This window comes from Rhopilema esculentum, chromosome 10, assembly GCF_057945365.1.
Source record: "Rhopilema esculentum isolate cy_ngs chromosome 10, ASM5794536v1, whole genome shotgun sequence".
Classification (NCBI taxonomy): domain Eukaryota; kingdom Metazoa; phylum Cnidaria; class Scyphozoa; order Rhizostomeae; family Rhizostomatidae; genus Rhopilema; species Rhopilema esculentum.
In genome coordinates, this window is record NC_142824.1 from 11198846 (window position 1) to 11772692 (window position 573847).

Sequence of the window (573847 nt, forward strand, 5' to 3'; positions counted from 1 at the left end):
AATATCGATACCTCTGCTAGGGAAATGCCTATCCTAACTTTAAGTGGGAGATGAGTACTTACATGAAAAACTATTGTCATGTAAAAATTAATCTACAAACTTGTTAATAGGGGACGATAAGTTCAGTCATATATTTATATAAATTGTCATAACTCTGCATTTTACCGGGATTGGTACTTAAACAACACTTTATTCAAGAAGATCCCATGGAAAACAAAAAGCTTAAGACATGAGACGAACTGTTCACCAAGGGAAAAACATCAAAACAAATAATGGTTAAAATGGCCAATGATCTTAAACGACCACTTCAGGCTTGCTCGCCCATAAGATAAAACCCAACTTTATTGAAGACAAAATCAACACAAAATTACCCTTCTTGGACAAAATCAGTTACATATATACTAAAAGTAAACCTATTTAAAACGTTCACATGCCAACCAATGAAATATCAATTTTAGATCCAATTCTATGCACTCTAGAGGCAACAACTACCACTTCCTTTCCCTTGCTCTCAACCACACTTAAATGTTGACTGGCGAAATCTATTTAACATTAAAATAAACAAAATTATGTCTATTCAACTTTACCTGCATTGTTAAACCCTGCAAGTAGCAAGCAGTCATCGAGACCTCTTGCCTCGCGAATTTCGCCCAAAAGGTATCGTTGCATCAATATATAAGCACTACTTCACATACCAAACTTATTTGGTTACTCCATATAACTTATTGATGAGGGGGATTTATACAAAACTAGTTTAAATTCGTAAGTTCTCTTATCCGCGTGGCCGCTATTTGTTGGGTTTTCATTCATAAAGAAAAAAACTAGCAACAAAGTTTCAGTTGGTTGGTTTCTGGACGATGTCGGGGTATAATTTGGGCACAAAACTTTGCTTATCTTTTGTTCTGATGGCGACAGTCGAAAGAATTAATCTACGCACTAAGTCTGAAGATACGCCTTTGCGGGAACATAATCCCTAAATGTTTACCCTTGAATGCAGTATTGATGATGCTCTGACAGAATTGGGGCTGTTCCGGTGAAATAAAAGCCGAATTTCTAATATTGCCGCTATAAATGAATGTATTTGAATATGCGCATTACATGTGATTCCCATAAAATATTCACAGCATACTTTACATTGATTAAACGTTAAAATTCCACCATTGATGATAATCTAAACAGCAATAGATAAACTAAAGCTGAACTTTTTGCATGACATTGCATACTGTTCTCATATACTGCACAGTGTCTCTTTTGTTGTAAACAGACCTTTTAATTGTAGATGAATAGCAAGACTGTAACTGTCAAAGGGTAGTGTTTGTGGGCGAGATACCTCAAAGCATGTGTAGCAATAAAGTATATCCTACAGGGATTGTTAAGTCAGAAAGCCAAGCATTTTATACGTTAAAAGGTTGGCGTTTCAATTGATGCTAAAGACGAAAAACCGCGAAGGAATGAAGACTCAATTAATCGAATGAGCAGTGAATCTTTCAGAATTTTTAACTTTATGAAAAGAGTGGCGAGGAATTTTAACAATCATTATCTTATTGAGGGTGCGGTATTAAAAAATCGTAAAATCTCGTATCATTGCCACAAAATCCACTGGATAAAGCAAACCTAAGAACACATCCACTGGATAAAGCTAACCTAAGAACACTGAAAGTTTGATTTAAGGTAGACATCTTAGTATATTCCGCAGATTATACACTCAGTAATTTTTGGAAGCCTGATTTCAAAACTTCTCGTTCTCCACAAAAATCAACAGTCAGTTAAATTGCAGACAAAATTTAAGGCACACTTTTCCACGAAGCAAAGAAAGTAGAAGGTTTTCTGTATAAAAATATCGGCGTTATTAAGATATAAAAACCTCCAAAAACATACACGGGATTTAATATACGACAAAAACAAACACCAGATTACCTTGAAAAAAGGGTGGGATTTAATCTCTTCGAATCCTCTCTGTCCACCTCCAAGCCTCTTTTTGGAGTCTTTTTCCAACAGCCTCTGAATGAGGTTTTTAGCTTGCGCAGACAAAGATGATGGCATTGGCGGCAGGTTGTTGACAATCCGTCTACAAATATAATTGTGATTAATTATATTTCATCAAAATGCCAATAATTATTCTGCACAATGCTTGATTGACGTCTGATGCTTCGATTGAAGTATGAGGAAAGCAGCATGAGGAAAGCTTCGATGTTCCGTGTATGAGGAAAGCAGCAAACATGGGTGGCCTCCAAGCAAGAGGCCTTATACCTGAAAGATCATGCTGAACAGGCAGTTTCTAATCTGATTTATTGCTATAAATGTGAACAAAGTGAAATTTATGCCATTCTGCAACAATAGATAAAAGAATTTGAGTGGCTGCTTGCAAACGTGGAATTTTTGATCGGTCTTTTCGGAGTTTTTTATCGGTCCCCATTAGGGTCAATTTTTGACCCTTACATTCCCAATAAAATGGGGCATGATTTGATCCTCGATCCATTGAAAGATCAGATAACTTTAAAACAAAACTAGAGTAAGAAGCGATCTAAAAGGTTTTTTCTGATTCGTACACAAAAACAGGTGGCTGAAGAAAATTGAAAAACAAAGATTTAGTCACGCAATCAAAGAGGGCAAACCAACAATTTAATGGATTTATTTAAGTACTTAGAAATATCCTGTTGGGTATTCTTCTCACCCTCCACGGTGAAGGGCGAAGCACCTGTGACAAGTTCGTATAGAAGCACGCCAAGACTCCACCAATCGACAGACTAAAAAGAAAAATATGCATCAATTCAGCAACACGAAAATGATAAAAAACATTTCAGTAATCACTAAGTCTCAATTCAGTAACCTCAACAGTCATGTGCTCGCGTTTCTGATTGGCCCATTTCGATCCACAACTGGGTATATATATTTCCTAGCATAGAGTTTTCGGTCTATGTTCTGACGTACTATGAAGCGTATAAGATGAAAAACTTCTACATAAGCACGAAAAAACCGTTACTGTGTAGACAAAAGGAGTTCGTTTTCACCTTAGGACTCCATTGGTAACATTCTAATAGGCAAGCGGCACTGATTGGTCAACCTTTACAGTCATGTGCTCGCGTTTCTGATTGGCCCATTTCGATCCACAACTGGGTAGTATTTACTAGCGTAGAGTTTTCGATCTATGTTCTGACGTTTTATACTCTGAAGAGTGTCAGACGAAAAACTTTAGCTTACTCAAATGCTTGCTTTTTTCAAAGCCATTTTCAAGTTTTGTATCACCAAAAGTTTGTAATTACTAATTCTTTGAAAACTTCTTACTTAATGAATGCTTTACAAAAAATACACTTACACAAACAAGTCTGGTTTAGGTAAACGAAACTCCGATTTCTATACCAGACTCAATAATCCAATTCTAAAAACAGCTAAGTTTAAAAAATTTTAAAGGTTTGCCATTGAAGAAAGTGTTATGACCCAAGAAAAAGCTAAAAAATTATATACTTGCTCACCATATCGTGGCCTCTACTTCCACCTTTAACCACCTCTGGTGCCATGTATTCAATTGTGCCACAAAAAGAATAGGCTCTTCCGTGCTAGAAATATATGTCATGAATTATATATCATATATCAATAGGCAATAAATACTGAGAGGGGAGGGGATGAACAAAAAATATAATGAAAAATAATGTTGCGAAGGCAGGTAGGGAGAAGATTACTGTAAAGTGTATTTTACCTTTATCGAGCGCAATTGTCTTAGAGGGGCTAAGAGGAAAACCGATACTATGCCAAAGTTGTCAGCAGAGTTACATTTTTGTGCTTGAGCATGACATTTTTAGACATAACGTGTCTTACAATTTTCATCAAAGCTTTATGACAATAATTCACAATTCTTTCTTTGTAAAATGTGACTAAAGTAACCAAATAAGTTTTTGGTATCGCGAAATTTGAAGATGGCACGGAAACATGTGGCTGCAAGTACATTGCGCCTAAGAGTGGCGTGCATTTGTCCCTTGACACTCAGCAGACCTATCTGTAGGTTCGAATCGAGGTTCGGCCCAAAATCTAACCACTTTCCATTCTTTCCATGTAACAAATGGCAACCTGGTGTACTCTTTCTTTCTAGTTTAACAGAGTGACAATGTTTCTAATGATCAAAAGTAATTAAGTCCAGGGAAGGCCATACTGAGACTGATCTTCACTACTATAGAGTTCTTAAGTGTCATGTCATAAAATATACTTTAAGAATGTTTGCATTTGACCCCACAACCTGAAAGAGTGCTACAAAATTCTTTTGTGCAAAATCAGTTAAATATGTTAGAAAAAGTTAAGTGAGATATGGCCAATGAAAGATTTGAAATTTGTTAACAACTGATCGTTTTTTTCGCTTGGCTTATAAAGCTATAGACAGAGACCAAACTACAGAGGTTATGGGGAAAGAGACCGTGTTTAAGTGGCCAAATTTAAGCCGATTAATAACGTATCTAGCTGTTTTCCGAAGGTGCTAGAGGTCTTTAACGATGCTCTTTCAGGTAACTGGATCCAAATTAAAAAATTTTAAAAATATATTTTTGTGACGTCATCACTTAAGAACTCTAAAAGAGGAAACATAGCAAACTCAAGTACTTTTCGTCATACACACCTCGAAGTATAAACGACGAGTAATGACGAAAGGTATTTGGAAATTTAGATTCAACTGCGGATTGACAGTAATGCGAGAATAAAAATGAAGCGTGCAATTGTTTTGGTCAACTTTTTGCAAAAATGCAAAATATAATGAGGTGAGCCACCAGTAAAGTCTCTTTTTATTTGGGTTTAGCCCCCACAATTTTTTAGACCTCCCACTTTTCTCAACGCTCTGCGGCGCCTGCTTCCGTTCCAACTCCAAGAAGTTCTTAAGCACTAGAAGCTTTATTATGATGTATGGCCCGAGTTAAGGAGTACTCGTTAAATCAGAGTATGGTTCATTTCGCAAATGATCGAGGATCTGAAGTCCCGTCTAGCACCTTTCAGCATTGTGCTTCAAATAAAGAGTATTGTAATGGATACGTTCCGTAGTGAACCAAGTTCAAATGAGAAAAAAATCGGCCGTACCTTTTCGTGAGGAGAAAACAGCTTGCTGAGTCCAAAATCAGTAAGGACCACGTGACCATCGGCATCCAAAAGGACATTTTCTAGCTTGATATCTCTGTAAATTATACCAAGCTGAAAAAGAAAGTTAAATTTCAAATAAAGCTATCCTTAGCAGGAAACTTAAAAAGCAAAGTTGTCGATTGGAAAAGTAAGGCTAGTTGAAATCAATGGATCATTTTTATAAGCCGATGTTATCAGAGTTTTGCTCGATATATTTTCTTCAACTTTATGTCCCGAAAATACAGAGCGATCATTTAGAGTAATTCATTTAGCTTCAATTATTTTGAATAAGATAAACAAGCCTTATACCAACAACCTCGTCAACAATGTTTTTCAATGTTTTAAACATTCAGGCAAAGTTTGAAAATATAAAAACATATTTTTATTATCATGAAATAAGAAGTCTTTTGAAGAAACGTTAGATATAAGCTTTGTTAATCCATTTAAAAAGGAACGTGAAGTTAAAATGATTCATTTATGCTACTTTCTGAACTTAATCTTTTTACAAATTGCACCAAAAAAGGGGCGAATAATTGAGTATTTTTAAACATTCGACAGAAATGCAGCATAGGAAACATCTGAATATAAAATAAATAAAGCCCCTATCTTTCAAGCATAGATTTCTACATAGTACCCTTGCTCTTGATCAATAATTCATTATTGTTCATTGATCACAATTTAATCGATCACAAAAGACAGTTTTTTATTCCTGTTGAAGCTAGCAACAAGAGATAAGAAGGCGAAAAATAGGCCATGTTGTGTGGTATTATTAGCCCTTGGTGACACAGCAGGTGTTATCAGAAGATGCCAAATTTATGTGAAATAGTAAAATCATATCACAAATAATTCATAGGCGCATAACAATTTGACAATGCTTTTATTTGCATCGTATTCAATTTGAGCTATTAAAACACGACTTCCAAAAATTGTCCAAACAGAATAATTATGAAAAGACCAGCATGGGACAAAACGGTGTCGTTCGTGGGAGTCGCGGGACACGTGTTTTGAAAATAATCACCAATAAAGGCGATATAAAAAGTGTAACGAGGTTGTGAATTTATCAGGGGCATATGCGAGTCACAAAGAAACCTGTGATCATATGCGAGTGTTTTTATGACAGCATAACAATCTCCTATTACATTCCTTTCAGAAGCGTTGCGTCGCAATGTCGTACTGCCATCACTATTAGTTAGGGAAATTTAATATTTGTTTGGCCCGGCAAGCACTGTGAATTCGAGAGTTTCTTGTTTGTGTGGCCTTTTCATTTATCCTTCTGATGCAAAAATATCCGATTTTTAAGGAAAATTTTTGGAGTAAGAGGGGGGCAGTTGCGCGCCTAACCTCTCATCAAATCCGTCACAGCATGTATATCTAATAAAGTGGCCTGAAAATCGTATTATTATTTACATATTATTTTATACATCTCTAGTTGAAGCATTCTTACTTTAATACCAAAACTGAATGCAAATAAAAAGTCTGTATGAAGCTAAATGACCCTGCATTTTCTCTAACAGATATAGGTATTCCTCATGCCAACTAACATGGCAACTGTCTGAAAATTAGTTTTTGGATTTCCCCCTTAACCTATGGAGCACCTAACCTAGAAATGAGTTTCCCCTTGGTAAGTTCTGAGCTTAGGTACCACAATCATAAAATTCGTCCCATGCTGCTAAAGTTGTCTAACAATTTACTCTACATATAGTGTTTCTTTATAATTCCCTTTCAAAACAGCACTTTCATTGACAGGGATGCCAGAATGGCCAAGGGGCAAGGGGAGCAGGCACGAGTAAAAGGACATTTCAAAGATCATTTCTAGCTTCTAATTATTCTTTCATAATTGCCATTTTATTTCAATATTTTCTGGGTATCTTAAAAATTGGCTAACACTTGGCAAAAGAAATTCTATTTATAAGTTTTGAGAATTTTGAATTAGGCACTTATAAAATCATTTATATAATTGGACAAAAAAGAGTTAATCCTAAAAAAAGTTAGGCCAAACATAAGAAAAAAATCAATATTATATAATTAGAAATACCAAAATCATGAAGAAATTAGTTCATCATAAATAAATTATTTCATTTTAGTGGTTTTTACCAGTAATACTGGTTTTTGTTACACTTGGGTTAAAGTTTTTCTGAAAAATGAATATTATGTTTTAAATACACAGCTTCCTAAATAGATCTATAACAGAACTCACAAAATCAATTGAGACTTTCCTTCAAGGATCAAAGGAAAACAGTTTCCCTAGTTGATAACTTTTTAAGTCACAGTTTATGTTATCTGTAAAAACCACCTGTGCAGGTTTGTTGTGCAAAGGTGTGATTATGAATTAATTATTCATAATTTGCAAGTTTATAATGCTGAATATGCTACCAAGAAACAGCAGAGGGACTTAAACAAGTTATTTGCTCTAACAATCTAATTAAATGACTATTACCTCCAAATGGTTGACTTCTTGTGTGGATGAAACTGCTACTTGTTTACCTTAATCCTAGTTAGAACAAAGCAATTTGGTTTCCATAACAGCTAAGAAAAGTAAATGCCTTATCACGTGACTCGTATCATATGAAAAAAACAATTTTTCTTTAATAACATTTGTACCTGATGCAAATGATCCAAAGCAAGAGCAACTTCAGCTATATAAAATCTTGCTTCATCTTCAGTAAAATGCTCTCTGTTATACAAATGAGTGAAAAGTTCACCACCACTGACAAAATCTTAAAGAAAACAATATATTATCAACAAATATTCATTTATAAAACATCCTATCAAAAAAAAGATTGATATCATCATATTCATAATAAAAAACAGATTTCATAGTTACTTGCTCAAAGATAAAAGAGAAGATAAGGTTTCGAAAATAGTCTATAAGTTGTGTTTGGTTTAGTTGAATTCAGTTCAGTTCTTGGGTTATGTACATTTTAAAATCAAATAAATAAAATCTATTAAGCTGCAAAGGCTAAATAATATGAATAATTAAAAACATAATTAATAAATGATAGCTACAGTGACAGAAGAAAAAGATGAAAAAAAGACATTTATTTTCAGCAAGCTACTTCAAGTGGCCAGGCTAATATTGTCAGTGAATATGGACATATGCTTAGCTTGAATGTTATCTTTAAACAGGAGACTGTACAGGTTTTGTTGTGTAATATTACTAGTAAATACAATTGCTATTGAATAATAATATTCTAAAATACAATCAGTATTACCAAATACAATAGGCATAGCAATAGCTATTTTAAATTTATCTTCCTATTTTTGGCCTCAGTATTTATCTGAGCCAATAATTTGGGCATCAGAATTCAAGCAAAAATAATCATACATAATAAAAAAGATGAAAATCATATATACCCATTACTAAATGCAGCTTTGCTTCAGTTTGGAAAGCATAAAATAATGTGACAATAAAAGGGCAGCTCCGAACAGCTTCCAAGACACTCCTCTCTGTTATTGTATGCTCTGTTGTCTTTGCTTTTTGCACAATTGCTGCTTTTTTCAAAACTTTCATGGCAAAGAGCTTGCCACAGTCATGGCCAACATTCTTTCGCACAAGAAAGACTTTTCCATAAGCTAAAAATAAAACTTACAAGTAAACACAAAAGCACAAAAAGACCCTGAATGTTGCAAAAGATTGATTCCATTTGTTTTCGACTGGCTGAAGTTGCATTAAAAGTTTAATGCAAGATACCATTCAGGAAAGGTTTTTGTATGTGGCCATAAGTGAAAGTTAGTGGCATGGCCAGTGCAAGTTAATAAGAGGTGATGGCAACAGAAATTGAGCTTAAATTAAGTTGGCTGGGGAGTAAGGGAAGAAAAGGAGACTGGGAATTGATCCCCAATGAATATTTTACAAGGCTTTGAATTGACCTAGATATCTTGATAAATGTAGGAGGGTTTTCCTAGAAATGAGCACATGAGAAGAATTTTTGCAAATAAAATGAAACAAAAGTGGTAGGGGCAATTGGCACACTACCCCACCCCCCTCCCATGTGGCCATAGCAAACTCACAATTCCAATCCTTAATTTTAATTTTTCAAAAACAAGTTGTTTGTTATGAAAAATTAGATTAAAAGCTTTACACATGATATCAAACATTCATCAATAAAGAAGAATTCAATAATAACGTTTCGTAATCACTACTGTCTAAGTGTTTCAAAAAGAAAAATAATTCGAAAATAAACAATTATTCGATTTACGTCACCACAAAATTAAGAATTGTGAAACATGAAACGTGACCAACCCGAACAATTGCAAAGCCTTCCGACTTTTCTGCAGAATAAGGGATTTTTCAAAACCTTTTTTTACTATGGGTGTTTAATTTACTTATCCCCCCCCCCCCCCACTTTCGAACTTCTGTCGGAGCCCATGAATTGCAGCTATCCATTTCATTTACTACCCACTATGGGAAATTGTTTTGATAAACCGCAATATTTCTCGATGTTAACGGTCATATTATTTAGCATTAAAACTATGACTTCACAAAACGTAAATGACCTCGAACAAAAGCACTAAACAGTTTCTTTCAAGTCTCTACAATGTTTGTATTTGCCAGCCACCAAAGACGTACAAACAGCCGTGCCTTGCAACCAAACAGATTCTAAGGTCTGGAGACGACGCCGGCGGGTAGATGCAAAATTTCAATAAACACGAAAGTAAATTCAAATGCATTTCCTACCTCCAGTTCCAAGCACTTTAAGGAGCTCAAAATTCTCGATTCCTACTTTGTTATCGAGGGCTGACGCGTTTGCTAAAACGAAAACAGATCAGATCAACTTGACCTCCATTGCAATTAGGCCAGTGATATTGGATTTGTTCATAAACCGCACAAAATATAGTGCAAGAAGGCAAAGATATTTAAAAAAAGCTTCTACAGAAAATTATCTCATACCCATCACGACGAGAGATCTTGCAGCAGCAGCAAGTCTCTATTCTGGAAGAAATTGTTAACACCAGTCATCTCTTGCTGCAAGGACAACTTCTGCAGCAGCAAAGTGCTGGGACTGCATAACAATAAGCTTGGAAATATTGTTCCCATTATTATTATTGTCTTCGATGGGGTGCTAATGTAAAATACGGACCACAAACTCTCAGCGATCGCAATATTTGGATAAAGTGCACAGTGTGAAGGGGTCGGATTATGACTATCGCCCTCAAAATTTTAGCGCCTTTTTATTAAAACGGTGTGCTTATGTACCAGGTGTCCCTTTTCGCTTATTCAGGCACAAAATCCATGAAGCTCAGCTGTCGCCCCTGGCATATCAGTGAAAAAAATTAAAAAAATGAGGATAGCTAGTTTCAGAAATTTAGAAAGCAAGAAATTGTTTTAAGATAATCCTATGGAAGATTAAATAATTAAATTACTGAAATCCAAAGAACTAAGCACCATTGGAGCTAAGCTCCTTCAGACCCCCGCTATCTAGCAGTTGGTTCGACAGGAAGCAAAAAAATCTGTCGAGATTTCTTGGAAAGATTTGACCCTCGTTTAGATAAGTTGCCTTTCAAAATGATTGGGGCCAATAAACAAGGAAAAAAGGTATTATAAATAAAATAGAGACAAAAGGAAAAGAAAGATGAAAATTAAAAGTCAGCTTCTTCCTTTTGCTCTGTTGGGCTTTCAATGCAGTTGAATAAGGATTGGGAGATTCTCCTCCCCCAAAGTGGCAAAATATCTCTTTGAAAAAGGGAGTTTTCTGGCGTTCATATAGGTGTTGTCCCCCACTTTTCCTTGACTCAACTCGTCTTTGCCCACCAATCTTACCAACCTGGCTACGCTACTAGCCTCGCCCCCTTTTTGAACAATGACTACTCCGTTGTTGTTACTTGTTCTTTGATCTGAGGACAGAGGATTCCAGGCCACTGTGCACTTCAAGTGTAAATAAAATTACCGTGATATGAGCAATTATTTGATTGAGGCGCCGATTACAGTTAGATTTTATTTGGAAAACTGAGCAAAAGCACTCTTGAACAGAATTATTCCAACATTAGGAATTCCAACTGCAGAAAAATGACATCAAAGACAACGCTGTTATCCTTTACCAGACATCATTTGCTTTCCAAGCATTTCAGATCTTTTGGAACACTTTCCTGCGGTGTGAACAGAGAGTTTCAAAGGTTAGTTGAAAAACATCATTAAGTGTTTGACGCATGATGGCTTTTAAAATGACGCTAAAACTGCGCTGTTAAATTTAGGCCAGTCAGGTGAACACGGCGGAAGTCGTCCCGTGACCAGTGGTTTAGTGTTAGGGGGCGCTCTTCCTTTTGCTATATTTTGCGCAAAAGCCCCCTAGCAATCATTTTGATAGCACTACACCCCTGTAGATGAATATTGACGGTAGAGATCAGTGGTAGAGACCATGCAATGGTGGCGCCAGGGGAGGGCTAGGGGGGGGCTACAGTCCCTCCGTCGGAAGCATCTAGCCCCCCCCCCCATCGGAGGAAATTTTAGGTTATTATCGGAGCAAATTTGACAAAATAACGTACGAAAACTGCTAATTTTAGTCATTTTAGCCCCCCTGTCGGAAGCTCCAGCCCCTCTGTCGGAATATTTCTGGCGCCACCTGGGACCATGATCAGTCTTCCTGATCGAAAGCTCCTCTGAGTTATTTCTACGTGTCCTTCAATATTTAGTTTTTCCTTGCTGACAATTTCATGTAAAATTTGCTTTTTAAATCTTTTAATCGTTTATGTTTAACACTATCGTATCACTTGTAATTATTTAAAATATACTGATAATGAAATGTTGAAGTTCCTTCTTTTTTTGATTTACCGACATTTTCCTCGATAATTGCCAAACCAAAGACATGTCATCAATCGATCTGAATTCCATTCAGGGTGTTTCTTTCGCTAAGCAGCCACACCCCTCCCCAGGTGGCGATGGGCCACTCCTTTCAACTTAAGTTATCTAAGAAAGTAAGAAGAGATGAGATCCAACAGCCGCGGCAAAGGGGTAGTCATGAAGCGATAAAATATCCTTCCTAAAATATTCTTAGTAAGCAGACTAATTTTTAGAGTAACCGTATAATCACTAAGCGTTTTCTCGAGAAACAAAAATTGGTGAGACAGGCTCCGCGGAACCGGGAGGCTCTAGCATCCCCCTCCTTTTGCAAAAGATGCTAAAAATTTAGAAATGGATCACTAGTCAAGCCTTTTTCGGTTTTTGCCCTCCCCCCCCATTTTTTACACCTGCCCCTGCTTAGCTCCATCAATCCTCCGCTTTCCTGTTAAGATCGTTTTCATTGTTTTAACTTGTTTTCTCGATTGATCGTATATCTACAAACTACTAAAGCCATAATAGAATATGTTTTGTATTTCATGTATTATTCTTTAAGAAGGCTGCCCTTCAGCATAAGCTCGTTTTTCATGATCGTGGGTCTGAGAAAAGCTTTATACCGTCTAGAAGTAGTTCATTAAAAAAGTTGTTAATAAAACCAAACTGCAAAACCCTCTTTACAATGTTCATAAATTGTGTACAATGGTACTAAAAAATAACAACCAAGAGAAAATTGTGGCCGTTGATACACGAGCTACATACGTGCTCGCCAATTTTTTCCATCCTACTCCAAAGCAGCACAGTTGTTGAAGTTTCGTAAGTGTCTAATTTTAGTTGAATCAGTAAACCCAAGACAGAAAACAATATCAAAAATGGGGTTCAATAAATACCTACTTCTTACCTTGAGGCTTGTGTAGGAAACTGCCTTGATTTGAACTTTCACGTCCAAAGACTACCGTAATGCCTCGAACAAGCGCCCCCTCAAATAAGAGCCCCCCTCGAATAAGCGCCCATCCTTCAACCTTCAGAAATGGGCGCTTATTCGAATTTCCAACGAAAACATAATTGGAAAGCAATTCAACACGAAAGATTAATGAAGAACACAATTTGCACCCACATGTACTTTTTAAATAAACACCCCCCTCGATTAAGCGCCTCCCTCAAAAAAGCGCCCACCCTGGAGCCTCAAAAATTAAATAAGCGCCCGGGCGCTTATTCGAGGCATTACGGTAGCCGATTTGCAAACCAGTATAGCTAGTTTGTATTTTTTGACTACTACTTCAGTTTATTATCACATATTTTCAGCATCCAGGCTTCTTTTTGAACCTCTGGAATCTTTTTTTGGATATTGGAGAGGGTTATTGTCTGTTGTAGGAAGGTTTCAGTTCACTGACATTTCCTTTCATGTTTTTTAATTCAATGGTCCATATAATAGAAATTGGGTGACAGCATGATTTTCGAAGTATCCCGAAAAAGTGTTCTTAAATAGTAACTTTAGACTTGCAACATCTGTTGTTTAATCAACATATCGCTCCATTCAACTCATATCTCAACTAGAAACTTTCTCAATCTCAACTCTGACGTGTGTTTTTTACCCACATTGCACCATGTTATAAAATATCATCGCCGATATTGAATATCAATTCAGCATTTCTTGCAGGATCGATAAGAGTTGCAGGTTCTGCCTTATCAGTATCTAACTTTTTTGTTCTATTTTGTTTATTTTTTCATTGTTAAAATTGAAAAAGTTTTTTTGTAGATAATACCTCGGCTTACCTGGTCTTTGCAATTTAGGGTAACTATAGTCTTCCCTGTACAGTTCCTATTCTGTAACATCCTTCGTTTAAGCACCATAATTTCCCTTCAAAAGAATATTAAAGCTCTTTCATTCTTCAAAGCATTAGGCAACAAGACAGTTCTAGATGTAAGTTAATGAATTGCCCGGTCGGTCATTTCAGTTTTCAAGGGGAAGCAATAGGTGCACAAGGCGGGGGCTTTGGAGGGCTCCAGTCAACATAGAGCTGATAAGATCGTTGCAACTAATAATCCTCTAGGGGCTCCGACGAAAGTTCGAAATTGGGGGAGTCAAGGGTAAATTAGTGACCCAAAACAAATGATTTTCCTTTAACGCTCTACTTTTTTGCAAAAAAATAAAGAGGGGGCCCTTGTTGATAAGAACAAGCGTTCAACACCTAGCTGACAGAATAGATGTCATGCAAGAAACAACTGTCAAAATGGAGCACTTAATCTTTCAATCTTAATGCAAAAACATATCCGATACTCCTTTAGCGTCTTTGGTGCATGCTATTTTTTTCGAACTTCCTTTATTTCCAAATGACTGCACTGTACTTTTTCTAGACTTAACCCATTCTCGTGTCGAATATAATAAGACAAAAACTTTTCCCAGCTAGGGCTCCCATGACATGTATTGGTTCTTTAATTTTACGCCCTTGTCCAGGCAAAGCTGACAGTATCCCCTAAAATGGGCTAAAACGAACATGAAAATATCGAGTCATGGTATATTTTTTTCAGCTAATTCGTGTCAAGAAATTAAGGCGATTTTATTGGCTTGTTTTGAAGCCAAGCGAATTTGATTGGCTTGTTCACATCGATATTTCAAAACACACGGGTTCACGGTCTTGCATTTATTGCAAGTCAAATCTGCTATCGATAAAGTTTGTTGGCCAGTTGAAAAACTTTTCCGCGAATTTTCATTTTGTAAATAATGAGGAACTTCTTCTGCTGATTTTAAGCTCGTTTCCTCTCTTCATACATAGGGATATATCTTTCCACAGCTGCGCGTTGCAACCTGGGACATTTGTCCGGTCAGTTTCAAGCTCTACAACTGTATTCAAGTCAAACAGCAACCTCGATATCGAGCAGGCAGTGCTAAGATATACAAGATACAAAGGGAAAAGACCCAATTTGAAAGATCTAGCCAAAGAGACCGGACCGGAGTATGCACACCTGCAAGTTCGAGTAGCAGATGCCCGGTCTATCGAGCCAACCATTGAAGAGTACGGTTTCCAGCTGATTAAGCATCAGACGGAGCTAAAAAGGAATGATTTCAGCTTTACAAATGAAACTTTAATAAATCGGTATTTTGATGAGGTCAAGGAAGCAGTGAAAAAGATTTTTCCTGATGCATCGGATATCAAATTAATTCAGCATCAGGTTCGTAAACAGTTGATTTTCAAATTCATAGTGTCAAGGAACAAGCCCCTAGATACAACCTTTGCAATTATGGCGAAATTCCAACCAGAGGGGCACTTTCTGTTTATTTTCTAAAAAAGGGAGAGGCATGTCCCCAATGTTCCTTGGCTTCCAAGCTCCTTGTTGTTTCGATATGTATTTAGTTCATTCGATACTCAGCAGAGCTTTTCCGTAGCAAATTATATGGTTAATGATAGCTTATTGCTTCTGCGAAGTTTTGTCATACAAGGAATTTTTCTTTGTAACTTTAGGTACGACAGTCAATTCCTGTGACGCCACAGGTCCATAAAGCAAATGATTCTGATTTTAGCAATTGTGAACCACGTGGCTCCCAAATCCTAGGAGCACAGCCTCCAGCAGCTCTAGTTCATTCCGACTTCACTCCTTACAGTGCAATGAAAACCTTCAGCCAAATAACTAAACGAGAGTTAAGAAAAGGTCGATTCATCATCGTCAGCGTATGGAGGAACATATCCGACAAATGGTCTATTCAGAATGATCACTTAGGCCTCTGTGATGTGCGCTCAGTTAAAGCTCCAGATGATTTTGTGGTCGCTGATAGTGGTAGTGGAAATGCAACCCATGAACTGTACGTACTCGAGCCAGGCCGGCATAAATCGCACCAATGGTTTTATTTCCCCAATATGGTAAAGGATGAAGTCTTAATATTTAAACTGTACGACAGTGATTGTGATGAAGCTTCGAGGTTTGTGTTCCATTCATCATTTCGTGATCCCAATGCTTCTAGCACTGCTCAGCCACGTGAATCAGTCGAATGTCGCTGTATTGTCTTTTTTCCCGATCATGAACCAAACACTATACCGGTTGACGTTGAAAGTAAACAAAAAGAGGACCTTGTTGGGTTAGCTGTTGAGAAAATTATGGAAGCACTAATGTTCGCTCAGTATTGGCCAGCCATAAGAAGGCTAGGCATGGGTGCAGCATTGTACAGAGATGATGGTGTGCCATTTGTGTTGAGACAAATGGTGAACGGGTTAGTAAAGCTTCAGTTATATGGGCTAGAAAGCGCTAGTCAAGAACAGTTGGAAGAAATAATTGAGAGATGCTTGTCTGGAGGACTTTTTGAAAAAACTGCTAAAGCTAATTTCAATAAAGTTCCATTAGAGGATGCCGTCATCCCAATTGTCATGGCTCACGTAGAAAGCCCAGCAAATTGGTCGGAAGAAGATAGAAGTCAGATCAAGCTAATTCTGAATGAGGATAAGGGCCTAACAAACATAGCGAAGAAATGTATCACCGATGCTGTCAAAGAAGCGTTTGGAGAACTGAATGAAAAAGAGTTAAACGATATTGTTTCCAAACTTGTGACAAATGAAGAGTTCAAGAAGAAAGTAGAAACATTGTTGCAAAGTTGAGCAGGATACGTCAAAATGACAAGCAATAATAAGGGAATCCACGAAATTATCCGTGCAACTGGTTTAAAAAAATTACTTAGTATTATAACTCAATTTGATTATGTAAAATTTTATTGGGCTATTAGCTATTGCCCAACGCCATAATTCGTTCTTGCATCGCTGATTTTAAAATTCTAATTACCTATGATCATCTTAAAATTGTATGTTTGTTGATGACCTAATTTCATTCCGTAGAGAATTCCGAATCTTCAGACCCAAACGGTTAGAACATTTTCCATCATAAGTTGTTGTTTTAACCTCAGAAAGAAGCAGATTCTCTTTTTCGCTTTTTTGGAAGGAAATACTCTGTCAGAAAAATTGGATATATATGTTTTGCAAAATTGTGTAAATTTTCCGGCACCCACAGTCGAACAAAGTGAGAATAAAATTTCATGGATTGAACCTTGGTTTAAGGCTTACTTTTCGGTTAGATGTAATTTGATGTAATTAGCACAAGGCTCTTTTTTCAATTTTTTTCCGCTTCATTTGGCTTTTCTTTCAGCAGTCTTTCAAATAATCAAGTCAGTGCACTTCCAAGTTTGTTTGTGGGGAGTCCCTTTGTCCTGCAAAGTGTACTTTGTCCTTCAAAATGTACTCGCCCCAGTCTTCTTCTGTTTATTATACCCGTAACGTTGTTAGAAATGTTTAATTGTGTTATTACGATATTAAGAGAAAGTCACCATAGTTTACTAGTTATAACTCGTAAATAACAGCGTTATGTATGAATTTCATGATTAATTCAAATATTGGCAATATATTTAAATAATGCTCTGTTCGCAAATGGAACAGAAATTGATGAGATCAAGTATGAATGTGAATACAGAATTTGAAAATAGCTTTGAAAAAGCAAACATTTTGAAACATGTTTTTATACGGGTAGCATGTTGCAATATGTTTGCTTTTTTAAAGCCATTTTTAAACGCCTGCTATTGATTCATTTTTCTTGCTGGTTAGGTTACTATATTGTTATCGTTTTTGCCAACTATGAACGTCTCAGTTTCAATTCGTAGATAGAAGAAGTTTGCAAACTATATTTTGATGGTACAAAATTTAAAAATGGCTTTGAAAAAATCAAACATTTTCAGTTATTCTAAAACTTTTTGTCTGACACCCTTCAGAGTATAAAACGTCAGAACACAGATCAAAAACTCTAAGCTAGGAGATATATATACCCAGTTGGTGATCGAAATAGGCATAGTTGAGATTGCATAATCAGTGCCGCTTGCCTATTAAAAATGTTACCAATGAAAACGAACTCCTTCTGCTTACAGAAGGTCTTCTTTCTACGTTTTGGTTAATTCTGGGGAGTGCCGTCGGAACGAAATTAATATTAGGGGGCTGCCCATTATATTCTTTCTCATTCCGTACACCGTTACAATGGAAACATGATTCCGACCGGCCAGCTGGGAGGCTACAATGTAGGCGTTAGACAGCCTTCAGAAGCCAGACCGGTTTTTAAAAAGGTGTTTGGGCCTGTTTATCCTCGGTACCAGACAGGGTAGTGCCTGTTATGTTCTCCCACATCTAGCTTTTCTGAAAACTTAGCAGCTATGAAGGCGTTTTTGAGGTCCTTAATTATGTGTGCCCCCAGGGACAATCCCATGTGTGTCCTTTAAAATTAAACGTAGTACTATTGCCATGGGACTAGTAGTTGTCATCAAACAAAAAGCGATCCAGAAGATGGCAGCTGAAAAACATTTCATGGAAATGGTAGGACGAATTCAGAATTGGCTAAAATAAATTTCCACTTCTTAGGGTAGGGCAAATATTTTTCTGTCAATATACAGTCTTTAGCAGAGCATTTATAAGATAAAATGACGTCACGTAAGAACATGCTCAGCCTCGGATGAAAAAATTGCAAGATTAGAACAAAATTTTCAGAAAACATCATTGCATGTCATTCAAAGCTGCTTTTGAGTGTTGTCTTTGAAATATCTAATTAAATGTAGTCAAATTTAAACTGATGTAATTCAGTAGCAAATTTACAATTTATCGAATATGTCAACCAAAGATTTATCAATTAAAGAAACCATATATATCAAGTTAAAGATTGATCGATACAATATGATCTATCTAAATAAAATTCTTTATAAGTTGCCCAAGACACCGAGAGAACCAAGAAGGTTTTCAAGCCCAGTGCCCTGATTCTAAGGTTGCATTTGGTTGCTGGTGCAAAGTATTTTTTGAGGCTTTCAACAGGAATTTCATTAGGTTTAGGAAGAAATTGGTCCATTGGTCCATTATTCAAGGGTGCCGCCCTAAAAGGTTAGGAATTGGGCTGTGCTGTAGGCAAATTCAAGAGGCCACATCCATGACCATACCCTTACCACACCCAATTTACTTGCTTTTGTGTTAAAGACCCTCCGTCGTATGTAGTAATCATTCAAACTATGCAATGATACAAAAAGACTGATAAGAAATTGCGCATTCGTGAGAAATCTACATTATAATGGAAGGTTGCCAACACAGAATTCATCCAACCAAATATGAACTCACTTGCCAAAGGGGGGCTGACCCCCCAAAAGTTTCCCTGAATTATAAGCAATTACAACTTAAACTACTATAAAAAATAGAATTAATTAATATAGAATAACAAGAAATTTTAATATGGAATATGAATATAGTTAATGGCTACTTGGCGCATTAAGAAAAAACTCATAAGAGAGCTATTGAACTTAGAGCCCCTGCTTAGAAATTTACGTTTAACTTGAATTGAATTTAAAAAGAAAAAACTTTAAGACAACAAATCTAGGTAACAACTAAACGAAAAAACAATGAAAGAAATTAATGGGATGAGAAAGTAAGAGAAAAAATGAAGAAAAAACAAAAAATAAAGAAGATAGAAAGGAAAAGAATCCGCCAAACTGCATAACAAGATAAATCTTACCAAATTGTGAGCCAATTTAATACAAGGTCTTTAACAAACATGTTCAAATAAATGCACTTGAGCCTAAAAGTATTTAGAAATTAAGAATACTGAGCCTTGGCAAAAATCATTTGTTTCTTATAAAAATAGATCAGGACATTTGTATATAAAATTCCTTTTTTTTCACACTTGACTGTTCCGGATTTAGCGAAAAAGTTGTTGAGACTTGAACTTTATTTCTTTTTTTAAAATAGATAGATCGTATCAGTTGGTGGTGATAACGCTTTCTTATGAACGTTAATACGCGGAAAACCATCGTAAAATGGAATAAAATTCAGTTTTGGAAAAGCTGGGGTGGATATTCAATGACTTTCATCGCCCATTCTAGACGCCCGTGCGTGTCAGAAAAGCCTGCATATGTCACGCCCGTATATATCATGTGACGTTACTAACCCCGCTCTTTTCGTAGAGGCTCGTCTCGTGGGATTCAACGCATGTTGGAAGGTGGGGGGCCAAGGGAAAATTTAACAATCATAGCAATAGATTTTGAACAAAGCTCTATTGTTTTGCAAAAAGTGTGGGCCAAAACCAAAGCCAAAACAAAGATTTGCCTAAACCTGCAACAGCCAAAACAAAGATTTGCTTAGTAAGCAATTTTTCGAACTCTGTGCGCGCCACTGCAGATCCTATGCCTCGCTTTGGCGTTGCCATAAACAATCTATTTGACAACCTGGAAGAAACAAATCACTCGGGAAATAGCAGTCAAACTAGTTGTTTTTCCACGAAGAAAGTTGCCAAATCTGGTGAGATTAATGTAAAGATTAAGATATTTTGGTTCATTACTGTGATTATTATTGTTAACACGTAACTTAATTTGATAGTCATCCCAGATAAGGCTTTATAAATTTTTAGCTGGTTCACCAATGTTTTTCTTAGTTATATTGCCGGATATTATGAGCCAGCCTAATAACGCATACTTTTTGCCATCATATGAAATTTGCCAAGTACGCATTAGAAAGGTATTGGGGCACGTCAACAAAAAATTATGGCTTTATTACATTTGATTAGGTTTTGCAGTGCAAGTTGTCCTGACCCGCCAGGGCGCCGGAGAGGTGTGTGGGACAATGGCCCCTCTAGCCCTTTGAGAGGAGGTGCAGAAAGGGAAGTGACCTTCACATAAAAGGGCACTTGACTTTTGTAAAATGCACTTGAAAAAAGACTTTTGTAATTGTCAAAGAGATTTGATAAATTCTGACTGTAGTGCCCTCCTGTTCATGAAGACATTTCTCAAAACTTGTGAAAATATCCCTTCTGCAAGAATTAGCCCATGTCTAACATGCTAATTATCTGAAAGGTACCAACAAATAAATTTCAAATGCCCTTATACTGAAGCCTATCCAGTTGCCCATTGCAGCATCCTTGAGATATGCACTGTATTCTCCTTATATAATCTAGGTCATAGTGTCCTCAATAAACTTTAAAGTTGAAAATGCACATTTACTTTTGATATAAACATAGAAAAATTGAAGGACTGTTCTGAATTTATTGCATAAATCAGCAAAATATAATACAAATTGAATGGCCCAGAGAAGTCACCTTTTTTGAAAATTAAACTTTGAAAATTTGAAAGATAAACAAATAACTTAATTTTTGCATAAACATTAAAAAAAATTGGATGAAAGGAAGTAATAAAGCTATTGAGATTCAAAAATTGGATCGAATCAATAGACATTGCAATGTTGTTTAATTAAGATCTTTACCCAAGCTGAAATTATAATGCAAACCATGAGAACTAAGAAGTAAATAAAATGAATAAATTTGCTATCATTGGGTATTTATACTAGGCAGCTTGAAAATTTGTATTTTTATGTTTTTTTCTATAAGTGTTTATGAAAATATTTCAAAATTTATTGTCTTTAAATTATTTTAACTTTTAACAATACAAGCCTATTGCTTTGCAGTTCCAACACAGGGTCAATGCCACTGATCCTAAAATGGACTGACCAGCAATGTAAAGAGAGTTTTCTCTTTTCCCTCTAGCCCCAATTGTGGGAAAAACTTTGCTGAAAGTGGTTTACTTGTGACCTTGGTTTCAATGTCTTTGTTGCAATCTAAAAGATTATTTATAGATAATTATAGCTGTTTTTATTCTTTTATTTAGCAAAAATGTGGGGAGGCCATGGCCCTCCTGGCCCCTCCAGTGGTATGGGCCCTGCTGCGCTGTTGGAAATGACTTGGTCTACCTGTGCTTGGTAGATTTTTTCCCAGTTCTTGTGTAGCAATTTTCAATACCTTTATCATTCTTTTGCGAAAGTGTAATCATATAACAGCTTCTTGTAATTAATTTCTTTATTTTTGAAAACTTCCAGTTTCTTTTTTAAGGTCAACAATATTTCTATAGTTGATCTGTTTCAAATTAATTAAAGTGCTTGACAGTCTACAAAACATAACCAAAATCCTGTGAAAATTTTATGGAAGTATGTGCACGTCTTTCAAAATATTTTGCATAAAAAGTATTTTAAATTTTGAAGGTGTTCAAATACTTTTTGAATGTAAGTGTAAATCTAGCTTTCTTAGTATTTAGTAAAGCCTGACCTGCAATTGAGCAGTGTTGGGTTAAGATCTATCTTGCAATTGCGCAGTGCCAGTTTGATTGGGGGCTTGGATCATGCTTGGAAAATTACATGTGAAACTCTTTGATTTGGAACCCTGTTTTGATTTCAAAAAAGAGCCCTTTGATATTTGTTGTGCTTCTTGGCATGTTTTGTCATGAAAACTTGTTTTTGTGTTTTTCAAATTTATTTTTCCCTGTTTTCTGCATACCATTTCTATTTGAAAACTAACAAACTAACATCTCTACTAACAAAATTAAGGGGTGGAGGTTTACTACAATAAGACACCTTGACCTATATGGTTTTAAGTGAACGATTACTCCAACTGGCAAACATTCCCTTTATTTAGGATAACTCTACTGAAGCATAATAGTCATTTGCAGTTTTACAAAAAAGCCTTGAAAAGGAATAGTCTTTTGTAATGGTTCAATTTTAACTCAAAAGGACACTTATTGAACTGTATATCTTCCATTTACTTGGAATGATGTATGTCCCCAGCAGGGGTGTCATGACCAAGAATTCTAGAGGGGGCCAGAAAGAAAAATTTTCAGACAAAATTTCTTTGATTTCTTTTCATCAAATAGATGCATTTCATGGTTGTGCAAGGGAGAGAGAGAAAAACACATAACCTTTGCCTTTAGCTGGAAAGATATTTAAAATGAACTTTTTTATCTTGTCTCTGTTCCTTCGTACTTACTACCTGAGGCGGCACCATGGCTGCTGCGGAAGGGAAAATTTTTTTTATAAGCTTAATGCTTCAAATTCGCCGGAAATTGCATTCTATAATAATAAAATTTTATTCTCAAAATGAATATCCACTGGTGAAAAGTGATGGTATTGATCGACTTCTTCCTTGTTTTACCTTATGCAACATGACTGCCTAAATTTTCAAATCTGTTGATAGACAAAAAATTGGCACTATCCCGGTCTTAAATATCAAATAAAGATATAATTTATGACCAATATTGCAAATTTCCATAACCAGATTTGGCTCTTGAAGATTCGGATTTTAACTTGCAAAATCCGAGCAGGAAATCACTCTATGGTAGAAATCGGTAAATCCTGAGAAATCATTTTGTTTTTGTTTTATCTTAATCTAAGTTATTTATGTCGCTTCCACTTGTAAGTTTCCATTTTACCCACAGCTCAAGTTTGAAGATTTTCCGACATAACAATGATTTTTCCGAAAATCTGTCAAATTTTGAAAGCAAAAGGGGCCACGGCCCCCTGCCCCCGGCCACGACACCCGCCTATATTTTCACATTTTTCTTATAGAAAGCTGCAAAAAATATCAAGCAATCATATTACACGGGAATAATGGCAAGTAAAGTCAAAGCTGCTTCATCGTTGGATATTCCCCGCGCACACCTGATTTACACGCGAGACAACGGTAAAAGACAAAAAACATTTGTACCACCAATAAAAGGTCAGTCGGACGAAGAAGCAAACGTAGTCGTTGAGAAATACGTAAGAGACGCTCGCAATGTAAACCCAGCCCCGACCATTGCAGAACATGGGTTCCAGCTTATTGAACACAATACATCCTTTTCAAAGAAAGAGTTCTACGAAGATCCCAATAACAAGATTGAAAAAGTATATTATAAAGAAGTAGCCGAGGCTGTTAAGAAAGTGTGTCCAGGTGCAGTTGAAGTAATACCCTTTCATCACATGGTGAGAAAGCTGATATCCTTCTTCTTTTGATGTTTTGTTCTACTGTTTTATCCTTTTGATGTTTTTATTTCTTTGATGTTTTATTAAAACTCTGGGGCCAAAACATGGAATGAGATTCCAAGAAACATCAGAATGAGCCCCACAATTTCCATTTTTAAAAGAAACTTGAAAAGATTCCTACAAAATTAATAAATTTCCAAAACAAAACACGATCCCTAGGTAGAACAGCAACATCTTTATTTTATATATATTAAAGAAGTAATTGTGATAGAAGTAGTTTATTTATATTTGTATTATAGCTAATAGGAAATTCGTGTATAAAGATTTTAAAATGAAATGAAAAAATGAAATGAAAAAATGAAATAACCCTCGCAACATTTTGAATCGAATGAAGGACTAAGAAGCCCCTAAGAAGTTACTGACTGACTATGATATTGAATTTAGGAACTATTGCATTAGATACCGTTCGAAGCATTGCAGATGTTAAATGATAAAAAATGATCAAGTACCCGAGACTATACCCAAAACTATAGAAAGATACTCATTCATTAAAAACCAACCAAGGCTCAACTGAAATATTCATTATTCTCAAATACGGTTTTCCACAGAATGTCCCGGCGAATTTCGGTTACCAACTAAATTCCCATTGGTTTGATCATACGTAACTAAGGTATTGTTGCTTTTTCCAATCAGAAACGCGGAACTAACTTGCTGCAGAATCGATTGATAACGTCACAACGGTTTAGTGACGGGACATGTTGTTTTTTCTCATAAGGGTGACAAAAGGCATATCCAAATTTGAACAAATTCAGAACAATATCACAGTTTGTATTGTATTTATTCTCCATATTTCCATATCATTATCAATGTTCTGAAAATAGAATCAACCAATTATGTTATGCTGTCAATTTTCAGTTGCGAAAAGCCCCACAGTCTGCTGCAAAGGCTGCCAAACCAAAGGATGGAAGGCCTGTTGTACGGAGACAATTCTCTAATGTAGAACACGCTCACAGGGCAGTAGGCCAACCTGCTGGCGTTGTGCATTGCGATTACACCGTCCGAAATGCTATTTCTTTATTTGACAGTATGGCTAAGGCTGATTATCGAAAGGGCAGATATGCTGTAATAAATGCATGGCGAAACATATCTGATAAATCGCCGATAGAAGATGACCACCTAGCGATGTGTGATGCCCGAACAGTCATAGCTCCAGACGATTTTGTTCCTTGTGATGTTGTGAAAGGTGACCAGGTAAGTGAGACATATCGCTTGGATCCAGGACAAAACAGCTTCCACCAATGGTATTATTACCCAAACATGTTGAAGAAAGAAATGCTCATCTTTATGCAGTATGACAGCAATTCAAGAACAAAAACCAGGTATACTTTTCATACGTCACTACGAAGCCCACATGCTCAACCTAATGCGCAGCCGCGTGAATCTATAGAATGCCGCTGTATTGCTTTTTTCCCACAACACCAGCCAAACACTATTCCAGAAATATTGTATAAGGAAAATGAGATTGTAAGTGTAGCGATATTCAAGATCTTACAGGCTTTGCTTTTTGCTGCAAAATGGCCAAAAGATGCACAAAAGTGGATGAGCACTGAGTTGTATAAGCCTGGTGGTGTTGAACGTATCGTAAAAGAACTGGTCAATGGTGGTACAACGCGTAAGGAGCATGGCTTGGACAAGGCCTCTCAAATACAACGTGATGAAATAGTAGAGAAGCTTTTATCTGGAGGAACTTTTGAGGAAACTGCAAAGTCATATTTTCCTCCTATTTAGGTATTTAATTTCTGTTTGGTAATTAAGTGATTTTACTGAAAAAGAGCTTCTTTTTTGCTTTTCATCTTTTGAATAAATCAGTTGTTCTACACGATGCATCATGGATTACACACAAAAGTTATAGTTAAAGAATACGAACAAGAGTATCATGAAAAATATGGAAGTGTTTGAAAGACTTAGGAAAAGATTTGGACTTGCAAAGAACTCAGTAATGGTTTTTATGCATTAAGGTATATGGAAAAAAAATTAAGCGACAGTGTTGTTCGATTAACCTCTTTTTCATCTTAATAGCTAATGAGCTGGTACATTCCTTCAAAGTTTTGCTTAAAAGGGGTGTGTGAGGAATTGTCCAACAAAACAAAATACAAGTTGGGGGAAAGTTTGATTTCATTGCATAAAATGAATCTTAACAGCTAAGTTACAATGGCGATATCTTTGTCACTATGACACTGCCCAGGACTTTTCGTTTCACGCGGGCGATCCCCCTCACCATCGCCCTCGCCAAATTATTGACGCAGGCCATTTACCGCTTTCGCAAAAACATGCAACAAAATCATTTTTAGCCAAAATTCCGTGCCTTGAAATTGTTGATAGGACCTTTATTCAACGATGGTATTACAAGATAACAGATGTAGAATTCCACAAATCCTAAAACTTTTTAAAAATTCCGTATACGGTGCATCATTTTCCAGAAATTTCGCATCCACCAAATGTAAAGAATTCCATCGTTCCGTCCAGAAAATGGCCGATTGCCGTGATCCGGACCAAATTTTCAGTAAACCTTGATGACCCCACATCGTACGTCGGTTACTCATAAGCACCAACAACAAATTTTGATAATAAGCGACAATGATAAAAACTAGACAGTAAGGGTAAGAAATGCTATAATGAAAAGAGATGTTGATATTTATTTGGAGAAAAAACACATAAAACTGTTACAGAAGAGCTTCCAAGCTAGAGACTTGTCTCGAAGCTCCAAAAGAATCTGAAAACATAGATAATGCAATCAAGGAGGAAGAGAGAGAGAATTTTCAACCGAGTCAGAATCTGATTGTGATTCATACGCTGAAGAAGAACTTTAAAAAGTTGAACTTCTACATGATGGTTTTGGTTGATTTCAAGTATTTATCTTATGTTTTTACTTAGCTGGTCGACTTAATTTATTTTCTTTTCATCCTTCCCTAAAGTCATGGTATACCTGAATGAAAGGTCAAGTTGTTAATGAAGAGAAAACATCATTTCCTCATTGTTGACATTATAAATCATTACACCAAATATTTTGGCTACAACCTGCTGTTGCGCAGTTAGCAAATCAAAGGGAAGGCAGTCTTGGTTAAATAATACCCTAATCCCCCCTTAGGTCTTTAATTAAGGACTCTGTTTAACTGATAGTATTGGATGGGGGATCACCATTGTAAGCTTATCCAGGCAGGCAGTTTGTTGCCTTTGCAAAAATTTCTTTACGAAAAGACCTGTTACTGCCATTTGCAAAGATGCCATAAAGTGAAAGTCATTATAAAAGTCCACAAGTCATTATTAAATATCACTTTATCATTGTAAAAGCTCAATACAGACACTAACAATGTTTTGGATTCAGACACAAGTTAAGAAGTAGGTGGCCAGGGAGCAAATCAAAGACCTATAACCTCAGATTTTACAAAAAATGTCTATTGTTTGCATGGCACCCCACTTCCCGTCTTTGGAAGCCCTGGTGATTGAAGATGGGGGATGTAAATGACAAAATCAAGACTTTAATTGAACCCACTGTCCATATTCATTCATAACATGCTTCAATGGCTCTTCCTTTGGAAAAACCTTCCTTGGGTCTGGATTATCTGTTAGGAATTTCATGGCTGCTTTAGTTGTCTCTACAAAATCCTCAGGCTCACAATGTGGGGATGTTGAGCAATACTTTAAAACATCAACAGCAGGAAGTTGTGGAATAATATATGCAGCTTCAAAAACATGGTACTTAAATGGTCCAATTTCCAGGGTTGGTTCAATTCCCTTGTAAATGCTAAACATTTTTTCTGAACCACCAAAAATCCTTGCATTTCTAAGAACATTAGAAGGGCCTTTGTCACTAAATGTTGCAGGGAAAATCTTTCTTGAATTCAAATCATACACTACACCACAAACCATTGGTACAGTCTTTCCATTTAAAATGTTTGTGTTTTGATTATACGTACACAAAGTCAGAAGTTGAGCATTGAAAGGACATTTCAATAAAACGGCCAATACACTCTCAAGCAGTTTTACAGAAATATTGCGATCATCATCAAATCCACCAATTATATGGACCTTTATTGGTATATCATATTCATTACTTGAAACCTTATCATGAAGTTTAACATGCTGTTTTAACATCCCTTCCAAACCTGATTCAGTATCGCACCCATCAAAATGGCCTACACTTGCAGCAACGTCAGATTCACATACAATGATGTGGCATGTTGTAGCATCTGTAGATCCAATAAATTTTATATTTTTGTCATTCAATTTCACAGAACCAAACTCTCTTTGGTGTATGTATAACACCTTGTCAGTGGTTGACAAGTGTCTTGGTGGCTGTGAAGCAAAGTTCTTTGATTTCTCGACAAGCAATGGCAAAGAAAGCAGGTCTTTTACAATACAAGAGTTTGAATCCAACCTTTCTGTGTCTATAAAAAGTGGCATCTTAAATATTGACAAAAAGCAACCCGTCTTAGCAAGAACAATTTTGAGGCCTCTTTTTCATTAGGAGGACAGCAGAATTCTGAGAAAAAAATTGTATAGCTGTTGTTGTTGTTGCTGTTGTTGTTGTTAATAAAGTAACCGTTTAAAAAACTTTCTTGAAACCTGGAACATTTATTACACAATGCTTTCATGGCTATGGTCACTGAGGCCTAACTTAAGCCTTTCTGAGCTTCCTACGAAAGCTTCTAGCTCGATTTTTAGTGCTTTTGGATGGACAGTGACAACTGTTTTGGTGTTTACTACAGCATTTGCAGTTTACTTCGCGTTTTATGTGTTTTTTGTTCCAGCACCATTGCATGTCAAACAGGTCCATTTTCAGTTCAAGTAAGTTGATTTAAAAATTATTTTGCTACAAATGCACTTTAGCTACTCACTTTTTTGTTTCCTGGTCAGAAGCTGAATTGAATTACAAACCTTTCAATCTAGCCTGGTTTCTGAAACAATTGAAAGTTCGAAGTTCAGCCAGTTAAGGATTCACTCTCGTACAATTACAGCTGGACATCAGTTCCAAAATCAGTTTTGATGACTTCGTTCTTTGAAATGTTTTGCTACTGCCCCCAAATCCCCGCTTATTCATCATCATTTGAATCATTTTATTCCATATCCAGTTAAGAATAAATGTCTTCGTTTCTGCAAATCTTCATTCACACTGTTGCTCGCGTCATCGATAGCGATTCAATTCAGCTTCAAACCAGGAAACAATGAAGTGGGTCGCTAGACTGCAGTCTAGCCATTATTTTGGCTTGTTCTATCATCCATATCAATAACGTTAAAAAGGAGTGTTTTCTCCGTTGCAATTTATTTTGCAAGAAATTTCTTTTTGATTAGTGACTGCCTGCCCTTTGAAATATAAATAAAGACCTGAGGTGCACATTTTATCTAATGAAGCCATTTTGATAATTTTCTAACTAAGATTATTGTGATTGAAGCATCTGGTATTTGCTATTTTTGAATGACGTATTATCCTTTTTGTGTACACAGAGGCACAATGGGTTTCACTAGTTTCATGAAAACAGTGGCCTAAAAATGGCTTTGACCCTGAGAAGTATCAGATTCATTTTGTTGCTTGGTACTGTTTTCAAAGAATCACTGAGTTGGACACATCATGAACTTTTATTCATTTTGAAATTTAATGCATATCTATTTAGTTAATGTCTACCACTGTGCCCTATTGTACATTTCAAAGAGCCTTAATGGTTCTCAGGAATGCATTAATTGGGAAACTTTTGAAAGAGCCTGATTAGGAAAATCATGCTTTTTGTTAACATTACTCTAACCAGTCTAAAATAACACAACATAACATAACATAACATATAACATAACATAACATAACATAACGTAACATAACATAACATAACATAACATAACATAACATAACATAACATAACATAACATAACATAACATAACATAACATAACATAACATAACATAACATAACATAACATAACATAACATAACATAACATAACATAACATAACATAACATAACATAACATAACAAACATAACATAACATAACATAACATTTTACATAACTAAAACGTTTTATAGTATTCATATCAAAGACAAAGATTGTATAGTAATATCAAGAATGCAATGCCTTGAATGAATTTCTAATGTGTCAAATTAATGCTTTAACAGGACACATGGTTTCTATGGGGATGAGGAACAGTCTCACAAATATCATAATTATAAGGAGTTTCCAACAGCAACAGTTAATCTAAAGAATGGTGACTCTGACCAAAAGTCTGATGGTGACATGGTTTGTTTTTGCTTGTAATTCTTGCTACTGCTTAATGATAGCACTTATGATTGTTTTACACTATATGAGATATGGTATTATTATGATATCAATTTAGTGCCTTAATCCTTCCCCTAATTTTTTTCCCTTGTTTATTTTAATAAAGTTAAACAAATGACCCTCTATTGCATGCTTAAAGTATTTAAAGGGGACAGGACATATCAGAACATAAAATATTCATACAATTCAAAGTATTCAAGAAGACAAATTAATTCAATCAAACTTATTCTTTCCAAAAGAGCAGATAATCTATTTGCCTACCATCATTTTATCTGATTTCAGGTTCTAGCACGTGGTCAAAGATATAAAGTTTTTTTAGTTTTACATGTCCCATATTCAGAAGAAAACAAGAATGTTGGTAAGTGAGAATCAATTCATGTTACAGCATTATATATTCATCATTTTGTTTTCAAACCTGTGATTTCCATGTTAATTCTTATTCCTTTTTCTCATAGGGATGTTCATGACAAGCATCTCTATTAAGTCTAAAAATAATCATGAAGTAGGAAGTGCCTCAAGATCAGTGAGTATAATAGATACAACTCTTTAACTGCTGTGGTAAAAGTGTTTACTGTAATTCCCCTTTTGAAAAGTCAAGTTTTCAGTAATAAAGATTTTTCTTTGTTGCTAGATAACTGTTTTAGAAGATTTGTCTTAACTTGCCCCGTAAAGTAAATTATATTTCCTTACAATGTAATATTATATTTTGGTCAGAAATTGTACACTTTCCATAAAAGAAATTGTATACTACTGTTTTCTGGGGAGATTTAATTAAGGATTGTCTTAATGCATACCCATTTGTTGTTCCGCTAATTTTCTTTCATTATTCTTCCAAAATTATTGACTTCATTGAATTATTGATTGATGAATTTTTTCAAGCATTGATTAGCTAGAAGTATTTTGCAGTGGATTATACTATACAAAGAGCACTACTAAAAATGAGCAGCTTTTTTGAAAAACCTATTTTCAATCCTGTGGATTCTTTTTTGCATGTGAGGATTCTGCTGTTGCCTTTGAATTTCGGTAATGGAAAATTATCTTGAGTCATGAATTTAGAGAACAGACACTTTTGACCTGTTGAAATTTTAATTGACTTTTAGAGTGCAAATTTTAAAACGTAATTTTTCAAGATTGAACAATTTTGGTTTTTTGGCACTCTTTGTGAATATGCAGTTAGTCTTTATGACCCTGAGCATACAGTATTGGCTTCTAGCTTATATGAAAACTATTAACTCTAATGTAAGTGATTTGTCATTTTTCCCTAGGCTTTGATACCCTTTTCCTCTCCAGTGGTTTCAACGCTTAGTGCCCTTATGGATTTCTTTCTGTTGCACTGGCGATGGAAGCAAGAAAGTGAAAAGCTAAGCATAATGCTTTTTGAAAATTTTGTAGATGACTCAGTGAGTTAAACTCCAATTTTTAAAAACTTGGTCTTTTAGATGATTTGTTATTTAGTGCTTTTGCATCATCCTTTGAGTTTCTGAATTGCCTGGAGGCATTTTTAATGAAACTGAATTTCCATTGCCACTCTTACTTTTCATGTCTGGATATCATGGAACAAAGTAGTTAACCTTCTTCATTATGAAATTCGGTTAAGGTTTATTTTTCTTTCAGTATCATCCATCAGAAAGTGCTGTGATCACATTGCATTGTAAATCTCTCCAAGTTTACTCTGCAGAACTCAGAATTGAGGCAGTTTTCTCTGGCATAAGGTGAGAGTTTTTAGATTTCAAGATGTAGTCTGCCCTTACTATTTTAGTTTCTATCAGACTCTATAAACAGTCTCAAAGCATATTCTTATGCTGTATGTAAATTTTTGATAGATTTAGCCACAAGTGCATAACACTTCAAATGTAAACTATTTTCAAAAAAATTATGTGATCTGGTATTTTCTGGTATAACTTTGCCATACTTTGGCATGCTTCTTATGGGACAGGGTATTCTTTTGGCAAATTTTTATGGAGCATGATCAGGGTGCAAATAGGTTTTCTGCACACCTGTGTTACTTACCTACCTAGTCAAGTGCAGCCCCCCCCCCCCCCCCCCTGAGCTCAATTGATAAACAACTTCCAGAGAGTAAGCTTGATAACAAAGAGGTACATACATTGCTTGCCTCTGATACATTTTTGAGACTGATTTGAGATAATTGTGATTTTTTCTCTTCAGGTACTACATGTTCTATTGGCCTTTGACTGCAGCGACATTGGGTATCTCGTCAAATGTGGTTGTGGGCTTTCTGCTTACAGTGTGGCTTTATTTCAAGTTCTGCAATGAGCCGAGTGCACAAGATGATGAATCGGAAGAATCTTTTGTAATTGATGATATAATGGGTACTGGATTTAACACTGAAACTGAATCCACTGCTGCTACAGTTGCTACTGCTCAACAAGCCAACGATGAGTGTGTGGAACAAGGTTTGTGATGAATCAAGCGCTTTACATCGCTCATTGCTATTATTGTTTATGATGAATTCTATTTAAAATGAATTGTTGACAAATTATTTCCCTCAATGGACAAGCATCTATTGTGAGTGCTAGAAAAACTTCCCTGTTGAACTTTGTTTCACTATCATGTGATTAACAATTATCTTATTTTATTTATTGTTTTTCATTATGGTTCTCTGAAATTAAGTTTTTTCGACTGATAGTTTTTTCTATTAGGTCTTATCTTTCTTTCAGAGCCTTGCGTCAACGCAGATTATAGTTTAACAGGGGCGGCCGTAGTTGACCCACCCTCTGGTGCTCGCAGGTTTGTCTCAGCCCGCCGAATGGTTCACACAAACGTAAGCACTAGTACGCAAAATCAGAGAAGGGTTCCTCCTGTTTCCTTGACGCGGCGTTTGCAATCAGCTAAAGAATTGAAAGATGGATTTTGCCAGACTGAGCCTGTTGAAGGTTACATGTTAGGGAAGGCTGCTACAAGCACGAAGGCTGTAAAGGCTGACTGATGGTGGCGATTTAAATCATGCAGATTGCTGCTGTGGTCTATAATCCGTGGGTTCTTTGAAAACTCATCATTAACAACATTGTTGCGTTCATTCTAAGGCTAGTACCTTCTACAATTGGATCTGACAGACAACCAAGACAGCAGCACTCCTGAGCTCTTTTGCTTCCGTGCTCTTGCATCACGTTTCATTCTATAAAGCTTGTGTACACAAGAGGTTTCAAATGGTCGAGCATGATGAAACTTTACTTTTTACAGCCCACATCACGATGTTTTGGATCTACATCATCGACTTTCTCATTTTCTGAAGCCAGAAGCTATTGTTTTATTCTCGTCGCCGTATCTATACCTTGAAATGGGAACGAAAGCGAATCATGTTTTCGCCTCGACAATGGGTTGAGGAATATTTAATTTTTGACCTGTAACTCCAACCCCCCTCTCCCCCACCAATAGTTGATTATGACCACGTTTGTTGATTTTTCGAACTGCTTATCAATAGTTTGCAATAAAAGTCTTAAGCCTGCAATACACTGTTGGAATCACTATCGGAAAATCATCTATTATTGTCAATTAAACGAGATTTTCCAGCCCTTGTACCATCGACATAAAGAAATAAATTTGAAGACACCAGATGCTATATAATGATATCCTCTTTTTAGAGATATCATATTGCCACATTAACTTATTATTGTGTCCAAAATGCTGATTAGATATTATTTTCCAATGATTTTCGTCGTATATTTTGATCATATTCCTCGTATGTTCCCTACGCTGCTAGCTGCTTCCTTTCTCATAGTGCAGTATCCCATACACAGGATTTAATCAGAAAGGCTCGATTTAATATTTGATAATCAAACGGGAGCAGCTTATTCATAATTTTCAGCAAAAACTTTGTTATACATTTGCTCTTGCAGTGGCTGAAAATGACATTTGGCACGCTGTCCTTTACACATCGAAAATATTCTAATTACTTAAGGGCAAAATGAACATTCCTAAATGGAATTTTGAAGTGCTAATACCCAATTGGAAAGTTTTCATCAGGATCTTTGTTCATGTCCTACAGCAATCTGGGTTTTGAGGCAATTATTTTTTATTGAAATTAAGCGTATATATGATCTATGAAGGACAAACGAAGTTGATGTTTTGGATATGCTGAGAATCTTAGGTAGTTGCTCGTGTCATCAGTTTTCATAGGCACATCATGGTCGAAAGATCGTTGATTTGTATAAAGTGGAACACAAATCCTAAAAAAAGGCCTAGGATACCTAAAAATTTCAGATAGAGTAAGTCAAGGTAGAATGTAACATAATCAGCAGTATCGAATGAAGGGGAATCAGGGATAAAAACTTTATGTTTCGAGTATTGCGAAACCAGGCATATAATCAGCAATTGTCGAAATTTAGAAAGCCATTGTCACTATTGTCACCATTGTTGTAAACTGAACTTTTCACAATTTTAAGGGTTTGTTTGGAAAGCTCTCTAACCTTATAGCGTCGGACGACTGCGCTATAGACAAATACCCAATTTACCGACGATTGTATTCCAAAAATTTTGATTCCACATTTCTGCCAATGAAAAAAGAACAAAACTGACAACAGAGAAATATAAAATAAAATTGCCAGGGCCCACGCCACGAATTTCAAGGTGGAGAGGCCAGGTGCTATAAATCGAACTTGAACTTAGTGCTTCAAAACAAGGCTTCTTTGTTAATACTTTTGCTTACCAAAAAAGTGGGGGGGCATGGCCCTTCCCCCCACCCCCCGATGGCGTGGACCCTGATTGTACGATCTAGTATTGTTAGGGAACTGCCGGGTTACCATCCCAGGACAATTTTTTATGCCCAGAATCTTGTTGAATGTTTTTTGTAACCTATGCCCCAATAACAACTTTTATTTTTCATTCAATTGCCTTTCAAATAATATAATAATACAATTTTTGAAATTGGAGAGGCTGAGAGCAAAGTTTTGCGTAAGGACCACAGAGCATATTGCAGATTGAGGAGGCTAGAACCGAAGTCTTTCAATAGAAAGACTTTGCTAATACATTTCGGAGGACTAAACATGTTCAAAATCAAGAGCAGGGCGATTCTCGTATGGCTTCAAGGAGCTACATTTTGGAAATAACTAGGGGGCTAAAGATCCCGTAGCTCCCCCCCCACACGGTCCCTGGGCTTGCTGTCAACAGGCGCTAGTCAGAATCTACTGAGCTTGAGCTCCCTTAGGCAGCCCTACCCGTTCGATCATTCCTGAACGGTCCCCTGAACCGTTGTCCATCCTAACCCAAACCCATTCTCTGCAGTCTACTACAGAATAGTGCTGACTCATTCCTCATTCCAGCAGCCTCGTCTGCATCGATTGTATTAGGCTTCTTCTCCTGTACCAGCGCAAGTGGAAGTGGAAGGAAATTCAAGATGTCGGACAGCGTGAAAGATTGCTTTTCCTTGGCGTCTCTCGAGACTGGCCTCAAGGTTGTGTCCCTTGTTTCAACGGGTTTCTTTGCCGGTGGATCGACATTCATCGCTTATGCATTTAAACCAGGCGTGATGAGCATAAGCAACCACTGTGCCCTTGTTTCCTACCGTGCCGTTTTACCACGATGCAACCCATTACCACTTTCTATTATTGTTGGCAGCCTTGCATCAGCTGGTGCCTATGCGATATCAGTACATAATGACAAGCCCGACACTGCCTGGCTAGTTGGTTCAGGAATACTTGCTTTGATTGTTCCGCAAACTATTATTTTCATTGGACCTATTAACAAACGCATCTTGAAAGAAGAGGTTGGTGAAACCATCTACAATTCCTTTGCCTCTCTTTAGTAAAATTTGAAACCTATTTATGATATTATGATGTCAGATGTATTTATTCAATCTTAGATTAATGCTGTATTATAAATATTTTGCGTAGTTTTATTTTAAGAAATCCCAGAACCGCATTTCTTCAATTAAATTTCCTAGAACAGAAAAGAAGTAAGGATTGTACTTTGATTGATGTAGTTCCTTAAAAAGTTTTTTGCATACAAAAATGTAGAATTTTATTCTATTTTATTCTATATTCAATTTATAGTAGAATTTTGCATACTTCACCCTATTTTATTACTAAAAATTGTTTTTTATGTTTAAGGTTCCAGAAGATGATGCCCCGGAAGAGCTTGGAAACTGGCAATTCCACCATGTTCTTCGTACTGCTGCTGTTTTTGGACTGTTTGCATTTTATTCTTACAAACTCATCAAGAAATAAATTTTTTTATTATTTACATAATCAAATGAAAATAATATAAAAAATTTTCTATTTTGATTATAGCATTTTCCACTACGCACAAATATTATTAATTCTATTTAGTTTTTAGCTTGCAATGCGAAAATAAATTGATGAGAATTATGGTTCTTGTTTAATTTCTATTGCAAAAACTGTGAGATGTTTAATCACCACGTAAAGAAGTTGAAGTCATGGATGAGGTTCTTTAAATTTTCTAAGCTCATATAACTTTTTTCTTTGCCCTTGTCAGATTTCTTTGCATATTGAAAATTTTGTTTAGAAACCACTGAATATAAAAACAAGCAAGTCAAGCGTGTGTACAGAAAACTAAGTAATGTTGTACAAACTCTTTATAGGTTTGTCAACATATTGGGTGTATTTTGTTTCAAATAACCTTTTTGGCCTGTAGCTATTTTCTGTAGGTCAAGTAATTATTCATGTCAACAAAAAAACCTCTTTTGAGTATTTGGATAAGGTTCGTTTTTTATTTAGTTCATTAGTACATATCTATATTTGAAATAAAAGGAACAATCTCATCTCAAACTTTATTAACAAAAACTAAAAAACACAAGCAACAAAATTACAAGCTTGATTGTTTCCATGCAAATTGAATTAACATGCTTTGCAATCAGACAACAATGAGTGTCTTGATATGTTGTAAGAGGTAATTGTGTGTATCAATGAATGAAACTTGAATTAAAAATTAACAAAATTCTAAATAAAATTTACCACAGCTTTGCAAATGTGGTTAATAAAGAGAACAAATAGGGGTATCACATGCATTTTATTTTATAAAAATATGGCATCCAATGGTGAGTTGTTTTTGTCTGGTTTTTGGTCTTTGTGTCGGTTTCACCCCTACTTTGATGAAATATGGAATGTTCACAATATCCTATAAAATCGAAATCGAAAGATAGCCTGATTTCTCTTGGCCCCCTACTTTCCAACCCGTGTCGGAACCCATGTTTTTTGCAAAATATTTTGTTTCAAGTTTTTAATTGCCTTTTTCCAACTTCCTCGAAAGTCCCGGAAATAGCGTTGCGTAATTTCACACTCGGGGCCGCTGAGGAGAATGGAATGAGTCAGCTTTTTTTTTGTTCCGGGTGAAAGATCCAAACATGGCGCTTAGCAAAGACGATCTAGCTGTTGGCTTGAAAGTATTAACGACAGTCACCACTGGCTGCTACACAGGTAACGTTAGAATATCACACTTTAAAGAAAAAATATGAAATATGTAGCATCAATGTTATTATCAACTTATTGTGTTCTCGACACAACTATTTTGTTTGAAATATCGGCAGCGTGTCTGACGGCCTAGCAGAGCACACTGCCTGCAGAACATTAATCTTGGTTAATGGACAATTTTAGTTATGACTACAACATCACTTTTATGCAGTTTTTCTGCAACATATTTCTACTATCGTTGCTCTATCTTGTATATTAGTTTTAGCTTATCTTGTACATTGACTTTCGAAAGTAATGTAAATGCATCTTTGTTGAACCACTCTTCTTCTCCAGGTGATATTCGCGCATATGAATTTAGGCCTAATGCCTTATATTCGGGCATATGATGGTTAGCTACATTAGACCCTAAAGCACTTTGCAATGCTCGCTGAAGAAATTAGTTTCACTTAACACTATATTTTGATTCCGCTATCCAGGTGGGGCATGGTTCTTGCTGTTTGGAGCAGTGCCTACAGCTAGAAGTCTAAAACCAAGCTGTTGCCTGAAAGTGACAAAGTCGGTATTTGAAAGATGTGCACCCATGGCAGTATTATCTCTTGGTCCAATGTTAGGTGGTGCTGGTGTGTATCTTTTGTCACGTGGTGGGAACCAAGAAGATAACTGTGGGTGGATTTTGACTGCATGTGTTTTTGGCGCGATGCACCCTTACACTTTGAAGTTTCTGATGCCTATAAACAATCGTGTCCTAAATAAAGAATTACCAGAAGATGAAGCACATTCAACCATGGATAGATGGTGGAATTTTCATTTATGGCGTACAATTGCTGCCAGTGGATGCTTTGTCTGTCTTTCTTATTTGATAGCAAAGCAATAGAAACTGCTTTTTCATAAACATACATTCATTGTTGTTTTTTCATCACTTCATGCACAAAAGATTATTTGCATAATTTTCAAAATAATAATTGAAAATTTTGTTTTTGTCAGTGCACATTCTTCTTGTGATGAAAACTTAATAAACTGAATTTACATTTTTCTGTCTAAACTAAAATTCATATTTTTTATTTCAAATTTCAACATTTAGCGAATTCCCTCATTTATTATTTTTTATTATTTTCTCTGTTAAACACTGACCTATAATACTGTTCTTTAAAAATTGATCAGTAGATTGATGTTTTTGGGCTTTTGTAGCAACAATTTTGTACATATCTCAAGCCCTTGTCAGAGGATTCAGACAAATCATGGAAAATGATTCATTTTTTCAAGACCAGCACATTCCTAGTCTTTCTCAAAACTCAAACTTGTAGACATGGGCTTTCGTTTTTTTTGCAACCTTGCAACTAAAGGTGCCATGGATTTCTTTATTTTGCAGTGACTCCAGAAAACAGCCCCACTTTTCTATGAATGAAATTTTGCCCTAATTTGTCTTGCTCAAAAATTATCTTGAACTCTTTAAAACAAAAGTTTTTTTGAAACGGAATTTTAAGTAAAATCAAATGGTTTGGTCTTTACGCTTTTTCAGGAAAAAGAATGCCCAATCACAACAGCAAATTCTTCTCACTTTACATATTCTTGTCAAGTGGTTAAGCCAGATGGCAGTCTGAGCTTGACCAACAGTTTCCAGTAATATGTTTCTCACTATTAAAAAATGAGTCAGGAAAGAGAAATATCTGAGAAGTTATGGAGCTAGATGATTCGCCAGAAGTTTCATGTGAGCATATTGTTCGTAACATTTTGGTTGAGCTATTGACAAACAATAAGTAATCATTTTGCCTGGCTCAAAAACAATCAAGATCCTACCTGATTGGCTAAGGAATAGCAGAATAACACATAGCCGAGAATAAAAGTTTGGTCAGGCTCATTTGGAATGGCTTTTTCAGGCCAAACTTTCCAATTTTGCCCTTTTCAGAGTTAACTGTAGTTCTGTTATCATGTTCTCCATTTTTGCTGTTAAAGCAAAACAATTTTTGACTTTCAATGGACTGTTGTGGTGATCCCCTATTTTTCCCCAGGTTCCCCCTACTTTTTCAACCCTTTTCTGTAGGTTTCCCCCAACAAATTCCTTATTCCTTGACTGTATGGTTCCCCTAGCAGCAGCAGCCTTGAAATTACACTGCAATGTACTGAATTTGAACAATTCACAATAACATTTATTTTGTTGATTGGTAGAAAGTGAGGAAATATCAAATTAAATCCCAAGAATAACATGTTGTTGACTATTGAATCAATCGTAAATAAAAAGTGTATTTTTTGTACTGTATTGGTTGACAGGGGCCCAGGTTTTGGAGGCCCTGGGGCAAAACTGAAAAACAAGGTCCTCTGTGAGTGGAGCAAGCAGAAAATTTTTGTAATCGAGCCCTTGAGACTAGCCCTTTAGAACTTTCATTTCACTTGTTTCCTGGAATCATTTAAAATGTTTAACTATTTTTAGATATATATTTGTTACATCTGATTAATTCCATTTTTCAGACAATTCACTATTTTATGAGGCCCCCTAGACCTCCTGTCCTGGGGCAATTTGCAAAATGATTGAAATTTTTTGAAACCAAATGATTAAATTGCTGTACTAACCAATAATTAGAACACAGTTATTCTGTAAATATTTCATGCTTTTTGTTGCTTTAGAAAAGATGAATGTTTGAAACAGCATTGTTTGACCATCAGTTTATGCTGGTATGTTGCAAAAAGAACTAGATTTGTAGGAAAATTGTCCAATTCACATTCAAAAATGAAGAACTGCTTTGTTTTACTAATAACCTAGTAAGTACTAATTCCTCCACAGGGATGGTCGGTGACCAAGCTAGCTGTTGTGTTCCTAAGGGCTGCAATCCAATGCCACTGTTATTTATTGTGCACTTGAATATCTTTAAAGTCAGTTCCTGTGTGTGAGAGTATACAGCAGTTTTTAATTTTTCCAAGGAAAGAACTTTACCTTCAGCATTCAAAGAAAATATAGAAATCAAGGATGCATCTCCAGTAGGTTTTTCTCAATAGTCAGAACTTACAAAATGGCTACATGGTAGAAAGCACAAGGGAAAAGATTTATATTTATATGTATTTATATATAAACCAATTCAATTACAATACAGACTTACAATAAAACTAAAACTAAAAAATAACCATTTTACAATTCAGATTTGATGAATGACTACACTCAAGATAAAGAAAGTGGAAAATTTATGAAAAATTAGTGGAACTAAAATTTAAGATCGTAAGCACTGGACAAATATAAGTAAAGAATTTCCTCCCCTTCACCTCTGGTGCAGTCATTTACAATTAAAAATAAAAAGGAAGAAAGAAAATATTTGGGAAAAGGTTATTTTACTTGAAAAATAACGACCACACAGTAATAAAAAAAAGTTGATCAAAGACATTCCATTCTCTTTACAAACAAAATAAATTGGGAGTATGAAGATACAAGAAATTGTGAGCAGAACAAAAAAGGTTAATTTACAAACAAGATTAAATGACTGAGAAAGTCAATGGATGGAGCTGAATACTTCCAAAAAGTTGATGTCAAGCAGTGTATAATGTATATTGATTGGTAAATCTCAGCTTCTAAAAGTTCATATATGGTATGGTAGCTTACATTGCAAGTTAGTCATCCTGTTAAAAAAACAAAAACTATTATATCATCCACTGTCAATGTTTTAAGTTCAACTAGCAATAGAACATGTTGACTTACTGATTGTGTACTTTTACAGATATGGTAATCATATTGTGATCATGGTTTCTCAAATTAACATTGAAAATTGACTGAAAAATATTATTGAAAAAAACTGAAAAGAATCTATTTTAAAAGAAAATAGACTGGAACTACCTCTGAGCATATAAACCTATGATGATTCTGGGACATGATTCATGAATGTTTTTCAAACTGATGTGCACCTGATGCTTAAGATGTGTGTGCTGCTTCAGTGATGAATTCCCTTTGAAAGGGACATCATAAAACATACCACATTAAAATGGTGATCATCATGAATCATCATCATGACTTTGAAAGTTAAAAAAATGTTTTCAAGTGTGTGGTATAAAACTAGTACATAAGGAAACTGTGAGAACCATCAAGAGAAATAAACAATTTGAACAAACTAAAAATGTTGGACCAACCCATTCCTCCTCTGCCACTCCATCACCTTCATCAGCCTGTTCTTTCTTGTTACAAACATCACTCTCTTTATCTTTTACACCTAGCACCTTATCAGTCCAAGAGCCACCCAGTGGTTTGTCTGTTGTGTAAGTGGTAAGATTCTTTGTTTCAAGGTCAAGACATGTCATTGACTCTGCAAAAAGCAAGTAAAATCGAGCATAGAGAGGCTTTTTAACAAATGGTAGATTGGTCCCTTTTTTAATACTATTGGCATTATCAATTATTTATTAAATATTACCAGTGGTGGCACCAGCTACTACAGGGTGGGAGGTTAATGGGTGTGGCCAGCCAAACCATGCCCTTTTTGCCTGGTTTCAGTGCTTTGTACTAGGCTAATTTTTCTTAGAAAATACTCCTACCTAGCGCTTTTTAATCAATAGCAAGAATGGACCATGTTCCCCCTTGGGGCTGCCACAGGATATCACAATAACATGGATAAACATGTGGTTATGAAACTGTAATCATAAATGATTATGATTACGGACAAAGTCAAGCACTCGGGGACTGAAATAATTTCCACTCAGTTCAGTCATATGACAAGCCAATGCCTTCACATGATCACTGTTAAGAAAACAATCTTCAGCTATACAATGAGCAAAACAATGTCACCTTGTATTTCTTTTCACACAAATTGTGAACCTGCATTGTTTATATTATGCAATAGATTTTTCTAACAAAGACTTGTTTACCTATGTTTTGTGGGTAGTTAGTTGAGTTATAACAGGGTGAATTTAAAATCACAATATGGAACTCGTTACAAAGTTCAGTTCAGTTCAGTTTTATTTTAAATTCCACTGGATACATACACTTGTTGCAAATTAGAAATAATCCAAGCTTAAAAGTATAAACAATGTAAAATGAAGTTAATTAATATAAACGTAACATAACAAATACAGAGTAGAGGAGAAACAAGCTAGTATTGTAAACAGGGAATTGTTTAAAGGAGGAAACTTTCTCAGTAGTTGATAAACTAATTTAAAATAAAACTGAACTGAACTGAACAAAAGGTCTTCTATTAGAATGATCTCAGGGCAACTCTTAACAATCACACAACTTGTGGCCTTTTGGTCAAACTGATTTCAAATGACCTGATCAATTGAAAATAAAATTAGAAATTAGAAAGTTTTAGGGTAATAATAATGGTGCTAAATTATGAGCAAAAGAAAAATTTAGCTGTAATGTGCAGGATTATTATTGAGAAAATAACAGTCACTTAGCATTATTTCTGCATCTTTAGACAAAACCATGTCAATAAACCATGCATAAAATCATGATAACCCTAGCTCAAGGCTAACATGAAAAACACAAATTGTAAATAAATGCATTGACTAAGAAGACAAAAATCACATAGATAAAAATTACCAAGGTAGCATTTCTCGCCAGTTGTATTTAGCCTAACATCCATTCTTTCACTGAATTCCATTCCACTGAAATCGTTTTCTAGTGCCCAGAGTGACACTGCATTAGGAAATTTAATTGAATTCTCCTTTTCTGCTGTCAGTTTATCAAGTTGTGCAGTTTTCAATCTGTCTTTAATATCCTTCAATTGCAAAACATCTTTTCCATCTTTTGAGACATTCTCTATGAAAAGAAAATGTTAAACTAATTATCATCTGTTATTTATTTTGTCATGAATGTTATGTGTAATCATTATCTTTTTAGTTCTTAGGTTTCAGTTAGTGTCCATAATCTACTATCTACACTGTCTACTTACTATCTAACAAACTTCTAGCATTTGATTTTTGGGGAGCTTCAGACAAATTTTACATATTCCATCATCTACCGTATAGATGTTAAGAATTATTTAGTACTGATTATTATGATGAGCATCATTATCCTGTTTAGGCATTAAGTTTTGCACATGGAGATAAACAATAAGTAATTAGCGTGCTCCATTAACCTTTTTTATTTAGCTCTATTGTTACTAGTTTTGAGTTCTGTTCGTAATGAAAAGCATGAGCTTTGAGATGATTAATATCTCTTTGTACATCTGAAATTCTAACATTAGACACATTGGCAACAAGTCAAACACAAAATTCCAATTGTGATACAAAATAGGCCCATGCACTGTCATCAGGTATTTTGAGTTCATCCAAACAGAAAACAAGCTTTTAACATAGACACACAAAAAAATAACCTGTACACAAACTCGATGTGGGATCTATCAAACCCTTTACAGCACGTCCCTGGTAAAGGCACTGCTGGTGCTTAAAAATACTCACTATAAGAAGACATCAGGTAGCCAGTATTAACTTTTTGCTTTGCTCCAAAGTCTGGCTGAATTTCTTCTCCATTTTTGTCAAAACGTCTGATGCAACCTCTTTTTACATCAATGTGAAACACAATGTAATGGTGCTAGGAAAAAAAATGTTAAGCAAAACAGCCCAGTTTAAAAACCAAATCATTACTTTTCCACAGACCAGTTTAAAAAGTCATGTCATCATTTCTATCACAGGTACACAGTCAAAAATGGGATTGACAATTAAGCATGGTTACTGAGGAAATCAGATGACAGACCACTTTTCTAAACCCTTAGAACTGATCTTAGGAATTTGTGCTATTTAGGAGACTTACTCTGTCAGTTTTCAATTTAGTCATGTCAAGCTCAATAGTAGCTCAAGAGAATATTAGCTCAATATACCTACTTTTGTGTTTCCCTTATCAATAATTAGATGTCTTGACTTGCCAAGAATAGTTCCTTCTACAATGAGACCACTTTTGCTAGAACAAAACATCATTCAAAGATTACACATCCTAGGCTTGGAAATATGTGTCTTATATATCAAACACACATCAGATTAAATTTGATCAATCAGGCCTTGCTCTAAGTAAAAAGAAGGTGCTCTTTAAAAAGAGCCCATTAGAAACTCTAGGTGCTCTGTTTCACACATCTAAAAAAAATGTCCTCAAGAGCATCCTTTGAGAGCTTTGCACGCATCCTTTGAGAGCTTTGGAAGAGAAGACTTCATATCAAGAGCTTTGGAGGAGTTTTAAATAAGAAATTCAATGGTAATTCCAAAAAGCACCATAATATGAAATAACAAAACATGCAACAAAAACTATGTTAATGTAAATATCGAAATATAATAAAACAAAGTCTCAAAATTGTTCAGATTTTTCCAGATATGTAAGTTGCCATCACTTGAGAGCTTTTGTCACTGTCAGTACCAATACTGTTATGTTCAGCTTCACATATTGCCTCATCAAAAGGCATGGCTTTAAGTCAAACATTTAACTTTGTTTCTTTTTTATGCTCTCCATTCTATAAGAAAGGCTAAAATCTACTACTAATGGAAGCAAATGAAAACTGAAAAGCAATGCGATAATTTGGACTGAAATGTGATCGCTGATTTGTACAGGTGATTTTAAGTTATTAAGAAAAAACAGAAAATAATACTTCAACAGAATATTAACAACTGCTCGAATATCAAATAAATCTGCCAGAGAATACGCTTGATGGCCTGTGTCCTTGGTGGTTATTAGAGGGTTATTAGATTAAAAATAGCATCAAAAACCCAACATTGAATTTGCTGAATTTTTTCTCAAGGGGTAATCTTATGCTACTCATAATATTGCGGTCTGTTGAGAAGATGTCAAAAATTTATATTGCTCCATGGTAATATTGTTTTACATTATGAGGTGCTATATAAATCGCTCTCCAAGACTTTTTTTGGGTGGACTCTAGGCGTGCACGCTTGATCGAGTGCCTTTCCGGGCAAGGCCTGGATCAACATGTCATCTCTGTGGTCTTTTTTATTAAAAATGCATAGGAAGATACTGACCGAATTTTGAGTATAGCATTAACCTTATGAAGCTTTACATTGCCACAAAAATTTGGGACTTGTTTAATGTTTTGATCAGTAGGAGCAATTGTGGAAATTATGAGGGATTGGTGACCAATTGACTTCTTCATTCAATTGGACACAACTCCAAAATTTTAACCATCAAAGGGGGGATAATTTTCATATGACAAAGAAGGGGAACAACCAGTAAGAAACTCAGAAAATTCACCCTTCTTGCCCTACCCATCAACCAGCTCAATATCAGCCACTAGATAGGAAAAATATCTTTTTCAATAGATTTTAAAAAATTATTTATTAAGTGCTAAAGAATCAGTTTTCCCTCATAGCTTTAAAACATTATAGGTTATAATTGGTGTCTGCTTTTCAAATTTTAAAATATTACAACATTACAAATCCAAGGTTTTTAAACAGAGAAAGCAACTTATAGAAAGCAATAAATTAAGAAAGGAGGTTTTCCTAGCTAAAAAAAATTCTAGCAAGGACACTTTTAAGTTAGAACTTTCAATTTACATGAGTTAAAATAACATATAGACAATTTGTGATCAGAACAAATATGATAATTTACCTTGAGCTCAGTTTGAATATCTGTTCAGGTTGCCAGCCATTTGGATCATCCCAGGTAGTTACTTTGACTGGAATTGACTGAAGTGCTTTGTCATCATACAACATATGTGCACGACTCATGCTTGAAAATTTGGAAGTTGGAACACTGTGCCTGCAATCTGTAATTAATTTCTATTTTATATGTGATGTATAAATCTTGCAGGAAATTGTAAGTTTAGCATCAAATGCAAATGATTTTCTCATTTGGACCAAACTGAAAAGCTTGTGTTTGGGTGATTCCATTAGAAATCAATTTTATCATAATTTCTAAAAAAACATTGGCCTTCTTAATATGAAAACTAAATTTGATAGCTTAATCCAGCTAGGGAAGGTGCTAGCTTGTCAATTTGTCCTTTTTTTTAATTTTACCTCTTTAGCTTATTATATTGGGTGAGAGTTTTTAGAACTTAAGTAATCTATAATTGATAATTTGTCGAAATATCTGCAGACAAAAATCTCACCCTAAAACAAACTTCTAAATGTATGACACATTATGTTGCTTTATATTTGTTTAACAAATCCGGAAAATAATGTATCTACACCAGGAAGGTACGCGTCATACATTTATTTTAATAAGTTAGCTAGCAAAAGCAAAATGAGGTCTCTTGACATCTTCCAACTTCCGTGTTGTTGGTTGTTGTTGATGCTGGCCAAAACATCATGATGACATCAGAATTTCCAGGCCAAAGTTCGTTCGTTTCAATGTTTTAGGTTTTAAATCATGATCCTTACCTGACACCGACTTGTTTAGTCCTTTGGAACTGCTGTTTCGGCCTCTCCCACTAGTCTATAAAAGTGAACTTACTTCCTTGGTAAAGTCGGCCATGATTCCATAAAATACGAGGCAAATCTCATCTCCTGGTCGAGGTCATATCCGCCAACAATTCCCCGCCAATCTTTCCACTTGTTTTCAACAAAAGTGACGACACTGAAACATGGCAGGGAGGGAGAATAACCATAAATCCTCGAATAGGCACCTCCTCGAACAAGCGTATCTGGAAAATTATAAACTAAGCGTCCTCTGGATTAAATGCCCACCAGCTGGACCTTAAAATAGGGGGGGTTATTCGACATTTTAGCCAAAACGAGTTTTCTGAGCCGTGAGACGAAAGGTTTTTGTTTTAGTCTTATAGAAAAGGGGAAGGCAGTTAGCCAAGTGACTAAAAATAAATAGCAAAGTTGGTTCTAGTTTCATCATAGTTGTTACTCTTTACTTTTATTTTTCAAAGCATGAAAACGTTTCTAACACGCTCTCAAATATATTTATTTCGACTATTTCTTAATTTTTGAAACCTCTCTTTACCTCTTCGTCGTTGATTGAATTACTTTATCAAATAATCGTCCCGCTCGAATAAGTGCCCTTCTTAAATAATTGCCTCCTTTGAGGCTCAAAAATTAAATAATCGCCCTGCCGGATCACCCTTTTCTAAAAGAAAATAAGCCTGGGGCTAGCAGTCAGTGGCGTACCCAAGGGGGGAATAGGGGGGTCCGGACCCCCGCATTTGCAAGTGTTTGAAGGGCGTGGTCCAAAAATAATTCTGGGGCTGCGCCCTAGACACTGCTACAGCCCTGGGTACGCCACTGCTAGCAGTCATTTTTTTATTTTTTGTTGTTGATTCTAGTGTTGAAAGGCTTTTTAAACGCCAAATGAAAAAGAGCTACTTTTTATAAACACAGTAGCGTACAACGAGATAACAGGGAATAGAACACTGCCCCAGGCACCGCGGAGAAGGGGGGGGTGAGAGGGCTATAATTTTGGTTATCTTTACATTACTGGGCTTCTAATAGTCGATTATTTATAAAAAATAATTTATTAGAGAACTGAAAATATAAAACATCACGCCCTTGAAAAGCAGTTGATATGCATTTATTATATCTATATAATTAACTTACAATTTTTTTCAATTAACTTGTAGTGTCTAGCCTATTTGTATTTACAAAACTGGGTCACTAATTAACAGTGTCAATAAAAAAGATGATGGGTACTAAAAAGATTAACACCTTTTCTATTGCACATGCAAAGAGTTTTCCAATTCAAATTTTATTGAATGAGGTTGTAGCGTGTATGGGTTTTTAGATAGCGTGGAAGGGCACGTTTTCAAGCCTTAAAGGGGAACTGAAGTGAAAAATGAAAATCAATTATTTAGTAGTTTTCATCGTGCTGATTTCGAATATCGACACGAAATTAGTGTTTTTCTTTTCGTTTTCCTGCATTCACAACGCGAAGTGTGAAATTTCTCCATTTCGGTGGCGGAGAGGTCTGGAGACAAGTTTCAGGCGCTGACGTAAAGTCGTGGACACGTGCCCCGATCGCAACGAAAACAACATTGTAGTAGGTAGTAGAGTGAATCGGAGGGAGGGAATTCGGTTAGTGGTTAGAATTTCAGTTCGCAATTTTCACGACAGCTCTTCAGGAATGACAACAGACTTAAGATCGAGCGACGATGAATTTGGAGCATGTGGTGGTGAAGTACTTGCCCTACCAAGGGCGAACGGGAACTGCGAAAGTGGCGATGAAGATTAGCCTAGGCCCGATGAGATCCCAGAGGCTGAGGATGAATTATCTCCCGCGACGTGCTCGTTTTGTCGGTAGAAATGTGGAAGTAAATCAATGGTACGTCGATCTTTGTCTCTTTTCTGACAATGAAGGCAAGAACAACTCAAACACAATTTCCTTATTTCCTTATAAAAAGTAAGATACAACTGAGAATGTAGGCTACATATTATAATCTTTCCATTTCTAAAATCTGAAATAATAAGGATTATTACATGTTACAATTTAATAAATATTTGCTTTGATATAAAACGTTTATACATAGTTTGATGTGTAGCACGGAACAGGTCGACCTAATCCACTTTGGTTTAAAAACTGGCTTGTTTTTTGTACATTGACAAGTATTATTAAATCTTACTGCAATTAAGATTTTTGGACTGATAATTCGAAAATGTCAAATATTTAATAGAATTGCATAAATATGCCTAAAATACATTAATACCTAAAATTATATCCATTTTGCTAGGTATCTACAAACAGTGGCCGATCAATGGATGGTTTGCTGGTTTTTGGGTATTTGTGCTGGAAAAACTGGACAACTTTAAGTATGAATTTATCACAAAATGTAAAGAAAAGAACTTTAGTCAAAGAAGACAAGAGTTTTAAAATTCTGCAGAGAGACAATGAAAATGCAAAACTCAGCTACCTACTACATATACAGTGGAGTACAGGGTTATATACAGGGGTTATTCAAAGGGACCAGACTTTCAGTTCATAATAGCAAGAAGAGAAATTTAGAACTAGTGGGGTCATGTTATAAGTTAGAAATTTGTTAAAACTAGTGGGGCAATGGCCAAATCTTGTCAGCCCTAGGCCAAATCACTAGATTAGTCACATCAAGGGGGGGAGGGGTTGGGGATTGAGCAAGGCTTGATATTTTCAAGATTCCTAAGGTATATTTTTCAAGATATTTTACTCACATCAAAATGTGTAGAATAGTTTGGATTTGATAAAGTTTTTCTCTTACAATAATTGTCTTGTACCACCTGCTTGGTAACATTTTTTATACATAATCAGAAGAAAATGTTTTACCTTCACAGTACAATGTTCTTTTAATGAATTCTGTCACTGCCTGTTGTCAAGTAGATACACTGTTTTCAAATTTTGAGAATGAAGTTTTTTGGTGCCCAATGGTTATATTTTTCTGAAATTTGCTTCGACTCAACATTTTTCATAGAACAGTTATGAGATAGAAACCCTGACATATCTTTTGTTAAGATAGAGTCTTTTAATAAACTTGGAAACATATACATCATTTAATGGTTGTGCTTTAAATCCTTCTCCTTTATGTACATCCTAGTATGAATTGTTTTTTGTGCCTGGAGTTATACCAGAAAATGCTTTGATATCATGTTCTATAGACAAAGCATGAGAAATCATGTTTAAAGGGGTATTTCTGAGGTGGGGGACTACTTTTGTCTTTTTCAGCAAACCGAATTGTGTAGGTTTGGCAAGTTTCATGGCTCTACAGCTAACAGAAATGGATTAACCATAGTTATGTCCTCTGAGTGCTGGGCACAGGACCCCCATTCTAAAACTAGCGAAAGAGGTATTTCTGAAGTGGGGACCACTCAATCATTTTCTGCAAGTAAATTATGTGGGTTTGCCAAGTTTCATGGCTGTATAGTTAACAGAAATAGATTTACCATACTAACGTATTTTGAGTACTGGGCACAAGTACCCCAGTCTAAAAATAGCACAAGGGGTATTTCTGAGGGTGGGGACCATTCTTATCATTTTCAGCAAGTCAAATTGTGTCGGTTTGCCAAGTTTCATGGCTGTATAGTTAACAGAAATAGATTGACCATACTAACGTATTTTGAGTACTGGGCACAAGTACCCCAGTCTAAAAATAGCACAAGGGGTATTTCTGAGAATGGGGACCATTCTTATCATTTTCAGCAAGTCAAATTGTGTCGGTTTGCCAAGTTTCATGGTTGTATAGTTAACAGAAATAGATTTACCATACTAACGTATTTTGAGTACTGGGCACAAGTACCCCAGTCTAAAAATAGCACAAGGGGTATTTCTGAGGATGGGGACCATTCTTATCATTTTCAGCAAGTCAAATTTTGTCGGTTTGCCAAGTTTCATGGTTGTATAGTTAACATAAATAGATTGACCATACTAACGTATTTTGAGTACTGGGCACAAGTACCCCAGTCTAAAAATAGCACAAGGGGTATTTCTGAGGATGGGGACCATTCTTATCATTTTCAGCAAGTCAAATTGTGTCGGTTTGCCAAGTTTCATGGTTGTATAGTTAACAGAAATAGATTGACCATACTAACGTATTCTGAGTACTGGGCACAAGTACCCCAGGCTAAAAATAGCACAAGGGTTTTTTTCCCAAAATGATTCTATATTCTATCTTGTTACGCATACCGAATTCTATATTTTCACCAGGTTTCATGCTTTTATCACAATTGTCACGATTGTTATCTGTCATGAACCTTATCAAACTCACAACTACATTACATCAAAACATCTCTTCGTGTCCACCACTTTACGTCACAAGGTCACGTGACACAGTGGTCCGACCGCGTTCTCGCTCCGCCATCGATGAGGGCAAATTTCGACTTTAAAAACTTAATAACTTAAAAACTACATAACGTACTAAAAAAATTCAAACGGTTTTGGAATCAGCACGGGAACCTTTATCAGTGGTAAAAAAATGGTTTTTCACTTCAGTTCCCCTTTAAGGCCCAAGCTGTGAGAGTTAATTCTTTTAGGAACTCAAGATTGATCTTAATCATTCGACGCTGAAACACAATTAAATTACAAGAGTTACCGAATTATAGCGGTAGCGTAAAGACCACCTATTGATGTCATGATCTCAATAATGCAATCACAACATATATTTTAAGTAGAAAAAAAATTTCAGTGTGACAAATTTCAGACAAATCTTTGTTGCGCAATATAAATTGACTGAACTTTTGAAAAAATGCGCAATATGAATTGACTGAAGCGACTGAAATAAAATGATCTCTGAATCTGTATTTCCGTTGTGAAATTAAACGAAACGAAGGGTTGCAATCTTTAAACATGGGTAGGTCTGCAAAGTTTGTTTATGCAGTTTCTCTTAAAAGCTAAAAGAAATATCAGTCCAAACATAAAACACTCATCGCTTTTATCGTCTATCAAAAAGTCACCTTAATTGATGTGATATGAGACGGGTTTAAAATGGCCGGAATCAATGACCCTATAGAACTTTAACTCGAGTCATGCGACTCTTTTGAAGATTGTAAGCAATTATAAGCACATATTCCTGTTAACAAGTCAAAAAATATGACAAAATAATTTTCCTCTTCCATGTGCTTTAAAAAAAATTGATCTCAGAAGGACTCTGCTCGAGAAGGTGGCTCGTTCAATGCAAGTATTCTTTATAAGAAACTAAGAATGTAAGCCAGTTAGGTATTGAATACCGAAGTGTGACGTCACCAAAACATCTATTTTTAGAATTTCTAAAATTTGGCTACATAGTCTGAAAGAACGGCATAAAATACCTCTCATTGTGCAAAATTAGTCAGATATGTTCCAATCTGGGTGAGATATGGCCAATGAAAGATTTCAAGTTTGCTAAAGCCTAGCGCACACTAGCGATTTTTGTCGCCAGCGACGGCGATTTGTCGCTGGCGACTAAAATCGCTAGTCTGCGGGGAAAAACATCACAGGCTTTTTGTCGCCAGCGACAGAAACAAATATCTAACATGCTAGATATTTGTTTTTGTCGCCAGCGACTAAAAACTGAAAATCGCAAGTGTGCGGGGCGCAAAAACAAATTCTTGTTGATCAGCCAATCATTAAGTGTTTTCAAGGCACGTGGAAAGTGTGTTGACAAGATGGAGGTCACAGGAACATGCACTTTTATTGATACATCCTTTTAGCAGTATGGGTTGCCTATAAAGCGAAAAATCTCGTACGATGTAGGTTTTACTATCTACTAGCAACTAACAGTAAAACAGATAACAAACAAATTGTGCATAAAACCCATGCGTTGGGTTCTCTACAGTACAAAAGAAAAGAAAAAAAATAAGTAGCATAATTTAGGCCAAGCTAAATCTACAATTTTGGGCCTAATTTTTTGCCATTAAATGTGGCCTGGTTAAATCAAAGCTGGCAATATTTTTCATTGTTTTTGTCTAAATTTTCCCATCCCGTAATTTTTAAGGATGTCCAGGCACATGCATAGGTTATAAAAAAATTTGATTGTTAGTTTCTGGTCATTTTTATCGAGGTTCATTATGAGGCTGGAGCCCAAAAATTATTGGCCAAGGCAGAAAAGATCGCAATTGTGCGGGGGGAAACATTTAGTCGCCAGCGACAAAAATCGCCGTCGCTGGCGACAAAAATCGCTAGTGTGCGCTAGGCTTTAGATATTTGTTTCTGTCGCTGGCGACAAAAATCCTGTGATGTTTTTCCCCGCAGACTAGCGATTTTAGTCGCCAGCGACAAAAATCGCCGTCGCTGGTGACAAAATTTCGCTAGTGTGCGCTAGGCTTAAGCTAGGCTTAACGGATCACTGTTATTCGGGCCTGGTTCATAAAGTTATGAACCAAGACCAAATTACAGAGGTTTGATGGGACAAGAGCCTGTCCTTATGTGGCCAAATCTAAGCCAATTCGTGATGCCTTTAACTGATTTTGCATACTTAGGTGTTTCATGATGCTCTTTTAGGTTCTGGGATAAAAATTCAGAAATTCTAAAAATATATTTTTATGACGTCATCACTTTGGTACTCTATTGAAAGCTTCATAACATTATCACATTTTTAGTACTTGAGAGTTCAACAACAGTCTTAAAAGTTTGTGTGAATCAATAACCTCAAGCCATTTTGCCTTAAACACCAAAAAATTGGTCAACATTTGTCTGAAAACATTTTTGTCGAAGCCTATTATCCGAAATGATGTCCGCTGAAAATTTGTGTACGTATGCGAGAACAAAAAGCCAGGATACAAGCGCGTAACACTTGCATGTTAATTGCACAAGCTGAATTAAAACATGACTCAGAATGTGATGAACGTAACCGAGTGGAGAAATTTACAATACCTAAACTTCACAACAAGCTCCATCTAATCTTGGATGTTGTCAAAGTTCTGAAAACTGTTTTGTTGTACTCACTTGTTGGAGAATATGAATCTACCAGGTACCTACGTGCTCGGACATTCTTGATCCCCCGCTCAAAAGAAATTGGATATTGATATCTTGAAAAACAAAGCACAACAGTCGATAGATAGATGAAATATATTGAACAAATTCGAAAACGGTTATGCTGTAACATTCACAGTTTGCGGGATATTGGTCGCCATTGAACAAGATACCACGCAATTGTTTATCATACTGGATGGGTGCGCTGCGCAGAACGCAAATTGGTTATGGTACAGGTGGTTTTTTCGCGCTTTTTTCATACTTTTTCGGTGTTTTTTTTCTCAACCAATTTCTATCAGAATGGCTACGAAATACCTGGGCATTTGAAGGGTTTTCTTTCTTTCTTACTCTTGCAAGTATCTAAATGTCTGCTGCAACCAAATTGCAAAGTTACAAGCCGTTTTTATAAGAACAACCTTTATAAGAAACATCAAGATTTGACCAAAAAGTCAGAACAATATTAGAAACAAGGCAGGCTGAAAAATGGCACATGACTCGATAGCTCATCGTGAGTTTTTTTCGTGTGTCCTTCAGCATTGTAAATTAAATTTCTAGTAATTGTATTTCAAATCAGTAAATTGTAATTAACTTGTTTGCTTGCTGAAAAAGATTTCGAGTTTGAGTTTGAGTTTGAAATTCAACAAAACTCAAAAAACAAAATACTAGCAAAAATTGAAAAATGAAAGAAAAGCAACAGAAATACAGAAAACGATAACCATAATAGCATTAATTACTTTATCAAGTACATGTTATGTCCCGACATTACTATACTCTTTTCATTTCAAAAGAACAATTTTTGTAAGAACACGAGCTTCAAAATTGGTCAAAAGTTAAGAACAAATTAAGAACAAGCTGAGGCTGCGCTACTGTAAAATGGAATTTTCAACAACGTTTTATCTCAAAAATGAGGATTTTTAGCCACGTGTGGGTGTTTTTTCGGGTGAAATTCTATGTGTGGACGAGCAGAAAATTTTTGCGACAACACCTTTAGATAACCTTAAAATACATTTCAGAATATTTTTTGCATTGATTTACTTGTAATAATTCAAAACATTTTGTTATCTTTAAGGCATGCTTTTAGTACGTTTGATTAAATCCAGTCTTAAAAATAGAATTCATTACTTTATAAGACCCCACAGACCTCTTATTCCTTGAAAGTTAAGCAATAACAGGATTAATCGTCCGAAAAATTGGGGGGCTGAGGCTACCCTGCCCCCTCTGGCGCCGCCTATGCTGACATTTGAAAGGTCTTGCAACGTTTGGGAATAAAATTTTCAGCGTGAAAAGTTGAAAACTATTTAACAATAAAATTGAAACATAGAAAAGATTAAGAAGCTTTGTATTATTTTGCAAAATGAAATCGAAAAGCTTCCATAATCGAACCTTGTTGAAGTCAAGCTGGTCAGCCCATTCAATCTTTTTCTTCTATCACCACGTCCAACCATATTCACTCCCACCCTAACCATCAAGTGACCCCGTGACTCTCCCTTCTACCAACTGCTCGGACCCATCCCCCTGTTCATCCCGTTCTTTTAAGCTTGATGCTTCATTCGATGTGCATAAAATTTGATGTGATGTCTTTTCTGTTAACAACTGAGATCCTTGATGAAGGATTACGTAGTGTGCCCATGAGAAATAGCCGTGCCACATTGAACCACTTTCCAAAATCTCACTATATTTTATGATCAGATTTCTTCTTGACTTTCACAAACTTACTAGAACTACTTTAGGCCTACACTCTTTTTTTTATAAGAACAATTTTATAAGAACACGAGCCTCAAAACTGGTCGAAAGTTAAGAACGAGTTAAGAACAAGCTGAGGCTGAGCTTCTGCAAAATGCAGTTTTGAACAACGTTTTTTCTCAAAATCAAGGATTTTTAGCGATATGTGGGTGTTTTTTCGGTGAATATTCAAATTTGTCAGCAAATTAAGGCTGTCTCACTCACTTTGTTGGCAAATGAGGCCCGAATACCTCCTTAGAGCGAAAAAGCTAGCAATAGCACTGGTTACACCCTCTTAATTTAAGAACAAATTAAGAACAATCCAACCTCAGATTTTCGAAAAAATTCACAACAGTCAGCCTGAACTTAAATTTACTGGTTCTTATAAAAAAAGAGCGTATTAGGTCTCTCGAATCCCTTGTGTCTTGAATAAGGACCTAAACCTTCTGGGACTTTGGTGTTCTCGGTTCGTCAAGATCGCGATATCAAAGGTAATATTCCTTCGACTTCGCTTTGAGTTGTTGTTCTTTGATAACTGTCTGGCTGAAACTTCATTCTTTAAAAGGCTGTTTGATACTCGTACGTTTCCATTCTTTCTCTTTTCCGCGCGTTTCGAGTGTTCTTTTTCCACAGTCGAGAATATTTTTCTAAAAATTAAATATATAGGCTAGATGATCCAAAAAATGAAATATCTTCCGCGGAATTTTGATGTAGTTATTTGAAGCCTCACTGCAACGACGGGAAAACAAACATGGCGGCTAATTTCAATGCGAATTTTGAAAACAATGTGATGGTTATTGTGGTTGTAGATAGTTGAAGGTGGTTTTAGATGGTTTCAGATCGTTGTAGGTTTTTTCAGGTGGTTATAGGTGGTTCCATGTTTTAGTAGGTACACTTCCGCATATTAGTCTTCAGCCCGACATGCGACATATTAGGATATTAGTCTTTAGTCTTGTCTGATGAAGGTTGTAGTTTAAATTAAAGGCTGCAATAATGTTTACCTACAAAAAAGCTCTTTGTCGACATGTTCCAAAATCATTAGTTACCGAAGCACTGAGAATGGAAAACTCCTTGGAACCAATTGATTACGAAAACGCTTTACGAGAACACAAGCAATACATTGAAACGCTAGGACAGTTAGGACTTCAGATCGTGCTATTAGATGCTGATGAGGAACTGCCCGATTGCGTTTTTGTGGAAGACCCCGCAATAGTTTGCGGCGACAAAGCACTTGTTACCAACCCAGGCCACACCAACAGGAAAAAAGAAACCATCGCAATCAAGACTGCTCTGGAAAAACTAGTCTCCGAAGTTGTTTGCATGGAGAACCCCGCAGAAATGGATGGGGGCGATGTACTCTTTACAGGCAAAGAGTTTTTTGTTGGCCTTTCCACAAGAACCAACCAGGACGGTGCAGATGTGCTAAGAAGCGCCTTCCCTTTATTTCCAGTCCATACCATACGTGTAATTGACGCAACTTTGCATTTAAAATCGATGCTAAGCTTAGCCTCAGATGATGTTATTGCATACGGACCGAGCAAAGCGGCTTCAGAAGCAGTTCAAGAAATGAAGGAAAAGGCCAAATTTGGATATAACTTCCTCAAGGTATCAACCGATGCCGCTGCGAATTGCCTATGGATAAATGGCACTTTGATACATCGATCATCAATGGAATTCCCACAAATAACAGAAGACTTTGCGTCGCTTGACTGCCCAAAAATTCAACTTACAAATACAGAATTAAGTAAGGTTGATGGGGCCTTGACATGCTGTTCGTTGTTGATAAATTAAGACTAGCATCTGGTGGTGTTGATATTACCAAGCTGTTTTAAGTAATAGAATGATATGTCAACTAAATATTTATACTGATTATAGGAGAGGCTATAAATACATAAGTATCAGTGATTTTTTGAGTTTTTTTCTTACTTTTATGGGGTTTGAAAGATGAGAGGGCGAGGGCCACTGCAAGGTACAAATTCCAGTAGCTTAAAGTTGGAAGGAAAAGGAAACACGTCAGAAGTCTCACTGTTTATTAAACATTCATGTTACTTGAAAATCAGATTAGCCGAAGATTGCCCAGATTCAATGGACTTGTTGCTACAGAACAATAATAAAAGCGACAGAAGAGGCCTTCATGCATGATAAACACTGTTTATAAAAACTACCAAAATGTTAAGAAACAAGCAGTGAAAATTTACTGAACTAATTTTCCTCTCAACCATTTGGCACCTATTTCCTTGGGAATGATAAGATATTCTGTTAATATGTTACATTTAGAGTTACATCTATGAAACTTTTGTTCTTAAACTGGTTGAAAAATTAAGAAAGCGAATAATAATCGCAATATAGAAAATAAACCATAACGGGAAATGAGTAGAAATGACTATGGAATAAGAAGAAACAATTAGGAAACAAGAAGGGAAGGTCGAAAAAGGCAATTCCTTTCTATGCAAGGTAATGCCTAGCCTGCGTCACAGACCAAAACTTCCGTGAAGTGTATACAAATTAAACACAAATACACTTGTTAGTATGTAGTTGTATAGTTATATAAATTTTACATTCCAACATTCCACATTTCAGGTTTTCAGATAAAATCAGTGTATACACTTCACGGAAGTTTTTGATCTGTGACGCAGGCTAGGTAATGCCTTCCTATACAACAAATTATCGTATCAACGAACCCAAATTAAACACAAATACACTTGTTAGGACATGAACAATCCGGAGAGCTACCATGTTTTGCTTGATGTCATATTTTTAGGAGAGCGTTTCCTGACCCTAGGCGACCTGTGATTCGTTGATGCAGTCAAAAAACTCCTTGACATGTATCTTGATTATCCGAACCGGATCCTTCACCTTCGCCCTTGTTAGCATGTAGTTGTATAGTTATATAAATTTTTCATTCCAACATTCCACATTAAATGGGGGGTCTAGAAAAGTGGGGGGGCTGAAACCATATAAAAGAGGCTTCGCTGGTAGTTTATTACTCAATATTTGACATTTTTTGCAAAATGTGGGAGGGGGGCTAAAGCCCCTCAAGCTCCCCTTGCTCCGCGGTGCCTGATAGTTCGTATTTAGGTTCTTGTCTATGCCACCGTAAATGTCCAAATCCCTATTCTACTTCTTTTGCAGTTGCCCTGACCAATTTTAATTGTCATCGATTCCGAATCCTCTTCCGAAGTCCGAATTTTTGCTTCTTTAAATCGCTTAATCTCTGATTCTCCCTAATGATATGGTGTGTCTAATAAGCAGCTTTTTTCAAACTCTCCTTTTTTATGGTTTCTCTTTTTAGAGCATTTGTGACTTCGTGTGGTGGCCAAAATTCAACTTTAGCTTGTTAACTGTTTGAATGTCTTTCGCGTGCGTGACTCTCGTTCACACCTTGGCTAATTTTTATGTAACATCCTGTCTTGTGATCTGTTGTTGTTCTGTTTTTTATAATTATCCTAATTAGTTTATTTGTCGTTGAGTAAAGTATTTAATTTAGTAGCTAGAGTGTAGACGCGATTTTCGATGTTGATATCGCCAGGGGCCCCGCGACCGGGCGGTGTGTGTGTAAGGGGGGGTGCCAATAGTATCTCAATGGGATATTTCAGGTAAAATCCGCTCGGTGGAAGAAACGCTTTAGGTATTTCAGAGACTTTCATGTCATAAAATCAATAAAGGATCAAGCAAAGGTAGTTGCTCCGTTGCTTAAATATGATATTCCTTGATATGAATGAGGGTAAACAAACTAATGATTTGAAGATTTGAAGATTTCTTGTTGGCACTAAATCTAAAAATCCAGGGTCTCTTTAGGTAAAATTGTCTTTTCCCCCTAAAGTTTCTTGGTAGAAGCGTCAACTGCAATTCACTATGAGCTCTAGATCTTTTTAACATTCAAAAGGCATGATAAGATGGAAAAAGAGATCTAAATTGACAACATGGTATTTTTCAAGACCGCGGTGAAATTGTACCAGTTATTTTTATCTGCTGTTCAATTTGTTTCCAAAACAAATAATTAGGAAAGTCCGTTCTTATCATATAATGAAAGTTGCGAATTATATACAGAGTTAGATTGACAAAATTTATTGCGGAGGTATGTGACTGCAACTTAAGATAATCAGGTAAATTTTTAGTCCAAATCACCCCCCCCCCCCCCCCAACAAAGCTTGCTTCGCGACGGCCCTGGGTATAGCCATTATTGTTTCGTGAAGTTTCAAGCATAGCGGTTTTGCCAAAGTCAGCCGTTGCTGGATTACTTTATCATCTTTTTGAATTTTCTTTTTCTTCCAAATCTGCGAACAAAAACCTGTGAATCTATATCGAAGAGGGCCAATTCGAGGATTTACTGTAGGGGGTCTATTTGACGTAGTGGGCAATTTGTAGTTCTAGGATGATTAGGGCTTATTTGAGGATGGGGGGCTCTTTCGAGGGGGGGGGGGAGCTAATTCGAGGATTTATAGCTCAACCATACTTTGCACCAGTCAAATCTTCATAGCAATAAAAACCTTATGCTATATTTCAACAGACGGCCATATTGATGATAGCCTCGTTTTAAGGATCTTATCAAAAAATGAAAAGAGAATTTCAATGGCATGCAGTGACAGTTTTAATGTCTTCAAGAGAAAATTTATCACACAGTTTATACAGATTAGGCATTTGCTTAGGACTGAAAGAGCAAAACCGTTAAAGGATTCTTTTTAGTAGTCAAAGCTGTGTGATGTAAGTGGATGCTATGTAAAACAGCAAATTTTTAAATGGCTCCATTATAACCTTTGAAATTGCAAAACTTTAGTGACAATGAACATCAAATCGAACCAGGTCACTAATGTAACAGAATTAGCTATTCAAAAAGAACTATTGGTGATTTTTGCCCCTGACATTAGCTCTTGTACTTGGTTGATAGAAGATTACTTGACAGTTCACGTATTTTGCCCTTCTCAATGACTTACTGACAACCAGTTAGCTTTTTTCAATGGAAAAGCTTGATTTCTTTACTTTAACTTCCCCCATGTGCAATACGAGCTCAACGTTGTAGGTAAATGTTTCATACATTTGAAAAAGGTTTGACGTTAAACTGCAACCTGATGCCACTTTGATTTCTTTCTATAAGCAACTTAAATACGATCCTATAAGGGCATACCGTAAAAACCAGACTCTAAGACCCTAAGACCCAGGACCCTCAAGTACTACATTAAAAAGGACCCTTAACACCAGAAGGTCTTCGCCTCGATAAGACAATAGTTGGTCAAAGTTGACTGTCATCATCAACTGTCAAATGCGCTTTTGCTCCTACTACGGCGTTCTTCCGCATATTACCGTATTATCTCTAAAGAACGCCGCGGCGTTTATTACAAATTCACAATTTTGGATGCGGCGTTCAATAGAGGGCGGCGTTTTTTCCAAATGGTTGGCTGAAGGTGCGGCGTTCAATAGAGGGCGGCGTTTATCAGAGGGTGGCGCTCATTAGAGGAAATACGGTATTCACATTAGCTGCTGAGGGTTTCACCAAATGGCTACCAAATGACCCATTTTCGATAATAACTGAACTGCTCAGTTTAGCTTGCGATTTGGTATAGATAATGAACAAGATTCATCTTTCCCGAAACAACAACAATCAATTATGAAGAAGTTTGTCAAAAAAGAACAAGGAGAGCACAAAGAAATGGTAGCCTGTGCTCCAGACCCTTAACTTTCAAGTTAGGGGTCTGGAACGCAGACTAAGAATTGGATACTAGCAAGGAAATGTTTTCGGTTTTTATGCTACCGCTTGAGGGGTTTTGTCAAGAAGTACTACCATTTGAGGGTAAATTTCTAACATTTTAGCGCTGGTCCTCTTTGACCCTGACCGGACCCCCCTGTCACGCCATAATGGGAGTATTATCCCTGGGGGAGGGTGTTATCACTAAGCTTTTGGCTACGCACATTGTGCAGGAGAGACTGTTGGAAGATATTTTTGGGTGAGCAGCCTTTTGTTGGTTGTTTGAAGTTTCATGGGGATCGTAAAATAAATAGATTAAAAAATGACAGAAAAATTTAAACTATAAAAATTCTCGAGACGAAAAGTATAGCCACTCTAGACCAAGGACTCTAAAAACAAGCAGAAAATCAAGCAATGAACATACATCGCCAAAAAGTTACTTGGAAGCCGGATAGGGAAGTGTGGAGAGCTCGCATAAGCAGCTTTGTTTGAATATTTCAGCCCACTTGTCGAAAACTTTTATTGAAATGAAAATTGCTCGATGGAAAGTGACCTTCGGGGGCCATACGATACTGGGAATAACCAGAAAAAAGACCCACCAATTGGATATTGGAAACTCCTTATTCGGGCAAATCCCATATGGCGCGCTGATCAGCAGGGGTTCAAATTTTGATGCCGCTAAAACCACATTATATATACATATTCTGAAAGACAGTTTCATGCTGAACATATTTTATTCAACATACACGCCCTTACAATCTGGAGATAAGTACTTTCTGGTCAAAAATAGCAAATAGGGGGCAACTGGGCAATAGAATGTATACAGTGGTGGCGCATGGGGAGGGTTAGGGCGCTACAGTCCCTCCATCGGAAGCATCTAGCCCCCCTATCGGAAGAAAATTTTAGGTTATTGTCGGAGCAAATTTGACAAAATAACGTACGAAAACTGCATATTATAGTCAATTTAGCCCCCCTGTTGGTAGCTCCAACCCCTCTGTTGGAAGATTTCTGGCACCACCTCTGAGTGTATATAAGTTTATTTATGAACAACTTATATATTAACAAGATCAAAACATGCGATGATGTAATCCTATCCAACAAGAAGCAGGTTAAGAATCCCGCTAAACATTTTGAAATTTCTGCAATCCGTGTATTATTTTGAGAAAATCTGCGTCCGGCAAGTGTGTAGAATTCCCTCGTTCCGTTGAGAAATTGCCAGATTTCCGCAATCTACGACAAATTTCCCTAAAATTCTGTTCTTCCGCAAACACTGATGACATCTTCATTTGGAGAAAAAAGGCAAGGATCTACCCTGTGCCTTGCAGACAAATATTCCTGCTGGTAATAACTGCGGGTACGAAGGTCTTTTAATGCAGAACATGGGAAAAGGTGAACCACGTTGAAGTATATCTATCTTATCTCAGTATTTTCCAATTTCCAAGTCCGGGTTTTCCGCTTTTCATAACTATTTTCCGGGTTTTGGGTCCTAGGTACTCTCAAAACACCCTCTTTTTCATGTGCGCATTTCTCAATTGAAAAGTTTGCAATTTTTGGGATTATACGTAATTTGGAAGTTATCTCTTTTTCTGGTAAAGAAGGGCATAAAGGAAATATTTCTTGCCCAGCATCAAGCTGTAGTTTTGTGCAGCCAATTTGAATTTGCACTGAATTTGGCAGTGTTTTTTACGTCTTAGTAGCAAAAATTACTAAGATGGAAGATTTTTTATTTCTGCCCGAAGAGGATACATCATCAGTGTAGCGTGACGCACTAAGAAATACAGTAAATCCTCGAATTGGCCCCCTCTCGAAAAACCCCCCTCGAATAAGCCCCCATCCTAGAACTACAAATTGTCAATAAGCCCCCCCCCCTCGAATAAGCCCCCACTGCTACCGTATATTCTCGAATTGTACCCCTCCATTTGACGGCTCTTGCCATCTGAGGTTGCCTATGGCGTTTTATTGAATTACCACGACAAATTCGTACTTTTAGTAGTAATTAATTAATTTCTCATAAAGAAAATCCTACTAAAATAAACAAGGTCTTTTAATAATGTCTTCTTATTGTCTACAATAGTTCTATAAGGATATAACAAAATAATTTTATAATTTTATAATTTAAGGATATAATTTGATAAGGATAAACTGGATATAACGAAATTGCAAGCTGAACTTATTTTATTGTTTTAACTGGATTGAAATTAAGCAGATTACTTGCAAAATACACATGTTATTTAGTCTAATGATCTCAACGAAAGTGGCATTAAAAATAATTTGGATCTCTGGAAGGTTAGGGTCAGGAAAATATTCACACCATTAAACAATATCGATATATATAAAAACATATAGTCCTACATGGTATAGATTTATATCTTCATTCTTCTAGTTTTAAGAATTGACCAGCTATCTGCAATTTCATCAAGACCCAAACGATCTAAAATGTCACTGAAACATGCAGCTACCATTAAATAGTCTAAACGTTCTTCTTTCATTGTCAAACGGAGGTAACCTTTAAAAACAGCTGTTTGGTTTGCAACAATTTATATGTAAAAACAAAATTGGGCAACAACCCTTCTATGCGAAAAGGCAGAGGTAATCTAATTCTTCCCCAAAATACCGAAACGCTGTTATAGTTGTGTCAACTTTTACCGACAGGCAAAAATTACCGATGGCTTCTACAAAAAGTGTGACACCCCCATACCCCCTACTCTGGCACGTCCCTGGTCACCCTTTATCATTTTTCTTTCTTCTTCTCCTTCCATTTTCTTTTTTCTTCTCCTTTCACGATGTGAAAACTTCATTCACAATCTCTATATTAAATAAAACATGTTTAAAAGAGTAAAGACCGTGGAGCATATTACCGGTTAAGGACGCTAGAACGTTTTAGGGGTTTAAACATGCCAAAAACCAAGAACAGGGCGATATTGTATGGTTTTAAGTACATTTTGGAAAGTACTGGGGTGTGGGAGTAATGCCACCTTTGCCGCCCGCTTCCGCGGTCCCTGTCAAACAGTATCTTTGATAGCTTTTTTATTTCTAAGACAATATCTGTATTTTGTGTATTGCTGACTTTGAAAACAATCAGCTTTAGAGTAACAGCAAAACTGATGCAAGCATACTAGCTATTTCAATCCACTAGAAATAATTCAAAAAATACTTTATTTATTCCTGTTGCATTTAATCCCCTTGCTATTTTAAAGTTTTAAAAATCCAGTAATTCAAAAAAGTTTTAAGGTTCTAATCGAAAAAAAAAATTAGCAATTGGGTAGAACCAAATGCTTCCCAGCGCATTTCAGTTCCCTGGTATGAACCTCCCAATACTGGTTATCGCTGAAACACTTCGAGTGATCATTTTCATTTCTAGAACCAAGATAACAACCATGTAAAATCAAATTTAAACGTGACATAGAAACAAGCTAAGGCCAGTTTACACGATACGTTTTTTTCTTGCGTCCGACTCATGAGTCAAGTTGTATGAATTTTTTACTCACGTGCATTTTTGACTCATGAGTCAGTTTCACGCCAAAACAAGCCTTGCGAAGATCATGCAGGAAAAAAGGCAAACTCAGAGAAGAAAAAGGCTATACTTTGCCATCTTGTTACAGGGATGATAAAGTTAAATAGCAATTTGCGCGGAAAAAGAGGAAGGCATTGGGTACGGGACTGGATTGTGCGGCGAGACGAACGCGGGGCCCACCATTCACTGCTGAAAGAGCTTCGGCTAGAAGATTCGAGTAGTTTTCGTAATTTTTTAAGAATGGATGGAAATAGTTTCCAAAAGCTTCTTGAGAAAGTGGCCCTGAAAATTCAACGGCAAAGTACTAACATACGAGAGCCAATTTCCCCCGAAGTTTGTAACTGACACTGCGCTTCGATATCTCATAAAATATATTGATGGTGACTGAAATTTTGACGCATAGAGTATTAATTTTAGATCATATAGATCGGTATACTTGCCAAGATCCTATTTAAGGCGTTCAAGATCTTAACACTGTAATTTTACGTATTCAAGGATGTAAACAATGGATGGGTCATAGAAATTAAATGACTGTAGGACTGATGTCTAAATAAATGCTCCTTCACACCCCCCCTCTCTTACATGGCCTGAAGCAATATTCTATGCAATAAAAAAAGGGATTACTAAGAAAACAGACAGACGTATGCTTCTGTAAACATTTTTTTAATACAAATTACAGGAAATGGAATACGTATACCGTGTGCCAAAGTGTACGATGAGTAAAATTATCCCAGAGATGTGTGAGGCTATATATGGAAGTCTGGAAGACGATTACTTAGAGGTAACAGCATACATTTTTCAGTAAAGTTTTCGGTCTGCGATAAGTTTCCCGATTCAAAATTTCTCGTAACATGGTTTGACGTATGGGCTTCAGGAATTTGCATCCCTGGATTGTTTAGAAATGATATTGTGACGCAACAAGGGACAGGTCGTCCAAATCATCACAAGTACTCGTTCATTTGAAAAAACTTCACATTCTTCGACCTCCAGCGTATCATCTTGGTTGGGTTCAAATGATTCTTAAAAGGCAAGCAGACGATCTTTATGATATAACATTGCTACTTAAATTTTAAATGCCAGACACTGAAGAAGAATGGAAAGAAATAGAGGAAGGATTGAGAGAGAGATGGAATTTCCCAAACTGTATCGGTGCACTTGGTGCAGTCGTTATAATAACCCCACCTCCAAAATCGGGATCTGCCTGCTTTAACTACAAAGATACCCACAGCATTGTATTGTTAGCACTGGTTGATTCAGATTATAAATTCACGTACATTGATGTAGGGAATTATCGTACAATATCTGATGGAGGGGTGTTCAAAAATTCAACACTCAACATAGCATTGGAAGAAAGAAAATTGCATTTACCGCCACCAAAACCTCTACCCAATAGGCACAATGCAACACCTTACACAATTGTTGCACACGAAGCATTCCCTTTGAAGCCAGACATCATGAAACTTTTTCCTACCCGAATGCTCACCAAAGAGGGGAGAATTTTTAATTACCGACGCCAAGAGCCCGAAAAGATGTAGAAAATGCTTTTGGAACTCTAGCTAGTAGATTTTGCATTTTCGAAAAGCCAATTGCCTTAGCTCCACATAAGGTTGAAAAGATTGTTTTGGCAGTCTGTGCCTTGCACAATTTTTAAGATGTAAAACGGGGGCACGAAATGTTTATAAACCTCCAGATATGGTCGACAGAGAGAAAAATGGTGTTTTGGTGGAAGGAAGCTGGAGAAGAGAAATGCAGTCTAGCAGTCTTTTTCAAGTGATAAAGCAAGGAGGAAACCGCCCATCCATAAGAGCCAAAGAAGTGCAGGACAAGGTTTGCAAATATTTCAATTACAATGGAGTAGTACAATGGAGGGTTTGCTTTTAACTGAAAAGTTTGACAGCTTTATAAAAAACTTTCGTTTTGGATTGAAGTTTAACATTTTAATTGAACTTTTTTTTGAGAATCCCTCACTTGTTTAATAAGCATATATTTTTGTAATTAATTATATTAATGATAGCATAAATGACGTTAAACCGACTAGATCACTTTCTAAGTTAGATTTTGTTGCCTTTTGGAGTATCGTTGGTCTCATAAAAGAGGATAGAGAAAAAGCGAAAAGGAATAGAAAGTTCTAATATAAAAAAAAATAATATGAAAATATATTCGTTGAATTTAATTGCAAACTCTGAATTACGAATTCTTTCATTATTTCAATATAAACTAGAAGAAAAGATTTAATCTAAATAAGCTGTTTACTTGTAAAAGTTGATTGCTTATTTCTTTGTAAAAATGATTGAGTGCGTACCATATCTAGCCTTTTATCCCTCTTGTGGTAGATTTTTGAGTGAACATTCCACAGACCAGCTTCTTCCCTTACCAGTTTTATCAGTTTCAAAGCTCCTTCTCTGCTTTGCAAATTCATGTTTTAGGAGTAAGACTAAACTGATTTAAACTGATTTGATTTTAAATTTTTGCTATTATTCCACATGATTTCCCTTTATGACGCAAAACTTCAAGTTGGATCGTTTCGATAATCCATTCCTACTAAGAATTAAAAAGAGAAAGCATATATGCGTTTTTAGATTCTATTGAAACTCCTTATGATCAAGTTTCTCAAACTAAGATTCTTTTTTGTTAAAAGCACATTATTTCCGAAAAATTTTAGATCAGAATCAGAAGAATCAAATCATGTTACAAAATAATATCCCAGCTGTATTCTCAATATATATATCTATATATGCTTAATCTTCTATTTTTAATGGATAATTCTTCTGTTGATCTTTCAATTTTACTGTTTTTTATTAAACAGTGTTTCATATAGTTTTCTCCCTCATCACCCTGGGTGCCAGAGCCTCAGAGTGTCAAGGGATGAAGAACGAGGAAAAGGAATCTCTTCCTTTCGCCTTCGCAATTCTTTTCCCCCGTTCTTCATCCTTTGACACTCTGAGGCTTTGGCACCCAGGTACCCCGAGGGTAAATAAGGCAGAACCATTTGAAACCTCCCAGGATGAAAAGCTTTCTTAATGCTTTATCGATTTCAGTCTGCTAGTATATGACTTGAATTCGCTAAAAGATGCAATAGCATTTTTGTTATTACAGTTTCGCAAAACAACATGGATGTTTTTCTGTTGCTTCGAATACACTAGTTGACAAATCAAATATTAGAACGGGATATCAAAGGTTTTCTTGGCTACTTGCGCAAAGGAAACTTCTTGAATAACAAGCGCTGTGTCTCAACCCACTGTCTGATCGGCCTCTTTAAGTGTCTTAGATTTATACCTCGCTTTCTCGTTTGCTTAGAAAGGAAATCGCGGCTCTGAAAAGCAAGATTAACTCTGTAAATCGTAATTTGAAAATTAATATCACGCTTACTATCCAAATCCTTACGGATCTATGTCTTTCTTGTTTATTTGAATATTAAATTTAGCTCATTTGTTTTCTTAAAACATCTAGACAACAAAAATGGTTAAAGTCCAGGGACATTTTCCTATGAACATAGCAATTGGTTTTATAAAGAATTCACACTATAACAGAACTATTTTATGTTTATACTAATTTTTGGCATAGAGTGCTTCTGTATTCTTATGCTAATAATTCGAAAAGAGTCAATAAGAATTATAATCCTAAATGGAAAATAGAAATAATTTCTTGTATACTCTCATTATAACGCAAGAAAAGCTGACTTAGGCCTCTGGCGTTGTGGATAGTGCCTTCTATAGGCTAAATATGTGTTTGACTTGTCAGTAGTATTTGATAAACAGGAAAAGACCTATGAAAGACACTCAGGTATTAGGTACAAGCAAAAAAGTTGAAAAACATTCAACTGGAACAAATCATTAGCAAAAGTACCGTACGTACGAGGGCAAATGGACATTACGTAGGACACAAATGTAAAAGTTAAGAACAGAGATAACGCATACTTCCATAACATGGAAATCAATGAAAATTGATTTTTACAGGTCCGTCATAAAGTGCTCGATGCCGCAAACGCAGTGCTGTACACGTTTTGGTGTAAAAAGCAGGACGGTTCTAAGTTCAGTTGCCACTAAAATGGAAATTATGTACAACATTGGCTTTTCGTTAGTCGAAATTTTGTCCTCCATTGTTACAATAACTAGAGGATAAATGGCTTTGACACGAGATTCTAAGCATTAAGGTTGATGAGATAAATGAATGTTTACAGTTCTTAGCGTTTAGGGGCCTCTGTTTCTATCTGCCTCGCCTATGAAGGGCCACCTTCAAGCACATCCCAAAGGAGTGTAAACACGGAAATACTACTAGATTAAAACCTTCGGATACGAATTTCAACCACAAGATTTAGCGCCTTTTTCCATTCCTAGGTTTTGTTTTTCCCCCTAAGGCTTAAGATAAAAACTGAGTTTAAAATTTCATGCCCTAGTTGTTTTTTCAAGATTCATTTTAGTCTTCCCTGGGTCTTCCAAAGCCACAAAATTTCGACCGTGTAAACAGAAAGCCAAGCGGAGGAGCGAATCTTCTATTTCCGCGATCGAATTCAAATTATGTTAATTTTAATGTCAATATATTTGTGTCTTTTTTTTCGACATTGATAATATTACGAATTTTTGTTTATGTTTAATGATGTTCATTTGTGTTTATTTATCTGGCTCACCTTTAGCAGCTTTGCTAGTCAGTTTACAGCTGCATTGCGAGAATACTTCAAAAATTACATCCTCACATCCTCAAGAAAATTGATGAATGCTTTAAATGACAGAAGGGCACTTTGATGTTTACTAACATCGTTCCCATTTTTCCAATGTCACATGTTAGTGAGTTAACATCACATCACATTTATTTTGGAAGAAGGGACATGGCTGCAAGGTCCAACTTGTTGGCAAATTAAGGTTGGGTTGGGTCACGAAAATTGGGACAGACCTGTAAACCTCTCTCGTTTTTGCCGGGAATACTCCAGACTTTGTTTGCTTTCTGCCGGTCTACTGGTGTTTTAAATCTGCTCCCTGTTTTTCCCTTTTTCACACTCTTTTTTTAAGAACAATTTTATAAACGATTCTCAAATTTATCAAGTTTAAAATAAATTAATAACAAGCCAAGTCTGAGCTACTGTAAAATGTAATTTTAACAAAATTGTGAAACCCACTTATAAAATTTCATTCCAAAACGAGCAGTTTCTTTGCCATCTAATGGTTCTTTGACATTGAATTTTTCAAAATTTTTAACAAATAGGATGGCACATTCAGTTTGTTGGCACTTAGCGAGTAATCATCATAACTCCACTACAAATAAAGATAAAGAACTGAATTGTGACAAACACAAGCAATTTGATGCGCTGAAGAATATAGGGGTCAGACCCCAACTCTAATTTACCCCTGAATGCTATTTTTAGACTTGGGTACTCGGACCCAGTCCATTCAAAAACAATCAATGATAAAACCGCTGAAAATTAGCATAAAGAACTAAACTTTGGCGAAAATACGTAGTTTTATTCGCTGAAAAATAGAAAACTCCAACACAAATTTTTTCCCAAAAGCTATAACGATAAAGAGCTAGAATTTGTCATATATACGTAGTTTGATGCCCTTAATATGTTGAGAAACAAACGCCAACTCGAAACTGGCCCAAAATGCTATTTTTGGGCTAAGAGTTGGTAGACCCTGTCCCATAAAGAGATATCCTTTCACAACTCAACTTAAACAAAGATACGGAATTTTTCATAGATATGTAGTTTTATGCGCAGATTAGCTCAAGAAAAAAGAGTCAATCATTAATAAATACTTTTTACGACAACAACCTTTTACGATTAAACTTTCTGAAATTTTCCTAGGTAACATGAACGGCAAACTACGTTTCAAAAGGGTTTTTAAAGTTTTCAATACTAGAAAAATTCAAGCCCAAGACCGTTTTCTTTCTTATAGGCACTGCCTGATATTATTAATTAGGATGCACGATCTAGAAGATTTGTTTAAAACCAAACAAAGGACAAGCTCAGAGATCTTGTGCCGACAGGGATCTGGGACCCAGTTTGTTGTTGAAGTTCTAGTGTCTCTAATAGACGGGCCCCCTTGTATTAATTTCAGAAGAATTTGCCCTCCCCCCGTCGCTCATTAGCACCCCCTTCTATTAAATTTTACAAATTTGTCATGACCAGAACACGCAATTTTCACTTGTCAATATTTCCCCTTGTTATGTTATGTAAATATATTTTTTAATTGTCATAATTCCCCTTGTTATGTTTGTCTATCTCTGACCATCTATCCATTGTCAGGTAACCAGTGTCACCATCCTACTAATTCCACTGCCTTTCCATTGAAAGATTTACCAACATTCACTCCTATCAGCTTCCCCTTTGCTATTGAAATTTGCTGACATTTTATCGAATATTGGCCAACCTGAGCAACCCCTTTCTATGAGCAAACCCCTTCTTTTGAAAACTGGTCGACATGAACACCCCCTTCTATTAGCACCCCCCTTCTATTATAAATTTGCTGGAAAGAACACCCCCTTTCTATTACCTCCTCTTCTATTAGAGACATCAGAATAGTGTGCCCAGATGAAAGGGGCCTGTATCAGTAATAGACCAATCAGAAAAACGCAACTGGGTATTTCGATCCACAACTGGGTATATATTTTTCATCGTGTTCTATCGGACCTTTATTCTGACGTTTGAATATGCTCTGAGGAGTGTCAGATGAAAAAGCTTTTAGCCAATATGTTGTAAATTTTTGCTTTTTTCAGAGCCATTTTCAAATTCTGTACCGCCAGAAAACTGTTCACATATATATTTATATGGACATATTTAAGAAAAATCCCCTATAAAGATGTGCCGCACGTATAAAAAGAGAACATTGGAGTTGGATGTGACAAAATAAGCGTAGTGAGGGTGTGGCATGGAGACATCTTGCAATGCCATGTAATGCTCAAAATTCAGTGTGCTTTACAAATCTCCGAGATCATTGTGCCTTTTTAAGAGGCCAGGGACAAATTTGAGTTGGAGTCTGACCCTTACCGTTTTCAGCAGGCCAAACTTCGTATTTCTATCAACTTTAAGCCCTGTATCTTTATTTCGTGTTCATTTATGATGAATGCTCCTTGAATGGACTGGTTCCGAGAACCCCATTCTAAAAATAGCATTCGAGGGCAAATTTGAGTTGGGTTCTGACCCTTATATTTTTCAGCGCATCAAACTGGGTAGGTGTGCAAAATTTCATGCTGGTATCACGATTTGCATGATCGAGCCTATTTTGTAACTTTAGAACCCTCACTATGTTGATCCAAGCTGGTATCTATAAAGAGAAAATATGATTCAGCTCCGTATTGTCAAATGCTTTTTACAAGGACACACTTTGTTGAACTTCGATGGGGAGGGGGAGGGGGAGGGGGCATAAGGGTATAAAGTAAAACAAATTTATCCTGAGAACATAGGGGCACTGTTCTCAGGACTTTCTTTGGAATTTATTTACGAATTTGGAATTTATTTATCTAAAAAAGAAGAAGGTGTTGACAATAAACTTTCATCTTTGAAAGCATTGAAATATCTTTCGGGGTGTCTCTTTGTCTTTAATTAGTGTTGACAGTAGATATTCCCATGTAAATAAACTAATGGGTAAGTTAGGTCAACCAACTCTCTACGAAACCGGTTGTCAGAAGGACTTGCCAAGACCTGTTTACTATTACGATCTGCACGTTACGTTGCAGGTTTATCATTTCAAACAAAACAGCGTCTGATTTGAGCGTCTCTTCGCAACAAACATTCACTATGATTAAATTTAAGTCTGTGATAACAAAGTGGTTTAAGCAGCATATAATAGTTTAAGGCTAAACAAAAGTTTATGGATCATTGTTTATTTATGTCAAATTTTTCTTTTTATGTTGATCGTCATGTCCTCAGAAGTATTGGGGTTTTCTTTAAAAGTCGAAGTTGAACCTCTATGAAACTCGTTTGATTCAGACCCCATCCTTTTAAACTATATCCTTTGTTTTCTTCTGGATAAAAATTGAAATTGTCCGAAATGTAGATTATTCAGCTTCTTCTTTCCTTTTCTTTTTGATTCTTTTTGGCTAGCAGAGGGGCTAAGTCTTTGGCAGTGAATGACAAACTTCGAAGAACGGAGACAACAGCAGTTATCTTGAAGTCAGAAGTTTTGAACTCAGCCTTCGAAGAATATGCTCCCCTTCCTGCTTGAGTGATACTAATAAGAATTTAAACATACTGAAATCTGGGCAGTGCTGCCGTGGATGGGGTTCAGGGGAAGGTGGACTCAATCTCGCAAATTTTTGTTTTACTTGAAAATTTCTAGAAATCAGTTTCATGTGCGGCTTTTGTGAGATTTATTGAATTGCATTTCGGGGGCAACTTTTCCTGGTGGGACATGGACCTCGTCCTCGGTCATAAGGTCTATGCTTACACTCTTTTCTTCTTATAAGAACAATTTTATAAGAACACGAGCCTCAAAATTGGTCAAATGTTAAGAACAAATTAAGAACAAGCTGAGGCTGAGCTTCTTCAAAATGCAATTTTGAACAACGTTTTTTATCAAAATCGAGAATTTTTAGCCATTTGTGGGTGCTTTTTCGGTGAATATTCAAACCTGTCTGCAAATGAGACCTGACTACCTCTCTAGAGCGAAAAAGCTAGCACTCGCACTGCTTACACCCAGTGGCGGGGTGGCTATGTTTTCCCTAGGGTGGCCAAGTCGATTTTTGCGCCCTATCTATATATCGTGGTTATATAAAAGCATGTGTTTCTAGAAGGAAATTGGTCTTTGCAACTTGAATCCAAAATTTCATAAACAAGTTTTGACTAAGAATGCGAATATGAATGGAAAAGTTATGTAATCCAAACATTTGACCTTCTCGATCGTGGTTCGGTAAAATATCAAGCTATTTTGAATTGGCTTGTTTTCAAGAGTCGGCCTATTGTCGAGAAAATTCGGTAGGCAAAACATAAAATACTAATCAGAAGACATTTTATTCAGTTGCACTGATGTTTCATACAGGCTACTCGTTATTATATCCAGAAAACCATCTTCAGAGTAAAATAACGTAGAACAAATTTTTGTTCCGGGCTTCTTAGTTTTTTAACTAAAGGCAACCTTAGTTCATTTCGCCTCTGCTTATGGGCGATTTTATCAGCCTAGTGTCATCGCATATATGATGTATGATACACAAACATGGTTCAAATTTGTTATTCTTCAGTAGTTATTAAATAGTAGTTCTTTCAAAAACTTGAAAGTTTCAGGCATTGAATCGCACTATTGAATCGGACAGAGGCGGCGCCACAAAATTGAATGTGGGGTTGGGCTAAGGATCAAGTCTAGTGACAAAGGAGGACCGACCATGGTTGGGTCTGACGCGGAAGAAGATTTTTGAAATCAAGCCTTCTAGAATGGCTAAAAATGCATCCCCCAGACTAAAATTTAACAGATTACTACACCGCTCAGAATAGACAGTTCGACGATGCTCAGAAAAATATTTATTTTTGATTTTTAGAAAAACTTTGGGAGGGGAGGTTCGTACGTTGGATAAAGAAAAAAAGGGTGACCTTTGGTTCACATCGATGTTAATAACAAAAAGCTGCTATATTGATTGCCAGGGTGCATTCCATTTCCTTTGGCCCGAAGATCTTTGGCGTACACTCAGGCTTTTTGGCGTTCCGAGTACAAACTAAAAGAAAACATTTTTGGCATGGGTAAAATCTTCGTTAGTTGGCGTGATAAACATGAAGCCACGTACATAGTTAACACGAAAACATATGACACAAATGTTGATTGGGTCATGGCAGCGCAAAGTGCTTCGATTGTAGAATCACACGTTTTATTAGATTGTTCACAGCAAGTTACAGCGAAGTGTTCTACCCGTGCACGATCATTTTTATGTTCCTAGCCAAATATTACAAGCAAACAATTTTGGCGCCCCCTTATCTCCATTTGCGCCCCTATTCAGGGGGGCCATGGCCCCCTGGCCCCCCTGCCACCACGCCACTGCTTACAACCTATCAAATTAAGAACAAATTAAGAACAATCCAGCCTCAGATTTTAGAAAAAATTAAGAACAGTCAGCCTGAACTTCAATTTACTGGTTTTTATAAAAAAGAGTGTACTTCAGAAACGGATTGTAGTGCTATGGGGCTCAAAACGTCCGGCTCCCTTGTTCAACGAGGAATGCTTGGGAAAGACCCCTGAAGACCCGCCCCATTTCAGGGCCCGCGCCATGAATTTGAAAGTAGGAAGTGGGCCAAAGCTAAAAAAGTTGGGGGCCAAGGCATCTTACCTCTTTTACTGCAGCTTTTAAACTACTTGCTTCGTAAAAAAGTGGGGGGGGCATGGCCACAGCGCCCCCCCCCCTCGGTGGCGCAGGCCCTGCATTTTAGTACTAAGTTGTTTATTAGCTATCATTTTGTAAACCAACATAAAATAAAGTGAATAAAAAACCCCTCTTCATGAAATGGTGCAGCACGTGCCCGAAAATTGGCCTAAATGTAACACCAACCTAACTGCTAACCAAGGCTGGTGAATGCAAAACATATTTTCCTTCTCTTGCTACCTAATTCAAAGACTATTTTGATAAGCCTTTACTTCTTGTGTTTTTCCTTTGCAAATTGCCTAAAACTATTCAGTTGAAAACTAGCCATTAGCCATTCATTTCCCGGGGTTCTCCGGAAACGGAAGAGGTAATCCCATCTGTAGAATCATTTTGCCCTATTGTTCTTGAGCCTTGTTAACACGTAAGCAATGTATAAACATTAATCCAAGGGACTAACTGGCCAATCACAGCTCGCGGATGTAAACAGATATTGCAAACTTCTGACGTTGGTCTGCTAGTATTTGCATAGATAACGTGACGAGGTAGGTAAGTTGGATTTCTGAGCACATTACCGAGGTTATGACGGTACAGTTGTACTGAAAATTAGCAATGACAAAGTTGGTTGGAATGGAACCAACTGAAAGTATTTATGAAGAGATTATTACCAGTGACATCAGAAGAAATTTAGACAAGAAACGATTAGATCGTAGCCGGAGCTGCCCGTCGTCTAGAAAAACTTCAAGAGACATGGGGAGGCATTACAGCGCTTCAAATTTAAGGGACTGTAAAGACAATGAAGATAATTTGTATGCAGTTGTTCAAGGAGACGATCTTGAATTTATGAAGTTAAAGGATTTGCTCGAGGAGGGAGAAAACAAGACAGGACGACTTTTGAATCGCAAGGACAGTGCGAGAGGCACAGCTCAAAGTCTAGATGGAGGTGATGATAGAGACCTTGGTGAAACGGATTCGGGCTGTGATTGTTCGGTTACAGGAAAAGAAACAATATCTACAATTCATTTTCCAAGGCCAAACAGCTTGGATTTGAAACTTTCTGATACCGTATATTCGGAGATTCTTCACGCTAGTCCAACGACTCAAATAGATTTCGCGCGTGGACGTATTACTCGTGAATCGGACAATCCACTGCTGAGACAAGAAGTTATCCCATCAAATTCTGGCTCTCCAGCTACTTCTATGCCATCAAGTCGAAGTGGCTCGATAAGGTTACGAAGGAATGATGATGGAAGTACCAGGTCTGGTTCGGGTGATTCTGGTATACAGGAAGACATGCAAGGGCAATCTATGTACGCGAATTGTACGAGGAGAGATAGGAAACTCCGCCGATCCCTGAGCTCTCCACAGTTCCAACAATTCTACGCCAACACATCTTCCGTGCAGACAACCGAGGATTCCGTATACGCTAATATGGACGAGCCTGAAAATTCAACAGAGGCGAACGAAAGCACTGATTCGGTGTATGCCAACATGGACGATGAGCCAGCAAGGCCGCGCACTGCAAGCCGCCCCATTGCAATTCAGTCAAATCAGAGAAAAAGTCCTGGACAGACAGAAATGATATACAGCGATTTAGACTTTGAAGAGGAGCCAATACCAGAATATTTATCAAGTAGTCCCGGGGATGCAAGTAGCACTTCTAGTGGCTTCTCGTCCTTCACAAATCACCTCACAAACACATTCACCCCGCCTCCTCTACCAAATCGGCCTGCCTCAGTCTGTGCACGAAGGCGGCAAACAAGCTTTTCTTCTGTTTCAATGTCTTCATTTGCTGGTGCCAGCAGTCTTAAGGCTAATTTTATTGGCACACACTCAGCACACAAAACAAGCAGAGAATGCATTGATCATGCTGTAAAAGAGGCAGTCCATAAAACCAACCTACTTGATGTTAAATCTGTTTGTGTAGAAATCAACTCCAGTGTGGTGAAATTCTTAAACTTAACAAGTCCGTACCACTGTATTCTGCAGTTCCCTATCGACGAAATTCATCTGATGGGACAGTTTAGCAAAGACCAGCGTTTCATGGGATTTATTGTCAGTCAACCTGGGAGAGAAGCCCTCTGTTATGTTTTCCAAAGTGATCAAACATCGGATATAATGGAGGTCATTAAGGATACATTTAGAGAAAACCCATGGGTAAGAATTTTATCAAAGGTTAAGATTTTTATAACATTTGATTATAGTATTTGTACCCCGTCCCTGCTTCCTATGTCTTCAGGTTCGACTTCGCTTATAATTTTCTCCATAAACTTCATCTGCACTTTCTTTCCAGGAACTTTTGAAGTGAATGCTTTGTAAGAAAATAAGTATTTAGACTCAATCTTCCAAGTTCTATGCAAATGTCATAGGCCATTATGTTTCAATGGTACCCATATTGAAACTTGAGACGCTTGTCGGCACATGAGATCCTCAAAGGTTGGCCATTCAATACTTTACTCTTTGAACCCTTGGTTGCCATTGTCGAAAGAAAAAACGTTATACGAAACCCGTTCGCTGATGCTAGCAGTTTGTAACCTGAGTGCAATAGAAACCTAGCTATTGGAAACAACCTTTTCTAAGGCAGGAATAATAACTTCTGACGTAGATTATGATGAACATCCGCTCACATTTTCCTGTTTTTAACCACTTGTTAAAATCATTGCAGCTATCCTCTATGTGTCATTTGCTCCTTTTTCCGATGGTGGTTTTGAATGGAATGCATTTTTCATTCCTCTTCCCTTCTTGTTTTTTCATGTTCGCATATAAAACGTCTCGTTTCTTCAAAGTCCAACAGCGTAAATGTGGTCATTCATCCATAGAACGATTTTAAAAACTTGCTCAAACTAGCATTTATTTTTCGGAAATTTTGCTTCCTTTATAAATTCATTTTCATGAGATAATTGAATCTCTCGAAGCTTTATGTTTAGGTAAAAAAAAAGAAATTCATCATAGGTCTGTAGGTGCAGTTGAATTTAAGATTTGTTTCTTCTATGTCTAGCATTTTTTTTCTTCTATGCCCGACACTTTCTCTTAAAAACCGCCTCATCAATCGATAGAGACAATTATGTTCCACATAATTCCTTTAGCATACCACTTTATTATTTATGCACAAGTTCTAAAACTAGATTTTTTAAGTGTTGTGCTTACGACCATGCATTTCCAAGGTCTAAAATGGCAAAGCAAATTTCTCTTATTTAGTTTGTGTCTTCTGATTCTTGGCATCACAGTTAAACTAAGAACCCTTTGAAGAAAAATTCCCAAAATCCATCATAATCCGTTTGTTTTATGAATCTAGTACGCTTCGGAAATGGTGCTACACCCCTGTTCAAGGCCTTAGCCCCTGGGGGCTCCTTAGTAGAGTTTAACTTAGCTTTTCTTAACTGCCATTCCCCTAAATAATTGGTCCTGCTGTGTATGCTAAGCATGTTGATTTTCAATGTTGACACTTGACAGTAGAATTCACAATGGCCAAAATAGGCATAGGCTGCAAAAATTTGTTTACAGGTTGAGTTCGTCTTTCAGTTTAATGTATCCCTGACCATTTTGTCATTAGTGATATAAGTGTCGAGGTAACTACGTCATGTATGCTCATTAAAGAAAGCTTATAGCATTTTTTTTGTTAATTTGCCTAAGGACAAGGAAGATTTCAAATTTTTTTTTCGAAACGAATGACAGTCACACAGAGCCACTTTGGATTGGAAAGGTGCTTTAGGGGACTACGGTCTTTCACAACGTTGTAGAAGAAATATTCAATAAACTCAATTTCCTAAGCAATTAGTTATGTATTTAACAATGGACATTTACTATACTTCGGTTTTTGTACCGATTTCTGAGATTTACTAGACTTTCACTCAACTGACGGGTAGCTACGCGGGATGTCCTGAGTAACACAGCCCCTATAGTGTCTAAGTATCAGGTCATGCCGCAACTAGCACGACAACATTTTAATTCCAAAAGTTGATAATGGTGTTGTTTATCACGGCGTTCTGATTTTGACCTGGCATGAAAAGCAGAAGATCATGCACCAACATGTTTTGAGAGCAAAAAAAAAGCTTTGCAGAACTGCCCTGTCGGCAAAAAGGGTTTGTTGAAGGGCTGTCGTCTGCTTCAAGAATGTTTGGCGCTGTTCTTAGGTTCTTGTCAAAGTGACCGAAAACGCAGTGTAGTGCTATAACTCATGATAGGTTTACAGGAATGGCGTGTATCAACGAGAAAGGGCCAGGGGCGGAAACTTGGTCAAATATTGGGGGCAAGCCTATTGTACCAATATTTTTAGAGTGAGTCCGCTACCCAGGGTACAGTTCTTGGTGTCCACGTCAAAGAATCATTTAACTAATCTTAAATTTATAAACTACAGTCATCGTTTACTTACTTAAAAAAGAAAAACTTAGCTAACAAATATTCAAGTGTTTTAGAAATTGAAATGAATCATGTGTCTTTTTTTGCAAAAATGTTACTAATAATTTAAACTCTCTGGATTTCAGACGTAAAACATTAGCCAAAAGATGAAAATACAACCATCCAGTAACTTCATGTGTTATATAGGGTTTACACCCGTTTCCAAACTGTTTGAAAGGCGTGACTGTACTGTAAGAAATGTTTCCGAAGGCTCAGAGTTATCCAGCAGCGTAGCCAGGGTGGTAAATTTGGAGGGAGGCAAAGGCGAGGTGAAAATGGGGGTCCACCCCCTTTTGAACATTTTTCTAGAGAGATTTTTGCCATTGGAGGGTGGCGTCCGCTCTCTTTTGCCTTCCCCCTTATTACGCTACTGGATTTATCCCCCTTGTGAGTGTCCTCCCCAAGACAAAGGGTATGAATAAGGCAGAGGGGTAACTCCTAAATTGGTTGTGTATTTTCGTGAGGGATCATGTGGTATCAAAGTTAATACTGATATGTACTTTTGAAATTGACATGCATCACGCATACTGGATGATTGAAATTTAGTGATGTTGTACAGAAATTTGGTGATGGCCTTTTAGGCAATCTCAAATCTGTGAAAGCTTCATCTAGAAGGTCAATGTTTTGCTGGAAAACCCATATACAGTCGCCTACCTTCTAACCTGGACATCTAGAATGTGCCATTGAGAGGTCTTACAGATTGTCTACCGACAAAGACACAATATTGTCCCAACTTGTGTCCACCTTCGTGTGATTTTAGCTACTTTCTTACCAGCCATCAAGAAAGTCAGGCCCCGTCGCTAGCTATTGTGCTGAGGTCACGGTTATCAAAAGACATGTACTTTGTTATCCTGTATCTTGAATAACCGTCTCACCACATTGTATCTTGCACAACTTTTAAGTCTGTCTAAAGCTTCAGTTTCGTAATATAATCCTGAGAAAACGACTTTGTAAAATTTGGGTGTAAAGTAAACAGGCTATAAACGTTGGGGTCGTGTTTTAACGAGGCGAATGCAATTATACTGGGGTCTTCTGACGGCCTTAGATCTTTGTCTTTGTCTAGCTGTGTCTCAGTGTTGCAAAATATCTCTTAACGAGTCCAAAGGGTAGAGCTCCTTTAACTTGCATAAAAATTACCCACGTCCTGTAGCAATGTCTAAAATTTCTTATATGTCTATGAACTTATATTTATTGTTGTAGTTTGGTGTCCCTATTGCAATGGCAGTGACACTACTCGTTACAATCAAATAAAATTTAGACCCACATATGTAAAAACTATTCAATCAAGCTCCGTTTACAGTCACTCTCCGTTTTAAGTCACAAATTTTCAAGCAACATTTGGAGTGACCATAACTGAAGTCTACTGTAATTTTCCTGGTGTTAAACATTTACTTATTTACTCTGAAGTATCTAATTATTGTCCCGGGATACATAACTTTGCAGGAAACTATCTACCAAGGACATCCATATTCAAGCCCCATTTTTTCTGTCTCCCGCCTAGGACGTTGGACGATCTACAAATCTCCCTGCCCTTATTCCATCTCCTATTTTTATGAAGATTTCAGATGACGTTCTTTGGTCTTGCCCCCTATGATTCTCCATGGAAAGAAATTTTGCAGATATAATAAGTTTCTTTTCTATTTTTTAGAAGCAGCGATTTAGCTCACCAGATCGACCAGCAAGCATTTACGGCTTACCCGAAATCTATCGACCAACATCATTTCCAGTCGTGGTCAAAATTGGAACTCTTAAAGTAAAAAAGTCATATTTAGTAATCAACGACAGCATTCGCGCATTGCTGGAAAAAATTAACCCTAAAGAATACAGAGTTGTTGACCTTCAAATAAAGGAATCTTGTGTAATAGTCACGAATTCGGGATCACGAGAGCACTTTGAGCAACACTCCATTCCATGGATCTTATCTCTGGGGCTTTACAGTGAAGATGGAAGGTATTTCGGATACATAGTGTCGAGCACAAAAAATGGAAAGACGAAAATGTTATGTCATGTTTATAAATGCAAAAAAGTAATGATGTCAGCTTCGATTCTTGAAGGAATACGCAGTGCCTGTCAAAGTGCCTTAACACAGAACCAGGTTCCGCGTTACAGTAATTCGATGCCACGTGATGCATTTCGCAGCAGACTAGTGACAAGTCCGGACGCAATGTCAAGGTCATCAACATCGAGTGACGTAAGTGTGTAAAAAATTTCGGGTATATCAATAATGAAAATGTTCATTTTAATTTGAATTTTCCTTGTAGTAATTTTAAGGATTTATAAATTTTTCCTAAAAAGTCAAGATTTTATTTACCCATTTCTTTATATTTTTGAAAGGGCAAATAATTTGTAAAATTCTTTCTGGCAATTATTATAAAAGGTAATGAATATTGAGCCTTTAAGTGTGACTCTGCTGACATTGCAGGATTAAGGCTCGACATTAAAATGTCATGAAATGATTGAAAAATTAAAGCTGTATTTGGAAAGATCATCTAAGTTTGGCTTTATATTATCTTGAATTGCAACAAAGACAAGGCTGTTAGAAAGAAACCTTTCGAGATAATAATGGGATAAGATTCTGTCAACATAAGAGATTATTGCATGGCCAAATGGCTAACTTTATTTGATTTATTTAGCATCCTTGAAGGGCAACAAGCATAAATGAGCAAGTCAAAACAGTTTAGTATGATTTAATCGGACCGCTTTTGGCCAGTCTGTTGTCGTTTTCTCCATAGGAGACATATCGCTGTCTAATTATGTTCTGCTGGAAAGAGGGTAATCATGAAGCGGCTCGTGTCTCAGAGCCATTGTGCTTTGGGCAAAATTTATGAATTCCAAATTTTGTTCATTATTTATGCACGGCTTTAAAGCATCATGAATTGGCAAATAAACTGCCCTTAAAAGTTCTGTCTGAAATTCTTTTTAGTAAATCTAGAAGGGGCATATAAAAATTTAACCTTTAGAGGAACTTCACTCAATTTAGAGGTCATATGGTTCAAGTTATCAATAAGCTTTGAAGCCTGAAGTTTACTGAGAAGCTATGGTCTTCATAACAGAAACTTAATAACAGAAAAGCTTTAAAAGGGTCTGATGTGAAACAAAGCTTGGTTTTTTGGTAGTTTTTATGACAGTCTTCAGTAAGTGTCTATCTCTACTAACAAGAGCATAAGGCTGTATTTGTTGGGAGGTGTTTAGTTCTCATCGCTGCTATGTGTTGCATAATTTTTCAATTGCTTCATATCACGTTATCTTACAGTGACTGTCCTTGGTTTGCTTCTATTGAATTTCCTTTTGTAAAGAAAAGTAGCTCAGCTCCCGTCTATATTTTCAGTTATTTGACAAGAGCCCCGTATCTCATGACTGTCACCTTTTTACCTTGAAGAAGGTACGAAGAGCGTCTTAAAGCATTTGATATGCCTTTATAAAAATTTGATGAGATTATTCTTTTTCCCAGGAAACTACAAGAGATATTGACTCGCCTGCGATTGCACGCACCGCATCCGTCAGTTCAAGAATTAGTGTTTCTACTCTCAAATTAAAGAATGAATCAAATTATTCCAACGTCATAAAAAGCAAAGTTGCAGAAATAGATCCGTCTGAAACAGAACAGAGTGATGACGCTACCCTTAAGGATGAAGCGATTGAGCAGTCGAAGGAGCCTGAAAATATTGTAGAAATAGAGAAGGATTCGCAAGTTGAAAGCCATGACAGTCAGTATTACGGAGAGCCTGAAGACATTAAGGATTCAGATGAAGTTGATCCGAAGGCGCACCATAAGGATAAAAAGTCACCATTTTTGAAAAGCAAGAGTAAAATGCTTAGGAATACATTGCTAAGAAAAAAACGGGATTCCAAGTTGTCTAGAAGCATGCAGTCGCTTGATTTCTCGCCTAAGGAGGAGGAAGAGCTAGCCGTTCCTTTCGAAAGAGAGGAACATAAGTTTGTAATCTCGTACCTATGTTCAGCAGTTGTAAAACCTCCATTGAAAAGCAAGCATATAGAGAAGTGTCTCAAGCAGTACCAAAAGGAGGTTGGTAAAAAGCAGAAGGCAGGCGAGGCCTGCTGCCTTGGCAATAAACTTCAGTTAGAAATCGTTACAGATGAGGGTATTACCATGGCTGATGTCCGAAACCCGAATGCGTTCAGGCGTCATTTTCCTATATCAACAGTAGACTGTTTCATTGTGCACCCGGAGAACCAAGACTGCTTTGCGTTCTCGACAACTGTCCCAGGAGACGAGCAGCATAAGTACCATTTGTTCTACAAGGCAAGAGAAAGCATTGCAACTGTAAAAGATGCCTTCGAGAGGCTTAAGCTAATGCAACGCATACTTTGACCACAATATCTGCCGCCTTCTCGTCTGAATTCATCAAGCCTTGATGCTTGGAAAAATAATCCGATTTCACTGATTCAAAGGGGTGAAAGAAATGAGAAGAGGAAAAAGCTAAATGGGGAGTAAGTGAAAAAAAAAGAGAACATTGAATTCTTTAACGACGGAGACAAATTTTCTCCCAATAATATGATGATGCTTTCGGCTATAATTTATTTGCAATCGCGTACATATTTATGATTTAACTTCTGATAGGATTTTCCAATTGTTGATCTTATTTGCTGGGTGTATATAAATCAAAAATTTATTCATTTTAAAAAGAAACCTTGGTGGATCTACAGGCAATTTTGTAGGTCTCTTTTACCCAATTAAGGCCTGGCCATTTGAGGAGAGCCATAGCTCTTGCTCCCCTCCAGGCTCTCGTCAAATGCTGGAGGGAAGCTACGGGTTACTCTGCTAAATTACTCTAAAAAGCAAATTGCTCTCCTTGAAGTCAATTTTTCCTTTGTTTTTATTCTTACTTATCTAGAAATAGCTCACCTGGAGATTACTAGGAGAGCTGTTTACTGCTCCCCTGCTAAAAGTCTCATGGCCAGGGCTGGAATTTATTTTGATTCGTTATCCGAAATCCCGTCAATCTGGTTGTTGAAGAATGAACCTCGCTTGTAAGTAAAAAATAAGTGATTACCTGTCTGGCCATACTGCTTGTATTGTAATACTGTTGAAATCTGAATTTTCAAGAAAATGTGTTCATGTCTAAGTGACGGCTGGATATCGCAAAGTTCTGAAACCTACCCAACTTGATTTTTACTTGCCAGAATAGTTAATCACTTCTACGATTAAATGAAGATGTTCAACATTTTTGCCACAAGGATGTCCCGTTTTTGATCAATGTAAAGTAAACGTCTGATAATTTTGGCAATGTAATATAAGGGTCCCATTATCTCGAAAAGGAAGGAAAGCTTTTAAGAAGACAGTTATTTTCCATTTAACCCTAAATAAAAAAAGCCCATTTCAATGGTATCAAGTGTTTGAGAAAAACATGTAAATTTTTTTAAGGCTTTGGGGATGAGAAAATTTTAAGTTAGCTTATGCATTTTGTTCTGGCTTTACTATTTTTGCATTTATTAATGTATAGCAAAGTATTCATAAATTTTTCTCTCGATATTTTAAAAGATTGGAGCTACTGATGCGGCTTACAAGCATTTTGTATTGAATCAATACGCGTTTCGTTTGCTGTTAGATTTTTAAAGGTTCCATAAACTTCTTGCAAATCTTAGTCGAATATGACGTCATCAGAATTTCAAGTCTACAGACAAAAAATTCACTCGAGTCAATTAAAATGCACGTTTTTAAAGGCAATCTGTCTCGTTGTGGATTGGTTAACGAGAACGATAGCTGGAACAATAGCCTAAACACGATTCCAGCGCTCCGCCATATTTTTTACAATGCGATAAATAAAAGGGAGACTGGAAACAATAAAAATCATTTTGTTCTTATAACCAATCAACGTCGTGACAGATTGCCTTTAAGGTGTCCAATGGAGTTTTAGAGCTACAGTTCTAGACAGTCTATAATGTGATTTAGCACCCGCATCCCCCAGTTGAATTGTGATATCACTGCTATAAAAAACTTTGAATTTAGGGGGTGGGGGCCAATGCTGGACTCTACAAGCATATTACTGGCAATGGTCTGGGACGTTAGACCCACGTTCTCCTGGAGACAATAGCAAATCTTAGTAACGAATCGAGCACCACTTGAATGACAAAAAACCGCGGGTCTAGTTGCAAAGAGAAAATGAATCAAATCCTCATCAAAATATTTCTGTAGTTATTGGTGTACAGTCAATTTTTGAGATATCAACGATTAGCGAGTTAACAGTGGCTTGCATCCTCTAGTGGAAATCCCAGGACGTAACATCCCAAATAGACATTTGAACTGTGCTTTTCTATGTCGCAATAAGCACTCAAATTTCCATTTTGGTTAGACAATATGTCACTTTGTTTCCTACCCATATCAGGTTCCACTAAACGGCATTTAGCACCCTTTATGTCTTTGGGGCAGATGCTCATATAATACACGTTGGTGCCTCATAATTAACCAATTCAAATTCAATGCAAGAACTGTTCTTTATCGTATAAAGGTTTCCATGTAAAATGCTAGAATCGCTGTCACAATACGTTTTATATCAAGCACCAAATTTTTGACATATATTGGATTTTGTTGAAATTACAAAAGTTAAAATAAGATTGTAAATATTAAAGCTGCTGCTGTGAGAATACTTCAAATTTTGTAATTCGCTGTAAATACTTTATAATCTTTGCACGATTTTTATGAAAACTTGTAAGTTTGGTATGATTTATGATGTATATGATTTTAAGCCATTTACAAAATCTTCTTCTTTCTTCAGTCTTTTTTAAGTACAAGTCAATGTTCATCGCTGATACTGCATGAAACATTAATGTAATCAAGAAAACTTGCGCTTTACTTTCTTTAACTTATTCCCACAGGTACCGTGGAAAAGGGAGGCTGGGGGGGGGGGCTATAGCCAAAAGTGTAAAAAAGGATGAACCACCAGTCAAGCCTCTTCATTCGGTATAAGCACCTCCTTACATTTTGAGACCCCCACTTTTTTCAACGCTCTGTGGTGCCTGCCCCACCAAGTATTTGGCTTTGATTCAAAACAGCGGAAAGGCGTTATGTGGATAAGCAGGACGATTTTAAGCCCAACTCTTGTTCAATGAGTCAATGTTCGAAACAACAAAATGTCCAATCAAAACCTTGAAAATTGTAAGTTCTTAGATTAGTTACTAAGCACTGGATGAAAAATAAGATTACTGATGCCAAATTTTATCAAAAACTCGATCATTAAAAAAGACGTTATTGCAGGGTATTGTTGAGCTTACGATAACGCTGACGCAGCACGACAACGTGCTTCAGGCACAGGATGTGTTGTGAAACCACCTTCATGACATGGCAAAAATTATATTTGCTCTCTTTTATAAGACTCTTTTATGGGCAGGAGCCTCAAAGTTGGTCTAAAATTTTGAGCAAACTAAGAACAAGGTATTATTAGCACATCCTAAACAAGGCAAACCTTTGCTCACAATGAGCTCACAAAGATGAAAAAGAATTGTTATATACTTTTCCATCTAGGGGTGCTTGTTAGGGAATTTTCAAACTTTTCGGAAAATAAAGGATGTCTCACTCACTTTGTGAACCCTAGCCATTGCTCTGTTTACTACCTAATAATTTAACAACAAATTAAGAACAATCCAGCCTCCAATTAAATGAATTTTAGTTTTTTGTTTTGTATTTACTCTTTTTGGATTGTCTTTGCTATTATTACATCTCATAACAGTTTTATTTAACTTGAAATGAAATATAAAAATGGAATAAGCTTTTGTCCGTGTGTTTTACGCAATCCCGCGTTAGTTCGCGCCTTGCCGCAGTACAATATCCAGAGGATCACCCGCCTTTTATGCAAATGAAATATAATGCCGACTCATTGTCTTTATCACTGGCATCGTACTTCCCTCAAGTGTGGGGCGGGCTTTGAAAAGAAGAAACAGATCCAATTTCGGTCCTTTGTGACAGGCGACGGCTTGGATTGCCTGCTTGGTGAGTTATCTTTTGTAAGGCTTTTTCAAGCATAAAATCAAAGAACTTGCAACCCAAGTTTGTTTTATGTGCCGATAGTGCATTGGCATTGAATATTTGTAGACGAACAAAGGGCCTAGTCAGTTACCTTGAGTACACTAACCTAACCTGACGACAAAAAGCGCGCTTTTTTGCTACACTGCTCTGATTTTTTGTGGACATTAAACCATCAACATTTTTATAAAAAATTATTTGTTAAGGTTCGCACATAAGTTGACTACATTCCATTTTATACAGGTTTCCCTATTGATGATGCAATATATAATATGATTTATTTGATAATGACATTGCTGTTGTGTTGGGTCTTTATCCTGTATTATCTGCGAGCAAAGGTTCCAACTCTCCCGATTTAGGCGGGAGTGTCCCGATTTGGGAGTTCATCTCCTGTTTTCCCGATTTCTAATCTAGTCTCCTGTTTTCAAGAATTTTTTTAAAAATTTGTTATAAAATTCATAACATGTTGTGCAAATAAAAAAAATATACGAGTGTAAATGTGTGTTAAGTTTGTCACCTGATCTACTGATCTAACGTTTGAACTTTAACTGGTGAAATGTATTTTGTTTGGAGGACGAACCAGCGAAATATCAGCAGACTTTTTTCCATGAGCAAACAGGCACGTAAATAATAGGGGGGCGTGGGGGGCGTGACGCCCCCCCAAATGTTGGAAAATCCAATTGTAGTTGGAAAACTTAAAAGTTCACTTTGAATTTTTTCTAACTATTATGACCAATTTTATAGCTTAGGATTTGGGACTTTCAATTTAAAAATCTTAGACCTTATTAAAATTGAAACTCTGGAGCAGGCACATCTTCTAATCGTTTTTAATTTTGAAGCCCTGTCTCCACTGGATCTCAAATTGCATCATTGCATTGTTTGTTTCCTTTTTGACAGGGGTTAAGTTGAATTAGATTATTTTGAACAGGCAAGGTGAATTCTGGATAAGAAGTTTAAATTTTACGGTCAGTATTGATTGATAGGAACAATTGAAAGTGGTAATTTTTTAAGAAACAAAGAGTAGCCAATTCAATTGAAAACATTACAAATCTTTCATTGCTAGAAAGTCTCAACGCTTCTTAATGGGTGTATGCTAAGCTCCCCCTGCATTTTGTAGACCTCCTTAAATCTTATCATAAATTGCTATGATAAAGGTGATGAGAAGCCACAAAACATTGATCAAAGAAGCAGCAGCAGAAGTATTAGATCAAAGACAAGTGTTTTATCTTAAGATGCACAGCACCTGGTCGGGACGATCCGTTGGGGGCTGAACAAACTCTCAAAGTTGTTGCAAGTTCACATTCTCCTCAGGACAAATGCCATCACAGAGATGGCAAAATTGTCTTCCTTTTCGATATAAGCATTGTAAGCATGTTATTAATGATGCTCTTGATTTCACTATACAACGGAATCCTTCTTTTCTGAACCTTGCTTATCCGAAACCTTGCTTATCCGAAACTTTGCTTATCCGAAACCTTGCTTATCCGAAACCTTGCTTATTCGAACAATGTTTTAGGTGTTATGTTTTAGGTACCCATATATTTTCATTTAGCAGAACACTGATTTAAACACATCTCTAATTTAAACATATCCCTAATTTGAACCTAAAATTAATCCAGGAAGCTATGAGAGTATCCACATGAGATTGGCTTCTTGACGTCTCTGCTAGTGAATCTTTCTGTAAGATTGATGAATGTGCATGTGTCGAAATTCAGGCAGCTCTATATTCTGTTGAAAACAGCTAATGCTATATACACTTACGTTCAAAAAGTATTGGGACACACTTTGAAACTTCGAAGACATTTTATGCAACAAATTTGGAAAGACTTTTTTAAAACCTTTCTCATTAAAAAAGTGCGGCAGCTATTTCCATGAAATTTTCACACGACGTTGTTGATATCTTGAAGCCTTTTATGAATGGCAAAAAATTAAAAAAACGTCGACCATAAATAAATTTTCTATAGGTCTCGAGACGAAAACATGGAAGCTCTGAAAATTCAGGAACTGAGTAAAGAGAAGCGCTTACAAATTGCTTTCTACTAAAATAAAGCAAATGGATTTCGTGAAATTGCATCAATTGTCGGCTGCCAATTGAATGCAGCTTTTCTAGTGTGAAAAAAGTTTTTTGTACAAGAACAGTAAAAAATTTACCAACGGGTGGCAGGCCGAATAAGTTTATGACGCCGTGGGACGAAAGGTCTTTACTGAGGGAACTGCGAAGTGATAGGTTTGAATCCTTACTAGAAATTATGTTGTCATGTAAAAAGAAGCTAAATACTGGAACATAAGCAAAAATATGGCTATAAAAATCATGAAAAAATACCAATTTTCCAGCTTAATAGGAAGAAAATGCTCTCTCATAAAAAAAATTGAACATCGCTGACGAATACAATGGCTTCTCCTTGAATGTTACGCAATTTTAAAAGTAGCTTGAATAAATGCAATGATTTAATAAAATCGTAGCATTTTCGTCGATGAAGTAAACTTTTTTTGAAGCTTAAAAGTTTGATTTTATGATTTCTTTTATGAGTTTTTTTTGGTTATGCAAACGTGAAATTAAAAAGTTGTATTTGTTTGGACAGCTCTAAAATTTTCGGAAGGTCATGCGACTTTGCCATTGTTAGGCCATACAACCCTTCTGCATATTTTGCTGTTATAATCAGGAAAATCGCAAGAATCCTGTGTTTTTTGGTTATGCTTCATAAGTTGAAGCATTTTTTTAACTTTTTATTCCATTCTGGTGAAACGTAGGCCTAGATTATTTGTAGAAAGACTGCCCAAATCTGATAAAGTTTCTGTTGCAAAACCGAATCCAACGCAACGCCATAATTCGTTTATCGAATTCGTCCCAATACTTTTTGAACGTAAGTGTAGTATAGTATAGACAGGGGCTTTTTAGATTGTTTCCTGGAGCAGTCAGCCAATATTCTTTCATCCTCTCTTGTCATTCATCCTCCAAAGTTTTTGTTGAATTACTTGAAGATGCAAGAACCTTTGACATTTTATGCAACTTTGAATCCAAAAAACCTATCCAATTATCTGCCACAATGACTTTTGAAGAACATATGGTTTTCAGGACCAAATGTCTTTCCACTCTAACAGTCCACCTTGGTGTCATTAAAGAGGAACAGATCCTGAAACTTCTTGCCACATGCTACACCATGCTCTAAAATCCTGTTGAATCTGTCTCAGATTTTTCACATTGTTTTCTGGAAATCCAATATTCAAACAAAAGGCTCATTCCTGACCAGTTTTCATTTGAGACTATTTCATATTTCATTTGTTTTGCTCCAGCTTCCTTATCTGTGGTGAACAAAAATTTCAGAATGCGTATTGGATTCCTTACCTCTGTTGTTCTCCTACCCACACCAGGGTTGTATTGCTATCAAATTACCAAGGTTGGTTCTTTTGCAAACTAATCTTTGGCAAGAAACCACTACTGTTCAGCCTTAAGAAGGAGGCTCAGCCCTTCTTGTACTACACCTCTTAGCACATGCTATTAGCATGGATCTTATTCATGCCTTCATCATGAAAGTGTCTCCTTTGTTATCCAATTTCTCAGTTTTGATTCTCCATTTTCCAGTCTGACTCCTGCAATGAAGCTGCAAAACATCGCAAACTAGTTCTGCAAATCCTCCCTCCTCCCAAAAGAAGACCCCTCAAGCAATCTCTTCCAACAGATGCTGCAAAATCAGTTTCTCTAGCAAGCCAAAATGAGCTGTAAATAACTTTCTGAAATTCAAATGAAGGCAATAATTGCATTTGCTACACCAATACAAGGAAAAAGCACAGGGGAACACTGCCCACTTAGTCAATGTCGTAGCCATCTTGGGATATGAATACCCTAATTGTTCTACGGGAGGATGTTTTTTGGAAACTCTCTTTCTTCCCTAGCAAACATCAATAAGTAAATACATTTAAGTGGTGGTTTGTTTATTTTTAAAAATACCCGCCCATTGTAAGTATTGAATATATATTTTTGAATACATCTTTGAAAAGGAGGTGAGCAATTTACAAGTCCCTAGCACAACAATAAAAGATCTGAAATACCCATTGTTGTGGCTTTTTCCCTCTGTTCTTGACACAAAATTAGTCAAAGATCCACTTGCTTTTTCACAGTGACAAAGATCCATTATGGATGAAAATGTAAAAGCAGATGTAGATGGAGGGAAGGATGAAATGTCTGCAAAAATAAGTAGCAAAGATGTGGAAAACATTCAATTGGAGGAGAAAGAGAAGACAGTAGGAGAAAAAGACCAGCTACTGAATGATGATGAAAAAGAGGGCAAGCAAAAAGAAGAAAATGATGACATTTTGAAAGAATCACCAATGAATGAGGCATTTTGTATATCAAAATACATAACATTTTGGTGAGTTAATTGAATTTTAATATTCAAGAATTATGCTTGAAAGTCATGTTTATGCACATTTAGAGGGCTTTTACATGATAATAAGATAACCCAGGTATTGGTGATAAATGTTTACTTCTGATCATGTTGGAATTCAACCTGAGGTGTGTTTCAAGTTTTTTTATTTTAAGTCCCAGAGTTCTTCTTGCTCATAAATCAATCAATTGGAATTCTTCAATTAGCTCTTGAAGCTCCTATCTGCATTGAAAAAGCAGTTTGAATTTTCCTCAGGTTAAGAAGTTCCTGTGTTAATGACAGCACCAGAATAAGCATTTTCTAGCAGTGGCGCTGAATGTTTTTAAATGATGCTTTATTATTTATATTATATATATATATATGATATCTGTATTATTTATATGTATACAGAGTGTATTGTATTATATTTTAGGTTGAATTATTTGATCAGTTTCTTTTTAGGTGATGGAGCATCATGATACCAACAAGTTAACAAATATTTTTGTCCATTTCTTGAAAAGGTGGATGAACAGCCTATTCTCTATTGGAAGCAAAAAGCCTTTGCAAGCAAATGATTTACCAAAAACCCCTTACAATGATACTTGTGACCCAATCAATGAGCAGTTTGAAAGGTACAATGCTGGTCAAAAGCCATTGATCATTCCTTTAGTTACAACTTAAAACTTGCTCATAATCTTGATACATTTTAGGAACATACACATGCAACTTTAGAAAGTTTTTATTTAATATATGGCTACTTGCAGTCTTATTTATTTGTGAATATGAATATAGTTCATTGGTAGCATCAGCAGCTCTCTTTAGAGAAAAGGGTATATAATTGAGTTTATGGGAAATTTTTCTATCCTCTGACATCAGCTAGAAAACCCATCATTTGTATAGTGAAAAGTGCTGTCATATGTTAGGTCTTTGACAAACAGCTTGTGATGATCCAATTAAATGTTCAGAAATATGGCAGTGACTGTGTAATAATTAAGGTTTTGTCTTCTCAGTTTTGTTCATTTGCACTATAGGGAATGGGAGAAAGAATCCCTTGATAGTGATGGCAACCAGAAAACAGATGCAAGCTTGCTGAAAGTTTTTTGGAGATGTTTTGGCTGGCAATATGCTTCCTTGGGCATTTTAGTCATAATGAGTGTATGTGTTGACTTGGCTTTTTTAATGCTGGAGGCTGTTTTCAATGTTCAGATTTTATATATTTTTGGTTTTTGCATTTATTTTGAAGATTAAGGTTATTTAAAGCATAATATCAGAATTTAGAGAATTTGCTCAAAATTATTTTGATTTATTGAAGGTACTTTGTCGCTTTACCAATTCATGGTATGATATTTAAGATTAGGTTTCACTACATTAGAGAAAAGCTCCCTGTTACAGCCAAACTCTCTAACTTTCAAATACTTTTCTTTTGATGATAAGTTTGTTGAAGGTTGAAATAATGAAAGTATATATTTTTGCAGTTGCTAACACAAATGCTAACTATTTAGACTCTTCTGTGATTCCATTTTTAACCACCTCTAGATTTTCAACCTCCCTATAAAGTTGACCTTCCTTTTATACAAGACCAGAAAAGTATTATTCTTCTTTTCTGTGATGCTTGATTTGATTCTATTTCGAATGATGGTCGATATGATGGATGCTTTTATATAGTTTTTCCAAATCAAAAGGGTTTTTTACCTTAGATAGTTACACATTTCAGTAAGCTGATATCCATCTTTCTCTTTTAGGAAGGATTGCGTATAACACAGCCTGTTTTCCTTGGTTTAGTTGTAAGATATTTTGAGCCAAATTCTTCAGTTACCAAAACGAATGCATACCTCTATGCTTTGGCAATGCTTCTATGCTCGATGGGTATCACATTGAACAATGTCCCATTAAACTTTATGCGACAACGTATTGGCATGAGAGCAAGAATTGCAGCTACCACGCTTATTTATAAGAAGGTATGTGTACACCTTTGTTGAGTTTTACAATTTGATTAATAGTTTAACGCTTGTAAGTATCTATACTCTTCTATTTGAGGGTCAACTACTCGTGACTTTTCTCAGGTGCCATTATCCTACAGAACTTGCCCCAGATCCCTGTTGTGCAAGCTACCTTGCCTTGGCTTTATAACTCAATTAACGAACCCTTTCCAATAACGGACATCTTCAAACTATGGACACATTTTTGGACCTAAAGCTCTTTCTCTGGTCAATGCTTGTATAAGAAGCCTCCCTGTTGTAGAACCTCCCCTCAACTGTTTGTTACTTAGTTGCATGCAATATGGAGGTTTCACTGTAAGCCAGGTCTCAAGACTGCAAAACATTCCTCCAAACTTGCAAAGTTTGCTTAAGTCCGCATATTTGAAGTAAAGTCTCAAAGACGAGCCCAGTAAGTGGTGGGGTGCAAAGCGAGTTGAGCTTTGGAAAAATTTCGAACATCCTTTGGAACATCAGAAAACACAATTTTTCAGAAAGATTTTTCACCATTGGGGGAGAAGGCGTCCATCCCCTCTCCCTACGCCGCAGTTTGTAAAGAGAATATCATCACAATCAATATGCTTCTGCAGGAACCAGCAGTTACATTCTAGATTTTGTACCTTGTCAGAATTGCAGTGACTGATTTCTAAACTTATAAACCGAGAGTCCTCAAATTTGACAAGCACCAAGCTATATTTTAAAGGGTTTACCATCCATAAGATAAAGGCTTACTTAATACCAGATTGAAAAGGTTCCGTACACTTTCACCAGGAACTGTACAGGCTCTGGTTCTGCAGTTTGTAATTGCTATCAAAAGACTAAGTCCCTAAAATATGTCCATCTGTGGGGTCGTTATGGTGCCGGTTGTCTAAACTTGGTCGATTAACATCACAAACGTCTAGAATTCAAATAACGTCTCATTTTCCACTCTAGTTTCGTTATGCTCAATGTAATTGCTCAATCATTTCTTTAAAACGTAGAAGCTCGATGTAATTGTGAAATTTGAGTAAGTTTGTATGTGTTAAAGGTTATATCTTTCAAGTGAAGTTACCAATTAGTTGAAGGTTTCTATCGTCTTCGGGTTGCCGTTGATGTCAGCTGCATATGTCTGGAACACTCTCAATACAGTCCCAATTGCCATCTCTCAATCTTGATTTCCTTTTTGATATTTATCTTCTTCTTCTTTGTCAAAGATCCTGAAGCTGAGTAACACTAGCCTGGCCTCGACAACAACCGGATACATTGTCAATCTCGTGTCTTCAGATGCCCAGAAACTAGATTTTGTAAGTATTGTGGCTAAGGATTGAATTTCCAGCCTCCAGGACGATGAGAAAAAGCACTGAAGCACCAAACGTGATATTATTTAACCAAGTATAGCTGTTAAGCGCATTTAGTCTTGTTCACGATGTTACCCCCAATTAGAGACGTTGTGATGGGCCTGGGAGGAGGCAACTACACATTCTATGTGGATCAGGAATTTTACTCAAAAGTTAGAAAATTTGAAAAAACAACTTTTGAGACAAGAAAATTTGGTGAATACATTGTATCCCCATCCCCCATCCCTCCCGCTTTTTGAAAGCTCAGTTCTCAATTCTTCCTCGGGAGGATCAATTTTTTCAGATTCATTTCGGTCACATTTTGTTCGTCTTTGTTCTACTTTCTTTATTGATCTTGATTTTTCTTCTTTTCTTTTTGTTTATATTTTTCCATTTATCTCATGTTTTCTTTCTGTATTCCTTCCATTTTCTTTTCAATTTACATTTTTCATTTTTTTGCATATTTTTTTTTAGTTTTGCTATCTTCATGCCGCTTTCCCCTTTTCTTTCGTCCGTCGTTAATTGTTGTCATTCTTTTTGTAATTCAGTCTTTCAATCATATTGCCTCTCTTTCTTGATTAATTTTTCTCTGTTCCTTTTCTCTTATTATCTCCCTTTTCCAGTTTCTTTCTTTATCTATATACTACTAATCGGTGCTAAGCCACGAAATAGCTCTATTAAGCTGACGTATTTACCTCAACTGTTTGCGGTATTCTATCTTAAGCTTCATCCTCACGCTAGATATCAATTACTGTCAATGCACGAAACTAAAAAATCAAATATACTATCATTCTTTGGCAAAGCTGCGCATGACACTAAAAGTCCTATCTCCACAGCTAAATAACCAATTGTAAAAATCAGATAAAAAATGTTGTTAGAAAGAAAAAGTTTATAAGTGCAACTTTACTTCCTAACGTGACTTCGACTTCTTTCAATGTACTATGCTAAGAAGTCAGATCTGCTATCAATATTTTGAAGAGCTGCGTACGATACTCAATTTTTCCTTGTGAACTTTATTATGTATGATCTCCCTGTATTTTACATATTTACAAACGCTTGTCCCTGATTATTTTAGTATCAGTGATAAAAGAGCTACAACAACACTAAGTATGCTGGCAGATTTCCTTTGCCGACACCCCCTCCCCATTGAAGGGTCCATCGGACTGTGAATATGCAGCCAGGTTTTATTATAAATATTTATACACTGATGAAAAATACCCAATCAAATCCTATCGGTGAATTTCTTTTTACCTACACTCCTCTCCCCACTTAAAATAGCTAAAAAGAAAAGTTCAGATGACAATGGCTTTTGAAAAAAATGGACAAATTTTGTTGATGCTTTAATCCTTAGAGCGCGCGTTCCTCTAAAGGTGACTCAAGCGCACATCCAAGAGATACATGTTCACAATATCTCTAGGCGTAGCTTATCGGACATTCCATATATATATCTCATTCTGAAATTTAATATCCTTTGGTTTTAATCAGCTCTGTGAATATCGATTTCCAAAATATTAGATATCGTCGGTTAATCAATTAACAATGTCAATGTTACGTTTACGAATTGTTCGCTCTTTTTTTCAGGCATGTTTCTTCCTACATTACCTTTTTGTCGGACCCATCGAAATTGCCGCCGTCGCATTCCTTTTGTACAGGGAAATTGGCTGGCCTTGCTTTGTTGGTATCGGGCTGTTGCTGCTCTTGGCTCCTGCGCAGATGTTCATGGGCCGTCTTTTATTCAGATTTAGGTCCTGATTGTTTGCTACATTTTTATAAATTCTCGCGTTTTCGCTTCAATTTTCCCCCTTTCCCCAAGTGATTCCTATATTTTTATCCATTCCAAAGACCATCCTAAATTTCTGCCTTTATCATAAGATAGACCTGAATTGCTACCTTTGCCACAAGCAATTAGGTTTTAAAGTTGGCCGTACAAAGGATTTAGTCTTACAGCATGAGAGCTCTTAAAGATACACTGGGGAGTATCTTCACTGTTAATTAACTGTTGAAGATTGTTTAAGCTTCTTATCTAGCTTAAAATTGCAGTAGTGTAGCAGACCCCCAAATTAATTTCATTTTCATGTTTTTAAGATTTCGCTAAAATTTACGTCATTTCAAAAACTTTTAAAGTTCTTCAACTGATGCTTCTATAACTCAGCTTTCCCTGGTTGACGAGAAAAAAATTATCATTTTATATTGTGCTATTGTGTTCGACTTGCTTGCAGCGTTGGATGGTCTTTACTTGCAGTTCCCGTCTCAGCTTAGGCCCCAGATGCCACAACAACGCCAATAAAGAGACACGATATCTTTTCAGCTGTACATCAATCCTACATATAATAATTTGAACTTTCAAAAGGCGCGCTGATTGTGAGAAATAAAATGTTGTCAATGTCTTTTAGGCGCAAAATTATGAAGTACACAGACGAAAGAGTCAAAATAATGAACGAAGTTATATCTGGAATGAAAGTTATCAAATTGTACACATGGGAAGACTCCTTTGCAGAACTTATTGGCAATTTAAGACGGTCAGTGGTTTAGCTTCAGAACTATTTATGAAATCTGAATGCTAAATCTTCACATTAGGGATAACATAAAAGCAGGGGCGGACACTTGATCAAATATTGGGGGGGCAAGCCTATTGTTTCAATAAGACGACTTCACCTTTCCCATTGTTTTAGAACAAAATACCATTGTCCTCTAAAGTATTGGGGGGGCGGTCGCCCCCCCTCGCCCTCCCCCCAAGTGTCCGCCACTGCATGAAAGTCTCTTAGGTTGCTTATCAATGAAAATTATCAGATTTGAAAGCATAGTTTTATTTATGTTCTTGCTATGTTTAGTTTCCCTATAATAAATATGACTTTGTTTAAATTTTTTTACTTTTGTAGGTATTTACTATTTCTAAATTCTGTGTTTGCTTGACAGTGATCCCCAAAACTCTAAAATTGTAACCGTACTGCAACTGTTGCTGTTACCATAGATCTATACACTGACTCTGAAGTATTGTGTTTGATTTATTTGTAGTTTGTAAGATTTTGGTTTGTCTTTCTTTAACCTACCAGTTTATTTGAGATTTTTCATTATCCTCTTTACTTTGCAGGAAAGAAATAAAAGCCATCTTGAATCTTTCCAATCTTCGTGCTGGCTTCATGTCATTCTTCTTTAGCTCCTCCGCCTTCATCAGCTTCTTCACATTCATGACGTATGCATTAACTGGACACTATCTCACGCCCCAGAAGGTATTCACCTGCATTGCCCTATTCAATTCGGCAAGGATGGTAATGACTCTCTACTTTCCAATTGGAATCACGCTGCTCAACGAAGCGCGGGTATCCGCAGAAAGAATGCAGGTGAATCACTTTGTATTCAGTTAAATTCAACCAAGGAGATAATAGGTTTTGAAGACCGTTCTTGGTACCTATTTTAAAGATACATGTAAAATTATCAGGGCCGTTGTTTCTTAGATTGCATTCCAATTCAAAAGGCATGTTTTCGTGACGAAGTGAACAGGCGATGTCTTGCAAGAGCAGCAGCAATGCATGTAGAGATCTTAAGCCTACAACATTACAAATGTTGGTTTGCTATGAAACGATGTAGGAAATTAAGAACGTAGAGAACGACTTTGGAAAGACTTTTGGATTATGTAATATTTGCCTAAATTGTCCAAAAGTATTTTATGTTCTCATATAATCTTTACAAGATATACACAGGGTTATAAGACGATACAACAGGGAGCATGGAAATACAAAGTAACCCTGTGGAAATTTACAATCAACATATAAAGCTAAATTAACTACGATTAGAAATTGAGAAATTAACGAAAAAGTATTAAAAGAAACTATTTCTAGAAAGAGGAGACAGTAAATATGTTGTTTGTATCACCAATTTATTCAAAACACTCAAGAGGCCCGGTTATATTTTAGCGTTGCAGTAAGAATTTTCAAATTTTGATTCGATTGGGCATTCTTCATGGCCATAGAGGATGATTTTTATTTAATATAAAGTTGCTCTTAGAGGAAAGGGAAAAGAAAGTTATAACATTTTAGGTAAAAAGCTTAAATGGGTTCTTCGATAGATGTTGTTTTATGAAAGACAGCATCTAGGCCCTTTAACGTTTAAGCTCTTTTTGCAAACATAGATGATACACATAGAATGGAAGTCAAATCCAACTCTTTTGGATATTTTCACTCATAGATACATCATGTTTGCGATCTTTTGTACGAAAGTTTGATTGATGTTCATCTATCTCATCTATCTTGCAGAAACTGCTGTTCATGGAAGATTTGAAAAAACCTGGCAGTTCCAATCTTAGGCCTAAACCAGCAGATTGTAGAGTTGATGTCGAAAATCTCACTGCATCTTGGACAGAGGTGAATAGCTTTTTCGAAAATATCATTGCTATTGAAAATTTCTGTGCTATAGCTCTTAATTCAATTCGATAGTTACTAAATCAAGAGTTTCTGATATATCGAAATGTATTTTACGGTGGATTGTTTTCGCTTGAAACTCGTTGCCCAATACGAGGTATCATTTCAGTTGATTAACTTGATTTATTAGTAGTTGATGAACTTAATTTACCTATTTGTTAGCTTCTCGCCATTCTGAAGTATATTTTTTCGATTTCAAATTTTTTTGGAAACTACAATACGGCTAGAATTTAAGAGCTGGGATAGATTTATCAATTATAATGGCTATTTTTATAACAAATGTTTGAGTGTCAGTATGTTGTAAAATGTTGTGTTGATTTTTAATGTTGATATGAAGTGCCAAGACATATTAATTTTTCAATTCAATTGAAGAACCTATTTCCCTCTCGCATTACAGGGCGCTACCACTTTGGAAGATATCAATATGAAAGTTGAAGCTGTAAGTGCTTTTTTCCTTCAAATTTTTTTTGGAAATATCGATTGAACAATATTGATACTAAGAGATATGACTGTAACATGCCCCTTCAATTAGTTATCTCTTGTATATATATGAATTATGATTTCATCATATTGATTAATCGATGACTTATTATTAATTCATACAGAAATTGTTGATAGCTATTGAAAAGCTCGAATTCTAAGAACTTTCTGAACATCCAGGACCTTTTAGAATGTAACAGACCGTTTTCCCTCTGTATGAATTGGCATCTTACATGATACCACGCCCTTTTGACTAGTCGATTTAATATATATAGCAAAAGTCAACTTGCCAGGTATATCTTTTAAGATGCTCTTTGTATTTTATGGGTGCCATTGAATTTCCCATCATTCTTAACGCTATTTTCTGTGATACGCTAAAGCCAAGGAGGATTGTGTGGCTGCAAAAGAGGAATTGGGCTATCATTGGACAAAAATTCTTCAAGGCAGCCAGGGGTCATATTGTTAGCATGTTATCTTTGGTGATTTTGATTGTATATTCATGTTACATTTAAAAGTAATTCATTTTTTACTCGTTATTCCAGGGTAAGTTATGCGCAATCGTTGGACCGGTGGGATGTGGAAAGGTAAATGAGTCCACATTTATTAAATATATTTTTTACCAAAGGCTAAACTTGTATTTGTAAAACGATGCCTGGCTTTTGATTATTCGGTTGCCTTTTGGGTAGGGGAATTCAAATTAGTTTCCATTTTCTCTGCAACATCTGCTTTCATAGCTCTGTTTTGGCAGTGATAAGCGTTAAATTTGCGTTAAATCTAGCAAGCCATCCAACTTAAGTGGACCCCCCCCCCTTTTAGTCTTGCAACATATATGTCATCACCAATGGATGTCATCATCAACCAATATTCTAATGCCCCCATTGCTCGGAATGTTTACAATTTTTTGTTTTTAACTCTGGTTTTTTCTTTGTTTCTAGTCTTCATTGCTAATGGCTGTTCTTGGTGAACTCCAAGCCAAAAACGGGACCGTTGATGTGAAAGGGAAGGTATCCTATGCTTCTCAAGAGCCATGGGTTTTTAATGGATCTTTGAAGTACAATATTACCTTTGGCCAAGAGTTTAACGAAGAAAAGTATCAAGACGTGCTCAGGGTCTGTGCTTTGGAACGTGTAAGTCATGTCAATCATTCTTGGTCGAATTTGAAATTGAAGGAAGCTTAAAGTGGGGGATTCTCCGATTTTCGGCAGGGACATGTCAAATTACTTCTGTAGCTCAGAAATGTTTTTGGATAATGTGGCATTGAATGTGTTATTTAATTTTGGAAATCGCTGAATAATGATTGAAACTTTTCGTATACAATCAGGCTGATAATTGCCCGGTTCGTTCCACCTTTTTTCAATCAGGTACTAGTCAGGATTCGGCTGCAAATCGACAATATGTTGGTTTTCGAAGACTTTCATAGGTTTATTGTTTTTTTATTGTTTTTATTGTTTCTGTTTTTCCTAGGATATTCAACTGTTACCTGAAGGTGACATGACCCTAGTTGGAGAGCGAGGGGTGTCATTGAGTGGTGGTCAACGAGCAAGAGTCAATCTGGCAAGGTATCCTTCATAAAAACGTTTGTTAGCAACAATCCTAGACACAGCTGTTAAGACAAACCCCCAAATACATCCCGAGTATAGCATGTATTCTTATTGAAACACCCTCTCCTCTATTCCAAGTTAGAGCATCTAAATTTTGATATCAGGGATAACAAACAAAGGACATTATTGAGTAGGTGGGATTATGACAAATCTCAACAGTCAACACTGTCTGTCCAGGGATGTAGGGCCTGCAGTTTTTCACTGATCTTATTTGACACTACCCAGTATTCTGTAGCAAGCTTATCCTTTATTTAGCGCCCAAGGCGGTTATTAGAATTTTGCTAAGAAGCAATTGAAAAAGGCAATGGAATTCAACAACTGAATAGATTGGTAGCCCTTGTTAGGTAGGATTATCCATCACTGTTGAAGAAAATCGGGATCATGTAATTGACTGGAGAAACGAAACTAGGCGATAGGCTAGAGGTTACATAATATGTTCTTTTCTTCCTAAAGGTGTTTTCCAATTAGCTTGAGTTTCGAATAGTTGCGTTTGAAATGAATTTTGATTTCTAAAACATGTTTCTAACTCTGAGATAAATACTACTCTATAGAGCTCCTGATAAATTTCTGAAATTTTTATCAGCACCTGTACGTTTATTATAGGATAGACGGGGTTTTTTTTAGGGTACAATTTTCCAAGGGTCAGGATCTTCTGGCGAATATGTTAAGCCGGAAAAAAATTATTTGTTCCTGAGTCGGTCGAAATTGATAGGTCGCAATCATTGTAAGAGTATCTTCAATCCCATCCAAGATTCATAAAGCACATTCTAGCCATTTCATTTGACCTGAGTTGCTTATGTTCCATATTGGATATCTATAGAGAACGTGTCAGCGAAACCAATGGGAAATATATCCATTGCAAATGGTCGAGATTGCTATGCTCCGTTATTGTGTTTGTTGCCTAGTACAAAGTACGGTGACTTTCAGTAAGCGATGTTAAGTCTGTCTATCGTTAGTTATATTCTATTACAATATATTTAGATCACTTAAGTTTTGTTTCGGGGGATGACACCGAGCGGTTGTCTGAAGGTCATATGTCATAGGTGTGTTCACAAGTTAAATGGTTTTGCGCTGTTACAGACATCAAGTTGAAGCAAACACGCTTCCCGCTAACTCTTTAGTGTCAAGTATATACGAGTACTTCTGGCTGGGTAAATGCCAAACGTAGGAAGCATGTTTTTGTGGGAACAGAGATAAAGCTGTCTATTTTCATTAAGATCTCTGTTAAGCAATATAATTAATGCAAATTTAAAAAAAATCCTTGAGAGGCTTTGATAATAGAGTAACCATGTTGTGCTTCGAAAGAACAGCTTTAGTTTTAACATATTTATTATCAACATATACAAACTGCCTCGTTATTTTTCTGTGCATTTTTGTAAAGTCCTTTCTTTATCTTAAGTTGTAAACAGTTCCCCGTCGATTGTATCTTTATCAAATGCCCGTCACTTATAAATCTGCTTTGCTTTTATTTCAGAGCTGTCTACAACGATGCGGATGTTTATATAATGGATGACCCCCTGAGTGCAGTAGATGCAAGTGTTGGAAGGCATCTATTTAACGAGTAAGAGAGCTGCTTTGACCTTCTTCTGTGTAATGCCACTCAGTGTGACAACATTCAATGTGACACCATTCAGAGTGCAACCATTTAGTGTGCCACCAGTCACTGTGCCACCATTCAGTGTGCCACCAGTCACTGTGCCACCATTCAGTGTGCCACCATTTATTGTGCCACCATTCAGTGTGCCACCATTTAGTGTGCCACCATTTAGTGTGCCACCATCCGATGAAACGTCATTCAATAGAGTAATATAGTGAGAGTGCATTTTCTTCAATCAATAAAAAGTAGTCAAAATATATCTAGATAGAAGAGATCATTTGTAGGGTACAAATAAGAAAGGGATTACTAAGAGAAGAAGTAAAGCATGTTTTAATATTTACGTATACTAAACTATTTCTCTACATGATACTCTTATCACTTTCTTTAATTGCTTTCTCTCATCGAGTTCTCTCATTTTCTTTTTTCTTTTTTTCTCTCCTTCGTTTAAGAAATCCTCTGTCAAAATTTGGTTTCTGTCATTAACTGTAAAATTTCAGATCTAGAATAAGAATGTATACCAAATTAATGTTCGTGTCGTCTTCTTGAAATTGGTAACAAAACGTATTCTAGTTACAATGGAAACCCTTTGAACCTACTGTATCCGTTACCAATACTGATTATGTTGATAGCACCCTAGCAATAAAAGTGCTTTGCAATTATATGCCATTGCTTTATTGTTAAACTGCTTTTTTTTTATACTTAGGTAGGCTAAGTATTAATTGGATAGTTATACATTCCTCTGATGTATAGTTGACTTGAAAATTTTGTATATTGCTTAGCTGCATCATGGAATATCTCGCGAAGAAACCCAGGATTCTGGTAACACACCAACTTCAATACCTCACTGATGCAGACCATATTATTGCTTTATCTGAGGTATTGGTATTTCTATCAGTATATCTTTATTATTCACTGATTTTTTACAGAATACCTTTGTTTCCTATTTGAGCTTTATAATTCTTGGATTTATGTTTGTAAATGCTCTCTACTAGGCAATACAATGCTGATTACCCATCACACAGCTTTATTGACCTAACATATTCTGTGTGGCTTTTTTCCTGTCTTTAAAACAAACTTCAGAAGACCCATTTAAAGGGTTGCTTTTCCAATTAATGTTTCAGATTGCAAAATAAAAAGCAAGTTAGTTGATATAAAAATTCAGAAAATAATAGATTTTTTCAGATAAACAAATTATTCGATGGATAAAGAAAATTTTAGAAATTAATAGTAGTTCCAAGCGAGCACAGAGTCTTCATGGTGTGTCTTTGTAATATCCCACCATCTATATTTCATTAGACGAGTAGTTTTTATTTGCCTTTTATGAAAATCCTCCTCTTAAACAAGTGACTGATTTTCCAAATTCACCACTTTTTGACTTCAGTCAATCCCAGATTTTGATCAATGGCTTAAAACTTATGACTGAGTTTGAGGTTTAATTTATTTTTCTTTGTTGTTCCCTGGCGCTTTAAAATTTTGAATATTAAAAGGGTTTCGGATGCAAAAATTCAACTGCATCCTTACTTCATTGATCATTGTATAGACTTGTCAACTCTCTCTTTGTGTTACATCATGAACCACGTTAATCAAAAGTCAGGATATGAGATTCTTTGCATATAACTTTTGAAAACATTTCAAAACAAGATCTTTATTCAAAGTAATGGAAAACTTGCTGTATTTTATGCATTCAACTGATTTTTTACTTGAAAAATAGTCATGATTGAAATATTTAAAGCAAATACAGGAATTCCCCTCAAAATGCCATTTTTCAAGATTCAGGCTGCTCATGAACCTTGCTTGGCAGGTGCTTATGGGAGTTGCAAGGTCAAAGGTAACTACCGTAAGGTATAAAGGCTCTTATCCAGGCCCGTCGGAAACGGGGGGGGGGGGCTGGAGCCCCCCCAATAATTGTCAAACTGTGGTATGTTTCCTTTATAACAGTGTACTGAATGAGAAGGAAAACAATGGGCAGCCCCCCCAATATGAAATTCGTTCCGACGGCACTGTTATCTAAAAGGTAAATGCTGATGACGAAGTGTGTTGATGAGGGTTGGCAATAGGGGCGTTTTGTGAGAATCGGAGGTTCAGGGGACAATCTGTTTTGATTAATCAGGCACCTTAAACACAGGGTACTCAAAGGAAAACAGTTTGTCGTGCTTAAATATCTAATCTTCTTTCCAAGGATTTCTCTATACTTATTTAGGCGTGCTTGGAAAAAATGTCCTTTATCACAAATTTTGTTTAAAACGTATAAATTTATGTTTTTTGTTTTTTTCCAGGGAAAATGTATCGGCCAAGGCACATTTGCTGAGCTTGTTGACATGGGCATTGATTTTATGTCTCTGCTTGCGAACGAAGACGATGTTGATTCTGCCATCGAAAGTGATACAGAGCCTTCATTTGAAACGAGAAAGAGGCGATTCAGTCAGCAGCTAATGTGTGTTGGTGATGATTACAAGCCTCGTTCCAAAACATTGTTAAGACAAGAAAGCTTGTACGTTGAAGAAAACAGAATGCAGTCAGAGATCAGCATTTCAACTGAAACCCAGCAAGTGGAAGTCTACGTAAGTATTCTTCTGTTCTCAACCAATTCGACGGCTAATCAAACTTTTTGTAATTTAGTAGGAATTGAACTTTTTTAAAATGTCCACAGGAAGAAGATCATATTCCTGAAGAAAAGAAACTTGAAGGTGCTGTTGGACTTGAAACTTACAAAAGTTTTATAAAATCCGGTTATGGACCAACAGTATGGTTTATGGTTATAATGCTGTTTGCCGTTGCACAAGCCTTGTATCTTTGCGCTGATTGGTGGCTCTCATACTGGTAGGTAACCAATGAAAAGGCGCCTTCTAACAGTCATTTCTTTGAAACTGATTTTTGTTTTAGTGTCATAAACTGTATTTCCTGTTCTACTGTCTTCAGTAGAAATGTAGTTACCAAACATGATGGTTTTTCAGAAAGCAATTGACGTCTGTTCATTATAGAGCCTTTTGAACTAGATGAAGGTAAATAATTATTTTTCGTAGTAGTTTTTACATATATCCCGGACAAAAGTGGTTCAGTTTTTTGGAAATAGGCTGCAGAAGATTTCTTGAATTTACTATTTTCATAAATGTGTTCACATCAATTATTTACCTGTTAAACTTTCTAACTCATTAATCTCGATGTACATCTATCCACTTTTATCAGGTCAAATATTGAATCAAAATACTACTACACTCGAAACGAAGCAGACAAAAACCCAAACAGGACTCGTGACCTTGGCATTTATGCTGCCCTCGTTGCAGGACTGGTTATTCTCGGATTAACACGTGCTTTTGTGTTCTTTCGTGTCATTCTTGAGGCTTCTAAAAGTCTTCACGGAAAAATGTTCAATAGTATTATCAGGGCCCCGATCTACTTTTTTGACACCAATTCAATTGGTATGTATTTGCAGCTCATTCTTATATTAAGAGCTGTATTATTTCAATTGCATAATTTAGCAGTGACGATAGTTGACATGTTTTTGGAGAGATTTTTTGATAGTACATGAATTATCTTATCTATGACCATGACAACAAACCAAAACTCAAATTTTGGGATAGTTGGAGGGTCATGGTAGCCAACCTTCTGATAGAAGATGTTACCTGATGATGAATGAATCGTTATTGTTCTGAATATTTAAAAATTCAGAAACATTTCAAGACATAGTTAAGCTTCCACATCTTCAAACATCTCCAAACATCTCCAGACACCTTCAAACATCTCCAGACATCTTCAAACATCTCCAGACACCTTCAAACATCTCCAGACACCTTCAAACATCTCCAGACACCTTCAAACATCTCCAGACATCTTCAAACATCTCAAGACATCTTCAAACATCTCCAGACATCTCCAGACATCTTCAGACATCTCCAGACATCTTCAGACATCTGCATCATGTTAGCAGAATTATGGGTCACATTTATTCTGACATGTGTGGAATTATGTGTCCAAATTTTGAACCAAAGTGGCACGACCCCGTCCAAAACTAGGCTTAGCACTCTGTTGTCCGTCTGCACTCAACCCAGTCTGTTGTGCTAGATTCTTTTTGCTAAAACCTGTAATGCCAAATCCAAAAGTATGCTGCTTGATATACCTTTTTCCAATGTCTCTTATATTCAATAACAATTTTACCCATTTTTTGACGAAAAACTCTGGTTTGTGACCTGTGATGTAGGCAGCAATTTCTTTGTTAATGAATCTCTGCCCACTTATTTTTCAGGTCGAATTTTGAATCGTTTTTCAAAGGACATGAGCTTGATCGATGACATGTTGTCCTTCCAGTGTTTTGATTTCTTGCAGGTAAATTCCATTGAAATTAGTGTTCCTCGGTATCAGAGCCAATGTTTCAAGACAATTTTTGCAACCTTTTTAACCTAAAAAGTAATAGATAGCATTTGCTTTTCGCAGACTGGTCTGGTGGTTCTTGGAATAGTCATCTTGGTCGCCGCCAACAACCCCATCGTGTTTGCCATCGTTATCCCCCTGGTGTTTGCATTCTACTTCCTTCGAAGATACTACATCAAAACAGCTAGAGAAGTCAAGAGAATAGAAGGCTTGCGTAAGTTGATAGTATCTGATTCAAATTGACACCCTCAGGTCACTTAGGGCTGGCTTTTCAATAGAGCACACTAGTGTCCCTAGGCAAGTAGCAATCGAATTTCCCCCCCCCCCATAGTTGGCGAGAGTTATCCTGTTATTTGGAATGTAGTCTACACCTAATGTTTGTATTATTTATTGAGCTAAGGGTTGTGAAGCTCTTCCTAATTAACCAGTTTAGAAAAGGTTCGTGGCTAGATTATCAGTTCTGGCTATGGCTAGATTATCAACTCAGAAAGATGCTTTTCACAATCTGCTTTCCCTTGCACAGAATTGGATTCCTTTGGAGCCAACTTTTGTACTATATACAAAGATTTGATATTTGTTTCATGAATGCCCCGAGCATTAGTAATGTCAAGGTAGCTTGCCCCTTCGACGGTAAAAAAAGAAACTTGCGAATTTCTCGTTCACCTGAAAGTCCTTTTTGCAACTCCATGTTTGACAGACAATTTCTTTCGAGCTGTTTGCCAAGGTTAGGGTTCTTGGCCTAAAAACAAGTTTGTTTTGGGCATTTGTGCGAATGTAAATGTTTCACTTCAGGATCAAGCTGGGCGCTGTTTTATATAATTGTAACAGATTTTGCATTCAAGCATAACCCTTATTATCAAAAAGAGTTTTGCCGAAAATACCATACACACAAAATAAATAATAGCAATGTATATATAACAATGAAATGGTGACGTCATTGTCTGAGCCGATTGTATTTTGATATACCTGATAGTATAAGTAATTTCAAAAAGCATTTTGTTGGCTATTCAGTTGATATGATTTGATTAACAATCAAACTTTTTGTTTCAGTACGAAGTCCAATTTACGGTCACGTGTCTACAACCCTGTTGGGTCTTCCAACAATCCGTGCATTTGGAGTGCAATCAGTCTTTGTCGATATATTCTTTAAAGCTCAAGATGATCACACAAGGTCCTGGTTCGCGTTCTTGTCGTGTGCTAGTTGGTTAGGATTCCGATTGGAGCTGCTCTGCCTGTTGTTCATTGGTTTTGTGGCGTTCATATGCATTGCCGTTGCTGGATTTGGTATGACTTCTTTGCGATTTTCTATCTTCGTTTGACTGGCTACTGACAGCTAGCATCACCACTACAAAGACGTTTTATGAAGTTTTAGAATCATCCTTAATAAATAATGGAAATAAGGCATTACATGGGTGTTGCATGGGCGTGGTGGCTAAAATTCTTTTGTTTTCAACTATCCTTTCTAACGGTCAAGTGTTCGTCGTTTTTCTGTACTATTGGGCGAAAGCTAACAGTAGCAATCTATATGTGAAAATCAAACTATTCTTTGCTCGAATGTTTATCTTCCGCTCTCTCAAGTGCAACTCTAGGATTATTGATCCTCGTAAGTTTTCTTCTCTGCGACTTAGTTTTTCATTAACCTACTTTTTTATGAATGTCTATCTGACTTCATATTGTTGTCTGACTTTATTACAAATAACCTGAGTTTAAAGATAACTGCTGGGTAGAGCTCAAGTGTCAGTGTTCATGATCCAGAGGGATACATTAAGTACCGTAAAAACTCTACCCCCTCTCTATTAATCCCCCTTCTTGCTAAGTATTAATTAGTATTTATAGTAATACATACCATTAAGTATTATTAATCTAAACAGTAACACGTTAATTCTTTTGCCTCAAACAGTGCCCGGGCTGTCGGGTGGAGCTGTTGGTTTGATTTTGGCTTACACGCTGAACGTCTCTGGTGTATTCCAACAGTGCGTCAGGCAAAGTACCGAAGTCGAGAATCAGGTTATTACTGTTTAATTACTGCTTTCGTTCATATTTTTAGTACAGACTGTTCCTTTTAGTATCTATAAGTATTTTCACCACTATTATTATCACCATCGCCATCTACTTGTATCTTCACCAATTATTTTTCTTGATTTTTCTTGCTTTACATTTTGTTTACTTTAATTTGATATACTTTAATATGCTATACTTTACTTTTGAAGCATCCCTTTTTAGGTCTTAACTTATTGTATAATACTTAGGCTCTGTAGAATGTTTTATGATACTTCTTAGTTTATTATGCTAAATAAGTTAAAGTGGCTTTAGCTTTTTTGTCAACGGAATTAAATTTTTGATAGCACATGGTAAATACAGCATTCAGCGAGTGAAGAAGCAAGTAGTCATTATTTGATCGAATCGCTATCTGCTCTGATTAAGTTATGTATAAAACAAAGCTTGCAACATCCTTATAAACTTTTTCTATAAAAAGCAAGCCTGTTGCATGGTTGTAAAATTTCTTGTCAACGTAAATTAGATCCCAGTAACTTTAAATGGTTTTAGGTGACATTTCGGGTCTATATGTAAAGTACAAGTACTGAACTCGCTTTATTTTCGTTGGTAGATGACTTCTGTAGAAAGGGTCCTTGAGTATTGTGAGATCGAATCAGAGGCACCGCCTGTGACAGAAAAGAGGCCACCGGACAACTGGCCAGAGAATGGCTCGATCAGTTTTAAAAATATGAGCCTGAGATACGCACCCCACCTCAAAGACGTTCTTCATCGCATATCTTGCAAGGTGCGACCTAGGGAAAAGGTAAGTCTAACGATCTCAATGATTTCAAGGGTTTGCACCAATTAGGTACCTTTAAGAAGGGACGGTAATAATGACTGATGTCGGCAACGTTTTGTATTTTCATCAACATAACTTGTTTCATCCTCATTTATGTATTCAGTTTGATTCATTTTATAAAATAGTTTATGTAGTATCTTTTTCTGTCAGCTACAACAAGCTTTAAGCTACATTTTTAATCAAGAAAACAGCATGTAAACACTTTTTAAGTAATTGCTCACAAATTACTTATATTTTGGCTTGGTTCATAAAGTTTAGAAGAGAGACCAAATTAAAGTGAATTGATAGCGAAACTGTGTTATGTGGCCATATCTCAGCCAATTTCAGTCAAATGTATTTTATTTTGCTCATATAGAAGTATCTTATGGTGCTTTTCCAGGTTATTAGATCGAATTTAAGAAATTCTGAACAAAGATTTTCATGACATCATCACTTGAGATACCTATAAGCTATAGCTCGTGACTGCTTGTATTGCAATGATTCTCTACCTTTTCTGTTACGTCATAATCAGGTTGGAGTATGTGGCAGAACGGGTGCTGGGAAATCTTCGCTTTTGTCAACGCTGTTTAGAACTGCAGAACCATCGGGTGAAATAAAGATTGACAACGTCAACATTTCTGAGCTTGGTTTGAAAGATCTGAGGAGTAAGATATCAATAATTCCACAGGTATATAGTTTCATTTTTAATAATTTCCGTCAGGGACGAAAACAAGTTGCTAATTTTGGGGGGGCGTTGAAGTATGAAAATTCCAACTTTAAGTGATAAATTTTTCATTCGACCAGTCGATCTGTTGTACCTACCAAATTGATATTTGTAAATAGCCCGAACACCATAGTTCTATTTTCTTTATAATTACCAAATCTTTACTCAATAATTAGCCTAAAGCATAAAAGCCTAAATCTCTAAATTTTGATTAACATGAAACAAACATTAAACATACTGTAAGAAGTAAAGCAACATTTAAGCAAAACCAGTATTAGATATACTCAATGATTAGTAGTATTCTTTCAGATCAATTGATCAATTTTATCTAAAATACATTTTTTCACGATATAGAAGCACCAAGAATTTGGGCCTTTTATTTTCGTTCTTGATCGAAGAAAACTACCTTTAAACTTTTCAGAGGGCCAAATGCCTTTTCATTCTTTACAATTGAAATGATGATTTGAGAACAAACTTGTGCATATGCCTGATTCGAAAGATGAAATACTCTTCTTTGATCAAATACTTCTACTGCAGTTTTTGCAATGTGTTCTTGCTTCACAGCAGTTTTGTCATAGGAATTTATGATACACACACAGTTATGCAATTTGGCTCCAGTGGAGACGGGATTCACAATAGAAAACGATGGGGTCAGCTTCAGCCTGTGAATTTTAATATTTAGAATTTTTATATTTAAAATAAAAAAACTTCTTAAAATATAAAATTCACAAGTTTAGGCCTAAGAAAAAAATTCCAAGTCAACCGTTACGTTTTCCAACTGTAACTGGATTTTCCAAACTTTGGGGGGGCGTTACGCCCCCCACGCCCCCCTATTATTTACGTGCCTGATTTCCGTGACAAAATGTACAAGGAACTCTAATAAAAGAGGGGAAGTAGAACGTTGGGAGTCCAAATCGTGAATGCTTTGACGGTTTGAGAAATAATGGTAGAGTAGCGTGGTAGCGTCAGGTGTTATTAACCTGTTTTGAATAGGCCAAGGGACAGAAATTAGAATTTTCTACACAAATACAGGATAATTTTTATATCTAGGTTCGGAGATTTCTGTCTGCTTCGCTTCCCTCCCTCATGGGACCTGCGATTAAATTTCTTGGTTTCCGCATCTTGCAGCGATCAATTCAGATTTACAAAAATAGATCATAACAAATATATGAACTAATTTTCCCCCTATAAATAGACTTTGATCATACCAGTCTAGGAGCGCAGCATGAGGTATGGAATGCAAAATGGGGTAGCTGTCAAATACTTTTGCGCATTCTTATTTAAATCACGCACGTTTCTGATCTTTTTGCAAGGTTTTCACAAGACTTTAATACACACGAGTTGTTGAACTTAGCCTGCTAATTTTTAGATTCATTTTGGTTGGCGCTTTTGCGTTTTTAGAAATTGTGTTATATGCATTTGTTTCCATTTTTTCTGCTCCAGGACCCTATTTTGTTTAGTGGAACCATGAGAAAGAATCTTGATCCGTTTGACAGTTACCAAGATGCTGATTTATGGAGAGCTTTAGAGGAGGTAAAAATTTAAAACAAAATCAAAGATTTTTTTTTATATCTTCGCTTGCATTTCTCTTTTTTAATATCCTTGCTTTGAAGTTGAAAAACCTGTGAATGTTTGATTGGTCTTGACAACGAAGTTCTGTAATCAAAGTTGACGTTTTTAAAAATTATCGATGTGCAATAGTAGAAATAGTGTGTGCTGATGTATGGGTAGATGGAGAGGCAAATGGTGGCCTTACAATGTGTCTTTGAGTCAATTATCAATTCTATAGCCCAGAATGCTATGCGGTATGCATTGGTTGTGTTCTCTACTGGACTTGCTAAGTGTTCACATGATCACTTAGTTATGCTGCCAGGCATTGGGGCACAATGAAAACAGCGCTGTAAGTCATTAATTCAGTTGTTCCTGACAACATGCAATCAAATTACTTTTATTTTTGCAGGTCCAACTGAAAGAAACTGTCGCGGCATTGCCAGGAATGCTAGACAGTGAAATGGCCGAATCCGGACACAATCTCAGTGTCGGACAGCGTCAACTCGTTTGTTTGGCAAGAGCTATTTTAAGGAGGAACAGAATTCTTGTTATTGATGAAGCAACTGCAAATGTTGACCCGAAGTAAGCCTCTTGGTTAATTTCTCGTTTATATTTCTTATTTCGTATCCTCTGGAAGTACTTTGTTTATTATTTATTTTGAGCTTCTTAAACCAAACAGAATAAAATTTTCAAAAACAGGGTCCCGAAATCAATGAACAGCCAATATCTTCCCAAATTTTATTATATTTGTCCCGAATCCCCCGCTGAACTTCTTGTAAAAGCAACCTCCAAGTAGTGGAGAACTCATTTCTACAACGAAAATTAATTTGTGAATAGGCCTGTGTAGATTTTGTATACAGGCCAGACTTCCTTCTCTTTATTTGCCTGGCAAATTCTTCTTTAGTTTTTCCAGATTTATTGCCAAATACAATTTTACTCGAACATCTAAGGAAGTGATGAGAATAGTTCGAATTAACTAGTGTTCAAGTTTATCAGGTATTCGAACTTATTAGAGAAATTTAACGAGGAATGGGAAAGTCTTTCTAGTTTCTGAAAGTTCAAGATGTAGGGAGCTCCAGTTATCAGGAGATCCAGTTATCCAAATTTAACTGTATTTTCAAAGTTAAATCTTTTCCTGTGATGTAAGGCAGTCGTTTTTATATCTTAATTTTGTGTGAATTCTGTATCTTAATAACATTTTACTCTCAGGACGGATGCGCTTATTCAGGAAACAATCCGTGAAAGATTCAAAGACTGCACTGTACTGACGATTGCTCACCGCCTCCATACCATCATGGACTCTGACAGAATCATGGTATGTTCCCCTCTGTTTCCCTCATTCAATCGTGTGTTATTGCAATCTTGTCGTGTATAATTACTTTGAATTTAAATTTGTTTCAATCCTTGCCAAAACTGTTGGAACACTTGAGCAAAGCTAAAGCTTTTTTCGAAACCCCCCCCCCCCCCCCCCTACCCCCCATTACAATGTTGTTCAGTTTGGCTGTTTTGATGGTAAAGGTAAATCTCTTTCACTGAAAGCTGTATAAAGGCATTGAGAAAATAAGTCAACATTGTACGGGGGAGGGAGTCGGAATTTTGGAAGCGGAAGTGATATTTTGATGAGGTAGTTTTAGACTTGCTTTGCTAATTTGCATGCGGCAATGGGAAGGCGTTCCAGCTATTTTTGGCAAGGCTTGCTGATTCACTTTCCTTTCCCTTTCAAGGTACTAGATGCAGGGCAACTCAAGGAATTCAGTGAAGCCTACAACCTCCTTCGGTGTCGTAACTCGCTGCTTTACCAGCTTGTCGCTCAAACTGGTTCTTCAGAAGCCCAGAAGCTATTTGACATTGCCAGGAAGAAGTATCTAGAAAGGCATCCGAACAAGGCAGCGTCAGTATCAGACAACCCAGAGGAAGAGATGGGTGCTCTTGAAAACTTGGAGCCGGATGAACCAGACGAAGGCGTCGATGTATCAGTGTCAGAGGAAGAACAAAAGTCTGAAGAGGGTCAGGGGAGTGCTACAAAGATAAAAGAAGATGAAAAGAAACAATCTTCAGAAGGAGAGGCGAAGGAAGAACCAAATGATGACGAGAAGACCAAGCTACTGGTTGAGTTCAAGCCCGAAGGCGATAGTTCTAATTCGAAGGATGATCAAGCATAGTTTTTAAGTTTGAGTCGTTTTCGCGTCGTATAGAGCTTTTTATATATTTATATATACCTTTTTAAGCACATATATATAATATATAGAGTCATTCAGATTCGGTGTCTGTTTCTTTTATCACGTAGGTAGTTGAAAGATATAGTGTTAGCAATCTCATCGCCATGAGAGTTCGTTTTTTGTTTTGTTTTTGTGTCGTATGTTTAAAGGTTAAAGTATGTTTCTTGAATGGCAAGTTGTTTTCTTACTTATTTTGTGAGCCATTTGTAAGTTGAAGTCATTTTGATTGAGGGAAAATCATATAACCCGGTTTTTTGCTTGTGGTAACATTAACTTTGTGTGTCATTCGATAAGGCTTTAGATAGGCACAACGAGATCATTAATACCAAAGCTAGGACTCTATTGACGATTGTCACTTACAAAATGTCTATGTTCCATCCAAGATTCCATGAAAATTTCAAGCTCTAATTCCAGTCCGTATTCACTGGCTTATTTTGGACTTTCCCCTTTACCAATTTGACGTTTTTTGTCGCAATATTGTTCCCTGATTTCAAGACAATAGTAACAACTGTCTTTGTTCCCATGCTTGTATTCGTTTTGCAATTTCGTTTTTGTATGCTTTTTTGCTGCATAGGCTAGATGTATTTCTATGCATTTAACATTTCACATCTTTAGTGTAGTTAGTCGAATATAACAAATTGGGGACAGTCTTTCCAGTATTTTAGATGATTTGTCACCTTACAGGTATTCTAAATATTTTTAACAAAATATCACTGATTTTAATTGAACATATTTTTATGGTTTTTTGATTAGCAATGAGAAAATATTTTTGTTTTCATAGAATTTTAGAACCTGCAGAGTTTGATTTATGTGATTCAACGATCCCTCAATTAAGATAGGTTTTTTAAATCCGGTTCTTGATAAGGGAAATAATGTCAGCCATTGCAAATAATGATTGGTTGATTGTGCGCAATGACAAGTTGTCAGTTTCTTTTAGGAAAACTCCTACATAAGAAGCTAATGCCATTAGAGAAGAGGCACGTACATGGATGGGGTATCTCCCATTTTGTAACACAATCAGAGAAGAGATAATAAAACATCTTGTATTCCAAAACCTTTGTTTCACTGTGGCTATTTTTTAAATAAAATTTGTCCTTAAAATAGATTTTGATTTCATTTGCCGGTTATTAATGATACAAAATAGAGTGTTAAAGAGACAAAACATTCCTTTTTTGGAAAAATGCAGCCTTTCATTCCACTTCAATTTGCTATTTTCCTAATGGATGAAAGTTACGAAAAGTTACTTTAAATCATGAAATGTTATGAGCTGCTTTTTACATGTTACAAAAACCAAAGAACTTGTACAAATATGCTGAACTGTAAAGCAACACATTACTAAGAAGAGCAAATGTTCTGAATAAACTACATATAACAGCTTAAAAATCAAACTAATGAATATTACTATTTAATGGTCTGTCGTTAAGTGCGTCGTAAAGACAGCTATATACATGAAATCAAACTTAGTGTTGGACTAAGTGGTGGAAATCATTTTCTTCTAAATTATTAGCTTCTTTATATTTATACAAACATGTAAATATGTTTATTGCTGAAAATATGTATGGAATGAAACGAAAATTGTTTCTTGTTGACCCTTTTCGTGCATGTTGATAGTGGTCAAGCAAGACCACAACAACATCGAGCAGCAACAACACAGGCTTTGAATATAACAATGAATGTTGAATGAACAGGACACAACTTGAATTTAAATGTGAAAATGCTGATTCATGTCGAAAAACAATAGTTACTTACAAATGAGATAGCTCATTTGCAGCTTAATGGGTTCCTGTTGCATTTCTCGTGGGTGCAGGTAGTCACTCAAACTGTAAGAAGGACGTCAGTTTCTGCTGCTCTAAGAAAAAGAAGGTCTCTCCAAAATGGCTGATGGCAAGAACAGGACAATTAAGATAAAAACAATCTACGCTGTGCTAGGTGTACTTTCCATCGGTATTTTGATGATTGCATTGAACGTATATCAGCTGTACCACCTTCCATGGGAACATGCGTTGACTGGGTTTGCAATGCCCAAACCAAAAGTGGCATGGATATTTTCAAAAGAGGTAAACAAACGCCATGTTCGAAATTTTAATATGCATAAAGTGAGTTCAGCGTTAACATGCTTGGTAAAAATGTGCAAAATTGACCATCTCTCTCAAAATCTATTTAGTCTCTAATAGTTTCTACAAATTGTTGTTTAGCCACTAGCAGATGTTAATAAATAACTTATAACTTTTAAATGCTACAGGGTCAATTTTTAACACTGTCCTTTTTGTTTCTGGCCTGCCTAAAAAGGAGGCCAGTTATCGACAGCTCACTTTATGAATAGCAAGGTGAGCTTGTCCAATCCTAAAAACATTCAAGTTCAGAGCAATTTTTTCTTTGAGTGTATTGAAACTAATGGCCATGGCACAAAAATGATTTTGTTTGTAGTTGAAAACTTGCTACTTTGTAATTGCATACTTCATCAGCCACCACAATTCCCTTTCTTTCTTCAATAATTTTCTTTTCCTATACTCTTGATGTTTCTTATACATAATTTGTTGCTGATAGTGAATTATTTGGGATTCAGCATTTCTTTTTATGACATTTTGATACATGGATCATAAATTGCTTTGAAGGTATATCATCTGAATCATGTGATGACTGTTTTTGGAAGACTTGGCTACACAACTGTTCACACAACATCACCACCAATGCAATGGGATGTGATGTGGTCCTTTGAGTATCCATTTAGAAAAGAAATGTCCCATATGTTGAAAAATCTAAATAAATATCAGATGGTAAATATCTTTAGTCACTTTATACAGAAATAATTATTCAGTAAGTCAGATTGATTTTTTAAGTTCTTCAGAACTTATTCTGATGATGATTATCAATGATCCTGTACTTCTTCATAGAAGAGTAAATATTCATTGTAGTCAGCTTTGTCAAATTTTATAGAAAATCAATTTGACTACATTCTTTAGATATATATAGATTCATTTGCAAAAAATAATTTTCTTCAAAAATGTAGTGTAAAAGTATCCAAGGTATGATATACACTTAATGATATGATATACACCATATGTAGCATATCATTTGAAACTAAATCAAATGTTAAGAATAAATGATGATTTGTAGTAATGGTTTTAAAAGGAAAATCCATTTCGATATCATAGCCACTATTTCTTTTGAAATACAGGTTAACCATGTTCCAGGTTCAGGATTTATCACACTCAAGGTTGAGCTTGCAACATCAAAATTAAAGTGGATTCCAAAGGCTTTCCAAATACCCAAAGAGAAGTCTGCATTGATGACAGAAGTATGTTTGGAGGAGTATAAATGTCATTATTATATGAACAATTTTTTTGCGGTACAGAATTTGAAAATGGCTTTGAAAAAAGCAAACATTTTACAACATACTAAAAGCTTTTTCGTCTGACACTCCTCAGAGCATAAAACGTCAGAATAGGTTCCGAAAAAACACGATGGAAAAATATATACCCAGTTGTGGATCGAAATAGGCCAATCAGAAAAACGCAAGCACAAGACCGGTATAGTTGACCAATCAGTGCTGCGAGCCTAAAGAAAAATTACCAATGGAGTCCAAGAGAGAAAACGCACTCCTTTTGTCTACACAATGGCGGCTTTTTCGTTTTTATGTAGATTGACTCCAAAACTGCTAGATGGAAGGACGACCGGGCTCTGCCAATTATCCGAAACATGTCGTCATTATAGAGTTTTGCACAATCTGGGTTGTCTAAAAGATGTTTTTCTGATTGGCCTATTTCGATCCACAACTGGGTATATATTTTTCCATCGTGTTTTTTCGGAACCTATTCTGACGTTTTATGCTCTGAGGAGTGTCAGACGAAAAAGCTTTTAGTATGTTGTAAAATGTTTGCTTTTTTCAAAGCCATTTTCATTATTTTATATAAGCTATTATCCAAGATGATTTTATTTCTGCATATTCATTAGTGCCCTTTTACTTGCACTAAATAAACACAAATAATGAGGTTTGATTAGATGGATGGATTTGTTTTGACACAGCTGCATAATCTTAAAAAATAGATCACATTGTGGTTCCTCTTGCAAAAATTAAGGTTTGCCAAGCTGATCATCTGATGGAACATTTATATAACAAGTAACATGTGGTCTATTTTATAATTCCCTCTAAATTTTGTCTGTTAATTAAATCAATTGAGAACTTCATAGGGCATTTGTATGTATTTCGTGCACAACTTTAATTTACCTTCTTTGAAAATGCTTGATTGTGGGCTACACCCCTTCTTCATTTGTCCCTGCCAGGCTAGAAATTCTAAAAGACTGAATATGTATAAAATTTCAAGGAATCTTGACATTACTTTGATAATTGATTATGTGATCATCTTGTTGACAAATGAATTTTGATTTTTGTTCTCTAAAGGTCACCCCCCAAAATTTCATCAGTCGATTATTGAAGACAGGTAATGGAATTCTTTAGCTGAGATATCTGTGTGATTCGACCCATTGATTCTTTTTTAGGCAAAGCTAAACCATAATAATTTATGGGTTCAGAAAAGCAATGACCACCGGGGGATAAAGATTGTCAGCATGAATGGTAAGCAGGCTGTTGCAACTTTTTAGGATGCCCATTTCAGTATTCAATCTTCAAATTACAGGCTAACTTAAGAATTGAATTAGATCTTTTATTCTGCCATAGGTTCATCAAGTAATCAGCAATCAATTTTCTAATTCATCACTTACATATTTTACTTGTTGTAATGTTGCTGTCAATGTAATAGACTGCTAGGTTTTTCTTTGTAGTTTAGCTGAATTGTTTGTACCCTGAGGCTTTAGATGCCTCAGGTAAGAAACTTGCTGGTCCCAAATTTTTTCCAGTTGCCAGTCATTCTTGTAAGGTCATCATAACAAACCAATTTCTTCCTAGACTGCACTCTTTCTGTGATGACTTAAACTAGTAGTGGATTGTGTGTTTTGATATCCTGAAAAAGGCCATATAACAATCTTAGTCTGTTCCATACATAAAATTATGACATGAAGACATTTTCTCACACAAATGGGGTTTTGATTTTGTATTCTTTTGTAAAAAAGTTAAGAGCATTTACTTGTCAAAAATGTTTTGCAAGATCTTTAGCTTGTAAGGTCAAAATTGTAGATTATAGAACTGGCTAGTCTTTAAAGTTTTCCAGATCCACGTCTTCTTGTCTTTAGTCATTTTGCCTTTTCAATGTTAAAGCTGTGACTTTACAACTCACTTAACCAATTGATCATTGCAGTGACATTTTATTTCCTCTTTTTTCAAGATTTGGATTTCAAAGCTGAAGGCTCTTTTGTCCAATTGTATATATCAAATCCCCTACTCATTGACAAAAGGTTTGTTTTGTTATTATTACCAGCCCTTAATGAATTGAAATGGAAATGGACTTGATTCATGGATATGGCCAGATTTGTTTCTGAAATCCAGCTCTGGCCGGATTTGTTTTTGAAATCCAGTTCTGGCCTGGTTTGTTTCTGAAATCCGGCAAGTTGCCAAATTTTCCAGAATTTAATTGGAACAAAGAAAATTTGACATATTTGCACATATGACTATGAGCTTTACCATTATATTTGATTATCATCATAAAAAGCATCATGCATCATTAATTTGATCATCCCCTCCATATAACTATTTGAATTTGTCAAAAAGTCTGTAAAAGGAACACAAAACTTCCAGTTGTTTTTGAGTACATTTTTGTTGTAGAAAATTTGACATTGGAGTTTATGCTGTAGTGACATCTGTTAACCCACTTAGAGTTTACCATTATGAAGAGGAGATTTTAATCAGGTATGTCTTATAAATGGTCATGCTAAGAATATATGCCAAATCTGTATTAAAAAAGGCAGCAAGGTTGCCTCCGATGATTAAACATCTAACACTGCCTGCTTTATTGTAACCAGATATTCTTTGTTTGCACTATTTAATACTCTTTGTTTGCACTATTTGGATATTAAACCTTGTATATTTTTCTAAATCCATATTTTATCATTTAAAGCATAAACGTCTTTTGACCCATGTGGTTTTTGCAAAGTTGTGAAATAGACACTCTAATGTATCATCATTTATCCAGGCAAGATTTTATGTCTTGACATTAAAGCATTTTTCTTCAGACACGGTGCTGTTCCGTGTTTCCTTGTGTTTTGGTAGCCTAACAAGGTGAAGAAAGGAAGTTATATATCTTTGCTAAAATTCCCTATGATTAATACTAGGATAGCATCATGCAAGTCCTTTCATGTGATGGCTGTTAAACTTATATAACAACCTGCTTATCAACATCATAAAAGTAGTATCTTTCAACGACTACCGTAGATTTCTTAAGAAATTATTTTGCTGAGCATATAGATGATTCTATAAATATTGTAAATAACTTGTAATCACCATAAATGAAAGTTTTTAGCGATTTCATAGTTAACTTTACTTTTCAAATTAATTTAACCAGGACACATAACAAAAAATTTTCAATTTGAAAGTTAGAGTATCTATTTATTATATCAAAAAGTTAAATCGTTATTGTTGTATTTTTCTTTGGACTTTTGCAGATTTTGTCAAACAGACTATGAGCCACTCGATGTGAATGATCTAACAAAGTATGTCGTGGGTGCAGATTATGATGCTCCTTCGCAGGCAAGGGATAATCACTTTATACTATAAAAGCTAAACTGTTGCAATTTCCCTCTTCAGATAAAATTTGTGTCTCCAATTAAAAGCTTTTACTTTAATACTTTGGAAAATGAAGACAGTTACAATATTCTACATCTGTATGGCTCATACTTTGGTAGCATCTTTTACCACCCTTAATTTGCTTCATTTCATTTCATTGTCTGCGTGAAAATTGAATGGTTTCCGGTGCAGTTGCTTGAACATTACATCAATGAGTTAATAATGAGTTTGTCAGACATCTCTTTATTAAATAAATAAAATATTCGTTTCTCTTTTTCAAAAAAGGCATCCAATCACTGTAAAAAGAACTTTTCCTGAAAATAATCATCCAAAATATTTCTTCAATCATGTTTTTTATAAAGGTTTTAAATCACGCTTAATGCGATAGAAGTTGCAAAAGATACTTCGTCCTTTAAAGCGACGTAATTTTTTCAACTTTCAGATGCCTTCGCTACAAGGGTACTTCAATCATGGGCATTTTAGTCGCAAGCAAGCACTGTTCGGCTACCTACAGAGTCAAGGTAACATTCACTTTATGCCTTTATGCTTATTGTAATCACACCATTTCACTACAGGATCTCTAATAGTAGGCATTAACAAGCAGCCTTGACTTATGTGGCACATAATTTAGCGCTTGTGTTAGTTAAAGTACAGGTCTCAGCCAGAACCTGAACTCGTGCGCACAGCATCATCAGTCAGCCATCTTGCAGTGAAGGCACTATCATTCTCTGATTCTTCCCAATCTTCCTAAACTGTCAATCATTTGATAATCAGACTTTTTAATCAATTCATGTCATCAGATTTCTGCATCAATCTTTCTAGCTACTTTCTTCGAAGGTATAAATGGGCCCGTATCTTCGCGGATTTAACAGTCCTTCTTTCCCCTTCTATCATAACCTGAGATCAGCTACGTCCTGACATATTCCTCAAAACAAAGAAGAACTGTTTTTGTAGTCTAGAGTTAACCAAGGGCTTTGAAACCAATATCAACTTGCTAAAAGAAAGTTTTAAAAATATGCCACCCTCATATCAGATTAATCGTCAGTTCAAGTCAGTTTCTTTTGTCAATCTTCTTTATCAGTTCATTTGGGTGTATTTGTCAACTCCTGCAGCTCACTCATTGACATTTGTGACTCCCTCTTTATTGATCATCAACAAAAACGCTACACACTCCTACACTTTCAAGCATTTCCATTCACATCGCATATTCTGCCTTTAACTTTTTGTGCATGAAGTTGTTTATCACAACGACTGTTAGAGCCAGTTATAAAATACCCTTTATATGAAAGAGATATGTAAGCGTAGTCTATTATAATTGTAGTTTGACGAAATAGCATGGGGGACTAAAGATTATCCCATTTCTAGACAAAGACTGTGATTTTATTTATTTGTTCTTGTCGACTATTAACTCCAGTCACTCTCATAATATTCCAAGATCATTTAGCAGTTAATAAATCTGACATGTAGCAAATTTTCTTTTTATCCCTTGTCAGATTTAAATCAGAATTTTGAAAAGTTTATTTGTTCTTTAAAACTGACCAGTCACTTTGTCGAGTACTTTTCCTTTCAATTTCAAATTGACCATTTATCATTTTGAAAACATATGGAATAGTTTGTGATATAAATAAACCTATGAAGGCTTAAGGCTTAACATGTTAGACAAAAAGAAAGTTCATTAAAAAACTGTCAATTAAGAGAAACTTTCAAAAACTGTCTATTTATTGTAGGAGGTATTTTGTGATCAGAGTCGCTGTGAAATAATCTTCTGGTTGTCTGTCTCGTATGAAACTCAGAGACTTGATCCCTAAGCCAAGAACTGAAGTTTCTGTTGACAAAATATCGTAATTTCTTTAGCAAAAAGTTATTCATTTTTCAGCTTTCTGTTAAAAACAACAGCCAGTCATTCGACAATCTCTTTGGACGCCTCATATTGTGTAAAAGTAATGGGATATCCTCTTTGTTTTGTTATTTGTGCTTTTGATACCCCAACCTTCTGCGCAAGATAAATTATTTAAATCAATACGATATGGCATGATTTTGTTAGATTATTCAGCTACCGTTGCTCTGTAGTCAAATGCCTTCATTCAAGTCAACATGTGCTCTCTAGCACCACAATCTTCTCCTTTTGACAGATGTTTCAAAACTTTATCCAATGCCGTAAAAAGGAAAGAAATAGTCGAGGAACACAATTGTTTGAGAAGAACAGGAACAGAAGAGGATTTTGCATTGTAAAAAAGAGTTTCTGTAGTTTTTAGAAGAACGTCCCCCCTCCCCACATCAATAGTACATATGGCCCTGCAATACATCCATTGTCATCTCGCTGACAGTCAATAAGAAACTGATGTTTCTTAACCTTATGTGGTTTCTGATCTTAGATGCCGTCTCAATCGAATCTTGTAACAATTGTAGTAGAAACTGCATGTGATGTATATTTGTAGTACCAGTCTGTTGTTGGAAGATGTAGGGTGGTTTCCTATGTTACGCTGCTATTATTTCTCTGTTGTTTGAACATATGCGCTATAAGGTGTTACTCGGCGTAACCTACTTAACATGCGTGACCAAAAATAACTCTCATATCATGAGTAACCCAAAAATTCCATCTCAGAATCGTTATTAATGGATAAGTTTTGGATTGTCACAAATTACTCCCTTCAGAAACCAAAATATTTATTGTAGGAAGAAAATGAATTTTTAAGATTCCTTAGGTTTTTTCTTCGTAGTGTGCGTTGGTTTACAATGATAGCCTTGAGTTGTTAGACCAAGGACAACTGGTATTTGAAGACTTGTTGTTGTTGTCCTGGTGCATTGAAGGGAATTACTTCAGCAAGTCGAACCAAAGAAACATATATTTACCTAGAATCTAATAATTGATTGGTTTAACATATCTGAAATGAGGTCTGCTGTTCTAACCTGTTCTTTTCGATTGAAATCTGGCTCTGTGTCCTTTTCTGGTAACTTGCTGAATAGGGTCAAAGGATTGCACAATCTAGTTTTGTTTGAAAGGGCATTTAATTGTGACAAAAAAAGAAGTTAATACGTGAGTTTTTTCTCCAATTTTGATTCTCAGATTGTTGTTATAAGCTCATTCAGTACCTTCAATTAATTCCCTGTTTCTGGCAAATCGGCTCTGATTATCCACAAGTCAACTTCCTGCTGAGCTGTACTTTCATTTCGTAATGAAATACGCTTTTTAGCTTAATTTCCATGTGAAATATTAGTTATGAAGCTAGGAGGTCTCAGCTTCCTATACCCCTGTACTTTGTTCTCTAATAAAATTTCATAAGCCTTGCGTGTAAGTTCCATTTAAGGGGAATTAGCTCTTTATGTCTTATGTAACTTCCAAGCCACCAATATATGTCCATCAGGTGACGACTAATGTTTTCTTTCATCTCTCGAGACATGCTCATAAGATTCATATTAACAAAAATGTTTTCATGAAAACTGGAGTAAAACCACCCATGAGTATGCTGTTCAAAGCTTTGTTGCGCTCTTCTTTTGAAGTGTCATTTTAACGTCGTTTTTGCTAAATTCCAAGTACTGGTTTAATCTCACTTGACCCCACTATATTCTTTTTTCAATGGATGGCTTCCGTACTTTGTCAGATTTCCTACTTTTGGACCAAGGGTGGTCAGCAATTTCATTTTCTCCGTTCATGATTGGGGTGTAATTTGGTTGCTTTTCATAAAAGCTTGTTGTAGACAATGGCGACTGAAAACTTTGACACGATGACACGACAAAGACCATTGTATTTTTTCAAGGGAACCCTAGTAGGGTGGTCGATCCCTAGTGTTAAAAACCTGGATCTACAATCCCGGACAAAATTGTAGAGACAAAATGCAATTTCTGCAATTTTCTACTTTATGTCGCCCCTATAAACTCGAATCCCCCCTTCCCCCCGAATCAATGTTGGATTTGTAGTTCTATCATTTCTCCTTCAAAATAATGCATTGAACATTGAATTGGGGGAGGAGGGAAGTTATTTTTAAAAGGAAAGTGAAAATATAAGTTTTCCATGAAAAGTCTCAACCATTTGTTTCCGGGATTGTAGATTATATTCATTCATGCACAGTTTTGTTTTTTAGCCATTATAATAGAAATCTAGACACCTACCATGGTACTTTTCATGATCATATGCTTGAACATTATTTGCAGGAAAAGACACAAAAAAGCTTTGGAAAGACGTCAGGCAAGCAATCAGAGAGGTATCCGTCATTAATAAGTTTTCCTTCATTATCATGACCACATTCAAATCATGAACAACACCTTTCTTTTTCATAACGAGCAGATATCTGTTTTATCGAGGTGACAATAAATCATTTTTGGGACTATTTCTTTGTAAAATGAAACTTTAGTATGAACAAGAAGGAAAGATAAATCAATCAAGTGATTGTTCAAGACTTTCACTTAGTCTTATAAATGTAATGGTGATCACAACTTTGAAATTTCTTTTAAAAAATCACAACGTTGGGCCTAACGTTCTCAGATTAGTTTTACTCTCTTCTTCAAAAATTTTGATAGAATGCGGAGCTAATTGTCTGAATTAACCTTTTTCTTTTTTAAATCACTAGTTAAGAAGGCTCTTCCCCCTTCTAGTTTCCCATCTTTCTTTTCCTTCCCTTCGTCTTTTCATCTAGCCTTAGTTACAGGCCCTCCTACAAACAGTGGGCAGAGCAGTCTGCGCGTGGGTTTTTGTTAAGTATGCTACCAACCTTCCAGTGACGATGACATCATCTCGTATGCTTTAGTGCAAATGTTTAGAATTATGCATAAGAATTAACGAAACAACGAAACCTTCTTTTAACGAAACAAGCCACCTCACGAACTTTGGATGCATTTGCAAGGTAAAGTCGGTTTAGCTCAGAATTGAAGATTATAAATCTTATCATCAAAGATTATCTCTCTTAATTCTAACAGTTTTCTGTTATTTTATGTTTTACGTGTAAATTTGCATCACTGTTTAGGCCTTTGGTTTTGTTTTGTCTTGTTATCTCATTTCATTTCGTTGTAGCATCACCCCCTTAATGCTCTTGTTGTAGATTGTTAGATCGATATAGGAAACAAGATAACTGTTTTTGGTTTTGTAAGGTACTTTTAATGGCATCTTAGAGTCTCAGCTGATTAGTTCTGGTTCTTAGAGGAATTATTCTCTGGCATATACCCCTGGTTAGAGAAGCTGAAGTCCAAAAGGTTTCCTTGGCAACTCAAGCCCAGTGTCTTAAGTAAAATAGTATCGATTTCTAATGATCATAAAGTACAAAATTAAATTCTCTTGTGAAGAGGATTAAACGATTAATCTAGACTTTGGACCAAAGATAAGATATTGGTCATAGCTGTTGATATGGTGCTCAGGGTAGTTGATTACTTCTTGCTATAGAAATAGAAATATGTTTGGTCCTAAGCCTCGATTTGTCTGGACCAAAATTTCACTCATCATCCTTTTGACGTAGATGTGGCGTTACGATATGATCATCATATACAATTTTATTGTCACCATTATAAAAACATTATGATAACTCAATATAGCTGCAGTTATCATTGCACATTAAATATAGATTCAGTAGGATAGTGGTCATAAGAGAATTTAACATTATAAAGTACCGCTGAGGCTTTAATCGAGCCAGCAATTAAAGTGATAAGCATGGTTTACTCATGTTACCATAATCCATCATGTTACAAGTCTAGTACAGTAGTAGATAATTTGCAATTGAATCTGCAGTTGCTTATCTACCTGGCCAAACACACTTAAGTGCTGCAGAATCCGACGTATTCTGCACTTTTCAGACCTGTTTTTTCTACATAGAAATGATTCTGATAACACCATCTAGTTCCCTAAGAAGCAAAGCCACCAGGAAAGCAGCTTCTGTACAAATGTCCAAATAAAATGGGAATCGACAGGAAAGGGAGAGAATAGGCTAGAAAGAGAGGGGAAGGTAGTTTAAGAACTCTGTAATACATTGCCACCAATTATCAGAACCTCCTGCAGGGCCTCCAGCTAGCAGAGGGTATGGGGGGGGGGCGGGGCAGGCCTTATTTGCTATAAGCTGTTCTTAAGCGTGTACGGTAAATCGTTAGTTTGTCTGTAAAGTCGTCTATAGGTAGGTAAAATAACACCTAATTTTTTCTTCTTCAGTAAATTGTACTATTGACGACCCTGCAACCCCCCTCCCCCCAATCTGGAAGGTCAAGCTACACCACTGGCCTGCTGCTTGACAGATCTTTGAAATTCTAGCTGGGTTTTTACAGAATTTTGCAGTAGGGGTGAAGATCAGCGCATCACAATTCAACTGGAGCAAATTTTCAAACACCAAAGCTCGGACATTCGTCTTTGCTGGCCTTGTTTAGAGAAAAAAATAGAAATATAACTGAAAAATTGCAAAGATTCTGTTCACAATACGTTTGAAGACATGACTGCTAATGTTTCTGCTGTTATGTCTCTTTCCTTTCAATACACAGCATTAAACAGAAGATCAAAATGGAGGTTTATTATGCCTCTTAATACTTTACTATCTATACAACCCACCAGACTGCCTTCGAGACGCATCTCTTAAGTTCTCATTAGTTTTTTGGCTCGATCATAATTCAATTTGTTCTAACCATGTATTCAATTTTTATAACTGCTTCCAGACGTTCATTGCAAAGGAAAAACAGATGAGTGAAATGATGGCCCATTATAAATCAACGAAGTAAGTTGTTAAACCATTAAAATTTAGATTTGTTAAATTTAGCAAACTTATAATAAAGTGACTTTCCTCGAAGTAATATGAACAATTAAGATGTTTGCATGTTTTATTTGTATTGGAAGCTGGAAAGCTATTGAGACAAAAGCGTGGAGACAGGCTTAAGGCCTTGGGCGGCCACTGCTCTGTTGTTTTCGTACATTTTTGTAATAGTGCACAATATACAGGTCAGTGTCATAATTAAGATAGTGCAAATAGATAATTGTGGCAATTTAAGTATGGCTATTAATGGATTTTACAGAGCCAAGTTTGACTTTGCCGTGAGGAACATTTTTTCTACATTCTGTCACACATGTCTGGGTCTGTTTTATCATAAACCATGTGCATGAAATATCAGGAAGGCTGCAGCTGTTCTAAATCATTTGAATTCATTAATGATATTTCAATAATATAAAAAAAGAAAGATACACAAGTGCCGACATGCTTCTTCTCTTTTGGAGGGGGGAGGGAGGAGAAAAATAACAAAGACCATAAGACACTTCAAATGTTATAGAATTTTACCCAGATACTCAGAACTATTTTAATGCAATTTGAGCTATCGTTTCTTTGAATATAATCGAAAGTTTGATAAAATCTTGCAAGGCTTTAAATGAATTTGAAATTCGGCCTGCATTGCCAGTTTTTGGTGGAAGGAATAGACATTGCTAATAAAGTTTTGAATTTAATTTTGGGAATGGATTCATAGAATGTAACTAAAGCAGACTTAAAAAATAGTAATCGTATCTAAAGGGCGTGGTCACCACAAAAAATTTTCGGCTCCCAAGGGTCTTTAGAGCTTCCACCCTGCCTCTCCTAGAATCAGCATTTATTGCAAGTAATTGCTCCTGTCTATGCTGTTAAGATTGTCGAAATGGTAAAAAAGCTTGGGGACACAATCTGCCAACCTCTTGACTTGTAAAAAACGGTTTTTGCAACTCCTTTCCAGTGTGTAATCCTTTCAACGTAATGTCTGCCCCGTACCTGTTGGCGTCCTTGATTATACAAAATTTGGATTCTTGTACTCACATTTCTTCATGAAAATTATCCGCTTGGATAGAAGGGAATTGTGAAGGAGGAATTCAGTCAAATGTATCGGCAAAATCTTAGCGAAATGACGAGAGAAATCAATTTACATATTTCATACGGACCCTGTCAAAGAAAAGGAAGTATGAGAAAAACCTTAATACAAACGTATTTTGAGATGGAATTATTTCATTACTCTTTTATTCATTGTCAATCGATAACATTTTTAACGTCTCAGGTATTTGAGATTCCAATCAGTAAGTCAAAAGTATCGACCAGTTAAAGCCGTCGACCATATCGTATCAGTCAGTTATAAGTACAGTTAACGTGTCAATCATTCTTTGTATTTGAGGATAAAATACTTCTCATGCTGTCAGTGCCGTGTTGTTTTTCAAAGATTTTTTTGACAACATTGATTGAAAGACAGGACAAACGCCAAGTCAAATAAGATCATGTCATTTTATATAAAACGATAATTATAAGCCCATGATCTGTAGATTGATTCAGCCAACGTTTTTAATATCTGAATTAGAAAATGTACATTAATGCTTTACTGAAATATTCTGATAATGATTCTCACTGGAACCATCTCTGTGAACAAAGATGTTTATGCCACCGCAAAGATCGAGCTATCAGTGCTTGAAACGAAAATTTACTAAGAGCCGTGCATGTCAAATATGGATCGTAATAAACCAATAAAAAAGCAGGATGCCTTTTCAACCAATCAGCCTTCTATAGCCTAAGAAGTTGGTGCTGGGATTGGAGAGTATAATGCTCTCCCTTTATACAACTGGGCAATTTTTATTCCTGTACTGAACAGTGTTTCACTCCATTGAAATCTCCTACACTCTTTAGTGAAAATCCTATTGCTTTATCTGAAAATCCTTAGAAATCCTTTTGTTTTGGTTGAAATCTCGTACTTTTTTTCCAAGGGTAAGTTGTTTCATTGTTTTCTCTTGCAATCATATTATATTTGTGCAAAAGACAAAGCTGTTGACAATTCGCCATTTTTACGTAATTATTCAGTATTATTCCTTAACAATTAGCCACACAATCTTAACATGCATATTTTCTGCAGTTTTGCTATATTTTCCTGATTTGGCAGTAAAATCGTAATCTTTTCAACTATCCTTTTGCAGCAACTTCTTTGAGCTGGTGCGGTTTGACTTTGTCATAGATAGCAATATGAACTTATGGCTGATGGAGGTTTGTGAGCTTAAAAATTATATTTGCAGAATAGGATAAATGTAGCAAAGTACTTTATTGGTTTTGCTGACAGCAACCTATACAGCAGCATTATTCTGATAAAAATAGGCGTGATACATAAGATAATTCTGTAATACAAAAGATTCGAAGTTTTTATCGTTTTCTCCAGCTCTTTACGAGATTTCAAGTCCTAAGCTTTTCAGTGTTTATCCTCAGCTTCATTGTTAATTGTAATAATGTTAATTAGCTCTCAAGATCTTTCAAGAAAAACAGACTAACCTTTCTGCAAGGACTGAGTTGGCTAGAATGATTCTTTTGACTTTTTAATGAATTAGAAAACAGTATTTTTCCAGATATCTTCATTCATAGGTCAATATGTCACCAAACTTGTCATCGGCGGGACACACTGAAAATGCCCTCATGTATGAGCAGGTACTAAGATTTTTTATCTTTTTCGATATCAGTGAAAAAAGGTTGTCATCTGCTCAATAAAGGTACTAAAACAGAGCTTTCTGGTGACAATGTTTCTTTCTTTGTACTTGACAAATGTACCCAATAAATCCTTATATTGGCCTGTAATCACAAACTCCGCAGAGAAAGTTGTTTTCTTAGTAAAAGTTACTTATTTTAGAAACAGTTTCAGTAATATTACATCGTTACATAAGTTCTCGTTGTTTTAGTCAAAAGGACAGTGCCCCCGGGTGCCCCTTTTTGCTATTAATGTGCTGTTTTTATGGGTAACAGATAGTTAGCAGATACTCCTGACCCTTGACATTGTTGGCAATACCAACTGGAAAGAATCAAATTAATCGGTGTAAAAGAGTCGTTGCTTTGCCCAAGAGCTGCCTAAGAAGAACAAGCTGCATTCTTAGACATATTTCTTACAGCATATTTTATCTGAGAAACCGTACTATTGTTTTGAATAAAGCCACTAGTATTTTTCATTTTCTGTATAAGTATCACGGGAAACTAGTTAAATAATTTTTTATTGGTCGCGTTTGTCCTCCAGTATGTCTGCTTATTTCATAATTTATTGATATCAATTTTCAGGTTGTTTACTATGCATTGCAGTTGGCTGGTGCTGGATTGCTAACAGCTAAGGCTGAAAGGTATGCTTGACGAATGCTTTTTCCCAAGAAGATGTCATATAGTCTTTCAGGCTTTGACAAGTAAAGAGATCTCTAATACGTGTAGAAAATATCCATGTACCAGAAGTTGGTGAATTTCAAATTGCCTACAACAGATAGAAATAAACCCACCAATAATAAGTATTTGCAGTGAATAATATTTTAGATGCCTTTTCCCTGAAGCCTTTCCCTTCCTTGCTCCTTGGTAGCTTTGATGTATTTGGCAAAAGTTGTTTCGTTTTTACATTTTACCGTCACTTTGACATTAATCCTCAGGCAACCGCTGTTTGAACATTTAAAAATTTAAAAAGGCATTTTATAGGCTTTTAATGTTCGTATCAAATCCTTTCCAAACATATTTATTTTACTTTGGCAATAGTTGTCTCTTTTCCTTTTTTGCAGCGAGGAAAGTGAACAGATGCTTGTGAATGACAGAGATCTTATGGTTGACAGCGAGCGATGCAGAAAGTTAGAGTGCCTTTCATCTTGTGGTGTTGAGGTAATCCTCGAGTTATTTATCACATTTATGTCTTAAGTGGTTCTAGATTGCATTTCCTGAAAATTCTTTGGGTGAAAACTAAAGAAAGTATGAAATTCGTATAAAGTGCTTTTGAAGGCTCGTTGAACAAGTATTTGTCTCGTTGATCAACACGAACCGTCTGTCATTTGTCTGCCTTTTCTCTAACATCCAAAAATATTTATTTATTATTTTTCTTGTATTGTAGATTTTTTGTTGCATTTTTTCAAAGTAGTTTCGAGAATAACATGGAAAAATATGTAAATGAGATGCGTAAGAAGTTAAAACTTTCATAAAATCTACTTATTCTCTCCCAGACATCAATTAATAAAGAAGAACTGCGACTCATAAAAATTCAAACACATAATTATTTGTGGTTGGTGGTAATCTATGAATTAGAGCCTTCATGTACACTTCAGTTGTTTTTTAACTAAAGGATTCAATTATTGTTTTTCGGTCATTTCCTTCCTTTTATAGCTTTCAAATTACTGAAAATCTAGCATTTTGTCTGAACTAGAAATTCGAAGCCAAGGTCTTTGTAGAAGTTAAGAAACCTCGTTAAAAAATTTCATCAAGATACTCTTTATTTCTTTTCTCGTTGGGCCTTGAATGAATCTGTTTCCTTATCTTTATTATGATTTGTTATTGCTCAAAAGTTTAAGCTTACTTCGTGCTGATCATAATTCATTCATTAACCATTAAATCATTCATCAATCATATATTGAAAAATTCCTCCAATTTTTTTTAAAACCATCCAACCGGTGAATAAAGTTCATTGCAATTTATTAATCCACTTGCTTTTAGCCCATTCATTATCATCATGATTTTAACAAAAGCCCGTTGTTTTCTCTTTCACCATCGCCAGGCAGATACTCTTTTTCAAGCAATGTATCCTTTAAAAAATTGATACGCCAAGTTTCTACTTTAACAGCGGAGTATGTAAAGTAACTGTGAGGACCGACAAACTTATAAGTGTACATGGCTGTTTTGACCAAAGGAGGCAAAGTCTGCCTTGTTATATCTTAGTTACATTGTACCTTCAGTATTTGAAATCTTTTACAAGGTATTATTTTAGGTCAGGCTTGAGAGAACCAAAAACAATGCATTTCCATAGCATCTTCAAAACATATGTTTTACCCATGCGCACAGATCAGAACAAAGATTTGTGTTCACTATTTTCCTTCATGAATCACCCATATCGTCGTTAGTTGCTTTGCAAGTTCTAAAATGCATTAATCTGTTTGTTCCATGCTCCCAGTTGTGCCGAAGGTTTAGTTTGAAGTGTTATTACTCACAACTTATCATAGGATTTTAAAATAGAAAGTAAGGATTACTAACATTATGTATATTTATGGCAACAGATAGTTTTAACTGTGTACCAACAGTGGTTTTTGCATCTGTTCTCCAAGTCCCATTATTGCACCTTCTGTTGTCTGCATCCACAGCTCTGCGCTGCACCTCCTTCAAATAAAGTTGAATTTAAAGTTCTGTTTTAACGACATTGTCGATTTCTGCCTCCTTCTGACTCATGTTGTTTGGTGCTTTACGTCGTCAGTTCTTCAAAGCCTCTTTTCATACTTTATCATACTTCTTATAGAAAATTTATTCGCAAGATTCCATGCAGCCTTCCATGAGATATCTAAATTTACCTCTCGGACGTTGAATATAAGAACCTCTAAATATAAGATTCGTGTATTTTAATGACAACGAAGCTATGGCAACCAAGACCATATGCTACACAGTCTAAAATGAGCTGGATTATAAAACTTTTTTTGGAAAATATTCTTAATCTTTGTCTATTGTAAAAAATATATTTCTGTCTTAAATCTAGCTTTCTGTCACTTGTCCCTGTTCTACTAATACCACAAATTTAAAGAATTTAGATATGTTTTCCAAAAAAAACGATCAGCCTGTGCTCATTTGTTAGCGGGATGCTTAGAGGTGATTCCATCTTTATTTGAATTCTTTCGCAAATTAAACAATCCTTCAGCTTTATTAGATATGCTGAAAAAACTTCTCAATATGTCTGGTTGTGACTAACTAGACATGAGGTTAACACGATGTTTCAACTTCTTTTTGTCAAATGACGTCATTACTCGTATGGTAATGAAAAGTTCTCTAAATTGTTTTGTGTCTCGAAATTATCTGTAATGTGGGCAGGCAACTCCTATAAAGCCAGTCGCGTAACACAGATTTTTATCCAGAATACAAGATTATTTTTTTGGCATACAGAGTAATTTAATAGTGGTAACGAAAAACGAAAAATTTACACCGCTAACTAGCATTTCTACCAATAATTGTCTGACATTGTTACTGTGGACCACAAATTTTGCAATGTTCTGCGTAGCTGTTATCGTTTGAAGGAAGCAACAGAGCAACGTGCTGCACCTCCCCTGGCTGAATCATTGCGCCTTCGCAATGCATTCTTCTAACAGCGCTATGTGACCTTTTGTCTCAAAACCAGCTATTAGAGAGAATCAAGTTTGTAGACTTCCAAAACCCCAAACCTAATCGTTAGAGATCAAAGCTATCAATACACTTTTTAGATAACACCTTACACCCAAACCTGGGTTCAGAAAGCAGCTAGTCCTGCAACATTATAGGCGTTTGAGGTTGGGAAAGGGGTACATTTGTTTTCTTTTAGAAATAATGCTATATACCTTACAAAATCGTTTGATTTTGTCAATAGCTAATGTCATCAATGTATTCAGCAGGGTTGGAGTCCAGATTTCCAGGGTTACAAAGCCAGAGGATATAGCAAAACAATAGAATACATGATTATAGAGTAGCTATCTAAATAGGTAAACTAATCGCCAAAAAGCCACCAAAGCGCTATTATAATTATTATCATCGGTAAAACTCGTCAAGCTTTTCTTGAAGTTCTTCATAGTATTGATCCATGTCACTCTGCAAAACCAGTAAGATTTAAAGGTTAACAACAAATCAGTTTTGGTAAAATAACGTGTCAAAATCAATTATTTTCCAACTCGTTCGCCAAAAACGGTTTCTAATTCAATTTTTTTCAGTACGCCTCTGTTATCATATTTCATTCCGGTTGCTCTTTGGCCCCTTTTGTTTATAAAGTACCGCTTTAAATTTGCCATGTTTCTTTGTTCCCTCTTTGTACTTAATTCCTGTCTATTTCGTTTTTTCCGCGGTGGTCGAAAGGTTTGTTGGCATTACAGACATTTTAATAAAAAATTGAAAAGCTTCCTTTTTGTCTCAAATCCACTCTAGGTATGTCTCCTTCGTACATATTAATTTTCGTTTAACTTATTTGGTGAATTTTGAAGTTTCTGAAGAATGCAAAGGGTTTCTTTTTTTTTCTAACTGCCACATGAAACTACATAGGTGCAAGGATGGCAAAGTAGTTAAGGTCGTGAGCAACATATCCAATGGTCCGGGGTCCTAGTCCTTGCCATGACCAAACTTTCAATTAGAGTTAAGAGAGTCCACAACTCTCTGAAGTTCTAGGCATAGGAATCACGAGGTGTCGTCACATCGAGAGAAAAGGCCAGGACATTGCTAGCTAAGCATAGTTTCTCATTTTTTTAAGGCTACCTTCGAATGCTTGGTAGCAACAAATATAAATACATCGAAAAATGTTCCAGAAACCAATATAATTTATCTATATTTTATTCAGGGCAAGTCATTAACCATTTTGGCTTCCCTAAAATTTTCAGGTCAAACATCACGTCAAAGACGACCTTCTTACCCCCTTTTCAAATTTCTTTATTTTCCTTTCATTGTTCATTTCACAATATTTACTAACCTAAAACATTTTGCATCTGGCAAGCCATCATTTTTTACATTTATTTTGCCTATTTTATGTAACTTCCAAAGCTTCTACGAATTAAAAATCGGATTGTGTACATTATATTTATTGATTCACGTGGTAACCATTCTTTTAGCGAAGGTCCTCTCTTACGTTTACGTTAACCTGTTATGTCTTCTAGGTGCTTTTCAGACTGTAACAAGGTGCTTTTTATTTCGGGGGGTGTATGAAGCTTTAAATTGTACAAAGCTCTATTATGTCAGTGTTCATTCAGTTTCAAGCTGAATATTAAAAACCTTTTTGACGTAATCAAATAACTTGTTCAATAGAATAACTCTTTCAGCGTGTGTTCCATTGCGTAAATTCATCACCTTAAAGGGTTATAAAAGGCATTTTCCTTACATCTCACATGCAAATATAACTCTTATTTCTCTAAGCCTATTTTCAAAACATATTCATGTGTAGCATACTCCTTAGCAAATACAGATAAGCCAGCATCCCATATATAGTATTCAGAATCTAACAAGGCACCCTTATCAGAGGCCGCGGTTTTAATAATCAAAAAGAGGTCATTACGTCATCGAAATTCGCAAGTTATCCGATTTTGCTAATAGCGTTTCACCGTTTTGTACCTTGCAAATGAATAGTCAAGTATGTAAGATCTGTTTTGACTAGCAACTTTTCCAAGGAATACTCACGGACAAACAGCGAAAAGCGGCCTAGGCGTCAGCGGCTGTACACTCGCACAATCAAACACACTGCCGACTGCATTTTATGTTAGAAAAACGCTTTTGAATTTTCGTTTGTACATATTTGTTTTTGTGATTCAAAAACACGTCAAGAGGTGTGCCGTACTGCACTCCGTTGGCGGATATTGATTTTTTAGATGTGAATTTTCCCGTGTGAATTTCTTTGAACGGGGTTTTTCCTATTCCCTTTTATTTTCATTTTACTTCAAGTTAATTTCTTTAACTACGGTTGCCCCGTCATTTCATTGTGATATACTCGTAAAACTTGCTCAGATTTGTGCAGCAGAGTACATAGACGATAGAAGCTTTTCAAAAGTGGGGGGTGGGGTGGGGGGCATATGTAGTCAAGATAGGAACAACTCTGTAAGCTGCAAGTAAGTAATTTACAACTGTTTCTGAAAAATGGGGAGCCACGTGCCCCCTGTGCCCTCTAGCTCTTACGTCTATGGCTAAGTGCCTTTCGGTTTCTAAACACAACAATTTTGGCAAGTTCTTGGCTCCAATCTCCATAACAATCAGACTTTTTGAAAAAATATCTTTCTTTGTCGTTACATTTGAATATGTAATTAGTCAATGGTGGAAGAAATGGTATCCGTCTTCGCTTATTGATATTGGGCCTGGCACCTGATTATCTTCCAGGCAATATTCGATTTAATTAGCATTTAAAATTAATTGGGGGAAATTGAATGGCTGTCTTTAAAAAATTGAATATTGGGGTGTTTGGATAATGAAAGAAAACCACCTTTAACTTGTTAATAAGCAGCATCGTCTCCAAGAAACTCTCATATGAAATACTTCAGGGAGTTTTTGATTACAGAGGTTTTATTATATGCATTGCAATATTCGACATTCCGTATTTTAAAGAAAGTCAAATTGACTGACTGTGTATCCCTGGTTAATTATACTCCTGCTGACGTGGAGTAGTTCAGTATGGGCTTCAGCTAGCTAGGCAATTAATCGTAAGCCTCATACTGTCTTGTATTCAAAAAAAACCGGAGCTGCTTGAAGTAATGCTTCCTTCAGCTAATCTCCCGGTAAGGTATCTGGCCGTATTTGACGTCATTATCTTTATTCAACTATCGATATCAACTATCGATTTAATTGATGCTAGAAGCATTGTACCCTGCTATAAATACCAACTACGATGACCTGATCTTTTGACGTGGTTTGCTGAGCCTTGCATTGAATGCACATTCAAGGCTTATTTTCGCGCTGTTTTTGTCGTCCATGAAAATTAAGTTCATCACGCTATATCTGAAGAGGTCTGAAGTCGGCCTTCTACTAGAACATTCATTGTATCACACACGAATGTTTGAAAATCCAAGCGATTTTCTCAAAGTCCGTGCGCATTTCAAGCATTTCTCACAGTAAGCTTGTTTTAAATCACAAACTAAGAGGATATGCGAGGTCGAGTATTCAAAGAATTTCATTGAGAAAACCTAAGTGTTTTAAAAAAGACTTTAAATATACCTTAGATAGTCACCGGAAAACAATGTTTTGATGCAACAGTTAGTGGGCGACAACAACACATTTGTGTTTTTCAGTTCGCGTCCGACTACAGCTTAAGTCTTCAAGGTACAATCCAGACCGGATGATAGAAGAAAAACTAACTAATATAGGGAAGCTGTGATGTATTCTTTAAAGCCAATTTTGAACTAAAGTTGATATTGAAAAAATGTAAGAAGCGTAGCCTTGGCGACACGCTTTGTCGTGGTCTTGACTAACAGAAAAAACAATATCTTGCTTTGTTTATTGTTACTTCATTTCATTTTTCGTCCGCTGTCTCTGCAACTTACTGCAAAGCAACGTAGAATGTTTTCTGGTGAGTATCAATGCATCAATACCAAGAGCATATGGTATTTGATGGCGATTTGAAAGGGGCTCTGCTTGCACTATTGATAGGGGCATTAGCGTAGACCTTTTGGTTCAGGGACACAATTAATTTCTTTGCGAAGTGAAATCTGCAAGATCTTGGCATAACTGTAACAAAAAAATCTTAAAGTATTGGAACACTGCCCCCTTTCCCTACGCTTCCCGCCCGCTGGGCTAGTATTCTGTTGGCGAACAGGGATACATCGTAGCCTGACAGTGCAACTCTGGACATACATATAAATGCTATAGGCCTTAATGCATATCGCAAGGTTAAGCTTCAGGGTGTTAACCTATTTGAATCGTTGTTTTTTATGTATCTTTTGTAAAGCTTCTTTAACCTTCCAAAAAAGTACCGCAGGCATCGCGGAGCAGGGGGGCTGGTATGGTAAATTCCTCAAAAACTTTGTAATTTCAAACTTTCAGCAGCATTAAAGAACTCAAAAGTGTTTTTAAATGTCCCAAAAACTTGTTTTTCTGGTGTGGTTGACTTTTTAATTGATAATTTTGAATTTTTCTAGTTCTTTAACCTTCCAAAAAAGTACCCATCACTATGTGCACTAAAAGGTTGCTGGTCTGTTTGCTGTTGTACCTTACTACATATTCGATACGTAATGGACAAAACCAGGAGTATGGGATCTGTGTGTTTTGTCTTTGCAAAATGCCTAAGTTGTATACATTTCTTTAGTGTTCAAAAATCTCCCAGGCGCTGCAACACAATACTAGCAGCGGAGGTAACCTTTCTTTTCATGTCTCTCACTGTCGGACTGTTAGATAAAGTTTTTCCTGTTATCAGAATTTCATTTCCTGAGTATAAAATAAGGAAAACAGATGTTCTTCCAACTGCTTACTTAGCGGAAAATTCTTTGAATTTTTTTAAATGTTTCCGTACTGTTTGTGGGATTTGCAGCGGAAACTCTGGAAATTGCAATTTGAAGAGCAATCGCTGTCTTTCTATGCACCTGAGAAAGGTCTCGTCTTTATCAAGTCTTTGTCCTTCCAGACCATTTCCTCAAGAGATAAAGTAAATATTAGACGATGAGTTATTCATGAAATTCACTTTGCACAACTCGTTTTTATAATATAATTCAACTCAGATCCAACTCTGATGCAGACGATATTCTTTGAAAGACCAGTCTTTGCAAAGACAACTCTCTGCAAGTCTTTGTTGTACCAAAAGCAATTGCATTTGGCCTGCATTGCCAAAGAAAATGTTCTAACATTAATTTTTGTGTGCACTATATTTAAAACATTTCAGCAAAGAATGAAACAAGGTGCCTGTAACCTCAATGTTTAAGCATCAATAAGAAATAGAATCGAGCTCAGAGAAAAGCACACGAGAAGATGAATTCCACAGTGAGAAGCTTTGGATTAAGCATGCACATTTTTATAGAAGCTTTGAAAAAGAGAAGGGACGACGAGAAGATATAAATTTCTCCCATCTTTGGTGTTCTTCTATCAATCGTTTGCTTGTTAAGAACATACGCTACGCTGTTGCACCTTTATCATTATAGGTTCTTTTGCATTCCATCCCGACCCTGTTTATTTACGAGTTGATCCATTTTGAATAAAACTTATTGATATTTGAAGTTCCGTCAGATAAAAATTTCGTCAGTTCGGAAAACTTTAATTTTTACGTTGGTGGCCATTGTGGGCCCAGCACTAGGATAAAGGCTTGTTTTTGCAAAATAGAAAAGAATTGGTCGTAGTTTAATGCGGAATAACTAAAAAGAAGACTTTTTGAGAACTATATGAAATTATTTAGAAGGAAGTAAAGTATTTTAGGCAGTTTTGTCAAGAATTTGAGTAAACAGTTCTGAATGTTTCTGATTAATTTGTTTTAGTGTAGCCTGTGCGTACAATGCTTGTCAGATGACATGAAAGTCCATTTTAAACGAGCCTTCCTGGAACATAATAGCAGAGGGAATTATCGCCGAGTACTGCCTGTGCCAAAGGTTTGCTTTACATATCTTTCATAGTTTTATATAGTGTCTCATATACAAATCTATGTCTGTGAAAAAGTATGATTGCCAGTGATACAGGAAGCGTTAATGCAAAATTTTAAAGACACATGTGCAACTCTCATAGCTTTGTGAAAGCTTATTGGTGCGAGCTTTCAGAAATATGGAAAGTATTTACAATTTAGGAAAAGGTTTGAAGAAGAGATTATATCTGAAATAAAACACAATCTAGAAATAGATGTTTTATATCACCGACAGTCAAATTCAAGTTTCTGAGTCCTTAACCAAGTTTCAAAACCTGCCAGTGATTGGAAACCAAATACAACGAGTGAGGTATTAATTCCCAAAGCTTTTGACCCTAATATTTGACAAAATTTATAAGCCATAAGAAGCTCTTGTATTTACAATGCCAAAGATATTCTAGAGTATTGTAGAGTATTGAAAAGGTTCTATTTGTCAAAACAAATTTCTCCGTCCTTGATGCAGTCTTAGAGTGACCTACGCACTAAGATATTTATTATGCCAAGGCCTGGGTAAATAAATATCTGTGTATGAAACGAGTGCTTCTGAAATCCTTTTCCTGCTTATGGTTTTGTCTAACAATTGAAATGTCCTCTTCTGGTAGCTCAACACCCTTTTGGTTTAATTGGTATTGTTTACATGAATAATTTGGCATCGACATCAGTCTTGTGTTTTTCTTGAGGTGAACCTTTAAGTTAGATTATCTTTATAATCTGATATTTGTCAAATCATATTTATGGTTTTTTTACTTCTTTGCATAGAAATCTTAAACTATTTAATTCCCTAACAGACTTTACGTTGCCATGAAAGAAAAAAATAATGCTAATTCTTAGCGACTCATTTTGTCAAAAGCCAAGATGAAGAGATCATGCCAGCCATTCTAAATTCGAGTTTCATATCCTACTAAAGCCCTATAATCACTTGAATGAAAATTGCCTCTTCCTCGTCATCTTTGCAGACGATGACGTCATGGATCTCTAGGTCAGGCTTAGTCCCCTATTATGAAAAATTGTTTAAAAGCGCGCTAAATGAAGTAATCGCTACTTAGAGATAACTTATTTAATCAGTCATTGTTTGTATGGACTTGAGATAGTTTTCCGCTTCCATTTTCCTTGTTTTGATTTAAGATTGAGCAAGAAGCCATGATGAAACAAGATCTTAAGCCTTCTGGAGTAAAAAACGAACTTCTTGATCGTTGGTTTGACAGAAAATGTGAGCAAGACATCGCTTGGTGCTACTAAGTTTCAAACAACTGCTGTTCTCTTTGGAGTCAACTGGATGAGGATTCTTCCCTGTTATACCTTCCATTAGCTGTCTCCCCAGTGGATTTCCCATTCATTTGTCATTTAAAAGCAAATATTCAGCAAAGCAGAAATATAAAATTCCTGCCATCTTCCTTGCATTCGATGTATGAGCAGTATTGGCTCATTTCAACCATTTCACAAGTCCTCAAAACATCGAGACATCGTTTTGGAAATATAATTCTTGTGCTTTTTGTTGGCATCCTCACTGAATCAATTATTCTGGAAAGTTATAAGAAGAACCTTCCCAGTACCTTTTCTTTCTCGTGTCAGAAAAATTGAGGCTTTCAAAGACTATCCTCTGTATAGACAAATTTAGAATTTGAATCGCTTGTTTTTAGGCTGAACATTTTGCTTCGAAGGTATTTCTTTTTAAAGGTGGGACATTCTTTCCATTTCGCACTCAGCTGCTGTTTATAATTTTATGACGTCACGTTGCTGGTTTTACGTGACCGAAACTAGTACATCTTTTAAAGTTGGCTGTACATTTCTGTCCGTAGTCTTTTTCACAAAACGAATGAATGAATTCAAGTGACGTTTAGTAATTTTATTTACAATAAACGCAATTTAAAATCATGTTACAATATTAATTATATTTCCTTTTATTTTCATAATCTGCCTTTGACGAAACTTGTATCATTGAATTTCAGGCGTAACAATTCCCATTGACTTTGGTCACAGGAAAATTACCAATAGAATGTATCAATTTCTATTTCACTGCCTTTTGTGTGACCTTCATCTGATAAGCCTGAAGGTGTTGCGAAAACATATAAGATGTTATCAGTAAAAATGTTAAGAAAGATAACATCAATATGAATTGCATTCAAGGACGCTGTATTGTCCCAATGCCCAAAATCAACTGTGGCTAACCTTTTGTCACAAACTGTGTTCAGCTTAAGAGCTAGAAATAACAGTTTCAACTGGTGAAAACAAATACAGCGAATGGGTAATGAAAATAACCGTTAACCTGTCTGTTACCGTTATCTTTACTCTTTATCGTATAGACATGTAACTCTGATTATCGCATTTAGCGTGAACCATGGGGGTAGTTAGGATTTTGACATTGGGGGGCCCGACATTTTTTACCAACATAAAGAAATGATAATATCAAAAATAACGTATTAAGGTAACACAAACATGTACAAACAAACACAGTCATGGCAGAGAGGGTTAAGAGACAACATGTGCACATTTTCAAACTCAGTGTGATCTGCAAACATTTTGGTTTCTGGACTATCTAGAATTTAACAACTCGATTAACCAGTATAGCTACAACAGTGAACTTTTTTTGAGTAAGTTCAACCGTTTATTGAAATATCAAAACAACTTTTCTTATATTGCGAACAGCTGAAGATGAAAGCCATGTAGCCAACGCTGACGTCGTTAATGGTAAATATTTGGAATTTTAGTATTAACATTGAAACCACAACATTATGATATGTTCTCGAGTTCTTTGAATTGAGAGAAAAGATCTTTCTTTAATAACGTAATTAAGTTATCAATATATATTTAAATTGACGAATCTATATTTCTTATAAACGTTGTTCGAATTCTTCATCTATTCCTTGTTGTGGAAACGAAAATTGTAAATCGTCAGTGAACGAGCGACCCCCGTTCTTGTCTTCTAAGAATTAGCCACCTCCGTCCTTGTTACTAAAGAACATGCGCATTTTCTCTGCTATTAAAAAGCAGAGTTTACCAATTCATTCAAAAGAATTATAAAAAGTGCAATCATTTACTTATTAAGATTCATAACTCTATGCTTACTTTTTAACCAAGAAGCGTTTCGGTCTGATGTTCTAACTAGAATCTCTGCGGTAATTTCTAGAAAATTGAGAGGTAGAATATATAGGGGTAAAGTAAAAAGATCCTGTTCTATGTAAACATATTAATTCTGGGTTTGGATACATATAGGAAGTGGAAGGGGGGGAGGGCATATGAAATATCTGGGCACTCACCATCTTGACAGAACCTCGGTCAAGCTAACAAGAAGAAAACAAATACCTTCGCAATTGATCATTTATTAAACATTACAGGGTTGAATAGGAGACAAATGAAAAGAAATGAAAGAGCAGCTTTGTACAAAAAGGGTCCTTTTAAAATGTAACAAACTTGCCAAGCACCGGTGAAGGAGGAATGCCCAAAATCAAGTCCCCTTTCAGGAAGAAAACGCTCTTCCAAGGTTTGCAGACACCTTCGTTTTGCGAGCAACTGTCGCTATAACGTGAGGAGATTGTAAAATACATCTTCGAAATAAAATCTTGTCAATGTCAAAATCTAATATCTATACGTCAAAAAATCAACCAAAGTTAAAAATAAAGGGGAAATCTCTGCCAACCGAGTTCAAAATTTTCTTTATCAGCATATTCCGTTATGGTTTAAAAACCCTAACCCTTTCCTTAGATTTTACCAAAATATTATTGTGGCGTTTTGGGTATCTTTGTCAAATACCACATTTTAAAGTACCATCTAACTGTGCTCATCCAGCATAGAAAGTGTTTCCGTTGTTTTTGAATGAAGTTAAACCCGCAATAACACTATATCAGATTTAGCGTATTCGTTTTGGCACTTCACTCAATTTCCGCAAGGCACTCAAAAGTGCCACTTCCATGCTCTTAAAGACTCTTATCCTATCCTATCCGTCATCATTATCCAAGAAGCTTGAAACGTCACCTCTCGGACTATGGTTTCCTCTTTGGAGGGCTAAATGTCATTGCAAAATCCTGAAGGGCTATGACATGAGAATCCTTAATAAAAATGGCTTATATCTATCTATGTGCCATCTAAAAGAGGATGTACCTTGTCAACTAAAGGATGCACGCCGATAAAAACACAGCCCCACAATTCCGGATTCGCAACAATCAAAATATAATGACTTGAGACAGGTCGAAGTGGAAGCATTCTGTGAGCTCAATCCCATGCTCGTATAAGCTTCCTTAGAAATTATTACGTTGGTCACAAAGAAATCCACAAGAAGCCCAATCAGATCAAGTCTCGTCGCCATTTCCATTAATAGCTCTACTATGTCATCACTAAGTCAAAAAGCTCAACACAGCGGCTAAACCCTCAGAGCAGAAATCTTTTTCAAAACTGAACACAAATGCTCCCTCCTTCTCTGCGTCACTGTGTAATAGATGAAAGGAACTAAAATTGAGATAGCTTAAAATTCACATAATTATATAAAACCAGGAAGGCCTTATGAAGCACCATTTCGTCTTGCGTCCAAGACTTCATTTAATCTCCTCTAATACGGAAACATTTCTGTTTCCTTGTTGGTTTCCTTTCCTGACCCGAATCTCACCCCCAATCCCACCCAAAACGTACCACCTAAATAACCACCTAAATAATATTATCAGGGTTACACGTTTACTTTTTTATAAAAAAGTTTTTTCAGCCCAGCCCTCAGACTTTCTTAGCTATTTCCTAATTTCAGCACTAAAAATTGGAAAATTTTACGTTACTATTCATGCCCAATGATAGAAAAGATGAAATGCTATAAATATGCTATATTTCTCAAAAACCCTCAACGTCATACTGTATTCGTCGTTTACTGTTCAGCACATTACTGTCCTGTTGAAATAATTCACTCTTACACCACAATTTTCCTTTGAAACTTTGAATATCTGAATTTTCAACTTTCGTAGGTTTCAAAGATCCAGCCCAGAACTTTCTTAACTTTTTGAAGAACCAAACACAACTTTCTTATAAAATACTTTCTTATAAAAAAACGTGTAGTAATTCACACATTTCTGATTTATAGGTTTATTCAAGGAGGCTAGCCTTAAGATTTTCTTACCCCTATTTTCTAGGCTCTGATACTCAGCCAGGCTTATGGAGGCCTGCTTCAACAAAGCCAAATGCATCGTTTTCAGTTGCATCAACTCCATTAGTTTTGTTTCCTCTTGGATTTTTAAAAAACAGAGCTTTTGTTAACTGAATTACCTAAGTTTCATGCTGTTTCGAAACTGATTGCTTCTAAAACCATGCTGGATAAGCTTATTGAACCGTTTAGGAAACTATTTGAAGTTAAGCCGTTGTCAATTTGTTTTTATGCCCTACGTGAGGTCTTAATCTTTTCCTTCCAGAAAAAAATTGTCCTAAAAAAGAACAAGTGAAAGAAAAAAGCTATAATTTTCTGTTCTTAAATTAGAAAAATCAATGCAAAACTAGAGACGCCTGCATTCAACCCTCTGCCCCACAAAAAAAGCAAGTTACCTCATTTTGTTAACGTTTCTTCCTTAGGGGATTTCTTATGAGTTAGAAGCAAGGCCATATTCGTCTGCACCTTGACTCCTAAACAAGGTGAGAGGTTACTGGCCAAAAACAATGAACCAATCAAACGCGGCATTTTTCCTCTCACGTTACTTTCGAACATCTTTATGACGTTATTTTCGTTCCACGTCATACCTTATGGAGTGTCAGGTGTAAAGTATTTTAGTATGACACTTTTACCCCGTTCCGTGCTATTTTCAAAGATTTTTAGCTTAAAAGAAATAATATCATTTAAACACAATATATGCCATGTCTTAGGGATGGTCACTCCTCAAAATGCGATTTAGGGATCGTTTCTTTCACTCTCTGCGGAAATTGTGGAGCCCAAGATGAGACCCAAAGTCACAAAAAACAGGAAAATTTATTCAATAGAAACAAATCCAAAAAGTTGCAAAAAAAAAAGAAAGGTTGATCAGTTCAAAACAGGGTTATAAAAATCGAAACAAAAAATTGACAAAGCAATTCATTCAGCTATCCTGTAGTATAAGTGACCTCTAGCACGCGGCATTATGTTATTTTTGATTAAACTGTAATAAATATTTTCATTGATATTTTCTTTGCGACATTTAGTCATTTCGTCAAGATAATGACAGGAAATTGCCGACCCCGTCAACACGTTGAATCAGCTATTTAGTCACGAACGCCACCGGAGGGGCCATGCCTTCCCCCACATTTTTGCGAAACAAATAGTTTAAAGCTGCAGTAAAAGGGGAAAAAGCCTTGGCCCCCTATTTTTGCTAGCCTTGCTCCCCCCCCCCCCCACTTTCAATCACGTGTTATCAACATCCTCTGAGATTTGGTGAATTGTGCCCAGAGTCGCATTTTCATGATGCTACATTTTTCTAGTTAGGCAAAGTCAAGAGTTTAATTGTTCTTCCTATTTTCTTTGATTTCCCATTGGGCTTTGTTTGTCAAGCCTTCGCTCTTCGGTGCACTGCATAGGCATAGTTTTATTTACATGATACAACTGAATCTGAAAAGATGCCCCTCGTTTATAACAGCAATGGCAAACGATGAGTTACAAGTTACTTCGAGTTATCAAATGGCGTTTGAAGGTTACGAAGTCTCTTAAGCAACTCGCCTTGGCTTTTCTAAAGCTTCAAGTGACTTTCTTCGACAACTTCATTCCCTATTCCAATCATCACGTGTTGCTGATTTCAAGCGATCCAGAGTGGTCCAAATGCATGTGGAAAAAGAGATCCAGATGGAAAAATCCAAATTGAAAAAGTTATCAAGATGCATGTGCAATAAAAGGTAACTTTTTTCTATTTTTCTTATGTAACAATTGATTGTAATACTGATCATGTCGTTGTCGAATCGTCTCTGTGTGAATTGTAAATCTCTAGCCTATCATTTGAGTCTGCAGCGAAACACTTACCTTCGAGCCTGTAGGAATGGTTGATAATGGAGAAGATGGGATTGCTAAAGTGCAAAATATTTGTTTAATCAAAATTCGTAACATCATTGGGGACACCTCACAAAATATTGTATACAATTATTTTATGATGTTTGGCATAACATTTTTAATTTACCCTTTTACATTATACATTTTGCTCATTAAACCTTGTAACTTCAGACAAAGCAAAATCATACAGTTATACGTTTTATGCAAAATCATACAATTAAATATGATTAATTATCAAAATACACCACTTCCTATTTATTGAAATTGAATTAATCTTAGTGTAAAAATTGGACTATTATTTTCTGTAATACTTATTGAATGGTCTTAAGGCCAACGAAAGAAAGTTTATTAACAATTAAAAAAATATTATTCTTAATGCCTTCCATATACATTCTATTATTCGTCACATTAAAATCCAGATAAAACCTGTCTAAAACAGATGATAATGCTACCGCCAGACAATTTTACCAACCATGAGAAACCAACTAAGATGCGCCCCTGACAGAAAGGCAGATGACACGAACGCTTTCCTGGCCTACCTCTGATATAATAAGAAATGGATAAAGATAGCCTTATAGTTATAATATGATATAGAAATTTTAAACAGATTTTCTAGAATTGATGAAAATGAGCAAATAGGACTTATTCTGTAACAACATTGGGCTGCCATTCAGACATGTTTAAAAAAGTAGTAATGTTATGCATTACTGTTTTGCTGAAAATATCTTTTCTCGCTCCAGAAAGCCCTGCTTGATTAGATTTTCAAAATTTAGTGTTCTACAAATAATTTATGTAGTTCATACATAATTCACACTTCTTTTTAAGTCGGTTGTCCTTCAGCATAAGCTTCAGCATTTCAAGGATTCCTATCATGAAAACATGGATAAAAATATGTAAAAAATAAATTGAAATGTAAAATGTTCAAAGATATTCTTTTGGGTCAGACAATCGTGCAATTACTTTTTAGGTTCATGAAATTCTGAATTACTTTTTGAGTTTCAAATATCGGAAAAGTTTCATAAAATGAGAAAAATGCAAATTTTTTGTGCAGTGCTGTAAATTATTATTTGGGTCAATTTCTATGCTACAAGTTATTTTTTTTGAAGGATTGTACCCCAGCCTGAGCATCATTATCCTAAATATATAAAAGTAATCCTTCCCTCTGGATCTTAGACACACCAGTTGCCAGCTCGTCTTTCCTAGCTCCTCAAAAAGAGATCTGCCTGGGGCATCGAAGCTGTTGTTCTTGAGGGAACTCAGCCCCAAAATAATTTTCAAAATGTACTAAAACAATACAAGTCACCTCGCTCTTGGTTTTTAGCATGTTTGCCCGTCTCCAAAAAACACTTCCCGTAAAATGCTCCGCAGTCCTTGAACTCGTCAACCAACATTGCCTCAGGCTTAGTGTTTTCCACTTTTCCGCAGAGTCTTATCCTCTTAATACTACTTGTTAGCTACAGGCCAAGTGTGACGTCACCAAAAACCTATTTTTAGAATCACATAACATAAAAGATCTTCATGAAATACTTCCACGTATGCAAAATTAGTCAAATATGTTTAAAATCAGTTGAGATGTTGCCGTTAGTTTGAAGTTTGCTAACGAAACACTGTCATTTTCGCTCTGTTCATAAAGTTATGAAGAGAGACCAAAATATAGAGGTTTGATGGGGAAAGAGCCAAAATACATGTGACCATATCTCAGCCAATTTGTAACGCATTTGACTGGATTTTTATATTTAGCGGTATTTCATGATGCTCTTTCAGGTTATGGGATCTAAATTCAAAAATTCTAAAAATATATCTTTGTGACGTCATCACTTTAGTACTCTATTATTCTGAGGACATTTAGCAGGTGCTGAAGGCAAACCCCAGAAAACCGTTCATTCTTCTCTAGCCAACGCACAGAGTGAGTGAGTGAAGAGGGGTAGGGGTGCCCAACTATTTGAGACGAATGAAACCCAAAGAGACACATTTTCATAGCTAATTTACGGGTTTTCCTTCAACAAACATCATTGTCATCCACAACGTTTGTGCAGAGTAAATTTCATTTTCTTCTCAACGGTAGCAATATTTTGTCCAATAATTTCAATGACATTTAATTGCACAAATACACTCTTTTTTTATAAGAACGAGTAAATTTAAGTTCAGGCTGACTGTTCTTAATTTTTCGAAAATCTGAGGCTGGATTGTTCTTAATTTGTTCTTAAATTAAGAGGGTGCAATCAGTGCTATTGCTAGCTTTTTCGCTTTAAGGAGGTGTTCAGGCCTAATTTGACAACAAAGTGAGTGAGACAGCCTTAATTTGCTGACAAATTTAAATATTCACCGAAAAAGCACCCACACATCGCTAAAAATCCTCGATTTTGATCAAAAACGTTGTTCAAAATTGCATTTTGCAGAAGCTCAGCCTCAGCTTGTTCTTAATTTGTTCTTAACTTGTTCTTTTGACCAGTTTTGAGGCTCGCGTTCTTAAAAAATTGTTCTTATAAACAAAAGAGCGTATAGCTATCTATCTATCCTATGGACAAAAAACTAGCACCGCCCAACACTGCAAGTTAACATCGGTAAAGACAAACTACTTGAACTTTGAATTATCCGTGATTTTAAAAAGTTGACCTGTTTAACTGAGTCTAGTCATTACATTCTTGGAAAATATAAAAGCTCTCAGTTTGAAACCCCGTTCGTATCTTGAGTACACGGGAGCAAAAAGTTTCACAAGGCTGTAAAAAGAGTTGCACAGCCCCCGTTTTTCCGTTTCAGACATACAGTATACAGTAAACCTCGAGGAACGTTGACAAAGAAAATAAGTCAAATATCAATTTCTGCGTCTTTGGGATTTCGCTTTATACACAACAACTTGAAATACAGTAAACAGAGACTGCTATGCGGTCTTTTCAACATTTGTGATGAATGCCAAAGCCAAAAGGTCACATACAGGGGCGTTGCCATTTGGAAGCAAGAAGTGTCGTAGCAAAGCAGAGCAGACGAAAAGCAAATATAAATGCTATCTACTGCTAAATTAAACTCCATTGAGTTGGGTAAAGGGCCTAAACAATGGCATCGGAGTTGACGATGTAAACGGATGCAAACAAGAGGAACCTAGTTCACGAACCTAGTTCCTTCATGAAATGGTTAAGGCTTTAACATTTATGGCTTTTTATTAATATACAACATTTCTTGTTACTATTCATGCTTGCAATTGCATAATTCTGCCTTGCTGCATCCCAACCATCATTAACCTTGCAACTGTAAATCCATTATTTTAATTGTCGCATTTAATAAAAGGTGTCTCTTTATATAAATTTCTAACCAACCTTGACTGCAAGCTTAAACTGGTTAAGCTTTCTTTAGGCTCTCATTACTATCGTGTACGTTGGTTACATAACTGACATTTGCAATGCAAGGGTCTGGGGGTGCTTTTTAAACGATGGCATGGTTTGGCTCTTCGTCATCACAATGTTAATAGTTGCATTACCTGACACATTCTAAATATGACACAACTCATCCGAACGATAACATAAATATATGCACATGATTTCACAATTTACAATTTTTAAATTTGACTACATTAGGTTTCCAATTTGTTTACCTCTCAAAATACCTGCTAGGTGCGGGCACCACAAAGCCCATACACCCTACCATAGACATAGCTCGATGTGTCCTTGGCATATCCTTCATTATCCTAAACGAAATGCCTTTTATACAAATTGTCTGCGTGTCGAATAAGTCTAACGGTTCCATAAATATACGGCCACGGTTAGCACCGGGAATAAAATACTGCGGGCAGCCAGTCCGGTTGGTGATAAGTGAGCCAGTGCGAGAGCGTTTATCAGACATTGGAGACGAGCATTTCGCTGAGCGGGAAAGGAGCGAACTAGTCCTCGATCTTTTACCATGCGAAGATGACGACGTGGATGCGTAACTTATTATACTTTGTCCAGAACCTTCCCCATCTGAGGTGCTTACTCGGCTGTTCAAGCTAGCCTGCCGTCCTCTTACGAAGTTCATGAACTTTGATCTGCTTTTCTTTGTCTCTGGTAAGCTGCAACTCCGGGATAAACTTGTTTTCCTTCCACTACCATAGTTCTTTTCCTTTAATGATTGTGTATTTTTTAATGGAAGCTCAACAAGCACATGGTCTCTATCGTCATCATCCCATTCAATAACTTTTCCTATTTTTATGTCTTTTTCCGAAACCGATCGCTTTTTCCTCAGCTCTTGACATTTCTTTGTATCGCTGATTTTCCTTTCCATTTTCTCATTACATATTCCGTCCGATTTTACATCCAACTCTTTCACAATTAATCCTCGGATCAAATTTTCTATATTTTCTAATTGCTCTGAATATCCGTCCAACGATCTTTCCCTTACAAGATTACAGTTCGTATGATCAACGATATGTTCTGTTCCCTTTAAACATGTATCGGACAGTCGAAACTGGTCATCAACAATTTTACCAGTTTCTTTGTTGGTTATTTGCAATTCACTAATTTCTTCATCCTGTACCGTCGATATTTTATGCTTTGGCTGTCCAACAACGTCTATGAAATTCGGTCTCACGAATGCACCGTTCTTTCGTCTTCGCGGTGATGCCTGCCCTCGCATGTGCCTTTCCTTTCCAAAATCTGAATTATCAACTTCTCCGTCCATGTTCTCTTGTTTAATTAACATTCTTGGGTCGCATGAGCATCTGATCTGCATCGACACTACGTTCCGTTCTAGGGCCGCGCACGGATATCGTTCCTTTTATACTTGATCGTTGGTCCTTGTAAACAAATGTAAATCACAATCTATGTCTCGTGGAATTTCATGACGCATGACCGACCATGAATATAGATTAGCTCCCCTGCTGCATTATCCAATAAATAAAGCCAGATGGAAACGGAGCGATAAAAACAAGAAGGAGTATTCTTTCAGATAATGGAATGGCTTGCATCCTACCCTGCTGCTTCAACTGAAAATGGAGGAAATATCATTTTCAGGGTGACGATGACAGTGCTCAAAGCTATGTGGCTGATATGATCTGATAAACGGACCACCCCCGTTTGTGAAATGGGAAGGGCGATAGACAATAGAATCCTTGAGGTCTTACCATAGAAGCAAAATATCAGTTTCGAATACCTATATAATTTACAACTTAATGGTAACAATGCTCTTTTAGAATGCGTAGCTTTCTCGTTAGAGACCTGCCCCCTTTCACAATAGGGGCTTGATAACTACCAAAATGTATGTTGCGAGATGTCAACATCTTGGACATATCTCTAAGGCTGTTTAAAGGCCCGTTGGCAATCTGCATAAACATTTTAAATTAGCTATTCATTTAAATTCAAATTTAATGTCATGAAAGAACTTTTGGAAGCGAGGACCACGAAACCAACGCCACGAATCGTAAGCAACATTGAGTGCGCCTTCAAAGCGGTCTTGCTATCAGGGCTTTTTTGCTGTGGGGTGGTTTAGGAACCAGTTGTTTTGATACATAGGGTTTTTGCCCCGGAGCACTAACAACTAGCCAAAAACTGGCAAGCTCTTCGAGGAAATCGTTTCAGGAAGTGTTATTGGAAATATGAATGTGCATAATAGATTTATGTATTAAGCGAAGCTGACGTAATTTGTAATTAATTAATACGTAATTAATTAAATACAACCCACTCGACAAAAGAAACTATCTCCACTAAACTTTCTTGCACTGTCATCCTTCCTTTGAAATAAGTTATCAAACTTCTGTCTTTCTAGATCAAAAATTAAATATTCGTGCCTTTATTGTGGTATTGAAATAAATCCTGGATTATTATTTTGAGCACCGATTAAACCGAAGTGTAAATATGGCTTTTCTTTTTTCTTGACCGAATCCTACTACTAAGAATTAATTTGTTTAAGACATATTGACACTCTAGGCCGTTACATGTTTTGATGGTGGGAATATGGCCATTTAGCCGAAAGAAAAGTTATTTTTAATTCTGCTATCTACTGAATCTCCTTACAATACCCCTTGTGTAATATGAAAAATATGAATGTTTATATAGTAGAAAAGATGGGGAGAAAGAATATAACTGAGTAACTAAGAATTGAAAATGAAAGAAATTCATCCAAACATTGGAAGTTTTTTAACAAAAACCAGGCTGCATCTGCAAGAGGTCCAAAACAATAAGAAGGCCAGAGATAGCGAGCAGGTCCAAAAACAATAAGAAGGCCCATAGACAGCAAGCAGGTCCAGAAACAGTAAAAAGGTCCAGGGACAGCGAGCAGGCCCCAAAACAATAAGAAGGCCCAGAGACAGCAAGGAGGTCCAAAACAATAAGAAGGCCCAGAGACAGCGAGCAGGTCCAAAAACAATAACAAGACCCAGAGACAGCAAGGAGGTCCAAAACAAAAAGAAGGCCCAGAGACAGCAAGCAGGTCCAAAAACAGTAAGAAGGTCCAAAGACAACAAGCAGGTCCAGAAACAGTAAAAAGGTCCAGAGACAGCGAGCAGGTCCAAAAACAATAAGAAGGCCCAGAGACAGCAAGGAGGTCCAAAACAATAATACGGTCCAGGGACAGCAAAAAGGTCCAAAAACAGTAAGAAGTTTCAGGGAGAGCAAGCAGGTCCAAAAACAGTAAGAAGGTCCAGGGACAGCGAGCAGGTCCAAAAACAGGATTTGTTGCCAATTATGTTCTGTTAAGCAATTTCCAGGAATAGCCAATAGCTTACCTAAAGAGTAAATAAGATCACATAACCGGCAAAATGCTCTGGATCCAGCAATGTAAATCCAAGTCAGAAAGTAGCTTTGGTTTGATTTGACATCCCTTTAACAAGATTATACTAATTTAATTGTGGAGCAGTTTATAAGTTGCATCGTAGCCGCATAAAATTTTATTTAGAGGAACTTTTCTTTCATTTACACATGTTAACAAAAATTGCGTCAGCAGAGTTATTTTCAGTTAGCCACACGTAATAAAACCTTTGAGAGAGTCAGCCATTAGAATCCTTTTCAAAAAATAGTCAAATCTTATTATCATTAGTACAAAAATTAGCTAGATATCCTATTTGCTATTATTATTCGATTCCTGATGACAATTGGTGTCTTAAATCGCAATATCGACTTATGGGAAACGAAACGACGTCTATTGTCAGACTGATCTTGAATGCCTTTTCAGACTGTCAACAAATAAACAAGAAGAGTTCCGTATCAAATTATATTAATTGAGATTGGGATTTATTATTCGAAAATGCATCACGTGAAATGGTAAAGGGAAGGAAAAGTCGTTCGAAGGTACACGTTTGAAACATTTACATAATAAAATCCTCACAGAAACTTAAGGGGATTAAGTTTTTTTGTACTTGCCGCCATAGCGGATGAGAAGAGGCATTATCTCTAACAATTATCAGGAACGTTATCACCATTGGCTGGAGTACACAAAATCAATCCATGCTGTCTTGGATATTCCAGATAAAACTGTTTAAAGTTTATTTGGAGAAGGGGCTTCGCGTCAGAGGGACTTGTAGTCCTCAAATAATCTTATAAAATATACAACCCTATTAATACCTATGAAAGATCCTGCTTCATTGAGCCCCGCCCAATGAGAGCATGCATGATACGCCGTTGCATAGAGGGATAGAGAACTGAAAGATATGCGGATCTCTAAAATTATGCTTTAAAAGAGGCTGCTTATAAAAGAGGCTGCTCTTCTTATTCAGCAAGATATTTGTGAGGTGATAGAGCTGGCGTCAGGGCTTCAATGACCCCAACCCCTGATTCTTGCTATGGAGAAAACAAAGGGTCTCTCACAAAAATATGGAATTATACATAAGCAGGAATTGAAAACTTGCTTACAAGGGGATAGAACTCCCTAACCCATTCTCCAGGCATTTTGTCTGTAGATTCAAACAGCCCACTCTCATCATAGGAGAAAGCAGTGGCGGATTTAAGGGGGGGCAACTAGGGGCAGTTGCCCCTCCCTCGACCAGTTGAAGCAAGTCTGGCGCCCAATTTTGGAAATTGTGCGCCCCTTTTGAATAATGAGAATCAGGTGAAAAAGATTCTGAAACCGATAGGTTAATTTGCTTCAAGGATTACCTCAAAGTTTTGTTGTTTATTCGGAAAATGGATCTGAAATTTATGTTTACAGCGTACTCTGGTCATCAATTTTTGAATATTTTTCAGCGCCCCCACTACCAACTGCCCCTCCTTCAAGTTTGCTCTGTATCCGCCTCTTGGAGAAAGTCCCTAATGTTATGAAAGACCATGGACCTACCTCTGCTACTTTTGCTCTAAACATTATAAAAGGATTTAAATGTGACCTGAAAGTAAAGCTATGTATCTGAATAGGATTGCAATGTTGTTAGCGTAACAGCATTATGTGTAACAGAGTAATCCTTTTTAAATTCTAAATTAGTTAATAGAATGCCAAGCTTCTGTGGCATTTTAGACAAGAATCAGAAGGAAATCACAAGCATCATAGATGCAGAAAAGCAGTAGCAGAAATTGGGGAGGTAACAATTGGAAATAGCACCTATATTCCTAGCCTGCGTCACAGACCATCACCACTCTCCTCCTTGGCTAGTATATCCCCTAACTTGATCTGACACCGAAAAGTAACCTCCAGAGTTGGGTATTTTTAGTAGACAGTAAGAAAGAAAATGGCAGAAAGAGTTCCATATAGTTATTTACTGTGTTGGTATAAACAGAAAATATTGAAATTGAATTTCCAACTGCACACTTAATTGAAACAATTGAACAATCAAAATGATTAAAAAATGAACTGACAAACTGATGAAAATGATAAATAAATATGATAATCCAGTTCGCAAGCAAGTAAAAACTAATAGAATTTTAATATGATTATCAAAACATGACTTAAATAACTTTCAAGAAATATTTAGGCCGGCACCCAGTCAGAGGTTTTTTATGCTAAAAGAGAACATTGCTGACCTTCGAAGAGAAATCAACCCCAAACCCTCATCATGTTCCGAAATCGTGGGCACCTTTGTAACATATAAAACTGAAATCTGAATGAATCGCTTTTTTGATTTCTTTCTTCAACCTTCAATCCAAAATGCGGAACAATGTAAGACCACTGTAAAATTATTAACTTTTATAGACTTTCATTTCATTTATTTGGTAACATTCGATCTAAAGAATTCCAGTTACGTAGTTAAATTCAATTTGCTCTGGCAAGAAATAAAAGAACTTTGAGCGAAAAACTAATTTGCAGATAACAAAAATATCGACCATTTATTAGTTATCAGTTCCAAAAAAATTTCGACCACCAAGCTATGTATATATCATTTAAGACTTGCCTGCGTCAAAAGTCGTCTTGCAGTATATATTTATCATTTTATCAGTGAACGAAGAGAAAAAGGGAAGAGATTTATAATCACATCATCATAAAAGAAGCAAAGGTTACACCAAATTCTTCAAGATAAAATACGTGTTGAGATAGTATTTATCTAATTAGACTAACATTCTAAAGCCGTCCTTACACGGTCAGATTTTGTCGAATTCGATTATGTCGAATCTAGTTTTGCTTCAGATTTGTTGAACTGAATGTCCCTTTTACATGACCAGATTTTGTCGAATAAATAACATTCAAACACCTCAAATTTGTATACAAAATGAAAAAGCAGGTTGCTGAAGCTGCCATAGTTATAGCACTGGCTTTGAAAAGATGACAAAATCTAAATTGGAAGTATCATAGGGGGTGCTTTCTCCTCGATTTATCTCCCAATTCTGTTATATTAACTTTGTTTAAGTCTAATTGTTTATCATTTTCATCTTTTTTTATTTCGTCATTTGTATTATTCTAAGTATAAATTGTATTTAGTTTTAAAAGATTCTGTATGTAGTTGGATTTTTAGATATGAAACCGAGCTGAAAAACTGAAACAAAATGGACAAAAGAATGGCTAAAACACCGTGCTGTTATTGGAACATACTTTGCACTTTTGAACGAGTTGCGCTTCACCAAAGGAAAGACTACGTGAGAATTCAGCAATGAATAATTCTGTTTCGTTATTTTTGGATGAACTTTGGCTGCGTTAATTCCAAGTTTTCTTTAAAATGATTGTAAACAGACTGAGACATGGCAATAGAGAACATGGAAATTCGGGCGACGTAGCATCGTAGGCGAGGTAAAGGTCGTTAATTTGATGCCATGATCGCAACTGAAGCTGCTAAACTTTCACACATTGATTCGAAAAGGCATTGGTTTGGGAAAGTTAACGTTGACGCCTTCTTCCCTATGTCATCCGCGCATGCCTAGCCTCGTTTTAACTTTCAAAATTATTGAAAACTAATTATGCATTAGGTTCGGCACATGAAAAGCACGATGGCTATCTTGCTTCTGCCGTTCGGCACGGCAAGAGCAGTCGGGCCAACCGTTCTGCCGTACTTAATCAATTTTGTCGAGCTTAACTAAGTTAAACGTCGAGCTTTTCATGTACTTAATTCAGCGATTTGGTTCGGCACATGAGAAGCACGGCGTATAACCCGGGCCTCATTAGCCTTTCGATTTGTTGAATGGAATAGAACACGTTCGATTCTTGAAATATCGAATTCGACAATCTGATGATGGCATTCGACATGAGGCCATCCAAGAGGAAGGCCAGCCAAGTAGAAGGCCAGTGTAGTATCTTCATCTGTCCGCCACTGAAGTGTCCCTTCTGAGGCGGTATGCATTTCTGTGAAGAACGCTTTTTTGCGACTTCTATGATATTTTTTCTTAATTATCAATATTGTTTAGGGGGGAAGGGGTGCGGAAATAGGAGTATTCGGATTACAAAAACGCAATGAAAATTGCTGGGTGATCCAAGTACTTTTGGCAATGATTGTACCTAGGAAAGCACACGTCACTTGGCAGGGTATATAGGTACCTTTTGGATTTGGGGTAGTTGTATCGTATCTTCAGGTCGGGTTTTTTATTTGATAAAAATCAAACAAGAAAAAAATCTCACTTCGATTGAAACTTCATGATAATGAGGTTTTTGACCGTCATAAACACTGTCTAGACTTTTCATCTAAGATATTGTGATTTCCAAAAGGCGTTACAGGTCGGGACCAAGACATCACATTTGGAATCTATATTCAATTTATGAATGATAACGGCGCTAATTCGTAGCAACAAGGCAATTAAAAATAATTCTTTCTTTGGAACCAGCTAAAAAGTTTTGAAAAAATATGGCTACGGTTTTAACGGGGGAGGTAACTTTTTTTACGACAACAACAGTATGTATATTGTATATTGATTTGTACTGCCAGCATATCAATATATAAGTGAATGAAATACCTCCATGGTAGAAAAATAAAGCAAGCGAGCGTCGTCATGATAATGAGTGATAATGTGGGAAGGAAGGGAGTTGAACAAACGTTTTGCCTGCTATCAAAGCCATTCTTCAGATATCTACAAATTGTCAAAAACGACAAGGTCACAAGCAAAATCTTTGAATTTAATTTCTTTCGTGACGTCGTAATCATTTAAAACAAGAACACCTTTTAATGAAATGAAGATTTCTAGGCACGCTGCCCGATATATCAAGGCATCGCAAGGAGGTTGAGAATTGCAGCATCAATAACTTTGTCAAGATATTCTAGCTTTCCTTCTCTTTTGATAAATTTTAACCTTTCTGGGAACTAGCCCAAATTTTCCTATTTCTAAAATAGGGTTTCGAGCTATTTTTCAATCGCAATCATTTCAATGGAGAACATCACCAAGTATATTTTTCATCGAGTGAGATCTAACGGCGATTTTCCAGCCTATAAAGCTTGGGTTTGGTCTTCTGCTCTTGAGATCTTTGGGGCCCTTTCGTGAGAACTTAGTGATCTCTCTTGACATCTTTAAAATCTTTCATCGTGTCTGGCACAAGGCTTTTCTTACTTAAGTCCCTATATTTGGCCTGCACCGCATCTTTATCAAGAGGACTGGGTCTTTCCTTCTGATAATTCTCTAATGATTGATAGTTCCACAAGGCCGTTGTCTCGGGCCTCTCCTATTCTTGGTCTATATCAATGATATTTTCTGCGCTGTTAGAAACTCAGCCACTTTGCCGGATGATACTTTTCTGTTCTTAAGATCTGAAATTTTAGAGGATTTGGATAAGGCTACCTGGCCACAAGGTAACAAATTATCATAAGATTAAAATCCAAGCACAGGGAATGCTAACTTGTGCCAAAAAGGTATAGAAGACTTGAAAGTACTGGGGAAAGTTTATGGTTGAAAATATAGGAAAGAGACTTAGCTTTAGTCCAGACAGTGGCAAATTTAAGGGGGGCAACAAGGGGCAGTTGTCCCTCCCTCATCGAGTTGAAGCAAGTCTGCCGCCCCTCTTTTTGGAAAATGTGCGACTCTTTTGAAGAACGAAAATCAGGTGAAAAAGATTCTGAAACTTACAGGTTGGCCTCAAGGATAACCTCAAAGTATACAACAAATTTTACAAAGTGAATGGAGAACCTTCTGTCAGTAGTTAGGGTCTGAAATTGTTGTAAACAGCGTACACCCGTCACCAATTTCTGAAACTTTTTCAGCACCCCAACTACCAATTGCCCCTCCTTTAAACTTGCTCTGGATCCGCCCCTGAGTCGAGAAGACCAAATAGTCATAATGTAGTTAGCATGGCCAGTGGCAATTACCCCCTCCCCATTACTTCCCACTCTTGCCAAAATTTAGTCTACATGTTCCTTCTAGAAATTGATTAAAAAGCGCTAGGTAGGGGTAGAACATATTTCCTAAGGAAAATTAACCTGGTACAAAGCACTGAAACAAGGCAAAAGAGGCGTGGTCTCACTGCCGACGCCCATTACCCTCCCACTTTGCAGTAGGTAGCGACGCCACTGAGCATAGCCAGGAGGTTTACTACCATTTAGTTTCTGGAAAATTTAAGATTGTCGAAAGCACGCCTATCATTCCTTAATAAACTGCTAAACATGGCTTTCGAGGTGAAAAATCTACTATAAATTCATGGAAGGCCTTTTCTTATATTGAAAAAAGGTTTTAGTAAATCATTTCTTAGTATATCGATTTTAATTGACATGATCTTTTTACATCATCTATGTGAAGATTCATTCAAATGTGAAGACTGATGATTAGGTTACACGTAGTAACGTTAAAACTATTTTACTCAAAATTCGTGACTTCCGTCATCTCACGATTTTTCTTCTTGTAATGATGAAATGATTGAAAAGTTTTGTTTAAAAACCTTAATATTGCCTTATGATGCGGATTATGCTTTTACATACAAAGCAAAAAGTATGGTTTAGTTAATACCGTATTAGCAATACCAAAATATTCTGATGCAGCATGCAGGGGCAAATTGCATGATAATCAGCACGAATGTTTTATGAAACAATTCAATGGTAAGATCTGACGAAAAAATTCAAATCCTATTGAAGTCTCCGTAGTGGTTTTCAAAATATGACAAACATGAAATACCTTAAATATGCCTCGGGTTATTGCTTTCCATTTGTTTATCAGTGGGGATTTTCTGTCAAAAACAACGCTGTTGATCTATTTACTCCTAAATACTCACTGTTTCAGTGGTATCAGCAGTGAATTATCACACTCATTTTTTATAAGAAACAAAGGTTGATGTTGAGTACTCCAGTTTCTTAATGTTCTGGAAATTTCAATATTCCATGTTTCTTAAGAGGTTCTTAATTATGATGTCATGAATGATGTTATGAAATGTTTGTGACCTTTTCTAACATGTCAAGAGAATCGCGTCCATTCTGATGCTGTATTTAGATGTGGGAAGTATATTTCTATTCTTTGTGTCTTAAGTTCTAGGCCAACAGGGCAATCATGTTCTTGGATTTTGCAAAACTTTGTTGTTCTCAGTTTTATCACGATTTAAGTACTGAAATTGCTTAAATTTTTTCTTCGACTCTCCAGTACTCGTTTCTTATAGCCAGTTTCTTATAAAAAAATGAGTGTTCGCTTTTCTATCAGAGACAATTTTCATACTTTTTCTGCTTGGATTTTAGACTTCACGGAGAAATAAAGTTTGAAAATTTGTAAGGGATTTGACCGCAAAAATCATTCCGAGTGAACATTACCCCCCCCCCCCCACCCTTAGTCGCTAATAAGGGGTCAAATATCATTTCGGTCATTTATCTTTATGTCGACATAAAATCAGTATCGTGAGTAATAAAACAACGAAAACTTCCAATTAGATTAAAATTTTTGCTGTACATCTGAATCTGAGGTTAACAATTCTGTACAAAAAACTTGAAGGATTTTTCAAAATGATGCTGTAAGTTGAATTGGTATATTCGCAACTTTTTCTCGAAATCAGTGATGAGACATAAACTAAACTCCATCTCATCCAATACTAATGAAGATCAACTGATAAAGTAAGTTGCTTTTAAGAGCATTATTCAAATAACAGGCTGCAATATTATGAGATATAATCCACGATTCATCTTTCTTTACTGTCAGCTCAGACATTCATTAGACAAATAATGTTTCAGGCAATGCGTCAAAATCAACCCAATAAAAATCAAATCTCCTGAAAAATATACCAAGAATGAGACCTGGGAAAAAATCGCAACAATTTTACATGATTAGATGCCTTGGATAATTATGGTGATATACCATTTTCAATTAGCAATTATACGTCGAAATTAGCTTTAATACTTACCTAATGCTAAATCAAGGTGAACAATTCAAACAGATGCAAGTATTTTTTAAGTAAATATGCATTTTTCAGATTAATTGATTTTACACTCTCCATTTCCTGTACGTGAAAGACAGAGTTAATTCACCTTTTATATCGATTACGAACTCGTTGCAACTTTAAATATTACCGGAGCAGCTTTACCCAAAGGCCTTGAGAAATAAAAAGAAGCTTCAGTAACGAGAAAGTGATTGAATCAGGGCTGCATCATATTAAGGGGTAGGGGTCAACACCCTTGTTATTAACAACTTTGTGTCTTTAGTTATTGAAATTATTTTCGGCAAAACCTCCTCTTCTTTTTTCATAGCTCGACACTCTTTACTATAAAATATATTTCAATGCTAAATCTTGTGGTACATGAATGCCCAGTTTCATGAGCGTAAATTACGTCTTTTTGACAAAACTCTAGGCTCTCCACATTTTGCCAGCTTCAAGAGCTGACATGAATTTTAGTAGGCTTATTTATTCTTTGGTTGCATTTCTTCTGTTGCAAATTGTTTTGAAAAGATACTGGATGCAAATATCTTGCCATATATTTTTCGCAACTTTTCCTCAATAGCCTTAGTCCCATCCAACTCAATTACTGACAATTTTTCGCCAATTTTTTTCTGCAGCCTAACAATTATAGCTTCTTAACTGTGTTTGGAAAATATAGCACATATAGAAACAGAACTTGCCTGTACGTCTATGGTTGGCACACTCAGAGTGTGCCCATTCTTTTATGGATTGCATCAAGGCAAGTTAATTAATGCATTGGAACGAATGAGCATGGACTCCATATACCCTTGTTTTATTCCTCTGCTACAACCATGTATAAGCTGTTTGTTCGAAAATGGTTATAGAACGAAAAAACTCTTGTCAATGATTGATCTTCTTTCACAATATCAAGGCTTGCATCTTTCTAGGTCACCTTGCAAAAACAGACTTTTATGCAATATACCGTATCAGTTTGCACCTCTTTTGAACGGCAATGTAACAGTCATCATTACGTCGGTAGATAACCTCATAAGTTTCTCCTCTTCTTTGAACAGACAGGAAAAACCTGGACTAACTAGATTCCTGCCACATGACTTTGGACATCTAAAGCAATGCACAAAAAGGCAGCTGGTACCATTTGGAACTGATAACTGCAATGGATAGGTAAGTGAGGTAGTGATAAAGGGTAACCTTCTATAAGCGGATCCTTTAGAGGCAGGGAGACGTTGGTAGTCACTTCACATTATATTTTCATGTAACCATGAAAGGTATCGTTTAATTTCAACATGATAGAAGACTTTCAGCGAAGTATTTATAACAGCTAATAAGATTTAGTGAAGAGCCCAATTATGTCATTAAGTAAGGAATATTGTCTGATATCATTAAAATGTCATAAGGGCAAGTGGGAAAGGTTCGTTCCTCTGGTGCGTTCTTTCATACAGCTAAAAAGTGCAGACTTAATGCCGAGTTTGCGAGAGAGAAAAAAGGGCCCAGCACTGAGTCTTGTAAGAGCTCTTGCATTTTTCCTTTGTATGAATTTCCCACGTCCAGCATGAACATGTTAAACAGTTAATGCCCAACATGTCATTACAGCATTCCTATCTTCCTATTGTACAAGGCTCATTCTCGTGCTTTCTACCGGGGACTACTACAGAAACCTGTTAGCAAAACATATATGTCTCATGCAGTCTTAAATGTCTACATGTATATGTGCATGATATCTGACGCTGTTTCATTCCATCTGACTGCATTACAGCTGATAATTTTCATCCCGCTCCTGTTTTCGAAGAACGTTAGTGGAGGGACATACTGACTCACATAACGAATCTCATTTGAACATTTCATAGATTGAAATATAATTATAATTTTTAAAACAGATCTTATTTATTTACAAACTCCTTCTAATTTAAACAATTATCGAATTAATAGATAAAATATCAGATTATCAAACTTTTTTAACTTTTTACTTCTGCTTTACCGTTGGCGGACAAATAACTAAGGCGTTTCCATAGCATCTTTGGAATTATCAGCGGAACAGAAGGCTATCGTTAAAGATATCTGAAATAGGTTTTCAGTGTTATAGGGGTCTTGCATACGCTGGGTCGCAAAATATTGCAAAAGTTAGATACAAAAACCATACTAAAACGTCAAAATTCAAGGCAATAAAACAAGTTTCAAAACAGCATAAGATTCGTTGTAGAACTACCTTCCACTCAAAAAGGAAGCGAATTTGTAAACTGCTTGGAAAATCGAGGCCATCTTCCTGCAAATTTGTCGTTTTAAAAAACGAATGCAAGATGGTTAAAAAACAAAATAGAAACATTACATGTAAAAAATATATTTACAATTTTCACCAGTTTAAAATATTGTTTTTCAAAAATCTGTTGTAAGACATCAATTTGAAGTACAAACAATAGCATCCCGTGAGTCTTTTTTCCTAAAAGTAGAATAGGCAGAACATGGTTGACAAATATTTTTTGGTCAATTTGTGGGCATATTTGGAAACATTACAGCTAAACAAGTGAGAGTTAAGAGAATGAGGTCCCGAGAATATGGCATCGAGGTCACAAAGTTGTCTCTATGGAGAATGGCAACCTCGTGTGGGCGTAATTAAGGTATGGTGCATGAAGATAAGTAAATTGTGCATAGCGTGAAGATAGTAGACACCTTAGAATAAACAAAAATGTTAACTGGCATGACATAGAAAAAGGCAACTTACACCGTTCAAACAGTTGCTTCATATTCTTTACACCTTCGTATCCTTTCATATTTATGTTTTCTTTATATACATATATTTTCTATTCAATGTAAATAGTTCATTTGGTACAGGTTTTTCTGTTACTCTTGAAGGTTTCCAAATGACTCTATAAACTATAAAACTATAAACATTCTTTTTTTCACATTATCGTCACCATTATAACCTTAAGCCCACAAAAGTTCAAATGGTTGATTTGGTAATTTCTCATTGATTATATGGTTAGGCTTAGGAGACTAAAGCAAGGCTTTTGAACATTGATTGCTGATTTACAAATTAACAAAATTGTCTTTGATTGGGTTCGCTAAATAGAGACAACTTGATCACAAATTTACAGGCAGGTGAAACCACATAATAGCGATAGAGAATTTCGCACAGTGGCTTAACAACCTGGACCATTCCTGAACCGGATCATAGCTCCGTCCACGTATCAGACTTGCGTAATACATGGATGTTTCAACTGGCAACAAAGGAAAATTAACGGAGAGACAAGTTTATTAGCCGTCAATAAAAGACTGACTGAAATAAATAAACATGACTTGAACATAGATCTGTTCCAAACAGTTAATCAATAATCAGGCTATACTAATTAGGATTTAAATTGAATTGAAACCCACAAAGTTGCTTTTGGGCAGAAAGCTGTGCAGGAAGGTAAATCGAGTGGTCTTATGAAATATTTCTGGACACTTTAGGACAGAAGTTTCGTCATGTTCAGCTAAGAAAAGTTTGAATATATGTTCAGTGGAAAGCTTCAGTACTAGGCTGTAAAACGAATAATGGAGCTATTTCTTGGAACTCAAAAAATGTCAATATATAGAACTTTTGTGTTCAGTGCTAAGAAAGCAAGCTTGTGCAATTTATAACATCAAAGCGAACTTAAGATTTGATTTGAAATGATAAAATATCATCATTTCAAGACTAGCAAAAATGAACAAGAAATGTGATGCAAATGAAATGGAAAACGTGTTTTTATGCTGAAAGTTTTTGATTTCAAGATTTGAAGAAAACTTCCTTAGTTCAAGAAATTTTGACAAAAAAAATGGAGCCAAAAGTTTGCTGCAAATAGCTCTTACGCTATTACATTTATCGTTAAAGATTTAAGTAGAAAGCCAATTTTTCGAATCTTTAGTCTGGAAGCATATAAGGAAGGAAGTAGACTACCTTACTTACATTAAATTTTCTTTTTTGGAAACGCAAATCGGTCAAAAGATATCTTAGACTGCTGTAAACCTGATTTGTCTTTCTTGATATGATCAAGAGAGGATTTTGATTTTCTTGATAACCCAACGGTCTTGCATCTCCCCAAAACCGAACGGTTGGATGATTTCAGTATTGGCTCTGAAAAAAGGAATGATCGTAAGAGAGCTGTAAAAATAATTGATTTTATTCAGTAAACTAGCAAAATATCAAGGTTGCAAAAAAGCGGAACCAGCTTGCGAAAAATTATGCTACCGATGGCCATGAAGCAAATTGTTTCACCTTTTCTTGATGCCTTGAGATTTTGCAGTGCAAAAAGCTTTACTAAATATCTTAGACAATTTATAATTCTGTAAGTCAGAAAATAAGATTATAAATGAAAGTGCTTTAGCAAATCTCGCTTTACCGTAAATCCTCGAATTGGCCCCCCCCCTCGAAAAAGCCCCCCCCCCTCGAATAAGCCCCCACGCTAGAGCTACAAATTGTCAAAAAGCCCCAGCCCCCCCTTGAATAAGCCTCCACTGCTACTGTAAATTCTCGAATTGACCCCTCCATTTGATGATTTTTGCCATCTGAGGTTGTCTATGGCGTTTTATTGAATTACCAAAACAAATTCATACTTTTGGTAGTAATTAATTAAATGCTCATAAAAAAATTCCTACTAAAATAAACGATGTCTTTAATAACGTCTTCTTAATGTCAACAATAATTCTATAAGCCCCCCTCGTATAAGCCCCCCCTCGAATAAGCCCCCATCCAAAAATATCAAAAATAAATAGGGCTAATTCGAGGATTTACGGTATGAATAAGAAATTTTAGTGACTGCCAAAAACCTTTCCCGTAATTCTCCAGATTTTTGAAAGATACCCCATAGCAAGAAACAGAGCTTTGGCTTGCGACGCATGCAAGGTTCAGCTTTCTAGTATATTACTTTTGTGCACCTTTCTATCTTTCATTTTGGAGCCTTCGGAATGAAGAACAACGAAGCTTTTTTACTGCAAAGCTACCATCGTTGGAAACAAAAATATTATGATACCAACTTATACGATCACACAGGATTGTTGAAGACAGCAGACAAATTCTAGACTTGTTTTAAAGTCGATATGATCTTGCTTTGAAAATAATTTTTGAGGGTACGTAGGTACAGTTTTGAAACAGCCTTTCCCCGCGAACGTACACTTTCATGGCAAACACCCTTCCACCCACTGAACGAGCATTGTTCATCAATGGATTAGCCTTACATAACTACCGCATAAATACAGATTCAATATGATATGATATACAGATCTAGAGCCTGGCTTCTTTATAGTAAAAAGGCACCACTGCAAAAAAGCATTCGTTTCGTGAGGACAATGTCAGGGCCATTCTGCTCTTATATAGATGACTCTGTGTTATATTCCAAAGGGAGGTCATCCAAAACTAGTGCTCCACTCTGGCTCAGGGCATGAAATGATCGATAGCCCAATTAGTGTTGCTGTATAAATACCTGACAGGCTTCTGGTTTCCAGATGAGTGACAGACCGCTAGAAAAAAGTAACACAGTAGCTAAGAACAAAATTCTTTGCCATAATCAAAAGAAAGATCTTATTACATTGATAATATGCCGATATCTATCTGACGAGAATAAGGTTTCTCTCAAGGCTCACCTTCAGGTCATCAAATTTGCGGATGGACAGAAGGGTAAGGCAATTGAGAGATGCTTAAATGGCTTAAGTCATCTTTCAATCAAAATTAACCAATCAATAAGCGTGTGAGTGGTATCACGCTCACTGATTGGCCAATTGTTGATTGAAAAATGATTTAAGTCCCTTTAGTAACTGTCAAATGCCTTTAACGACTGAAACGAAAGAGCCCTGGTCAATCGAGAAACCAACCTCGGGGGTTTCCAAAACGAAATGACGTACGCATGTGCTCCTTGACAAGAAACACTTTGTTAAGCCAAGCTTATTTATAGAGAGTACGAGGGCGTAATCTTATGAATTAGCTTCATTTAATCCTATTGGTTTATAACAAAACGTCGCCTGGCTGATTGGAGTTTCAGTAGCTTGCAGTGCTAAATCTCTAATCTTATATTTGATCTCACATTCTTTGCTTGCCTTTTTATTTAGCAGTCGTGCTTGATAGCATAGGTGTCAAAATGTAAATCTAAGTGAAGTGACGGTCAGGATTAAGAAGACTGTTTGCAATTTTTAAACCAGATAATTTATAGCATAGTATGTTTAGTATGCGATAGTATTGTTCTACTTTTCAGGATATCTTGAAATTTCACATATTAGGCAAAACTTCATTAATATGATGAGCGAAATACTTTAGCCTCACCAAAGTGCACAACAGAGCACCCCCCCCCCCCATCTTATGACAAGAAACCATCCCAACCCACATTTTAACCCCCTGGGCATCTCTGGACTTATTTCTATAACTGCAGCCTATAAGCAGTCTCTAATTCATTATTTCTGAGTCAAATATCCTTACCTTCTGCGACATTACTTCATCTACCTCAAAACTGGCAGAGCTGCATGTGTTTTCTCTCTCTTCTTTATCATCTACACATAACTGCGATAAATGCAAAGTCTCTTGTCCTAAACTGTTTCTCTTGCTAACAGTCACTTCCTGTGAACATTCACTTGAGCTTTGACTCAAATCTTGGCTTGATTTATTTCCGTCTGTAAAGCTATCTTCATTAAAACTCTTTTGCGTTTTAAAAAGCGATTTTCTTGTGTTGAGTCCTTGCTCTGTATTTTTTGTGTATAAAAACTTTGTTAAAGAAATTTGGGCAGTACTTCGCTTGTCTGCATCACTAGAGCCTTCGCATGTGTTATCGATCTCAAAAGGCAATGCTGGTAGGCGAGGAAGTTCATCCTTGCTGCTGGGAATTTTTCTACTGTTGATCGAAACGACGTTGGACTTTGTCAACTCTTCTTCAGGAGGGTTTAGGGGAAAATCACCGTCTGAAAGTCTGAAGGCCTCGGTTTTGAGGGATTTCTTTGATTGCGAATCCAGGTAGTCTACCATGCTGTACTTCACTCTCTTAGAATCAGGTGGGGATTCCATATTTCCGCAGTTCTCCATTATTACGTCATTTTCATCCTGTATGTTCGATTGCTCATAATTATTCGTTGATATAGAATCGTTCTCTTTTCGATCACTGCATGAGCTAAAGTATCTAGAAAAAAATTTATTCCATTTAAGATCTTAGCTTTCAAAAATTGACTCGAAATAATTTAACTGTCTGAGTGTGGGGGGGGGGGGCAAAAGCCTGTAGGACACAAGTGAGTACGGTTTATCAAGAAGTGACATTTGGTGACCACGGAAGTATGGCGATCGATCGAAAGTGCTAATCTGATAGATATTTACTTTATCATTTATCATAAGGTAACAGGCAGTAACAATGCAAAACAACAACGATAATCCAATGTTATAGAATAGAATTTTAAAACAAATTCAATATATACTTCCTTCTTATACCTTTTTAAATATTTTATCATTTATCATTTATGTTGGCTGTTTTGATACTATAATCAGAGGCTGCGTCTAACACGTCGTGGTTGGTTGTGGATGGAGGGGGGGGGGTGTAGTTGGGATGTTCAATTACTTTAAATTATTACTAATTATCAATTATTATTTTTACTTAGAACCAAAAACAACTCGAGTTCTGCATCTCTAATCTTCATTTCTTTTCCAGATACTAATTGATAGTAACTGAATCATTTATTGATGTGACCTAGCCTCATTCGTCAGCGAAGGATGTTTTAAGGGGGAAGGGGGATGATTGAATACGAGATTGGAAATTGACGCTTGAATTCTGAGGTTGGGACGCGATTGCAGTAAATAAATTCATATTACTTACCTACTGCTTTTTGTTGCATTCTCTTCTTTTTCATTGTCCTCATGAACACGGAAGGGATTTTTAAATTTGTGTTGTTTCCGTTTAACAAAAACACTGTGATGTCCGTACCTTGATGCAGTTGGTACCTTCCTGTTTCGATCATCATAGAGAATGCCAAGAGAAACTTGTGGGCTCTGCTTTTCGTAGAAGCTTATCTTCTGAAGGCTTTTTTCAGGAGGAGATGTGTCATCTAAAAGCAAGAAATAAAATCTCCATAAGTCTTACAATTTTAAGAGGTTGTAGATGTTTTTTTCAAGGCAAGATTTAAATGAACCCCTAAAACACTGATGAAAACTCATCAAAGGCCACTGAAAGTTAAATATGCCAGAAAACAGTGTAATAATTTTGCGAAAATTTCAAGAAAACATCATTGGTGTTTTAATAGAGCCCCTTGGGAAAATCGAGTGGAGCAGTAAACATGAGGGTGAGGGTTATCCATTATGAAAATAAATAGTAGCACATTTTTATTCTGTGGTTGTAGCTTAGTGATCACAATGGTTGACCATATAGAGGAGGTATTAGAACGAGGCTTTTTGTCCGTTGTTCGGGGTTGTCCGTGACAAGGAATTGTTCGTTACAAGGAGGTGTCCGTCAATTGAAAATTCACTGTACTGGAAAAGTTTCTTTTTGAAATATTGTAGCAAATATTTCACGAGTTTGCAAGCAGTTTATATTTAGAGTGCAAAAGTTGGTGACGTAGCTAACAATTTTAGCTTTAGATTCTGCATCATAAAACGCAAAATTATGTTGATTTAGAAAGTTTAGCATTGCTAATGCTTTAATAACTACCACAAGGATCTTTATTTATTACAGAAATATCCGAGTATAGAGTTGTTCTTAATGGTTAAATGATACGGACATTTTTTAACATCACATACCTTACAAATTGGGTAGAAAACTTACCGTCTTTTTTGGATAAAAAATGCTTTAATTTGCCTGAAAATGTTCCTGCTTCATCACCAGAATCACTTTCACTGTTTGCAGTATACCTTTTCTCTAACCTTGTTTCATCACAACTATCCTCAGATTTATTCCCATCAAGCGAATAATGTAAATTTGGATCCTTATGTTTCTTTGGTTCTTCTATGAACGTTTGTACTTTCTTTGCAACTTCTTTCGATGATTTTGCTTTCTGAATAAAAAATAGAGTTCGTTTTACCAATTACAAAGGCAAAATCAAGCTTTGGATAATTAAAGCAATGCTGAAGGTTCTGTAGCTAGGTCTATTCAATAGAATGCAAAGTCTAAACTTCAAAAAATCTTAAGCAGGTATATACAATGTTTGCACACAGTAGTTTCAACACCGAAGCAGTTTCAGTCAATTTTTTATCTGTGCTTATAACTGATTTACCCCTTTTCCCCTAAAACAATGTTGGAAATACCCCTCAACCATTCTAGCTGCTAAAAACAGGTTACATTCGAATAGTCTATTTCCATGGAAAGTAATCCAGCATTGTTTGAAATTGGACAAAGGGTAACAGCGAAAACGAAAGACAAAATGTTCCTTTGGAAGATATTGTAGCAAAAATAAAGAATTTCTATGCCTAAGAATCGCGTCAAAAAGAATGCTCTTGCTTAACAATCTGGTTTACGAGAGGTTCTCTGTTTTCCCAGGGCTGTTCTTGTCCATGGAACTTGTTTACCAAATTGTTAACACATTTAGTTATTGAGTGACAATCTGTAACTGATTCAATTTGCTAAATATACAAACGTACAACAAAGTCTTCAAAGTCTGCAAGTGTTTCTCCTGTAATTGGATCAAGATTTCCAAGAGCAATCTTCACAGCCTTCTCTTTATCCATTTTACTAATGCAAATTAAGGGTTTTACGTAATTTAATGGAAGGCAGCAGAATATGGAAGAGGTCTCTTACTAAGAGACATTCTATTTATTCGGGTGAATTTGCTGCAACAGAAGCTGATTGGTTTGCAAAACATTAGGCTTCTTTCACCAAAAAGTGTGCATTATTAAAAGAGAATTTGAAAAATCCCGACCTATTAATGTCATGAAGGGACAAGAACAGAGATTAGAAATGTCTAGATCATAATTCAGATACTTCGTAAAGCAAATTGGTGTCAAAACCAAGCATAGCATAGTTATACAAATAGAAGTATTATTGTACATGCTGTTGAGATTAAAGCTGTAGCAGCAGAGGCGTAATCATTAAACTATGGCAAATGCAAGAAGAAAAGATACGGTCCAGCATACGACAGTTCCTCCTCTGTGACGTCATCTGTTTCTGAGACTTCATTTAAGCGCACAATTTGTTTGCTTCTTGGATCAAAGACCGACTGATACTTAAAGACAGCATCAGCCTTACGGAAATTGTCCGCATAATCATCAGGAACGCTAAACTTGCTTTGCTTGATTAACTGTATTGCCTTAAATAAAAACGATAAAATTAACAGAAATTGAAACAGCTAATTTGATCAACGTTGCTTATTCTATCAATACTTTTTCACAAATTCTTTGCAAAGAATCAATGGGAGCAAAAGCTTAACAAAGTTTTATTTCTACCCTTTTCCTTGTAAGCAATATAACATTTCGCGATTACTCTCTCTTGTTCCCAAGGTAACAACTTTTGCGGCGTCTGGAGTAGTGATTGAAATGAGACCAATGATTATATCACCAAACCTAAGCTTGGCTCCCGAATACAAAATATATCAAATTGATTCAATTTTTGACTGATGCACGTAGTAAATTTGATAAAACTAACCTTGTATGCAGTGGTACTTCTTAAGAGAAATTTATGTGCCTTATGAAGTCCAAGTCCCTTGACAGAGGGCAGATAATCACAACCTGAAAGAATGCACATGTGGCGAAACTTCTCCAGTGTGAATGATTCTAATGCGACTTTCTTCACTTTGTTCAACTGAGCAAGGTCGATAAAAATACCATCCCCATCGCCATTCATTTTAAATAAAACCTGGATAAAAGAGCGTTTTTAAAGAAATTGACAAAATAAGAATAGAAATAGAAAACAGATTTTTGCTTCTATGATTTTTGCGAAAAAAACATTGGTTAGTGCTTTAAACATCACATCCGAGCTTGTCAAAGAAACTTGATGCGTTGCTTTGTTTGCATCTATGATCTGAAAGGATTTTGTACCTTTTTACAACCGTAAATCAAAAGATCTGAATCTTCGGTGATGGTGAATTGTGTGATTCCTTGCATTTCCAGGTAGGCCAACTGAGCATCAGCTTCATAAGGGGCAACTATGCAAAGAACTTCCTTCTGTCGACAAGCCTATGCAAACAAGAACATTGAGAATTTGCAAAACAACAAACAGCAATGCACATTGAGGATTTGTATAGACAATTGCTTGCTATCAAAGAGTTAAAGAGGGGATTTATTTCTCAAAAGCAGCATCAGTCCCAGAAAGGTTTGTCCAAGTTCCATTTTCAGGACCAAAATGCAGAAATTGAGAGGAGCTGTTTACCATACTTCACTCATAATGGCATTCAACCTAAATAGTTTGTTGAACATTAAATTTTAAGAGTATTCACTTTTATCGAATGCTCAGAAAAATCTGTGATTGAATTTTGATCAGTTCCTCTTGTGTTTGTTTTTACAACTGAAACGGCAGATGCTCTGCTTTCTACCTAGAGACAGGAATTGATTTCTTAACCATTTAAGGACATGGATTCATTTTTTTCAGTTTAATATAACATTTGTCATGTAGATAAAATTTTTCACAAACATTAATAACAACAATGTCACAGTAGCTGCTGTTTTTTTTCTTGTTTATTACCATTATTTCCATGATGAATTGTAATATTCATGAAATGGTAAAAAAATTGTTCAAACCTGGATCACTTCGGTTGCCATCATAGGAGTTATTTCAACACATCTTTGAAAGAAATCATTTGCTTGAGAAACATTCCCAGCCCTTAGAAATGCTTTGGCTTTCTTTAAATTTTCTTGCCGTAGACTAAAAATGAAATTTATTAACGTGAGAAACCAGAAATACCACTAACCTCAAACTTGAATCATGTATTAAAGATGACTTTGACAGAACCTTGTGTCTTTTAATTTGGTATCTTTTGAATATTTTTATATTCCTAGATCTCTAATAACTGTAACTTCCATAATGCAGACATTTTTTAAAATGTTCCAATGTTTTGCCATCTCTTTAAGGGTCCCCTTCACCTTTTTAGCCCTCTAGCTCAACCAATGTCATAAAGTAACATGCAAAGAAACAAGTTCAACTCCCAAATAATTTAGCTCCTCTTTCTTCAAATGCTAGAAGAGAAAACGTAAAGCCAAGTTCTGTTCACTGATTCCTGATGTGAGTGACTAAATTGCATTATTAATAAAAAGTGAATAAAACACGTACTCTCTCCTTTCTTTTTCTTTAGATGCTTTAGCAGGAAGATAGCCACCATCAAACACCATGACGGGTGTGATGTTATAATTGATCAGCATATTCAGTCTTCTAATGACATAATTTATATACCTGGAAGCACACAAAACTGGTAAAATGTTTCACCAAAGCGACACAAAAGAAAATGATACAAAATTAAAAGCCCTTCATAATTTTTTACATAAACAGACTAGAAACATCCTTGGAGCTTTTCAGTTATCATTCATAGAAATAACAGTTTGTGTTTCAAATGCTAAAAATCACTTCCTTTAAAATTGAACACCAAATAGATTATCCAGCTGAAAAAAGATTAAAAAATGCTGCAAAAATACAACAAAATTTTCCCATATTTTACACATACCCTTTCGTCTTTTTACCCTCCACGATGTCTTTAGCACAACCATAGACACCTTTATGAAGCCAACAATATCCATCAATACCAACAGTTTTTCCATGAAACTCACTGACGGATGTCTTTCTCTCAATGTCTCTTAGCAGTGGCAATAGTCCTTGAATGCCCATGATGCTTGTACTTTAAACAAATGCAAATACATAACTTGTTTGATGCAACATAATAATATATAAATAAATAAATAATTGTAGGGTTTTTAGAAAAATTGAGAGTTTACACAAGAATGTTTCATGCCATTTTCAAATCATGCTGTTTCAAGAATTGTATTTATATGATGCCTACTATGAGATAAATTTCAGTGTGAAGGAACGGACAAAACTACATAATTTTTTGTGGTTTTCAAATGGCACAGTATAAATGTGGTCTAAGGGTTTAACAGAGATGTGCTTAAACATGCAAAAATGAAAATATCATGTCACAAAAACAAATTTTCAATTGAACATTTAAAGATATGCCCATGCAATAGACAAAACTTTGCCCAAAGTAATAAAACCAAAACTTTGCCCAAGTAATATGCCAAACATGGTGTAAGTACTGCTGCTGTATGCCAAAGGCTTTTGGCTTAACATAAATGTTTTCAGGATGGTTGGTGGTCAGGCCCTAAGGTAATTGCCCCTCCATTCCATTTTGCCTGTTATCTCCAGTGCAAACAAATCATAATTCTACAACCAATTTGGTCTGGAAGTAGTTTGAAGTTTCTCAATTGATGAACATCTTAATCCACATCAGATATTTTCAGTTTGATAGTATATGGGTCTGTTGTTTGTTGTTTGGTAGTAGTCTACAGCACAAGTTTGTTAGTGTTATTTTAACGAATTCTGGTGTTCTCCTGGTTCTGGCTAAATCTCCTGTTTTCTTTAAGAAGAAATATAAAATATCCAGGTTTTCCAAAATTTGGGGTTGATGTCTGTTCTTATCTCCAAGGAAAATACAATTCTGGTAAGATGAAATTTGTTGGCATCCTGGTAATCACAGGCTTTGAAAAGTTTAGGCGTACAATGGTGTGCGATGGCATGTGATTCATAAAATGGAGACCTTATTATTTTTATGAAGACCTGATAGGCAAAGGCTTTTAAATACCATGTATGTTTTGGAAGAGGTAAATCACTGTTTGAAAAAGTGTTCAAGGTTTTCATACAACCAAATAATTTTTATAAAAGTTAGAAGACGTTTCTTGAAAACAAAATAATTTAACATTTTAATTTAAAGCATACAAGTTTTTAGGCCCTGTTTCCATTACTCTGTATTTTTGCGAGAATGGATACTATTCAATTTTGAGTTCTAATAATATGCTCAAGAATAGAGTCATTTGATATCAAACCGGAAACATTCAAAAACACTGTTTAAAGTGAAGTCATTCGAAAACCGAATCATTTTAAAATGCATTGTTTTCTTGGAATCATCTCAGCAAAAAGAGCTCAAACAAAGGATATGAGAATGGATGAAAAAGGTGTAATGGAAACACCCACATTATAGTTTTGACCAATGCAGTGACACCGGGTAAATGTGGAAACACATGATTCTCAACTTTGAGCATCATTTGTTTCCATATTTACCTCGTTTGATCAGGAAAATGGGTTAAGATTTGGCAAATATAATTTCACAGAAACTATAAAATCTCAACTAACTACCAATTTATGCAAATATCACAGAAAAAATTTGGGCTGGAGTGATCCTTTAACCAAGCTATATAGTATGAATCACTATGGCTAAGTGCAGTTTTTGGCAGAATGAGTTCTTCAGATTCTTCTCACATCTCTCCAATTTCATTATAGTGGGTATGGAATAACATGGAAGATATTTATTTTCAGAGGTGGATCCAGGAAAATATGTAAGGTATGGAAGACAGGAGGAAGAGGGATCTGCCCCCCACCCCCCTCCCCCCAGGAAATTCTTTAAGGATCACACCTTTTAGATAACTGTAGAATTGCCCTGGAACCAATTCATTTCTCATTTTTCTTACTTCAAAATGCTTGTGTGACCCCATGCTTATAATATGAAGTTAAAATTTTGTGAAATTCCCAAAACAAAGCACTTTTACAAGAAAAATGCTTTGAACACACGGTGAGAGCCATTCTTCTTATTGGAAGCTGCATTTTGCTTATTATTAATTTGCTGTACACATTTATCTGAAACTAAACAATGTGCACACATTGCACAACATGTCAGCACTGTTGCACACCTTTTTATTTGCTTTTGCAAACACAACACGATCTTGTCGAGAACTACCATGCTCTGCAGACTGATGCCCCCCCCCCCCCCCCCCGATCCTCCGTGGCGCAGCTATCGCACAACCGATGTATGATATTGAAATGTGGAATCTATGTAGGTTATGCGGGAGATTTACAGCGTGTATTAACGATTTCCCATGGTATTTCTATTGTTTACTGACAACAGCGTCTGATGATTCTGTCGAGGACCAACGTGGTCCTAAGCGCGAGCAACCCTGTTATGTTAATAAAAAATGATAAAAAAATTTCGTTACGCCTACCTTTTTTTATTCAATGAAAATAGCACTAATTAGTGAATGTCTCATTTCAAGCAATCACAATATAAGAACACTATGCTACATTCCATCACAAGGTAGCATCAAATTTCAAGCTTCCACCTGAGAAGAATCCACTACCATTGATTTCTGCTTGGCGCCAAATTTGGTGTTAGGCCTCGCCTTCATCAGGAGGTCGTCATACCAATGCAAGATGGACGAATTTTCAGTTTGCTTCAGTGATCCTGTCGATTTGGATTTTCATGTTTATTCTTTGTGGCTGGAAGGACTAAATGGTATTATCTCTTTATTTAAAAAAGTATTATTCTAGGAGCTTTCTTATATCACATGATTGATTAAAATGCAGTCTTTAATTCTGCCAATCCATACAAGATCAAATCAACTTTGTTGAATTTCAGAAGAGGGACTGAACCAGATTCAGGTTCATTATATTTTAAATTCTACAACATACATTTCTACAGAATACTAAATAAAAATACAGCAAATTTGAATAACAAACAAATATTATCCCAATGTTATGTGGAACACAAACTATCAGGGATAAATATATGTATGGGAAAACATTTAAGAAGAAACAAAGAGGAGAGAGGCCAGACTGCATACGAGTCTGGCACATGTTTACCACATGCATGGGTACTTGCATACTTGAAATGTTGCTCTTGCACACCCAAAATTTGTTAAGAAACTGCCATACTCTGTAGTCCAGGTACTGAATGAATGCATACATTAATCATTTGGTGACACAACTTTACCCAAATAATTGCTGATGCTGATATGGACCTGCAGCTACAATCATGATTGTAACCCTACAAAGTTACAAAAATGGATATGCGTTGACTTTCAACTTTTTGTCTATTTCCAACATGTCATAACCAGAAGGTTGTCAGACAAAATTACTCTGCCCCTCAAAGAGAACAGCCTCCCTGATCTTGTAGGTCTAGTAAAATCATTAAAACAAGTGATTCTGCCACCAGACAACATCTTTTAGATAATCCAGATTGTGCCAAAGTCTATGATGACAGCATACTGGAAAAACCAGACCCTATGACCTAGGACCTTTAACTACGAAGAACCAAAAAGGACCCTTAACTACTACATGATTTTCGGCTCCCCCAGAGCCATGCTTTTTAATGCTATCATGTTGACAGCTTTGGAAGCATTCCTACTTTGGCTCAAACATTGTCATTTAACAATCGTCTGTCTCCTGTTCTTTTATGAGTTCCAGGAGGTGAATTTCCCACCAAATTCGCTACGGGTTTGTTTCAAAAATCCCTTTTGATTTCCACCAGTCTGCGAAATTATATTGTGATTTCCTCCAAAACTAAACATTTTTAGGCACCTATTGCAAAATATTTCGCAGAGGTGAATTAGAATTCTGTTCGAAGTCAAAAATCAAAACTGCGCCCTCCCCCTCGATATCTTCACCAGCGATTTGGCTGCGAAATTCGCCTCAAGGCAATTAACCCGTGCAGTGTGTGCTGTATGGGCGGGGAAGTTAAAGAAGTGCGGAACTTCAGGGAACTTTTTAATGGAAGACTTTTGATTTGGGGTTGTGTAAACGCCTTTTAATATTTTGACTACTTGTTTGCCCTGAATTCTAGTGCAGCTGCACCCTGCTCTGCCAACATTGTCCATTTATTTCAACAATGTACTTCCCTCTAAAGGCTCCCTAAACCCTGGTCTGACAAGCTCCGTTATCTCATGCACAGTATTTGAAGGCTGGATGAAATGTTTTTGCTTCTCTTGTCTGGTCAATTACTTAAAAGTGATTTTCCATGCTTGCGTCGGTGGTGTTTTTTGTCATTAGTCCGTTAGGAATGGTGTGTGCGTCATTAGTTAAAAGGCATGGCTCTGGGGGAGTCGCAAATCATGTAGTAGTTAAGGGTCCTTTTTTGTTCTTCGTGGTTAATGGTCCTAGGGGTCATAGGGGTCCTAGGGTCATAGGGTCTGGTTTTCCAGTATGCCTATGATGACAACATGTTTCTAATAATTGACAAAGCCAGATCGTCTTTTCATTTAGCAGTTTTGGAATCGTTCTACATGCAATGCAAAAAACCGCTATTGTATAGACAGAAGGTGTTTGTTTTTGCTCTTCGACCCCAGTGGTAATTTTCCTATAAATAGTGGTACTTACAGGTCATGTACTCGCTTTTTCTGTTTGGCCTATTTTGATTCTGACATTTTATACTCTGAGGAATAATGGACGAAAAAGCTTTCCATATGTTGTAGAATGCTATCATTGTTCAAAGCCATTTTCAAATTTTGTACTGCCAAAAAATTCACAATTGTTCAAAAATTTTTTCAGTCAACATCATTTTTTACAAAGAATGTGATGATGCCTCTTTATGCATCTTTTTACAAAGAATGTGATCCATCAGGAGTTTTGGTTAATTTTAAAAACAAGGTATTGCTTAAGAGCCCTTTGACTGCAATGATATCATGAAAATTAATCAATAAACTATAACAGTGATACTTTCTTTCTTACAGTCTACAGCACAATAGCATTGGTGTTTAATTTAAGCATCGAACAGACTCTAACCAATGTACACTAGTCATAAGAAAGATAGCAGGAAATGCCTAGATGGCTTTTGAAATGGAAATACAATTAAATGGTTTTCTAGTAGCCCTAATGTCCATAGTCTTTGTATGTGCCGCAAATAAAATAATGTGTTGCTCATTGAGTGGAATTAAATAGCATTTCTAGAAAGACTAAGTACCAACTAGGAAAACTTGAATAAGGAACAGGTAAAGGTGTAGGACTGTAAGAATCACTTAGTAGGTGGCTTACTAGTCATATGTAATGTTTTGATGCAGAAAATTTTTTGACACTTTTTTAATCAAAAAGTTATGTTATTTGTTATTTGACTAATAACAAGTGTTTCTTTCTTTATTCTGCAGAAGAGGAAGCCACCAGACAAAGAAAGTGCATGGAACCATCCCTTAATTTTCCAAATGCAATTCTTCTCAGTGATACCCGGGAGCAGTTTCAACTGTTTCAGCTTCTTGAGAAGTTCTTGCAGTCTCCATTGACTTTCAGGACTCAGATGCTATGTGCACTGTCACAAACAGCTCAGCAGGAACTTATTCAAAAGCAAGTATATTCTGAGGTTTTCTTTATGTTTCAGAATGAAGCATTCTTTGTTAAAAGATGTGTAGTTAATGTTTGTCATCTCTTTAGCAATTTGCTTTGCAACAATAAGTTGGATACAACTGTTTAAATATAACACAATTCACACGTGTTCTAACCCTAATGGTTAACTTGAGCCAGCCACATAGCTGCAACGGGGCACAGGGGGCTCTGCCACCCAGGTGAAAATTCTGATATCAACTTGCCCCCTCTGGCCACACTTTTTCCAAATTATATTTTGAAAAGCTGGCATGATTATAACTCTGTTAGTTGGATTTGGTCCAAATATATCTGTTCATTTTTTATCTGCTCTCTTGTTTAAAGCATTCCTCCCTCAGGAATGGCTCTTACTCAAGTTTGCCCACCCTAGCTGACATCTACAGCTACGTGGTTGATTTGAGCTACAGTTTTGTGGACTGTGGGGCCCTGGGCTAAATGCATCTGTGAGCCCCTTGTTCTTGCCATCAAAAGCACAGAATCTGGGGCTGGGCTCCCCACGCACACCTTAGAACCACCACTGGTTACTTCTTCAATCACAATTTCTTGTCATGTATCTTAATGCCAGTTTGTAATCAATTTGCTATTAATTTTCCTATTAAGGTACTACAGTTTTGATAAGGATGTCATAAGAGAAATTCTCGGACGTAAAATGAGTGCAAAGTTACGAAAAGACATGGATGATGTTAGTGAGAAAACTGGAATTCCACTTAAAAGGTGCAGAAGACAAGTAGGTTTTGGCAATATCGAGGAAGGCCACCAATAAAAACTGTTATTTGAATGTCCTTTCGTTTACTTTACTATGTTTACTACATTCCTTTGATAGCATATTTTCGGATCGACACACTTTATACTGTGTATTTATGAGTCATTTGTTTTAGCTGAAGGAGTCTAAATATTCATTTTTTCATTAATGATTATTATTATTCATTTTTTATGGGATCTTTTATGGGTCATTGAACCAAATATAGCGTACGTAAAATCTTGTTTTCTTCACTGAAAAAGCTAGAATAACTTCCAAGAGCAGGCGTTCAGTTTAATAACATAGCAGGATTCAAGTCCAGAAAAAAGTTATTTTCAACCAAGAGATAACAGGTAATGTTAAAAAGAAAAGCAAAGTAAATAGAAACTCAATAAAATAAAAATGCAAAGAAGAAGGAAAGGGTTGGGAGGAGTTTTGGACTATCCTAGCAAATGGCAACGAGTGTGAGAATGCATTCCATGTCCCTAAGGACTTGACAAAGTTTGCAGTTAGGAACATAGTGTAGAATCAGTTACCCTGGATGACCTGGGACATCAGCTACTTTAAATGGGCATTTGCACTAGCTGTTGCACTAGACATCTGGTGTAGGCGACAGGTATTTGACAGCTGTCTTTTTATTAAAAAAAAGATCTCTCTACATTATTATTCAGAATTGAAACACACCATTTCATTGAAATAGATCATTACTAGTATCACAAATTTTTACCCCTGACAGTTTGATAATGTGAAGAATGTTTTGAAAGCATATGAAGATGGAGAAGGCAGTGCTTTGGATATCATGCAGAGACAGTTTTTAGTGACGGAGCCACTAGCAAGGTAATTTTCTGCAGCCATGGATTCATTCTAGCTTTTCTTGCTTCCGCTCTTTAGCATCCTGAAGTACATCTTTTTATCCCCTTCTTGAGGTAACAGTCTGTGAAAGAAATAATACTTAAAACTATGTTGCTGCTATCTACTTTTCCACCTGTATATCCCTAAAGGATTTTGAAAATATCTGCTTTGAAAATGACAAGAAATGCCTTGTGCTAGTTGGTATGTCGTATACGACTAAACTGTGGTTGATATTTCTCCACAAAGACCCTCTACCTATCCCAAAAAATATGAAACAATCCCCGCCTCATTCTTAAGCCAAATACTAAAGATAGGCACAAGAACAAACAAGCATAGAATTAAGAGTTGAAACCTGAATTTCAACACCTACATCATAGCAGAGGATGATATGAAATCCTGTTGAAGCATCATATTCTTAAAAACAACCGTTTATGTCGCTATATTACAGGTATTCCGAACGGTTTTGTAATGTTTTCTTGCGCAATTTATTTTGATTTTATTTAGTTTTAAGCTCAACACGTTTTGCCTAGTTCTGCCCTTCATTTCCCTAGCCATTGAGACTTGCACAAAGCGTTTCTTGAATCCAACTTCAAGCGCACCTGGTCAAATTGATGGGATTACAAGAAAGTAGCCTTTTAGCCCAAAGCCCAAATTCATTGCAAATCACTTCGAGATGGCACTTCGATTTGCAAATAACCTACTAGGTTTTCACTTTACTTTTAAAACCAATTTTGACGACATTGAACTGTGTTTGCAACATTTATATCAAGCCTTCTCAAATAACAACCTTTATATTTTAAAGCCCTCTCTAGGACATTTACAATTGATTATTATTTAATAGAGCTTTCACAGTATGCTGTTTGGTGCTATTTTGATCAACTTTTTTTTATAGTATTTATGCATCCCTTGTGTTCATCTTCGTGAACAGATTTGAAACAGGAAGAAAAAGGTAATTTGTGCAGCTCTTTGCAAATGCTTTCAGTTTATTAATCTTTTTCGTGTAGCTCATAGCAACTTGTTTTTTTCAGTTTCTTACCCCTCAACATTATCCATCACAAAGTAAGACGTCATTGCTTGTGGACACGTGAGGACATCTTTATTGACAGATCCTCGCTATCAAAGAGCGGCATTTCACTATAATTTTTTATATCTTTTCTTTCCCATTTCTTATTCTTCGTTTTTATTTCGCTCTTCCCGTTTTCATGGTTAGCCACACAAGTTCTTTTTTCCTTCACTTTCTACCGTTGTGAGCTCCCCTCTCACTGATTTTTAGCGCTGTTGTGTTTTCTTTTATCTGGTCTCCCCCCCCCGTTTTCTTCTACGCCCCTTCCCCTCCACTGGTATGCCAATTTACACAATATGAAAAATATGTATTCCGTATAAACATGAAATAACACAATATGAAATAATAAGTATATAATAACATTTTTGTTGAACCTCATTCTTGAAATATCAGGCTTATGACTTTTTAAGCCACCACGCTACCGGCCAGTGATGCAAAGAAACATTGAAATGTTGCTGAGTAAAGGGTTAAGAAGAATATGATCAATATCAGGCCCTTTCCGATGAAGTTGACGGATGACTGCTTATATGCTACCTCTCTATATTGTTTGCGAATTGCGAAGTTTAAAGCCAAGACCTTTTATTTAAGTGATAGTGATCAAGTCGCCAGATAAAGCTTGAATTTTAACTTAGCATCAGGAATGAATTAGTCGTGAAAAACTATCAATGTAGTTCAGAATTATTTTCTTTTCTACTCTTTAATTCGTGCAATAAATTGAGGAGGCATTACTTTTGACGGGTAAGTTATACATAAGGGGGTTGTAACATGATTCTCTTATTTACAGGCTTCTTTATTTGAACTTTGATGACTTTGTCTTCTGCGCGGAGCAAATGCTGAAGCATTGGTGCGTTGGTGGTAGGTAGTCATTGAATTGTGCAAACTTCTATTGAAAACGAAGAAGTCAAACTGAGGAGGGGTGCTATTTATTGCCTTAGTTCCGGAGAATGTCAGACGTTACTGCAGTTTCAAAAAAAGAACGTATCTGAATTTTGATAAGTAACGCGAGTATAAAGTGCAATTCGTCGACAAAAGGCAAATATTTCGGCTATTTTTCTCTATCGCCTCCCAAAATTTCTTTGTATTTTGTCCAATAAAAGAAATATCTCTGACAAAATATTTGGGAGTCTACAAGATGGGAGAATTTGATCTTAGATTTGTTTTAATTTTGATTTTTTAAAGTCATTAATTATGTTTACAGCAGCTGATTACTTTCTAATGATTTTAAAATATGACTCTGCTGTATGAACAATTGAAACCGAATTATAAGTATGGGAGACAAATAATCATACATATGCTACATAGAATCGATACCTTTTCGTTTCTGACAAGACGTACCCTAGATAATCAGAATCTTGAATTGTGAAACATTTGTTCAATAGACAACAGAACTGAAAAAATATTTTTTTATTTTAGAAATACATTTTTTGCCAAACTATGCCTGCTATAATTCAGCCGGGGAAAATTTGGTATTTTGTAAATTACAGCTCTGCTCCGATCCATGAAATGAAGATGTGGCAGTAATTGCATTGTGCCTGGGGACGGCAAATCCATATTCCTCTAGATTGTGCAGGCCTGTTAGAAATATAGGTGAAGAATTCCTTTCGAAAAGATGTCTTTAAGAGATGCAAGGGTCATTTCCCATATCCTTGTCCCCAATAATTTTTTCTACCGGAATTTAGGCCAAAATCTTTCTGCCAACGTGCATTGTAACTGTTGTAGTGACGCCATTTGCAGCAATCTCAGACTCGACTCTGTTGTGAATTCTGCTCTGTTTACTTTTAAGTTTGATGGTTCAGTATTTCTTGTATCTGTTTATCTCGATATGAACTTCAGTTTTCCTTACCACCATGATATTCAGTTGCCATTGGCAAGGCCTCAACGGACTGAGTATCATTTGAAACTTTCCATTCCAGATATTCTTTGTTATGATGACGATTTGGATCGAAATTTTTTCCAAGAAATTAGAGATCTCAAAAACCTGATATCAGACAAGGAAATAAACGATCAACTGAAAAAGTAACTTGCTTTTTCGTTATTACTGTTTTTAATTGTCTCCATGGGCTTCCGAATAATCATCTTGTGAAATATTTGTTTGTAGATTATTCCAGACCATAATGTGCGACCTTCTTGAATCCAGGTTAAGATTTACGACCATATGTTTAGTCTGGATATGATTTTTCATTATTTTATAGTTTGAGCTTTTATTGTAGATTGTATGATGATTTAAAGTTGATCGCAGAAATCGTTCCCAGTGAAATTTTCACTGTCTCAATCGCTAAAAGCTTTACAACCAGTATAGAATTTCAATCTTTTGACAAGCAGCAGCACCCTGAAACCTTTCCGGTAGACTGTTATTCCGATCTTCATTCCAAATCTCTAGTACCAATGAGTTTGAAATATTTTCTGAAAGAAGATGAAAATTTAAACAGATTATTGACTCTGCATTAATGACCTCTTCTCTTAAGGGAGCGAGTAACAGAAATATCGTTTCCCATATAATAAATGATACTACTGTGAATAGTATTCAAGAAATACAACCATACTTATAAGCCGCCCTCGATTATAGCCGCAGCAATGTGGATAATCAAAAAATGTAAGCCGCCCTTGATTATAAGCCGCACCCTCTAAACCTTGGAGAAATACTTGGCTTGAAATGACGGACACAGAAACTGATAGTGACCTGATTGTGTACATAAATCAGCAACAATATCGTCTAGCATGGGATCATCAATAGCGCACAGAAGTATTCTTTCCACATCTTCTACATCATCACCCTCAGCTTCAAGGTAGCAGTAAGGTCGGCAGGCCACCCACTTTGATAGGTCGCCCTTGATTGTAAGCCGCAGCAAAACTTGACAAACAAGTCGCTGCTTATGATCGCATAAATACAGTACCTAAAAATTAAGGCTATTGCTGAATTTTGTAAAGGAATGGCATGAGAAATTGTTTCTAATTGATAAAGTCTACTTGATTAGATTTGACAGAGCATAGTGCAACCAGTTTTAAAGTTACTTTTTACAGTTTGATATAGTCTGTTGAAAAAGCAGTTTAGTAAATTTGCAGCGTTTTACTGCACAGCAATACTAGATACTGTCTGGTGTATATTTTGTTTAGTTTATTTCAACATAGAGAGGGATCACTCTTTTCTTGAATTTTTAACAGAAATTTCAGCAAAACTTCTCAATATCTGTCTCTTACAACTTCAACCTTTTTATGTTTTCAGTACGGTAGTAAGTCATCTTGAAAACGAAAATCATGTTGGATTGGCAAAGTCTGTCGATGCTTGTTTTCGGGTGAGACTTTTTTTCTGTTGTGTTGGTTATGAATTTAAAGAAAATCTCTGTTTTTGTTAAATTAATTGAAAATCAAATTTTTAATGATGAGATTCATTTTCAAACGTTTTTAAAAATGCACGATTGCTTAAAATGGTTCCCTGAATGTATCTTGCAATCGTTACTTTTGCTTAGAAATCTTTTCTTAAATTTTTAGAACCAGTAATAAATTTTTATAGGAACACAGAATTTCATCTATTTTGAAGATTGCAAAGAAAATTAAAAGTTCTTTGGATTTACTGATTTTGTATTAAGCCATATTCGTTACTTTATTGAGCTGAAACAATGATCTAAAGCAATAATTGCTGCATGCAATCATCTTGTCGTATCTTAGGAATTATTTGATCACATAGAGTTATCTTCATGTTTATTTTTTGTAAACTTGAGTACTTTTTTATCTTACATTTATAGTTTTATGGGGTACACTAGAGGAGCTTTATCTGTTAACCAAAGTATTAAATACATTTTCTGAAACTAGACTTAGATATGCATAAGTCCTAATGCATAATAATGCATAATAATTAGATATGCATAATTTAATATTTCTTTGCAGAGTATCTCTCAAAAGATTTTTCATATTGGATCCAGTATGCCAAGTAGCCGAGAAGTTAGGGAATTTTTCAATCACTCTGTCGAAAAAGTAAGGCATTTTCTTTTTAATGTTTCTTTATAAGTTTGATTCAGATTTATTAAATGTCAGCATGTACTTAAAATTTTAGCTATGAATTATCAGGCACCTGAATTCAAAGTACACAGTTAATAGAGAAATCAACATGTACAGATTCTTTAAGATGCTTAAAGTATCGAAAATTTTCTGAGTTACTTAAGTGTGTCGCAGCTGTACTTAGATGTGTTATGTTTCAACCTGGGTTACATTGGAGTAGCATTCGCTTGTATCTAATATATCCGTTGAATTGCTGGATCTTTTGTAATAATCCCTTTAACCATGATACAAACATTTAGCTCATTTCCTATATATGCATTGACGGCTTTATTGTTTAGTGTTCACCTCATGGCTGCAAATAGTATCGAAGCCTGGGAAGTGGGTTCCCTGAAAATTACAGAGTTGGCAGAAAAATTTCCGTACAAGTAAACAATTTCAGACAAAACTAAATCATATTCTTGAGTTATACAGCAAGGGGTTTATTGCCATTAAAAGTGTCAGTTGGCTATAATTGGAAACGCAAATCAAATAAGAATTTTTCAGTTTTTTCAGATCTTTTTAATGCAATATCATCAACTGGCGGAAAAGTTTTCATAAAATGTAGTAGGTTCCCCGAATTTTTATAGCCATGATTTAACTCTTGGCTGACTGTAAATGTATTCGTTAAAGCCTGGTTGAAGTCAAGTAATCTTTATCTCAAAATCTTTATGAAAACATCATGTTTCAGGTCGTTAATTTCTAGTATTCTGTTTGTATTGCAGATTATAGAACCCATAAAACAACTGGAATGGAGCAAGCATGAGTTTGAGTTGTTTCTAGATGCTTTAATCAATTGTGAAGGTGGTGTTAAGCCATTAATGAAGTGAGTCTTTCAAAAATAATTAGTTGGAGTTAAGAGGTTTTATTCCGTAACGTTTGAAACCTATGACCCCCTGAGAAACGGTGCAAATATTTTACACACCCCTATCTTCCCCAATTTCAATGTTGATTTATTTTCTATTATAAAAAAGGCAAGTTATCCTATCAGACAAGCAGATTTACAATTTGACTTCTCATCTCTTCTTTCTGTTGAATAAACTAGCCGCTTTTCAGCAGTTGCTGTACAGTAATTATTCAACTATCCGACCTACCGTTAATCCGGACTTCGATTATCCGGCCCTTAAAAAATGATAAACCTTAGGAAACATTTTCGGCATTTTTGATAATATATCGGGTGCTCTTTTCTTGCTTTCTATTTGAATATTTTTATGAGTTTTTGAGGTGTATTAGATTATTTGAGATTATAATGTGTGCTTAGAAATAAACTTTCACAACACTCATCTTGTTTATTTACGCTGATTTCTGCCGTTACTCGTATATTTTCAATTATCCGGAATTTAGGATTATCAGCACGAATCTTAAAATCACGTGTCCCGAGAAAATTGAATAAGTACTTTATTTTATAAGCTCTATAAGGTTAGTTAACACAAAGGTGCGTCATCAAGTTCTTATTTGTTTTTATATTTTCACAGGTCAAGTGCCCCGCCTAAGACTGGCTCAAGCTATTGTCGATTTCTCAAGCCTACGAAAGAGTGCTTGTTACAAATGTACCATACTTGATGCTGGCTGCTACAAACTGGGTTGAAAATTAAATCTTTCGATTGTAAATAGCAAATTGTGTATTTTAGAGGGTTTTGAACAAAATTAATATAGCAATCAATAGCTCAATATAAATATATATCTGATTGGAATCTTTCCGAAACTGCATGGTTACTTATTAGACTTGTGATGGTTTATTTTGCTACCAAAATATCAGTTAAGAACTGAATTTTTCACTCTCCTCCGTGTTTAACCCAAGTAGATTGCATTTTGTTTTGTAGAAGAGATCTTACCAATCCCACCCAGCATTTTTCAATTTATCTGCAATTTATAAGCAAATCTAGTCTAGCAATATACAATATCCGTACCTTCTACTTTACAATACAATATTCATAATTTTCTCTGAAGAGCGGTATTCATTGAATTGCGTCTGATAATAGAGGCACAATGTTTATCTAATGTAAAATGCAGTTCTTTCTTAGAGAGTGAAACTCGATCTCGTCGTCAAGCAAATACATAGGCAGACCTGTACTGGTTCGAGCTCTGCGGGCCCCACTCAATGCAATATAGGAATCAGAAATTAGGTTCATATGCTAGGAAATAAACCTCGAAGAAAAAGGTTTATCAAGATACAGTTTAAAAGTTCTTCGTCTGCATGGTACTGTATAGGTGTATTTAAGACATTGTTAGTTCTAGGAGATTGTGTATACTAAGGTAATTAGAAAGATGAAGAGGGTTGCCCTATCTTTTGAAACATTTCGGAAGGTTTAGAAACTTTAGTCAACTATAAATTATGAGCTATGTTGCTGGATTGAAAAAAGACCTGTATTTTCAATCTTTGTCAGACTAAAATTTGGGGTGATGCTTGTTTTGGGCATTTTGTTACAGTGTATAATGGCTAACTCTATTGCTTTTTTGTAACTATTCTGATGATGCACAATTGAAGCTGTTCTTAGTCTAGATTTTAGAATTGAAAATAGTAAATTTTTTGTCTTTGTCGAATTCCCTCTTTTTTTAGATTTTGAAAAATAGTTTTTATTGGTGATATGAAACCATTATGTTTTTATTGAGAGAAAGATGATATCTTTATCAAAATAGAATTGGACTTTTATCAGGTCCAGCTGTCAATAATGTCATGAAGAATGTTATGATGATGGCTGATAAAAACATGAAAGAAATAAGTAAGATATTTCAACGGTTTAGTGTTATATACGAATATTAAAAAATCGAAAAGCTCTTTTTTTCATTCGCATAAGAAGCTGGCATTTATCAATGGACTCGAAATCAACCTAAAAATAGCCATTATTTTCTGATAGACATTTTACTCGTGCCTTCTATGTGCCTACTGAATAAATTTTGGTCCCTAACTTTTGAAAAATCTCATTGAAAAAAGCGTAAAAAATTTCAACTTTTTTCAACTTCCTTTTCTATGCAAGCAAGTTTTTCACTTCTAAGGGGCTTACCACTCAAAAAATATCGTGCACCTTTGGCGAAAATCTCTTTGTTTTTGGGGAAAATTCCTAAAGATCCTATTGTTTAAAAAAATTTCGTACACATTTTAGAAACAGTGGTACCATTCTCATAAATCTCATTTCACTTATAGGTCGAAATATAATCTGGTTTGTTGGAAATACCCACTTCTCCACTTTCTTATTTATTTTCTAAAAACACCACATTTTAAAGAATTAAGGTTCCGTAATTCGCAATATTAAGAGCCTGGCGTCTGACACACGCCGGGGAATTCATAGCAAAATATCAGTATCACCGCAGCCACGGGGCAGGGAGACTTCAATAATGACATTTGTGACATGTACCTGTTGTTTCTTCTACACGGTAAAGCAAAATGTTTTTTAAATATATCGTAATTTTGCCATCTGATGGTATAGGTGATAAACAATGACAGGTGATTGAAAATCTTGACTTTCTTCACATCCTATATCTGTTTCCTTCAGCTTTAACAAGAATAGATAGCCCACCTGCATCTAACACAAAAACACACACGGAGTGACTCATTCGAATTTCGTTTAAATGGTTGCCATGGGACATGAATCAAACAATCGGAGAGACTTCAGCCAATAAGAGTCGGTTATTCAACGGTCTCTTTTGCATGTAGCCAGCGTCCTTTTCAAACAGGCTCGAATGACAACTTGAGTTTGAAATCACTTTGTGTACATTTTGAGTAGGTGGACTAAATCCCTGCCCTTGACAGTTTTGCAGACATTTCATAACATATCAAGTATGCGAGAAAGAGAGGCTTTTTGGAATAATTGTTGTTAAAGGAACGAGATGGTAGCAATACAACGTCTGGCTGTTCAGTTAACGATGGGCCTAACCAGAGAGTAACCGCTTCCCAAAGTTAAACGTGAAGAGATCGTTGAATTTTGTTTACTCAAAAAAGCAGGAAAAGAAATGGCAGGAGCCTTTACCTAGAGACTCTTTTTTCACAATTGACGGTTTAATCTGTGAAATATGGCATTGCTGAAATTTATCGCTGTAAATGAACAATCTCGTACACTGGCAGGGATGACTGCAAACGACGGATTTAACCGGAGGATTTTAGTTCTTATCCTAATTTTTCTAACATTCGCGGATATTGGTCAGACTCAAACAGCAATAAGAGGACTATATCCGCCAGTTACAGAGCTATCGAAGTTTAAGACTGTAAAAGCATCGTCAACTTGTGGGCTGAATAACATTCCAATGACTTATTGTATGTCTTCAGTAAATAATCAAACGCTAATAAACTGCACACGACTGAACTGTCTATTAGACTGTTGTTCCACTTGTGGTAAGACACAACCAGCTCACACAAGTATACTTTCGGGATCAGCAGTCCAGGTAACTCAAGTAACTGATACAAGACCTGGCAGTGCAACTGGCTCTCGGTCCAGTAGTTTTTCCACTGGCTCTTTCATCACTTATGCAAACCTACCTGCTTCAAACATTCTTGAACTTGGGATGTCAGTTTGTTCTTGGATAAAGAAGCAGAGTTCCAGTCCAGGGTATAGACTGTTTTCCATTTTTTTATTTGTACTAGCCACATTGCAGCTTGCTTTTTTGCTTGCTTTGTCTGCATCACAATTTGTAAGATGTATGATGTTGGTTGAGATTGAGATTTGCTGCTGAAAGTGATTGAGATTCTGAGCCTTGCATGTAACTGCAAGTTTTCCAAACTGTGCATGGGTGCACATAATACTATACCAGGGTAATCCAGAACAGGAAACTGCTGCATGTTTAACCCTAGATAAAGCTACATTGGGCTCAATTGGAAGGAATTTTGCCCCTAGCAACTTGCAGAACAGATTTTTGGCAGTTAGTAAAATAGCAAAATTTTTTCTCTATGCAAGAAACTCCAAGCTAAAAGAGGTTTTAGCAGTCAACATTGATTTTGATACAACTGCACTTACATCAAAATACATCAATTAGTCTTTGTGGATGAAATAGTTCCTTTTTATAGCAATTATTTCATTTCAATTTCTGAGCTGCTAATTCAAAAGTTAGGGTCTATACTAGACCTTGAATTTGCTAGATTTTGTCAAAGTGCAGAGGATTAGCAGGAGAACTTGCTAAACAAAAGAGCATACACCTCATACTGCTGCAGGTTGTTTGGAAACATGCATATGAATTGCTCTATTACATGCAAAAGTTGCTGCATGTTTTGGCCCTAAATTGGGTTGTAGTTCTAGCTTTACAAAAGGAGCACTAGATATTTGGCCATGCGCAAGTGCGCCTAAATACTAAACTTTTTACCTATGACTATTTTTAAAATCTCTGGTCATCAGAGCATGCCTTAAAAATTAGCTATAAATCAAGCTAATACACAACCCCAACACCCCAACGTACTTATCATTTTGATGTGAAGTAATATTCGATTTTACTATATAAGGATTTTGTGGCACTTGACATTTAGCTACTATCCCTTTGTAAATGCAAGGTTTTAGTGAAAAGTGTGACATTCTACCAACTGACTTTTTTAACTTGCAAAATGTCCATTAAAAGTGAATCTAAATCCATGAGACAGCTGCTACATGTTTACCCCTTGTAATGCTGTGCTATGCTTTGGCACTGCTTTTGTTAGTAAATTATGATATTAAAGATATTCTTATTCATGTTATGATTATACAGTTTTATCAATAGTAAGAAATTTTGTCATTCCTGTTTGTTGTGGTAATGACATGTACATATTGTATTGTATTGTAGATTATTTAACATTAGTTTTTACAATAGTGAATATACACTAATTAAGACTAACATGAAGGAATTTCAAGGATTGCATAAGACAGTTCATTTTCTGCAAAACAAGCATGCACACTTGTTTTCAAGGAACCAAGTTTTGATCAAATTCTTAAATTGTCTAGTATTTTGTGCTGTCTTTATTGATTCTGGGAGTGAATTCCAGATTTTAGGCCCTTGAAAATTTAATGATCTGATACCATTATTGGTAGTTCTGGCTTTTGGAATGTCAAGGGGTTTTTTGAGTCAAAGGTTATGACCTGTTGTTTTGGGTACAAAATAGTCTTTCATGAGAACAGGATTGAAGTTGTTAAGTGTTTTATAAACTTTGAGCGCTAAAATTCTAACTGATTGGACATGTATGGTAGTTCCTTTTGAGTTAGCAAGTAAATCTTTGTACGAGCATGAATAGTCCGAATAGGCTAGTCTTAAAGCCCTCTCGTTAATTTTCTCTAGCTTATCCTGACTTCCTGTACCACATAGCATCCATATCAATGGACAATAATTGAAGTGACATAGTATAAATGAATCCATAATGATCTTTTTTTCTCTGTCACCCATATGCTATAATAAGCTGTTTTGTATCATTTCCCATGCTTGAATATGTAGTTTCATATTATTTCCTTTTTTTAGGGCTTTGATATCAAAAGGATCAGCATCCTATGCATTCATCATTAAGCAGTATGATATTGACTTTCTTTATACCACAAGAGATGCAGTTTCAGTGACAAGGAATGCCACTCTTAGAAACATCAACTTTTTGGAGAATAGGTGGCAGCATATTGCCTTTGTTGTGTACAACAGAAAATTATCCGTATTTGTGAATGGAAATGTTCAGAGGACTGTGATACTTGATGGAATCATAAATGATGTAACTGCAGATGCAAGAATTGGCCAAAGGCTGGATGGTAAGCTGGATATTCTTGTGATGCTAGCTATGCCATAAATATTGTGTACATATAAATCTCTTAACACCAATACCCTATAGAGCAACCATTTCTTCTTTAAGACAAACAGCAAATGTGATCTCCAGAAACTAAATGTGATATCCATTAAACTCTTATAGGGGTGTTTTTTAAATGCAGACATGAGCAGGAACTTTTTTCTGGAAATTTCTCCTCTCTCTAAAACTGAATATTTATGAAAAGATTTCTAAAAATAGTTTTGAAAAAGCAAAGATTTAAACATAATTGTTAACAATCTTCAGTGTATAAAACACTTTGCCAAATATCAATACATATGCCAAAGGTATGTTTTGGATTATAACATAGACTTTTGTCAAATTTTTAGCCTAAACATTTTCTTGTTTTGCAGGCTCTTTTCAGTTTTTTGGTTTGCTGCAAGAATTGAAATACTATGCAAAGGGACTTACAAACAGGTAAGTGAAAAATTATGTATATAAAGTAAAAATCTATGAAATTTAGTGTTTTTTCTATACAATGCAAGAAACTTGTTTAAGATCATGTCTCATTGATTAAAAAGTTTTTTTATAACAATGCAAAATATTGAAGGTAACATTTAAGAAGCATAATTTGAATTTTGGTTTTTTGAACTGTCAGAAAAATAAATGAATTGAAACCAAAAAATGTGAGCCAAGAAAACTTTTTAAGGTAGAATAAAATTGTTGAGACAAGTGTTTGAAAAAGTAGATAGATATAAATCTTTTAAATATAAATTTAAAATCTTTTAAGCCAATTTCATTGATTATCGATAAAATCTATTGATTATATTGATGATTATTAACATTTTCTTTAATTATTCTAATAATTTTTTTTAAATTCTAGAGAAGTTATTGAGGCTATGAATGGAACATTGCTGCCTGTCTATGGCTACCCACATTGTCGTTGCCCACCTTCCCATCCAAGGACTTCTTTGTCAAATCCTTTATATTGTATTGAAAATGGAATTGATTCGTCATCAAGGCCACAATTACGTCTAAGTGCAGAATCACATGTACCAGAGTTTCTTGTTGATGGGGATATTGTTAAGCCTTGGATCTCAGAGCTTGTTGAAAATGCTACTGTTGAAATTGATCTTGTGTACCAAAAATTGCAGGTGTGATTTGAAACTGTTCAAGTAGAAGATAATTTTAATCCTTTAATACCTTTCCCTGGTGACTTTTGGCTTTCTTTGTTTGAACTTTTGTCCTTAAAAACTTAGCTTGAGAGAGTCCTGTATACCAGATTTGAGCGTGGGTTTCTACTCATTTATTCTTGTTACCTTTGTTTGCTCTTATCATTTTGTAGTTTTATTTTTCTCTTTCTTCTTAATGTTAATTTTTTATATTGTACTGCTCATTTAATCTTCTATAAATCCAACCTTTTGTTGAATACCCTCTAACATTGTATTCATTAATACTACTTCATAATATGGTATTTCTTCTTTCTTTTGCTTCTGTCCACACACTAATATCCTTAGTTAAAAGCTCCTTCTAGTTTATAAGAAGTGGTCTTCAAATTGTTGGCTCATTTCCAACCAAAACTTTTTCTAATCATAATATTGTTAATTTCTCGAATCCCAATTTTGTACATATGTACAAAAGTGTACATATGTAAGATATGTCTCGAACAAAACTATTTTATCTCTAGGTGTTTCAGGTGCAAATCATGTTCTATAGTCCTCCTTCAAGAGGAATCAAGATAGAGCGATCACTTGATGGTGGAAAAACATACATGCCCTGGCAGTATTTTGCTGATGATTGCCAAAGGATGTTTGGTCTTGTAAACAATGGACCTTTGACAGCACCAGATTCTGTGAACTGTCTGCAAATCACAAGGTACTATGTGCATTCTAGGAAGCACAAAGTATGCATATATTATTTCAAATGAATCAACTAAGCATGACCAGTAACAAATATCTTGATTGCAGAAAATTTGGCTCAGTAGAAACTGTAAACAACAGGAAAGAAAAGTTATTAAAAGTTGCTTTCAAAACTTCTTTACAACCTTTGTTCTTTATTTCAGTCCTGTGCGCACTGACTTTGAGTCTTTATCATTCCTGACACAAGAGCCAGGACCAGAAAGCAAGCCCCAGCGACCAATTGGAGAACCCGGATGTTCAGATTTTCATTGTTCACCAAAATTATTGCAGTTTGTGAAAGCAACAAATGTTAAAATTAACTTTTACCAACACATGTTAGTCCGAAATCCACTTCACCAATATTTTGGTGTGAGAAGAATCCTAGTCAGCGGAACGTAAGTGCTTTGAATTCAATGATCATTTCATGCTTTAGTTACACAACTTTGTTATTTCCTGTTTCAGAAACGGGTGTTGTTCCACAGCTTATTTTCATCATGCTATAAATTTGACCCTATCAGATATGGCATTCACATGTAAGGACTTGATAATTACTGCTTGTTAGTAATGATGTTTAGTAGTGATTGATTACTGTTAGAAATGATGGCAAATACAATGCAATACACATTACACTGTGAATAATATGAATTCAAAGTATGATTAAAAAACTTTGAAATTTCTTATTAAATCTAAAGTTCTCAATAGTTCTATGTCAATATTTTTTAAACTACTCTCTGAATTTCTTGTCCATTGTTCATTCTTACATTAGTTTCTACCTCATTTCTAGATGTGATTGTTATGGCCATGGCTCATCCTGTACCACTTTTGAATCAAACAGTACACACAATGCTTCATATATCTGCTCATGTGATGCAAGGACATTTACACAAGGATCACAGGTATCTTGAAAATTGTTTCCAAAATTGTTTTAAATAATGCAAGAAATTGATTGAAACTAAAACTTTTTAATCAAAAAAGTAGTTTTGTAGGCTACAATCATAATCTAGGGTAATAATTCCTCAATCTCTTGGGAGATAGATAAAACACCTTGAGTTATCATGGGAGATTCATGCAAGCAAATTACCAATCATGTTAGGGGCAGGGGGGTAAGAGCAAGTTTTATCTGCAATTAGCCAGTTGTCATTTCATAGCTTGCCTTCTGTGAATTCTTTACCATTCCATCCTTCTTTAGTGAGAACCATTAAAAAAAATCTGAATCATATAAAACCCCATTAAAAGTCAACTAAATCAAAAACCCAATTTTGCTACATAATATATGCTCCTATTTAAGTAAACATGCTTAGAAATTTTCATTGATAGTTTCACCACCACAATTGTAACTGCATCATTACTTTAATTATGTATGCCTGTAAAACCTAAGTGTGTCTTGCATGTTTTCATGTTCTGGATATGTTACAAAATTTTATCCTCCCTTGCCTTTGTACTTTTCTAATTTGTTTCAAAATCTTTCTTATGCCTGGCAGCTTGGTTGTATTTGAAATTAAAATCTCTTCCTCCTTTACCCACATCCCATTTCATTTTCTTACCAGTTTGTAACATCTGTTGATTTTTCATATCTAGCTTCTTGTTCTGCTACAAAATTGAGAAAACCAGTTTCTCATCCAATTTAAATTTCATGTCGCAATATTTACATTTCAAGAGCCTGTACAGATCAACAAACTCATGATGTAAACCTTTTTTAAATTCTATATCCTATTTTAATGAATTTTTGTCAGTGGTTTTACTTTTGCTCTTTTTCAGTGCCAAGACTGTCTCCCATTGTACAGAGACAAGCCTTTCAAGCGAGGTATGGTCTTGAATGCATACCCTTGCAAAGCATGCAACTGCAACAACCATGCTACAGGCTGTACCTACAACAGCACCCTTGATCTGAATCCAAACGACAGAACTTCATTAGGAGGTGGGGTATGTGACAATTGTCAGCATAATACAATGGGGAGATTCTGTGAGACTTGCCGGCCATTGTTTTTCAGGCCTAGTGGGAAAGCAATCAATGCAGTTGATGTTTGTTCTCCATGCGAATGTGTTGGCAATGGTGTAGTTACACAGAATTCTGACTGCCAACGGGTGAGTTTTGTTTCCTGCTTTCAGTGAACAGCAACCCCTGACCCTATTGGCAATAATATATCTAAGTAACGGAAATGACAACTAACAATTTAGTAAAATGAAATTCTCTTCTTAAATCTTCGTAGAAGTGACCCAAGGCAATAGATATCATGCTACAGTAAGATGGGACCTTGGTGCCACAGTTGTCTGTAACAATGTCATTCCATTAAAGTGTCTATATTTTTATGAGTTACAATAATTTAATGCCATTGTTTGTTTGCTGTTCTTTGCCAAATGCTAAACATAATCTGATATGATAATCTAAACATGGAGTAGATATTTGCTTGTGGCATTTTTATTCTTATTCCCTAAGTTTGTTCCAATTATTACTTACACTTATATTGCAGAGAACACAAGCGAAAACCTACGAAAAGTATTGTCAATTATTTGATTCATGTTTTTCAAATATGCCTGCTGACTGTGCTACAACAATTTAATATTTGCTGAAATAAATAAACCATTTTTTGCATCTAATATTTCATCAATCAGGATGATTCGAATTCAAGTATTATCGCCGGTCAGTGCAGTTGTAAACGATACACAACTGGAAGACAATGTAACAATTGCAAAGATGGGTATTATTTCATGACTGCTAGCAACCCAGAAGGATGCCTTGCATGTGAATGTAATACTGCTGGTATATTAAGCGGAAATGTGTCGTGTCACATAACAAATGGACAGTGTAACTGCAAAGCAAATGTGTACGGATTGAAATGCGGTGTATGTAGACCCGGGTTTTATGGTCTGTCAGCGAGTAATGTTGATGGCTGCTCCTCTTGCAATTGTGATCCATGGGGCTCGACTGCAAGTGCCTGCAATGTGAACACGGGTCAGTGCCCTTGCAAATCGTCTACAGAGGGCCTAAGATGTCATCAATGTAAAGATGGGTATCACAGCTTAACCTCTAGTGGTTGCCAGCAGTGTAGATGCAGTGCGGCCGGGACTGATCCTGGTATGTAACCCAAGCTCATTTGTCAAATGAATCTAGAATATGTGAAAGCTTAATAGTAAATAGAGATGTATAAGATGAGTTCAATCAAGAGCTGCTTTGTAATAACTGTATTTAAACGTGAAACTCGGAGTGAAACTTAAGAACTTTCCTTCTCTTTACACCAAAATGTGTACAGCTCAGTCTACCTGTCGGTATTGAGATCTCTCCAACAGATCAGACTCTCTCAATTAGATCTAAATGATAATTGCACTCGTCATCTATGTTTGGCCGTAATTTAAGGTCAATAAACGTTGCAGCCTGTATTTCTATTAGGGACAGCAGTTATGTTCCATTCTTGATCATTAAATATGTGTAACAACGTAATAAAACAAATACAAAGGATCATGATCAAAATAATTAAGTGGATAGAGTCTTTTATTATTTTGAAACTTGCAAGTTATCTATATATGTATCGGTTCATGGTATGATGATGTCACTGTATGGCATAATCGTGTGAGTTAATGTTAAGTAATTACCCCTAGAACCTTCTCTTTCTATCTGCTTTATTTGTTACCAGCTCAAATCAACCTATGTAACAAGTCAACTGGCAACTGTGTGTGCCGTAGAAACGTTCAAGGACGCTTTTGTGATACATGTAAAGTCGGTTTCTACAACTTATCGAGAACTCATACTGATGGATGTCTTCCTTGCGATTGTGACACTAAAGGAACACAGGGTAATACTGGACAGTGCAATCCACTGAATGGCACATGTAGCTGCAAGTCCCTTGTTCAAGGCAGACGGTGTAATGTTTGTAAGACTGGCACTTTCAACCTTACTGCAGGGAACAATGAAGGATGTACCAGATGTAACTGCAACCCAAAAGGGACAGTGAATGGTGCTACCACGCCACAAGGTGAGTGAACCATGCTGTTTGGAAAATGTTTTGGGAGCTTCCGTTCTTTTTAAAATTAGCACAGCCTCGAGGGTGTTTAATTACGTAGCTACGAGGATTATTCTAAATTAAGCACAATTTTCGCCATTTTTTCCAGGCATTTAGTGAATCTTTTGCTTGTATTTGACTGTGCGAGCGACTTCTGCCTGGCCTTACTATAATAAACCTACAAAAACAGATACTTCCTGATTTTATTCATCTTCAAACAACTTGCAAATATTTTTTCCCGAAAATATCTTTCCTGCAGTTACCCCTTGAAAGGTGGCCAACAGACATCTCCCTACAACAGAAATCTCCCTACAACAGAAATCTCCCTACCACAGAAATCTCCCTACAACAGAAATCTCCCTACAACAGATATCTCTCTACAACAGAAATCACCCTACCACAGAAATCTCCCTACCACAGAAATCTCCCTACCACAGAAATCTCCCTACCACAGAAATCTCCCTACAACAGATATCTCCCTACCACAGAAATCTCCCTACCACAGAAATCTCCCTACAACAGATATCTCCCTACCACAGAAATCTCTCTACAACAGAAATCTCCCTACCACAGAAATCTCCCTACCACAGAAATCTCCCTACAACAGATATCTCCCTACCACAGAAATCTCCCTACCACAGAAATCTCCCTATCACAGAAATCTCCCTACCACAGAAATCTCCCTACCACAGAAATCTCCCTACCACAGAAATCTCCCTATCACAGAAATCTCCCTACAACAGAAATCTCCCTACCACAGAAATCTCCTACCAAAGAAATCTCCCTACCACAGAAATCTCCCTACCACAGAAATCTCCCTACAACAGAAATCTCCCTACAACAGAAATCTCCCTACAACAGAAATCTCCCTACCAAAGAAATCTCCCTACAACAGAAATCTCCCTACCAAAGAAATCTCCCTACCACAGAAATCTCCCTACAACAGAAATCTCCCTACCACAGAAATCTCCCTACAACAGAAATCTCCCTACAACAGAAATCCCCCTACCAAAGAAATCTCCCTACCACAGAAATCTCCCTACCACAGAAATCTCCCTACCACAGAAATCTCCCTACCACAGAAATCTCCCTACCACAGAAATCTCCCTACAACAGAAATCTCCCTACCACAGAAATCTCCCTACAACAGATATCTCCCTACCACAGATATCTCCCAACCACAGAAATCTCCCTACAACAGAAATCTCCCTACCACAGAAATCTCCCTACAACAGAAATCACCCTACCACAGAAATATCCCTACCACAGAAATCTCCCTACCACAGAAATCTCCCTACAACAGATATCTCCCCACAATAGAAATCTCCCTATAATAGACATCTCTCTAAAACAGACACCTCCCTACCACAGAAATCTCCCTACTACTGACATCTCCCTTCAACGGACATCTCCCTACTACAGACATCTCCCCACAACAGACACCTCCCTCTCTAAAAATGGACATCTCCCTACTAGGAACACTTCCCTACAATAGACACCTCCTTATTACCGACAGTATTTCAGTGACTTTGTTACTAATTTGTAATGTTGCTTTGAAGAAATATGTTTTTACCTTGATTTGATATCTAACATTATATTGTATCATTTTTTATCAGCATCCCTTCCGTGCTTCAGTAATGGTCAGTGCACTTGCTTAACAAATGTTGTTGGCCTCCGTTGTGATCTTTGCAGCAGTGGCTATTATTGGAATCCCAGTGGACAAGGATGCATTCAGTGTAACTGCAATATGCAAGGTTCATCTGGCCCATCTTGCAACGCGACTGGGTATTGCAACTGCAGAACAGGGAGTGGTGTTGGTGGGCAGCGATGCGACCAGTGCTTGCCAGGGTTTTATAATTATAACTCTGGAAGGTATGTGGGCAAAAAATTGCTTATATTGCATTTTTGAATATTTTTTATGGTTTATAGGAATGCCATTCAATACATGTAAAATTTAGAAATAGCGAAAAGTTTATTAAGTGGAACAAGCTCATAGGTCCACTCGCAACTCGAACACAACGAATTAAATTTCTTGGCCTCCATACACCGAGCCATAAAATTGAACAAGGCTAGATGAAATTTTTTGGCTACATCTCTCAATTCACTGCCTTCTCCAAACCCCCCCCCCCCCCCCCCCCCGGCGTATTTACCTCCACATAAAAACGTGATTATGGCTGCATGTCCCTCCTTCAGTCTTATGAATATGGAAATAGTATTGGAAAAAGGAAAGACGGCCTACTAAGTTCGACTTACTTGATCGTTTGTTTTCACCACCCCCCCCCCCCCCATGCACTTGACAATATTCATGCCATGCTTAAACTATATTCAATTTGACCCCATCAATGCTTCGTCCAGACTCTTCCTCCTCAACCCATAACTGCACCAACCCCTAAACCACAATCGATTCTCTCTTGTCCCCCCTGACTTGGAATAACATGGGCTTCGTCTGAGTTATGTTGTTGTTGCACGAGGTTTTTTTAACAAGTTGATTGTTCTTTTATTAAGCTGCACGGCTTGTGGGTGCTCTGTCGCTGGTAGTGTTGTGCCGAACTGTGACTCGACGGGTAGATGCTTACAATGCAAACCAAATGTCCAAGGGTCGAAGTGTGATCAATGTAAACCTGGAACTTCAAACCTGCAAGCAGCTGATCCCTTTGGCTGCAGTGGACGTATGTTGGCATTCTTTATATACTCCGTCACACATCTTGTTCTAATTTTGTCTCTTTCCTAAAACCTAAGTTGCCTCTTCTCTAAGTTTTCTTTACCTTGATTTTTCTCCATTCGTTTTAAAACTTGTAAGTTACTTTACCTCGATTAGCTTTCTTTTTCTAAGATTTCAGCAGTCATCACTAGAATTATTTTTCATTTTCTGCTGGTTTTTGTATTGCAGCTCCGTCTGAGCAAGGGCCTGCAGTCATAACGAACATCACATCAACGTCCATGATCGCTTCCTGGTTTCCTCCGGACACACCAAACGGGCTTATATTACGTTATGAGCTGTTTAGAAACGGAACACTTGTATACAATGGTACCAGACAGTCGCATAGAGATACAGGTCTTGTTCCGTACACTTTATATTCATTTTATATCATTGTCCATACCGCCGGCGGCTCTACACGAAGCGTCGACAGCAACAAGGTTTATCGTACCCTCCAAGATAATCCGATTGGAATGAACCCACCCCAGATTGTCAATGTCCAAGCAAGATCGATTGAAGCAAGATGGCAGCCTCCTACATACCCTAACGGACGAATAATCGCTTACAGGATATCATCTACCAGCAGTCGAAGCTCTTCTTCAGTTCAACATTACAGTGGACTTGGTCTAAGCACTCTTATCACCGGACTAAGGCCATTCACCATTTACAATTTCACTGTTACTGCTTGCAATATCATTGGATGCGTACAAAGTGACGTCACGACTCAAGCAACCCGCTCAGCTGCGCCTGATAGCCAGCCAGCACCGTACCTGAATGCACTTGATGGCGGACAGTCTATTTTCGTTTATTGGGATCCACCTGCTGAACCAAACGGAGTCATACAGTTTTACGATCTGTTCATGAGACAGTCTCCGTTCAATACTGCTGGTGCAACAACCGCAACAAAGTTGAACCCAACTCAGAGAAATTTTACCGTCACGGGGCTGCGTTCTTTCACTGAGTATGAGTTTCGTGTTGTATCCTACACGTCACAAGTCAAAGGAGACACTTCTAGCTCGTGGTCAAGAATAAGAACCTTAGAAAGTGGTATGCCAATCTTTGAAGCTTACTCTCTAACTTATTTTTAAGTATCATAACCGCAAAACTTAACCACTTACAAGCGGGGTTTTGGCACCAGAAGTTCTCAAGATACTGAACACTGCGAGGGGGGGGGGTTTTATTTAATGAATTTGATCCCAAAAGAACCTTACCCAACCTGAGAAATAACATTCTACGGCAGGAGTTTGGCTCCCCAGTGCGAAATTCATATTGGAGGGGAGGCTGCCCATTGCATTCCTTCTCATTCAGTACACTGTTATAGCGGAATTATACTACAGTTTGACAATTGTTGGGGGGGGCTCCAGCCCCCCTTTCCCCGGTTCCAACGGCCCTGCTCCCTAGCCCTTTCCTGGTGCTGTTTCTACTTTCAGTATTCCTTTCCTTGAAAAGTTTCTACTTTTGTCTCATGCTAGAATTCTACGATTTCTTGTCTTGCCAGACAATATTTTATATGACTAGTCAATTTATTGAGATCTTAGAATTCACCTGCAATATTTTTGGTAGAATGAAAAATTCTCGTAACCATTTTATTTTTATTGCTTTCAGTACCGGCGGGGTCTGAATATATCAGCCCCAGGACCCAGGCAAGCTCAAGCAAATCAGTCAATGTTTCATGGAGTGCACCAGGGTCTCCAAATGGAAACATAACACGCTACGACATCTACAGATTTGAACCAGCTGATCTATCAACAGCTATACTTTCAAGCTCTGCATTGGGAACTGTCCGGGTATTTGTCGTCACGAATCTAAGGCCATACACATCGTATCAGATTGCAGTTAAAGCTTGCAATTCTAAAGGTTGCTCAGGTTTTAGCAGCCGAAGCACGGTTCTTACTCTACCTGATGGTAAGCACTATCTTATGAGCTTAGCTTTTGTAACCTCCATCACTCCATCAAGATACAATTTAGCAAAGGAAGTATAGAATGAAGTCATGATTCTAGTGGAGCCCAGTCTACCAAATGTCGGCTGTTGCCTTGTAGGTTTTTGTGTGTGGATCGATCAAAGTGATTGTTCAAAGTTGATAATTTTGTCGTGTTTTTTTGTTCAGTACACCTTATAACAAATTGATATCCTCTATGTCAAAATATAGTTTCTTATTATTATGTAGAATGTTATTCTTGTAGCCATTTGTAACTTAAGAAAATCATCTTATCTCTTCTAATTGTATCTGACTTAAAAATAAATCTAGTTTTTTAGTGGTTGTCAGAAAGAGTACTGACTTTACTATACTTCCTTTAACAGTCCCCAGCGGCCAAGGGTCTCCAAACGTCACTTCTGAAAACAGCTCCTCGGTTCAACTCACGTGGACTCAGCCAACCGTTCTCAACGGACCACTACCTGTCAGCTATCAAACTGAACGATCTTTTGCCGCTTTGAGTTACCCACCGCCTCAAGTAGAGCCAGGTGTTCGATTCCCAGGATTTGGTTTCTATAAACTGCCTTCGAGTATTATGCCTGATAGTGCAGAAACACGCCTAGAATTTAGCATTAGGACAAGATTTCCTGATGGCCTCGTTTTCTATGCAGCTTCGGACCAACAAGAGGACATGCTTGCTGTAGAGCTTCGATCAGGTAAACCGTGGTTCATTTTCGATACTGAAACTGGCCCGGCAGCCTTCACCGTCTCAGGGTCTATTCGAATCGATGATGGATCGTGGCACACCGTTCTTGTGACTCGCACAAGGCGTGATGGAGAGATTCGGGTAGATGGTGTTCACGTTGGGAGGGGATCTGGTGGGGGATCAGCGAATATCATTGGTCAAATATCTTCAGTTTACGTTGGGGGACTACCGACGAGCCACCAGAATCGAAGATCAGATACTGGTGACGTTGTTCTAAAGCGAGCTTATTTTATCGGATGCTTGAAAAGCATGAAATACAAGAATGTGAACATCGACTTCAACCAAGCCGTGCAGAGCTCCGTTGATCACTTATACACTCACTGTCCATCCGATTTAACTCTTGGCATTCATTTTAAAGGTGGTGGCTACGCTGTTTTGCCTAGTGGGAACTTCAGCGGAGGGAGCCTTTTTGTGATTCAAATGTTTATAAGGACGACATACAGTTCTGGGCTTCTGCTATTTGCATACGGTGGCAGCACCACTGCAATTGCTTTGACGATCGATGCGGGAAACCTGACATTATCGTTTAAAACCCCTTCAAGAACGGGTAAAGAAAGTGCCAGATACCCTCAGATTTGCGATGGTAGATGGCACAATGTGACCCTGACAGGGTTTTCGTCGCTCTCAGTTTTACACATAGATGGTTCCAGCCTGGCATTTAGTAGTGTACCACCTGATGCTATTGTCAACTCAAGGGTATATTTAGGGGGAGTTCCTAAAGAATCAGTGGCAGCGAATATGCTCAAAGCATTGATAAATACAGATTTTATAGCCTTTGGTGGCTGCTTGAGAAGCATTCAGTTTGCACGCAAGGTTGTTGTGCAGAGAGATGTGCTAGAAAGCCGAAATGTCGCATTCGACGGGTGCCCCGCTGATTTCGGACTGTCATCGTCAGTTGCAACATGCACTGATCCATCAAGGGTAGTAGGGCAAAGACAATCCTCCACTTCGACTGTAGATTCTGGACTTCGAGCATTTAGTGGTAAGTATTTTAGACTTTTGTTAAACTAGACTTACCAATTTTTTAATCTTATTCAGTTGTAACCTTAAAACGCCTAATCTAAATAGAGCTTGTATGCTATACGGAAAGTAGTTTCAAGGAACTGAATTTTTCCAACCTTTTGGGTACAATTCTTTAAAAATCATCCCGCAAAAGCGACATTGCTAAAATTTCTGCGATAATATTCTTTGTTTAGCGACTTTGTCATCGTCATAAAATAAGTGTTTATTGCCTTTTTTCGTCTCTATTATTTCGTTGATTGCTACTAACACTTATCAAAGATGAACAATTTTAAAGGTAGCTCTTCAAAACAAAAGAATTTGATCAATAAAACCTCATTTTTCTTTTAGAATACTTGTACCGCATCAGGAGTTTGAGGGATGGGATTGCAGGATTTGCAGCGAGTGAATGGCTGTCAGTCAGAACCAGAGAGGGAGGTAATAGCCTTGTCTACAAATACTCAACCAGTTACTTTAACAATTCATTGCTTTTGTGTTCTTTTAAATTTTTTGACTGTGCTTTAAAACTCAAATCAGCTACAAAGAGCTCTTTTCATGGAACTGTACCAAGCTGTCGCTTCTCTTGCCCGGATGTGTACCCTTGTGCTGCTTAAGTCCCAACGCATGTTTAGAACATAGTGCATGTTTAAAACTAATGAAAAGCGGGCCTCTCACTTTCTGCAGCCTTTCAAAAGCATTGCACAGCAGCTAATCTTATTTTCAAACATACTACAAACGCGCACGAGGCTCTGTTTACTTACCAAACCTGGTCATATTTGCTTCCACTTAGAAATTTTGTTTCATTTATAATCATTTTGGGACGGCAACCCTGTCAGTCCATGAGAAGTGTTTTCCGGGAGCTGTGGCAAACGTTTATCAAATTTAAGTAGTATGTAAAAAACGCGAAACTGTTGAATCTAAAGACTCATGTCATTTTGCATTTTAAATGTCGATAAAACAAAACCTTGCACTAATTCTACAGTTGCTACTTCAGCTAAACTTGAAGTACCAGTGGGCACAAAAATTCTTAAACTGTCTCCATAATAAATTTGCAACCAAAGGTTTGCGATTTCAAAAATTTTCCCATCACTGTATCTTATTTTGCCATTCTCTTCTCACCAACTTCCTGAATACATTTCCCTCTTGCTATAAACCCTCGTTTGCAACTTCCCACTTTTTTCCTTATGTTATGAAAAATTAGGATTCTTTGCAAATGTTAAGGTTGGGCGATTGTTATTCCTTTAGCACCAAGTGGCATCGCTACTCCTATGCTACAAAGCTACCATGCAAGATGGATTGACGTCGGCTGGAGCAAACCTAGTGTGAGCGGAGGATTATTGACGAAATACCAAGTGCGAGCGATTGATGTTAACAACGTATCTGCTGTTGCATTTGCTGACATCACTGACACATCAGTTAGGTCCCACAATCTCACTGGCGTACAGCCTTACACAACGTACAACGTAAGCATTCGTGCGTTCACCTCTGAAGGATATGGTGCAAGTGACGTCCTTCAACTTACTACGAGAGAAGCAGGTAGGGATTTGCCTAAAGTATTTACCAATTTCTTCTTTTACCCTTCTATTTCCTCGATATGCCTTGTTTGATATTTAACCGCTGTTTGTCCTTTTAACTTTTTTTCTCAGCAAGAGAGGTTGAGGAAGGCTTTTATGCTTGCGAGTCAATAAAATCATTTTATTTCGCGGCAAATATTTTCTATGCCGGAGCGTTGGTATTAGCATTAAAGTAATGTACAACACCAATGTTTATAAAAACACGAGTAGTTTCAATCTCCTTTATATACCTCCTTTATATGCATTCTACTTGTTTTTATATTTTCACTTTGTATTTCATATTTCATTCATACTTTTGAAATTATCACTTAAAACTAGTATTTTTGCCGTTTCAGCACCGGAATCACTGGAGTCGCCCACCGCAATCGCATACCCACGCGCGTTATTCATAACTTGGAAACCACCGCTGAAGCCAAATGGCAGAATCCTTTTATACCGACTAGAGGTGAATGGCAATGTATTAACAACAGTACGGTCAACTGATCCGCGGAGTTTTAACGTAACTGGCTTAAATGTTTATACCAGATACCGTGTTGTTCTGCGTGCTATCAACACTGTTGGTTTGACGTCATCAGAAGCATTCATATACACAGGCCAACTCCCCCCTACAGGAATTCACGCTCCCCAGCTACGCGTCCTTGGCAGCCGTAGGATCGAAGTAACCTGGCGCGTACCTGACGTTCCAAATGGAGTTATATCTAAGTATGAAGTCCTTGCCGCTACTTCAGATGTCGTTTCTCGATATGCAGTGCTGTACAATGCAAGTAGCAGTACATTTTCTACTGTTACAGCGAATATGACGCCAGGCACGTTGTATTACTTTCGCATCGCCGCATCAACCGCAGGCGGGCGTACAGTTGGTAATGTTTCTACGGCACAAACCTTTGAAAGCTCCCCTGAAGACGTGCTACCACCTGTTTGTGTCCCCATTTCGCCAAACTCCATCAACGTGACTATACAAATCCCGTTAAAGCCAAACGGTGTCATAATATATTATGAACTCTACCATAATGGTGTTCTAGTAAAAAACGACACCCGTTTGTTCTTCCAAGGAACAGGTTTTCTCCCGTACACGAGACATACTTACAAGACAAGGGCTTGCACTGCTAAAGGATGCGGAGAAAGCAGCACCGTTGTTGTATATACCTTAGATGCGCAGCCGCTTGGAAATGTGATTTTACAGGCCAATGAGACAGGCTCCAGATCTTTTTCCGCGCGGTGGACTGCAGTTCCGACACCAAACGGAATCATAAGGTATGTCTAGTTTTCTGATGTAGTCTTTACCCAAGCATGTGCATCGAATTGTCGAGCAGCTATTCAAATGTACTTTTGCATGGAACTATTTGATAACTTTCAGAAATCAAGCTATGAAGTAAAGTCCCTTTCTCGCCTTGGTGAATATCGGGCCAGATCGGGGATCAATGTAACGAAACGATAGAAAGAACAAATATGATATAATAATTTTCCCTTTGTTGATATTTTGCGTCTCAATCTTCGAATTTTTTTAAAGCCGCCCTTGTGTATATCTGGTTGTCCATTCTGGGAATTGGTTGTTTTTGTCCTTAGGTACGCCGTTTATGTCACTGGGCATTACTACATCAACGTCGACTCTACTGGCAATCCGTTAACATACCACACACGTAACATGACCAGAATGGTGTACAATGGCAGTTTAGCTAATGAAGTTTTTACGTATTACGGGCTATTACCATTCAGTTACCATGTAATACAAGTGAATGCTTCAAACAGAGCAGGTTACATCCTGAGTAACACAGTTGGATTTTCAACTCCACCTGATGGTAAGAATATGTTGACAATTGCATTGAGCTGCACCACTTCAACTTTTCATTTAGCTCATCAAACTTCTAGCACTGCTTCTAATAATACTTTTTCCCTTTTTTCATTTGTACTCTTTTGCTTACTATTTCCTGCAATGCAATCTTTTTATTTTCTCGTATTTTAGCGCAAACATTGCCCTCAATTCTGCTCTAACAGTAATTATTTTGTTAGATAATGTGTTTGCATCATCGCTCGAATTTCTGCATCCCTTCCTCACTTGTTTTGATAATTTTTTACAACCACATGAAATCACATTGACTGAAAATGTTAAGACTCACTGGAATATAATTGCGCGTCGATCGAGGCTTCAAAGCAATTCATGTCGTCTTTGCTTTCTATTATATTCAGCACGCTGTCTTCTAAATCGTCGAAAGAATTTTGCTTCAAGCAACTATAGTTTGCTTCTAGACATTCGAAAATTGTATTCTGCCGTCGCCAATTGATGTCCATCTATTTGTTGTTTATTCACAAACAGATTTTTAATTGTCTAAACTTGACTTTGACAGTGGCCTGATGAGGTTTGAAACTCAGTACCGTCCTGTTTTACACATAAATGCGAACACAGCTCTGCCTGAGTAACATAATTACAATATATTTATAAACCGATAAAATATTCTTATTTTACAGCTCCTGAGGGTGTCCTAGCCCCGATCATTCTCGCAATCAATTCAACAGCATTGAATGTCTCTTGGAGTCAGCCTCAGAGACCCAATGGTTTGATAAGATCTTATCAACTGGTTGGTCGGTTTCCTTCTCGAAACTCAATTAATGTAGATGTCTTATACGAGGCGGGTATTTACTTCCGCAAGCTTATTGGTAGCTTACAGCCTTACACCAATTATAGTTTCAAAATAATCGTCAATGGAACTGGGGGAATAAGTGAAAGCGCTTGGCAAAATACCACGACTCCTCAAGATGGTAAGTACTTAGAAAACTGGGAAAGGGCATCCAATATGTCCCATATCGGGTTAGGCTTCTAATATTGAGTGTCTGTTTAGTGCCATATCAGGTTAGGCTTCTGATATTGAGTTTTCTTGGAAACAGAATATCTTAATATTTCTTTTCCAAGAATATAATATTTTTTAGACATAAATGTCAAAGCAGTTGCCTACAACTACTTTTCCCATGTCTCCCTCGTTTTTAATAGTTGGAGATTAAGTTGTATTTGCTGTTCAAGGTCCTACTCCGTTTATTATAGCCCCCCTTTTGGCCTTTTACGATAGTTCCAGCACCCTTTCTATTATCTGTCCTTCTTATTAGGCCCTTGAAAGTAATCTTTGTTATGTTTTTTTAGTTCCAGAGCACATTGATCAGCCAAAAATCGTAAACATAGAATCACGGACTGTCTTTGTCGAAATTTCTGCGCCTGCCAAACCCAATGGTGTTATTATTCATTATATACTATACTTGAATGGGACTGAGGTAAACCGAACTCTAGAAACGAGATTCGAGGCTAGAGGATTGATGCCGTTCTCCTTTTACGATGCGTATGTCAGTTGCTGCACTGTTATTGGCTGCAGGTCGAGTGTCAAGACAAAGCTGTTTCAGACATTGCAAGATGGTAAGTTTGTGTTTGTGCTCAAGGCATGCTTTGTTAAGTCATGTTATTCTTAAAGCTCAAAAGATAGGACTGATTTTATGGATCACTACAAATTTTTCTTAATTTCCAGTACTTGTTCAAAATGCCTTATTCCTGCATGAACAACCTAAGTGCACTAGCAACCTAAGTGCAAAAGTTGACTTCACTCATTTCAATTTGAGAATGCTGTAGGGAAGTAAAGCAAATTTCGTCGATGTTTTGTTTTTTAATCCGTTCGCTGAAATTATATCGACTTTCCTTCAACAGTACCTGCCGGATTATCAGCACCAACTCTGCAATCCAATGGTTCCAGAACAGTGATCGTACGTTGGACGAAACCTTTGACTACAAACGGCATCATACTGGCCTACCAAATACAAAGAAGACTTGCAGGCGACGCTCACCCCGTCGTAGTTGGAACTGTCAATGCAACAACATCCCCCAATATCTTTTTTGATCGAGCAGTGAAACCTTGGCGAACATACGAGTTTAGAGTCATTGCGAGGACAATCGCCGGGGGAACCCCAGGGCCATACAGCTCCATCTCAATGCCTGAAGGAGGTGAGCCTACGTAATAAGTTAATTGCAGTCGCCCTAATGCTTGTAAGATTGAGAAAAGTGGCAAAGACGTCATTGTTTCTAGGGCCTCCATAAAGCTTGACTTAACTGAAGCAGTAACTGTGTCTTCACATGTTTTGAGAGCATTTAGAGCCTTGTCTAGAATCACTTTCTGTTTCCCTGCCTAGCTTTCAACGCTTGTGCAAGATATTGAATCAACTTAAAATTTATTGTTGTTATATTCCAAATGATCCTGCATTGAATGAAGTCTTCTCCATTTTGCCAGGTTTCTCAAAATAGAATTAAAAGAATTCTTATTAGTATTGCTAAATGCTAGTCAATCTTTGTCAAAAAACCAGATGTAACTGTCACTAAAGTTTCTTCAAAATCAAAACTAGATTCTCTTCTTACTCATGTATCATTTAGAAAATCGAATGAATGCCCTTTGTTGGTATGAGAAGTTGACAAGTGTCTTAAATCTTGGTTGTTTTATTTTTCAGATCCCGAGGGCATACCTGCTCCAAATGTGACAGTTCTGTCTCCCTCGAGTCTATTCATACAATGGTCGAGCCCATCTAGTCCAAATGGTCATGTAATCCACTACTACGTCATAACATCTGGTCGTCGAGAGCTAGTCAACCGTACAACAAACCTTTCGTATACATTGACTGGGCTTGGGTCGTATATTCAGTATTCTGTGGTTGTAGCAGCTTGTACTATCGGAGGCTGTGGAAACAGTGAACCAACTCAAGCAAGGACCCTCCCTTCTGCACCAAATGGTCAACCCACTCCAATGGCCAGTGCTCTCTCTGCTACAAGTTTGCGAGTTCGTTGGGGCAATCCCACCCATCCAAACGGTCCAATTATTCAATTCATCTTGTCAAGGAGGACTGCTGAAGATCTGGTTACAGGCTCCCCTGGAACCTTGTACCCTACAAGCTGGATAGTCGTCTACAGGGGGTCAAGTCAAGTTTATGATGACGTTGGCCTTGGAATCTATTCTTTACAACAATACAGGGTAATGATTATTTTCATGGATCGTGGTCCACGATATTTTGTATGACGAGCATTTCTCTTCCTGTAATAAAGAAGTTTCAAATGAATGTGTTCAATTCATTGAAGGAAATTATGGATAGTTCGGAAAGGTGTTCCTTGAACCAAACATGCTGTTAGCTGTCTATTTGCAATTTTACTGAATATATGATATCTTAATCACCACAGAAACATGATCAATATGAAGCCTTCAATGCGTTTTTGTGTTTAACACCCAAGGTTCAAGTGGAAAGTTACAATTCAACGTATTATATATGCACATAAGAGCTACCTGTATTCAAATTCATATTTTTTTAGTTCAAATCTAAATTCTAAACGTATTCAGACCATATTCTGAAGAACCTGTTTCTAATGCCTCTGTCAATTCAAGGTGACAAATGTTATTTTCGTCTTCTTCAGGTGATGGCTGTTACTACTATGGGCAATACAAGTAGCAACATATCAACCTCGTTCAGAACAGGGGCAGCCTCGCCTCTGCAGGGTGTCAATCTCACTGCATTCGCAATAGATCATTCATCAGTCAGGTTGGCCTGGACACTGCCTCCCTTGCAGATGCTCAGAGGACCTGCAATTCGCTTTGATATTTCATACGAGATTGTTGGTGGACCTGTCTTCATTTCGGGCTCTTTGCAAGGCAATGAAACAGGAACAATTATCAATAATCTCAAACCAAGAACTCGCTATGCCTTTGAAGTAAGTTACTTTGAATACAATAGCAGTGTTTATGATTTGTGGAGCTTAAGCTGATCGCTGTTGATTCTAGCCCACTCTATCTTTTGTTGACTCGTTGTTTGTAGTCCCGACACGAAAGGCAGACCTTTGATATTTAGAATAATATTTGGAACAATTGTAGCGCTTTAGTTTTATGCTAATGTCAGAAAATCTTACAGTCATCTTTAATAATACCTTATCCACTAATCAATCTAGTAATGTTAAGTAAGGTTAAACTAGTGAATTATAGTAACAAATGTGACTTTATGAAGACTGTAACGCCTCTCTAAGTGGATGTCGTAGGTCAGAGGGAAATGATAGCACTTTTCTTTACGCTGGAGAATGTCCAAAAAAGATTAGAGATGTATCAAACATTCATTACTTTAGCAAAAGAAACCAATTGTGTTGTTGCCTTCGTGTTTCAAAGGCCTGTATAACCAACCATTTTGTCACATTTCAGGTCACTGTATTCAACGGAGCAGGCTCTAGGGCGAGCCCTAAGGCAACAGTTCAGACACTGGATGGTTGTAAGTTGACGTGCAAGCCATTTTTACTGTAGAATTGATCTATTGTTTCTTTACATTCAAGTTAGCATAAAATATAAATGATTGATTGACTTTTATCGCATTTCGGAAAATATCATACAGCTCTCAAATCGCCTCGCATTTGTTCCAAAATTCAATGTTCCAAAATATTTATCCGCTGAAACCCCCTCAATATTTATCTAATAGTTATTGCTCATAAGCCTTATAAATAATGGTATGAAAAATCTAAACAGTTCAAACTTTTGTTGCCGTTGCTTCCCGAACCTATTTTATAACCAAACTTCTTACCATAGTCTTTCTATAGTTTTTTCCACGATTATTCTCATACATTCTCAATGTAAGTTATCGTTCTATTAAAGTTTCTACAGTGTATCCAACTGTCTTTATCTATTCACAGCTCCTGAAGGACTGGCTGCGCCCACTCTCTATGTTGTTTCATCGTCAGCAATTAGAGTGTCTTGGACAGCTCCACGTGTCCCAAATGGTGTCATTGTCAATTACACTATTTTTGGGTTCGTATATCTCATATCATGTAATTAAGGGAACTACTTTCTTCATAACAAATTCTTCTGGTCTTATCTAATTTTCCTCTACCCTTTTTATATATACTGTTTAGCTGCTGAAGAGAGTTAAAATTGGTTTAATGTAAAGCAATTTCCTTTAAAGAAAAATCGACAGATACATAAGAACGTTAAGTCACCTGCGAATCAGCATAGGTCAGTCAACAAGCGTTTTACCATCCAGGAGCTTCTTGATTGGCCAAAAGCTGATTTGCAGATGTCTCAAGCTGTTTAGTATTTGTGGATTTTCTCTTTATCTTTGCAAATAATCATCGAGCCAATGATTTGCCTTTAATGAAGAACTTTTTCTAGCTGTGCTTAATTTTCAATGATTGTGCTCGAAGTAAAATGGGCAAGACGGTTTGAATCAGTTTAGAAGACGAAGACGCCTCTAGGAAGATGCTTGACAGAAAGCACAACTTTGGTAGTATAAGCTAAGGATATGATGAGACAGGGCCGGAACTTCGTTGGCCTTCTATCGCCGTTACAATGCTTTAATTCACTTGCACGCGGCTGGATACCTAAATCAGGGGTCGTACCTGGATTCAAATCCATAATGCTTTGTACAGTAGTCAAATACCTATTTATCTGGCTTCTCACAACTGGCGAGTCTTGAATGAGACAGCGCCTATACTGAACCCAGAAACCACTCAACATTGTTTTTGTTCGTTTTTCAGAAACAATAAGCCCTACGATTCTGTTTATGGCACCACCTATTCTCACACGCAAGGCAACTTAAAAGCATACACTGATTTTACGATACAGGTAAGTTGCACGCTTTGCACTTTCGAAAATCTGAACATTGTTCTATCATGTACGTTAAAGCATCAATCACCAACAAATACAGAGCCTTTTGTTGGGGTTTTAGCTTGTAGGGTACTAAAGATCACTGGATAGAACAGGTATCTTCCAGAAAACGCAGAAATCATCTCACATTTCTATAGAATTTTCACCGGACAATCATCTGTAGATAATTCTCATTGTCAAGTTTTCATACTCTGACCGTTTGACAAAATGAAGTAGGCCTTGTAGTGAAACTGTCTGTTTTCGTTTTTTCCTTTAGTTTTCAGCAGCTCATCATTTCATTTCAAAATGGCCTAAAGGCAAATGTGCCTTTAAAGTTTTCTATTTTCTTCTGTTTTGTTTTTGCTGTCGTTGTTTTCATAACCTTTGTTTGAAGGCGTCTATTTTGAATTAAACTCAATATAAGGAACAGCAAAAATAGTATGTATTTTGCCGATAGCAAGCATATTTGTTCTGAATGCCATAGTGCAATTTCACTTTTCGTTTTGTATTGGATTTGATAGGAGTTCAATGTGACAAACTTTGAACCAACAGTTCCTTCAGTTCGCCGTTTTGGGTATTTGACGCCTCTACGTAAGAAAGCATTGTGATGGTAACTGCATAACATACCAAGCCAGCCTAACTGTTTGTTTTCAATTCAGGTCAGAGCTTGTACGCAATACGCATGTACACTTAGTGGTGGGACAATCGCAAGAACACTAGCAGCACGTGAGTTATATGATAGTGCCAGTTTTGACTAAACTCTCTGTTAGTTCTCTATGCAATTTAGAACAATGATTTATACCTGCCAATATTTTGAGATTCTGATTTCTTTAGACAATGAGTATCAAATCTTTGAAAATCCAAATATTTAGTCGAAAATATGATTCACGGTTTTATCTGCTTGTGTTTTCAGCTCCTGGACTGATAAATCCACCACAATTGCAACCTTTGACTTCATCTTCAGTCCGAGTTCGCTGGTGTAAGTTTGAATTATAGTTTATTTATTTTCATTCTTCTTACACGCTTTCTTATTTCATAATATAATTACTATATATCATGTCACGAAACACCGGAAACACAGCATGCTAAAGTACATATTCATCCAATATTGTTCAGAGTATAAACGTCGGATAATGACCGAATGTAAGCAGAAAATTTATATCCAGGTTTGGATCGAAAGTAACGTGTGAGGAAGAAAGACGCGTCTGATTGGTTGTTTTTTTACCAATCAGCATCCGCTTACCTCTCACCTAGTTGGAGATTCCAAGAGAGAAAGAAAACTCTACACAAGTCGGGATCCTTTTTTTGATGTAAAAAGCTTTTTAACAGTTTTTTTATATAAGAAAGCTATAGAAGCTTCGAAATATTTTTACCATCAGCTGATAAAATCTGTGAGAATGGAGACAAACTTTTATATAGAGACATTCTAGAGTTGAAAAAAATAACAGAACGCAAATATCTTCTGCCAGAAAGTCCAAAGTTTTCTACCTTGTTCTGAAAGTTATACCATCTTTTAGCATACTTTTTCATACTTAACATTTAACATACTTAACATACACATCTTTTTTCAATTTTGCAATAGCATTACCTGTTGAACCAAACGGACAAATGGTTGGATATCAGTTATACAGAAGAAAAGTCTACAACTGCCCAACCACGTAAGTTTTCCCATTGAGCTCATTTGTTTTCACTTCTTGACATAGGGGTTTCATTTGTTAGTAATTTTGCTCCCTTACAATCGTGAGCATCGTGAATTGGCTTACATTTTCTTTCTTTGGTGCACTACATTTACCTTTGAGAAACAGATACTGCAAGCGTTTTAGGATATCATTTAGCCATCTATCTTCCATTTGATTCATACAAATTTGGTGTTTGATCGTATCTGAACAAAATAACTGTCTACTTCCAGACCAAACCCAATTGTGAAATGTACGTACATTGAATGCAGTATTACCGAACAGATATGCAATGGGAGATGCTACAATCCTTCAACTCAGGTTTGTGTAATTTTGACCCAACTTACCTCAGTATTTATATAATGTGAGGATGTCGCTAAACAGTTATTTTGTGCTGACATTAGGATGGCTTTTCCTAGAATTCAGACATGGTAATGTTTATGCTACATTTTGGTTTAAAGAACATGACAGTTCTAAGTTGCTTATTAAAGTTTCACGCTTAATGCGATCATAAGACAACACTGAATGAAATAAGTAATTTTAATGCTTTATAACTTTTATTAACTCTTGCTACATTGGATTTGTTAATAGAAAAGGAATTGAGAGAATTGTATTAGAAAAAAGTTTTGGAGAGATTTTTTATTTCTTGGTTGCCCTATGGTGCAGCTTGTTCAATTTTGTTGGTTTCTTTTATCAAAAATTACAACTTATACACGGTCTTTTATTTATAAATTTTATTTTGTCCAAGAAAGTACATTGCTAAGCACATCGAATCTAAGGATCATATTGAACGGTTTTGTATGAAATCGTGAAAACAAGAATCTGAAAAATATCACTCTTTAATGGCAGGTTTCATGACTCTTTTTTTCAGATATGCTGCGATGGATCACTACATCAGATTGACAGTATGAAGTCTTGCTGTGGAAAGAACTACATTCGCAAGAATTCTCCAACAGATGTGTGCTGCGGAGGATCATTTCATTTCAGTCAAAGTGGCTACCAATGCTGTCATGGACATTATTTGAATGTTCCTGCGGGTTCTATTTGTTGCCGAGGCCAAACCGGTGTTGTTGTTGGCCTTGGAAATACTTGCTGCGGCGACGTACCTTTTAACGTTAATGGGACAAAATCGTGCATTTGCGGAGCTCTATACGATCGGTTAGTACTATGAACAATTGAAAATTTATCGGTTTAGGCACTTGGCCACTGCAAGCCGCCATTTTTAACTACCGTTTCCATATTTTTGTACGCTAAGTGTACTTCCGTCCTTGATGCTAGGCCGTCCTTACACTAATATTTGCAACTGGCTTTCTTTTCTTCGCTGCTCGTTATCTTTGTTGGTACCAGTTTGCAATGATTGTTCTATTGTCACTAATATAGACAAAATAACACTGCCTAGCAAATTAACTATAACAGTAAAAATTCGTTTAGTAAATATTACATGAAGTGAAAAATTCCCAAATGAAATGCGAATATGGAGTCCATACTTAAGACGTTTATGATACAGTTACACACGTTTTAAGCGTAAGACATTTTAATTCTTTGCAGGTTTCCACTTCGAAAATGTTGTGGTAGACAGGTAATCTCAGGGGCCGAACAGTGTTGTGGAAACGAAACAGTGGGCACGAAATACGACTACAATGCAACAAAGTCTTGCTGTGGAACTGATTATGTTGACAGAGATACCTCGCTTTGCTGCGGTAACAGTGTTGGGCAGTTTAGGGTAAGCATGCAAAAGATAGTTGGGTGAACGTGCAATATGAAGCGATTTTATGGGTACTTGAAATAACGTGTCTTCTACCACCCGAATAGACCTTGCTTTTCTTAGCGGTAGAAAAACCGTAAGGGAGGGGAAATTTTGAAAACGCTGTTAAACGATGTTTACTTGAATAACAACAAAAAACTCAGTTAGAATGGTTGTGATATAGCAAGATCAATCTAACAACAAAACGAAGCTCGGCACAAAAGCTTGGAGAAAGCGTTGAAGTCATTATCATTGCTAAAATTTTGTGTAATTACACTAAAATGTGTAAATCACGCACAATCTGCTAACCGAATCCCATGCAAGTTCGAAACTTTTTTGAAGATTTTACACACTCATTCAAATAGAATAAGATCTTGTACACTAAGCAAAATCTAAATGTATTTTTTAAGAATGTTCAAGTCGAAAAGGCTTTCTTCATATCTTTGCAATAGAGTTCTGTGAGATATTCCGTAATTTGTGCATGCAGTTTTTTATATATTTTACCAATAAAGATTTATGTTCGTCCTCTACAGGTGCATTCACATTCAAGTGTGGTGCAGAAGTCCCTTATGAAGTGCTGTGGAACCAATCAGATTTTGCAGACAAGCAGTTGCTGTAACAATCAAAGTTATGACAACAGTTCTCAATTTTGTGCTGACAGATCGACATACAGTGAGACGGACTGTGGCAGCGGTCGAATTTGCCGTAGGGATCAAGCCGCTAGCGCCTATTGTAATCGATGTGATTTCAACCCAGTCCGATCGATATGTGGCAGTGTTGCTGGGTATTTTGATGCATCTGCAAACGTTACTAACAGCACAGTTAAACTTTGCTATGATAACTTTACAGAGGTTCTGCGTAACTCGCGAAACCCAAGCATATTGGCGTTTGATGATCAAAATCTTTTACCTCATACATTGTATGATTACTATGTTGTTGGGATAAATACCGAAGGAAGATCAAGAAGTAGAGAAAACAGAACACGAACGCTGATGGCCACACCAGAAGACCTAGCTGCTCCCCAGACAACAACACTCTCAGCCACTAGGATCGCCATCACGTGGTCTGCTCCTACTCGCCCTAATGGAGTTATTCAAGCCTATAGGCTGTATCGAATCAAATGGACAACCAAACAAGAGACGCTGGCCTTTTCTGGCCTTTCCTTTTCACATACCGATTCGCAAGGTCTTGAGCCTTTCACGGGATACATGTATATCATCAGCGCCTGCACAGTGCTCTGCGTCAACACATCGGCTGCCTCCTTGGTATATACCGAGCAAGCTGCTCCACAAAATGTCCAGGCACCAATCCTTAGAGCAATTAGCCCCACTGCTATTCAAGTCAACTGGACTGCTCCGGGAAATCCAAACGGCAATATCATCCGATACAACGTGAGCAGAATCACGAATGGAACCCATGTCTCGATTTTACCAGCTGGTGATCTAGGCCTATCACTTTCACGCACAGTAACAAGTCTATCCCCATATACACTGTACACTTTTAATGTCACTGCATGTACGTCTGTTGGCTGCTCTGCTGGCCCTTCTGCATCTATTCGTACCCTGCAGGCTCCTCCAGAAGGCTTGGATCGACCCACACTCACTGTCATAGATAACAGAACAGTTGAAGTTGAATGGAAACAGCCAACAGTAACAAATGGTGTTATCCTGAGCTATACACTGTATCGCAATTCTAGCCGCGTGTATCAAGGTTTATTACTTCGATTCACAGACAGAGGCCTGACACCAAACATGATTTATAGCTATAAAGTCAAAGCAACTTCTGGTGGTGGAGGCACGAACAGCTCGTTGTCCATTGTAAAGATGCCTGAGAGCACTCCGGCAGGTATTGCCGCACCAAACATTGCTTCAGTTAGCTCCTCCCAGCTACGTGTGTCATGGCAGCCACCTAGCCAACCCAATGGAATTATTACGCGATATGAACTGATTTATAATGAACTAGGCTTAGACCAGAGAACAATTCCTGTGAACCTAGTCACAACATATACCATCAGTAGCTTAAAGCCTTTCACTCAATATGAAGTAAGGGTTACAGCATGCACTGTCAAAGGATGCGGAACTGGAGGTCGATCTGTAGCACGTACTCAAGAAGCTAGGCCATCTGGACAGCAGCAGCCAACACTTTTCGCGAGATCATCTTCGATAATTGAAGTGAGCTGGAGACCACCACAATCGCCTAATGGAATTATCACTCAATATAAGGTATCGCGAAAGGAGCTTAATGCGGTGTTGACATTCGTTGTGTACATTGGTACAGCACTGGATCATATCGATACGGGCTTGAAGCCATACACGTCTTATCAGTACAAAGTAGAGTCCCGAAATAGCGCTGGCTTTGTGGAAAGCCAATGGGCGGTGGCTCTAACTGCTTCTGGCATACCTCAAGGACTGTCAGCTCCATCTGTGACCGTTCTAAGCGGGGTTTCAGTTCTTGTATCCTGGTCGCCCCCAACAACCCCAAATGGTTTGATTACTGGATATGAAATCAAAGCCAGGACATTGTCACAAGCCAGTAGTGAGTTCGTCGCACGTTGCTGTATTCCTGCACATTTATTGAACATAACAGTGCTAGGACTCAAGCCCGCGACAACATACGAGTTCAGAATGGCAGCAATGACATCAGCAGGGTCTGGATTCAGTAGCTGGACGTCAGCACGCACGCGCGAGGACCGCCCTGCAAATATAAGCAGTCTTCGAACCAACAAGAACCCAGATGGGCGAGGGGATGGAACAAGTCTACAGGTTTTATGGAGCCCCCCATTGAATCCGAATGGTGTTATAACAAACTATGTACTATATCTTGGCAGAGACATGGTCTATCAAGGATTGCAGCTACAAACAATAATTCGTCGACTCACCCCATATACTAATTACACATTCACCTTAGAAGTCTGTAACTCTGCTGGTTGCACAAGAGGTAACCCTCAGATTCTGATAACTGCTGAAGTACTTCCGCAGGGACAAATGGCTCCATCTGTTGGTACATTTACAGCCACTTCTGTCACTTTGAATTGGAGGCCACCTTTGTCTCCGAACGGATTCATTATACGGTATGATGTGTTGCGCAGGGTAGGTGCCACTACTAGAAGAAAAAGACAGACCCTTGAAACTATTGTTTATTCTACAAATGAAACGATGAAATCTGCATTCACATACAATGACTCTAATCTTTCTCCATTCACCACATATCAATACAAGATCAGAGCAGTCAACTCTAAGGGTCAAATAGACAGTGACTGGCAGACGATGACAACAGATTCCGCTGCTCCTGGAGGAGTACAACCCCCAAATGCAACAGCTCTCAGTGGCTTCAGTGTCAGACTGCAATGGGCTCTTCCACGTGCACCAAATGGTGAAGTCAAGTATTATATTGTTTTCCGCAATGGTACTCGAGTAGCCACGCAAACTGGGAGGACATATCTCGATTCTAGTTTGAGTCCTGTTACCCTGTATCGATACACAGTAAGCGCCTGCACAGTAGCAGGTTGCACAGTGAGCAGTGCTGTTGATGTTATTACGCTGGTTGCAGCTCCAGGCGATATGCGACCACCGATTTTGGAAGCTCTTGATGCAAACCGAATAAGGGTGACATGGACTGCTCCATCTGTGCCTAACGGACAAATACAGAAGTACCAGCTGAGGTTATCAAGTAGCCAGCAACCTTTGTTTGAAGGCCTTGCAAACACCTATATAGTATCTGGTTTGAGTCCGTACACACTCTACTCTCTTACGATAACTGCATGCACCTCCTTTGGATGTGGGTCGCCAAGCACTCCAGCCCTCACCCGCACAATGGAGGCTCCTCCGCAAGATTTGGATCCTCCATCTCTGTTTGTTTTAGGCCCGACAACAATAGAAGCAACATGGAGGCCTCCGCGAACGCCAAATGGTGTTATTCTATACTACACACTAAAACGAGGTACTGCTATGGTCTGCAATGGAACATATTTGAGATGTTTTGACGGAACAGTAGCTCCTGGTAGAAGCTACGTGTACACTATAAGTTGCACCAATGGAGCTGGCAGTGTTACTAGCATATCACAGCATAGTCAGACGACAAGTCCTAGTGCACCTGAAAACGTCTCCCGACCAAGTCTGCAACCACTCTCATCCTCTTCCATTCAAGTAAGTTGGACACCTCCCCTAAAACCTAATGGCGCTATAATCAAATATTACGTGTTGGTCGGTGGACGAGAAATAGACGTTGCAAACAATCTGTATTATATTGTTACGAACTTGAACTATTACACTTTGTACGAATTCAGAGTAAGTGCTTGTACCAGCGCTGGTTGCACCAGTGGGCCAGCTGCTTCTGCCAGGACACTAGAGGCTAAACCGACGAATCAAAGTGCACCAATTTTCCACAGTGGTAATGTTGGGTCACGGTTTATAGTTGCTGAATGGCTACCACCTCTGCATCCGAATGGCATCATAAGGACCTATGAATTACGTCGTCGCTCCTTCGGAATTGCAGAGAAGACTGTTTACACTGGCCCCTTGCTTATTTACAACGATTCAAGTTCAGAGATACAACCTAATGTAAAATACGAGTACCAGGTTATATCCACCAATAATGCTGGCAGTGCCCCCAGCAGATGGGCTCCGGTCACAACTGCCATTGACAAGCCGGAACAAGTAAAGGCAGTCTCTATATTGCCTCAAGACATCAAATCTGACTCGTTTGTTTTCAGTGTGGAGGAGCCGGGGAAGCCAAACGGCCGCATAGTATCATACACCATCGAAATCGTTGGTGTCAGAAACATAACTTTAAATTCCGTGAAGAGAGGTTCTGTAACGGGGCTTACTGCATTTACAGAATATTCCGTCCGTATGTACGCATGCAATACAGCTGGTTGCACGAGGGGCCCAGCAACGATTGTCAGGACTGCAGCCTCTGCTCCGACTGGATTTGTTGATGCACCCGTCATTGTTTCTAAGACATCTAGGTCTGTGAATCTTCGCTGGAACCCGCCAGCAAGCCAAAATGGTCCAACCGTGTGGTGCGTATTTCCATTTCATTGCTTATTATTTTAACATCCCCATCATAAACATCAACATTGATGTCAACAAATTTTGCATGGTCTTCTCAATAAACTCCAATGAAACATTCTGTACATTTTTTATTTAGCAACCTATAGAAAAATCTTTATAGTTTATGCATAAATGCTCCATAACTTAAGTTCACTTCTTTAAAAATTCCATAACTGGGCTGTATCGTTTCAGGTATCAAGTATCTCAACGATTCGTGTGTCCACAAGCTTCGATTCCTCCTCCGATTTGTAATCCATCTTCACAATCATACAATGCGTCGAATCTGACCATTTACTCAGTAACTGGACTTCGCCCTTACGTTAGTTACTTCTTCAAAGTGACCGTTCACAACATCGCTGGATCTGCGCAAACTCCAGAAGCAACAACGACAACTACTGCTGAAAGTAAGTAGTGTGTTTCTCTACTATCTAGCAGTTGCATTTCCAACTTTATGATTTTATTGGACCTTGTACATCTCGCATTCAACATCATCGTTGCTGCCTTATCTCAGTTCTAAGACAACAACGGTGTCTTTTTTTTGCAGACCCTGTTGTGCTCGCCCCTCCGAATGTAACTGTGGTTAGGAACACTATCACGATTGAGTGGACACGATCATTTGATTTGCGCAGTCTCTTAGAGGAGTATTCTGTGGAAGAAAACCTTATTCAGGCATACACGGGCAACAAGCTCTCAGTTGTCAGGCCGAACAGAGAAGTTGGAGGTACAATTCTTATTTAGTCAAATATTCTTATGCGTTTTGTTTTTAGGTTGGGAAAGTATGGTGTTACTCATAATGGTTTCTATGTTTTGATTGCGTTCAATGTACCAAATTATAGAAAAGTAATTTTTGTTTATTATGCCTACAATAATCAGAAATAGTCAAATAAGACAGGAGTTTTTTTAAAATGATAACCATTTTATCCTTAAGAATTCAAAGTTTTTAAAGTGTTTAAAGTGGAAATAGCTTATAGAGCTGGGCTGCAGTGCTGAAGGCGTTTCGTTCAATTCAAAGGATCGACCCTTGAATTGGAACGTTGCTTTTTTCCATCCCAGATCAAAAGGAGGGACTGATGAGGCCAAAAGGAATGACCAAAGTAACTGGCCACCCTCCCTCTGCATGCTGTTGTCCTCTTTAACAGGCGCTCCTATGCACGGATCCTATCGAAGCTCTCATTTACTCCACTCAAACGTTGTTAAAATCTTTCCAGTGATGGCAGTGAAGTTAAACACAGTTTAAGTTTTAAATAAAAGCGTACTGGAGCGAAAATTTCAAAAGTTTATAAGACTTCAGTGCTACGAAGCAAGTAACTTGTCTATATCGAAAAATTCTTCAATAAATAGTAGCAACTATGATATAAAAGCAACTGTGACATCGATAACGTTTTTGACTGCTGTTAACCAACTTTTCCTTCTCTTCACAGCTTATTCGTATATCGTCCAAGCCAAGACGCTCGTAAACGGAAGAGAGGTTATTGTAACAGCGCCGTCCGTTACCGTCAATATTGGTGATGTTGCTGTTACCAGTGGTATGACATGATTGTTGCTCACTTGATGCTCATTAAATCACCTGTTGTTTTCAATTGACTACCAATAATTGCTTTAGTTAAAATCCAAAATCTTGCAGAATATAATTTTTACAAGTATCTTCTGTCTTCATTTTAATGGTTTTGCGCCGTTTTCTTGATTCTCCTGTCCCGAAGTCTTTGTTAATGAAGATCTAATTATTCCATTACTTCGATTGCTCCAAGCTTCATTCTGTTGCGAATACCTCATGTAAGCAACATACAACATTCTACTGGTACCAGAAACTCTGAATTTTTTCCTTTAAAGATCCCTTTACAGGGACCTTCAACTGTATAGATTTAAACCATGTATTGTAATTACTTCGATGCATACTGTTTACAGACACTGTGGCATTGTTAAAGGCCGGTTAGAAAGGACATTGTTATGACTCTTGGACACCCATCTCATCGATTAGGGAAGTGAACGTTTTGTTAAACGATTTCTTCTATAGGTATAATTTATTAGAACTAACTACTATTTCCTACTTCATTTCTTGCTTTATTTCCTACTTCGTTTTACCTTTTAGCTCCAGTAGTAGCTGCAGATTCATGGTATCAGCAAGTCTGGTTTTTCGCGCTACTTGGATTAGCTGCTGCTCTTATTGTACTTCTCTTTATTGTTCTCATATTCCGAAGATTTTCTGGAGATGTTCATGTTTATTTACGTGAAAGAGAACCCCTTCCAATACGACCAAAGAGCAAGTTAGGTTCCCGTAGTGGATCGAGGACCAGCCTTGATGGAACAAGTGACAAGCGATTTCCGTCCTTAGGGACCCCGTCTCCAAGTCGCAAGGTATTAACTTATGTCTTTTGGCTAAACATGAAACTGACTTGGCCTGCTATTCCAAAGCTTCAGTTCTATCGACTAGTGTAAAAGTGTCTCTAGTGCTTCCTTCTTCCTTGTCTCACAGTCAAGACCAATGGTTTTACACCTGTTGTACTTAAAAAATAACACCTTTAAAGATAAATCATCTTAAAAGACTAAGTAGGAAATTAAAATCTTTTTCCTTTGCATTTTTCTAAGAATGATGTCTCCATTCCCAAACCCTGTTGCAAAGTAGTTGTTAATTGATTCTATTTCTAAGTATCAGACATTATGATTCAGTTAATAACGTTAATAATGCATATAACGTTGATTAAAGGCGCAAAATAACGGTGTCTCTCAATTTGATCGTTACCAGGAAGCTTATCAGATGACTCAAAACATTTACAGCAGTCGGCAGCAGCTGGTGGATTCCCCTATAGGACCTGATTTCACTCCAACTGGTGACAAATTGTCATTTCTCGATCCTGCTGAACCGTCATGGGATACGTATTTGAAAGGGTTCAGCTCAAACGGAAAAGACCGAGATTCTGGCCTGGTAAATTAAACTTTCATTTTCGATATCATGTTTTACAGTTTGAGCATATAGTCTTTCACAGAGAAATTAAACTAGCTTAAAAGTAGTAAGATAGGAAATAAAGTTCCCTTTATTAATAATCATCTTATATCTAAGTCGCAAATTGGTGGGCATGTTAACGATAAATAGTATTTCATTGTTTTTATGCATACCATAGACGTTTAAAGTATAAGGATATGATGTACCAATGATGCCAGCCCTACTAATTCTTTTAAATGTCTATTCGTGTGAATGCTGCTTAAACCAGAAAAATGGAAGACCGTGTATCTCTGTCTTTTCAATTTCGAAGCAGTTTATCGACATGCTATAACTTTGCCGCCTGCTCAAGAGTGGGTATAACACTCCCCTCCCCCAATTACTCATTTAGTTGCACCCTAGGGGATTTCTCCATTTTATATACTTACAATCTGAGAATCATCTCTAGCGATGCACGCAGAGAAATTTACAAACTGCTTCAACTCATTATGACGCTCAATACCTATCAAAGCTGCCCCTATCTACCTGCTTCTCTGCCTCTCCCTTTGTTGTCACTTACTAGCAACAACAGCCACTCTCATTCCAGTCCGCATAAGAACAAATCAACACGCTTCGGGAGTTTTTTTATTCGAATCGGGAACAAACCAGAACAGCAATTTTGCTACGTTTCTCCAATTTGTCTTTTTTCTGATAAGATGAAATTTGCTTTCCAGTTTGATGACCCGTCGCCAACGTTACAAGGCGATGACGATTCAGTCCAATATCACAGTGTCCAGAAAGAGAGAGTTTTATTCCCAGACACACACTTGTAAAGCAACATTGTAAACCAATTGAAGATGTGGATATTTTTTCAACGTAAGCGATTTTTCTAGATGGGGACATTTTTCTTAATAGTTGTACATTTTTGTATTTAAAGCTGCTTCTAAAAATTCTGCTTGGATATAATTACTTTAAACGATTTTTTCTTGTATCATGGTATAGAATAGTAGCCCATTGATTCTTTTTGGGAACATGGCATTAACCAAGGTACTTGACGCGTCCACCTCCCCTTGTTTTCCAGAGCCTTCCCCACAAAATACATTTATCAATACTGCCATTTATCGATACATGAACTTTATTCTAACCAGCCTTTTTAGCTGATATCTACGTTTGCAAACTAGGTATTAGTCCACCAAGAAAGAAAAATTTGCTAATAAGCCCTCAACCTTGAAGTAAAATTCCTGTAAGCAATACACTCGGATAAGCCCCAGCCGATTTTACATGCCAATTGTAGCAATACACATGGGCTCCGACGCAGGTTGGAAATAGAGGGGCCAAGATAAAATATAACAATCATAACAAAAGATTTAAAAAAGCTCTATTGTTTTGCAAAAAAAGTGAGGGGGCCATGGCCCCCCCTCCCCCCTTCGTCGGAGGCCCTGATATATGATTTTAGTCAATGATGCCATATTCAATCAAAAATGAAAAACCAGAGCCTCTTTACAAGGTTTTTGTTGTTAACATTGTTTTGTAGAATGCTTCGTTTCACAAACTGAACCCTTAAGAAAAGTTGGAAAAATTTCGAGATGAGCTTTCTGTATGGCGGGTTTCTGATAGCTTCATAACCTTTCATGGTCTTGGCACCTAGCATTTCCTATAGAGTGAATGCCTGTATTTGTAACTCGTTACAATGACTCTGATTTATATGTGAGCCGATTGAAGAATTTTAGTTGCTATAAGGTTTATTTACGCTACGTTTTGATGTAAATTTTCTTGATTTTGAAGGTTAAAGTGTCTTTTATTTAAGCCATGTAACAATTATGTTCTGGTTAAAAATTATGATTGATATATTGATTCATTCAGCTAGAATTAGGTGATTTTCAAATTAATGCTTGAAAATATTTTGGTATGAAGTATGTCATGGACTTTTATTGTAAAGGTAGCAGATATTTGTAAATTTGCGTAATTATGTATATATCAGCATCATTCATTTTCTTCACTGTGTCTTCTCCATCAGCCTAATATACCTTTCTCGGTCTTATTATCATAGAACAGTGCGGGGCAGTCAAAAATAGGTCAAATACACTTACTTTAACGACAAAACGACCAGTACTTTAACGACAATATTGTGTGCGAATAACCTTGTCTTCTCTTTGCTCGGCTTATTTCTTTTCGAGTCACTTGATAACAAGCACCTACTCGAAACGTCATTTTCTAAACAGTCTACTTCAATTTGTTTACCTAATTTATTTGCTCGTTATATTTTCGTTATTTGGAAAAAGTACCACACGCAACCTACATATTTTGGCAATGTTTTTAGCTTTTAAAGAATACTGAGAATTACTGTAAGAAATTACCTTGGTCGCTGGAATTTAAAATCCATAAACAACTTTAACTAGCAAACAGATGTATACAATGTGAAACGAACGTCCGTTTTAGGGAATCATGACCGAAATGATACACTGTTAAGAAGAAATTCTGACAATAATGCCTGCTTTCAAAGTTCAGGGCTTTATCTTGGAGAATCTTTGCGTACTTTCTGGGCACGCATTTTCACTGTTTATGATTATGTTTGGCTAGCTCACACGAGTATGCAGGGGGTATTTTTGTAACTATCAACATGACATGAATATTCACGAAGTCTCATTTCACGCGATTCGTAGGACTGTCAAAGAAAGGGGCGGGGGGGGGGTGGGGCGGCGGTGTTGGTCAAGCAAAAGTATCTCGAAAAACAAAAGCAAGAAGTGAAAAATTTCACCCAATGGGCAACCACTCTACACCACTATGGTAGGATAACCCTGTTTGGTGCAGCCCCGGAGTATGGTATCACAATGAAGTTGTTATGTTCATGACCAGAGACAGTCCTTCGAATGAGATCAGTTTTATTCTAAATTACATACAAAGTAAAAAACGCAATAACACTCTGCTGAAAAGAGCGAGTTAATAATATTTGGTCTGAGATGCACAGATATTAGTTGTTTATAAATACACAAGGAATTGATTCAGCATAAGAAATCAACGCCGTGCTAAAGCCAGCCCATACTTGTAAATTCTCAAAGTTTTAAGTAAATCGTATAAATGAGGATCTGCCGAATGAAAAATATTGAAGAAACTTTAAACAAAAAAGGGGGATGATAAGCTAAATATGGTGAGTTTATGGTTCCTGGTTAGAAATGTTACATTGTGCTAAAGGGGGTACACGGCATGGATTTGGGTTTTATGAGATTGAAGAAGTTGCCTTGGCTCACTATCTAGGCTCTTTAATTACTTCTTTTTTGGCAGATGAAGAAAAGTATTTAATACGGATGCATTTGAGCACTCAAACTCGAAACAGTAAAAATCAGATCAGTTATGGGACGGGTTTCAACATTACTTGGCATTTTTTGACAGCATTATCGAAACATCTTTAAAAAAGTATCTTCATTTTAAATCCAATTCAGTTTAATGCATCAGTTGCACTTGCGGAAGCCCGATAATAAAATAGGCAGAAAAAAGCATTCTTAGGACCTTGAAACCAAGGACAGAGTTTGAATCTTACGAAACTCTTTTAATCAAATTCTAACTCAACAGTACAAGAACATAGAAGAATCCTTATAAATATATAATTACATGTTTACGATAGTACCCTTGCTGCGGCTGGCGTTCGAAGAAAAAAGCGGTGATCCAAATTGAAACATTTTCGTGAATTTACCTACATCAATTGTAACTAGTGTCGCCAATAGGATGGTGTAAACTAGCAAACATTTTGTTGTGCAACTGGTTCCTCGCAAAACACAAAATTTGAAGCGTCGAACGCATTGGGTTAGCAGCGTTAGTAAAAAAGTGTTCTTGCTTCTAGCAGTATTCAATCGCTAGTTCGTGCATCTCTACTTCCTTGAACTGTTCTCTTAGTGCTTCCAGGTTGTCGTCATTTCTAGGAAGCTAGAAAGAGGAAATACACATAATCAAAATTAAAAAAGTTTTGAATAATTCAATAAGACGTTTTGATCCACTGTTAAAACTATTAGAGTCGATTAAAGGCATTGAGTCATGATAAAATGGATTGGGTATACCCAAAGTGCTAAAATCCGCTGAGTCACGATTTTCATGAATGCCATGCCATTGGTTGACCTTAAACTGGTCACATGAAGTTGCCTCGTACTGATTGACAAAACAGTTTCCATCAATAGCAAGTTGTCAACAACGGATGCCAATATCACATGAAACAGCAACGATCACGCCGAAACCAAATGACCCCTATAGACAAGGCCTATTTACCATGACTCAATGCCTTTAACTATCATTACAATCAAAATTATTTCTACTTTAGCAGATCAAGGTATATCATTTCATCAACGAGAATTTTTATAAACAATTTATACTACACAAAAGAGATCGTCCTTACAACATACCTGATTTCAAAGTGTAACTTAACCGCGAGAGCTTCAATCTTTTTAAAAGAATATGCATGTTTCATATTTATCCGTTACAAAATAACAAAACCAAAACTACAAAAATGCAACATTCTGCGCAGTCCGTGGCAGAATTAGACAGGACGTCATTGATCAAAATTTGGCTACGAGTGGCACTATAAGTTCATTGATAATCTGTACGGTACTTGATAAGTTAAAAAATATAGTTTAGAGAATACGCATGATCCACAGATCCACCGAAAACGATCTTGCAATTAGAATTATTTTCAATGACATATTATTAAACTTAACGGATGCATGATGGTGTTTTCCATCATGATTGATTGTCACCAACTTTCAAAACACCACACAATGTGGCCTGAAGAGAAAATTGCTTACGTTTATAGGTATGCTAACCAAAGTTGCAGATTCTTAGTAGTGACTTCTTCTCATTATCTTAAGAGATGTTCAAGAAATCAAAATATTATCAAAACCAAAAATACCTCTTTTTTAATCTTCTTCTTTTTGCCCCTTTTAACATTCTCCACAGGTAAATCAATTTGCTTTTCAATCTTTCTTTTGCCCTTCCAAATCCCTATTGTTGAATCTTGCGTTGTTCTAAGCGACGCTAATGAGGAAGATGAATTATACTTCAAAGAACTAGAAGGAGACAAACCAGCACGTGAAGATCCCAAGGTTACAGGAGAATAGGGAAGCGGCGTTGTTAATCTATTAAATCCAAATAACGAATCATCGAGGTTCCGGACAGCTCTTTGGGCAAGTGCTGGTGTTGAATGGCTTCCAGGAGGAGTGAAGTTTTCTTTATCTAGCTGTTCACCAGTTGGATCTGGCAATTGAATTTTTGTTTCTTGGGTTTTCTTTGAGGATTCATTGAAAAACTCATTGTCTGATTCTGGACTGCTTGTCATCTTTTCATCAGAATCGCCTGGTCTTTGGTCCAGCTCAGAGTCGGCATCATAAGCATACTCTGGCTGCTGACTCTTCACGCCCATTTGCTTTTTCTCCTCTTTTTTCCCATACTAAAAGTGCAAGATAATTTTTCTATGAAACTTGTATTTAACAAAAAACAGATAGCAAAAGGAAAAATATTGGAAATAATATAACTAATTGGAACTCTTTAGCAGATTTCAAGTAAGAATCTCTGTTGTCATTTCGTCTCTTGTACTATGCTCACTGCCACTATAAAACTGTGCTAACGAGAGTGCAGCATTCTGATAAGTTTTCAAGAAATATGCATATGGGTGTATGATGGTACCTATTAAAGAAGCTAGCGTGATTGGAAATGTAGTAACACGCATGACTTTGTATAGTAAAACCACCACAAAAGAAAACAGCAATATAATTTTAGGATAGAAGTGCAGGAAAATATCTAAATAAATAAATATTTTCAGCCCACAGATCTTGCTAATTGTCTTAAACATATCGCCTGAAACAAACGCAAAACGATTGGCATCCTGGAAACACAATTTACTCAAGCACAAAAGCTTATTCAAATATTGCAGATTAATTTTCCAAACTTTTCAGAAAATCTTGTAATGAGCAACAAACATATGTTTGAGGGAAATAAGGATTTGGGATATATTTTGTAAAACTAAAAAACAGGAAGGTCAAATAAAAGGGAGTGATGGTTAATAAAAAAAATTTAAGCCATATATGGTTTTAAGTATAAGATGTAAAATAAACCCAAAGCAAAATAAAAAAAAGTTTAAAGGAGGTATCTCAACAAGCTCTAGTTGGGTGGGAAAAATTCCCGCAAATTAATACAAGAGCAGATGGATATGTTTTATGGATAAAGGGGTGCATGAAATGAGATAAAGTACTCCCCTACTTTACAAATATGCAAGAAAAAAATCTCAGAATTTGCATCATTTAATTGTACTTGTAATCTTTGCAAGGAATACGTTAGCAACATCAGTTATATTTGAGTTATATTATATTTAGCGTTGGTAATTTAAATTAGTTGGTTTTAATTAGCTTGTATGCATAGCTAGAAATTGTACCAACTTCAAATAAAGAAAGAAAAAAATGAATAAGCACATTCAATGAAAATTTTGGTATGAGATAGGGTTTGATGGTATGAGATAGTATCTTATTTTGCAAGGGTAGGATGTGTATTGAGATTTGATGTCTGGCAGTTGATCATTGCCATGTAATAAGAGGTTTTTTTATTTTTTTTTCTAATATTCCTTCTACAGATTCAAAAGGACCAAACGAATTGCCTGTAGTGGAAGTTGTCTTGAATAATCTGCAATTCATAGTGATTTTGGGGTAATGCATTCACATTTTAGCGAATTTCACCCTTGTCTTTCTCATGTCTTGCTAAAGGATTGGACCAAATTATAATGGGTTTGGATGCAGGGTCTGAAAATATGATGGGTTGAGCCATGTCTTTTGATCAAAAAAGTGTTCCATTATTGAGTTAAAGGTGGGGCATTATTGAGTAAATTTTTAAGCTGAAAATTGAAGTTCTTACCCCATATTTAGGGCAATGATCTTCACAGGGGTTTGATGGTATGCATAGGGTCTTAATAAATGGCTAAATGGAACACCTTCTGAACATTTGTCTACATCAAGGTCAAAGAGTCAAAAAAACCCAAAATTGCCAGTTTCCTTCCCTTATAATGACTCTGCCTTTAGTAACATTAATGATTAAAGTCACATAAAATTTATCTAAAAACATGCACAAATGCTCAATTTGCCTTCATGTGCAATCCTTTAAACTCTAAAAAAAGATTCAAGATATCATTTTCCCTTTTCATTTATTGACAAATAAGTGTCATCTGTCATCTGTTGATATTACTGATAAGCATTTAAAAGAAACCTTTGATTTGATGGGTGTATTTCTTGATTCAGCTTTGCTTTCCGGCTTTGTTTTACTTCTCACTCTTAATGATCTCTTAGGCAGTTCTTCTTGGTCTAGAAAGGAAAATAAAAAATACATGACTCTTTAAACAGCTTACAAAGCATTTATTTAGCATAATTTCAAAAGTTGCAAAACTCAACTTTTACTATCCTTACTAGCTTGAACATGACACCAACATTGTTAATGTGGCCTAGATTGGGACATTAAATTAGTATTAAAATCTCATCTTTTCAATACACAACTATTTATAATTTGAAGGGTTTTATTAATCTGTTAAATCATAAATATTGTGTATAATGTATGAACTATGAATCTATTTTAAATATTTAATACTGTATGTTAAGGAATTTAAAATGAATGAACTAAACTGTGCTAAACTGTCAGGGGCAGCTTGGGGTGGTATTAAAGGTATTAGTCTAATACTTTTATTTTCAAAGAAAGGTGACTTTGGTTCTCTAAGATCGCAGGAGACTTCCTTTGTTTTTTGTACGGTGCCACTTTTTCACAGCAATTTTATCGATGCAACCAGCTTGATTCATATAGCCAAGCTATATTTGTTGAATGAAAGCTTTTCTAATTTTCATTGAAATCTTTGAAAAATGCGATTGTTTAATCCATGCCATAATCAACAGCCCTGGCCATGGTATTAATCCCAAAAACTAATGCCATTGCCCCCAAATTATTTTGTCTGTTGTGGCCTGCATGACGTAAATTTCTTTTGCTGAGCCATGATAGAAGAATGGGTGAACAGGAGTAAGGTATTAGTTTTTCATTTCTAATACTATGAGGGTCACTTTCAGCAGAAGAGACGACCACAGAGCTCCAGCTTATAGAAAAAAAATTGCTGGGAATTAATTTTGAGAATTTGCAAAATGTAGCTGTACTTTTGCTAGCCATGCCTTTGGATGGATAATTTGATTGACAAAATTTAGACACTGAATATAAAGAGAAACAGTCATGAAATAATTTGTTTAAGCTGAAGGCAGTTGTAAAAGTTGCTTTGTATGAAACTTTGATTCTATATGTTGTGCAGAAAATTGAGCATAAAAAAATACTCCAAGTCACAAGCAATATTTTCACATTATTTCTCTTGCTTTCTCTAATCAGACGATACATCTTACATTATGTGCTGCATATCTCTATAGTCAGGTCCAGACTACAGCAACCTATGCAGAAGCATAAGTCAGATTTTAACATCAACAAAATTAAATAGAAACTATCAAAACTGTTAATCAATAGTTTCTTCGGCAATTTTTTTTAACAACGTCCATTCTAGATCTGCCCCCCCCCCCCCACCATTGATACCAACAACATGCAGAAGACAGGGCATACATTTTGCTGACTTTCTTTCGGCCTCTTCTGCACAGAATAGTTGAGAGGAGATTCTAGGCATTTATGTGGTCCGTATTTTCTGAATCCAGAAACTTGTTTGTCCTTCGAGAGTCAATCACCACTTGTTTGACCTAAGTAAGCCAATCAGAGTGTACTTCACCTCTGCAATCTTTGGCACAAGCATTGGTAAGATTTGATTTATCTAATCAGAAGCTTAGCTTGCCTCTGCAGCAGTACAGCCAACCAATAGAAATCAGAGTTGACCTATGCAATTGTTTACAGTGGACCTAATGCAATTGTGTGTTGCAACCATGAAATTGAATTATTTAACCACTGCCTCACCCCTGCTAAGAAACTTCTAGCAAAATGAGTTAACACTGGAGTGTCTGCTTTGGGATGATGTGGTAAGACCGTTGTGAGGGGCCCTGGTTCAAATCCTAGCGGGGTCAGGCAACTCAGATGTTCTTTTTTTTGCTGGTAAATTTAGTCTTCTCTTTGAGAGTTGTTTCCTTAGAATTCTTTATTGGAACTCCCTATTCAAAATCAGTGATACCGATTTTATTCAGAAAAATATGGGCGTTTCCAACACAAAAGGGCGTGGCTTCTCCTTATGACAACCTTTGCATAGGTCAGAATCAAGGCTGGATCTGCGCCTGTATAGTTAATCGCTTGCTGTATCGTAAAAGAATCTCACTCAAGGGCTAAAAGCCTCATGGTAATTAGAATTAGGCTGCATTTACACAGGAAATAGGCCCTGCCTTTACACAGGGCCGGCTAAACAACCTCAAATTAGGTCACTTAGGCGTGCAAATATTCGGCCATCTATTTTGACACATTGCGCAAGTCATAAGAATTAGGCCCTGTGTAAACGCAATGCCTAAGTGACCTCATTCGTGGCAGGCTTTAAAAGCAGGCCAAATTTTAGGCCAACAAAATTTTTGGCTGGCCCCGCGTAAACGCAGCCTTAATGGGCTAATACCTTGGGACTCTATTACTGGGCAGCAAATCATCAAAATACGAGTTTACTTGCATAATTTGCCACAGCCATAGTCCATTTGTATTCTGTAAGACCCATCCTTCACCCAAAACTAGTTAGATGAACTACATTACCACAGAGTCCTCAGTGTCTCGGGGGACAACGGGGGCCAGTGCCTTCAAATGATTATTGTAAGATATAGTATTGCCAAAAGCTATTCTAAACCATTATATCGAAAAGGTCATTTTTCCCACCTCCCAAAATCAAAACATAAAAGCTCCACCTCTGTTAAATAGTTTCAATACCCTTAGTGGGGGCCTTCTTATGTCTTAATCTCAAAGGCTAATATCAATTCTTTTCTACTCCCAGCCACCCCTGTAAACTGTCCATGGAAAAGTTTGTCTTGCCTGCAAGAAACACACTAATGACAGAATGAGCATAAATGTAGATTCCTAAGGTGTTAATTAACTATAATTGCTTATCGTTTGATTTTATTTAGCATTATTTCTCCAGCAGCAGCAACACATTTCTTTCTTTACAAACTGGGAGATTATCACACAGTAAAATCCCAAAAAATATGATGAGATCCATGCTCTAACATATAGCCTGGGATCAGGCTCGGGGCACTTTTCCCAAAATATAGGCCTAAAATAATAGCAATTTACTTGAGGATCTTTGAGTTTGAGGTTCTTTGTTATTATACTTCTAAGCAACAGCCATGGAAACAATTTTTAACATTTATTAAAATGTTACTTTAACAGCTAGTTGCAGATGGTTATATCGTCAATTAACAACAGAAAAAGTAACGAACAAAGAAAAATTAGAATTGTGCAACTCAACGGTAGCGCGTGCAGCGGCCTACCTAAGCAAAAAACTTCGGAGACAAGTTTAAAGTTGCTCTTACCGTCACTTGTCTCTACATCAACATCAGCTTTTTGCTTTTTAAGTACTACTTTTCTCCTTCGAGGCATTTTTCATTAAGTCTTGCTTTACATTGTAAATAATCTCAATTACAGCGATCAAATTTTGACGTTCCTTTGGATGGCGGTTCGGGATTCAGGTTTGTTTTTCCCTCGCTTTCGCAGCACCGCAAGTACCCTATGAATTATGGGAAATTTTCTTCCCACAGGTAAACTCTCCACAATGTTTTTCGTTTTAGGTAGTTCCAAGTTTTCTTATAGCCTAAGATTAGCTTATAATTTGCTCAATTAATTTGGATATTATTAAGACTAAGTTTGATAAAGGTTCTTTCAAATGCTTGCTTCAAATATCTCCAATGATGTCAAGTCTCATAGGGATTCCATCTTATATGATGGTGGAATCTCGTACCCATATCGAGTCTCACTGTCATGCATTTTTACTTTTTCAAGATTTCAAGATGGCTACATTTTCGAGATTGAAACTCTTGTCAAGGCGAATTACAACTTGCTCCAGAGAAACTACATTATTCAAACCGAGCTACAATAGTCTTAGAGATTTGAATTGTTTTCTAAATAAATTGACAAGAAACCCATGTTTATTAGGGAACCGCTTACTTGGCAAATCATTTACTGCATCAAGCACGGATTTAGGCCCTTCAAACGAAGATGATGAATTGAAAGAAAACCCATTCTACGAGAAGTATGCGGATAAGATAAAGGAATCAAGACACCCTGGAAGCCAGAAACCGCTTTCAAAGGAAGAAGTGTCGTATCGCATGAATTACGAAGCAAAGAAGTGGAAAAAACACATGAAGAGTATTGAGCAAAAACTTGGCTCAAGAGGCGAGGTTGATATGGCAGGAAAGTCTTCATTGCCAAAAAATCTCAATGATATTTTAAAATTAGATCAAATGCAAGGAAAAAACAAGGACGAAATAGGACATATATGGACTGAGTATTTTAAAAGCAAACAGTCAATCAGTGCTGTGATTCCAAAAGAGATCTATGATAGAATATTTACCAGATCTCTAAGTTGCCCGTTATTCATATACCCCTTGGTGAAAGAGCAAGGCTATGAGTTTATGCTTGCACAATTTCAAGAAAACCAGTGTTTTTTTACGTCATTACTTAATTACCAAGCTCATGGTGAAAATGCACCCTGGCAAATGAACCTTACTCATTACACAGAGCTAAAGGATGAAAAAGATATTGTTCTTATGTTGGGAGAAGTTGATACTGATAAGCTGAACATTCTTGAAGCCCAGTGCCTTGCACAGCAAGTACAGATGTTTTATGCTACAGCAGATGAGGAGCGATTTAACTTGGTGAATACTTTCAACAAAAACCCAAACAACTTTAAGTATATGGATGTTATCAAGGAAGTTGAGGCTAGTCGATTGATAGAAAGTCTTCATATAACAAGTTAAAGACATTCTCTTAGAATATAGAAAGCCTTGAATACAAACATATTCAAATTATAGCTTTATGCATAAATGTTTATTTTTTTGCTTTATTTAACTTTCTTCAAGTAGAAATCTCTAAGATATAAGAGTATTAAAACAAAATAATATTGTACTGAAATTTGCTTTTCAAAGACATATTGCTAAAGCTAAAAAGAATTTTGTTCACTTGAAAGATACTGAAGGCAATAATCTGAATTTGAATGATCTTACAAAAGGAAATCGTAATGGATGTTTTATCATGGTCTGCTAAAGTTTTAGTGCCTTTAAATGGTTTTGGTGGTGTTGGTATCCAATGCAGAACAGGTAATGCATACTACAACACTACAATTTTTAACCAATTGTGGGTTAATATAATCAGTGGATTTGTCCATTAGGCACCTCACTACATGGTCATACTTGTGAGACAAGTGGATATATGACAACTGTTGCAGTATTTCATTACATGTGACTGCTTGTGTTTGTTTCTCAGCATGAACATAATTCACTCACTCACAACTCATTGACTAAAAATCAGTAAAAGTTTTGTTTACAATATCTCTTTATTTCCTTAAAATATTAAATGATAGGAAGGTACTGACCATTGAATATAATGAAATGATTTTGAAAAGCTGTACTTAATGTAGCTTAATGCATTCAATTCTTAAGTTTCCATCTTGTGTCATGCGTGATACAATGCTGTCAATATCTGCATCATGAGGAGCATTGAACTTTTTTGTAAACTCTTTATGAAGGATCCGCTTCTCACTTCCTTCTCTTGCCTCAACTTTCTTGACACCATTTATGGTAATCTCCTTCCCATATACTTTAACTTTCATATCTTCTGGGGAATAACCTTCAGCATCAACCATGAGAACATATGTCTGGTCATCAACAAGTCTGAAATCACCACATATGACAGGCTTTCTTACTTTGGTTGTTGTGAGACTCTTTGGTGCTTCCTTTTCTACATTATCATATGATGAGTATCTGACTTCATTTCTCTTTGAGTTTGCAGCCTTTGTTTCATCATTCAGTGAGTTGTGCCTTTGCACAATTTGACTTTCGTTGCTAGAACCCCCAGTGACAACAAGTACACCCTCGTTATTGATCTTATATGCAATGTCTGAACGATCAAGACCCTCTGGGAGTGGGTATTTTCGATAGAATTCGCAAGTTTCGTATCCAAAATCGGATTCAGCGAAATGCTTCCCTTCGGCTATCAGAAACCCCTCTTCGAATTTGACAATAATCTCATTTGGAGCATAGTGGCTGACATCAAGATTAACTCGGAATCTTGGCTTCTTCTTTGCCGTGATTGGGGTGACACAAATCTGGGGTGACAGCTCAGGGACAATGCTGTAGCGGTTTGGTGGAAATGTAGGTAGAACTTCATTCCCCTTTGGGAGCTTGCTGGGATCTGGGTCCTTCCATAGCATGCTTGATCTGAAAAATTACACAACATTTGTTAATTTAAAGTTCGCAGGAGATTGCCTTGCAAATTCAATAGGAGATTGTGAGATTGGAAGGAAAACGGAAGGCTGTGGCAGCGAAATACACGGAGGAATATATGTAAAGCAATTATCTTCAAATGAAATCCAATTATTGGCTGTCTGTGAAATTAACATCAATTATAGTTTTTGAAAAAGTAATATGCATAGATACAGTTTCGTATGCAAGTTAATTGTTCTTGCATCAACGACAGATTGAAACTGTAAACCCGACTAGATTGGAAAGGCTGTTTGGTATGGTTTAATCAAGAGCTTTGTCTAATTAACAATTTTTTTTAAGAAAATGTCCTCTGCTTCAAAAACCCTTGCTGCTAACACCATACTGAAAACGTTGACTTTAAGACCCCAAGGCACTAAACTGAGATATTTTACTTTGATCAGAATATTAAATATCAATAAGAAACCCTCGTACCTAAATGCTTCCACTGCTTTGGAAACGCCATCACTGTGTACCATTGCCCTTGCAACATGTTTATCTTCGATATCTGTTCCAAAACTATTTCTTTTATGACTAGTTACTTTCAGATTACCCTCTTCACACTTGCTACGTACATCTCTGTTATTTCTGTTTCTTTTGAACCCTTCTTCTTCAAAATCCTTATTTATATCATCACGGTCACCTCTTCGTGTTGGCCTGTACTCATTGCCAACTCTTTTGTACTCTTCCCCGCCATAGTACCTCTTATCATAACGCTCCATCTCTTTACAATCAGGAGACCAGGTCCGACGTGTCTTCTGACATTTGGCAAACTTTTCCACCACTGGAGATCTCTTACTGAAACAAAGTAGCATTTCCTTTAAATAACAATCGTCTTTTCAGATTCAAGTGCAAGAATTTTCACCACTCATTAAAACATACTTTTATAACTGGTAACAAGTGACCAAATAAACCTGTGCTAAGATCAGGTAAAGTTACAATTAGCCACCGTGTTTCTTTGTTCCCTTTTTAAAGTTAATAAGACGTAAAATAGGGCAGGGTCAATCATAAATTCAGTAAAATAAATATTTATAAAGCAGTTAATTTTTATCACAACAAAACAGCTTTGTCGCAACCACGCCTGATTTTATAACTATTTAAAAATAATTTGTTGTAACAAAAATTGCTATCATCTATGAAATGAAAACTGTAAAAGAATACAATATGATTTATCTAGCAGAATTGAAATGAAAATATGCCATATACTAAAGGTTTTCTCTCTATTTAGCTATTTAGCCGAAGAAGAAACCTTTAATAGTCAAATTCACTGAAAGTACATAAATCAATAGCGAAATTGAAACAACATTACGACTTTTTAATTGTGAATAACTAAATTGGTCTTGTGTGGCTAATAAAACATTTACGATGCATTTAAGTCGTTTCTTGATAAACGATAGTCAGATGACTCCACGCCCAAAGCAATTACTTTGGCTGCTTACTCTGGTGATATCCCGCTGCGAAGGAGATTCGTACGTTATCAAACCACTCGCGAACTAGCAACACTAAAGAGTTGCCTTTCTCATTCTATTGAGCAAACTTTCTTTCAATATACGGGTTTTAGAATTACTTGTAAAGAAAAGATAGTCGAAGTGTTGCAAATAAAATTAATACCTGCTTCGTTTCATTACGAATGCCTGGAAGGACCACAAACAAAGAACTGAAAAAGGCGTTTTCTTCTTTGAACCTTCTGCTTGTTCGGCAGTCGATTGCCCACACAATCCACCACTTGCTAAAGCCATTTTCCTTTTTTGAAAGCAACAACCTGCTACACTAGACACCTAAAACTTGTGAGTAAAAAATGCACTATTAGAAGGGAAATTTTGCATTAAAAAGTTCCATTGAAGTTTTCCAAACGCCATAAACGTTTGGTATGGGATAAGACAGCAAAAGAAATAGAAAATGCTATTTGATATTCTTTTTGAACCGTAAGATTTTGAAATAGCTCGGAAAAGCAGAAACATTTTATACATAAAAACCTATTCTTTGAAGTGTGGCAGACGAAAAACACTTAAACATGATATGTTGCTGCTTTTCCAAGCTAAACCTAAGTATCATATTGTCAAAATGTTTGGCAAAACAAACAAAACAAATGTCAAAATAAGTGCTAAAAACTTATATTAGATATCTGGGATATGGAATTAAAAGGCGTAGGAATCTTCACCTATGTTTTCTACGGGTTTATTCTTTCTTTCACATCAAAACTGAGGAATTTCGCGCGCTCAAACGAAAACTCCTCAGTGGTTTTTTCGGTTAAAGTGGCTTTTAAATCGTTTTATCATGAAGTTTCAAATTCTTTCGGAATACAAAATAAACAGAAAATATATGATTTAACAGATTGTGCTAAAAAGTATTTTTCATGATAGTGAGTCACCTAGGCCAAGTTTTCGTTTTTTTGTCCTCCTTTCTTGCGAGTTTTGTATAAACTCCTCAACGACACTGTTCATTCCAATCGTTTGGTTTTGAACATGATGAAAATCCAGTATCAACTAAAGAAACTAAAAATTTAGTAGTTACTTTGAAAATAAAATTCAATTATTTGGGCTTGCTGTTAATGCTGTTGTCTATAGCTTAAAGTAGCTCATGTTCATTTTTCAGAAAAAGTTTTGCTTTGATATTTTCTTGTGATGAGAAACCCCCTTTTAGCTTCCCAGGAAAGTTTTATTCATCTAAGGGAAAGAAAATATTACATGTAAAGAACATTACAATAATTTACTAGTAATTTTTCTTTTCTTGACTAGAAGTTGACTAAAAGAAATTGAAAGAATGCAGTCGCTAAAAGCAATTGCACAAAATTACATATTTTTTGGGCGCACACTACTCGATTCAACTGGATTCTAGATCTCCTAATGACACAGGATTGTGTAACAACACGTAGTATGACCTGGCAAGCTGTGCTTGTCTTTTTTGTATGGTTTCCCACAGGCACCTTTATTTTGAAAATTTATATGACAAGTATAGAGAACCAACATCATTATTTTTTATAAGAAATATTTACCTAATCTATGGCAATGATATTAAGCAGTTTCCAACAGCAAAGATGACGTTTTCTGCCCAAGCCCTCCTTTCTCTGGCTGCTTCATTGTATTTGGTCCAAGATATAGCTTAAATTACACGAAAATAACGAAATGAAAACCTGAAAAAAATCAATGTTTGGTCATTTCAAATTGACATTTGATTTTGCCCAGAAGCTCAAATGACTTATAACTCTGGAGCTGCCATAAAGTAAAGAAAAGTAATGAAACCAATTTCAAAAGAAAATGTGATGCCAAACTTGTAGATTTTTATTCTCGAAAAAACATGAGTAAACTGAAGATAATTTTCCTCCTTAAAAGATCTTTTCCTTCTCAAAAAAAAGATGTTGTTATTGTAAGCTGTATGCATCGAATCGATTTAGTGATTAAAATATTTCAGTTTTAAATAGTCTTTTCTACAACAGAGCTTTTAAATTCCATAGATTTAGGGTAATGTATAAATGCATGATATCCGAGTGGCAAAAAGTGGCTTTTAAATTGAATTAACACTCACGTAAAAACTGCCAGCACCTTGCCTGACTGTTTTGATGTTGACCTGTCAGTAAAAGTGAGAGAATTGCTAGAGGTATAGTATTGCTTTATTTGTTTTTGTTAAAATTGATAAAACATTCAGTTTCATACAGTAAGAGATTGCTAGGCAATTGCTAAATCGAGTCAAACATGCACTCGTAAAATGAAGCATAAGCATCAACGGATAGGGCTTATCATGTGGTTGGTTGGCAAATACGCTGAGTAGATAAAAAGGGCAAGCTAGGTCATGTTGCAGAGGAGACGAAATTTATATACTAAAGAGGACCATATATGACACACGTTTTTTATTTATAATCAACTGGTTTATAAAAAACTAGCTAGAAAGTGTCCAAAAATTTAAGCAAATTTAGATTTAGATTTAGACTGTAAAATTTCCATTTTTAAAAAGAATCAAAACGTTTATTTTTGGTTGCTTGTTCTTTGGAAAAGATAGTATATTTTCAATCTTGATCTGTTTGGTTTTTTCGTGACAATCTGCGTTAATAAGAAACCAAGTTACTTAATGCTTAGTTGCAAGTGACTAGTACTTAGTGCTGATCTAAGTTTCTTGTAAAATAAGAAACATGTAATCTAAATGATTTCAAGGGATCAAGGGCAATCTATTCTTATTGAAATAATTTTGAAAGACAAAAAGTACATGTAATTCACTGCTACTTACAAAACATTTTATGAAAATGACAAAGCAACTGCAATTTTTTCGAATAGCTTTGTATGTGCACAGTATCCATGAGTTTTATTTAAAAAAGATAAATCCACTGTGGTGAAAACCACATTTCAATGCAAGATGCTCAATCAAAAGCTAAGCCACGTTTAGGATTATTGTTTTGTTTTGTCTATGTCATGTTACTTGATAAGAGAGAATGAGAAAGTTTCCGAGATGAGATCGTCTCATTTTCAGTTAAATAGAATAAAGTGGCTTTAAAAAGTGCAGAAATTAAGTATTCAAAATAGTCTCATTGCAAATAGTCAGATTTTTATATAAAGAAAACCATTTTTTTGTTAGCACACAATTTTGGATGGATTATTGCCCAGACTTTAATATCGCTTATACGGAATATTGGCCATACGGAATATGGGCCATACGGAATATTGGCCATACGGAATATTGCCCATGCGGAATATTACCCATGCGGAATATTGCCCATGCGGAACATTACCCGTAAGGAATATTACCCATACGGAATATTGCGTCCTTAAATGCTTTGCTTGCTTATTTGAAGGAGGTAAAAAGAGGATGCGTTGATACATCTGTTAAGTTGATGTTTGCCTATTCAATGGTATTGACAGTGAATACTCTTTCCTGCAAGACGTGGATTTTCTCTTCCGATTTAAGGCATTATTTTATCAACTTTTTTGGATTTTCTTGGTTCTATATCTACTAATTACCTTTGGTTATGCAGGCACATTGCACCTGCATGCGAGTAACAATAGCACTTTCTGATCCAAGATCTTTGTTTGGATCATCTGTCGTTGCTTTCAGAGGATATAACAGCTTTTGGGAAACTGGACATTGAAGCATATTGCTATAACGCTATGAATAATGCATTTGGACTGCTGTACTAATATTGACCTATACAACCAGCTTTATGATCAACATCCTCTCAAACCATTCATTTCACAGAGGTACTGTTAGATCATTACCTTTAGCTGGAATGAGAGCAAAATGCTCATCTCGAAAAAGACTATCAGCGAATTCTAACTTCGTACTAGATGCAGTAAACGAAGAACTTTGGAAAAGGATGCTACCTCATGCTTAGGCTATAGATCTTGAATTGGTTCAGGTTAAAAGGCAATGGAACGACGTTTCTAGTTGATTGATTCATCTACCGTGACGTTTTGCTCAATCGGAAAACTTCAGTATCGTTTATCAAGAGATTAAAAGTTTACAAGTGCCACAATGATCCGGCTCGGTGGACAAGTCTACCAAAACGCTAGTAATGTAATAAGCAGTTCTGGGATTCGATCAAACGGCACCACATTGCTTGAAAGCTGTGACTTAGGTCACTTCACAAAGTACTTGGGTTTGTTTCTGGTATTTCTCTTCATCACACTTGGCACAGTGGGAAATACTGTAGTTGCTGTTATACTTACATGTACCAGACGAATTTTCCCGTCATCAACGACTTTGTTTATAATAAATCTAACGATAAGCGATTTTCTAACTTGTGCAACAGTGATGCCATTTGACATCGTATATTGGCTCCACTTTCCAGTGTGGACACTACAGCCTGCCGTTTGTAAGTTATGGAATGCTTTATTCTACACGCTGCACGCATCTTCATCAATGTTTATTGTGGCCATCGGCATTGACACTTACCTGACTGTTTCAGCACCATTTCATAGTCAAACTATAAGGACCAGCAGAAAAACATTCACAGTCATTGTTGTGATATGGGTGTGGAGTTTGATGGTTGGGGTCTTAATATTTGTCTTTCAAAAAAAGCCTCCTCAAGGAGCTTACCTGTTCGAGATAAACCACATAGGGTATGGCATTTACTTGGCGATACATATGGTTCTGCCCCAAATTATAGCTTCTTGCTGCTATTTCAAACTATTTCGAATTGCAAGACTGCATGCAATTAGCATCAAAAGCATGCAAGTTTCAGTGACATCAGAAAACACTCCTAGCAAGGCCCAACCTTCTGATAAGTTGAATTTCAGAGAAGAAATCACACTGGCTAAGACATTTCTCCTTATCACGATTGCTTACTTTTTATGCTGGAACCCATTTCTAGCCGTTCAGATCCTGTTTATATTTGAAGTTGATAGAAAAGTAGACTGGTGCACCTTGGAGACAGTAGATACCGTACTTTGCTGGTTCGCTTATCTTCAATGCTGCTTGAATCCTGTGTTTTACGGGATAAGAAAAAAGTACTTTCGTAAGTTATTCGAGAAGGTAGTAAGAGATTTGAAAGATTAAGTTGGGAAACAACTACTGCATTTGAATCTTTAGTAGAGCAAAGGATCCAACAAGTTAACAGCCACTCTTTTTGACCAAAAAAGAGAAAAGCTACCTTAACAGCAAACAAATTTTGTCGTTAGTTTTTGTCATAAGAGACACAGAGACATGTCATAAGAATAAAACCATACAGTTTGCTTAATATTCAGTTCCATAGTTCTCGGCTCTGTGCAGACTTTTGGGCTTGAGACTTTTAAAATTGGGCTTATCCTGGCTGTCTTCGTTACCATTAAAATATGACAATTTCAGCCTCACAAAACGTGAATTTTATGATTGTGTTTATTTGAGGTATGCATGGGACTTAAAGAATCTTCCTTCAGAATGTGTTTGTAAGGCAAAGTCTAATGTTGATCATGCTCTTTCATGCAAGATTGGGGGCTTTGTCACCCTCCGTCATAATGAAATGAGGGATCTCACTGTTGATTTGTTGTCAACTGTATGCAAGGACGTGTGCAAGGAACCTTGTTTACAACAATCCGAGAATGGGGTAGAATTGCGTGCTGATGCAAGTGCAAGAGATTTTTGGCAACGATATGCAAAGAGCATTTGTTGATGTCAGGGTATTTTTCTTTTCGCTCCTAGCTATCGCTGTAAAACCTTAGCTGCAACCTTCAGATCTATGGAGCTGGCGAAAAAAAGAAAATACAACCAGATTGTTATGAATCAAGAAAACGGAACTTTTACCCAGGCACCGCGCAGCCATTGGGCTAGCAGGGGCTATAGCCCACCTACTTTTTTGCCATAATAGGCTAGAAAATTTTTTGAAGGTTTCTCCTAACGCAACTTTGGATAGTTTACTTCTATGCAGTAGCAGTTTTGATTGACTGAGACCACTTTTGTTCTTTTTCTAGGTGTTTCATCTTGTTTAATGATATGATGTATTTTCTAACTTGGTTAGCTTCGTGTTTCACTACCCTGAAGCTAATTTCATCTATTTTATTGAGATCTTCTCAGAACCAGACTGTTCATAAAAATTAAGAAGAAATAAGCAAGTATTTCCCTAAAAGGGCGTTTTCCAGCGTTCTAGATGGCGTGGCCTCAAAACTTTTTCGGGCACACCCATTTCAGCCCTTCCACTTTTAGACTGGCGCGCGGTCCCTGGCCTTCCAAGTTTGGCCCACGTCCCAGAGAATAGAAAACAAACGTCGCAAAGATGGGAGCAGTTCAAAAGAATAGCCTGTTCACATGATTTACTCAATCAAGACATATTCCAGGCTTTTGCTAATCTTTCCAAAAGGTTAGTGAAACCTCTGCTTGAATCAAAAGAAAGCTGAGTTTCAGCTTACTTAGAACTGCAGTAATTTGTATAAGAGGTTCTAGGTCCCGACAATATGTTGTCCCTATTGGTGGAATGGGTGACATTGACACTAGAAACAATTTATCTAGCATCACTAATTAAAAACATTATGCTTGTTACTTAATTGTATGTTAATTCAATTTAAATTACAAATTAAGAAAGAATGTTAAAGCGCTGCTGCTTAGATAAATAGTCCCAATGAAGCATATGCATTTGCTTAGTCATTAATCACTGCTAAAAGGACTATTACACGCTTATCTTCTATATTTTATTTACTACAAAAGAACATACGATAACGGAGGCCAAAGACGGCCGACTCTTTAATATAATATGCACCTAAATGCTGAATTCAAAGTCAATATTGATATTATATATTATGGAATTGACCTTTAATTTAAAATACGCATGTCCATTAATGGTTTGAAAACAGTCGATTTGAAAACAAATATAGCAGCGAGGTTATTTTGCTTTGCGAGAATTCTTATATTTGTATTGATTTCTTAAGTAGTTATTACCAATTAGTAAGTTAGTTATTAATAAAGCTCTCATGACGTTTAGTTAGAAATTGCACATGCTTATTCCCATCAAGTCACCGTAATTTGTCGATGTTCATAACTTTATCAATCAAGCCAAAATAACAGTAATTCGACAACAAGCTTAAAGATTTTCAGAAAATTGACTCTTTTTAGATCTCTGAGGGGTTTCAACGTTTGAACTTGGAAATCTTCTTCTTGTGGCAATGCCAATACTCCAAAGTTGAATTACCTCTTCATTTAAATCGGGCGGGTAAAATATATGCATCAACCGCAATTAAGAAATAATTTGATTATAATCAAGTGTTTTTATAAAAACGAGCAAAAAGAGGAGATCAGTTCCGCAGAATACTTCTGTATTGCTATGAAGCTTCAGTTGATGCAATGTGTCGGGTTCCCACCAAATATTCTGTTGAATTTCCCGCTATAATATCAATATAAATTTAAAAGGCATTCTTAAAGGAACCAGATTCGCTCTTATCTTGCTAATGAATTCATAAAAGAACATTATTGGTTGAAAATTCGGCCCGATCCGCCAATGATTCAGCAACTATATTTCGTTACTTCTCTTCACAACGTCTATTTTCATACCCTTGACCTGTGTATTGGCAGTTTGTCTCACAATTTCTAGCAAAAATCTACATATTTGAGGTACAGCTTTTTGACCATTATGTGCAGTTTTTCTGCACAAAATCAACATATTTGCAAAACAATACAAATTTTTCCTGGAAGGGTGCATCTGGTATTGCATAATCTGTTAAAAAGTAAAACCTTAGTTTGTTAATCTGTGTTGTATGGGACCCTGAAATCTTCTAAAGGATGTTCAAATGCAATCACTCTACGGTTCGGCAGACAAATTATGAACTCGAAGCCGTCCTTCTACTTTTGACGCTTCTACTCAAGATTTACACAATTGACGCAAGCAGAATTAGAGGGCTCACTGTTACTTAGCATTTTAGGTTTATCATAACGCACTACTTTTCCAACTTTGTTGAAAAACGCCCCTAAAAATTGACTATTGTTACACTATTGCAAAAGGAAAGGACCAAAATTGCCATTAGGAAAGATTTTACGAGGACACGGGCAGTGTATATGCCCCTCGTCCGTTAGCCTTTGTTATTCTTTACCGACTGAAGTGAATTACCAATAAAGGTTATGGCCAGCCCAGAGATATGAAATGTGTACGTTTAACCAAAATTTGCGAGTGAATTTAAGGCAGCTTTGGGACGCGGAAGAGAATGCTTGATGTTGTTTTCGTTGCCAGTAAAAATGGCGTGAGTCATTTGTTCTCAGATTTTATTCAACAACATTTCCAAACATTTCCTCTGCAATTAATGAGTTTTAGTGAAATTGTTTAACTGATGTCTAAAGAGCGCCAACAGCAAAGCAAAGATTTCAATTTTGTATTATAAGTTCACAGGTTCCAAAATCAATATATGATCAGTTTTAGGGTCAGTTTTATTCTCAAATAGCAATTCTAAATTCTGGCAGTCTTTTTCAGCAGGGAAAGTGAACAATGGGGATTTAAGATTATGAGAAAGTCTACCTTGATTTTATGTGAAGTTCTCACAGCTAAGAATAAGACATTATAAAACGTTTCAACTAATATGAAAATTTGTATGATAACATATTGTGTTCTCTTTAACAATTTTCCATTATCAAGGCATCTTACAACTTTTTGAACCACTGCTTTTATTTTAATTCTAAGGTTAGTGGATTCGAAGATGAATGACCAAATATATTTCAGCCTAATATATTTCTTTATATATAAAATTATCGTCGTCAAATCTTCAGTATTCCTGTTGACTGCAGTACCCCCATTTGTGGTCACTATCATAATTAAACGTGGTTGAGCACCATGAAGATTCTTTTCCCTCTGAAATGCAGTTATTGTGGGTTTTGCCATTGTAGATGAAAGGGAAATGGCAGCAGATACCATATCCATTGCCACCGTAAGATCTCTTTTTGCAAGGCTCTGAAAACAGAAAGACAAAGAAGTGATTTAACAAGAACCCTATTTTTTCTGAGTAGCAAATTGCAAATTTCCGAAATGCTTTGTGGGCTTCAATCCCTTTTTACTAGAAACGACGATTCTGTTAAGACTTCTGCTATCTTACTACCTTGCATGCTTTCTTGCAAATTTGAATCGTGTGTATGTAAAGGCTAACCAAGTCAGATAGCTCACTTGTCGACAATCAGCGGCATTAACCCCTTGCAGCGGCATTAACCCCTTGTTATTTGTCAGATCTTGTGGGAGTTGGGGGCATTAAGCATGCTCCTGGCTCAGGGGAAAGTATGATATATTTATTATTATAAAAATGTAACTATTACAAGCATTTAAAATTTCAAGAACTAACCAGCGGAACAATGACCAACGTCAACAGTTCCATCATGATAATTAACTTCACAAGATGCCACGTTGTTCTCATAATCACTTTCAGCTACCAGCCTTGTAGGGTTTAGGTGAACCAGTAGCGTATAGTTTCCTTCCTCAATTTCAGTGACGTCAACCCATTGACAATCAATGTCATTTGAGTAATTGTCAGCACAACCAACTGATATCCCTTGGTCACCTTTATCGGTACAGTTGTACATCTTCCTGACACCACTGTCACATTCTGAGTCTTCGAGACAGAAACTTGCTTTATGTCCCTCGGCTACTTTCCGGCCATGGAAATCTGAGAATGACCAAAAGCTATTAGTGAAGAGGAAGTTAGCAACTAAATTTAAAAACTGTTCCCTTATGAAATGAATATCGCATGAATATGTGCTACCAATGGCAAATTGTAGCCATAGGTAAGCAAAAGTTATACTCATTTAGTGTCCCTCTGTAATAAAAATACCTAAAGCGGACTGATATCACGTAGATAAGCAAACAAGAGACAAGATCAGGATCATATTAGCATAGGTTGTCTTAAAAGGCTAAAGAGTGAGCTCTGTGAATAAAAGAAGTAACCATAACCAAATATTCCCTTGAAGTACCATCCTACTTGAAGAAAAGGTTCCATATTTTGTTCAGAAAACTACGAAACAAATGCACCTGACGGTTGGCTTTCAAATGTAACTTATTCTGTTCAAATCAATGAGTTGATATTTCTGAAATTGATAATCAACCTTTCTACTATCTCCTAAAAAGGCTTCAGCTTCCCTTCGTTTTTCTTTCGTCTCTGGAACTCCACATAGAAGACAAGAGATGGAAGCAGAACGGCCTCCATCATCAAGCAATTTATCAAAGAAAGTGTAATCAGACGAATGAATTCAGCAGGGTACGTTATTTCCGCGTGACCTAATCAAAAGTAGATATTGGTAAACAGCAATTTTATTAAAAAAGAAAAATTACCAATGACGTCATAACGAGCGAAATATTCCATGGAATGAAAATGCTTATGACACTGGTGCCACTCCCATTCATCTTTATGTCTATTGGGACGAAAAGCTGCCGTGCCTCTGTTTTCAATCAGAGACGTAAAAACCATAAGCTTTCTGTTGTAGGACTTTGGATTGGTATAGGCATCATAGGCGTACGCTGATCTTGACAAACAGTTTTCGGATCGCGAGCAGGACAGTTGTCGAAGATTCCAGCTATTGATCTTTACGCTTGATTTCATTGCAGCCACGTCTATGAGAATATCTGGTGCATCTTAAAAGAGAAACAAGATACAGTTTAGCTACAATTTGCAGAAATTATGATTTTTTTTATTCATAAAAGATGGCATTTCCATCCATATTCAAGAGCGTGTTGATCGAGCATTAACAATCTTCCCCCTTAGAAGCAGGGGAACCAAAAGAAAGCAACTTTTGGAAGCGATCTGTTATTTCCAAGATGCTACTAAAGAAATAATAGAGAACTATTCACAAATTTCAGAAAGGGACTGATGACCCCAAGGTCCTTCTAATCTCTTCCGACACCACCCCAGTCACTGTGCTTGCTACAAAAAGCATTTTCACGATGGTAATTTTTTCCATTTAAACAAGACAGCTCATGCATTTCAAAGCAAAAGAAAACCCAAATGAGCTAAGAGCCTGAATATTCATTTACAAAGGAAACAAGTCACACAAAAACGTTACTAAGAAGGAATTAGACGATTGAGGCTAAAAGAAAATTTCACAGAAAACTTTTCATCTTCATCCTTTTAGGTTGACTGCTCTTTACCTTGAAAATAAGAAATCCCCTCTCCCCAAATAAAGCTTCAAATTCGATCATGTGTATTTTCAATTTATTTCTAGAGCAGTTCATTCCCGCATCTAAAAGCTGGGTCTGGTGTAAGAATTAATGGAAGTTAATGGGATCAAACTCACAGTTTGCACACTTAACGCTGGCCATGTCGTAATATCGACAAGATCCTTGAAACCATGGACGATGATCACAGTCGAGGATCGATGCCTCGTTTCCAGAACAGCGTGGCTCGTAAATCCCTATTGTACCAATACCTTCGAAGACAGAAAAGATGCAATGAATCAGAATACAAACTAATCAAGGGACGCGGGTTATGTTTTGGAGTAGGGGGGGGGGGGGGGGGGCGACGTTCTCTAGAAAACTTGGCGAACTTTTATGATAGATTCTCATAATATCTTTGATGCCACAACCTTGATACTATACTTCAGCAAAAAGGGAGGGCTACAGGCACGGCTCTGGTGTCTACAACAGCTCAACCAACATGCTCAGTGTTATCAAAAACTTAAAAACTTAACGGTCAAAAAACTTAAAAGGGTTTGCCCGGTTGTGGTTCTGATATTTTGACTTAAGAATTGTTTAAAATTACCGTAGAAAGATTATAATTATTAGAGGGGCACATTGTAGCAAAAGGAATTGCTCATTGGAAACAAAGTAAACAGCTTTGGAGGGGCACAAGTCCTCCAAGAACAATATTAATTACGTCCCCCACTGTCAAAGCAGCCATTTTTCTCCTTTTGACCTTTTCAAAAAGAAGATTTGAAATACAAACTATAAATTCTTGGGCTTGCTGCAGAGTTGACCAGTCTTTACTATTCCATACTCATGATCGGTTTAGCAATTCGCAATAGGGATTTGATTGAAGAATAAGAGACTTTCCCGTAACGTTGTTCTTGTTTTGTGACATGATGTAGAAAAAAGAGGCCTTGAGTGGACCTCAACAATAATTCCTTTTTGTCTTCTACTTTCGTTTGTTGAAACGTAAATTTGATACCGTATTCCCAAGACGAAAATGCTTTGCCCAGGAATCCAAGTCCAAGTTCTCTGCAGACGACTTCTCCATCTTGTTCTGAGAACTGTACGCCACAAACTGAATACCACGTGCTGTCACGATAAACTTGAACACGTCCCTCGAAACGCGTCTTACCTCCAACCAGCCTGACCTGAAAGAAAAATGATGCCGCATAGAAATTTAAAATAGCTTAAAGGCAATCTGTCACGACGTTGATTGATTATAAGAACAAAGGGTTTTTTTATTGTTTCCAGTCCACCTTTAATTTATCGCATTGTAAAAAATATGGCAGAGCGCTGGAATTGTGTTTAGGCTCTTGTTCCAGCTATTGTTCTCGTTAACCAATCCACAACGAGACAGATTGCCTTTAAAAACAGTTTGCCGATTGTCTTTCACTTTTCGGACATTTCTGGTAACTATATTATCTGTAGAGTACGGGACGAAAAGTGTGAATAATGCAAGGCATAATTTTCTGCTCTACGTGCAATCAGTTCCGGCGTCAAGGGGTGGTATGGGGGGGGGGGGGTAATTACCTCCCCACTTTTCTGAAAGGATAGTCTATATATTTCTTCTAAACATGGATTAAAAAGCACTGGGTAGGGGTAGATCAAATTTCCCAAGGAAAGGGACGAATCACTGGAACGAGGCAAAAGGGGCGTGGTCACACTGGCCACGCCCACTAACCTCCCACTCTATAATAGCTGGCGCCGCCACTGCGTGCAATATTGAAATGTTGAAATAGTATACGCTCATTTTTACAGTTTGTCTGTCAAAAGATTCGACATATCAGATCAAAATGTAATCATTTGGTCGAGCATTCAAAATAATTCTGAATGATTGGTTCAAATAAAACATCTGCAAACCAAAAGTGATTATATTTGATTCAGTTTATGCGCTAATCAACTAAACTTCAAGAAACCAGACCTTATGGAACTGTGGTAGTGGGGCATTGCAAACAACACCGGCATCTTTGAAGTGATCACATCTTTCGGCGGGGTTTTGATAAGGGCATGATAGAAGATCTCTTTCAGTACCTTTGCAATCGAAGTCACTCAAAGTTATCTACAATGATGATGCAGAAACATTAAATGATTATATCTGTGTATGTGTATATGGAAGGGAAAAGGGAAGGGGTATACCTCAGCTCCTGTAAGGTGATTGTTTTGTAGAACAAATAAAAAGTAATACAATGCCTGCCAAAAGTCTTGGAACACTTGCTATAATTTACGTTGTGCACGAGCTGCAACATCCAGGGGCGAAACTACTGGGGGGGTATGGGGGGGTGCTGCACCCCCCCAACCTTCAAAAAAGCAGATTTTGTCGGGCAAATTTATGGCTGCCAGTGTATCTGTCGGGCAAATCTGGAAATTTTCTTTAGGTCGCACTTTTATGGCTACTTTTTGCCCTAGCTTGGTTTTTTAATTCATGGTATTTTCCCCCATCTTTTTTTCAATCTCCTCCCAGTTAAAAAAACAAAACAGAAACGAGGCTAGGAACAGCAACATATATACATTTCTGTCTTTCGTCCACCGATCAGCGCTTTCGTCTCGAGCTCGATGCGCGCATGTTTATCTTCGCCTCGAGATGAAGTCTAAGTATTGATCGACAGCGAAAGTATGGATTGAAAGTAAAGTGTGTTTGATGCAAGAAGGAAATGAACACTGTGCATACCCCTCCCCCTACTTTTTGCAAAACAAGAGAGCTTTTTCAAAATCTTTTGTTGTGATTTCTAAATTTTCCTTTGACAAGCCCCCGCCCCCCCCTTTCCATTCTGCCTCGGAGCCCATGGAACACTGACAGTTTTAGAAGCATCATAAATCAAAGCATGAAGGATATACCATCTCGGAATACGTTGTTGAGAAAAATCAAATGTTGAGAAAAACAAGTAACAGAAAGTTTCAATCAGTTCAAGCGGCAAATAATATAAAATTTATCAAGAAATTGTAGTTAAGATATGAATTGCATAAAACTTTCGAGTTTATTCTATTTCTGAACATTATCCATGATTACGAAAACACAAAAATTGAGCTTTAATGATAGGTGTACCTGTAAAATACATCCAATAAAAAACTTTCCTTTGCTTGAGGGATTTTGTTATGGTGAATTTAGAGATACGTACTTTGTGCTTGGGTGTCTAAAAATGTTGAAATTGCTTCCGGAGCAACCGAAAATTGAAAATGAAACTCAGAAAATGCAACTGAAGCTCCTTTTTGTTGAAACATTGTAGTCTGCGTAGCTGTTTCTAAATTCCGAAATTTCCTAGCTGTGTTTTGGTGTCCCACTTTGATAAAATTGAGACCCTACTTCAATCCCCTTTTTTGAATTGCTCTCTTAATAGCTAGGTGATTTAGAAAGTGGACTTTTTTCTTTTATAGAAAAAACAGGCCTTAAAAATGCTTGCTTTTCGGAAACAAATGTTTATAGCCAGCACCAGAAAAACTAGAGGCATATTTCTTGACTTTAAACAAACAGCCTGAGTCTAAAGACCCTCTCTCGGGCTTCCCGATGATTTCAGCACTTGAGGCGATGTGCTCTAAAAATGAAGTTCATGTATGACACGCCCTTTCATCAAGCATGCCACGCCCTTTCGTCGGGCATCTAAGCTTCATACCCCCCTAATGAAAATAGTGAAGTTTCGCCCCTGGCAACATCCCCTCCCCCCCTTGTACAATGTTGTGCCACGGAAATATGAATAATCCTACATGTACAAGTGATACATTTTTACATAGCTATGGTTTTCAGCTAGCGAATCAATGGGACACGCGAATTCACAGAAATCTCAAGGTGTTCCAAGGACATTTGGCAGGCATTGTAAGTGAAATTATAGTCTTTGGGGCGAAGAAGGCTAGCCATTGGGTGCGGGCGAGCCATCTTTGTGAAAAACAGTACTACATATGGCGATGAAGTATTGACATGCAAATTTTCATCTGTAAGCATCGAGGTTACAGACCAAAGGCAACTAGATATCTCGGAAAACGTGACAATAAGAAATCAAGTATACAATCGAACTCTTGTTGAAATTGCCTACACAGTCCTTAGTAGTGAATAACAGAACAGTGACTTAAATCTATTCTCGTTGCGAAAATGGGCAAAATACACTGGTATGTTAAACAAAGCAAGCCAATTATATAGCATAGCTGTAGACTTTTCTTGCAGTCATAGAAAAATGAAAAACAGCTTTTTGTAGTCACAAATAGGTATATGAAATATTGATTATTCGGTATAGCTATCACTTAATCACGAAAGTCCTTTAGGAATTACAAATATACACACAGAGATAAAGCAAGAAAATAATTCAATACCGGCACTGTACCAAGGCCATACTCCCCCCACCGAACAGCCTTTCTGGCTGTTCCGAATCCTAGCTGTTTGCAAACAACATTGGCATCATTTAGATCCCATGAGTCGTGGCATATAGTCGACCAGCTGCCGTTTTTGAACACTTCTACTCTGCCCTCTGAGTTACGCTGACCACCACGAAGGCGCATTCTCTGCTTCTAGAACAAGAGGGAAAGAGGTTGTCACAAACATCAAGATAAACTTGAGAAATGTCGAGACGAGAACCAACTGAATGGGTTCACAAATGGTAAAAAAGAAGATTTGGCACGTACTGCTTTCTCGTCAATGGTGACACCACAATGGAGGACAACTGATTTCTTGCAGCCATGATGTTTTCGAAATCCAGCATGTTGACAAGATAGAAGATTCAACTCAGATCCAATGCAAGACACATCTCTCATTATATGGTAAGGGGGCCTTTCGTAAACCATTGCAGGCTTACTTTCCTGCAATGAAAAATAGTTTCTCGATGTGTGATTGACTGGAGAAGAGGAATGGAAGGCAACAACCAAGGCTTTTATGCACTCTTAAGCCTGAATGTCTCCATTACTTTCAACAATTCTTTATGTTAAAGTCCCTGTGCTCCCTGTTATAAATTGTAGTCTCGCAAATTTTGAGGCTCCCGTACCGTATCTGAGAGCAACTGCTAACAAAGTGGCGTATCTCACAGAGATGAGCTGTTTTCATCTTAAGTATACTTGAATTACTATTCAAGTCATTCAAGGGGCGCACACATGCGGATGTGAGATGTCGTGTCCCCATAGTTCACCTCAGACTGGCCATTATAAAACAGTTCGATCCAAAGATTAATTTTAATAAGTAACCTCTTAATCCCAGTAGTAATTAAGAATTAAGAATTAAGAATTAAGAATTAAGAATTAAGAATTAAGAATTAAGAATTAAGAATTAAGAAAGAGAGAGAGAGAGAGAGAGAGAGAGAGAGAGAGAGAGAGAGAGAGAGAGAGAGAGAGAGAGAGAGAGAGAGAGAGAGAGAGAGAGAGAGAGAGAGAGAGAGAGAGAGAGAGAGAGAGAGAGAGAGAGAGAGAGAGAGAGAGAGAGAGAGAGAGCAGTTACACGTCAGTTTTAAACATCCAAGCTTGCAGTCACAAACCTTTCCACTCGCGCCTCAAGAAAATTTCGCTTCAAATGCTACGCCCGTAAGTTACTTTTATTGCTACCTCGATCATCACCACCTATTTCATGAGTTTTGCACAGGGGCGGACTGGCTGGTCGGGCTATTCGGGCGATCGCCCGAAGGTCCGGTCGGTTAAAGGGCCGGTTGATAAAAGTGCAAAAAAATATATTAGCTTAAAAAGAGAATGCGAGGCAAAAAAGTATACCCACGCGTTAATCTGTTTGCCTTGAATTTTCAGAGACTTTGTAGGAAAGAGTAAATATACACGCGAGTACTCCAAAACCATCAAAAATATGAATTCATTAGTGTCACCGCAGCCCAAACACACTTCTTCAGGGAACATGTTATTGATATTTTGTTATATTTTCTCTTGACGGTATTTCCTTTTTGGCGACATACTATACTGTAAAATCCCTGTTTCAATGCGGTACATAAAGCGCAGGCAAAACGAATGGACATTTGCACTGGTCACACATTGGACATTGCTCACTTGTTCAGAGTATGGACATCAAGAAAATATTGGTTATGGCAAAACGACTGAACATTGTCCAGTGAACTTTTTCTCTTTTGAAGAATGCGGGTTGAAAAACAGGCAACAAGGCATCTCTTTACCTTTGAAAATACACTTTTCATAGCCCTAACCGTGTTATCGTACGAATTAAAGTGTATTATTGAAAAGTGGCTAGGACTGCTAGGTTCATCAAAATCACCGTCCTCGTGCTCTCTGGCATCGCTTTCCTTATCGTAACTAAAGCTAATCTGATCAGAAGACTCATCGTTATTAATGAAATGCCTTTTTCTACTATTGGTCGAATTGAATTTTTACTTTGTTTCCATTTTGTTCGCGGTGTTGACTAGGAAAGTCTGTTGAAGATTTGAATATGGGAAATCCAAACCATTAATCGATTGCGCGTGCGCGAACTGGACAATGTTCAGTAGAGTGGCAAAACGACTGAACAATTTCTGTATAACATCAGTGAACAAAAGAAATTCAATCCTGTCCACTGAACATTTTTGGCTGCCTTCAAAATCGACTGAACAACATTCAACATCGCTGAACAAGACTGGACAAGGTGGCAAAACGACGCAACATTTACGCTGGACATTTGTCCAGTCCATGTTCAGTGATAATGTCCAGTCGTTTTGCCGGGGCTTAAGATTTTAACCTGCTCCGATGCTTGAAGCTGGTCATGTTTTTCCCTAAGCACAAGCTATTGCTAAATGTTATAAATTTAAAAGTCCAAAAATTAGAGTTCACTAAGCGATTTGCTCTGTGATGTGAAGTAATGAAGAGGACATACGTAGAACTAGGGAAGAGCAAGAAGACTTCAATCAAAGGTGGTGCACAGAAATTTCGTGAGGAAAAGCTGCTTTTATCAAGCAAAACAGGGGTATGGTGCTACACGATAAAATTTCAACAGGGGTGCCCATGTTTTCTTTTTGGGGTCAGAAATAGACAAATCGATATTTTTGGGCCACTGAAAATCGTTGTGGTTTTCCGGAGGAATAGAAAATTATTTGTCACAAGTTGAGTGTGAAGCTTTTTCACTTTAAATATATAAAGAACAGATTACGTGGTAATTTTTCGCAGCCAAACCTAGAGTCCTTTATGTTAATGTTCTTAGAAAAACACCTGTTAGATGACATCTAGAACGATCACATTATCAACAAATAGGTTGCTGTATTTAGAAGGAAAGTCAAACCAATGAGTTAAAATTTTTGTTTATTTATTATTTAGTCAGCAAATGACTTATTGAACATGTTCTGTTAACCAGCATTCATCCATGCACAAAATTACTGAATTTAATAACTTGTTTTCCTTACAGACTAACATTTACTTGCATTTTCCGAAGAGTTTTTTATTTGCTATTTTTGTGGGCCGGTTTGATCAAAATTTGCCCGGGCCAAAAAAATTAGCCAGTCCGCCCCTGGTTTTGCACATGAAAAAGTGGAGGGTCTTTTAACTTTTTGCTCTGAATAACTGCTACACAAACTGGCCCAACACAAACTGCAACACAAACTGGCCCAAAAGAATATCCTACAATCTTCATCTGAAGAGCGCAACAGAAAAGGTTAATTTTTAAAGGGTGTGCACACAAAAGTCCGCAGACGAGTTTCCGGCCCCTGTCTCTTCACTTTCACTAGTTTTGGCCGATCCAACAATCTAACAACTGGTTAAATTCAACTGTTTTTTTCCTAGTTCACGTTTACAAAGGTCGCACAAATTCGAGAAAATTGATATCAACCTCTACATACACCCTCCTTAAAGCTCCATTTGATTGTGCCCCCCCCACCTCCTCGGGTAACGGAGCATCAGAATTTTAAAAAAGCTGAAGACAGAAAAGGTGACGGAGGTGAAGATGATCAAATTTCACTTCTTCTACTTACCTTTGAATAAGAATAGCCCAGGTGTCCACAGGCAACATGGGAATTCGCTTCAGTCCAGCCATCTGCGCAAACCTGTTGCCACCGTTGTTTAATCTTTATTTCCAGAACTCCTTTAGGTGTGGCTTTCTCTTGGCCAGATACGACATCTCTTAATCTCACATCAATGTGTTTGACCTACATTGTAAGCGTTTAGTGTAGTGGAGCAAAACAAGCGGGAACATCGAGCTTCACAAAAACGACTACTTTTATAGAACGGTCCACCTTTGAAAACTACCAATCATAAAGAAATGAATGAATGCATAAATTCATAAGTCAATCATTACTCTTAAAGACGAGCCTTACTTATCACAAGTGACATTGTTACCCTTTCTGTTTGTATACACTTTAGACCCCATTATTCCCCATTACTTTGCCGATTGCCCTTATTCAAATGAAGATGTCCTTGGATCATCAGTTTTTAGAACTTGTTACATCAGTCTTAAAAAATTTGCAGTTTGTTACTTTACTTTTTCTTAAGTGACATGTTACTATTTGATACTAAACATCCTGATCTTATTCCGATCTTTGCCGCAGGCAATTTTGGGATAAAAATTGGTAACGACGTCAACATTATGAATCATTCAATGTTAACAGTGGCGTACCCAAGGGGGGGGAATAGGGGGGTCCGGACCCCCCACTTTTCTAAAGTATGGTTCTCGAGATTTGTCCAAAAACGATGTAAAACCCATGGGGGGGAGGGGGTAGTATACTGTATGCTTGTGTCAATAACAATTGTAAAATACTATTTACCGTAGCTAAAATAAATCAAACAATGTGGAAAAATTTTGCAAAAAGGGCGTTTCCCCGTATTTGCGAGTGTTTGAAGGGCGTGGTCCAAAAAATTTTTCTCCAGACCCCCCAATACTACAGCCCTGGGTACGCCAATGATTGCTAACATGAAACAAATTATCAAGAATAGTGTTAACAATAACCAAACTTTGGCATACCAATGCACTAGCATTTGACAGGCGCGGCTCCAAAACTGCTTCCTCTCTATGGTTTAAGCAAGACACCCAGACTTCATTTCCATGCTTGCAAAGGATATGAATCTTTCTGTAATCCATATCAGCTACTTCACAGTGTGATATATGTCTCTCGGTTCCCTGACACAAGAAATGTTTCCGTGTGAAGCCTGCATCCAGTGCGTACAAGGGTATGCTATAAAAAGCACGACAACGGCGTAAAGACGAAGTTTCTAAATAGCATTTGCAATAAAAGGTTAAGATGCTATGGTAACGGGAAAAGCGAACAACAAAAGTGAGCTATGTAAAATGCCCTGCATTTGAACTTTAATTCAAATACCACGCAGCGTTGAGAAAAGCGGGGGTCTAAAATAAGTGAGGGGGGCTAAACCCTATAAAAAGAGGCTTTACTGGTATATAATAATAATAATAATAATAAATAATTTGTTTAAAGTTGGCGTACTAAATGAATGGCTGATAGCTATAAAGAAGCTAATTAAGGCCAACTATCTATAAAGAGTTAGTATGAAATAAAAATATATGATACAATATTAAAAAGGTTTAAGGTATAATGTTCTAAATAAAACCTAACCCAGCAATAAATTTTTTACACAATCTACAGTCGCATTCTATAGGGTGTGCTCTTAATTCTTTTTTAAATGTTGCCAATGATTGGGACTCTCTTATACTGTGAGGTAGTGTTTGCCACAGTTTTTGACCTAAATATCTCACAGTTTCTATACCATAAGAAGTTGTCCTGGCTTTTGGAATGCAAAGATTATTTTTAGTTCGCAAATCATAATGTACATTTCTTGTTTCAAAAATCTCACTCATGAAACTAGGGTTCAGGTTATGTTTGGTTTTGTATATTTCTATCATCAAGTACTGTAGATTGCGTTGGTGAATTGATACTGCATTATCCAAAGTCAGCAATGCTTCGTAGTCAGCATGACTGTCTTTATAAACAATTCTGAGTGCTCTTTCGTGGATTTTATTTACTTTAGCATTCAGACATCTGTCATGGAACATCCAAATTAGGGGGCAGTAACTAAACTGAGCTTTTATGAAGCTGTTCATTAGGAGACGCAGTTTATCAGAACCCATAAATGGCGAAACTCTAGCAAGAGCATGCAGTTTTTGGCTGGCTCTTTTGCATAAATTTGAGACGTGACTTTTGAAATTAAGATTTTTATCTATTATCACCCCTAGCAGTTTTTCTTCAGAGCTTTCTTCAACAATGGCCTCACCGATTTTGATCTTAAAGTCATCTTGATTTGTTCCAAAAGTAAGAAGATGACATTTCCCTGCATTCAATTTCATAAAGTTTTCTGGAAACCATTTTGATAAAATAGGAGCATCAGTTTCTAGCCGTTCTAAAACTTTATCTAATTGACAGTCAGCTGCAAAAATCGTAGGATCATCAGCAAAGTTACATACTGCACTATCAGTTACCATTAAGAATAAATCATTAATATATAAATTAAAGAGAAGAGGCCCAAGGACTGATCCTTGTGGTACACCTGCAAAGGTTTCTCGCCAAGTGCTGAATGAACCATTTAATTTTACCCTTTGTCTTCTACCGGACAGGTAATTATAAATCAATAATTGAGCATCTTTACAAAAACCATAGGCATTTAATTTCGCAATTAATAGCTCATGGTCTATGCAATCAAACGCTTTTGAGAGATCCATTAGCAAGGCACCAACCACCCCTTTTTTATCTAGGGAATTCTTGCAGATATCCATTAATCTCAACAGCGCATGCTGTGTGTTGAAACCTTTCCGAAAACCACATAAGTAGGGAGTTTATTACTTGATAATTGGCAGTTTTTGCAAATGGTGGGTGGGGGGGGGGGGGCTAAAATTGATTAGTTTTATGGTGTTTCAAAAGGACGAGAAATTATGAAGACATGAAGTGCCGAGATCTAAGGGCTGCGGGGTTTATTTTCACAAGGTAGAGAGTATGCTTCTATAGTCTGAGGTGTATAAACATGCAATATGAAAGTTTTGAAGTAGAAACTAAGTATTCTAGTTCTATCGAAATTGCTTGAAAACAGAGTTTTTCGGGCTTCAAACTCGTAGGTACAATGCAGGGATTAATTTAATGGTTTTTTGAACGAGCACAAGTCCGTAATTTCGTTTATAACCCTACATAATATACAGAGAATTTGCATAAACATCTATTAAACTGCCTAACCGAAAAGTTTAAGTCATCAAAGTAAAGGCCACTGATCATTTTATTCCTTCAAATGACCGTCAAATGAATGTTTATGAAACCGTGAAAATTGCACGGTCAACAAAATTTTGACTTTCAAATTTTTCAAATCTGATGATTTTATCAGAAAGAGCTTGCAAAACTGAGTAAAAAAACTTAAACATCATTGTTCCCTGGCGCAATTTGACGTGCTGAGTAGAATAAGATGCAACTCCAACTTTGAAACATCACAGAAAGCTATTTTTAGACTTCAGTACTTGTGCCCAAGCTGCTGTTGGGCATCGCAGTGTAGCCTTACAACTATGCACGATGTTCAACTGAAATTTTGTTTTTGAATGACAGTTTGTATACACTCTTTTTTATAAGAACCAGTATATGTAAATTCAGGCTGACTGTTCTTTTTTCTCTCGAAAATCTGAGGCTGGATTTTTCTTAAATTGTTTTTATATTAATAGGGTGTAAGCAGTGTAATTACTAGCTTTTTCGCTCTGGGGAGGTGTTCAGGTTTCGTTTGCCAACAAAGTGGGTGAAACAACCTTCATTTGCCGACAAGTTTGAATATTCGCCGAAAAAGCACCCACACAATGACCAAAAATCCTCATTTTTGAGATAAAACGTTGTTCCAAATTGTATTTTGCAGAAGCTCAGTCTCAGCTTGTTCTGAATTTGTTCTTAAATTTTGACCGATTTGAGGCTCGTTCACAAGGTTATGAATGAGAAAGAGCCTGTGCGTCTTTGGCCTGATTTCACACATCTATAGGTATTCTAGAAGATATTCTAAAACATGTTTTGTGATCCAGAATAAATATTCTAAAAATAAACGTTTGTGACGTCATCACTTTATAACTCTTTCGTGTATGCACTAGAAATTTAACTGCCGTACGCAGTCGCAGTTTTAGGTGGGAGAGGGGGTGGTCAAGGGGGCACAAGCTTTAGTCGAACTTAATTGCTACATACAAATTTCGAGACATGTTTTATTTGATGCAAGTTGATAAATTAGACCAAAAATTAACTGTTTTGTACTAATTGTTTATCTTCTGAAATATATTGTATATGTTCTGAAACGTAATTTTTAATTTCATAGAAAAATCCTAAATTTCATCCATTTGCTGTGTTGTTTAAGATGTGTGCAGGGGACTTTAAGAAAACCGATGCCCCTTTCCCTTGTCCCGAAATTCGTCCAGATATTAGTTTGCAAATGTCCAAATAAATGCATTGTATTGTATTGTATTGTATTGTATTGTATTGTATTGTATTGTATTGTATTGTATTGTATTGTATTGTAATGCATTGTATTGTATTGTATTGTAGATTATTTAATGTTAGTTTCTACAATAGTGAATATTCACTAACTAAGACTAACATGAAGCAATTTCAAGGATTGCATAAGACAGTTCATTTACTGCAAAATGAGCATGCGCACTTGTTTTCAAGGAACCAAGTTTTGATCAAATTCTTAAATTGTCTAGTATTTTGTGCTGTCTTTATTGATTCTGGGAGTGAAATCAGATTTTAGGCCGTTGAAAACTTAATGATCTGATACCATTATTGGTAGTTCTGGCTTTTGGAATGTCAAGGGGGTTTTTGAGTCGAAGGTTATGACCTGTTGTTTTGGGTACAAAATAGTATTTCATGAAAACAGGATTAAGGTTGTTAAGTGTGAAAAGATTTCAAGTAACAAATGATTAATGAGCACAATGTCATATAGAACATAAGCAAATTTTTAAAGCACTGAGAATCCTTATTGAATTAAAATCAAAATCAGTTTTATTAAACTTGATAGAATGTCCTAACACTCACTTCGACGGTCTTTTACCCACGTCAGCAAACCCAAGTTGCTTACAAACGACGATATCATTCCTGTAGTCCCACTCTGCATTACTGATTTTGAACCATGTTCCACCTTTCAGTATTTCTACGTAACCTTGATGCAAACCATAATTACCGTCAGCAAAACGAATGCTGTTTTCTTGTGTTATTGATTCACTCGAACAGCAGACGAGCAGGATTTTCAACAACACAGAGAGCTTCAGGAATCGCAACATTGCTCCTACAGTGCCGTAGGCCAACTAGACTGTCGAGTACAGCGTGCGAAAGTCAATGCTCTCTTATAATGTTAAGGTATTGTTTTCGTTGAGGGGAACTGACACATTTTGTATGACGCATGAAATTTTTTAGACACGCCAATATTGCTTTTGCCTTTGGGGTACTGACCACAGTCGTGACTTCTATGATCCGACAACAAGTCTTAAATGGGCGTTCACTTTACAAAATCGGGTTTTATTGTATGGTATCATAACCTACAAATCATATTGTTAATTGAATGTTAATCTATAAAGTAAGAAAGAGAATGTCTATCATTGATCGAAAAAACAACAAATTAAATCCTTTAGCGGAAGTGAAAAGCTTGTGGTAAACTCTTTCAAGGCTTTTACCGCGAGGAGATCAATCATAGCTTTTCAACGATGTAGGACTAAGAACAAGGCTTTCAAATAAAATGTAACTTTTATAATACAAGACTTTCTTTGTTTTTTCGATAGGGTTATCACAATGCACTTTCAGATAAAGACCTTTGGTGCTCTGTCTTTCACTGCCTATAGATAGAATATTATAGTATATTCAGGCTCAGAACCATCCAATTTTAAGAATGTTTTATAAGAGTATTGCTCAGCTTCAGCTCGTATACTCGTATACTCGTATCTTATTTTTGAGCAGTTGCCTGTTTTGCAATGTTCATTAAAGGGATTAAAGGGAATCATAGAACTCACTACTTCGCTTTTCAAAAAACGTGCTTTTTATTCAAAAGCAAGCGATGCCCCCCCCCCTAAAACCATATCAGATTCGATAAAATAGAAATACTTTAAGTATACAATACGATAATTTCTCAAGAATACTGAAGCTGTACAGAACTCATTGTTTTATCACAAATATGTATCATCTTTTTTAGTATGTATGGATATAAATGAGCGAGAGATTTTGCAGACACTGCATGAATGCCGTTTTACAAAACTTCTTTGAGTGCATATACCCATTATCTTATGTTATAAAATGTTGTTATTTTATAATAGAAACCACAGAGTAGAGATTACATTGTAATCTCTATTCTGTGTAGAAACTATCACAAAAAGTAAAAGACTTGAGATGGGCTATTAAAATTGTTTATGACTTTGAATAAATCTAAGTGTGTCAGCCCATTTGCGTTGGTGGAAATATCATGAATTCGCTGATTTCTGCACAATTCAAAATTGAATTGTGTGTTTGTTTTATGGACTGAAGTTTCTAAAGTTCTTCGCAATGTCCAAAACAATGTTTCTTACAAAAAAGGAATGCAGTTTTCAGGGTATTTTCATTAGAGGAGGAGGATTTGAAATCTATGTGGCCTTTTCCGTTGGAAATTTTTCGGATTTCTTATTGCGAAAATTTTTCGTTTCTTCAAAAGCTCTTATTTAAGATTTTATTTTTTGGACACTCTTTTTGCCCATTCCGTAATGATGCGGATCTAGTTGCTGCTTCTTTATAAATTTTTATTGAAAGTCTAACATGTTTTTTAAAAAAATCCATCGCCTATTCCAGTACAATGATGGCAGGAAATGCAAAAGATTTTGTCAACAGCTGGGTTGATGAGGAAGGTGAGGGCGTGAAAGAACGGTAAGTCTCGGAGGAAATCAAAAAATCCCCTTTTTATTCTCTTTAGCACTTCCTTACCAGTGAAACGAATCCTGGATAACTGGATAAAACTGTTGAATTTTGCGTGGGTGCTAGCAAGCCTTGTAATGGTGCAACCCAGAAGAAATTTCTCATACAGTTATCAAAGAATATGGACAGTTTGAGAGTTGTTGTGAGGACCTGAAAATCATTCCTGTAAAATCATTGAATTGAATTATTCTCGTTTTCATTTCCCGCCTTGAGTATGACTGAATCACGTCAGCAGATATTTAGTGAACATTGAAAATTATTGTCGACCTTCATGTTCAACGTTGTTTAAAGAAAAGCAGATACAACGTATAGTTTTATTTGCAAGCAGCAAAAGGTATGGTATTTTCTCTTTTTTGGGGAAAAATCTCGCTAGAGTCAACAAGAGCCCGTTCCTTGCCTCCTATTCATCTATTGGTACAAGCTTCCAATTTACGCACTTACAAAAGATTTTATAAAACATTTTTGATCAAATTTGGTAAAAATATTAAAAAATATACAGGCTTTAATTTCATCAGCAATTTGACCTTTATTCTGAATAAATTTTTGACAAAAAAAGACAAGGGCAAACTGTTTTAAAAATTTGGATTCATTACGGCTCTTATCCTTCCAACAAAGTTTTCGTGCAAAATTGAGACATTCTCACAGGAAGGTTTGTAGGTAAGCCATCCATTTGCTGGTATGTTTAGTCAGATTACACCTAGAAAATAATTGCAAACAGCAAAGCTTGGCCTAAAATAGCAAACCTTTTTAGACAATTCATATTGGCTATAGGTACATTTTCTTAAGGTGACAAACAATTTGTCCCGTTTCAAAAATATGATAATGTAAATAGGAAAACTAAATTAAACTAGGTACTTTCATTTTTTTCATTTAAAGACTTGCAATCTATATACGGAAGCTTGAAAACTTCCAGGGCTGTGAAACATGGTGCGAATGAAACAAAGTGTAAAGAGAAGAACACTGTACATTAGCCCATTGGTCAGACCTGGGATAATCAATGGGAGAAACACGTCAAGACCGATCAGTCCTTGGAGGCAGAAAAACGAGAGCTGGAGGCCTAAAAGAGACAAGGACGCGAAGAATGAGCTGAATGTAATTTTGAGAAAAGCGTGCAAACTTGAAGCACTGCACAGTAACACAAATGAGAAAAAATGTATAAATCTCTCAGGACGATTTAGGCGGTTCAGGCCGTCAAGAGTAAGTTTCCTTTTCATCAATTGATTCTCAAAGATTCATTATCACTAATTGCATTTATCATAAAGCATAAATTCTCAGAAATGAAATGCTCTCAAATTTTAGCTAGAACTCTGCACTGAAGGGCTCGGGCCCAGGGGTGATTTAAAAACTAGACCCCCAAAAAATTTCTGTGGTCTCGTCCTTCAGTCTCTCGGAGAACTAGGGAAACGCCCTTTTTAGCTACAATTGTTGAAAAAGTTGTTTAAGGATTTTCTCTGCGATAAACTTACAGGCGTTGATTCCATATAAGTAGCTAAAACAGTAGCTTTTTCAATGTCAATTGATTCCATATAAGTAGCTAAAACAGTAGCTTTTTCAATGTCAATTGATTCCATATAAGTAGCTAAAACAGTAGCTTTTTCAATGTCAATTGATTCCATATAAGTAGCTAAAACAGTAGCTTTTTCAATGTCAATATATCTTATTACATTATTGCGGGCCCAATCGAAGCACGGGCCCCGGACCTTTTGTCCCTCCTAACCCCTCTTTCGACGTCCCTGCTGAAGGGTAGAGTCCAGGATATATATTTAGACCACGCTCTTTTATATTACAAATAGACAAACTTCTTATATTACTAACTTTCACCAGGAAATACCAGGATAACCTGATATACCCCTACATCCATTCCCAGATGAATTAGGAGGACAACACTTCGGTAGAAGAGACGCTGTGGTTATTATCTTGGGCAAAATACCAAATTACATTTCATCCGACCTCAGAGAATGAAGCGTCGGATCATGATCAACCTGATCTGGTTTATGAGTAACTGAAATAAGAATTTTTGGCAGCAAAAAATGTACCGATCGATTATTGAAAACTCCTCATTATGTTTCAAAATAAAGTCCTCAAAGTATCTTTGTTAAAGCGACAACAACAAATCGAAATTTGACGTGTTTTTAATCAAAGTTACCAGTAACTTAAGGCTTTCAAGGTAAGAATTTAGGCTGAATAATTTTTTGTCATATCCTATTACTTTAGGACGCCCTGAAAGAAATACGCAAATATCAGAGAGCTGTGTACCATCTCATTCCAAGAATTTCCTTTCAACGACTAGTAAAACAGATTACATCATATATAAGCAAGGAAATGCGTTTCAAGACCGATGCATTACTGGCATTGCAAGAAGCATCCGAGAGCTATTTAGTTGGACTGTTCAAGGACACAAATCTATGCGCTCTGCATGGCGGCAGAGTAACTGTGATGCAAAAGGATCTCCATTTAGCAATGAGAATACGCGGTGAAAAGTTGCTATAGTCACGAGAATCCTATAATCTAGATGCTTAAAAATGGTAGTTCCAGAGCAATACAGGATGGAGCATTGAATCACTATTGAATCGATTCTCGTAGCCCCAGCCCATCCTTATTTGTTCATATTTCCGTTTTGGAATCTCCGTTCCGTTTCAGATTTGATTTACTGTCTAATAGTTGCGTTAAAAACATTTTTTAGATGGGCCTAAGTGATCTTAGAAGGTTTTCAGCACAAAGATATAGATTGCGGTTTTTGCATAGTGCTAAAGTCAGGCAAGTAGTTTCTGTCACCTTGCATTATCATCATAAATACAAAAATTACTTTAGTGGAGCCACAAAGTAGAAAAACATCCTATTTTACCTGAAAGAAAACACTATACTATTCAGTCAGACCCAAAAGATTTACGCAAAAATATACCCCTGCATCAAACATGGCACTAGGTATGTTTCTGCTTAAACGTTATGAAGTCTGATATCGTATCATCCCTCAGGATTGCCTTTTGGACCCTGAGCTCCCTGTTATGCAACTGCTAATAATATTTGTAGTTTGTTATGTTTTATTGAATTTTTGCTATTAACATTCACACTTCCTAAATTTGATGACGGGAAGTAATTTGATTAATCTTAGGGCACTCATGTATTGATTAATTTATTGCTCTTTGCAGTTTTTGGAGTTAGCATTAAATGTATTGGTTATCGTAAAGAGAATAATCTTAAAAAACGCACAAACTTGTGTCTCATTTCTGCGATTTCAGATCTTTTTATAAATGTATTTGAAATCGTTCAGCTCCTCTAAGATGTTTTCGTAACGAAATTTTAATAATTATTATAATTTGCATTTCTTTCTGTCTTCCTTATGATATACGGACTCTACATTCTAATGACTAAATATATTGACCAGTCAATTGAACGAGTAACTTTACTTAGGTGTATCAGTTTTGCAAGGAAATTGGCATCTAATCTCAGAGCCAGCAACAAAAAGATAAATGAAAAACTTTGCAAAATTTGCCGGTGGCCTTTGAATACATAAACTACAATTTGTCAAAACTTTCTGACAATTAAAGCTGTTAAGAAACAAACACCATTTCACGTAAACTGAAAAATTTGAAAGATGACTGTAAATTATAAAGCTCAAATGAATGAGAATAGAATAATCACTATAACTTAGAAAAATTGCAACTAATTATAAAAACTCTGTCCAACTTAATATAGTTCCATACAAAAAGATCAGATTTTACTATCTTTACTGACTTTTTTAAACTTAAATTTCTTGAATTTCTGACTTATGCTTATATTTTCATTAGTAGTTGGAGATCGTTCGCGCTTTCTTTCCGAAAGATCTTGGATAGTTGAAGGCTTTGAACTTCGAAAACTAAATTCCTTTTCAGTAATAGAAATGGGTTTGTTGGCTACACTTAAAGTGCAATTTTTCTCTTTGCTTAAATGTTGAGTTGGGCCTTCTTGGTTTAAGGAAAAAGGCCAAGCATCTTCTATGGTTTCATCCAAATCTTCCTCTGACGCGAAGATATTGGGATAGTGGTTCAAATTCGAAGGCAGTATAACTTGATTTGAATCAGAGTCACTTTCTGAATTTGCTTGACCTGCAGGAAATTCTTTGCATGACGTATAAGCGGATTCATTTTCCATTTGATTAAAGCCGATGGTAAATTCGTCACTGGAGTTTGTCAGGCGTGTGAAAGTACCTGTATAACTTGGGACACTTTTGTTTCTGTTGCTATCGTTATCATCCCTGATAACAGGGGTATTCACGTCCAGTGCCATAGGGGTGTCAAATATTTCATTATGTGTAACTAGTCCTTTCAAAGCATAGAGAGTATTGTTTTGCGATTCGCACAAACTGCTTGGGGAACTCCTCAATATTTCTGTAGGAAAGGAGTTCTCTGTGCTGTTACTGATCCCGTCAACAGGATTCGTTGTTGCTAAAAAATTATCAACTAAAGGATTCTCCTCTATCTCTTCCGCCCCTACCTCTTCTCTCCTTCTACCTCCTGTCTCGGAGCCATCAGCTACAGATCCGGGTCTTTCGATCACCTCGGTTCTGCATTCACCAATCTCTTCTCGGTTGTCATTTCTGATAAGACTTTGTCTTTCTTCTTCTGATTCTAAAACCCGTTGTAGGATATCACCGAGTTTCAATTTACTAAGAACAATACGAGCTTGTTTTGCGTATTCGGCATCTGGATCCTGTGTTGGGAAGAACCGGTTATAACATGAAATATTCTATATCAATCGCTACAATGTCAGCTAAAAAGTTACTTTGCTTTCACTCATTGAGTCAGTACAGACTTAATATGGGAGTCGAAAATGCAGATTTACTGAGATGTGAGTTCAGGTTGCAGGTGGAACAACATTTACTGTCCGGTTACCTACAACAAACCAACTAATATGTCAAGATTCCTGCTAAAAATTTTCAATATCACGCCCTCTTATGTAACAAGCTAACACATCCTTATTCGTCCCCTTCCGAGTTCTCATCGAAATTCGAACTAGCTAGCAGTTATTGAGTCCACTTCTTTACAATGGTTCAGCAAACATAGGAAAATGAATCAGAAAACTTGTTTTACCTTTGGAAATGATGTATGCAGCGGATTGAGTCCCTTTCCCAGTATTCCTGAACTTTGCATTGACGACTCCATGATGCAAACTGCAACAACAGCATCTTGCACTGTCACTTCTTTGTGGTATAAGAGTCGCGCGTGAGCTTGGGCTATTCGAATCAAACTTTCGAGAAGGCGCAAAGTTGTTCTCGCTGCATTTCGTAAATCTGCTGATCTCTGAGCAGCATAGTACGAGCTAAGAATCCTATAACAAGAATAGATATTTCATTTACATTTGGTATAGTGTGGACTACAATGTTTATGAAATTAAATTGATGGAAGATTTTTAATCAATGATTCAAAAGAATACAAAGATGGCAAACAGCGGCTAGTTGTGTGATCTCAGTCTGGAATCCGTTGTTTAAGACCACTCTTTACAATGTAAATCGGTGGCGTAAAAGGGGTCAGTTTTAGTACAGGTGAAATAGTCATCACTTCAAGTGCTGCAACAATGACGAGTTCATTGGTTGCAATTATACACCTTCCCACAAATATGTAACAGTATTGACGTATTCTAATCTAAAGAAGGCGTTAAAGAAAAGGGTATTCATGAATGTCTTGAGATTTAGCAAAATCATAATTGGTGTTTAGCTTCAAGAGAAAGAACCTATAAGCATGGAAGGGGGTAACATGTTCTAAGGCTTCTAGCTCTTGGTTGTAGCAGTTTTTCTCCTCCGCTATCTCCGCCTAATTTTTTAAACTAAAGAAACAGGCGTTTTTAAAAATGCTATTAGAGACTGCAAATTCTTCTCGGATTTTGAAATAATAGCCTCCGTAGGGTTCAAATCCCTAATACCATTTTCTTTCAATCTCAAGAGTATAAAGAGAGTATGATGCAGAAAGTATGCACTTTTTGACTGTATGATCACCTGGTGAAGACTTCTCAGCAGCTGCGGGTAAGGCATCATACTTATAAAATTTAAGGGCAAGATAACCTACCTATTGCTGTCCGGAGTCAGCGATGGCTTTTTAGTCTTCACGTAGCAAAAATACGCCTGCATTCGGTCGATGGACCAGATTTCTTTTTTGGTCATATTGTTATGTAAGCCAGGTCGAGTTCCATGTAATACAAACGAAGACACTATCCTGCAATCCGAGGTAAGTATTGTTTTGCAATATAGTAATGAAAAGTAATCTGAAACAATTTGCAATCTTACTTGAAAGCTCATCGGATGTCCGACAATGCCTAACATTTTAACGTATCTAATATCCAAAATATATTGTTTGCCAGAAATTTCAGAAATATTTTTTATACAATATAGGTAGTAGCATCAACACCCGTTACAGGGCTTATCAGACACTCAGTCTAACGGCTTATCAGACACGTACTAACGCTCAGTCTAACGTAAAATTTGTTGCAGGGAATTTAAATTAAAACATTCAAAACTCTTTGATACATCATTTAATACATATGTTAGTTTAGTGCCTCTCTAACGAAGATATTGTCCCTGTTTTGAAATAGACAACACAAATAGATGTTGTCTTACAGTGTCCTTTAGATGCATATTGAATCTAGGCAAAAGTCAATTACACAAAAAGGCTCTATTACTTAAAAAAATATTCCCTTGAAAGGAAACATGCGTTCTTACATAATACATATTTATGTCAGTACTGTCCATCAAACACTTGAGGATATCATTTACATAAATACTCTTGAAAAATAAATAACCTTTATATTATAAAGTATAAAAAGAAAATCCTACTTATCCCAATCTTCATTTCTGTTGTCCAGTAAAACCAACACTATGTCAAATCGACTGAGCAAAGGGCTTGCCAATGCCACATTAACACTCAAAGGTTCTTCACTGTCATAATTTCCTTTGGGATTTGTTGCTGCCAAAATGGTAGCTCTGGTATTAAGCTTGCAGACAAGTCCAGCTTTTGCTACACTTATCGTCTGTTGTTCCATTGCTTCATGAATGGCTGAAAAAATAACACTTGGATGCACTTGCAGTTCCAGTCAAACTTTGGTTGGTAGAAAACCACAAAGAAGAGACATTTACAAATATGCCACAAGGAAGAGACATTTTAAAGGTCATCTGCAACAAAATGTTGTTCCCTCCAACGGTTCAACTTTCAAAATTACAAATCCAACTTATTAAATCATTGATGTAACACATTGGTTTAACCAAATGATTAACTAAAGCCTCAGCTGTTTCCATCCTAGGCTAAAAAATAATTCTAAATGACTGGAAAAAATGAAGGAAATGCCCAATAGTTAAGAAAAAAAATCATCTACAACAAGTAAAGCATAGCAAAATTGTAGTTTTATGGATATTTTTTATACAATGTCTATTAAAAGGTGAATAATTGAACTTAAACCCAAGGTTGCTTATTAGCAGTTTTTTAACAAGGAGAAAACTCATTGGAGAAACTTGTGTAAAAACATAAGAAAGACAAGCCAGCTGCAAATGTTTCACTGTGAAATGAAATGCTTTATCCACCTACAGGCTTTATCATGTTCCCTGATGCAGTTAAACTCGTCAATGCAGCAGAGACCTCCATCAGCAAGAACTAGTGCCCCAGCCTCTAGTTGCCATTCCCCTAAATCTTTAACAGCAGTAACAGTCAATCCTGCACTTGTAGTGCCAATTCCAGTTGTAAGCACAGATCGAGGCATCAGCTTAGTTGCATATTTAAGAAACTGTGATTTCCCAGTGCCTGAAATTGAGCTATAGTGCTAATTAAATATACATAAAAATATCTTTGTGGCTGTAAAGAAGGCCTCATACAGGACTAACTAGGATAATAAAAAGCAAGTATTATTACAAAGAACAGCAAATACTTTGCAAATTACTCTAACTTAATAGATGCACTCGCCTGATGGTCTTTTTATAAACCTTGCAGTCAGAATTTTTCTCCATGTAACAATGAAAAGCATCATTATTTAATTGTTTGAAGGCAGGCACCATGAACAAAATGTCTTCAAATGATGTGTTTCTGTGATACAAACTCAGTTACTGACACAATGAAAATGGCAAGTTACCTGGATCTCCAACCAGTAGCAAATGTGATTCACCTCTTACTCTCGTGCCACTTTTACTGAGTCTCTGAATTCCTCCTATTAACGTGAGGGCTACAGACAACTTAACAAGATAAAGACCAAATATCTGTGGACAAAATGATGCAAGTATCTCGTTTCTTCCTTTAAGAGGATACAGTTTGTGCCGTTCCCAAAAGTCATCAAACTCTCTTTTTATTTCATCAGTTAGAATGACAGAAGAACTTTGATTATTGTTTACCACCAAATTGTTGGCTCTCAAAACCAATTCAATTTCACATTTTGTCTGCAAAAAAGAGATTAGATAACAGATTATAAATGATAAATATATGGCTATTTGCCATGCAAAATATTCAGACTAAATGTTTTAATTTTCACCTATTGCTGGATTCTTTTTTGGAGATAAGATAACCATGTTGAAAAAAGTATCTAAAGATGAAATATTTAAATTCCATTAATAATTCAAATAAGAGGGCCATATTTTGATGCTAAGATCAGAACTTTACTTTTTGACTGAAATGACAGTTATGTACTGTTTTAAAATGCTTCAAAATTCTAAGCTGAACAATTCAGTGCACTAGAAAATAAGACTGTTAACAAAACAGTACATCTTACATCATTATATATTGGTTTCCATCTCCTGTGTACAATTCCATAAATTGTTACATCATCACCTGGTTTGCAAGTATCAACCAGATCATCTTCCAACACAACCCACATAGTGCGAGGTATTGTACCTACAGCAAGCTTCTGGACCTGTTCTTGAATCTTTATTTCTTGATAATCTTTGAAGCTAGATTGTCTGGTTTCTTTCTTGTTAAAGTTAGAAAACTTAATTGAATTACATCCTTCTGGTGATGGGCAACTGTTGGGTCCAGGCATTGTAAAATATTGAGAAAAATCAGCCTCAGTTGTAAAAACATGTTTACATTTGTTGCACATGTATTCCTTTTCAAATTCCAACAATTTGGCCATGCTTGTTCTTATGACAGTTCCTAAAGGAGCAGATTTATGAAAGAGTAAAATAAACAGGAAAACATATTCACATTATTAACTTATTGTTTAAAATCAAAGAATTTTGCGAATATATTTGCCTTCCAGAAGTAGATTATTTCAACAAAAAAGATGTAGTTATTGATAAAAGGATAGGTCTTGCCATAACCTGCCACAAAGGAGGAGGGTATATGGAGGCATTTTGTGAAATCATAGCAAGTTTCGATTGCGGTGGTACAACACTTTTGATAGGGTAATGTATAAAAAATTAACAAGGAGGTCTCTTGGGGGGGGGGGGGGAGGTGATTGCCAAAACAATAGCAAAGAGCAAAGAATGGTTTTTTAAGCATTTTTGAGGATGCTTTCAAGAAAAAATTATTAAAAAATGTAAAACAGAGCACATAGAGTTCCTTTGGAGCTCGTTTTATGGAGTAACTTTATTCAATTTCGATTGGAGTAAGGCCTGCTTCACATAGGTAGGTATGTAGTATAGAACATACCTGAAACAGCAAGAAATGAGCCAACATCTTCACTTTTTGGAATGTTAACTCTTGTTAGTTCCGGGCAAATAGGCAAATTGGAGAATCTAGCGTGGACATTTGATTTAATCGACAAATTTTTGTTTTGTTCTTGTTCGGGAATAGAATGCACCACATCAGCATGAGCATCTTTTAATGCCTCGTTGAAAACTGGAAGAAATTGCAATGGTTTTTTCAAAAGCAATTGTCCAACATGCATGTTTATGTCAAAAAACTCTAATGCGTTGATATTTAATGCATAATGTTGGGAACTACTTGGGGCGGCTAGAACTTGAATAATGTCCTCGTGGTGGTATTGCTCTAGGAAACTCTTGAAAACAACTGCAGCTTCTTTTCTGTCCTCCTCCAATCCATTCTCTTCCTGTGTGCATCTAGGCATAATGTTTCTCAATCTTCTTCACTGTAACCAGTATTTTTCAAAAAACTATCGTCATCAAACAGCACAATAACAGTTAAAAAAAATCAGGCCTAGCCGTTTACCCGCCAAAACAACGAAGGAAACCGAGACTGCGCCAACGCATAACTGAAGTTCCCACCAGCGCAGCATTATGTTCTCTAGGGTTTGGGCTTGGGGTATATTTGATATCAGCCCCTTGGGCGCGCCAACAGCCCCGCAACCCAGGTACTGGTGTGCAAAAATCTCTCAGATGTGCCAGGCGCGCCAGAACTATTAATTTTCACTGGATTTAATTTGAATAACGATACCATTTATCCTTTATGGGTGTGCGTGCACCAATGCCATGCTCTGCGTACTGGATATCAGCTTCCAATAGCTTTATACTCGGTCAATTAATTTTTCGATCCAGCACCTTTGTTCTACATAGACCACCTCTCGGTTAATGGGAAGAGTTTACTCATTTCTTACTTTTCAACTTTGATATTCTCCGTCCTCCCTAAAATAAATTCGATGAAGAAGTAAAAAAGATAATATTAAGCTTTACATTTTTTATTTTTTTATTTCATCAGCCTTAAATTTCTTTTTTGGTGTTAGGAACGTAGCCAATTGATGGGACAGTGGCTCCAGCTTTTGCCTTTTCTAAACGTAGGGTTTTCGCCCCTTCTTTGTCAGCAGAAAATTTTGCCATCAGATTGTAAACACTATTTTATCTAGACTGAGTTGCTATAATTTTCCACTTTAATTTGTATTCCACTTGTATTGTGTAGGGCAAGGAGGCAACGGGGGCAAGAGCAACTGCCCCCGCCGTAAGCACACCTCTTTGTAACAAGCCCGGTGAATATCCAGCCCACGCCAGTTAAGAATTTTTGTACCCAGTCAATCTTAAGTTGCCTTTTTGGCACGACATCCCATTCCCTGCCAATTCAGGACATAGTTTGCTGTCTCTGCCACATTTACCTCTATCATATACCATACAATATTGTCCTTATCAAACAAAAAGCAGGAGTGGCGGCATGGGGGGGCAAGGGGGGGCTTTAGCCCCCCCTAGATTTTTGTTAGCCCCCCCGTCGGCAGCCAATCAATTTTTGCTTTCTCAATACCGTCGGCACTTGATGGATGTCACCCGGTTTACATGTTGTTTAAATGACATAAATAATCGAGGAGAAAACTGCACTGGCTGGTTTATGGTTTTCTCAAAGGCTTTCTTCGGCAATTTTATTATCAAAGTGGCATTATATCCTGTCGCTTCCGTGATAGCTGTGACATTGTTTCATGATGCTCCCTCGCATGACCCACAATACCATGGTGCTCCTCTCGGTTGAAATTCCTGTTGCTGCTTGGAATTCATGCGAAACGTGCAGATGCTTGATTTGGATCATGTTTTGGACCGTTTCAAGGAAATTTACCCTAACAACAGCAAAATCACGCTGTCATAAATAAAGTCTTTAATTAATTTTCTTCTTAAAGTGTATATCACCTCAATTGCAAACTTTGCGATCCCTTACTATACTTGATGCGCTGTTTACGAAAATCGAATTGATAATTTGCTATTTCTTTTGCTTTTCCTGTTTCATGCGCGCAAAAGTGGCATTTTGCCCTGTCTGGCGAGCACCAAACCGCGCCAAAAAGGGGACTGGATCATAGTCTTTTTGTGACGTAGAAACCAGAACCAAAGTAAAACGTACTGAGAATATTAAATGGTATATTTAGAGATGTGGATGGACATAATAAGCATACAAGGATCGTCAATGAAGTTTATGCGATTTATTCATTCATCAATTTGCTTTCTTTGCAATCAGCCTGCAATATTTTCCTCCCTCCGCATTCCTATCAGCTTATTTTTATTTGCAATCAGTCAGACCTGACCTACCCTGATCTGAGTCATATGAAGTCGAACCTGTCCTCACACAACCAGAAATTATCCGGAATGAATTTACTTTAGTTCCTAAAAACGGATTTAGTCGATAACATAGTCCTAGACGGGCCTAAATAAGCATATTTCTTATTTCTGCATCCACACCGCATCAGCCATTCGTTCATCAGCGTAAGCTTCTAAGCACCCAGCTTCGACGTTTTCAGTCCCCGCATGCTCATAATCTAAACTTTCATCCACTAATTCGTGATCTATAAAGGAACTAGGATTTGACGAGATGTTGGATGCTACGGAATCAGAGTCGGCCATAATTTATTTCGCAAGGTTTCGAAAGACGTTCTGGTTTCTACGTCATGAAAGACTAAAGCCTAGACTTCTATAACATGCGCGGATTGGAGGCAAGAATTAGAGACTTTAGGGGCCTTTTTCGAGGGCTTGCGTTGCTCAAAACGCTTTTTAAATTTGATATTTGAACTCAGCGCAGTTGTTTCAGTTGGTTTAATCTCTATCCTAAATTAGGTGATATGCACTTTAAGGGATTCTCTTTTCGTTTCAAGACATTATTATTGCCAATGAAAACATTTCGATCATGAGCTCATTTTGCGTAATAAATTTTTCAAAAAGCACTTCTTGTCCTTTTTGTAAAATAAAGTATTTTTTTTAAAAAAACCAAGATTCTTCAATAGCGATCGTATAATCAGCAGCAACCAACAACTACAAAATGACGACTTCATTTAACGACAACTTCGACTGGACTGGACTTGCACTCAACGAACATACGCTTTTAACAACATGAGTGACGCACACAAAACCCTAATGACACAAATTAACGGCAAATGAACTAATAACAACTAAAAAGAGATGGCACGATGACAAACTTAATTACTGACGCAAACACGATGCACGACAGACAAAACTAGTTGTATAACATTACTCCCTCCTTCAAAGACAAGCCTCCTGGCTTGAATTATTCAGAGAGAGAAATGCAAATAGAACAACAAACAAAACAAGAAATTTAAAATACAGTTAGTTAGTTCACAATACAGCTACTTCATGTAATATCTCTAAGCGGTTCTCCGTAGTCTCTTTTCAAATGTCCGTGTTTCCAATCAAGTTTGTGTTTCTCTTGGAGGGATTCCTTTTTATTAGCCATTTGTTGTCTTTCATGACAAATCTCTTTTCCAAGCGAAGAAACGTGCTCGTAAGATTCCATCTGATTCTGCCCTTGCGTTTCATAAGAATGATTAGGCACTGATGGAACAACATCAAACTTATAGGGCATTGTCCAATCCTTGAGTTCTCGATTTAATTCCCTCAAGTCCCTCATTTTGGCTTCAAGTCCATCCAGTGCGTTCTGAAAATTTGATACATACTGCGGGATCCCAAACTTGATACTGTCTTTGACGTCACTAGCCTGGGCATATCGCCTGTCCCAGCAGTATTTTGAAACGTGGCCTATTCGTAAGCAGCTGTAACAAATAGGCCGTCCGTCCTCCCCTCTGTATACGTTTGTGCGGTTGGCGAAGGGGTTTCTTGCTTTTTCTTCAGCCAGCCTTATCTTTTCAGCCATATAAGCGATTACTTCTGTGACGATCTCTAATAAAATATCTTTCGATTGCTCCAACGACATCTTTTTTCAGCTCCAAATGAAGGTCGCGAGTTGTCACGTCGTGGTCACCAATGTAAAATAAAGTATTTTTTTTAAAAAAACCAAGATTCTTCAATAGCGATCGTATAATCAGCAGCAACCAACAACTACAAAATGACGACTTCATTTAACGACAACTTCGACTGGACTGGACTTGCACTCAACGAACATACGCTTTTAACAACATGAGTGACGCACACAAAACCCTAATGACACAAATTAACGGCAAATGAACTAATAACAACTAAAAAGAGATGGCACGATGACAAACTTAATTACTGACGCAAACACGATGCACGACAGACAAAACTAGTTGTATAACATTTTTCATCAACTATTTTTCAATTGCATTGTTCAACGCATAGCTTGCGACAAACAAATGGTTTAGAGAAAAACATTGATTAACTTCTTCCACCATAGATAGGAAGAAATATTCAACAATAGGCAATATTTGCGCATTAAGTTTCTAACAAGGCACAAATTGCCGAGAAAATCTGGTGGACTCCGACACAGGTTGGAAAGTGGGGGATGGGCAGGGGGCAAGGGAGAATTTTGCACCCACAACAAAAAATTTTGGAAAAATGCTCTATTGCTTTGTAAAAAAGTGGGGGCCATGACCCTTCGGTGCCCCTTCATTGGAGGTGCTTTCAGGGGCGTCGCGACTGGGGGGTTGTCATACCCACCCCAATAGTATCTCAATAGGAAATTTCAGGTAAAATCCGCTCGGTGGAAGAAACGCTTTAGGTATTTCAGAGACCTTCCTGTCATAAAATCAATAAAGGATCAAGCAATCTTAGGTAAAATTGTGCCTCGTGTTCATTTCTCCTAAAGTTTCTCAGTAGAAGCGTCAACTGCAATTCACTATGAGCTCCACATTCAAAAGGCATGCTAAGATGGGGAGAGGGATCTTAATTTAGAAGTAACTGACAACCTGGTATTTTTCAAGACCACGGCGAAATTGTTGTTTTTATCTGCTGTAAAAAAGTTTTGCAAAAAGACAATAATTTTCAATGGGATTAGGAGGATTGCTTTAGTGGAATCTGCTTAAAAGAGTGCATTTTCCAAGAAACTAGAAGCATCACAATTCGAAAATGTCCTCCCCCTTCGGCGGCAACCATGGTGCCGCCTCAGGTAGTAACTATATATTTTGCCCGTCCCGATATAGAGATTTGACAAGACTATTAGGAAAGTCGGTTATCTTACAGAGTTAAATTGACAAAATGTATTGCAGAGGTTTGTGGCACCAGCTAAAAAGTTGCAGGCAATAATTTTTTAATCAGGTAAATTTGCATTCCACACCCCCCCCCCCCCCCAATATATTTTCTTTTCTGTCGGCAATTTGACACATCCAGCGTCGGCAGTTACGGAGAATATAAACTTCGGCACCTTGAAGGTTTGTCTCTAGCGCCACCCCTGACAAAAAGCAAACAGGTATCACAAAATTAGTCCTGCTATTTCTGGTGGTTGACAAAGTTTTACTGTCTTTCCCCTCCTGAGAATAGATGAGAAGCCAAAGTTTTTTATATTCATTTCACATTCATTCAAAGCATCAAAGACTTTTCAAAGGTGGTGGTCTGTGTGATTGCCGAAGTTTTCCTGGGGAAATTACTGTTTTGATCATGTGTTGGTCACGTGGGTAGCCCAGACCGGTTTGACCAGTGTGAGCAGTTTTGGGCAGTCGAGCGCCAAGATAGACCCAGATTCGAATCCATTGATAGATGTGGTAAATGGCGGATAGGAAAAGTTTAGGGGAACTGAAACTTACTCTTCCAGAATCAATTTGTTTTCACAATTTTAGTCAGTTTATTGCATGATAAAATTAATCAAAAGAAATTATGAATATATTATCTGTAAATGGATTGGAAAGCCAAGCTGCCAAGCTACTGAACTTCAAGGACAAACTTGATGTGGACCTTCTGGATAAAGTTATTACCTCATTGTACTCAGGGGAAGGTGTTCAGGTAAAATATGAATGTATCATTGTAGCTAGGCATCCAACCTCTATCAAACTTGGGGATTCTCAATCCTTGTGCGATTCGAGATTTTGCTCACCAAGTGTATCTCCTTTGGAAGAAGATCCCTTGAATATATAGAAGAAGAAAACAGGTTTATTGGACACTATACACATGTGCTCGTGAAATATTTCAACGGTCTAAACTTTTTTAGTCCATGGTTCTCAATAAACAGATTTGACCTCAGTTGATCAAATTTGTAGCATCTTCTTTTTACTTCTATGAATAAATGTTCTCAATTCGATTTTTTTCCAAGAAATTAATGAATTTTAAAGAATTTCCTTTGAAAATTAAATCGCAACACCACAAAATACATCATAATTTTTTACTGAAATGAGTTTTAATATAAACCTACTCAACTTATTGTCAGGTAGAAAAAATGTTTGTATTCATATTCAGCAATATTTATAGCAAATTTCCGTCGACTTAATTAACGCCCGTCCCTTAAAAACCCGTCTCATTATATAAACGCCTTTTTCGCGTGCATTTTTGAAATACACGCCCTTCGCGTAAACCCGCAAATAGTGTTACACAGGCCGATAAAAGAATGATAGACAACCGAGCAAGACAAACACGAGGCAACAAATGTCTCATCTTCCAAACTTTTGCGTTAATATTGTTATTGTTGCAAATGTAAATCTGCCTCTGCGCTTTTGCCATGAAATTTTTATGTACGTAAAATATCAAAGCATATCTTTGGATTTACAATCCTTGTTTATGAGTTTCTTTTAAATCAAAAGGTACATTCTTTCAAGCCGACTTCTAGGGACCACTTTTTGTGGTGCACACGCACACAGTGACACATGAAAATTGAGCATTCCCCTGATTGGCTCTATCTATTACAATTAATACAGATTTCAAAAGAAACATAATTACTAATTCTAAGAAGATTTGTGGCAAGGCAAGTCAAGAAAAGCCATGACCTATTTAATCTTTTATTTTAAAAAACCCAGCCTAAATTGTGATCCTTCGGTTTCAATAAAAGCATCCTATGTACAAAGAATGAGTGCATATATCAGTGATGGGGGACCCTGTGTGTAATGGTGGAAGTGACACAGTTCCCCAAGAATAATTCCCATTTTTCTGGAATTAGAGCAAAGACAGAGATACAACTTTTTGTTTGGGGGACCAGCTCTGATAAATCAGTGTAACAAAAGCCATATTTTACAAAATAAAAGTATTTTACTTATGCAACTTAAATTTTTTTGGGGGGCCAAGGCCCCCCAGCTACCCCAATTTCTCAGTCCTTGAAATAGGGTTATGCTTTCCATTGCTTGCTGCTATGAAATGATGTAGACTCAAGGTCATTAGCAAGACAATTTTGCAAATTTTATTTTGGCCTTGCAAAAAGAGAAGTTGGCAAAGATTCAAAGGAAGCTGCAGCACCAACAATTCATCAGTTGCATCCTTGTACAATGAAAGAAACAGGTGTGATAGAAAGCGCAAGAGGTTGGCAACTGAAGCCCCTGAATAGCCAAACTTATGGCCCATAAAAACTACCTTTTCATATAAAATTTTGACTTCCAAAAGCACCTTTTTTATTTGCCACTTCATATATTGTAAAAAATCTATTATTTATTACTCTGTTTGGCATAATATTTTACAGATATTTAATTTCAAGAAAAGGCACCTTACTGGCAAGCTTTTAGCATCATATCGTAGCAACTTTTGCCAATGCAGAAGTAGACCAATTTAATGATTGATTAAGAATTCTGGATGTTCTCAGCTAAGTTAATAGACAGGCTTGTGAGTCATAGATCAACACGCATTTATTGATTTATTAATCTTTGTCTTGTAGCATCAAGTGGCTAAAAAGGTATTGCAAGATCTGAAAGACCATCCAGAATCATGGACAAGGGTAGATTCAATTCTTGAATATTCAAGCAACCAGAAAACAAAGGTAAAATGGGATTCTTTTTGTGTATTTTAAACAGCTATCAAAAATAGGCCCTTTCAAAATTTGTTAGCTATGATCACTGTATTATCAATATACATGTAACTCTGGGGTAGGATTGAAATGAGGAATGTTTATTGATTAGATACTGGGACACATTATGTCTACATGTCTATTGTATATATGTCTAATTGACATCATCACAACAATATGTCTTGACACAAATAATTTTGAGGCAAAGGTCCCAATATTTCTACACTGTTGCATTTTGTTGCATTCAATCTTGCTAAAGGTAAAATGTGTCCATATAAAAGGACTGCATACACCAACTTGTCAAGTTACATCAAATAACAGCTTGCGATTGGTCAGTATTCTTGCGAGGCAAAACTGCTCACATGAAAACCTAACCTTGCAGCAGGGTAGATAAACAGAACAACCATAATGGCTGAGACAATGACATGAAAAATAATGTTTCTGAAAACCCCTGCAGTGTTGCTTGCTTTATCTGGACACATTACCTTTTAAGATTCTTTTCTAATGGGTGTTAAAGCACTTCTGTTCATTTATACGCTTCCTGAATAATCTGTATTCCATGTATAAGAACAGCTTACTAGTGACTTGGAGCTTATAAATGGCAAAATGCTGACAACCAATATATAATATATCTATGTAATCAAAGAACCTTTTAGCACCTGATACAAAACTGATTAATGTGCCAAGCACCAATGAAACATTGATATACAGAATGAAATCAATTATTTTTTTGCAAACAGAATATATATGAATTAAACTACTTATCATTATCTTTGTAGTTCTATGCTTTGCAAATTCTTGAGGGTGTCATAAAAACAAGATGGAAGATTCTTCCATTAGAGCAAAGAGAGGGTAATATTTTTTTACCATGACAGTATTGTTATTTGCTAAATAACTAAATGAAGATTTAAGATTTGACATTGACAAAGTACAGTGGCAAGATTTCTAGAACATTAAGAATGAAACCAGACCTTCAAAGCCTTTGGTTTTGCTGGGAGTCTACAACCAGGGTTGCTATTTGGCAATTAAAAATCAAATTCTTCCATTTTGGCCATTTTTCAAATCCCTCAGCCATTGAAAATTGATTTTGGTGAAGAAGCACAAGTTTGCCAAACTCTGACCGCATGTTGAAAACCAGAAAATACAAAAGGAAACACCAAATTTTGCACAAATGATATCCAACATTTTTGTTAAAATAGTCTCAAAATTGCAAATGACAAAACATGGAACAGTAAAAGATAGCACATTTGAAAATGAAAACAAGTGAAAGCTTTGGTAACATACAAAGCCAGTTTTGAGCACACTAATTCTCCACAACATTAGCCAAAATTTAGCTGTTTTTGTTTACCGTAATGCCTCAAACAACCGAACAAGCGTAATGCCTCGAACATCTGGCAACCTTGCACCCTGTTTTTAATGTTAGCTCAATTAATCCTTTGCATGTCATGGTATTTATATGTAATAATTTGTCATTTTCAATGTCTTTATGAAAGAAAATTTTCCCCATCCTCAGCAATCCATTGAATGTTCAAACTGTGACAACTTTTCTGCATTTTGTTGACAGTTTCGTTTGTCGACTGACTTATGGCATAGTTTGTATTTTCCTCTTTGTTTTTGTATTAGAATTTTTTCAGGTCTCCCAAGATTTTATATTAAACCAATGTTCTACATCTTAACACATATGGATAGCTCTGTCTGTACAGGTTTAAGCTATTTACCACAGACCAGTTAACATTTATAACTCTTCGTAACCTTGTTGTAAATAATGTTAGTAATTCTGAGACTATTTGGAAAGATTTGGACAATGATACATATAGTATCAGTTAGGCTTTTGAATTCAGTGTTTACTTCTTTTGGTTTACTTTCAGGGATAAAAAAGTATGTTGTTGGTCTTGTTATAAAATTATCCTCATCTGCAGCAACCTTGGAGGTGAGTTTTTTATAAATCAACATCACAATGACTGTTCACAAGTAAAATTGTATGTATTATTATTTGTAGAAAATGTGGATTGTAATTTTTAACTGCTTGTGTTTTGATTTAAATTTATTTCGAATCCCCCCTTTCCCCAAAAATCAATGTTGGATTTGTAGTTCTATTATCATTTCTCCTTCAAAATCATGCAATCAACATATAGTCAGGGGAGGGGGAGTTAGTTCTTTTGAATTCTGGAAACCATTTTTTTTGTATGGAAAATGATAAATTGGTCCTTTGAGCAACAGAGCATTCACAGAAAATTGAATTTTTCTTAGTGCGAAACGGTTTCCATTGATCATCAAATTATGTATTTGGAATTTTAAGAAGTAGTGAATGTCAAAATAATGTTTTCTTGAATTTTGCTGTGTGGGAAAATGGCAAAAAAAATTGTTTTGGAAAAGGCAAGTGAATCATCCAAATAATAACATATTGAAGTTGGTTTGCAGTGCTTTGAACTATATTTTATATTTTATGGCACAGTATAGGTGGAAAAAAATTGCTATAATGCTCCCAAGTTTTTTCTTAAAGCATGTCGTAGTGGTGTATTATAAAATCCATCCCTAATAAGAATTCTTTCAGAACTTATTCCATTAAAATTTTAAGCCTGGTTACTCTTCATTCATCACAACAGGCCTGACTGGTGTACAGTGTCAAATAAAGCAAATTATGTATGGGGCCAGAGAGCATTCTTGTATGTATCCACAATAAGTGAGCCATTTTCTCAAACTTCCAAGGAATTAAAATGTAAGGACTTCTTTAAAACTATAAAAAGTCATCAAAATTATGGCAACAACAAAAACATAAATCTAATGGTAAAAGGAAGTTTCTTTTTAAGCAGCTCCATTGGCTACAAACTCAAGCTTGGCTTACCATAACGGCTTTGATATACTGATAAAAAGTCAGGCTTTTTGTGTTAAAATCTCCACAAGGACAGTAGATTGTCCCCATTATGAAGTCTCAAAGAATGGTCTCCAATCCAGCCGTCAATACTTAAAGAGAAAACTTAAAGAATATATTTGGGGGGGGGGGTGTAGTCCAGCAGTAATTTCCTGATCTTTGGCTTGTAAACCAGATATTTGATATATATGGTTTAGTTTCAATGTTGAGGAATTAGTGTTATATTAAATCAAAGGTTATGCAGTGTTGGTTTCCATCAAAACTTTACAGATGTCCATTTGATGGAAACAGGTGTGACCTGTTTAACTGTGGATGGCCATTAACCTAGTATGTAAATTATCACCTAAAGCTGATTATCACCTAAAGCCTAGTCTGTAAATTATAACCTAAAGCTGATTACCACCTAAAGCCTAGTCTGTAAATTATCACCTAAAGCAAGGGCAAGTGCAATCACCTGCCTTAAAATGACTGTATTTCAGATGGAAGAAATGCTTGATAAAGGCTGTCCCTGAATTACCTGAATCTTGGGGTGAACAATTTTATGATGAGAACATTAGGGAACAAAGCAAATAAGCTACGGAACCATTCAATGTAAATAAGTTATCCAGTGTTCCCCCTAAATGCAATTTAAACATTTTTTTACCAGGTTGTATTTGCTCTGATGAAGCATGTATTTAAGGAAACAATTTTAGTTTACATCTAGTTTCTTTTGAAATTTGGATTGGTCTTTGTAGCTTTGTTTTGGTAAACTGCTTTTCAATTTGAAACAAGAAGGCAAGGGTATAACCAAAACTGAAAAAAATTCACAGTAAAAACTATAATTGGATTGGTTTTAATACATGTTAACAATCAGAGCTGTAGAGAAAGGTACCATATTAATCACCACATGCTATTTTTTGCTGCAAAAAACACAGTTGTTTATATGAAACATAAATAATGCCCAAAATTGAGATATTAATTTTTTGCCCTAACATCTTGTATATATAATTCCTTTTTTTCATTTTTTAGAGTGAAAAGACCTATTTGAATAAACTTAATGTCATCCTGGTTCAGGTTGGTTGTAAATTTTTTATTAGTTCATGTCAAAAAGCCTGTTTGTGTCCAAGTATTGCACAATTTGATTAAGTCTTGTAAAACCTAAGCTATATCAATATTAGAGTCTTGTAAAACATCATTCTCTTCATGATTCCTTAATAATATCATTGTGGATATAAAAAAGCACCTACTTGCTGAATGCATTTGCAGCCAGCTCTGTATTTGTTAAGACCAAGTGGTACAGAAAGAAGAAATGTTTTTAAATGGGAAATTTTATAAAATGTACCGCAAAGTGTGCAGCATTAGTTTCATGGCCAAATTTTGACCATGTCTTCTTATTGGTTTAAAGATTAATCTCATTCCACTATTTAATTGATCAGTTCAAATGATAAAACAAATTCAAAGTCACTGGTCTAAGAAGGCTTAGATTTTTAATCCTCTATTTAGCAAGTGTCCAAGCAACTTTGAGCAATAAATATGCATTTGTATACTTCATGTATGTACCTGGAACCAACCTCTGCTCCATGCCCAAGCATAATTCAAAAGGGTATTCATATTCAAGTATCTATGTAAGCAAGGTGTTTAAGCTTTTATGTGCAATCCTTATCATTTTTTTAGTACAAAAGAGTTGTAATAGCTGTGAGTGTGCCTTCTTATTTCATAGATTGTGAAAAGGGAATGGCCAAAAAACTGGCCAACTTTCATTAGTGATATTGTTGGTGCAAGTCGTACGAATGAGTCATTGTGTCAAAATAACATGGCAGTGCTGCGTCTGCTCAGGTAAGAATTGGTTGCTTATTTTGAAGGTTTTTAGTGTTTTTGTGTGCCAACATGTGCATAAACAGATTTGAAGCACTTTGCACATTTGTAATAAACCTCATTTTCTCTAACGAGCACCAGGGGAGCTCATTTAATTTTGCCTCAGAAAGGTGTCTTTTGTTAGAGAGAGGGTGCTTATTTAAAAAAGATAAAGATCCACTGTCAATAAGAAATTTAGCAATAAAATTCGAACAATTGTTGTTTTTACAAAAATTAGTATTTCATTTGCACCACACTTGTTTTAGGCTAGACATTTACAAGATGTTGATTTCTTTAGAGACGGAACCCTTTTATTGATTTGCACAAATAATGGTGTGGCTTCTTGAATATCTTAAATGGCAATACCATTATATGGATTTTTATCTGGTTCTGTCAGTAATTGCAGAGGAGTTTCCTATTTGAAACAGCATTGGTCTATTAAATATGTTTTAACTGATGCCTATTGCAATGATTTGTCATAAGATCCAGGTGGTCCTCCTTGGAGAGGGGCAGTCATTCAATTTTTTAGTTCAAAAAGGGAACTCTCATTCTAAAGGGGTATTCATTGGAGAGAGGTTACTCATTGGAGAGAATACAGTGACATTTTTTTTATTTGTAACTATATTCTATAACTTTCCCCTCTCATGTGAGACTATGTTTTTTATAACCTGCATGTTTTTGTAGTGAAGAAGTCTTCGACTTTTCAAGTGGACAGATAACTCAAAACAAAGCTAAACACTTGAAAGACAGGTAAATTAGATGTTCAAGTGTTTTCCATGTGTTTGTTTTTATAAATGGTTGGTTTGTGAATTTTTCATGTTTTTGTTGCTTTTTATGGTATTGCCAGAGGCACTGATATTTTCATATATTGGTTGGCTTCAAGACTTTAGAGCTGTAATAGTTGTTTTGCTATTAAAGATCAATTGAGTTACCAATTATGGCCATGTTGGTAAAAGAATGAAAGTTGCATTTATTAATAGACATATGCCCCACAGCAGAAAACATGTCCCCCCCCCCCTTCAACTTTTCAGAAACAGAAGTAAATTGCCTTTGCTACCCACAGATGTCTCCTTTTTACCTACATGTACTCCCTAGCTTTTGAAATGTTTCCTACCTTACACCTATATCTGATACTTCATTTGAAGGCATCAGGCCTCAAAAGAACCTATTGCATGAATGGAAGCTTCTTCCACCGTGTAATTCTGCTGCCTGGATTAATTTTAAGCCTTGTCCAGTTATGATAAGGCTTTGTGCATTACATCATATACATCATTTTTCATGTTATAATGTCTTCTATCTGTTCCGCTTTCTTTCCAGCATGTGTCAAGAATTTTCTCTTATATTCACACTTTGTCAGTTTGTTATGGTGGGTCTCAGTTAAAATTTTGAATATTTCAAAATGATTATATTTGAATGGTTAAATTTTTCAATGTCATTGTTTCTTACTTTTTTGGCAGAAGTTGCTAGTTTTGGGTGCTGAGTTTAATGCTTCTCTCTCTTTATGCATATATCAACCATGGTTATAATATAAAATCATTTTGCAGTATTTTCTTTCTTCTTGCTGTAGGAAAATTCTATGAATGTTGCATTGGTAGAGTCCACTCTCCAGGTTTGTAGATTTTTTAGTTATCTCTCTAGTACTGATATTTGATTTAGGATCAAGCTTCGTGTTTCAAGGTGAAGGTGGAGTCAAATTTCAATTTTAACATTTTATCAAAGTTGAATTTTGTCCAGTCTATTTTTTCAATGATTACATGTTGTGCTGATATTGAAAATTATTTTGTTGCAGAAAGTATTTTGCAAGAATGTTTGTTTCCTCCTTATAGACACTGTTAAAGTTTTTGAATTGGATTCCACTTGGCTATGTCTTTGAGACCAAACTCATAAGCACATTGATATACAAGGTTTGTATGGTTTCCCTTTTATTCTAATAAAACTCATGACAATTATAGTTTGCCAGCTTTTTTTCTCATTGCTTACAACCAAGCCCATCCTAGCAGAGCTTGAAGTATAAACTCTCTTTATATGTATCATTGCCAGTAATCATATTCATCTTTATTGTTATTCTGTTCTGAAAGTGTAATGCTTTTTAATTACAATATAATCTGATACTATTTATTAAATCCAGAGTTTTTCTATCCTTTGCTATTTTCTATCTTTTGATTTCAGTTTTTGAATGTCCCAATGTTCAGAAATGTTACACTGAAGTGTCTAACAGAGATTGGTATGTAATTAAACAATTCAACAAACTTTTGAGAAAGCAAATTCCTTACTTTCATACATTTTTGTTATTTGATTGAGTTCCTTGTAAAATATTTTGTTAATTTTTGCTTTTTATTCTGTATTATATCGCGACCACTTCCAAAAGGCAGTATTTTATTTCTAACTCGCATTTGCAATCCAAATATATTTCTTGGCTGCTTTATCAATAGCTTTTATTTAAATTGGTTTGTAGGAGGTATATCAAATATTCAGTATGATGAACAATTTGTTTTACTATATTCATTGACCATGGCACAACTTAAACAGGTATGGATGATTTATCATTTACTCTTTATTTTCCTATTTTTGAATCATTGTAGTTCATTTGGACATATTTGCACACAATGACTTGTATGATCTCTGCTTCAAATTAGCTTGTTGAACTCGCTGATTTATACAGTGCATACATAGTTTTGGAACAGTGGCAGACACCTGGGGTTGAGGGGGCAGTAAACCCTCCCCCCATACTTTGGAGGGCAATTGTCTTTCGCTCTAAAATAATGGGAAAATATGATGTGATCTTGGCAAAACAATAGGGTTGCCCCCAGTATTTGACCAAGTGTCTGCCCCTGTTTTGGAAAGGTTTTTAATTGCCTTCTATTATGGACCAAGAAAACATTCCAGATTCTGTTTGATTTGGGCTTGGAAATTCTTTCATTGACATGTAGGCTTTGAAGGTTATTTTGTATATTATGCAAATTTGCTTTCACTTTTTCATTAAGATGCTTCCACTGGACACAAATCTCAAGCAAGCATATGTTAATGGAACAGACGATGAGCAGAAATTCATTCAGAATTTGGCTATGTTTTTAAGTACATTTTTAAAAGAACATGGTCATTTGTTGGAGAAAAAAGCGGTAAATAAAGAGTTTTTTTAATATGAATTGAATATTTTCAGAAAAGGTTGGCTCGCAGGAATGGCTTGTGTTATCAAAAGTTGAAATTGTGCCAAGATCATAAAGAAGTCAGTGTCAATATTTGAGGAATCCTAACGATCAGTTTTAGGGGCTAAGAAATTTTTGTGTAGAAAGTTCTGTTTTGAAAATGACGTTTTACGTCTATATTCATAAATGTGTATTACCCGGGCCAGAAAAAAGATTTTTCAAAAGTAAAGCAGAGTAAGTATGTTTTGCTGACATGAGTGAAACTGGCTGTTTTAGTCCGATGCACAGTATTTGTACAGTAAAAACATACCCTTGAAAAGTTGAAAAAATTTATGTTTAGCCTATAAAGTAGTGAAGAGCAAAAATTTAATTTTGACATTGCACGCTTTCATAATTCCTGTCAGTGTTTACTTTCAATAATTCATGTCAATTTGGCAAACGTTCTCCTTTATATATATACACGGCCTTTATTGCAGGTAGGATTAACTCCTAAGAATTCAAGTGGGTATGTCATAGAAAGTATGGAGCCTAGCTTTAGCCTTAAGGTATATTCCCTTTGCACAAAACTATGCTCACTGGAATAAGATACCCCTTGCTTATGATCCTTGCAATACGTTTGTCAGGCAGTTCCACTAGCCCTATGAGCTAATGATTATAAATGACGAGCCACCATCGACGATTCTAAGAGATTCTATCCAATGCATTCTGTTTAGTATTGATAAGGGATTTTATTTTAAAGTATGACCGTATTTAAAAGAATAGCAAGGTAATCATTGTTCCCTGTTGTAATTTATCTTCTTGCTAATTACCAAAAGTGCATAATGTCTGTCATCTACAGCGCATCAATTTTATTTTAGGTGGATTTAAAGTCAACCCTTTTAGAGGTATGCAGTTTTGTTTGTTGATATGTGGTTCATAAGTTAAGATGCTAACTCAAATGTTTACCTATCTTTTATCTTTATTCTTTTCACGAAAATTAATTTATTCCATGTATGAATAGCTACTTGGGATTCAGAATTATCACCATTTATTTCATTTTCACTTTGGAGCCTGGTCATTTAAGGATATCCATTTTGCCACTACGTGTTTTGAAAACGCATTTAGGAGTTGTTATTCTGTGTTATTCCTTGCGATCGTATTTGAACTTAAGCAAGCTATTGCTGAGAATTGCCTAGTTGGAAGCGCTTTGATTCATATTTGTATGTGAAAATATTCATCTTTTTATTTTAGGGTCTACAATATTTGGTGCTGATATCTGAGGTTGAAGACACAGAAATATTTAAAATTTGTCTGGAATATTGGAGCGCATTGGCTTCAGATCTTTACAGAGAGAGTCCTTTTTCAACACCGTCTCAACTGCTAGGATCGCCGTCATCACTGAATATCCCACCCAGGCGGCAGATATACTTGGAAATTCTTTCTACGGTATGTATTTCATTCTTAATAGTTATTAGCTGTTGTTTGTCTGTTTTGTTTATTTGTGAGTCAAACCTTGATTTTCTATAGCCTAAACTACAGTTGCCTGATTATAACACTGAGCTTAGAACTCAGAGTTGCAGCTCAAGTTAGCTCAAACTACATGTGTTTTTAAATATGATTTAGTTTTAGAATATAATATCAGTTACACTTTTGCCCTGCAGGTCAGGTTTATCATGATTTCCAGAATGGCAAAACCAGAGGAGGTACGACATTTCACTAGCTTTCTTGTTGGAAACTATGACATCTAACATCTATACTTTGTTCTGGTTCTGAGATGATTATGCCATGTTGTTTTTTATCACTTCTTATATCACTTGGTGTCTCAACATCTGGTTAGAGTTGGTCATATGTTTTAAGAAAACTTCCTTGAAAATCAGTTGAGTTATATGTAATTAACATAACACTAAAACGAAACAGAACAGAAAAACAGAAGAACATAACATAAAATCATAATAGAATATTACGCTGGAACGGAATGTTTCACAGGTCGAAAATGTGGCAAAAAGATCAGCTTTACTGGTCATACACCTTCGGATATAGACTGTCTCTCAAAGGCTTGCTGTGTTTAGTTATTCAGACCTAGACTCGAAAGAAGAGGAACATGGGCAATCGTTTCAAAAATCAACGCAAAGAACCTGGCAAATAGCAAAATTAATTGAACTTACACACGTTACCATCAAATAAGTATCTAAGTAGAAAAAATTAGCCACTGATAGTCAACAGCGGTGACATACATGGAGGTGGCCATTATACGCAGTAGACTGGTAGCAATGATAGAAAATCCTGTGTCAATTACATTTTTAACTGCCCGAGAACATGTTCTGGTATTCAAGACCATTGCGATTTCATTTGTGCCTTCTTTTCATTTTGTATGTGTGTCATTTGTAGTACTCTGTTTTGTACAATATTTTCTTATTGGCTTTTTACCTTCTCGCAGGTGCTTGTTGTTGAGAATGACCAGGGTGAAGTTGTAAGAGAATTTATGAAAGATACAGATTCGATTAACATGTACAAAACAATGAGAGAGACGTTGGGTAAATTTTTAAGCTACTGTCTTTATTATATATACACTCACTGCTTTTATATTTTAGATGGCTAATTATAATTTTAATTGACAAAATAAGAAATATAATTGCTTGTAATTAGAAATTGTGATGGCTATTTCTTGGAAGATCGCTTTGTTTATTGATCGATAAATCATTTCAATTGCAGTTTATCTAACTCACTTGGACTACCAAGACACAGAACGAATAATGACAGAAAAATTACGAAACCAAGTGAACGGATCAGAATGGTCTTGGAAAAATTTAAATACGGTAAGGCATTATAAACATTACAAATATGCTCAGTACATTTGTTTTATCCAACACCCGTCAGAGTATAAGCCGTAAGGGTCAAGCCAAAGGAGTTAACCGAGTTAGATCGAGTTAGAATGGCAAGGTGATGACGTCATTCAAATCTATTTTTAGAATTTTTGATTTTTTGATCCTATCGTCTGAAAGCTTCTCAATACTTCTAAATGTGACATTTCATGGCCTTCTTACTTTTGGGCCAAAATTCAAAAGTGCTTAAAATGTACTTATGTGTCATCATCAATTCCCAACTCCATTGATACCCATGTGGTGAGGAATGGTGCTTCTCATTTGTTCCTTGCTTTGACCAATCAACCATCATTAGTCTTTCCATGGCATACAACCGTTTGAAAACATTTTCGCAATAAGATTTTAGATATATCAGCTTACAGGAAAAATCCTAGTCCTTAGTTTCAAGGCTATCAAGGCTAACGATTTTAGATATATCAGCTTACAGGAAAAATCCTAGTCCTTAGTTTCAAGGCTATCGTTAATAGCTTGTAATGAGAGCATATTTTATGTCACTTACTAATTCGTGTTTTGTTGTCAAAGAAGTTTACCATTAAGCTCTATTTGTTTGAGATATAGATTAACGATTGGTCAAGTAAACAACAGTACAGTTTTTGTGATTTGATAAGCGTGCAATATTTGAGTATGATTGGGCCTTTGCATCTCTAGATGATTCAGTTATAGTTGCCAGGTTTTTTTGGATCTCCCTGTTTGGCTTTCTAGTGGGCCAGCCTTTTCGTCTCTAATTGTATTCATCAATGTCTTTTGCAGCTTTGTTGGGCCATTGGTTCAATTAGCGGTGCAATGCACGAGGAGGATGAAAAGCGATTTCTTGTCATATTTATAAAGGTACTTCAGCTAAAAATCTTTATCCAAATGATTTCAAAAGTGGATGAAAATCTAGTTAAAAACTATTGTTACACATTCCTGTTTAATGTTGTCTTGTTTTGAACTTCTAAATTGATTCAAAAAAGCCAAATAGGTAATAAATGAATTGTATATACATCAATTAATAGATATTTTTGCCATAACTTGTTTTAAATGCTTTTACATTAACGTGTAAAACATCACCACGATCATGATTCGAGAACATGGCTTACACATTCTCATTTTTCTAATTTCGTTAGCATATTATTTCTGCTCACTTGATTACCAACTTACCTGTCTCCTGTTTAAAACTGTGTGTTCTGTTGCAGGATTTACTAGGCCTTTGCGAAGTAAAAAGAGGGAAGGATAACAAGGCCATCATTGCTTCTAATATTATGTACATAGTTGGACAGTACCCCCGCTTTTTAAGGTAGGGAATATATTCGATTTAAAAGCTAGTTTCTATGTGTGTTTCTTTCATATAGTTATCCAGCCCTGTGCGTACACATTATTTTTTTAATTAGAACAACTAGACAGAATGTAGATTTGCTGCCATTAGGGTTTTCTTGTTATAGATGGGCGAGTATAATTTTGTTTCAAACCAAACGCTGAATAAAGTAAATAATTTTTGTAGGAATGACTTTTGTGTCTAACATGTCTTCAAATTTCTTAAGAGTTTGAACCATTTTTGGAGACAACATCCCTTCCTTCTTTATTTATTCGTTTTTGCAGAAATAGTAATGATAATGGCAGGTCTTTTATTGTTTATTTTATTCAAAACTGACATTCAGCTGACTGAATGTTAAAATGGTGTTATTTTGCTAATATTCATTTTTTCCTTCCTTTTCAGGGCTCACTGGAAATTTTTAAAAACAGTTGTAAATAAACTTTTCGAATTTATGCACGGTATGCTTCAGTATTTTTATGCAAATATTTATTCGTTTGTTTTTAATCACTTTTTGTACTAGTTTGCAAATTATTTGCAGTTGAAAAATTTCCTTTATGTGACTGTTTTCCTTTAAGCTATTAGTCGAGCTCTTTTAAGTTTCTGCTTTCTTAAGATGCTCTGAATTTCAAATGTTTGGGTAGTAGTAAGTAGCGAACAGTTTTCCAAGCTAGATTCTTGGTATTTTGTTTCCAATTGGGTTTTTTGGTCGATTCCTAGAAACCCACGATGGAGTACAAGACATGGCATGTGACACATTCATAAAAATCGCACAAAGATGTAGACGGCATTTTGTTCAGGTAATTCTGTTTCCTTGAATAACTGTGAGTCGATTCCAATCTGGAATCATTATTGACTTTATGCATTTTGGAAAGTTATATTCCTTCACAGTTCATTTTTTGGATATCCTATAACCTTTTACTGGATTTTCTCATTAGGTGCAGGTCGGTGAAGTGATGCCATTTATTGAGGAAATACTTAACAACATCAGTACAATAATCTGTGACTTGCAGCCCCAGCAGGTATGCAAAGGTTCTTGCAACTGTATTTTAATCAGTTCTGTACGTCATAAACAGAATCAATCGATCGTCTTGATTTTTATAGTCCTGATTTATTTTCTTTTTCAATATATATCTATGGCATATTCATAAGTGCATAAGGGTATTTATTCGAAGACAATGCCCAAAAATTGTTCGAGTCTAGCAACTTCATTTACTCCATGCAGCTCTGCCCTCTGGTTTCTTTTTTCATAGCAACCTGCTTATTTTGAGTAGATGTTTTCATACCCTATCTAGATTTCAATAATCTTTGGTATACAGAGAATTTTCTTTAGGTGGCAGCCGTTGTCTAGTCTGTGTGTTGAGAATGGCAACAGTTTTGATGGCAATTTTGCGATCAGGAAATCTTTATGACAGCACTTATCTTTTCAATGGTGAATTCTTGTTTTATGCTGTTTTCTTTTTTTAAGGTGCACGTGTTTTACGAAGCTGTTGGCTGTATGATCAGTGCACAAACGGTAAGTTAGATGTTTGACATTTTCTACTTCACTGTCTTATATTATCAATTAAAAACGTTTCCTGATAATAGTTTGATTGAGCTTGAAGCACGGGAATAGCAACTTTGAACCATCTAGCGTCCATGGCTCTGCCTATTCGGCATTAAACAGTCTGCAACAGGCCGGTTAAGGTCTACAGTTATGATTTATAACTTTCTGTCTTAAAAACTAAATAAGTAAAGTGTTTTGGCGATGTTTTTTGGATTTTCTACCAGAGGCGGACACTTGGTCAAATATTGGGGGGCAAGCCTATTGTTTTAATAAGATGACGTCACATTTCCCATTGTTTTAGAATAAAGGACCACTGTCCTCTAAAGTATTGGGGGGGGGCAGTCGCCCCCAGGTGTCCGCCACTGGTTTCTACTGCTCTGTATTAAAATTCTCTTTTATGTATTCCCAGGCCCGTAATTTTACCATAAGGTTGTGTAATTTGTAGCGATCTAAGAGATGAAATTTTTATCTTCATGTTTTGTTTTCCATTTGTTTAATCTATATTATATGTTTAAAGGATTCTGTGGTGACAGACAGGCTAATAGAAAAATGCATGCAGCTACCCAATCAGGTCTGGGATGGAATTATTGCCTCAGCAACGAAGGTATTGTATGAAATTTACCCTCCACCATTTCGCTTTCTAAGATATTCTGGAGTATTTGTAACTTTAATTCACGTGTTGCATAGGTATATTTATTTTGAGTAAATAAAGTAATGTCATCAGATTTTTGAGGTATAGATTTTTTGATCGAGAAAAGTTTTGCATGCACTGTTTCTAAATCTTGGAATCACGAAAGAAGTATTAAGGTGTGCCCCTCAAGTTGAAAGTGGATGCAAAATGATTCCAAAGTTTGATTTTCAGGGGAGACTAAGGGCTCATACCCTTGTGAAATCATAAGAATATTTTCTAGGAATCCCACCACAACCACCCTTTTCCCGCAATTCTCAACCCTTGCAGTGAAGGTCTATCTTGTTTGGCGAATTTTTTTTACAGCCAACTGTTAAAATATGTTAATACTTAGCAACTTTGACTTTGCTCCCTGTGATTCTGGTTTTTTACAAAGAACACTCAGAGACCACCCTTTCAATTTTTAAGGGTGGCACCTTTTGTCGAGTCCGATTAATCCATAAAAATCTTAAAATTCAAGTAGAGTAGAAAGATTACTGCCAGTTAATGAGAAGTGCAGAGTTGTATAACGCAGTATTGATGACTATCGTTATCTTAACTCAGTATTGATGACTATCATAATTGATGATTATCATTATCATTTTTATTGCCTTAGAACATCGAGGTTCTCAAAGAGCTGGAGACAGTTAAACAACTGGGCAATATTCTGAAAACAAATGTAGCCACGTGCAAATCAGTTGGACACCCTTTCGTCAACCAACTTGGAAGGATTTACCTTGATGTGGTTAACGTCTACAAGGTTCTCAGTGAAAACATCTCATCTGCCGTTTCACAGCATGGTAATTTTTAAACGTTGTTTGAAAGCGCCTCTTATAATCGTACAAGACAACGCAGAGTTATTTAAATGATTCTTCCTTCATATTTGTGAGCATATGAATATTATTCATCGTCCCCTGCTAGATATGAAGTCGAATACTAGTAGTACTTGGGTATTAGGGACCCTGTGTCTTAAACAGGACGTCAATAGCATTTCAAAGTTGGAGGGGCACAGGTAGCAAGGGACAGTATATGTCAGAAAATGGTGCATATTTCTGAAAGTTCCAAAACTTGGTATTTGGTTATTTATGCGATATCTGCTTTTGCAATATAAAACCGAAATCTCGTTATTCACAAAAACGATGGCTCAGGTTGCTTCATCCTTCGATATCGCTTTTCTTTACTTGAGATATTGGTGGTTACGCAATGGTCACACTTTTCTGTTACATTACTCCCAACCAAAACGATTTGATTCACAAATGGGATTATGTTACAGGCTCCGAATACTAGAAATACCTGTGTCAATGACCAGCCTACCCGAGGGTACATTCACCTAATATATTTGAGCTAGTCTAATGGCTAATGTCCACACTTTTGAGCTACGTAACATCTATTTAAACTGAACGACTGGACGGAGGATATAATTAAATGTGGCGGTTTTGGCGGTTTGAACTTGCTGCCAAAAATATTCCAGTGAATCTTCAGATATTTCTCACATTACGTCTTACGTTTGTTAATCATAAGCCTTAATTTTGAATTCTTTTTGCTGCTTCAAAGTTCAAACTTTCATCTTTATCTGATTTTAGGGGAAAGTGTCACCAAACAACCTCTTATCAGAGCCATGAGGGGTGTGAAGAAAGATTCGCTAAATTTGATTAATTGCTGGGTCAGCAAATCAAACGACCAGGCATTGGTATGTTGTCCTCCTTTATCATGGCTCCCTTAACGTTTTTGTCTCAAAATTCCTAAGAATCATAATTCATCAGGGTAGAATTCCTCATCCGTCATAGGGTAGAATTCATTCTGTTTAAAAGATTCAAGTTTTGGTGAATTTGTAACAAGGCCCAGAAGCTTTAAAAGTCTCTTAATTTGAGAATCATTTTTTGTATGATAGCTTCTTGGAGCTCGCTCAGTGATTTAACCAGGTTTACTTATTATTAAGTGACTCGTTGAGGGTACTTTGAAGTTCATCAAAGGGGTTTATTTCTCTGAAGGTAAAAGACAATTTCATCCCACCTATACTGGCGACTGTGCTGGATGACTACAATCGAAACGTACCTCAAGCGAGAGAAGCAGAGGTGCTCAACACCATGGCAACAATTGTCAACAAACTTGAGGTGTGTCTCGTTATTTATCACATTTTTATAACAAATTGGACGAAGAACGTCATTGGGGTCGTTGACTCCTAACCAAATCTGATGACACACGTTTTGGTGTCAAATGAGTAAATTTAACCCACAAGGTGACTTTATTTCAGCCTCTAAAAGTCAGTTTTGGAGGGAATTGTTGGTAGTGCTTTTGAATTAGCTCTGCTATAAGATCCCTTCCCAACCATTTGGTTCTTCTTTTTATATTTTCAATTTCATCTATTTAATGACTTGGTATCATAGTTTATGGTAAACCTAGTCCGATTCATGTACTCGTTTCTTTATCTTTTATTAATCATAACTCAAATTGTAATTCTTGTTGGTTGAAATGAAAGTTCTTATGTCTTATGTCTTACACAGTCGTTTAAGATCCAACACTGGTGGATTGTACTGAAGTATTTAATATCCGTTTAGGGGAATTTCTCCAACCTCTGATCTCTCGAATTGTCTCTCGAATGGTCTCGCCAATTCTCATTTATTTCGATATCTAATGACAGCACCTTATCTAAAATCTCATAGCAATCGTTCAGGCTTGGTTCAATTTGTTAAGAACCATCTTATGGAGATTTCTATAACTTATGTTCAATGAATTCGACTTGGAGTATAATGCCACATATTCAACCACCCGGGTCTTGAAACCAGTTAAGAACGTCAAACAAACAACGAGCTTCTTCGCTCAAGAATTGAAGCTTTTTTTTAAGATCAAAGCTTTAAGTTTGTTGGACCACTTCTGATAGGTTTTCCGAACGATTCCTACTAATATCGTGCTTTCATAAAATAGATTGACTAAGAGGTGCCTATTGATGGTATCTGAAAATCGTTTGTTTTTTTTCTTTTTTCAACCACTGATTTTCGACCTTATTTTCAACCAGTGATTGATTCTTTAATTCTTTCTAGACAAGCATTGTTGATGAAATACCGTTGATCTTCGATGCTGTTTTTGAATGCACTTTGGAGATGATTAACAAGGTAATATTTAACATATTTTATGCATGATTTTTAATTTATTGCTCTTTGTCGTTAGCAAGTTGAACTGCATTTGGTGTTTTGCTATGCTGTCTGCATGCCTCTGTAACGATTCTTTCTCTGCAGAGAAATTAAGCACAGTTTATTCAGAGACTATCAGAGCGTGTGTGAATAGCATTTTATTAAACGCTTCATCAATGTAAAGCAGGGCCTTTTAATTAGCCTCTGAGAGGTTTCGTTCTGAAGTAAGCCTTTGTAGAGATTGAATTTCCTGCTGCTTGCTCAAACTTCTCCAAGTTGCATAAGTTATTGCTTCGTTCTTTCGCAGGACTTTGAAGAGTTTCCTGAACACCGTACGAATTTCTTCGTGCTGTTGCAAGCAGTTAATCAACACTGTTTCCAAGGTTAGTTCGTATGATTGTTCTCTTGCGCCTATAACAGCGGTACTGATTGGTCAACCTCAACAGTCATGTGTTCATGTTTCATATTGGCCTATTTCGATCCACAACTGGGTATATATATTTCCTAGCGTAGAGTTTTCGGTCTATATTCTGACGTTTTAAACTCTGAAAAGTGTCAGACTAAAAGCTTTAGTTTACTAAATGTTTGCTTTTTTCAAAGCCATATTCAAGTTTTGTACAACCAAAAGATTGTTATCAATAGAGCATGAAAATACTCATTGGTTGTTAACAGACTTCTAATTAACTTTCTAAGACTGGTTGATTAGTTTTATGTGTTTATTACACATTTAACTTTTTCTCTGACAATTAAGTCTTTAGTCTGGACCTCTAATATTTAAGTCTTTAGGTAGCTTCCTTTAGATCTCCCAAACACTGTAACCGATTTCCTGTTCATAATCCCTTTGCAGCATTACTCAAGCTAGCGTCACCACAGTTCAAGCTCGTTTTGGATTCGATCGTATGGGCGTTCAAACATACAATGAGAAACGTGGCTGACATAGGTTTGTGTATATATATATATATACTCAATTTTTACATTTTATTGTGTTGGGTCATTAAGCCAATCAACCTTTGATATTCATTACATATATCAATATGTTTGATATCTTGCTGGATCATGATGCTTTGTTCAGGACATGTTGTTTGTTGTATTGATTTTCGAAAGTTTGAATGTTTCAGCTTCTGGTTTAATTGAAAATATGCACTATGCAGTAGTAACAAAGCTTTCTTAGTACATTTTGATAGTAAATTTCATAAGAAGTTTGAAAGTGTTGATAATATAATATAATGGTATTGAAAGCTTGATGTACTGAATCAATCGTTAAAGCAGATATGAAATAATTCTTTCTCTTGTTGGAAAATACTTTTCCTGAAATTAAATCTTTTTCTACAAAACTTCAGTGACGCTGTCTGCTGATGTTATGAAGCTGAAAAATATGCTTCAAAATGCATATTTTTCATAAAAGTCTTGTTTTTTTCGCAGGTTTGAATATCTTGAATGGCCTTTTGATAAATATACAACCTCACAGTGAAGCTCAAGGGTTCTACCAAGCCTATTACACGATGATTTTGCAGCATATTCTGTCAGTTGTTACTGATACTTCTCACACTGCAGGTACATGCTCCGTCGTAATTATGAATAGCTACTTTGCTTTGCCTTTTTACAAGCACGCTATATATTCTTTGGCAACGCTCCTGTTATCTAAGATACCATATTCTGTTCTTATTCCGTACTCAACGATGGTATTCGTTGTGGAGGAATGCAAAAGTCACTGTTGAAGATATGAATTATTGGTATCCAAGGAGTGACCTCAAATGCCCTGAAACGTCAACATGATCAAACGGAACTAGTAGCAAACAACACTGTAGAAACATAGTGCAAAAATGTTTTTTATGCGCGCGCATGCTGACGTGATTTACCTGCCCGCGAAAATTGTGTCGTTCTGTCCCGGATGCGATTGATATAAAAATATATGAGAAAACAAACTTTGAATTTTAACCTTACCTCTGCTTTATTTTTATGGAGTCAAATAGATAAATTATCTACTTAAGATACATTTATATCATTAAATTATGGCTTTAAAACCTTATTAATCTCTTCGTGGCCTATGCTTTACTGCCAAACTAAAGTATCCTATGCCTAGGCCTACTATTAGGCAAGAAGGGAAATATGAACAATTTAAAAAGTAAATTTTCAAGCGTTACCCAATTTTCCGCCTCTGAAGGAGACAATATACAAAAAAATTGAACTTTTGACTACAAGTATACAAAAATTCAGGATGCGGCATGGTGGAAATTTTTCACGATCGTTAATTCAAATATCGAACAAAACTTCCCATGTTGACCTTTCAAAATTTCGCTTTTGTTTGGTTTCCTACTCTTATAGAAAAATACCGAAGCGATTTCAAAATCGCGTTAAAAACAGCTACTTACATTCGTGACCAATCTATTTTAATGAAAAACTTCCATGAATATACCGCATATCCCAAAAAGTATGGCGGTTTTAAATCATCATTCAATCGCACCCATAAATTGACAATCTTAAAGTTAGGTATCTTTGCGGTGAAATTATGAACGTGACCCAATTTTCCAAATATGCCAACCAATATAATCTTATTTTTCGGGGCATGAAGATGAATCAATAAAAAAATCAGCGTGCGGCATGGTGCCGTTTTTGAGATAAAATAAATTTGAATTTTGAACTTTTTCTCCGTGGAACTGACAATATTTGAGGCATACTCACATTGTAAAATTTTGTATATAAAATGAGCCGATCAGGCTTTAAGTTCACTCCGCCATGCTCAGGTCTTTTGTGGTTGTGGTGACACAAAACCCTATAACATTGCACCTCCCAGGAGGCCTGGATCGGAATCAAAGTGTCACATGGTCGGTTGGCGGGAAAAATTTTGCGCGTCGCCATTTGGCCGCAGCTTGCAGGCGCAAAAGCTCTTTGCACAGCGGCTGCAAACATTTTTGCTCTATGTTCACTGTAGATAATAATATATTAAGACGATATCTAATGATTTTTTTAGTATTTGTTCCATCTGTTAATTTGTGCTCTACTGCTTTTGTAGGCCTAACAAAGCATGCAACTATTCTGGCTCATATGTTTGGGATCGCCGAGAGTGGAGGCATTACTGTTCCCCTGTTTGACCCGTCAAGAACAGAGAACAACAACATGACTAACGAGGTAGGTTCTACTTGCTTCCAAAAGAAATAACTTTGTGGGTTGTTTTTGTAGCATAGAATGTTTGATGAAGGATCAAAGGATTTTGCAGTCAAAATATGATTATCGATTGTGATAAAAGTCAAGATATGAATGTTGGTGGCTATCAACACTTATTGTGAATTTTTATCAGTATTCTGCTATCGCTGATAGGAAATGATTGCGTACAATTCGCAGTTTAAGGGAGAAATTTGCTTTAGTACACTGTAGACAAGCTGTAAGACACCACTTTGAAGTAAGTATTTTTAGATGATCCTCTAGTACTAGCAACGGGAATAAATAGAGCTAGAATGAAGTTTATGGAAAGCTCTGACTGTAGTACGGAAATGTCTCACGCTAACTTCGATATTGGTTGAATTTATGTATTATTCCCAAGTATATCAAAGCTGGAGAGGGGTATTTGTCACAAGACTAACCGATGATTTTTATGTTAAATGATACTTTCTGTCATATTTTTGCATTTTGAATGACCGTTTGTTTACTACCTCTGCTTCAGCTCTACATTAAAGAATACACAGCGGCACTCCTCAAGCAAGCATACCCTCATCTGCTGCAGTAAGTGAAGAGCTTCATTTTATTGAGCCTTTTTTGCAATGGTCCTAGTTGAGTTTTAATCAACAATGAAATGTAATTTCATCGTTGAAATCACACAGAGGTGGTTATTGAGATGGCTATTTAAGTGGTTTTAGAAAAGGGTTGGAGACCTTTCTGTTTTGTTTTATGGGTTATTTGTTTAAAAAACAAGATTATTCAATGAATAGAGGAAGCAAATATTTTGCAATGTATTTATGGTTTATAATTCGATATAAATTGGAAACATAAGTAATAAGTAAGTTACTTTTAATGACTGGTAGCGGAAATAAGGTTTCTTATATGTCGCTGTTTTTTACTTGGAAGTGAGACAGGCACAGTGAAACAATTTTCTTCTGTCGCATTGATGGACTTTGTTTCATTCGACAGGCCGCAGATCAAGCTGTTTGTGCAAGGGCTGTTTGATTTAGACAATGACATTTCGGCCTTCAAAGAACATCTAAGAGATTTCTTAATCCAGATAAAGGTAATTGTTTTGCTTTTATTTGTGATATTTGCATTTGTATAATTTTATTGGTAAATATTGTTCCTTTGAATGCAGCGTTGAAACGATTTTCGTTTACATCGTGTAATTTCGACAGTTATTCTTCAAACTTCTGAACAGGGGGGTGGAGGGGGAGGGGGGGTTGTAGGGGTTGCTGTTGTGTTGCTGTTGGCAAAAGGGCCAATCTTCATAGTTACGTATGGTAAAGTCCTAGAGATCAGTTCTAGAGTAACATGTAAATTATACAATGTACAATGTAAAGGTTGTAGCCTGTTGATTGGAGCCGTTTGATTCAAGCAATCAGAAATCTTGGTTTATCGTGACGAAGCATTATATTTGGAGATAAATTTTGCGATTAAACGATTACGAACAATGTGCGGAACCGAAGTTTATGTTTAGAGGGTCAAAATTTTAGAATTTCTTTCGCAAATAATTTCTTCCTCTATGCTATGTTAGCTTGTAGCTGTTCGATTTCATGCACGAGTGAATTTTAGCCAACCCGTTTTAACCAGCCCATTTTTTAGTCAACCCAATAAGCCAACACGTAGTTATACATAAAATGCACAGAAATACTAATGATAAAACGGGAACTGCATAGAAATAATTTGAAATACATGTCTTGTTGTCTCCAGGAGTTTCAGGAAGAGGAATGTTCTGACCTGTACCTTGAAGAGCGTGAAGCAGAATTGCGAGCCGCTCAGGAAGAGAAACGAAAAAGACAAATGGCGGTACCAGGCATACTTAACCCGCATGAAATAAACGAAGAGATGCAGGATTAATATGGCGACGTGGTATTTTGTGGCTAGTATAATTGTGTTCACAGAGTCGCTTCCCTTCGCTGATGAAGAGCCATCCAGGAACACGCAGAAGCCACGCGTATAAATCTATATAGTCCTGTGGGTCTAAGGATCGCCTGAAACATCGGCAAGGAAGTTCTCGCGGGATTTGCAATGTCGGTACGTGGTGCTTGAAAGGAAAGTTTCGTGGGATATGCAAAATCAGTTCTTCTCTATATGATAATGCAATTTTGCAGACAATATAACGGTAATAGATGATAGGGCTTTAAGTTCACGTCTGCTATATGACAAGAACTGTTCGTTAATTTCGATATTAATTGCTATAATGATATTTAATATGCTGCATATCAAGTGTGGGAAAACATTTGTCTAAAATATATTAGTTATTTGAAATATATTTGAAACGTTTGGTGCTAATTTAGTATTCATTTTTAAATGATGGTCCCTCATTTTATTTCCTACGTTAAATAAGGATTAGATGATACCTTATAATTCAAGCAGGGGTCAAACATACACCAAGAAAAAACCATGCATGGATTTCCTAATTCTTGAACAGAAAACTCGCCCTCGAATTATGTTGGTATCCGAATTTCTTATCTGAATCAAATAAGAATTTTGTTTTATGCCCTGACTGCGCGCGTTTAGTTTATGAGCAGGTAAATGCATTTGTATTTAAAGTTAATTGTTCTGTCGTGTCTCCGTAACAATATCAGATGTTTTTGAAAGTATGTACAAAAGTTCTTTTCAGTTTAGCTTGACTTGTATAAATTTTTTCATGAATATTACCAAAACCTTGACCAGGAAGCAATGATGGAATTATGTATTTTTGTGTCGAATCTTTGGTTGCTTTTGTTGTATTTGGTTGCATTCTCGTTAGCTGATAAAGCTAAAGTCAGAGTCTTCAACCATGTTTGCTTAATATTAAAGCACTTTATATCTTTATATCAGCATTATCCTTTGCTCTTTCAGAAGATTGAAGCTATAGCCTTTCGCTGCTTAAGTTTATTTTTAATGTGCTATCTCGCATCTTCTATAGCCTGGAGTGGAAAGTTGTGTACATTGATGGTTGCCCCCCCCCCCTTTAATATTTTGGAGGAGAATCGTCTATTGTTCTAAAACAAAGGGAAAATCTGGATTTGTCGAAGGCTTTTGACAGAGTATGGCACGATGATCTTCTCTATAAATTGAAAGGCAATGGAATATCTGGAAATATTCTCCAGCTTCTTCAAAGCCTTTTAAAGGACAGAAAACAGCGCGTAGTTTTAAATGGGAAAAGTTCAAAGTGGGAATCGATCTCGGCAGGGGTACCTCAAGGATCAGTCCTTGGCCCGCTGTTCTTTCTTATTTACATGAATCATATAGTCAGCAACATTACGTGTGTAATTAAATTTTTTGCTGATTACATCCCTATTCTCAGTTGTTGATGATGCGAATGTTACCGCTCGGGTGTTGAATCGCGATCTTGAAAGAAAAATTTGTGGGTGTGGCAGTGGAAAATGCAGTTTAATGCAAAAAAACGGAGGAAGTTATCTTTTCCTGTAAAAGGCGTAAAACGAACCATCCAAAACTTAGACTAGGAAGTGATGAAATAGTTTCTAAGAATGAGCATAAGCACCTAGGCCTGATTCTTGACTCGAAAGTTGATTTCAAAAGTCATATAAGAGAGGCTATCCTAAAGGCACGAAGAGGGATTGGAATGATAAAATGTCTTTCAAATTAAGTTTGTAGAAAAGTTCTTGAGCAAATCTACATTCACTGCCAAAAGTCTTGGAACACTAACGTAGGTTTTAAAAGGCAAATTCAGTCTAAAAATCAATCAAGTTTAAACACTTTTTAAATGTATTTCTCTTTATGCGTAATTTAAAGTGAATAGAGCAAACATTTCGAGATCAGGGTATCTAGAAATGAATATTTGGTACCACTTCAATGGTACTTAAAGGTTACCTAGAATTATAATTTCAAATACAATTGTCCAAAAGTCATGGTCGGAAAAGTTTGCAAAGCGTTTTATCGTGTTTAATGGTGAATAATTTAATGTGATCTTCAGAGAAAACTACGAAAGTCTGAACTAACTTTTCAATCGTTAATGGATTTAAAAAGAACGACGTTACAAAGAATAGTACTATTTAGTAGGAGCAAATTTTCGGGGGAGCCATGTTTATGTTTTGTAGCCAGCAGCTCAGCAGCGAGAGCTTTGATCTTGGAAGCTCAAAGGAAAATCCTGAAAATGTCCAATGTCCGTCACTGTTTAGAGCATTTGGACTTGAATTTTTTGGCAATTACAGCTTTTATGCGAACACTTTCGCAAATTACATAACATGTCTCGGCGACTCTGTGTGAACACATGACCCACGCTAGCCAATAAAAACCATTATCAATCACCATGCCCACTCGTTATGCACGGTTTGTTGTCAAAAGGCTCCCTAGAAGGCCTGGGTTTAATCCCCCTGCAACCAAAAAATTTTATTTCATAAGTCGAAAGCATTGGTTCCAATAATCACAAAACTTCAGTCGGAAATAAAAATTCCATTTCAATTTTTAAAATTAAAGCTCAAGTTGCGAAATTTGCGGAATTAATGTTCCATTTGCTGCGCGGGCGCTTGTTGATATGTGACGTGTACCCAGTTACCCGTTCCTTACAACAGTCTCCGCATGTAAACAAACAAACATCCTGTTTAAAAAAAATTTACGAAGAAAAGAAATGCCAAACAGGTTTGCTGCAGGGAGTTGTGGCAACTTTGCCAACACAAAAGGAGGAATTATCCTTCATGAATTCTCATTTTTCGAAAATGGTCCAAAATGTTTTTCGCGGAAGGCTTTCTTAGGACAGCCTCTGAGCAGAGGCAAAGCTGTTGTCCTGTTTGAACACGTTTAAAATGCCTATTTCAATACACTTATAATTGTTCATAGAATTTTTCACTTCAAATTACACTCAAATTTTATAAGAAACCGTCTTTAAGAAACCAATCCTTAAGATATAATCAAAAAATTAAGAAACTTGAAACTATGGTACTGATCACCCTCCATTTTGAGAAACTGCTCGAAAATTCTCCTTTAAAGATGGAGTAGAAGTGATACTTTTCGATGATAAAGCAACCATTTCCTGTTTAAATGACGTAGATCAAAAGAAAGAAGAGCTTCTTGTGACATGCAAGGTGTTCTATTTCGTGCTGTCTCGTGTTACATTTTTGTGTTTGTAAACAGTAGCTCTTTAGCATTAGAACCGTAAATCTTCGAGTAAGCCCCTACGTTCGAATAAGCTCCCACGCTCGAATAAGCCCCCCCCCCCCCACGAAAAAGCCCCCATGTAAAAAATTAATTATTTCAACTAAGCTCCCCTTATTCGAGGGAAGCATAATTGCAGAATAATGTCTTATCTCAAGAAAGCCCCACAGGACAATAGCTTTACAGTATTAGGCCTACTTCTTTTGACTAGAGACCAAAAAGCAAAAAAGCGACTTTTTTGATGATAAAGAATTATATTTTTTGTTGGATCTTCACACAACACTTTCAAACTCTTTTAATGACATCAGCTGTTGTAATTAGGCAAAGATCTTACAATAATGAGGCAACGTTTCGTTGTTGGCATTTCTTTTCCTGTTTTAATAAATGTTCACGGTACATCCTTGTTGCTCAGTTCCTTGTCGAACCCAAGCTACTTCCGTGTGCTCAAGTTGGGAGCCTTTCGAGCACAGTTAATACTTAATATTTCGTTTCACTACGTTCTTGTCTCTATCTAGTACATAACGATGCATCAGTCGTAACTTGTTCTTATATCAATCTAAGATATCATTTTCTATGATTACTAGCTATAAGTTTGGTTTCCACTGCACGATTATCAAAATTAAGGCAACAAATTTAACTGTGATTATCGAGCAGTGGAAACCAGGCTTTATTTCTCAATCAAATCCCTCCTCGACAGGGACGGACTAAGCGGGGGGTGTAGGGGGTGCGACACCCCCCAATATTTCTGTCTCCTTCGGTAAATTTGGTTCCATTCGGTAAAAACCTTTTTTTGGTAGTCAGCAGTAACAAATTAACGCCAAGATTTTACTTTATTTATTTCCTTAATATCAGTATTTATCTTCTTATCAGTAGCGTAGCGGGGGGAGGCAAGGGGAGCGGCCGCTCAGAAAGTCGGTGTCTGAGAAAAGTACAAATCTGCAATAGAATTAGTACCTTAAAGGGGGAATTTATATTTCAGACAATATAAAACGTTTTTAAAGACTGCAAATGCATGTAAGAAATATTCTGAAATGTATTTCAAGCTAATCTGAAGGGCGTCGTCGCAAAAATTTTATGCTCGCTTCGCTCGCACAAGGACCCTCCTTTATAACTCTACAGAATGTTCAACAATTTATACCAAGTTATAGGATTTAAATAGTAAAGTCTTTTCACATTCTTTAGACAACCCCGATAAAATAGAAACTAAAATGCTAAAGCGCTTCAATCCTTCAAAAAAATTGGATTCTGAAATGCTTGTTGGGGATTTTGCTCCAAGGAGAACGGAATTAGTTTAAAACATTTGAATCCTGTTTGATATTTATAGATATCTGATTAAAACTGTGGAGAATCAGTTTTTACATGTAGTGCTTCCTCGCCTTAAACAATTCAGAATGTAAGCGTTAGATGAACTGTCAAGGAAATAGGCAGTTGTAGAATGGGGTCAGCCACAAAAAGCCAGATACGACGATGTATAAAGCGAAATTGCACGTAAAAAAGCCATAGCTTTTCCAAACGCTTATCCAAATTCTTAAGGGTGTGGTCAGCAAAAATGTTCTTCTCTTTGTCCCTCCAATCTTCCAAACCTGGCTACGCCACTGCTTCTTATCGTCTTTACCTTAAAGTTAAAAATGGAATTTTAAAAATGGGCGGTTCCATAATTTTCCAGTGACCTGAAGGGTGTGGCGCCAAAATTAGTGTCTAATACCCCCCTAATCATTGTTGCTTAGATCCGCCCCTGCTCCTCGATAAATTCTACATTTCAAGGCATCTACTTTACTCTCTTACATTGTTGCTAAATAAATATTTTATTCAGTTCTAAGGCATTGTCGTCTCTTTTTCACACTCCAAAGTCTACACCAGATCTCAAAATGCATGCATCTGCCCAAGCTCCTACGGCCATGGGCAGGGGCGTCACGATCGGGGTGTGGGGGGGGTTGTCACATCCCCCCAATTGTATCTCAATAAGAAATTTCAGGTAAAATCCGCTCGGTGGAAGAAACGCTTTAGGTATTTCAGAGACCTTCATGTCATAAAATCAATAAAGGATCAAGCGAAGGTACATAAGAAGGTACAGGCTATAAGAAACGAGTACTGGGCGGTCAGAAAGAATCAAGTAACTTCAGTACTCGGAGCAAAAAAATTAAGAAACTATTAAATCGTTATAAACTGAGAACAACGAAATTTTGTAAAATCCAAGAACATGATTGCCCTGTTGGACACAAGGGATAAAAATATACTTGCCACGTCTAAATACAGCATCGGAATGGAAGCGAATCTCTTGACGTGATAAAAAGGTCACGAACATTTCATAACATCATTCATGACATCATAATTAAGAAACGTAAGTATTGAAATTTCCAGAACATTAAGAAACTGGAGTACTAAACATCGACCTTTTTTTCTTATAAAAAAAATGAGTGTTGTTGCTCCGTTGGTTAAATATGATATTCCTTGATATGAATGAGGTTAGACAAACTAATGATTTGAATTTTTGAAGATTGCTTGTTGGCAATAAATCTAAAAATCCAAGCCCTCTTTAGGTAAAATTGTGCCTGTCCATTTCTCCTAAAGTTTCTCAGTAGAAGCGTCAACTGCAATTCACTATGAGCTCCAGATTTTTTTAACATTCAAAAGGCATGCTAAGATGGAAATAGGGATCTAAATTGACAACCAGTGCTGCTTCTTACCTAGCATTAGAAGTAACTGACAACCTGGTATTTTTCAAGACCACGGCGAAGTTGTTATTTTTGTCTGCTGTAAATTATTTTTGCAAAAAAATAGTAATTTTCAATAGGATTAGGAGGATTGCTTTAGTGAAATTTGCTTATAAGATTACGTTTTCCAGGGAACTAGAAGCATCAAAATTCGAAAAACTCCTCCTCCTTCGACGGCAACCATGGTGCCGACTCAGGTAGTAACTGTATCCTTTGCCTGTCCCGATATAGAGATTTAACAAAACTATTAGATATGTCCGTTATTATTATATAAAATTAAGGTTGTGAATTATATAAAGAGTTAAAATGACAAAATATATTGCAGAGGTTTGTGACAGCAGCTAAAGAATTTCAGGCAATAATTTTTAATCAGGTAAATTTTTAGTACAGGCCCCCCCCCCCCACCCAACGAGGCTTGCCTCGCGACGGCCCTGGCCATGGGCACCGAGAGATAGCTAGGGTCTCGGCGAAGAAAAGGTGTTAGATAAGGCTGTAAGAAGCCAAGAAATGAAAAACGGTAACAAGTAACAGTGACAAGTAACAAGGCTGACAGTAACAAGGCCGAGCTCCCTGGCTCTGCACGTCTGTAAAAATCCTGCTCTGCTCAAAATGGGTGTCTACATCCCAGCATACCGACAAAGGGAGTGAACCATCCTTTATTTCCTGACAAGTTTAAAAATTCACCTACAGAGCACCCAAAACGGCAAGAGACTCCTTGTTTTTAAACGGTCTTTTCGAAGTAGTAATGTCATACCCACCCGCCCCCTCCTCTCCTCTATGGCTGCGCCCCTGCATCACACCATTACTGTTCCTTGAAGCAGGGGGCGTTAATTCTCTTCTTTGCGCCTGTTGGCTAGCGTTGAGTGCAAAATTAATTCGCGGACGGTTACAATAAAATATCTAGGGGTTTATAAGTGGTTCCCCCATATGCCGCTTATGCCCCTTTCCCCTTTTCATTGCTGATTCCGAGAAATGGAGCTAATTTCTTTGACAAATTCCCTATGTTACTATGCCATGATATCTAACTCATTGATAGCATTGACAATCCCCGATCTTTATTTTGTTATCAAAGCCAATCAAATTATGCGATCGAGCGCATTATCATGGTGCTTGATTTAACGATTGTTTTATCAGCCAATTAGAATCTTTCTTTCACAATCGTCATCAAAGCTACCTGCTCTCTTCTGTTTTCTTTTCATTCATCACGAGAAACCGATCAAATACGAGAAGGGGAAGGAGTGGATGTCAGTACTTTGATCTGTTCGACTTTACTTGGAAATCCTAAGCCTTCGCAGATTTATTAAAGCAAACGATTAAAAAAGGGGATACATGCTGGAAAAGGTTGTTCAAAGACCATTCAGATTTAATCTCAAGATGTAGAAATTATTTGCAAAGTGTCGACACATTTGGCCACCTGCACTTTCGCTGGTTGATCAGAGGGTATAAGAGAACTTGCTGCATTATTATCGTAAAATCGGTATCAAATCACTGTTAGAACGTGGAATTATCGAGACAAAGAATCTTTGGCATTTCTTGGAAATATCGTGCTGGGGAATATAACATCTCGGTGCATATCTGGTTGCAAATACCGCCACTTGTCGTCTGAAGTTACCGGGAGTTTTGTGAAGTTGTTTACATGAAATTGCCCGATAAATTTTTTGAGTGTGGCTTTATTTGTTCGGGAAATCGATAACTAGTTTGTAAGACTTTAGCAGCTGATGTGCTGAGGCGTAAAATGATGTCAAACACAGACTTTTTAAAGTCTGTTGAGGGAAAATTGTTAAACAACAAACGGAAACCGGAACCCGACATGAGAATGGAAGTTTTGCTTGGTTGTACTTCCAAAAGAATTCGGCGCGAAATCAGGTTTGAAAATAGTTCTACAGAAAACAAAAATGAGCAAGACATAACAAGTGGAGGAATGCTAGAGAAATCTTTTCAGACATTTGTTGAGTTACGGTCAAGGAATGAGAATAACAATCAAATAAACACGTTTAGTTACGAAACAAGTGGAGAGGGTTGCGACTCTAGTCTGGTGGACGATCCTAATCAAGTCGAGTTGTTTTTGCGGCAAGTTGAGAGCCAACCTCTTGAGTCAAATAATTCCAAGGAGCAGAAAGTAGAATCGCCTCTGACCCTCGCGAATTCTTATTCGTTTTTAGAGAAATCTATTTCAATCACAGACCCTATTTTCCCGGGAAATACAGATATTGACTTCGGTGTTTTGTGCGCCAATTTTGAAACTCTGTACGAGGAATTGTTGGACAGTATAGTTTCTGTTGAGCGATGGATGAGCATGGCCACTAGTCAAAACAGCGACTCCTTAGAAAATAGCCAAGAATTATCGCCACAAGATCAACACGAGATAATGATGGATTTGTCGAAGGTTTTGGGAATATAAGACGATGGAACAAAAGAGTCCTCACCATTGCCGTCGTCTCTCTTACGTCAGACGGCTCGTGACGAAATTTGGCAACGCGTTAATCTGCCTCGTGGAACCAACGATGAAAAGTCTTTGTAAATGAAGCTGGAAAACTCCTGAATTAAAGTATTAAAGGAGTTTTGGTAAGATACTAGCCATAATGGTACCTGTTTTTAGAAGATGCCATATAGTCAAGTGGAATGACACTCAAAGTGTACAACTGTTTGTCAGATTTAACTTAACGAGAGTGTAAACATGGTGGGATGTTGTTGCGATCGCAGGACCACGGGGTGGGGGGAGGGGGGCTGGGTTTGTTTAAATTTTGTCCAATATTATTGAATTATTCTAAAACATAGAAAGAAGTTGTTTTGGGTAAAGGATTTGAACCCAGATTTCATTGATTTTACAGTTTTAATTTTCGCTGATTTAATTGATTACAGTCATAAAGCAGACTTTTTATGAATGACTTTTTATTTTGCCAATTAAATTCAAAATGAATCACCAACCACTTTATTGTCTTACAGAAGGTTTTCCACTAAAGGAAGAGAACATCAACTCTTGACCTCGGAATACCAAAAGTATTTTAGATTAAAACAGTGATTGATATCTGGCTTTGTGTGAATTAGCCATTTGAATTTTTCTTTTGGCAGTGATGGCTTTTGGCTCTGATCAATAGTTAATCTTTATATCATGTAAGGTATGACCTTTTGAAAGAAAAAAACAAAGTATATATGCAAAAGAGTTCCCAAAAGACTTTGGTTGTTCACTCAATAAAAATTTTGCACGAGGATTTGTCATTTTGAATTCCTTACAAGGTTTGAGATTTTAAATTAGACCCAGAGGCTAATAAAACTTTTTAAGAGATAGAATTGTTTCAAGGCTAATTGAAAAAATATATGTTTAAATTGCACCTTTACAGCGAAATTACATTCTTGAAAATATGATAATGTTATCAAATATTGGTTTCAATATTTGGGTATTAAATAATGTTGCTTTTTATTGCCAATGTTTTATTATCGTTTTCTTTTGTGATTTTGTTGTGAACTTATGAATAGTAATCCTTTTTCTTGGAAACCACAATTTTTGAAGAAGTAGATAAATGATTGACTACAGATTTAGTTTAATAGTCTTTTTATTACCCTGGGTTAGAAATAAAGTTGGTTATGGTGACTTTGAACGAGATGCTTCTAGGAGCCTAATGGGAGCGATAAATTTTCTTAATATTCCAAGAAGGGGTTTGGTCAAATTAGGTTTAGAATTGAAATTTCAACAATGGGACTGATGCTTAGCAGAATGTTCATGTGACTTATCCGAAGCATGCACTCCAAGGAGCAAATTAGCCAGGTCAAGACAAAGAAATGAAAAAACTTTCACCAAAAAGTACCTATAGAAAAAGACATATGTAAGAGAGGGCTTGTAATGTTTCTATGCAAAGGTCTCGTGCTACCCATTTATTACTGACAAAGGCACAATTGTTTTGCAGGATGGCCCCTTCCATTGTGATCCCCTGGTAATACTGGAAACTACCCTTGAAAGCAACCACCTAGACTTTTAACTATCAATAATATTTTAGAAAGATATATATAGTTATTTAAGGTTAAGTCTTTTTTCATTCTATACTTTAAAATGTATTGTCAACATTCTGAAATGAATTATTTGCAAATATATTTTCTTAGAAGAACGTTTGCAGAACTTCAAGACAAGTGTGTATCTATGAATGTAAATTTGTAGCAATTTAAGTCATCATTATTTCAGTTGTCTGAATAAGGTCAGTAGTTTTATTAAATGCAAAGTAGTTCAGAATAATTTATATATATAAGATAAGAATCAATTGCCATGAATTAATTGGGGTAAGAAGTTTTAGACTTAATTTTGAAAGCTGCTGGTACAAAATGGATGATGAGAAATAACTCATATGGATACAGATCACAAATTTCCCTCGAAAAAGTCTATCAAAAAACTGTTTGATTAAGCTATTTAAAAAAAGGAAATAATGCTAGATCAAGCAGAATCTTTGTTCATATTCATATTTCTCATCCCATTTATTGTCAAAAAATGTTTTATGATACAACGCATGGATATCTAATGTCACCTTATCATCTAGCCAGCAGCTTTCATCTTTAATTGGTTTGCAGAATCTGAAGTATTAAATTCTTTCAAAAATGTTGTGTAGCTCCTCTGAGATATTTATACAAATGTTAGCTATTTGCAATGTTTTAAATCAGAGTGAATAATAGTTTTAGTGTTACCAAGTAGAATCAATATTTATCATCTATACCTATTTGTAAATAAAGGACAATGTATTCTAGAATTAAAGTTTATAAGACAAGTATTCAACCTTTGAAATTTGTTTATTTTGTTCAAACCGAACTTCTTCTTTCAAGTGGAATTTGAGTACGTGAAGCATAGGATTCTGTATCGTCAGCTATGATGGGAATGGCTTTAGAAATTTTATATTTTTCCAATTATTTTAATGATTGCATTATATTGGATACATTTGTGCTGTGCTTTTTACATCTGTCAAGGTTCAGCTCTCCGAAAGAATTTTGACTCCCAATTCCACAAGCATGATGTAAACTATACCCATGATTTTGTAAGGCAATAGACATTTTTCAAGACAACAAAATCTTCAAAGAAATTTTGCATGTCCTTTGCCCCGAATTCTCAATATTACACACATTTCGTACTTTAATTTCTAAATGGACATTCGTTTTTCTAAAGCTTAATTTCCCTCCTAATAATTTTGCAATATTTTCCGAAATGGTACTCATAATTCCGCACACATTTCAAAAACTAATACCGATAATTCCGCACTTTTAGAGAAAGGATGCCCCTTAAATAATTTCACGTCCACAGACGTTTTAAAGTTCACTCCCCCCCCCCCCCCCAAGGTTCTGCTGTTTGGTTGGGAAAGGCTAGAGTTTGCCAAACCTGTACAGCACCCACTAAATTTATCATGTCTGTGTAACTATGAGTCACTTACCCTCAAAAGGGCGTGTAGCACCCGGGGTAGCCATTGTTATTTCGTAATTTTTAACTTGCCACATTTCGACTGGAAAATTTGTCATAGATGCTCGGAAATTGATATGTGACTATTTTTTTGACGAAAGGAAAGACCTCCTCACCGACGTTCCTCGTTAGAACAGTAGCAATACTTTAGTCATGATTTAAACAGGCAACTTCAGAAAATAAGAGTCTCAGATACTTAAAGATAAAGCTTGGTATCTGAGAAAATCTAAAAAAATACCAGTGACAAGATCTTTATGAAGGCTTTTCAACAATCCATGACATAAAGTTACCCAAGATATACAGGTATATGTGCAACTTGCAAGACCTCTTTCTACAAATTTAAAGGTAAAAATATTCAGTTGCGCCAATTAAAGCACTAGTTGGCGCCACCCTTTCGAAACTGAAAAAACAGCTTCCCCCACTTTCTACTCGGGGATGACGTATTTCAAGGGACATTGATCATAGAGCGAAACTTGACTCAGATCGTAAATAGAAAGTTCCACTTCCGCAGGTCCATCATTTTGCCCTAGGCGTCAGAAATGCTTTCTGAAAAGAGTGCTGTCTCGAGTAGCTTGATTCTCGTTTTCTTTTCTCAAATACATTTACTTGTCATCTGAATTGGAAGCATTTATTTTGATTAGCCTTTCCCTCCAGAATCCAGTGGCGGATTCAAGGGGGGCAACTAGGGGCAGTTGCCCCTCCCTTGACGAGTTGAAGCAAGTCTGGCGCCCCTTTATTGGAAATTGTGCGCCTCTTTTGAAGAATGAGAATCTGGGGAAAAAGTTTCTGAGACCGATAGGTTAATTTGCTTCAATTATTAACTCAAAGTTATGTTGTTTATTCCGAAAATGGATCTGAAATTGTTGTATACAGCGTACTCTCGTCACCAATTTTTGAAAATTTTTCAGCGCACCCACTACCAACTGCCCCTCTTTCAAATTTGCTCTGGATCCGCCCCTGCCAGAATCAACACCATAAGAAGAAACAATTGGCGGTTTGGAGAGCCTGTATACTATTGGCTTTTTAAAAAATCATACAAAAGTCATTATAATCAAATATTTATTACAATAATTATCAAAAATCACATCTGTTGCACATATATATTAAATCTGTTTAATAAATTTTTACAGTCACACTATATAAGTCATAATTTACAAATACAGTCTATAAATTAAAACATCTGTTGCACAAACACACAATAACATACTCTGCGGGTGTTGCAAGGGGCCATTGCACTCGTATCAGGGAGAGCTAACGAAAGACAGTTAAATAAATTATTTTTTTGAACAAGCGACTTAAAAAAGGAAATAAATGTCATCTTAATTTGAACCAACAGGGCCAAGAAATGTGCTAATCTTTCCTAATCATTAGCCAAAATTTTCAACATCTTCCTAAAAGCAATAAAAGTAAGGCGTAGTCAGGGCGTGGCATTTGAAATTTGATTTGTCACTGACTTTCCTCACAATCGTCAGCCTTGAAATTGCTATTTTTTCTGAACTTCTGAATACTAATTCTCTTTACCTGTCTTCTAGATGCTAAGTTACAGAAACAAAAATCCACTTCGAGGAAAAAGGGTGTTGAAGTTGATACTAAATAATGTAAAAAAATTATATTCATTGTTTTAAAACTGATTGAAAGCAAAAAATTTTGCTGTAATGTATCTTTTTCGGATTAAACTAGATCTATGATTTTCGCTATTATACATTTAAAAAGGGTGCATTAAAAACAAACTAGTAATTTTCTAAAATGTAGTCATCAGTTTCCATGATCCTCCCTGCAAATGGCTGGACTTTCACTCTTCTAAATAAACACACTTTAGCTACATGTTTTTAAGAACGGAAAGGAAAGAGGCAGCGCCTTTTGAAGTTTCTCGATGCCACTAGCTGCCACCGCCGTTCTTGAAACCAGTGACAATATGTGGAAACCGAACAACTGGTCTGACCTGCAAGAAGTACAAGATCGTTGTAACTACCATCATGGAAAAAATTGTCCAAAGGGTTGCCGCCCTATAGATAGTCTTGAAGTGACAGACAATCTTCCTGTATTCATAGACGTAACCGTTAGTCAATTTTGACAAAACTCCATTTCTGTTCAATTCTTCCAGCATGACTTTTGCAGTCATTTTCATCACCTGATAGTCAAGCAATATTAGCAATATTGAATATTGCAAGCAATATTAGCGGTATATTAGCAAAGCTTTATATGTACGTTACAAATATTGTTGGGTTACTGTTTGATGCTTTAGTGCGATATGAAAGAGTTCGGTGACAAAATGATAATGGTTTTCCAAATGGCAAAATGTCTCAGCTGCTGTCGAAAAAATCTTAGAATGGATGGCTAGCACTCTTAACAAAAATACTTGACAAAATTCTATACCAAAATTAAAAAGTCGTGCATGTCAATGTTCCATATTGCTGTCATTTTGCTGACTTTCTCCTGAATCAAACTAAGAAGAAGCGAGTTCGAGCTACTTTGTAGACTAATTCAAAATTCAAAAAATTCATGAAAAAGGGGAACTTTAGAGCAGCAGAACTTTAGAGATCAATAAGTATTGATATTTTCTTAAAAAAACCTGAAGGACAGACAAAAATGCTAGAATTCTAAATTCAAATCTTTGTGCTCTGAAGCCAGAAAGATATTTGAATATAACGATTGCACGTTCCACATTCCTCGGGGTATAAATCGTCACATTGTGACCAAATAGCCTAAATTCGCAAATATAATGAACAAATCCAGAAATTAATGAATGAATGAATAAATGAATGAATGAATAACTAATGCAAATAAATACCTCTTTCTTTGGAGATGGCATTCTAAATGCGGCAGCATTCCTTTTCCGCTACAATTAAAGTATCACAAAATGAAAAATCGGTGCAATAACAGGCGTATATTGCTATCTTTGAAACAGCTATAAATTTCAGTTTTATTAATTAATCTTTCTTTGGAGAATATATCTTCTGATTCATCTCTTCCTTTTTATTTCCAGATTATCAAAATAAAAATCTGTTTGTCTTTTATTTATAGAAACCCAGTCCTTACATGTTTAGTGAGTGAATAAAGGTATCGTTCACGTGTATTAACCTTGAAGCTTTGTATGATAACGTTGGGTGAGTAGGTAACGTTAGCTGTGTGTTTGATTAGCCAACCATTTACGCGTAAAAAACCATAGCTTTTTCCAACGCATTTACAAAATGGGGCGTTTTCTCAAAGGGTGTGTTCAGCCAAAACTTTCCCTGGCCCCCTGCTTTCACACTTCTCTTTGCTCCTCAAATCTTTCAACCCTGGCTATCTCAATGAACACTGATACTACACTTTTATTTTATTCGAGTCAAAAAGGAATCTTTTCACCTTATGAGATTTCATAACAAGCCAATCCAGCATTTTCCATGTCAATGTTAAGTACAATCAAGCTTATCAAAATATGAATTCAAGTCTTCTAAACACAATTCATGCTCTAGAAAGAGGAATAATATACATGACCAGCCTCTAAGAAATACATTCATTGTCTGAGTTAGTGATATTCTCAGCTGACATATAAACAGATTGGGTCGATTTCATTTCATTGTCATTAAGGTTTAAAGAGATTTATTATAAAACAAAATGGCTGCGAATCTTTGACTGAAAGTTGACATGAAAAAGCCGCATGACCTTTTCCTGTTGTGAAATATAAATAAAGTCATGGTAAACACGACGAGCATTCAAAACAGACAGAAGAGCACGAAACATTAATAATTAATTGCTAACTGGGAGGATTGTGAAATCAAACAAAAAATATTCTTATTTGTTGTCTATTGAAATGAAATAAATTCCTTAGAAACGACAAAATAAATCTCTGGGATATAAACAACAGATGACAAATGAAACAAAGCAACAGCTGGCTCTGAGCTCCGTTCCTTATGGTGTATCCTTTATGGTTTAAGCATTTGCTAAGATATTAAATCCCATACACAGTTGGTAACGAATTTTTGATGAAAGAAGGAGGAGATAATTGCTACACAGATATGACCCAAAGTGCTGGGTGGTGTGTGCTGAATTATAGTCAATTTTGTAATCTCCTGATATAAACCGGTTTGTTAATGACAGGATTGAGAGCAATGTTTTATTAAAGTCAAGGAGAAATCAAGTGACTTTGCTTCTTGAATATACCTACTTCTCTTCATTAGCCTAGCTTCTCTAAAACCAATGAATAAAAAGCAACTGAGATAAAAAAAGGGCACAGAAGTAGAGCACATGTAAACACGGCTTAAAATACCAACAAATATGATGAGAAATAGTTAGCTAGATCACCCAGGTTTTTCACTGGTAAATACATTTTTATAAAGAATCTAATTTTAAGCTTAGTTAAAGAGAGGACAAGCAGGTAATTGATGTTGCAAAAAAATTTATTACCTTGTTTTGGGTGGTTGTTTTGGTTCGATTTTTGTACCAAGTAGATTCTCGGAATTTCACTGACGGAGTTTTCAATCTTTTTGGACTTTGAACCTACAAAATATCAAGGTAAATCCCTGTTTAAACAGTTCAAAACCCAAGAAGGCAATAAGTTAACCAGGGTCCCGTCGATTTGTGCAATCAAGATAAAGCATTGATAATTATATTCTGCTCCTACAAAGTTTTGCGACACAATTATCTAGAAAAAAGACTGCTTTCAAAATTGGTATGTTGTTAAAACTTTTTTGCAAAATTGTCATTGTGAGCGGACCTGTATGAGACTAGCATGCTGCTAAGACTTTTCTACTAGTGAGACTCGGAGTTACAAATCAATACCATACACCAATGCGCGCACTATCTTACTAAATATAAATTTAAAATGGCTGCCAAACACCATCAAATAAACATATCGTATTTTTTTGGCGGTACAGAACTTGAAAATGGCTTTGAAAGAAGCAAACATTTAACAACATATTGGCTAAAAGCTTATTCGTCTGACACTCCTCAGAGCATAAAACCGTCCGAAAGAACATGATGAAAAATATATACCCAGTTGTGGATCGAAAGAGGCCAATCAGAAAATTTTTGAACTAAACATACAAATGAAGGGAGATTGTTCCCAAAAAAAGAAAATTTCGGTGTAATGGCAAATTATTAGGTAATTGTTTACTGGTCTTTAGATAGATTACCTTATAAACTGGTAGGGTTCGAAACACTGAATTTGATCCATAAGTTGCAGTGACCGAGCTGCTCTCCAAATGTGAGTTGTAATGCTGCAAAATACAAACATTTCGTTGTAATTAGACGTGAAAAGAAAATTTTCAACTACCAATCTCATAAAACACAGCTACAGGATTAAGCATTTCTGAACACAGAACAACTGATGAATCAGCATTGCTAAATAATTCTTACACCCTTTTTAATAAGAGCAGAATTTCTAACAACATAGAGGCTCAACTTGCCAAAACTAAGAACAACGTAAAAACACGATGAAAATTTTGAAGAAAAACAATGTAATTTTCCCTTTTGCTAACAAAATAGAGGGTATATTTTATCAGAAAATCAACAGTACTACTAAAAATTTCATGCAAAACTTTTAATTAGCAGTCTAGAAACCACTGACAGTAAGTAGTGGTAGAAAATAAAATGTCGAAATAAGAATAATATTAAAAACAACAGAGCCTCAAATCCTCAAAATGGTACAGACATCAGCCCTTTGAAGAAATTATCTGGTTCTTATACAATAGAGTGCAGTTGGTCCTGCTCCCTGAATCACTTCAACGTAAGATTCTTTAGGGTCCCGCAGACAGCCTACGTCAGAGGTCCTTTCTTTTGTGAATCATCTAAGCAAATTAGCCTAATTTAGCAACAAATACTTTTATATTCAAATAAACCTATCTTTACACCAAGCTACAACCACATATTATATTTCTTTTAGGAATATAATATTATATTTCTTCACAGAGACAATAACAGATGTCACTTAAGATATTTTTAAGGATGCTAATTTACAACCAAAACAAACTAGTTAAAAAAGCATACAAAACTAATTAAAACAATTGCTGTTTAAGGGTGACTCAAGTTTGTTCGATTTAACTTTGTAACGAAGCATCACTTTACCTTTGGCTTTGATAAAGAAGAGAAGAATTTTTTGTCTCTGGGGCTTTCTTTTTCTGTTATCGCGGGTAGTGTTGGAACGTTGGACCACCTGCAAAAAATGTGAAAACTCAACCTTGTCAAAACCACCATTAGTCACACAGAGGAGAAGATAAGTGTTTCGAACAGGACGGTTATAAGTTGCTACTCTCCGAGTTTCAACTGTTGTCTGGTGATCGCATTTAGCGTGAAACCCGGAGTAGCAACTTAGAACCGTCCTATTCTTTACATCAAATAACGTAAGAGGAGTATTGAATATAATAACAAAACAAACATGACTTCTGATTTGGCTTAAATTGGAATGAAAACATGGGTTACGATGACATGTCTTTTGGCTTTGTTTTTTTATCAGGCCTTGTACAGAGAGTCTGATCAGGCCTTGATGTCAAAGTCGTGCGAAGCTCTGGAAAAGTAGGAGCTTTTTGGCTCGAAACCCCCCAGTAAATTTGCGTGCAGTCATGTCCTATGTACATCCAGAAAGATGTACAATATCCTTTTGTATAGATTTCATTCTTTTTTGTTTTTTACGCAATCAAACATATTTCATTGGCGTCAAATTTAATTGAAGTGCACATCCCCACTCGAAGCAATTTATTTGCAGTTTTTGCCAAATATCAATTTATTTGACATTCTTAACGATTGTCAAGTGCCATTTTATCGAAAATTAAAGAGGTCTGGGATCCAATTCTCTCCTTCTATGTCTCACTCCTTGCTAGTAAAGAATTAATGCTGAAAGGGTAAGCTTTTCGCAACGCAAGATTAAATCAAAGTATACGAGGCCGATGTTTACAAAAAATCTTATGGATTCTGAAAAAGGATTTTAAAAATATGGGAAATGAAGATAACACGTACCTTTGAACATCAAATGCCAACGGACACTTTGCTGCCTCTGGTTTTGTATTAATATTAGTGAGCCTGAGTTTCTTTAATGGCTTGAGAGGTGTCTTGTGAATAGAAAAATCAAACAGTATTATCAACTAGGATTTTAGTTTATAGACTATGAACTTGCAAGTCTATGAATTATTAGCAATTTTGCAAGTCTTTAATTTTAGCAATAAGAAAATAAGGGGGGGGGGTTCCCTTGTTTAAATAGCTTCAACAGTAGTGAAGGGTTAGTTTTAAAAATGATATGGTAATGAACTACGTAGACTGGAAGGCAGAGCAAACGTAAGTGGAGGTCCACGGGCTTGGCCAGGATACTATTTTCTGCCGATACGTACAAGACCACACAGATAAAGAAAGCTTTTTCTATTCTCACAATGTCCATCTACGTCATTTGAAAAATGAGACACACAGATTCAACGGCGAAAAATTTAAAGAGGAGCAAGAAATAAAGAAAGAGTGCTTAATGTTTTTGTGTAGAAAGGCAAGGGGCGTTCATTTTCGGGTATTTTGCAACAAAATGATATCTATTAGAATATCAATATTTGGTACATCTAACAATAGCAGTTGGGATTGATTTTTGCATATAGTCCTGAAACAATTCTTCAGCCAACCAAAGTCCCTTGTGACTACCAAACATTAAAGCAAATGTTCGGAAGCAATGCAGTTATTCCTAGTCGTCTTGTAAAACAGGGTCACAAACGTCATATTTACTACCTTCACCGATTCTCTAACGATTCTTTAGCATAAAACATACCTCGGTTATGTCATGGGGCTGAACCGGTGATGGAGGAATCAGCATTTCGTCGCTCAGATGCCATGGCTTCGACTGTCCAAAAAAGCCAAGGAAATGTCCTGTTTTGCAATGCCACATTCTAATGTATTTAAGAGAAGTATCATTGGAAAATAAACGGTTAATAAAGTCGAAAATTGATTCAAATGATATGGTAAAACTGACACCTGGTCGTCAGAAGCAAGTGTCTTCTGTCTATAGAATGCAGGAGACAAATTAACTTTTCTAGGGACAAATAAAACAGTCAAAGTATCGATAAGCAAATTTCTAAGATTATGGCACAAAATGGTAAAATAATCACAGCCAATAGCCTTACTTATCCTATAATATAATATAAATTATAATAGATGGATAAACAATTAAGAATAACCAAACTATTATCAAAGGTTTACTTGTAATCAACTTTAATCAAATGAAGAATATCTGGAAAACATTTACTATAAGATAATATTATATATATTTCACCTTATTCACAATACATCATTATAAGAACAAGTTAACAAAACAGGAAAAGTCTGATTCCTGATTTGACACTTGTTAAGATGTGAAGGAGCTAGAACAACGCATGGGTTGAACAGAACAGAACGATAACTTTATATTAACTTCAAACGGCCTACACACATAACTGTAATACTGTAAACTATAATTTGAAACTCTATATAAATATGGGTCACATGAAGTAATGCTCCTGCACATAGTCTATTAGGTTACTACAACACTTGCGTTACAATACGAACGGGTCCTGGTTTGTTGTAAGCACATTCAAACGGCTGAAAAGCTGGTAAGAAATATTGTTACTGGTTCATAGATAAGAATATTTAGAGAGTGATTTGAAAATAAACCTTGCTGAGATACAGACCTTACTGAGCCATCGATCGACGCAGACAGAACAATATCATAGTCTCGTATGTATTCTATATTTGTTATCTTCATTTGATGTGCCCGCCATGTCAATAGCTGCTCGATTGATTCCTAGAATCGAAGCCATAACGACACTCTTTAGTTCATATAACTTTTCAGTGTAACAAGACAGAGAGTAATGTGTCCCTTAGGGGGGGGGGGGCTAAGCTGAATATGTTCCAACAAAATATTCTGTACAGTGAGCAACCACTTCACTTTACCTCATGAAAAATACAGATATCTAATTATCAATGACAAATTATCTTATGCAAATTATCAAATATGTAGAATTTTCCAATTTTCCCGACAACATTTTTGCCAGTTCGCCCACCATGCCTCCAGCAACTGCGCCTCTGTATGTTCCGAAGACTGTTTCCTTAAAAAATCTGCATGTTTCGTGCTGCAAAATATTCCATTAAAGTAAAGCCAAATCTAATTCTGTTACGGTTGGCTTTTGAGCTATATCGATGCTGTTTCTCTTCTCGATTCACAAAGAAGGAAGAGATACCACTACAGCCATTGATACTTTGAAAATCTGTCTTATCCTGTCTACAAGTCAATATTCATTTCTTGACACAAAATTTAAATTATAGGGTTTAAGGGCTTTGAGTTTCAATAACAATTCAACCAAACCCTCTCTTAGAACTTTGGAACAGTAGTTTCCACGAAAACATTTGTTACCTCCAGCTGTCTTTCATGGTTAGGCAGAACATCTCTATCAGCATCGCCAACCTTTACTGCGTCAGTAGTTATTTTCCAAAAGTCACTTAGGTTCCAGCAGCTAAGATATCCCACTACGAAAGATGGTTTGCAGCTAAATTATAAACCGTATTAACCGTATTATTAACCGAATAGACTTGATAGAGGAAAATCGTATGAAATTTTTATCATATTTCTTCTATGGTATGAAATAATAGATTAAGTAGAAAAACGTCATTTATTTGCAAATTGTACCAAAACGACATTATAGGGTAGGTATTTCTGCAAATAAATCTCGTCTAACGCATTTTTCGTATTCTTAGGGCTTTGAGTTTCATTTGAATTTCCCTTCAATTGAGACTGTCAATATAAAATTATCACTTGAAAATATCATTCTTGAGGAGTTATCATTCTTAATACCTCTTAGGAATCAGGTACAACTAGAATGATGTCAATTCCCTTTATTTTCATTTTTCTTCTATACACGACAATGTTCAAATAGATACTCCATTTGTAGATATCAGAATGTTTGGCCTCCTCACAGTAACAAATCAACTTCCTCATATGTAAAATGTCCACAGAAAGTTTCTGGGCAAATTAAAACTAAAATTTCCTCGGTAATAATATCTTGCCGTATTCTAGCAAGCTGAAAACAGACAACTTACTGGTGTCACCAGAGTAGATTTGCATGTCTTCTCTGACTTCCAACACAGCAGTGACACAACGAGTTCTCTGAATCGCATTCGCAACGGTAATTTGCATCAAAACCTTTCCCTGAAACCGAAAAAATTAAATAGTCTTAAAACATCAGGCTTGTCAAAACTTAACAAAACTTTGTATCTTATCAAATGCTAATTCAAAACCAAAAGAGGTAGTATATAAAATGACGAAAGAAACGTGATTTCTGATTTTACTAAAACATGGGTTACGGTAGCATATCTAGGCCTTGTATGGGGGGGGGGGGGAGTACAAAAGAGCTCATCAGAGTTTCCAGCACTATAGAAAGGGTTGAGATCTCACTTGTTGGCAAATATAATTCAAATACAATATCTTTGAAAGACATAAAAATGTTACCTCGATAGTCGTCAAGGTAACAGATCCGTTTTCACTGCATACAACCAACAAGGTCATGTGTTTCATACGTCGTGCATCGAAGTTCGTGGCTGGCAAAGCATCACTTTCTCTCGTTTTTCCAGAGCTGACCAAATACGCTGGATGGCTTCCATGTACAGACAGCGCCACTGCGTCAGTTTCGGAAGCCACACGCTCCTTGGCCAACGCGGAGCATCCATCATCTTTGTTTTCCATCACAGAATTTTTGCGTAGTGTTGAAGCAGAATTTGTTTCACTTCTTGAAAAGACAAACAAACCTCGTGTGAATTACATGTTTTATTTTACATATTAAAAATACAAATATAGTTAAAAAAGAATTTAGAGCGTACACGCTACTAATGTACAAGCTTCACTTTTCTAAAGATGCTGCTGCCGAGATTAAGGTATCACGTACAGTAAACAGTATGTTTCAGAATGAAATGAAGGCCTAAGGGTCCAAAATGGAATAATGTTTCAGCATCCCTTGCCAGTCCGCCAATTAAAAAATTAAAAAATAGCAATGGTACACCATAATACCTTGGACCCTGCGCATGTTACCCTCGGCTACCAATGAAGACTTTCATGTTAGGGCAGGCCCTAAGCCAAACCTTTTGACGAATATTGCTTATTTTCTGGACTTTTCAAGTGGCAAGGAATTTGGAAACTTGTATGCATTGATGAGAGCAGATTTCGTTGCTTTTTGTTTATTATAACTACCAGGCAGGGAAGTCCAGTCTTGGCTTGCTAACATACATCTTAAACAATATATCTAAACTTACCTAAAGCTTGATTATATCTTTGCCCCTAGATTATATAGTTACCTACATAATAGCTATAATTCAAAGTTGTATCACAATATGGAATCTAGATAATGCTTTTGTATTGAAAAATTCAAATTGGCTGGTAAAAGGAGAAACATTACATACAGTAGCATCATTAAGTTGAAATACTTAGGCTCAGCCAAAAAAACAAATAAAAAGTTAGAACATATACCTGTCCTTTAATTCATCAGGCTCGATTTCATGAACGAGGAATTTCAAGAAACTGATTGAATCACTAGTCCAGCCCCCTGTGTTTGATGACGATTGAAAAAGCTGCTGCTTTTGGATTCTGGGTAGAGAAAATGAATAGAAATTACAACAGGGAAAGGCAGCTAGAAGTCCTATTGAGACCACCTTTAAGGAGTCTTCCAAAGCCTTGAGACATTGACAAGCTGAATTCACTGTCTGCCTCTATCGCTGAACACTTGAAAGTTTAAAAAAGCAAAAAAGGAAATTTCTGGGCTTTTAATTTAACATTTCCATGACTTCATGACCTTTTTCAGTTTATCTAGGATCGTGATGTACTGGATTACGCATGAAAATACATGAAAACTGCAGTCATCGTTGTATCATCATCGCCATAATTGCATCAATTTTTGCAACAATGCAGAAACCAACTGCCTTCTAAATGTGTCATTTTTATATGCCCTTCGTTCAACATGGACCTGATTTGAAAATGTTTCCCACGGCCTTTACCAATGACATCTATAAAGATTTAATATACGAAAATCCAGCAAAATGTTACAGAAAAACGAAACTTTTACCATGTTTCTCTCACAGTTGTAAATAGATCATAGAAAATTTTGGAATATTTTCATTAAAATAAATATAAAAGACAGAGATACCCAATGACGAAAATAAAATTTTTAAGTATAGGAAAAGGGTTGAAACTTGCTTCGAAACAAGACTGTTGTCATCCATATTCCAGACAAAAACGCTTCCGTTGGAAAAACCAGCAGCCGTAAGATTGTCATCTGCAGAATAATCCATGCAGGTTACATCACTTGAGAGAAAAACGTTGCTTAGCTGAAAAGGAAACAAAAACAAGTTGCACTGTGAATGCTACAATTACCCAACTTTGCACGTAGTTGGGAGAAATAGCGAATTCGTGCAGTTCGTAGTGTGAATTTAATACTAGGGCCCTAAAGACGAAGGGGGATGAGCCAAGGGGCAATGGCTCTCACTTTTCTGCATGAAAATAGAGCTTTTTCGCAAAACCTTTCGTCCTGAGTCTTTAAATTATCCGTGCCCTTCCCTTCTCCACTATTCAACTTGCGTAGGGGAAGCCTATGAAAAACATTTGCATAAAGCTAGCAATGAGCATGAAACTCTGTGTATAAGCTTCGAATCACCCTATTTTAAACACAAATGCGCGCGCGGCTCTGTTTTAGCGCGTCCAACACTTTCTAACATGGTAGACCGGTTAACAGTTATCTTCCAAACATAGCGAATATATAGCATTTTAAAACTTACAAAACTGCTTTGACGCTTGAGATCACCGCCCAGAAGATGCCTGTCGTAGGACGTTTTCCGATCGTCGGCTGGAGTCTTCTGCGGCGTATTGCCAAGTCTGATCTGTTCAACATTGATGTGAACAGTGTCGCATAGTGCGTACAACTCGATGATCGTATCAGCGGCGTCCTGGCGAAAATGACGAAAAGGTTATCACAAAATATAGAGGCAAACCTATTCTAAAACATGTAGCAACTAATATCTTCATTTATAAAACTTGATACACAAATCTTTTTTAGCTAAAACAAAAAAGAAAGCCTTTACACAAATAATGAATAGTATATAAAATTCCTGTTCATCGAGTGAACAATAAAGAATCTTTTTCATATACATATGGCTGCAGAAAAAAACAAGATATATCAAACTATCACGAAAACAGAAAACTACAATGCCTGCCAAAAGTCCTTGGAACACCCTGAGATTTCTGTGAACTCGCGTGTCCCCTTCTATTTCCATGTCAAAAATGAGGGTGTTGCCCCCCTTCCCCCTCATACAATGTTGATTCGCTAGCTGAAACCCATAGCTATGTAAAAATGTATCACTTGTACATGTAGGATTATTCATATTTCCGTGGCTCAACATTGTACAAGGGGGGAGGGGATGTTGCAGCTCGTGCACAACGTAAATTATAGCAAGTGTTCCAAGACTTTTGGCAAGCATTGTACATCACTTCAAGATTGCAGTAAACACCCACGTAAAGAAGTCTGGAATTTTGCCTCTCAGTCTAAACAATTTTTATATGAATTGCATTCAGTTGAAAAGCAATTTAGGTTGTCAAAGTGGTTTCTATTTAAAGTCAAGACTAAAACCACTTTTTTCATTAAGAATTTATTTGAAAGTAACAGCATGTACCAAAACTATATGAAAATAATGGAGCAGGTGTATTTGATAGTGTAATACTTTAATTGAGAAAAACAGAATAATACTTTAATTGATCCACAATTAAGCAATTTTTAGGATGTTTTGGCTCTAACTAGAGAGAATTCTAATGCCAAAATCTCACTTTGCAGATTCTTAAGACATTAAGTTATTACGGGTGGGTTTTGGCCGTATATTAAAATGCCATCTTACTTCTCTTCTCACCGTTTTCCTTGTCACACAAATCAAAACGCATAATTTTAAGAAAAACCTACCTGGAAAACACGCACGCTTCGATTGGCCGTTCCCGCGATGATCAATTTCGTCTCATTGTGACCAATATATGCAACATTGCAGATTTTTGACATTTTTGATACTTCAGAGTTGTAACTTTTGAGCAAGCGTGAGCTGATGCAATCCCAAAGCCGCAATGACCCTACAAAATATAGCAGGATCTTAATACCACTACTTTGACATTCAGAATAAATGTCTTCGTTACTAATTTTACGGTATTAATTGTGAATACTTATACAAAGAAGCTTAAAATATCGATAAAATTTTTTAGTCTAAAATCTCTGTAAAATGTTCTTGGGACGCCCTGTTGCATAAGTGTTTTCTAGATAAAACTACTCCGGGTGCCAGAGTCTCCACCGTTTTTTCTCAGAACTGTAGTTTGAAATTAGTCACAGAAATATATTTTGATATATTCCTTGCCATTGCAGCGGTCTACAATACTTTATCAACGGTTTCTTGAGGCTCTGGCACCCCAGGTAAGAGAAAATAACATTTTGCAGTAAAAAAGGACCAAAACCGCAGTTACTCTGCACCAAAACTATTGTGGTTATAATGCTAAATAATATAACTACATTTTGGGGGCCAATTGGCCAATACCATAGCAGTTAATATAAACAAAACAATTCAGCGGGAAGGAGATGGGGATATCATGTGCAGAAATTTTACCAGTGTACCAATACTTGGCCTATAGGATTCACAAATAAGGCCTCTTGAAAGGAATGGTAGTAGCGTGGCTACAGCTCCCCTAAAGCACCAAATTTTTCGGAAATATTGGAGGTTTTGTTACATTGTCGGAGTTTGTATCTTTAATCCAAGCATTAATTTAACTCCCACTGCCCCCTAATGGTAACTAGCGTTGCCCTTGATCAATTCTATGTGTTGTAGACAAACAGCTTGGGGCCTATATTTGACTGGGTCAACCCCCGTCCATGCCATCAAAGATCACGTGAAATAAAGTAAAATCACGAATAATAACCCTTTGGCAATTGTTCCCTAAAAATGTTGCGCTGAATTGAAAAAAACTCGGAGCAGCATTAAACAAGAATTTCCCTTACCGTCCTGCCCAGCGGTGATTAGACGATGGCCCGTATCGTCAGTGACCATTGCAGTGATGAACGTAGATTTGGATCCATGGGCCTGCGTTATAGTGTAAACCAACTCTCCTGTTTCGATCTCCCACACCTAGAAAATATTATTATTATTACTATTATTAAAATCATATTTAAACAGGTTGGCTTCTTTCATTTCTGCTATCAATGAAGGACCTGCTGTACATACAGTTATACAAATCTTACGAAAATATAATAAAAAGCAAGAAATCAGTTAAAATATACAGTTTAATTCAAATCTTAAAGTCCATAGAGAATAGGATAGAAAAACTAAAGAGTAAAATTAGTCAAGTTTCGTTTGAATCTGCAGATGGAGCGTTCTTTCCTCAATTCTACTGGTAACATGTTGAAGGCAAGTGAAACTTGTACAACAAACGACCTTCTTCCTGCTTCATTGTTCAAATCATATCCGTGGAATTAGAAATGTGACTAATATCAACCGTCTTAGTATTTGGCTTGTGTAATGGAGTACACGATGCAATGGCCACTTTCCGTGCTTCCATGAGCACTGATCAACGTGTTTTTCAAAATATAAAAATGATCACAAACCTTTAAAATGCACTCGATGCAGGCAGAAACTACCTGATTGAGGACAGCGTTATACAGCATACACGATATCGACTGTTCGTGAGTGTGGGGTACAATTTGGCTGTCTTGGTCTCGATTAACGGGCCATAACTCAATAATGTTTGTTCCTTGGAGAGAAATAACGATATAAAACAGTTCAAATACATTAAAAACCAATAATAAAAGATAAAAGTAAACAAAGAACACTAAGAATGTTTTTGAAAGGCGTACCTGTTATAAGACGATCATATTTACTGTCGAATTGCATCACACAAGTTCTGTTTTCAGCTGTGAGATTCTCCCCAACCGCAAAAGTCTGTAACGACGACATACCGTTCAAGAACACATGGCAAAATAGACTATATTTGTACTATATAACATATATTTCTCATTGGTTTCATTAGTACTGCTGCTAGAAGAAAGAAACACCTGATACAATTTTCCAACAAAACCCAACTAATGCTCAAACAGAAAATATCTGCTGCTACAAAATTCACCCCCCTTCAGAAAATTTTTCTGCAACGAAATCGTCTCTTTAGGGAACATGTTCCAAAAAGAAATGTCGTTCTTAACCAAAAAGTCTCATTTGTATTTTTATCAACAGGCAAGTGACACCTATTGGACAATTATTACAGTCACGTACTCGCAATTCTGATTGGCCTATTTCGATCATCAACTGAGTATATTTTTTTCCGAGCTAAAGGTTTTCGAATTATATTCTGAGACGAGCGAGCACCAAAAACTTTAGAATGTTTGTTTTCTACGAAAGCCATTTGAAAAATCTTTACCACCAAAAACCTGTTTTAGAAAGTCTACTTTGACACAGACACACTCTGCAACGGAACAAGCTGGGATCAACCTCTATGCAAAACAATGGATTAAACGTTCTGACATAATGTTAACAACATTATGATAACACGGTTTACCTGTAGTCCTTGCATCTTTTGTAGATCCCAGATCCTGAAAATCTGGAAAGAGTACGTGTAGAAAAAAGTGAAAATATTCTTCAGATACGAGGCACAAATTGACAAAAGACAGCTAAAAATTTTCTAAACATCAACAGCTTTGAATAAATGTAACGGTTAACAATTTGGAAATAAAAATTTGTCTCTAGATATTTTAGTTATTTTTGTTTAGATGAAAGTTAGAGAGAGTGAGTTTTGGAACCAAAGGCTTGACATTCTTTTCATACATAATTTATGTCTAAATTGAATACATAATCACTCATCACTCCATAGTTTTGTAATGCATTTATGCGTGCATATAAAATGTATGCATTTGATAAGATGAATTTGAGTATGTATGCAATGTTATGCATATGTTTTGAATACGTAATAACTCTTAACTTCATTTTTTTCTGCTGAATCTTATCAAAAAGGAATTGAGTCTAGTGTCAAGGTGAAAGAAAATGATAGAAAAACTCTCCAACTTTTATAATAAACGAATTTATAATATGAGATAACATTAAAGATGTAATGAATGGTGGGATGTAGGGGGGTGTGAAACTCCCTAATTGAGTCGGTAAATCTTTAGTTGGTCCGTAAAATCGTCTATCGATAGTTGAGATAGCACCAGAATTTGTCTTCATCTTTGCCTTCGTCAGTAATTTTAACTATTGAGGACCCTCCACAGCCCCCCCCCCCCCCCCCTGTTTTAGTCTAGAAGGCCAAGCAACGCCACTAGATAATATAGATTCAAAGAAATTCAGAAGTCGATCATTGCATAAAAATAATGATTAATATAGCAGGATAAATATTTACTCTAGCCGTTGACAAACTGATCAAATGCTGGTCCCTTTCATTGCATGCGATATCGGTAACAGTAAAAAGGTGACCAATGAGTTTGCCTGGAAACGAGGAAATGTTATTTTTTAGAGGAGCTGTAATCTTAAATATAATGCAGGAATGCAGAATTATTTAATGCATCTATTGGAGCAGGAAAAAAGAAGGGAGGAGCTGTAATCATAAATACAATGTAGGGATGCAGAATTATTTAATGCATCTATTGGAGCAGGAAAAAATAGAGAAGCACGGGTAGTAATATCAACATTAACAACGAGTCCAATAACCATGAATTGTTCTGCAAAGGCAACGCTTAGTCACGTGTTGCTAAAACTTGAACAAACTTGTGAGTCGTGCCTTTTCATTACAAAATTTCGTAAAATCAAATAGCATCATAAATTGATAACGATCTTCACAACTCGTGATGTCAACAATGGTTTAAACATGCAAAATATAGGAAGATATGACATACCTGTTGGCCTAGACATGATGATTGGATGCCAGATTCTCAAAATTTTATCTACACCTTTAGAGAAGAAGGAATATTTTAAATTAACTAGCATTTGTAGAGTTTTTGGCTTCATTTCTATCATACATTCAACGATGTGAAATAAATTTGTTTATGGTTCTGAGATAGTCCTATAAACATAAGCTGAAGAGCAAAACTATTGATCACATACTTCTGGACTAGCCAGGCAGATTATTGGCAAAAGATAGCATGTGGTTGATGTAAACGGCATTTGATCAAAATTGAGGTAATACAATTTATTTCAACATTCTCTTACCTCCTGTTACTATTGCATTGGCTCTAACGCAGTATACGAAGCAGTTTACACCCTTGTGCAACGACATTTCACGGACAGGCCTAAAATGGGAAAAAATCAAGCATGGCGGGTGTTGACTGTGTCACTACTTAGCGACCTGATGGGTCACTAAAAAATGCTACCTACAGTCATTTTTTCAAACAGATATCAAAGGTTTACTTTGAAATATGTTCAGGTTACTGTTACTGGTTCTAAATTAAAGTGACAAAAATATACAACATTTTTGGAGAGCAAAGTGACATCATGAATATCTAAGCCCGAAGGCTGCTCTTGAGGAGGTTTCTTTTTCCAAACTAGCACCTGCTGAAAAATTGGTTAAATGATTTTGAAGTAAACTGCAACTCCAAAGTATTTATTGAATTTATCGTATAAAGAAAAATGCTACCTACCTGGTGTCCATTATATTGTCTAATCTTGAAAGAACAAATGAACATTCCTTGTCACTGGAACACGATCCAAACATTTGTAGTTGGGGGATATACTTCAACTGCAAAACGAAGGATAAAATTTCTTATTCCGAGCCAGTGAAAATTTAAACCGTTATCACTAGAAACGGGAAGTAAATTTGTGATTCACTCAAGCTACAAGAAGACCAAAATGTTTCAGCATTTATCAAAATATAATTACAGGGTTCATTACAAGTAGTATTGGCAGCTACATTTGCCGTAAATGTTGAAGGATTTATCAAGAGTTTTACAAATGACTAAAACCTACCTGCAAAATCCAATCATTGTGAAACTTTCTTCGCACAATTTCCCTGTAAAAGACAAGATTTTTCAAGCCTTCCTTTTACTTACAATTCTACAATTTTCAAATGGGATTTAGTCAAAATACTTTGAAACCTGACTTGGTCTTGCCCCTTTACTGATCAAGCTACCCCACCTACTTGCAAGTACATGCAACCCTAGGAAAAATTAGTATTGCGAAATCTCAGTTAAGGTTTGCAATTTCTCACCTTGTCAACTCAGTTGGGTCGATAACATTGTTTGTATCCCCATGATCCTTTTCGACCTTGCCAACTTTTTGAAAGTCTTTGCAATTCAACGTCATCAAGCTAATGTGGCCTAAAGATGGAATCATAGATGCAAAGTGGCTGAATTCCAGTCCTTTTACAACTTTTGATATATGTTGCATGAATTTGTATAAAGTTTAAGAAAACACAAAACAGAAGTATCTAAGCTATTAGACAGCACACTAATTGAAAGCAGATTTGTTGCAGATTTTGCGATCATGTTTGTCAGAATTTCGAGATTGGTGGTAAAAATTTTACTATTGATACGAGAAATTATTGGAGATCCAAAGATTTGTGGCACGGAATTCAGTTACCTTGTTCATCTCCATAGATGAGATAATCTTCCGTCCCTGGGTTGTGCTTCCATGGGACTCTTGTAACACACTGAGGCGAGTCAATTGGCTTTATGTGAAAAACATTCTGCAATAAAGTCAATATTCATTAAGGAGTAAGATGAAACAGAATAGGAAAATAAAACAGAGGGTGGGGCGATGGTGACGAGGACAGTGCAAAGAAAAGAAAAAGGTACATCGTATTAAAACCAATGCATGTGTATATTACGAATAACTCCTTCATAGATTTAAAACTGAAGCGAATAGTAAATAAAATATAGTCGGTAGCTTAAACACGTTAGCTTAATTCAATATAACAGAAGTTTTAAACAAAAACAATTTCAGAGAGATTCCTCATTTGGAACCTACCCTTTCTTTTCCTTTGGCCCTGTAGTTCCATATCACAATCGATCTTTCTGTTGATATCTTTAGAAAAAGAAAGTCATCAGTTTATGAGTGTCACAATAAACTTTTGTTAAGAAGCAAAAACCAGAATTCTAAACAAAGGCATTAGATGAGAATATTCATGGTGGGGGTATTTCCCCTTCAATGGAGCACGTAACGCATCCCTACGCAGTTAGAGGTGATTTGAGCTTTCAGAAAACATGCTATTCCCCAAACAAAACTTTCTGCTAATACTTGTGCGCCAATGCTGCACCCCACGTCATGTCTCATACCCACTTAATAAAAAGAAGCCCTTTGAAGTGCACTAATTAATCTAAAGTTGTCTTGTTTCACCATCATCAATGGATAGGGAGTCCCCATTTAAAGTATTACGTTAGTTAGCCCCCTCCCCTAGCATTTTACTTAGCTGCTTAATCTGTATGTGCAAGAAATTGGCATACAAATCCTTAAAGACATTATCTGCACAAGATGGAAACTTTTCATAGGTGGAATGTGTATGACAGCCTCAGATCATACAGATCCGATGTTGCACAGGAAGAACTCACAATTAATTCAATTCAATTCCATTGACAATTCAATTCAATTCAATTCAACTCACCGCTATTCTTCTTAGGTCTGGCAAAATGCAGCATCCAGTTACCCAAGAAGACTCCTGGTGAAAAAAAGCAGAACAATATCGTTTCCGCTAGGGGGAATAGCTTTCGATAGAATCTAACAACATCATATAGAAAACCAATTGTAAAAACGATGGAAGAGAGAACGTGTTAAGATTACAGAAGGATAGAGAGGTTGAGATCTGCCTGAACAACGAAAACATTGATACTAGAAAATTGATTTGTGATTGTAGATAAGAAACTTGAATGCATCGGAAGAGCTCTAAAGTAATAAGCAACAAGTTTTGAAAGGAAGTGAATTCATCCAACAGATTCTTAGGGTTGAGAATTCCAAAGTACTGCTTTTGTAACATAGATGTTGCCAGTGTGGAGGCTTGAGGAATTGAATTCCTCCTGGGAATTTTGGAAAGGAACTTTAGGAGCACTTTCTGATAATATTTGTCTTTAATCATTTCGGAAAATGAAAAGCCTGCTCCTATGTGCTGCAATTCGCAAAAAAGTTAGATTTTTTACAGGCTAACGAACAGTGAGGTTATAATTAATAGATGAAGACGAATAAATAGCAACACCTACCCCAATATCAATGGAAGATTTGAATCGAAACTGTAAATAAAGAAAATCAGAAAATACAAGCCGTTTACTACCTTGTTTTTTCAAAAAAAAGTTTTGATATTATTTTCAAAAAGTACAGAAAAATGTTTGAATTTCCCTAATCACAAATAGTAACATGTTTGTAAGGAAGTGAAAAATTCAATTGTTCGATGTTGAGTAGACAAAGGCAGGTATCTTCAAGTTAACAGAGACTCAAGGCATCGATAGTGTGTTTAACTGTCAGGATTTTACTGCCACCACTCATAAAATACCGAGCAAAAATATTCTCAGTGTATTTCAGGATTCAGCAAAATCCACGCAAACAAACTGCAAATTTCAATCTACAAAATCAAAGCAATGATCATAAGTACTTTAGAATTCCAGTGACATGCAATTCCGTGCAACGTGACAGTGACAAAAATGTTCAGCTCAGTAGAGTATGTGATGCATTTGATGTTTTCACGGCTTCTGCGATCACCTGTAATCACAAATCAAAACCACGTGAGACGATACTTTCAAGTAAAAATTTCTCTGCTTAAGGAGGCAACAACATTGAAGCACTGAAGTTGGTCAAAGATTAAAGATTTAATGTAAGATACTGAATGTACATGTCTGAGATGAGTCAGCGTGGCCCTACGATTAACATTCAAAAATAAAAAAGGATAAAAATGATTTTGTGACAACATTCTCCTGTTTAAACCGAGTATAATGTTAATTTGAAATGAAGAAAAAATAACTTACAAAACACACGAAAATTTTGCCCTAGAATAAAAGAATTCACCGGAGAAGAAAGCAAAATTAGCTCCTTCATCAGTTTCATCTTTGGATGGACTAATTATTGTTCCTTAGTCAGACTAACTATTTCCGTTTTCATTTCTCTTCGTAAGAGGTCGTCGGAGAATAAATTATTATATAAAAGATGGAAGATGAAACTCACCTCCTGCTTGCCCAGCAATTATTTTTGAATCAAGTGTAAAAATGTCAAGAGTTTGATTTGGCTGTGCAATTTCATGGAGATCTTCTGTCACAGTTGTATTTATTCCAAACAACTGAAATCAGAACATTTAGCATCCAAGTTATTGATACACGATTTTTTTCGAGTTACAGGCTTGTAATCACTTAATCTTCACACGATTGACCAAATATAGTGACAGTATCTTCACATGCCCGACTAAACACCGTAAATCCTCGAATTGGCCCCCCTCGAAAAAGCCCCCCCCCCCCTCGAACAAGCCCCCACCCTAGCACTACAAATTTTCAATAACCCCCCCCCTTCAAATTAGCCCCCACTGCTACCGTGAATTCTCAAATGGGAGCCCTCAATTTGATGATTTTTGCCATCTGAGGTCGCCTATCGCGTTTTATTGAATTACCACAACAAATTCATACTTTTGGTAGTGATTAATTAAATGCTCATAAAGAAATTTCTACTAAACTAAAAGAGGTCTTTTAATAATGTTTTCTTAATGTTAAAAATGATTCTATAAGCCCCCCCCTCGTATAAGCCCCCCTCTCGAATAAGCCCCCGTCTAAAAATATCAAAAATAAATAAGCCCCCAGGGGCTGATTTGAGGATTTACGGTATGGTAGACTGCAGATTGCAATTGGTGACTGGGTAATGTTTTTATGCCAGGTGGATAGTCGTGGAAAATATTCACAATTTTGTACTACATATCAAACATAATATGCATTACAAATAATGGTTGTTAGATTTTATTGGATTGCTGATATTTTTTTTTATTTTGTTCTGAAGTATGTAGTAGGCGTTGGCATTTATTAGTTTTAGTGTTAAGCCATAATTTTTAGCTGCCAGCTAAAAAGAAACTGATGAAAATAAGAATGAAGAACAATAATAGACTTGACCAATACATCCATTCGTTTAGCAACCTATCTTGGGTGCACAAAGTTGACCATTATATACAGGCCTGGTTTGGCTGTGACATCTGATAATAACAAAAGGATCTGAAAACGAGGCAACATTTTTCTGGTTTGTTGTTGCAGTTTTCAAGCAATGAAGACTATGCTTACCTCGCCCCAGTCTACCTCTGCATCAGGAGAAGTAGCGATTTTCCGAAATACCGCCTTGATATCTTGTGTCTGGACATCGTTTCCAAACAGAGTTCTTACCAGTTGCAGAAAGGGGGTGTATCCTTAAAAATAGGAAAGAACATAAATCCTGATACACAATACAGGTTAATGGTGCATAAATTTTGCAGTGTTTCATTATACAGTACCAGTTTTAATATATGGTACCGGATACTGGAAAACATTTATTTATCACGAGAAATGTTGGACAACCTTTAAAAAAACCTGGCTTCTAATAGATAAAAAGCCGGCCTCTATTAGGCGACTTTTATCGCACGACAACACATGCGCAGTGGGGAAGGCATAGAATTTTGGCGAAAAACAGAATCGAGTCTATACTTCCGTGCAACATCGAAATTCTAGGAGAAGATTTCGAGTAGTAAAAATCAGGGCCGTCGCTAGCGGGGGGTGCGGGGGAGTGCGGCACCCCCCTAGAAAATTCTTGTCGGCACATTTTTTAAAAGTAGAGTTTTGTCGGGTTTTGCTTTCAAAGTTCCCAAAGCAATAGCTTTAGCGAACAGTAGGGATAAGATGAGGATGTGAATTTAAACGTATTGCCCAAAAGCCCTCAGCAATTCAAAACAGGAAATGATAGCGCTATGGGTGTCACGGAGGGGCAAATGTCCCCCAAAAACTTCAAATGACTCCCTTTCGGCAGCCTAAGTCTAGAATCTAATGTCCAATATCCAGGGAGACCTAATTTCTGCCTAAAGTTTGGGGTTTAGGGAAGGGTCAAAGTTTATTGAAAAACTCTGAACGTTGATCCTGGATGTACTGGAAGCCACTGTAAGCAGGGAAAGGGGGCAAAGTGCCTCAGGGCCTTGAGGTCGAGGGGGCCTCAAGTAGTAATGAACTCCATTTTAAGAATGAAATCAATGAAACGTAGGTATGCCTAAAAATAGTTAAAAGTTTTAAACGATTGCAAGAAATGACTGCAAGAAATATTCTGAAATGCATTTTAAGACAATCTAAAGGGCGTGGTCGCAAAAATTTCCCGCTCGCAGGGGGACATCGTTTTTCGGTTTTCTTTCAAGGCCTTCGAAACCTAAACACCCACAGTCACTCGAAAATTGAAGCGATGATTGATTAACGAGAACATCCTAAACAAAATCAATTGCCTCAAAATGCCACACCCCCACATTGAAATAACTTAGGCCACGCTCTATTTCGTCGGCAAATTGGTGACTGGCCCCCCCAAGTGAAAGTGCTTAGCGACGGCCCTGGTATAAATAGCACACGGTGTTGAAGCTGGGTCTCATTCACGGATATAATCGACTCATCCTTTTCTGCCTTTAAGCGTTAGGGATCTTTGCAGGCTACCAATTTCAAATCCTGTTCAGCCCCTTAATCCAGATTGATACCTTAGAATAAAACAGTAAACAATTGCTATTTTGTTCTTCGTTGTACCATTTTGGGTAACTCCCTGCCCTATCTTCATCATCTCTTCACTTCAACAGCCCCACAACACTTTATCGGCCCATCACTTTTCAGCTTGACTTTGATTGAAGCTGCTTCAAGTCTTGACTGAAAATCATGCTCCTCTCAAACGTATCATGCCGAAGAATCACAAGGGCACAGTCAAAGCCCCAAAACCATTTCTACAACACTGACAAGCCGGTAGAATTATAAGGTCAGCCAAATCGCATCAATCGTCAATAGAATGGTAAATCTAACAAATATTTGGTTGAAAAATAACAACTTTAATGTCTTAATAATAAACTACTACTTGTAACGTCAAGTCAGCAAATAACGTCCCACGCCCAGCAAAAGATATTTGCGTAGCAGCAGTTTTGCCTCAGCAATTTGCGTCAACTTCTTGTTCACGAAAATATTTTACCAATCTTTAAACTTCTGTAAAACGTTAAACTCCTCGTCCCTCCTTTTCAGCACTGTGGTAGTAAAAATTCAACCTAAACGAGGCACTTACTCCTTCTGAAAGGGCAGCAAAAACTTTAGGGGCAGGGAAACGGTAGTTCTTAGCCTCCCGGACCGAAATGACACCGGAAGAGCTGCGAGGAAGGGGGCAAAGCGCCAAGAAATAGGGCACAACAATAGCATAATAGAGAAAATTGTTTTATTTTGCGAGGGCAAGGGGGCAGCTGCCACCAAGCCCGGCGTCACTGTAGGTTCCTACAATCATAACCTACGTTTTCTATAAAAGTTATGGAAGATTTAATACGTTTCAAAATCATATGACTATCCTCACCATTTGTGAAGCGAGATTGCAGCAGTTGCTGCCTTTCCTCTGGATTCAGCTCCTCATCAATGTACGTAAAATCGTTTATGAACTGATAAAACTTTCCAAGCTTCTCTTTAAATACTTCACTTGAATATTGCTTGAAAGTTGGTTCCCGTTGGAATGCTTTGAACATCACATATCGCTGTTACGCAGTCCTTTGAAGGGTTTTGGTATTTAATACTGAAATCTGAAACATCAAAGGTTGAAACACGTCGTTAAATCGACAGCATCCTAGCAACAGTCACAATGTTCTACACATAAAATTCAGATCTCGTCACCTTTATCGATAAATTCTCTAATTAAATGAAAATATCACTGTTATCGTCTTCAAAATGATTTTTTGGCGATCTTATCACATAAACTTTTTTTATAATTGTGGTTTGATCACTTGGTGGAGACAGCGGAGATAGACAAAGACAAAGGAGACAGAGTGTTTGGACTTCAGTCACCAAACCACACATCATCAACCGAATTAAAAAATGATAGACAGGAAGATTGACTTTGAATTTATTAGTATATTCTAGTCGTGTGGTTAAAGATACAAGTTGATTAAATTATGGGACCATTAAAAGCAGGAGCAATTAATCTCTGGATTTCAAACCATGCAGAAATCAAATTGGTTTAACAATTAATGGCAAATGTTTTTAGCATAGTAACCAAATCCATTCAAAGGACTTGATCCAAAGAATGGGTGCCTTTTGTGGATTTAAATTGAGCTACAGGATAAAATTCAAAGCACAATCTGGGGCTTCAATCAAGAATGAGATTGAAGGTAGCTTTTAAGAAAGAGAGTGTTAAGTTACAATCTATAATTTGTTTAAAACAATTTTGAGCTCCTCCTATGAAAAAAGGAATAGGATAGTCATATTTAGACAAATTACTTAGAATTGAAATTATAGCACTCAATGCTTCACAACCTATCTACAACTTCAGTATTAGTTCTTATAATAACCTTTTACTTCAAAATTGGATGCTTAACTGTAATATGGCAACATCCTAAACAAATATTGTGTGATGATGACTTAGTAGTTAGGTTGGAGAATATGGAGCTACCAACCCAAGAGTCTGGGGCTCAGTCCCTGGCACAATTAGACAGGGGTGTAGAGCAAGTTGATGCCAAAAATTGGCAGATCACTAATTTTGCTATTGTTTTTTGCAACATTTTGGGCAAAAGCCCCCCTTGTTATTTTGATAGCACTACACCACTGCATTTAGAAAGAGGAGAATCATCAGCTCTCTGTATTTCCAGACATCAAAATAGAGAGGAGGGACAAAGACACTCCTGGATAAGCCGACATTGCAGTGCATTAAAAACTACCTTTAGCTTCTAGGTAGTAGCAAATACAACTGAAAACATTCAAATGTTCGTATATCATTATGAATCAAAATGAACCAAACCACACAAAACCAATCAGAGAATATCAAGATTGTAAAATTTTCGAAATCACAAAATATCTAAGAGTTAGCAAAAGCTCTAGATCATAATATTTTTACTGTTGTTGGTAATTTAAACCCTGAACTATTTAGACAGATAATTCAACTTCTGAAAATTTCCTGTCTTCAAAGAGAAGTGATGATCATGAAGAGGTCATCAGGACTAATAATTTGAATATTCAATATTCAATATCTTGAATATCTACAGGTTAGCCCAGGGGGTAGTGGGTCAGAACATAAAGCCCATCCTTATAAAGAATCTATAAATTAGGGTCAGCTCCTAAGAATAGTTCCAAGGGTAAACAGGATTATTTTATTCATTTCCTTCGACTTGTTCATAGGAGCAATTCATTCAATTTCCAATTACAACCCAAACATAAAAGCTGGGTACAACTGTAACAGCTAGAACTTTTCTCCAGCAAAACACGAGGACTTATTCCCGCGAATACCAAACTATTAGCTTGCAAAAGAATATTACTCAATCATTTATCGTTACCATAATACATTATCATTGTAATCAAATCATAAACGGTCATAATAAAGGATTATTTTTCTATCAAAAGATAAAGAATTGTAATAGTAATATATTAACTCTCAAAAAAATCTGGTAAAAGATTGTACCATTCTGTTTACATGCCGTGATTAAGGACGATTTTGAACGAAGTATAACGGCTATAGCCGTTTCATCGACTCTTTGAAAAAGTGTTCGTCGCCCTAATAGTAATACAGAGTGTAGGCCTAAAAGGAAAATTTTCCAGTGACAAAACAACGTTAAACAGCAAGCAATGCGTGGATCTCACTCCATGGTCGTGGTGGATAGTAAATATTTTGCCAATCAATAAACATGAAATCTCGGAAATAAGTTTTGATAACCTCACCTTTAGCTGTTGCATCCTTTTGTAAGTTAGAGTACTCTCGTGAGCTGATCTGTCGTTGTTGAGTCTACGACGGACATATGATCAACAGTACAAACCTCCTAGATTCTTGGAAATCCAATCAACCAATCAGAGGCGCAGATTCTCATCCTCGGTCAACATTGGTTGCTGAAAGGTAAACAGTGAAGCGCGCTACACTTCGTCGCCATGGCTACATTTGTTCACAACCTTTTGAGATTCATAAAAATCACTGTTGTTCATTCTATTTTCGTCTTCTTTCAATCAAAAGCAGCATTGTTAAATATTTGAATCGGAATTTGTTTTTCGCCGATCACGTTGTTTGAAAAAGAGGGCAAACATATTTTTTTGATTGAAACGCACATTATTTAAAAAGGTTCCCTTAATTTTTCTGCTTTGCCTCGGTATTTTTAAAAAATCATTTTCAGGCGTCACAAGTGTAAGTTTGGTAAGAATCAAGAAAAATATCTTGATGAAATGTCTCTTTTCATCAGAAAACAGTGGTGGCGCCAGGGGAGGACTAAGGGGGGGGCTATAGCCCCTCCGTCGGAAGCATCTAGCCCCCTCCCCATCAGAGTTAATTTTAGGTTTTTGTCGGAGCAAATTTGACAAAATAACGTACGAAAAACTGCTTATTTTAGTCATTTTAGCATCCCTGTCGGAAGCTCCAACCCCTCTATCGTAAGATTTCTGGTGCCACCACTGTCATGAAAAAATTTTAGGAAAAAACTTACTAGCAGGGTCAGATACAGGCGGCAAGGATTGGGGGATGGGGGTATTATATAATGATTGGATTTTGGTGCCACACCCTTCAGGTAACTGGAAAATGATGGATACGCCAATTTTAAAAATTAAGCTTCTAACTTCAAGCTAAAGACGATAAGATAATAAATAAAGTAAATTTTTACAGTATTTTGTTACAACTGACCACCAAAAATGCTTTTTACCGAATTAAAACAAAATTTACCAAAGGGCACAGAAATATTGAGCGGTGGGGGTGAGACATACCCCTTACACTCTCTGGTAAATCCGCCCCTGCTCACAAGCACAACACAAGCTTGTTGAATACAATTCAAATTTTTTACATGTTCGCTCAAAACTCAGAAATTTAGGAATTCAAGCTGTTGATGAAAATCGAAATTCTAAATCTGGTCTTGAATTTATTAACCGCTTTGAGTCTCAAAACTATAATAAAATTTATCCTTTTAGGTGTCTACTCTTTAGCGTCAATAATTCCAAAAAAATTAGAAATGGATGGTGATTCAATCATAACCAGAAGCAATTGGTGGCCCTAAAGGACATCCCCGAAAAAATTGATTACTAACATCATCAGCTCTTTAGAAATTTTCAGCCCTTTTTTCTCAACTGTCTGCAAAACATAGCTCATTTCAAACTTATACAGTAAAATTTGATTTTCTAATAATCTTTAGCCCTAATGTTAACACCCCCCCCCCTCAGTGCACCCCTGAAGGAACTATCAATAAACTTTTGAAATCTAGATTTCAGGCCAGTCAATAGTTTGCATCCCCCCCCCCCCCCAGTAAGGGCTGACATTAAACTTGAAAGTTTCTTAAAATTCAAGCTTATTCAATTATCAAATCTCATAAATTAATTTCAAATTTATCATTTCTCAGGCCTTTGTAAAGTACACACTATTTTTCAAACTTTCCTAAAGATATGGATTTTATAACAACAAGGAACTTTAAAGCATTCTCCAATTTATACTTGGAGACCGGCCATGGTCAATAAGACAGGTTTATTAATAACTTTTTTATGTTAGTAAATTGATCAATCTGACTCTTACATGACCATAGGGTCAACTTAGCTACATTTTTGTGAATTGTTTATAAAAGTAAGATTATTCAAGCACACACCTGTGTAATGCCAGGTTTCTTAATATGTCATATACTCAGAAACTTCTGGATATAAAATTCCAACATGAAACATGGCTTTCTTTGCATGATTTATACAGTTTACTAAAGCACTGAATGAATGGAATTCAAATATTCTCCCTTATACTGTTCTGTAACTTCATTATACCAACAAATACAAACTAATTTAAAGTATAACAAATGGCTGAATAAAAATTCAGCCAAAAATAGTAAGTCTTTGTTATAAAATACAGATAAATTATGTTAAATTTTCTTCAAGTTTTCAATAAATTTCTGGCACATCATATCCCAGAAAGTCTTGATTTTCGTTGAGAAGGCACATTGAAGAATCTTTTAAAAGGCCAAGCAGTTTTTGCAAATCTGCCTTTCGGAAAAGAGTATACAATTTCCTTTGTTCGCTTTGGATCACATCTGCAATTTGCAAGCACTCTTTATATTTTCCAGATGAATGGAGAACAGTATGAAGAAGAAAACTTAGAAACGGAATGCTTACTTCTTGAATATGTTTCATTTGCTTGTTTCGTGTTGAATTAGCATCTTCATCTGCATGAATGTCAACCATCCATCCTTCAGGAAACAATAGAACATTGTATACTTTCTCTGATACATGCATAACATGGGTATCTAGAGTCCTTTTCCACATTGCTTTACTCTCAGTGTATTCCTTTATGTTTGCTTCAAAAGTTACTTGCTCTTTAAAGGTCTTTATTTTCTGTTGTTTTGGTTTTACTGGCGCATTGTTATGAAAATGCTGGAACCAAGCATCAAAAGCACTATGGGCATCTAAATATGCCTTAATACAAAGATACTCCTTCTTTGCATTTTCATACTCCGGGGGAAGTGGGGAACTGCCAGCTTTTGCTTCCCATTCTTGCTGGATAATGTCGATTGAGTCTTTTGGTAGCTTTTTGAAAACTTCTTTTGCTGGCTCCAGTTTCTTTGCTGTAATAAATCCACGTATGATGGCATTGGCTTGCACAACTGCTTCAATGCGTTGTGTTGGCTCTAGAATAAGCCATTCAATGGATTCAATCTTCTTTTTATCACCAGCTGTCAAAGAGCTATCATCTTGCAATTCATCTGGGTTTCTTTCACGAATGTTCTCCACAACCCTTTTTGCAATTGCTTTCACATCAAGGCCCTCCTCCCTTGCCAGCTGTGCAAAGCGTTCTCTTTCACTTGGCACTTCCACTTGCTCTAAAAACTCAGCATAAGTATCAATCTGAATATCAGGTGGCAACTTTGCTGTATACAAAGCAACTTGATCCCACTGCTCCTTTGAGATCAGTGCTACAATATATCTTTGGAGTATTTTTACATACAGATCTTCATCAAGTTGCAAGCCAACAGTTTGGAAGAACAACACAATATGAGCTAAGAACCTCAACATATGTGTTGAAATTCTATCACTTTCATCCATGAGCATATCAACTTCTTTCAATAAATTTTGCTGCTCATCCAAAATCATATGTTTCTGAAAAAGATGGAAAAATTCTTTTCCCTCTGTTCTAACAACATCATCTGCATGTGTGTTCAATTCTTCAAAAATCTTTTGAGGTGTCAGATTCTCTGTTACTTCATAGTACTCCTTTGGCAATGTTGATTCATCTTCATTAATTACATGACGCAATTCCTGTTCCACCTTTCCATCAACCAGGACCTTGAAATATGCCCACAAACGGTCTTCCCAAGATCCACAGACACTTAAAAGCTGTCTCAAGTTTCCACTTAGTGCAGAGTATATAGCTTTCTCATAAGTACTCACTTCAGTGTCTTCAGAAAGCTTCCAACAACAAGATTTCCAAATAAGTCCAAAAGGATTTCCTTCAGTGATTTCCATCTCCCCATCCTTTGTACTTCCTTCAAAATTGGCATCATGCCATAATCTCCACCCATCAAGTGTTGCTGCTCTCCATGATTGCCCATATTTGATACATATATCTTTTGCTTCTTCTAGCTTTCCTGCTCTCAAAAACATAAAAACGTACTTCATGAGTCTATTTTCATCATCTTGATCTAAATCTGCCAATGGTCTTCTTTGGCGAATAGGTGCATCTGGATCCAATTCTGTTACAAATCTTGAACCTCCCTTTGAGGTTGATAGCATGTTCAGGGTGTGCAATGTGTGTTCCCAAGATACAGAGTCAGATGTAAACTGCAGGTTGTCTGTTGCAATAAAATCATTTATTTTATCTTCAGCATTCTTCTCCAGCCAGTCTACAATTAGCTGACAATATCTTGTAGATGGCTCTCTGTTAAACAACTTCTCAATGATACGCTTAAAACTTGGAAACTGATCTTGGATTAAACTTACATCCGCTTTTTCTTCATTCATTTCATCTATTTCTTGGTGTAGTTTGTCTTTTATCAAAGAGCCAATTAACCTCCATGTATAGCATTCCTGATAAAGGAAGTTTATCATCCTAGTGGTGCTTTGAAATCTACTTCTGGTTGGATCAACATGGCTTACAAAACCCAGGAGCTTTTGAATGTGGTCCCTACAAAGTTTTTCATAACAGGCAATGAGCTCAAACACTTGCCCTGCATGACAATATGTTTGAAGACTCTTTTTGAAGTTTTCGAATAGAACACCACTACCATACAACTCGGGGTCTTTTTCAACCATCATGCTCATGCTGCTTAAGTCGGCTGCAGACATCATTGTTGTCCGTTCTAGATCAAAAGTAGCAAACATACTTTGGTCCTGCCTTGGTTCAGCAACAATGTGCATCGAATCAGATGTGTAGTTGTATGGCTCAAATAAAGACGATTCTTTTTTGTGATAGGAAATTTCATTTGCAGATGCCATAAATTGACTTACGTCGTTACTTTTTGGAGAGCCGAATTGCAAACTGCCTAGGCCCATGCTTCCAAATTGCCTTCCTGAATGATAACCGGAGACAGGTTTCAACTTCCCTCCAGTAACTGGACTATTACTTAGTCTTTTTGGAGAACGGATTGTTTCCTCTGCCAACTGTTTTCGCATTTGCTGAATATTCCATTTTCTAGCACCAGCGCGCCCATTTCTGTCTTCCATTTTGGCAGACTCACGCGCCTTTTTGAAACTGCCGGTGCTGAGACTGGGAACTACTCTAGCATGTCCATTAGAAAATGGGCTCTGATGCTACTTGGAAAGGGGGGCAAAAGCGGAAAATAAATATCAAAAGAGTTTGCACAAATTGATGGGCATAGTCATGGTAGAAATTTGACTGTAAAGCTATGCATTCTCCATGTTTCAAAAATATAATACCCTACCTGTTATTCGTGACATACAGCAACATTACCTTATCAATTGATCCTAAATTTGAGGCTTCAAACTTGTAATCGAGTGTTACATATAAACGTGTGTATGTATATACAATCCGCAACAATAATTTTATCTACAAACTATAAAAGTTAAAAGGATTAAAATACAATTATGCAAATTAAAAAAAGATCAACAAGCCTAATTTCAGTGGCAGGGATAACATTAAAAGATCAAGTTGACCTTATTTCCACAATGGTCTCCTTAGTGGTGCTGGTTTACTATATTTTAGAAAGTTCTCTTTGATCTCATGCTTGAATTTGTTGTATTGTATAGATCACTTTATGCCAGTTTTTAAAATAGTGAACGTACATTAATTAAGAATAAAATAAAGCAATTTCAAGGATTTTATTGTTTATATTGGATGTGGATTTCAATGCTGATGAAAAACTATTCCATATTTTAGGCCCTAGGTATGGTAGGCACGTTTGTCCAGTATTGCTTTTTCGAAATTGTAAGTCTAGTTTAAACTGTGATTTTTGCTTTATTCGGTCCTGGTTGACCTGGTAGACAGCAAGCAATGAACCCTTTGTGGATAAATTGTCTAGATCAATGTTTGCAAGATGGGATATCATAGGCAAACTGAGATTTATCTAATTAGCCTTGCAATTTGCAGGAGCGGCTTATGCATTCTAAAAAAGAGGTCAGCTTGAAAACAAATCTTTGTCTGTAATAGCATGCGATATGCCCTTACATTCAAGATTAGTGAGTGAAATTTATCAAAGACAAAGTTCACTGAATTTAATAAAACATCTACACCAAGGTTAACTAGCTCAGAGGCCCGGAGGTAATTCTTGATTACAAGGGTCTGTGCGCGTGACCGAGCTATAATTTAATGTTCCTGCTTGATTTGTCAGGAAGAATGAACCACCGGTCTGGTGTCAGGTCTTCGTGTTAGGCGGCTCTATTGAAATCAGCGACCTTGACCAGTTTGTTCACCGTGTCGTGATTTGCTTAGCATGCCACTGTTGCTAAGGTCATTACAACTAGGGTCCCAACTATAGTTTGCAGCTGGCTGGAAAGAACGTGTATTCATTTCGCTACTATTCTTGCAAAGTAAATCTCTACGAGATGTATTTCCTTTTCACTCGGACGCTTATGATTTGTTCATGAAAATGGTATGACTGCTTGACTCCATAATTTCTTTACAAAATAAATTGGTTTAGTTATTTTTGCAATTATGAAACCAGTCAAGGTCGAGTTCGTTAATCAAGACTATAATTGCTCCAGAAGGTCAAGTTGCTCGGTCATCTTGTCTTCGTTCTACTGGCTTCTGCTGTTTGCCTGCATACTGTCCAGCATCTTGTTGATATGTTTAAAGATTCTCCCCCAAGTGTTGGTTGGTAATGCAAAAAATACCGCATCAACAGAACTACTACCATCCGGCAAACATGAAGGAGATCTCAGCTGGAAAATGGAGCGTAAAAGTGTGTTGATTCTCGGGCAAGGTCGCTCTGGCTCGTCATTTCTCGGAGAAATTTTCAATCAGCACCCAGAGGTTATGTATTTGTATGAACCACTGCACGCGTACAAGATTTTTTCAATGACAGGGATATTCCCTTCTGAAAACTATGGCGTGAATGCCCTGCAGGTCTTATTCGATATTTTCAACTGCCATTTTAGCAGTCTTCAAGACTACTTGACATTCATATCATTTCCCGAGCTTAGCAGCCCACATTTTCGCACGTCCAGCAAGCTCTTCTCTTCGCCACCCTTTTGTAAACACCAAATGATGCCACACATGTACGACAACGACTCACCAGCTAAATTCCGCGAAATCTGCCCGCAGCTGCATTTCAAGAAAGTTTCTGCCGCATGCATGACAAAGAAAAGCATCGTTGTCAAAGATTTGGTGCATCGAATGCCATTTGAGAATTCTTCAAGCCTTGAGCGGCTAATTGAGCTTCAGCCAACGTTGCATGTTGTTTATCTTGTGAGGGACCCAAGAGCGGTTATAACCTCAATGAAGAAAATGGGGTGGATTGGGGATGGGCCTGAAGCCAAATTTGAAGATGTCTCTTCAGCTGCCATTCATCTGTGTAAACAAACTCTGGATATGCTCTGGGGCATTGACCGTTGGTCTGCACGATTCGGCACGCGAGTCCAATTGGTACGGTACGAGGATTTGGCATCAGATGCCGTTCAAAAATCGGAAGAACTCTTCAAAAATATTGGCATGTCGTTCCCCAGTGAAGTGCGTAATTGGATAAAATTAAACACGAATTCGAATCAGAAAAGTGAGTTAGATCCTTACAGGGTAGATCGTCGCAATGCTACTCTCTCCTTGCATGCATGGAGGTTCTCGATTTCTAACGATGACCTTGTAGAGGTACAGGATAAATGCTTGTCTGTTATGTCCATCATGCGATACAACACTTTTGAAGATGTCATCTACCTAAGAGACTTGATCTTACCCAGCTTTAGGAGTTTCTCTTAAAACGCTATCCGGAAAAAATACAACTGCTAGGGCAAGTGACCAGATACCCTGAGTGCCAAGGCCCAGGGTAATGACCAGATTACTCGGATCTTCTCACTTGTTAAGAGCAGCTCAATTAAGTAACTTTCCTTAGATAAATTCTGATAATTTCAACAAGAGTTGATGACGACGATGATCACTTTAAGTTTTGAGTTGATGACGACGATTTTGAGTTGATCACTTTAAGACGGCATATGCGTTTATCATATGTATCCCATTCGTACAACAATGGCCATCGACATTGGACAATCCGATATGACGTAACAGTTGACAACAGATCAGCGGATCTGGAAATATTCTTTGACGGGGGATTTTCCGAAATCGACAAATCAGACAGCAATCACTCGACGATGCATCAAAACTAAATTGATTTCAACTGTCCAAGAAAAAGATGCATAATATAAATTTGGATTTGCTTGTACTGGTCAATTTTCTGATTTTATTCAGTCTTAAACATATCACAGGAAACTAAAACCACATTTCTACTTTCAAAGCAGATCATACCTTTGATAATTTTTCTTTACTTTTCTAAATGCATATATGTATATTTATTATTCAGACACTTTAAGAACATAAAAGAGTTGTATAGTGACAATATTTAATTTGTTTTAGAAGAAAATTTTTATCCCAGATACTTAAAGTAAAACCTCTTTGACGACAGCAGGTTAATATCCTTACTACCATTAGCAAATAGGTGCTAAGTTCTTAAGTCTGTACATCAAACTATGAACGATTTTATATCTTGACAATTTCAGCTGATCAAAATGGCTATTTTTTTACAGAAAAACATTATATTTATTACCCAAACAGGGTGTCTATTAATTCTTACGTTTGTACAAACTATGAAAAATTTTATATCCTGACAATTTCAGCTGATGATGGTTATTTTCTACAGAAAAAAACATTATATTTATTACCCAAATAGGGTATCTATTAATCATGAAAGTAAAAATAAGGCTCATTATAAACCCTCTAAATATATTGCCATTTCTTCACTCTGAGTCCATCAAAAATTGAAAATTTCTCTTGTTGAAGCTTTAAGAACCAACTAGAAGGAGACAAAACCCTTTACATGAGAAGCAAAACCCTTTTAACCAACTTTCGACGTAATCTAATTTTATAATTGTATTTAATATTACTATTGTATTGAACTCGTTAGTACTTAAAAAGACTTTAAGTATGACACTTTTATTGCTCAATGCGCGAACAGATGTAAATTCAATAATTGGATATGGATTCATACTATGTGACGTCAGCTATTGGAAACTGAACAAGCTAAGACTAAGCTAGAGAAATTCCAGCGTAACTTTTAAGATTTATAGCATAAGTCTGTTCTCACAGAGGTCAACTATCTGAGAACTTATGGCTATCTTCAAGGAGGTTTTCTTGAGGCCTATCAGTTCATCTGCCGGAGATAAATAGCTGAATAACCCACACAGATTTTTAAAGCGAGCCTCGCATACCATTTGACATAGATTTTAGATTGTATATTTTATTTCGACGAAGATGATGAAATTTAGAAGTAGCCTTGAATATGTTTTTTGTATTTTCCTGATCAGTGCAGAAAATGGGGTTTGGATGTTCAGTGTGCATACTGGTGTCTTATGAAAGCTTGGCTTTCATAAGATTACTATATTTGTTACAGGGCTGCTTCATTTAATTTTCGAGTAGCAGAACCCTCAAGAGCTGTCTGTACACTCACGTGAAACAAACGAAGGCGAGATGTGAATAGTAACAGTGCTTAAAAATGGCATCTTGGTGTGCACCAGAAAGTATTGTATGTTGCGTTAGGTTTGAGACGCAGTGGTGTTTTTTGGAAGTTACTTTTCTATTTCTTGGTGTGCAGCAGAAATAAGTTTATGTTGCATTAAGGTTAAGACGCAATGATTTTCGGGCAAGTAATGAAAGCCAATAATTATAATGTAGCAGTGTCACCAAATAGCTTGGTTTTGCGCTGAAAAGGGGTAACCTTTCAGCCTTGAGATAGTGTAAGAATATTCCAATGTAAACATGCTTATCACACTGCACGCTGCAGAATCTTTAAAGTCGATGAAAAATATTATTTGGCTGGAGAGGCCCTCTAAGGTATTGCTGTGATAGGGGTTTAAAGCCCCGTTAAAAAGCTCTCAATATTTCACTGAACATCGCTCAACATTTGTAGAGTGCAAATGTTGAGAGCGTTTTAACACCCTGTTCAGTGATGTTGAGTGGTGTTGAGCGGTGTTCAGCGATGTTGATTGGAGTTTGAACAGATTCAAAAATGTTCAGCGGGTCGACTCAACATTGCTATTGTTCAAGGTGTTGTTGAGAGATGTTGAGAGCGTTTTAACACCCCATACAACAATGTTCAGTCGGCGCAAGCGCACTAGACTTGGATTTTGCGCGCCAAAGAAAGGCTTCAGCGCGTCAACATTTCAGATCAGACCAAGAGGTTGAGAGAAGTTGAATTTTATAAATCGTAATGGCACACCATGACAAACGCTTGGGAACAGCTGGCAGTGAAAGCAAATCGGATGAGATAGCAATTCAAAGCATGTTGCAAGACCAAAATCCTGACCTTAGGAAATCATCAGGCAGCTACTGTTAAAGCGAAAGAGTATCCGAAGTTCATCTTCCAAACTTGCCTTGGATCTCTGAGAGTCCAAAGTTCATCGCTCAACGAATGTTGAGTCGAATTGCTGAGAGCGTTTTAACACCCCAATTCAACATCACTAAACATCATTAAACATCACTGTACAAATGTTGAGCGATGTTCAGTGAAATTTTGAGAGGGTTTTAACGGGGCTTTAAGTGACGACATCACAAAAATCTATTTTTAGAATTTTTGAAATATGATCCCATAACGTGAAAGAATATCAAGAAATGCCTCTAAATGTGCAAAATCAGTCAATTGGGGTACAAATTAGCAGAGATATGGCCACATGTTTATTGGTTCTCTCCCCATCAAACCTCTGTATTTTGGTCTTTGTTCATAACTTCATGAACAGAGCCAAATTAACAGTGATTCGTTAGCAAACTGCAAATCTTTCATTGTCCATATCTCGACCGATTTTAGAAATATTTGGCCAATTTTGCAAATTTGAAAGTATTTCATTGTGATCTTTTATGTTATGTGGTTAAAATTCAAAAATTCTAAAAATAGAATTTTAATAATTTGGTGAACCGGTTTATTGAAATCACAGTTTCAAAAAGCGTTACATCGAGCAAGATAAAAATTTTACAGCTTGTGCGAATAGAAATAATAGTATGTCTATAGCTTTATTTTACAATTGACCATTGTCAAAAAATTTATAGATAGCCAATGGGTATTGTTAGCAAAAACAGTAAAGATGTAGATCACAATCTCAAAAACTCATAAGAGAATTTCCATCCTAGATTTTTTTCATATATTCACAATGCTTTGCTTTAAAAACAAGTTTTTATAAATCAAATACTACTTATATAGCATTACAATAGAAAAGTTTCTCCTCAAAACATCTTCGAACCAAAAATTATTCGGGACTTTAAAAAAGGAATGACTACTCCAGTCTACTTAATATATGATGTGTTGTTGAAGATAATTACACGGATAAATTCTGTTTCAACATTGCCATCTATATTTCAGCCTGAGATAGGCTTTTCTATCATTTGTTCCATATCTAAAAGGAAAGTGCAAAGGACTGTTAGACATATAGTGCTTTCTTGAAAATGTTTTTAAATAGCAATGCATGCTTTTAAAACGATGAAAAAGATAAAAGAAGGACTCCAAAGAGTGTCATGGGGAATGGCAAATGATGAAGTAATATGGGCGAAAAACTTCGATTACAAGCAGTGTCGTCGTTGGAACGAAATTCATATTGGGAGCTGCCTATTGTATTGCTTTCCATTCAGAACACTAAAGGGAATATTGTACAATTTGGCTCTTACTGGGGGGCTCCAGCCCACCCCCAGCCCCCAGGCCCCAAGCTTTCGACGGCCTTGAAAAGTTTAAACAACAAGGTAGGTATCAATTGTAACAAGTTAAAAGGTAGAAAACGTTGGGCTGGAATTCTGAATAAAGTCGCCAACGTTAATTTACACATAAAGAAAAGGCTCAACACAGTATTTTTGTATGAAGACTATTCGAGAAAATGAGTTTTTCTACATTTTTGAACATGAAAGCGAAAACAAAAATCATGGGGTATGTGGAAAGACAAATATTTAGAATTGCATCAATCTGTTGATAAGTAGCAAGAAGATAAATGCAAAAAAGGAAAGGGAGAAATCAAACAACGTTAAACGATTGAGGTACAGTTTAACAGTTTCAGTAAAAATGAGAAAGGAACATACCTCTAAGTTGCTTTTCCAGCAATCTGAGTCTATGAAAGATCAGCGCGGTTTCCTAATAACAGAAGGAAAAACATATATTTTAAATATAAGAATTCGTGGTAATAGAAGATCTAGTAGGCGTCATCGTTGTGGAAACAATTATTTATGGAGTAGAAAAATTTTCATGCTTATCACAAGAAAAAGTTTTCTAGCTTCATTACAAAATAATTTTTTTATTACATTTAATGACTTTTATCATCGTTGTGGAAACAATTATTCAAAGAGTAGAAAAGCTTTCTAGCTTTTCACAAGGAAAAGTTTTCTACCTTTATTGCAAGATGATTATTTTGTTACATTTAATGACTTTTTGAGCATGGTTTAATTCATCCAATTAAGCTAATTTTCACAACTTTTAGCTTGTATAAGAAATAGTAAAAAAATAATCATTTTAGTTGCTTACTCCTTTTGCTTGATTCATAGCTTCAGATGGAATCCTGGAAAGCTCATTTACAGTAGATGTTTTCTGTTTCCGCTGACTAGACCTGCAAAGAAGAAGACTGTTAATTGCTGCAAATTGTCCTGGTATTGGGTTAATGAATTGATGCCTAGTCATCTAATACGATTAACGTAACAAAATTAACATGGCAAAGGACATATTACAGATGGCGTAGGAATGGACATGATAAACATTAGCAAAAAAGATGAAGTGATTGTCTATTAAAAGATTTTTACTAATGCTTTTCCTGGATACAAGTACATTTGATAGCTGCCATCTTGAATAGCCGGTATCTCGAGCACTTGTTAATTCGAACGATTTTTCAATACCTCTTCGTTTTAGTAAAAGTCTGAATATAGAAAAACCGTTAGTTAAGATGTCTTCACGGCTCTTCAAATAAACTGATATTTCCTATCGGAGCTCGAGAAATGATATTTCCTATCGGAGAATGTCAACTGTAAAGACATTTTTTCAAAAGCAATCAAACCTGTCTTATCAAGTGTAAAGTCACTATGCTTGTAAAATTCTTAAAGCTTTTCAAAATAGCTTCAAGTAGCTAGGAGTACCTGATTGTGTTTACTATCCTTTCTGCAGATGCATTGAGATCACTAGTCAAATCTGCCAGAGACGTCAGAAGGAGCTGATCCATTATCTATAAAAAAGCAAGACAGCGGTTTCTGCAAGTGGCATTTCATTTTACTAGAACCTCTACTAACGCACAAAGATTTTACAGACCATTTTTGGCTTAAAGCTTGAAAAGGAACAAAAACATTTGTATAAGCTTGTATAAGGAAGAATAATTTTTCTCCAAGATAATTTCCTCTTTAAATTTCCAAAGCTTTTATCAAGTAACATGCACAAAAAAAAGCTATTCTACAAGCCCAGAAACTACGGTTTGCTAAGAAAAAAGGTATTCATTACTCTACCGTCCGTAGCCACTTCCAAGCAAAAATATGATAATTAACTAAAATATAAATAAATAATTAAAATGCATGTAAAGAAAGTCTAGCTACCACTCAAACATACACAAATAGGTTCGAGCCTCCATCGGTGCAACATTTGAATTAGAAATAAGGTTAATGAGAAAAAAGGCCAATGAACCTTGGAAGCAAAAAAAATTACATATACCATACAACTACTTCATAATTCTTTGACAAGACCTGTCGTATACAAAATAGTTGTGTCTCGAGATCTGCAACTAGAAACATTTAAGCAGTGACGTCTGTATTAACAATTTCTAATAATCGTGTATACGTGTAATTACCACCTGCACAAAAACGATATTTATAAATGAATAACAGTGTCAAATTTCTACATACTCCTTTGCTCTCATCCCAGTGTCTTCTAACATGGCATTCGATATGTTCGTCGAGATTACTTAATAAATATCCATCATCCTTTCCCTGCATTTCCTATGAAAATTTAAAAAAAATATGCCAATGGGTAATTTTAAGTAAATCAAGATGTACCAGCCAATGGCCACAAAAAATGAGAAGCAAATTTATATTTCTTCAAAGGTCTGTGAACAGAATCAAATGATGAACGTAAGGTTTTCTTTCTGTTCTCTAGCGACCACAATCTACTTTTTAAAATTTGTGTGCAACGAAAGACTTACCAAAGTTTCAGGTTCATGCTTTGCATTTTCAATTTCGACTGCGATACTGCCACTTGAAGCATCGTTGGTAAGGCCTTTTACAACTGTTTCCTTGTTATCTATAAATATCAACAATAGTGTTACACACTTACTTTAAAGCGGTGCATCATGCTGAAGTCAACAATAAATTATATTTGATAACATCTCTACATTGAGCAGCTGTAAGTCAGGCCACCTGACAGCAAAGATCTCCCTCAGGATCTATATAAACACACATGATGAAATTATTCTGGTGTAAGCATATTTTAGCCAGATCATACGTAATATGTAGAAGCGCAACTATTGGGGGAGGGGGGGTTGGGGTTGTGTGTCACCCCAAATCCCCGGGCAAAACTGCGATTCGTCGGGCAAAAGCCTAAACTGGTCTTGTCATTCGTTGGGTAAGAACTAACTAATAATAAAGCAATAATGCAATTTTCTTGAAAATTAAAAACATTTGTTGCTACATGTTAGGAGTGGTTTTCAATTTGGCAAAGAAAAACATTTAAAGACATTTTTATTGAGAAAATTTATGAAAATTGAGACATTAATAGAAAGCTGGAAATATGTTGTTACTTTACGATAATCATTTTCTATATTGGGTATTTGCACCCTTTTTTAAATGACTTCAGCGTCAAATCTTTAAATGTTAAGCTTTATTTATGTATATAATTAACTATAAAGATCTGCTTTTACATTGCACCAAGTACAAATGCTATTGATATTTTTGGGCTCATTTGTAATCATATGTCACTGCTGACCTCTCACCCAATGCCTGCCAACTCAAATCATAACTTGAATCAGTGCCTAATATAAGCCTTTTTTCCAAGACCACTGATTTTGTTAAATGGAAAGAAGGGGCCCTTATTGAATTTTTGCTCATCATCAGCATTCATCAGCATCAATCAAGCTTGAATTTTACTGTAGCGAAAACGAATTCAGCACATTAGGGGACAGACTGTCTCCAAGTGGACATTTTCTCCTCCCCCCCTTCCTCATTTTGTATAAGCTTTCGATGAACATATAGAAGGTGGAGGATTGTATATGTGATAACTTTCAGAGCTCTGTTGAACTTTTGCAGAGTAGAGAATCTCTTTCTCAACGTCTACAAATACTTCAGTCAGTAGTTCGCTCCCCTTTCACTAAAAAACTAGGCATTATCCAATTATGTATCAACTTCTTACCTGGTCCTGACAATTTGGTGTCTGGAGCATCATCCTCTTCATCTAACGAAAACGTCCTATTAGCAGGAGAAGCTCGCCCTACATCAGAAAGAAATATCGGACTTGTCTTCTCCAAACTTTTTGTCTGAACTGACAAGGATGAACTACCATCCGAAGTTACTTTATCCAATGTTAGGTTAAGTATGCTCCGATCAGACGTCGAAGGAGACTTCTCACGACCACCGTTCCCCGAATCCAAGCTTATCTTTAACATGTTAGATGGTTGACATTCGTCGATTTTTTCTAAATCTTCTGACGACGAGGAATAGCTTTCCATTTTTGCTGTTGGCAAGATATAGCAATCAAGATCAATGGTTTTCTCCTTCAGCTGATGAAAGAATCCAGATTTCTTCTTAATAGGGCTAGAACTGTCCCTACCTAAACTTTCCGATCTCCTTATACAATTATCTACGTTGTTTGACAATTTTCGTCTCATTTCTGATGAGTCAACAATATCAAAAGAATCGAACGAATTTTTCAATCTACGTTCAAAAGGGTCTTTCTTTGGGTCGACGAAAGATGAAGAAGGCTCGTGTATATTCGAGCCATCTTTTTCCCTAAAAAGATCGTAATGAGCAGACGATTCTTTCACAACTCCAGCCTTGCTGACTGAAGATTCCAAGACTTTTGATTCATCATTTGAATTAAACTCTTGATCGGCTGATTTTTGGAAATCATTTTTCTCCATCTGAGGGATTCTACTTGGGCTGCTTGTTAGCTTATCTTTATTAAAAAAACATTCTGGTGATTCTTCCTTGTTACTGAACAGTCCTGGTTCACTTGAAGCTAAATCAGAATTACTTTGAAGGGCCAAGTTCTTGTTCATTTGTTCACATGCAAAACTCTGTATTGCTGGACCGGTTTGTTTTTCGTGTTGAAAATCAATTGAGCTCTCTTCTTCTTTAGTAGAATCAACAATTTCCCATTCCAAAATACTACTTGTGTCCAAATAATCAAGCGTGCTAGCGTTATCTGTTGGCCATTGTTTGATACTATCGTTATGTTTCTCTTCCAGTGAAAAATTAACAACATCAGGTATCTCACGAGAATCTTTACACACAACATAGCCAGAATCATTGCTAACCGAAAGCTCATTTTTTTCTTTGGCAGGACTCTTCAAAGTAAAAACTTCTTTTTCGTCTGAATCAAGTGAAACACTGTCAATGTTGGATTTCCCCGCAACAGGTGAATTTTTCTCCTTACGTTCTAATGTTGCAGGGGTCAACCCTTTGCCACATCTGCTTAATTCATCATTTTCAACAGAAGACCTAGGTATAACGTCCGACTCGTTACCTTTGCCGATGTCTCCAGAAAAATTCTTCTTTCGTCCATTAGCATCGGCATTGCCAACCTTAGTGCAATCTAAATCAGACTTGTCTTTCGAAGTTCGTGTTTTCCATGCTGATACATTACCCGTTACTTTCTTCGTGACTTTTCTGTCAGCACCAACTGGCAAAAAACTTTTCTTTGACGTGGAAAGGCTTCCTTTCTCTTTCATCTTAATACCACTGTTACGCTGTTTTGTTTGTGTAACTTTACTTGGGCATGCGCGGATAACTTTCTGGCACAGAACAGGCATTCCAGATTTTGCTAGATCTTTTTTACCTGCTTTCAACATCCCAGCAGTAGTTGCAGCATTTTTCTTTGCCTTAAAATAAAACGAGGAAGATTAAAAAAAACCATGGCTGAATGAAATATAAAATAGAAATGTGACATGAAGTAGCAAACGTCATTTTGATAACTATCTACATTGTTAGAAAGATGGGCGTGTGAAGCTTCGTGAATTATTTTTGACAACAAACTAAACATGTAACAGACAATTCACTACAGAACCCACAGCTTGCGTTGACTGTTCTGAATATAGCAACAAAGCAATGTGAAAATATAATAATATAATAAAAAATACCCTTAAAGTTGTTGATCGGTTGGTTTTTGGCAGTAATGTCTTTCCCTTAGGCTGGTCAGTTACTTTGGCTGTAAGGAAACGAAAGAGCACTGATTAAAACATAAATCTGAAATGAAGAAAATCTTTTTAAGATTGTTAAAAGTAGAATACTGACAAGAAGGTCCAAATTGATAGGATGATGTCATTGAAACAATATAAGCGATAAAGATACCTATCGCCAAGAGCAAACCAACGATTCACACATCACAGCTTATTCTTCATGCGTTATTTGGTATCGATTTGGAATAATTGTTGCTTGAACTCTATTATTCATTTTGAAATTATTTCTACTTTATCTTACACTCCTTTTACGTGATGATGCATGTAAACTTAAGTGTGGTGATATGTTTTCTGTGTTTTAGGTTGTAAGTACTGCATCTCAAACCATGAAAATGAAATAAAAGCAAATTAAATTTTTTTTAGGTTAAGCCTTTAATGATAAATTATTTAGTAATACAATAACAATTCTCAGCCAGAATCTGCTAATAGAAGGTAAAATCGAGGTAAATCAGTTTAAAATCAATTATATATCAACAGAATACATCAATAAGAACAAACTGCAAAATCAACAACAAACATACTTTTCGCATTAGTTGGAGTTTTGCCTGCCACGCTGGTCCGCTCACTTTTGACTTCATTCTTCTAAAAGAGATAATTTGAACATGTTCGTATGTTCAGCCAGAAAAGAACCAGAATAATTTAACAGTGAGTCGCATTTCAAATGAAAAACGATGGATGTTTGGCAATTTCATAGTAAGGTCAATATTAAAACATAAGATCATACAAAATACGTATGGCTCTAAAGAAAGTTCAGCAATGTAACAAGATTAATAGCACTTTCGTGATTAAAAAATGGCTTTATCATATGATTTTAAAGAAGAAACATTTTCTGAGAAAACAAGGAAGAAAAACCAAACAGTAACTCCTATTTTGAAATACTGTAGCTAAAAACCCATACCACAATCTAGAAAAAAATTCAAATTAGCACACCATAGTACCAATAGAATACTGATCTAATCAAACTTGATCACGAACCTGATTTTCAACCTTATTTAGCGGAAGCTCATCTTTCTGAGCAATTCCAACTTTGCGTTGATCCTTTTCAGTCCAACCGTCAACTGTCTCATCTGGTTTACTTCTGGGATCTTTTGCACCCCCAGTGTCATCACCTTGGACAGTAGTTTTGCCTTCCTCGACTACAGGACAATCATTACCCCAGATTGTTAAAATTTGTTTTCTTGTGTCTGAAGATTGGGCTTTGGTATCTTTGCTCTCGCTTTGTGAGGCAAGTTTACTCTGTTGTGACCAGGTTGTGTACTGCTCAAGTTCTTTGTGTGAGTGTTTTCTTGCTAGCTCCTCTCTTAAACTCGACAGTGTGGATGGCGACAACTTGTGCTCGCTGAAAAGCTTGTTTAGGTAGTTCGATTCGAATGGCTTATCAAACGTTGAGTTGATGAAGTTGTAAATGCTGTCTTCATCTTGCTTTTGCTGCTCTTGCCTGAAAGAAAGTATGAAAAAGAAGTTTAGGGGTGCAGGGAAAAGAGGCAAGCAAAGCCAAATGAATATAAACATATGCGGAGGTAAGAGTATAGAAACGTAAATTATAAAATAAATATAAATTACAGAAAAAAATGAACGAGTTTCAAATCAACTATGAAATGCCACAAACAAGAAAGAGAGAGGGGTACAATAATTCAAGTATATTCGACCATACATTAAACCTATAAAAGTGAGTTCAGATGCACAATAAATAAAAACATAAATTCTAAGCTTATTCTCTTCCCTTCTCTTGTAGTAGGACTAACTAATAATTTTTACTAATTATGTTAATTATTCATCAGCTATAAGTAACAATATAATCAGTCAGTTCTCTATATCTCAACGACTTTAATTTCAACTTTTGCTATTGAGTGGTTATAAATAGAAGGCACTCTTACCCGGGTGTACACTTCGAGCACATGGCATTGGAACGTTCTTTCTTAGTAGATATGGCCTTGAAGAGCTTTCTTAATAGAGCATGGATGTTTCAAATAGGCCGTTATCTGAAGGGTAGGCGGCGCAATATGCCGTAACTCACCTGTGAAGTGTATCCAATGGTGATAATACATCAGTATCTCTTTCAGCTTTGCACTTGCTTTCTTCATAACGCTTCTGCCACAGAAACATATCTTAAAGTAAGACTGGGTCTTCATTTAAAATAACGTTCATATTGTTGACACATTACACGACGGAGATTGAGAATATGCTTACCATAAAAGCCTTTAAAAACGTATTAGTTAAAAATGATTTATAGGAAAAAGATTGTTAATCGTTGAGTTAGCTTAGATAATAATAGCATACCCAAGAAACTAATGAAGGCTTGATACTTTTTACTTCGGTTAAAACCTCTAAAGTCAAGCAAAAGCTTGGTTTGGCAATCTTTTGTAAATTGTCTTGTGTACTAAAACATGTAATTTATAAAATAAGAATTTAAGAGTTTCATTCTAACTAAAGTATGTAAATAAATACTGTTAAATATCTAAATCATAAAAGACTGCAGGGTTTATGAAGTTGGGAAAGAAATATTGGTTGTGGGGAAAAACATGTAAGTGTGAAAGGATAATAAAAATTTGAGAAAGGTAACCCGTCCGATATGGAGGAAAGATTCACAATATATCTATGCAGTAGAAATAAATATAAAATAAGGGCAATTATTCAGTTTCTACCAAAGCTTGATGAATCTAGTGAAAATGAAGCAATATTCAATCAAATTCAACGTACCTGAGAAGGCAGAACACTTGACTTTAGTAGAAACTTGACATAAATACTCCCACATTCACGAAGCATGGATACTTGATTAACAACTTGGACGAGAGCCGCTTCAGTAAAGCTAGGTTCTTTCGAAACAACAACCTGGACTTGATATCCAAGTGCCTGGGTTCCACTGACCTCAACGAGAGCATCAATTAATGTTTTCGAGTCCTCGATCTTGATCCAATCAGGGCCCGACAGCAAATGCTCGCCTGCTTGAACGCTAACACAAAGAGTCGTCTTCTCATCCATTTTCCACTGAATTTTCGTGTATCAAACGCCTTTTTCCGGACAACCTTTATCAGTGCTCAATTACAATTCCAGAGAAAAATCTAAACATTCTGCTAATTTCGTGTTTGTGCCCTCATTTATTACTCTAGCTGGTCAGCGATTACAACAAATTACTGAGCAACAACCGATTGAAATCCTCTAACTAAGGATCCGTCACATTGCAATCAATTATGAAAAAGAAATTCCGAGATGAAAGTTGAAATGTAAAATCCCACAAAATTCAACCAACAGAATTGAAGACAGACAATGAACAAGACAGGCAAAACTTCCAGCCGCCAACAGCTAAAAATCCACTCCGTGAAGATGTAGCTTTGTTTACAATTTGCTTATGACCGCAACTGGAACGTATTTATACAATTTGCTTATGAAGCAACAAGAACTTAATCACATACACTTAACAGCATATATAGCTTTCTATGCACATTTTACTCCAGTACTAAAAAAGCTTGATCAAGCGACTGTCCTAGAATCGTATTGTTTTCAATCTGGTTTTCAAGCTATTCATGTCGTGGATAATTCAAGTACCAGCTAAGGATCAATTCAAGGTCAAAAGTTGATGCCAGTTAATGGAAAGCATTTAGACAAAACTACAACCTGTGTTTTTTTATGTATCGAGATTCCGTGAAACTACAAAAGGTGCATAACTTCAAGCCGGACAAACTTACAAGCGCCCAAGTGCAATAGCACCCAGCTAACATTATAGTTAAGTGAATCTATCGATGGTATAACCGATGGTATAGCCCAAAGAATTAATAGAGTCCAGCTGATTTGGCGATAAGGTTTCACACTGTAGCCCTTAAACCTCGTGCTCTCGTGTTTTTGCTTCCTGTATCAGCAAAGGAAAACGTTAAAATTACTATAGAGTGGCCCACAAATACATTGAGCCGTATCAGATTGGCCTTAGTTAAAAGATACAAAAGCTGCTGGTATAAGGGCAGTAAGGGAGGATCCGTTTTTCATCTCATTTCGGAGAAGGGCAATACAACTTTACAGACTTTGCGGACTAATGATAAATTTTAGCCAGTCATTGCTAAATGCTATATGCCTGAACATAGTCGAACAAAGTAGGAATAGAAATCAATTTTTAGGGGTTGCGGGGGGGGGGGGGGTATGTTGCTGAATAACACAAGGAGATAACACAATTTTTTTGCAAGAATTGCAAAGATACAAAATTTGATAATTCCTGCAGAAAATTAATATTTCATATGCAGAGACTGATGTTCTCCTTGCCTACACCTTACTTTTATTACAATCTCCTTTCCTTTTAAATGACAATTAAATTTCGATGCAATTCCACTACACAGAGGGTTCTAAACAAGAGATATTTTTTCCACAGGAGACATTTTTTGCATAATATAGGCATTGAAAATTTTTTTGCTTGAAAAAAACGCATTTTTCACAAAACCAAAGTATGATCCATGCTTCTTCTAAAAAAATTCCTTGATTCTAAAAAAATTTAACTTCAATAGTCAAATCAAAGTTGATGGGTTGTAAGGTCAAAGTGGTCTGTTCTTGAAAACAGTGATACTGCAATCTCCATGCTAACAAGTATTGCAATATTGTAATAACTTGTTTGGAAGCTTACTGAATTAAGAGTCAAGAGCAGAATTTGTCACCATGAACAAGTCACTTTTATAGGATTCTATAACCTGTGAAAACATTTAAATCATACTTATTTTGAAATCTCTGACAAACTAGGCAATAAAGTAGCCAATCTGTAACAACATAGTATCTGATTAACTCCAATTGTGTGGTGTTAAAATTCATGTGGATCCTATTTGCTAGAATTGGCAAAAGAAGGATTGACCAGCCACATTGTTGGCAAATGGTACCTGGAAATCCCCCTAGGGCACAATAGCTAGCGATGACCCAGGTTTATCTAGGGCAGTTGTGGCAAACCAGTTTTACCAGTGTCCACTTTGGACATGACAATAAGCTGTTCTCTTTTGAAGTATTGCTAGATCACAGTAGTTTGAATAATATGATAGAAAAAAGAGAAGGCAAAAACTCCTTTGTTAACAGACTGTTAGTAGCCAACTCTTCCAATGGCCAGCCATGTAGGTCGAAGAGCCAACTATTTTGGATAGAAAGAAAGCTACTTGTATGTCATCCAGTAGTGTCATTTAAAGCTGAGCCAAAAAACATGCAAAAACAAGCGAGGAATGTAGAAATCTCATTAGAAAAGTTAACTGCAATTCATCATCATTATCATCAGTATCTTTAGATCAGACAATAAATTTACCTACAAAACTCTATGAAAATTGGCTGTTAAGACTTATTTGATGCATTAAAGATAAAATAAGATATCAAATAAATCAAGGTCAAAGACCAAAACTTCTGATTAAGGTGGAAATATATTCATGCATACTTTGCATCTTTGATGACCAAGTAATAATTTGTTGAACCTTCTTTTTAAAATGTTTTGGATCCCAAAAAGAGATAAATATTTCTTATCAGGACCGATTATTGCAAAAACAAGACGCATCATTTTTTCTTCTGTTCATTCATACACTTTCTGAACCTCTCCATCTCTTCTTTACATAGTCGCCAATCTTTCTTTTCAAAGTAGCAATCCTATATAGAAAGAAATTGAATTAGTAAGTAACAACATACTTATTATAAGTTGAATTTCCTAAGCACCTCCTTGCTTCAAGTATACATAACAATCCTGTCAACCAAGACTTCATAAGGCTTAAAAAAATGATGATAGTATAAATTTGGAACAACAGAACAGACCATGCAAACAATTCTCAAAATCAAGAATGCTCAAGGGAAGCTGCATATTGCTCTCCTAAACTGTTAAAAAAGGAAATTGCTCCCCTTGAAATAAATTGTTCCTTTATTTCTAGTTTATATATCTATGAATAGCTTACTAGGAATTTAAAAGGTGAGATGTATACGTCTCCCCTGCTTAATGTCTTATGGCCAGGCCTGGTCAAGGTTTGAAACAAGCAATGAGATCTCAGTTGCGCAAGAGCAAAATTTTGAGTGTGCAACAAGTGTGCACATTTATGTACTCAAGTGTGCACCTCAACTGTGCACAAAAGTGTGCTGAACTATGCCAGAACCCAATGGTATTAAAAGGAAGTGAATTTGAATATCAAATAGAGCGGATATCAAAAAAGAAATGAATATGAAAGAAGATATAAGGAAATATAGATGATTGATAGTTATTGTGTTATCAGGGCAATGCAAGATTATGTCAATCTTGAGAAAACTTAATTTTTCATTTTCCCTAACATATATGACACAATCCATGGCATGCCCATATATTTGGATAGAGAGGGGGCTCTAGACAAAATGGCAAACTTGTATGGTAGCTCTTCCCCCATTATCTTTGATGCCACTACCTGAACATCATAATTCATTAAAAAAGTGAGGGGTATATGCCCTCAGCCCCAACCTCCCCGGCTCCAGCGTACCTGATGACAACCACCACTATTTTTCATTGAAGCACAAAATCAATTTTGATAAGGAAATTCAAATTCAAATTCATTTAATTCAGCAACAAATTACAGATAATTTACAGATATATTGAATTCTAAAATAATGGTTAGTTTACAAAACTAAAAGGCTACAAAATGAAGTTGCTTAGGACGCCGAGAGAACGGAAACGGTTTTGAGCCAAGCCCCCTATTACAGGTTAAACATAATTGGAATACGAGTATAGATTTAGATATGATAGCTAAAGAGTGCGTTTATAATTTTTGTTACGAAGAGAGTTGAGTTTGATTTTTTTTAAATAAAAAATTAACATTAAAATACAATCAAAGATAGTAATATAAACAAAATACTTAAGAAAAAAAATGATTAAAAATATGAATGCAAAATAATGAGTGGAAGGGAGGACACATAGATGGGATGCTTCGGTGCAATTTTTCTTCTATTGTAAAGGTATTTAGGAATTTTCTTCATAATTGTGCAACGACCATTTTTTGAAATATTGGCAAAATAAATTTTTGCTTATTTGTTCTCTGATGTGGAGAGAGGTATATTTTATTCCAGGTTTTTATGCCGTTATATGTGAGGAATAGACAGACTTTGATACCTGAAGAGCATAATGATATTTTGAGCATCCAGAACCCCCAATCCTCGTTTCAAACGGATCCTCTTCGTCTTCATTATCCTCTATGGAGCTTTCTTCACTCTTTTTACCATCTTCGCGCTCCATTTTCCAATGTCAAAATTGAAAATGAGGCTTCTCCCTTGAAGCACAGAATCGAGATTGTAGGTTTATTGACAAATGACAAACGAAACGATAATGATAAAGCAGTCATCCATCCCACGTTAAGAACATTTTTTCACTGATAAGGTATGCACTTCATCATACTAAAAAGAGCACAACAGATACTTTGAGATAAATAAGAACATCTTCAGTTTATGTCAGTAAATTAGATATATAGAGTCTCACACCACCAGGCACCAGTTGTCAACTTTTTGAAGTATGTTAAAAATAATATGAAGAATACATATTTAAAGTGGGTAATCTAAAATAGCTAAAAATTTGTAAGTTAATTTTTTACAGCAGGGACCACTGAAAAGTAAAAGTAGTTTAAAATTTATGCAGTGAGTTGTTTCCCCAGGGGGTACTCCCACTAAGGCCTGAGAATCGATTTGAGGGGCCTTACCAAATGGCTACCAAATTTCCATAATAACCCCGAAACTTCAGTTGGCTGTTACAACATCAACAGCATAAGACTTGTCAGACCCCTCCTACCCCAAAGTTAATGTTGATTGATTGACCAAATTATTTTTCGAACGATATGCCCATTTTGATATGTTTTAAAGGGTGTTCAGCTACTTAATGGCTTGTTCTTAGGGTGTTCATGGGGTGTTCAGCCTATTCTTGGACATTGTTCAGTCTTTTAGAAATGACACATTCCAAACTTTTGTTCCTCTTACCTCTTGCCCTTTGCATGCTCTACATGAATCATGATTGCTGCTGCTGATCTTTAGTTCTTCTAGTGAACTTGTGCTGAACACATTGTTGCTAAGTCTCACGGATCTGGTGTAAGACTCACAGATTTCAAAGTCATCTCACTTTCTCACAGATGCTTGTTAAATCATCATATGGGAGTAGTTTTACAACACCTTGGAAAGCGACAGAACTGCTTTTGATTTTGACTTACCGCTGCTTTAGACATCTTCCAAACATAAGCGATGTTTAATGGCAAATTCTTTGTTTTGCGCGTGCAATCATTTGCAGGCCTTGGACAATTTGGGCGAGTGTGGAGGTGATCACATGCCTCATATTACAAAGACTGAGGTCATACCAATATGCATGCAAACCCCAGGTGACGAGGGTCTCCCTGTTACAAGTTTGAAATAGCTTAAACTTATCAGTAGTCGTAAACATTTAGGGGCGATGGTGATGGCATGCAACTCAGAATGAGGGTCTAGGAAACTCACACTAATCATTTTCCTGTGAACATGTTTGGCATCAAATACCCTAAAAGAGGAGCTGGTGTGTATAATTTCTCTGTTTAATCAAGTATACAGCAAGTATACAGGAGGCAACATGCCTGTCCTCCCTTCTCCTTCCCAAATGGGGACACATTGAATGCATAATGGGAAGGTGCAAAGTTGTACCCAGAAGTCTTGTTGTAAACAGCTGTTGGATTGCAACTTTAACTTTCACACTTACTTTGATTTCAGACAACTGTTCTGAAAAGATTGAAAAGCTTTATATATTTATATTGTCATCTTTTTTAGGTGGTCTCATCTTTAATAGAATAGCCAAAACTGTCAATGGCAGCCAAACTCATCAATGTTGTTGTGGTAGGAGGTGGAATAGCAGGCCTTACTGCTGCTGCAGAGCTAGCTGCATTACAAAATGTCAATGTCACTCTTGTGGAGGCTGCAGACTACCTAGGTAACAATATATTGAGTTTTCAGTGTCCTGAATTAAAATATGTTTTCTTTGGAGTATCATGCATATTTTAGCTTTGGTATAGTAGACTTGGGTTATAATCATACCAAATTTTGCTTGAAAATTTGTGACTGTCAAGATAATGTGGCTTTAAATGAAGAGAAATTGAAGAGTTTTGCAAATTTTGGGTCTAAAATCTATGCAATAAATTTAAGTAAGTCAACTGTAGCATGTTTTTTCAAATATTTAAGGTGGAAGGGTCAAACAAGTGAAGCCATTTGAAGGATGCAACTGGATGGACCTTGGTGGTGAATTTATTCATGGAGAACAAACATCTATTATGAAAAATGCCACTGAACTAGGGTGGGAGTATGAGGTTTGCTAATTGTAACACATTTTGATTTTATTGTTAATTGAATATATAGAAGGTCTTTGGGTATATGAAGATCCTGGATAAGATTTGTCACTACAGTCAGGCCTTTTAGACACATTGGGGTGCAAACCCTGGGGGGGGGGGGAACTCTTATGTGTAGTTTGAAGTCTTCAAAATCCCTAAATATGGGTCTCAAAAATACATTGATTCCCATAGATATGTGTTTGCTCAACTGTTGAGAAAACTTAATTTTGGGTTCACACAAAATCCTTCCTGACCAAAGTGATGTTTGCCATGTCATTCATTATGTCAGTTGTAGTCCGTTGTTTTCCAGTCTCTTCCCTCCTGTTTGCAGTATTTTATAAACCTTAAAACTTTTTTTCTCCAAATCCGTAAAAGTGGGTCAATCAAGTAGTCTTGCAGTATTGTCTGTATGACTCTTCAATGTCTGATAAAAGGCATGTGAGGAACAGACAAGGTCAGGAAACATCAGCATGTGTCATAGCTTTGAGTCAAGAACAGAACATATTAACATATGATTGGTATTAATGCTGTTGTGTTACAAAACTCAGGATGTTTGGTGATAAGGCACTCATTGAAGACCATGCTTATGTGTTTGTCTCAGCAAGTCTAACACATATTTTCAAAATTATGTCCTGCTAGAAAGGGAAAAACGCGTCTTTTGCCAGTTCTAAATCGTTTGAACAGCCAATTATGGGCTTTCTTGTAACCCTGTTGAAACAAAGCTTAGCAAAGCAATAATTTTGCAGTATTTTAATTACCCCAACTTTTTATTTTCTGAAAAGTGTGGAATTATCAGTATCAGTTTTTGGAATATGTGCAGAAGTATGGGTACCATTTGAAGAAACATGCAGAATTATGGGTACTATTTTGGGAAAATATTGCAAAATTATAAGGAGGGAGATTTAGCATTAGCAAAATTAATCTCCAGTTAGAAATGAAGATATGAAATATGTGTAACATTGAGATTTTGGGGCAAAGGACATGCAAAATTTTTTTGATGAATATGTTGTGCTTTAAAAATGAGTTTTGCTTTCCAGAATTTTGGGTATAGTTTTCATCATGTTTGCGGATTATGGGTCACAATTTTTTAGACACGTGCAGAATTATAGGTCACATTTTTTAAACAAAATGGCGCGTCCCCATTTGAATTAGGCTTAGTTACCCCTCCAAACTCCAATACACACACACCCATCTTTCCTATAGATCGGGATCCATTACTGTAGAAGTCCGTTTAGTGAAAACGTAATCGTGATCCTTATTCCAAAAAATTTCTCAAATTTCAAAGGTGATGATTGCATTCACATAAAGACTGGTCTTGTAATCTGTTTAATATTTTCATTGGAAATGGTATCTGTATCATTGAATCTGTATCGTTTATCTTTCTTCTTTTAGGATTTGGGTTTGCATGAAAATTCCCGCAGTCAGTGTTATGTATTTTGTAAAGATAGTCTTGTTACGCTGGATAAATCTAACTCTATGGCTGTTGAGGCAAGATATCATATGGAAATGTTTGAAGAAAAAGGAAGAAAAATCAGAAAGAGCTTTTCCCAAGTAATGTTAAAATGTGAACCGTTGTTCACAAAAATATCTCCTCGTTCTGATGAAGAGTCTCAAGAACAAACTGAATCTAAATTAGAGTCTGTAAGGTCTGTTTTTATACTATACTATAAGTGTATTTGTTTTTCCGAGAAGGTATTTCCAAAGGTATGTAAGGACGCTACGTAGCTAAGCTTATTGAGCAGTGTCCTGGTCCTTCCTCTCCATCTGACCGCAAACTGTGATTACTATGCCTGGAATCACAGGAAACTGGGAACTCTCTTCAGACTTTGTAAAAGTCTGGTCAATGCTAGAACTCTAAACCCAGGCCCTTGGATCCGTCGACTGTCACCCAATACACTGGACCACCTTGTGTAGGCTTTTTCAAACCGATTCTATCTTAAAAATGTAAAATGGATGCTAAACAATTCGTTTTGGGCGATAGGCTAGGGTCTAAAGGAGGCGTCAATATCGCCGAAAAATCAGCTTAAGCTTGAGCAATGGTTTTGCTTTAGAAATAGAGTTATAGAGTGACGACTCTAGATGAGGTTTCAATACTTGTGTTTATAAAGGCATCGATCAAAATCATCTAAGAAATGAGGGAAGGCTTGCCTGACAGCAGACAAAATTCAGCTTATCTGGCACTGAAAAGCTTCCAAATTTTGTTTCCATATTCAGGGGGTAATTTAAAGATTTTAGTGATATTGATGACTAAAAGCCTGCAAATCTTTTGATACAACGTTGGAAAAACTACGTAACAAATTGAACTTTCCAGCATTTGGTTGGGATGGCACGCCTTTTTTCTCAAATTTTAAGAAAATTATTTACAAATGGTTAATTAGTATATTTTGATCTAAGGAAGCTATTTCATGATCAATGAATATCCCTTTTTGCACCTACCCCTCTTGTGTCCCCTACATTTTTTTGAAGGTATCAGAGGAATAATTTTTCAGTCCAAGCAGTCTTTGTTGTACTAGATATTTTCAGGCAAATCTTTCTAAGCAGTTGCACTTCTTGCTTTCTAGACAAAAAGATGTTTCATTAGAAGATTATTTAGGCCAACTTCGTAATTTGAGCGAAGAATGCAAGTCCTTAATCGATGTGCTATACTGTCAAACAGAAGGAAACGACCTCAGTAGAATTGGAATGCTAGAGTTTAGTAGAATGTCAGAAACTTGGCCCTATGGCTCGAAGAATTTCAGGTGCATGTTTTTGGTTGTCTTGAAAACAGAAGCCTTAATGTTTACTTAACGATAGTCTGCTGATTTTAAATGTGCATTCACCAAGAACAATTTTTGTATGACAGACAATTTTTATCGTTTTTTAATTGACTTTTTATGTTTCACGTAATATACCTTTAGCTGAATACAATCATAGGGAAACGTACAGTATCATATATAAACTTTACTCACAACCTGAAGACTCTAGTTTGGTAAGTAAAGAACTTCGCAGAACTGTGTATATATTTTGAAGGATTCACATTATGTATTGAGACGGTGACACTTTCAAATGTTTTTTTTCATATTGAGAAGAATACAAAAATCCAACTGACAAATTCCCTTTCGTTTTTAGGCTGAAGCAGTCATATAAAGTTTTGCTTGATCATGTAATCAGCAAGTGTTCGTCTGCTAACATCAAACTCAATTGGCAAGTAAAAGAGGTCAACTGGGAAGAAGCGAAACAACGTGTAATTAGCAAATCAAATGATATTTTACTTTGCGACTATGTCGTAATTGCAGTACCTCTAACAGTTTTAAAAGACGGCGATATCAGATTTAGGCCGGGATTTAGTAACAGCAAGTTACAAGCTTTAGAGAATATGGAAATGAGAAATGGGTGCAAGATGTTTTGTAGCTTCTCACAAAGATTCTTGTTATCAGAAAATGCTGACGTGTACTACACTAGCTACGGACCTTTTAAGCAAATCTGGAATGAGTCTTCGTACAAAGTGGATGGGCAACAAATACATGTGTTGTGTGGATTTTCAACAGGATCAGCGGCTGATGATGCGGCCAACTGTGATTCTGTGCTGCTCAAAAATCAGTTCTTGGTTGAACTAGATATATTGTTTAGGTAAGTGACCAGGTAAACAGAGCCCATTAAATATGGCGGTCACGCGGTAAACGACTGCAAGAAAGGAACAAAAAACTAAAGAAATTGCAATGCCACACCCAAACCCCATCTTGATTTCCTTTTTTTCTCTGAAAAAGGTTTTGAAAGTCGAATAGATTAATACTTTTGTGGACTTTGCAGTCAAACTCTTTTATACCTTAGTTAGGAGGAGCTTTAATATTAAGAAGTATACTTATTCTCTTCCTTTTTTTTTGTAACCTGGAATAGTTTCAATAAGAGTAATGTGCCACAGTATTACACGTTTCTCACTCTTGGTGTATTTCTGCAGTCAAACCCCAATCATAGATGTGTTCACAGGCTGCCCGAAGCTCATTCCACTCTTCATTGATAAACAGACACAAATTTTTCTAGCCTACAAGGTACCACGAGGCACAGAATCCATCCAACCATAGAAGTGATTCAATGTTTTAGCAACATTGGCAACATTACTTTAACGATAATCGTGGCCGATCAAAATAAATTAGAAAGGTTGCATGCTATTTTTAAAGATTGATTAGAGGAATACCAGCCCTGAGAAGCAATCCATCTTCTGCAATCAGTCAAGGAAAATCAACATTTAATCGAAGATAATTAATCCAGTAGAAAATTTGCGAAACTCTCTGCGAAACTTATTTGAACCAGTTATAAGTTGGGAATCCTTGGCAGTTTTTGCAATTATTTCCGATTCGAATATTGAAATTGCTTTGAGTTTTGTCGCTTCAGGAATAAATTATTCCTTTATCAAGACTTTTGATACATGCATATCTTTTTTAGAACTCCAGAGAGACAAAATCCCGCTACTGAAAGTTTTGTGGACTATTTCTTTTATGACTGGGGATCAAACCCATACATTCGTGGATGTTACTCGTCACCAGTTTTGAAATCCTATGGCCTAGCAGAGAAACTTGCGGAACCTATAGGGGGAAAGCTATTCTTTGCCGGAGAGGCTACGAACGCTCAAGGAGCATCGTCTGTCGAATCTGCGATCGATTCTGGAAAGCGAGTGGCTAAAGAGATACTCCAGGTATGCGGCTGGTAAAGAAATGGACTTGAGTATGCATTTACCATTCCCAAGACCATGAATATTGTGGGTGACTGACCATATATTGCCGTATTTAGAAGAGAGACACGATTATTTCGTGATTGGGACACTTTAAACAGAGAATGGGATGATCGAGATTAGCAAATCAAATGATATTTTACTTTGCGACTATGTCGTAATTGCAGTACCTCTAACAGTTTTGAAAGACGGCGATATCAGATTTAGGCCGGGATTTAGTAACAGCAAGTTGCAAGCTTTAGAGAATATGGAAATGAGAAATGGGTGCAAGATGTTTTGTAGCTTCTCACAAAGATTCTTGTTATCAGAAAATGCTGACGTGTACTACACTAGCTACGGACCTTTTAAGCAAATCTGGAATGAGTCTTCGTACAAAGTGGATGGGCAACAAATACATGTGTTGTGTGGATTTTCAACAGGATCAGCGGCTGATGATGCGGCCAACTGTGATTCTGTGCTGCTCAAAGATCAGTTCTTGGTTGAACTAGATATATTGTTTAGGTAGGTGACCAGGTAAACAGAGCCCATTAAACATGGCGGTCACGCGTTAAACGACTGCGAGAAAGGGTTGAAAAACTAAAGAAATTGCAGTGCCATACCCAAACCCCATCTTGATTTCCTTTTTTTCTCTGAAGAAGGTTTTGAAAGTCGAATAGATTAATACTTTTGTGGACTTTGCAGTCATACTCTTTTATACCTTAGGAGAAGCTTTAATATTAAGAAGTATTCTCTTCCTTTTTTATGTTACCTGGAATAGTTTCAATAAGAGTAATGTGCCACAGTATTACACGTTTCTCACTCTTGGTGTATTTCTGCAGTCAAACCCCAATCATAGATGTGTGCACAGGCTGCCCAAAGCTCATTCAACTCTTCATTGATAAACAGACACAAATTTTTCTAGCCTACAAGGTATCACGAGGCACAGAATCCATCCAACCATAGAAGTGATTCAATGTTTTAGCAACATTGGCATCATGACCCTAACGATAATCGCGGTCGCCCAAAATAAATTCGAAAGGTTGCATACTATTTTTAAAGATTGATTAGAGGAATATCCATCTTCTGCAATCAGTCAAGGAAAATCAACATTTAATCGAAGATAATTAATCCAGTAGAAAATTTGCGAAACTCTCTGCGAAACCTATTTGAACCAGTTATAAGTTGGGAATCCTTGGCAGTTTTTGCAATTATTTCCGATTTGAATACTGAAATTGATTTGAGTCATGTCGCTTCAGGAATAAATTATTCCTTTATCAAGACTTTTGATACATGCATATCTTTTTTAGAACTCCAGAGAGACAAAATCCCGCTACTGAAAGTTTTGTGGACTATTTCTTTTATGACTGGGGATCAAACCCATACATTCGTGGATGTTACTCGTCACCAGTTTTGAAATCCTATGGCCTAGCAGAGAAACTTGCGGAACCTATAGGGGGAAAGCTATTCTTTGCCGGAGAGGCTACGAACGCTCAAGGAGCATCGTCTGTCGAATCTGCGATCGATTCTGGAAAGCGAGTGGCTAAAGAGATACTCCAGGTATGCGGCTGGTAAAGAAATGGACTTGAGTATGCATTTACCATTCCCAAGACCATGAATATTGTGGGTGACTGACCATATATTGCCGTATTTAGAAGAGAGACACGATTATTTCGTGATTGGGACACTTTAAACAGAGAATGGGATGATCGAGATTCATGTGCACACCCGTGTTACAAGCCTGCAGAAAACTGTCTCCGGTGAAAAATTTCCTGACCGGGAAGCCCTCTTTCGAATAACCGGATTACCAGAGCATTCATCGATTTTCCAATTTGCCCTGCAAGCTAAGATTTTTTGTCTCCTTTCTGCCTTATGCTCTTACTTTGGTATGATATAATACAAAAATATTTTATATTATTAGTATAAGCACCTTTACCTATTTGACCCTCAATTAACTGTTTGATCCGAGAACTGCCAACATTATTGCAACTTTTATCTTCCAAGAAGAATTGTGTTGTCCCCTGTCATATTTACCCGCTTTTCCCTATTAACAACAGGTTCATCTGGCTTGTTACAGAGGGGTGTATGCGCCAAACTAGCATGCGTCTTCAGAATTGGGTCTGCGACGCAGGCTAGTGCCGAACACGCGTGCAATTTGATAATCAGTGTAGTTCAGCGTGTTGCGAAAATTAACGTTGATGAATAATGAGCAAAAATTAATACAATTAAAAAACGAATTTGTACATTAAAAAGAAAGATAAGTACGACGTTCCGAGCATAACGCTACAAGGCATGAAATTTGTTGGTAAAGGAATCAGCTGTTGTACAGAACAATAATTGACAACTTATATTCTGTGGCAGTTATGTTTTGCTTTGTATGAACCAAGTAAACGGGATTTTTAAAATCTAAACAATCTAGTTTTAATGAATGAAATGTTTAGTGACAAAATATTTGTTTGAAATAGAAAACTGTACGAGTACACAATATTCTGATAACCTACAGTATTTGAGACATCATCTGGATTGTTGTATCATGAGACAAAGAGGATCATGGGATTGTCAAAATAATTCTTTGTGAATGAGTTTCGCTGAACCTGGGATTCCGTTAGCAGGGGTCGCCAAAAAACGTCAAAACAGTTGCTTGAGGATTGAATTTCCCCACGGATTATATTATCAAAAATTATCTTGATTTGATTTGAATTGCTTATGAAAGATGAAGCTGGGGTTGGATACCGCTTTTCAGGTCTCCAACGTCAAATGAGAAAGAATGTTGCAGACTTATTCAATTTATGCCATTTCCAGGTTGTTAGAGAAAATTCATGACAAATTGGCTTTTTGCCAGAACTGTGCTGGTCAATCGAACCTGCCAGATTCTTAACGTTTCATATTTTTAACAGCAAAAATTTGGAGACTTGACCAAAAATCTAAATATCAGAATTTGCTTTCACTAAATATCGACATCCAATCTCATAGATCATACAGGTACTTTCTCTAATCTCATAGATCATTTTATAGCAATCCAACATTGTTTCAAAGGGAAAAGGGGTTGCTGAAGTCGTAATTGAAACTCATTGGCAGGGGCTATAGACTCGAGAACTGTGGGAAGCCCTAGCAAATTATGCAACACGAGTCCAGAGAGGTTAAAAGCTCGATAATAGACACAGGAAAATGACAAATTCAGGATATCTGTCGCATCTCATTTAAATAAATCTACTCAATTGAAACGAGAAAACTATTCATAACAAAAGTAGTGTCTAGGTTCACGTAGTAACAGCAATGACCAGGACCACGAACCTGAAGATCCCTGCGAAACATCAGCTGCTAATCGTGCTTCTTATCGCATGCTGCTAACCTAAAATCAATAAAGAACCATATAGTATTTGCATTACACATCATACTACCAGCCACATACAAGTTAGATATTTGTAAATTACTCTGAGATCTGTACCGTATCATCATCAGGTACCATCTTCTATCAGAAGGTGGCTACCATGACCCTCCAACTATCCCAAAATCTGAGTTTTGGTTTGTTGTCATGGTCATAGATAAAACAGTTGGTTTTTTATCTGTACCGTATGGTTGGATTGTTAAAAGTGTGAAAATTAGCTATTGTAGTTCATGAACATTTAACAGCTTAAATTTTTTATCTCAATCTAAATAAACTTTGGGGTAAATTCGAATGCTGATTTCATCAATTGAAGGTAACTGCCAAAATTAGGAACACATACATATAATACCAGACACATGCCTATGGCTAGAGGGGACAACAATGCACTTTGTATAACGATTAATTGCATCAAGACTGTCTAAAAATTAACGTGAAATGATTCCCTTTTTGATAAGAAGACGACAAATGCCGGCTAAGTGAGTGTGCCTGAATAATTGCTACGAAGGTTCACGGGTACTTACAATGTCATCAATTTTCAGTATACTTCGGACGGTTTCAGCTGCAAGGTTGATCGCGCTTGTTGAAACAAGAAGAGGTTGAAGGACGTTTTCTTCCAGGATGTTGGTTACAGCTCCCTGTCAAATTAAAAAGCATTGTAGATAACCTCAACTCCAGAAACCCTCCTAAGAACAATATGAGCCATAGAAACACGGTTCGTACTATTGAACCGATAAGAAATCTGGATTAAGAAACACGGAGGTTTTAAATAATGTAAATATAGACAGAGGGGCTAAGTGATCTGACCTAGATGAAGCTTCCCATTAAAAAATCAGCAAGTGACCAAAATGCCTTTTTTAAGAGAGCAAAGCTTTGGAATAGCCTGTTACTTGGGTTACAACTGGCTGCTTCTCATTATAATTGTTTTAGTTAAGGTTTTTTGAACATATGAATTGTCTGTTTTTACTCAGGGCTCCTTAAAAAACAATTGGTGCTGAAGGGTAACCCTCCCTAAAGAATGGGGCATGTGTTGCCTTAACTCGTGTGCTGAATCGCCCAAATCTTAAAAGATGTGTTATGAGTTTAAAGACACCGAATATTCCCCGAGATGACAATCAGGGAAGGAAAGGATAATTTGAAGTGCATTAGCGTGCACAGTCATATACAGGCTCTCTCAAACAAGCTGATATTCAGCAGTGAACCTGACCAGGCTAGCGCGTATAAAAAACTTGTCTAATGTCGCTGAATTACCTTGCGGACATTGATACCATAATTCTTCTCTCCTTTCGCATGTTTGTTCCTCAGTTCAGTGACGACAGCGATGGGGCTCAGCCCAGCATTCTCCGCCAGCGTGTACGGAATGATCTCCAACGCCTGGGCGAACTCTTTGAAACAGTAAGCCTCTTTTCCGGTCAGTTCCTTTGCATAGTTCATTAACCTGACACTAGCCTCGATTTCGGGAGCACCACCTCCAGCAATTAAAGCTCTAAAATGGTGAATATCAACTTCGTACTTTTCTAGCGATTTAGAAAAATGAAATTTTTCAAATGATTCATTGGTGCAGCGAAGATTTAACTAGTTTATAAGCAATTCTTTAAAGTGTGTTGAGACTAGATGTCTATAGAGCGTAAACAGCGGCTTGTTCAAGCATTTATTTTCAAGCATAATTCTCCATTAGATGATGCCTTTTCTTAGTAACAAATAGCTTTTTTACGTTTACGGCCGTTATCTGGCAATATCTCCGGTCGTGGAGCATTTTAGAAAAAAGAAAATCTTTTGAATGCATCAAATTGAGCTTCCATTGATACAAAAGAAATACAGAAGAATACTGAAGAAAAAAATTGAAATATATATTAAAAGAAATTCGGCTCGAAACTCACTTTTTCTTAACGAGGCATCGGATGACGCACAATGCATCGTGGATTGATCTTTCAGCCTCATCAAGTACAAGCTTATTTGATCCTCTTACAAGAATACTGACTGTTCGACCTGGGTTTTGAATTCCTGTAACCTGTTTGTAAGAATATTCAAGCATTAGATATAATAGGAACGGCCCAGTGGTTAGGGTAACCGATTACAGATTCAAGGACTATGTTTGCTCTCCAATACTTAACATTGAAAAATACATTGAATAAGGTTTATTTATCCTAATTATCAATGAACAAACAGGGCATAACAACATCATTTAAAACAAAGATGTCTTGGCATTAAGACCCTAGTGAGATTTTACCAGGACAAAGGTTGTAAAGACGCGACCATGTTTTAGCTTCAATCAACAACCTGATTGTATTTCATTTTCGCAATGATGCAGGATTCGTAAGACATACTTTATAAGCTAAAACAGACCTTAGAGAAAACACACTTCACTTGAAAATTATAATAATAAACAGCTCTCGCGAACCCGGTATTCTTTGTGCTGGCTGTTTCTTTTACGGGAGGAGAAGTTGGCTGTATTTTGTATTATCATGCGGTATGACATAAGGCTGGTTTTGAAAATATAGTCGCAAAGCACACCGGTTGCGCAAGAGCCCTTTAATAATTTCTTGAAACATTTGCAAAACCAGTCTTAATGAAAAAATCGCAAGTTTGAAAATTTCTTGCAAAAAATTATTGCATCAATGATAAACACCTATGTATGTGAAATCTGATCGAAAATCGAAAATTGCTTTGAATGCAATAGTGAATGCAATTAAAACCACTACTAGGTGTCATTATACCTTGACAACTTTCTCTACGCCTGTGGAGCACTCTTCGACTAAGTCTGCAGACGCCAGCATTTCAGGTGTAAAGTGATCTAAACTTGCGATTGGTCGACATCCGATTGTCTGTAAAATTATGAAAGAAAATTGTGAGTATATATAGAGCAGAAATGACATAAACTTAACAGATCATGCTGGCCAGGAAAGTATGTTTTTGTCGATAAAAATGGTTATGTATCAAAGTGCATGAACTCTCAAGTTAAGAGAGCATTGTTTTCGGATATTCCTGACACTCTAAAAACTGGGAGAGGCCTGTTTATGTCTTCCGTTATGGAACTTCAAAGATACATGTTGAATAAATGTGATTTCTTGTAAAAAACTTGTTTCAATTGATAATTCTTGCTGATTAGCTGCTTCGTTTGAGTATGTGAAACCTAGCCATCTGTAATAAGGTCTGAGGGGGTAAAAGGGGCAATTGTGAAGCAAGATCTAAGGAAAACTAGAAAATATAAGCGTCGACTCTAAAAATAGAATCAAAGGCAGAGATGAGGTAACCCTCAAATTTCTAGAAACCTGGGCCATGTTTGGTTTTCATAGCATGAATGTCTATTATGACGTCTTAAAAATCATACAGCATTTGACTACTCTTATGTGACAAATTTTTATTTAGCAGCATCAGAATAATCAAGAATCGACTTTGGTGTGTTTTGGCTATGGTTGGACTGAATGATGAACAAAGGTAAGCATCCCTAGCTGTTCTAGAGTATCAAGAATGCATTTATTGATATTAAAACATTGAAACTGCAAATCTGTTTCAAATGACCAAATGTACATTCAATTTAAGAAATACCTTGCAAATAAACTCTACTTCATCTCGTTCTACGTCACGAACAACCATTATTTTCATCTTAGCCAGGAAATGAAGTCCCATATCAGTAATGGCATCCCTGTAATTATAAAATTTTGTTTAAATGCAACTTACAATTGTTTAATGATATTAAAATTTACTGGGTGAAATAAAAGAACATTCTCTTTTAGACAGTTTATTACCATAAGTTATCAGGGTATAATTTGATGAAAACCATGGCTCTCTGTGTTTGTATCAGAATTAATTTTTGTTGCTAGAAAATGTGCAGATAAATAATCAGTATTTATCTTTTATCATTACCATCAAATCTGTAATGATAAAAGAGGTGCAAAGCATGAATATGTTTAACTCTTTCTACTACAATGACCCATCACAGCTCCATCATCACAAAAAATTTCACCATTGAAAGATGATTGTGCATAATTATAACTAATTTTATTTAGTCCCAGGAGAAAGAAAGAGAATAGAGTCTTTAAGCAGGTTACAATAGAGTTGTGTTGCAAGTGTGATAGTGATTTCAATTGTTTTACATGTGAAGTTGTGTCAGTATAAATAGTCTGTACTGAAATTTTAAGTTCACACGCCGATAGCTATTTTGCGGACAAGTATTCCTTCCCACCCCTCCCCTAAGGATATCAGAGCATCTGTACTGTAGTGGTGATTTTTCATTTTACTTGATGCCAAACTTAAGTCTAGGTTTTCATTTTTTAGCTAGAGTTATTAGCTTTAGCAATCTTGTGTTACGTTGATGATATTTTTTCTTTTCGTACTCTTTGTAAATCGATTTATGTTTGAAATGCTGATGTTTATTTGCAAAATGCTAAACTGACTAGTACTATTGTTTGAAAGACTCTTATAAGTAATTTTAATTAGCTACTAAATAAATGTTGTTATTTTCGGTTGAATGAAATGAATTAGAAAATAACTGTTATTTATCAAATCAACAACATACCTGAGAATTGACTTTTGTATTAAAAGAACATTGCATCCTGCTTTTTTAATTTTCTTGCAGATATCTAAAATGTATTGCCTCTCCTCTCTCAAGACTCTGTCCATTTGTGTGTAATCGCTAACAATGACATTGTTCTCCATCTTCAGAAAGAAAACACAACAAGGGGGTGAGAAATAATTCTATACCGTAGCGGTTGGCTTGAACAATTCAAAAGGCAAACTTCAAGAGCCATTTATGACAACAAACCAACACATTGCAATTTTATTAGGAGATGCAAAACAATAAAGGAAATCAACTTACATCAGTTTTTGGTGGTGAGATACAGAATTGTATCAAACCAATCTTTGCCTTTTCTACTCGATTTACTCCACCTGCAAGATGTGAAATCTTCTGACTCAAAACCAAGCCATTTACCAATTCTGTGTCTTCAATGGTTCCTCTATAAGCAAAACAATGTAAAAACATCAAGTCCTCCTTATTACAGAATTTTTGTTGTTGGTCAGTTAAATTGCAACTTAAATCCAAAAACATGGGTCACGTTTAGGTTGGAATTAAAGAAGCTAAAAAACTTATGTAAAAAACAGGTTGCTTTTGAGAAACATACCCAAGTTTTGTGACAACATTGATATCACGAAGGTCAACATTTGAGTCTTTTGTTGGATCAATAACTTTTAACACAGCATCAACACTCATAGGAGCAAGAAGGCTTGAGTATTGTGAAACAACCTGAAATCAAAATTAAACAAAGCTGGTGTATCCTTCATTGCTGGATGCTTGCTATCACACTTATCATATCAGTAATTTTCAATCAATATGCAAAACAATTTGATTCTCGCAGTCAACACGAGCACTAAAACATATAGCCATAAGTTACAATGTTAAATATTGTTAGCATTTTGTGTTTAGGAGGACAAAATTTATGTTTTCCCTTGAATAAAAATTAGAGAAAAGTGAAACACAATCTGTATGCTATATTATATTGTTTTGGTTTAAAAAGTATGTATATACCATATTTATTTGATTATAACCAGCAGCTTATATTTATCTTTTGGTACATTTTGCTGTGGTTCAAAATCAAGGGTGGCTTAAAAATGAGGGCTGCTTATATTATTTTATCCAGATCCTTCTAAGCATTCCTGCTACCTTAAAGCTGAGAGTGATGATAAAGAAAATAAAGAAAAACACTTCTAGATGCCATAGATGATCCCATGCTGGGCGATATTGTTTTTGGTTGAAATTCTAATGTCTATTTTTTCATTTAAGTACACCGTCAAGTTATTATCAGTTTTTGTGTCCGTAATAAACCAACCAGGTATCTCTGCATGGTTTTGTGGTGCAGCTAATAACCAAGGGCCACTTACTTCCCTTTATAAACCCAATTTTATGCAGCTTATGACTGAAGGCAGCTTATAATCGAATCAATATGGCAACATTTCTGTTGTTTGTTTCTGTTATGTTTTCAGTTACATCTTCTTTTCTTGGTTTGTGTATATTACAGTATCATTAAAGTGTAATCAATTAACAACTGTAGTTAATGAATAAAACTGAACGGAATTGAATTGAATTCAGTAAAAGTTTTTAGCTGTTTAAAAAGACAAAAGCAGCTTTTGAAATATTTACCTTAGAGTTGAGTGAAGTGGTAGCACTTTTAAGAAGAGAATCTCTGTCTGAAAGATCAACTGGTGTTGAAATTTCAGTAATGAACTCCATGGCTTTTCCTGCTGCCTTTTGGAAAGATTCTGAGATGATTGTTGGGTGAATCCCTGGCAACAAATGTACAAAAAGTTAAATTTTTCAATCTGCTTTTGTAATATTGAGGCAACATAAGCAGCATATGAAGCCAGACTAATTAAAATGGCTAAAGTCCTTTATAATTTTAATTTCTTTTAATGGTATATATTATAAGGCTCGAGTAGCTGAAAACTAACTAGCTAATACATTTTATGAATGTAATATGTCTATCATAATCAAGATCAATGAATTTGAACCCAATCAAACATATAAAATATATATATACATCATCAATTACCTTTATCTAAGAGTCTTGAGGCAGCATTAAGTAAACTTCCTGCTATAACTACAACTGATGTTGTTCCATCACCAGCTTCAACATCTTGGGCCTTGGAGAGCTCAACCAACTGGTGAAAAAAGAATATTGAAAAATATTATTTAAGTCATATATACATTTTACAGTTATTCCTAAGTCATGAACTGCTTTTTCTGTTATTAAAGTTTTATCAAATGAACATTAAATTTATAAACTTTTCAAAATAGTAGAGCTTAGTGGAGAAAAAAATATATACCATTTTAGCAACAGGGTGTAGAACTTGCATTTTCTTCAAGATAGTAGCTCCATCATTTGTTATTGTAACATTGCCATCACCTCCTTTAATCTATAACAAAGACATCCAAATGAAATTACACAAATGCAAAATTCTCTCTATCAAAAATCTCCAGTGTTAAATTAATCATTCTTTGTTTATAGGTTACGTAATGATTGCAGGTAAGAAACTCAGAGTTCCAACTTAGATCTGTCCTGCTTTATAGGACCATTTTTAGGTCTTATAGTCTTATTTTTGGGTTATTTAGCTTTGAAAACCTAATAACCATTAGCTATTTTATACTGATATTCACATACAGGTTTTACAAAGTAACAATGCAATTCAACATACCATTTTGTCCATGCCTTTGGGACCAAGACTTGTTCTAATTGCATCAGCAACAGCTAGAGATCAAATCAAAATGCTCAATATACTGGAAAATGATTTACATCAACCGATTGGAAAACAAAACAGGGGAGGCTGTATGACATTGTCATGCAAATTTATATCCTATAGAGTAACAAAAAAAATTATAGACAACTTCAAAACTCAATTCATTGACACATTTTCAGGCCTTTTCGCTTGATGCGACTGAACACTCATGATCACATCAGCACTCACACAAACCCAACCAGGTGAGCATTTGATCGCTCACCAAAAACAGTAAATTGTAAGGAATAAATGTTTAATCAATCAACACACTTCCAGTCATCTTTTGTGGCCCAAGTAAGTGACATCAGACAATGCAAAGCCAGTATATCAAAACACAGGAAATTTATGTAAGCTGATTTAACCACATCTCAACAGAAATATACCATTGAATATCAAATTCACCAAGAATGTTTTTGAATACTGTAGGTACTTATTACTATAGTGAAGTATATATACTTTAGTATTTTAAAGAATGTTTCTATACTATAGAATGTCTTAGAACATATACTATATATATATAGTAATTGAACTATATACATTAGCCCTTGGAACATCATCTGGGCAATTAAAGCATTTCTAAAAAAGGCTTGGAACAACCTTTTGCAATCATCTGGCAACGGTGTCTATATGACCTTTATGATGTTCATAAAATTTATAAACGAAGCACATTTATATTGGGTAATAAATCTTTCTTGGAGTGGATTAAAGGTCATCATAACCATCATGTTTTAGTACAGCTTCCAGCCACTTCCCTTCTCCAACTTTTGTGTTTTGTATGCCCTTTCCAAAGGCAGTGACATTTTGATCTATTTTTTAACTATTGTTCAAAACCAAAAAATGGGTTCTATCGTCAAGCACAGCTGGGGACAATTAAATTTGATTTCAAAAATCTTAAACAGGCAATATTTTGCGGGCATGCAACCAAGTTTCTAGTCTGGACCTATGCAATATGTGCCACACCCAAAATAAGCCTGTAAAACTTGTCTACACACAAAATATGTTGTCCAGCGTGTGTACCACTTTCTGCAGATTTGTCAAATTTGACAATTTTTCTGAAAATTGAATGAACTTTGAATTAGCTGCCTGCATTTGGACTTAATGCTGTGCCAAGAAAGGTGCTGAATTGGCTTGAATATTATTGAAAAAGTACATCCTTTTAAAATTCAATTGGAAGCTTTGTTAAAAAACAAAACGCAAGCGAATTTCTACTTGAGACACAAAATGCCGTTTCCTATGCTGAATAAATTCCAATATGGAAGCTGTGACTACAAAAAAGCCATTTCCATTTCCATCCAAAACTTTTTGAAAAAGTGCTGACTATTTCCCTTTGAAAAAGCCATGGATTTATCTGCACATTCTGTACCAGCATTATCTAGAAACACTTCCAAAAAATTGTTTCACGCCCAAAAACAGTAGACGCTCATATGTGCATACAAACCTTTTGCAGCTGTGATATTACTCTCTCTAACCATAACTGGTTTTTCTTTGTCTTTAAAAGCAACATTTCTGTTCCCCTTTGCTGATCCTGGTGCTGCTGGCATTTTATCGAAGTGTTTAAGTCAAAATATATATCCTTTAGAGCTTGAAGGCTACAAACAATCCTTCGATTCAAGCAGATATTGAGGTAGTGTTGCCCTCCGCAGCTGGTTCCTTGTTTGTAGAATTTTAGGCTAGGCCCGCTTGAGGACCGAGAATGTTCTTTGAGAATGAATACGAGGCACGGTTTAAACATCTCTCCCGCCAAATATGTTCATTACGATCAAGAAGGATTCATGAAAATTTCAACAAGCATTTGGCCATACACATTTCCAATGAAAAAAGACGAAGAAAAAGCTACTGTCAAAAGTGAGGTAACTTTTGCAGTATGTTCTTGTATAAATTCTGTAATTAAACAACCCCTGTTCAAGGTCAAGTACTGATCTATTAAGAAAAACAACTCACAGCAAGCCCTAATAGAAACACCTCCAGATTGGTGAACAATACTATTGTTGGGTTCTACACTATGTTACATATTGTGGCTCTAGCCCCCCCTAACAATTTTTTCTTGCCTCAGGCTTGATTGTTCATCAGATTACAGATTTACTTATAGGCTAGGTTAACAACTGTCTTTCCTGCCGCTCCCTCTTATGAAAATAATTTCTTTTATGTGGCATTTTTACAGGGCCTGCGCCACTGACTCTTAACTTGGAGAGCAGCAATGTTAAAAAATTCTCATCATTATGGCAAAAATTTTGGTACCGGCAGATTTTGGTTTTAAACATATCTAAAAATAAACCATGAACAATCTGATGAGGCTGAGCTACTGTAAATTGTAATTCTGAATCTTTTAAAATACTTTTTTCAATTTTGGCATGACCTTTCAAAATCCTACCCAAAAAGGAAAGAAGAATCCTAGAATCCAGTGACCCAGTCAGTCAAAATAAAGATGGACACAAAATCTAGTGTCCTTTGAAAAGGTTACATTTCAGAAATGAAGAGCCATCTAGGATGCTTTGAAAATAAGCACAGGATAGCTTGCCTACTTTCTCAGTAATTGGGACTGAACACTTTGGCCCTGGTTTCCAGTTTGCAGAGTATGACCGATTTTGACAAGATCTTATATGCACCAAAGAACCCACGCCACAAGTGCAGGTGGGCAAAAACAACCCAAAAATGCCAGGTGCACCAGAACTATCTATATATTTACAAATTGAAACTGAAAATATGTATAGGTGCACTCCCAACAACGCCATGTCTCCATCACCCATGTTTGCATCTCAGGTGCGCCAATGCCATGCACTACATACTGGCCTGGTTTCACCCTAATAATTTAAGAATGAATTAAATGCAAGACAAGCCTAATTGTTTTGAAAAATTACGAACAGGCAGCCTAAATCTAAATCAGCCTTAACCTAAAATCTAAACCTTAATCTAATGGATCTTATAAAAATAGCACATACCTACACATTAAAGTGTATATGAAAATTTTGGCTAATTCAAATCTTTCATTTAATACAAACTTGTTCTGTGGAAATGCAAAGCATTCCTTCGCATAGACTTACCATTTTCACCACACTATGTTCCTTCAATCTTAGAGATGAAATTAGTACTTTTTGAAGACAGAAAATGGCTTCTTTCGTTTTTTTTATGAAGGCTGATTCTTCAAGGAGATACAAAAATAATGACTGTTTAAGCTGTCGAATCATTGGAACTTCAGCTCTACTGATAGCAAGTGCATATGTGTACTATCATGGCAAAAGGGGGAAGTCAACACATAGCAGACTCTTTTCAATGGCTACAGCTTTGGGTAATCTTTTTTACTTGATTTCATTCAGTACCAATACTGAGTTAAACAGTTGCTTTTTTAAACTGTTAATGACAAGATTCTTTATTCTTCTTGTTCCTGTCAAAATTGGTTGTATGTGTGATATTATGCAACCAGGGCAGGACTTGAACCTGCCACCAGCCAAAAACGTGCAATGATGATACTTTATAGGATATTTTTATAGCAAAATTTCAGTACACAAAGGAACTTGGAAGAATTTCATATCAACTGATTTCCTATAACATGTCATAGTTTTAAATGATAAAATCTGCCAATGGTTAGGGAATAATCAAATTTTTTTTAGCAAAGATTTACCAACAAGCCATCATGTGTGCAAAACAAAATAAAAAAGTTTTAGCTTTTAACAAAGTTTTGTCTTCTTTATATCATTTTAGGGTTATTTTCCCTTGGGGTTCTAAGAGCCATCAAGTAAAGAAACATAACTTATTGGCAAGTATATGATCAACTGTCATGCATCAATCACACTTCAAAAGTGACACATAACCAAGAAAGCCAAAGGAATCAAGATAAAGCAGCAGTATAATTAGCTGCTTTGAAAATAACTGACAATACTTGAGTATGAATAAAATGAAAATAAACTATAAGATGTAGTTTATTTTATCTCCTTTTTGTTATTTTAAATTTTTTGTTAGCAAGTTGTAATGCATAAATAATGTTGAGTCTTTGAATGCAGATGTTCCAACGAATTTGGAAAGAGACCTCCAGCTCCTTTCCTGCCCTCTCAACATTTTTTATAAATCCATTTTTTGAAAGAGTTCCAGCCAGTAGACAGCGAACATTTAATTTTTTAGATAAAAAGGAAATATGACTTAACTGTGACCACACATAAATATTGTCTTTTTATGGCAATCCATCAAAAGGCCTAGGAACTTAACTTCCGAGTATGGAGCATATTTTAAAAACACTGATTACTTATTTTTGTTTGACAAACTTTACAACTGCAATACAATGTTAAGGATCTAATTTGTCTGGAATATAATTTCTTAAATATGCATATTTATACACAATTTTTTAGTACAAAAATCATTCTAATCGTAGTTATGCTTTTATTTTTATGTCTTCGTTTATTTTCTGTATAAAATTACCCAAAATTTTATCATTTAATTTCTTATAATATTCAACCTTGCTACTACTTTTTGGATCAAGATCAATTAGCTTTATCTTATATGCATAGTTGCATCCAGTAGATAAATCTTTAATCATTCTCTGAGGTTTTTCTTCCCTTGTCGTTGCTTCTTTAAATGTTATCATGATTGAGCAGTCTCTAAATGTTGCAGCTACAAGAAATTTCTGAAGTTCAAATATAAGCTCTTCAGTGGTGGCTTCTACCAAATCTTTTTTCAAAATTTGTTCATCAAATTTCATTTTTGTTGTAAAAGTTTCCCATGATGATGAGGAAAAGTCACCAAGATTATTCAGAATTTCCTCTTGATTTGTTGTCTTGATAACTTTCTGATATATAGAATCTATTTCATCCATGGTACTGTCACTAATTTGCTGCACTTTCAAAAGCTTTTGAAGTACACCATTCAAAGCCAATGGTGTGCATTGACTGTCATCGATGGCTGCACTTTCGCTTAACCTACAGGAAGGTGATGTTTTGGCCTTGCACCTTTTTGTTTCTTGTACAAGAGACAAACTTTTTTGCCAAGAATCTGCAACAAGAATGCTTGATAAAATGTTTACTAGACTATTGACATCCAATATTTTTTCTTTTCCAGGAACTAGGATATTGTTAAAATCATGACACAACGTTGATAGGCTACTTTTTCCATCTTTCACAAAAAGCCCAGAATAAATAAGCTGTCCATTATGAAAAACTCTTAAATTGTTTTGTGGCTCTTGAAATAGTGAATGAAGGGCCCTTTTTAGTCTACAGGTACAGTGGGAAAATAAGTCAAGTGGGCAATATAAGCTGCGAGACTTTATTTTTCCTTCAACCAGTTTTAACTCTTGATGCATGCAGAAACGACATGCTAGACTACTTGCTGCACAATCTGATTGATGTTGAGGGGATAACTTTGGAACAAAGCCCCATTTTGGTTTGATTTCTATAGAGTAGGAGCTTCCATCTATAGTCCCTCCTTCTTTACACAAATCTGTGTCATTTTCATAAAAACCTAGATGTGGCATCAAAACTGCCAAATTTCCTGCCGTGAGGCTTTTACACTTCCTCTCTTCGGGCCTTGTTGGACAAGAGACAGCAATTTTTATCAGCCTATCTTTGAAATCATCTGACAATTCAATAACTTGTGCATCAATGAAATATCTATTGTCGTCAAACAAAGGCTTCAAAATGTTCTCTGTGTAAAGCTGTCCCTGACTTGGAGAGATTTGTGGAGATCGGTTCATGTGGCTTCCTTCATCACTCGAAAATTTATTGAGTCTTAGAACCCAACGAATTTCACAACAGGAGAAAACAATGCTTGAATTACCCTCTGCTAGGTATTCCCAGCTATGATTTTCAATGCCATTCGTAAACATCTTTTTATGTCTTTGTTACCTGCTTACTATCTTCTATCCTTCCATCACACTAGTGACGGCCTCGTTTTGATAATTTCAAAAAACTGATATAATTTGAATACTGAAAAGTTAGTATTTTCCTCAAAGGTCAACATAAAAACGACATAATTTTCTCAATGAAATAAATTGAAAAAATTGAAATAAAATATTATTCTGCAATTATGCTTCCCTCAAATAAGCCTCCATGGGGGCTTATTTGAGGGGAGGGGGCTTTTTTTCAAAAATGATTTTTTAGGTGGGGGCTTATTCGAGTGGGGCTTATTCGAGCATAGGGGCTTATTCGAGGATTAATGGTATCAAGTTTTATGTTGATGGTGTCTGATATTATGCATTTTTTACAATTAAAGTTTTAATTCGGATCGAAGGACAATTCATTCGGGAGTCATTCTGAAGATTCATCTCGAATCTTGCTTTGAAAAGGGGGCGCAGGGCGTCAACCGCCCTTGTTGCCTTTTGATAGGAGGGGCATGGAGGCCAAAGTGCCCTTTTCACAGAAGTTCCCTTGGCATCGGTCGTTTGTCATTATCAAAAGATTCATATGAAATTCTAACATTACTTCCTCATTCGTGACGACATTTCTCAAAACTTGTGAAGGAATTGCCAAAGTGATCTAGAGATACCTACGATTTTCACGATACCTACAGAAGATCAAACCAAAATGGCAGTTACGAAAGTATTGTTAGTAGCTGGGATTTATTTTTCAAATGCCCTTTCACTAAAGCTTGCCCCCTTGCCCCTTGGTCGTTTCGGCGTCCCTGCCCTTATATAATAAACATAATACATTGAAATGTGAAAATTTGTTTTCCATAGCTACAAGTTGTCGAGTAATAGCAAAGATAGTTTTAAAGAACCGAAGTGGAAACGTATTTTGCATGATCTAGCTCAGCTAAATTCTATTAGCCATTTTTTAATCTCACTTTTCAATCTTTTGTTGTATGATATCGTTAGTATGTCGTGTTTTTACTGCATTGAATACAAAACTTCAATGTTGTATGCCGATTGTACGGTGCTACAAACACTATTACAAATATTATTTTTTTCATTTCCTTTGAATTCTTTAAGGAGGGTTGCCTTCAACACAAACTGTTTTTCAAAGGAGCCCTCCATTAAAAACATACAATTATAAATGATAAATAACCATATTGAAAAGTTTTCTTAATGGAAATAACCCGCCATTGACATTGAATTATTCGAGGATTTACAATACATTTGCTTTTTGGTTTTGTTTAGAAAGAACGACATCCTGGCATAAGATTTGACTACCTCCAAAAAGCAAATGTATCCTGTATAATACTCATATGATTGATTAGGAGTTAACTAATTGTGAAAGACGAATTTTGTCTTAGTAAGTCAAAAGACAATAATTTTCGATCGAGTAAAATTTTTTTGTTATTCCTAGATTGTCTTTTGTTGATGCACTTATGAACTATGAAAGCAGCAAACAGAACCCAGCAATGTGGTTAAAACAATAATGACAGAAGGCAATCTGACTCTTCCTTGGACGCTTTGCTGTTTGCCAATTGCCTTTGCCATTACCCAAGAGTCAAGCTTATTTGATAACAAACATTTTTAAAGCTAAGAACTAAAAAGGTACCAGTAAGTAAATGTTCACAGCAGCCCACACGTTTGTATATTGTACTAGTTTCATTCATTTTCTATGAAAGCGTCCTTGACATCTTTTCCTGCCCTACACATCAGCGATGAAGGAAACATTTTTTGACTTGGGAGCGCACGAATTTTACAAGAGCTCTTATCCTGGTCACCAGTTACCCAGCAGTCATGGCAAAAAGGACACTTTAGAAGTAAAAATCAACCCAAAAGGAACACTTGCTTCGCTGGAAATTTTATTATACAAAACTTAGAGAAGAAGAGACGATGCTCTTGGTGCCCCCAACCCCTACTTCTCTGTTGAAAATTTACCTTGCAAATCGATTATTCAAAAAATATATATTAACTTTGTACTACAGTGCCTTTTTCAAGAGAAATCATAATTCTTTGATGGTGAAATTAAAAAGCATATTAAACACTATTATATATTTATTTAATTGTATAATAGAGTACTAAATGCACGATTGGGGTGTCAGCCACTGAAGACAAAATTAAAAACTAAGCCACGCCCTTTTTACAGTTACAAGAAAAAGGAGCCACCCATGACCATCTTTTGACACTATAACATAAATACGGTTTGTAAACACTATAACATAAATATTTTGCGTTGTTAAATTTGGCTATTGTTGATATATTTAGTTGTTTTTAATTAGCTTTAGTATAGCTAGTAGTGTACGCTTACCAACTCAAAAGAAAGTCAAGAAAACAAATCAGTCAAGGTTAGTTTTTTGCTAATGTCCCTTCTTAATTATTCAAAGTAACTTGCAATGAAGATCCTGCCTCTAAACTGTAAGAGTTTCTAAAATATTTTTTCGGGAAGCTGAAAGTTTCCCAAAAGTGTTGTTTACTTCAAGTGGCTACAATTTCGTTTGGCAAGGAAGAAAATTTTTGAAGTTCTTTTTGCTGTTCGCAGCTATTTACGAGCAAAAGTTAGGTAAAAACAAAAGACAGTGAAAGTTTTGGAACCCGCTGACAGGACTCTTTGGATAAATGAAATTATGTGATGACACTGAAAGTATAAATATTTCTTAGATCGGTGACAACGAATGCCACGCCCTTCTTTACTCTCAGTTTGTTCTAAAACGAGGCTCCAAGGGGCTCATAAACATTCATAAATTGTTTCAGCGGCAACAACATTCTCAGAAAAGTCATCAGGAAAGAACACGAACACCAGACTGGAAACTTTGCTGCGCGCCCGCAATATATTGCCCGCGCACACCTCTGCGCGCTTTTGCATATTGGCCGCGCAAAATCCCCTAGATCCCTTGACAATAGGATTTAATGAGAATTAATCAGTTAATTCGAGTTAATACCCGCGGGGAAGGCACACATCCTCTCTCAATGGGCATGTCAGTATGCACGTTCATCCTTTCAAGGCTGTCAATTACAGTTAGCAACCTATTATGATGCAAATTACATCATGGTGCCATTGCAAGGCAGTGCCCTAGCATATCCAGTTGCAGGCCATTACACAGCACGTGGCTCACGCCACGTTGTATGCGTTGTTTCCTCTGGTTCATGGTTCCTGGACAAAAGTATACTCTTCTGCGAAACAGGAACTTCGTTTGATTCTTCGCAACGATGAAAAACTGCGTTCAAAGGACATTGTTTCGCCGTCAAATGGCCGGTCGTTGTCTTGTGAGGTGAAAGGTGAAAGTTCATGATCTTGACCCTGGCTCTTAACCCTCTCCATTGGCAACGCATGGCATGAAATCTTGGCTATTGGCCTCTTCGACATGGCAGAGTCATCCTATTCCAAGCCACCTTATTGCAGTTCCGTTCTAGCGCTGCCGTGGCTGCTGTCAACTGTTCTACAGAGCCCCTTCTATCCTGCAGCTCGTGTCTACCACGCCCTCCAGGGAAAAGGTTGTGGCTACCTTTATTTTCTACACTGGCTGTAGCATGGTTTGTAGGTTTTTTGCTTTTATCTGTCGATCCACTATTTTTCTGCCGATTGCTATCAAATCCTGGCGCCTTTGTATCTCAAAGTTTTTCGATGCAAAAAAGGGAAACTCGGCAAAGTGGCATGCCTGCTCGCTCTAACATGATAGCATTCCTCCCGAGTACACGTTTATGCATATACCATGTGAATTTTTATAACCACAGTAAACTGTAATGTAAATTTGAATAACCACAGCAAGCAACTTTGCATTTACCAAGTAGCCTTTCATAATTGCAGCAAACAATTTTGCATGTACCATGTTGATTTGAATAACATGGCAACTGATGTTGTTTTTATCAAATAAGTTTACATAACAAAAGCAAACATCGTGAATTTGCATAAACACTGCCAAACATTTTGCTTTTATAAAGGAAGATTGCATAAAGTCAGCGAATTACTTTTTGCATATACCCTGGAACATTTGCATAACTGAGGCAAATCACCTGCGTTTATCAAATAAGTTGGCACAACAACCATGGCGAACACCTTTTGAGTATACCCCCATACAGTTGCATAACCACCGCAAATTACCTGCATCTATCAAATAAATCTGCATGGCCACAGCAAGCTACTTCAGAGCGCACCATGTAAATTTGCATAACCAACGCAAGTCACTTGTTCGCTAACTCAAAGCGAACTATTCCGCACCAAGCAGGCGAACAAGTTCGCCTAACTAACGCGAACTGTTTTGCACATGCCAAAACGCTTGTAGGTGAATTTGCATAACACAGCAACTAATGTTGCATTTTCTTAAATGAGTTTGCATAATCACAGCATAAACTACCCTGACTTACCAAGTGGGACTGCATAACCACAGCAAACTATCTTGCACTTACCATGCGGATTTGTAAATTAAACCACAGCAAACCATTTTGTATTTAACAAGTAAATTTGCCACACATTAGCAAATTGCATTATATCTTAAACATATTGATACAGCAAACCGATTCTGCATTGATTTAGCACGTTTGGATAAAACAATACAACACATTTCTGTTTTAAACACAATTCATACTGGACAGCAGCACCAAAGGTTGTTGAGAATCTAAATTTCAGTTGGGCATTGCAGCCTTAATTGGTCATGTTGTACAACTGTAATTGGTGCCAATTTCCAAATTGAAAGATATGATAATCGAGCTTTGCTCACAAAATGCAAAAGGTGATATCTGGGTAAAGTTGTCTTATGCGATAGCTTTCTGTTGGATCAGTATTTGAGCGAAAAGATCGCTAGGAATGTTCCTCTACCTAGAGAACTAGCCATAATCATTTGCTTTAATTATGCAATGTTGCTTCATAACTGCAAGATGATCGGCAGGGTTTATGCAATCTTCCAACCTAAATGCAAAATGGTTGGCGGTATATATGCAAATTCACCTTGTTTATGCAAAATGATTTGAGTTAATTATGCAAACTTCTTCGAAACATGGATGCAATTTACTGTTTCTAGTTTGCAGTGGTTATGCAAACTTCTTTGATAAATGCAAGTGATTTGCCATGGTTATGCAGATCTACATGGTATATGCAACATGATTTGCTTTAATTATGCACTCTAACTTTTTAAATGCAAAATGATTGGCAGTGTTGATGCAAATGCACCTGGTTTATGCAACACGATTTGCTTGAATTATGCAAACTGACTTAATAAGGGCAAGTGATTTGCTGTGGTTATGCAAATTCTCATTTGGTATGCAAAGTAGTTTGCTGTGGTTATTCATACTGGTTTGATAATGCACGTTATTTGCTGTGGCTATGTTATTCACATGGTATATATATAGGACAGGATCCAGAATTTAGCAACTGTAGCTTGAGCTATAGTTGGATTTGTCAAACTTCAAGTTTCCTTGCAGTCCCTAAAAATGTGTTTATCCCTGCAAGTGTTTATTCTTTCTTTGCTATCAAGCCTATTCATTTCTGAAAATATTGTACCCTGTCAACAAATGCAATTTACAACCACCAAACGCTGGCAATGTTTCATAACAATGTCTCATAACAATGAAATATTTCAAATGATGCTCAGATTAAGATATAGCTAAAACACTAAACACAGAATGGTCTAATGTTAAAAATTTTGATGAATCAAAAGTTCTTTTCTATGTTGATGGTAACCAATCAGAATTGAGCTGTAGTGGCTATCTGGAGCTATAGTCGGTCTAGAGAACTTGCTCTGGTAAAGGCATCAAAGACAATGTAACCTTTACTACAATTTTGGCGCAAGCTATAGTGTAGCCAAAGTCAGGCTTGAGAATGCCCGTTTAACCGATAGAATATGAGAACCTACCGTATTTTATCACTCTGTCCCTTATAAAGCAGCATTGGACTATATACTGTTTTTTTTCACAATCTATGCCCTCTGTAATGTACCTTCAAAGGCTAAGATCTACTAGGAAATAGGAAAAAGAAGTTTGGTGGAATATTTATGGATTTAAAGCCACTATGAACAAATGTAGTTGCAGCATTTGCCCATATAGCGGGCATGTACCCCAAATGAAAAAGTGGTGGCCCCAACCCCAAAGTTTTGGGCTAAAGTTATAAAAAAAAAAAAAAAAAAAAAAATTTTTCTTGGCTCTGCCCGGGAATATGCAAAGTAGTTTTGCTGTGGCTATGCAAACTTACTTAATAATGGCAAGTGATTTTCTGGGGCAATGCAAATTCATTAGGTATATGCAAAGTAGTTTACTGTGGTTATGCAAACTTACTTAATAATGGCAAGTGACTTGCTGTGGTTACGCAAATTCACAAGGTATATGCAAAGAAGTTTACTGTGGTTATGCAAACTTACTTAATAATGGCAAGTGATTTTCTGGGGCAATGCAAATTCATTAGGTATATGCAAAGTAGTTTACTGTGGTTATGCAAACTTACTTAATAATGGCAAGTGATTTGCTATGGCAATGCAAATTCACAAGGTATATGCACAGTAGTTTACTGTGGTTATGCAAACTTACTTAATAATGGCAAGTGATTTTCTGGGGCAATGCAAATTCACAAGGTATATGCACAGTAGTTTACTGTGGTTATGCATACTTACTTAATAATGGCAAGTGATTTGCTGTGGCAATGCAAATTCACAAGGTATATGCAAAGTGGTTTGCTGTGGTTATGCAAACTTATTTAATAATGGCAAGTAACTTACTGTGGTTGTGCAAATTCACAAAGTATATGCACAGTAGTTTACTGTGGTTAGGCAAACTTACTTAATAATGGCAAGTGACTTGCTGTGGTTATGCAAATTCACAAGGTATATGCAAAGATGTTTACTGTGGTTATGCAAACTTACTTAATAATGGCAAGCGGTTTGCTGTGGCAATGCAAATTCACAAGGTATATGCAAAGTAGTTTGCTGTGGCTATGCAAACTTACTTAATAATGGCAAGTGATTTGTTGTGGCAATGCAAATCCACAAGGTATATGCAAAGTAGTTTGCTGTTGCTATGCAAACTTACTTAATAATGGCAAGCGACTTGCTGTGGTTATGCAAATTCACAAGGTATATATGCAAGGTAGTTTACTGTGGTTAGGCAAACTTACTTAATAATGGCAAGTGACTTGCTGTGGTTACGCAAATTCACAAGGTATATGCAAAGTAGTTTGCTGTTGCTATGCAAACTTACTTAATACTGGCAAGTGACTTGCTGTGGTTACGCAAATTCACAAGGTATATGCAAAGTAGTTTGCTGTTGCTATGCAAACTTACTTAATAATGGCAAGTGACTTGCTGTGGTTACGCAAATTCACAAATTATATGCAAAGTAGTTTGCTGTTGCTATGCAAACTTACTTAATAATGGCAAGTGATTTGCTGTGGCAATGCAAATTCACAAATTATATGCAAAGTAGTTTGCTGTTGCTATGCAAACTTACTTAATAATGGCAAGTGATTTGCTGTGGCAATGCAAATTCACAAGGTATATGCAAAGTAGTTTGCTGTTGCTATGCAAACTTACTTAATAATGGCAAGTGATTTGCTGTGGCTATGCAAATTCACATGGTATAACAGCAACCTTCTACCTTAACCTTCTCTTTTGTCTCACTCTTTGCTTTCCCCTCCCTTTTTAACTAGGGAAGAGTCTAGTTTTTCTAAGATTTTTATCATTCAAGGGGTTCTTAGGTCTGTGTTTGATGGGTAAACATTATCATGTTTTGTGGCGGGTTAAAAAACTGAGATAGTTTTTTCCCTGAAATCAAACACCGACCATAAATTACGTCATTGCTCAGGCAATACAAGGGCTGATGCACCGAAAGCCCAAATTGTTTTTCCTGAGATAGGGATTTAGTTTTAGAATTAATAAGGGGCCCCGCGAAGGAATTAAATGGGAATTAATCAGTTAATTCGAGTTAATACCCGCGGGGAAGGCACACATCCTCTCTCAATGGGCATGTCAGTATGCACGTTCATCCTTTCAAGGCTGTCAATTACAGTTAGCAACCTATTATGATGCAAATTACATCATGGTGCCATTGCAAGGCAGTGCCCTAGCATATCCAGTTGCAGGCCATTACACAGCACGTGGCTCACGCCACGTTGTATGCGTTGTTTCCCCCTCCCAGTCCCACCCCTCTCTTTAGTTTTTTCTCTACCTGCCCCTATTACACTTCCTTCTCCCTCTCTTCCAGCTAGTTCTCACACAGTATTCACTGCGTGACAGGTGTATCAGTCTGATTGGCGGGTTAAAAAACTGAGATAGTTTTTTCCCTGAAATCAAACACCGACCATAAATTACGTCATTGCTCAGGCAATACAAGGGCTGATGCACCGAAAGCCCAAATTGTTTTTCCTGAGATAGGGATTTAGTTTTAGAATTAATAAGGGGCCCCGCGAAGGAATTAAACATTATTAACAATAAAAATAACTAAGAGTGCATGATTTCAGGCGCGCAGTCTCAAATTTTCAAAATAAACTTGCCCGCGCAAGAAGCAAAGTTTCCAGTCTGGCACGAACACAGCGTGGAGGTCCGACGTTGCTAAAACGAGGAACAAGCGGAACAACCTAGTAACAAGCGGAACAACCCAGTAACAACCCAGGAACAAGCGGAACAACCCAGTAACAACCCAGGAACAAGCAGAACAACCCAGTAACAAGCGGAAATGTGAAGTTATTGTTTTGTAAATAACACATGGGGGCGTTTATAAGCCAACTCTCTAAAGTTCGTGTGGGTTAGCACGTGCACTATCAAGAGGCCGTCAAACACTTCCGTTATGTAATTTTTTGGCAGTTCGCGGCCATTTTCCCTCCTTTTCACACAACCGTACATAGTTTGATGGATCAGAAAACCTGTCGTTGTGGTTTTTCACTCGAATCAAACACCGACATAGCAAGGCAAGGGCTGGTACACAAAAAGCCCAAATTGAGGGGTCGAAAATTGAGGTGGGGGATAATATTTAGAATATATTAATGGCAACCGAAGGGGCAAAAGGACCGGGGGGTGTGAGGGTGTCACACCTCCCCGATAGTATCTCATAGAGAAATTTCAGGTAAAATCTCAATAAACTAACAACAAATGTTGCCAAGTTTGTACGAGAAATAATCAGACAAGGCAAAAAATTGGAAATTCTTCTGTGAACTGAATCAAAACTCCATTTCTAGGCATAGATTTTTACTCATTACTTTTGATTGTACACTATTAATTGTCGCATTTTTTATGTTCAAAATACAGTCACACAAAAATGAAAAAAATAGAATGATATCTATAAACCTACATTTTCAGTAGAGATTCTTCCGAGTTTCTTGTGAGTTAATAACAATCTTAAAAAGTACGTTTATTGGGATGAAGATAGATTTTCAAAAATTAATAAACGAGGAAGAGGGCCTCTTCAGTTTTCAACTTCAGTGTAAGCCTTTATTTGATTTGCATTTAAACATCTCTATACGGCAATCTGGCACTAGACCCCTCTCCCCCCTTAGAAATTTTTTCTATGCCTGATTAATGCCTTCACGGAGGCCCTTAGACATAGGGGGTAAATTTATTGAAAATAGCAAAAGTATGCAAAAAAGACGATTGCAAGAAATGACTGGAAGAAATGTTCTAAAACGCATTTTGAGCTACCATAAAAGCTCTATTAAGCCCCCCTCTCTATTAAGTCCCCCCTTATCAAGCAAAACCTTACCCTCTCTATTAAGCCCCCCCTCTCTAGCCTTTGATGTCAAACACAGAAAACATACGCATTTAACCATTGTATTTTTCATGAAACTGAGTTTGATATTAACGTTTGAAAAGTTGTTGTAGCAGTAACTACATTAACTTTTCTTGTTATATTAATGTTGTAATTACGTTAGAGGCCATCTTGGCCTAGATACCTTTTTAATAAAAAAAGCAAGTAACCTGTTTACTCCATTGTTGTTAATTTCAAATATTTATTGTTAATTTCTCTTACAACTTATAATTTGGATAAAAGAAGAAGTCAACTTTCCGCCTCAGTAAAATTATTTCTGGGCAAACCATCAGTTTCTCGTAGGCACATCAATGTCATTTTCTCCCCAGGCGATTGAATGGCGCAGTATCGTGAACTAATGATGGCAAGGTGACAAACACGCAACCAATGTTTGGCGTTTTCATCATCATCATAAAAAATTAATTTATCTAAATACACTTAGTTGAAGAGCCATTCTTACATCAGCTATTTACGTTAATCGAGTGCTTCTTCTTACAAACATAATAAGCAACAATTTGCAGCAGATTAAACAACAGTAGCAACATAAAAAATGCGACAATTAATAGTGTACAATCAAAAGTAATGAGTAACAATCTATGCCTAGAAATTGAGTTTTGATTCAGTTCACAGGAGAATTTCCAATTTTTTGCCTTGTCTGATTATTTCTCGTACAAACTTGGCAACATTTGTTGTTAGTTTATTGAGATTTTACCTGAAATTTCTCATTGAGATACTATCGGGGAGGTGTGACACCCCCACACCCCCGGTCCTTTTGCCCCTTCGGTTGCCATTAATATATTCTAAATATTATCCCCCACCTCAATTTTCGACCCCTCAATTTGGGCTTTTTGTGTACCAGCCCTTGCCTTGCTATGTCGGTGTTTGATTCGAGTGAAGAACCACAACGACAGGTTTTCTGATCCATCAAACTATGTACGGTTGTGTGAAAAGGAGGGAAAATGGCCGCGAACTGCCAAAAAATTACATAACGGAAGTGTTTGACGGCCTCTTGATAGTGCACGTGCTAGCCCACACGAACTTTAGAGAGTTGGCTTATAAACGCCCCCATGTGTTATTTACAAAACAATAACTTCACATCTCCGCTTGTTACTGGGTTGTTCTGCTTGTTCCTGGGTTGTTACTGGGTTGTTCCGCTTGTTCCTGGGTTGTTACTGGGTTGTTCCGCTTGTTACTAGGTTGTTCCGCTTGTTCCTCGTTTTAGCAACGTCGGTGGAGGTCTTGTCAAGTTTAGGCGGCAGGCTCTGAGCAAACATTCTACTGATTCTGCTTAAAACAGTAGTTCGGGAGTAGAAAAGGGTCTTATCGAGAATGTCTTACTTGCAACCATGTTTTGGCTACCTGAAAAATGCTTTAGCACGAGGACTTTATGCCCGCGAAAACGCCATCAAGCGTCGTGCCGTCCGTGCCATGTCAACTTTTTACAGTCAAAAACCTGTTCCACAACTCGATCATATAAGCAGCAATCACCAAGAAATGTACCAGCTTAGTATAAAGGATCCAGACTTTTTTTGGGGTCAACTCGGTGCTTCGAGACTAAAATGGATATCGAATTTCCATACAGTCCGCAACTCTGACTTGAGAGCTGGAAAACATGAGTGGTTTATTGGAGGACAGATCAATGTTTCTGGTAAGAATTCTCAGTTTCATTGTGCAACCCAAACTCCCACCATTTGTCATGTGGATGCATAATGGGTGTCATGTGAAGGACGGTTTTATCAAACCTGACAATGGTTAAAAGCCAGAATGGAATCCATGTAAAGCTCACGCCGGATATACGACGATAAGCGATAGAAAAACGATGGAAAATTGTTATCTCACGCCGGACATCGCTGGCGTAAGCTGCATGGATTCCAAACTAGGGCAAAAAAACTCTCTACCAAAAAGAGGCTCCACACTTGAGACTGGGTGTGGCATTATGAGACATTGATTTGATATGGGTGTAGCCTAAAAAATCTGTAATGGAAAATATAAATTTAGGAAGGGTTGTGAAAGTCAATACATTGAGATGTATTGTTTCCACTCATAATTATTATGGCTTGTTGCCCAAGGTGGAATCTGCATTCCTTTTATGCCAGAGGCTTACCAGTAGATAAGAAATTCTACAACAAGACTTTAGAATGTCTGTTTAAAAATTCAGCATTACATCAAAGAAATAAAAAAGGGTTGAGAACAGGCATGCACACTGGCCAAGAGATCTCTGACATTAATAACACAGATTTCACCTTGGCCTGTTGCTAAAAACTTCCAAGAAGCAACAAAGAAGTATGAATAATTACAGGTGTACAATGACATTCAATGAAATTATTTCAGACAAGGGGACAGATTTGTTTTGCTTTGATAATTACATGCTTCAAACAACATATTACCTTTTTTAGAAAATTGTCTTGATCGCCATGTGGCAAAGGACCCAAACAGAATTGCACTGATCTGGGAAAAAGATGAGCCAGGAAAAACAGTGCATGTTTCCTATAGGTATTTTCCATCTATATGACATCTATACTTTTTTAGACCTAAATATAATATAAATGGTGTATGATATACAACATGTATTTTTAATTGTTATGCTTCATTGGTTTGTAAAAAGTGATATCAGATGCATCTTTGCCAGGTTTTCACATTTTTTTCATTATTTAGAATTGATCCAGAAGCTCAATAATTGAAATTTTGTCTCTTAAGGGAATTAATGGATGATACATCAAGAATTGCCAATGCCTTGAAACGACAAGGTGTAAAGAAAGGTGACAGAGTTTGTATTTACATGCCAGTGTCCCCAATTGGTGTTGCTAGTATGCTTGCTTGTGCAAGAATTGGAGCAGTTCATAGGTTTGTATTCTTTATTAAGTTGCACTTTTGTTGCATTTAGCCAGGCTATTCCTGGAGACGCGGGTTATAGCTAGTGCTCACCAAAACCCCACGCAAAATAAATTTGCGAGGGCTTTTTTCCGCCCACACAGATTTTCAAACTAATGTTCTTCTTTAATTCATACAGTTTAGCTTCCCAATGTTTGTACTACTAACCGCTAAATATCAGGGTGTAAGTGAATAAAGAGAAAGAGGTCTAACACATCTATGTGTTTATCAATTGGTGTTATAGATAGGAGATTTCCATTTCCTCACATGTTAACAAACTATTGTATTATCTGCTAAAACTTGCAATGATATAGGAAATGTGTTCGCACGAAAGGAATAACATATAGTACGATTAATGCTACAAATAATTGAAGTGAGAAACATTTCACCATGCTGTGAAATATGAAACAATTTCTTTTCAAGTCACGACATATAAACTAGGCATTCCCAAAAAACCACATTCGACTAGCAAAACCTAACAAAACTTTGCTATGTTCCAAAAAAGTTATGTTTCCCTTTGGTCCTGTTTTAAGGAGTAGTTATACGAAATTTAAAGCTAGTAATACACACAAAATGCCTTCTTAAGGTGAATAGTGTTGAAAGAATTGGCAAGGTAATATATTTTTGCCTTTGTAAATACTCAAATAAAAAGAAATTAACAACAGTTCTGCAAGGGTTAAATAGCCTACGCAGCCAAACTGGCAAGGGCTTTTTATAGCCTGCATTGCTTTATTTTCCTGGAGAAGCTTGATTTAGCCTTCATTGAAGACCAATTAATCCCTGTGATTGGCAAATTATCAAAATAATTCAGTGTTAGTTTTTAGAAGCCAAAAAGATGGTTAGTAGAAACAGGATATTTCTTTTGTTTACAGTGTTGTCTTTGCTGGTTTTAGTGCAGATGCACTAGCATCTAGGATTCAAGATGGTATGTTCTTTCTTAATTTATTCTTCAAAAAAGCTTGCTGTTTTGCTATTTATTATTTATCAAAAACAAGCTTTTTGCAATTTGATCCTCCATCATAAATGAATGAAAACTCTCTCAATATTGTTAGGTCTTATATGAACCAAATACAGTATGATTTCTCATTTCAGCTGGGGCTAAAGTGCTACTTACGGCTGATGCGGGCATAAGAGGTGGAAAGAGAATACCGCTAAAGAAGACTGTTGATGAAGCTTTACGTCAATGCCCGGAGGTCCGCACTGTGTTTGTGGCACAAAGGACAGGAGCAAATATCCCAATGCATCCTGACAGAGACATTTATTTGGATAGGGTAATGAACTAACCTTTTTCCTAAGTTGTTTTTCTGAGAAAAAACTATTGCATCAATGGAAACCACTTTTGATGCATTTCTGTGAATTTTAGGAGCTTGTTTGTTATATAGAGATTGATTAGCCATTTTAAGGCAATGAATTTCCTAGTTGTCTGGCTAAAACCTTCTAGAATTTTTATTAGCACTTAAGATTCATAGTATTGAGTATGGACAATCCACAATTGTTGTATTCAAACCAGAGGAATTTCTAAAAAGGGCTTTTATCTAAGCCTTCAACTTGTGTGATACTTCCATTTAAAGTTTTCTGTAAATCCTCTGTTGCACCAATAAATATAAAATGAACTTCAGTTTCTCATTTGTAAAGTAATTTTAATTTTGTAGGCTATGGAGTCTGAGTCTTCCCATTGTGAGCCTGAACCAATGGACAGTGAAGATACCTTGTTTATTCTATACACATCTGGAAGCACTGGCCAGCCAAAGGGAGTAATGCATTCTCAAGCAGGATATATATTGTATGCCTCTCTCACTCAGCAGGTGCCTTATATCACAATTTAGCTTTAGCTTTTACTAGTTGTCCATCTCTTACCAGTATGGCATATCTTGAATCAAGAATTTTTTAAAATACTAATCAGGCATCCCCACTGAGTTGCAAAAATGCGCTACCATCATGGCTCTTTGAAAAAATAGAAGGACTATTTTGTACTATTTGAATGATAAAGTAAGTTATAAAAAGTCTGTTTAGAACTAGTTTTTTTCTATTCACTTTCATTTCTTTGCCACATGATTTTTACTCAAATTTCTGGAATCAAGTTTCTTGAATCAAGTTTCTGGATCAAGTTTCTTGTTTCTTTTAAAAGTTGAACTCCGGTGAGGTTTTTGTTTGTGAAGGCTTCAGTCTTCTAGATTTTGTGTTTGGACAGCACTGTCAATGTTTCTGTTCAATTAATTTATATGTGGTGAATGATAAGTTTCTTATTTGTATTTTTTCATTTGTTTTTTTGCACTTTTTAAACATCAACCTATTGACTAAACCATGCCAAATTTTGTCTACCTCAAACTAAGAATCAGAATCTGTAGCAGGGCTTTCACGTTCAAAAATCAACATGCGCGGTAAAAAACTCACATGATAAGAGTGGGGCGTGCGAATCAAATTTATTTGTTAACACAGAACAATAAAGATTTTCTATTGAAACATTAAACGTGACAAAACTTTTGAAATGAACTGAATGCTACACATTGTATAGTTATGTTTGTGTTTCCCTCACTAGTTATCGTGAACGGTACTCTGCGATATAGAGAGGTTTCAGTGACTTAAGAAATGTGACAAAGTTTCAATTCTGTTCAGCAAAGTAAAAGAAAAAACAGACAAAAATAGCTTTAGCAAATAAAACAAGAAGAAGGCCCCAACGTTCGTTGGAAATCAGGCCCTGTTCCTATTACTCCGCTTTTATAGGAAAACAGAGCTGAATGAATCGTTTTTTATTTTGGTTCCCATTAATACGCTCAGAAACAGAGACATTTATAATGATGTTCCAAGTTATCAACCAAAAACGTTTGAAAACGAAATTATTTTAATGGACACAGTGATGATATTATCACATCTTGCTACTTTTTGATACTTTGCTTGCATTTGTGTAAGAATAATAAATCTGTTTATGGAGCATATGATATATCTAGTATTTGTGCTCATTTTTAGTTCATTTTGTTTTAGCTCTGTTTCAATTACAAACCTGGAGATATATATGCCTGTGTAGCAGATATTGGCTGGATAACTGGGCACAGTTATGTTGTTTATGGTCCACTTGTCAATGGTGCAACAACTGTTTTGTTTGAAAGCACCCCAACATACCCAGATCCTGGTAGATATTGGGAAATGATAGAAAGGTTGCAAGTCAATCAGTTTTATGGAGCACCAACATCAATTCGTATGCTGCTTAGATTTGGGGATGAGTATGTCAAAAAATATAACAGATCTTCACTTAAAGTTCTTGGTACCGGTAAGAATTCTTGCTTCTCACATTGTTATGTCAAACTTAAATAGGCTTCTCCTATAAAGAACCAAGTCTAGAGTTCATGAAAATGGCTAAAAGGTTTCAGATTGTAGGTTATTTTACTATGACATATTATCCTTGTTTTATAGACAAATTTTGCATGTCTCTCGTGCAGTAACTTATTTGCTTTGATATTTGAAACAATTCTTGCATTATTTACAAGAATTCACAATTTTTGGTTGTCATGATTAAGTTTTTTTAATGAAACATGAAACAGAAGATCTTCATATTAACCATTTTTTTCAAGCCTTTAATTGAGCATATCTTTTGTCAATTTTTCATGAGTTGTATTCTATAGTAGTACTATCTTCTTAGAATCAAACCTGACTGCTTGAAGAAATGATATTTCAACCTTGATAGTTTTTTATAAATATACAAATTGCTGCATTTAATTTCACTTGTTAAAAATTCTTTTAAGTTTATGTCACTAAAATTGTGAGATGTGTTGTTCTATCTAATTAGTTCTATTGTTTATAATGTATTTTTCACAATTGTCCTTCAATCTGTAATATTATCATGTATTGCAAGCATTCAGCAAGAATACCATTCCTTCTGTAAGATCCTTTCCGTAAGATTCTGAGGTTTTTCTTAAAATTCTTATTTGCAGTTGGAGAGCCAATTAATGAAGAGGCTTGGCACTGGTACAAGGATGTTGTTGGGGAGGGGAGGTGTCCTGTTGTTGATTCATGGTGGCAAACAGGTAAATATAAATAGTTCAGTCTGTTTTTTATCAGCTGTTGGAAAAGTTGTTATTGTGCCTGTGATGGTGGTGGAAATTTTTTTGATGATTGATAATTTTGATTATCTTCTCACTAGCTTCTGTAACTTACTGAACTTCCAGCTCTTTAAGCAGTACAGGTGCAATTTACTCAGCTGGTCTTATTTTAATACAATGATTACAGCTTTGTGAGTGTGAATTGAGGCTTTGAGGGCAACTTTCCAACAACAATAATAAAATATATGTTTCAAAATTTGAGCACATAGAAATTTAAACTGGATAATTTAGTTATATTTTATGTAGGGCAGACAGAGAGCAAAGGAATTTTGTTTTGATCAGGAATATATTTAGTATACCTTCAGTTTGTGTATCATTTAGTTTTAATATAATTCCTAATACAATCTTTCATAAGATATTCTCTGTTTTTTTAAAAAAAGTTGGGAAATACCACAATGCTGAGTTTGTATATTACATCAGATGTTTTCACCTATATCTATATTCCTAATATTGCTGATAAATACTTCTAATTTATACTTATCTAAGTAATTTTGGAAAATACAATGCGGTATCAAAGATATTTAAAGCAATGGAGCATTTGGGAATTCAGATTAAGTATTAAGTAAAAGAAAGTTCCTTTTTCATAGGTCCCTTTTTTCTAGTGAATAACTTTAGAATGCTTCTGACATTGTTTGCAATTATTTTCATCATCACTGACCTTTCCATTATTGACACAGTGATACATTAAGAATGCTATTTCATCATCATCATCACATTTAGTAATTAGTCATATTTAGTAATGGATAGGGTTCAGTAATTATCTTCCATGCTGACCTATTCTTTCTCTCAAATTATTTTTTATCACTTGTACCCATGTCTTCTTGGCCTCAAAGTATTAAAAGATACTTCATAAACAGAAACTGGTGGTGCCATGATTGTGCCATATCCTGGACCAGAAAATCAAGTTTGGAAACCAAGCTGTCCATTGAGGCCCTTCTTTGGTGTAGATCCTGTGATCCTTGATGAGAAGGTTTGTATCAACAGTTACAATTTTTAGTCTAAGGGCAATTTGTTTTATACTGGACCTTTCATTGAGTTTTGTCCAAGGGTTTGACCCTCCAAGTCTTTTTAATTTATTTTAAAAAGCATCTGAAATCTTATTAAGAAACAACAAGCTCCAATAGATTTTAAAATATTTGAATCTTAAGATTTCCAAGATCTTTCAAAAGGAAGGATCATTCAAAAAGGTCTAAGGAAATTTTGTTATCCAAGGGGATAAATTCATTCAGATTCCCAATAACCAATCTTGTTTTTATGCAATGAGAAGAGCATTGTTTGAAAAATACTTATCATTTGTTAAAATCAACAGGATAGTTGTGTCCCTGATTTTGTAATGATCAGTATCAATCATGAATTGTATATATTTTATATTTGTTGTTCTGTTAAACAATATCAAGTTTATCAATTTAGTCAAATATTCAGCAAAACTTGGACCAAAAGGCAATTTAAGAAACCATCTATCCAAAAAGCCAGGGTCATAGTAGCTATTGCCTTCAGAGCAGGGCCTCAAGATCAAATGTAATAATTTATTCAGCAAAACATAAACCAGAACATAGAAGTTAGATTTATCCTATACCAAGGACCATCTCTAGCTATTGTACTCAAAAGGGGGATGTCCATGTCACATTTGCTATTAAAGTGGGTCATTCATCCTTTGTTTGCCAACAAGTTAGAAAATTTGCAGATGAAGATGGCATTAGCAGACCTTTATGCATGTGGATTGTAATGTAACTTGACCACATTTGCAATAAGAGAACCAAGAAAGGAATATTATCTAACTTGTAAATTTGTTATCCACCCATAATGTTATGAGTGGCAAGTGTTTTCAAGAACTTTATTCTAGGAAGGATAAGCACTCAGAAAAATCCCTCAGGCAAGTAAATATTCCTTAAGAAATCAAGGAGGAACCAGCTTTATTAGCACAAAATTTATTTATAACAGTTAAAAATCACTCTCTGTTTCAATCATTAAGAATTCAAATAAATTATTAAAGTTGAGTTTTATCATAGTTTTTAGTATATGTCAGTTTTTGAAACATCTCAATCCCTTAGCTCATTTTAAACACAAATTCTATAAATTGTTTTATTGGTTTAGTCCTGTGAGTCTCTCACTCACTTCCCATAGCTTTTTAGCAGCTCCATCATCTTTTGCGATAGGACTCACATCACTCTCTTGGCAGTCAACAAAATATTTCCCTGAAATATTTTCCAAAGCAGGGTCCACAGCACAATGAATTGTTGTTTGTGCACCTTGTCTAGCTGTTTTCATAAAAAACAATCTAAATGGTAGAAGAACAATTTTGACCAGTCTCCATTGCAGAATACCAACATTTCTCGTAGCCTCTGTCCTGACAAAGCCTGGATGTAAGCAATTTGCAGTTACTCCTGTCCCTTCTAGTTTTTTGCTTAATTCATGAGTAAAGAGTATATTTGCTAGTTTAGTCTGTACAAGCTGCTTCATTCTATCAAACTTCTGTTCCATCTCAAGATCTTGAAAGTCCAAGCCTTTGGATTGATGATGGACTGCTGATGACACATTTATGATCCTACTTGGGGTAGACTGCTTCAGTTTATCAAGGAGCAAATTGGTTAATAAGAATGGACCAAGATAGTTCACCTGAAACATTTCCTCGTGTCCATCTTCAGTCACCTGTCGTTTTGAACCAGTCAAAACACCTGCATTATTTACAAGAATATCAAGTCTATCTTCTTCAGCATTAAATTCTTTTGCAAATTCTTTTATTGACTCAAATGAACTCAAGTCTAGTTTACGAAACTCGACTGTCTTGTTTTCAGATAAATCTCTAATATACTTCATTGTCTTTAACCCACGGCTGTAATTTCGACATGCCAAAATTACCTTTGCTCCTCTTCCAGCGAAACTTAAGGCAGCTTGTTTACCAATACCAGTGTTAGCGCCTGTCACAATCACAGTCTTCCCCTTTAACTTTGCAAGGCTTCCACATGATCCACCAGCAAAATAAACTCTTATTCCTGCTATGGTGAAGCCTATAACAGCGATCAACACAAACCCAATTGCGTACATTATTTGATTATTTGAATCTTCTAAAATGGCTTGTAATACTGCCTCTTGGCAAATTTTGCAGCTCATCTGACAATTGCGACGCATGAAATCTGCATTATTTCTGCATTCGCCTTTGCTTGCCCAGTGTTTACATCGTCCATCCAAATCTTGACATTTGCTTTCGGCTCCGGAGGTACTCAGTCCAATAAGGAAAACCAACATTAGGCCAGCCGATAGTAATTGATAAGCGGCCATATTGTTATGATGTTGTTGCACAGAATAGGTTGTTGTCACAAATTTTTTGGCGCGAAATGATTGAAAAATTGCTTCACCTATTTCTTTATAATTTACAAAGTGATCTTGTTTATAAAGCCCTTCTACTGGCATGCATCTATCGACTGGACGCCAAAGAAATGAACCATAGAAATGAAAATGCTGGTAAATAATTTAGTAGTTGGTTAAGAAAACATTGTTGCGAAGCAGCTGGGTTGCTTGCTTCTAACCCGCAGCGCCACGTTGACGAGCTTGCCTTCAGGTCAAATCATACTTAACTTGCTAGGGTTAGGGTCATTTGGTCAGCATTTGATTTGTGTGCTGGGGGAAGACGAGTTATACTTGTAGGGCATTCAGGCACGTAAATACCGGGGTGGGTGTGGGGGTGTCACACCCCAGTCCTTGAAGTTCTTTGAATTAGTCGATCATTTTTAGATTTTATAAAATAGTGCTGTTTTTACACTTATTTATCAGGGTTGCCCCCCCCCCCGAACAAAAGTTGTATCTCGATCTTTGTCATTATCCAATTTGTCCCATTTTAGGGCAACGAAATGCATGGGGATAATGTTTCTGGTCTTTTATGCTTACGATCTTCGACACCCGGCATGTCACGCGGAGTTTATGGCAATTTTGAAAGACATTTGGATACCTACTACAGGCCATATCCAGGTAGAGCTGCTATATTTACTGCTTTTCTTAGGAAGGAAAATTTTTCAATTCAAAAAATTATATACATAAGTCGACAGGTTTTGTCTTAAAACTGGTTTATTGATCTTGGTAAAATATAATGAAAGTTACTGTTTATCGGTCTGTCATAAAGTGCTCGATTGGCAGAGCTGTACATGCTTTTGTTGTATAGAAATGGTGGGTTCTAGGTTGCTACTCCGAGTTCCACCGAGTTTAAAAATGTATATACAAAAACAGTGATGTGCAATGCCATTATTCGAAAAAGCTATTTCATCCTTAGGGTTTGTTATACTCATTCCAATTTTTCGATCCTCATAGTTTTTTTCCAGGATGTTTTGTAAGGATGATGTTTTTAGTTTATTGTAACTAGGGAATATGTTTAAGCAGAATGAAGTATCGGAAAGCCCTTAAAAGTGAATATGGGAAGAAAAAACAGGTTAAAGAGCTGACAAATTAATCGCTCGGAAGAGTTCATCGCTTCTTTTCTCCAAACAACTGAAAAAGAAAGGTCCCCTTGAAAATGGCCAAAGAGAACCTGAAATCAAGCAAATATATATTTGATTAAGATTTATGTCTTAGTTTTTCCTTGTGGAGATACTGACTTTCTGTTTTATAATTTCGAAAGGGTACTACTTCACTGGTGACGGTGCACGACGGGATATCGATGGACACTATCACATTACAGGTCGAGTTGATGACGTCATGAACATCAAGGGAGTGCGTTTAGGAACAGCAGAGGTCGAAGACATAATGGTTTGTTAATAAAGCCTAGATAATTATGTTGTTTCCATTTGATTGAAGGTGTAATATTATTTTTCTTTTAGCGTTTTGTATGAGACTCATTAAAATTTCGAGCAAATGATCAAAGAAAGACAAAGGCGAAGAAATGGCGAAGAAAGACAAAACCCTATGACGAATTATATTCGCTTGTCCAGCTCAGCTCTTTTCAAGAGGTTTATCAAATCTATCCGAATTTCAATTTACAGTAGGCCTTCGAGCATTTCTCATTTTGCGAGCAGCTCTTTATGTATGATCTGATTATTTCACTACAATACTCTCTTTAGTTAATTTTTCATTGTATATTTCTTTCAGCTAAAATTTTGATTTTTAGGATAACCATCACAATGTAGCTGAAACTGCTGTAGTAGGATACCCACACGAGATTAAGGGCGAAGGTAAATGCATGCATACATACATTAATAGCAGATTAAAGATGTATTTTCTATGGCCTATTTACCGGCTGTTCACCCCCTCATGATAAAGTGAGAGTTATTCAATGACTTCCCTGGTCAACATTTTTTTTATAAATCAGGCGAGCAGGTTTCTCTAAACGTGGATCGAAGTAGGCAAAGGCGTCAATGTGGAGATCAGACCAATACAAACTTTTATGAATTAATAAGAAACGCTGATACGAAAATGATGCTGCACATTTTATGATCTTATTCAAGCTTTCCGTTCTTTGCATATAATCTTTCTGTACATATTTTAGAAGTAACTAACTTTCTTTTGTTGGTACTCTAAAGTTGATACAATTTTTGACAGACCAGCGCAACACCTGAAAGAATTTGCCTGGCCAAAATTTTGCATTTAGCAACATAATATATTCCAAAAAATAGGCCATTCTTTTTTTCATTACGTACACGAATGATAGCTCAACCAATAGAATAATGCACCACCAGCGTATCTTGATGTATGGGCGGATTCATTCTACCGTTTTGTGTATATTGTTTTGTGTACTTGCAGGCGTCTATGCTTACGTGATTTTAAAGGATGGAGTAACAGTTAATGAAGAAGTATTGAAGGAAGAACTTAGAAAGATGGTGAAGAAGGCTATTGGAAGTCATGCGGTTCCTGAGATGATCCAGGTTTCTGTCTTATTGTCTGTCTCAGAAATTTCTCTGATATGTAGTTCTTCCCATTTTGTCTTTAATAGTCCCCACACTTGAAGGCTCTTCGCCCTAGCATGAATTCCTCCGAACACGAAAGTTGTTTTCTTATTTCGGTGTTTTTGATCACTTGAAACAAGAAAAATTCTACCACAATTTCAAATCGGTGTTATCTTTATTTTGCCTTTCTTTAGAGCTTTTGTAGTTATACGATAGATTGCTTGTACGTATCTTATCTCAAAAAACGAAAAATATGACATCCTACTATGAACATCACAACTTTATGACGAATTTCTATTTAAAAATTCTTGACTTTTTCAGATTTCTCCCGGCCTGCCAAAAACGAGGTCAGGTAAGATCATGCGCAGAATCCTGCGAAGTATTGCAGCGAATAGATTCGACAAACTCGGTGACGTAAGCACACTTGCAGAGCCGACAGTTGTTAATGGACTGATTCTTGAGCACGAGAAACTTCTTGAGGCAATGGAAAAGAAAGGCTAAAGGAAGGAATGATGTAAAAATTTTCATTCAATTTAATTAACCAAATCATAATTTTGTAATTTAATCCATGCAACGTTTTTTGTAGTCAGAAAATGCAAAATATCTTCAGTTTTTAGCTCCTGAATCTCGGAATTCAGATACTAAGCAAATTAAACTTTTGGATATAATGAATGATAACCCAAGTTCTTAACCGTGTATTTTTAGATATTTCTAATTGCTACCAGTATATGAATTTTTTAATGTTCCACTTTTACTCTTTATCTCAAATGTACGATAAACTCTATGAGAGATAACCTTTTTAATCTCTCTCAAGACATATGCAAGCGTTAAGAATCGTCTGCAAACCATTGAGTGCGGTTCAGTCGGGTTGGTGAAAAATTGCTGTACCCTAATGATTTGAAAGGAGGTTAAAGCACCTTACATTATTTACCCTCGTTCATCCTTATTAACACTTATTCATCCTTGTTCACCCTTATACACCAATATTCACCCTTATTCGTGTACGAACGACTGACGTACGATTTTGAAACAGCAATGGAAGAGGTATTCTCAGATTGAATTGAGATGAAGGGAAGACCATATGGCTCCTTTTTTTAATTTTCGTGATTTGAAGACGATTCTTATGTAAACGACGTAATTTATGTAATAGACTTAATGTAACACCTATTTAGCAATTCTTACTTTTGGAAATTTAATATCTCATTTTTGTCTCACTTATCTTTGTCTAATTTTATCACTTTCACATGAATGGTATAGCATTTTACGTTACATATTCATGAAAAATATTTCATGCTTCGCAGTGTCATGTCAAATCACGAAAGTTTTTTTACATATTTTGTCCATATCAGGTTTTACAACAGGACCACAGATTTGGTCTTCAATTTTTGGATGCCTTGAATTCTATGGGATCCTTTGAAAAATAACAGATTTTCGATTATTTGGTGAACAAAATCTTTTCATTTGGACATCGACTGTCTACATAGGTTCTTTTGAATTTAGATGGTATTTCTGATCACGAATGTTGCCATTGACCCCTGGATGAAAATAAAGATGATCAATCCTTAGGAGTTTCAAGAGACCTACCTTGCTATCACGTCCTAAATTATTGTTTGCCTTAACCAAGAGGAATCAACAGATCAGAATTTCTTAACCATACAACTTATTTGGGCATACTTGTAATATGGGATGACCTGTGAGTTATTTCCCCTACCGTCATTTAGCGGTGGTCGTGTGTGCCTAAATTGAGAAATGGGAAACAACTCGTGCTAACTATTAGTAAGATAACGTGCCATACATCATATCTTTTCGAAACGCAGTGGAAGGCGAAAATCTAGTTGCAATGCAATACCAAAGCCACTGTTAAATCCATGCATTCGTACCTAGTAACCGAATGGCCCTGTAAGCCTTTCGAGTGGCTGCCCTTGGTGGGCTTATATACCTTATTTGACATAAATCTTTAAGACAAAGCCCAACTGTATATGCTAAAACATGCAGATTGGTCTGTTGGATTCAAAAATGATATTTTCAGCCGTCATTCTTGTCAAAATTTCTTACCAAGATGGCTCAAACTGACGAAAACACCAGATACCTTATGCAATGACAAAGTGGCACGTTTATCGAATGCAATTGTAATTTTTACGAAGGACACGACTACGTCACTTGAGAAATCCTGACAACGTGCAGCCTTTATTAAACATTGCGAATCATAGATTTTGATTCTCCATACATTAATCTAGGGGAGTGATTGAGTTGCCATTTTCGATTGTTTCTTGCAGAGATAGCGAAGTGGGGAGTTTAGCTTGCCGAATTTTATGCATGCTTACTGCACGTCTTCTTTATAAGAACCTTGGATCAAAACTAAGTATTTAAAGCTTTCTTATTTGCCATCTAAATTTTTGGCGTTCTAGCACTAAAAGTTTCTTCATTGATTTCTTATTTTCGGGACCTATAATTGCCTTATTGTTTTGAAATTGAGCATTTTTTGGAAGAATGTAAACGCAGATTGTAACGAAAAGACCCACGCAGAACAAAATCTAAAGTTTGCTTCTTTTCCAAAGAAAAATCAACAAATAAAAATTAAACTTATAAAAATTATGGACAAAAAAGTCAGTTAAAAAGATCTATAATAAAATCATCTCTACATCAACACTATCAAGTGTGGGTTTTAAAGCATGAAGATGTTAAAACATATTTTGTTTTCTATTTTGAAAATCATCGGATGCGTTAGATGATCATCTGGGAAAGCCTTCAGTCAATAGACTCTTTTTTTCAAATAGAAGTTTTACAGTTTCTCAATTTTTCTTGAGCCTGGTACTTAAGTATCTCCAATTTTTGACCATCCTAGTACTAGTTTCTTATAAACCAGTTATGTATAAACTTCAACAGATAATTTCTTGTGATGATGGAAATGTTTTCTATTCAAACCCAGTCTTAGAAAGTTTAGATTTAAAAAGAATTCGCAGGCCTGTAAATGAAAGGCTATCATTTTCCTTTGGTAAAGATAAAGAATTTTCTGTCAATTTTATCCTCTTTTGATCGACCGAACACACGTCATCGTCCGTGTCTGGGTGGGTCAAGTCTGAACCGACAATGTCGGTTAGGTTCTGACGTCAACGATGCTACCTACATTGAGTGTCGAGTTTGTTTAGAAATGCAGCTAAAGGCTACACAGCTATTTCCGATCAAAGATTTTTCGAAGTCCACACCAAACTATTCATAATGAAATAATTACCATAAGAACATCTATGTTAAAAACTGCTTGAAATTCAAGACTAAATTTCAATATCCAGTCCCAAACACATATCAAAATAAAGTACCGAGTTTTTCTCACAATTTCTGAACTTTCGAAATATCTCAATAGCGCATTAAATTAGTCTTCTGTTTCGTTTAAAACTTGGGCTCCAAATCCTTTTTACACACGTTTTTATGGACAATTTTTGAATATTAAGTACCAATTAGATATCAAATATAGAATATGTTAAAAAAATTTTTTGCATTTTTCATAATACTCATAAAAGGATGTCCCCATCTTGAGAATGTGGTCTCATATTTGATGGGTGTGAGGTATATAGAAAGGTTATTCCCATTTAATGCTTCTTAAGTCTGCTGACACAATTTTTGTTAGTGCGTAAAGATTGCATCTCTTCGTGCACTTTTCTTTGTTTACAGAATTAAAAAAAACAAGTGCATCGGTAGAAAAATCCGTTTAAGCAGCACTGCCACAACACGCGGTTGATTTGAGAGTGGGGCAAAGAGGATGAGACACCCCAGTGTTGATTTATTGGTAGGTAAGATTTCAGTCGGAATATAAAAGGGACGATTTGTCTTCATCCATGTCTTCGATGTTAGATTTCATTTTTTATTACCTCCCATCCTAAGTCTTGAACGTCAAGGTACACCACTTGTCAAAACATTCACCTTGTCCCCAGCATTTCCACTACGATGACCCCAAATAATGCAAAATTGAATTATTGTCCATATTTTGTTCCGGTACCAAAGCAAATTTTTTTCTATGAAATTCAAGCCCCAATAATTTCATACAAAGTTTGTACGTAGGTGACAACTCGTATAGTCTAAGGAATCTTCGGAATTTGCTATCGTGCCATAGCCTCGGTCAAAGGCTGGAAAAGCAATGTAGCGCAAATTGACTTGATCTTCAGGAAGCACCGCCATAATATCGGTTAATCATAACTGCGGAAAACTGAAACTGCATTTTAGAGAAAGAAAATTCCTGTCACGCTATTTTATAGAACAAAACTCAATAAAGGTGCAGTGTCGTCTTCAGGATCAGGAAGAGACTGACTGACATTTTAGGCTCGGTATTTCAAGAGTTAGTGAAGTCACAAGTACGTAGGCCTATATATTGGCCTATTTTTGTTTATTTTGTTTTTAGATCAAAGAACCTGCCAATTAAAGTCTCAGCTATCAGTGAAGATAATGGCTACAAGAGATGATTTTTCACTTCCATCGTCTTCGAACCCCTTCAATCCATTTGCGGACCGATTAACTAAGCCTGACATAGAACCCAGTGCTAGACCCAAAAACGCCACAGGGCCATCGATGTCATCAAATCTTGTCAAGAAACCAGAAAGTAAAAGTGCAGATGAAGCAGAGTTTATGACTTTTATTGGTACTTTTGGAAGCCCGTTGTGCTGTCATGCTGTACGCTTTGAGCCCGGTCAAGAACTGAGAAAATCACTTTTAGAATTTGTTCGAAAGAAAAAGCTGAAGGCCCCCTTCATAATGTCGTGTGTTGGATCAGCTAAAAGTGCAAAGCTGAGAATGGCAAATGCCACTGCAGAGGATCCACACTATGTATGAAAATATTATTCTTTCTTTCCGTATAAGAGGCCATATTTTTCGCTTGAAATAAGATTCTATACTTTATGCGTTAAAAATTCTGTACCTTAATGTCTCATTTTATTAAGATAAGATATGTTGACAGCTATACTGCATTCAGGTATATTTTTAGTTCATAAATATTTTCAGTTAAAAAATATGCGAAAGTGAAGGAAATTCCTCAAGAATTTCCTTTGATGTTGATTTGGCTGCAAAGAGCTTACTCCACAGATGGCTAAGCAACTGTGGTCTCCTTTCCATGATATTCCCTTCTCTAATAGTTTGTAATCAATATTCTATTACAAACTATAATATATATTCCCCTCTCAAAGAATTAGAACCAGCGTTACATGAAAGACATCAAATTTCTAAAGCTTTGTAGAAAAATCTTTCAGGATGCCACCTCAGGAGCTAACCACTTGTGATCCAGTTGGATTGCCCCCTTGTTAAATTTTCATTATGATAACTGAAGTTTAGCTGCTTATTTTCTGTTCCTTATAGTATGTGGCCATAGATTTTTGTGTTAAATGTGCGGAGTTGTGTCACAAATCCTTCCTATGAGAAAAAACTTGAAAATCTCAAACACAAGCTTTTAAAACTTATAACCTAGTTTATAATACCTTGATCAATGTTTCTTGATTTTACAATTCACTATATTTGTCAGGTTTTCCCATTAATGTTGTATATATTTTTACAGGACATGTTTTATTTAGGTTTTCATTTCTATCTCAGCTTCTAGATTTACAAGGAGCGTTTGAAATCATTTCACTGAATGGAACATTTTCAGCTGATGGAAGGTGTCATTTACATGTCTCATTATCAAACGAAACAGGCAAAATGCATGGGGGCCATCTGATTGAATTGATAGTGCGTACAACTGCAGAGGTAATAATTGGAGAATGCTCAGCTATGGTATTCGAAAGAGAGCATGACCCCAGAACTGGATTTCCTGAATTAGTTATTAAAGACCGATAGAGTTTACATCCAAAGCACCCCTTATTGTCATATCTGTCCAATCTGAATTTGTTTTCAAATGTAATTTTGCTATCATGGGTTGAAAAGTGCAAGAAATACATGAACATCTCTGTTTTTAGCTGAGTAACAGAAGATAATATTTTGATGTTTGAATTTGTTAGTTTATCTTAAAATCTCTATAGAAAGATTTTATTCTTTGTAATATCACTATAGTTTTTTTGTTAAACATAAAATATATTTAAATTGTCTAGCCTGGCTTCTTTATAGTACCTAATGATTTTAATTGCTTTAGAAAGCTTTATTCCAACTCTCTTATCCTTTCACGAGCTTGGTTACCAGCAATTTGAAGCAAAGAAAAATCTAGAATGAGGGACCTTAGGCTGTCACAGGCAAATTTTTTCTCCTTAAAGAAGATAGCCAGCCTGCATCCATCACAGATAGTCATAGTGCCCCTCCCCATATAACTGCTATATTGAAACCAGGTTTAGATAGAAATGTATTTTTGGAATCAACTGTAAATTTTGGATTGCTGTAGCATTGTAGAAGAATGCACCTTATACCAGGGTTTGATGCTCATTATCTTCTGAATTTGATCTTGTTAATCCTTACACCATTAAATATATATTCATCCATGTCAGGAAAAAGAATAACCAAACTGTCATTTGTGACTGTCATTGGGAAAAGAATAGCTCATTTGTATTTATAAGAAAACACTATTTAAATGTTTTCAATACTTCAGTTATTTAATGCATTGTCATATTTTCATGTGTACTTGTATTTGTTATGGCATTGTGTTTTAAAAATTCAATAATGAACTTGTTTAAAATTAGATGTCATATATTCTTTTGTTTCCACTGCAAATAAGATTTATTTTTGATGTTTATTCCACTGCAGTTTATTTTTGATGACAAATTAACTGAATGAAATGGCGAAAAGTATAGAAAGCCCTCCCCTTCGTAAATGTGCCTCACTCCACCAAAAAAGCGCCCCCCCAAAGCCTTAAAAATTTTTAAAAGGAAACTTTATTTTCAAAGCAAGGGCTTTTCTCTGGGTAGTTATTTACAGGTAACCCCTTGCCCAAGTAGAAACATCTATAGAGCTCAGCAGTGGCATACCCAGGGTTGCAGAAGTGGGGGGGGGGGGGTCTGGGGCGCACCCCCCAGAATTTTTTGGACCACGCCCTTCAAACACTCGCAAATACGGGGAAACGCCCTTTTTGCAAGATTTCCCCCCATTATTTGATTCATGTTAGCTATGGTAAATAGCAAAGCATTTTACAATTGTTATTGACACAAGCATACAGTATACTACCCACCCCTCCCCCCCAATGAGTTTAACATCGTTTTTGGACAAATCTCGAGGACCATGTTTTAAAAGAGTGGAGGGGTCCGGACCCCCCCCTCCTCCATTCCCCACTAGGGTACGCCACTGAAGCTCAGCAGTTTTTCTATAGTATTTTGCTACAAACTTAAGTATGTCGAATTTGCCAGTCGAATTCAGCTATAACGAATGACATTCAGGTTTCTTATCCAATTATATACCTAATTATTTTTGCTAGCCAACTTGTCAATCCAATATCTTTTTTTATATCATCAAATATTACACAACCAATTGCTTTCTTTCACTGCCGTGTTAAAGAGGTAATCTTTTTAAGCGCCCCTCCCTCTACGTATCCGCCGGCCCTGAACCCTGCATACACACTTTTTTATGGGAATGAAATTTTAGGACAATCCTTTGGCTCGTAGTTGGTGAATTTTATTAATTAGTCAAGAATAATAGCCAGGTTTTAATTCTGACGACAATTTGACTTTCTATCTCTATGAAAAGCACGACTTTCGCGGGAAAAGTTTAAGGAACGCTCATCAAGGTTGTATTGTGCTAGTGTGTTTCATTTCCTACAATTTTTAGTGAAGAAGAAAGTCAGAAGTAAAGATTTGAACTTTCATCCAAAAACGGTTAAGAATTATTTTATGCTCTGTTTCACATTTTTTTAAAGAAATTGTGGCTCAGCAAAAGTTAAGATTTTCTTATAAAAAGTGTATATTTTATGGGGCTTTGTACCTTTGGTCGCCATGTAATATCAAATTTCTACTTTACAACGAAAATTTGCGCTGGAATTTCACAGAAAACATCCAGGATGTTACAGAATAACAATAATTTGTCATCTATCTATGTTAAGTTATACTCTAGATACTCATTTAATCCATGATTGGATTAATACTGATATACTGACATAACTAAAACTTGAATTTTAAAGTTATAGATATTTATGATATTCGTGGAGATGATTGCATGGTGCTGCGGAGGAGGCTCGTGAGGGTAGAGCTCCCTTGTTAAATTTCAGAGAGATTTTTGGGGTTTTTTCAGAGACTGAGCCCAGTCTCCGTAACAATGCGCACTTTTGTTGGAAAAATCCTACAAGTTATTTTGAGTCGGTGAAAAGATTGAATGAATTCATAAACAGACAAGAGGATCTTCAATACAAGTAGAATAATATTTAGTGTGGTCATGGGTGTGGCAAATAGAGAATGGCTACAGCACAGCACTCTACTGACTTTTTAGGGAGGCACCCCCGATAAGGTTGCTTAAGTTTAAAGCGTACCGAAAAATTAGTGCTCCTTTGAAAACTGTATAATAAAAGCGAGACTTTAAAAACACGTACCTTCACATCTGCTGTAAATTTTAAATTAAATGCTTCGATACTCGACTGTAATTTCAAATCCAACCAAAAAATGTCAGATTCGAGATAGGAAATCGATGCAAAAACGTAATTCCTTGGAAAAACAAAATCAAAAAAATCTATATAGATTGCATTGAATTATTAATTCCAAAAGGAATATTACTTCCATAGGCGTAGGAGGCATAGGGTCTGGGGGCTGCAGCTCCCCACTCAGACAAAATATATATCGAGCTTCAGGCCCATTCGGGTAATTTTATCTCAAAGAGGCAACATTATTGGTGAGAGACCCATACAAAGCCCACCCGGCTAAATGTTTAGCCTCTGCTACTATGCCTATGATTACACCGGCTCTTGGGTAATGGAGCTAATTCTAGCCATTGGGATAATTGGTGTAGGGAGTTGGTCTATTGATATCAACACATATCCGGTTAGGAAACTTATCAAGGCGATGCTTTGATTACGACCAAGAACGTACGGGGTAAACTGCAGCTCACTGTTACCTGTTTGGTAGGTCAGTTAGACAATAACTACCTTATTTTCAATTTAACATGGCCGAGAGAAATTAATACTTTCATCACACCTGAATAAATTAGGTTTTGAATTGATATTTGCTTTCAATTGCTTTCTAATGCACAACTCAACGGAGAGGTGCTTTGGAAAATGCAAATGCTTCCAAATTTTACATTGAAAAATCCTTAAAATCACAATATTTGCCTAAACCATATACACTTTTTGCAAAATTAATTTTTTTTCAAAACCATATAATTTCAGATTACAATTTATTCAGCTCGTCCTTCACTGCACCCATCTCCTCCTTTCCATGAAGATCCCCTTCTGATACGGTCGCTTTCTGTTCTTCTGCAGCTACCGATTCCATAGGTTTCTTAAACTTCTCTTGATACTCGATTTCTCCCTCAGCGATTAATTTCTTCAGATCGTCCTGTTTGAAAAACGATTCAACTATAATTGTTCTAATTTTACACTGTCATATAAAGTGCAATTTTATATTTTTACATAAACATTACACAAAAAATAAAGCGAGAAAGAACTGTACGAGTTCACGAAGGAATCTGACAATTTGATTATTCTTACAAACTCTAATAAGAAGACATTTCATACAAAATTAACGAACCAATTTTGATAGGGTGTTATAAACATGGTTATCATAACGTGCAAAGCTATCGACACCATAAAATTGTTACAAAAGTGCTTGTTTTTGAAATTCACGTTGTTAACCGATAGTGAATCACAAAGCGTTTTATAAAGGAGATTTTTCTTAAAAACCCAAGTTAAACAAGCTCAATTCTAAGATATCCTCGTTACTTTTCAGTTCAACTGACAATAAAGAAAATTTACCAACCTTCCACCCGAGGAGATCTGCAAGCTCCATACATCCATCATCACACGTGCTCAAATGAGCAACGTCTCTGCACAAAAAGGATACAACTATCTGAATACCATCAAAATCTCCTTCAAGTCTGTATATATAGATTCAAGCGTTGCTTTGAAAAATTATCATTATAAGATGCCAAATGCATCAGAAGGAACATATTGGCATAGCAAGGTATGAATGAAGTTACACAATTACAGAGTTCACCATACGACTTAGACTCTCAATGTCGCGTATTTGAGCATGGGTGGTTGGATGTGAGCAGTCTGTTAATGATTCAACAGAATCTTTGTAGGCTTTTCAGTTAAAGAAATATTTTCAATCTAAAACACTTCAAGATTACCGTAAACTGAACCACTGCTCGAATCAAGATAACCGTAATCTGAAACACTGCTCACTCAAGATTACCGTAATCTGAAACACTGGTCGCTTCAAGATTAACGTAATCTGAAACACTGGTTGCTTCAATATTAACGTAATCTGAAACATGTAATCAATCGAGATTAACGAGATGAATGTAAGCATTAACTGCAACTTTTTGGCTGCCAAAACTAAATTCTGCCAAAGAAGTAAAAACAAGACAACATTACCTATATACGGATTGACTATCGAAGTCAAACCCACCAAACATGCCTCCCTGTCAACAAAGATAAATGTTATTGATTCTACAAAGCAGATCTATTCTGTAATTTAGTTTTATACAAGCTGATTGACTTCCTAAATAGTCTGAAAGCAAAAATTTAGCTAACAAGAATTAGCACTTCAACTATATTGAAGGTAGTAAACATTCTTTTCGGATATCACGATATTTTATCTTGTAGCCATTCGTCACTTACGTGTGGGCAAATTTCATGTACTATATACTTGGGCAAAAATGATCTATGTAATCTTGAGTTTCATATCCAAGTTTTTTAAGGCAGTCTCGCTTACACAATGAAAAAAAGATATTGAAATTCTTTGGAAAGGAGGTTAGAAATGGAAACAATCAAATTGCAAGCCACAAAATTTCATACCATTCCGCATTTCTCTTTATTGATCAAAAGGCGTGGAGTTTCCTTTGGTACCCTTCAAAAAAAGCCAAGATACAGATATTTGCATCACATAAGGTCTTAAAACGAAACATATCAAATATACTAATTCATTTTGTGGTAATACCTATAGGTTTATTTCAGCCATAAGTTACAGACAGAGTTACAATGGTTTCGAGAAATTCTGCTATTATCAAATCTTAAAAGACGTTTTTTAAAATTCCTAAAATCCAGCAATTTAAAAAACACAATGAACATATTGGAAGCTCAGCTTTTAACCACTGGTGGCATGATTGTTGAAGGGTACATTAAAAATCTCCTATGGCTACGGCTTGAACTTTTAAGACAAACAGGGGGACTAAAACAATGATAGTTAAACATGTGAAATGTAACACTCAAAATTAAAATTCGTTTTACATTTGGTATTGGTCAGTCAGTGAACTGAGCATGTTAAACGTGTCATTCAAAGAAAAAGATATTGATGTATCTATCTATGTACCTGTCAATCAATGAAGCAAATGGTTGTACAACAAGTGACGTCCCCATAACAATCAGCAAGTCACAAGTAGGAAAATCCTATATAAAATCACTCAAAGATCAGAGTCGTCAGAAATAAACCATGAGAAAGAAGGAAACTATATGAAGCCGGAAGAAATAAGGAAAAGAAAAAAATTGTTAGCATTGAAAGTTTAACCAATTATCGCGTTGAAAAAATTAAATCCAGAGAACGGGAAACACGACGGTCATACAGTCATGTACCGCGAGGAAAGTATATAAAAAATGGATTGAAGCACCATTCCTATTTTCATTGTTTTCTGAAGAAGGGTTCCAAAGGTTGTCCGGAGGGAGAATAAACAGGCCCGAATTGTTCAGAAAAAAGGATGAAACACTTCTCAGTTTTGAGTAAGATTCTAGATTCTACACAATCGTTGCCACACAATTTGTGAAAAACTTACCGAACTCATGTGAGAGAAAAATTTGCTCGGAAGAGACTCGCCAAAAAATACAATATCTTGAAAAAGATAAAAAGAAAGAAATTACAAACGATGGCCTTTCTATACCATTATAAATTGAGATAAAAATGAAAAAATGTTAGCACTGAAATGTCGAAGAAAATCAAACAACTATTGATGATACAAAGAACAAAGAAACAACTAGGAAAAAGGACTGTATTTTTTATTACACTGTATATATTAATAAATATCAGGTTTAGACAAAAAGTCTACAAAAAAATTGGAAAATGACTGGAGCCAAAACACAGAACTTGCTCAAAACAGCGATAACTCACCTGGCTTCACAACACCATCACAATCTTCACACTTTGGGATTCCTCCTTTAAAAATTTGTTCTAGAAGATAAAACTTATATCTGAAATAACTGGCGGTCTCTGGTATATGGGGGGAACAGGATATGTATAAAGAAAAAGTTATCATCAAACATCCAAATAAACATTGTCTTATAAAATAGAAATCAAAATTACATAAACGATTTCGCAAGGAGTCAGGAAATGCATAAAAAACCCTGCATCCTGAGATATCGCCACATGAGGACAGGCTCTTTTTCACTGTAATTTGGTCTAGGTTTATAAAATTCATAAGCAAAGCCAAAATGACAGTTATCCGTTAGCAAATTTAAGATAAACTTTCACTTAAAAATCCCTTAAAATCGGAATAGATTCAACAAAATTTCCATATTTAGATGTATATCATTTAATTCTTTGATATTTTATGACGTCATCTCTTTGAACTCTTTACAAAATTACAAGAAATGGAAAAATCTGACCTTTTTCCCAATCTTGAGAGTACTCTCGGTGGCAGGCAAGACAATGTGCAGTATGAAAGGTACCATGTGCTGCTATAACTCGGTCAGAAGACACCCCAGCAACAAGTTCTAGGCCATCAATGTTCTTGGAGAAGATTAAAATGAAGGGTTATTTCAGTTGTCAACTCCACGATATACCGTAATTACTCTAATATTCCCGCTGCGGGATTAGCGTTTCAACCTAACAAAAAAAGGCGGGATTATTCGAGAGGCGGGTATATTGGAGAGGCGGGATTATATTTTCAATGCCTTGAAGTCTAGTTTGAGGATACCGTTTCAGCAAAAAGTCTCTTAAACATGATTGTGGCAAATCAGAGAAAAAATATGCAATTTAAACATACAGTTGACTCTCGTTATTACGGACACCATCAGGACCAAAATGTTGCGTCCGCAATAACGAGAGTCCGTAATAGCGGGATGAGAAAAAAATCACTAATTAATTGGTTGAAAAATTATTAAGTTTTTTTAATCAATAGCAATCGTGTAATTTTGTTAACAGAGATTTGTAGTGCTGGAGTTTATAAATTTTGTATCATTTTGTAGTTTGTAGTTTTATTGTTGTAAAAAGTACTCTTCAAGTGTCGTCTGGTGTGATTGCTTTTTCAGTGCATGTGCTGCAACTTTACTACTGAGGCATGCAAATTTACTTGCTATCGTCGCAAGACCACGCTGGATGAGAAAAACTTCTTTGTCTCTCACCGACCTTGCAACATCGCGATAGCTCTTCAAGCTGGTGGTCGGAGTGACTTCATGTATATCATTATCATCATTATCATCGTCATCATCATCATCATCATCATCATCATTATCATCTGATATAACCACTTCCACTTGCCCATTTATCACTAAAGAATCTAGCAGTTCCTTTTCATTATCAATGCAGTAGCATATAGGCAGCTCGGTATCTGATAGCAGGTATGTATATGGAGTGATGGTGGTTTCGGGTGAAACTTCTTTAATTAGATTTTCGAGATCTTCATCGATGTCATCGAGGTCACTGAAGGGATCTGCCTCCTCGTCTTCTATCAGTGTATTGCTGGAAATTCCCCCAGAATTGAAACACTTACTGATGGTTGTCACCTTAACATTATGCCATGCTTCCCCCACCCAATTCATTGCCTGTAATACGTTGAGTGATTTGCTGATCTCTGAGGCGTTCCTTTCACTTGAGGTCATTGCGATGATGAAGCGTAGCAAAAGCTTTCTATAATGAACTTGAAGTTTTGAATAATGCCGAGATCAAGAGGTTGCAACTCAGATGTGCAATTTACAGGAAAAAACACGAGCTTGATGTTCGATTAGCGTCCCTTCAAATCATACGGATGGCAACCAGCTGAGTCGAGAAACAACAAAATTGATCTTTTTTTCGCTTTACATTCCCTGTTAAATTGACTCAAGATCTTATGCAGAATGTCGGAGGTCATCCATGCATTTTTTTGGCTGTAATATTGACAAGGAAGGTCCTCTCTGTGGACATTTTTCAAGCACCTTGGATTGGCATACTTTCCGATAACTATTGGTTTCTTCTTTTCTCCAGTTGCAGAGGTCATCAGGGCAACAGTCAGACGTTCTTTGGATTTCTTACAACCTTTACATTTCTTTGATTTGGCAAAAAGGCATTTGTCTGAAAGAGCACGATAGATGAGGCCAGTCTCAACTAAGTTCCAAATGTCTTGCATTTCATAACCAGAAATGATTGAGCCAAGCCGCTCTTTCCAAGACTTCATTGTATCCACTGCAACATCAGCAGATTCTCCGCAAACTTTGTGTTGTGAAAGGTTGTGTCGTTCTTTGAATCTTGTCAACCAACCACTTGAGGCTTTGAAATCAATGTAACCTAGCTTTTCGGCAACTTGAGATGCAAATTCCTGGATCATTGGACCATCAACTGGAATTAGTTGATCATTCTTGTTTTTATACCACTCCCAGACAGCATCGTTTAAATCTGAAAACTGAGAAGTACGGTTTCGTTTCTTTCCTTGAGGAAGTCCTTTTTCATATTGTTCTCTTACTGATACCTTGTTTTTGATGATTTTGCTTAATTGCGTCTTTCCACACATGTATTTCTCGGCTAATTTTCTTATTCCTAAAGAACCATTAGTACTTCAACGAGAACCAGAAAATGGTAGAGACAGAAATGCTGTGGCAATTATTGAAGAAAAAGGGCGAATTGTTGGGCACATCCCCTTTGGATTATCTCAAATTGTTTCTTCTTTTTTGAAACGAGAATACAACAGTGGGGTTGCAGTTATTTGTGGCAAGCGAGTAAACAGAGGGGCTGGATTGGGACTCGAGATTCCAGTTATGTTTAAATTTTATGGAAAAGCAGATTTCTTAGAGAGACTCGATATCCTGATCAAGAGCAGTGAGACTGCAAAAAAGGCGTTGCGTTTAGAATCAGAAGGGATATCAAGCGAGGAGTCATTGAAACGACCACCTGGAAAACGCAAATCTGTTGCTAAAAATCAACACAAGGCTAAAATTCCGCGGAAATAGATTGTACAATGGATGCTTAAGATCGACAATTAATTAACAGTATTCTTAATTAACACTTAATCTGATAGTTATATTCAGCATGTGTCCGTTCTATCGAGAGTTAAATATTTTAAATGTTCAAATGGGACCACACGTAGTGTCCGCATTTCCGTAATAGCGAGAGTCCGTTATAGCGAGAATTACGTTCAGTCATTTCTTTGTATTTCAGTCGGGGATTTTTTTTGTGTCCGTAATAGGGGGGTGTCCGTTATATCGGGGTGTCCGTAAGGTGAGAGTTGACTGTATATGGGGGGTGGGATATTTATTTTCACAGAGCAGATATTGTACTTTATAGACAGTAGTACGAAGTCAAAGAATCAAATGTATTTTTATGCAGCGAGACTTGGATGTTTGCTAAACTTGCAAAATAAGACAGCTCTCTGCCCTCTCCCGTCTAAGATATTATCATGTGATTAAACCCATTCACTCCAAGCATAAGTTTCAATCCTTGATTTTCAACCCATATAAAGTGTGTAAAGAATAGCAAATGCCAATTAAAAGTTTCAATCCCGCATGCAGGATTACTGGGGAGGCGGGATTATTCTTACAATCTATGAAATACAAGCGGGATTACTAGAGAGGCGGGAATAAAAGAGAAGCGGGAATATTAGAGTAAATACAGTATGAGCAATAAATAAAAATATATAACAATTTTGAATCATACAGGCTATTTGTCATATAAATTGAAGGCATTGTACACAATGAGTGCGCTGATTACCCTTGTCACCTTGGAAGAGTGAATGCAACAATAAAACCAACATCTCCATCACTTAGCCTGACACATTCTTGAATTGATTAATAAAATCTGACAGTTTCAAGAAATCAAAAAAGAAATTTCCATATTATGTAGATTTTTATCGTGCAGCTTGTGAAAGCGGCAAATCTTGTAAAAAATCGTCATTCACCCAGCAAACATGATTTGTTGGGTGGTGAGCAAATGGTAACTTAGTTTCATACCCGGAAGTTAATCAAGAAATGGATAAAATGACAAGAAATACTACTCGAATGATCAAGACTGAAGATTCCTAATATGAGCAAAAACACTTCCTGTCTAAAAAAGCTATTTTATCATAAAAACCTACCTGCGTGAAATTTCGCAAAAGCAATTTCTTTTCTTCAAGCAGCTTGATGAAATAATGACCTGGTGTTGGCTACAAAACGGAATAATTGCCTTAAAAGTGAATGTGTAAGAATATTTAATAAATTGAAAATGTACTTCTATAAAGCAACTTTGAAAATACGTCTGCAAATATTAACATAGCACCGTTAAATTATATTTATATATATTTCTTTGAAATACAGGCTGAAGAATCCTCCTCACCATGTGAGGAAAGCTGTCAGTTCGAAGCAAATATTTTTTTTATCTTTCGTGCATTTTAGAATTTTGTTGCGTCTTTTTGTCAAAATTCAAATCATAGGCTGGCTTTTGGTGCTAAAATGCGTAATGGCTAGTACGAGCGATTGGAAGGCTCTTACTTGACAAAAATGCTTCCAAACAGAATAATGTAGGGTGTAAGAGTATGAATGCAAAAGGGGTTCAGCACATCTTGAGATCTGCATTATAACATATTAATGTTTCTTGCTTCAGGTAACCTAATAACATAATAATAAATAAAGGAAAGAATTCAATAAAAAAATTAGAACAGATGTTCGCGAGTTAAAGAAAAAACAAAAACCTTGTAATTCCCAGGAAAAAGCTCCCTTGCAAGCATAAAGAAAGGCTCCGGTTTCTCCTAAAACGAAACAGTAAATGGTCAGTATAAGAAAGGGGTTTCAATACAATTGCCTGTAGATTTAGCAAACAATTGCGCGAAAGACCGCATATAGATAATCCAAAACATTCTTCGCAAGAAAACATTGCCTAAATTTGAACAAGTAGAATAAAAGCAAAATGTATTTGACTAACTTCATAACTTTATCGAGTTAAAATAAGCATAATTAAAAACACACTAACATTTCAAGATACAAAAGAAATTAAAACATATAATATCTATTTTTAAGAATATATTATGAACGTTTGAGTATGATTTAATGATGGTTACTTAAACTCGATAAAGGTATGAAGCCTAAATACAATTTGTCGTGTAACGCAGGGGATCTCATCAAATCTTTGGCTGAAAACATAAATGACCGAAAACATGAATAAAAAGCAGTTTCCTTAAAAAGGTTTACCTACAACTTTGTGAATACTCTAAAAAAATGTTTACCTTAAAGTAGTGAATATCAAAAATACTTTCAGGTCTTGGTAACTCGTATTTTGCGAGGTTATCGTAGAGACCTGTACCAGGTGAGCGAAAATCAGGAATGCCGGCGGACGTTGAAATTCCAGCACCCGTCATGACAATTATATTTTTACCTACAAACAAATTAATTATGAAAATAACAACGAAGTTCTCATGCAAATTTCAACATTAATAGTTATACTGTCCAAAACAGGCATTGGAAAGAACGATATGATATCAACTAAATCTTGCACACTAGCATTGTTGAGAAAGGCATCAATGAAAGGCATCATGAACAATGAAAATCATATTTTTCAGAACTGGAAATGCAAAGAATCGAAGGACAAATGACTTGATGAAAATCTCGTACACCTTTGGTCAAAATGGCATTATTTTTTATGAAATTCCTTGAAAATCCTTTCTTTGTGGAAATCGATCTCTTGCTTTTGTTTTTGTTATCCGACGGTAGTTTTGAGGACACTGAGGAGCTATTGTTATCGAGCAGTGTCTTGGTCCTTTCTCTAAATGTGACCATGCCTCGTGATTCCTACATATGGAATAGCAGAGAGCTAGCGACTCTGTTCACTCTGGGTGGAAATTGAGGCTATCTGCGAGAGTTTGTTGCCCCTCTCAAAGAAAAGATAATCAAGACCAAAACATATATATTATCATTGCCAAAAAAGGTAAAGAATCACAAATTTTGAAGATGATAGGCTTTGATATTAAGTGGAATTGAATGCATCCTAAGATACGCAAACCAATATTAAGAAATGAACTGGACCTGACTTGGTCCCTAATAAAGCTCCAACACTCTCCAATGTCAATTACATCTTTCTGGCACCAAACAGCGTCCAAGCTCTGCTCTGTTCAAGGATTTGAGACCGGAACAAGATTATTGTTTCTTCCTTATAAACAGACCCATTCCAAGTAAAATCCCTATAAAAACTTATAATGTAAGAAAACTAAAAAATTTTTAACTTACACTTTCCCTCCTTGATGTATTTAGCGATACCATTGAGTGTGAATTCTTCAATTACAGGTTCCCGTTTTGGTTCATCGTCTGCACTAATTCCAAATCTCGTTTGAAGAAAATGTGTTAGTAGGTCTAGCACTGCAAATAGAGAATTGATATAAAAACTGTTCATGATCCTCAAGGGTGGTTGGCCAAAATGAAAATTTACTTTTTTTAAATAAGACATCTTGTTCAATGCTGTGTTCCGTATGTGACTGACCTGGTACTGGTAAAAAGCAACAAATACTTGCTACGCCAAAGACAAGCCCTATAATCTTTGGTACAGTACATTTACAGACTTGTCAATTTTGAAAATCTATCGCAGGAGACCTTTACTTAAAAATACTATGGCAAAATCTAAAGATTTAGAAATTGTTATTGGCATTGGCAAAAAAACTATGGCAAAATCTTTATAAAATGTTATTGGCAAAACAATAGAAGTAATTGATTTGACAATAATGTTTCTGTAAACATCACTGAATACCAAGACGACACTATCAAACTATGCAATGACTAATTTACAACAGCCATTCTTGTTTTAATGTATGGACTGTTCTGACGAGAAAGGTTTAAGAAAGGTACAGGTAGCAATGCTAAACATTTTAAAAGATTAAAATACATAGAATAAAGCAGAAAAGTGAGGGTGTTGAATGTAGGAAAAACAGTGACTAAAAGTCCTTGTTAATGACAAAAAGTAACCTTTTCTACGTCTCGGAAAAAAATTGTTAGTCAGAGGCTATGCTTGTACTTATCATAGCACTACATTCCTGGGAAAAAGAATAATCCACATGCGATTAGAACATAATTCTGAGAACCCAACAGCAAAAGCATAAACAAGGAAATAAATAGCCAAACTAAACATAATTGAAATGATCTTGATTGTGAAAAAATCAATTTTGATTGTGCTTCATTGTATTACAGGGTGAACAAAGAAAATGTAAATCTTTCTCTGTGACTCTTAGTACTAGCATGCTAGAAATGTACATGGTAGTAACATTTCTCATTTTAAAAATCTATTGAATCAGAAATAATAGATTTAACATACTTCCTGATTCCCTTTCATCATTGCTAGCAGAACCCTCTTCATTTTGATCTTTTGCAGCAGGTTCTTGGCTAGCATCGGAATCCTTGGTCTTCTCCTCTGCAAATAATGCAAGAATATGATTATTGTGCCAAATAGGTATGTAATTTTAACAGTATTAATCAAGTATCTATCAAATAGCAAATATGAGAGTAACACATTAACTCTTTGGAAAAAAGAAAATAACCAGCATAGTAGAGAGCCAAACAACTAATACAAATAAAAGAATCTGGTTTACCAGGCAAACTGCCGAGCTGGTCGGAAGGCTCATCAGCTGGAAATGTTCTGCTATCTTCCTCCTTTTTAGAAGCTTCCATTCCGGATGATCCTCTGGTACTAAATAACCAAAAGGAAGCACAAAATAATTAAAACTTCAAAATCTAGATTAAACTACAAAATGCATTTACAATATCTAACTATACACACTCGTGAAAGATCTAATGAGCTCACATTATTGAAGTTTACCTGCTTGGGCCTATACCTAAATATTGCAAATAGATTTGTCACTGTGCGGCAAAATTTGGGATACAAAGCATGAAAAGATATGTTGTCACCTAGCAACAATGGGAGTGTACAAGTTAAGCTGGATAGCTTAGCAGAAATCTTTGAGAAACGAGATTTTGCCAAAAAATACCAAATGACCAAAATAAAGATGATTATGTTCTGTAGAAAATATATTGCAAAATTGGCTGGGACAAATTCTGAGTAAACCAGGATTAAGAAATTTTGTTGGCATAACACATAACTGTTAATATACATTTATCGATAATATACATTTAACAGTGTGTTATAATTATTTTTTCAAGTAATCATGATTTTTACTTTCTGTTTTGTTTGTTTGCTTTTATCATGCATAAATATGTATAGAGGAATATTTGAAATAATCTGGGTAACAAAAGAGATGGATACCTTCAAAAAATTTTTTGGCTCTAATCTTAATAATTCTTTAGAAATCAATTGCAATGTCTCTGCTGATGGAAAATATTTTAACCAAATTGTTTCCTAATGCCAGGGCCTAAAGAGTTACCCATTGCAACACCATCTAGTTTTTGGCACTTTCCTCTCTTTCATATAACTTTTGATCTGCATCTTGAAATATATTTTCCACCTACCTTTGGACATAATCTGCTACTTATACTCTGAGGAGTGTTGGACAAAATGTAATTTATTATGATAATGATTCTGCCCTTCTTTGCTTTTTTAATATTCAAAAATTATTGAACAATACTGAACTAAACAAGCCAATTAGATATAAAACAATGAAAATGTGTGATATGTTTTCTTTGACTGACATGCACTAATTCTAAACCTGATTTTTATCCATTTTATCACTTTAACACATTTTTTAAAGTCGCAAATCTCAAGCCTGCAGTGTCAAAATGAATGATGAAAACCTTTTGGAAATTGGTTTGGGATAAATAATGTTAAAATAATTTGTCAAAGAAGACAGAAAATCTGAAGTTAAAAGGTTTTGGCTGTGAAATTTTTTAGGGATAGAAAGAAAAAGTAGAGCGAAAATGTAAAAACTTGCACAGCCCTTGATGTTTTGAGATTACGAATTGCATTTCCCACAAATTTTATCTGTTGTAATTATATACACAGGAATTTCTCAATGGCCAGTGCTTCATCATCAAGACTGAAAAGTAGTCATAATTGTCAGGACAGGCGTCATATCTTCACCAACATTATGAATATAAATGTAGCAAATATGAAACACAAGGCTAATATTTCGCCCCGGCATAGGGGGCTTCATCAGAGCAAAAAAAATTATCTTATGCTTTAGCTAGGTCACATAAAAGCACCAAACCATAACAAGATAAGCCTAAATTTTTCTGTGTTTAAATTATTACATAAAAAGCAACCTATATTGATGTTTCGTGCCACAATGTAAAACCTCATACTCCGAGCACTTACCTAAAAAGCACGAACTTCTTAGTAACTGGAATCCATTCTTGCTTTGGCTTGCCAGCCCATGGTATTTCCTCTTTCACAAATGTTTTCAGTTGCAAAACGAGGCCAGGTCGAACAAATTTTTCGCTACACAGATATGGCGGGAAAGTGATTCTTGAGAATGGTGGCACAATGATGAGTTAATGATGGGTCATCCTGTCTATATTAATGGAGTTCACATTGATTTTCCGTATGAACCATATGGATGCCAAATTCAATATATGAGAAAGGTCATTGCCTGTCTTAAAGAAGGAAAAAATGGTCTGCTCGAAAGTCCCACAGGTTAGAACCAATCTGCTAGTCTCATTTAGGCCACGGCCACATTTTCTCAACACTTTTTTAAAGAATCATTAAGCTGATTTTCTGGCTGGCTATTCTTAATTTTTCCGAAACTCTAAGGCTGGGCTGTTCGTAATTTGTTCTTAAATTAGTTCTCATGGGGAGAACCCAGGCCCTATTCTATTCTGAACTTGTTCTTAGCTTTTGACTTCTTTTGAGGCTCCTGTTCTTCTTATAAAATTGTTCTCATAAGAAATGAGTGCGTATACAATGATTGGTTTTGAGTTAGTATTTTGTTAATCTTCATAATCTTCATATAAGAATTTTTATGTTTTTTGAATAGTCAGGCAGCAAATTGCAAAAATTTTTATAAGGAACTGCTTCATAAGAAACTTACATGAAGAAGGCCAGAATAATTAGATAGCTTATACTACTAAAGACGAAATATCTAAAGAACTTGAATATTTTAATCACTGCGAAAAATCAAGAATTAGGATGCTGGTCCCATTTATTTGCAGTAAAAACTCGTACATTGAGAATCAACTTTGTTAAAGAATTGAATTAAAATTGCTGTTAAACATACTGGTTGATGTGTTACAAACAGTGACATATTGCAAGCTAAAACTTTAGGCTTACTGTTGTTTTAAAAGGAGTGAATAAATAAAAGAACTGATTCTATATATCATATAAATATATTCGTTCACATATATACTTTATGTTGTTCATCCTGCTTAATTGTTCATAATTTTTGAAAAATCCTTGAGCTGAAGATTTGTAATCAAATTGGTGCATCAGAGAAGATGAGACCAGGTGCTCCCTCCCCCTGCCTTTTTCAAAAACTTTTTACATCTATTTTAAAAGATATTTTAAATAAACTCTAATTGGGCACACCAGCCCCCCTATCCCATTTCAGAATAAGTTCATCCAATGAGTAGAAAAATGCACTTGAGGATTCCCACAACCAGGAACTTGTCACATTGGCAAAGCTATGGCCTTTGGCTTGTAGGATAATAAACCATAAGTTAAATTTTTGCAAAGATTTATCAGCATAATTCATAAAGAGTAGAATACATAACTTTGAGAGATGCTAGGAAATTAATGTAATTTAATATGTCAAAGTTTTGAGGATTTGAATATAACAATTATCAAATATTTATCGTTGAAAAGTCAGTAGTCTTCGGGCTTGCAGGAGTGAAAGCATGCATGCTCTGGACTTTGAGATGAAAATTTGGCTTACCATAAAAGGATTACAAAAAGGGTGATAAACAATGAGATTTTTATAAAGTTATTATTTGTCATTCCATAACACTGCACAGCAAAAATTTAAATGCACTTTCATATTTGAAAGTGAAGTTTCTAGATTTTCTAACGCTTGCATCACATGTATAGCATACATAGACGCTACATTTGTTGGTTGAAAAACAAAATGTACAGTGGGGAACCTAAGCTGACTCAAATAAGCACAAAATTTGTGAACATTGTTTTGCAAGTCTTATCAGCATATTAGTTCACTAATAGCTCTATATTAAATTGAATTTATTATTAGGTTATTTCCCAGAAATGTATGGTAGAAACTCGATAGAAAGCCAAGCCATTTAAGAAGATGAAAAATTAGTGCAGAGAGCATTTTTTCAAGAAGTGAATACTTTCACACAAGCTGCTTTGATTTAAATAAATTAGGATTAATTTAAGAAGCACTCAAGAAAGCAGTCGGCTTTAGAAACCTGTTAATTAAACAAGAAAGGTTGATCATGTTCATCCCGGCTAAGTCTGAACCACCCTTTTGGTATGCATATTGACAGTGTTTTCTCCCATAGAGAAAACAAGAAGGCTGGTAAAAGTAGCAGTAGCTGCAACATATCCTTTAGGAGACGATATGTACATAGATACTTTAGGAGAAAGTTTTGATGAAAGGCAGGGTATCCAATATCTCTTTCGGGAACTTTTCCTCCGAAGTTGGATAAGTGAAAAATATCTTGTAAGAGTAGGGAAATACCTCTTTTTATGCATTAGTGTTTCTGAGATCCCCTGGGGATAATCACTTTATTCAGCTGGTATCCTTTAAAATCACATTGAAATATTTTTCAAAAACATGACGAACAACACAGTATGCACATGTTTATATATACGTATATTTGCAGTTTTCAAAGTATGTATACGTTAAGTATGTATACGTATATACGCTTAGTTTATTGTAAATTGCTTATAATTTTGTTAAAGAAAAGTATTTTTTTATCAGGAACTGGAAAAACCGTATCTCTACTATGTGCTGCTCTTGCCTGGCAACAGACATATATTGCAAACATGCAGTTTAAGTCGAATGCAGCAACAAGTGCCAGCTCTGAATTCCAGAAAGGTGTCAAAGAGACACTAGATATGGCTGTTGGATTTGGGGATGTGAACAGCAATCAATCTATTCCTAAGATTATTTACGCTTCTAGAACCCATACACAGCTATCACAAGTTATCAAGGAGCTGAAGCGAACATCGTACAAGCCAAGGATATGCGTTCTTGGCTCTCGCGATCAAATGTGTGTCAATGATGATGTTTTGAGATTAGAAGGAACGACATCAAAGGTTTATGCATGTAAAGCCAAAATCAGCTCAAGATCCTGTATGTTTTTTAATAATGTTGAAGGAATGAAGAATGATAAAAACTTTACCAGAGAGATTTTAGACATCGAAGATCTTGGAAAATTAGGAAAGCAACAAGGTGTCTGCCCTTATTTTATGAGCCGAGAACTCAAAACGAATGCAGACTTAATCTTAATGCCCTATAATTATGTCTTGGATTTCAAAACAAGGAAATCGCATGGTGTTGATTTGAACAATACCATTGTTTTGCTAGACGAAGCACATAACGTAGAAAAGGTTTGCGAAGATGCTTCATCCTTTGATTTGACTTCTTGTGACCTAGCAAGTGCGCAAAAAGACTGTGATGAATGCCATAAAATCCTGACAGACAGGCTGGAGTTCAGAGAAGAAGGAGAAGAGAACCAAAATGACAGCAATGTTGACTTGACCCCAGAAGATGTTGTCCAGTTAAAGGACATATTTAAAAGAATTGAGACATTAATCGATAGTGTCAAGCTAGATAATGGTAGTTTCAATGAAAGTTCTTCTTTTTTATTCAAAATGTTGAAGGATGCAAAGATCGATGCGTCTACTGCTGGACCGATTGTCAATGCTATTGATAAATGTAATATGCTTTTGCTAGGCAATACAACAAGAGGTGTCAGAGGAAAGCATTTTGCTTTGCAAAAGCTGGCAGATATATTTAAGGTACTTTTCTTTCGTACTGGAGAAGCTGCAGACCTGAATTTGGAGACTGGTCGTTACTACAAAGTAGCAATCCAAAGTGAAAAGGTCCCAGTCACAGAACAGAAGCAGCCCAAGTCATGGGAAACGAAAAATTCAGCAACAAAAAATACGTTTGGTAGAACGTTAAGTTATTGGTGTTTTCATGCCGGAATTGCAATGAAGGAGATAATGAAACAGGGAGTAAGATCATTGATACTTACAAGCGGGACTTTGTCGCCGTTAAATTCATTTGCCTATGAACTTGACATACCTTTTCAAGAGCAGCTTCAAAATCCCCACGTTATTGGTCCTGGCCAAATATGGGCTGGTATCATTGGTAAAGGGCCTGATGGAGCAGAGCTAAATTCTTCATATGACACAAGATTTAAAGAGAGGTATCTTCGAAGTATGGGAAACCTTTTAGTTCAAGTCGCCCAAACAACTCCACAAGGGCTCCTTGTTTTCTTTCCTTCGTACTATGTTATGAAGTTCACATTGAAAAATTGGGCACAGTATAGAGTCATTGATCGAATCGCAGAAAGTAAGCCAATCTTTTCTGAACCAGAGAACAAGAGAGATCTAGCCGGTCAAATGCAGGCATTCTATGCTGCTTTGAAAGATCCTGCTTATAATGGAGCTGTGTTCTTTGCAGTCTGTCGTGGCAAAGTCAGCGAGGGGCTTGATTTTGCTGATCAGAATGGCAGAGTCGTTATTATTACTGGTATACCTTACCCTCCACTGTTTGACGAAAAAATTAAACTAAAGATGGGTTTTTTGGATGAGTCCAAGGGAAATATGACGCAGTTAAAAGGTTTCGATTGGTATCGCCAACAAGCAACTAGGGCTGTCAATCAGGCAGTGGGAAGAGTTATTCGGCACAAGAATGATTATGGGGCAATTTTGTTATGTGATTATAGATTCTCTAAAAGTGATGTCATGGCTGAATTACCCACGTGGATAAGGAAACACTTAAAGCTCTATAACAATTTTGACCAAGCAAAAAATAATTTGATTAGATTTTTCAGCAATGCTGGTAACAAGGTCGGTGCAACAGATAGGCAAATTGAGCCAATTCCTGGCCCTTCAACTGCAAATGGTCCAGGTCGCAGTAGAGCTTCTGGTAGCGCTTCAAGAGCTCAATCAAGCAAGAGCTGTTATAATTCAGCGGCCGCAAACTCATTGGCTGTGCTTAAGGCAAACGAAGGGCCGTCTGAGAAGGGCAGTATATTTCAACACTTTTCGAATAACACCCGGGCCGAAGAAGCTCAAAATAGCAATCAAGGGAAAGCGTTTGCAGCCTCTATTTTTAAAGGTATTATCTCGTCTGGTCTAGAAGCCGATGTTCAACCTAAAGCAAAAAGGCTGAAGATTGTTTCTAGAAGGCCAGCTGCGGTAGAAGGCAGTGCAAAAGCTAACCCACCTCCTGCTAGGGATAAAGTGAAAGAGTACATACAGTCTGTAAAGAGCCTTTGTAATGAAGATGAATTCACAACATTTAGACTGATTTTATTTGATTACAAGGAAAATGAAGATATCCACCATTTGCTTAAAAACCTAAAGTTATTCTATGGAGAGACGAAAAAAGACCATATCCATATGATCAAACAACATGCGCTGTTGATAAGAAAGAAACATTTTGATTTGTTCAAAAAAACGTGTGAGGATCTGATTGAAAGAGTTACATCAAACGAAAGCGCATCTACAAAGCCTCAAGCAACAGCAGATTTTTTCCCGGAACTGTCAGACTCTGAGGAAAGTGACCCTGAAAAGGCTGCTGATGCTACCATCAAACCAAAGTGTATTGTATGCCTCCAAGGAGCACAAATGCCACACAAAGCTCCGTGTAAGCATATTGCCTGCTACAAATGCTGGTATAGTCACATTAAGATGTTTAAGAACTGCCCCAAATGCAAGGTACATTTACGGCGTAGACACTTGAAGAAAATACACTTTTTCTGAAATCCGAGACTGCATTGCCTAATCTGCAGGTGACAGCTCTTTTGAATTTTGATACTGAATTGCAGTTCACATTCATTGGAATTCATTGTGAAGAGAAAACTCAAGAACAACTCATGAACAACAATTTCCCCACCTTTTTTCAAATGGTTTTCATGAATATTATCAAATTTTCTACAATATAAACCGATATAAACATAGCAACTAATTTAATTCAATTTTGTTTAGAATTTGATTTGTATAACGAGTAAATAGAATATCTTTGGAAGGAACAGTTAAATTTTCTGTTTCTTTATTATTTATTTCAACTTTTTTATTCTGATTTTGTGGAGAGGAACCCTGTTGTGTTACAGAGACTACTTATCTAAAGCATTAAGGACATTACTTCACCTATACTTTTTCTTTCACCAAGTGAAAAATTGCTTATTCTCTCGTTTGTTTTTGTTTTGTGATATTTTGTCAAATATTAAGTAGTTAACTAGAAATTGTCCCACCGTTGAATTCGCCAAATTAACCTCCACAACGCTATTGGAGTGATTGTAAAATTCATGTTCCTTCAAGTTGTAACCATAACATCTTGACACATATTTCGGCAAAATGATAAAAGATAAAAAAAACTCTATGCAGTTTGGATTCTTGACCCTTTTTTTGTTCAAATCTGAAGCAAAGAGTAGGGTCGTTTATTAAGAAAAAAGGCCATAACTTTACCACTTTTTCATTTTGATTTGTGTTTTCCACATAGTTAAAATAGTATTAAGATGCACCAAATGCAAAACCTTTAAAAGTGAGATTTTATTATAAGCCTTCTAAAGTAATGTGACATTATTTTGTGCAAAGCATCGTTATTTTCTTTATTATTTCATATAATCAAGTGAATAATAATTTTTCTGTAATCTTTGAATTTTATCAAATGCAGTGCTTGTGTAAAAAGGATGTGGAAATACGAAATAATTGAGATTTTTTTGGGATGAGAATACAAATATTTAGGCCTTTTAGAGTCTTGAAATATGAAATAACTTTGGTTGCCAGTATGAAATAATAAAATAACTAAATACCTCTTTAAATGTTGTCTGAGAATTATCTATTTGATAACAGCATTGACTCAATAAGTGACTATTGTAGAGCTGTTAAGATAACATATTTCGCCGTGGTTGTTCTTTTAAATATTGCAACCTTTTTAGGGGTTTAAAAGGCTTTTCATACTTCACGTTTAGGAAAATTACCAGCATCAAATAATATCATAAAAATGTTTTTATCTACATTGCTTGTTCCACACATACATACTATGAATTCTTCCTAAGACCACTAAGCAACAGTTTTGTAAACCATTTAAGTTGCAGGATTGATTTGCTGATAATTATATTCAAAAAGATATTGTTCACTCTTCAATTTTTTTTATCTGGAACTAACTTGTCCCCGCAAAGTCTTTCTTATCTTGAAAATATTGTTTCTGACCATATCTTTGAATTCCGTATGGCGCCAATAAACAATGCTAAAAGTGATTAAAAATTACGTTATTTGACGCAAAACGAAATAAAACCCACTCCAACTGTTTTTTAAACTCAATGAAAGTTCAACTCAATGAATGTAAAGGCCACTGATCATTTTAAGCCTTAAAAAAATTCTGGTAATTGACCGCAAAGTGCCTTTCTAGAAGCATGAAAAATGCACGGTCAGCAAAATTTCTACTTTCAAATTTTTCAAATCTAATGATACCATCAGAACGAGCTTGTAACGTGAACGTGACTTCCCATTATCTGCCGGAATGTTTCCGAGGATTAAAATGATCAGTGGCCTTTACTCTTCTGATTTAAACCTTCAAAATTTCGGTTAGGCTGGTTGCTAGTGGTTATGCAAAATTCCCGGTCCTGTGTAGTATTTATTTTGATTTCTTCCTGAGAACATCGTAGGAGTTGATTTCACGTAGTTTAGCTTCGCATTAACTTTATTTTAGCATTATTTCTTGCTACTTAATGCACGTAAGATGGTCATTAGGTCATTCAGGGGCGTAACTTGGCCAATAGTTTTGGGGGGGTGAAAAGGGTTTCTGCCCTGCAAAACTGAGTGGTGCCCTGCAGACCTCGTAGCAACGGTTTGTCTATAGGTTACTAGTGAAAGCTCTACCAGTGTACACTGGTCTTTACCAAGGACAAACTTCTAAGCAAAAAAAACAAACTTGAAACTTCATTGCCTATGAAATTTCTATTTCTCTACGTGAGCGTAAATTGTTTTTTTATATTCACTTCATTTAATGTTGGTTTGCAAAATTAAGCTAATAAACAGCTAATTGGGGGGGATGGGGGGGTGGGTAACGATGTAGACAGCGGAACGAAATTTAACCCAGTGGGGCTAAGAGTCGAGTTTAGTGAGGTAGGAGGACCCACCATGGTTGGGTCCGACGTGAAGAAATTTTTTGAAATTATACCTTGTAAAAAGGGCTAAAAAGCATCTTTCAGACAAAAATTTAGCAAAATACTATTGTACTAAAAGAATTGATTGTTTATTGAAAATATTATTGTTAATTGGGAAAAAACGGGAGGGGGATGTCATGCTAAAACTCTAGTGTTAGACGTTGGGGAAGGAAAGAAACGGCAACCGTTCGTTTCAGATTGCACATAGTTGTGAATGACAGAGGAAGATGTTGTTTCGATTGGGAGAATTTTTTTCCTGAACAGAAACGTGCAGTTTCTTGTATCAAGAAGGCCATCCAAAATTAAAACATTGCAATGATACAGAAAGTGATTTACTGACTTAATGCAAATAAAAGAAAAATAATAAAAATATACGTGAAAAAGTTAGCAATTAGATGAAACAAAATCGGTATCTTAACGATTTATTATGTTTTTTATGCACTGTTAAAAGGTAATAGAAAAAATGATAAAAAATTCCTATCTTGACCAAAGTGAGGGACTTCAGCCCCTTATTCCCCCCCCCCAGTGACGCCGTGCTTGTCATGAAAATAATTTAAAACTTAAATTAATTTGCATGACTCAACCTTGCCCTCATAAACATATGCATCAATCATTGCATCCATTGGCTATGACTTTCGGTAAGAAATGCTTTCGCTTTGCAAATAACGGAGCTTTTCCTTACATACCTGTTCCGTTCTCTATAATGCAATGTCAGGAAGGGAGGTTCATAACAAATACGATATTTCCATTTCAAAATTCCTAAACGGCTCTTTACGAACTTCAGAGGTGGCATTTCTGCGTGGCAATAAAGCTCTTCTTGGCGCCCTGCGAAATCTTTGATTGCCCTGCGAAATCGACTATTTTTTGGATTGGGGGGGGGGTTTCACACCCCCCCCCCCACAGCCCCCCGGTAGTTTCGCCCCTGAGGTCATTAGGACTCTAGGTGGTCAGCAGAGCAAAAGAAGATGTCCCGAAATTCAAAATTCATAAATCCTTCTAGCACAGTGTGTCTTCCGGCATGTCTGTGGGCCCCTTCTGGTTGTAACGTCCACACAAGAGACTTGGACTTTTAGTTTCGGTACATATATGCATATGCTGTTTAGTTGTTTCCAAAGAATAAGTCGAACAAAGCAAAGATAAATATTTCATCCGGTGTCCCTAGATTCCTCACAAAAGTACCAAAATGATCACCACAGTTACAAAGAGAATGAATTTCCTATTTATACCCAAGTACGGGGCCCTTTGGCTTTTTTCTGAACAAATTTTTCATACATTTTCAAAGATTGGTTTTGAAGACTCGGTCAATTTTGTATGTGAGTCGGTCCAACTTTTCGTGACACCTGAAGGCAGAATAGAACATTCGACAATTTCGAAATACTTTGCTTTGGTAATTTTGAAATATGAAGTAATTGCAAGGTATCATCATGAAATATGAAATAATTTCATACCCCCTTTTTGGGCCTCAGCAGTTTTCCTTTCTCAAATTCATTTCTATGGCCTCCTTCAAAAGTTCGGAAAAGAAATAAAAGCCGGCTAAGGTTCTTAAATAGTTTCTTTTGGACGAGAGTGTTCTAGATACGCCAAAAGGCAAAGTTGCTAGATTCGGTGACTTTGCAAACTTTCAAGGGAAAAGTCAAGAAGGAGCCTTTTCTGAGACCCATACTGAAAGTGAGCAGCCCCCCCCCCCACCGTGCCAGCCTTGTCTCCTTTCCACGTGGTTTTTGAATCGAGACTAAAAAGGCGCGAAAGTTCTCAAGTAGTAATGTGATAGAACTCCGAACTCGTTAATCAGAGCAGATATTCGTTGTTGAAGGATTGTGAATCTTTTAATAATGGGTGTAAGTATTTTTGAGATAATCAGAATGTCGGATTTTTGTGTCAGAATTTATAACAAAAAGAGCATCCAATAACGATTGTAGAGTAACGCTATTGATCATGTGCGCCGCGTGCGGCCTAAAAAGGTTTCCTTATAAAATGGCTAGACTCAATTCAATTAAATTTAATTATAATAAATTCAAGCTTTTAATTACAGGCTACATTATTAAATATACTTATAATTGATAAAGCTTAGGGCAAATAAAAAGAACTTAGATGTGCTATCGAGTTGTTTGCCCTATTATACTGCATGCATAAAATTACTGAATGCAGAAAAAAACTTCAACATTAAGACAAAATTTTCTGGATAAAGGTTAAGTTTAACAATTACAAATCAATAAAAAGAAAACAAAGAAGAACTAAACTAAACAAAAATGCCAAAGATGCCAAAACCCATTATAAAATATAAATGCCAATAAATTGAGAGCTGACAGTTTTCTTGCTGAGTTCACTTATAAAATTAGTTTCAAGATGGCAAAATTCGTCCTGAATCCTAAATTTTTTAATAAATCCTAAACTAAAACCTGAGTCAAATATTTTGGCCTAAATTTCATGTGACTTTAATCACCAGTGTTACCAGACACATGTAATTTAGGCCAAAATATGTGAAACTGTTCAATCATATTCTGCTTGCAGTTACAGAATCACCTCATTTACAGTCACTCTCTGTTTTTAGTTGCAAGTTTGCAAGTAACCTTTGGTGAGATTATAAGCCAAATTTACTACTACTAACACAGCTTACACCCTCAACTTTACAAAAAGTTTGACAGCTTTTAGTTTACTAAGTGTATTTTGTACAAGAATTTAACCTTGATCTTAGTTATATAAAGATAAATTATTTTCTTAAAGTGTTTTTTTAAAGGTATCTTTCTGCATTCTTGTAGAGAAAGAAATCAGAGAAAGGCAAGGAAAAGAAACTCAAACACAAAGAGGTTTGGTTCTAAAAGATTTCTAGAAGGCCTAAATAGAAACTATGAGTTTGCTTCATTCATCTGGGAAAATGTTTGTGTTCACCTGGATCTTTTATATTCTGAAGTGTTCTTTCATTTCAGGAACAAAAGAAAGTTGCTGAAGGGCAAGCACTCAGTGATGCTGCAAATCAGGTAAATTGGAGGCAAAATCTTTAGGAATCGCTGTTTTATGCAATAAACAATCTGAAAATGGCATTGATTATCACATCTTTGTATCACTTCTTATCAATCCCTTTTTTCCAAAAAAGCTATACTGTAAATTCCTTGAATTAGCCCCCTGGGGGCTTATTTATTTTTGATATTTTTGGATGGGAGCTTATTTGAGGGGGGGGGGGGGGCTTATACAAGGGGGGCTTATAAAATTATTGTAGACATTAAGAATACATTATTAAAAGACCTCATTTATTCTAGTAGGAATTTCTTTATGAGCATTTGATTAATTACTACCAGAAGTATGAATTTATTGTGGTAATTCAATAAAACGCCAAGGCAACCTCTGATTACAAAAATCATCAAATGGAGGGGTCCAGTTCCAGAATTTACAGTAGCAGTGGGGGCTTATTCGAGGGGGGGCTTATTGACAATTAGTAGTTCTAGGATGGGGGCTTATTTGAGGGGGGGGGGGGCTTTTTCAAGGGAGGGGGGCCAATTTGAGGAATTACGGTATCTAATCTTTATATCTCTTTTTCAATTGTAAGCAGCATCCAAATCTCCTTAGAACATCAACATTACATTACGTTACATTACATGAAGTATCTGTACGCTATTGCTCAAACCTTGATTAGAGCATTAGTAATAGTTTTGGAAAAAAATTATATGTTATAACTAAGAAGTTATTATGCTTTGTCACAGTGTTTTATATGTTTTATAGAAAGCTGATCATCTTGAAGAACTTGTCCCTGCTTTCAGGACATTCACTCGGAATGGGTAAATAGTACCATTATATATTGCTACCCAGCTTTTAAGTAGGCCTTAAGAGCCACACAAATAGAAAATATTTAATTTTGAAAGGTGTCATTTGTACAAAATTTGAATTTTCTGTCATTTTTTCATGCTAAGCTCATCTGTTTATTCGTTTTTTTATCAAAGTTTCTAGCTTCTCCTAAATTGGTTTAATTTCTTGATCATTTTTACAGACTTTGCATTAAGCTGGAATGCAAGAAAGCATCAGCCTCAAGTGAAGAAGAAAAGAATGTTTGTTTTGATTTAACAAAGAGGAACATGCATGAGTTGTAAGCTTTTCAATAACGAACTAAAATTGTATGTAATTTTTTGTTTTTTCGTTGCACATTTCTTATTTCAAGTATTGTCACCAAACTGCATGATATCTGATTTAGCTTGAATACCTATCTGTCTAGTCTAGCAATACTTCACTCTTAGCATGCATGGGGCAAGAAACTTTCCTGACACCAATCCAGTTTTTATTTAAAACAGTTAATTTATAATTCAGATGTTTTCAGCCTGCTCTATTCTCTGTTGTAGTTTGTATTGTTATGTCAACTCAAATATTAACTGAAACAGACAAGGCAGTTGATTTTATGCAAATCTTAAAGTTTTATTTGTCTCTGTAAAATTTTGTACTTTTTATTCAGGTTGGTCTAAAAGTGTACAGTTAATTTGTAAATTACTGTGTTGAGATACAAGCAGGCATTTTAAGTTTTGTCAGTTTCTTTAATTGGTATCGGCGGTTGTGTTGATGAAGTTGTTGTAATTTCATCTAGATATGAGAAAAGCAGTTGGGGCTGGAAGGACAAAGATAAATATGCTGAGATAACTGACGACAAAGCCTGGTAAGAGGCAGAACTATTGTAAAATTCTATATTTTACATGTTTTTTAACTTCTTGTATTGGTATTGAGTAGAGTGAAGTAATCATTAAAAAAGAGAACCTAAGTAAGCAACATAAATTTTTCCAATTTATTTTAGCTTTGCAAATAGATATTTCCTATCATTAGATGAGTGACTCAAAATTAACATGCTCAAATTAACATGCTTAGATTGACTGGTATTTTAGATTGCTCAAAAGATCCTACATTTATATTTTTTTCATTTTGTTTCTTTTAATGGCTTTCTTTGATACATACACTTTCTATTGTAGGTATATTATTGCCAAAGATGCTGAAGGAAAAATAGTTGGCATTTCTCATTTTAGATTTGACCTGGATTTTGATGACCCTGTTCTTTATTGGTAAAGGGATAATTTGTGATTTAAGGTTTTTTATTGTCATTGATGTATCATCATTTTAAGTTGGGCCATTTCAAGCCTATGTCAGAAGTTAAAAGTGCTTGTAATACCAACAATCAACAGATATGAAGCCACTTTTGCAGAACTAGGGATGTTTATGTCAGTCATCTTCAAACAGGGGGTGCCCCTTCCTCATTTGGGGAGCTGCTTAGAGAGTCCCAAGCTGCTAACTATTAAATTGATTAGCCCATATTGTCTTGCATTTCATGTGGTAGAAACTTAATTATATGAAACTGAAACTCATACAGAATAATTGTATTGCTTATAGTTAATCATTTATTGTAGCTATGAAATTCAATTAGAGGAACAAGTCAGAGGAAAAGGACTTGGTAAATTCATGTTACAAATACTGGAGCTCATGGGATTCAGGCAAGTCTAGTTGTCTAAAAGATTTGTACCAATATTATTGTACTTTGCTGTAATTAGTTTTTATGTTTGATTTTATCAATTAAGTCCCTGATACCAGAAATCTTCAGAATAGCACAAAAATCAAGAATCATAACACATACTGTTGTTTTGAAATCTAGAGTGTGCCAAAAAAAATATAATTTTTATTTTTTATAGGTGATTTCATTATCCAAGCCTTCTCAACTTGTTAAAGTATTATCATGCTTCCATATTTTTGTCGCTATCTATATGAAGTCCTTAATTTTTAGATGTCCTTAATGTGTGAATGTTACTGTTTTAACTTTTAGGGCTAAGATGAGCAAAGTCATGGTCACTGTTTTTAAGGGTAAAAGCATTTGATTATTTTATTGAAATACCACTGCCTGAAATCTTTGAAGTATGATGGTTGCATTATATATCACTTTTTTTCTTTATATTATACCTAAAAATAATATTTATATGCACTCAATGCTAACCATCAGATAAAATTTACTTTAATTGTGCATTTTTCTTGATATTTTTTAATTGGATATTTTGTTTTTTTAACAGACAATAAAGAGGCTGTTAACTTCTTCAATAATCTGAAGTGAGTTTTTTGTATTTTTGATTTTCACCCGGTAGTTTTCTCCAGTTTGTTGTAACGATGAATGGCAAAACAAAACATATAAACAATACTCAGGTTAAACATTTTTTTGCATATAAATATGATGGTGAAATACAGTATGAAAAATCTAATAAACAAAGCATGAAAAATTTCAATGTTACCCAGCTGAATTTCAAAAATATTCTTGTTATTCAATGTCACATGGAAATAAATGCTGTTTAGTTATGGAAGTGGTAGAGTTTATTGGAAACAGAATTTACAGTATACTCTTCTCGAATGAGGCAAATAACAAATGAATAAGTCATATACTCTAATAATCTTTGAATCATGAATGTTGTGCAATTTTTATGAAGAGTTTGTAACATCTATTTTAGATATGTGGTTGATGAGACATCACCCAGATATTATGACCCAATGCATCCAGATGACTACGACTATGAAATACTATCAAAATCACTTATTCGAAAGACAGCTCAGCAATAGAAGAAGGACTTTCCAGATTGATTTCAGTTCTCTTAAATTTTCTTTTACTTCTTATTTAACAAGTCATAAACTGCTTGTTAACAATGTGGGTGCTCAAGAAACCAAGAAATCAGATCCTGAAAATCGAGTTGCAGCTTCACTTGCTGATAGCAGTGGTGGAACTTTGTCATTTCATTTATTTCTTTTGAGTTTGTATCAACAGAAAGAAGATTTGAAAATTGGTGGAATAGTGTTTTATGTACAGGCGTGCATTTTTATATTGATGTCTAAAATATTTTATTTGTAAAAATGTTGTCTACCTCATAACCATTGAAATGCAAAGTTGTATTTGCTGTAAAAATCTGAAAAAGAGATACAGAAGGAATGATGTTACTTGTCAGTTTTTGATTCAGCTAAAGTTCTTGCATCCCTAACTTAAGTAGCCTACTCCCCAACTGGGGGGGGGGGGCAGGCTTATCTTAAAGTACTCCTCGAGTTACATATATTTTACCCACACTCACTTCTTTGATTTGCTGGTAACCAGGTTTTATCAGATTATGTAAAAATGCTTGACTGCAGTTTCATATACAAGTGGTTAGAAGCAAAATCTATAACATTGAGAGTTCAGTTGTCAACAGCTGCAAAAAGTGTCAAAAATAATTGAAGGAACACTATAACAAAATGAAAGAATGAAAAAAATGAAGGTCATTATCAAAAGGAAATTATTTTTTGCAAATTCTCATATTCTTATCATTGACATATGGCGCACACAAAAAGAAACACAGACAGATTCTACTATGTAACATAATGCCCAGAAGTTTGAATCTTATGTTTTTGTTTTTTATATAATTTTTATTCAAAATTAGACTGTTTAATGCAAAGATTCCACATCTAAGTTTTGATGGAATGCGAAAGTCAATATGAAAATATATTTTCCCCTGTTGGTCTTGCAAATAATTTCTTGCATCTGTCTTGCAAACAATTTTTTCTTCATTCTCTGAAAAGTATGCATCCAAGGTGGTAATTTTTCCCGATCATAAAAAACATTTTTTGTAGAGGTAGGTAGGAGGTTATCCATGCCAAACTGGTAAAATACATCAATGATTAACAAGTTCCTGCAACTGAATTGATTTCCAGAAAAAGGTTATCCTTTGTGAATCCATCTCACAGCAAAAAAACATCAGCAACTCTGTTTCAAGATAACTTATCATTAACAAAGATGTGAAGTGACTTATTTTCCTTGAAATTAAATGATTTCTGGAGGACAAGAATGTCGAAATTCAAAAAAGGGATGATAACATATAACTTTCATAAACACTTAATATAAATAGTGTACCAAAGCAATCTCTATTAAAAAAGCTTCAAAGTTATGTATAACTAGATAAACTTGTCTTTCTTTAATCTTTCTGAACTTCAATAAAAATGCATCTCTAAATCATTAAGTTCTCAACTACTATTTTTCTCTTGCTAAGGTTCTTGAAGAAAATTGGAAATGAAGGATTTATAAGATAACTTGTTTAAAAGCTAAAGAGGAAAAGGTTTCTAATGAAAATAAAATGATGTGTGGTCTAGAACCTAAAGATTAAAATTATAGGTAGAAAACTGCTACTATGTACACAAAATCAAATTTCAAAGAGTAACAGAGAGTTTTATGTAGATTTGATGTCTTCAAAACAATTGCATCTTGTTTCTGAAGTCTTTAATAAGTTAGAGCACAAAAGCATCAACTGGATCTGTATGTGTCACTCTGCTTCAGATGTTTCTCCCATTTCACTGTATTGATCATTAACACCAGAATGATCCATTAAGTCTTGCAACGCATTCTCTATAGCCTCAAAAGCCTTTCCAGTTTCAGTGAACCTGGACATTATTGCTTCCTCTGATTGCTTGTAATTATCTGTAAGACTTTGGAAACTGTCTTCAATTGTCTTTAATAACTCTGCAGGTGACTGAGTCTCTGTAGCTGCCATTTTACCTGCAGAATTAGAATTTGAATTTAACAGACAGTATAAAATTTCTAAATAATCTGAGGACACACAAAACCCTTTGTACAATTTTTAGGTTTTCTTTCTTTGGTTATATATCTTTTGAGCTTCAGTATTATCAGAAATTTCTTGTGTTCTGTAAAATATTGAAAGATTCAATTGAATGATTTCGGGAAGGTTTCGCCCTACCTTACATCACAATACAACACAACAGAACATCTGCATTTTAAGGCCCACACATATTAAATATTCATATCACCAATAGAACCAAAAGGCAACAAAGGAATTCTAAGCGTAGTTTCAGACAATTCTACATACTCAACTCTGTGTTAAAGGATGCAAGAAATTAATAGCTATTAACTTTATAAAGTTAATAGCATATTGTGGGAAATTTAAGATGCATTTATTACCTTGATTTCAAAGTTTTCTTTTTAACGCGCCTTTTCTTTGCAGCCGAATTTTGTGTTTGCACAGCAACGACCACAAACCTCGTATTAGATATTTCCTCGTTTCAATATCCAGCTTCTATAATGCAGTCACCATAGAAACACTGTCAAATTTAGTTGTTCTTGCTTGGCAACATAAACCAGTTATTGTGAGTTGTTTGAAGCTGAAACAGATCTGAAGAAGTTGACTCAAAAATAACGTGTACAATAGCTGTTTAGTACTCGCAAGTGGTGAGAAATACATTGAAGATCGGGAATCAATGGCCTATTACGGTTTTGATAAAGAATACTTGCCGCGCATTTCTGCAAACAGCCGTGGCTTTTCAGAATCGCGGCCTAGGCAGTCTTTGCGCTTCGTTGACGATTACAAGAATTGGTCTGATGGGGCCATCAAAGACAAATCTGGCAGATCAAAGCATGCTTCTTTCTCATACTCAAAACGAAGACCTTTGTCGGCAGATAGTAGCGTTTCAAGCTCGATTTCTGGTTTGTCTTTGAAAGATTCAAACGAGGTACGAGAACCGCCAGTCTATTACCTCTCTATTCAACAGGATCTTAACTATCATTTGATGCGCATAACCGATTTTATTATGATACATCTTCATTTTCTGTAAATAAAATACCCATAGAATATATTAATCTATAATTTTGCTATATTTAATGATAAAATGCACTCTCCTATATATCCTATTGAAAGCATCAATAAAATTAGCTCTTTTATGAATAGCAAAATTCTTCCAGTTCAAATCAATATTATATATTCATATATATTCACCTTTCAGCCAGCAGATGACAACTTCAAGCTGAACCTATCTGACATATTGGATTCAAAAAAAGATAATTCTAGTAGATATTCATTCCAGAGGTAAATTTCAGATTGATTTGCATCTATTCTCTTTTCAAATCAATTTTTTGTTTCCAAATTTGCCAAAAATGAAACTGTCATTATCTGTGCAGAAATTTTCATGTTTTTGTATATTGCAAAAGCTGTTTAGTAACAATAGAGATATATCTAAATATTCAAATTGAAGTAGCTCAGACCGAACAATCCAAGTAACATGAAGTTTTTTCAACATTTGCCTGTCCAATGAAAGAAGACTGAGGGGTTCCAATTTAACCAGCCTGATATACTGTTTTTTATGTGGAGATCTTTTTCAAACATATAGATATACATAAAAGATTTTGCAATCTTGTACCAAGAATGTCAGGCATAATGAGGGACACATTTTTAAGTTATTAAACAGAGGTTTAATCTTTCAACAATTTCAAGAATCAAATAGACAAATACAATCAAGAAAAAGTATTCTTAACATACCTTAGCATGTATAACATCAACACATAAACTGCTATATTTGCAACACATATTATAGACACAAGGTAAATTTCTGCTTGGGTAAAATGATTGGCACATGGGATTTTTTTTCTTTTCTACTACTGTTGGTTGTTGAGCATCAATTGACCCATTGACCCACAGTTTTTTTATGTAAGCCAATGCAACAATTATACAAGTTTAACAACATCCACTTCTTTTGATTTATCAGGAAAAGTGATCTGGATAGCATCTTGAATACCTGGCCCCATCCTCCAAATTATGGAGCTGCTTCAGATGCCACCAAGGTATATTTTATTAAAAAGATTTTATTAATAAGTAAATAACAAAGTTAATATTCTTGCTTCTTGCCTCCTTTAATGCCATAATATATTGCGCTGTTTTTAACATAAATTTGTATTCTCTTTCCAGTGCTGTTAATCCCACTCTTTAAAAAGTAAAGGGGTGTGATGACTTGGGATCCAGAAAACGATGTATATGAGGGCCTGATAGCCTTTGAAATGTAATTTATTTATGTAAGCGTGTATCACTGTTTGAAAAAGCTCCCCAGAAATGTGGCCAATGTAATTCACACAAAAGAAATTGAAAAAACTACTTTGGAAAAAGCTAGCAAGAAATTAAAAGAAAAAAAGGAAAAAAGACTAGTCAGTCAAAAGTGGTGTTGCAAGTGTGATAAAAAACATGTTTGAAAAATTTAAGGCATGAGTGGATGCCTTTGCATGTGATGGCATGCCTGATATTACTAGGATTGCCTCTCATTTTTTCATTAGGTTCACAAGAAACTTATTGATAGATCCCTAACCACATTTCTTCCTACAAATTCATCAAAGATTTGAATGTCTGTGACTCATATTTTTTCAGCAGACATCTGCTTTTGCAAAGTCTCTCACAGAAGGCATTGGTTTGACCAATCAAGATTTAGAAAGCAACCAAAAAGAGAAACTACAATCTCTTTTTCAAGAAAGAGATACTCTGACACTACAGGTTAGTTGGTATGATATTGCTAATTGCTTTTAAGAATAGAAGGTGACTTAACATTAGACAAGAATAAAACTGTGGCACACACATCCATTTGCAACAATAGATCTTATTTGTTTGAATTTTGTAAATGAAAGTATATTGAAATATAAAGAATTGCCAATTATGTTTTTGGTACCCCAATATTTGAAGATTGCATGAAATACTTGAAATGTAGCATACTAAAGCACTTTTTGTTGGACACTTTCAAGCCACTGATAATGAGCAAAATTAAGTTTTTGCATCTAAAAAGGATCCCAACTTGTGTAGATAGAAACAGTTCATTTTCTCATGGACTCTTGAATTAGGTACAAGGTTAGTGGTTGCTGATTGGTAAAAAGATAGCCAACCAATCAAATACCTCTTTCTTCCTCTCAGGTTACTTTTGATCCACACCTGGATATAAATTTCCAGCTAACTTTGGATCGTTATCTTACCTTTGTACAGGCACGTCAGAGCCAGAAGGGGGGGGGGGGGCTTTAGCTGAAGTATGATATAAAGGTTGTGGCATCTAAGATAATGGTGGCAAACTATGTAAAGAGCCTTCCCTCCCCAACTCTAAAATGTGCTCCAACATCCCTGTTTCAGTTATGCTCCGAAGAGTATCGGACGAAAAGTACTTTAGTATGCCATGTCTCCAGTATTCCGTGCAATAATGAATTGGAAATCTTACAGCTAAAATGTTTTATTTTTATGAATTATGTTGCCAATATATCACATCTGTTTGAACTGTATGAAAATAGCCACCAGCATAATTTAGCAATGTTAACAAGAATTGTCTTCAAACATTTTTTGGGGAGCATTCCCCATAACCTTGAGAAGAGTCTGCCATCGGCTTGTCTCGCTATTTTTTCTTCGTCCTGACTTGGAGCTCATAAAACCTCTCCATGGCCCTGATAACAGGGAATTGTAGAACTGACATATCTCGTTTTTCAAAAAGCTTGGTTTTTATTCAAGAGCAGCCAATTCTTCCTTTGATACCATATCAGAATTGAAAATAATAAGAATACTTTAAGAATATATTGTGATAGAAGTTTCTTAAGAATATCCAGGCTGGAAAAATTTATAATATGCTTACTAAAAGGGTGTATCCTGAGACAATTACCCATAGACTCAAGTCTAAACAATTCAATGTTCTTTCTGAAGGTTAGTCATTATAGACAAGCAGCTGAAACTGCAGCAAGTGACCTTGCCGCAGAAAAGGTCAAATCAGCAACATGTCAAGATGAGGTAAGTTTGATTTTTCAATCTAAAATGTAGCTGCCTTGTACTTGTTTTCCTTTTTATGATAAAAATATTTTCTTTTCTAAATGGCTTTTTTTACTTCATCTGCAGCAAATTTTAAGTTTTCACATTTACTGTCTTGAAACCCCTTGAAGTTAACTTTTGTTATTTATTCCTTGTTGTTAATTATCATTGAAAAATTGTCATCAGATAATTTGGCAGTAGAGCTATTTTCCATTTTCTTTCTTCTCACTTTTGTAATATTTGATACTATAGGTCTTATTCATCTTTGGGAATTGTCTGCTGTATTGTGCTCCAATATTGAGTTTCTATGCAATACCATAATTTGTTTCTCAAACAGATAAAAAAGGCAAAGGGCAAGATTTCTGACTTGCAACAGAAAATTATGGATTTAAAGGTGTGAAATTTACTTATTTTATTCTTTTTGACTGTTGAATGTGAGAAATGTGAAAACCTCTCAAAAGTCACAACATTTGCTATTTTATGTAACAGTGACAAAAGGGAAAGTGTCATTTATCAGTGATGATAAGCTCATTTTTCAGTAAACCCATCTGTTACATACATGTATTTGTGGCTATATTTCTTTGTATATATGGGAGGACAATAATTAAATATAATGTATAACCATTTATATTACAAAAATATATTCTGGGTATTTTGACTCCTGATTTTAAAACAAACTTGGAAAATTTTTCTTTGTTGTAGTGTGAAATTGAAAGTGGCAAACAGTTTCAAGCACGCAGCAGTGCTATGATTTCATCCTTGCAAAACCGGGTGAAAGATGCTGAGGATTTTGCAGTTGATAAAGAGAATAAGATGTCGCGAGTAGATGTAACAGTATTCTCTTTGAAAAAAGAACTCCAGCAGCAAGTAGATGAAAAACAGAAGCTTGAAATTTCCTTAAAACATCATTTGAAAGTTGAAGAAGAAAAGACAAAGAAAGCAGAGGAATGGGAACGAAAAGTGAGTCATTATTTCAATAATAGATCACTTCAAATGACTACACAAGGAAATGAATGAAGCTTTCAAAAGTGAAGAGACTAGTAAATGTCTTATTAATAAGCAGTTAAAAAAGACAGTAAGAGGTTATGTGTCAGGCCTTGTGAAAAATCCTCCATATTTTCATCTTTAACCAGATTGTTGACAGACCGTTGAATAATGTAAGCATGATGCATTGTGTTTCCTTTGACCTACTTTGATTAATGTTTGTCTTCTTTCAATCTGAGTTTTCTATGAAGGTCATGCCAGAGTAACTTTTAATCTTCAAGATAAAATCTTGTCTTATTATTCATAGCTTTATGTATACAGATTAAAAGTCAAAGGATTCTTAAACCAAACAATGGAATGATAAATGTTTAATTCATCATATTGAATGAAAGGGCTGCTAGATCATTTCTAGCTCACAATACAACTGGAATTTTTGAATAGGTTTTTTAGCTTATAGCTCATACCTTTTTTTCATTGTAGCTGCGGGAAATGTGTGCTCTACTGGCAAATTTATTGGGTATTGAAGCACCTGGAGGTCTGGAAGCAATAGACCTTATTGTGTCAAGGGTATGTGATAGAATATGATATATAACTATCCAGTAGTGTAGCCAAAAGCACCCTTTCTCAAAGATATTTTTGTCATATATCTGCCCCCTCTTCCCTCCAACTCACTACGCCATTGGAAGTATTCAAAGAAATATATTTACCCGTTCTTTATGTATCCCCACTGATAACATTTTTGCTTATCCTTTCTAGTTTACCATATAATCTGGCCATTTCATTTAGCAATATATTACAATTTTTCAAATTGTTTTATCTTTAGGTAAAAGAAGCAGTAAGAGATTTTGGTTCCTTGAAACAGAAGATGACATCAATGACTCATCAATACCAAAACACTGATCTTGAAGTCAAAGCAAGCAGGTATATTTGTATGAATTTTATTTGCTTGTCATAATGTTATTTTGGATAAACTGGCTAGCTGGTAATCCCTCTGTAAGACTGCAATCAAAGAAATGTTGTTGAGGAACTGTAAATCACAGATCTTTGTACATATGCCATTTATTGCAAAGTTTCTATCATATGTAAAGTGACAATTGTAGTCAGAGGCGTGGCTATTTGGTGAAAAAAGGCGCTGCATTTTTTAAAGACTAGTAATATTTTCCTTAGACTAAAAAGTCTTAGCTCTTATGTCTATTTCTGCAGCAATTAATAAACTCCTGCCTGAGCTTGAAATTTTGAAAATTACTTTCTTCTTAATTTGAATCAAGAATATTTCTGTGTCATACAGTGACGGATTTAAGTGGGGGCAACTAGGGGCAGTTGCCCCTCCCTCAACGAGTTGAAGCAAGTCTGGTGCCCCTTTTTTGGAAATTGTGCGCCCCTTTTGAAGAATGAGAATCAGATGAACAAGGTTCTTGGACCGATAGGTTAATTTGCTTCAAGGATTACCTCAAAGTTATATTGTTTATTTTGAAAAGGTATCTGAAATTGTTGTATACAGCGTCAGGCACGTAAATAATAGGGGGGCGTGGGGGGCGTAACGCCCCCCCAAAGTTTGGAAAATCCAGTTACAGTTGGAAAACGTAACGGTTGACTTGGAATTTTTTTCTTAAGACCAAACTTGTGAATTTTATATTTTAAGAAGTTTTTTTATTTTAAATATAAAAATTCTAAACATTAAAATTCACAGGCTGAAGCTGACCCATCCAATCGTTTTCTATTGTGAATCCCGTCTCCACTGGATCCAAATTGCACACTTGCCCCGTTTTCTTTTTCTTTCTTTCTGACGGGAGTTGAATCAAATTACGATCAGGCAAGGTGAACTTACGGATAAGAAACTTGAAACTTACAGTTTGGAATAATAATACCCGCATTGATCAGAAAATATTAGAGTGGGAATTTTTTTAGAAACTACGAGTAGTTAATTCAATAAAAGATTAAGAATCTTTCAGTACTAAAAATTCTCAACGCTTCTTATAAAAATCGAGTTTATGCTAAACTCCCCCTGTTATTTGTTAATGTCCTTGAGTCCTTATCATAAATTCCTATGACAAAACTGCTGTGGAGCAAGAACACATTGCAAAAACTGCAGTAGAAGTATTTGATCAAAGAAGAGTATTTCATCTTTCGAATCAGGCATATGCACAAGTTTGTTCTCAAATCATCATTTCAATTGTAAAGAATGAAAAGGCATTTGGCCCTCTGAAAAGTTTAAAGGTAGTTTTCTTCGATCAAGAACGAAAATAAAAGGCCCAAATTCTTGGTGCTTCTATATCGTGAAAAAATGTATTTTAGATAAAATTGATCAATTGATCTGAAAGAATACTACTAATCATTAAGTATATCTAATACTGGTTTTGCTTAAATGTTGCTTTACTTCTTACAGTATGTTTAATGTTTGTTTCATGTTAATCAAAATTTAGAGATTTAGGCTTTTATGCTTTAGGCTAATTATTGAGTAAAGATTTGGTAATTATAAAGAAAAAAGAACTATGGTGTTCGGGCTATTTACAAATATCAATTTGGTAGGTACAACAGATCTATTGGTCGAATGAAAAATTTATCACTTAAAGTTGGAATTTTCATACTTCCACGCCCCCCCAAAATTAGCAACTTGTTTTCGTCCCTGTACAGCGTACTCTCGTAACCAATTTTTCAGCGCCCCCATTACCAACTGCCCCTCCTTCAAATTTGCTCTGGATCCGCCCCTGGTGTCATAGCTTAAACTGTTAAGACAGTGTATCATTATCTTTTTTGCCCTGATTCTAGGGAAACGATAATGAGGCTTGTGGCGGATATTGGAAAGGAACAGCAACTTTCTGGCGAAAGGCTAAAAGAAATTGAAAATTTGACTCGAGAGAGAGATATTGCTACACAAAAACAAAGGGAAACTGAACTTGAGTTGCAGCAAGTGAAAGACAACCTAAAGCATAGCCAAGAAGCTTGGTCGAGTACAAGAGAAAGGCTTGCAGACCAAGAACTAAGGTATGCACCTCTTTATTTCTATCAATTTGCATTGTTATAATTTGCATTTTTTTTTGGGGGGGGGGGGAGTTGGGGTAGCTGGTGCCTCAATGCGATTTAACTTGAAAAATCCATCGCTGAAGTTACAATATTATGATAACCTTTTTACTTTGAAAGTTATTGGTTCTAGCTTTTTAGACGAGAAAATATTCAAAAATGGATAAACCATGGAAGGAATAAGAACTCAAACGTTGTCTGCGTAGGAAAATTTGGATAAGCACAGAAAGCTTTTTACACGCATCCTTTTCCTTCAAACCAAATGCATTGCTTATACCAAGATTCGAAAATACAAAATAATTTGCATAATGCCATATGATCGTATAATGGTTCCGTTTTTCTTATTTTTATCCAATTAGAAGTTATTTCCCTAAAATCATTTTATACGAACATTTTCCCGAAGAACACCTGTCTTTGCCCTCACGAGCAATAATAATAATAATTACGTTTACGTTTACGTAATTACGATTAATTCGAAATTTTTTCTGTAACTTTGCTTTAAAATTTTTATTATAAAAAATGGTAGTATTAAAGTAATTATAATTGATTTCGCAGATTGCATGAATTTGACAAAGTTTTGGCCACAAAAGAAGACTCGTACCATAAAGCCGATATCAAGGTATTATATACTTTGTAATCTGGCATCAACTGTTATTTTATAGTTCCTGGCAGTTGCGATGCATTGATTTATGCTTGTCTGTCACCAGCACTGTCACCAAGTTTTTCCCTGGAGGTCATTTCCTCACCAGAAAAGCATTTTACATGCTATATTTTAGACGATATCAGTGCCATTATCCTGTTTTTTTATAGAATTTGGAGTTTTAAGCTAAAGGGAGCCTTGGACGTCTCGACACCTCATTCTTCCTTCGATCGTAACTTTATTGTTTACAATGATGCTGACTTGTTTCTTTTTTAAGAATGATTTCTCAACTACGATCTTGTCATTATTTCGAACATGTTTTTGGTAGTTTGTTTGCAATTGAGCTACAAATTTACTCAACATAACTAATAATGGACCTCTTAACATTCACTATGACGCAGTGGCTAAAGGCATGGATGCTATAGCCTCAAAAAGTACCTTATTTTTGCAAATTGTAGACAATTTTATTCATCTATGGAACATTTTGTTAAAATTTTGTCTTTGATTCTATGTGGGAATTCCATTTTATAAAATTGAATTCCCACTGCTCTCCAAAAAGTATAATCAGGTTTAAAAGCGTTTTGTCTCGTACAACTTTTCCTTCATTTTTCTGTTTCTATCAAAATTTGAAGTTAAACCAAGACTGCTAATACTACAATGCCCGCCAAAATTGTTGGAACAGTCCCTTCATATTTCCTACTAAACGTCTCCCCTCCCTCATACACAATTTTGGATTCCGACTAGAAAATGACAACAAATGTAGGTTGGAGCGTAAATTTTGTAACCGATGTTTAGCGACATGTTCATCTTTCTTCCCCGTTTTGTTTTAGAGGGGAAGGGGGATCCATCTGCTTGAAATAAGGAAATTAACTGAAAAATATGCATTTATTACGAATGCAATTGCGGTGCTCCATCTACTTTTTGCGGCCAATGTATACAGAAGAAGTCAGGATATTAGTCGTCGAAAACCATAAACTTTTGTTGAATTCATTTTAAGTATGTCAGCATTATTGTTCCACGTACCAAGACAATTATTTTTCTTTGTTTTTACCTCCAGTTGAAGCACTTCAAGAGACAGCTTGCTGAGATCTTGAGTGATGTCGATGTAACAGTACGCGAAAAAGAATCAGACATTCTGCACATGATCCGCGCCATACACAAGTCATACAAAGAGAAGAAATCTGTAAGTGTTAGGTTAGAGACAGCGAGTTTATGTAAAATGAACAGCATTGATCGGAGTAATGATTTTTATGTGACTCTTCTTGTGATCTATTACGCTTATCCATCGAATTTTTAAAACCAACGCGCGCTTCATGTGATCAGTTACATCATGTCAAATTTAAGTCAATATAGAAAGCATAGTTAAGACGTTTTTCAGCAGTTTTTGTTACTAGTAGGCGTTAGGTTTTGAAGCAAGTATTATTGAAAACAGAAATGGAGTTTTTACTCCAAGATTCAGTCACAAAAAAATTTGGTGGTAAAGCAAAAACAATTCAATCCATGGATCCCAAGATTTCCAACCTTGGCTAGGTACCAAATTGAAGATAGCTACCTTTCTATCAAAAGGAATTCTTACAAAAGATAATTAAGGAAGATTAAATTCTGATATATCAAAAGCCACCACGCTTTCATTTGTTGTTGGATAAGTTTAAGAAGTTTTTTTATCGTGATTAGGTATTTTGTCGTGTAGTGCGAAGTTATTTCTAGCAAAAATCAAACGATTTGTCAATCAACTATTGGTAATTTTATCGTAGAATGAGGAAAAGCTTCAGTCACGTGTATCGGCTTTGGCTGGTGAGATATCAAATCAAAGAAATATGCAGCACTCCACAATCGCCAGGGCAACTCAAGCAGAAAACCAATGGCAGGATATGAATGAAAGAGTGAAGGCACTCGAGGGCGAGCTGATTGCAGCGGATGTTGAGAGAGATCGATTGAAAGATGACAGAAATAAGGTAGATATCTGAAAGTTTTGTGCTCCTCAAGATAGTAAATTTGTATTATGAAATTTCAGTCAAAGGTTATAGGGATAAGCTTTCCCTAAGAAATTTTCTCTGATACGATGCTCTTTTGTCTTGCAAAAATGTGGCGGGGGAGGGGAGGGTTGGGGGCGGCATGTCTCGGGTCCTACCGTCGTCAAAAGCCTTTTTACTGAAACGAAAAAAATGTTGAGCAACATGTAAAAGTCAAATGAAGTATTATGTGTGTGGAAAATATATTCGTCATGTAGACGTCGGTTGGAAGGCGCAAAATCAAAATCTTGTCGATATACACGATAAACATTCGCTACATCGGTAAAATTAAGTTGCATAATCAGGTTCAAAACCAACCAAGGTCAGTCCCAATATGCTGGCAGTATCTTTCTTAATATTGCTTGTTTGGAAAAATTTATAAACAGTACTCGGTACCCACTAATCTTATCTTCTGGCGTCACTGCTTATTGCTTGCATTGACCCAGCAATAAATTTATTGAGAATAATGCCTGTTTTATGTGCATTTTTGCAATGCTTGAAGGCCAACTGATATGTATCAGAATTAATTTTGCAGCCTAACTTTAACACGTGTTTAAATATTTATTCTTCAGTTCTTGGCATTTATTGACAAGTTGTCACGTGCAATGAAACTAGACGAAGTTGCGGTAGAAGCTGGGTTTGATATTTCTTCGGATGCCATTTTGCTAAGGGCAGAACAACTCTCTAAATCTGAGGTAAGTCTGCGAAATCAATTTATCCGAGGTTACTCGAGCTTGTATTTGTTTTATTTCAGAAAATATTTGTTGATTTAGACCGAGAATCTAAGATAGTATTGCATTATTTTATGTATAAGATTCACAACCACGATCATCAATTCACCGTCTAGGCTAACCGTTTTTCTTTTAAAGAGATTGCAGTGATTTCCTTTTTCCTGGATACTCATCTAGAGACAAATGCTTTGGCCGTAATTGCGTATCGTTCATTACTATGATGAAAGATTTGTCATTCTCATTGTGCTTACCATGGCAAATCTGATTCAGTTGCAAAATTTCTTCCAGACCAATTCTTTGCAAGACAGAACTTCGACTATCTACTCCTTGCAAAGAAAAACGAAGACACTTAAGCATCAGTTGGAAAGCAAAGATTTTCAACTTTCACTAAGCAAGAAGAAAATTAATGAACTGGAAGAGATATTGAAAGACAGAGGAAGAATTGAAAACGAAAGAGATGACACGTCGAATAAAAATTCAAAATTACAGAAAAGATGTGAACGTCTACAAGATGAGCTTTCTCGCAATAAAGATATTGTGATGCAGCTGAAGGCTAAAATCATGGAATATGGTGAACAGCAGGTATAGTGAAAATAGCAATATTTGTTTCACCTTTTTCTGACAAGATATTTTCAGTTAGTGATTTAAAATGTTTAAAATGTTTTCTTACTACTTATTCTTATTTTATATTGTTAATTTAAAGCATGTTTTCGCTAAACTTGTTGGTTTTCTGATTAGGTTGACCTTTCATTTTTCGATTTGTGTATATTTTGTCCCTAATAAGACACTTGAATCTACTTTTTAAGAAAATTTCCATTAATTCCCTGCTCCCTCCTATCAATGATTTCCCTGCTATCAATGATTTCGTTTATTTTCTGCGAATCTAGATAAAACTTGAAGATCAAAAGAGGACTATAGAAGACCTAGAGTCAGTCGTACAACGTCTGGCAAAAAGCAAACAGAAAACTGATAAAAGACTTGCAGAGAAAAGGCATGCTTTTGAGTCAAGCGAAAAAGAAACGAAGGAGGAAATTCAGAAAACGAATCTCAACTATCAGCAACTGCTGAATGAATTGCAGGAAACAAGGAGCAGTTTGGAGGAAACACAAAGTAGAGAAAAACAGGTTTGTGCAAATTTCTGGTTTTCTCGTTTCTACAATTTTATTAGATGGATGCATATGTCCTTTTTTCAATTGGAATCGATTAATTTCAGTTGGAATCATTTGATCAATATCAACGCATGCTGAAATTTCTCAAATGCAACCGTTCCAGGATTTTTCAGAAAGGTTGCGAAGCTGTCTAACGTTAATGTAATTTTTTTTTCAACTCATACGAATAAGGTGCAAACATTTCTAGATAAGTTCTACTATTTAAATTTCTAATGCAGGAAACATTTTTGATTAAAGTAAAACCACCGATTATAAAAACTTAAAGTAAAATCGTTTTTCATTTTTCGTATAATTTCCAACATGTTTAGGTGGTTGAATATTCATCGAAAATTCAACCTCTTTTTTTATTATGTTTTCCAAGACAATTGATTTCCATAGTTTGTTTAGATATACTTAAGATATGTTATTTACACCTCATTACATGGTAAAAAATAAATGAATTACTTTTCGTTTGAATTCTTCTTAATATCTTTGTTTCATTTTACAGTTGATAAAATTCCGGCATGCTCTCGCCAAACTAATTGGTCTTGACATTGAAGAGCTTTCAGTACCTGATTACGAGATTATATCGAAGCTTGAAAAAGTGGTTAGAGGCTATGAAACCTATACAAATACTGTAAAAAGTCTGGAGACGACACTGAATTCAATGGAAAAGGAATTCAAACATGGTTATAGTGACGTAAAAACACTGCTGCACTCAACGTAGCTGCAAAGCATCATTTCATTTGACAGTTCATGAATCTGATTAAATATTTTTAAATTACGAATTTTTATGCAATACTTTTGGCAAGCAAATTAATAGGCATTAGGCTGGTCATGAAGTGTAGTCGAACGCATACGGGGGCATTAAGTGGTGTTTAGACTTCCAAAATCAAAGTAACTGTGCCCAGCTTTAAATTAGTTTCGAATCTCTTATTAATGTCCATAAGATTTTTTATGGCCCAACAATTTAGTTATGTGGACGGAGATAGACTATTAGTGCGGTCATGAAAATATGTCCGCTGGTCCATGTCTGATCCAAGATACTCTCTGACTTGGGTCATCGTCAGGTAGTTGGTAAAATTTTCGGATCTAAGGATATATTTGAGAATTGTTTTTTTGGTATGCCTGAACAACACGTTATCTTGGAAGGCTCTTGAATTCGTTAACTGGGAATATACTCATCTCTGAACTGTAATATTGTCAAATTGTTCACAGCTATCAAACTGCCCACTCAGTTTAGGCTATCAGTTTTGGAAATTCAAGTCTAACGCCATCATTTGTCACCTTTCATGCACCAATTGTATATTTTGACGCTCAATGACAATTTTAGAAGTATAACAGAGCATGAAACTATTTAATTAGTTAATAAATTGATATTCATAAACTTGATCTGATTGACTAGATATCATATCAATCTATCTATTTAAATGATATTTGTACAGTTTTGCAGTTTCACATTAATCATTCTGTGATGCTTGATATCATATTTTATCACTTGTTGTAAAAAGCTCATCAGCAGTAGATGTTGAATTTTCATTGCTATTTCTTCACTAAATCTTTTCTGAAAAAACACAATATATATATGACCATGTAAGGATGGGGGCAGAAAGGGAGTTATGGTACTGAAGTGCCCACTTTTCAAAGACGTTTTAGAGAAGAGTTTTTCAAAATTGCAAATACGTGTTATTTTTTAATCTGCTATAATTTATCCAAATGCATGCCATAAAAATTGTTCAGAGATCTCCCTTAAAAGGAATACTTACTTGCCATCATCTTGGAAACGATTCGATTCTCTGTAACCCTGAATTAAGGTCTTAACAAAAAGCATGTATTTCCCCAGTTTTGCGTTGTCCTTTGAAAACCATATAATTTGACTACGATACCAACTTGCTTTCTAACAGTTTCAAAGCTGTACTTCGAATTTTTGTCTGTTATTGGTATAAAGCACTTAACATGAAATGTAGAAATTTTATGACTTTCTAGAGGGGGTGCTCATAACAATTTCCTCTGGGGTCTTCACTTCCTGACCCTGTTTTTGCTGATGATTTGATGTAGAAAATACCACGTCCTTGTTGCAACTTAGTGTACGCAATGATCAGAAGATTCCTCGAGTTTGCAAGATTTTTATGGTAGAATCCCGACAAATCACGATCACAAGCCCCGTATGCCGGGGCGAAATATTAGCCTTCATTAATTTACGTGTATTTATTGTTGTTCATTCTCGTCGCATTGCGGTGTTTCTTATTTGCTAAATAATTATCCACTTGGGGAATTTTCTATGGATGTTGCTTTCTTAAAACTTTTTTAACAATCTTAACCTGACACTGAATAGAGGCTCACCTCTTTTGTTATGTTGTGCTAATCGTCCAAGATGGCGGCTGATTCGCAGAGTCGGAAAATGGCTGCGACCTTAGAAAGTTTCTAGATCAGCTAAAAAATGTATTACTTCGCTTTAGATCCTAAGGAAAATGGATGGTAAGACTATAGATACATTTGTCCCAATCATTTAGTCCATTATTATTTTATAGGATTCAAACGATGAGCACAACCTTTGCTCCGGCTTTGGTAGTTATGATTTTCATTATTACTAAGAAAAATAACTGAAAGTGAGGGTCTCTAGTATTGCATGTACTTGAGCATGTGAACAGGTCATTCATTGAAATTAAATGGTTTTTCTAAAATTTATGAAACCAATGAACCGTGGATTGTATTTTAATTAAGTAGAAGACATTAGGACTTTTTGTCGCCATGACGTCATTCAGCACTAATTAGCAAAAAATTGAAATTGAAACAGCTACTCTCTAACAGATATTTTTGTATTTGATAATCAAATTGTTTATGATATTTGATATTTTTTGTTATATAAATAACAAAATTTTACATAGGGCACTTCTGAATTACCTTGCTCCTAGAAGTACAGTAACTGCCTAAATGGCAGTGGGGTGCCAGCATGCAAAGTATTTTTTGTGTGCAGGGAATAATTTTCTGCCGCTTATGTTTGCACGGGAACAAATCATGTTGCAAAAAAGCGTGTGTCTGTGTGTTTGTTACTTTATTTTCATTCGATATACAAAAATAGCTAACAATTTATACATTATTTAAATATATACAAGTTAACTAATCAAAATCAAATATACAAAGCAAAGAAAAGAAAAAAAATATAGTATTTTCTAAATTTACAAGTTCTAAGTTCTGAGTTAAATTTCTAAGTTGGTAGACTGGTACAGGCACTGCATCTGCAGTTGGGACCATCCCATTTTTTTGTCAAGATCAGCAGGTTAAAAGCTGCTGGAATTTATTTTTGAATAGCATTTGTAAGACTCATGGAGAGGCTTTGCACAGGATTCGCATGAATGTCTGTGCTGCAGCTTGCATATTAATCTAAATTTGCTAAAATGTGCGAATGGGATTTGCAGAAAAAATTACTGCTTGGGGAATATGTCCCCTGCATATACCCAAACTTTGCACTCTTGGTAGGGTAGGGTTTGCATTTGGCACGGGAGGGCTTTGGGCTGTTGGGCCTCCACACGATTCAATGACCAAAAAGCACATTCATTGCACACAGTTTGTCTCCAAGCGTTTAGTAATATGAAAACGTTTAATAGCCACAGTGATTTTGAACCACTATCAAACATCATAAATAGGAGACTGCAGGCCTGGAATCATGCACATTTAGAAAATTGTAGTATTTACAATGTAAAATGTTATCAACTAGGGACTTTGTGCAGCCAATATGCAAAAGCATGAGGATGGAAAAATTTTATGTAAGAGCAATATATTGCAAGAGCACAAACAAGTTTCAGGTCTGGATGGTCTTTTGGTTGCTGTTTTTTTATTTTTTTGGAGGAGAGTGTATTGTACAACCCAATCTAACTGCTACATATATTTAAGCATTTAATAAGTATGTCATGATACAGATAGTTGACTTTATACAGTGATGCTTCTAAGTCCTAAAGGACCTTTTTTATAAGCTCAGATCCTTCATTATAATTCAACACAAAGGTTTTTTTACATTTGCATTGATTGTGGCATGAATTGAGGTGGCACAAAGAAACTGAGCAAAGACATGTAAAATGGGATGTTAACACCTTAAAACATAAAACTTGTCTGGATGGCTGGCTGTCAAAGCAATCATCAAGTTGCTTGACTTATCTAAATATTGGATCTTGGTTTAATTTATGCTCATGCTTATATTTATATGTTTTTACTATTTGCTTATATTTTCTGTTAAAATTTTAATGTTAAACTGATTGTCACTCTAAAGCATTTTGCTCAACTAGATTAGGTGGTAACTACAATGTGAAAATGGGAGTAATCTCTGCAAAATAAACTTTTAAAACTCCTCATGTCCCGAAAGGCAAGGCCTTACATCCAATGACATCCAATTAGTACCTTTTCAATGTTTGTAGTTTGGTATTAAGTATTTTAGGTATTATATTCCATTTCAGGCATAAGGGATTTATAAATGATTGTTTCATATGATTGCCTGTTACATCAAATTTTTTGAAAATTTTAAATAAAAGAAAAACTAGCTTGAATTTGCCCTTATGAACTGAATGACATTTTGCTTTCTTCCATAAAGGGATGAAGTATCATTGTGATGTGTGCTTAGCAGATTGCTCCGGTTTGCGAATAAGATGTGCAGATTGTGCTGATTTTGATCTTTGTTTGCAGGTACTTAGCATTTTTTGTCAAGTTAAAGTCTTCCCCTTAAAGTCTTCGGCTGTTTCTCTCTTGTACAAAAGGCTTTTTAGGGGAGAACAGGACAACTGCCAGGTTTTGCAGGGTGGTGGGATTTAGGTTTAGGCTCCCATATTAAATACAAGAAATGCCCTTACCCCATGAGAGTAAATGCAGGAAAAGCTTTTTTGGTTTCAGTTTAAGTTTCATTGAATTATTAATCCATCCCACATAAAATTGCAACTTCAATACAGTTAATTACACTACAATGTGTCAAATTTATAAGAACTACAAAACTACACTATTACTAAATGAGCATTTCTTCTTACATGAGAATTAAATGTTGAATAGGTTCACATAAAGATGAAGTTTGTTGGTTGTTAATGTAATGTTTGTAAATACAAATGTATCTATTGACCATCTGTGAACATTATAGTCTGTAACATACCAACTTTTTTATTTGATATTAAGTTAATTATTTCTTTTATTTATGCTTATTTGTATCCTGTGTACATTTTTGTAGTTAGAAAGCTTTAAGTGGTTTACCATTTCAAAATTAGATTGTGAACAACAAAAACAGCATGCCTGTCTTTGTATCACCACTGACAGCATTTAGTTATGCCAACTGCATTCTGTTGAGTTCGCGGCATGATTTTGGATTCTTGTATGAGTTAGAAAAATTTTGTTTTCTCTGCCGGTACCCTAAGTTAGGGTACAAAGATTCCAAATTCCAATAGGGCAAATCCCCCATTCCTGCTTTCTCACACTATGAATTTCATTTTCCTAGACATTCATTTATATATGTATGGAAAGTACAAATATAACACATATAAAAACTGAGCACAAGCTCTTGGGCCAGGTGCAGCCTTAATGCATCCAGAAATGAAAGAAAATTACAATAAAGAGAGTATTTTATTCCGATTGGCATTTAGTTGCAAAATAGAAAATTATTTCCAGTTTGCTCAGCCAAAGCAACAAAAATTCATACCCAAAGGAAGTTTGTTTCTCAGTTTCCTTATAAAAAAATTCTAGTTTTCCCAATTGAGAATAAAACCAATCCTGCTGTTGGTAACAGGTACTGAGACGACATGATAAATCTATGACAGGAAAGATGAATTTATGACTGAACATCTACTGTTTACAATATATCTTATTTATTGTAATGGTTGTTTTAATGCCAACTTTCTTTTACTACCAGTGCTTCAGTTCTGGATCAGAAATGGGTGATCACAAGAAAGATCACGGCTACCAAATATTTGTAAGGAATTAACCTTTTAGCTTTGTGACATTTTATTAAGATGTGTATATTGCAAATTGTAAATACATACATATTGCAAATACAAGTGGTTTCACCTATCAGGCTTAATTTTTACAGCAATTTTCTTTCTAGTCATATCAAATAGGAGTATTCAGAATCTCTTGCTGAAGCGATTGTAACTATGCATCTTTGAAATGTATTTTGCAACCATGATCAACTAATAATTTTATTTATACTTTTGAAAGAGTTATCTACTTAATCCAGTATGAATAATGATTGAAATTGCTAAAGTACTTATAGATTAATTTGGTGCAAGGAGGGTATTTTAAGTAGTTATTGTCTTTTCACACAGTTAATGTTTTTATGAATGAAATTTTGAAAACTATGATCATTTCTTTTAGGATAATGGAACATTTCCAGTTCTTTCAGAGGATTGGACTGCAGAAGAAGAAATTTTATTATTAGATGGCGTTGAACAACATGGATATGGAAATTGGTAATTTTTTTTATTTTCTATAGGTCAAAGAGAAAAATTTCCCCTATCCACAGTTGCAAAAATTCAGGCTTCCATTTGGGGGGAGGGGCTCAGGCACGTTAAATGCTTGTCAATTTCTTTACAAAAGCCTGAATTTTTCCGACAAGAATGCTGATTGAGGAGGCCTGAACCCCCATGTCCCCATAATTTTTGCTACTGCCCATCCATGTTCTTTTTACGTTTTGTCATTCTTTTTTCCATTTTTTTTCTACTTTGTTGCCAAAAGCATCTAACTGCAAACTTGCAGCCATTAGTATCCACAATCACCAGATGCTCAGTGGCAGATTAAAGGGGGAGGGGTGCAACTAGGGCATTCAACTACCAAGTATTCTGCATACAGCATCCACCTGTCACCAATTTCTCAATATTTTTCAGCACCCAAATGAACCAACTGCCCTTTCTTAAAATTTTCTCTGGATCCACCCGGGCATATGCTTATATTCGTTTTTAATTTTGAGTGTGACATTTTCTCTTTTTTCAAAAGGGATGATATTGCTGATCACATTAGCACAAAGACTCCTGAAGGTATATATGTTCTTGAAATATATAGCTAGGATCAGTCTTGCCATATACTGTGTAATTTATTTTTTTGATCATTAAAGAGATAAAGAATAACCAAATGTTTTATTTTTTTGCTTTTAGAAAGCAAGGAACACTACGATGATATGTTTTTAACAAAGAACATCGGAAAAGGTGACACCTAGTATTCTTTCATTCTAACTCATGATTTTTCATTAGTGTTAATGTGTAAATTTTATTTCACTTGGAATGATGTGTCCCCATTTCTGTCATCACCTTTTTGGCAGTCTCTCCAAACTACTTTATTTGATTAAGCCTTATTGACAGCTTCTGTGTTTTACTGATGTTCTGTGTTTTTTAATAACCCAGCTATTACTTATGAAGGCAGTTAAAGATATTTTTCTGTGTAATGACAATTTATTAAGATTTGTATGCTTGTTACTTTCAGTACAGTATCAGCCTAGCAAACATTATATATATTTTCCCTCTCAACTTCCAGTCACTGTTGCTAGAGGCTTGAATGACATTAGTGACCATACATTAGATAATGGTAAGTCTTAAAACTCAAAAACACTTTGTTTTTAGAAAGAATCTTTACTTTTAGAAACTTTTTATTTGAAGGCTATAAATCTCACCATAGGTAGGTGGTTTCATGTTATGCAGATTTGTTTTAATATAGTCTCCATCTACCAATATTATATACAAAAATATAATCTTTGTATCATCCTAAATATCAGTATCCTCTTCTGCCAGCCACACAATCACTTCTAGGATTGAATTGAATCTGTCATTTATACATAAATTAGATAGAAACATAAATTATAGTTAGATTAATAGATGAGTAGATGAATCTTATATCCAGCGGCATTGTTGTATCTTAATTGATAGCCAAAATTTTGAACATTTCATATTTCATCCCCTTGTCCTCCTCCGAACAATGTTGTTTTATGTGATGGTGAGAAGCTCAGTGTGGTCAAATAGATTCCTCTAAAAACTATGTTATTCCTATCTACAACAAACCTTGTTCTGGGGAAGAGAGGGTGTGATTTCACTTCAGCAACTTTGAAGGACCACTCACCAGCCATTCATTCTAGTTTCTTATTGGTTTTGATAACAAGGTATTGACAAACCCCTCACTCGTTTTCTCGAAAGCAAACTACAATGGACTCAGTTTTTTGTAGATATTTTTCTATTTACCTTGCTTTGCTTTGGTAGGCAAGCACAAATCTCTATATGATCAGCTTCTCTTACCACAAACGTATGTTCTCCATAATTTTGTTGTTTGCTAGATTTTCAAGGGAACTTCAATTACACTGTTCTTAGTTTTCTGCCCCAAATGTGTCGCAACTCTGTCACACTTAGGATGGATAATCGAAAAAGAGCTGCGTTGGACGGGCTTCTTCTATTATCACTTATTTATCTAAATGTTATTATATACTGATTACCTAAAATGCTGTTAATAATTTTGCACTTTTATATTAATATTTCAGGTGAGCTAGCCCAGTGTTTGGCAAATCCCCCAGAAGCGTTGGAATTACCTGTTGCGGAGCAACAAGAGCTTGGATACATGCCAAATAGAGATGATTTTGAAAGGGTATGAAGCCATAGCTTAGCTTAAATCTTTAGTCTATGATCTTACTTGGGATCTTCCATCGCCAAGAATAGCAGAATACTGCCTCATAAAACAACTACCCACCACAGTTTGATTTGCAGTTGATTTTCATGAAGTCTCATAGCTTAAAAGACCTTTAATTTAAGAACAGAGGCTAAATGGTTTCAGTTAGATATTTGACTGTGGAATCATTATTAACATCTTCAAATGAAAAAGAATCTTTGTAACCACATACATTATTGCAGGATTTTGAGCTGAATAAGAGTGAAAGCATGAAACAGTTCCCATGTGGTATTTGTTCGATCGTTAAGCGAGAATTTCTTTGTATCAACCTTTGTACTCTACACACAAAACCTTGCATATATCAGTCTATAAGGATTTGAGCATGCTGCAAAAGGCCAGTTAACAATAATCTCATAAATTTTAGGAATATGAGAACGATGCAGAGCAGTTAATAAGATCTCTCGCTTGCAACAGAGATGACGATGAACTCGAAACTTGTAAGTCTGACCCACCAATCCTTCTCATCCACTCCCATCTTCCGATTTTTATCTCCGCTGCGCTGCATTCACGCTATTCCATATCAACCAACCCAGCATTAACATCCATAATTGAAATTCATTTACTCATTGGTTACATTTACTCTGATGAAGCCCTGTTTGCAGGGGCGAAATATAAGTATCACATAATTTATTTTAAAACTCTATATCTGAATATCTGAAGATATTAGGTTTTTTTCGTTGCTTTGCTCTGCTCCTTTTTGTCTATCTTTCTTGCTATTTTTATATTGTTCGTTTTTTGTTAAGAATTCCGTATTGTATTTTTGTTTATATGACTGAGAATCCAACATAACTTAAAACTTTATAAATTAGATTTTCAAGGAAGACATGAGGCGTTGATAAATGAAAAAGAAATTCAGTCATTTTATTTGTGACTAATCACTTTTGTTGTTAACTGGATTCGGTAACATCTAGGTGTATTCGTTTAAAGAGAAATTGATTTTAGTGAAAAACGGATAGAGCGTGTAATTAAAAAATATAAATCTGTTTTTTATTTCTAATTATTAAATTTGATGTAAAATATCTAATGGATGAATAAGACGATTTTCATTCTATAGCGTTAAAAATTGCACATGTTGATATGTATTGGAGAATTTTAAAAGAAAGGGTTCGGAGAAAAAGGTAAGCAGACTGGTAATATTTAGTTTATCTTGTGTGTGTTAATTTCTTTCAATCAATGGCTTTTGCAGTTGATATCAACATGCACGTTTTTCGTTTATTCAGTAAGGTAGAGAGTAAGGTAGAACAGAGGGGTAAAGATAGGGCAGGGGCTGTTTATGGTGCCGGGTAAATACTACTTTTAACTGAACAATGGTGCTGATGCAAATAAAATTTCCTGTTTTACGTATAGGAAAGCATATCCTACGAATTATTATCAAGAGTGAAGTGCCAACATTTATACCCAGATTTTGTTTAAGACTGGTAAACATTTTCAACAAGATAATTGTTGCACCAAGAATCATGTTAAGAGTTCCAGAGGCTCTTTATATCAACGAAACCAAGGCTTTTTACTATTTACAGGTGGATTTTGAAATGATGATGGATAGTCTATTTATTCGGTTTTTTCGAAGCTTATACCACATGAGTATTAAATGTAAAATAGCTCTTCTCTCTCTCTCTCTAGTGTTGCAAGAAATTATGGTTTGATTACTAGTAAACACAAACTCATAGGTAAGCATTTTGAATTTGTTTATGCTTTACTTGGTCGTCTCTGTTTTACACTTGTGTAGAAGTTAGGCAGAACTGCGCACAGAGTATCACAAAAAATTGCTGCATCAAATTCGTCATTTTTTTAAAATCTGTTACTGCCTAAATTCGAAATAGAAAATCTTGAATATATCAAATTTCCTACCGTAAAACCCTAGTTTCCTGAACATTAATAACATATTTCCTTATAAATATTCAACTACCAAGCTGTAATTTACTGGACAGTTCAACAATTTGTACTGGTGCCTAAAGATGCAAGCAGACCTTTAAGTGTGAAACATAGACTGGTGACCAAAGAGTGACACAACCTAACCTCTAACCCCAATAAATAACTCCAAAAACTCTTGAAACCCTAAAATCAGATTTCAATGTTGCATTCAATCATATAATGCCGTCTCTTCTCATTTAAATATTATTGGTTTCCTACAAGAAAACAATTTATTTTAGGATATTTGTTATAATGTGACTTGTTTGGTATTTGTTAGGCCTTCAGCATTGTTTCGGGGTGAAAGCTGTCTGAAAGTGGGTAATTTTAAAAATCGAAATTACGCAAGTTCTCGTAGGATTTGAACCGTCGATATTGTGAATGTGTTTAATTGCTTTCCTTGTGGTCATGTAGTTTTTGCAGACATAGAGTTAATTTGAAGATGAAATACATTCGTTCAAACATTTTTCAGCATCTCGACGAAAATTAAGTAAAGACGACAGGTAAAATTTTTTAGTACTACATTGAGGGCAGCATGTCCCTAAAAATAGTATGCTTTGAGGGGGGGGGGGGGGACTAAAGCTTGCGTTGAACCAACCAAAGAACAAGTGAAAGTACAAGTAGCTAGGTCTTAACTCAACAAACGTCAGTGTGTTATCAGCTATTTTAACATCCATTCATACAACTGCAATCAATATAAATACACTGCCTTTAATTTCTATACATACACGTCTTGATTTTGATGTTTGAAATAGTTCTTCTTGTTTCCTTCATAATTTTGCTAGTATTTTATAACACCTACTTTGTAACACGTTGCCTTAACATTTAAGTTCCTACCTTTCTTCATCCAAAGTCGAAAATTGTTGGCGATTATCTTTGTTCAATGTTACTATACATTTAGTAATTTATGGAAGGGAGAGGTGCATTTCCCTAATTTTTCAACCAAGACTACAATTTCCATTTTCAAAAGTTTTTAAAAGTGTAAAACTGGGTGAAAGTCAACCTTCTTTGATGTCTTTCTTGAAGAAATTCCCGTTTGAATGGAAACAGAATATTTCTAAACCTCACAATATAATGATTTAGCACAGGACATTATATGTGTTAAAAGGTCTGCAATTTTCTTATCTTATTTGATATCGTGTAGCAGAACCTCAAAGTAAAATTGATTTATTGTAGACAGTAGTGTGATTTGGAGTAATTTGTGAATATTCAGTTTCGTGTCAAATTCTCAATTAGGTAGATGTATAATTATTTTGGTTAAATTGTTTTGTTATGTTGTAAAGGTAGTGGGCCTGGGAATCTTCATATCTGTACCTTATTTTCATTGGCAGGGATTTCAAAGATAAAGTTAGGGTTTTTGGCCAGCTGATATCATTTTCAGATTGGGACGAATTCATCAGCAATAGAATAAGTAAGAAAAGTTTATATTTTTGAGTATAAATCGATTAATTTGATTTGATTTGATATCCGCGAGTCTTGTGAGCAGTGAAAATGTAAAAAGCAATGAAATGGACTTAAATCAAGGAGTAACAATATATAATAACGCAGAGATACTATTATATGGTTAACAGTATGACTTTGCCGATGGAACAAATTATTTGTAAATTAAAAAGAATTTTCGAATAAAGAATGGAGTTGCCGGGTTTCGAACCCGGGGCCTCTTACTTGCGAAGCAAGCGCTCTACCACTGAGCTACAACCCCGATGACCGGTAATTGGGATTTCTTATAAATACCTTTTTGTGTGAACGAGTATCGAGACTCGGGATTGATATTTGGGGCTGGCGTTTACTTTGAGCAGAAAATTCCACGAATCGGTTATGTGGTCAGTGCGAGAAACTTTCCGCTATTCGGTTAAAGCACACTACTGAAAGGCACACTACATTTCTGTTGGATATTGATTGACATTTGTAATGGCATTCAAATTTCTTATTTTCCTTTGTTTTTTTGAAGGAGAGAAAGAAGTAAAGTCAAGAATAAAGGAGCTATCAAGATATCGCAAGAGTGGAATAAAAAAGCTAAATTGTAAGTTACAGAAAATGCATTCGAATTCATTCATCCTGACAATAAAACCAATTAAATTATTATTTAAACAGAAACACGAACCATGTAAAGTAAAACTCGGTTATACTACCCCCGTTAGAACATCAAGTTTGCTGCAAAGGCAAACATTTTTGGCACACAACTTTTAACATTGGATTGCACTTAGAGTACTTTAGGTTACATGTCATATTGCGCTTCAACATTTCAATTTCAGTTGAAGTAATGATAAAGGAATTCTGTTATTGGCTCTGATTAAATTGAGTCCCCTCCCTGCCCTGTGTATGTAAAATGCTTTTCTGATAATTTGTCTTATTGCGGAATGTTTTATCAAGTAGTCATTTTTTCTAGCTTGTCAGGAATTTGACGATCTCCGTTTTAAGAGAGAAAAAGTCAAAGAAAATAGAAGGAAAATGGTAAGTCAAGTGAGCTCATAGTGGTTGCCCCTTTAAACTGAGAACAGAAACAGGGTTCCCTTTTTGAGCACTAGCGAAAACCATAGGATTGTTGCAAATACGGGCCTTTTCATCTTAGTTATCTTGCAGGGCTTTCTTTACCTTTGAGGAAACTTGGGAAGTATAAATCAAAATGACTTTAACTCAGTTATGAGTAAATGTTTGAAGAAAGGTTTTTATCAATGTGCGTTTTGGTAGCAAAAACACACTGGCAGCCACGGTGCTCTGCGTTCTGTATTCACTTTGACAGTCAATGCCCTTTTTGAATGACACTGTAAAACTCCAATATCACTTATCAAAAAGTTCTAAGAATCTTTTATTGATTTTGGATATAAAGACAAGCCAATTTTTGCTATTTGTGTTTCTAAAATGTTTTTTATTTGCCTATGTGTAGGATAAGGACAGGGGAAGTTCCCCTTAGTCTTACATTGTTATTGGCGATTAGATAGAGGCATGCACCCAAATCACTGTTAAATGTCATTTATATCAAAGTGAATGGTAGCTGAACGTTTTATTTTTACCTAAATGCTGCAGTGTTTTTGATGAAAGAAATTTCTCATTTTTGATTAGCATGTGACGTCTCCTCCAAGAACCACAAAAGTTTCTGGAAATAAGAAAAAGTAAATATCTTTTACTTGTTGCCCAGATTTACCTTCAGTTCAGTTTATAGTTTATTGATGTCTTCTATATTTTTGCAAAAGCATTAAATTTCATATATTCAAAGGGTCTCACGTCACCTACCCTGAGCTCATTAGAAAAAAATGATCTTTTTTGACTCAGTAAGAATACACAACCTCTCGGAAGATTATAATTATTATTCCTGTAACTGTCTATTCATCTTATTATTTACCTGTAAACTGTTATTCATGTATTCTGGAAGTATTGTGATTATCCTATTGACTGTATAGCTGTAGAAGTATTGTAGATGAATATGATATAAACAATCTATTAACATTTTCCCTTTATTTCATGTTAATGTGCTCGGTTTCTCATTTTTGTCACATCTTAGCTCAACTCCAGATGAAGAGAAAGCCCCTGTAAAAGCTTCTAATGATCAAGGCAAGTCTGATTATGGCCTGTTCTCTCCGTTAGCTGCCCTGCTTAACTAGTATTTGTGTCACTCAAATGTCCTGGTGTGATTTTCTTTATTTGAATGCGTTTGACCAACATTGGCTCTCCATCCTTCACCAATCATCAATTCTCCAAGTCTCTCGTCTTGTTTGCCTTCTGTTAAATTTTTATCTCATTGCCTTATAGAAATAGGTTTTTTTCAAAAATTCATTTTCAAGCATAAACGTGACATGTTCAACGCCATATTCTCTATAGTTTTGGCCCCTTGACATAATTCGATCTGGCGATGTCTCTCCTAGCGTTTAGATGACATGATAGTAATTTTTATGTGTGTTGTCCTTTGATTTGAATCTGACCACTTCCACATCTGACTGCTCAGTTATTTTTCGAAAGTATCTTTTTTGCCTAACTTAATGGTACTGTATTAGGTTTATCAAGTGTTCTTCCTTCATAAAGAAAACATCACTTTTAAGTAATAAAACTTAAAAGCTCTCAGAAATCTTAGCTTCTTTAGTTCCTAATACTTTAATTGTTTTTTCTTTTAGGAATCAGTGTAGTTAGGAAACCAGACATGATTATTTTCTATCAAACTTTTTAATATACACTGATTTCCCTGTTAGTACACAAAGAGTTGTCTTTTGAATCTCAAATGCTGTCTTGTTTCAATAGCCACGTATATTTACTGTATGTTCTAAACCTGTAATTTTGTCTTCGATGTTAATTTTTCTCCTCTTTTACTTGTATTTTTAGCATTTCCCTTTTTTTCAGATTTTTTATCAGAAACCCTTTTCAAAGATTCAATGAAGAACGACACATGCTATCAACTTCTTTCGGACAAAGAAAAACAAGTAAGTATCGACGCAGATTTTATTGCTATCATCGCTATTGTCATATGATTGAAGAAGAAGTAAAATCAATTTTAGAAAAATCTAAGAATTACCTATTTTCTTTCTTTAGTTATGCTGCAGTTTGAAGATGAAGTGTACTCGCTACGTTACCATCAAAGGAATTTTACTGAAGGTATTTGTTACAAGGATGTATATATTATAGACAAATAGTTAATCCCAGGATGTACATATAATAGACAAATAAAATCTCTTTCATGGTGAACGCATGCAAGAAATATTTTTATTGCTGTGTTGATTTAGCTATGCTCTTCAGAAACGGCCTTAGGTTTTCCACTTTGGAGGCAGTTCGAGATATATATTGATTGTCTCTTCACTTCCGCTTCAGCCATAAATTTTTTACATGTTTACAAATTTTTCACTGTACGTTTTCTGGTATGTTTTGATTTTTTCTAAAAATCTATCTATCTTAGGATTACGTTGCACGGAAACATGGCATACAGTCAAAAACGCGATATCCACCGAACTTAACGAAACAGCAACGAAGAACAATCGTCGAGTTTCTGAATGAAGCCGGCTGGACAACTGAACAAAAACAGTGATTTGTCAACTTAATCTGGTTTTACAAACTATATTTCTAGGGTTAAGGATAGGCCTGTATTTGTATGTAACTCAAACTTGATAAACTGTATAACAATTTACATATGCCCTGTAAACGGTAATAGAATTGTCAAATATTTATTATTGCGATACCCGGTGACTTTTTTAGATCTTGCCCAGAAGCTCCATTTCGATAAGCAAAGGCTTCTTAAGCGACGGCGTCACAATAATGTATTTTTTTAGAAATTTTTTTGTTTTGGTCCCATATCCTGAAAGAGCATCAAGGAACACTTGTGTAATATCAGTTAAATGTGATACGAATTGGCTTAGGTATGATCACACGAGCACCGGCTCTTTCTCTATCGAACCTCTGTAATTTCGTCCCTGTTCATATCTTTATGGACAGAGCCAAAATAACAGTAATCCATTAGCAAAGTTCAAATCTTTCATTGGCCCTATCCCACCCGATTTTTGAAATATTTAACTGATTTTGCATATTTAGAGGTATTTCACGGTGTTTTGTTCAAAATTCAAGAATTCTAGAATAAAATTATGACATCAGTGTTGATAAGATTGGAGCAGAATCTGTCATTCCTACTAGTAATCAACAAAAGAACATTGATAATAATAAATAAGGACAGTAACTTGCGGATGAAAGTGACTTTTTCAAAATTTGTTCCCTTCGTCTTTCAATCTTCTTTACTTTGAAAGTAAATTCAGTCTGTCAACTTATTAAATAATTGATTTGATAAACTAAATTGATTATGAACATTTTTCAAAGGGTTTTCGATTGCTTTATGGAGACATGAGATCTTGTTGATGTAAAAAGAAATCAAAAGGTCAAGGCTTACGCCTGATTTTGTGTCTAAGCATTTAGGCAAGTTCTCAGCTTACCTGGGTTAAAACTTGCTGCAGTAGATAATAAATATACTTAAGGCTAAGAAAGATGCTTTCAAAGTAAAGTCTTGTGTAGTACAATTATCAATGATGATAAATGATATAGATTACTACAGTTAGCATTTTATAAAAAAAATATATAAATGTCAGGAAAAAATTGTGTCTGTGAATCTTCAATTGGATTATTGCTAACAGTTATTTTGCAAAGGTTTGCCTTTTCTAATAACGTTAGACATGTTTTTTATATTTTATACACAGTGCCATTTGAATTTCTTCTTATAAAAGAACTCATAAATAGTTAACAGTTCAAATGTTCAGGCAAAGTCCCATTCTTCGAAATTCTGAATTCAAACCAACCCGGCATTAAAAGGTGTCAAAAGTAAGTTTCAAATTTTTGAAAAATGTTTGCTTTCGTGGCTTTTTTATTTTGCTGAGGATGTTAGTTTCCTTTAAACCAAAGATCTTTTTAGGCAAGTGCTACATTTTTCAAAAGTAAATCAATGTATCAGTGTAAAACATTGCTAGAATTTTGTTCATTCAAGAGGATTATACAGTTTTACAGCACAAGTAAAAGACACGGAAAAAACACTGAATAAAAAGACCAATGGTGACGAAAGTGTCTCTGAACAGGGAATATGGAAAGGATTTCAAAGTGTCAGTGGCACAGGGAAAGAGGCACACTGTCTCAGAAAAGGGGCACTTTCAAAATAGATTTAAGCAGTAAGCAACGCAATGCTCCGAGAATAAACAACAACGAACATTTTCAAGAGGTACATCTAACCGAAGGGGAAAATTCAAAAGAAATTGAGGACATGTGTCCCTTATTCCCGAGGTCTCGGTGCCCATATATTGGACTCGAATTCTGACAAGATCCGGTATACAAAAATATACATTTTTGCAGATGTTTCTATAACAAAGAATAAAACGATGTATAAACATATATTACAGAATAAGAACTGAACATTGACTACAATTAATAACATTTGTTTCTGATCTGTTCATACATTCATTTGTGCATCATGGGAATATTAAACAGTCCATTACATGGATTTTGCAATGTCCTCAAGGTGATTGTCTGTTTGGTCGATTTCATTACTGATAAGAAAAGCATTGGCTGCACATTAATGATGTTTTGCTATACGTAGCTCATTTACATATTGATCAGATGATTATTTTTAATTCATTTGAAATTTTATTAGTTCTTAAATCGATTTTTTTTCACAAAGTCCCTTAAAGGTAATAATTTACAAAGAACTAGTCACAGTTATCTAGTTTACACTAAAATAAACTAATTAACATAGTCCACATTGAAGGTTATTTTAATTGATATAGTCCACAATACCCTGGGTTCCAGAGCGTCAAGTGTAGCAAGTGGGGCGTTGAGACGCAACCCCCTATTTCCTCGACGACCTATTTCCTCGACACTGGCGCCGCAACCCCCTATTTCCTCGACGCCCTATTTCCTCGACACTGACGCTCTGGAACCCAGGATAAGTCCACGGTCAAATTCAAATAATTAAATTGAATGTTTGCTACAATATCTTGATCTTGAGGAAAAAGCCATTGCTCTACAGAGAGGCCTGTTATTTGTATATGAGACATTTTGCCTAAGTTTTGCTGAATACAAAATCTTTAACCACTCCTTTGTGTTAACGTGTTTATATAGCCCTTTGAACCTGTACCGTTTTTTCTTCTTTTTGAACCATAATGTTGCAGTGAAAAACATTTTTAGATAAAAGCTCATTTCTGAAAGATCTGGAAGATTTCTGAAATAGAAGGAAGACTTGGATCTCAAAAGATTGTTAATATTTCCAGTTTCAGCTTATTTAGGTTTATGGTCGATTTGTGAAGCATTACATAGGGATCAAATAACAAGCATGGAAAAATTTTCGGCAATGCTCAGGTTTGATAGATTGTAGAGCCTGTTTAGAACATAGGAGAAAATCTAACGTGAAACTTTTGTCTCTTAATTAGATCCCGTCTTTATCTCTAGCAATATAACTTAAAGATATTATGTGTATCGATGAAATTTTTAATAAATACTAGAAATTGGATATTGATGGAAAATTTTGTGCCATATGCTAGGTACGCTACAATCCAGCTCTTTGTTGTTTTCCAGTTCAAATTGTTGAAAAAAAATTCCATTAATGACAGAGCTTTAACTGCCTACCCAGCAATGACTGGGTAAAACCCTTGGCCCAGCTTATCTGGTCCTTGTCTTCTCCGCTATCTTACCGAACTAAAAATAGAGTGCCCTAAATGCAGATCAATAAATAGATCTAACTTAACAAGTCCTGAATTATTCTAATTTCCGTTTAAACCGAAAGCTTCCCAGCAGCTTCAGTTCAGTGTTGATAATTTTGGGATTCCATTGTTGATATTTTGATGTGAAAGGAACATGGAACATTCTGTAGAGCGAACAACTGCAAAGTGCGATGCCTTTCATTTTGTCTTTTTACTTTTTCTCATTGACACTGGGCCTCTTCCTTTGTTTTCAGGACTATCTTTATCTTTGCGTCGCAACAGATCTTGTTTCTCTATATATGCCTTAAAGTCTGCAAGAAAATAATTTTAGATATCACAAAAAGTTGTAATGATCTACTGCTCTTTGCTGCGCTGAAAAGGGGAAAAATCAGTTTGCTGGCTTATCGGCTTAAAAAGTCAAAACAATTAAGTCTCAAAGTGGATCATTTCTATTTGTTGGAAAATTTTTCCTAATATCAAATATAGTGAAATCCCGAAACATCGAATTTTGAGGCTTAAATCAGAGTAGTATTTTGAGGACTAGCTATCAGTCTGTTATACTGGCAGCTTTTTATACGGGGTTGGGGGGGGGGGAGTGGCATTGTCGAGGGGTCTAGAGCGCAGACTAGATGATTTGTTGATTCGAAATTCTATTTATCGACAACCCTTGCCAAAATGTTGGAACATCTACAGTTCTAGATAAACTTTATAGTAGAAAAATCACTAAAAAGTCTCGTACACTTTGTTGAAAAATTCTTACAACCTGCAAAATCTCAAAAAATCTTCAACATCTTTAAAAAATAAGAGAAACAAAGATTTCGTACATTTTTTCCCTAGCGATTTGCCCTCACACAAAATCTTTGCAGTTTTTTAAGCTCCCCCCCCCAAAATACAATATTGCTTAATATCAACATTGCATGATTGTTAGTGGCAATCTAACTAGGACAGGACGCAAAAACACTTGAAAGAACTGGCTACTGATAGACCTAACATATTGAAGAGGGAAGGGGAAGAATATAGCAACAGTCTTGGTGTCTTTCAATTGAATTCTGTCATTTTCAACTTGTTAACCTAAATATTGTTGACATCATACAATCAATGTACAAGTAAAAAATCAAACTGAGAAAGGACTTTGGTGACAATGCGATTGAAATTAAAGATAACCATATAATCTTTTAAGAAGGTTCACTTCTAGAGTCCTATCTTTATTAAAATACATTTGTTACATGTTTTTATCCCTTTTTCAAAAAAGTTTTTAAAACTTACGCTTAATAGAAATGAGTCCTTCTTCGTCATCTGTGTCAATAAAGGAAATCATCTCTCGCAATTCAGCTGATGAGTGCTGCTGGCCAAAGCTCAGAAAAACTCTCTCCAGTCCTCTTATTGTAATATAGCCATTGTCTTCATCGTCAAACACACGAAAACATTGTTCAACACTGTCATCTTGAATTGGAGCTTTTATTGTTTTATGCATGAAGTTTAGGAACAACATAAAATCAATCTCTCCTTTGCCTGTAAGGTGATATAAAACATAGCCATGATAATAATGTAAACCTTAATTACAATATAATACCAAGATTCGTCAACAATTTTGCTTTCTCACTTAAGCTCTTCAGCTACAAAGGGGGTCGGTAACTGGATGCTTATTGGCTAAAGCAAGGAACCAATCAAATGCAATATTCAATCTATCTGGTTTTTTGATCAAATCGTGGACTTCAATTGACGATTACCTTGCATTTCACTCGCTGAAGTATAACGGAGGAGGAAGTTTTTCCAGTGCAAAATGTTTGCAGATTTTTACACAATCATAAAATAACGATGCATCTCCATCAGATTTTGTATACCTCAAATTGTACATTTGTGGCACAAGATTTTACCTAATTAGTATGAGTGTGTGTATTTATCATTAGACACCTTTTGCTAATTTTCTTTCATCCCTGTTTTACACGAAACAAAATATAAAATTTCTATCAAATATTATTTTTATGCCTTGTAATCCTTTAAAATTACACGCTGCTACACTACCCATTTCGAATCCGAGCAGGCAGCCTGCAGCAAAGAATCAAAAATCTGTTGATAGCATCAAGTTTCAGATTTAAAGGCTTTTTAATGATGATGCTATATGTTCTTTGGGTAATAAAAGGAGAGAAAATTTCAAGAAGAAAACAAACTTTGACCATGCCCGTCATTATTCTTCTTGGACCTGGGACAAAAAGGGACCAATGATGACGTCATTAAAACTTCGATTGTTTGATGTAACTTTTTGGGGCCCCTCTCAGCTAGGAGCGTGGGGTAGTCTGCCCCTATCCCCTTCTCTCAGTGGGCCTGAATATAACGATTTATTACTGTTTATACCAAATATTGATGACACGCATTTAGAAAAATTTCTAATTTCTTGTCTCAGTTTAATTTTTATATGGCCAGACAGATTCTCATACCGCTCTCTGTGCCGCCTTTAGAATAAAGTTTCCTTGCTGTTACGTAGCTCCCTTGCTTTACTAATCAGATAAACGTTTCCAGTTTCTTACCATCAGGGTCTATCTCTAGCATCATTTCGTGTATATCTTCGTCATCAGGATCTTCTCCTACTGATTTCATCAATGCCTTTATTTCCATCGGAGAAACTTTCCCCTTTCCACTTTTGTCGCACAACTTGAAACATTCTTTCAGCTCTGGTGAAGACGAGCAAATGTTATTCTAAAAGTTTTTCCAGCTGCATTTACATTAAAAGGCCTAAGGAATGGCGCAACCCGGTAAAAATACATATGTTTTTGACTTTTCATTGTTATTCTTTTATTCTTCCTGTCAGAGCGCAGCAAATGATAGCTTTACATCCAGTAAGTACAGAATAGGCCCATTTGATAATTACAAGGGTTTGAGAGCAAAATTTGTTTATGTTTTTCTAATACGAGCATTGAATAGTTGTTACTTAAATACAATGTATTTCGACTTTTCATCCCTTTATGGATGTAGAATTTTAAGTTGAATTGTCCAGCGAACAGAAAGTTGCAGGTGCAAAACAATCCGACTAGATGCATCTTTTAAATAAGCTGTTTGAGTTGCTTCACTGTGCTGTTTGGAAATCATATGGCACTCATCAAGTTTTTTGCAATTATCATAGGTATAAGTTTGAAATCATAATGCTTTCCTCTTTTTATCAGCATCCTTGTTTCAGGGTCAACCCATTTTTCATGTCTACGATATTTTTGTGTATATGTGATACATTTTAATGGTATTTTTAAACATTTCCTATTGTCGTTTAACCAGTGACAAGATTAATGTAAAAAATTGCTTGTTCGAAATAAAAATAAATGTAATACCTTCAAACTGTTCTCTGCTCAAGTTCATCTCATCGCACTAAAAGTAAATGGAGTGAATGTTATATAGTTGTAGCAACTAAAAAAGCTTGATTAATAAAACCAATTGAAATATTTCATGAAATACCGTGTCATTGTTCCAATGTTATTCTTTCCTTCAACAACGTTGATGAAATTTTTTGGTTGCTTCAACTTTTATTAAAATCATTCTTTTGTTAATGCCTTTCTTTTTCATTTTTCATTTCAGGTGCATTGAAATTTTCAGTTTTGTAAAGGAGATCAGGGCCGACAGGTTTTATGAATGGGAGAAAGATGCAAAACGAACAAAAACGATAAACAAGTGACTATTGAGTATGACAATCACATTTAGGCATTGCTTGATTATTTTGCTGACAACATCAATTCTACATTTGGATGTCTATTAAGCAGGGACGTCAGAATCTTGGCTTCCGTGACATTTTTCCTTGTAGGCAAATAACTATTTTCTTTGGTCGTGTAATGATATAACCGAGGCTTCCTGTTGCAACCTTGGTGCAATAAAAACCGGAAAACTCTCACGCCGGTAAAAAAACTTGCTATCGGCTAGCAAGTCGCATTTTGTCATCCTCAAATACTTTCCTCTCTCGTATCGCAACGTTAGATAGAAAGCATTTACGATTATTGTTGAGATGTCTCTGTTTTTCATAATACGCTCTAGCACCGAGAGTGGCCGAACATACGTAAATCTGTTTTGCCTCTGCTTCAATTTACTTCAATCTTCTCAGAGTCAGGGAAATGCTTGAGGTAGATAGTTAGAAACATTCAAGACAAAAATGACATTTCTCTTGCACTTACCAGCTGCTTATCGCTGTCATTGAGTTGCTCTTTGGCCTCCTCGCTTTCTTTTGGGAGAGCAGAATAGTGGCTGCCCCAGTAACTCATTTTAATGTTGCTTTCTTGTTTTTTTCAATCTCCTTTTGACATTATATCCAAAATATTTAGAAGAGTTCTGCTCGATCACGTGCTGTGCCTAATTTCCAAGATTAATTACTTTTTGAAGTATCGATGCCTTCATGTATATTTTTACTTGTTGTGGTCCGACCACTGGCATAGCTAACGGGTTACTGTATTCTCATACTTGAAGTCAATTTGTCTAATCCATTTTAGATGACCTCGTTCTATTCAAATGAGAGACTCGATGCAGGTTGATTTTAATGTTTAACTAATATACCTAGTGATAAAATTGTCTTGCCCAGCCAGAGTTATTGAATCAAATTGACTATCAAACGACAAACAGCACCGCTATTGGCAAATGTTGACCATCTAGGTCATTTTTCTATCACAGAGAAGCTCTGAGATAAGTATTTTGTTAGTATTAGATTATGAAATTGTGAATATGTAAGGGAGGCTAAGGGAGTCTGAGGGAGGCTAAGGGAGGCTAAGGGAGGCTAAGGGAGGCTAAGGGAGGCTTAGGGAGGCTAAGGGAGGCTAAGGGAGGCTAAGGGAGGCTAAGGGAGGCTAAGGGAGGCTAAGGGAGGCTTAGGGAGGCTAAGGGAGGCTAAGGGAGGCTAAGGGAGGCTAAGGGAGGCTAAGGGAGGCTAAGGGAGGCTAAGGGAGGCTAAGGGAGGCTAAGGGAGGCTAAGGGAGGCTAAGGGAGGCTAAGGGAGGCTAAGGGAGGCTAAGAGAGGCTAAGGGAGGCTAAGGGAGGCTAAGGGAGGCTAAGGGAGGCTAAGGGAGGCTAAGGGAGGCTAAGGGAGGCTAAGGGAGGCTAAGGGAGGCTAAGGGAGGCTAAGGGAGGCTAAGGAGGGCTCAGTCCCCTTGCTAAAATTCAGAGAGATTATTGGGGAGTCTCTTCATTTTCAGCTCCCTTTACCAGTTTTTTCCTATTTAGTTGGCCGAACTCTGCACTTGCAATACTTTATATAGATTTATCATGAATGAGCAATTTGTCGTTTTGTGGCATTGAATAGTTTGAACCATTCCTTGACACAACAGAGAATCGTTTAAACAAATGCAAATATATTAGGTATGATAAAGGTGTGACTATAGGTGTGGTATCTTGAATTCTTCTACAGCCCAGGCCCCTTCCTAACTTTTCAGTACGGCGCCCCCTGCAAAATCTCTTGGCTAGCAAGGGGACTCGGGTCTTTGCTAGGGGCCAGCAAGAGCAATTTTAGCAAGTTTGTTTTCATTTTGCAATAAGAACAGGCCCTTTATAGTAAAAGCTACGAGAAAAATATTATTTTCCCTTGACTTCAACTTAGATTAATTGATCTATCTATCTATGCCTAAGTTTAAAATATGTTGCTAACTAAATATGTTATTCGATGAATTCAAGTTTCTTTCCACATGGGTAACAGAATTTATTTCTTCCATAACGTAAAAATATGAATTATATGTATAACTTCTCTAGAAGCTTTGTTTCTGCCAACTGGCTTCTGGCTGTATCACGTTTTGAACGCATTGCATTTTGTCGTTAATTGACGCTTTCTTTCTTTTGTTATTCAAAAAGGGACGATCAGAAAACATTTTTTCAAAGCTTTATTAATGCAACATCGTATTATCTACAAACATACCGAATTGCAAATTTTATGACCATAATCGACATCTTTAGGTGAACTGGATTGGTTAGAAAATTGTTTCATAAACTTTTGGTCCATTGAGGCTATTGGGAATCTATCTCGGAATCAAGTAATCTATTGGGTAACCTCCTCACAGGCTGACATACAGAGTCATACTACAAAAAATCTAATCTTATAATAAGAGCTTTGTTCCTGAACCAAAAATATTCTCATTGCAGGAGATTTGTTCCATTGTTCTCATCTGCAAGACCATGAGTTTTGACTCAAGAGGTAATTACAATGACTTTTATGTCGGTTATACATTTACCGTAAACTCTCTTTTTAGCCCCCCCGGGGAACTTGAAGTTTTTCAGCACTTTGAAGGGGGGTTTATAAATAAGGGGGGCTAAATCGAGAGAGGGGGCTTAATAAATATTTTGTAATAAAATACCATCTATGGTGGTAAAATTTTTTGTTATTTGCGAAATAAAAAACATCAAATCAGCCTTCTATATCAATAATATTGTCATCGTCATCGTCAATAATTATTAATTCTAGAGACATGGTGTGAATTTCGATTTGATGCGAAGAATTGAACGACCAATGAATGAAATGAAAATCTCTGTTTTTTGTCAAGTTTACTTATTTTAACATCAGTGAAAATTTGGGGCGGGGGCTAAATTGAGAGGGGGGCTAATTAAATTTTTCCTTCTAAAAAGGGGGCTTATAAAATTTTTCTTTCTGAAAAGGGGGGCTGATAAGAGAGAGGGGGCTTAATTGAAAGGGGGAGCTAAAAAGAGAATTTACGGTATATAAGGAAAGGTAAAATATATTAAACCACACTTTTGCCATAGTGTTTAACTGTAAATGTAAAAGGAAGATAAGTCATAAAATAAAGTTACGATCTCTCAACTCAGCGACAGAGGACGACACGAAGAAAACAACAAATTCAGCAACATGAACAAATCTCTAACTTAAACTCGTCTAATTTCTGCTACTCCACGTCTTGCTTCTTTCTCTTGAGGTCATTAACTTCTAGCTAATACGGCGTCGGCTTCTCGGCTAAAGTTATGTCTCTTTGATTAATCGGCAACGTCTTTCTCTAAAACTATGTTACGCCCTAACTGGCTGCAAGCCGTGGAGCATGCTTAAAAACTACCAACAAAACAAAACAAAACATCAACATATTACCAAATGTTAATTAATTTCCCCACACACTGATCACGTTGACATCACGCGTAGTGTCCAGTTCCTTGCGTGTGTCTCCGACAAATATACTACAACAAGCAATTATATTAAGGTGCGAATTAGACTTCAAAGAGAAGAAAAATATTTCAGGACGTAGTATGGGCCACTCAAGTCTTTTTTAAGGAAAAGAGAAGATCAATAGCCTATTGTTTAGAGCAGTGGATGGTCACTGGGGCTGGAGATGCAATTGCCTTCTTTTGGATTCTCTTCCCCATGCAAGCATTGTTTTAGAAAAGATGGTCTGTTCTGATTGTGAATTTTTTTACTTGAAGTGACATCCATAATTAGATATTTCTTATTTCTGACCCCGCTCTCCCAATACAAAGTCTTGTCACTAATCCCACCATTTTGCAAATTTGTTGGAAATTGGTTGAAAATTTTTAATTGGTTTGGGTATCACTAAACGGTAAAGGTAAATGTTTGTCCTGTATTCGATATCGAACGTTGGGGAATGCGATGTTGAGGGGTCATCGTAGAGTGGCCACCACGCACTGCCGTAGTATGTTTCAACCAGGTTCTCACTGTCTGCTGAGTGAACTGAGGGCTGTCCGCAAGTCGATACTTATTGATACTTATTGAGATGGGTATCGATGCTTATTAGAAAAAATTGTCCTTAGTCTGTAATCATTCTCAGGGTTCCCCTGTCAATTCAATTTCACTTGCCAGCACTATTTCTTGCTTCTTGTACTGCGAACAGAACGCGGTCTTATGTATGGATCTACGTCATCGTCTCTTCTCAGCAACTTTTCACCTTCAAGATACTTCTTAAAATCTGGAAAGATTAGACAAAATTATTATTAAAACACAGTGCTATTGTAAAAAAGGGCGGAGAGGAAGTGGTCTCACATAACACATATCGAAAACATTAAAAGGCAACAATGATTATGATGCTGTGATTGAAATACAAATGTATGTAATTGGAGAAAAGTATGTAATTAATATAGTTCTCTAAAATCTATACTGCCTTTCTCACAAACTGGACGATAAAAATTTGCATTAACACTAGTTTTGATATCTAAATAGACAGCTATAATTGCATAATTCTTTACATCAGTAGTATATTATTTTCATATATTGAAGATGTTTTAATCCACTTCGGCTATTTAAATACAAAAATTAGCCTTTTAAATGCACCTTTTAACATATATAAGAGAATGATAATCAAATTTCAAAATTTGTATTGAAATCGGACTGTTAAAATGAATAGAAGTTGAGACTATATCAAAACTTGGTAAAGTAGTGTTTATGTCCGTGCAGCTTGCAAAACCCTGTCCGACTTTCACAAAAAACTCGCTAAGCAAATTCTTAGCAAGATTACTAGCTAAGCAAAGGTAGTTCCACGAGCAATTGGGGGTGACAATAGCACCCAACAAAGCATTATCAACCCAATAAACTTTTTATCAAGCCCGGGATGAGGAAGAAATTATAGATCTTCGTTCGGATTAGTCAAATCGTTCAACGGGAATTCTCTATTGCCACTTCTTGTAGACAAGAGCAAAAAATATTAGAAATTTGCCATTACGTTGCCTATCTTGGCTGTAATATGCTTAAATTAATGATATATTTGTTATTATAATATTTTTTATCATCATTATTACATTGGCATGAATTCCTTAGCTTCAGTGACTGTGATGTTCATACGCTCAAGTGGGTTACTGAGCTTTTGCTGGCAATTCAATAATGTTAACAGATAGCAAACTCACATTCGATTGTGACAAGTCCTTCTTCGGCATCTGAATCGATGAATGAAATCATGTCTTTCAATTCTGTTGTAGAGCACTGCTGGCCGAGACTCAGAAATACTCGCTCCAGACCTCTTATAGTGATATATCCATTCTCATCAGAGTCGAATACTTTAAAGCACTGCTCCATATTTGCATCTGTTATTGGTTGTTTAACATTCTTGTGCATTACATGCACAAATTCCATGAAGTCAATTTCCCCATTTCCTGATAAAAGTTTAGCATTTGTCATAAATCGTGAGGCTAAAATATTTAGCATCATTTTTGAAAAAGACTTTTCAGCATATACCAGCCCTTTGTAACTTTTCAGCATAAACCAGCCAGAAAAAACCTTTGTAATAAATTGGGGGCATTTCGTAACTTCTGGAAATCGTAGGGGAGGGATGGCTTCCTGGGTATACATTTCTGATATTTTTAGTCATAGCAGTGATTGACCAATAGTGAAGTTAGTGAATAAAGTCAACACTGTGGCATCTACAGTGGTGTGGCAACGGGATAGATTGGGTTAGACACGTCCACCAAAGTCTTTCCAAAGGTCGATCTTCTAACATCTTGAGATCTTTTGAAAAATTTTAGGGGAAGGGGTTAATCAGATCGATTTCGATTTACGTTCTTGCAAGAAAGCCTCAATGGAAAAAAATGCTGCTTGAATAAGTTACTTTTCTAAAAGTTGAATGTAGATAAAAAATACTAAAGAAGGCGATTTCCGCGAGGCTATCGTCGAGCGAACCCCAGTTTTTCAAGCTGGCGACGCCACTGGTCATCTACCCACCATCATAAAGTGTTGGACAAAAGCTTGGCCTAAATCCAGCTTACAAACAGTAACAAGTTTTTAACTCGCTAGAAGAAACTTTTCCATTTGTTGCTGATTTGATGTCATATGAATGTTATGAACATGTAGTGAATAAGCTTTGGGGATGCCATATTTGTAAGCACACTAAAATGCTGAAGTTGTCGAGTTGTAATCATTGTTCTTTGAGCTGACTATATATAATCAAACCTATGCGTGTAGCATTATCATAGCTGCATCTTTATACCTACTTTACCATTCATCTATGTTAAAAGCTTCCATTTTCAAAAGAGGTCTTCTTACCATCCAAATCGACTTCGTACATTATCTCTTGAATATCTTCACCATCAGGATCGTCACCAACAGATTTCATGAGTGCCTTTAATTCTACTCCGGTGAGCGTTCCCTTCCCACTTTTGTCACATAATTTGAAACATTCTTTGAGCTCTAAAAAGCGGAACTGAAGTCATTTTCACTATGTTTTCCCTGAATCAATAAATGGGTCTACAAGAGTTAGCACTTTCAAAAATTATTTGAAATAAGCATTCTTGTTACAACAAAAAAGAATTCTGTGAAATCTTCATGTTTTTCAAGATGTTCAAAATTTATAGACACAGAAACAAAAGCCCTAATCTTTGGTTCAAATCTTATGGATATTTTTTCATATTCATTTTCATTTATAATTGAATCAAAATATTGGAAAAGTTTTTGCTACATTTTATATGTGAGGATGGCTTAGTGGCTAGAGGAGCTAACTACTGACCCAAGGGTCTGTGGCTCGAGACCTTGCCATGACCAACCTTTAACCCAATGATAGGAAAGTCACCAGCTCTCTGTATTTCCATAGGTATGAACCACGAAGTGATGTCACGTCAAGAGAAAGGACCAGGACACTGCTCGGAAAGCATAGCTTTTCTGTGTCCTAAAAACTACCTTCGGGTGCTTGGTAGCAAATATAATACAAGACAACTGACTTAGGAATCTTACCTTGAAATTGCTCTTTGGTTATGTTTAAGGAGCTGCGCTGAAAGAGATATTACATCGTATTTAATCGATTGTTTGGTCTTAGATTAATAACTTCGGTTAGATTGGAGACTAAAGAGCACCTGTAGCACATAACTTTGTCACTGCGCAAATCTTCACCAACGTTCAAAGTCGGTTTTCTTTACAAAAAATCTGGACCAATCAAAGTCTTTGACTTTCTGCAAAAAATCTTTCTTTGGCAAAGTTACATGTATATGAAATAGAGAAGTCTCTTTTAGTCATACAAGCCTATCTGTCTAACATAACACAGAGAGTCACAGTAAAAGGACATTGCAGCTTTTGGGGTGAGCATGGCATAAAGTAACACAGGGATCAATACTTGGACCTCTTCTCTTCAATATTTCCTAAATGAAACTTAAATGAAATTAGAGAAGGGGCTTTATGAAATTTTGCTGCTATTAACATTAACACAATTTTAGTCACGACAGCAAATCGCTCTAAATTTCAAGATCTCATAATCGGCAATGAAGATAAACTTGTGCTCATGTATGCTAACTGCTCGTGTTCATTCGGCAGTAAATCGTCTATATTTTGCAATTCTATGCAGTCCTATGCAGTTGCTCAAAGTCTGTACCAGTCCAAGTTCACTTTTGTAAAAACTAGATTTAATAATTCATGCAATACAATACGAAAGGATATGATGTAATACAATATAATGCATTTCAATACAAAAATCCTTTGTCTGAACTCATTTTCTTTTTTATGAAGCTGTAAAATATATAAGTTTTTTATGTATTGATCTTGAAATAGGCGTTTGTATATTTTTTGAAGGAGTTTACAACTGCCTATTATGTAACATGATAGAAACAACAAATGCCTGGAGGAGCAGTCTTTCATTGTATTAGTTTTGAATGTACATAGGCAGTACAAGCTACGCATGCAGTACATTTTCCAAAGCCAAAAACGAGATAAATTTTGTCTACAGCTGCTGAGACAAACTTCTAACATATTCAGCTTATATACACAGTCAACTGTACGATCAGAGTTGGTCAAAACGGGATAAGTAATGAAAGAATGCTTTTATCAAAATAGGATTATAATTAAGAGAATCTCGATCTTAAGCTAATCAACACCCACCCCCTGCCTCCAACCTCAAAACTAGGGTGTATGTATTCAAAAAGCAAAAATGTACAATCAACGTGAAGATGAGGAATTTGAAATCTCAATCAAGACAATAGAGCCCCACTATTAAAGGCAGTCTGTCCCCTTCGTGATGCTCAGGGAAACTACGCTATTGTGATTCTTCATTCTGAAAGTTTATTTGTGCATTAAATCAACGATACATGAATATTGTGACCATGAAAAGAGATTCTGAGAACAATGGGGGACAGCAGGCGATCGTAATACCGAGTGTTTGTTATAAAGCCCCGGCAAAACGACTGGACATTTTCACTGAACATGGACTGGACAAATGTCCAGCGTAAATGTTGCGTCGTTTTGCCACCTTGTCCAGTCTTGTTCAGCGATGTTGAGTGTTGTTCAGTCGATTTTGAAGGTAGTCAAAAATGTTCAGTGGACAGGATTAAAATTCTTTTGTTCGCAGATGTTGTAGAGAAATGTTCAGTCGTTTTGCCACTCTACTGAACATTGTCCAGTTCGCGCAGGCGCAATGAATGTAATGGATAGGATTTGGCGCGAATTTATTTCCATTATTCAAATCTTTAACAAACTTTCCTAGTCAACACCGCGAACGAAATGGAAACAACGTGAAAATTCAATTCGACCAATAGCAGAAAAGGCATTTTATTAGTAACGACGAGTCTTCCGATCAGATTAGCTTTAGTTCCGATAAGGAAAGCGATGTCAGAGAGCAGGAGTACGGTGATTTTGATAAACCTAGCTGTCCTAGCCACTTGTCAATAATACACTCTAATTCATACGATAACACGGTTAGGGCTATGAAAAGTGTATTTTCAAAGGTAAAGAGATGCCCTGTTGCCAGTTTTCCCACCCGCATTCTTCAACAGGGAAAAAGTTCACTGGACAATGTTCAGTCGTTTTGCCACCACCAATATTTTTTGATGTTCATACTCTAAACAAGTGAGCAATGTCCAGTGTGTGACCAGCGCAAATGTCCAGTCGTTTTGCCGGGGCTTAAGGAAGGTATTCCAAGCAATGGCGTTTCTACGGGGGGCCAGGAGGACATGGCCTCCAAAAAATTTTTTGCCCCTTGTTTGTACCCCCCCTCCCAGTTTTTTCCAAAGTTAATGAATCGTTTTTTGACTTTGTTGAGTTGCTCTCTTTATTTTGCTCAATGAAATTTTTATTGTATTTATTTAACAAGCTAGGGGCCATGATAAGCGTTTTGATTGCAACCGAGGTGAACATATATGAAATTTTAGCTCCTTTTTGTAGTTACCAAATTTATTCTTGACGATCATTCAAATTCTATATTTGTTATATATTATCACGAAGCTACACCTTCTTGGGATGGGGTGCGGCAGGGTAAGCCCAAAACAAGATTCTCCGCGTCCCACTGAAAACCCTTCTCGCTCTGGAACCCAGCGCAGGGAAATGCCAATACCATCCCAGTATACGTTGGCAATCTATAATTGCTTTTCGAAATTCTCTGATTTGAAAGTCTGTGTAACAGAATGATTTACTTGATCGCATAGAGGTTGGATATAAGACATAACTACTATGGAAGAATTTTAATCAACTTTTCAAAGCTGTGAGCCTTTAATTTTTAGAAGTATAGTTCTTCTGTTTAAATTCTAATGTTCATGATGCATTATTGTTAAACAGATGAAACTTGGTAGAGTAACGGACAAAATTTACCTTAAGTTAAATAACAAACGGTCCCTAACCTTTAGGGGCCCCCCAACAACAATTTTTCTTTGTTATTTTCCCCGGGGACGCAGCTGCTCGTTTTTATGGGAACCAGGCTTCACGCCACTAATAAAACTTTTTGGCATAATGATAAAAGCCTTGATAGAGCTGTACCAAGGACAAACTAGGGGGCGCTAAGATTCGGTGTCTTCTAGCTAAATTTGAGTCACCACGCCACTGCTCTACATTCCACTAGTACGCAAATTAATGGCTAGCTGGCCCCGGCTTCTATAACTGAAAGCTTGGTCCCCAGCTAGCCCCCCAGATTTTCAAGACTAGATACGTCACGAGACTCTTAGTGACCAGACTTTTAGTTCCTAATGACGAGAAATAATCGGGATTTTTTATCACGGGATTCCACGGTAAACACTCTTTGTCTTTAAACTTTGTCTTTCCGTGAATTTATTTACGTGAAGAAATATGTACATCCCCAGGCTTTTTGACGGAAGATGTAAACATTATTGCAAACTTTGCCCGCAATAAAAGCATCATAATTTGCAACCAGACTTACCAACTCCATCGTCTGAGCGTCCTCTTGACCCTCCTCAACCCCATCATCCTTCGCCTGTTCGCGAAGCCCGGAGTAATGACTACCCCAGTAGCTCATCTTTAATCTGCTTAAAATGGAATGATTCTTGCAGTACTCTTTCTGGATTGAAAAGCGATGATCCTATTTGATTGCGTGTAAATCTTATCAAATAACAACTTAAGAGCACACGGGTTTCTGTATTCTGCTTATCAGCTGCATATTGTCCGGAACCGCAAAACAACCGAACCCCGGTAACGAAGTTGTTGATAGCGACCCTCTTTCAGGTAATTCAATGTTAATTTTTTGTGACGGGTACAGGTATTCCTTGTCACAAATTTGATAATTAGCGTAACATAAATTTTTAAATCGGATGCCAGTAAACAAGCCTCGCAGAGGAGAGATTTCTTTGCAAATTACATAATTTTTTTAAGAAAGCGTCTATAAGAAAAACCGAGCCATAGAATGACTAAAAAATTAAAAAGTCAAACAAAGGACTGTACTGTACATCACCCTAAAACCTCAAGAAATACTCGAAGCTTTTACATGTTTGAAAATGGGATGGGAGTAATTGCGACGCATCGAGCATAAGTCTTCATGATAACTCATTCGACGACAACACGCTGAACTACATTGGCTAAGAAATCCGATAACCAGATTGATTTAAAAATGGAAGAATTTCAACTCTTCAACTCAAAAAAGCTTTTTTGTTCGATAGCTCAAAAAGCAATAGATTATGCTGCAGGGCTTATTCGTACAGTGATAACATTGAGATAAAACAGTTAGACAAGAAGTAGATTGAATTAGATGTTGATAGATCAAGCTTGCAGAAGGAATTTTCCACATTATCATTCTATCTATTGCAATAAAATTCCTTCACATCAACCAATATCTATTTTGTTCTATGAGAATTTTCTTTGCAATTGAAACTGGTAAAACAATTAATAAAATACAGGATTGTCTTTTATTTAGTTTTTGTAGTAAAACTGTGCAATTTTGTATATGTTATTTTCATGTAAGAGATATTCTACTGTATGCAATGCTTTGTTGGATACTTTTCAAACTCTATTGAACATACTTAAAAACTTCCCATTGATCATTACCCAAGGAAAGTCTCGCCTTCAGTATAAATTCAATACAGATCCCTCCCTGAGAAACCCTCTATGTGTTCTACTGTTACCAAATAGGTGACCCAGATGGTACGTTTTAACAAGCCTCGTGTTATATAAAACGCAGAAAAGAGACGTCAAGCTTTCAGCTTTCATGAAAATACCATTTTCACTGATAAACAAGATAGAACTTTTAAGTGGTAGCTTACATCAAAACTAGATATTTCTAGAATGATCTATCCAGGTTAAAGACAGGATTCATTTTTGGAGAAGCTTAACGAGGCATGAGTGCAGCGGGTACAGTCTGCTAGTTTTGATGCCCTCATGCGTGTCCATGACATCTTTGACAAAAGGAGTAAAAAACTATGCCATACCTAAGGCATAGATTATCAAAACTGGGGGTGTTTTTACTTCACAACATATGGTATTGATGGAAATGCACTGACAGGAATTGTGATGTAAAAGATGTGCAAGGCTAGGCTCTATATAAATGGGTTCAATCTTTGTCGATTGCCAAGATCATGAGATCTTAAGATAAATACCTGTTACATAACTGTTAAATAAGTAGAGGTCAGATATATTTCTATGGATTGCTCAAAGGTTTTTGGTATGTCAGCTATGTATCTAATACACGAAACATAGACATTTTTCTGGGCCAAACGGAAAAGTAAATACTTTTATGGCTAATGCTAATAAATGCACGATATTGTCACCACGTCATCATATTTGTTTTGGGATGTCGCTCAACGGCCCTTACTGCTTGGATTGCTTTTCACAGATTCTGGAGCATATGGCTGATTATTCCAACTGTTATCCGTTTCATTGCCAACGTTTTCCCGTCTTCTCAGAAGTTTTTCTTTATCCAAGTAGCTTCTGAAAACTGTTGATGGAAAAGGATTTTTTTACTGTTAAAATAAGGGCAAGGAGATTGTGTTCCTTTTTTAATTTGCCTCTTGATGTCTATCTCATGCTCTAAGATTCGTAGTTAAGTCTACCTGCATTAAAACCCCTCTAAAATGACATTTATTTCAAGGGATGTCTGCTTGTCTTGGTCTATTACCATACTGAGTTGGGGAGGGGAGAGGTCTAATGTTCTCTGACTGTAAATACGGGGCTAACTCGTTCTATATAAGACTATAATGCATCTTCCGAGGGTCGATAAATAGACTTTGATCTCCCCGACAAGTTAACTTATCAGAAGCAAAGAAGACATTTTAAGATATACTGGTTGAAAAACCTATTACTTAAACTAATAAACTTTACAGTCTGGAACTTTTGCTATTCAATATTGTTTGAAAGAGGGGAGGGGTACGCCTCTGAAAAAATGCAAAATCTTAGCATAGTGTACAATGACAAGCTTTGTTAATACAAATTCTCGATTACCAGATTTCACGAGCTTATTTGTGACTGTGATTTACCTTCATATTCAATAAGTCCTTCTTCGTTGTTTGCATCGAAAAATTTTAACATATCTTTAAGTTCTTCATCCGTTCGACTTTGTCCTAAACTTGTAAACACTGCATCCAGCCCCTTGATCGTGATATACCCAACTTCATCTTTATCAAAAACTTCGAAACATTGACGAATATTCTCTTCAGTGATCGGCTCTTTTATACTCTTGTTCATCAATTGCAAAAACTCTATGAAATCAATGTGTCCACTACCTGACAAGAAAACAGATGAATATTTATTTTTGCTTTTTCTGGTTACCTGGTCGACTTATAGAAATCACAATCATTGATATTTTCAGTTTTGTAGAATGCAACCTACATTACTTCGATTAATAAGCAGCTACAACAGACTTCAAAAATACGGAAGGAGAAGATCGTGTGATCTATCTAGGTTTGTGTCTTTCAATAATTAAAAAATTGAAACTCCTTTTGACACCTACAGCTACCTTATTTTTTCCGCTTGAGAACCATCGCATAAAAAGATTTGGAGCAAAACTACTTTAAAGAGACATAATTTGAATTAGAAACTCTTTCAGATCGAAAGAAAGCCGTTGATATCCTTTGAAATTGTTTGTTGCAATAAAATACGATGGAAAATTGTTTTTTAACTCACTGTTGTCATCGATCTCACGGAAAATTTCCCGTAGATCATCATTATCAACAGTATATCCAACCGATTGCATCACCGCTTTGAACTCCTCCGGGGTTACGTATCCTTTTCCGCTTTTGTCGCATATTTTGAAGCACTCTTTCAATTCTAGAAAATATCACTGAAGTTTTGAAGCAGTGTGCATGCATTACATACCTCAACTCACTAAACAGCAAGTCCATTTTCAAAGAGTGTCTTCATGTTTTAAGCAAAGTCTCTTTTTCTAATGGTGGCAATTTGCAAAGTACTCAAGAGTGTTTCACTATCTGATTTTTGTAAACAGAAACAGTTTCGCATCCTAGCCTTTGTTCAGTAACAATCACTGCTAAAAGTCTTGGAACACTAACGTAGGTTTTCAAAGGCAAATTCAGCCATCCCCCTCTCCCCCTAGGAACAATTTTGAATTATCATAAAAAATTGAAAGGGGTTGTGGAGTATGCTTTTTCTTGCGGCTTGTTTGATATTTTTCTATTCTTTCAACATTGTTTTGGGGGAAAGGGGGACGGAAGTAGTTGTATTCTGGAAACAAATGAAAAATAGAAAAGCACAGCGCAAATTGTTGGTTGTTCCGAGTAATTTATGGCAGTGATTATATCTGAATATTTCAATCCAACAAAAGCAACTATCGATATAAATTTGCTTTGAAAATTTGTATCTTAATTATAAAGCCTTTGATAAAAGCTCAAATCTGTAAAAACAAGCATTTGGCTCAATAACTGTCTTTTTTGTAAATAACTGTTTGTCATTTTGAATCAAAAGCATTTCACTTCATATTAAAATTTCTACACTTTAACTACACTTTTTATAGTATTTCTCTCATTGGTATAAAAATGATCAAATTTTGAATTTTAAAACCATTTTAACTATGTTATTTTCATTTTCTAAAAAATCCTGAAATTTCAAAGCATAAACGAAATCAGATGATAGGCATAAAGAATCTGTTGAATTAAAGCGAACAAATAATGAAATTGTCAATTTCTTCACAAATTTGCTCCATTCTTTTTGCCATGATCTTAAAGGAATCACACCGGTTCCCAGGGAAGGAAGATATTATTTCGAATTATATCAACGATAAAAAACAAGTTTAATAATAACTTATGATAAGAAAATAATAGTTATTTTGAATTCAAAGTAACATTGTACATGATATGGTACGATATGCAATCTATTATAATTACTGAATGTTATCAATGTCTTAAATCACCCGATAGTTAACAAGTAATTAATGCTGACCTTCCATTTGCACTTTGGTGATACTCATACTTTCCCTCTAGAATAAAGGTATAACGTTCTTATTCACTGGGATACTTTTCGCCTAAGGTTTAAAGATGCTTACAGAAACTACGATTTCGTTTACGTATAGGCAGTGGTGGCGCCAGGGGAGGGCTAGGGGGGCTACAGCCCCTCGGTCGGAAGCATGTAGCCCCCCCCCCCATTGGAGGAAATTTTGGTTATTTTCGGACCAAATTTGACAAAATAACGTACGAAAACTGCTTATTTTTGTCATTTTATCCCCCCTGTCGGAAGCTCCAGCCCCTCTGTCGGAAGATTTCTGCCGCCACCTCTGCTTATAGGAATGCTGTCACTGTGCCAAATCATTATTTTACACATAATAAGTAGTAGATAAATATTTTCGATACTGTATCACAAGCATTTAGTTGGTAATTCATTTTTTGCGATTGATGAGTTATCTCTACAGCTGAAATATAACAACATGATGTGAGATGGCTCACCTTGTATGAACATCCCTTGAAAAGTAAAACAAGGCCTAAATCCTGGACTACAGTGCTGCTAATGAAATCTTTCTGCTTCAAGCAACTATTTAAAACATTTATAGCTCTCTGAGCTCTTTTTAAAAGACATTAAAGCAGAAATAAAAATTTCCCCTTACTTTAGTTGATTCAGGCTTCTTGCCTAAATGCATCTACATAACAACGCATGCCCAACCGCATGCCAAAACCTACATCCTTTTCCAAACATGACGATTAATTTTCCATTTATCGATACTTTGATCAAATTTTATCTGCACTTGTATGAATGGTTGCGTTCACCTTTTGATTATTACCCGGCATTTCTAAGGGTGTTGGAAGAAAAGTAGTTGCGGTATGCAATCATACAATATTCTTTTACTTGTTCGTGGAATCTTAAGTCTTTACAGAGCAATGGGTTTGCTTAAAAAAATTGATTTTTCGCAGTATCAAAACCAGAGGTTATTGCCTCAGGGGAGAATAGGCGTTGACGCTGAGCATAGGGTTATGATTGGAGACTGGATAAGAGTTGAGAATTTTAAAGTAGAACGAAGGCCTGGGAACACACTCGGAAGAATAGCTTCGATATGAGGTTACATCCCAGCATCCTTTGCCAGTCAGCTACTGCAAAATCCGAAACCCTAACTAAAAAGACAAGGTTTGTTGCGTTTTCTGTAAAGTTGAATAGGATGTGTTCATGGAGGTTTGTTTCAATATCAATCTTTAGTTCTTAAACAAAACCAGCAATGAAACTTAAATCCATTCTCCATAACATTTTATTCTTCCTTACATTGTTTTCTTTCCTTTTCATTAGATATTCTATCCATACCTTAGTATTACCATTTATTAAACGAATTTATATTTGCAGTTATCGTGGGAGTACTTTTGCAATCTGTAATTGTGCTTATAATCAAAATTTACAAACCAAATCCTTTTCGTTCTCATCTTCTTCGCCATCCACTTCCTTTTTTTCTTTCCCAAGCAAAGAGTAACTGCTGCCCCAGTAGCTCATTTTTGGTTTTTTTTCTATTCTTTTAAGGAAGAACTAAGATTATCCGGAAGAGGACCTTTGTTGGTTGAAGTGTTTTCGACGACAAATCCAGTCTAGCTCGATTAGCTTGAAATACAGTGCAGGTGTTGCTAATTGATCACGTATATTTACAGGTAAACAAGTAATCGTACAGGAAATCAATTCACTACTATTCATTGTCATGTTCAATTTTAAATGGAATTCTTTTCATGTTTTATTTATTATTTACTTTTGCATAAATTATTGTAAAAGTAACCTCATTCCAAATGTGAACCTCGTTCACACAATTAACGCTGGATTTTGGTCCGTTGCCAAATCGACCACAAAAGTCCCATTACCCTTTCACAACAATCTTCTTCACACATCCGTTAACACTTTAGAAGGGTGCCAGCGTATTTTTGGATGCTTCTAATACCCTTGCTTCTAGTAGTTCTAGTTCTACATTTTGAAGACTTTTAAAGAAAATATTCATACCAAATGAAATTCAATTTCAAGATTAGTTAGATTTATACAACTCAAATTAGAGGATGGCTTCATATGCATTTTCATATTTGTAAGAAATTGTGATATTTGGATGCAGGAAAAACAACAGAGAAGACATGTTGAAAATTGAAAAAGCACAACATTTTTTACATCAATTGAAGTTTTATCTAATTGTGTATACTTCTAGCAAGCTGCCCTAAATTTTTAAGGTGTTATTATTCATAAGACATAAAGCATGCTCTAATCTCCAAGCGTTGATGGTGCATCCAGGAAACTTGATGAATTTTCGTTTGTTATGAGTTCTGTAGATGCACATCATAAATATTGCCCATAAAGCCTTGCTGAATTAATCGCAAAATTTATTGTTCTTTGCTAACATTTTCTCTTAAATCCTGATATATTTTCTTTCATATACGATATTCTTTAACAAAGATTTTATCATATGGTAGACTTTTAAATATCATCAATCTTAATTAATTTAAATCTCATTGAAGCAGTCTACTTCAATTTACTTTACCGAAGCATCATCATGTTTTTCAAACAAGATTTTTTGTGCCTTTAACATGCTTGGTTCACTTGCTATTCACAGTGATGTATTTAAGGATCAAAATTAAAGGGATGCAACTGAAGAAGACAAATGTGCTTTTTAGAGTTGACTACACCCTTTTCCCACTCTTCAAGATGCTTTTAATTTTTGACTGTCACAGATATGCTCATTTTAGTACCAGCATAGGCCTTTTGATGATGCTTGATAATCATGATTTATGCATTAATTCGGATATCATCCTTAATGAAATATTCTCTTAAAGCAGCCTCACTCTGTCCGTACTGTAAAGCATTTCCAGTCTCGTAATCAAAAGGATTGTTGAATGCAACATTCTTATTGGGTATCAGTTTTCCGCCGATTTTGTTGTTTCCCCTTCATGTAGAACACCTTGAATTCTGGAAGAACGAACAAGACAAAAATGTTGGTTTACGCTCAAGCCCTTCATCAATAGTTTAAACTGTCAACCTTGATGGAAACAAAGTTTTCTAACCTGCCACCGAACATACTTATTTCAAAGCCTGACGTAGTTTTATATGAGTGAATATTTGAATAACGAGTAAATGTAAAACTGGCGATCTACAAAATATCTAAAAAATTGATTAGTTTTATTTTTTGACAAAGTAAACTGGTTTGTGCATTAACCTCCATGTTCCCTTCATCGACAAGGCTTTCTTTTTATTGCTATATTTCATCCAACATTGTTAGGTCAAAAGATAACTAACTTTATGGCATCAATTTTTAGACTCGTTTCAAGACTGGCATAGTAGAATCTCACCTTCAAAATCGACGAGCCCGTCACCATTCAAGTCGACTTCTGTTATGATTTCTAACGCTTCTTCTATGGTCACAGATTCACCGATATTTATCAAAGACTGATGCATTTCTAAAGGCGTTATGAATCCATCCTTGTCTGAATCCAATACATCAAAAGCCTCTTGCAGGTCGTCTTCCTGAATTCCACGAAGAATTGTTTCTTTCATCAAGTCATGAAAATCGTCGAAGCCAATTTGACCATCGCCTTAACAAGAGAAAAGGGCAGGAAAATGAGACAAGTTATTATTTGGAGACACTAGTATCTATGGTTGTGGAATGAGTCAAATAAGTTCAAATGAGGTCAGATCCAGTCTTGTTACAGAAAGACACGTTTGTGTATGTACCTGCTTTGCTTTAGAAGAACTTTCATTTCTAAAAATATTTATCTTCATTCACAAAATATCATCAGGCAAAATATTTGCCGAGAGGTAATTCTAAAGTTTTGAATGTTTTTTTCAGGCGCGGAACTAGCCAAAAATTTTGACCGGTTTCGGGGTGCTTTACCCCATTACAGCCCTGTGTGTTTTTGCCCACATTTTTATCTAATATGTCATAATTTTACGCCATTCAGCATGGCCTTTGATCCTCTTCTTGCAACTTCGATTCTAATTTTCATGAATTTTTCCGAGAAAAAACGTCTAGTCCCCTTGATATAAAAACCTCAGACTTCTTATTTGCATCCGTATTCAAGTTTGTATCATTTTGTTTTAAAGCGTCCATCCTTTTGAGCTATGGATATCGATATCGAGTATGCTTTTTAGCAACCGGTTTTTCTCGCATAAGGGAAACATATAGGCACCGGTTTTCACAGGTTTTCAGAAAACAATAGCCACCGGTTTTAATATTGGTGCATATATAGCATACTCCAAACTGTCACATCGAATGGATGCTGATTTCCTCGATTTTGAATTCCTTGGATACTTTGAAATAATAGATGAAGTAGGAAGCTGGGAACTCTGTCGAACTCTTGTGAGGGTTCAATTCAGTATATAAACAGAAGAACTGTAGTCAGACAGGGAGAAATGCTGCTATTGTTGCAATTGAAATTTAGATCAAAATTCAAGATTTACAGAGAAACATAGCTCTTAGAATTTGACCGGTTTTTTGAAACCTGTGCAACCTGCCTAGACCGCGCCTGTTTTTAGATATTTATTCCAATATCACACAAGCAGATTTAGACCAAAAGTCGGGACATGGCTGCATGCCAAAGACATGCGTGGCATTGTAAAAATACAGTAAACAGATTGAGCAGATACATTCCAGTTATTCTGATTTAACTCTTTATGTCACATGCATGGTCACATGTCACATGCATGGTCACATTTCATATGTCACATAATCCAAAGAAATGCTTTTGTTTCACACTGATTTTACTTCTGTTTTACTGTATTCAATCATAATTTAAACATCTGTTTGTTAAATTTCAACTCTTCAGTCATGAAGGTATTTAAAAAAGGCGACTTTTAAACGCTTAGAAGCATCAATTTACGCTTACCATCTTTATCAGCTATTTCAAGCATTTCTTTGATGTCTTCTTCTGCAAACTCTTTTCCGAGTGATTGTAACACCGAAGTTAACTCTTGAAGTGATATCATTCCATTCCCGTCAACATCAAACAGTGAGAATGTTTCTTCAAGATCTGAAAGAACCGTTTACACAAATAACAATATATTAACATGATCATCTTGAGAATAAAAAATCAAGTCATCAATGCAACTTGTTCGGTGATGTGCCAGCGAGTTTATGACGTATAACAAAAATGTCATCAACACAGCACAGAAACTTCCCCTACAGTTTGAGCTAAAATTTCCCCCAAAGTATTACATAGTTCCCCAAATTAAATTTACAAATTGATACTGTTCTGTAGTCATAAAAAAATAGCTGTAGCAAATTTTGGCTCAATAGGCAATGTGGTATGAAATTGGTTAGGCAACGCTTACAAGGAAAGTTTTCAAAAGATTGCATTTTCATCTGAGTAAAATGGGATCGAAACTTTTGCATCTAAGTGGAACCAAAACGTTTTCAAATCGTTGCTATTTCAAGAGATTATGTCTTTTTAGAATCATAGCATTTTCAGTCATAGCATCATAGCACAAATTATCCGTTGTCAATTTGAGGGGAAGGAAAAACATGATTAATTTTTCATTTGAAAACAAAGGCTTTATTTCTCAAAGATCAGTCTTATCTGATAATCAAAACACGTTTTTTATCTGTACATCAGCCTTTTTCTCATCAAAATAGCTTTTTTCCAAATTTTGACAAGGCATAAAAACTTAATTTCGACTTACCGCTTAGATTCTCTCCATCTAATCTCGAAGTTTCGTCTGATTCAGCAATAATTGGCTAGAGTTGAAAACAATTTTTTATGAATGATGTGTTGCAATTGAACATGTTATTAAAATCTTTCAATGGACTTGCAAATCTTGCAAAGGCTCATTCATCTAATAAGGGTATTCCAGGGCCGGCCAAACGCATTTGAAAGTGGAGGGACCAAAAAGTCAAAGTCTTTAAAGGGCTTAGAAAAGGCCGCCACCCTAACTGGCGACAAGAAAATTTTAAATTATATTATCTTAGGGATGGCCAGAGAATGTATCTAAAATTGATTTTGACTGAAGGGAATCCAAGGAAAATCCAAGGCAATTTGTTTAAGATTTGTTTAATCAATATATCCGATTACTCTAGTCCTTACAATATCATATTCTATTTTTACGTCGTCTGCATAGAAAATCTCGTCTATTTTAATGTTGACTTGAAATATGGAAGGTCTTGCAAAGTTTCGAATTAACCTTTATAACAAAGCTCTTTATGAAACTCTCTTTTAGATTTTAAAATTACCCAAAAAATGGAGGAGAAAAAAAATGAAACAAGGTTTAATAAAAAATATAAACATTGAAATATCAACAGAAGAACTGTCAACTAAAAATAAACGATAAAGCAATTTTGTACAGTTGGGATATCATTTTGTAACAAGTGATCTTAAATTTTTCGGAGTTTAGTTGCCTTTAACAAAAAAGACTCTGAGTTTGAAATATTTCAAATTGCACTGAACAAAACGATTTTTAACAGAAGTCACAATTGCGTCTAGATTTCCTCTTTCTTAGTAGGAATGGATTATCGATACAATTAAGCTTTGAAGTTTGCTTGATGATGTCTAACTGTTGCGTTTCATGTGTAATTTATATCCCTTTATTTGTTTTTTCCACAATAAGTGAAAAGGCTTTTGGTTACAGTTTATTTGGCATTCATAAAGTCGTACAGATTCTTTTCTAAAGTAAAATTCTCATTTCGTTTGAAAACTGTTACAATTAGGTACATTAAATATGTAAAATGCAGCGTTAATTGCCACTGAAATCTTAGAATGAGATTTTACATAATATTACTCCAACTGTACAAAATTACATGATTATTTTTTGTGGTTGAAGTAGTTCTTCTGTAGGTATTCTTATATTCACGTTCTATTGCTGAACTGTGCTTAACTTATTTCTCTTCTCTTCTTCTTATTTTGGTTCCTTGTTCGAATGTAAGAAAGTTTATTATTTGCTGCACTAAATAGATTAATCTAAAACTTTGCAAGTCCTTTCCTATGTCATGTCAACACTAAAATAGATAAAACTAAGGAACTTTGTGATTAACAAAACCCAAAAAATATTGCCTTGGATTTTCTTCCGTCAAATCTATTTCAGATGAAGTTTCTGGCTATCCCAAGAAAAAAAATTTTTAAACTTTTTCTTCTCGCCAATCGATGGCAACCGTTTCTAAATACATTCACAGTCGTGGCATTTTGTCCCTTTTTTAAAATACGTCTTGCCCTTCTTAGGTCTGACTTCAAGCACATCAAGTCACCGCAATGAACGTCCTATCTTAAAACCACCACAATGGACACAAGCAAACATCTTTTGACTCAACCTGATAAAAAAACGTGGGGTTACAAAATATTTTAAACTTATTTGTAGGGTTCATATACTAAGCTACAGTTTCTACCATCCACATGCGCTAGGTTAGCTTGTTCTTCCACGTATACCCTTGTATTGTTACTCTTAACTATAATAAGCTGAAAATATTTCTGAGGTTTTAAGCTAGGAAGATCTGGCAATTCTCATTAGACATACCATAATAAAACTCTAGAAAAGGGGTTAAAATTCCACTAGAGTAACTTCAGCAAAGTTTCTGTCTAGAGGCATCATGATTTAATGTGGGCTTTCAGAATATTAGGAACATAAAAACCTCTTTAGATGAAAAGCTAACCAGAAAAAATCTACTTTGCGACCTTCGCAGGTGTCATAAGGTGAATTAGCCTAATCAACAAACTCCTTGATTACCCAATCTATCTTTTGAGATTTGCTTATGTCGTTTGCCTTGGATTAAGGTTATTGCAGGAGTGATGTAGTATAAATCATGAACTAATATTGTGACGTAGTGTTTAACTGATTGTGACATTTCTACTTACCAGGGCCCCTTGGGTAAGAATACTTCGTTTTTCATTGTATGCTGGCTCATGCTCCATGTCTGAGAGAGTATATATATGTAGATTTTTAACTAGATATCTTGCCTATGTCTGTAATTGAAATGGTGCTAACAAATGTTCACACATAGTCTATTCTCAGATTATGTGTATGGTAGCAAAAGCAAATTACTGTGGCTTTACAAACAAAGACAGGTGCCTTTCAGCTTTGTTTCACCTACCACCAATCTTGTTTAAGATGGAATAACGTATTGTGCGGTTGCTCCATCGCTTAGCGCTCATGTCTTTAGTGTGAATTTAGCAAAAAACAAAGAGATTTTTTAAATGATCTTCAATATTTCATGTACTGGTTAATTAGCAATGTTTTTTAATTTGTAACAGGTATCGTGAAAGAAGGTTTACTGAATGAGGTAAAAAGTTTTCAACTTTCTCCACTCTTTTCGACTCAAGGCATTCGAAACGGTGAATTTTTAATGGTGGCGAGTCCATGCCTGCTTCTGCAGTGCTCAACTGAAAAAAAAATACAGATACTTAGCTTGGCGTGTACAATGGTTTGTCCAAGGGCCGTCGCTAGCGGGGGGGGGGGGGTGTGCGGGGGGGTACGGCAAATTTTCTTGTCGGCAAATTTTCTAAAAGTAGAGTTTTGTCGGGTTTTGCTTTCAAAGTTCCCAAAGCAATAGCTTTAGCGAACAGTTGGGATAAGATGAGGATGTGAACTTAAAAGTATTGCCCAAAAGTCCTCAGCAATTCAAAACAGGAAAAGATAGCGCTATGGGTGTCCCGGAGGGGCAAATATCCCCCAAAAACTTCAAATGACTCCCTTTCGGCAGCCGGAGTCTAGAATCTAATGTCCAATATCCAGGGCGACCTAATTTCTATCTAAAGTTTGGGGTTTAGGTAAGGGTCAAAGTTTATCAAAAAATTCTGAACGTTGATCCTGGAGTTACTGGAAGCCACTGTAAGAAGGGAAAGGGGGCAAAGTTCCTCAGGGCCTTGAGGTCGAGGGGGCCTCAAGTAGTAATGAACTCCATTTTAAGAATGAAATCAATGAAACGTAGGTATGCCTTAAAATAGTTAAAAGTTCTAAACGATTGCAAGAAATGACTGCAAGAAATATTCTGAAAAGCATTTTAAGACAATCTGAAGGGCGTGGTCGCAAAATTTTCCTGCTCGCTCCGCTCGCAGGAGGACCTCGTCTTTCGGTCTTATTTCAAAGCCTTCGAAACCCAAGTACCCACAGTCACTCGAAAATTTAAGCGATGATTGATTAACGAGAACATCCTCTTTGATAAACAAAATCAATTGCGTCAAAATGCCACACCCCCTACATTGAAATATCTTGGGTCACGCCCTATTTTGTCGGCAAATTGGTGACTGGCACCCCCCTAAGTGAAAGTGCTTAGCGACGGCCCTGGTTTGTCCTATGCACATGTCCTAGCTTCAGGCAATAAGGACTAAAACCAAGCTAGCCACATTGTTGGACGAAATTCTCCTTAGTAATTGTGTCCAAATTAAGAAACTCAAATGGAGGTCTTGTATCTGGGGTGAACTCCAGTTTGCTTTTGCATCGAGAATGAGCCTGTTTTGAGGCCAGAGGCAATTGGCTGCAGGGGGCATGGGAGATTGTGCTCGCCTATCATGAAAATTAGACAACAACTTGCCCCCTCTAGCTACAGTTTTTCCAAATAGTATTTTGGAAAGTTGGAAAATTCCGTGAGATAATTGCTGTGGAATGAGGGAACATGTCATTTTCAAAAAGTAAGAAACTTATACCTGCTTACTTTCAAAATATTCCACGTCTTGGAATTTTTCAAATGTGACGTTTGCAACTTATAAACTACCAGTAAAGCTTCTTTTTATAGAGTTTTAGCCCCCCCCCCCCCCACTTTTTTAGACCCCTCACTTTTCTCAACGCTCAGCGGTGCCTGTCCAGTTTTGATTATGATAAACATAATTGCACTAGCGTGCGGTAATGCTTCGAAAAGGGTTGGATGTCTTTGATATTTCTAATCTTTGATATACATTAATGCCCCATAATGGTGACGTAGCATATCATTTCATCAGAGTGCTTTTACTTACCTGTTTTCGAAAACACTGAACTCGAGCTTATCTTTCGAAAAATTTCCAACTGAGTGGCTACGGAAACCTCACAGATTGTAATTGATTCATTGTTCTGTTTTTGACCAATAGTTGCTTTGAAGCTTCCCCACCCCCTCCCCCCTCAGGTATGGTTCTTGCTCGAGTTTGCCCAACCCAGCCGACAACTTGTCGCCCACATAGAAAACGCAAAAAGCTAGTCTAGAGAACCTGCGACGCCTAGCTTTGAGCAGTGGCAAAGGTAGAAAGGCAACTTTTTGGGGGCAAGGTTAGGGTTTAAGGGCATGCTGTTAATGCAATTGTACGCAGGGACGTAAATTGGCAGATATTTGGGGGGGGGGGGTGAAGGGCTCAAAATTTCCGACTGACAAAGGTCAATTCTAATTTTGTAGGAGAGCCTAAACTTTAATAGTCTTTTACCAACAAAACCTTATATATTGTCTCGTAAATCATTATTCAGCTGTACGTTAAAGTTTTTCTAGATTTCGTAAATTTGGAAGATCGAGCATAAAGACTGTTAGTTTAATTAGTGCATCAAAACATACGTAGTCCAAAAGTCAGGTGTTAATTTTTCACCTTCTATGACTTGCCCATTGCTCCACTATCATATATAAATTTACGTTGTCCAAAATGTCTTTCTCGCAAGTAAGAATCATGAGGTCTTTTAGTCTTTCACAGGGGTGGCGCATAGTCATTACTTTCTGAGGCCCATAGACCTCGGCGTATTCCTTGGAAATTAAGCAACTAAAGGATTTGTCGGATTATTCTTTTCTTTAGATCTTTCCTTTACTCTTTTTATTTGCTTAAAAATACATTTTTTGCAAAAAAGTGGTGGAGCGGGGGGCTGAGGCCCCCAGCTCTCCACCTGGCGCCGCCTATGTTTCATCGGTCGATCTCGAACGGAGAAAGCTCTTGTTAAATCATGAGTATAAAACCTTGTTAAAACCTGAAATAAGTATAAAGCCAATTTCTGACTTTGATTTTGAAATGAGACAAAACCTTAGAGAAATGTTAACCCACACCAACGTCTAAGTTACGCCGCGAATGAAAATGAGTTACAACGCTTATTTACTTCTTTATCAAACCTTAGTAAAGACCACCAACGCTTACTTTTACCAGCATCATAATGAATTATTCTTATACACAATGTTGTATAAAATATACACATTTCTTGGAAATTGATGCCTGCCCCTTTCAAGTAGTATAAAACAACAGCAACAACAATAACTACTACAGCAACAGCATTAAAAGAAATTTTGTAGTACATTTTTGCGTAACGAAGCCTGGTGCTTTCAGTGGAATTCCTCACATGCAGCTAAGGTTAGAGAATAAGAAAATGCGCCTGCTGTAATACACTTAAACGCGAGTTCACTACTCGGTTTCTAAATCTTTTTATCCGGTCAAAGATCTTACTCTGCTAATCTTTCGCATTGATCGGTTTCCCATTGCCACCAAACTGATAATATGAAGCAGCCAGGATACATTGGTGGCAGACCGTGGAGCCTTTTAACAAATAAGTTTCATTGCAAAGAAAATAAGCATTGTCAATAATCTGCTTATATCGCCATCCTGAGTCTTATAAATTATATCCAGTAAACGAACAGATGTTTGGAGCACAAAACACGTCGCCCAATTCTTAAACTACGCAACATAATCGGTTGATTAACATGGTAATTGTACTGTCTTGTTACGTCATGCTGTTAATGAGCCGGGGGTCAAATGCAAAAGAAAAAACAATGTCCTATTGAGCCCAGAATGCAAAGGAGTAACAGAACGTGGCAAAATGTTCCGTATAGGCTTAAAAGTTTCACATGGCAAATAACTGTAAAAAAGAACAAGGTGGAACAATCCTGATAATGAAACAATAAAGGCAAAGATTCTCTTCCTCCGTAATTAGCAAATTGTTTTACTTTAGAGAAAGGTCTTACATTAAAACATATATTATCGATTATTCACGTGTAAATACTAATGCTCCCATGTCTACGTTACTAAATGACAGATAAATTTTTATAAATTTGTTAGCATTTTCTAAACTTTTGATTGGTGACTGGCTTCGAAGTCTGGTGAAGCCGTCCCCCAAAGATCCATATATAGACAAAACAGCGTATAACTATCAACTTTATGTCAAAGATATAAATGTGAAGATCATTGATATGTTCTGTCAGTATTTCTAGAATATTTTATAAGGAAATGCAATCATAATGCAGTGTCCTCGTAATGAAATTCATATGAAACCCATCGTATTGCTTTCAATTCAGTGCACTGTTTACAAAGAGATATAACAAGTTTCAAAGGTTATTGAGGGGCTATAGCCCTCCAGCCCCCAGTTCTGACGGCCCTGTTATTTGTTTAAAGCTTTCTCGTGTCATTTGCAACAACTCCAGTTTGTAACGAAATCAGTAGGCATAAAGCTTTATTGACTAGTTAAGCAACTTAGTTTCTCAGAGTGTCTCCAATCGAAGATCTATGAAAAACACATATTTACTTTAATTTGATAAACAAGCAACATAGTTAAAAAACAACAAACAGCTAAAAAAATAGACAAAGAAATTTCTGTGATGCCAAATTTTCAGAGGAAGCACTTGGAAACTTTGAAATTTAATTCAATTTCTTCACTTCAAGCGTAATATTGTTTACAGTGAACCCCGGGCAAGAAAGAATTGAATGACTGGCGACAAATTGTCCTTTAATAATTGAACAGTGCATATGAAATCTTTGTTGGATGTATTAATCTAGTTAAAGTGTATATGAGCAATAGATTTGTTTGCCGAGATTATTTTGCAGATCGTTTTGATATGACATGAGGAGGAGATAAGCCCGGCATTGCTGCCACCACATTTCCATCTATCTGTTTAATCTAATTTTAGAGGCAACGATATTTACAATAAAATTGGCTATTTTTTGGGCACAAAATGTTTATCTATAACAGAGAACAATGCATAACATCAACTCTGTCTCCGCTGTTACTGGCAACGCCTGGCATGATTGCAATAAGAAGTCTGTTCTTACGATTCAATTCATTAGCCATTGTTTTCAATTCGGTCACATTCAGGCGTCAGGCATCAGGCAACATCTGCCTTTGCCAAACAAATTACTTATTACCATCTTTTAACATTTCCAAGTTTTTACTGATTTCGCATCCCATTTGAAAGTGCCTATTGATGACGTTCTCTTTTGTTATAAGCAACAGGTTAAATGATTGTCTTGTTTTGGTATTTGGCTTGTGATTCAAGTCCCCGCAACTACGAAATTTTACCAGTAATACTCCCCTCGTAATTGAAAGTTCTAGACATACCTGTTTATTTCTACATCGGTTTTGATGATTCGCACTTTACAAAACTACATAGCTTAAAGACATATGTAAAACCCTGGTCTTGCACCTCTCCACAGATCAGGAACTCGTTGCTTGCAAAAGTGTACGCCTTAGACTATACATTTTAGGCAATGATCTCAAACAATACTCTGATGCAGTTTAAAATACTTATGAATTGAAAAAGCAAAGAAAATTTAGAATAAAATACTTGAGGTTTAATACTTGAGATTCAGTTATTTGGGAGGTAGAATGCATGTGCCAGTTACTATTAATTGAGGCACAAGCCTCGTCGTAAACATGATTTCCGTCTCAAATAAAGAAAAACTACTTGTGACACATTTTCTGCACATCTACAGTAAAAATTTTCAAGATTTGTCGATTAAAATTTGTCTGGAATAGATAGGTGAATCCCTTTAATTTTTTGTCGCAGATAAATCTAGTGTTTGCAAGAGCACCATTCACCAGCGAAAAATCAGCTGAAGATGTAAATTCGAAACAAAAGCTTATAGTGCAAAAAATTTCAAGCCAAAGTGGGGGGGGGGGTTAGGAGAGGCAAAAGGTCCGGGGCCCGTGCTCCGATGGGGGCCGTAATGAAATAACCAGATCTATTTACAATGAGAAAAAGCTACTATTTCAGCTACTTATACGGAATAAACGCCTGTAACTTTACGCAGAGAAATGTCTAAATGTCCTTGATTCATGTAATGTGTTTTTGCACATTCTTGTAAAAATCCTTAAAAAACTTTTTCAACAGTTGTACCTAAAAAGAGCGTTTCCCTTGTTTTCCGGGAGACTGTAGGGCGTGGCCACAAGAAATTTTCTTTAGGGGTCCAGTTTTGTGAATCACTCCTGGGCTCGAGCTGCCTTTCGACGGCCCTGCCTGGAGGACATTTTCAGACTACCGCGATATTCGGGAGCATACATTGTTATTCTGGCTATGAAAATGTGGCTTATCCTATAGCTGGCTGCTACACTGACATGCAAATCAACACTAGCAAGATATTCCAGTGTCACATACTTACGCTCTTATGGAAGCAGCCGATACCATAAGACCTCGCAGTAGATTACTGCTTATCAGAACTTTCCCTTGAATTTTGCAGCATTGTAAACATCGTTGACTAAATTTCGTTTCCAGCCACATTTTTCTATGCTTCATTTTATCATAGTAATATTTTCTCGAGATTGCAATACAGTAGTGTCCCGCTTAATAAAGACCGAAATAAGAGTGTTTGTATCATAAAAATGGTATAGGTGTCTATATTACATTGTCAACCTGCAAAAGTCATCAGCCTTGACATTTGAGTGGAATTCTTCGTCAAAAAAAATTCGGTACACAAATATGATTGGCTAATTTAACGTTAATTATTATCTTTTTGAATCTTTGAATCTTAACTGTATTATGGTAAATGTATCAAGGATAACTACTTCTAGATGCATAGAAATTTTTTTGAAATGCTTTCAGAAATCATGGACTAGAGCTCGATACTTTCGACTCTATGCCCTAAGTGAGCTTTCACCATTGCTAATGAATTGATATTAAAAGCAACAGTGTCATTCATATTATCAATTGAAAGGCTGGGGGTAATTTGACTTAAACCACCAGCGGAACCCCCATTTTTTCATATTGGGCTTTATTGTCTTTGTTACTTGTTAATTGAAGTTGTTAAATACAATTTAATCTATTGTCGAAATGTAATTTGGTTGAAATTCACCTACAATATGCAGTCAGGCAGTGGCGGCGCCAAGGGGTGGTATGGGGGGGGGGTAATTCCCCCCACCCTCACTTTTCTGAAAATATGGTCTACATATTTCTTCTGAAAATGGATTAAAAAACGCTGGGTAGGGATAGATCAAATTTCAACCAAATCAACTAGGTACAAATCACTAAAACGAGGCAAAAGGGGCGTGATCCCACTGGCCGCGCCCATTACCATCCCACTCTATAATAGCTGGCGCCGCCACTGCTGAGTCGGGAATAGATTACCTTGTGTCAATTCCCGATGCATACGGCAAAATACTTCCTTTCGATTGTATTAACGTTTTTTGTCAGTTAACATAAACGATTTTAAAACGATTCCACGTTTTTTATGAACTTTTTATGAATTTTATGACTCTTTAGACGCTCGCTCTGCTTAGTGCCCCTATAGTCAGATAGCTATACCACTGTCTATTCTTTTCATTAAAAAGTGCGAACTGACACAAACTATAAAACTTGGTAAAAATGATATTGAAAACTTATAAGCACTTAAAGATCCTCACAGTGGGCCTAAATATAAGAAACCCTCCATAAATTTCAGTTTCTAGTAAAGAGATATGTTGAACTTCCCACTTAGAGATAAGGAAGTATTACCTAATCAGTTTCAAGCAGTTTTTGGTACGTAATAGCACTTAGACTTAATCCCTATAGAAGATACTCTTATTCAACATTTTCTTTGCTGTTCGTTACCTTTGACCTTTCAGAACGTGAAATCAAAGGCCAGTGTCCATTACTGCAGAGCATATCATAATTTGAAAACCTTGTCGAGCTTATCTAAGATTTAGATGACTTAGAATAATTGATTACGTCACAAACTTGCTACAATGAATAAGTGAATTAGGGATCTTGGTTTGTGTTTAGTAGCTTACATGCAAATCGTAGCATGATTTGGCAAGAGTCACATTTGATAATTTCTTGCGAAAGCCTACTATGCAACTTGACAAAGTTGATGCTTTGTCCAGCATTCATGAGCAATCAAGCAGGAAAGGAGTTAGCAAACAATAAGACCAACTCTCGTCGGCTACTTTGAATTTTTTTATAAGGAAACAAAACGCACTTTTGACGTCGAATTGGGGAATTACTTATCATTTCGACTTAGTCTTTGTGTCACGATTTCAAAGGACCTTGCCTCTTAGTTTCCTGATTTGCTACCAATTGAAATTAAAATCAAATATTCTTTATTCTTGAGACCTTTAAAAATAAATCTGATATCTGGCTGATAAGCCGGTATTTGCCTTTTGAATCGGGATCACCTAAAAATATTTTCAGCCACTTATTGTCAATTTCCTCGGATACGTTGAAAGCTTTGCAATTTCCATACAATATCTATTGCTGCATAAATACAGCAACTATAGTGCTAGGCCAGGCAGACTCCCTTTGCTTATCAATCCCCACTGTAGACTCTTTAGTCTCCTGAATCGGACTAAAAAAATTTGTTGGCAGACTATGACAACCAGGCGATAGAGGTTTCTCTGAAGTTTAAAAAAAACAAAATATTTCAGCTTGATATTGACTGTATCATCCAAAGAACAGAAAAAAATTTCTTGTCATATATTTTACATCATATATTCTAGGGCCATGATGACTTTCTAGGGTCATATATCTTGACACTCTTTCTAAATAGCTTCAACGATTTCAAGCCTTGCTTGTCCCTGAATTTGATGCACCCTTTCATTTCCAAGAAAAAGAACCTAGTCACCAGAATCTCGAAAGTTCCTCAGAAAATTTGAGATAAAAAGCCAGAGTAGCAAAACCATTTAACAACATTCCGTAATACCGACATGGATCTTAGAATACCTCGCTTTGCAACCTCTTACGGGCAACGTAGTTTCTCATATCGAGGTGTGAATGAGTGGAATAAAGCACTGAGATAAAAAATGCCCCTTCACTGGCTGGCTACTTTCAAAAATTTGCTGAAACAATCTTTGAAAAATCAAAGGATGTGAGAGTTCTTGTACAACATCAATTTTTTTTTCCTTACCAGAATATCTTGTACATCAATTTTTGTCTATCTTTGTATGTTAATTAGCTTAGGTTTTTAGACAGGGTGCATTGTAAATCAGTTATTATCTTTTCGTTACTGAATGTATTACCCTGTATAAATAATTAAAAAACAAATCAAATCAAATCAAAATTCTAGTCCGCATGATACCTTTTATTCAATATCCTTGGGAGGTAGCGCAAATGAGATTAAATACCTTTGAAAGGTCTGACATGGCTTACGACATTGCAGGGAGTTAGGACTAAGCCCCTTTACCCTGGGTACCAGAGCCACACTCAAGCAAGGAATAGAAGATAAGAGCGGAGAAGCGGAGGAGAATCTATCTAAGGGGAAGGAAATGTGGCTCCTCGGAACGAGAAGGGGTGAGGGTTAGAGCCACTTTACCTTCTTCTTAATCAAATCAAATAGGCGTTTCTCCGTTCCTATCTTCTATTTCTGTGCTTGAATTTATGTGAGTCTGGTATCCAGGGTAAAACTCCTTTTGGAGTGTAACATTACCAAAGCAATGTGTAAGGTTATAACAAAATTTTTGGAGATGAACATTTGGTGGCTGATTTACAGAATAAAGGACCCATCCAGAATGATTATAAAATCGCAAGTATCCACTGGGAGGCAAATGCAAGAATCATTCAATTTGCTCGGGTTTCTTTTTATAATAAAAAGAAGTTTTGAAAATCAAATTTACGAAGGAGATATCAAATAACGACTGGATTATCAGCTGCTCGCGATTGAAATCTCGATTCACTATACACTCACTAGATCCGAAAACTTTAAGAACCTTTAAGATCTTATCTTAGGATAATACGAGCCCCACCCTTTTATTGATCAGATCAGTACTGAAAAACTCATCCTCGTGAAACGTTGATAAAATCATTCTGCAAAAGACAGTAGAAATCTTCAGAGAACATAAAAGGAGGAGTTTTCCCTTCTCTTTCACTAATATAATTCGCTTGGTAATACAATGTATTATGGGATATACGGATTGAGGCGAAGGATACATCAAGCGTCATCAGCACGGAAAAGACACAAGAGGAAACAGTTAAATTTTGTCTTGCCACAAATAAGAACAGAAGCAAGCAACATTCGCAGAGTCAAGAAAACGTTACGGTCCCACAGCTGCGAGCTGAATGAAGGTTGCCCAAGGATGCAGCAGGAGGAAGGCTAATGCATAACTTGACAAGTGCATACAAAACGAAAGGATTTTGCTTAAGCTTTTCGATTTTCCTGACAGAGTACCATAAATTATTTTATCTAATTCTATTTCTAAGGGAAAGATAGAAAGAGGAAATTTTGAGCAAAGCAAATAGGACGAAATTCCACCCGGGGATAGGTTAAGGGGTTTTCTGAACTCTGAACATTAACTTTTAAAGGAGCTCAGTTTTTTGATAATCTCCCCAAGGACATTAGGGACAAAGAGCCTCTCGTGTGTTATAAGCATAATGCCTCTATAAAAATTTTAATAAAACAATGATGAGCACAGTTCTAACTTAAATGTAATTTCTGATTTCAAAGTTTATATTTTTTTGTTTAACAGGTCCTCGCTGATAACAAAATTAAAATTCAGATAGCGATACTGATTTTATCATAACATCAAATTATAATTTTTATGACAATTGATCAAAGTTTCATGCTCGCCAGTGTCTTCATCAACACCTCATGAATTGTTTTTCTTCCATCAACATCGAAGCTCAATCTATGCCGTAGCTTAAGAATAATAGCCACTCCAATCTGGCGCATTGAAAACTTGCCTTAAAAAATTTTTATTCTTAGCTTTGTTTAATGTATTTCAGTAGCCTTGATTTTATAGAGCTTTTTCATGATAATAAAAGCAAAGCGAGCTCAGTTTAGGCCTCAGGTGAAAGTGACTGCTGATTAAACACGAATATATCAGCTTCTTTGGACATCTAAATAACATATTTGACTGTGTAAATTAGTTTTTATTTTAAGTTCATGCCTGATAAGACAAGGTAAATAAAATGTTTATTCAACCAAATGGCACTTGCTCATATTATGTACATAACTTTTTTGTGATCGCGTTCAAAGCTTTTGTATTGCTAAGATTGCATGCCCAGTTCCTCAGTTAAATAGCTGTAACACAGAATAGAGATATTATGTGGCTGTAAGCAGTAGTGTAGTGCTATCAAAATAACAAGGGAGGCTCTTGCACATAATGCTGCTAGAAGCAATAGCAAAAGTAGAAATTGACTAATTTTTGCCCTCCCCGAGCCCCCCTAGCACTACACCCTTGGTTGAAGCCTAAGAATAGGACAGTGTAGTACTTTTTAAAATAAAAATGCATTGAAGGCTCAACTAGCTTTGCGAAAGAAAATCGAAGCAAAGGCCCTTTGGTAAGAAACGATATATTGACGAAGAATGCCGAAAAAAGTTGGTTAAGCAGGGAGTTGTCCCTTGATCTCCCATATAAGGGAGAATAGGGAAAAAATGTTTCTTGTAAGTAGTAAGCGACGTTTCGCAAAATGTTGCAATAAAAGGTCAAGGAGCAATTCGCAGGCCAGAGTTCATCGGTCAAAAATTAGATTGATGGAGTTTGATGCATGATGCCGGTAACATTAATAATGCCACGTTTACTGTCATACGAGCTATACGTGATGCCTTGTTTGATTGACCAGTGCAAAAGAAGCGACCTTGAATTCTTTTGATGAATTGATTATTATTTACCCAAACATCTCTCACGCAATTTTTCATAAAGTTGCTTCCAAATGGTAGTTGTTTCTCAAGTAAAGATCTTGCCATGACTAAAGTACGAATTTCTGATTTTCTTCCTAGCCTCAGTTGCAAAACAAAGTGTCCCTAGAAACTTTTCCAATTTATTCGTTTCGTGATTTCACAGATTGCATGTGACTCTAATTCTATATCCATTGAAAGTAAGACCATGTAATTAAGAAAGCCTAAATCTCTGTTGTTTCTTGATATTCAAATTGTATTTGTATGTATTATTTAGCAGGTTGCTCAAAGGATTTCGCAATTCTAAAGTCATATTCACAATTTCGATTGAATGCTGCTGACGCGGGGCTCATCGGGCCACTTTGCCGATTGCCAAAGCAACAGTTTGTAATGACCAGACCACCGACTTTTCGCCTTTCACTTTTCACCTCTGACACTCAAATTGAAACTTTAGCCTCTTGCTATAGATTAGTTAAAATATTTACTAGTTTTTGTTGCTGTAACTCAAGATCTGTATCTTGAAACGAAATTTTTGCAATGGCCTAGCAGAAGCAATCAAATCAGATCAAAATCAACGATAGATCCTCGTCTGCCGAGCAATAAGCATGAAAAAAATCCCCATCACCTTTTTTCATTGCCAAATAGTAGTAAAGCATGATAAGTTCACTTGGTAAGTAAATCAAGTTAACTTGTATCAGTGGAAAAAGCTAGTGGAAAATGTGTCATAGTTTAATACAGACCAGATGGTCTAATTAGCAAAAGGGTTATTCGTATAAGGGCTTGCTCCTGATGGCTGCAACCGGAGGTATGGCCACGATTTGTTTGTCGGTACAAAGAGAGGGTATGGTCTAGCAACAATATGTTTGTAGCTGTCGTCAGAGTCTTGTAAAATATTGCTGAAGCATTGTGACTTGCCGACACTGTTACTACTTTGAGGTCTGGTGACAAGATTACCAGCTAAAATTCAACCGATGTCAGGACACTGTGTAAAGAAAACGTTCTTGCTTTCATTTCTGCCAGTATGCGATCTATTTTGGGGAGATGGACAAACAATAAGAGTTTATATGGGATTAAGCAACAGTCAATTAGTAGACGAAAGACTTGCCTAAAAGCATAAAGAACCTTTATCGTCGGAATCCATCACAATCCATTTACAATTCGTATTCACTACAAAGCTGACAATGACAATAAGAACAACTGTTTATTTGAAAGGAGTTCCAAAGACTGATTTAAACAAATTGAAGATAATATTAACAATAATAATACGAAACGCTTTTCTCTTTGTGATCGGTTCTGCAAGGCGCTGTTTCTTCAATTATTGAATTAGAATTGTCCAGTTTTTTATTCAGACACCCCACAAAACGCTCAGTAAGAAAGAATTTTGAATATGTTTTCATTAACTGAAATGGAAATTGTTCTATTGCTAGACAGTTGATCGAATCTTACTTTATAGAAATGGGTTTAAACAAGCATCACTTAACAAGATTGAATATACTTAACGAAGCTAGGCTCAAAACAGAGTGCGCAAAATGAGTCGTGTCACAGGTCAAAGGCTAGAGGATATTTGTAAATGCCTGGTTTGCTACTTGATTGAAAATTCGAAACAGAATTTAATACCACGAGACTGTTTCAAGTTGTCATATAACTACGTAGACACAATGTTGCGAGTCCCAGCATCATGGCTTTGGTGTATTTTAAATAAACTTTGAATACACGAAAACTCCAGCTCACAATTCAGGACAGGACGTAAAATGCCTCTTTTTTTCTTGCTCTAAACAAGACTCGTTGACAAATTTATTTTCGGCAAATCTATTTTGAAATTGACGATTATAGATTTAAGACAAAGCAAAATCCAAGAAAATAATCAAATGCGTTCCAAAATATGTGCCAAACGAACCGATTTGCTGTTCTAATGGTCCGTGCTAAAGAGTTCTTTTGGCATATTGTGTGAAATCGTTTAGTAAACATTATTCTATAGCAATTGTAACAATGCCATTAGAGTTTGACTGAAAGTAACTACCAACAGTTCGTAATGCATTGAAACCTTGAGAACAAGCTAAGAGATGAAGTGTTGGCTCTGTAGTAGTAGCTATCATGACACATTTATGTCACATTTGCCGTTAGAAACCTACAGGAAAATTGAACCTTCGGAAACCTTTGCGTTAAATTTACAAAGAGCTTCCAAACCTGTTTATATTATGTTTCTGGTTGCCGCAAATGAATAAAAAGCCGCAAGGTTGCAGGTTGTTCTGTAATCTCCTTTGTCCTAGGATCAATAAAGAAACTTTTGGTAATTATATCTTGCCCAAAATATGGCACTGGTGTTTAATTATTCAATACATGTGCAATTCTTGTTCTGTTTCAATAAAGATGACTCATCAGTGTTATCGTAAAAAGCCTTAGAATTTTCGAACTATTTGTCAGGTTTTACTTAGTGTGAATATTTTCTTCGTTGTAATGTAATGTGAAGTTGTTAAAGAATATTCTATCAAATTCAAGTTTATCTTAGGTCAAGATTCTGAAAGAAAAGAATCACTGAGGTCAAATTTTATAGTATATGATGTCCTTTGACCTCTCCTGAAAAGGCCATAGTTGGAAGGCCAAAGTTATGATAAATATAATATCTTTATTTAAACTAAATGCAGTGTTTGGGTGAGCCTTCCAAATGAGGGCTCGAATGCTTAACAAAAAATTCCAAAGGGTAAACCTAAACTTGCAACTTTGTGATAGCACTTCGCGGTACCATTCATCCTAATTTCGAAGACATTAGCCTTGCACCATTCCTACTCTGCACAAATGCACCAGTCATACATGCAAGAAATTTTGTCTTTTATCAAAGTAGACGTAAAAAATTCAACATTTTGTAAGTTTGCCGAAAGGGTTCTGAAATAGGATAGTCAATCGTTCAGTTCATTCCAAGAGCCTGTTCTGCTCACAGTCCTTCACGACCAGGTCTACACACAAGGTTAATCGAGTTTTTAGGATTTAGTTTAGCAGTTTGTGTTTTGAAACTGTTCTCACGATCAATGCTGTCTATGGTCGAATATGTAACAATGGCTGAGTGCAAAGGCAATATCCTACTAATTGAAACGATTATCGTCATGGCAGTTTTTAAAACTTGATGGTTGTTTTGATTATCGGGAATAATGCGAAGAACATCTAGAAGCGAAGTACAGATATGTACTAACGTCTCACTGTTTCGTAGAAAAGCAACAACGATTTCTTTTACGTTACTGGTGTGGAGCAAATAATGTCGTATTTCCTGCATTATGCCAAGCTTCAACCAGCAATTAACCTAACACGTTTTTCAATAGATTCATTGTTTACACATAAGAAACTTGCACCTTTACAGACGGGTTTCACAACTTCAACAAGCCGTTTGAACAGCTTCTCCGAAACAAATTATAAAACTCTAACACTGTTTTAATAACTGCATACACCGTATTTTCGAGCTTCATGTCAAAGTTTTATAAAGACAGGTCGTAATCCGACAGTCAAAGCGCAAAGGCCAAAGTAAATTGAAACCTAAGACATCTGTTGCCAGTTGGAAACAATTGGATTACGAAACAATAAAAATTCGAGCAAGGGAAGTTCGCCAGATACAGATTTGAGAGAAGTTGTTCTGTCAGCGAATTAGACATAAAGGGTCAATTTTTCTGCTTTCTTTGGGATTCATGCCACATGACATCAAATGTGACAATAGTAGCAATCCATGTAAAATCTCCAATACAACAGTTTGTTTGGTTGCTTGCTCCGATTGAAAGCGACGACCAATCAGAGGCCAGCACCTGACCACGTATTGTTTATTTCTATTGAACAGGAGACAACACAGCCCGCATATATGATTGTCGACCCGTTAGAGACTTAGAAACATTGAAATATTCTTTCACATTGGTCTCGCGTGTTCGTCTCTGGTGCTTGCACTGCATCAGCATAAGAAAATGAGTGTTGCTACATCGGCAAGTCTAGGATCAATGAAGACCCCTCCACGTCTCCCAAAATGTGCAAGGTGTAGGAATCACGGTGTTGTTTCTATTTTGAAAGGACATAAACGTTTCTGTAGATGGCGAGACTGCAACTGTGCGGACTGTAATTTGATTGCGGAGAGGCAGCGAGTTATGGCAGCACAGGTCGCTCTCAGAAGGCAACAAGATCAAGAAGAATATATAAGAGCAATTCAACTGCAACAACACGAGTCAGTCCAGGGTGTTAAAGAAGAGCCAAGTAGTAGTGGCAATAATGGCATTTATCCCTCGGAATATCCATCTTCTACTCAAAGACTGTCTTCCCCTGGTAAGTATCCTTATAGAGCTGCTTAACCCTGACTTCTAGCATATTTTTTGTATTTTAGCATGCTGCTGGTTTCTATCAGGATATAAAATCAGATCTAAAATTCCAGCTATTTCTGCACGGTCCAAAAAATATGAGAGAATGACAGTTTCTAAAAGGAATTGACATCAAAGTTTCAATGCATGTACATAACAATATGGTATTGCTGTTTTGTGCTAATCTGCAAAAGTTAACAACCCTATAATTTTAACTGAAGGCTAAATATCGTAAATTTTACAAATAAGTTCCATAGAGTCGTGTGTTTTTATTTTGTCGCCAGTGCTCAATTTCCGCTTATTTGTGTAGCCTGATAAGTAAATCTGCGAAAGATTTAGCACCAGAATTGAAACTGAACTCGATTTCCCGCAAAATGAATTCAGAATTAACTGTTTTACTTCAATCATTGGGCAAATTTCTATCACAAGACACATAAGAGGTTCAACCGAGCAAAGGACATAGGACAGAAAGCGCTACAGTGAAACCATTGTCAAGCCTCGAAACTCTTCCCCTTTGGCCTTTTGTTTCATTTCGTCAAACATTGTTTTATTCAACCATGAAATCATTTATCCCAAGTTATTTCGCTTTGTAACCGGGGCTTTTCGCATTCATGAAGCATTCTCGGCAAAGTACAAATAATGTATACTCTGATTTTGTATTGATTAATTGTAAGTTATTTGGATAATGCCACAGTTTTATCCTTTTTCCTTCCCAAGAGCAACTAAATAATCTCCAAGTGTTATAGATTAGCCCACTTAACAGATCTTGCTTTGTTTAAAATCCTTAGAGAGTTTGTGTATCATTTCAACTGTTATTGTTTAAAAAATGAATAGACTTAAGAATTTCAACGAGTTAATTACAGATTGCCTCAAAGAGCCGTCTGCCTTTCCCTCGATACTCGAAAACTCATATTGATGATACGAAAGGAAATAATAATTCTACGCGAGAGTATTCAATTTACCTACAGAAAGGTTATGAAAGAATAACCTTTTTCCTTACTATTGGGCACAGTATTTTCATGCGAAAGAGACTATGAGAGGTATATAGGATGGCAAACGAAACAAAGGTGGGCGCGTATAATGGAGCCTTCGAGCTTCAGCCCGAATATGGAAAGTCTTTACTTTTTAAAGCGTACTCTTAAACGCTTTCTATTGATTTGGCAAGAAACCTACCCAAGATAATAGTTTTCGGTTTACTGAAGTAACAGAACAACAGTAATTATTTCCTAGTTAAGAGATATATTAATTGCATGTGTGTTATTGAGCAATAATCTGCGAGGATCTTTACCAATCTTTATACAAAGTAAGAGGAGTTTTCAGCTATACTAAAAGATTTTAGGAAAGATAACATCAATTAAAACCGTTTATTGCTTTGCAGAAATTTTCTGGTTTCCGCGAATTTGCAGCAGACAGTGTTGGACGATGAACAGTGCTCGACTTAACAATCGTTTTAGTTTTTGGGGGTTCGATTTAACAAGTGGTTATTGTAAAAAGGAAGCAAGACCTTTTCGAGTTAACAACAAAAATTCGAGTTGTCAGGTGCTCGGGCTATCGGGGTTATACTGTTAATGGAATCTAGCAACTTGCAAAATATGGACAGTGCAATTTGTGCTTTCACCCATTTAGATGAGATACCCTTTTACTTATATGATATGCTTGTCTGATTGCAGTGAATTCGTGTCGGCAACAAAATGCATAAGATGCGCGCTTATCTGCTTAAAAAAGATAAGGATATACGATAAAGTAGTGAGGCCTACTACTGTCCTTGTAAAATTTTTAAAGATTGTAGAGTTTTAGACCCCGGACATCTACCACCTGGAAACTTTGTTGAAGAAAAAACCAAAATTTCTTTAATAATCCCTTTTAGACAAGTGCTGTTGTGCCTAGCAAATAATGCGCTTCACATTTAAAAATGGTTATCGATAACTCACAGACTCCCCCCCTTTTTTTATTAAAAACAATAGCAAAATACTTCCCTTTCTAAGCCACACCAATGATTTTTCCTAAACAGTCTTAGAGAAGACAATGGAAGTAATATTCATAAATGGGTTACTCGAGTTGGCATAGGGGTGTTGTGGCTGTGGGGGTTGGGGGCAAGTTTCCATAACAGACAAACCGGACTTCGATTGCCACAATCATTAATATCAATCTCTTTCTGCCTGGTTATAAATACATTGCCCCTCCCAGATTTAAACAAGCCTTCGAAATTGTGAAGAAACATTCTTAGATATTGTTGCTTTTTCACAAAAAATATTGCTGATCTATGAACCGTTTCAAAACAAGGGGAAGAAACAGGTATATATACTTGCTTGTTACTGTTTGTTCGTTGACCTTTGACCAACCGAAAAGCTTTGATCATAGCGCCTTGGAGCGCTGTTTGCTTCGTCGAATGTGAAATCAATCACTCTAAAAAGTATGCTTAACAGTTGAACAAATATTTCCTCTGCTACTGAATTTTTGTTCTCAGTTCAAAGGCCAAATGCCAATGAAAAAGTAAACAGTTGACAATGACAAAGTTTTTTCACGAATTTCTCAACAAAACATGGATTCCGACCTCATTTTAGTTAAGCTCTGTTTGATCAGCCACCTTAAAATTAATCAGAGAAAAGGCAACTTGTATGTAATACTTGCAAGGCATAAACAAGATTCGCGGATTGTGCAAATGAAATGTTTGCGAAGCGCGGCTTTTTAAAGTAAAAGTAATCTGCTTTCTTGAACTTGTCAGTGAGGCAATAATTGAAATACAAACCATTCGGGCTCTCAATCAGTTTATGTCTATGGTCATTATAATCATCATAAACACAAAAAGCTAGGTTATAATCATTAGTATAAGAAACCCCCGTAATGTTAAGAATCGTTTTGGTTTTGACCCCTGTCAGAAACGAACTATGTACTTTGGCCTTTGTACAGATAGCACTGAAACGCTGAGTTTGAAGCAGTTAACCATCCTACCAAAGTCATTTCTAAAAAAAGGTCGGATAAGGTTCGTCGGATGAATTGGATCTTTAAAACAAGTAGAAATTTATAATGAGTGCCTGAGATAATGGGACATATACTACGTGTTGCTTCGTGAAAAATTCAAGTCAAATAATACTTCGGTAATGTTTTGTACAGGCAAGCGGCGCTGATCCACAACTGGGTATATATATTTCCTAGCTTAAAACTTTCAGTTATTATTCTGAAGTTTTATACTCCGAAAAGTATCAGGCGAAAAGCTAAAATGTGTTTTAAAATGTTTGTTTTTTTTCAAAGCCATTTTTTCAAAAATGTTAAAGATATAGAGTTACACTAACGTTTGCTCATGAAAAAAGTCGTGTTCGTTAGCATTTGGCAACCTGAGCACTCGATCAAGCCAACTTCATAAAAGAAACGTCAAAAGTAGCAAACAAGGGAATTATAAGTCAAAGGCCATGCCACAGTGTGGTGTTTTGGGTTCAAAGTAGCTCATTAACAGCTTGTAAATGCAAACTGTTTATTGGTTTAATTGTATTGAATTCTGCCTGCTGGTTCCATGGCCACATGAATAGTTTCTGTTATCGGAAATATAATTTTTTGATGGTTGTTAGCAATTTTAAAGCAGGCCACCGGTGCCTTATGTCAATGGTAGCCAGGTGGCAACTTTTGCAAATCAATGTATTTCAAGATGCCATTGAATATATTCAGAAACAGTCAGGTACCATAATTTGCTATACTGGCTGCAAACGTCAAAGGCTTTTGTTAATTGGAGCTTAGCCAAACATAAATGCCACATTCTTCTTTTGGTGGTTTTTAAGGACAAACAGCAAAGCCTTCATTAAAGGTACTGTGTTCGGACTTATCGCCAAACCTCCCGTTGGTTGGATTAAACAATCGGCTATTGTTACATTTTCCAATCAGCAACTTCAAACTAATTCTCAACGTGCCGCAGAGCATAATCATGTATATTTGACTGGCGGGACACAGTGCCCTTAACGGACACAACTTTATAACGGACACTCATGAAAGCGGACAAGAAAGTTGCACAATATTCTTTTAACTGTCAAAACCTTTTAAAAGCACAGTCTCCAAATGAAAAATTCATTCTAAAATAGATAACTACTCCTGTCCAGCAGATGTCAGTTTCTGAAACAATGCCATTACGGCATCGAAATTCTAAGACGATATTTTGCAAAGTCGCTCTTTTGATAGGTAGAGTGGATTTATTAAAAAATCTAAAAATGCATCAATAGGTAGAGTTTGAATCCAGCATGCTCTGCTCGCAGTATAATATATCTACCGTTGATCACATTAAAATGTTTTCCGATGCTTGGTTGTTAGTAAAGACTGATTGATGAAACGTGAGGGTGAACCCAAGCCCTATCTCAACCTTACTTCAAAGTTTTGTAGAAAAATACACGCAATGAAACAATTTCTGCTCAATGCTTACATGAAGCTGGCAGCCGAAAAAAATGATTTTTTATTTAAAAATGAAAGTGATTGCACACAATTTGATTAATGAAGATAAGAGAGAGCCCGAATAAACCATTGAAATTCAATAGATATTCAATCATGAAAAGCAGTTCTGAGTTTTATTCCGCCCTAATTAGACTTTCCTTAAGACTATTTTTTGTTATATCCGTAAGGCATTCGTATTTCGCGAGGGCATATCTTAACTGCGGAGGAGACGATAGAAGGCGAAAGAAAATCATCCATTTCTCCTTCGCCTTCTATCGTCTCCTCCGCAGTTAAGATATGCCCTCGCGAAGTACGAATGCCTTACGGATTTAACAAAAAATAGACCTTGGGCAAGTCTACACCTCAATCTTCCCAGGCCTGGTTTTGCTCTTTTTTTCGCTAATTTGTTTGACTGTGAAGCGTGTCTTTGATTTTTTTCTACATTAGTAATAGCATTGAATTTATGGGATGAGGCCACATTTGCAGTTTGTTTTTCTGTTTTCTAATTGGCAGACAATGTTCCATTTGCAAACAATATGTAGAATTACTCAAATGTGCTATTCAAAAGAAGTCAGCGCAACTGAACAAGCACATTTTGTTTGCTTGTAACAGATGTCCTTGGTTTCCATAGCAGCCAAGTAGATTTCAGAAATTGCAGCTTTCCCTCCACATCGAGTTTATCGAGAGCTGTGCACAAATTCCATTCGGATTTAGTGTAATAGAGTTCTCAAGTGTGACGTCACAAAAAGCTATTTTTAGAATTTTCGAATTTTGACCACATAACATTAAACAACACCATAAGATATTTTCATATATGCAAGATCAGTTAAATTTGTCAAAAATAGGGTGAGCTATTGCCAATAGAAGATTTGAAGTTTGCTAACGGACTACTGTTATTTTGGCTCAGTTCATAAAGTTATGAACTGAGACCAAATTACAGAGGTTTGATGGGACCAGAGCTTGTGCTCATCTGGACATATCTCGGCTAATTCGTAATACCTTTAGCTGATTTTGCAGATTTAGAGGTATTTCATGATGCTCTTTCAGGTAATGGAGAAAATTTCAAAAATTCTAAAAACAGATTTTTGTGACGTCATCACTTGACAATTCTATTGAACCCTCGATAAATGGAAAGCTAAGGGTTTGCAGCTTTCTATAAATAGGTAGCTGAGGGGTTGTAGCTCCCTCCTCAGTATTTGGCAAGCCATGCGCTATTTCGTTTGTAACAAAGTAGTGAATGGAGGGCAACAGATGCATCTCTCGATGAATAAAAATGTTCCTACGACACTTTAAGATAAAAAGCTGTTATCATGTTATTTTTATTGCAGATGATTTGAGTATTAATGATATGAATAGTGGAGACGATGAGGACAACGAGGACGATGAAAAGCCTCCGATCAAGTTAGAAGAGAATGGGATGGTGGTCGAAGAAGAGAAGGAAAAGGCTGTATTGAAGGAATCTCCAGAACCCCGCTCCCCAGAAAGAGTGAGTTCTGGACACATTTCTCCATTGGGAGAGCATAAGCAAGTGAACACAATCAAGGCTGATGTTTCCTTTAGCAAGCCTGAAAGCCTCTCGCCTTCCCCCAAAATGTCTATGGCTTACTCTATGGCTCATATTCAAAACGCAGATCACGTCACAACCGTCAGTCAGGTCTTTCCGAATCACCCGAAACCAGTGTCCCCCACAATTCCTCATCGGCAGACAGCAATGCCTTCAGTCCATGAAAAAGTTCCGAAGCTGCATTCTTTGCCACCGCAGAGTCAAGAACCACCTGCAAAGATGCCACGCAGAGACATGCGCCTTGATGAGTCCGCCATTCTGCGGCATCAGCAAATGCGATACTTGGATCTCCTGTCAAGGCTTTTTCCGGAACAGAAAAGAAGCGTAATTGAACTAATCTTGAAGGGCTGCAACGGAGATATAGTACAGGCTATTGAGTGTGTTCTACCAAGTCACGAAAGAGCAGTGGCTCAAATGTCTGGAATGCCTGGTCAGAGTTTTACCCTGCCTCCAGCGTCTGTAGATGAGGGAAACCGCCATAGATACCAAGGACACGGATCCGAAAAGTCTGTACCACCAATGTCTGCCTTTATGCCGTTTAACGCCTCCCCGGGACATGGCCAGCATGCACCGGGACATCCACAACATGGCTATGCAATGGTTCCTGTTCCACCTTGCCCTCCTGGCTGTAACTGCCAACTGTCTCAACAAAAATGCCCGTGCCCAGACTGTGTACCTCAGTCTTCTTCCAAAGGCACAAAAGCTGAAATCAATGGGCCTAAAAGCAATTTAGCAGATTCTAACAGTCCATCAACAATCGCCACCAGCTCCTTTTCAGAAATTCATGTCTCACCAAAGGATGGCACTGGTAAGAATCGATACAATTTGTTGTCATTATTTGATAAATTCTACGTTAAATAATTGCACATCTATCTCGGACTGTTCGAATCTATTCCATTGAAATATGTTTTGAATCAAATTAAAGATAACATGGAAATGATTCTTTTTTCAACACTTTACTTGTTACATGGTCGTAATTGTGGAACATAACCGACGATTTATAAAGCTTTCTAGATTAAAAAGATTTTACTTCTCTTCTTTGTCACTGATAAATAGAATTTGCTAATTCATCCTTTCAATCCTTTTTGGAAGGTAGCATACCATAGTTGTTCATTATTCAAGTCCATGTTGTCGCTTTTTTGTAGTGACCCGCCATTCTGGGCACACGAATCGTCCAAGCTCTCCTTCGCTGAAAAATGGTCAGCAGCATAGAATAGCATATGTGCCTGTATCCGCACATGTACCTATGCAGATGAACGAGCCAGTGAAAATCTGCGCTGGATGTGGTGGAAAAATGAAACTGGAAGACCAAAGGTGCCCAACTTGTGAACCAACAGAACCTAAATCGTAGAAACTATGTGTAGAAAATAACGTCATAATACCTGAAATAAGCATTATGTTTAGAATCAGAATTAATTGAGTTTGGGAGGGTGGAGAGATGAGGTGCTGGTATCTGGACATATTGAAAACATATATAGAATGAAAGTAGTGAATCTATATTAGTTTTACGTCGTATATTCCACTGCCTCTGTCAAGGTTCTTCAGGATATGGTAACATAATTAGAAAAGGTATATTGCTAATTATACATTTACGGCTCTTGAACCCGTGAGTAGAAACATCTGTAGAATTCATAACGCTCACAATCCAAACTTTGAAAGTTTGTTAAACTAAGCTTTCCTGAAGGTTTCAAACAACTCTACTTGGGAGAGGGAGAAAGAGAGTTGCTGTCCTTAAAGTTTATGATACTGTTAGATCAAGGAAGATCGAATTTCGAAAGGATGCGTCACTTTAGGATCACTTTCCTTCATCGATTTGTAGCATGACGAAATTTATCACAGCTGTCAAGAATGCAAATGCGAATTATACATCGTGAGAATCAGTAAAGCAGGGGCTATCCCACCCACTCCTTCCCCAACATCTGTATGGATACACCTAACTGGTGCTCCTTATCGTACCATATAAATTCATTTAGGCATATCTATTCATCCTATACATTTTTGTACAAATATATATATATTTTAATGCACCTTTCCTTGAGTAAGATTTAATTTGCCTACCCATATTCCTTGTTTTTATTCCAAGTGTAAATATTGCATACCCGTCCATTTTTATTGCTATTAGAAATATTCCTTTTTGTTCTTTCATTAAAACTCTACTAACAGTGACCCATTATATGAGAAACTCTAACACCATAGATTCGAGAATTTCATTGACACAGTTAATTTTCCATCAATTGCACCTTTCCATACAATGCTAATTTCAGATCGATCCTGAAATTGCTCAAAATCCCTTCGATAACATTTTGTCACTGTAGAGTATAGCGTTTTACATGTTTTTTAGTAAAAGAACAATGCCAATACACCTAACGCAAAGTAAATTCTGTTCACCATCTGTAATGACCATTCCTTAATTTTATACTGCAAAATGTACGCAAAATATAATTTTCCATTCGCAATTGATCATCATACATTTTAATCGACTCCATATACATACGAAAAACGACAAACGTCCTCTTTTTGTCATATATTTGCTGATTACTTTTTCGATTTTGTGTTCATAACTGCTGGTTAAGTTTTATCATTTCTATTTATCAGTATGTAGGCATCATCTGTAAGAGCCGGCTTTATTGATAAAAAACCTCATGCAACATCGTTTTCAAAGAAACGTATTATTTTAATGTTAAATGCACAACACATATATAAATTTATAAGATACATAAATCCGTATTTTGGCTTTGTTTTTCTACACTGTTGCGTCTGTTCTGTTGTGTTAACGTTATTTTCACTCCAAACTCCAAGCCTGGCTTTTGGAAGGAATTCACAGTCAATGGAAGGGCCTATTTTATGGAAATTTTCCAAGACCACACTTTAAGAAAAGAAGGCTGTATATGAAGCATGGAATTTTAAAATATCAAGCATTGCCGTAGAAAGCGTTTTCCTTTATATTCAACATAACACGATTACAGATGTGTTTTGTTTATGCATTTACACCATTTGAGAGCAAAAAGCTGATTGGCTGTAAAATTTTTCGCTCTTGTTGGACCAGATTAATCTGGACCAAAGAACTTGTGCTGCGATTCATGGATGATTTTACTGTTCTGTTATGTTATAAAGTTTCAAAATTCTTTCAACAGAAAAACATATCTATAACAAAAATATAGCTAAAATAAAAAAACCTATTCCACAATTTTGGATTTCCAAAACCACAAAAAATGGGAAAAACCACACTAAAATAGGCCCTGGTTCATGGCGTATGGCACAATGCCAGAATGGATGGCAATGTTTCACGAAAAAGGCCATCTTGTGAAGACTTAAAATTGATTGAAAGTATTTTAACTAGGAAAATCAATTTTCTATGGCATTATCTATGGCATTATTCGTCTTCCTGGTCTATGTTTCTCTTGCAGTCAGGGGTCTAGTACTATAAAAAGAGCAAGGGAGACTCTCCCAAAAAACATCCATTTATTTCTAAATTTAAAAGATTATAATTTGTCATTAGCAATAATGGCCCATTGATAATCGATACATTGAATTAACGTTGAGCCTGACCCTGGATTACGGTACGCCGAGTTAGGGCATATTGGCTCTTTGCGAAGAAATTGAGTGTGGTCTTGTTTTAATTGCGTCGTAAAAATTGATGGACAATTGGCAATCTATTTGGAAATGGAATAGACAACGTCAATGTTTGCAATGAATATCATTGAAACAATTACAAAGAATCTGATACCATTTTCTAAAGAGATTAGTTTATCGAGTTATAAATTGCTTTAGAAAACTCACGTGCTGTTCATCTAAGTATCTTTGCTGAATTCCAAGACTGGTCATTACTGTGACAACAAGTATTATTTTGTGGCATCTCAAAGCCATTTACGTCTCGTATTAGCCGACAATATAACGACAAGCAATTCTGGGTGGAAATTGGTGCGAGGATTTCAAAGCTCTGGCTATTTACCACTACCATCAAAATATTGACGACTAACATTTGCCTATTGAGAAACAATTAAGACAATTGATATAGTAGCTGTTGCTCCTATATTGATTGCCGTCACTGCACTTGCGCTTTATCGTAAAATGATTTATACACAAACTAAAGAACGAATTCAAAATAAACAGGTAAAATGACCTAAAAAAACCAAACAAAGACCTAAAAAATGATCCTAATGTTCTCCCATTAAGTCATGCTAGTGGTTTCCAGACCATTTTAAAGATTTTTAGCTTTTGTTTGAATAAACTTAGTGTGGGTTTCTGACATTCAAGGGAAGTTCATTCCAATTTTTCAAAGCAGGATGAAGGGCAACCGTGTAGCATAACTTGGCATAGGAATTAAAAAGGCAAGAGCTGCAATAAATACAAACTAGGAAAATTCACATTCAAATTGCTCAATATTTATCATTCGAATATAGTTCCGAGAAACTTTAACTTATCAATCCCTCTTTCCTTGGAAATTTTCCTCCCAGAAAAAGCAGGTGTCTAGGAACATCTAATGATAATGAATGAGCTTGTAAACTATTTCCGCAACAGATAATTGTTATTCAATTTACTGAATTTTGTATTAGATGCCATGCAAATTTTGCTTGATCAGAAAGGACAACTATTAACGAAAATTCGCCAACATTGCATTTTGAGGTATCCGGCTGAAAGTCGTAGTGCAACGAGGGTGAAGCCTCGTGCTCTTGTTTCTGTAATGGAGGTCAGGCACGCAACGCGATTTAATGGCGGTTCTTTATCACTTGCAACCTATCAAGGAAAGTTACAAATAACAGTTATCGTGTTTGACGGTCTTTCAAAGAGATATGTATCAGCGATAAAATGTTGCATTTTCCGATCAGCTCACGATAACTTTGATATTTCCCCAACATGTGACGGCTTTTTTGTACAAGCTTCCTTGTTTTCATTACTCGATGTAATCAAAGGTTTCAATTGATTCACTCTTTGCTTTATGTTGCGTGTTGCATTGGATTCGTTGGTAAGTAGGAAGTGGAGTGGGTGAAGTTCGTTGGTGCTGGAAGTTGGGAAAAATTAAATCATGCTCCATATTGTGTCACAGACAAGAAGGAGGAAGAGACAATAACATGCCTTAAATTCTTCAAAAAGTTGAAAAAGATGCACTAGGTAGGGATGTTTCACGTTTTTAGGTTAGCCTTGGAAAAGTAAAATTTTTTATACATTACAAAAATTTCACATGAACTACTGCTATAACCCTCTCAACATTCAGTACCTAGTGCCTCCTTTGTCTTCAAAGATAATCAATTACAAAAACGTCCAAACCAAATTTACAAAAACACCTGGATATGTTTTTGCTACCTCAAAATTGGAAGATGCCACGAAACATTGCATGCTGAGGTACTTTGACTCTCCAGTATGAATACTCTTCACTCACGAGTATGAATGTCGGATAATGGCCGAAAATAAGCAAAAAATCTATATCCAGGTGTGAATCAAAAGCAACGTGAGAGTAACAAAGACGCGTTTGATTGGTTCTTTTATTTCTTTACTAACCAATGACCGCTAACATCACACCTGGTTTAAGTGCCCAAATGAGAAAACGAGTTTCATTGTTCCTTTATGCTTTTTAAATTGTTTAATGGTAACTTTTCAATTGTGGATGCACACTAATCTAGAAAAACATGAAGATATTTCAAGTATAACGTGAAACAGATTGTATAATGCAGAGGAGAGATGAGAATTTCTTTGAAAGTAACTAAGCTTTGGTAAATTTTGCAACTTGATTTAACATAGTGCTTTGGGCTGTTTTTATTGATTCTGGGAGTGAATCGTGGGAATGATTTCCAGATTGTTGGCATTTGGGAACTCTGCGATTTGATACCGTTACAGCTCTTGTCTTTGGAATGTCAAAAGCGTCTTTTAGTCTTAGATGGTGACCTTTTTTGCGCCATACCTAAGCCTTTTGTCTGCATAGGCTCCGACACAGGTTGGAAAGGGGCGGCAAGTGAATGTAAATATTTAACACCCATAGCAAAAGATTTTGAAAAAGATTCTATTGTTCTCTAAAAAAGTGGGGGTTCCGTGCCCCCCCCCCCCACTTCATCTGAGGCCCTGGTCTGACATTCTTATAGTAAAGAGCGTCAGCACATAAATCAAAACACTAAGCTAGGAAATATATATACCCAGTTGTGGATCGAAGTAGACCCATCAGAAACGCATGACTATTGAGATTGCCCAATCAGTGCCGCTTGCCTATTGAAAATGTTACCAACAAGGTCCTAAGGTGAAAACGAAACTTACAAACGCAATTTACAGTACACTGTATGTTCTAAAATTATAACAGAAATTACAATTAACTTAAATCTATAAATCTCGATAACATTTTAATAGAATCTTACTTTTGGCTTCTTCTTGAAGATTTTTTGCTATAAGCATCAAATTTAGGTTCAATCTACGAGCACCAACTAACAGAAAACGAAGTCACAATGCTGCCTATTCCTATTTGAAATTCTGTGTATTTTCCAAACTTGTCTATGCGTTAATCCTTATTGCCGATTTTTGATGTGTTGGTCTTTATATTGAATGGTCTTTATAGTTGTGATGGTACATCGGTATTAGTTGTATTGGCATAAATTGTTTTCCTCAAAAAACTAGATCAAGACCCATCACATAATTTCATTTTATGAAATATTTAAACGAGGTGTTTTTAGTAATGATTCCTTTTTCTAAGGTCACCCAGAGACCTGTAGCATCATTTCACTTTGACTTATCCGTCTATTACAGTGATTATGTCGTTGTTGTCTTTATCTCACTTATATACAGGATAGGGGAACTTCATTCTTTTAAAGGAATTAGGAAAAATCCCCCGAGTTTAGAATTCGTTTTCTCTTAATGTTCAAGACAGGCTCAAAGTTCTTATAAACTGAGACCTTTAGGAACCTTGCAGTTGTCATGTTTTCTCCAGGTGATTAGAATGCCAATTATATTTTGAAATTTCTGCTTCTATTCAGAGCCTCCGACGAAGGGGAACCCGGAGGCATGGCCTCAACCACTTTTTTTAAAAATACTTTGCTATGATTGCTAAATTTTCCCTTGCCCCCCCCCTCAATTTTCCAACCTGCGTCGGTTGCCCATGCATATCGTTTGCATTGCAAGGGTAAAACGATTGCAAAAACAAGCAGCAGAGAGCACAGGAATCTGGAATGTGTGAAAACAGAATTTCCATCTTCAAATAGTCAAACAATTTCAAGCTATGTGGATTCAGAATATTTCCGCATCATTTGAGTGTCGAAGATTCTCCACGTGATAAGTCTCCTAGTTAATTCAATGATTCTTTCCATACATCGATTAAAAAGAATATCCCCAATTCCTACACATTTTCATATACTTTTAGATAGATATTATTTGATGAACAATTCCCGAACTAGATTAAAGATGCCCTAAGATTTCAAATCATGACGGATAGATGCTTGAAAATCTTTGAAACGAATCATGGCGCGAGAGTACTGCTGGATGATTTTTGAAACAGAGGTACCTTAGATAAAAATGTTGATTTTGGTAAAAAAACATATTGACAAATCGCTAATTGTTTGGATTTGTTGCTAAAACGAATCTTAAAGAGATGTTGGTAAAATGTTTCTTGAGCAAAAAATTAACAAAATTGGCAAACAGTCAATAATTTTGCTAGTCAATAACACACACGACATTCTGTGGCTAGCTTTTCAAAAATGAGCGGCTTCTATAAAATGCCGTTTTTCAAAATTATGTGACAGTTGTCATTCGCGTATCCAAAATACATCTTCTCTCATAAACCTTAACTGCGACGACAATATTGTGGTCACTCGTTCGGCTGCGTTGAAAAAGAAGGCGAGACAAAAAAAAACAAAATGATAATGTTACAGTTAACTACATAGAATAGAAAACTTACAGATAAAAAGATTCTCGTCGGAAACAAGACGCAATAAATAGCAAGAAACCTCGCTCTACCTAAACATATATCTATTAACGAAAAACGACAAAATAACAAGTTGAATTCAATATCTTCAATAATTTTGCTTTCAAACAATCACAAGTGATAAATTACTAGATTTAAAAAAGTAAAAACGCCCACAATGAGGTTCAATGTATGGGGATGCCAGCGAAACCCCACCTTTCTCTACCTGCACTGTAATGCTTATTTACAAAACCAACTTGAAGTAGCACATACTGAGATACGAATAATGTCTTGTTGCAGCGAATGTTACTGCAATATGGAGATTAGGGGATCGGGACGTTGACTCGGACTTTACTTTATAGAGAACATACCCACTAGAATAGCTACCATGTGAAACAAAAAAAATGAGACATAAAAAGTTGCTAGGGATTTGGGTTTTTATCTTAAGTCTCACGCAATGTATTAAATCGGGCATTATTAGATTATTGACGATGCAATATCTATTCGAAACGATCACAAATCTATTTTGTACACTGATAGGCTTTTAGCGACATTTTCATTCACAGTTTCTGGGAATTTAAACATTTTAAAGGCAGCGGGTACAATAATTACTAAGTCTTTCTTCGTTTCATAGCTGAAGACGCTGGCAACTGCTAGGCGAAGACATTCACAAGTTTCAAGGGCTTTTATTTGCTAACAGCCCCAAAAAGAAACAAAAATACCAGATATTACTACTTCGACAAATCACTTGTAAAATTACACAAATATAGACAAATACTGACCAGCCTAAAATATCTAGCTAAATGGAATAATCGTGAAAACACAGAGTAGTGACGATACAATAGCTTGGATATACATTTACAAACTGAATTAAACCCTATGACTGCCAATTCCTTTTGGTTGTTTTCCTTTTAATGCAGACTATAGCAAATTTTTCACAAACATTACGGGCAGCTTATTTGAACACAGGAGGCTACAACTGCCCAAAAAGGCAATGTTGTAAAGATGCTTGATCTCAACATCAGGGCGAGGCTAGGACCTGCTAGCAGCGGCTTAGCTTCGTTTATGTGTGTAACCTCAAAAAGTTGTCACCTATGGTAATAGCGTAATGCCAACGTAGAAAAAATGTACCTAGTTAATTGGGTAGTCACTTTTTTGAGACGACGGAAATGTATGGTGGGTGAAGGGAGACTAAATAATGGAAAACCTGCTCTACTTGAACTTTATATGTTATAGAACTTGACGAAAAATAGAAATATATTCTTGACTATATACAGATTTCTACCGTAATATGTATTTCTACTATAATCCGCATATATCTTACAGAAGAAAAGGGCTTCATTTTCCATCGTTGATGTCATAATTTCTGCTGGCTGTAAGAAAAAACAAAATCGCTCCTTAGGAAAAGAGAAATGAGAATATTATGTTATTATGGAGATTGGAAAAGTTAAAACAATTTTTTGGTGACTCAAATACCTTTTTTAAACTACTAATAGTAGTTTGAAAGAGGGGTATCTATCAGCTAAAGCCTAACTCTTTTGATAAAGATTGATCTCAGGAAAAATGGTTTGTAATATGCGTATTTATTTATTTTTCTGAATTAATTGTGAAAGGAAGCACCGTTGCTATCGAGTTCTTATTTACAAGGATGTTTAATAACTACTTCTTTATGCAACAAGGTTGGTGGCATACAGATATCTCGTGCCATAAGAAACATTAGAGGCGTCCTTGATCATATTAAGATCCATTCACACCAGAATACAGGACATAGTATTTCCTTTCACACTTTGCATAAATTGTTACGCTACGTGCTAGCTTTAACGTCCAGATTGCTATGTGTTATCAATGCATTAGGCAGAGAAAATAGAGAAAAATCAGAGCCGAATTCCATTTTTCAAGGTACTAGATAAATAAGGTCATTCAAAAGCCCGGATTATTTTAAAAATCGAATGAAACAGCAAAAATCTGGAGCTTAAAAGGCAATAGATAGATACCACAGTGGCTTAAAACATCTTCCAATCAACCAATCAGTGAGCAAAATCCACTCACACGGCTATTGATTGGTTAATATTGATTGACAGATGGCCTAACCCACATAAATATATATCGATTGCCTTAACGTAAAGGTTTAGGGACAGTCATAGAAACAGACTACATCTACATCTACCAATTACTGTCTGCCTTTTATAGAGAAGGTTCTGACAGGGCGACAATCCAGAATGGGAGGTCATCAGTATGTTCACAAGAGACAATTGAGAACTAAGTGACTTGAACCCAGGCCAAGGCGAACCTTTAGTCTCCTCCAAGTTTCTGGGTAACCATTTATCACATGGTTTCTTATGAGAGAGTATGCATGTAAGCTTCAAGTTTGCATAGAGTTGGACACATATCATTGACTTTCCACCCTAGCAGTCACAGTTGAAAATTATTAAAATCAATAAGGATATTTCAAGTTGTTTATTTTTTCGTATGGATCCCATACAGTGGATGCATATTCAACAGATCGCCTGACCAAAGCTTTTGTATGCCTGTGCTTTCAACTGTCGGTTAATCTGTGCTTTCGACTTTAAGATATTTTGCACTAGATATATACTTCAATTTGTGTTCAGGTAAGATATATTCGTCCATAACTTGGGTTTTTTCTGCGACTTACTGCGAGAACTTTGCGTTTTTTGCATGAAACTCCATACTCCACCTCTCCTCCCACTAACAGTAATAATATTGAAGTAATTAAAACATTTTGCAACGGTAGCCTACTTACTATTTTCACTCTGTTTTCTTAATTTCCGTCGTTTTCTCCGCTCTATGCTTGCCAGCTCTGTTTTCAGTTTCCCATATAATTTTTGAATTTCGTGTATTCTCCCTTGAATTACAGTGATCCGCTCGGCAGCATCAATTTGAGAAAGTTCGGCTTGAAAAGTAAAATGAAAACATCAAAATCCACGAGATAAAGAGGTATTTGTACTCTATGAAAAATCATCAAAAATAAACAGCAATTAAGAGAATTTCGAAGCCACGTCAAAGTGGAACTCGAAAAGTCGGAACGCATTCGAAATACCGATAAAATGATCATTGCGCCTTAATGTTACTGAACACCTGCGAGTTTACGTTAAAAAATGGCAAATAACAGTAGTTCAAGCCAATTCAACATAAACAGCAACACACTTCATACAAGGGAAGATTCAAAACAAGAGTTCAGTGGAATTAGCATTGACTTAAGTTCATCGACATCAACAATTGCTTGCAGAATTTGCCAAGACAGTAAAAATCTATCAGAGCCGTTAATTTCACCATGCAGGTGCTCTGGTAGCATGGGCCTGATTCATAAAACCTGTCTGGAGAAGTGGCTAGGACATTCAGGAAGCAACCGATGTGAGGTTTGTCAATTTGAATTTAAAACTGAACGAATATCAAAACCGTTTAGAGTATGGTTACAGGATGGAGACCATTCTCGAGATCGGCGCTATTTCCTGATCGATGCCTTGTGCTTTATGTTGCTAACACCATTAGGCTGTATCAGTTCGTGGCTCTGCATACAAGGCGCAAAAGAATATTACGAAACAACTGACAAATGGACCGGCTTCGGACTGATTATGTTATCTACCTTCTTGGCTTTGATGTACATATTCTGGGCATTGATTACTTTCAGATATCATATCGAGGCGTATCGAAAATGGCAGAGAAAGAATCAAGTTGTTCGCATAATATTTGAAGACAGTACTCTGCGAGAGACTGAAAATGTATAGAAATATGTTGTGCATATTTGTTTGCAAAAATTCCAATTTTTTATGTTTGAGATGTAGTCTGTATTACTACGACAATGTATCTGTACAGGGTAAAAGATGAACACAGTCACTTTCAATTGAAGGGACAACACGATAGCTATAGAGGCAGTATTGAAAACATCATAACAAGAAATGTTGTGTGATTATCATATTAAGTGTAAAAGTAGGAATTGCAAATTGGAACCTCCCAGTTCTACGCATTAAAGCATGTTTAGCTCTGCCTATACGGCAATGTGAGCTATATAAAAGATAATAAAAATACATGGTTTGAATAAGAATATTAAAAATAAAACAAGGATAAAAAACGAATAATATGATTCTAAGGTGAAATCTTAATTAGAATATTGAGAAAAAAAAGGATAATGAAAACGAATAAGATGCTTTAAGGTGAAGTCTGAAAGTACAGATCTGTAGCAATGGCGCCCATTAGATGTGTGTTTTTATGAAACTGGGAATAGTTTAGTGCAGCCATTCTTAGACTCCGGCCCGTGGGCCAACTCCAGCCCGTAGCAAAATTTCATCCGGCCCACCGAATTCTTTTAACCTCGAAAATTCGATTTATCTTTGGTTTTGTGTCCCCACTGACATTTTTCTTTTTTCAGTAGTAAACTTTAATTGCTTTTCGTAGACAGTTATTTGTCCGAAAAGGAGTACCGAAATAGGAGATGCTTTATTTAATCAATTGATCGTTCTATAGCGTTTAAGTAACTGTTTTTTAATCTGTTCATCTTACACGCTGTTATGCTAAAATTATTCTAAAACCTTGCAAGACTTTTCCTTTTCATGTCAATAGATAAAACTATGGAATCTAGTTATGAAAGAATATTGCCTTGAATTTTTTCCCGTTGAAATCTACTTGAGGTGCTGTTTTTGACCATTCCTACATTAATATAACATACAATTTGTCTTGCCACCAACCATGGCGGGGGCCTACACTGAATTCAGTCCCTCGACCAAACTTCAGCCGCGCTTCAAATCGATCCAACAAGAGACTAACGAAGATTAACCTTCTAGGCTAAAAATAGCATAGAACGATTTTCTGGCTCAGAAACATAAAGTTACAAACCTTTGTGAACACTATTTTTTGGGTTTATGCGAAGATAGGGAGGCACGAAAAAAGGACTGATAACATCTTATCACTAACTTAGCCTGGTAAATGAGATCTGAGTTTCATTTTGAGCAACCTTTTAACACAGGGTATGGAAAAGTTAAAAACCAAGTGGCCCCCGTAGAAAGTCTATATGTTTTTCTTTCCCGGCACTTAAGATAATTAAGAACCCCTGATTTAGTGGATAGATAGTAGCCAGATTGTCATTCGCGGCTGGTGAAAACTTACCAAAGAATCGAAAATTTTCTGTACATTGGATCAATGTCGTCACATTTCAAAATGAAACCTAGATATTGGGTCATTCAGGAGCTGAGAATGTTATTCCTTTCTTGTTGAAGATTATGATCCAGTTCAAAATATCGAATTATCGAGCGACAGCCAGGTAACAGCAACAAACAGCTTAAAATCTTAAAATCTTAACAAACTTCCTTACATTGCCTGTTGAAATGTTACTTCTATCATAATGTCGAAATGTATCAAACAGTTCCAAAAAATTTTTTCACTTACCTAAATCAGAAACGAAGTCAAATTTTTCTTTTTCAAATTCCGAAGTGGAGTGGCGTTTGTCCTTTCCCCTTCGGAAAGGGCTCTGTTGACTGTTTTCACTTTCGCTTGCATCAGCCACAGAACAACTTGCAGCGCGTCGTCGCCTCTTCCTCTCTCGCCTCTTTTTGCGACGGTCTCGTTCCGGGGTCGAAAGACTAACTGATGGTGATACCATTTCACTCCTTTGGTCGTGTTTATTTCGAATTGGCGAGGAATTGACTTCTTTCATTTTGCGTTGTTTCTCTGCATCAATGGCTGCTGCTCGCTGCAAAATATCAACAACATGTTCCATACAAGTCAATCCATTACTGTTATCCATTTCTGAGTCATCGATGTTATTATTCTCAACTTTCAACTTTTTGTCATCAATATTATCGTTTGTTTCATCCATGTTCTCTTTATCAGAAGTTTTCTTTTCATTTTTTGACTGTTCAACTTTTTCTGACACCGCGATCTCCTTCAGACTTTTTGTCGCAACTCCGTCTCCCTCTGTCTCGATCTTTACAGGTCTCCTGTCCTTTAATACTTTCCCATCATTTCTTCTTTTACTACCCCGCCGGTTTTTTTCTTCCTCCTCGAAGCCTTCCTCTGTTTTTATTGATTCATCTTTCATTATTTCATCTCCACCTTCGCTATTCTGTAATAACTGCCTATCATTTTTCATCAAAGCGCAATCCGTCAAAATTTCCATTGCTGAAGATTGTCTTTCTACATTCTTTGAAAGATCCTTCAGGTCATTCTCAAAAGCAATCGATTTAGCACTTGCAGCTTTTCCTTTTCCACTTTTAGGGCGATCTTTCTTTTTGCTGTCCACTGCTTTTCTTTTGTTATCCCCCTTACTATTTCGTCCATCATTTCTTTCATCCGACCACAGATCAATAGAATATTCTGATACAGATTCTTCATCCTCCGCTGAATCTTTGCTTTCTTGTTTCCCAAACGGACTTCGCTCGTTTCTTCTTCTTCGTGTCGTCTTTCTCTGTGGAGGTGTTCTTCCTTTGTCCTGAACATCGACGTCATCCTCCTTCGCACTACTGCTTTCACTCTCTTCTTCACGTTCCGGCGATTGACTTTGCTTTTCACGTCCTCTTCGGGGACGGCCTGATCCAGTGACGTCACTTGCAGGAGATTCTGTACAAAAACGTTCTTAAATATTCAAAATGTATCCAGAACAAAAATTGCGAACCAGCGTAGAAACGATTTAAAAACAAACGAAAACTAAACACAACAAAAACATACCAGAAATACTTTCTTCCAAAGCAGTTATGAGGAAAACATCTTGCATTGAGTTTCTCGTCGTCCTTGGCTTCACGGGATGCGGTTTCATGTCAGCAAAGGGGGAATCGATTTTCTGCGCTCCAAAATTTGGTTTTGGATTGGGTGCCGATGATTTTGGCTGCGATCCTTTCAGGGGTGTGATTGACGGCTTGGGGTTGACTGCCGTCGGTTTTGCTGATTGGACAGGCTGTTTTGCCGGTGTGTTTGTAGTCTTTTGCGTACTCTGTGTTGTTTTCGTCGACTTTTCATGGGGGTTTGAGGGTGGGGTTCCTGGATTTAAAGGCGGTGGCGACCCTGCCTTTCTAGATCTAGCAGTAGTCCTAGGAGTCGGTTGATGCGTTTGATGAAAATTATGAATTCCAGGTGGTTCTGAGTGATTTTTGTAGCCTCCCGAAGAACTGCCTTTAGCACCCTATAAGAAAAACTCGATGCTTAGGCCAAAAATTCAGATCAGTTTCATGATCAAAGTAGAACTGAACTTGCCAACGTAGCATATACTAGAGGTAAACGGCTAAAAGCACCACTGGTTATTAACTATGAAAGATATACTACTTAAATAGTAAATTTAATCAAGTAATACATATTTGATAAAATCAGAGCGAAGCTCAAATTGAAATTGTGTTTATTTTATGCTAGGCCACAAACGCATGACTTGAGCTGCCTTGTCTTAATCTCCCCTGGGTGAAAAAATTTATACAGCCGCAAGCTTTTCGAAAACGTATTAGAAAAACAAAAATAAGCGATTACCTTGGAAGCAGTGCCTTTCTTCTTTGGAGGATAAGGACTCAGACCTTCGATAAACTCATGCTTAATCCACTCATCGTACCTGCAAGACAGCATGGATTTGCTAGACAACGTGAAAACGTAAACAAATCCTTTAGGCCTATTTTTGACAACAACTTCTTGTTCAACACAATAATTTCATTGAAAACTATCGCAACCTACCGTTACAAAACGAGTAAAAATTCCTAGTAACTTTCTTTGTTTATATAGACATTTAATTGCAGGGCGAATTTAACTTTTGTTTTGAGACAAATGACAGTGCTTGCAAAGAGTACTTGGCGGCCATGACATTTAATGAATATAAAATACTTCAGGGAGGTGTTCCATTCAAAAGAATGATTTTATAAGTCTTGACTTTACAACGCCAACATGAAACAGCGGGTTGACTTTCAATATTGATTCCACGTACATTATTTTTCACATGGAGCGAAAACGGTTAAAATACAAAAGCAGAAAAGGTAACAGGTTCTTCCCGCAAATCTCGCTGATAAGTTCATTGTTAGTGGAAAAGAAGACAGTCTGAGTATTGTCATGCTAATAAGGGCTTTTGTCTACAATAACAAGGAGGAAAGTCTTTGCTGGTGGCCATTTTGCTATGCAAAGCGTAATTCTAAATCGACGAAAGGAGCAAATGTCCTTTATAATCTGACGTGCGTTCACAGGAAGTACACTGCAAGTTTGTTTTTTAAATCAATTTGATAAGCATACCGATGGTTCCAACCTCTGTAATGTACATAGTACAATAAATCGGGGGTGAGTTCTGAATCCACATCAATAATCTAGAAAAGAACATAAATAGGCAATATAACAAGAACGAGTAAATGAGAAATTGAAGCCTCTACAAAAGATTCAAAAATTCACGAAGTGCTACTATTGAAAAACATCGTTGCACCTTCAAGTAATAGCATATACTGATTTCATGGGCTCTGTTGCAGAAGAAATAACAACAGAACACCTGCTTAAGCAAGTATATGGGAAAGGTTATTAGTAACAACTGATAACCCTTGCCGTATTTGCCGTCGTCCTGGCTACAATCAACTCAGACGAACTATCTTTGCTGCTACCCCTGCAAAAAGTTTTGGGGCACTAACGTGAGCTTAAAGTTCAAGGGAAAATTCGACCATCCCAATCTCCCCCTAAGAACAATGTTGATTTACTACAAAATGACTTGAGAGAACTGGAAGTACGTTTTTCGAATAAATTGTATGAAATTTGCCTTGAATATCAACATTGTTATTTGGGTAGAATACCTAAATGTATAAATAATGAAACGAAAACTGCTGGGTGCTTCAAGGGAATCTGATAGTCATCGTATATCGTTCTTACAATATCGTTCTTGATTTTGAAACTTTTAAACCTATTGAAAATGCATAGAAAGGGAAAGTCTCTTAAAAAAATCTTGACGGTGGGCTCATTTGCAACCCCCCCCCCCTTCTGAAATCAAAAACCAGATTTGCGACAAAAGTACCTTAGTGTTTTGACTGAAGAAAATCTAAATCGGAAGAATCATGATAACAAACTCGATAAGGAGTTGTTAAGATACACTACAACTTTTGCAAAACTTAGACATTTAATATCAAAGTCTAAATTATTATCTTTGCGGCGTTATTCATTTCTAAAACAGGCATATTCATGGAAAATAAAGGGAGCTAGAAGAAAGGAAAATTTTAAAGTTTATAATTAAAGCAAATTAATTTTCAAAAGCCAAAAATATTGCGTCTTCAAGTTAGATAAGAAAGCAAAATTTAAAATATAAAATTTTATAGTTGAATATAAAATTATTCGTTCCATGTATCGTACCCGCTACAACGGACACGGCTTGCAGGGAACTTTTCGAAGTTATTTAAAAAAGGTTACAAACGGAAGTCAACAAGACTGATAGAAATCTGGGCGAAAATATTTTCCTCCACCGGAGAGCCCGTCTGTGGAATAATCTGCCAAGAGACCTTGCCAGGCTCACTAGGTACGAAGCTTTCATGGCGACTTTGAAAAAGAGCACCTTCAACTGTTGCAAAAAGAAACCCAGTTTTACCAAAATTACTTCTTTGCCCGATTCATAATAGTCTCATTCAAATAATAAAACGTGCATGACTTTACTGAATACAAAATTGTTTTTTTATTACTGTTTAACCAACCTAATTATGCAACAGCTGTAAAACTAGAATAACAAATAAGATTATGTGTTTGTTAACTTTTTTTTATATCCATACGATTGCTGGACTACTTATAGCTTGCATAATATCTTTGTTAGCCTGCGATTCCTTTGTATCCAGATATCATAATCCTAATCTTAATCCGAGCGGTCCAAGCTCCACAAGCTTTACCTTTCCGGGGTCATATTCAAAACAAGTCTCGTTACACTGTATTTCTAGATTGCATTATGAATATCACAAGGATTACAGCGTCCATTTGCTGAACGACATCTTCATACACTCTGGGTACAAGACCCTCGGTGAAAGAGATGGTCAAACAGTGGTCTTCCCGCTCTTTCAGCGACCCACTCTTTCACTGTGGGTCTGGCACTCAGTGCATAAAAATTTAAAGGTGTGAATAACCACTCCATTGAAAGAGCACCTTCCACAAAAAGCCCCCCCCCCCTTGCGAGAATCAGCAATCATATGAGCGCCAAGGGCACTCATTCGAGACAATCTGGAATACATACTCAATCATGTAAAAGGCTCGTTAGTTACATATTTAGAATAATCAAACAACCCATACCTTAACGATCTGATTTCATCGCGTATTATTTTTGTCCAATCGTATAGTTTTATAGCACGATAAGGTTAGCCTTGTTTAGCTTAAAGATTCGCGTGTAAGCTTTACGTATATGACTCTTTTGAAAAGGGCAGGAAAGCTGGGGAAGACACAACTAAGCAGCAAACGAGTTCTGAAGTACGATATGCAACAACAGCCTTCAATATCCTTTGAGTTTCCAATGCTCTCATTTAATCATTTTTAGGACCGAATGTGAGCTTCTGTTTGTTAAGTTCAAAATTCAGCCAATACCTATAGATCCAAAGTCTTCTACGTAAGTCTGAGAGGCGTAACGCTTAGTCGCTACATAAACAATTGCGTCACTCCTCGCCTTACAACCCTGTTGTATATTTACGATGCCAACGCCAAAGTTGCTATTTAACGCAATTTCAAATAAAGCAATGCGAGAAGTACTTCTTTCATCTTCTATTTGAAACATGCTGCTACTCTAAACATTCTGAATGTAACGAAAATGAGAGATAAGATATATTAAAAACTTAATTGCAGGTATTCGATTTGAAATGCAGTTAAAGACAAAACATTGAATGCTATATGAAATAGTTTAAGAGAAACAGAGGGTCACTCGCCTCTTCAGGAGGCAAAGATGAGCTGTAAACTTGCTAAAGCGTATTTGCAAAACACGAAAAGAGAGGGGAAATGCTAAAAGTAAACATACCTTGGCCTCGTAAGCTCTGTGAAGTTTGCCTTTGCCATATTTAACAAGAATCCTTGCACCAATTGGGTACTTGCCATCCTCAGTCATTGTCAGCTCACTTTCGCTCTTCGTATCTGAAAATTCCTTATCCTCACTAACAACTGAGCTGTGCGGGCTATTCACGATATCCACTAACTCGTCCCCCTCAGACTGCTTTGTGACGTCACTATCTAATTCCATTTCGCCTCTTCTTGAATAAGAGTTCATTTCTTGGTAACTCTCTAGACTTTCATCAGAAGAGTCTATTGGCGAGGCCATTTGCTTATTCCCTTTGCTTTCTTGCAGATTGAACTGTTTCTCTAGAGAATTTCTTCTCGGCCTACTTGACCTTGTTTCTCTCCTTTCAACTTCAGAGTCACTTTCGTTTTTGCTTTGCATTCGGGTTAGTCTTCGTACAGCATTATTTTCATTTTCTGAGTCACTTTCTGGCTTCTTGCATTTATCCTTCTCTTTAGCGTTCTCCTTTTCCTTTGCAGGCTCTTTTGGTTTATCTTTATCATTAGTCTTCTTATCGGGTGACAAGTCAATTCCCTTTTCTAACGCCTCGTATGGAAATATATACCTATTCAAAAACACAAAAGCATAATGTTAAAGGCTTCGAAATGATTAAGAAAAAGCCCAACATTAATAATAAGGTGCCCTTATTAACAAGTGCAAAAGAACTGGTTAATAAGAAGAGAGAATCACAAAATGAACATATCAAACACTCAATATTAATCGGTATCAATATCAATATCAAACAATATGCAGATTGATTGACTGATAATCGTATTCTAACAATAATCACAAAATCAATAAGATCAGAATAGTTATCACAGTCTAAGTTCAGTGATTGGAAATTTCAAAGGATATTAAAACATGTTTAACGTATCAAGAGCTGGGTTTATTGAAAATGGTCTAATTTTTGAAACATTGACTGTCGGCCTGAATAAGGATAATTGAGGAAGGGAAAAATATGTTCCAATAAATTTGAATCAAGCACAAAACAAATGTATCTTGAAAATACCTCTTATAAAAATTGCGAATGTTATAGGCAGCTGTCGACGGAGGGTTTGTCATTCCCATTTCCTTGTATATGTTCCTCCACTTGTTTAAGTTTGTCACCTAAAACGATTGTACTATTAGATGACAATGTCAACAAACAACTTTTATGGTACTAGAAAGATCTCAAAATCTTCCAATTGAAAAAATCTTTAAAGACGTCCTAGATGGCAGAAAGGAAAAGCAATAAATTATGTTGATTGCTTAAACCATACTCTTAAATATCAATATGACATACATAATAATCTAGAAACTAACACAAATTCACCATATATCATTAACTCTTCAAGTTATTAAGGGGTACAACAAAAGACTGAAATCGTTAATACCTCATCCATCCCGCCGTGCTTCGTAACAGTAACGTAGAGTTTGAAAAGATCGATTTCTCTACACCCAAGAGCGGGGGGTTTCGAGATTGGTGTTCCTGTAAAAGAAGGTTCAGTAACACAGTGAGAACAAATGTAAACTTAAATGTAAGTTGACACTTACTAATCAATATTTTTCTTTTCACTTTATAGAAACAATCAAACTGGACTGTTCAATAAATATTCTACATTAAAAAACCTTCTGTGTCTTCAAATTGTAGAGCGAAGATATTGAATATCTACAAGGTAATTATAAGGATGTTTAATATCTAACCTTGTTCATCCATGATTTTGTACAATTTTCTAAGAAATTCTTCTTCTTCCGGAGAAATTGCCTCTTCTTTCATTACATCCTCATCTTCGCTTGACGATGTCTCTGTTGTGTCGTTTAAATCAATGTTCCACCCTCTAGGAAGCTCTCCATTATCAAAAAACGCCAGAGCTTTTTCTATAGAGCCTCTCAAAATCGGATCGATTTTCGTCTCACCTTTCATGTAACTCAAAACTGGCTCCTTCTCTTTACAGAACTCCTTTATATCAGTCTTGTTAATTGCGAGTCTATAAAAAACGTAAAATTTTTATCCTGTGTATTTAACGAATCTAACGAAACATACTGATACAAGATAAAAAGGTGTCGTTTTCGTATGACGGTTTAAACTACGAAAAGAATTGGGAAAAAGACCTCAAAAAGTAACTACTGACCTTTAAAGCTCACAAGTACAAAAGAAGAGGTAAGGGCACTTTGCTCAGAATATATCTGTACTCTATCAACATTTCTAAGTGCCCATTACTTTTCAGCATCCAATAAGGTTAAATTTTTGCAGTTCTATTTTACAGTAAAAAACTTTTGATTTGAGCTACTGCATTTTGACGTTCAACTAAGCAGAAATTGGAAAAATGAAAAATTAGCTACAGAAACAGTTTCTACAGAGAGCTATTCTGAATAGTCGATGGCACTAGAAGTATTAAGACTGCTGTTGTATAACAAAATGCATTTATTACTTCTTACATCCTCAATATAAAATTGATTAAAGCAAGCCATACGAAGCTTTCTAAACTGAACAACAGCAAAGCTAAGCAATGCTTACTTCCTTCCATCCTTAAACGACTGAACAAGCAGCTGCCCTTTGCTGACCTCCAATCCCTCTGCCATGTGCTTGCGAATACACTAAAGGGTGAGTTCACATTGCCAATGAAAAATTAACTTAATAATCTTTACACATTGCAAAATCTCTGGGTTACATTAAAAATTAGATATTTTTTGCCATATGTGTACTGGAACCAAAACATAATCAAATGCTGTTCACCATTCAACTTTTAATTTCAAAATGAATATTTCGTGATCATAGCTTGTGAATAGGAATAAAAGTATCGAATAGTGCAAAGAATTTGAACAACCAGTCTAGCTAATATATCATCTATACAGCGAGTAGAAAGGCCGGTGCACTTTGAAACTATGAAGACTAACCAATTTAAGTGACTTTATCTCGAGTCAATTGATCTATGAAAGAAGCTCATCTATGAAAAGTGTCGTAAAATATGGCAAAATGGTTCAAAGTCAGGAACTTTTTCTCGGATATTTCATTGAAACAGTGTAAAAAAATGCAGAACGTACCAGTGCAGGAAACCAACTTTTCCTTCTCTCCCCTAGCTCTACACAGACAACCTTTAGAAGGAGATTGAAGGAGCGTTGTTGACACGATTCAATAAAAAATGCAATTAAGTAAACTATTTTGGATTTAAAGGTACTTTGTAAGGATGATTCAACAAAAATGCCATTAAGTATGCCATTTTGTCCCTCAGTTAAGGAAGTTCAAAAAGACTTTCAAGATCACCAAATGCACAAAGCAAGAAAAATTCCAATGATTAGCAACAAGGTGAATATAAAAACAGCAATGTTTGTTTTTACACACTTGTGATAACGACAAATAATGAAGATATTGACACAAAACTGAAACGACTTGCTCTATTAAAAATTTATGGCTCAACTTTAAATTCCCCACAAAGATAAAATTACTCTTAACGTGCGAATGTACCCAGGGAAAGGGGGTAATTGATGCATGTTTCTGTTTAGAAGAATGACAAAGAGCCTTTTTCGGTAAGTGAAATAATCAGATATTTGAATCATAGTGGATGCACTACAGGTAGAAATATAAAATGAAAAGTATGTACAGATTAAAATACCTTCCCAAAGGACGAATCACGTTTTTTCTTTGATAAATGTTTTGAGTCTTCATCATCTCCCTCAACATCACTACAAAGGCAAGAACTCCCATAAACATTTTGATAGTTAAAAGTTATGTTTATATTATAGCTTTTATACATCTTTTCAGCAAACTTGACATTGATGGAGTACAGAAAAGTTGATATACAAACCTGTTTTGTGAGCAAGACCTGGTTCGTTTTCGAGTTTTTTCTTCCTTTGCTTGCTGCAATAAAATGAGTGGAGCTCAATTAAACACACTCAAAAAGCAAACTTCAGAGGCATTGCTACACGTCTAAAAAGCTTCTTAGAAAAATCGTAAAAATGTTCTCACCTTAGATACAGGTGCACCAAAGTTCTCTGGATTGTTTAGAGGCCGATGGTCTAAAGTCTACATAGGATTTAAAAGTTTGATATTGTTAAAATAATATATAATGTTTAAATATAAAAAAAAATTGAAAATTCAAACAACATAAATAAACATAATGTTTACAAAGCTTTAGAGCATTTTCATATTACCAAAGCAGTATGGATCCTTTACATTTTTCTATGATCCAAACAAAGTCTCTGAATTTCAGTTTAGTTTGCATGTTGGCATGCATGCAGTTCAGTTACGTATAAATTTACAACAAGTTTGACAAAGATAATCTCATTGCTTCCACATATAAACTTCCACAGGCCCTTGATTCCTTAAATGTGGATGACAAATAAAGTCCTTTAATAAATCAAACTTCTGGGAAACAGAGAAAGTGTTTCAAAGTAAGAGAGAGCAGCCAAAAACCATTCCAGGTAAGGCCAGCTAACAGTTGATAAAAATTTACAGAAATGTTAAAAATGCAGAATAACAAAATACCTCATCTTCTTGAAAGTGTCTTTCACCTTTCAAACATAGACTTGTCCTTCTCAAAGTCTTTTCATCCCCATCATCAAAAACTGAGGACAAAAATGTTATATTTTAACATACATTTGTTTCAAGATCCCCCACCCAATCTATAACATAAATCTGTAGATATAAATCAGTCTATGATAGACAACAGACCTTTTATATCTTTGATGTAACATCTTTTATAATAAATAAATGATTTTCTCAAGTTTCCCCCTACATTTCATTCAAATGTCATATAAACAATGTCATTTGCAAATTTGTGTAGATATGATACAATAATTGTATGAATTCATGAGCAAATTATCATAAAAATCGAAATTTTTTATTGATACATTAACCAACCAGAATTTTACATAAAACTGTATTGTAGACAGGATCAATTATGCTATAGAAATAATAATTCCATGAACTATCCTAATTGCTCTTTCATATCGCTTTTTAAGAAAGCGACAGCTTCTAAGGGGGGTGTCCTAACTTTTTTCAAGCCTAATGCATTTAATATGTGTAATACATATATATATATGTTATAACTAATAGCACAATGCCATAAATCTTTAAACTGCCCCCTTTGTGTATGCCCAACCCCTAAAATTAGCTCCTACCATGGAGGTAAATTTTTTTAATAAACCCCCAACTTTAAATAAGCTCTCACCCAGAATGACAACTCATAATATATTATTTACATTTCAATAAGCCTTGCAGGCAAAAGTAAAAATTAGTGAGGATTAAATATACAAAACGTGGATTAATTTTTAGTCTTTAAAACCTAATTATGAACCCAATAATGCCAACTTAACCATCAAAAACAGAACTGCTCTTTCAAAAGTTAGGTTCTGGATAAAAGTTTAGCTATCATATCAACTATGACAAATGATTAGCAGTCTTTATAATCATCTAGAAGCTTGTTTAATAAAACAAATTTGATATAAAAACATTTTAACTGAACAATGAAGTTTTTCCAATCTTTTGAGGTGATAAATAGAAAAAATTTAAGTGGAACTTACCAACAGTGTACAGGCTATTATCAGTCAGTTTAATGATTGTTGCTTCTTGTACATCATTCTCCTGCTTCACCTTGACTGTACCATTCAACTACAATAAAAATAACTCTCAGAAATCTGTTTATTAAAGTGAATAACCTGTGAGTAAAAAGTGGAGATCCTCAAGTGTTCCCTGTTTGCCAAAAATTTTCCTGATAATCATCCAACAAAATGGGCAAATTAACAATAATGCAGGAGCTCTTTCAAATTATCACTAAGGCTTGTCATGTCTGAATTGCAGTGAACTGAAGGCTATTTGTAGGATAGGCCATTTAACTACAAACCATTTCCTATATATTGTCAAATTTTTTAAAATCTCAACTTTCCGCTTAAGTTGTTGCTGTGAAGTAGAAGACTGCGAATAGTTCAAAATATTTTATTACCTTCAATGCGCCTTCAACTTGTTCATCATTAACAATGCATGATGTGCCATTTTTCATAAGAACCTAGTGAATAATATCAAAGTGAATAATAAATATATGATATTACCCAACATTATAAAAATGAAAAAAATCCAAATTTTCTAAATGTGCGACGAACCCCCCCCCCCCCCCCCCTCCTCCTCGCCTACCATCACGTGTCCATCACTGATCAATCCTGCAATTTAATGTGCAATATCAATTGTTTCTATAACAATTTTACACAGAACGGCACAAATCTACACCAGAGTGACATTTATCAACTCATACAAAGCCAAAAATTGAAACCAGACACAAAGCTACATGGAGTAGCTGAGGACTAAAAGCTAGAAATCAGATGAATTTTACTAAGGATAAACTCTCTATGAGCCTGTTTATATAGAGAAAATTTCCTTGTCTTTCCTGGTGAAGCTGGACTAGAAAAATGCCAGGGAAGTTTTTCTCAAAATTAACAGGCTTTAATGGGAAGACAAATATCAAATATTGCTAGCCTATTCCAGGTTTACCATAATTCTTTGAATTAGCCCCCTGAGGGCTTGTTAACTGTGGAGCTTTTCAGAGAAGGACTTACAAAAATCATCTACAAGTTGTCATACAAATTCTTTAGTTCATTGGGTAGCTTTTTCGTGATTTTCAAGTTCATTTCATTTGCAATTTTACTTAAAAACTATTTCTAAGATATCCAAAGCAAGTATAAAACAAAGCAAGAAAATATATTTTCTTAAAAAAATGATATTTATGTCTTTATGTGTCTCTTGGTCAATGTCTCATTCAATTTAGCAGTTTAATTTGCTGCTGATTGTCTTATTAAATATCAATGACAGTGGTGTATATTTTTGTTCTTTCTCAACTAAGTATTCGTGAAGGCATAGTTAGATGCAAAAATTTGATATTAGGGTGGGGGCTTGTTGGGGGGGGGCGCAAATTTCAAGGGTTTTTAATTATAATAAATCCAGGGTGTGACAATGACACCACTTCTATTGGCGAAGGTGTCAGATATAATCAAATCACCATAAAGCCTACCCAGAGTCTCAGGGACATGGGTTCACAGACAAAATTACACAAGTGCGAGAAAATGGATTGTAGTTTGCAAATGAGTTCGAGCTTTGAAAGATTCTTTTGGCATATAATAAAGTAAGACTCCACTATTGAAAAAATTGAAAGTGGAAATGTTTACTCAGAATGTATAACTTTATACATCTATTGAAACTCATCATTAGATACTTAAATGCTACAACATTTTTGATAAACATTGCTCTTTATCAGTTACTTAGATATTATATATATATTTTATGTATATAGAAATTGGTCTTTTGATACTTCCGTAGCACAGTGCTCATTCGTTAGCACATAAAGCGTGATATATCATAGAGTTGAAGAAAATAAGACTACGTAGTTTATCTCTACAAGCCTGTGTCGTGTGTAACTCACTCTTCAGGAGATGATGTGTATATCAACATCTCCTGAAGAGTGAGTTACTCACAAAACAGGCTTGCAGAGATAAACCATGTAGTCTTATTTTCTTCAACTCTATGATATATCTTATGTGTATATATATAAATAGATGCTCAATAAAAAAACTTGGTTGATGTTTCGCTGCAAACTTTTTCAGAAATATAATGTTTATTCCAACAGGCTCCTGAATGTTTATTCAGGAGCCTGAATGTTTGTTTATATATAATGTTTATTCCAACAGGCTCCTGAAAAACGAAATCAAATCTATTAAAAAGTACAAAATAAAACTGTATTTAACAAAAAACCTTATTAAAATAAATGTTTGCTTATTTCACTTTTGATTAACTGTTACTGGTATCCTTTTGATTAACTGTTACTGGTTAAATAATTTCATATCTACCAAGGATAATAGTTTGACTTTAAGGCAGGAATGTCCAAAGTTTTCTAAGCTAGGGCCAACTGCGGAAAAATTAACAAAGGGCAAGGCCACACACTACAGGCAACATATTGATAGGAGAATAAGATGTGTATTTCTAAACTTAAGATAAATTGTTTCTAAAATTTGAAGGAAATTCATTTCCATAGTTTAAGGAATTTTGTCCTCTGTGGAAACAGTGATGCTCTGTTTTGTGCTGAAGGATGGATGATAGGTCAGCAGCAGTTTGGTAGTTTAGACACAAAGGACTTCATAGATAAGACTATCCCTTGTCTGGTTCTTAGTCTGCTTTTGTCTAGATTCTAGAACAATGTTTGTCACAAATAAATGTTTAGCCAAAAAGGCTTATCATTCTATTTGCATGGTGTCTCATGAGAGGAAACTTTTCATTATCCAAACTCTGATAGAAGTTAGGGAGGGTGAGAAGCTGATTTTGGCTTCACTCTTCAGAGAATCATCACACTGCACTCTTCCACTTCTTCTGCATTCGCCAGAAAGGAGATCGAGCACAATTTAATATCTTTCTCAATGACAGCAAAATCTTGAATACGCTAGTTAAATTCTGTTACAAGAAATGCAATAGCAGAAACATATATCACCTTCTTAATAGAAAGGTCGACCTTTTGAAAAGCAGAATTGATTCTAGACAGGGAAGGGAAGTGTGTAGTTGTAGGTTTTGTAGTTGTGTCTAAAACAGGCACAACTTTACACAGAAGACATACAGGTATGGCATCAGCTGTTTTTTGCATTTTTGGCTCTTGCTCAGGGTATTCAGATGATCCAGTTATTGCCAAAATAATCAATTGTGTTCAACCTTATGTTTGGGCCATATTTGGTATCATTTGCAGGACTTGTTGCAGGCCAAAAAAACTGGACTGCATGCTGCCCCTGCGAAAACCCAACCATGGTTCATGGCCCAACCATAGTTTGCAATGGTCATACCATGGTTGAGCCGTGATCCTGACAAGTGCTGACCATGGTTAGTGACCATGGTTGAGCAATGAAAGAAGATTTTGCCTGCAATGATTTTAATTTGTTGGTTCTTGGAAAATATGAATCCTGAACTGTCTAAAAAGTTATCCTCAATAGAAATATAAGAAGAAGTAACAGTTTTCTGTATTTTTTATCATTTTCCATGTAACCATGTCTGACCATGTCAAGACCATGGTCCATGTCTCAAGACACAACTCAGTCAATAGGGGGGGTTTATGTGCTTGGTTTCTGATACCTTCAAATTGAAAGATTATATTTTCCTTGTCTCACTATTAATTTCCTTCATTTATTCTGAATGGCAAGAGTTTTACATAAACATGGTCTAACCATTGCTAAACCATGGTCCATTTATCAACTGATATTCATAAAATGGCAAAGAACTTCTAAATTAAACAGCTTGATATTCACTAGTTTTGTTTCGTGGACACATTTCCTTATTTTTAAGCCATAGAAAAATTATTTTCTTTGAATTTGAGATGTTTTATGAAAATTTGGCCTGACCATTGCTGACCCATTGCTGAACCATGGTCCATTTATTTATTGACATTTCTTAAAATGGCAAAGGATTTTTAGATTAAATAGTTTGATTTCTATTATATTTGTTTTGTGGACATATTTCCTTGTTTTTAAGCCATAGAAAAATTATTTTCTTTGAATTTGAGATGTTTTATGAAAATTTGGCCTGACCATTGCTGACCCATTGCTGAACCATGGTCCATTTATTAATTGACATTTCTTAAAATGGCAAAGAATTTTTAAATTAAATAGTTTGATTTCTACTATATTTGTGTTATGGACATATTTCCTTGTTTTTAAGCCATAGAAAAATTTTTTTTTTTGAATTTGAAATGTTTTATGAAAATTTGGCCTGACCATTGCTGACCCATTGCTGAACCATGGTCCATTTATTAATTGACATTTCTTGAAATGGCAAAGGATTTTTAGATTAAATAGTTTGATTTCTATTATATTTGTTTTGTGGACATATTTCCTTGTTTTTAAGCCATAGAAAAATTATTTTCTTTGAATTTGAGATGTTTTATGAAAATTTGGCCTGACCATTGCTGACCCATTGCTGAACCATGGTCCATTTATTAATTGACATTTCTTAAAATGGCAAAGAATTTTTAAATTAAATAGTTTGATTTCTACTATATTTGTGTTATGGACATATTTCCTTGTTTTTAAGCCATAGAAAAATTTTTTTTTTTGAATTTGAAATGTTTTATGAAAATTTGGCCTGACCATTGCTGACCCATTGCTGAACCATGGTCCATTTATTAATTGACATTTCTTGAAATGGCAAAGGATTTTTAGATTAAATAGTTTGATTTCTATTATATTTGTTTTGTGGACACATTTCCTTATTTTTAAGCCATAGAAAAATTATTTTCTTTGAATTTGAGATGTTTTATGAAAATTTGGCCTGACCATTGCTGACCCATTGCTGAACCATGGTCCATTTATTTATTGACATTTCTTAAAATGGCAAAGGATTTTTAGATTAAATAGTTTGATTTCTATTATATTTGTTTTGTGGACATATTTCCTTGTTTTTAAGCCATAGAAAAATTATTTTCTTTGAATTTGAGATGTTTTATGAAAATTTGGTCTGACCATTGCTGACCCATTGCTGAACCATGGTCCATTTATTAATTGACATTTCTTAAAATGGCAAAGAATTTTTAAATTAAATAGTTTGATTTCTACTATATTTGTTTTATGGACATATTTCCTTGTTTTTAAGCCATAGAAAAATTATTTTCTTTGAATTTGAGATGTTTTATGAAAATTTGGTCTGACCATTGCTGACCCATTGCTGAACCATGGTCCATTTATTAATTGACATTTCTTGAAATGGCAAAGAATTTTTAGATTAAATAGTTTGATTTATACTATATTTGTTTTGTGGACATATTTTCTTGTTTTTAAGCCATAGAAAAATTATTTTTTTTGAATTTGAAATGTTTTATGAAAATTTGGCCTGACCATTGCTGACCCATTGCTGAACCATGGTCAATTTATTAATTGAAATTTCTTAAAATGGCAAAGAATTTTTAAAATAAATTCAAATTCAAAAGCAAGATCAAGCCCCCTGCCCCCTTCAAAGTGAAGAAAATTTCTAACAATAAAGATGGGCTCCACCCCCTATGTCCCTACAAGAAATCTCCACTGTTTAAAATCCTGGTATTTTCTTCCTTTCCTACTAAGAAATTTTTGCCTATAAGTAATTTTTTGCATGGTTATATGTTTCATTATTAAACAGGCACCAGGGAGCTTTGAGACAGTGAGGGTTTTAAAGAAGTGGGGGCTAAAACCTTTTAAAAAGAGGCTTTCCTGGTAGTTTATTACTTAATATTTGACATTTTTAGCAGCCCCCCTGCCCCCCCCCCCAGCTATGCGGTGCCTGTTAAGTTGGGTATTCCAAGATTAGCTTTTATTTCCTTGCTTTCAAATAAGAAAACATTTATTTCCTTTGGATTTAAATTTTCTTATGCATGCAATCATGGTTTGACCATCGCTAAACCATGGCTCAACCAACAAGCAACTGCCATTTTTGAGCGCGCTTTTTCAAACACAAGATGGCCGTTTGGATTGCAGTTCGATCATCTATCAGTGCGTTCACCTTTGCGATTCATGTACGCAGCAAAAACAAGATAATTTTTTAAAAGGTTTGTGCAGTTGGGAAGTTTGTTGATTATGTTGAAAGCTTCATCGTAAAGAACTGTTAGGTAACATAGCGTATTTTATGTTAGGCCCGGACAGATCTAGAGGACTTGGGACCCTTTTTCTGACCGAAAGTATTGTTGCGAGTGATGCAAGATTTCGAAATAAGAACGTTTTTGTGGAGCAATTTGATGATGGATAACGTTTGATCCCGATAAAAAGATATATACGGATAGATCGCGTTTACACGGTGCCGTACAACTTTTGATAAGGAAAGACTTCCGTTCATTACGAGTACGGATAAACCAGACTTTTCGCAACGAACGGCTTAAGTTTAAACTCTCCTCGCACCAGAGCTTATTTAAAGAATTTTGAAAATTTAGAAAATTGGACTTTATGGGCGTTGTCTTTCTAAATTTTTAACGACCCACCCCTTCTACTATCAGGGTATACACCAATTCAACTTAAACTTTTTTTGATAAAATTCTTTAAATGCTTTTGTACAAAATCTTTTATTCCAGATTCGCATTAAGAGCAAAAATTTTAGTCTACTTGAAAATTTTCATAATGTTTTTGGTCACAACATTGATTTTATTATGACATTAGAAAACTTTCATTAGGAATTTGACCGTGATTGATAGCTAAGGGGGTAAAGTTTCACCTGGAACGATTATTGTTGTGAAACCCCTTACAAGTTCATACTTCAATTCTCTGTAAAAATTAGAACACAAGCAGAAACAATATGAAAGATTGTATCCGGAAGTGACTTGCGAGCTTTATGCACTTCAATGCACGATTATGATGGCCTGGAAGCAGGCCTGGCTTCAGGAAATTTTTTTGGGAGGGTGCAAGTGTTTATCTACCGAATACATTTTGGCATTATTACACTCTGTTAATGCGACTGGTGCATTGTGCTTCGTGGTTTGAGGGATAGGGCCACAAAACTGAGCCTGTGGGGTTAAGAATCAAGTTCAGTGACATGGTTGGGTCCGACGCGAAAGAAATTTTTTGAAATTAAGCCTTCTAGGATGGCTAGAAATGCATCTCCCAGACTAAAATTGTCTCTGGTTTTGTCAAATATCTTGGGATTAATCTTCTTCTGTGATGTTCCTGAAAATTCTCTTCTGGATCAACGGAAAAATTGAACTCCAGAACTTTTTAATATCTTTGAATGTTTTTAAAAATTACATGAAGTACAATTTTCTACAAAAAAGTTTATCTACCCGTCAAAATTCTAATTTTACTGACTAAAATCCCAAATTTTACAGACTAAAACACAAATGCCTATTCTTGTGTTACATCACTCCCCCCACCCATACACCCCCATGGAACCGGCCCTGCCTGGAAGCCCCATTCTACAGATTGTGAGAGGCTAGTATTTGCATACAGTCTCATGAAAACAAGTTCAAGAACTGCATGTTAAGCCTGAACTTTGCCAAACTTTACGCACACTTTTCATCCTAGATAAGATGCCTTTTTTAAAAATTGATCAGGAACCTTGAAGTGCTCTAATCAGCAACAAATAAAAATATGATATCAAGCAAAGTGAGCTTTCTTGTGAAAAGCAAAGCTTTGCATTAAAATTTACTGTGTCAGAACTTTGATGAGCTCAAAGAGAGATTCTCTTTGAGAGTGCTTACAGCAGGAGTTCATGAAGTGCAGAAGCAAGAGGAATCTTAAAGAAGAAAAAAAGCAAAAGTGAACCATGGCTTGGTCATAGTTGGTTGATATGTTTGAACCATGGTTTGATCATGGTCAAGAGACATGGTTGAATCATGGTTTGATCATGGCCAAGAAACATGGTTCAATCATGGTTCGATCATGGTCAAGTGATATGGTTGAACCATGTTTGAACCATGTTTCAAACCAAGTTTACAAGCATTATGCAATTCCTGTAAAAATTCAAATTTGTATTTTCAAAAATTCAAATGTTTATATGGTTGAACCCTGATTTGACCTAAATTGGTAAAATGATTAGATGACATGGTCTAACCATGGAAAAACATGGTTGAAACACATTTGTTGAGCATGGTTAGGCCATGGTTCAACCATGAACAGGTAACCATGTATTGGCTATGGTCTGACCATGGTTTAAACTGAAATCATAAAAAGAACTGAAATTTCAAAATTGTTTAAAATAATCCAGAACATTTCAGCTTTCAATATTGCTCAAGCAAATTTATGAAAAAGTAAAAATTTTGAAATTTTAGACATGGTTCAGCAATGGTTGAGCAATGGGTCCCATTGGAAATTCGTGGTTCTACCATGGTTAACCATGGTCATTTCGTTGCTCAACCATGGTGGGAAATGGTTGAAAACCATGGTGTAACCATGGTGTCACCATTGTCAGCCATGGTTGAGCAATGGTTTTTTCGCAGGGGTGCAGATGGCTGCAGATGGCCTGTGGGCCTTAGCTTGGACACCCCTGCTTTAAAACAACAAAAGAGCAAATGAAACAACATCTAACATACCTTGCATTTGATAAGCTTTTTTGTAGACTTTACTCTGGCTTCACAAAATGCTCCTTTAAATTTGGCGCTCACATCAGCACCAACTCCAATAAATGGTGGTTCCTCTGTCATCTAAAAAAGTTAAACTCAAATAAAATCCTTTGGGGATAACTCTTTAAGCTCTGAAACTTTTATTTGATTAACTGATCATATAAATTTATTATAAACCAAAGTAATGAGCATTTACAGGCATAATTACATAAACAAATTTGTTTGTTAATTCAGGTCATCCTGAGGTCAGAAAAAAACAAGGGTGGATATATTTGAAATAAGCAGGGTCATAATAAGGAGACTAGTTGTTTGCAGAACCCAAAAATTTAAATGTTTGGGCCCAGTTTATTGCTGACCACAGAGACGGCAAAATTAAGAAGCTGATTTGACCTGCAAATTGAAAGATTTAAAAGATCTGAAAAGTCAAAACTCTTCTGAAATAAGCTAGCCTAAGAATTTGAAGTTGTCATACCTTTGTCTAAATAAAAAGATATCAAAAAGAGGAGCTTGGTATTCTTTCATAACAGATAACATCTTTTGAAAATTAAACTGATTAATTGAATGAAAAACTCAGTTCAAACCATATCAATAGGTACTGATTTAAAATGTTTCATGAAATAAACTACTCAGCAGAGCAAAGAGAAAAAGCTAGACCCATCACAGGATGTTTCTATCAAAATCTTTCAGTTCATTGTTATGAATAAAGTTAGACGACAGTGCTGGGTAGTAGGGGCTGTAATATACATTTCTCTCAACATAAGGTTTCTAAAAAACTGACTTCAAAGTGTGACACCAACATTAGTTTGTGCTTGGAGGAAAGAATTAGGGAACTTTATCCTCCTTACCATCTGAGGCAGACAAGACATTATTATCAGATACAATCTTCGACACGATACATTCTTTGGGTTGTTTTGAAAAGTCTATACGCTTTAAGAATGCAAATGATTCACCCCTTACTAGTTGGAAAGGACTGTTTTTCCTTCAACGGTTTTGGGTGAATGATCAGAATGATGTAAAGAAATGATTGAAGTAAAAGAAAGAATTTCTTCTATAAATCAATCAATTTCCAACTGACTGGACAACAAACAAGCTGTATTTCATTGTAATTATTTTTCAAGCTTAATTTTAATACAATCATGGCAAGAAGTTCATTTTCTACAATACCAAGAAAAACACTGCATCTTTAAAAACTAAGGGCGAAGTAAAAAGCTAAAGAAGAAATATTGAAGAAATCAAGTACATGGATTTTAATCAAAACACCCAAAGCTATGAAATTTGGGATATGAGCTCATAAAGACCAATGTTAAAATCAACAAAGTGTACTTGTGCTTTAACAATGCTGTAAGAAACTTACCATTCTGTGCAGCAAACATTCGGCTACAAACTTAAGGATAATATTTCTTATTTCTACTTTGATTCTCTCGACATCAGATATCAACAACACATGTCTACCATTTCCAAGCCATTCAATCCAATGTTTCAAACATGCTGCACAGGAAACTGATTTAGAAGACAACAAACTCCTTCGCATAAAAAATTTCTTACCGATTGATCCTCATTGGTGATTGGCTAGTGGTTTGAATAAATCATAACAAAATTCCAAATGAGGTAATACCGGTGCCTTATAAAGATAACATATTCAAAATATGCATAACGTTTACCATAATTATAATCGCAGAGGCTTTGTTACTGCGATGGAACAGTCCAGCAACAGCAACCACACACATGTTCAGTCAAAATGGCGTCCATAGAAGATATCAGATCAAGAGTCGAAATCAAGGAACATGGCATTTTGAATGTATGCATTGTTTGATCCTGATTTTTCCCTTAATTTCAAAATGTAACAAAGAATAGTTGAGCTCTTTTTCATAAAATTATTTATCCCAGGACGAGTAACAAACAATTAAAAAATTATTAATCAATCATCATTGAAAACCAGCTAAACTAAAGGTTTTCTTACATAATATGTAATTCCAACATTTCATTTTCATTTCATTTCATTTTTTCATTCATTATCAGTCAATCCTAAATACAATTCATACACAAAATTCTACAACTAAGATACATTACAACACTAAGAACTAAAAACTAACAATTTTAAAAACAAATGAAAAAAAATTACTTTACATGATTGAATTTAAGATTGACTGATTAAGGAGGAGCTCTATAAGTAGGTAAACTAATTGAGAGAGAGCCCCCCGTAAGAAACAAAGAATCAAAAATTATTTTAAAAACAAAGGCAGTACATATTAACCAAGAACCAGATGAACCTCGTGGGATAGATCATATGTATCTAATTAAAGTTTAGTTTTGTGAATATGAATCAAGAAGGTAACTTTTTAATTTTAAGCGAAAAACCACAGTAGAGCTAGCAATGCGTATAAATAGTGGAAGAGTGTTCCAAAGTTTTGAACCAAAGTACTGAATTGTTTGAAGACCATACATTGTAGTATTTTTAATAGACTTAGAAAGATCGCCTCTTGTAGCCGGCGAGTCCCAATTCTATGAACAGATGAATTTTTCTGAAAGTAATCATGAAAGCATGAAGGAGATAACTTATTAAGAGATTTATAAACAAAGGTTAAGATGTTCAGGTGCAGAATGTCCACAATTTTCAAAGTCTTTAATGTCAGAAAAGTGGCGTACTAGGAGAAAGGAAGGGTTCAAATTTAATGCAGCAAAAAATTTTCTTTTGAAGATTAAAGAGTGGTTTTAGGCTGATTCATAAGTCAATCCTCAGGCTGAAATACCATAGTTGAGGAAGGACAAGAAAAGTGAGTTGTAGAGAGAGACAAGAGTAGGCAAGGGAGCATAATCCTGCACTTTGAAGAAAATACCAGCAGTTCTAGAAAGTTTTTTATTCATTCATTGATATGATAATAAGAGACGTTCAAACCCTGTGCACATGTTTAGGAATCCCTGTGAAGCTCATACTGGATATAAAATGCCAATAAACAATAGAAAGACAATGGAGAACCTTTGGTCTACACCAGATATCTCTGGCATAAGCTACATGGATTCCACACTGGAGGATATATTATCTAACCAAGGTGGCACCATGGTTGCCACCAAAAAAAAAAAAATTTTTAAGTTTTGATGCTTCTAGTTTGCTGGAAAATTCACCCTATAAGCAATATTTTGGTGGAGCAGGTGACGGTGCTCTGACTGTGACCTTATCGCAGTTTTAAGTCTATAGCAATGCAAACTAGGGGATGAAATCAGTCTTCAATCTAGCAACATTTAATGTTAGAGGTTTACGCCAAGAATTCAAAAGAAAAAATCTCGCAGATGATTTGGAAAAGTACAAACTTGGTGGCACCATGGTTGCCACCAAAAAAAAAAAAATTTTTAAGTTTTGATGCTTCTAGTTTGCTGGAAAATTCACCCTATAAGCAATATTTTGGTGGAGCAGGTGACGGTGCTCTGACTGTGACCTTATCGCAGTTTTAAGTCTATAGCAATGCAAACTAGGGGATGAAATCAGTCTTCAATCTAGCAACATTTAATGTTAGAGGTTTACGCCAAGAATTCAAAAGAAAAAATCTCGCAGATGATTTGGAAAAGTACAAACTTGATGTTTGCTGTTTGCAAGAAACAAAACTACACGAGGGCCTAGACACAAACGTGAAAAACAATCGCCTAATATGCCTACCATCTGATTCGGTACATTATGGAAATGGTTTCTTTGTGTCTTCGAAACTTGTCAATCATATACATAAGTACTGGAAAGTCTCAGACAGGATCTCAGTTTTACAACTTCGAAGCAAAGACCTAGCCTACGATAGTCAAAAAATCAACGAAACATCTTTGAAAAGTTCGGTAGTGAAGACGAAAGCTGTAATCAGGCGGGAGACGAAAGCTGTGAGCAAGCAAACAACAGTGAGAAATATTATCACAATAATAAATGTATATGCCCCCACTACAGAACGCGTTAAAAACGATGAAGGTGAACTGGATCAGATGTACACAGATTTGGGGAACTTAATTTCCGAATTAACAAAGGCAGCATCTCTTGTATTGATAGCAGGTGATTTTAATGCGAAAGTTGGAAAACATTCTGGAAATGAAGCATGCCTTGGACAATACTCACGAGGAAAGAGAAACAATAGCGGTCAATTACTTATCGATTTTTGCAATATTCACGATCTATTCATCAGCAATAGCACTTTTCAACATCCCGCACGCCACATCACAACTTGGGAATTCGCTAAAAAAGTTAACAACAAAGTTATTCATATTTACAACCAAATTGATTACATCATTTGTCCACGGAATAGAAAACACGTTTTAGTAAATGCACGATCCTACGGTGGTACGCAAGTCAACAGCGATCACCGTATAGTTATATGCAGATTAAGGATAGAGCCATTCAAATTATTTCGAAAATCAAAAAGTACAAACAAAACACCTTTCAATTGTACGCCATTGATCAAAGATGAAAATGTGCAAACAAAGTACAAAAATGAAATTGAAAAAGAATTACAGCAATGTAAAAGTAATGATTGGAGAACGATAAAAGAAATAATTACAAATTCAGCACAAAACCATCTAGGATATGTCAAGAAAGTTGGACCAAACAGAAGAATACACGACCAAATCATTCAAGAAATGTCAGAGAAGCAAAAACAACTTCGACTAAATCTGTCTCAATGTAATAACATCACTATGTACAAGGCACTGAAAAAAGAACGAAACAAAATCCTTCATGAAATCAAGCATAGACTCGAGCAAAATAAGGAGCAAGAACTGAATCTGAAAGTTAGTCAGCTCGATCATATAGAAGACGCTTCTAAAATGTATAAGTCAGTTAAAATTTTGCAGCAAAAGTCCTTTATAAATCCTTATGTTTACGACGAGAACAAAAAATGCATAACAAAGCCATCTGAAATCTACAAAGTAGTTAGAGGTCATTTCGAGAAACATTTCAACGACGATGATGTTAGTAGTATAAATCCATTCGACGGTCAGCCAAGAAAACTGAATAAAGAAATATCAATAGAAGAAGTTACAGCCGGCATTAATAAACTGAACAACAACAAAACTCCAGGAATTGACAATATATCTGCCGAAATGGTAAAGTATGGCCCTTTGGCCCTGTCCAAAGCCTTCAAAAATACCCTGAATGAAGCCTTTGAAAAAGAAATAGAACTAGGATTGGGTGACGGCATACTTGTGTCCTTGCTGAAGCCTGGAAAAACCAAAGGCCCTGTCACCAACCTACGACCAGTGATATTACTCCCAATACTGAGAAAGATCTTGTCAAACATAGTTCTACATCGCATCCAACCTAAGGTAGAACGATTCTTATCAGATTCACAAGCAGCATATCGACCGAGTCGCAGTACTTCAGATATAGTGTGGGCATACAAATGGATCAGTGCAAAGACACAAAAATCACAAATTAGAGTTTACATCACTAGCATAGATATGAGTAGCGCTTTTGATACAATCCGACGTGAACAGCTTGTTGATATTGCAAAGAAATTCCTCGACGAAGATGAAGTAAGAATGATACAGTTGTTATTAAGCAATACAACTCTAGATGTGAGAATAAACAACGCCGAGACAGAGCCCTTCAGTAGCAATATGGGCTCACCACAAGGTGATGCGCTCAGCGGTGTACTGTTTAACATTTATTTTGAAGAATCACTCCGAAAAGTAAGGAATTTTAGACATGAGATTAACAGTAAAGATCACGAAGAAAATGGTAACTGGTCTCCAACATTTCTACCTCAGGAAGCTATATACGCAGACGACGCTGATTTCCTCACAACTAGTGAATTGGAGAAGAATATCATCACAGAAAAGATTGGAGAAATTCTGCTTAGAGATAATTTGAAAGTAAACAACAGCAAAACAGAGCAAACAGAAATTTTTCGAGGAGACAGAAACACAGAGCGATGGAGGACAGTTAAAAAGCTAGGCTCTCTGTTAAGTGATACGGAAGATATAAAAAGAAGAAAACAGTTGTCGATAGCATCCATGAATAGATTAAATCACATCTGGATCAGAAAAGACCACATCAGCGAAAAACTTCGCCTCAAGCTTTACAGAACACTTGTAAAACCAGTTCTGATGTATAACAGCTCTACTTGGGGACTGACACAAAAAGATACGAAAGGTCTAGATGCTTTTCACAGACAGCAACTGAGACAGCTAATAGGAAAAAAGTATCCTAACAAGATCTCCAATCAGAACTTGTACAAAAGATGCGAAGAAGGACCAATTTCAATTGACATCCTCAAGGGTAGATGGCGGCTGTTTGGTCACATATTACGTTTGTCCGACGATACACCGGCTGTGAAGGCAATGAGATTTTACTTTGAGGGATCGGAGAGGGGATTCAGAGGCAGACCTAGAGAAACTCTCGTGACAACCTTAAATGAAGATATCACCAGAGCAAGAGCAATGGAAAGGTCTTTTCCACTACCGAACATAAAGAACAATGGAGATTTTGAAAAGATACGATCCACAGCAAGGGACCGCAAAGAATGGAGAAGATTATCAGAAGTAGTGTGCAGAGCTGCAGAAGCAGAAACAACATGAAACCTTCATGTCGGGACTGCGTAACTGCAATTATATATAAGCAATATTTTATCAAAACAATTCTCATCATGCTGAAAATTATTTCAGTTTTGCAAACAGATTGTGTATGCAGATAAAATCAAGTGGTCTTGAGTTGCTTCTAAAGCTAGGTTACCAGCAGCACTAATTTTCAATTGACCCATCTTCCTATTTTG

The 573847-nt window shown here is 36.1% G+C and overlaps 49 protein-coding genes, 1 long non-coding RNA gene and 1 other non-coding gene across 67 annotated transcripts in view; 29 read left to right on the forward strand and 22 right to left on the reverse strand.

Moving 5' to 3' along the window:
- LOC135693136 (ribosomal protein S6 kinase alpha-5) overlaps positions 1-10138 on the reverse strand; it is a 19546-nt gene extending 9408 nt beyond the window's left edge. The window contains exons 1-8 of the mRNA XM_065211523.2: positions 9986-10138; positions 9773-9844; positions 8449-8667; positions 7696-7811; positions 5056-5166; positions 3474-3557; positions 2644-2747; positions 1918-2068 (exon numbers count right to left, since the gene is read on the reverse strand). Coding sequence (XP_065067595.2) covers positions 1918-2068; positions 2644-2747; positions 3474-3557; positions 5056-5166; positions 7696-7811; positions 8449-8667; positions 9773-9844; positions 9986-9989 — 861 coding nt within the window. The 5' untranslated portion in view covers positions 9990-10138. The remainder of the gene's footprint in view (positions 1-1917; positions 2069-2643; positions 2748-3473; positions 3558-5055; positions 5167-7695; positions 7812-8448; positions 8668-9772; positions 9845-9985) is intronic.
- Positions 10139-10917: 779 nt separating this feature from the next.
- LOC135693152 (uncharacterized) lies at positions 10918-17683 on the forward strand. The gene is made up of 3 exons (XM_065211539.2): positions 10918-11208; positions 14644-15040; positions 15331-17683. Exons 1-3 carry the CDS (start codon positions 11102-11104, stop codon positions 16453-16455), a joined length of 1629 nt encoding a protein of 542 aa, XP_065067611.2. The 5' UTR covers positions 10918-11101; the 3' UTR covers positions 16456-17683.
- A 918-nt stretch (positions 17684-18601) lies between these two features.
- On the forward strand, positions 18602-27230 carry LOC148959291 (uncharacterized). 3 transcript variants are annotated; one of them, XM_089110807.1, is made up of 4 exons: positions 18602-20174; positions 21522-21612; positions 23248-23643; positions 24559-27230. In XM_089110807.1, the coding sequence occupies exons 3-4, from the start codon at positions 23290-23292 to the stop codon at positions 25429-25431; spliced, it is 1227 nt and encodes a 408-aa protein (XP_088966933.1). In that variant the 5' UTR covers positions 18602-20174; positions 21522-21612; positions 23248-23289; the 3' UTR covers positions 25432-27230. The 3 variants fall into 3 exon arrangements, with proteins under 3 accessions (XP_088966933.1, XP_088966932.1, XP_088966931.1); XM_089110806.1 differs by having other exon boundaries at positions 18602-20163; XM_089110805.1 differs by lacking the exon at positions 21522-21612 and having other exon boundaries at positions 18603-20163.
- Positions 24065-28254, reverse strand: LOC135693178 (protein N-terminal asparagine amidohydrolase-like). The gene has a single exon (XM_089110808.1). It carries the CDS (start codon positions 28105-28107, stop codon positions 27175-27177), a length of 933 nt encoding a protein of 310 aa, XP_088966934.1. The 5' UTR covers positions 28108-28254; the 3' UTR covers positions 24065-27174.
- Positions 28255-28288: 34 nt separating this feature from the next.
- LOC135693157 (seipin) lies at positions 28289-33437 on the forward strand. The gene is made up of 8 exons (XM_065211549.2): positions 28289-28491; positions 29807-29927; positions 30249-30324; positions 30422-30489; positions 31232-31366; positions 31581-31678; positions 32133-32380; positions 32645-33437. Exons 1-8 carry the CDS (start codon positions 28289-28291, stop codon positions 32911-32913), a joined length of 1218 nt encoding a protein of 405 aa, XP_065067621.2. The 3' UTR covers positions 32914-33437.
- Positions 33438-35260: 1823 nt separating this feature from the next.
- Positions 35261-36289, forward strand: LOC135693197 (uncharacterized). The gene is made up of 2 exons (XM_065211595.2): positions 35261-35688; positions 36032-36289. The coding sequence occupies exons 1-2, from the start codon at positions 35320-35322 to the stop codon at positions 36146-36148; spliced, it is 486 nt and encodes a 161-aa protein (XP_065067667.2). The 5' UTR covers positions 35261-35319; the 3' UTR covers positions 36149-36289.
- Positions 36290-37284: 995 nt separating this feature from the next.
- Positions 37285-38225, forward strand: LOC135687220 (uncharacterized). The gene is made up of 2 exons (XM_065203734.2): positions 37285-37357; positions 37828-38225. Exons 1-2 carry the CDS (start codon positions 37285-37287, stop codon positions 38223-38225), a joined length of 471 nt encoding a protein of 156 aa, XP_065059806.1.
- Positions 38033-46899, reverse strand: LOC135693187 (arpin). Its single transcript, XM_065211584.2, has 7 exons — positions 46637-46899; positions 45867-46023; positions 44144-44219; positions 43721-43853; positions 42861-43079; positions 41459-41631; positions 38033-40954 (listed from the first exon to the last, which is right to left on the reverse strand). The coding sequence occupies exons 2-7, from the start codon at positions 45983-45985 to the stop codon at positions 40946-40948; spliced, it is 729 nt and encodes a 242-aa protein (XP_065067656.2). The 5' UTR covers positions 45986-46023; positions 46637-46899; the 3' UTR covers positions 38033-40945.
- A 9336-nt stretch (positions 46900-56235) lies between these two features.
- Positions 56236-57223, forward strand: LOC135690801 (N(G),N(G)-dimethylarginine dimethylaminohydrolase 1). The gene has a single exon (XM_089110735.1). It carries the CDS (start codon positions 56322-56324, stop codon positions 57117-57119), a length of 798 nt encoding a protein of 265 aa, XP_088966861.1. The 5' UTR covers positions 56236-56321; the 3' UTR covers positions 57120-57223.
- Positions 57224-75307: 18084 nt separating this feature from the next.
- LOC135687818 (uncharacterized) lies at positions 75308-85915 on the forward strand. Its single transcript, XM_065204489.2, has 3 exons — positions 75308-76954; positions 80844-81386; positions 82647-85915. Exons 1-3 carry the CDS (start codon positions 75410-75412, stop codon positions 83526-83528), a joined length of 2970 nt encoding a protein of 989 aa, XP_065060561.2. The 5' UTR covers positions 75308-75409; the 3' UTR covers positions 83529-85915.
- Positions 85916-86985: 1070 nt separating this feature from the next.
- Positions 86986-115371, forward strand: LOC135685863 (ATP-binding cassette sub-family C member 4). Its single transcript, XM_065201958.2, has 29 exons — positions 86986-87143; positions 91296-91546; positions 92062-92172; positions 92572-92695; positions 93283-93498; positions 94710-94799; positions 96414-96577; positions 97226-97351; positions 97924-98173; positions 99086-99193; positions 99648-99689; positions 100273-100314; positions 100666-100857; positions 101195-101289; positions 102806-102892; positions 103708-103804; positions 105205-105489; positions 105579-105748; positions 106115-106347; positions 107172-107251; positions 107360-107510; positions 108347-108580; positions 109197-109303; positions 109905-110096; positions 110644-110799; positions 112279-112368; positions 112796-112968; positions 113596-113701; positions 114111-115371. The coding sequence occupies exons 2-29, from the start codon at positions 91311-91313 to the stop codon at positions 114546-114548; spliced, it is 4395 nt and encodes a 1464-aa protein (XP_065058030.2). The 5' UTR covers positions 86986-87143; positions 91296-91310; the 3' UTR covers positions 114549-115371.
- Positions 115372-115546: 175 nt separating this feature from the next.
- LOC135685873 (putative tubulin polyglutamylase ttll-15) lies at positions 115547-144640 on the forward strand. 2 transcript variants are annotated; one of them, XR_010516037.2, is made up of 17 exons: positions 115547-116662; positions 117221-117382; positions 117784-117903; positions 119106-119181; positions 119888-119957; positions 120325-120408; positions 121161-121245; positions 121724-121802; positions 125434-125483; positions 127906-127964; positions 130160-130226; positions 130596-130658; positions 131277-131335; positions 131756-131852; positions 140108-140218; positions 140850-140927; positions 141373-144640. XR_010516037.2 is itself a non-coding variant. In XM_065201969.2 (16 exons), exons 1-16 carry the CDS (start codon positions 116480-116482, stop codon positions 141484-141486), a joined length of 1479 nt encoding a protein of 492 aa, XP_065058041.2. In that variant the 5' UTR covers positions 115547-116479; the 3' UTR covers positions 141487-144620. The 2 variants fall into 2 exon arrangements, 1 of the variants encoding a protein (XP_065058041.2); XM_065201969.2 differs by lacking the exon at positions 140850-140927 and having other exon boundaries at positions 141373-144620.
- A 19081-nt stretch (positions 144641-163721) lies between these two features.
- LOC135694384 (uncharacterized) lies at positions 163722-177088 on the reverse strand. Of its 2 annotated transcripts, none has more exons than XM_065213105.2 (14): positions 176949-177088; positions 174407-174577; positions 174019-174138; positions 173490-173613; positions 172791-172928; positions 172399-172608; positions 171879-172063; positions 171399-171489; positions 170587-170815; positions 169645-169873; positions 168270-168960; positions 167284-167320; positions 165767-165938; positions 163722-164282 (listed from the first exon to the last, which is right to left on the reverse strand). In XM_065213105.2, exons 2-13 carry the CDS (start codon positions 174565-174567, stop codon positions 165772-165774), a joined length of 2382 nt encoding a protein of 793 aa, XP_065069177.2. In that variant the 5' UTR covers positions 174568-174577; positions 176949-177088; the 3' UTR covers positions 163722-164282; positions 165767-165771. The 2 variants fall into 2 exon arrangements, with proteins under 2 accessions (XP_065069177.2, XP_065069168.2); XM_065213096.2 differs by having other exon boundaries at positions 163723-164282; positions 165771-165938.
- Positions 177089-177125: 37 nt separating this feature from the next.
- LOC135694398 (acidic fibroblast growth factor intracellular-binding protein B) lies at positions 177126-189302 on the forward strand. Its single transcript, XM_065213127.2, has 11 exons — positions 177126-177238; positions 179862-180054; positions 180691-180817; positions 181566-181666; positions 182574-182630; positions 183529-183599; positions 184658-184760; positions 185968-186037; positions 186630-186716; positions 187502-187602; positions 188252-189302. The coding sequence occupies exons 1-11, from the start codon at positions 177157-177159 to the stop codon at positions 188337-188339; spliced, it is 1080 nt and encodes a 359-aa protein (XP_065069199.2). The 5' UTR covers positions 177126-177156; the 3' UTR covers positions 188340-189302.
- A 1117-nt stretch (positions 189303-190419) lies between these two features.
- LOC135687212 (usherin) lies at positions 190420-228319 on the forward strand. The gene is made up of 40 exons (XM_089110727.1): positions 190420-191320; positions 193185-193459; positions 193866-193929; positions 194336-194606; positions 195140-195327; positions 195515-195745; positions 196135-196246; positions 197109-197435; positions 197964-198426; positions 198983-199321; positions 200965-201220; positions 201854-202017; positions 202239-203093; positions 203652-203951; positions 204349-205710; positions 206079-206165; positions 206973-207263; positions 207637-208555; positions 208868-209100; positions 209768-210058; positions 210435-210701; positions 210987-211280; positions 211778-212295; positions 212730-213023; positions 213502-213568; positions 213984-214098; positions 214824-214911; positions 215592-215658; positions 215846-215911; positions 216515-216590; positions 216842-216929; positions 217480-217766; positions 218157-218331; positions 218886-223372; positions 223596-223807; positions 223948-224124; positions 224825-224929; positions 225493-225758; positions 226147-226326; positions 227055-228319. The coding sequence occupies exons 1-40, from the start codon at positions 190788-190790 to the stop codon at positions 227151-227153; spliced, it is 15489 nt and encodes a 5162-aa protein (XP_088966853.1). The 5' UTR covers positions 190420-190787; the 3' UTR covers positions 227154-228319.
- Positions 227784-237004, reverse strand: LOC135694409 (uncharacterized). Its single transcript, XM_065213154.2, has 4 exons — positions 236808-237004; positions 233554-233648; positions 231215-231751; positions 227784-230241 (listed from the first exon to the last, which is right to left on the reverse strand). The coding sequence occupies exons 1-4, from the start codon at positions 236872-236874 to the stop codon at positions 230155-230157; spliced, it is 786 nt and encodes a 261-aa protein (XP_065069226.2). The 5' UTR covers positions 236875-237004; the 3' UTR covers positions 227784-230154.
- Positions 237005-237281: 277 nt separating this feature from the next.
- LOC135694407 (ATP synthase mitochondrial F1 complex assembly factor 1) lies at positions 237282-238250 on the forward strand. The gene has a single exon (XM_065213140.2). It carries the CDS (start codon positions 237282-237284, stop codon positions 238248-238250), a length of 969 nt encoding a protein of 322 aa, XP_065069212.2.
- Positions 238251-238900: 650 nt separating this feature from the next.
- On the reverse strand, positions 238901-243361 carry LOC135687203 (uncharacterized). Of its 7 annotated transcripts, none has more exons than XM_089110731.1 (6): positions 243276-243361; positions 242746-242883; positions 242122-242236; positions 241362-241534; positions 240186-240548; positions 238901-239708 (listed from the first exon to the last, which is right to left on the reverse strand). In XM_089110731.1, exons 4-6 carry the CDS (start codon positions 241487-241489, stop codon positions 238901-238903), a joined length of 1299 nt encoding a protein of 432 aa, XP_088966857.1. In that variant the 5' UTR covers positions 241490-241534; positions 242122-242236; positions 242746-242883; positions 243276-243361. The 7 variants fall into 7 exon arrangements, with proteins under 7 accessions (XP_088966857.1, XP_088966855.1, XP_088966859.1 ...); XM_089110729.1 differs by having other exon boundaries at positions 242122-242245; XM_089110733.1 differs by having other exon boundaries at positions 242746-242851; positions 243276-243340.
- A 1150-nt stretch (positions 243362-244511) lies between these two features.
- On the forward strand, positions 244512-246438 carry LOC135685099 (alpha-1A adrenergic receptor-like). The gene has a single exon (XM_065200907.2). The coding sequence runs from the start codon at positions 245211-245213 to the stop codon at positions 246231-246233; it is 1023 nt and encodes a 340-aa protein (XP_065056979.2). The 5' UTR covers positions 244512-245210; the 3' UTR covers positions 246234-246438.
- On the forward strand, positions 246430-249572 carry LOC148959292 (uncharacterized; the record flags this gene model as incomplete). The annotated part of the gene is made up of 2 exons (XM_089110882.1): positions 246430-246820; positions 247532-249572. Coding segments are annotated over 2 exons (531 nt in total), but the record flags the coding sequence as incomplete, so codon positions are not given.
- A 133-nt stretch (positions 249573-249705) lies between these two features.
- Positions 249706-265594, reverse strand: LOC135685090 (lysyl oxidase homolog 2B). Its single transcript, XM_065200898.2, has 11 exons — positions 265167-265594; positions 261137-261347; positions 260151-260324; positions 256900-257073; positions 256591-256785; positions 254213-254350; positions 253271-253439; positions 252402-252533; positions 251443-251742; positions 250460-250780; positions 249706-250077 (listed from the first exon to the last, which is right to left on the reverse strand). Exons 1-11 carry the CDS (start codon positions 265409-265411, stop codon positions 249893-249895), a joined length of 2244 nt encoding a protein of 747 aa, XP_065056970.2. The 5' UTR covers positions 265412-265594; the 3' UTR covers positions 249706-249892.
- A 986-nt stretch (positions 265595-266580) lies between these two features.
- On the forward strand, positions 266581-270279 carry LOC135687193 (histone H3.4). Its single transcript, XM_065203701.2, has 2 exons — positions 266581-268259; positions 269277-270279. The coding sequence occupies exons 1-2, from the start codon at positions 267987-267989 to the stop codon at positions 269550-269552; spliced, it is 549 nt and encodes a 182-aa protein (XP_065059773.2). The 5' UTR covers positions 266581-267986; the 3' UTR covers positions 269553-270279.
- A 12-nt stretch (positions 270280-270291) lies between these two features.
- On the reverse strand, positions 270292-278090 carry LOC135685085 (DNA helicase MCM9). Its single transcript, XM_065200891.2, has 8 exons — positions 276659-278090; positions 275781-276160; positions 275151-275451; positions 274613-274825; positions 273868-274087; positions 273104-273250; positions 272132-272369; positions 270292-271751 (listed from the first exon to the last, which is right to left on the reverse strand). Exons 1-8 carry the CDS (start codon positions 277074-277076, stop codon positions 270774-270776), a joined length of 2895 nt encoding a protein of 964 aa, XP_065056963.2. The 5' UTR covers positions 277077-278090; the 3' UTR covers positions 270292-270773.
- Positions 278091-282276: 4186 nt separating this feature from the next.
- LOC135685080 (exportin-1) lies at positions 282277-307749 on the forward strand. Of its 2 annotated transcripts, XM_089110414.1 has the most exons (37): positions 282277-282576; positions 284426-284527; positions 285334-285406; positions 286423-286484; positions 288435-288479; positions 289126-289241; positions 289944-290009; positions 290577-290625; positions 290827-290868; positions 291086-291163; positions 291429-291483; positions 291715-291788; positions 292244-292378; positions 292882-292950; positions 293263-293289; positions 293636-293830; positions 294046-294087; positions 294822-294918; positions 295097-295200; positions 296017-296094; positions 296442-296542; positions 296963-297018; positions 297278-297357; positions 297496-297579; positions 298026-298073; positions 298621-298707; positions 299387-299570; positions 300354-300460; positions 300762-300884; positions 301812-301883; positions 302209-302284; positions 302749-302841; positions 303324-303455; positions 304915-305030; positions 305563-305621; positions 306027-306123; positions 306774-307749. In XM_089110414.1, the coding sequence occupies exons 1-37, from the start codon at positions 282451-282453 to the stop codon at positions 306918-306920; spliced, it is 3297 nt and encodes a 1098-aa protein (XP_088966540.1). In that variant the 5' UTR covers positions 282277-282450; the 3' UTR covers positions 306921-307749. The 2 variants fall into 2 exon arrangements, with proteins under 2 accessions (XP_088966540.1, XP_088966541.1); XM_089110415.1 differs by lacking the exon at positions 292882-292950 and having other exon boundaries at positions 282278-282576.
- An 11553-nt stretch (positions 307750-319302) lies between these two features.
- LOC135693909 (WD repeat-containing protein 64) lies at positions 319303-346192 on the reverse strand. The gene is made up of 34 exons (XM_065212493.2): positions 346115-346192; positions 343770-343989; positions 341507-341628; positions 340416-340527; positions 339850-339956; positions 339461-339490; positions 338872-338925; positions 338238-338294; positions 337851-337956; positions 337480-337588; positions 337239-337281; positions 336914-337011; positions 336486-336565; positions 336173-336226; positions 335680-335765; positions 334846-334887; positions 334151-334235; positions 333902-334047; positions 333299-333425; positions 332225-332385; positions 331053-331220; positions 330475-330605; positions 329752-329868; positions 328741-329017; positions 328332-328440; positions 327649-327761; positions 326927-327039; positions 326032-326149; positions 325245-325336; positions 324357-324444; positions 323426-323509; positions 322698-322790; positions 321100-321147; positions 319303-320250 (listed from the first exon to the last, which is right to left on the reverse strand). Exons 2-34 carry the CDS (start codon positions 343933-343935, stop codon positions 320188-320190), a joined length of 3399 nt encoding a protein of 1132 aa, XP_065068565.2. The 5' UTR covers positions 343936-343989; positions 346115-346192; the 3' UTR covers positions 319303-320187.
- A 1943-nt stretch (positions 346193-348135) lies between these two features.
- Positions 348136-351100, reverse strand: LOC135693939 (nuclear pore complex protein Nup107). The gene has a single exon (XM_065212533.2). It carries the CDS (start codon positions 351056-351058, stop codon positions 348284-348286), a length of 2775 nt encoding a protein of 924 aa, XP_065068605.2. The 5' UTR covers positions 351059-351100; the 3' UTR covers positions 348136-348283.
- A 508-nt stretch (positions 351101-351608) lies between these two features.
- On the forward strand, positions 351609-355326 carry LOC135693973 (carbohydrate sulfotransferase 4). Its single transcript, XM_065212587.2, has one exon. The coding sequence runs from the start codon at positions 352506-352508 to the stop codon at positions 353760-353762; it is 1257 nt and encodes a 418-aa protein (XP_065068659.2). The 5' UTR covers positions 351609-352505; the 3' UTR covers positions 353763-355326.
- Positions 353745-368465, reverse strand: LOC135693918 (uncharacterized). Of its 2 annotated transcripts, none has more exons than XM_065212509.2 (12): positions 366146-368465; positions 365463-365536; positions 364421-364883; positions 363967-364027; positions 363347-363414; positions 362734-363088; positions 360200-360297; positions 359904-359996; positions 359151-359236; positions 358549-358630; positions 358110-358161; positions 353745-357439 (listed from the first exon to the last, which is right to left on the reverse strand). In XM_065212509.2, exons 1-12 carry the CDS (start codon positions 366425-366427, stop codon positions 357402-357404), a joined length of 1752 nt encoding a protein of 583 aa, XP_065068581.1. In that variant the 5' UTR covers positions 366428-368465; the 3' UTR covers positions 353745-357401. The 2 variants fall into 2 exon arrangements, with proteins under 2 accessions (XP_065068581.1, XP_065068573.1); XM_065212501.2 differs by having other exon boundaries at positions 361402-363088.
- A 153-nt stretch (positions 368466-368618) lies between these two features.
- On the reverse strand, positions 368619-370671 carry LOC135687185 (uncharacterized). The gene is made up of 2 exons (XM_065203689.2): positions 370515-370671; positions 368619-369040 (listed from the first exon to the last, which is right to left on the reverse strand). The coding sequence occupies exons 1-2, from the start codon at positions 370635-370637 to the stop codon at positions 368951-368953; spliced, it is 213 nt and encodes a 70-aa protein (XP_065059761.2). The 5' UTR covers positions 370638-370671; the 3' UTR covers positions 368619-368950.
- On the forward strand, positions 370646-380465 carry LOC135693956 (lysine-specific histone demethylase 2). Of its 2 annotated transcripts, none has more exons than XM_065212556.2 (8): positions 370646-370778; positions 372179-372338; positions 372587-372711; positions 374125-374378; positions 375294-375470; positions 375841-376341; positions 377155-377941; positions 378727-380465. In XM_065212556.2, the coding sequence occupies exons 2-7, from the start codon at positions 372215-372217 to the stop codon at positions 377417-377419; spliced, it is 1446 nt and encodes a 481-aa protein (XP_065068628.2). In that variant the 5' UTR covers positions 370646-370778; positions 372179-372214; the 3' UTR covers positions 377420-377941; positions 378727-380465. The 2 variants fall into 2 exon arrangements, with proteins under 2 accessions (XP_065068628.2, XP_065068646.2); XM_065212574.2 differs by lacking the exon at positions 370646-370778 and adding an exon at positions 370788-371760.
- On the forward strand, positions 377550-379622 carry LOC148959293 (lysine-specific histone demethylase 2-like). Its single transcript, XM_089110883.1, has 3 exons — positions 377550-377941; positions 378727-378976; positions 379494-379622. Exons 1-3 carry the CDS (start codon positions 377550-377552, stop codon positions 379620-379622), a joined length of 771 nt encoding a protein of 256 aa, XP_088967009.1.
- A 127-nt stretch (positions 380466-380592) lies between the features above and the next one.
- On the reverse strand, positions 380593-389759 carry LOC135693949 (T-complex protein 1 subunit delta). The gene is made up of 14 exons (XM_065212544.2): positions 389512-389759; positions 387993-388045; positions 387624-387713; positions 387350-387458; positions 386941-387083; positions 385925-386046; positions 385621-385759; positions 385321-385460; positions 384351-384447; positions 383519-383626; positions 382682-382812; positions 382053-382287; positions 381326-381439; positions 380593-380768 (listed from the first exon to the last, which is right to left on the reverse strand). The coding sequence occupies exons 1-14, from the start codon at positions 389612-389614 to the stop codon at positions 380751-380753; spliced, it is 1602 nt and encodes a 533-aa protein (XP_065068616.1). The 5' UTR covers positions 389615-389759; the 3' UTR covers positions 380593-380750.
- A 20-nt stretch (positions 389760-389779) lies between these two features.
- LOC135693987 (uncharacterized) lies at positions 389780-391911 on the forward strand. Its single transcript, XM_089110870.1, has 3 exons — positions 389780-389923; positions 391206-391359; positions 391773-391911. The coding sequence occupies exons 1-3, from the start codon at positions 389780-389782 to the stop codon at positions 391808-391810; spliced, it is 336 nt and encodes a 111-aa protein (XP_088966996.1). The 3' UTR covers positions 391811-391911.
- A 525-nt stretch (positions 391912-392436) lies between these two features.
- On the reverse strand, positions 392437-394119 carry LOC135693900 (inositol-pentakisphosphate 2-kinase-like). The gene has a single exon (XM_065212481.2). It carries the CDS (start codon positions 393880-393882, stop codon positions 392437-392439), a length of 1446 nt encoding a protein of 481 aa, XP_065068553.2. The 5' UTR covers positions 393883-394119.
- Positions 394120-396652: 2533 nt separating this feature from the next.
- Positions 396653-417649, forward strand: LOC135685542 (acetyl-coenzyme A synthetase 2-like, mitochondrial). The gene is made up of 16 exons (XM_065201524.2): positions 396653-396691; positions 402403-402420; positions 404857-405268; positions 406017-406113; positions 406318-406464; positions 407364-407416; positions 407584-407762; positions 408144-408296; positions 409474-409759; positions 410421-410513; positions 411446-411558; positions 414428-414554; positions 415198-415325; positions 415684-415747; positions 416316-416437; positions 416780-417649. Exons 3-16 carry the CDS (start codon positions 404950-404952, stop codon positions 416957-416959), a joined length of 2061 nt encoding a protein of 686 aa, XP_065057596.1. The 5' UTR covers positions 396653-396691; positions 402403-402420; positions 404857-404949; the 3' UTR covers positions 416960-417649.
- On the reverse strand, positions 412467-414017 carry LOC135685553 (retinol dehydrogenase 12). The gene has a single exon (XM_065201534.1). The coding sequence runs from the start codon at positions 413997-413999 to the stop codon at positions 412671-412673; it is 1329 nt and encodes a 442-aa protein (XP_065057606.1). The 5' UTR covers positions 414000-414017; the 3' UTR covers positions 412467-412670.
- A 2937-nt stretch (positions 417650-420586) lies between the features above and the next one.
- LOC135685571 (uncharacterized) lies at positions 420587-423101 on the forward strand. Its single transcript, XM_065201557.2, has 2 exons — positions 420587-421273; positions 422030-423101. Exons 1-2 carry the CDS (start codon positions 420896-420898, stop codon positions 422270-422272), a joined length of 621 nt encoding a protein of 206 aa, XP_065057629.1. The 5' UTR covers positions 420587-420895; the 3' UTR covers positions 422273-423101.
- A 1311-nt stretch (positions 423102-424412) lies between these two features.
- LOC135685564 (NAD-dependent protein deacetylase sirtuin-2) lies at positions 424413-438067 on the reverse strand. The gene is made up of 15 exons (XM_065201547.2): positions 437956-438067; positions 436280-436377; positions 436006-436101; positions 434931-435059; positions 433934-434082; positions 433403-433459; positions 432809-432877; positions 429153-429276; positions 428659-428718; positions 428327-428382; positions 427870-427946; positions 427356-427407; positions 426933-426979; positions 426313-426379; positions 424413-425892 (listed from the first exon to the last, which is right to left on the reverse strand). The coding sequence occupies exons 2-15, from the start codon at positions 436356-436358 to the stop codon at positions 425725-425727; spliced, it is 1230 nt and encodes a 409-aa protein (XP_065057619.1). The 5' UTR covers positions 436359-436377; positions 437956-438067; the 3' UTR covers positions 424413-425724.
- Positions 437873-444906, forward strand: LOC135685533 (regulator of telomere elongation helicase 1-like). Its single transcript, XM_065201512.2, has 2 exons — positions 437873-438273; positions 440510-444906. Exons 1-2 carry the CDS (start codon positions 438135-438137, stop codon positions 443527-443529), a joined length of 3159 nt encoding a protein of 1052 aa, XP_065057584.2. The 5' UTR covers positions 437873-438134; the 3' UTR covers positions 443530-444906.
- Positions 444907-447657: 2751 nt separating this feature from the next.
- LOC135686209 (N-alpha-acetyltransferase 40) lies at positions 447658-452868 on the forward strand. Its single transcript, XM_065202400.2, has 11 exons — positions 447658-447775; positions 448697-448744; positions 448865-448915; positions 449655-449710; positions 449920-450015; positions 450505-450573; positions 450881-450970; positions 451313-451396; positions 451723-451760; positions 451964-452000; positions 452393-452868. The coding sequence occupies exons 1-11, from the start codon at positions 447770-447772 to the stop codon at positions 452499-452501; spliced, it is 684 nt and encodes a 227-aa protein (XP_065058472.1). The 5' UTR covers positions 447658-447769; the 3' UTR covers positions 452502-452868.
- Positions 452869-453770: 902 nt separating this feature from the next.
- On the reverse strand, positions 453771-455015 carry LOC135686235 (uncharacterized). Its single transcript, XR_010516056.2, has 2 exons — positions 454876-455015; positions 453771-454455 (listed from the first exon to the last, which is right to left on the reverse strand). It is a non-coding gene; the product is annotated as an uncharacterized LOC135686235 (long non-coding RNA).
- An 8-nt stretch (positions 455016-455023) lies between these two features.
- On the forward strand, positions 455024-468575 carry LOC135686184 (coiled-coil domain-containing protein 170). Of its 2 annotated transcripts, none has more exons than XM_065202372.2 (17): positions 455024-455423; positions 455694-455776; positions 456453-456528; positions 457103-457225; positions 458405-458488; positions 458844-458900; positions 459209-459466; positions 459971-460057; positions 460314-460411; positions 462260-462475; positions 463067-463130; positions 464209-464334; positions 464906-465106; positions 465736-465858; positions 466183-466476; positions 466782-467018; positions 467551-468575. In XM_065202372.2, the coding sequence occupies exons 1-17, from the start codon at positions 455172-455174 to the stop codon at positions 467767-467769; spliced, it is 2598 nt and encodes an 865-aa protein (XP_065058444.2). In that variant the 5' UTR covers positions 455024-455171; the 3' UTR covers positions 467770-468575. The 2 variants fall into 2 exon arrangements, with proteins under 2 accessions (XP_065058444.2, XP_065058451.2); XM_065202379.2 differs by having other exon boundaries at positions 457106-457225.
- An 802-nt stretch (positions 468576-469377) lies between these two features.
- Positions 469378-482783, forward strand: LOC135686200 (transcriptional adapter 2-beta). The gene is made up of 20 exons (XM_065202391.2): positions 469378-469520; positions 471628-471719; positions 472924-472983; positions 473385-473479; positions 474003-474043; positions 474161-474211; positions 474537-474587; positions 475528-475631; positions 476077-476149; positions 476767-476830; positions 477333-477379; positions 478093-478123; positions 478952-479031; positions 479572-479643; positions 480010-480074; positions 480684-480733; positions 481123-481172; positions 481953-482032; positions 482142-482204; positions 482503-482783. The coding sequence occupies exons 1-20, from the start codon at positions 469514-469516 to the stop codon at positions 482629-482631; spliced, it is 1305 nt and encodes a 434-aa protein (XP_065058463.2). The 5' UTR covers positions 469378-469513; the 3' UTR covers positions 482632-482783.
- Trnaa-cgc (transfer RNA alanine (anticodon CGC)) lies at positions 479251-479322 on the reverse strand. Its single transcript has one exon. It is a non-coding gene; the product is annotated as a tRNA-Ala (tRNA).
- A 1365-nt stretch (positions 482784-484148) lies between the features above and the next one.
- Positions 484149-490419, reverse strand: LOC135686227 (neo-calmodulin). The gene is made up of 5 exons (XM_065202424.2): positions 489922-490419; positions 489091-489127; positions 488299-488442; positions 487037-487282; positions 484149-486081 (listed from the first exon to the last, which is right to left on the reverse strand). Exons 1-5 carry the CDS (start codon positions 490006-490008, stop codon positions 485969-485971), a joined length of 627 nt encoding a protein of 208 aa, XP_065058496.2. The 5' UTR covers positions 490009-490419; the 3' UTR covers positions 484149-485968.
- A 2156-nt stretch (positions 490420-492575) lies between these two features.
- On the reverse strand, positions 492576-500028 carry LOC135686220 (neo-calmodulin). 2 transcript variants are annotated; one of them, XM_065202411.2, is made up of 5 exons: positions 499792-500028; positions 496395-496431; positions 495711-495854; positions 494579-494824; positions 492576-493647 (listed from the first exon to the last, which is right to left on the reverse strand). In XM_065202411.2, the coding sequence occupies exons 1-5, from the start codon at positions 499885-499887 to the stop codon at positions 493544-493546; spliced, it is 627 nt and encodes a 208-aa protein (XP_065058483.1). In that variant the 5' UTR covers positions 499888-500028; the 3' UTR covers positions 492576-493543. The 2 variants fall into 2 exon arrangements, with proteins under 2 accessions (XP_065058483.1, XP_088966761.1); XM_089110635.1 differs by lacking the exons at positions 495711-495854; positions 496395-496431; positions 499792-500028 and adding an exon at positions 494949-495698 and having other exon boundaries at positions 494579-494911.
- A 99-nt stretch (positions 500029-500127) lies between these two features.
- On the reverse strand, positions 500128-512369 carry LOC135687177 (uncharacterized). Its single transcript, XM_065203677.2, has 9 exons — positions 512084-512369; positions 509925-509979; positions 509132-509275; positions 507599-507841; positions 505689-505789; positions 504249-504285; positions 502980-503123; positions 502334-502579; positions 500128-501795 (listed from the first exon to the last, which is right to left on the reverse strand). Exons 1-9 carry the CDS (start codon positions 512138-512140, stop codon positions 501659-501661), a joined length of 1164 nt encoding a protein of 387 aa, XP_065059749.2. The 5' UTR covers positions 512141-512369; the 3' UTR covers positions 500128-501658.
- Positions 512370-527192: 14823 nt separating this feature from the next.
- LOC135685340 (doublesex- and mab-3-related transcription factor A2) lies at positions 527193-536982 on the forward strand. Its single transcript, XM_065201258.2, has 3 exons — positions 527193-528244; positions 534018-535061; positions 535399-536982. The coding sequence occupies exons 1-3, from the start codon at positions 527893-527895 to the stop codon at positions 535602-535604; spliced, it is 1602 nt and encodes a 533-aa protein (XP_065057330.1). The 5' UTR covers positions 527193-527892; the 3' UTR covers positions 535605-536982.
- A 5107-nt stretch (positions 536983-542089) lies between these two features.
- LOC135685332 (uncharacterized) lies at positions 542090-568630 on the reverse strand. The gene is made up of 20 exons (XM_065201246.2): positions 568462-568630; positions 567078-567188; positions 559020-559082; positions 558601-558688; positions 557564-557643; positions 557045-557101; positions 556884-556936; positions 556692-556761; positions 556123-556173; positions 555596-555675; positions 554782-555065; positions 554472-554566; positions 554108-554205; positions 553063-553663; positions 550341-550411; positions 549597-549675; positions 548811-549261; positions 547533-548702; positions 544894-545043; positions 542090-543505 (listed from the first exon to the last, which is right to left on the reverse strand). The coding sequence occupies exons 1-20, from the start codon at positions 568462-568464 to the stop codon at positions 543471-543473; spliced, it is 3690 nt and encodes a 1229-aa protein (XP_065057318.2). The 5' UTR covers positions 568465-568630; the 3' UTR covers positions 542090-543470.
- Positions 545093-546088, forward strand: LOC135685360 (E3 ubiquitin-protein ligase MARCHF2). Its single transcript, XM_065201279.2, has one exon. The coding sequence runs from the start codon at positions 545249-545251 to the stop codon at positions 545876-545878; it is 630 nt and encodes a 209-aa protein (XP_065057351.2). The 5' UTR covers positions 545093-545248; the 3' UTR covers positions 545879-546088.
- Positions 563485-573847, forward strand: part of LOC135685351 (DNA-directed RNA polymerases I and III subunit RPAC1) — a 16400-nt gene continuing 6037 nt past the window's right edge. The window contains exon 1 of one of the 2 annotated variants that reach the window (XM_089111017.1): positions 563485-564611. Coding sequence is in view for 1 of the 2 variants with exons in the window: in XM_065201269.2 (XP_065057341.2) it covers positions 568846-568905 (60 nt within the window). In the remaining variant the exon portion in view is untranslated. Of the gene's footprint in view, positions 564612-568798; positions 568906-573847 lie in introns of those variants that run through there. The other variant, XM_065201269.2, reaches the window with a different exon arrangement.

Coding starts and splice junctions, on each gene's coding strand:
- LOC135693152 (XM_065211539.2), top strand. CDS start 11,102: ATGACATCAAAGACAACGCTGTTATCCTTTACCAGACATCATTTGCTT. Junction 11,209..14,643: donor GTGAACAGAGAGTTTCAAAG/GTTAGTTGAAAA, acceptor CTTCATACATAG/GGATATATCTTTCCACAGCT. Junction 15,041..15,330: donor TCAAATTAATTCAGCATCAG/GTTCGTAAACAG, acceptor TTGTAACTTTAG/GTACGACAGTCAATTCCTGT.
- LOC148959291 (XM_089110807.1), top strand. CDS start 23,290: ATGGCAAGTAAAGTCAAAGCTGCTTCATCGTTGGATATTCCCCGCGCA. Junction 23,644..24,558: donor TAATACCCTTTCATCACATG/GTGAGAAAGCTG, acceptor GTCAATTTTCAG/TTGCGAAAAGCCCCACAGTC.
- LOC135693178 (XM_089110808.1), bottom strand. CDS start 28,107: ATGCCACTTTTTATAGACACAGAAAGGTTGGATTCAAACTCTTGTATT.
- LOC135693157 (XM_065211549.2), top strand. CDS start 28,289: ATGCTTTCATGGCTATGGTCACTGAGGCCTAACTTAAGCCTTTCTGAG. Junction 29,928..30,248: donor AAAAGTCTGATGGTGACATG/GTTTGTTTTTGC, acceptor ATCTGATTTCAG/GTTCTAGCACGTGGTCAAAG. Junction 31,679..32,132: donor GCAGTTTTCTCTGGCATAAG/GTGAGAGTTTTT, acceptor TTTTCTCTTCAG/GTACTACATGTTCTATTGGC.
- LOC135693197 (XM_065211595.2), top strand. CDS start 35,320: ATGTCGGACAGCGTGAAAGATTGCTTTTCCTTGGCGTCTCTCGAGACT. Junction 35,689..36,031: donor AACGCATCTTGAAAGAAGAG/GTTGGTGAAACC, acceptor TTTATGTTTAAG/GTTCCAGAAGATGATGCCCC.
- LOC135687220 (XM_065203734.2), top strand. CDS start 37,285: ATGGCGCTTAGCAAAGACGATCTAGCTGTTGGCTTGAAAGTATTAACG. Junction 37,358..37,827: donor CACCACTGGCTGCTACACAG/GTAACGTTAGAA, acceptor TCCGCTATCCAG/GTGGGGCATGGTTCTTGCTG.
- LOC135693187 (XM_065211584.2), bottom strand. CDS start 45,985: ATGAGTCGTGCACATATGTTGTATGATGACAAAGCACTTCAGTCAATT. Junction 44,220..45,866: donor ATATTCAAACTGAGCTCAAG/GTAAATTATCAT, acceptor GTTTTGTTCTAG/CAAAAGTGGTCTCATTGTAG. Junction 43,080..43,720: donor CTACCTGATGTCTTCTTATA/GTGAGTATTTTT, acceptor TTCTTTTCATAG/AGAATGTCTCAAAAGATGGA.
- LOC135690801 (XM_089110735.1), top strand. CDS start 56,322: ATGTTTACCTACAAAAAAGCTCTTTGTCGACATGTTCCAAAATCATTA.
- LOC135687818 (XM_065204489.2), top strand. CDS start 75,410: ATGACAAAGTTGGTTGGAATGGAACCAACTGAAAGTATTTATGAAGAG. Junction 76,955..80,843: donor CATTTAGAGAAAACCCATGG/GTAAGAATTTTA, acceptor TCTATTTTTTAG/AAGCAGCGATTTAGCTCACC. Junction 81,387..82,646: donor GGTCATCAACATCGAGTGAC/GTAAGTGTGTAA, acceptor TCTTTTTCCCAG/GAAACTACAAGAGATATTGA.
- LOC135685863 (XM_065201958.2), top strand. CDS start 91,311: ATGGATGAAAATGTAAAAGCAGATGTAGATGGAGGGAAGGATGAAATG. Junction 107,511..108,346: donor CAAGAGAATAGAAGGCTTGC/GTAAGTTGATAG, acceptor TTTTTGTTTCAG/TACGAAGTCCAATTTACGGT. Junction 110,097..110,643: donor AGGTGCGACCTAGGGAAAAG/GTAAGTCTAACG, acceptor CGTCATAATCAG/GTTGGAGTATGTGGCAGAAC.
- LOC135685873 (XM_065201969.2), top strand. CDS start 116,480: ATGGCTGATGGCAAGAACAGGACAATTAAGATAAAAACAATCTACGCT. Junction 120,409..121,160: donor GAAGAGGAGATTTTAATCAG/GTATGTCTTATA, acceptor GGACTTTTGCAG/ATTTTGTCAAACAGACTATG. Junction 125,484..127,905: donor TCAGGCAAGCAATCAGAGAG/GTATCCGTCATT, acceptor AACTGCTTCCAG/ACGTTCATTGCAAAGGAAAA.
- LOC135694384 (XM_065213105.2), bottom strand. CDS start 174,567: ATGGGCATTCAAGGACTATTGCCACTGCTAAGAGACATTGAGAGAAAG. Junction 173,614..174,018: donor AAAGAAAAAGAAAGGAGAGA/GTACGTGTTTTA, acceptor TTTCATTTTTAG/TCTACGGCAAGAAAATTTAA. Junction 171,490..171,878: donor GAACTGTCGTATGCTGGACC/GTATCTTTTCTT, acceptor AATTTGCATTAG/TAAAATGGATAAAGAGAAGG.
- LOC135694398 (XM_065213127.2), top strand. CDS start 177,157: ATGGACGAATTTTCAGTTTGCTTCAGTGATCCTGTCGATTTGGATTTT. Junction 183,600..184,657: donor GAAGCATTGGTGCGTTGGTG/GTAGGTAGTCAT, acceptor TTTCCATTCCAG/ATATTCTTTGTTATGATGAC. Junction 184,761..185,967: donor ATAAACGATCAACTGAAAAA/GTAACTTGCTTT, acceptor TTATGTTTTCAG/TACGGTAGTAAGTCATCTTG.
- LOC135687212 (XM_089110727.1), top strand. CDS start 190,788: ATGGCATTGCTGAAATTTATCGCTGTAAATGAACAATCTCGTACACTG. Junction 203,952..204,348: donor GGTTCTTACTCTACCTGATG/GTAAGCACTATC, acceptor TTCCTTTAACAG/TCCCCAGCGGCCAAGGGTCT. Junction 206,166..206,972: donor AGTCAGAACCAGAGAGGGAG/GTAATAGCCTTG, acceptor TTATTCCTTTAG/CACCAAGTGGCATCGCTACT.
- LOC135694409 (XM_065213154.2), bottom strand. CDS start 236,874: ATGCCTCGAAGGAGAAAAGTAGTACTTAAAAAGCAAAAAGCTGATGTT. Junction 233,649..236,807: donor TGATGTAGAGACAAGTGACG/GTAAGAGCAACT, acceptor TTTCCTTTCTAG/ACCAAGAAGAACTGCCTAAG. Junction 230,242..231,214: donor AGAAGAAGATTAAAAAAGAG/GTATTTTTGGTT, acceptor TCCTCTTTCTAG/CTTCCTAGAAATGACGACAA.
- LOC135694407 (XM_065213140.2), top strand. CDS start 237,282: ATGGCTACATTTTCGAGATTGAAACTCTTGTCAAGGCGAATTACAACT.
- LOC135687203 (XM_089110728.1), bottom strand. CDS start 241,489: ATGGCTTTAGCAAGTGGTGGATTGTGTGGGCAATCGACTGCCGAACAA. Junction 240,549..241,361: donor TTCGTAATGAAACGAAGCAG/GTATTAATTTTA, acceptor ACTTTGTTTCAG/TAAGAGATCTCCAGTGGTGG. Junction 239,709..240,185: donor AAAGCAGTGGAAGCATTTAG/GTACGAGGGTTT, acceptor GTAATTTTTCAG/ATCAAGCATGCTATGGAAGG.
- LOC135685099 (XM_065200907.2), top strand. CDS start 245,211: ATGATCCGGCTCGGTGGACAAGTCTACCAAAACGCTAGTAATGTAATA.
- LOC135685090 (XM_065200898.2), bottom strand. CDS start 265,411: ATGTTGCGATTCCTGAAGCTCTCTGTGTTGTTGAAAATCCTGCTCGTC. Junction 251,743..252,401: donor CAGCGTTAAGTGTGCAAACT/GTGAGTTTGATC, acceptor TTCTCTTTTAAG/ATGCACCAGATATTCTCATA. Junction 250,078..250,459: donor CGTTGGTCATTGTTCCGCTG/GTTAGTTCTTGA, acceptor TTCTGTTTTCAG/AGCCTTGCAAAAAGAGATCT.
- LOC135687193 (XM_065203701.2), top strand. CDS start 267,987: ATGGTGCGAATGAAACAAAGTGTAAAGAGAAGAACACTGTACATTAGC. Junction 268,260..269,276: donor GGCGGTTCAGGCCGTCAAGA/GTAAGTTTCCTT, acceptor CTATTACTTTAG/GACGCCCTGAAAGAAATACG.
- LOC135685085 (XM_065200891.2), bottom strand. CDS start 277,076: ATGCCTAGATGCACACAGGAAGAGAATGGATTGGAGGAGGACAGAAAA. Junction 276,161..276,658: donor CTCATTTCTTGCTGTTTCAG/GTATGTTCTATA, acceptor CTGCTCCTTTAG/GAACTGTCATAAGAACAAGC. Junction 272,370..273,103: donor CTGACTCCGGACAGCAATAG/GTAGGTTATCTT, acceptor TTCTTGTTATAG/GATTCTTAGCTCGTACTATG.
- LOC135685080 (XM_089110414.1), top strand. CDS start 282,451: ATGAATATATTATCTGTAAATGGATTGGAAAGCCAAGCTGCCAAGCTA. Junction 294,088..294,821: donor GAATGGCAAAACCAGAGGAG/GTACGACATTTC, acceptor ACCTTCTCGCAG/GTGCTTGTTGTTGAGAATGA. Junction 296,543..296,962: donor CAGTACCCCCGCTTTTTAAG/GTAGGGAATATA, acceptor CTTCCTTTTCAG/GGCTCACTGGAAATTTTTAA.
- LOC135693909 (XM_065212493.2), bottom strand. CDS start 343,935: ATGTTCAAAGCATTCCAACGGGAACCAACTTTCAAGCAATATTCAAGT. Junction 339,957..340,415: donor AATTGCTGGGCAAGCAGGAG/GTGAGTTTCATC, acceptor TTGTGATTACAG/GTGATCGCAGAAGCCGTGAA. Junction 336,227..336,485: donor CAATGCAATAGTAACAGGAG/GTAAGAGAATGT, acceptor TCTTCTCTAAAG/GTGTAGATAAAATTTTGAGA.
- LOC135693939 (XM_065212533.2), bottom strand. CDS start 351,058: ATGGAAGACAGAAATGGGCGCGCTGGTGCTAGAAAATGGAATATTCAG.
- LOC135693973 (XM_065212587.2), top strand. CDS start 352,506: ATGAAACCAGTCAAGGTCGAGTTCGTTAATCAAGACTATAATTGCTCC.
- LOC135693918 (XM_065212501.2), bottom strand. CDS start 366,427: ATGGATGAGAAGACGACTCTTTGTGTTAGCGTTCAAGCAGGCGAGCAT. Junction 364,884..365,462: donor CCATTGGATACACTTCACAG/GTGAGTTACGGC, acceptor ACTTTCTTTCAG/GCAAGAGCAGCAAAAGCAAG. Junction 358,162..358,548: donor CTATGAATCAAGCAAAAGGA/GTAAGCAACTAA, acceptor TTCTGTTATTAG/GAAACCGCGCTGATCTTTCA.
- LOC135687185 (XM_065203689.2), bottom strand. CDS start 370,637: ATGGAGCGCGAAGATGGTAAAAAGAGTGAAGAAAGCTCCATAGAGGAT. Junction 369,041..370,514: donor AATATCATTATGCTCTTCAG/GTATCAAAGTCT, acceptor CTTTCTATATAG/GATTGCTACTTTGAAAAGAA.
- LOC135693956 (XM_065212556.2), top strand. CDS start 372,215: ATGGCAGCCAAACTCATCAATGTTGTTGTGGTAGGAGGTGGAATAGCA. Junction 374,379..375,293: donor TCTAAATTAGAGTCTGTAAG/GTCTGTTTTTAT, acceptor CTTGCTTTCTAG/ACAAAAAGATGTTTCATTAG. Junction 376,342..377,154: donor GAACTAGATATATTGTTTAG/GTAAGTGACCAG, acceptor TATCTTTTTTAG/AACTCCAGAGAGACAAAATC.
- LOC148959293 (XM_089110883.1), top strand. CDS start 377,550: ATGATCGAGATTAGCAAATCAAATGATATTTTACTTTGCGACTATGTC. Junction 377,942..378,726: donor GAACTAGATATATTGTTTAG/GTAGGTGACCAG, acceptor TATCTTTTTTAG/AACTCCAGAGAGACAAAATC. Junction 378,977..379,493: donor TGGCTAAAGAGATACTCCAG/GTATGCGGCTGG, acceptor GGCTTGTTACAG/AGGGGTGTATGCGCCAAACT.
- LOC135693949 (XM_065212544.2), bottom strand. CDS start 389,614: ATGCCAGCAGCACCAGGATCAGCAAAGGGGAACAGAAATGTTGCTTTT. Junction 388,046..389,511: donor TAATATCACAGCTGCAAAAG/GTTTGTATGCAC, acceptor TTTGATCTCTAG/CTGTTGCTGATGCAATTAGA. Junction 387,714..387,992: donor CCAAAGGCATGGACAAAATG/GTATGTTGAATT, acceptor TCTTTGTTATAG/ATTAAAGGAGGTGATGGCAA.
- LOC135693987 (XM_089110870.1), top strand. CDS start 389,780: ATGAATACGAGGCACGGTTTAAACATCTCTCCCGCCAAATATGTTCAT. Junction 389,924..391,205: donor AAGCTACTGTCAAAAGTGAG/GTAACTTTTGCA, acceptor TTTTTTATGAAG/GCTGATTCTTCAAGGAGATA. Junction 391,360..391,772: donor TTCAATGGCTACAGCTTTGG/GTAATCTTTTTT, acceptor ATATCATTTTAG/GGTTATTTTCCCTTGGGGTT.
- LOC135693900 (XM_065212481.2), bottom strand. CDS start 393,882: ATGTTTACGAATGGCATTGAAAATCATAGCTGGGAATACCTAGCAGAG.
- LOC135685542 (XM_065201524.2), top strand. CDS start 404,950: ATGTCTTACTTGCAACCATGTTTTGGCTACCTGAAAAATGCTTTAGCA. Junction 414,555..415,197: donor CTACTACAGGCCATATCCAG/GTAGAGCTGCTA, acceptor TAATTTCGAAAG/GGTACTACTTCACTGGTGAC. Junction 416,438..416,779: donor CGGTTCCTGAGATGATCCAG/GTTTCTGTCTTA, acceptor TGACTTTTTCAG/ATTTCTCCCGGCCTGCCAAA.
- LOC135685553 (XM_065201534.1), bottom strand. CDS start 413,999: ATGCCAGTAGAAGGGCTTTATAAACAAGATCACTTTGTAAATTATAAA.
- LOC135685571 (XM_065201557.2), top strand. CDS start 420,896: ATGGCTACAAGAGATGATTTTTCACTTCCATCGTCTTCGAACCCCTTC. Junction 421,274..422,029: donor CTGCAGAGGATCCACACTAT/GTATGAAAATAT, acceptor TTTCTATCTCAG/CTTCTAGATTTACAAGGAGC.
- LOC135685564 (XM_065201547.2), bottom strand. CDS start 436,358: ATGGAAGCTTCTAAAAAGGAGGAAGATAGCAGAACATTTCCAGCTGAT. Junction 428,383..428,658: donor TGATGGTGTTGTGAAGCCAG/GTGAGTTATCGC, acceptor ATCTTTTTCAAG/ATATTGTATTTTTTGGCGAG. Junction 426,380..426,932: donor GATAGTCAATCCGTATATAG/GTAATGTTGTCT, acceptor CTTTTTGTGCAG/AGACGTTGCTCATTTGAGCA.
- LOC135685533 (XM_065201512.2), top strand. CDS start 438,135: ATGATGGGTCATCCTGTCTATATTAATGGAGTTCACATTGATTTTCCG. Junction 438,274..440,509: donor TCTGCTCGAAAGTCCCACAG/GTTAGAACCAAT, acceptor TTTTTTTATCAG/GAACTGGAAAAACCGTATCT.
- LOC135686209 (XM_065202400.2), top strand. Junction 448,916..449,654: donor TCAGTGATGCTGCAAATCAG/GTAAATTGGAGG, acceptor TATGTTTTATAG/AAAGCTGATCATCTTGAAGA. Junction 452,001..452,392: donor AACTTCTTCAATAATCTGAA/GTGAGTTTTTTG, acceptor CATCTATTTTAG/ATATGTGGTTGATGAGACAT.
- LOC135686184 (XM_065202372.2), top strand. CDS start 455,172: ATGGCCTATTACGGTTTTGATAAAGAATACTTGCCGCGCATTTCTGCA. Junction 457,226..458,404: donor GAGATACTCTGACACTACAG/GTTAGTTGGTAT, acceptor TTCTTTCTGAAG/GTTAGTCATTATAGACAAGC. Junction 459,467..459,970: donor CAGAGGAATGGGAACGAAAA/GTGAGTCATTAT, acceptor TTTTCATTGTAG/CTGCGGGAAATGTGTGCTCT.
- LOC135686200 (XM_065202391.2), top strand. Junction 479,032..479,571: donor ATTCATCAGCAATAGAATAA/GTAAGAAAAGTT, acceptor GTTTTTTTGAAG/GAGAGAAAGAAGTAAAGTCA. Junction 482,205..482,502: donor TCAAAGGAATTTTACTGAAG/GTATTTGTTACA, acceptor TATCTATCTTAG/GATTACGTTGCACGGAAACA.
- LOC135686227 (XM_065202424.2), bottom strand. CDS start 490,008: ATGAGTTACTGGGGCAGCCACTATTCTGCTCTCCCAAAAGAAAGCGAG. Junction 489,128..489,921: donor ATGACAGCGATAAGCAGCTG/GTAAGTGCAAGA, acceptor ATTTACTTTTAG/TGCGATGAGATGAACTTGAG. Junction 487,283..488,298: donor GCTAGAGATAGACCCTGATG/GTAAGAAACTGG, acceptor ATCACCTTACAG/GCAAAGGAGAGATTGATTTT.
- LOC135686220 (XM_065202411.2), bottom strand. CDS start 499,887: ATGAGCTACTGGGGTAGTCATTACTCCGGGCTTCGCGAACAGGCGAAG. Junction 496,432..499,791: donor ACGCTCAGACGATGGAGTTG/GTAAGTCTGGTT, acceptor TATCTCTTTCAG/CGCAGCTCCTTAAACATAAC. Junction 493,648..494,578: donor AGGACTTGTCACAATCGAAT/GTGAGTTTGCTA, acceptor TAATCTTTCCAG/ATTTTAAGAAGTATCTTGAA.
- LOC135687177 (XM_065203677.2), bottom strand. CDS start 512,140: ATGGAGCATGAGCCAGCATACAATGAAAAACGAAGTATTCTTACCCAA. Junction 509,276..509,924: donor AGATGGAGAGAATCTAAGCG/GTAAGTCGAAAT, acceptor CGGTTCTTTCAG/ATCTTGAAGAAACATTCTCA. Junction 503,124..504,248: donor CACCAAAGTGCAAATGGAAG/GTCAGCATTAAT, acceptor GATATTTTCTAG/AATTGAAAGAGTGCTTCAAA.
- LOC135685340 (XM_065201258.2), top strand. CDS start 527,893: ATGAGTGTTGCTACATCGGCAAGTCTAGGATCAATGAAGACCCCTCCA. Junction 528,245..534,017: donor TCAAAGACTGTCTTCCCCTG/GTAAGTATCCTT, acceptor TTTTTATTGCAG/ATGATTTGAGTATTAATGAT. Junction 535,062..535,398: donor CTCACCAAAGGATGGCACTG/GTAAGAATCGAT, acceptor GCTTTTTTGTAG/TGACCCGCCATTCTGGGCAC.
- LOC135685360 (XM_065201279.2), top strand. CDS start 545,249: ATGGCAAATAACAGTAGTTCAAGCCAATTCAACATAAACAGCAACACA.
- LOC135685332 (XM_065201246.2), bottom strand. Junction 556,937..557,044: donor TTGGTGCACCTGTATCTAAG/GTGAGAACATTT, acceptor ATTTTATTGCAG/CAAGCAAAGGAAGAAAAAAC. Junction 549,262..549,596: donor AGAAAGGCACTGCTTCCAAG/GTAATCGCTTAT, acceptor TTTTTCTTATAG/GGTGCTAAAGGCAGTTCTTC.